This window comes from Eumetopias jubatus, unplaced genomic scaffold (genome assembly GCF_037043125.1).
Source record: "Eumetopias jubatus isolate StellerSeaLion01/CBP00866 unplaced genomic scaffold, mEumJub1_p1.0 scaffold_5, whole genome shotgun sequence".
In the NCBI taxonomy this organism is placed as follows: domain Eukaryota; kingdom Metazoa; phylum Chordata; class Mammalia; order Carnivora; family Otariidae; genus Eumetopias; species Eumetopias jubatus.
Genome location: NW_028274811.1, coordinates 61,468,611 through 62,045,326, shown reverse-complemented (window position 1 = coordinate 62,045,326; position 576,716 = coordinate 61,468,611). Strand labels below are relative to the sequence as shown.

The 576,716-nt window shown below is 37.6% G+C and overlaps 4 protein-coding genes, 3 long non-coding RNA genes and 2 pseudogenes across 18 annotated transcripts; 7 read left to right on the top strand and 2 right to left on the bottom strand.

The window, feature by feature from the left end:
- Positions 1–50,078: 50,078 nt before the first annotated feature.
- On the top strand, positions 50,079–55,593 carry LOC114217558 (uncharacterized). The gene is made up of 3 exons (XR_003610996.1): positions 50,079–50,213; positions 50,310–50,422; positions 55,439–55,593. It is a non-coding gene; the product is annotated as an uncharacterized LOC114217558 (long non-coding RNA).
- Positions 55,594–139,058: 83,465 nt separating this feature from the next.
- SSBP2 (single stranded DNA binding protein 2) lies at positions 139,059–423,449 on the top strand. Of its 9 annotated transcripts, none has more exons than XM_088023368.1 (18): positions 139,059–139,190; positions 214,560–214,632; positions 225,211–225,272; positions 238,558–238,642; positions 339,167–339,256; positions 361,201–361,260; positions 373,408–373,474; positions 374,358–374,428; positions 380,318–380,385; positions 386,627–386,675; positions 397,170–397,205; positions 399,042–399,096; positions 402,571–402,641; positions 405,545–405,623; positions 408,400–408,428; positions 415,116–415,214; positions 417,268–417,549; positions 422,849–423,449. In XM_088023368.1, the coding sequence occupies exons 1-18, from the start codon at positions 139,129–139,131 to the stop codon at positions 422,876–422,878; spliced, it is 1,368 nt and encodes a 455-aa protein (XP_087879494.1). In that variant the 5' UTR covers positions 139,059–139,128; the 3' UTR covers positions 422,879–423,449. The 9 variants fall into 9 exon arrangements, with proteins under 9 accessions (XP_087879494.1, XP_087879493.1, XP_087879496.1 ...); XM_088023367.1 differs by having other exon boundaries at positions 380,294–380,385; XM_088023370.1 differs by lacking the exon at positions 339,167–339,256.
- Positions 423,450–425,348: 1,899 nt separating this feature from the next.
- Positions 425,349–434,355, top strand: LOC148164366 (uncharacterized). The gene is made up of 2 exons (XR_015768184.1): positions 425,349–427,086; positions 432,119–434,355. It is a non-coding gene; the product is annotated as an uncharacterized LOC148164366 (long non-coding RNA).
- A 12,814-nt stretch (positions 434,356–447,169) lies between these two features.
- On the top strand, positions 447,170–447,293 carry LOC148164365 (small nucleolar RNA U3; annotated as a pseudogene).
- A 3,520-nt stretch (positions 447,294–450,813) lies between these two features.
- ACOT12 (acyl-CoA thioesterase 12) lies at positions 450,814–501,421 on the top strand. The gene is made up of 15 exons (XM_028114537.2): positions 450,814–450,940; positions 457,960–458,029; positions 463,199–463,259; positions 465,376–465,477; positions 470,625–470,760; positions 485,067–485,223; positions 487,183–487,302; positions 488,424–488,574; positions 489,237–489,292; positions 489,606–489,669; positions 490,567–490,650; positions 495,671–495,804; positions 499,338–499,466; positions 500,674–500,800; positions 501,272–501,421. The coding sequence occupies exons 1-15, from the start codon at positions 450,814–450,816 to the stop codon at positions 501,419–501,421; spliced, it is 1,668 nt and encodes a 555-aa protein (XP_027970338.1).
- A 2,547-nt stretch (positions 501,422–503,968) lies between these two features.
- ZCCHC9 (zinc finger CCHC-type containing 9) lies at positions 503,969–513,078 on the bottom strand. 3 transcript variants are annotated; one of them, XM_028114517.1, is made up of 6 exons: positions 512,993–513,078; positions 511,448–511,857; positions 508,056–508,206; positions 507,760–507,852; positions 505,764–505,832; positions 503,969–504,502 (listed from the first exon to the last, which is right to left on the bottom strand). In XM_028114517.1, the coding sequence occupies exons 2-6, from the start codon at positions 511,829–511,831 to the stop codon at positions 504,384–504,386; spliced, it is 816 nt and encodes a 271-aa protein (XP_027970318.1). In that variant the 5' UTR covers positions 511,832–511,857; positions 512,993–513,078; the 3' UTR covers positions 503,969–504,383. The 3 variants fall into 3 exon arrangements, with proteins under 3 accessions (XP_027970318.1, XP_027970320.1, XP_027970319.1); XM_028114519.2 differs by having other exon boundaries at positions 512,927–513,057; XM_028114518.2 differs by lacking the exon at positions 512,993–513,078 and adding an exon at positions 512,884–512,972.
- Positions 512,556–548,554, top strand: LOC114217611 (uncharacterized). 2 transcript variants are annotated; one of them, XR_015768183.1, is made up of 5 exons: positions 512,556–512,636; positions 513,951–514,093; positions 515,292–515,354; positions 516,856–516,965; positions 546,034–548,554. It is a non-coding gene; the product is annotated as an uncharacterized LOC114217611 (long non-coding RNA). The 2 variants fall into 2 exon arrangements; XR_003611002.2 differs by lacking the exon at positions 513,951–514,093.
- Positions 533,557–534,198, top strand: LOC114217610 (large ribosomal subunit protein uL30 pseudogene; annotated as a pseudogene).
- On the bottom strand, positions 539,470–553,721 carry CKMT2 (creatine kinase, mitochondrial 2). The gene is made up of 9 exons (XM_028114516.2): positions 553,564–553,721; positions 551,790–551,988; positions 550,397–550,492; positions 549,683–549,904; positions 547,988–548,073; positions 546,928–547,051; positions 546,148–546,282; positions 544,840–544,965; positions 539,470–539,628 (listed from the first exon to the last, which is right to left on the bottom strand). The coding sequence occupies exons 1-9, from the start codon at positions 553,713–553,715 to the stop codon at positions 539,509–539,511; spliced, it is 1,260 nt and encodes a 419-aa protein (XP_027970317.1). The 5' UTR covers positions 553,716–553,721; the 3' UTR covers positions 539,470–539,508.
- Positions 553,722–576,716: the final 22,995 nt, after the last annotated feature.

Genomic DNA, 576,716 nt, shown 5'->3' with positions numbered 1-576,716 from the left:
AAATCATTCTTTTTTTTTTAAGATTTTAATTTTAATTTTTTTTTTTAAGATTTTATTTATTTATTTGAGAGAGAGAGAATGAGAGATAGAGAGCACGAGAGGGAAGAGGGTCAGAGGGAGAAGCAGACTCCCTGCTGAGCAGGGAGCCTGATGTGGGACTTGATCCCGGGACTCCAGGATCATGACCTGAACCGAAGGCAGTCGCTTAACCAGCTGAGCCACCCAGGCGCCCCAGCAAAATCATTCTTTATGGTGAAAGACTGAATGCTCTTCCCTATGGTGAGGAATAAGACAAAGACGCCTACATTCACTTCTGTTCAGCACAGTACTAGAGATTCTAGCCAGTTAAGTCACGCAAACAAAATAAATCAAAGGCATCCAGATAGAAAAACAAGTAAAATTACCTTTATTGTAGCTGAAACATTCTTGTATACAGAAAATCCTAAGGATTACACTAAAAGACCAATAAACAAAAAAAGTTCAGCAAAGTTGCAGGACACAAGATCAATATACAAAAATCAATTTATGTCTATACACTAGCAATGAACCATCCCAAAATAAAATTGCCCTAGGCAACCACTAATCTACTTTCTGTCTCTGTGGATTTGCCTATTCTGGACATTTTATATAAGTGGAACTATACTATGTGTGGTCTTTTGTGACTGACTTTTTTGACATGGCATTTTTTCAAGGTTCTTCCATCTTGTAGCACTAATCAGTTCTTCATTCGTTTTTATTGCTCAGTAATATTCCATTGTATGGATACAGCACATTTTGTTTAACAGTTCATGAGCTGATAGTCATTTGGGTTTTTCCCCCCCACATTTTGGCTATAATGAATAATGCTGTTATGAACATTCATGCACAAGTTCTTGTGTGAACCTACATTTTCAACTCTTTTGTGTTGAATGTCCTAAGCAGACTTTCTGAGTGATGTGGTAACTTGATATTTAACTTTTTCAAGAACTACCAAACTGTTTTCCAAAGTAGCTGCACCATTTTACATTTTTACTAGCAGTGTGTGAGGTTTCTGATTTCTCTACACCCTCACCAAAACCTGTTGTCTTTTTTATTATAGCTATCTTAGTGGGTGTGACATGGCATCTCATTGTGGTTTTAATAACATTTCCTAATGGCTAATGGTGTTGAGCACCTTTTCATGTGCTTATTGGTCATTTGAGTATCTTCTTTGAAGAAATGTCTCTTCAGATCCTTTGTCCACTTTTAGGTTGTCTTTTTTTTTTTAAGATCTATTTATTTGTTGGAGAGAGAGACACAGAGAGAGAGAGCACAAGCAGAGGGACCAGCAGGCAGAGGGAGAAGCAGACTCCCCACCGAGTGAGGAGCCCAGTACGGGACTTGATCCCAGGACCCCAGGATCATGACCTGAGCCAGAGCCTGACGCTTAACCGACTGAGCCACCCAGGTGCCCCTAGGTTCTCTTTTCTGCTGTTGTGAGTTCTTTATATATTTTATCAGATATGTAATCTGCTAACATTTTTCTCCCTTTCTGTGAATTGTCTTTTCACTTTCTTTTTTTTTCCTCCTGATAAAGAGCTTCATTTATCTGATGGGATAGTTAATTTTCTTTTTACGATTTTTAAAAAAAATTCAAGTATAATATTAACATACAGTGTTATGTTAGTTTTGGGTGTAACTTTTCACTTTCTTGATGGCGTCCTCTGAAGCAAAAAAATTTTTAATTTTGATTAAATCCAATTGATCGATTTTTCTTTGGCAGCTTGTGCTTTGGTGTTGTATCTGAGAAACCCTCACTTAATCCAAGGCCACAGAGATTTGTTCCTATGTTTTCTTCTAAGAGTTTTTGCTCTTATATTTGGATCTATAACCCATTTCGAGTTAATTTTTGTACATGATGTGATGTAGAGGGTCTTTTTTTTCTTTTTTCTTTTTGCATGTGGATACCTGGCTGTCCAAGTACCTTTTGTTGAAAAGACCGTTCTTTTCCCACAGAAGTGCCTTGGCACTCTTGTTGAAAAAAAACCTCTACTTTAAAAAATATGATATTTTGTTTTAATAAAAAGTGGTAAGATAACAAATGGGTGTTCTTTGGCCTCTTGGTGACTTCTGACATTCAGTTGAATAGTTGTCACAAGTGTCATCAATATCTGCAGTGGTTTTCATTTAGAGAAACCACCAATCCTACAATTCATCTAACTAAAAATGGGATTTTAAATGGGACTCTGTCTCAGCTTCAACCAGGGCTCCAAGGCAGTAGGTGCCTTTGTGCAAATTAGCACAAAAGCAACCCCACTGGGTAGGTGAATTACGAGAAAGTGCCCCCTTCTGGCACCCTGTGTTGCTAAAGGAGCAAGGGCCGGAATTCAGCATTCACTCATCCCCTTAGCTTGTATCTTTATGTAGGATACAAACTGCATAATCATTTGCAGTCGTCTTGGATTTCATCTACAGCAACTTTCCAAAGTGAGTTTCAAGGCCATCTAAGCAGGACTTACAAAAGAGTTGGCAGAAACTACTAACTCTACCCTAAAAAAGAGGTTGGAGAGACCAAGAGAAAAGATATCTTTGGAGAGAGTTGTGTTGAGACTCTATCTCCCTTAAAGATCAGGTGGGGCAGGAGATACTTCTCCTTCGCCTCAAATGTGAGAAGGTCCTTTTGGGACCACCTAGAAAGTATCCCATTCCCCATGAGATGGGAACTGCTTGACTGACACAGCCTGAAAAAAATATGTACTGGCATAAGCCTCCTTCAGCCACAGAGTAGAGAGGAGTCACTACAGTATAAGTGACATCAGATCAGTGTTGTATGGAGCAGATGAAGCCATGAATGAGCGAGTCAGGCCAGGGCTGTTCAAGGATCTGCCCAGAAGGAGCACCTAGAAAGGTGAGGAGACAAGCATAAAGAGGTACAAGTTTTTTGCTAGATACTCAAGAGCTAATGGAAGTATTAGAAAGGATCAGTTGGAAGAGATAGGTCTCTATTTTTCAAAGGCCCTTCCAAGTAAGAGATCTCCAAAGATTTGGGAGTGAAAGAAAATCCATAGATGTGTCCATGAGAGAAAAAGTCAGGCTTAACCATTCACCAGTTCTGAAGAGGACCAACACCAGCTCAGGAGGGGGTACCCATCAAGGAAACCTTTGCCTATTTCTCTACCCCTTGTTTTCTCCCTCACTCACATCCCAACCCTGGAGGGGTCAGAAGTCACAGTGAGTGGCAGAAAAGAAAAGGCAGAATAAAGAGAAAAGTCGTCAACTTCTCCCCTTTTCCTACTGGTGGCTCCAAGTAGGAAAAGACACTTAACTTCAAATCAATGTTTTAAGTCAACTATTACACGGGACTAGGTGTTAATTACTAACATAAGTCTCACTTTTGGTTAAAAGTGTCCAAAAGACATCTTGTTAGCTAAGAATGTACATATAAATACATACTTGTAATTGTCCCTTACGGTCGACCCTCCCCAAAGGCAAGGGGAAGACGAATTTCAGAGAATGGGTTTGAATAGGCAGTATGGGAGGAGGGAGAAGTAAAATGGTATTTGTGCGCACTCTCTCAGTGACACTTACTCAATGTATTCACTCCCACACTATCAAAATCAATAAACTACCACATGAAAAGTAGCCATGTCTCTTTAAATCAGATAATGTCGTTTCAAGAATCTCTGTAAAAAAATAACTTTGATTCAATTTGAACAATACTTTAAGTAGTTCCCTAAAGAAATAACTGTACTGTGATTTGGGCATTGATAGCTGTAACACGATTTAAACACGGCTTCACTTTTTTGTCTTAATACGATTCCACCCACTGCATCCTTCTGTGTGTTGTTTTGATGATCCTGTCACTTAGGGTTCTTTGAGCTCAGTTTTAAGGAGTCAACAATGAATGAATTGGGATCCATTTTCAAGAATTCTTCACATAGTTTGAAACCACCCTATATAATTCCATCATACCGGATTATAACATGAATAGGAACAAAAAAGCTAATCATGACATAGAAGCAACTTCATGTCAAATAATATCCATGAATGAGCCAATTTAGTAAACTCTGAATTTACTTAGCCTGTTTGAACATCCATAAAAAGGACTTAGCAACAACAGTCTTTCCATATGCCAGGTGAAAGCCTCAGAGGGAATAGGCCTCAGTTTAATAATGAAAGAGAAGGGAAAGGGCTGATAATTATTCTGTCTAAACAGTGTTTTGCGGCCTAACATTGATTGTGTCTTGAAATCTCCTTTGGGAATGGAGCAGGCAGCTTTTCCTTTGCTTTCACAAACCTCATGCAAATTATTTAAACATTTTTGCAATTATTTTCCTGAAACTGAGTTCTGGCACACAGCCTAGAAACACTGAAAAGTGACATCACACTGCACCCAGAGATTTGGGTTCCAAACAATTCTCTAGGGATCCTTACAATGAACTGTTTTGGAGGCCAATTTCCATATCACCATGTAAACATGGGAGTCTATTGGTACTTCTGCCTATAAAGAGTCTCCAGATAAGGACACCACAAGTAAGCAAATGTTCGGGCAATTTAATTCTAGTTATCCTGCGATAACTTGACGGTATGTGGTTTCTTTTAATGTCCTTTCTAACTATCTGTGTGAAAAAATATTTCTGTTGGCACTTTCTTAAATCCTTGATGTGTCTATGACTCCCCTTTTAAATGTTAACCACAGAAAGAAGCCCGCTCGCCCTTTTCTCTGTCCCAGACCTTATATCTGGTTATTCATAAGGATAATTTTATAATTAATGCAGATGACTGGCCTAAAAATGATGACCCTCTTTTGTACTATTACTTCATGCTGAGGACAAAGAGGATACAGGAAAATTACTCCTTGGCCCAGGAAGTTTATTAAAATGCTAAATGAAGGTCTGGCGGCAGCTCAAAGAACTTTAAATAACCTTGTGGTGGAAAACCTCCAAAACCTCTTTTTACCGTCAGCTTAAACTAGGCTGGCTGTGACAAAGAGTAAGAAAATAAGTAGTTTCAAGAGTGCAAAAACACATCTATTTTTAAGAGGTAGGTTCGTCCAATGATTGTGGGCAAATGTGATACAGCCTTCTGAGGAATGATGACGATAATTTATCGTACTGTGGTTTTGCAGGGTTCACAACCAGTCCTGGGCAGATTCCACATGTCAATCGTGAACGAAGGAATGCAGAAGGAAGTGTAATTACGTCATGGTCAATGCAGTGTTCTCTCTTGGTAGTCAGTGCAACATATGCCACAAACACACTCTGTGAATAATGTTCTTGTGGCTGAAATTCCATGGAATGAAAACACGATGTTACATGAAGTAGAATGACAAATGCTACTCCAACTAATTCCGCTCTAGTACCTGGGGCTCTAACTCCACATGTACTTTTGGTTCTGTGTTGCTGTGCTGGATCCTTCAAACATGCAACAAGTTGCGGACCAACTAAAGATAAGAGACTGCAGGGCAAACTCATTGAGCCATGGTATCTGCAAATCATTACTGGGGCATCTGAAAACTGTATTAGAATTCTCAAAAAACCCATAGGGATCAAAACACCACATACAAATTGAACAGGAAGGGAAGCTGACTTTTTAATGTGGTCCCAGTGAGAACAAAAGAGGAAAGTCTCCACAGCCTCCAAAGAAAGGACAATGATGGGGAGAAGGCAGGTTTTCCTCAGAGCCTTCACATGGAGTACTGTGCCCTTTCTTTCTAGTCTGACTTCAACCTCAACTAATGGAGCTTGTCTCCCACGGCCTTGTTCTGAGCGCATGAAGCTGTGCTTAATGGGAATCCCTGGGCTCCATCTGAAGTTGTTCCGTCAACCTCTTCCCTACAACCAAGCTCCCAGACCCAACATTAGTCAGGAACAACTTAAGGGAAGTGAGCCTGGAATTCAGTATCATGCTGCTGGCCAGCTAACACAGGATATTGGCTCCAGTTCTGATACCCAGGCTTGTAAGACCTGGTCCTACCCTATTCACTGGTCTTGTAACTGGGCCCTGCTATGTTTCTTGTTCCCGTCTTAGTCACTTATCCATCATGAATTTTTCTGGAACTAAAACCCACCTTGTTTCTATTTTTCAGGCCAGGGCTGCTCCTGAATCACAGGCCAAGGACTAGAATTCTCAATCCATGACTATCACCAGCTTTGGGATTCTTCCTTCACATCATGCCCCAAAGCTGGCAGCCTCCTGACTGGCCCACAACCAGGCCAGATATAGAGTTCCTTTGCTCTTGGACTGAACTCCCTTCTAGCTCCTGCTGCAGGGCCTGTGCCCCCACTGCCTGCCCCAGCCTAGCAGGCAGAGGCAGCTTCCAAACCTGTCTTCTCTAGTCAGTCGTGCCTCATTCAGGTTAACTAGGCCATTTCAGGCGATACCCCAAGATATGAAGTCAGCTCAAGAGGCTGACTTCTCCCAGCTGAGTGCTAACTGAAGCTAGAAAAACAATTCAGATAGCTCTGTGCTAAGATTGATGCTTTTACCTTTGTAACTGCCGGGCTTTTTAAGCCGTTTTTGGACAGTTAATATCACATATGCTACTTATCGATCAAATCAAGACTGTTATTATAGAGTCACCAAAAACCCTAATTTTGGAAAATACTTCATGTTTTAGGAAAATAGTCATGATTTAATGCTTGAGAGAAAAGCAGGATACAGAGCTATATAAAGCTGTCTGAGCTCATTGTGGCAGACATCATGTGGGATTTTGGCGGCTCAGCATCTAAACTCCCATCCCAAGTTTGGGGAATTTCCCACCATGTGATTCTTGTGCCATGAAGGCCTCCTACCTTTACAGAGGTGAGGGATTAAGAACCTTTTACGTCATCATCCCCTGACAGCTGGAGTAGGCATATAACCTGGACTTGATCGAGGACCCAGACTGACCCAGACTTGGAATTGGGAGCCAATGAGCCACAGAAGCAAGGATGGCAAAAACTCATCCTATCAGTGAGAGGACACAGTTTCTGAGGACAGTGGGATCAGCAACCCCTCCATCAGTATCTGGGCTGGCTGTGGCAGAAGTATTGGCTTCAGCGAAAGGTCTTTATTGTGACAGTATGGGAGCTTCACCAGAATAATTCTGTGGTATTATCTGGTTTTCAACCTCCCTTGGTCACTTCTACTCTTACTCTTTTCCAGGACTGGTCCCCCAGGCGTTCTCATGAATTTCTGAGCTACCAAATATCTGTTCAGTAAATTCCTTTCTAATTCAAGGAGTGGCCACTCTTTCTGTGGCTTGCAGGCTAAGAATCCTGATGAGTATGCCAATGTTATTTAAAATACAAAAGACAAGACATACACCTAATCTTAATAATGGTTATCTTTAGGTGTATGTGATCACAGATAATTTTAATTTTCTTCTTTCATGTGCATTTTCTAAAAATTTTAGTAAAATGGTATTACCTTAATAGTCAGAAAATAAGTAAATTTTAAAATTTGAGCTTGCTTTGGATCTCTGATGTCCTTAGTTGTTGGAAAGAAATTAACCTGATTACTCAGATGGACTCCATTTTGCTTCTTTCAAAATAAGGTTCCTGGTGACTTCAACCTTGGCCTGGGGGAAATCATAGGTATTAGGTAAGAGAAATGCCAATATATTTTATTAAGAAAAATTTCTGAGACCAGTTCTCATTTTTCACTTGTTTGTTTTTGAATTCAACAGTCCTTTAAAGGGGGGGGGGGCTGAGAAAAATGGACTACGTTTAAGGAACTTTAATACAATCCAAAGCAAAAAGGAATTTCTTTTTAGCATTAACGTTTATGAAAGTGTGGAATAAGCACAGTATGGTCACTCCTATGATTCTTTGTTGGTTTCTCTTAAACAGACATCCCAACAGCTTTATGAATACTAAGAATAATAGTCTAGAATACTAGGGTACTGGACCTATCAGTAATGCGTGCAGTTGGCCTAAGTGGTTACTAGCAACGGTGTGGGTAGCACAGAGGTCCTTCCTTAGAACAAAATCCTAGCTACCAAGAGAAAACTCAGACCACCAATGTTAGGACGCAGTGATAGTCTTGTTTCTCTGTGAAAGGGCACAGAGAGATTTTCGGTATCCCAGACTTATACTAGGAGACTATCTGCTTTTAACCCTGGGTAAAAGATTAGAATTACATGGAGTAAGGGTCTCTTGCCTCTCCATCAACACTACTGAGAAACCAGTCAAGGGAAGTCTGTGCATCTGAATGAGCTGTGATCACTGGTTGCTGCAACCCTCAGAGTGTGGGAATCCCACTGATCATGCCAAGCCGAAGCAGCAAAGCATAGTAGAATGGAAGGGATGGAATTTAGTCCAGTAGACTTGGTGTTAGATCCCAGGCCAAACATCCATTAGTTGGTGCATGAGTTATTTGACCTCCGTGAGCCTCGGTTTCACCACAGAATGCAGATAAAAGAAAAAGCTCATGTTAAAGGAAATAATGTACATAAAACTCCCAGCACAGTTTCTGGCTTATAATGGATACTCAGTAAGTGTAAGTACTCTTCCATCCATGACCCTGCCCCCCTTATTTTTCTGGGAAAATCTCTATCTTTTACAAAGACTGCCCTCAGATGCAATTTTTGTAATAAGATAGTTATTTTCTTTAAATCTCTCAAATCTGGTAAAAGGCTATAGTTACCTTCTAATTATTCCCTGGAAGGAAATACCTTGCCAAACCCTGAAAAGTTACTGATAAAGGGAAACATTTTCAATGTTTAGCCAAGCAAATAATCTATGTCAATATTGCATGTGACAAAATGGTCATCATTTAACATGTAGTAATCCATATGAAAATTCAGGGGAAAGGTATCAGAGCCCACAAGGTTCAATAGTACAACAAAAGAAGGATTGACATTTGCTTGGCAAGCATGCCAAGCTTCAGAAGATAATCAACATGTTCTTCTGTTTATTGAATAAGATAAATTGGGCACAATGCCTTCATAAATTGTTTAGGTGTGGCTAATTAGGTTGGACATTAAGATACAGCTTCCCATACTCTTTTAAACACCATTTTTCTTGCCAACATATAAATGGGACTCCAGTCTCTGAGAAGGTGACACAAGAATAGAAGTGCACAAAAGAAGGAAAATCAAACTAGAAAAGGAGCTCTGTCAAAAAAAAAAAAAATCAATAATTTTGCTACTGAGAAATTGCTTCCATCCTTATCCAAGAAGGGGTGGAAAGGTCAGGCCAAGCTAACTTGGGTGATAAATGAGTTTATAAAGTAGCTTATATCAAGGGACTAATTTAATTGGCTGCTTTAAGTGTAATAATATACCACACTTCCTACAGATTTTTTCATTTATTAAAATCTTAAAATTAAGCTGAGTGTAAGTAAGGCACACCATATCCACCTGAATGGTATAAGCAGCACCAACTGCTGCTGGGGCATAAAAGCTTTCAATATTATTATTAACAATATCTATCATCTATCTATCTATCTTTTTAATGAGATTTTTTTCTTCTTGACATTTTAGACAATTCCAAGTCATACAAGAACAAAGAAAATATATTTTTGTTCTGCCCACATGGGATATTTGGAACCTCACTAAATGCCCACTGTGGTTGCTCCCAAATTACAGTTTAAATAGAGACTTACATTAAGGAGTTTTGACTGTATATACTTACAAACACCTAGATGTGCATTCTCAGGTTTAAAACTCAGTTTTCCTCATTTCTACCAGTTGTATGTTATCAATGTAATTCATATACCACAGGCTGTCACCTTCTATGTTAAGAGAAAGATAAGGTATTTGGGAGACAATGTCAATTTTAAACATCATTTGACACAAGTTCCCCACCTCTTTTATAAGAATAACAGGTAGATAGAACAGCTCTGGATTAGGAACACAGTTAAAAACACTATAGAACAATGTAATCTAGCAACATTTGCCTCCTAGAATGTTAAGAGAAGGGATAAAAGCCAGTGGAAGGTTAAGTCCTCATGAAGTCCTTATGAAGAACTGTGTTGGTGCACGCAGTAAATGATTCTGAGCTTAGAACCTGCAAATCTAACTTTTATAGGTAAGGGAAATAAAAATGAGAGGGAAAGAACCAATACAGTATTAGATCATGTTTTCTGCTGATAGTTGATAGAGATGGTAATAGATATTATACAAAACAACCATCAAAAAGTTTAAAAGGTTAGGGTGTGTGGGTGGTGCAGTCAGTTAAGTGTCTGACTCTTGGTTTTGGCTCAGGTCGTGATCTCAGGGTTGTGAGATTGAGCCCGGAATTGCGCTCTGCACTCAGCGTGGAGTCTGCTTCGGATTCTCTCTCCCTCTACCTCTGCCCCTCCTGCTTGTGCTCTCTCTCTCTCTAAAATAAATAAATCTTAAAAAAAAAAAGGAAAAAGTTCAAATAAAGTTAGGAAATTCTGTATTAAGCAGGGTGAAGCAGGTTTTTCTTTCCTATTGTTTTTTTTTTTTCTTCCTAATTTCAAGAATCCTCCAGGCGTCTAATAAGTAAAGGTGCACTGAAATCTTCAAAAGGGTAGCAATAATGGTCAATAAGGGTAAAGGTCTCCTTGTGCAAGAGAAAGCTAGGTTTGATATTAAATGTAAATCATATTACATAATAAAACACATAGCCTGCTGAACACTTCCCTGAATTTCCCAAGCTTTCTATGGTGAAATGCAAAAAACTCTTTCCTTTCCTCACCCTGATATTCAATCCAACACTAAGTCCTGTCAGCTCTACTTCCAAAGTATATCCTGAATCCAACTACTGCTTACTAGTTCCCAAGACCAGGACCCTAGTCAAAGCCCCATCTCCTTTCTCCCGGACTGATGCAGCACCTCCTGAAGGGATCACTGCCACCAGCCTTGCCAACCTTCAGTCCATCTGATTCCTCCACAGAGCAGCCAACTAGGGGAATCTTTCTGAAGCATAAATCAGATTACATTTTTCTCCTGCTTAAAACCTTCCAAAGACCTCTCCCTGAACCAGAATGAAATCCAAACTCCTGCCCTGGGGCAGCAAAGCCTTACTTGCTCTGGCACCTGTCCATCTGCTCTCACAGCCTGCCCTGCTCCCTTGCTGCTGTTCTATAGTCACACGGCCTCCTCCCCATCTCCACACAAACCAAGCCCTCTCCACTCATGAGGCCTTTGCTCTTGAGGTGCCTTCTGCTAAGGATACGTTTCTCTATATCCTCACCTGACTTCCTCATGGTCATCCTTCAGATCTCAACTTACGTGTCACCTCCTCAGAAAGCTTTTCCCTGACAGTTCCGCCCATTTAATCCTCTTCTTTTACATTTACTGCTGCCTGAAGTGATGCTATTTACCTTGGCAGGTTTATCATCTCTCTCTTTCCAAGAACATAATCTTGAGAACAAGCACCCTCACCCAATGATGCATCCCTAATGCTGAGAATGAAGCATAGCACACAGTAGATGCTCAATATGTCTTTGAGAGGGAAAATTCAGAGAAAAGTACAGGGCTAAATGCTGTGCATAGACTAGCCAGCTGTTCATCATTCTCATTTTATAGAAAGGGAAACGAAGAAGAAGAGAGGTTAAGCCACTTGTCTCATGGCTCACTGTGAGTTCCTGTGTATCATACCAGTAATGACTGGGGAGAAGATAACTGCTTCCAAAGTTTTATTTCCTGATCCCCTAAAACCTAGCAGTGCAAACTCTGCAACTTCTAACCACTACTACCACAACAAAGCCTGCAGTTTCACTCTTTCTTTTTATTGCAAAATATATTTATATTTTATTTATCAGGCTCTTGACTCTTCTAAACAAGTAAATTTTTCAGGTAAGTAAAGCTTACCTGTTAAATGTCAAAGTCTCAGGTATTTACATCATGTTTGGCAAGATGGTTCTAAAGGTACTGTATATTTCTCAGTCTTCTTAGAGTATATTTAGCAAGATTTAATGTTTCCTGAAGAACACATGGTAATTTTTAGAAACATCAGTTATTATTCTGAACAGCAAAAAAAATTCTAGTCATCATAACAAAATTGGCTACATAATGTGCAGAGCCCAGTGCAAAATAAAAATGCAGAACCTCTTGTTCAAGACTTAATAAGAATTTTAAGATGATGGCAGCAGAACATTAAACCAGGCACAGGACCCCATATGACTACACAGGCTGCACACCACCAAGTTGAGCCTGCATCATACTCCACACAGTATCATATACATAATAGAGATTCATAAGCATTTACTGAATAATGAATATCTTTAAGGCTTACCGAGTGATACAGGGCTCGTTGCTCTAAATGAATTCAAATGTGATAAAATAATAATAATATTAATTGAGTTATGTGTTAAGCATTGTTCCAAGTGTTTTACATGCATTTTTCTATCTGATCCTCCTCAGAAAACCTTGAGATTCATTGAGGATTTTATGGCTGCAGGTAACGAACACAACTGGAGTGGCTTAACCAAAACAAGGGTTCAATTTTCATATATTTAATAAGGATCTAGTATCCAGAATATATAAATAAACAAAGAACTTTAACAATTTATATCAGTCAGGGTTCTCCAGAGAAACAGAACCAATGGAACATATATGCATATATATCATGTGTGTGTGCACATGTGTATATAGCACATATGCATACTTGTATATAATATATATACAAAAGTATATACTTACATATATACATATATTATTTATATAATACATATGTATATACATACTTATATACAAACACACAAAAACATATAAAGAGATTTATTTTAAGGAACTGGCTCACATGATTATGGGGTCTGGCCTGCAGGCTGGAAACTCAAGCAGGATTTCTAGTCTTGAGGCAGAATTCTTTCTTTTTCAGGAATCCTCAGTTTTTGCTCTTAAGGCCTTCAACTGACGGGGTTGAAGTCCACCCCTCTTATCAAGGGTAGTTTCTTTTACTTAAAGTCAACTGTAAATGGTAATCACATCTACAAAATATCTTCACAGGAATATGTAAACAAGTGTTTGACTCAACAGTTGGGCACCATAACCTCACCAACTGATATATATAACTCACCATCACACAACTCAATAACAAAGACAACCCACTTTAAAAAACAGATGACTTGGGGGACGCCTGGGTGGCTCAGTCGGTTAAGCGTCTGCCTTCGGCTCAGGTCATGATCTCAGGGTCCTGGGGTCAAGCCCCACATTGGGCTCCAGCTCAGCGGGGAACCTGCTTCTCCCTCTGCCTGCTGCTTCCCCTGCTTGTGTTCTCTCTCTCTCTGACAAATAAATAAATAAATAAAATCTTAAAAACAAACAAACAAACCAAACAGTTGACTTCAGAATAGACATTTCTCCAAAGAAGGTATACAAATGACCAATAAGAACATAAAAAAGATGCTCGATATTGTTAGTCATCAGGGAATGCAAATCAAAACGACAATGAGGTACCAAGTCACACCCACTAGGACAGCCATTTTTTTAAAAGATTTTATTTATTTATTTATTTATTTATTTATTTATTTATTTATTTATTTGACAGAGAGAGCAAGAGAGCACAAGCAAAGGGCGAGGAAGAAGCAGGTTCCTCACCAAGCAGGGAGCCCGATGCGGGGCTTGATCCCAGGACCCTGAGATCACGACCCGAGCTGAAGGCAGATGCTTAACCATCTGAGCCACCCAGGTGCCCCAAGGACAGCCATAATTTTTTTTTAAAGGAAAATAGCAAGTACTGTAGAGGATGTGGATAAACTGGATCCCTCATACAGTGGTGATGGGAATGTAAAATCGTGCAGCCACAGTTTGGCAATTTCTCAACAAGCTTTACATAGGATTACCATATGACCTAGCCACTCCTCTTCTAGGCATATACCTACAAAAACTGAAAACAGATATGCAAATAAAAACTTGTACACAAATGTTCATAGTAGCTCTATTCACAATAGCCAATAGGCAGAAACGACCCAAATGTCCATCAACAGATGAGTGGACAAACAAAATGCGATATACCCTTACAATGGACTATTATTCAGCTATTAAGAAAATGATGTAGTGATGCATGTTATAACATGGGTAAACCTTGAAAACATTATGCTAAGTGAAACAAACCAGACACAAAAAGTCACATATTGCATGATTCCACTTACATGAAATATCCAGAATGGGCAAATTCACAGAGACAGAAAGTAGATTAGTAGCTGCCTAGAGCTGAAGGGCGGGGAGTAAGGGGAGCGACGGCTAATGAGTTTGGGATTTTTGCGGGGGTGGGTGAAAATGCTCTGGAATTACATGGTGGTGATGGTTGCACAACAATGTATGGAATACTAAAATCCACTGCATTGTATACTTAAAAGATTGAATTTTATGATATGTGAATTAGATTTCAGCAAAGCTACTATAAAGAAAAGTCAAGGACCTGAACATCATGCATGCATGACATTTTGATAAGTTTGGAAGTTTAGAAGCCTTTCTTTGCTCAACGTCTGAGTACAGCAAATAAGCCAATTGATTGATGTAACTGCATAAGGGGCCTCCAGATAAACAAACTATTTCAGAATAAAAGCAGGAAATTCAGACAGAAGGGGTGAGGGAAGAGGAGAATAGTTCCTCTGATTTCTCTAATGACCTTTCCAGGTCCTAGAATTCAATTTGAGAAACACTAGTTAAAGCTATTTGGTAGAGCCAAGATAATGTGTATCGGTGCCTCATATTTAATCTGAAGGACTGTAACGGGTCATCTGAAAGCATTAGAAAGGGTCTGGAGTGCTTTGACACTCTTGTTAGAAGCCTACTGATAGAGAAAGACATGTTGAAGAAATCTAGTTGCCTAGAGGTGTTAAATGCTTTTGTAGATAAATATCCTGGATCTATACGTTAAAAATAAAACAACCTGCAATCATTCACAAGCTTCATAGAGGAACTTGAATGAGCTGAAGCCCAGTAATACTGCTAGAGACTCATAGCATGTGAGGAAACAGAAAAGCTCTTTTTTTATTCCAGAAAAAAGGCTCAGAAAAGATCTCTACTTATAATGAACATAAACTTCTACACCAAAATCAGCTCAAGGGGAGAGACTTGTGTCATCCAGAAGAGAGATGTTGAAAGGTCTTCTTCTGGATGCTTACTTCTAGTGCCCCAGGAGGAGAAACTTGCTTCTGATACAGGGCAATCCTGTTTTTTGCAAATTAGAATTAAAGCAATTTGAAATTATGTGACATAAATAATAAAGTAAGCCTTCATGCCCAAAATGGAAAGAATGCAAATTCTGAAACTGCTTCTAAATTTATCATCTCAAGTTCAAAGCTAGTATGTAAGAGATTTATAAATTGGTTTTATGCTATCACTATAGTGCCACTTTTAGCTGATGAGTAGGAATACCTGTCCCTTTTTGGTCATAATTAGGCTAGAATTAAAGGAGCACTGAATTATACAAGATCTTTAGAAGTTCTGCCTTCCTGAAACGCTACTGCCCTATACCTCAAACAAGAGACCAATCATGGGAATCCTAATCCCTCGGATTTCAACATAATAATGATGAAAGAGGAAGTTCCACAGAGACCCTTTTATCAAATGCAGTTGGGACAGGGAATTCTTTGGCTAATGGAAGATACTGGTTAAAGAAATGAATCATAAAAAAAATTGTAGATACATACATCAAAATTTTTATTTTAAATTAAAGTAACCGCATTCTTTTGCCAAGCTTTTGATATAAAGCCCAGGCTTTTTCTTTGAATGTTGGTTGGTTAGCTGGAGTTTGACCTAATCTTTCTGTCATAAACCACAACCATTATACATCCTTTATTATTTCCAGTGATAATTTCTTTGAAAGGAAGCAAAAACTTAAAGACATCTGTTGGGCAACCTGAGTGCAGAGGCCTTCTAGGTTTTTATAATTGCTTTCCCACTTTAACCATTGCTCAGCAATTCATTTTCATTGAATCTTTTCAAAATATTCAACCAAGTTTGCAGAAAAAACCTTTCTTTTTGTACTCATATGTTGTATGTTTATGTAACATTTAATTTAGTTTATTAATAATAATGACAAGTTTAACTGGGATGAAACAGGCTGAGGAAGAAATAATCTGGGTCTGGGGAGGTATAAAACTCAACTGATGGTAGCAGAAGGAATTCTAGAGAGTGGCCTCTGGCTGTGGTGGCTACAAGTTGGTATGTTTCCCTGCAATATTGGGCACACTCTCAGCAATGTGTCCCGGGGCCAACTGGAGCTGCTCTACACCACCTCCCCTGCCCTGCCCCACGGCCTCCCTCTTCCTCACTGCTCTAAGTTCATCTGCAAGCTCAGGGCCCTCCTTCCTCAAACAGCTTAGCTACTAGTGATGGCCAGACCTGCCATGCTCAGTGCCTCGTCATTAAAAAGCCCCACTGAGTGTATGACGGCATGTGTCCAGACGCTGGTCATCATCATGATGTTGTGGTATGACTGTTCAGGTACATGCCTAGGTGTTATATATTATCTGTGGCTGGTTTGGCCACATAGTTCTGTAACATAGAAGAAACTGTTTCTGAAACTTGAATGCTATAGTTAGCCCAGAACAGTTTTTGCCACCGTATAAAGTAATTTGGTTGGGGTCTCGGGATGACATGGTAGGGGGTACAAAATGCAGTGAAAGCCCTCTTTTGATGCTCCCTCCTGCATAACCGACTTCACAACCTGTACAGCTGACCCTTGTCACCACCCTAATACATGTCCCTTGGTGGAACTGGAGAAAAGAGATGCACATCCATTGAATCATGACAAACGTGGTATCATCTCTTTGTTGACAACTGTATCATTTAAATTTGGAAGGGTAAAGTCAATTTGCATAGTGTTATGTGACAGAGTGTATGGCCTCAACCACCCTGAAACCCCAGGGTAACCAATTCCACAGAATACTAGTTTCCTTTCCCTTCCTTTTCCTAATCACTTTGCTGGTCAGCTACCCTAGATTTTTTTTTTTTTTGAGGGGTGGAGGTGGTAGGGTGGGAGGTGGGAATACAGTTTTTAAAAGGCTTAATGTGAAAACTAAGGGAAATGGGAAATCAAAGGCTATGTTGGGCCAGAAAAAATCCTTGAGAATCACCAATACTAAGGATGGAATCAAAATTCAAAATGATGTGTGTATAGTAGAAAAAAGGTTAGACATAGATAGCAGTTATATATTTCAGAATTTCAGAAAAGAAATAAGACTTTGAGAAAATAATAGACTTAGAAAATGTCTATGAAATAGTTAAACCAGAAAAGCAAGGGTTTGTAGCCCAGAGGTAACCAAGTCAATGGATCCTGAGGGCCCCAGGCCACATGGTGACAGCAAGAGAACAGCTTCCAGGTCACAGGTTAGGGTGGTGCTTTTTTCAGGGTTCCAGGTCCTTTTTCCATGTTTTCCCTTTGTCATCTTTAACAAACCCTTTTCAAATTACAGCATGATTTCCATTTTGTCCCCAGAGAGGTAACACTACATTGGCTTCATACTCATACCCATCTCTCATGTTATTGGAGAATGCTCCTTCCAGATGCTCAGATACTTGTCCATCTTAGTTTCTTCCTCTGGATCATTTTGATGCTAACAACATATGAACTCCCTAGCCCCATTGCTCTTGAAGGTTCTACATTTGCCTCCGAGTGAAATCCCTCCAAAAATGTTTCCTCACATAATATTTACCTTCTAGTCTACCTTGAGCTGAACTAGATACCTTGGGGCTCATCTGGTGTGTTTTGGGGACTCTCCTAAATGTGCATTGCCCACATACCTCTGTGACATGTTTGAACAAAGTAATTTCCATTCTCTATCCCAGTCTTACATACCTACAAATTCTCCACTAATTGCGTAACCCATATAGCACTGTCCCTTTGTGTGCATGGGTTAATTTGCACAGATTACACTGATGCAATTGTCAACCTCCCCCCTCCCCATCCCCTCAGTAGCTTCCATGACTCTGGAAGCCACCACAGAGTCCCCTCTTCAGACACAGCCCCTTTCACCTAGGCCTTTACTAGCTCTGTCTCCTGGTTATTTTCCCCAGCTTACAACCAGGCCCTGAGGCTTCCTTCCACTCTAGCTGGGTTTAACAAAACATCTTCTCAACAAAGGCTGGTCTCTTTCTACATGGAAACTCTCTTCTGGCAGCTACACGAGAAACAAAATTGAAAACTTCATACCTCTGATTCCCACTGGTGGGCCAACTTCTTGTTTTGCCCACAACTCTTAACGGCTCCCTGGAATGAGGTTCTGTTGCTCCCTCTGCTGCAGCAACCCACCTTCTTTTTGGACTTCTGGTTTTTGACAGCTCTCTGTTTCTATCTTTATAGGCCTACCTTAACCTCAACACAAACTGCCACATACTGCTACCTTAACACATTCTGTGATAAGATTTATCAGCAGTAAGAACTATCACTCAAACAAGACAGCAAAGCAACTCTCCAGGGGTGTCATTCTTGGTAACAAAAGAAACTAGGGATTTCATTTATTTTGCAATAATTAGCTTTTCCCCTCCACCATCATCCAGGTTATCTCTAATGCTCTCTTTAAGCTATTTCCTGGAGTGGTCTTGTACAGCTCCAGATTTCAACCTGGTTATCTGGCTAAATTCTTTAATTACCTCAGATTCAATACCAAATCCTTGACCATTATACAACCTTTTAAGAAACCACAGCGCAGTTATTCTGAAACATTATTCTGAAACATTATGCTGCACAAGAATCTCCTGGAGAGTGTGTTTAAAAGGCAGTGTCCAGGACCCTTCTCTGCAATTCTGCTTCAGTAGATCCTGGACCCTGCCTAAGTGATTCTGAAGCCAGTATAGGAGGAGCATATTCCTACTTATTTATTTATTTATTTATTTGAGAGAGAGGGAGAGCAGGCACAGTGGGGGGGGGGGTGGCAGAAGGGGAAGAAGAGGGACAAGCAGACTCCCCACTGAGTGCAGAGCCTGACAAAGGGCTTGATTCCAGACCCTGAGACCACAACAAGAGTCAGACGCGCAACCAACTGAGCCAGCCAGGTGTCCCTAGGAGGAGCATCTTCCTTCCCAAAGTGGGCCATTTATACCATGGTCGCCCAAGACATATTAATAGTTATGTGTTTAATTTACATTTTAAAAAATCCATAGAAGAGTAAAAAACATGATTTCATAGATACTACTTAGAAGGCTAAGTAAAACTAGTGAGTTAATTGAAAGGATTATTAAGCAAATAACAGAGTAGAATGCATATGGCAAAAACTGTGGAAGTGGCATGTAAGTGATGAATCTGGAGAAACAGCAAGTCAAGGATTAGGACTGCTTCTATGAACACTCGACACGGCTATTTTTTAAACTTCCAGGATATTTCTTTGATATATACCATGTATTTTTTTTTTACTTATAAAAGCTACAGAAAGTTGAAAACTTCGTGAAAATAGAAAGAAGAAATTAGCAGTCACGTCGGGCCTGCTTTTGCTTCCTCTCTCTCAATTTCGCTCAGTCTCTCTTTCTCAATCCTTTATTCTTCATGCTTTTAAAACATACTGCACATACAGATTGGCCACTATTTTTAATTTTTTTTTAACATTTTGCCATGCCAGTAAATAGTTTCCAAAAAGATGATTGTAATGGTTTAATGACATTCCAGCACAGAGCAGTGGTTAAGAGCACCTGGGCCAAACGGCCTGGTTTCAAACCCCAGTGCTGCCTTGGGTAGATTATTTAACTGTCCTATGCTTTCATTTCCCCATTTGTAATATGGGAATAGTAGCACTCCTAAGTCATAGAATTGAAGTAAATGAGATGGAATACTTAGAACACCTAATTAAGTACTTGAAAAGTTTAAACATTATCAGCCCAGGTATTACCATATTTAAATTATTCCTTTATTTTTTGATGTTTTATATTCTTTAGAATGTTTGTGATTCCTGTAGGACCTTGATTCTGGGGTCACAGAACCCACATATCAAAATGCAGGTGGAGCAACAGCTCCTGTGTTCACTACTTCCCATGGCCTGTCTACTTCAGCTCTTTGGTTTTTATACTTCTCCTAACACTGACTCTTTTTATGTGTATTCAAACTGTCTTCCCACTCCAAGCTTAAGCAAATATGACCATTCTTTCACACCAGAGGTAGGTGGCTCTGTCGCCATCATACACAGTTCTTATTGCTTTGGTCCTGTGACTCTAGGATAAACCAACATGGGGGGATTACTCTCTCAAATATAGTTTGTTGTCTGTATTTTCTCCTTTACTAAACCAAAGGAAGTTCTTAGTTTCAAGAAAAGACTTACTACACACGAACTTGGTCAACCTCTAAGACAGTCATTCTCAGTTATTCTGCTTAAAAGTTGGATGTGTCTCAATCAAACTTGCAGGCAGAAATTCAGCCTTAAACTCTCTATTACACCTTTTCTCCTCTGTGAATGTTCTGTTTATGGTTTGGACTGTACTTTAACAGCTGGTGGGAATTCTAGCAAGTACCTCGAAGGCCCTGTCAGAGTCCTGCTCTCTTCTATGCCTCTTGCCACTACCAAGTTTCATTCAAATCTAAATATAATCTACTTAAAGATACTGCAGGTGCTTCTACTTTATTCTGCAAGAGAAAATCCTTAGTTCTACATGTTTTTCTATAGGTAGCAGCTATGGAAGAGACTGAACCCCACAAAGCAAACCTATTTCTGGATGACCGACAGAGGACACTTGTGCAGTCTGCACTTGATGGTCCACTATTACACAGATCTCTGTGACAGCAAATTAGGAAGAGCAGTACCTAGAGCTTTAGATATACCTTTACATCCCTCAACTTTTATTTTGAAAAATTACAAACCTACAGAAAGTTCCTAAGAAGAGTATAATGAACACCCATATAACCTTTATCTAGGTTCCCTAATTATTAATATTTTATCACATTTGGTTTCTCTGTCAGTATATGTATTTGTTTATATGTGTAAATTAAATATATATATACTTTTATAAATACACACATAAACATACTTATTATTATTATTATTACTATTTTGCTGACACCTTACCCCTAAGAGTAAAGACATTCCCTTATATAACCATAAGAATGAAAATTTAAGGGGCACCTGGGTGGCTCAGTCTGTTAAGCATCAGCCTTCATTCAGGTCCTGATCTCAGGTACTGGGACCTAACCCCATGGTGGGCTCCCTGCTCAGCAGGGAGTCTGCTTCTCCTTCTGCCCCTCCACCCTGCTCATGAGTGTGCTCTCTTTCTCACAAAAATTAAAAAAAAAATCTTTAAAAAAAAGAATGAAAATTTAATATTGATATGATACCATTATGTATTACATAGGTCAAATTCCCCCAATTATTTCTATAATATGTTTTAACCTAAATTAGTTCTTTAACCTAAATTCTTTCTCTTTTGCAACATTGATAAGCATATTTTGTTGTTGATGATGTTGTTTTGTTTTAGAGAATGTTTCTCAATTTGGATCACTTTGATTACTTTCTCATAATTAGATTCAAGTTAAACTGGGAGTTGGAGAGGTGGGGCAGAAATACTACATAGATGACACTGTGTACATCAAATAAAGAGTCTCGTGATGTCAGTTTTGTAGCTCATTGGTGGTACTAAGTGTGGTCTCTTGGTGAAGGTGATATTCACCAGATTTCTACATTGTGAAAAGTGTATTTTCCCTTTGCGGTTAATACGATTCTATGGGATGAAATTGTTTGAATATCCTATTTCCTAATGTTCTTTCCACCCAATGGTGTTAGTATCCACTGATAATTTTGACTAAATAGTTGTAATAACTATGGTGGTTGTAAAATGATAATTTCCTGTTTCTGTTATAACTTCTACATTTATAATTGGCATTTTTTCCTAAGAAAGGCTTTCCCTTCTCCTTAAATTTATTTCCTAATCTTTATGAGTTCATAGATATTTTAAAAATTCAATGTGTTCAGTCAATTCCTGTCATTGTTCTCATTTTGATGCATGGATTATTCCAAATTCGGCCAGAGGGAACCCCTTCAAGTTGGTCAATAAGCTTTTGATGAAGACTCTGTACTCACAGTCTGAATTTTGGACAATTACATTTAAGAGCGAGAGGGATAGAGAGGGCTAAAGTTCCTCAGCTCTGTGATAAATATTCTACACACATTGTTGCACTAATTCTTACAAAAGCCTATAAAGTAAGCACTATGTTTCATTGAGATATTTTAAAGTTCTGTAATTAATATAAAAGTCCTGATACATAGATATTACCATACACATGGACATTCAGGATAGAACTCAAGAATATCAACAGGTAAATAAATGGAAGCTCACAATAGAGCCAGAACTAACATCTCCTTTATACACACCTGATAAAAATATGTTTGCTTTTAGGTATGTGTTTGTGTGCATTTACCCAGTTCTTCAGTGATGTTAATCCAGAATCACATAGCATATTCTGGGTAGTTAAACACACATAATCTAACTGCTTAGCTAGCTTTATGGAGTACAAGCTCTCAACTACTTCTCCTTAACTAACTTGCCGGATTCACAGATGATCTCCATTCTCTGCAAACTGAATTTTCTGTTATGCACAACATGCTGAGCACTTGAGGGCAGTAACTACTCTCCAATGTACCCAAGAACTTCTGCTCCCATTCTGCTGTAGTTTACTACCCAAGAGTCAGTAGTATTTGTTCCCAAACCTGTTTGGGTTAATTAGACTTGTGGTTGTAATATTTTAATTAATTAAATTAAGCATATTTTAATTAAATATGAAAGTTGACAAACAAGGAGAGCAGAGAAGAGAGTCGTTATTCTGAAAATGAAATTGAGTGCTTGGGACTCAACAGTCCCAAGTCACTTTAAAAAAAAAAATTACTACTACCATAGGTGTGAGCAAAAGACTGCAACAGGAATCAGGAAAATCCTATCAGGTTCTAGATTTAGGTTGCCTTAGAAATGCCTGCTTTATCTTAAATAAAGTGAAACTAGAAATAGATGCATTATGGATCTGATTTATGCAAGAAAGTCTCCAAAATACAGATCTACACAGTGGCGGAGGCGGGGGGTTGTGAAGATCTTGACTCTACATCAAAACATCAACAAATGAGGAATCATGCTTTATTATTGTATTTTTTAGGATTTCAGACTTTAATCAAATTTTTGGATTAATTGATCCATTACTGCTCTTGGTCTTATCAAATAAGTTTCTAATGTAAGTTCTCATTCTACAATGGTTTCAGTCAGTCTGATTTAAGGTTTCCGTGTCTTTAGAAAGTCTCAAGTTAAAGAACCACTTAGGTACTGTCAAAAATCTGTATTTGGTTGGGGCGCCTGTCTGGCTCAGGTGGAACAGTGTGCAACTCTTGATTTCAGGGTTGTGAGTTCAAGCCCCATGTTGGGTGTAGAGATTACTTAAATGAAAAAAAGAAAAAGAAAGAAATCTGTGTTTGGACTACAGGGACCCAAATGACCACTGCAGCTTACTCTCTGATGCCCAGTAATGGATCCCCCAGTAAGAAAGTGTCTAAACAACGTTCATGTCTATTGAACGTAACCAAGCAGAAAACATTCTGGGACTTTATAAACTATCTATATATCACATTATATGTTGTGTATTATTTATAGGTTAAAGTTTGTACTGAATGTGTCTTTCAGGAATGGCTCTCACTTCTTTTGAATTTCCCTGAACACTGTTCCTGCTTTTCCTAAATTAGCTCTTCAAAAAAATTAGCTGAGAAGATATTATATACTAGTACAGCATTCAAAGGCTGTATTGTATTGGAAATGGCCTATCTACTGGGTGCACCATCATTAGCCCTTTACTATTCTGACATGAGGTCAAGATTTTATTTGGCTTCTGGATTTGATTGCTACTTTACTATCAATCTAGAGCTGGGCAAAACTGCTGCTGTTCATGTAGGAGGCACTTAACATATACTTAGGGAAGATAATGTTTCTTTCTTTCACTTCTGAAAATATTCAAGAGTTCAAATGACACCTAAATAGCTGGGACACAGAGGCCACACTCAGCAGCTACACTTTCGGGGGGTGAGGGGAGGAACACACCCAGAACACACACCAGACCCTACTGTGCTCTGCCCTCCAAGTATATCTGTAGTACAGAACCCATCTCTCCCCCAGGGGCTGAATGAGCCTCACCTTTTCAGCAGGAGAAAGAGACTGAGTACAAAAGCCTGGGCATCAGAGCATAAACAGAGCAGTGTCATGTCACATCATGTCACAGTGATTTGGGTAGAGCCCCACTGCTGACTGAATCTAGTCCAGACTCCTTGGGTTGACATCCCACCTTCCCGGCTTTACTCCCTCTACTCCCACGTGTATATACATGCTCCAGCAAAACAGGAAACACTCTTCCCAAATGAGCCCTGTCTTTACCTGAATTGCTTTTCCCACCCTATTCAAACCAATCCATTTCTGCCTATTGAAATCTCACCCATCCATTAAGGTCCCTCTGGTCGAATGTCACTTTTCCTTGAAGCCTTCCTTGATTTCTCTAACTCATGGTTATCTGTCTCTCCTTTGAGCCTTTAGGTTACTAGGCGTATTTTGTATCATCATATTATCATTTTTTACTTCACCTCCTATGCTCCTTGTAAGCGACGCTAGGTTTTACTCAGTTTGCGTTTCTTGCAGGACCTTGCCCAGTTGGAGCTTGCACATAGAAGGTGTTTAACCTCTAAATAAATGTTTGATAGCTGTTCTGTGGGTTGAATTGTATAAGTTCTTGGCTCTATAACCAAGTAGTGCAATGTTGGAAAAGTTTAGGAAATATTTTTAGGAGGTAAAAGGTACATAGATTTGGAATGAAAATGTTCTACTCTAAACCATGAAATCCTCTGAGCTGAAAAATAATGCTTAGAATTCAGATAGAGTATTTGACTTCCAGAGATGTTCCTTTACGTATGCTATAAATAGATTGTGTTTATTCCAAGGCAATTTTATTTATTGAACGCGGGGAAAAATATTACTTCTCTTCTATTTTCCTGACATTTTAAAATTTTTGTCTTCACTATTTTTTACCAGTTTGATTATTAATTTAATTAATTATTAAAATATCAAGTCTTAAAAAATGATTTAAGACTGTCTACGTTCTTGACATTGAGTGGTCAAATATACAATCCTAAGGACCAATACTTCAAATAAATATAGAGAACTACTTCTTATATATGTCATCTCTATAATTTATTATTGATACATTCTATGATGATTTATCTATTTCCTCCTTGCTTTTTTTGCCACAGAGTTGGGTGGCAGGCAGCTGAACAAGCACTAAAGAACTTTCCCTATTAACTTTATTCTGGTGTTCAGGATGGATTGTGACATCGACAGGATTATGGATCACTCAGCATCCCCCCTCCCCTTTATTTTTTCTAGCACTTTGTTCTCTTGGGGATGAGGGGCATTTCAAGGTGGGTTCAGTGCATTAAATATGTGTGTGGTCTGCCTACAGTACCAGAATGGTATACACTAATGATCTCATTCCAGATTCTGGCTTCATTTTTATCTCTGTGTGTGTGCAATGCACTCAGCTAGATCACCATCAGCCAGACACATTCCCAATTCCATTCATTTTGCTTATTTGCTGAAGAGTTTCTACATGTGCCATCCACACCACCGTATTTCTTAGATTTGGGGGCAAGTTGCCTTAAATGTGTTCATATGAAATGCATCTGTACTTGCATATGAAATGCAAGTACAGAACATATCAAAATGAAACATATGGTTTTAAACTACAAAAGAGAAAAAGAACAATATCCTCCTGGCTTTGGCATGATGACTAGGTTTCAATGCTTAAATGCAAAATTGCCAGTCTTGAGTGATAGCAGAAAACAGCTTAATTACCTCTGTCCAAAATGATGGCCCCACAATGATCTATATAAGATCATGTTCTGGCCAAACTCAAATACTTATAGACAAATGACTAGAGGTTCTGAATGATATATAAGAGACGATCAGTATTTCTTTGACCAAGTGCCCCTTTCATATAAATATGGGAATTTAATTCTTAAAATCCCTCTATTTTGTCATCTTGGGGTTTCCATAGCTCTCATATGAGAGAGAGGGCTTTGAACTTGCTATTCCTTCTGCCCCAAAGCCTCTTCCTGCAGATATGCACGAGGTTTGTTCTCTCATCTCCTTCAGTGGGAGGTTATATTACATACGGTAAGGTGGTCACCCAATTGCAAAGATTGTATCTGTGTTCTTTCTCTATTGCATTTTCTCCATATAGCACTATCACTACCTGAATGATTATACATATTTTTGTTTATAGACTGTCTCCCTCCACCACTTGAAGGGCAAGAATTTTTGACTTTTGCAAAGTTGTATCCCCAGCCCCAAGAAGATGCCTGGCATATGCAATAAATATTTGCTAGGTGAAAATGAGTAAATGTAGTCTTTTCCCCCTTTCCTTATTTTCTTGTCACCATTCCAAAACATAAATCCAATCATGTAACTCCCATGCTTATAAATTTTCAAAAGCTCCTCATTACCTACAGAATACAATTCAAATGTTTTCCTTGGCACACAGAATTCCAACCAAACTCTCCAATCTTTCCTTTTAGCCCTTAACCATTCAATATTGCCCAAACCTGCCTTGTTCCTCACATCACCACACTTTTGTGCATATTGTTCTTTTCATCTACAATGGCTTTCCCACCTTCCTACCTGGATAACTCCTGATCATCCAGAAGGATCCAGTTGAAGTGGGGGCTCCTCTAGGAAATTTTCCTCATCTATTCCAGGCAGAATCAGCCTGTTCCTTATCTGGTTTCCTACATTTATTATAGCACCAATGACATGGGGTTACAGTTATTTATAACATCAGTGTTCTTCTACTGAACTGTGATATTAGCCTTTGTCTTCCTTAGTCTCAATCATTAATAAGACTATATATGTAAAGCTTCACAGACTAGTTAAAATGCAGTTGATGCATAATCTCCCTTCATTTCCTTCTTCTCAACCATGCATCAAAACTGAGTCTGCTTAACATAACATATAAAGTCCTCAAGAACTGGAAACATTGTCTAATATCTTCGAATCTTAGTGAGTTCTAAAAAGACTGACATTTTACAAGATTTTTGAATGGAATAATGGATAGATGCATGGATGGATGGATTAAGGGATAAACAAATGGATGGATAAATGGATAGATGGATAGACAAATGGGCCAAACTTCCAATCCTTTCTCAGGCCCCTTTATTTTATTTTATTTTATTTTATTTTATTTTATTTTATTTTATTTTATTTGCAATACTACCTTCCTTCATAACTGTTTCATTACCATTCTTTCTTATATGTACAATCATCCCTTCATGTGCCCAATATTTGGGGGATATAAATGATTAATTGCAGTCTCAAATGATTAACTTTGGAGACCTAAAGTTTATGTATAAAAAGGGGGAAAAATGTTTATCTGAGGCCAGGCTGAAAACCTGGACAAAAAAAAAATTACTTTGTACTGTGTATAAAGCAACAGCTCCCAATTTTTCAACTTCTGAATGTATTATTCAGTCTTTGGGGAATAAACAATGAGCAAAGAAAGTTAGAGTTGAATGCACTGGAAATTGTTTCATACCTGATTCTGAAAAAGGATTAAAAGGACTTGACATAGAATAGAGCGATTTTATCAAAGCAGAGGACACTGTGGAAGAAAGGTCATAGAATGTAGCTGAATACACAGGGACTGCCATAAATCACGTTAGCAATCAACACACCCAGGGTTCTATGCCCACCAGTAGTGGCCTGTATTTGAAAGAAAAGCAAATCTCTCACCCAGCACTAAGTTTTGTAATTCTAAGGTGTAAAAAACATTTCATTTTAAGCCCATCCAAGGATCAGAATATGACCCGATAAATAGCCCCATTTTACTTTAGTTATAAAATACATAGGCTAGGAAAAGCAACAGCATTCACAGTGCAGGATCAGGTGACAACAGCCTTCTGTACCAGTGGTTTCTACATGTGAGACTTGTAGCCCTGTGGTTCCTGCACCTCTTTTATTCTGGGAATCTCAACTATCATTACTTGACTCACCCAAGCCAGCCAGTTCCTGGCCAGTTCCTATTGCAATACCTTCAACATTGAAATCACTCTCTCTAACCACAGAGTTCTCTCTCTCTTCTCCCATCCCTTCCCTCCTGCTGAACCTATTCTTTTCAAGACCTCTTGAACTTTGCCTTGCAAATACATTAAGATGCCAGTTTTACTCCAATAATTCCTCCTTCTTTCTCAGGATAATTGAGGCCCCAAGTTTTATCAGGGCACACAGCTGCTCACGTTAAAGGTTACCTTTTCTTTATTTTATTTTTTTTAAAGATTTTATTTATTTATTTGACAGAGAGAGGGAGAGCACAAGCAGGGGGAGCAGCAGGGAGAGGGAGAAGCAGGCTCTCCTCTGAGCAGGGAGCCGGATCTTGGGCTCAATCCCAGGACCCTGGGATCATGACCTGAGCCAAAGGCAGACGCTTAACCCACTGAGCCACCCAGGCGCCCCTACCTTTTCTTAAAAAAAAAAAAAAAAAAAAAGGCTATCTTTTCTTGCTTTCCTTGCAATGAGTTGTGGCCTTGTGACTAAGTGCTGGCCAATAGGATGGGAGTAGAAGTGACATGTCTAATCTCTAGGTTGTTCCTTAAAAGGAAAGAGTGTGCCATCTTGCTAACTTGAATATGGACATAGTTGTGAGTTGTTCTGAACCATGTGAATGAGAGTGAAGCAAGGAGATAAAAGGACCTTGGACCTCTGACAACTTTTCAGAGCAAATATGCTCATGAGCTCAGTCTGTACTATAAAATAAAAATAACTTTTATTGTGTTTAACCCATAGTTATTTGGGGTCTCTGTCACAGCAGTCAAACTTAGAGCCTAAATTGTACAGTCCTTCACAAAGTGACCTGTCCACCAAACACATTTTCCATCTTTGTTTTATAACTTTTTCCATAACCATCATTGGTTCTCAACTTTGGTTGCATATTATAATCACCTGGTACATTTAAAAAAATCTTGATGCCCAGGGCTTACTTCAGATAAATGACATCATAATTTTTGGGAAAGACTCAAATGTCAGTATTTTTTGAGGTTACCAAAGTGATTTTAATGTACAATCAAGGTTTAGATAGTTTAGATGATCTGCTGGTATCTTGAGAAGCTGGAAGCTGGTATTTTTGAATTTGGAAGAAGGAAAGGAGGTAGCAGAAAGTAGATAGAGATGAATGATGACTCCTCATATCTTTTTCTTAAAAACTTGATAGAACTACCCATTATTTTGCTTGAAGTCTCGAAAACTCTCCATTTACCACAATAGCCATATCTGCATATAAGTAGGAAATGCATTCTAAAGCAGTGTTTTGATGAATCTCTTATTTACTAATCTTGATTTTTTTCCATGACTCTGACTTCTTTTTTTCCATGACTCTGACTTCTTTCATGAGTCATATAGAATTGAACCACAAATCAACATCTTGTAGGAAACTACATAGAAACTAAACAGGGGCCACTGGGGAGGACCAATCATGAAATACCCCACTGTCTAAACAAAGTAAAGTTTACCTCAAGGAATGACTTAGGTACTTGGAAGAATTTTTCATTCAATGTTTAAAATACAGACCACTCACTATATTATACACCTGAAACTATATAAATATAATACTGTATGTTAACTATACTGAAATTAAAATTAAAAACTTAATAAAAATAAAAAACAAATTTAAAAAATACACAGACCACCTCTTAATAAGACAATAGTCTCCAGGCCTGAGCGATCTATAATCAGAGAGAGGCCAGGGGAAAGAAAGACTGAAAGAGAAAAAAGAGAAGGGGGATGGTGAGAGGAGAGATATCGGAAAAGATGGGGTGGGAGGGAGAGAGAAAGAGAGATACAGTGGCAGAGAGATAGACGGTTATAGCTCTTGAGGGACCATTAAGGTTCAATTCCCTTGCCACACACCTCTCCCTCCATTCACTCAGCTCCTGTAAATGACTTTTCTGATTTACAGGGCAGGGGAGGGATTATTCATTTCCTGTGTATTATTCCATTACTTACTAATATCTGAAACCAGACTGAGAGATGGTGTAAGCTGAAGGGGAAGAGAGGATGGGGAATAAATTGTAATTGTATGAATTATTCTTTTTTTGTGTGCCAATGGGGCTCATTTCATCTGATATCTGGTATGACAAAAATACTATTGTAATTTACTTAAACTGTGAAGGAGGAAAAACTGAGATTTCTCATTTTAAGTGCCAAAGAAATAAGCCCTAGGACTTGATCACTTTTTTAAAATTTAGTAGGGATCCAAAGTCTGAACTAATACACATTGTCATCACCTTTCTAGGCTGTCCTTGGCTAATGTTCCTTTTGAAACTAATGTTCCTTCTAAAAGGATATTCAGTGGGATCATGAAATAGTGTGTTTCTGGCTAGATCTAGTGGGGGTTGAAAAGATGACACTTATAAAAAAAAAAGCAATTTGTCACAACTTAGACCTAGCTTTAATGAAACAGAGAATGATGTAAAGTCAGCTATCAGTAAGATATAACATGGAAAGAGGGCAAATTGCAACAGCCTTCATTTGAGTTAGCAAGCAGGAGTCGGTTCATAACGGTTTCTGTTTATATCATCAAAGCCCAGCCTCGGTTAAAAACTAGTTTTTAAGTGGCTTAAGAGAAAAGGCTGATAACTTGACAAGAGCTGTATACCTTGTAATTAATCACAGAATTCATACTTGGATGGATAAGAGAACTTGTTGGCTAAAACATTAAAATAATCATTTCAGAGGATCAGTACTTCTCAAGAGAGAAAGCAACCACTGATTCATAGATTGGATGTGCTTCAGAGGGGACAGAGGCAATTGGCTTTTAATTTGACATTTTTGCTATAATATATAATATTGTATTTGCTGACCCTCTGGCCTTTCTTTACTGGAACCTTACAATTCAGGCTACGGTTTTTAGAATCTCTCTTCTAAAAGACAAGGATAATATTTCCTTTGTACATGGTCTAGCTCATTAACCAGTTGTATACATACATTCAGATATCTCAGAGGGACACCATCAGGGAGTTTTCCAACAGTCTTTTCCCATTCTCTTTTATCCTAATTTTTAAAATGCTGATTTTGTTTGGCCACAGTGCAAATGAACCATGATAAGTCTAAGACTCTTATGGTACAGCGAGGACCACTTTTCCTGGTAATTTATGGTCTCAGCAGCAGGTGGTAGTCATGTGACCCAGTTCTGGCCAATCAGATGTAAAAGGGGAATGTCCAGAGGCTTTCTGGGTAATATTGTGGTTTCTCACAAAAGGGATAGATATTTAAGGAGATTTTCTTGGAATGTTCCTATTCTTCCTGTCTAAAATAGGGATGTAAGGGCCTGTGTTTAGAGGTGAAATATACATTTTATGACTGACTACCCATGAGGCAGCAGCATGACAGTAGATGAAGATAATGTCAAAGATGCTGAACCAAGCCCTAACATTGTTTTGCTGTTGTTATTGCTGCTGTTGTTTTTCGAACTCTAATATTGTTGAGCCACTGAATAAATGCTGGGATTGCCGACAACCAGACTCTTTTGAAATAGAAATAATAAATATCCTCTTGACTTAAATCCATGTTTATTGGGTCTTCTGATATTTGTAACCAAAAACATCCCAACCAATACAATTCCTTTCCTTTTAGGTGATAAGTTTCTATTACTTTGTCATATGATTATGGAGATGATTCTCATTTAGTTTGCCCTTTTGGTTTATCAATCCAATTTTATATAAATTCTATATAATTGGTAGCCTCCTCAAGAAAGGAAACAATCTTTCTTACCATGAAATCCAATAGTTATTACTTAAAAATATTAACTAGCTATATGGTAATATTAACCATTAACACTCACAGAATTGCAATCATTTTCCCTTAGGAATTTTGACAAACTAGATAAGCACTCCTCTGAAAGGTTAGTACTATGGCTACAACAGTACTGTTTCCATGTTGATGAATGGACATGGTTGTGTGTATGCTATAAAAAAGTAACTTTTTATTGGACTTTAAATTTTACAGAGTGCTTTCATATATTAGTTCAATTTATTCTCATAGCAACCTTGCAAGGCAGATATTAATTTTAGTTTAATTTTATATATAAAGACACCAAGACTGAGAAAAACTAAGTGAACTGTTCCTGCTAATTCAATTAATAACTGGAAGAATTCGGATTTAGAGCAAAGCCTATGTTCTTTCCACAATACCATGCCATGGAGAAGAGTCACTTGGACAACTCTGAGGCTCTCTGCCATCAACCCAAATATTACCAGATCTCATGCTGTCCTATTAGTATGTTATATTGAACTTCATAGAACTTAAGAATAGATATATGTCTGCCATACCCATATAAATTGCTCACCTAATGTAAGTTTTGGTAGAATTGGCTTAAAACAAATATTGCAAAGCCCCAAAATGGTACCAGGGTAATACAGATCTTCCTCAGCTGACAATGGGATTGCATCCCAATAAACCCATTATAAATTGAAAACATTGTAAGTCAAGATGCACTTAATACACCTACTGGACATCATAGCTTAGATTAGCCTACCTGAAACATGCTCACAACACTTACATTAGCCTAGAATTGGGCAAAGTCATCTAACACAAAGCCCATTTTATTGTACATTGTTGACTAGCTCACATAATTTATTGAATACTATACTGAAAGTGAAAACCAGAATGATTGTATGGACACAGATGGTTGTAAGTATATTGGTTGTTTACTCTCCTGATTGTGTGGCTGACTGGGAGCTATGACTCTCTGCCACTGCCCAGCATCATGAGAGAGAAAGTATTGTTTCACATATTGCTAGCCCAGGAAAAAAGATTAAAATTCAAAATTCAAAGTATGGTTTCTACTGAATGAGTATCACCATCTTAGAGTTGAAAAATCATAAGTTGTACCGTTGTAAGTTGGGGACCATCTGTATTTAGAGGCATTCCTTCTCCTGGGACTTACATGGTAATTTTTCTTGCTATTATTATTTACATCATATTAGAATATGTAAGCCCATCCAGGGCAAAGACTCTCTATTAGTTGTTTTTATCTAGCATGGTGCATGTCCCATAATAAGAATTCCATAATACTTATTAAATCAACAATAAGTTACTGAGCTAATCGTTCGTAGAGAAACACTTTCACCTGTTCTTTTGTAAGCACGTTAATCTATTATCTTAAAAATTTGCTCTGGAGGGGCTCCTGGGTGGCTCGGTCGGTTGTGTCCAACTCTCGATTTCAGCTCAGGTCATGATCTCATGGTTATGAGATCAAGCCTTGCATTGGACTCCACTCTGGACATGGAGCCTGCTTAAAATTCACTCTCTCCCTCTCCCTCTGCCCCTCCCCACCCCCACCCCACCCCTTGCTAGCGTGTGCACTCTCTCTCTAAAAATAAATAAATAAATACATACATACATAAATACATAAATAACAAACCTCAAAAAATTATTTGCTTTGGAAATTGAAAGCTCTCAGCAGTTTTAGGAAAGAAGCCACTATAAATAGCAGCAAGGTGAAGTTTCTTCACACTTTGTCCTTCTTGACTCGTGCAAATATCCAAAAAGGAGAGGAAAGCAATTAGTTTTTTTTTTTAGTAGTGATCGTAGTTTCTAGAAATAGCTTATCCATCTTCCATTGGGAACTGTCTTCTTTCTAATCACTTTTCTTCTCATGCTGGATTAGTTTAGAAACATCATTGCCAGAGTCTAGTCCATGCCTTTGGTTTTTAATATTGTAACCTCATCACCACAGAAGTGAAGAAAAACAGCTGGATTGAGGAGAGTTATACAACTCTTAAGGTGTCAAAGGAGTGAAATTATAGCTCAGATAATCTCAATTTTCTGTGAAAGTTAAAAAATGTCAAGGGAAATTCATTCTCCTGGTATTTTTGAAATGGGCTTTTGTTTTCAGAGAACTTAACTGCTCTAATAAAGGAAAGAAGCTCATAACTGGAATCCAAAATGTTTGTGAATTATCACTGTGCAAACTGAGTTTGTCCCAATAGGGAAAACAACCACTTTAAGAAATATTCTTCTTGGATTTTGTTTTCTTAATAGTCTACTCAAATTTATTTTGACAATTAAATCCTTTTTAGGATTAAGGAAAGATGAAATGATCCATGAAAATTTTCAGGCACCAACAATCTAAATCAACTTTGAAAATATCAGTTAATGGACTCTGAGAAACAAACTGAGGGTTCTAGAGGGGAGGGGGGTGGGGGGATGGGTTAGCCTGGTGATGGGTATTAAAGAGGGCACGTACTGCATGGAGCACTGGGTGGGATTATACCCAAACAATGAATCATGGAACACTACATCAAAACCTAATGGTGTAATGTGTGGTGATTAACATAACATAATAAAATTTAAAAAAAGAAAGAAAGAAAATATCAGTTAATTAAAAAGGCAGAAAGCTTACAGGGGCTAAAATATATACCACTCCAGGTGTACATGACTCCAGGAAGACATGGATAGCTATTGTCACCATAATGTTAGAAAGGTATCTGTTACTATTAATAGCAATATGCAAGAAAACTGAGGAAAATGTGTGTGGTTATTAATTAGATATCAACCAAAATCTGTATTCCTAGGGAAGAAATTCTTGAGGAGGAATAGAGCTGTGAAAATAAATATTCCTGCTACATAATAGTATGAATATCACAGGCTTCTAGCCACTTATATACAATACATCAGGCTCCCACGAGGTGAGTGCAGGGTGAGTTTTAGAAACCAAAACTTGCTTATTTTTTATTTCATCTCATGGCACCTACCATATTTTGCTTCTCTTTATTTTGAAATAGCTAGGTAGCATGCTGGCAAAGTCAAGAAGAAGCCTGCTGATTGTGAAGATAGCAAAAGAAAGGATTTTATTCAGTTTATTTACATCTCCATTTTTATCTGCAGCAACATTTATGATGCATTTCCTTAAAGAATCAATTTAAATAAAAATATATGAAATTCATATAATTTATTACTTCATACTAGTATTGAGTAGTTGCTAGAGAGAAAAAAAATCAACCACCATTTGGATGGATAAGGCATGGTTATCAATTTTTTTAAGTATGTGTGTTTTAACACTAGAATTCTTTAGTTTAAATTTTTAAGAAGAACTGAAAAATATAAAACATTCAAAAGTAGTGTAGTTCTAATTGAAGAAGATGAGGAATGATCAAATCTCTCCCCCAAGGTAGTTTTAACACACCTCCAGGGACTCCAAAGCTCCCAGATAAACAGCTGGAAAATCACCGGGAAAATAGCTAGACTTGGAAGCCAGGCTCTATATCTGGCTCAATTACCAGAGCTACAAGAATTGAAAAAGTGTTTTTGCCTCTTTGGGCCTCAGTTCTCTCACAGAATGCATGATCTCTAAGAGTCCTTCCAGTGCCAATATTTTACTCTGATTTCTGAATATAACTATTTATATTAAGACCTTGCAAAGAAATCTATTGGGAGCAAAATATGAAGAAAGGCACCCATGATTTACATTAGCATTAAAAGCATGTTGTTCTGAAATATGATGTACTTATTTACTCTGAAAAATACAATAAAAAACCACTCAAACCCTTAGGGTCACATTTCTTGATCTACAATCATTATATTCCATCTCCAACTTAAACCATAGCACATCACTACACCTCAGAAGAAATATTTGACCTCATATGTCTGCAGCTCTCAATGTCTTAAGGTCTTTAAGATTACATGTGCAATATTTTCAATCTCACACTGGCAAGTGTCTCATTTTCACCTGGAAATGTTGCCATTATTACCCTACATGAATTGTATACAGTTTGGCCAGTGGTATTTGCTTGGTTAGGTCACCAATAGAGTTAAATACATATTTTTATTCTAAAAAGTGTACACTCACCTTACAGCATTCTTCACAAGTTGATTTTTTGTTTCTCTGCACAGCTGTTCTATATTATGCAACTATGTTGTGCAGTATTTCGCATATAAATAAATGTTCAAGTATACCTGGTAAAATTAGACATGCTGTGGGTGTCAAGGAAGTTGTAAGGGCAATGCTAAAGTGATTGCCCAGACTGGGTAGAAGATAAAAATAGTCGTAAGGAATTGGTAGGCTAGATAGGGAGGAAGGAAAGTGTCCAGGGATTTCATCCCTGTATTACTCAAGAGCAATGAAGAGGGTGAAAGCGATGGTCAAAGGAGAGACCAGATGTCTGGATCTCAGTGGCAGAGAAGAGCTGAGCTATGAATTCCAGGTAGAGACTCACAGGTGCATTGTTGGAGAGTGAAGGAAAGGACGTCTGAGGTCAAGAGAAGGTGAGTGCTATAGGCTGAATATTTGTATCCTTCCTCTCCCCCCGCAATTCATATGTTAAAATCCCAATGCCTAATGTGGTGGTATTGGGGGGGGGGGGGTTGGGAGGTGATTAGGTCACGAGGGTGCCGCTGTCTGTATTGAATGTGATTAACGCCCTTATAAAAGAGACCTGAGAAAGATCTCTTTCCTTCCCCCCATGGGAGAAGATAATGTAGGCTCCAGCTCTGAATGAGGAGCGATCTCATCAGGCCGCAACCACCCTGGTTCCTGATCTTGGACTTCCCAGCCTCCAGAACTGTGAGTAATAAATTTCTATTGTTTATAAGCCACCCAGTCTATGGCATTTTGATGTAGCAGCCTGAACAGACTAAGATAGTGAGTCTGGGGATGTCATGGATCATCAGGAAGGATCTAAAATGGCTGAGGCATAACTTCAGAACCCACACACAGACACGTTATCTCACATGGTTACTACCACGTCACCTAAAGAATTCAAGCACAATCCAGATGGTCACCAATAGGATGTGTTTCCCACATCCTGTGGGAAGTTGAAAAGATAATTCCCATAGTTCCTTCTGATTCCTAAAATTCTATTATTTCCACCAGCAAAAAATAAAAATAAAAATTAACTTGATCTTGCACAAGGCATAAGCATTTATAATTATGAGTCAAATCATTCAGAGTATGGCAGTTAACTACAGATATAAATAAACCTTTACAATGATAGAAGTTTAGGGGCGCCTGGGTGGTTCAGTCAGTTGAGCATCTGCCTTAGGCTCAGGTCATGATCCTGAAGTCCCAGGTTAAACCCTGCATGGGGCTCCCTGCTCAGCAGGGAGCCTGCTTCTCCTTCTCCTTCTCTGCTCCTCCCCCGACTCGTGCTCTTTGTCTCTCTCTCTCTCAAATAAATAAATAAAATCTTTTTAAAAAATGATAGAAGCTTAGAGATACTAAAGTCCTGATTCTCCATTACACAGAAGAGAAAACTGAGGCCCGGGAAGAGCACATGATTTGCTTAAGGTTGCTAGACAAGCTTGAAGACTCTAGACTCTGGATTAATCTCTTTTTTTCCCCACAATATCATGTTGCTTTTAAGCCATTTAAATTTTGTGCTGATTTGCAAATTGGAGATAATAGATGCCATTAGCTGGCTAGATCTGTGTGAACAAAGAGAATTGCAGATTTGAGACAACTGTGCAGATAATTCTGTTTCCTAAGATGTTATAAATGTTTTAATGAAAATATCCAGATAATTGAAACCTGACCATTTTATTTTAAAAAATAAATATTCTCCATTGCACTTTACTAAATGCTCAATAAATGGAGATATTGGTCTCATCTCTATGAGGTTTCCATAATAAATGATTCACTTGAGAAGTATACTAAAAGAGAGAGAGAGAATTGATCATTTTTAACAACACCAATAATGGAACAACTTTTTCATTCTTTGTACTAAGAAGAAAATATCTCATGTGGTATTCTTGCCAAAAATGTTTAACCTGAATCCAACTATAAGGCAACAATCAGATATACACTGTGAGACATTTTACAAAATGATGGGTCTGGATTCTTCAGAAATAACAATATCACGATGGGGCGCCTGGGTGGCCCAGTTGGTTGAGCCACTGCCTTCGGCTCAGGTCATGATCCTGGAGTCCCGGGATCGAGTCCCGCATCGGGCTCCCTGCTCAGCCGGGAGCCTGCTTCTCCCTCTGACCCTCTTCCCTCTCGTGCTCTCTATCTCTCATTCTCTCTCTCAAATAAATAAATAAAATCTTTAAAAAAAAAAAAGAAATAACAATATCACGAAAGTTTTTAAAAAGCAGAGAGAATGTTTTAGAGAAAAGAAGACTAGAGAAACATAACTAAGTAGACTGCATGATTCTTTCTTTTTTTTAAGATTTTATTTATTTATTTGACAGAGAGAGACACAGCGAGAGCAGGAACACAAGCAGGGGGAGTGGGAGAGGGAGAAGCAGGCTTCCCGCTGAGCAGGGAGCCCGATGCAGGGCTCGATCCCAGGACCCTGGGATCATGACCTGAGCCCAAGGCAGACACTTAACGACTGAGCCATGCAGGTGGCCCAGAAAGCATGATTCTTAATAAGATCCCACTGAGAAAAGAGTTAAATCAGAATTGGGACAATTAGGGAAATTTGAATATAGACTATATATTAGATACGTTTATTGTACCAAGGCTAAATTCCGTATGACGATGGTATTGTGGCTATGTAGGAAAATGTCTTTATTCTTAGGAGATAACATGTGGAAGGATGAAAGGATGATATCTACAACTTATTTTCAGACTGTTCAGCTATAAAAAATTGTGTGTGTGTGTGTGTGTGTGTGTGTGTGTGTGTGTGTGTGTGTGTTCATGTTGGGGAGAGGTAGAGGGGAAGAAAAGAGAGAGCATATATGGCAAAATGTTAATGATTGGTGATTCTAGGTGAAGGGTATAATGAGTTTTTGCTGTACTTGAAATTCTTCAAAATAAAAAGTTAGGGGGAATTGAAAGCTCTGTAAGTTGTTTTTTTCCATACAAAATATATAGTAGGAAATGAATAAAATGAGAACCTTTATACTTTCTCCAGTAAATTATTACTTGCCCTGGGCAAGCATCTATTAACAAGGCTATGATGAAGCACTTTATAACACTTGAATAACATGCTAAATAAATGACAGATCTAGCTGTGTGTTTCCTTAAGAGAGTCTCTCTCCAGTTATAAGAGTTCAATTTTAGTAACCATGCATTTCAGAAATGATGTATATGAGAAAATCCAACCTCTAGAATTGCAGATCACCAAGGTTCCTTAATCACAACTACTCAGAGGTCTTTTAAAAAACTCCACCATACCCAAATAGGTCCACATTTGGCATGTAACACATATTCCTCTCCCCCCCAAACTGTATGACTAGAGAAAGCATGATCTAGCAGCTAGCACATAATGCTCTGTGTGTGTGTGTGTGTGTGTGTGTGTGTGCTTCCTAAAGAAAGGGCTTCTAATACAAATACACGTGGTATATAACAGGGGTTGGGAGTTAACTAGGAAGTTATCCTAGAAAACATAATACCTGTGGAGATAGTGGAAGGTGGAGAGGGTAAAAAGGATTTTGCAAAATGCACTGGTAGAATGAACAAAAGCAATTGCAGGCTAATCAGTTTATCCAAAATATAAAACAAGATTTAATGCTACCAGAATGTCTGTGAGTTTTTTCCTTCCCTCATCCCATAATTCCTGATGTTTCACCTTTGTTCCTTGACAACAACCTAGTGACTGTTTCCCTCATATATGAGTCAAGTATTTCTGTGTAGATAACTACCTAAATATTTTTGAGTTATTCTTTGACAAGAATTATCATGATTGGCATAGAACAGACAAATCAAGACCCGTCCTTTGGAACTGGGACTAAGACTGATGCCGGCTTTCCCTCACGCACGTCTCTTTACACAATCATGTAGATACCTGTGAAACTGGAATTCTGTTACTAAAAAAGAAGGCGGGGAGAACGTTTGTTGGACAAGTGACCATCAGTGGCCTACTACAAGGAGCAAATAGACTCAATACATATTTTGGAAGACCAACAAGGTTTTGGGAGGTAAAGGCCAGAAGACAAAAATGGTACTTAAAACTTTCGGCTTACATCTGGAAATCATGGCACTATAAAATGAGATAGAGAATAAAGCAGTGAAAGAAAATTTGGGAATAAGATTAGTTCTGCTTTTATTAGGTTGAATTTGAGATGCCCTTGGAATATATAGCAAATATTTGAAATTCATTTCAGTGTCATCAGCATATGATAAAAATGAAAATCAAGAAGCGTATGTAGCATGAGAAAAGCAGTGGATAGAAGAGGAACCTATAAGAGAAAAGAGAAGGAGTGGCTAGGAAGGTTTTAGGGGGAACTAAGAGAAAGCAGAGTCTCATCTTGGAAGCTAGGTAGAGAGACAGCTTTGGGAGGTAAAGTTAGAGACATTGTCAAATATAAAAGAGAGGTCCAAAGATGTCATTGGACTGTCACTGATGAAATCACTGGTGACCCAAAGTGACTGGAATGTGAAAGCAGAGAAGGAAATGGAAGGTATGGATGTAGAGAGAGTGATATAAACTAACCCTTTGAGTAGTTTGGGTAAAAAGGGAAAGATTAAGATGGAATATGTTCGAGAAGGGCTGGAAATTAGTGCATTTTAGTTTAAGAGTAAAAAACAGAAGGAGGAGAGCAGTTGAAGATAGAGAAGAGAGAGGGGAGAAAATGGGTAGTGGGTGAGCCTTGAACTGGGGGGTGCATTCATTCTCTGGGCCAAGAAGAAATGATATGATATAGAGAAATGTACCAATGAAGCAAACATCAAGGAAAGAATTTTATTAGCCTTCATTTTATCAGTGATTAGGAAGTACGGTAGGCAGGACTTTTTTTTTTTCCTTCTTTTTTTTAAAGATTTTATTTATTTATTTGAAATAGAACGAGAGTGAGAGAGAGCACAAGCAGGGGGAGCGGCAGGCAGAGGGAGAAGCAGGCTCCCCGCTGAGCAGGGAGCCCGACGCGGGGCCCGATCCCAGGCCTTGGGGATCATGACCAAATCCGAAGGCATACATTCAACCGACTGAGCCACCCAGGCACCCCAGGACTTTTTCAACTGCAAGTGTGCAAGTGATAGAAACCAATCTCAAAAAGTTTAAAAAAGGAAGGTCATACATTACTTCACATAATTTAAAAGGAGTATACTGTCATCAGGTGTAGCTAGAACTAGATACTCAAGGGATGGAATCAAGATCTGTCTCTTTTTTGGCTCTGTTGTCTTCTGTTGATTTTGTTTCCAGGAAGGCTCTGTCTATGTGCCCACATCTCCATCCGTTTATACTACTTAGCAATAATAATCTCAATAGGAGAAAGTGTCTCTTTTACATTCATGCTTCTGAGGTCTTCGGAAAGTTTTTGATTAGCTCACCTTGGGTCAAATGCCTATCCCTGAAGCAATTACTATGGCCAAGAGGATATGGTCATCCACACAAACCTTAGACATGAGAATGGTGAATGTGGGGGAAGCAGGGTGGTAATTACCATAATAAAAGGGGAATGGATGGTGAGCAGACAACAAGAGATGTCTGCTATCAAGGTCATTTGCTATGAGCAACCATATTGGGAATTGAGTAGAAGACCTCTGAAGAATAGAGATTTGGAATGGTTCTAAAAAAAAGATGGGGCCTTCAAAAGCCACATGAAAAAGTGCTCAACATCACTCGGCATCAGGGAAATACAAATCAAAACTACAATGAGATACCACCTCACACCAGTCAGAATGGCTAAAATTAACAAGTCAGGAAATGACAGATGCTGGCAAGGATGCAGAGAAAGGGGAACCCTCCTGCACTGTTGGTGGGAATGCAAGCTGGTGCAGCCACTCTGGAAAACAGTATGGAGGTTCCTCAAAAAGTTGAAAATAGAGCTACCCTACAACTCAGCAATTGCACTACTGGGTATTTACCCCAAAGATGCAAATGTAGTGATCCGAAGGGGCAGTGCACCCCAATGTTTATAGCAGCAATGTCCACAATAGCCAAACTATGGAAAGAGCCTAGATGTCCATCAACAGATGAATGGATAAAGAAGATGTGGTATATATACACAATGGAATATTATGCAGCCACCAAAAAATGAAATCTTGCCATTTGCAATGACGTGGATGGAACTAGAGGGTATTATGCTAAGCGAAATAAGTCAATCAGAGAAAGCAAGTATCATATGATCTCACTGATATGAGGAATTTGAGAAACAAGACAGAGGATCATAGGGGAAGGGAGGGAAAAATGAAACAAGATGAAACCAGAGAGGGAGACAAACCATAAGAGATTCTCTCTTAATCTCAGGAAACAAACTGAGGGTTGCTGGAGTGGAGGGGGTTGGGAGGGATGGGGTGGCTGGGTGATGGACATTGGGGAGGGTCAGACGACTTTGTACAATCAAATTCTCTTCAACAAAAATTAAAAAAAAAAATAACCCTGACCCACTTACAACTTTCAATTCACTAAATAAGCATTTCTAAAGCACTTAAAATGTGCCATCAACTGGGCCATTTTCTGCCATACACGAAGATGCATAAATCACTTAGCTTGAAAGTGTTTATAAGACAAATCATTTCAATGCAATATTTTGTGATGGTGCTCTAACTGAGGTTTAACTGTATTTTGTGTAAGCAACGAGTAGAGTGATTCTCTCTGGGGAAGTGGGACGGAGGGATTTCACACAGACGATAACATTTGAGATGTGGCCTTGAAAAATGAATTTGAGCATGCCAGGAAGAGAGAGAAGGTATATTCCAGCACAGAGAACATGTGGGAAGGCATATTGGAAAGTGTTGGAAAGTCTGTCTAGGGAGATGACCAGGGGAGGTAGACAGACTTTATGGCCTTAATAAAGCAATGATGTAACCAAATCAATTTCTTAAAATGGACTTCAAAGCTCTGGAAATGCCATGTGGCATCATAGCTGCTTTAAGAAATTTTCCTTAGATGTTGTATACATTAGGCAAGAAAAATTCATCCAGTTATCTTGGGTGTTTGGAAATGATTTTTAGATTCCATCCAGATTGGCATTGGAAAAACCGGCAATAGATTCTAGCCTTTTTGTGGTTTGTTCACCTCCCATTTATTGTAGTCCCAAATCAGCACTGGATAGAGATCAGGGAGTGACTTTCTTATACAAAATAAGGATGAAGTAGGTGTGCAGGTGAAATAAAATGTAACCATGAAGCTTATTCAGAAAGTCCAGTCAATTACTGGTTATCTCTGTGTGGACTACCCACTATTTGATTTACTCCATTACTTGGTAAGAGTAATCATTTATTGAAAGACTATTACGTGTCAGGAGCTTTACTTAAACTAGTATCTACCCCTCACACCTTCTTGAGGTAGGTTTTGTCCCCATGGTAGCCACAAGAAAACTAAATTTTATAGAGATGCTATAGCTTGCCCAGAACAGAGTGACTAGGAGCAGGGACTATAATGCCACAAGCTTGTGTTTGAAACCTGGTTCGGCCACACATCTCGACCTTAGGAAAGTTGCCAGACCTCTCTATGGCCAAGTTTCCTCATCTGTAAAATGGGGTTACTTAGCCAAGCACTTAAAAAAACAAGTAAAAGTCTTCATTTACCTTCATGATTGAGGATAATGGAAGGATGACATTATTCTTGAGCTATATGGTTGTAGCCCTCAAAATTCAGCATGTATAAAACTCACTTGTGAAACTTGCTGAAGCTTCAGATTCCCAAACACACTCTCCCATCCCCACCTAAAGACGCTGGTTCAGGAGGTCTGAGGTGACTAGTGAGTTTTGCTGTCGTGTCTTACTTAAGGAGAGAAGGAAAAAAAATGTTTTTGTGTTTTTGTTTTTTCTTTCTGTTAACTATAGGAGCCACTAGCTGAAATCCCCTGCTATTAACTTGAAGTCCATTTGGATTTCTGCAAATCCGAAGTTTCATTCCCTTTCTTCTTCTTTTGGCTTCAACACAATGCCCGGATTCCTCAGCGTCCAGAATTCTTTAATAAAGCTCAGAACTATTTTGCCTTCTTCTAAGAGTAGGGACTCAGTGGCACTGATTCACCAACTTTTCGCCCTTAAGAAATAGCTGTCCCGGTTTAACACGTCAAAAATATGAGTATACTATCGCAACAGGAGGGGAATTGATCAGTCTTCAGCGTTTCTTTGTCTTAGAAACATGGTAAGCACTAAATAGAAGAAATGAAATAAGAGGCTAAGCAAATGGTGCTCTTCACCTTACCCTCTCAATGAAACTTCTTGAAATAAATCCGGGGCAAGGAAGTTCTAATAGTTTAAAGAAATTATAAAGCATCAGGACTTACTCTCAGAGCCAAGCCAAAGCTGGCCTGGGAATTCTAAGTCGATGAAGGGTTTCTCTCCAGCAGGGACATGCCAAACCTCTCCTCTGTGCCTTCCTGTGCTGGGTCCTTGTGCACTGCATACTCCCTGGACTCAGTCCCACCACCACCAGCCCCCCAGGCAGGAGGAAAGCCAGAATCTTCTCTATCCTGGGTTGCCACTGACAACTAGAAACTGGAGGCCTGGGAGACAGCCTCCTGGGCAGCCTGTTTTTGCTCTTTCCCAATCTGTTCAATTCAGTTTCCTGCCGGCAGGAGTGTTCTTTTTGTACCAGCTTTAAACCACTGAGTGCCCTGGGCATGGGCCCGGCCTCTGGAGCCTCGCCCAGTGCTTGGCCCAGTGCTTGGCCCTCTGCCCGGGAGTTGTCAAGTGTCTGCACCGGCTATCTGTCCCTTCAGCCGCCTGTCCTCCAAACTTCTCCTTGGAACAGTGGCATGAGAAACATCCATCCCTGTCATTTTTCCAAGCCTACCCAAAAGCTTCTTCATGTCCTTGTTAAGGGAATGGGCTCAGTGTGGTTGTAAGCATTGGCAAAATGAGAAGGGAGGGTGCTGGGATTTTTAAAGGCATTTAGGGATTCCTTCACAGCCCCCCAGCAATCACAAAACATTTCAAAGGGTCTTTAGGCCCTAGACTGTGGATTCCTCAGGAACCAGAACCTGAACGCCACCTCAGCTTCCAGGCCTCTTGTAGAACTTCTTCCCATCTTTAAATTTAGCTAAATATAGCCTTTTGGAAGAAGGGGGGGGCGGGGGTGGAACCTGGCTAATTTTAGCCTTAAAGAGCTTGTAGGTGAGGCTGAACCTGCCAAACTATACCCCTAGGATGTGATACAGCCATCCAACAGCTGCCTTCTGGGTGCCCCAGAGAGGCCCAATAGGGGCACACTATGCGTGATGTGGGGGAGGCTACAGGGAGAGAAGAGTCAAGTGTGTGGGATGGAGAACAAGCCACTGACTTGGAACAAAGACTGACAGGAAGTAGAGTCAAGGCTGGAGGCTCCTGCTACTTCGGAGTTCCCACACCAGGTTCCTGAGCACAGAGATTTATGCCATATTTAAATCTCCAAAGTCAAGTGGGCTCAGGAAATTGTAGGAAAGTAAACATATTATTTAACCACTAGGTGGGTGGTCATCACATATGTTACATATCTGAAAATTTAAGTCGGAACAGCTTGAAACTTTCCTTATCTAATTCCCAATAGTAGTTCGAGCTGAGTTAGTATTGTTTATTAACAAAACCAAGGCTTCTTCTTGCCTCCTAAAAAAGGCAGTTAGCCCTTTGATATAAATCTATATATATAAAAAAATGCTTTGTTTCCAAAATCATAAGGAAGAGAGCCCCCCTTTTTTTTCCTAATTCAGGATTCTTTGTTTCCATATGTAAACAGAAAAAGATGTCCTGTCTGATTTTTAGAAAGCAGGTTTGTGGAAAAGGCAGTTAGAAAAATCTCATTTGTGCCTTTATATACAGAAATTTGGAACAAAAACACTGGTGGACCAAAGAATATATTGAATGCTAAAGGTAATTGTCATGATGACTCTGACTATAGCCACAATCAAAAGATACTAAACTCTAAACTCACAGTTGAGTTGATAACTTCTTTTTCACGTCTACCCATTATATAACAAGTCATAGAGTAAATGGTCATTTCGAGCATGATTTATCAAATTCCCACATTCACAATGAGCTGGACCTACTTTCTACATTCCACTTTTAAAAAGTCACTAAAAATTCTTTGGCTCACAGAAGTAAAATTAAACATCCTGCCATGGATAATGGTAAGTGAAATTACAATCCACAATCTTGGGTATAAAGATTAGCCTCACTCCAAGGCATTTCCAAATAAAATAACTTCAAATGATAAACTTTTTCTTTAATATTCCTTATGGACAAAGAAATTCCATAACAACTTTAGGAAAAAAACAACTATACTTCCATGCAGTACTAAAATAATAAAAATATTTTTTTATGCATAAAACTACAATTATTATCAAGGGTTTACTAAAGCATTAGGATTTCAGAATCTATACTGTCTAATTTAGCATACTGTACTTTTTTGGCTAAACACATAAACTCATTATAATATCAAGACAATTTTTACTGCAGCAGCAGCACTCCTAAACATGTAAAAACATGTTACAGGTTATAAAACAGCAAAAGATTTTCAAGTGCAAAGTAATCTTAGATCAAAACCGGCATTAAGTTCTAATAAGCACATTCACTTACCATATGACACTAGAGATTGGACCGGTTGTTAAAAACAAAGAAGGAAGACAAAAGTAGGACACTAGAGTATAATACAGTATGTGTGTGTATATTTACACATGTATATGTGTGTATATATACATATTTTTAATATATGTAATATATTACATTGTATATATTTTAATATATAATAAAATATATATATATATATTTTTTGCATAGAAAATTCCAACCAAGCCTATGGGAAGCAGGAACATCTCTCTCTTTCTCTCTCAGAACTGCTTTCGTTTTGACCCAAATTTGCTGGCTTTACTTGAAATGATTTTACCTTTTTCATCACAAATTCATTTGAAGTAAAATTGTAGAATCTTAGAAATTTAGAGTATCAAAAATTATTTATCTTAAAGGGAATGGATCCCATCATTATTTAAATTTATATCCTATTTCTTTTTTTTTTTTTTTTTTTGTCATTCATTTGTTAAATTTCCCAAATTTAGTCTAATGCCAACCAGAGATCTGCCTGGGAAACTTGCCTTAGCAGGCACATGTCCAGATCAAAAAATAGCCTATAACCTATCTTATGAAAGAAATATACACAAACATTTACACATCATACAAAATAAGGTTGAAATGGGTAGGGCCACTTGACTGACATCCATTTGTCACTTTCATTGCAAAACGTCCTGAGCAGCTTCCAATATGCTTAGACAAATTTAGATGAGTGGAAATGCTGACTAATGATGCCATTATCTATATACCAAATATATATGAAGGCCTGAAAATCCTGAGTCATTCATGTGAGCTACTAAAATGACAGGGGAGGAGAACCTAGAAAAATGATAATGAAATGTCATGAGAGGGCAAATTAATAAAAATAGCATCCAGATATGTAAAAAGACAATATACGCTTAGTTTTTGGGAAGAGATATAAGTCTAGTAAACAAGGCCAAGTCTTACTAATTGCAAAAAATGCACTATTACAGGCTTTTAGCAACAAAACTATTTTAACCATCAGTAACTAAGGGTTGTTATTTTAGGAGAATGAAGTCAATACATTTGTTTTCCTAAGGCAGGCAGGGGCAGTATTGTGCTATTCATGAACTTCATTAATATTCATTAATTTTTAAAGCAGTTTGGTTAGCTTTGGCCATTATCTATGCAGATATTTTGCCTTTAAATAAAAATAATTTCAAGAACATCATTATTTAAAAACATAATTAGCATGAAATTCTAAATCTACATTTTCATTAGCAGATATTATTCACTGAAGGGTATATAGGTTTCAGATAGGTCTGTTTTAATTGAATTCCTGGGGTAAAATTCTAAAAATCATAGTGACCAAAATAACCTAAATGTAACCAAAAGAAAACTGAAAATACTTTTGAAAAATGTTCAAATTAATTTCCACTTTAAAGAATACCATAGTTGACCCAATTAGCTCTGCAAACCAATTCAAATTCAGTTGTTTGACATTCTTTAGCATTTCACAGTACACTATTTTCACCGGTCCAGCACCTTAGATCCCCAAAGATCCCAGGGCACATTTAGTGATATTTACCTTATGAAGTAACTAAATCCAGATGAGCATAGCGCTCACATCACTGTAAAAAAGAAATTGTTTCCTCATGCTTACAGCTCCCATTGGGGAACTAGAAACTGAAAACTCTGAAAATTATCTTTGTGCAACCAGGAAATTGTGGACAGAAATGGGAAATAGTTTTATTTGTAAATAAGCCCAACCATGGAAACCATATACTACCTTGTTCTGCAAAAGTCCTCTAGCCTTTTATAAATCAGGTTTTTCACACTGACAGATTAACAACCAGGGCAAGTAATTCATGCATGTGGCGTTGGAAATGGAATCCTCCACATGTCCTTGTGGATTCCTGTCCACACAGAGGTACAACTATGTTGAGTAGTACTTTGTGGATTATAAGCAAATAAATAAATAAAAATTAAAATGCCACCCAAAGAAGTCTAAATAATGCAGGGAAATTTTTGAGGCACAGCCAACTGGAAAATTCACTGTAGTGAATAGCTAAACTTCCAAGAAAATACATTTGTGTTGTTTTGTTTTGTGTGTGTGTGTGTGTGTGTGTGTGTGTAAAGAACTCCCTGCTCCATAACTGTATTTGAATCAGTTTGATTTGTGTTTGTCAAAAGTATCTTCTAGTCCCTGAGAAACACCTGAATTGCATTTTCTTTAGATTTTGCTTTTGGCTTTTTGTTTTTGTTTTGTGTTTAAGGTAAGCTGGCCCCTTGGGACTAGTACAGTTTTTTGTTTTTTTTTTTTCCTGTTAAGGACATTTTGAAAAATAGGAAAAAGTGTCTTCCTTCTTGTTATCAGAGATACATGACTGTATACACAATTTTTTCTAAAAACGTGGTTAATAACAGCCAACAAACAAGAAGAGTAAATGGAGCACCTGGCTTCCTAAACGGATTAAACCTGCCCCACAATATCCTCGTGAGATAATGGGTAATATTCTCTTTGGAGACATTATGCACTTTGACTTATTTTTGAAGAATAGAATTTTCCTGTCCCCCAAAGTGGATAGATTTCCAATTCAAGGCAGCAAGCCTTGGGTCGCCTACTTTAGGTATACCCAACCCTCTCAGCCACCTACACCCGACTTTACATTAGATGGGGGATACCAGCCATCCTCGAATGCCCTTACGCGGCCTTTCAAACTAGATACAAAGTTAATATCAGTGTCTGAGCTTCCAGCTCCTCCAGGAAAAACTGTGGCCCCCAAGTGGCACTGCTCCATAAAAGCCTAGTCAGGCCTTGTCCTCTCCAGCAGTCCCGAGCAGGATTGATCACGTCCGGATAAAAGTACGGAAAGGAAAGGGTTAATCAGCATCCTCCTCTCTCCCTCCTCCCCAAAGCTGGGCGGGGGGGGGGGGGGGGGTTGTGCCGCGCCGGGAGCATCTCAGCGGGGGAGCAACTGGAAACCACAAACACCCAAACTGGGTAGCAGCAACTTGAACTAAACCCGAGACCTGGCTTAGGGAAAGGAGTCAGTTAAGTTTAGACCCAATGGTTTAATCAAGGTATCAGAACAGACCCATTAAAGACAGAAAAGGTAGCACATCCCTGCCCTCAACTCGCAAGGATTTCTTTTATGTTGCAGTTGAAGCCTCAAAACACATTTTATGATCCTAATGCCCTTTATTCAGAAAGATCTCAAGAGGTGTCTACAGAAAGGTCCGGCAGGAGTGCAGAAAGAGCAGGTGGGAGTGTAGAAAGCCCCCCTTCCCGGGCGTCTTTACTTGGCCCGCGCTTCCAGGTAACCTTTGTTGCGTGGTTGGGGGACGCAAAGCAACTATCTTGGCCCCTGACAGTGCAGTATCCAAACCCACGACAGGCGAGAGGCTGCAGGACCAACTCGCCAGCCCCAGCCACCTACCCACCTACACCGCGCCCAGCTCCAACCGCCCACACGCCCCTCCGCAGCCTCTTCCCCACTGCCCACCCCGGGGGCTGCTCCTGATCTCCCCCAGAAACCCACAGGCGCTCTAACCACCAGCAAATTTCTAACAGCCCCAGCCTTCCAGGAAAGAAAGAAAGGAAAAAAAAAAAAAAGACCATGACATCACGGGCAGGTTTATTTGGGTTTGTTTGTTTGCTTGTTGGCTCGATTAAATACTCGTGGAAGGTGAACGTACCCCACACAGGAGAAGTTTGATGTTGACAAACTTCTGGTGGCAGCGAGACTGTGTCAGCACAACTTCCGGGATAATGAGAGCTGCTTTGCAGGGAGCGCGGCAGCGGCGGCGGGAGGCGGCCGCAGGACGGAACAGCAAATGCTATTCAGCCCGAGCAGTTTCAAGCCGCCCGAGCTGGGGAATTACTGTAGTCGAGCTACGGCTCTTACCACCGGCGCTGGATCTGGGCGCACGTTAGGGGGGGAAGCTGCAGGCACAGGGCGCCGAGAGGGGAGCTTTCAAGTTACTTTGCTCCATCCCTGCACCCGGCAGAGGCTTTCAGGCTGCGTGGTAACTGCAAACATCTTGTTCCCTGCTTCTTTGGGCGGCCTCCCTGGAACCAACCAACTTTTCTCTCCTCAAAAACTCCCTCTTTGTTTCAAATAGGACTCTCCAAAATTTATTCTTGGGAAGACTGACAGCCGGGGTCAAGAAACAGCTGTTGAAGTTAATGTTTCTTCCTCCCACTTCGTCTGATGGTTGTGCCCTGCCAAGACAAAGTGAGAGGCACTGCCTGGTGGCTCTTTAAACAGACATGCATTTAGCCAAAAAAAAGGGGGGGGGGGAAGTGTGTGTGTGTTGAGGGGGTATATTTTCCTGCTTAACATACAATCTGATCAGAAATGCGACAGCATGTGCTTTTCAACTTGTGCTGATTACTTGCTGAAAAGATGTTGCAGAAAAGAAGTGTTCAAAACACTTTGAGCAGTGGGGGCAGGGATGGCGGGAGATGTGGTTGACACTTTCCATGCTTTGGTAAAGGGGCAACATTTTAATTTTAATTCCTCTCACCCACCTCTTACCCTCTAAGAATGGTAGAATGGCCTGGGGGAGGGAGAAAGAGTGGCATTCCTTTGCAAGGTTTAATTCACATTTCAGAATTTTCAAGTCATTATGCAGAACAAGGGCTTGCCTGGAGCTAGGCAGATTGTTTTTATTTGGAGACCTAGGCCAAACCTGGCCCGGTGCTACCAGCTCTTGGTGGCGCTTGGTGGCTTTCTCCAGATTAGGCCTGTCTCCTCTTCCCTTTCCCAGCACTACTCCTTTTGCCTTTGCTCAGGGGATATACTCTGAGGGAAGCTACCCTCTTCTTTCTGCTGCTCTCTCTGTGAAGATTGGTTAGCACAGCCCTTTCCCTGCTTGCTCTGCTTTGTGTAGAATGCCCCATGGACTGCTGAGGGACTTCTTGGGGTTGTCCTCCGGAGTCTCAATCCCCTAACTGAGCCCTCCCCAGGTGTCCAGCCTTTGCAGTGGGAGTGGGTGGATGGGAACTCTTCCTTCCACATCAGAAAGCTTAAGCACTCGGGGCACCTGGGTGGCTCAGTTGGTTAAGCGACTGCCTTCGGCTCAGGTCATGATCCCAAGGGTCCTGGGATCGAGCCCCGCATCGGGCTCCCTGCTTGGCGGGAAGCCTGCTTCTCCCTCTCCCACTCCCCCCACTTGTGTTCCCTCTCTCTGTCAATTAAATAAATAAAATCTTTAAAAAAAAAAAGAAAGAAAGAAAGCTTAAGCACTCTTCCAGCATACCCATTCTCCTTTGGGAATGCTCCAATCACTTGGCCTCTCTCAGACACAATCATATGAAAACATAAAAGGCCCTCCTTCCTCACCACCAGGTTATCCTGTCACCACATCGCAATGCAGTGCTATCACAAAGTGATATTGCATCAGGCCCAGGGATATTTTAGGAAGCTCTCGAGCTAAGTCCAACAAGCCTTTCGTGCAGGCATCAGGGCCACCCTGCCAAAATCAGAGCTGCAGAGCTGCAGGACAGGTGGTAGTGATGCCTTCTCTATTCTCAGCTCCATTACCCACTTACCCCCCCCATTCTCCGAACCAATCAGATCCTCACCCCTCTCTTTGCCTTGCTCCCAGATGCCACCACCTTTGTGTTCCCTCATAGCTCTCCGCAAAGTGTTCAGGTCCACCTTGTGATGTATTTCCGTTTTTTCTGCCTGTCGTGGTCATTCTCTGAGATCTTAATTAGCATTTGTTCTTATTAACTATAAATGGACTGAATTACACACGGAGTTGCAGGGGCTGCTCCACAGATAGCCTCTGGCTTGGGTGTCTGCTGGCCTCCTTGGCTTGTTTGACCTGGGTCAACTTTTCTCATTCTCTCAGACTCCAGGTTGCCCAGCTGGGCTGGCACAATGGTAGCCTCCCAGAGTCAGTGCAGCACCCTCCCCAAGTGCTCCCTTCTCGGAGTCCTGCTCATGCAATCCAGCAGCCAACTGACTGAAATTCCTTCTGCTTTATTGTTCTCTGTCCTTAGGCCAACTTTCAGCATAGAGTGTGGCTGGGAGGCTAGACCTCCGCAGATCCTGAAGTGGTAATTCCCCACTGCTGGCTCCTGCAGTTTTATAACTCCTTTTTTTCTGAGACTGACAGACATAAACCTCCAGTGTAGAGGCCTGCAACAGCACCCTAAAAGACTTCTTTGTGTGGAAATGTAACCTTAGGGCAAAGTCAGCCTCACTCCAGGAAAGGCACATTCTCCTGCTACAAGGAAGCACTGGGCTGGGAAAAGGCCAGGATTTCTCCCGAGATGGCTACCGAGAGCCTCTCAGAGACATTTTTATTTACTATTGTTTAGTTTGGGGGTGGGTGGGTTGGGGCATTGGAAATACTGCAAGTGGAGACCTGTAGTGGCTGTCCAGGGAACTCTATATGCAATCAGAGGAATCAGATGTCTTTCCTTTACGGGTGGGTCTCTAAATGCAATCACTCCGGAAGCACCCACACACTCTCCGGGTCAGGATGTCCCCTGGTGGGATGGCAGTTAGCATCGTTCGCTACTCTTGGAGCTAATGCTACCTTGCCTAAATGGAATGCCTTTGGATCACTTAGAGAATCTGATCTATTTATGTAGGTGTTGGGTTAGACAAATTACTCCAAAAAGCAAGGGTGAAAAGATACAGAATCTTAATTTATCATGCAGGATTAAAGTCAGATTTAAATCAGGTAGAATTATTAAGGGATTTAGGGCCCAAGTCATTTTCCAAAGAGGACAAAGGACTAAAGCATCCTCTTTGTTGAAATAACGTCAAGAAAGTAGCATCTTATGTTTGGAGGTTTGGTTGTTGTTTTTTAATCCACCTTTTAAATGTTTACTTATATTTTCAATCAGTCAAACAGAACAGTACTAGGAAATTCAGTTATCAAATGTATATGATTAGGCATTAACTATTCCATATAGACAAAAAATTCCACAAAAAAGGTGAGATGAAAGTGTGCTCTTGTCATCACAGAGAGCTCCCTGTAGGAACTGAGCCAGTGCCTCGATTAAGGGATAGGTAAGATATAGCTAGTTAGAGAAGATGAATCTGGAATCAGGGAGAGGTTAGAAAGAAAACCAGTATAGTTCCTATGGAATTTAGTTGAGATGTTCAGTTCTGTAGCCCCAGGAACTGGAGTTACTAGGATAGAGAGTTTAACACAATGCTTTTAGTCAATGTTTTTGAAAAATGTATTCTCATAAAGTCAAGAACATGGACAGTGACGGAAATGTTCACAAGGAGATGTTCTTAGTGTCTGAGATTACAGAATGTGGACAGAAATAAAAATACACAATGCAATTATTTTCCCTTTTCCCTTTTCCTCCTAAATCTAGACAGAAGTTTAATTCAGGATTAAAAGGCTCATGGATCTCCTCTAGCTTCTCCTTCAGTTATCCCATCCATACTCCAGTTCTGGTTTTAGACAGAGCTACAATAGTCCTTTGTAGGGAATTGCATGAACTCCTGTGCTGGTTTTCTAATGTGGGAAAATGTCTACTAGGGAGGCTAAGACCACCAAACTAGCTTCATTATGACCCAAGGTACACTTAAACCCAGCCCTTCAGTGGTGGGCAACTGGCCCAGCACAGTCTTCCTCTATAGTGCTCATTAAGATGTTATTTACATTTTACAGTATGGTCCCAAGCCATAAGTTGGGATTTTATCTTCGCAAATAGAAAAAGAATACTCTTGTGATATCTGGTCTTGCAAAGTTTTAACTTCTACTATGGACCTGCTGGTGATTTGCAAAACAAAGTCATAGCATATTAAAAAGAATCTTCCATTTCAGTTCAAAATTGTTGGCTGGGAAGTGAAGAATAAAAGAAAAACCCATGATCACAAAATTAAACTTATTAGCCAAATAGATTTTAACATTTGCCTCCTCTTAAACGTGAATTTAATGTTTGCCAAAAGCACACAATCAACAACTCTGAAGAAAATAAACTTTATATTTTAGTCTTGAACCTACTGCACAGGTGGTGAGCTCATCTTCATAACTAACCTCCATCTTTTTGCCTTGGAACTCTCATTCATGTGACCAGAATTATTCCAGATCAAAAACAACATCATTGGGGCACCTGGGTGACTCAGTGGATTTAGTGTCTGCCCTTGGCTCAGGTCATGATCCTGGGGTCCTGGGATCAAGCTCTGCATGTCTGCATTGGGCTCCTGCTCTGTGGGGAGTCTGCTTCTCGCACTCCCTCTGCCTGCCTCTCCCCCTGCTTGTACTCTCTCTGTCTCAAATAAATAAACAAAATCTTTAAAAAAAATCATTAATCCCACTTTTAGATGAACCAAACTCTCTGGATTCTTACCTCAACAGGCCAAATTAGATTAACATTTTAATGATGTCTTTCTGGCATTGTTCATGCTTCATAAAGAGTAACTCACTTCATTTGACTCAAGGTAACAAGGCTAAACAAGTGATTCAAAAAAATGAATCTTTTCCAGGTTTGGAAATTAAGTTTCCTTGAGTCTGAGACAACAAAGAATCTTCAGAATCTATAAGTCCAACTATATAATGCTACCACCTTTCCAAGACAACCATTAAGAATTACACCTAGATAAATAAAAATTTAAAAAAAAAGAAAAGAATTACATCTAGAACCAGTTATGAGAATAATGTTTTGCAACATTCTCATGAAGGCCAAATGAAAATCAGAGGCCATCTCTAAAATGGCATTAGGCCAAACATAAGACCTCTGAAGATGCTTGACATCTTGCCATGTGTCATCACAATCAAATCCTGGATAGGGTATTCTCATCTGAGTTTCACTGACTACCAGTAAGGGGCATGTGCAGAATAATAAGTGATTCAACTTTAGTCTCCAGTTAGAACCTAACATGCCTTATAACATTCCAGGGAAATGGGTGTTGGGAATGTATATCAAAGATGGCATAAGCTCTTCACTCTCAACAGCTTGGTGATAACCAGTTGGGGAGCCACCTTAATTCTGTGGTTTATAAAATTCTAGGATTATTGTGATTACTATATGGAATTCTCAGCTGAAAACAATGAGCCCTTTCTCAGTTGCATGGTGAACAATGAGGTCAACTACAGAGGATTTTTTAAAAGCAAAATTTAGAGGAAAGAAACCACTTCACTGACCCAAGAGAGCTTTTGTTGACTAACAGCAATCTCAGACCTTGACAGTTACACAGTACCTTTTAGGTTCCAAAGGTACCTACCCCCAAAAAGATCATAATGTAACATTTTCTTTTTTTCCTATTCAACAGGTGAAACCAGAAGGTGTCTTCCCATCTCTGTTTAAAGAAGTCATGTGCCAGTCTGCAGAGAAATGCCTGTATACACGGAGAGTCTTCAAATTTATATCAAGAGGCTTCCAATGTCATGCATCTAATTACAATCCAAATACCTAAATATAAATATAATCATGCAATTATCTAAATATGATAATGCAAATTAATAAATGCCATCACTTTTCAGCACTGCACTGGCAGTTGACTCTTTTTTCAGGGCCATTTCTACAAAGAAGCAAAGTTATTATCTTTTCTTAGGATTTATTGCAGATGTGACGATTATAGAGAACCATAAGATTTTGCTTAAGATGAATACCAGGTGGATGGCTGAGCCCACTCACTAATCAAGTGATTTGTTCTCAGACAATAATGTTTGGGATTCTGATGCTTGCCTCAGCAAAACTGCAGATTTTTTTTTTCCATAGACCTTTGAGGTTGTCCATAAGTCATTGCTATGTTCAATGCCAACTCCTCACATTCTCAGAGATAAAGAGGGCAAAGAAGGAGAGAAAGAATGTGTAGCTCATTATTCACAAGTTATTTTCCTATAATTTAGGATGTTGAGAGTACTTTTTAGAAAATTTTCAAGGCAGTGACTTCCAGACATTTTCTATTAAAAAGAGCTACTTTTGTGTTTCAAAAGTGGAAGATATAAGAAGCAGTTTGTTTTCACTCTGCAACAAGGGAAGGGACCTAAATAAGTTGTCTTGTATTTCATGATGACCACAGTAGTGAACTAAAACCAGTTTTTTTCTATATTCAATTCTTCTATGATACTATTTTGCGAGATCATACATATAATAAACTTTGCCTAAAAGATCAAATGATTTTTTTTAAATGTACACTTTTTTAAAGTTTTTAACTTTCCTGGAAAGACTCATAGATCCAAGCTAAACTCTAATGATAAGGTCACACTTTCCCTGTATTTTAAGGAGTTCTAAAGAACAAGTTGGTACAATTCAGTGGTAAATATTATGGCATACTACATTATCACTAGAGGTTATGTTATATAGCACGTATAAAGCACTTTTATTCTAGATATTGAATATGCCATACAAAGTGAGTCTGTAATTGAAGTATATCAACAGTGAATTTTTATTTTTTTTAATTTTTAAATTTTTTTTAAAGATTTATTTATTTGAGGTACAGCGACCGAGACAGAGGGCACGAGAAAGGTGAGAGGAGAAGATGCAGGCTCTTTACTGAGCAGGGAGCCTGCCATGGGGCCTGATCCCAGGACCCTGAGATCATGACCTGAGCCAAAGGCAGATGCTTAACCCACTGAGCCACCCAGGTGCCTCAACAGCAAATTTTTAGAATTTTGTTGTAGCTAACTTCAGAATCCAAAGCACCTCTGATTATTCACTGCTTAGGCAGAAGAGAGACAGAAGAGAAAGTGCTACTCTGTTTATGGGTTTCAACTCTGCCCTAAATGGATTATTTCCAGGAGTGAAAAGGAAGACCAAGCCTACAGAAATCTTGGCAACTGTTTTTCCAGGAAGACTACAGAGATTTCATGGGTCTTACTGTTGTTTACAAGGAGGTATTACCTTTCTCCAAATTCCATTCACACAGCTGGTTTTCTCTTTTCTCCTGGAGGTAAACTTCCCAGTTAATATACACATTGATCAGTGCCATGCTGAACATCTCTTCCTTCCACGTGTAGCAGGTGACAATTAGCCCATAATCTGCAATGAGATAGGAGGGGATCATAAAAATTAAGAGCAGGCTCTAGAGTCACAAATGCTGAATTCAAATTCTGATTCTGTCCTTAGCAGCAGTGTAGCCTTGAGTCAGTGTCAGGTTCCTCATTCACTAAAACGGGGCAGAAGAGAAAAAAATACAAACCCCACTGTTCACCATCTCATTTCATCAGTATCCCCATCAAAAGCCCCCTGAAGCCCTCACAAGATCTGAATGGAACTCTAACTGGTCTTTGGACAAATTTATGACTTTATATTCCTATGTAGAGTGAAGAGCTGTTTTCTTTCTCAAGATTAATATCTATGCTCAATTATGACCTTCATCTAATGTTTGGACCCACTGAATTCTAAGCAGGAGCAAAGACTCTGAAAATTTAGCTAGTCAATTTCTCCACCTTGGCACAATTGTACTATCTTGCTTAGACCTTAGTCACTGATGACCAGGTGCTGTTGCCTACTTCATTCAGTGAGGAGCTTCTTACCTTCTCAACTAAACTGTTAACTTCTTGAGGAAAGGCTCCCGTAGTCTTATAGATCCTTATATTCCTCTGAGCACTAAGTATAGCACAGTATCATGAAAATAACAGATTCTCAGTAAATGTCTGTGACTTGATTATTTTAAGAATGAGCTCTGGGGTGTTTATAACAAAACAGGTTCATATTAAAGAATCCCAGTATGTCCCTTCAAAATCGGCCTGTGAAAGCTCTTTCTGAGAGTACCCTGTTTGGACACACTAATGTAGCGACAGTCCATTTTCCTTTTTCTTTTTCCTTTTTAAACCTCTGGCCATTTCACAGCTATATTAGTTAAAAGATATTTTTAATTGGCTTTCATCATCTTTGAAAGTGTAATAAATACTCATTAAAAACAAGGCTACCAAGATGAGCTTTCCCCCTCCCCCACACACCTATTAGAAATGACTGCGAATAGTTAGAGTATACTTTTCCAAGTTGTTTTATTAATTTATATTTTTGATGCATACACTAACATTTATTATTATTTCCTGGACACATTGCTATGCTATTGATATCTTTTAGAACTTGTTTTTCTTCATTTAACAATGCATTGTGAAATGTTTATCCATGTCAACATACACCTCATTCCTTTTTAGTGCTGCATTATATAGAAATTTCTTGTTTTCCAGCTATTCATTATCATTATCTGAATTACAGTAGTTCCTAAATTGTGTAGAAAAGCAAAAATTGGTCATAACAAAAAAAACCACTAATAAACTGGCCACTTACTAAATTAGTCCCCACTTAAATAGCCCTCCCGACTTATTACGAGCATCTCTCCCCACTTAGTCAGTCAATTTTGCTGATGGTAGATGTTATAAACATCTGACAATACAATGTAAATAAAATGCATTTCAGTGGCCATGTAAGATTGCTAATCTTGCAAAAGATGCAGAATTTTATGAAGTCATTGAAAGTGATTCTGGAGAACTGTTCCATAGGCAAATGAGTATCTGGCAGTGTTAGACCAGTTAACAATTAAAGATGAGAAAAACAACAAGGATGATAAGAGGATAAATTCTTCAAAAGGAGAATTATTTGAATATCAAAGGATTAAGAGAAGCTCTCAGGAAAAGTGATGAAGCCTTCACATCTTTTTTCAAAATGACCTTTGTATGATTCTGCTATAAAAGTCAGCTTGAAGTGAAGGGTGTCAAAATTTGCTGTCATATAATTTTGCTGGGAAAATTATCCCCCTCACCAAATCAACACTTGATTCAATCTTTGTTTATTCTAAAAATTAGAGCATTGTTGCAATTAGAGTTGTTACATGTGTGTCTTCAAAGATAAATCACATTTAAAGATAAGATAATCTTTTATTTTTTCAAAACAAAGTCTCAATCAAACCTTTTTTTAAAATTCTTTATTATACAACGGTAGACCCTATTTATTACTTTTGCAGCTTTCAACAGTCATATTATGGCAAACAGAAGCAACAGACGCTGAAAATAAGGCTTCTAATAAACTAATCAGATTCCCTAGTTCTCTCTCCATGAGGCGTTTAGAAGCAGGACTGGCCACTTTGCAAGGAGTAAAGCCCCAGGGTGGCTGGGTAATTCAGGGGAGGGAAGAGGCCTTAAGAAAGGAGACAGGCAGTGGACTTCCTCTGGCACTAATCGGGCACATAGATGTTTGGGCCTAATGAAATTTGAAAAAAATAAAAACGATGTAACCTTATTTGTGTCCAAGCTGGTAAAGCAAGTTATACCAGTTAAATGTGGGTATATCAGGATTTATTTTTAGCAGTTACCTACTGACTGATATTTGGGTTGTTTCCAATTTTTTTGCTACTATAAGCCATGCAGCAATGAACAACAGTGTACAGTTATATCTTGGTACACTTGTACAAGCATCTTTGTAAAAAAAAAAAATTCCTAACTCCTGGGGTTGGAAAAAGGTATATTAAAAATGTTAACAAGCACTAAGTAACAAATCCTCCATTTAATGCCACCTACAATATCTGAGAATGCCAGTTTTTCCACACCCTTCACGAGACTATTATCAGTTTTTGCCAATCTGATTGCTATATATATTGTTGTTTTCATTGTCAATAATATAAATTCTTAATGTGCAAGAAATATATTGTTCACTGACTGCTTAGAATCTTTAGGAAGAGCCTCATTATAGACTCTGGAAAATCTGCATGATAGATGCAGGGGGAGATCGTCTTATCCCTGGTAATGGGTAGGAGCTAAAAAATTGAGCTCAACATGCATTTTTCTGTTTAAAAATCCTTCTCTGAAACAATTGTAGTCATTGCTTACGCAAGCTAAAGTGTTTATAGTCAGTAGTGGAAGACGTAGATAATGGTTTTTGCAAATTCCTGATTTCAGGACTGTGACTTTTTTTTTTAAGATTTTATTTATTTATTTTGAGAGAGAGAGATACAGTGAGTATGAGTGGGGGGAGGGGCAGAGGCAGAGAGGAGAGAATCTCAAGCAGACTCCATGCTGAGCATGGATCCAGACACAGGGCTTGATCATGAGACAACCTGAGCCGAAATCAAGAGTTGGACACTCAACTGACTGAGCCACCCAAGTGCCCCAGGACTGAGATTTTTTTTACAGATTTCAAAATATGAGACTTGATAAGGTCAGTAGATCCTGAAAATGGATGCTTGGTGTCATCCAAGCCCACACTCTTTCCATCAGGATTTTGGTCACAGAAAATGTCAGCATTCTAAATGAAAAATTCTTACATATATTCAGGACCTAAAAAAGAAACAACAAATATCCACTAGAGTATGCATTTGTCACAACCCATCAAATTGTAGATTAAGATGTGTGCATTTCACTGTGTGTAAATTTTACATAAAAAACCCATAAAGTCCTCAAAAAATTAAATATAGAATTACCATATGATCTAGCAATTCCACTTCTGGGAATATACCCAAAAGAATGAAAGCAGGGACTTGAACAGACATTTGTACACCCACGTTCATAATAACAGCATTATTTCACAATAGGCAAAAGATGGAAGCAACTCAGGTGTCCATCAATGGATAATGAATAAATAACATTTACTATGTACATACAATGGAATATTATTTAGCCTGAAAAAGGAAGGCAATTTTGACATATGCTGCAATGTGGATGAACCTTGAAGACATTATGCTAAATGAAACAAAAACATAAAAGAACAAGTATTGTATGATTTATATGGGTACCTTGAGTATTCAAATTCAGAATGGTGGTTGCCAGGGGCAGGGGGGAGAGGAAGGGCATGAGGGGGTTACTGTTTAATGGGTACAGAGTTTCAGTTAGGGAAAATGGCAAGTTCTGGAGATGGACAGTGGTGATGTTTGTACAAGTATGTGAATGTACTTAATGCCACAGAATGGTATACTTACAAATGATTCAAATGGTAAATTTTATGTTGTACATATTGTACCACACTAAAACAATTTTTTTAAATCCATAAGCAAATATTGAATTCTAAAGATTTTATATGTTTACTTGACACAGAGAGAGAGACAGCTAGAGAGGGAACACAAGAAGGGGGATTGGGAGAGGGAGAAGCAGGCTCCTGGCTAAGCAGGGAGCCCAATGCCGGGCTCGATCCCAGGACCCTGGGATCACGACCCGAGCCAAAGGTAAGCACTTAATGACTAAGCCACCCAGGTGTCCCAGCAAATACTGAATTCTAATGCTGAAGTGTTTGGGAGGTGAAATGCACTAATGTCTGCAACTTTTTTTGAAATGTATCAAAAAATGAATGTGAAGGGATAGGTTGATAGAGGAATGAATGTATATGTGTTAAAGTAAATATAGCAAAAAGGGGCACCTGGGTGGCTCAGTCGTTAAGCGTCTGCCTTCGAGCTCAGGTCATGATCCCAGAGTCCTGGAATCAAGCCCCTCATCGAGCCCCGCATCGGGCTCCCTGCTCTGCAGGAAGATTGCTTCTCCCTCTCCCACTCCCCCTGCTTGTGTTCCCTCTCTCTCTGTCAAATAAATAAATAAAAATCTTTAAAAAAATTTAAAAAGGTAAATATAGCAAATGTAAATTGCATAATCTGGATGATAAAGGTGTAGGTATTCTCTGTGTCATTCTTTCAACTTTTCCATGTGTTTGAAAGTTTTCTGGGGTATCTGGCTGGCTCAGTCAGTAGAGCATGTGACTCTTACTCTCAGGGGTTGTAGGTGTGAGCCCCACACTGGGTGTAGAGATTACTTAAAAGTAAAATCTTAAAAAAAAAGAAAATTTTCTTAATAAAATGTTAGGGGAAAATGACCTAGATTAAGACAAATTATTAGCAAATGAAAGAATCTTTTTTTTTTTTTAACCACAAATTCATTAGCTTTTGCTAATTATGGGGAATAATTTTGCCATGGAGAGATTTTTCAAGCAGAGTGAGGGATATGGGACTGATTTTTTTGTTTGTTTTTAATAACAACCAGGCAGGAACATTTCTTTCACAAGTATTGGACAGGTATTGATTTACAAGTGACTCCATCATATTAAAAATGAACTCAATATCACCAAAGTTGATAAGTATCTCTCTGTATATATCATAGGCAAGGGTCATGGTTCAGATTTGTTCTTCCATTGGTAGGATTTGAGCATGTGTTGAGGAAAAGAATCCCAGCCTACTCAGTCAAATGGAAAAATGACACAAATAGATTGACTATGATGACATGCAACTTTAGAGCATTTAAGAGACTGGAGGTCCTCCTAATAAATATTAGTTCATTGTAGAGTATAGTAGATTATAAATAGCAGCTCTTCATTTCCTTGTAGAAACATTTCAGAGAGCTCTACATTTTTTCCCCTTCATTTCATTAAAAGGTAACAGAGAGAGATGGCCTTCATTTCTGGGACCTCTACATTGCAGGCATGCTTAGGCAGTTTTTAAAACTGTAGAAGCACATGAGCATCCTGTCCCAATCACACTCTCATTGCATTGGAATAAACATCCAGAGTTTCAGAGGTGCAAACTCAATGCATATAGGGGCAAGGAAGTAACCTTAATAAGTAACACAGGCCAGTCCAAGTAGGAATTGTGGCCTCTTGGAAAACCCTTAACCTGACTAAAAGAGGAATCCATGACTCAGTCCAAACCAACTGGCCCAAGATAGCCATATACATCAATTTTCTAAAAGCAGTCTGAAAGCTGTATGTTTATATAAAATCTTCCAAGTTTAAATGTGGGCAACAAATTCAAATGTTTCTCAAAAACACTGTATGGGTTAAACGAAATACCTCTGTTAATATTCTGGGGTCTGTAGGCTCCCCATGTGTAACCTCTAATGTATGTGTACAGGATGGGATGGTCCAAATTTCTTTGGTGCTAATGTCCAGTAGAATTCAGATTTAGCACTGTTTCAACCTTTTGGGATTATATGTTCATCTCCACTGTCCCCAGTTTCTCCATTGTAAATGTGAAATATGTTCAGGTCTTTATCACTTTAAATAAAAAACAAATATTTGACCACTGCAGTGTTTGTAATATTCATGCAGTAAATGTGTTTTAAAAGTCTGTTTTGTATCATGAACTTCTGCAAAGAAAAGGTAAATCAACAAAAATGTGTAATTCATGGAGCCCTCAATTTATTTACCTGTAATGATCCCAAAATATAGATGTTTGGAACTAGGAACATAGTTTTCCATAAGATGACATTTAATGAGTACTGCCTCTGATCACTCACTGTGTGAAGTCCTATTTAACTCTCCTATCATTATCTTGACTTTACAGATGAGGAAAACAGGCTCAGAACAGTTGCATGACTTGCCACGCTGGTAAGTGTTGGAGTTGGGAATCAAACACATGTGAGGGTCAGGATCCAAGCCCTGTTCTCTTTCTTCATCACTACAGTGCCTGCAATACAGTGTTCTGCCTGGTGTTAAGGCTGTCAGGACAGACTATGAAATACTGTTGTATCCATAATGTACTTGTAGAACTATATTCCTAATAATACTCTACTTCAACAGAACCCAGACTCGGGTACAATTACGCTGCTTTTTTTACTCCCCTTGCTTTTATGTGGGAAAAATATGTTTAATTACCCAGGTGATACATAGATACACTCTCGTTGTGAAATATCCAAACAACACAGTAGTCTACAGGGCAGGAGAGAAAATTCCCCTGGGCTTCCTCCCCCACTCCTGATCCCACTCCCTCTCCTATTTCTGGCTCTACCACTATCAACAGTATGGCTTGTTCCTTCCAGACTTTTCCTATGCATTTACATACATATATGTACATACATAAATATGCATTGAGCTATGTTTCTATGGCAAATACATTCAGAATTCCACCTTGGGATGTCAGAACAATTTTCTGTTGCAGTCCTGGCAACTTCCCCAGCTCCAAGTCAATGTGGGAGTGTGGGGATGAAGGCGGCTTTATTAGTTATCTGTTGCTACATGACAAACTACCCCACAATTTATCAGCATACAACAACAAACATTTATTAGCTCACATGGTTTCTGAGGGTCAGGAATCTGGGAGCAGCTTGGCAGGATGGCTCCAGGTCAGGATCTCTTATGAGGTGGCATTCAAGATGTCAGCTGGGGCTGTAGTCATTTTGAGGATTCATTGGTGCTGGAAGATTCACTCCCAATTTGGCTCACTCAGTGGTTATTTGCTGGAAGGCCTCAGTTCTTCAGTGGCTGTTGGCAGGAATCCACATTTCCTTGCCATGAGATAGATTCTCTCCATAGGGCTCTTTGAGTGTTCTTATGGTATAGTAGCTAGTTTCCCCCAGAGTGAGCAGTCCACATTCACAAGGGAGGACAAGGAGGAAGCTGCAATGGCTTTTATGACCTAGTCTTGGAAGTCACAGACCATCACTTCCACCATATTCCATTCATTAGAAGCAAGTCACCTCGTCCGGCCCACATTCAAGGGGAGGGGAGTTAAGCTTCACCTTTTGAAGAGAGGAGTGTCAAAGAACTGGTGGACATATTTTAACCCCACTGCAAGAGCCATGTTGTGAGGGAGGAAAAATGGAGCAGGGCAGAGTCTATGATCAGGGCAGAATAGTCTGAGTAACAAGGAGGAGGGGAGAGGTGCAGAGATAATGCGGTAACAGGATAGTGAGAGGTAGAATGGCTGGGCTGGCAATCCTGGCTGCACATTAGAATCACCTGGGGAAATTTAAAAAATACTCCTGCCCCAGGCCCCACTACAGATCAATTAAATCAGTATTTCTGGGATGGAGGCCCAGGTATCAATATTGTTTAACAGCTCTCCAAGTGATTCTAATGTGCAGCCCGAGTTGTGAACCATGTAAGAGCAGAGGTGCTGGAGTCCAGCGGTGCCTGGGCTCAAGTCCCAACTATGTCAATTAAGTAGCTGTGTGATCTTAGACAAGTTAACTAGCTTTTCTGTGCCTCATCTGTAAAATGGGGATATTAATAGTCCTTCCTTGTAGGGTGGTTGGGAGAATCACCTGAGTTAACAACCCATGGCAATAGCTCTGAACAGTTCTCTGCACAGTAAGTGCTGTATAAATGTTACTTTTGTGATGATTAGTAGCGTGTGCTGGATTTTTCCTCCCTCCTGCTCTCCCTCCCCAAGTGCCTAAGCTGGGAGAGGAGTGTGGCTTCCTGTGCCCCACCCCCCTCTTTTTCCCTGGAGAAGGGTACAGAACTCTTCAGCACCTTTCTCGGGTTCAGCGAGCCCTGCCAGCCTTAAGGCAGGTAAACTGAGAAGCTAAGCTGTTGCCACTGCAATGGTTAGCATAGCATCCTGCATCTTTAGAGAGGGGGAGACAGAGTAGCTCCTTGGGGTAGTGAGAGGAAGGGAGATCCCCTTTGGCCTCACAGAGAATTGGATACAACCTATTCTATATCACAGCAGGAGGATCTGCACACATGCCTTGCAATTCCTTCAAGAAGCCTTTCCTGATCTCAAATTTCTCTGAGCTCCTATACTATCAACATGGTCCCTAAATTACCTGCTGCCTTTTATATTTATTTATTTGCCTTCTGTGTTTTCTCTCCTTCAGACAGTAGGTTCTTTTTGAGGCAAGGACTACGTCTTCTTGGAGAAGTATCAAAAAGCAGGAAGGAGAAAATGAGGGAAAATGGGATATCTTCTTTGGATTATAGATACCTCCTTAATGCTTAAAAGTTTATATATGTGTAGTGGGAAATGACTCTGCTTCTTTAACCCCCTGCTCATCTCCCCCCATACTACTATATCCCTAAAACACCCCTAACCCTAAGTACCATTTTCATGGGGAAAAATAGCATGAGTGTTCTTTCTCCTGCTTTTACAGCAGGTTAATAAATTGCCACTATTACAGGGTATTCCAGCTTATATTGATGAGGCAGGTACAGAAATAAGCTAATGGGTAGTTCCTATAAAGATGTGTTTCCCATGCATAGAAGTGCTACTCTGTAGGAGAGGAGATTTAGCTTTTTCAAGCCTACTAGGATAGATGCGGGGGGGGGGGGGGATAAGGAATAACACAATAAAGTAATTAAACTATAAAACAATTGCTGACAAAATTTCTACAAAATTTTCTCCCTGTTCTCCAACATTAAAATAATCATGATTTGAATAGACTGCATCTGTGTTCTCTTTTTTTTACCTCTCTTTTCTGTAAATTTATGATTTGGATCCCAAAAGTTAAAGATCTTTTTAATAAAAGCCCCTTCTGTTTCTTAAGTTAGAAGACGTGGTATTAAGAGTTAAAACTATGACAATAAACGGCCTAATTTCAATAGCACTTGGGCTTAGTTTTTAGAAATGAACATGGTGGCTAAAAATTCTGGGTAGGTGGGGCCTGATCTCATGTATATATCAGTGGTGTCAAAATATGAAGCTATCTTGTTAGCAAGTATCTAGATGCCAGAAAGGGGTCATTCTAGATTATGATTTCTCCTGGCTGAGTTCATTCATTTCTGCCAAAGAAGGGAATCCTGAATTTTAAGCCTTATAAGCTAGAAATAAAATTAGCTTTAAACCTAAAAATTATTCTAGAGAAATACTGCCTTGTTGGTTGAGGCTATTATAACTGTTACATACATAAATAGCTTACTTTATTGGTCTGATTAAATGATCCCCATGCGTCCTTCTGAAACTTTCTGCAATCATTCCTCATTGACTGCCATCTCAGCCAGAAGAAAAGAAAAAGTGATGAACTCTAGGCTTCTTCATCAATGAGCTCAGCCAATAAGCCAATAGAGGGTTCAGTAGGAACCACTGACCTTCCCAGGAAAGCTACTAGCATGAAAACTGAAGAAACATGGCACAGAAACACAGCAGTAAAATTCAAGAGACTAAAATAAACTCGGCGAGCCTGCCTGGTCGCTAAACACTGAATACATTTAAGTGCTATTTTGACAAGAGAGCATGGCGGCTTTTTAAGAATTTCATTTTTAAAACTCTAATACGATTTTGTTCTTCTAACAGCATCATCCTGGGTCTGTGTTTGCTCCCCATGAGGTCATTATTAAGTGAATTGAATTATTGTTCTGTTCAAATGACCTGTGTGTTCAACGTGTGCCGAGCTCTAGCAAGAAATGTTTTATGTATTATTGGGAGATGGCCATCTGGGGCACAAGCCGGGCCTCCTAACATGCAGAAATGTGGGGAGACAGTTTATGTTCAGTCTTATCTATGATCAGAATTCCATTTATAAGCTTTTTTTCATCTACTTGTCAACACTGTTCACTATAGCAACACTGAAAATGGCCAGAAATGAACAGATTTATCAGAACAATGTGAGGTCAGACTATATGTTTCAATTACTGTATATTGGATTTTTATCATACATTTTACATTTTCTCCATAAAAATAGTAACAATGTAATAAAAATGGAAGTAGTTTTCTTTGATCAACTTCCAGTTAGTGTAAGTTACAAAGTGAATAAGATAGATTCATGACTTTTAATAGATAAAGGGTCTCACATTATATATGTATGTTTTAAATATAACATGGTTGTCCATGCCAAGAAACATGGATTAATTTTTTTAAGTCTGAAGAATACTACTCTTCCCTTTCCTGCATATTTAATGAGACAGCATGGCAGTATGTAAAATTAAATTTTAAACTTGAAGGTTACATTTTACCACACACTCCCAACCTTTTCATATATTTTTCAAGTAAACTTTTGATAACGCTGGAGGCATGTTGGACCAAAGGAATGATTTTACAGTGTCTTATAGAAGGTCTGTGTACGATATGATTTTACACTATCTTTCATAAGGCATATATCTTACATAAGTATACCCAGAGAGTCCGTATTACAAAATGAAAAGATTTTCAGGTATCTTTTTCTGGTTGTTTTTCGATGTTGTTGCACTGATACCTCAATTGGCAATAGGAATTAATCTCATAATGAAGTATACAATCTTACAAGGGGAAGAAGACTCTTAAAAGTAAGTCCTTCTGACTTCCCTTCCTCCCTCCTTCCATCCCTCCACTCTTTCCTCCCTTTCCTCCTTCCTCCTTCTTTTTTAAAATAAAAATCTTCTTAAAAAATCTTCTAAGTTGGATAAAGTAGTATTCACTTCGGACATACAACTGTATGGTTTAAATATATCTGGATTTTAATTTTCCTTGTAAGTGGGAGATGTTTGTTAGAGAAATGACTAGTATCAGCAAACAGGTAGAGAGATAAGCTTTGTTCACAAATGTATCCCTGGAGTCATATTACACTCACTCACCTTGAAAGTATCAGAACGAAAATGAAGATAATGATGATGATGATGATATAGCCATGATAACTAGCATTCAATGGACACTATGTGCCTGCGACCAGGCTAAGTGTTTGACAGGCATTGTCTTATTTGCTCTTCACAACAACCCTCTGAAAGCAGATAATGTCATCTTTAGATGAAACTAGGTTTCTGAAGCTAAGAAACTTACCCAAGGTCAATTATGAGGGTCCCATTCTAGGTCTGTGTGACCCGCCCCCAGGGTTCTAGAGAGACGGAAAAGTTAGAATATGTGATGACTATCCCCAGTTTCTACCAATCAAAGAGTAGAAGTCAAGCCAAGTAGAGGCCAGAGGTTTTGCTGTGACTGTGAGCAGCCTCAACCTTCTCAGTTTAAAAGTGTCCATCCTGGTCTTGCTTTTTGTAGGACCCGAAGCCCTTGGCTCAGACCCAGATCACTTCAGCAATTCCTTGCTCTATATCTTCTCCATATCCACCTCTCTGGTGTACTTTAATATTTCTGTTGCAAATGTGTTTATTTAATATTTGCTTGATATATCATATCATGACTCTTCATTCCTACTGTTCTGGAACACACATCTCTTACAATGGACAAAATGGAACATCTGCCTCCTTCTAAATTCCCCCGCTTTTGTTATTATGGCTCAAGGCAGGGCTCTGCTGGGACTAGAGATTGTTCCTCGTCCAAAGAGTTTAGGTGGCCACCCACAAGTGGCCAGAAACAAGGCACTCGGCACAATGAGAACAGCAGTGTCATTAGCTGACCTCCTGGGATCTGAACTGGAAAACTGGGGTAGTACTGATCCATAGGAGTAAAGGCAGAATGGAACAGACACTCTAAAGAGCAGAGATGCCATGCAGCAGAGGCCAGAAGAGAGAGACCTAAAGAGTGGCTGGCCCTAAACCTGTCCCAGTTTTATGGTGGCTTTCCACTTAGTCTCTGCATGTGTCCTTGGACTTTTTCTTAGGGAGAACTTAGTGAGGCTCTGTTCCTTGTACCTGCAAGAACCTGGCAGTCCATATAAGCATCTTATCACCAACATCCTTTGGTGACTTCTTTTTTCCACCTCTGTCCTTGATGGTTTGATTAGGAGGGATAATAGTCAGGATCCTCTCCTTTGCAAGTGACAGAAACCCAACTAAAACCACCCTAAGAGAGAAACAAACTACAAACCAAGGTGAGGGCGAGAAGATGAAAGATGTGCCACAGGAATATTTGCCAAGGGAAGAAGGTCATGCACCCACAGTTGGGGCCCAAGAACATAATGCCTGATTCTAAGCCTACCAGGAATAAATGATTGGAGTCGGGGAAGAGTAGTTCGGCCAGGGAACAGGAACACTCTTCTGTGCAGACAAAACAAACTGCATCTATGAAAAGAGGTGTAGTTATACAACTTTACTATACAATTTACAAAGAAGGAGAAGAGCAAATTGCTCTTTGTCTCATTTCCCAAGGTCTTCATGCAGACCTACTCCACATTTCCTGCCCCATCTCAGATCGCTGGCTCATCTTCATTACCTGAAGACATTCACTCACCTTCACCTTATAGTCATCCTCACCACCAGGCCCAGCAACTTGAATGAATCAAGGACCTCGGAAGAGAACAGTGGAAGAAGTTCTCTTTTCTTTCAGGATCTCAATGTGTGATCCATGGACCAGCAGCAGCACCTGGGAATTAGTTAGAAATGCAAATTTTTAGGTTTCATTCCAGACATGCCAAATCAGAAACTCTAGGGGTGGGGTCCACGAGTCTGTGTTTTAACAAGCACTTATGTGATTCTGAAGCTGGCTAAAGTTTGAGGATTTCTGCTTTATGCCACCCTTTCAACAGTCCCTTGTTTAGGTGGTTTATCCAAAGCATTCCCAAGTGAAGCCTGTTGGGTCCCAAAATGTTGTCCTATCATCATCACGTATATTTCAGCAGGGCCTCTGTATGTCCACTCTGTGGTGCCACTATGCACTATGCTACTACTATGCATCTATTCATTGCCATCTGGGGCATCCAAAGAGATCCCAAGGAGAATCTGAAGGATAAAGGTAGGGCAGATAGAAACATTCTATAGGGTTCTCTCATATGGCTCATTCATCCTGCAATGAGAATGTGCACTTTCCTGTGCAGGCACAAACATGTACATCTAAAGTATACTCGGGGGCACTTCTTTGTGTCAGCTACACAGGCTTGTTGCATACCCAGAGACGTTAGGGGTGGTTTCTTTTCTTTCTTTCTTTTTTTTTTTAAATATTTTGTTTATTTATAGACAGAGAGATAGAGCCAGAGAGCATGAGAAGGGGGAATGGTAGAGGGAGGGGGAGAAGCAAAGCAGGCTCCACGCTGAGCAGGGAGCACGTACCCAGGGTCAATCCCAGGACCTTAGGATCATGACCTGAGCTAAAGGCAGATGCTTAACCCACTGAGCCACCCAGGCGCCCCTTAGGGGTGGTTTCTTGGAGAAACCTCATCTTCTTTATGCATCTAACAGGACTTGCTTAAGAAACCTCATGGGCTTAAAGAAGAAAACTTGAGTCCCAAGTGTCTTCTTGCCCAGTTTTCCTTTTTGTATTGTTAGAAATCTGAGCTCATGTTTTTTTCTGCACCATGAACATCTTTAAGGTATCTTATAAATGCTGTGCATCCAGTAAGTGTGGAGGAGACAAACACTGGTGGCCCCCACTGCTCTTGCTTCAAACCATCAGGACTGATTTCTGGCCTCTTCATTTAGAAATAGATATTTGTTTGTATATCTTAAAGCTCCTAATATTAAAATGTCCCCACTTACTACTTAACCAAAAAAGTATTCTAAAACAGTTTGATATTTAGAACATGAACTTATCGATATGTACAATACAGACCCATGTTTTGGGCAAGTGTAATTATTTGAACACCAAAGATCGTAAGTATTAATAGCAAATGAATTTTAATTTTTGTCCTTAGGATCCTCTGGGTGCAAGAACTCTTGTACAATCATCTAATCTACAATTTCACCTTTAAGCCGAAACTTCTTCTGCCAGGAAGGAGTTCTCATCCCAGAGTAAAAGGATTTGCAAGCAAGGATTCATAACAGAAGTGCCATCTCAGCCTTATTGGTGGGATTGTAAAGTGATAATTTAATTTAATTACATGATAATTTAATATCCCCTGTGTTTTCCTGCGAGTACTTCGAGGACAGTGAAGTGGCAGCTAGGTCTTTGACAGGGTAGTTATTCTAGTGGAAGGTGGGATTGTACCCACAATTACTAGCTAGATTTTTTTTTCAAATCTCAATCTGAAAACATCTAGCTCATGTTAACACAATTTTTTTTAAATAACAATGTTCTTTTTCAGGGTCATTCATTTGCATTCTTGTAAACAGAGTTGCACTTCCAGAAAATAGTTGACTATTTATTTGTCTGACCACTGACTTAAGCTTTCTTCTCCAAAAGAGGAAAAAGAGACAGCACCTCCCCATTCCTTAGTTATATCACCAGTTTCCAAACTGCCTAGAAATCTGTTGTCTTGGCTTCTTCAGTTAATTCAGGGAGTAAAAGACAGATAGGACTTATGCCAGATTTCATTTTGTAGTGAATTATTTAAAATTGTTTAAAAGGATAAATATGCTGGAAATTAAATGTGACAGACTGTTAAAAATCGCCCAAGGCAATTTTTAGAAATCTTCAGATTTCTACTCTACTACCTTGGGTAAGGAAAAATGGTGATGCTGATTACAAAGAGAGGAAAGTCAGAAGGAAAATTTAACTTGTTAAGAAGAGGCTGAGTTTAGCTCCCATGTGGCGAATTTGTGGTATAATCCAGTGTAACGGCTCTATGGTGTGCCACCCAAATACCACCTTCAGGACCCAGGCACTCATTCTCCCAGCTATTAGGGTCATTACCTGTCCACGACTCAGAGCTGAGTCCCTCTCTAGAAATGGCCCTTAGCAAAAACTGTCTTGCCCGATGTTGTTTCTTTCTGCAGGGGTAGCCCAAATCCCATGACTGGATGATGAGGGGTACCAGGTCCTAGCTCCCTTGCCTCAATTTGGGGACCTCTCTGAGGGGCAATCCACATTCAGACTTCGGTGGGATTGGCTGCAGCCTTGTTGCAACAGCATCACAACTGAACTTCACCTTCTGTCCAATCTTGCTTTCCTCACCCACTTACAGGTGTTGTTTTCCAAAGCACATCCTGATAAAATTCTTGAACACTTATTTTCATCTCTGTCTCCTGAGGAATCAAACCTAAGATACCCAGGAACCAAACAAAGATGCTAATGTGGGGGGAGGGGACGGGTAAAAGGAGTTACTTCCTTCAATTTTAATAAAGGAAATTTCTTTTAAGTTATAAGCTCTCAATTTATAGCATCCCCTAGGGCTGATTTGATGTATTAATGTGAATAACACCAGTATAAATCAATTAGCAAAGTATTTACTAACCACCCATTAGATAAGTAGCTTCTGAATGGCATCCCCATTAACAGTGTAATTCGTTTATAATATAACCTGTTGGTACTATTCAGATGACTTTTTTCAGTTTTGGTAACAAGCTCATTTTTAAAAACTGCATAGATAATAAGACCATGTGATTCAAAGGGCATAAAAGTGAGTTCCTGACCCAGTATGGACCTCGTCTGATAGTTTTCTATAAGCCATCGGAGCCATACACAATTAGCTCCTCATGAAATCTATTAAAAATGTACTTTTTTGTTTTTTAATCACCAAATGGGACAAAGTCCCAGGTCAAAGTCCTCTGTGTAATGATTATATCCAGTGTGATCAAGACTTGTAGCGCGGATTTATAGATAATATTGTGAGAACCAAGCGGGATTCACTGAGAGGCAAGAGCCTGAATGCAGTATCTCTCATCTCCATGTTTCTTCCTCATTAACACTTGTCCCAGGGCAACAAGAGCTGCCCCACTGTTCTACTGTTACCTCTGCTGGTAAGAACCCAATGCAGGTGGCCCAGCAGGACGCGGGAAGACCACAACGTTGATGCCCAAAGCACACAATCTACAGAATGACTTCCGTGATTCATTTCATTTTTGCAGGCCCAGCTGTTCAGGATTTGCTCACTTGTCAGTGATGTCCTGCAGGCTTGGGTTTGGGAACCCAGAAAAATAGCTAATTATCCCAATTTTTTAAAGTGATGAAAAAATACACATTTCCTGTAACTCCTCATTATTTCAACTCTGGGAACTCCAAAATCTGTGGTGTTTCCTGTATAATGCAGCACCTCTCAACCATGACAGACCACATGTACTAAAATGCTGAGAGAAATACACTGCACAGAAGACAAATTTCAGCAGTTTCTTTCTATCTCTTTCTGGAATTTGATATTAAAATAGTGATTTAACATTTCAATGTGACATAGTTGACAATGCAGGTTTGTGCAATGAAAAGATAATTACTATAACGTTTTAAAATATTTTATTACTGCATTTTTAATAATAAAAACAGTAAAATGCTTTTGCATTTTAGTCTCAGCCTGAACTTTAATAATCATTCTTATTCAAATGACAGGATGTGGAACTGTCGAATGTTGTATATATACCCATGAATGATTTAGGGGAACTATGAAATTATATTAAATTTAAAGAATACAGTTTTGTGTAGAGGGGATAGAAACCCTAATGACTTCACAGGAGAAATATTTATTGGGATATCACGTTACCTTTGTTTGTAGCATAATGGCCTCAGAGGGACGAAGTGAGATTATTTTGATGGTAAATTTATTACATGGTTTTTAGGGGCCTGGGCCTGAGGGATCTTGTTGAAAAGGGTTTTGTGATCTGAGAAGCTATAAGGAACTTTGGCCTCTCGCAGAGTCTCCACAGAGTGAATTGCTGTCCTTGGAGAAATAAAACAGATGCTGCCCAGGGAGGGGAGCAAATGTCTCAGGTTGGTGTCAGCTCACCAAGGAAGGGAGCAAAGAGCACACATTTCACTTCTGTCAAAAATGCTGTATTTCCTTTCAGATAGCAACTCCAAAGCATTCTTCATCTCTCTTCTCATTAAAAGCTCTGGCTCGAACAGTGAACCACTTGATCTGGAATTCTGGCTCTACCATTTGCTGGCTATTTGACTCCAGCAAGTTACTTGAGCCTCTGGGGCCTGTTTCCTCATCTGCAAAATGGGGACAATAATGAGACACACCTCACAGAGTTGTTATGAGGATTAAATGAAGTACTCACTCAATATGTGGCACTCAGGTAGATACACGGTGCCTTGGCACATGATTAAACTCTCCAACGATGGCAGCCATTATTATTTTTGTAAATAAACCCTTTTTTAAAGTCCTGTTTTGTCTGCATGTGTGCAAGAGGGAACCAAGAGGGCATAACTTGTGAAATAGGGTCTGTACATTTTATTGCTTTAAGTTCCAGAAGAGAGCCAGCATAAGGCCAGAGGTGCATGCCCTCTCTGTGGCCACTGTACACCCTGGAGGTTTAGAGGAACCAGCCTAGAGCAGAGTCCCCAGGAGAGAAGAGAACCTTCCAGACTCCTCTCTCACTATTCACATCTCTAGCATGGGCCCCCGGGAGCCCAGAGATTCTGGACTGGTTATAGGCCACAATGACCATGTGTCAGAGTTTGCCCCCCCATCCCCATTCCATCCTCCAAAAAAAGTCATTCTCCCAACTGTACATGGAAGAAATTGCCTGGCTCCTTTTCTCTGCTGCTCTTTTCCACCCCATGAGCCCTGTCTGGAAGCTCACCCTCACCCCGATCTGTGACCAATCATTCCTACTCAGAGGGAGCTGAAGAATAAGAATAACTTGGGTGATTTCACACCAAGACCACCCTGTTGATTCTTCTGCTTTGATTATTTGTGCCAGTTCTAGTAACAGTAACAACAATTAACTTTTTTAACACCTAGTCTGTGCTAGCCCTGTTCTAAGCACTTTACATATAGTAACTCATTCGCTTCTCACAAAAGCCCTATGAGGTAGGCATTGTCATTATTCTCACTTTGCAGATGAGGACACTGTGGCACAGAGACACTGAGTTAACTTGACCAAAGTCATACAGGTAGTGAGTGACAGAAGGGAAATTTGAAACCAGGCAGGCTGGCGTACAAGCCATGCACTTAATCACTTCCTCCCTAACAATCTTCTTTTATTCCTCTGTCCCAGCCCCTAGCTTGCTCTCCCAATAAAAAGATCAAGACTCCAGTACATTCTGTCTGTCTCAGTGCTGTGGTGATGAGCTGCCTGGGGTCTTAGGTCCTCACCACAAACCCCTGTGGTCTAGATCCCGTAACCCTGCTCCTTCCACCCAATTTTAGGCCTCTCTTCTCTGGATCCCTGCTTGAGATGCTACCTAAAGCCTGTCTCCGAACATTCCAGATGCCACCTTTCTGTCAGGGTTCCCTCCATCATCCACAGGGACTTTGGTCTCCAAGCCTCTGCTCATCTACATTGGATCTCTCACATCTGGGCTCAAGCTCCTACAGGCATAGATCCAACTTTAAGGGCTCCATTCCTTTTTCTTTTCAAAAAATATTTTATTTATTTATTTGAGACAGAGAGACAGAGAGAGAGTGGGCACAAGCAGGAGGGAGGGGCAGAGGGAGAGGGAGAAGCAGATACCCCGCTGAGCAGGGAGCCCCAGGTGGGGCTCAATCCCAGGACCCTGAGATCATGACCTGAGCTGAAGGCAGACACTTTACCGACAGAGCCATCCAGGCGCCCTTCAAGTTCCGTTCCTGATGTGCCATGCTGGGGCAGTTTCTGCAAGGAGTGCCCTGGCTGTGAGAGAGAGTGGCCACATCATTTTCAAACCTGCTAATTCTTCTCGCTCCTTCCACAGCTGAGTCTGGAGAGAGTCATTATAGGGAGGCAGCACTTGAGCTTTCTTAAGATATACCGAGTGAGCAGAGAATCTTCCAAAAGCTTCTCTGTACTAGCATATGTTAAGGTTACTGGTGTGGACAGGTTTCTAGCCATGTAGACAAGAAGAGCAAAGATGACTAAGCCCCTCAAAGATGAATAATGAAAATATTCAAGATGTCCTGAAGACTGTACCATATTCCCTCTGAGTAGGAAAGGGGAACTTAGGATTGCTGCATGAAAATGATCCACTAGATGCTTTTCAATTTAATACCTAAGATATCAAAATGTCAAGTATCCCATGACGCTTTGCTAGGCCAATTGAAACTAACTGAGCAATAAAATATATCTAAAGCAGTAGGAGACTAGGAGAGTTAGGGGACTCCTGAGTCATGAAAGCACATATCTGATGAACAGGTCAAAAAAATTCTCCTGTCTAAAAGGCAGAATGTTAAACATTTTGAGAGGTAATAGATTCCCAACCTAGAGGGTGAAAGTGCCACCACCTAAGATAATTAGCCTCCAGAGCAGGACCACACATGTCTCAGGGTCAAGCACATCACTGACATGAGAGGAAGACCTGGGACATCAGAGCTGCCTAAAAACTCAAAGGATAGTCTGCAAAGCCCTTGGTAAAAGCACAGAAAGTCCTTAAAAAGGAAAAAATGCAGACCTAGTTCATTCAGCAGGGAGGTTGCAGGAAGGTAGAGAGGGTAAAGGTCATGGCAGAGTTGTTTAAGATTGGAAATCATAAAAGAAGATATTTTTAGATTATATTCACCAAAAAATTAAATTCTCTGTAAAGCTAAGAGCACTATAAAAAAAAAAATAAAAGTTAAACAACAAGCAAGTTATAAGGGTCTCTCTCTCCCCCTCTGCCCAGCCTCTGACTTCCCCTTCCTATGTTAGCAGAATTCTCCACTCTATGACTCTAGATTAAACTAGGGTCTACTTTCCACTTCAGGAGATGAAAAGTCCCCATATTCACCTTTTCAGCTCCCAGGCAACTAGGATGCAGACTGTGACAAAGGATCAGCAAGCAGACACCCTGGCCCAGGACTCTGAATCAGGGATACAGGACAGCCCATTTTGGTGGCAGTAGCAGCAAGCGTCTAGGGCCAGTGAGGGCGGAGGAGCTCAGGGTGGCTTTCAGCATCTCATGTCAGTATCAGCAGGGTCCTCACCAGGCAGTTCCCAAGTGTGGTTTGGGCTGCTGTTTATCCCACCTCCCTTGGTGCGGCTCTATTTCCAGAGTCCAATTTCTTAGCTTTTCCCATGATTCTGTGATCTACCAAATGCCCTTTCAAAACCTTGGGATTTTTTGCTGGAATAAACCAGTTACTTTCTGTGGCACACACTCAAGAACCCCTAACAATACAGTGGGAAACCTACTTGTTTTAGGGGCAAAAGCAAAATACTCTGAAAATACCATGGTCCTACCAGTTTCATAAGGAAAGATGAGTATTCCAAAAGAAAACAAGGCAAAGGGTATGGACAGACAATTCACCAAGAAGGAAATACAAGTGGCCAACAAACATAGGAAATGACATTTACCTTCCTATTTCCAAGATGCATATTTTACAAATATTGTTGAGAAATCATTCTTCCCATATCATATTGATAAACATTAAGAGTGCCAATACTCAGCATGATGAACTTGTGGATAACAGGTTGTTTGGGGTATAAAATAACAAAACTGTTCTGGGCAGTGGGGGAGGGAGGGTGAGGGGACATCTGATATTGTGTATCAAAATTTAAAGTGTTCCTGTTGGCCCAGCAATTTGGCTTGTAGGAATCTACCCTGAAAAAAAGGCCCATGAATCTCAGGTCCCAAATGGTGTATTAGAATATATAGCTCATAAATTCAAAGTAAATTCACAGTTCAAAGTAATTTCAAAATAACTCATGCCCTTTACTTATTTACTTATTAGTGTCAAACACCATGGAAGGGATGGACCCACAGAATTATATATTAGATCTCTTTTAATCCTCTTTCCCAATTCACTACCCCTGTGCTTTGAAGTTGCCCTCCTCAAATACTCTGCCCTAAAGTACTCCTTCTGCCTCTGCCCCTGGTGACTCTCTTCTCTCCCTTTGGACCAGGGAGACCAAGAATGTGTCTTCCCTGCAAGTGAAGGACCAGGAGATAGGGAAGGGAGGAGGAAAAGAATGGGAACATTCACAAGTCGGTAATCCTTACTTTAATCCTACTTAGCAAGAAGTAGATAAGAGTTCCAAGAAATAGATCTCAACCTTTACCAACCTCCCCCCTCACTCCACTCTAGCTACGCAGACTCCTCACTGTCCTTCAGACCTTTGTGCTTGCTGTTGCTCTGGCCACACTGCAATTCAAGATAAATAAATAGGACTTGATGTCCCATCCCATTCAGATCTTCGCTCAGACGTCACCAATCTTGCTTGGACATCCCGTTTAAAACTGCAACCCACAGCTCCTCAATACTTCCCATCCTCCTTCCTGGCTTTATTTTTCTCCGTGGCACTTATAAATTAACATTCTATACATTTTACTTATCCATTCATTGCTCGGTTCCCTCCTTACCCACTAGAATATAATCTCCCTGAGGGAGATGTCTTTGCCTGTTTTGTTCAATGCTCTATCTCCAGTGCCTAGAAGAGAAGCTGACACATAGCAGATGCTCAAAAAATATCTGTTGATGTTTATAGTAAAGAAAAACAGAACACACTGAGTGTTCTGTAAATTACAGATTTATTAAATATATTACACTATTTTTACACAATGGATTGCTTAGCACATTGTGGTAGGCAGAATAATATTTTATTCTGATAATAAGATACCTGGCCCTAATTCCCAGACCTATAAATGTAACCTTTTTTGGAAGAAGGATCTTGCAAGTGTGATTACTTTAAGGAATTTGAGAAAGGAGAGATTATTCGGGATTACTGGGTGGGCCCTAAATGCTATCACACAAAGTGTCTTTTTTTTTTTTTTTAAGATTTTATTTATTCATTTGAGAGACAGAGAGCACAAGCAGGGGTCAGAGGCAGAGGGAGAAGCAGACTCCCTGATGAGCAGGGAGCCCGACGTAGGGCTCGATCCCAGGACCCAGAGATCCCAACCTGAGCTGAAGGCAGACACTTAACCATCTGAGCCATGCAGGTGCCCCGCAAAGTGTCTTTATAAGACAGAGGCTGAGAGGGAATAAACACGCACACAGAGAAGAAGGTAACATGAAGGCAACACAGAAAGAGATCCAAAGATTGGAGTAGTACGGCCACAAGCCAAGGAATGCCAGCAGCCACTAGAAACTGCTGATACCCTGCTTTCCACCCAGTGATACTAATTTCAGACTTCTGGCCTCCAGAATTGTGAGGGAATACATTTCTGCTGCTTTGGGTTAGCATTTATGGTAACTTGTTAGAGTGGTCACAGAAAACCAATACACACTCCTAACTCCTAAAGTGCTATTTTGGATTCTCCTAGGAATGAAATTCTTTCTCCCAATATAGGCACCCCAAGTGTAAAAAATCCCTCAACTCCTTAATTTTTTTTAAAGATTTTATTTATTTATTTGAGAGACAGAGCACAGAGAGTGAGAGGGAGAAGCAGACTCCCGGCTAAGTACAGAGTCCAATGCAGGACTCAACCCCAAGACCCTGGGATCATGACCTGAGCTGAAGGCAGATGCTTAACCGACTGAGCCCCCCAGGTGCCCCTCAACTCCTTTAATTTTTTAAACTTTTTATTTTTAGATAACTGTAGCTTCATATGCAGCAGTAGGAAATAACAGAGAGATCTTGTGTACCTCTTACTTAGGATATAGGGGAACATCTTAGTCCATTATCACAGTAAAGTCCAGTGCTAATGATTGTCCTGACTCCCTACTTTGCCTTCTCCAACACTTTGACTTTTGTTGGTATGGGTGTAGGTAAGCTACAGTTTTTCTTCAGTGTTTGGCTAGAGTAGAACAGTTATTGTCTAAAAGTTTTGTCTTTCCTGGCTGCCCCTCTCCTTGTCCTTTGGCTAGAGAGAGCAAGTTTTTGGTTGAAGCTCTTTTCATCTGTGTTAATTGGTGTTTGGGGGTTGCTGGGTTCCTCAGTTCTGAGCCTAGGATAAATGTGCAAAAAGAAACCGAGGGCACTGACCACATTGTTCCTCAGATCTTGAGGGTCGCTATCAAGTTTACCTTCTCTCTGTCTTTTGGTCTTTTCATGCTTGTTTTATATAGAATATCCAGTGTTTTCAACTGTATTTAGTTGGAGGAAAAATCGGATCTACTCCAGCTTCCTAGGAATGGGAAATTCTCAGTATCTTTAAGTGTGAACAAATTCTATTTTATTTGGGGTTTTCCATGTATAGAAAGAATGAAGGAATAGAACATTTGGAGAGTTCCAAAAAGCAGAGAAACCTATTTCTTTTTAATCTCTCCATCCCCACAGTCATACTGGCCCTCTCTTAATACTTGATATCTGGAATAGGCAATCTTACAAAGTTAGCTCTTTACCACACAGTGAGGCATACGTATAGGCTACACCATATGTTAGTCCCATAGAGTACTTCAACAGGCTGTCTGAAGTGGACAGAGATGGTCATTGATCTTTGGAGGCACCATTACTCTTGGAATAACACAGCAGTGATTATGGTCTTTAAAGTTTCTTTCTGAATACCAATACCCTATGGACAATAACAACTTTCTCTGAGTCTTCAAGGCTGGCATGTCTCACCCACCAGGGGCTTTAACATAAATGGACAGAGAAACAAAATTATCTTTGCCTCTAGAATACAGATAATGCCAGGACTGAGGCCATCTTGTTCTAATTTTGAATCCTTCTTGACTTTTTTATAAATTGTTTAACCTCTTTGTACCTTCTCATTGGGATGTCATAAAGACTACCTCTCTACTTGAATGTTGTAAAGGAGGCATATATATCAGCAGAGATTTTTTGATGTGAGGTACACTCATGAGAAAAAGTACTGTCCTTGGGTTTCTAAACTATAAAGTTTAATTTTCAGTCCCCAGTGTCTGAACTCTTGGTTGATTAATTCATATAAAATCTTCACACTTTCAACGGTTTTCTCCTATTCATTCCCAATCCAAATCTCAAGGACAATGTACAGAAATTAATTTTTGAGTTAGAATGGGAGAAGTTGTGTTAAATTCCTTCAGAGAATTAATGTGGAGTTAAATGTAATATTTGCCGACTCACAATACTTTTGCTAGCAGTTGTCCTTGCCATTTTTATTTTAATCCTTTATGTCTGCTTTTACAGCAACTATTTTAATTTAGATTATCAAGTATTTTACAGGAATGTTACATAGAGAGGGGGAAATGGTCAGTATACAGAGACAGTCCAGTTACCTAGATTGGTTGAATATTGTTGAGTGGGTTGGATTTTCACAACTGCTACCTGGAATGTGAAGATTCTAGTTGACTAATATTAAGGGACAATTTCTGTGATGGAGAATTCATAGTCTTAGAAAAATAATATAGTTAACTGTACTTTTTAATAGCAAAATTTTTGTTCCTCAGACACTGAAATACATTTAAAGTTGTGATGAATCTATAAGAGTTCAGAAACTTGGTATTCAGCATCCCCTCCCTTTCCCCCAGTTCTAATATTGACAGCTTTTTGAATGAATTCAGTTGTTGAATTCTGACAATTTGTTTACCATTTCAATGTATCCGTGGGGAATTATGGGTCGTGCGGGGTGGGGGGAATGAAAGGATGAATGTGGAATAATTTATAAGCTATAAGGGTATTTTAATGCTATATTCTTTATAATCTTGGAAATCATTGTCCTCACCATCATCATACAACATTTACCAGTGTCCGGCTGTTCCTCAACAATTGCAAACTCATTGTCCTTCCTCTCTCTGCTTCAGTCACTTCAAAATCTTCTGTGAGTAATCTTTCTCTCCCATCACTCCAGTCTTATTCTCGTTCAGACCCCTCCTCTGTCTTCTGGATTAAGCAACCTCACATCTTTCCAAAAGATTCATTTTCCCAAAAGATTCATTTTCCCCTCTAAGGCTTTTTCCTTGACCATCACAACAATCTCAAAAATGCCCAGTGTCAGTGATGACTGATGGCAGAAACTAATCTCTCTCCCTTTCTGTTGGCTTTGCCTTGCACACATCCCATTCTTCTCGGTGTAAATGCCCTCTATTTGAATTGAGAGTTCCTGAGGAGAACTGACCTCCCTCATCTAGTTCATTATCAGCAGCATCCTTGCCACTTATGCATGAGGCACAGTACACATTAACATGTCATGTTCTTGCTCTAGAAAGATGGCGTTAGGACCAGCTTCCCTGGGCTGCCCAACTGGGGTTATTTTCTGAGTTAAAGAGGAATGGTGACAATTTATCACCCTTGCTCTATCTCCTCTTGCCCATAAGCATACATTTGAGAAACAGGCTTGTAGATTCTCTCTGTCACCATGGAATAGAGTTTTCCTTTGTCTTCTTTTCACACCCCTTTCTGTACCTCTCAGTTTCTGGTATGCCTATGCTAAGTACCCCATTTTCAGAAAGTGGCTGACTCCAACTTTTGACATCTGATAACCTAAACTGCAGGTGCTTAAATTAAAAGTTATTTACAGGGGCAACTGGGTGGTGTAGTTGGTTAAGCATTGGACTCTTGGTTTCAGCTCCGGTTATGGGATCAAGTCCCACGTCAGGGTCTGTTTAGGACTCTCTCTCCTTCTGCTCCCCCACCTCCACCATGTGCTCTCTCTCTCTCTCAAATAAATAAATAAATCTTCAAAAAAAATAAAAGTTATTTATGAAGCTGAAGCTTATTTAAATGTCTTTCAATTCAGAGAATTTCCCTCAAGTCTTTTTGTCCAAATTATAACTACCATTTATTGACTAGTCACTATGTATGAGGCTCTATGCCAGATGTTTTATATATATGTCTTTACAATAATCTTGTCATTTATACAATACCTTTTGTATGATACAGGAAATTTGGTATCTGAGAAGGTAAGAAATTTGTCTAGGTAGGGAAAAATAAAAAAGGGAAAGACTAGATTCACATCCACGCTGCCTTTTCTACCAAACCACTCAAGAGACCCCTTCCCCCCACCCATATTTGGTTCCCCATACTATAAAAACCTTTTTCCTCCTCCCTAATTATTCTATTCTTTAAGTTTTTCTTGTAAGGAAAAAAGTAAAACAATTGCCCATCTAAATTAATTTATGCCAAGGTATTGATGATTCTTAGCCTTAGAAGAAGAATTTGTCAGGTAAGTTAATCATTAATTTGTGGAACATGTGAGAAAACTATCTTGGTGAAGTACCTTTCTGGTCTTCCTTACTTAGCCCAAGTCATCAAAAGCACCCCCACTCCAACACAAGCATATGCTGATGCATACCCACACACACACAAACACACACCTTGAGAATAAGAGGTTAACAATTTGAAGCTTGTTTTGTGCTGACCCCAGATTTAGCCAACTGAGCTAAGAAGTTCAGTATGTATTGACAAACTAAAGACCTGAGTCCTGGCTTACATATGGGACTAAAGGCTCATTTTCATATTAGTCTACTCAAAAAGCTATTGGGCTTCCCAATTAACCAGAGAATATAATACATTTTATGTTCAATACTACAATTTTAGTCACTGGAGAGAAATTATTAGGGAAGAGAATTGCTAAGGGACCTGGCAGAAGATGTACAACATCAATATATGGTCTTTTTTCCTATCTCTCTCTTTCTCTTTCTCTGACATTTACCAGACCCCTCTGAAGCCCTTTGAAATTTTTGAAATCATATATGTTAAGGCTATCTAATTAAAATCTAATCCGTCATACATCTCTTGGAAAAATGTTTTCTTTTAAATTATACAAGGAATGCATAATTACAGGCCCTGCAAAAAACCCAAAACAATGCAGAAATATAGAGAATAAAAAATAAAAATTATTTGTCCTCTTCATTCTTATTTCATTGCTTTCCCCCAAATAAATCAGTATGCATAGTTCAGTGCATAGCTGTCTGAACTTTTTTTTTTTATCATTTATGTACAGTTAATTTATACACAGATGTATTTCTGTTTCTGTGACTGAATTTATACTAAATATAATCTGAATTCACTTTGTTTAGTGTGTTGGGGATGTATCTGTGCTTGCATGTTCTCAGTCAAGTCCCTTAATCTCTTAGGCCTCAGTTTCTTCCTTCTGTCTGCTGCAAAAAGGAGAGGCTCATGTTGGCACCAGCTCTTGAAAGCTGATTGTCTACATCTATTCCCAACTCCTCGTCCAAATGTCAAATTGGAAGCTTGAAGCTGGCCATGGTGGAAGTATTTATACTATGGAAAGTGGCAAATACTGCAAATTAGGGCTCCCCTAGCATGCTAACCTTAACCTGCTGACCTTCACGGGAGTGACTAACCCTTCCTCCTCCCTCCATTTCTGATGAACCTACTTCACCATTCAAATTCAAATTTTGCTCTTCCCCTTCCACTGCATCTCTTCCCCTCCCTCACCTGTCCTTAACTCCTCAGATACCTGCTTTTTCCCTCACCTATCCCATATGTCTTGGAGTAGAGGAATAGGAGAGATGGAAACAGAAACTAGTAATTTAATGCCAACCACACTTTATCAAATATATTTTACAGCATACATTAAGCAAAAACTTCTATTAATTCAGTAGAAGGGTTTATGGGAAAAGCAGGTGCCTGGATCACCAAATCATGATTCTTCATAGGAAAGAAGTAATCAAGGTGTGCACTGGTTCACATAGGCAGTAGATTATAGTGGTGTAGTTATTCTAGGGCTTGATGTCCCGTTCTACAATATAAGTCATACCCATGTGAATATCTTGGACTAATTCCTCTCTGGTTGTTAAGCATTTACCATCATGTAACTGCTCATGTTGTAGGTAGTTATAAAGATTCCATTAAATGCTCTATACACTGTGCCTGACACATAGGAGGTGTTCAACAATATGTTCACTCCTTGACTTGTTTAGATGAGGCACAGCTGATTACTGAGAAAACAGATGAGGACTTGGGGTCTCTGATTCACAAGTAGAGGTAGTTCTGTAAAACCAGTGGATCTCAAAGTGTAGTCCAAAGAGTCCTGGGCTAGTCTTCCCTTTTCCAGCGACATATGTGTGTGAGGTTGGTTTTCTTATATACTTTAATCAAAACATAGTAGAACAGTTTAAATGCAGAAGCAGATATAATAATCCTACCATCTTCTATTAAGCCAGGCATTAAAGAGATTTGCAAAGCTGTAAGAGGTGACACACTTCTTTTGTTTTGGAAAAGTTATTCATCATAAAAATATATTATCTATGTTAACATATTTGTTAGCATTATTATTATGAAAGAAATACAAAAATATACTTCTAAATGTCTGATTTTTCATTTCTAATATGATACATACATTTCTCTAAAGCATAGTACCTAGAGATATGACCCAGACAAACAAAAGATCTTTTCAATTCTTAATTTTTAAGTGTGTAAGAGGGTCCTGAATGCAAAAATTCTGAGAACAACTGTATGAAACTATCTTCCTCCCCCACTGCTTCTGTGGGTCAGATAAGGAGAAGGAATTACAACCATGATCAATCTTTAAACACTTGAATAACTTAAAATGTGTTAGAATATAACATTTTGAAGCTGGGAATTTAGAAAGAATGCCAGAGTTGGAAAACAGTTGGGTTAAGGTTGGTATGTTGGGGAAGGCCAGCTCTGGCTGTATAGTGGTTGTGATGAATTAACCATGGCTAGACCATACGGTACACAGATATTTAGTCAAACATTATTCAGGATGTTTCTGTGAGGTTGTTGGTTGTTTTTTTATTATTATTATTTTATTTAATGTATTTATTTGAGAGAGCGAGAGAGAGCACAAATAGGGGGAGTAGCAGAGGGAGAGGAAGAAGCAGATGCCCCACTGAGCAGGGAGCCCGATATGGGGCTTGACCCCAGGGCCCTGGGATCATGACCTGAGCTAAAGGCAGATGCTTAACCTACTGAGCCACTCAGATGCCTCTGTGAGGGTGTTTTTGGATGAGAGTTACATTTAAACTGCTGGACTTTGAGTACAGCAGATTGCCCTCCATAATGTGGATGGGCCTCATCCACATCCCACAACCCAATAATCAACTGAAAACCTGAATAGAACAAAAGACTGATCTCCCCAGAGCAAGAAGGAATTCTGCCACCAGACAGCCTTCAACCATAACACTAGCTGTTCCCTGGGTCTCTAGTCCACTGGTCTACAGTATAGATTTTGGACTTGCCAGCTTCCATAATCATATGAGCAAATTCCTTCAAATAAATCTCGGTTTCAATCTCAATCTCTCTCTCTCTCTGTGTGTGTATATCCTATCAGTTCTAGTTCTCTGGAGAACCTGTTAAAAAGAAAACCACAGGCAGAAAATGGCTTCACTTGGGCCAAGTCACCAAACTGGGGCTTAATACCTAACCTAACTACAGTTTCAAACTCCCCCAGAAATGTAGCCTTAACCGGTCAGTCAAGAATTTTCAGATCAGAAGCCCGCCTCAACCCCCAAAGGAAGATGAGGAAATCTGCATGATAAGGGCCCTCCCCGCCGCCCCCCCCACCAAGCCCATTTTCCCCCTAAGGGAATGGGACCTTGCCAGGAACAATCCTTTCCTTTCTTTTGCTTATAAGCTTCCTGCCCCACCCTCTTTCTATATAAACTTTCCATTTTGTACACATGCTCAGAGCTCCCACTTACTAGATGGGGTCCTGCCCGATTCACAAATCATTTAATAAAGCCAATGAGATCTTAAAATTTACTCGGTTGGGTTTTTCTTTTTTAACAACTCTGACCAATATAGCAGTAAAGTGGGAGACAGATTAGGGTATAATCACCTGGTGGGTTGAGGCCTTTCAGTTCCTGTTAGGCAGGCAAGCTTCAGTGCTAAGAGGGTAGAGGCATTTCTCTAAGTCGCTTCAGGGAAAGGTCAGAGGGTCTTCAGATGGGGAGGGGTGCCCTATCAGCAGGCTAGACTGTGGGTCCTTTTCCCCCTCACTAGCCACCCCCTCAACTGCTATACCCATTAGGGGGTTGAATTAAGTTCCTTTAAGTCCCTTGATCCTGTTGGAAATTTCTCGAAGGAAAAAAAATTACATCTATATGTATATTTATCTCCCACAGGAACACGTCCATAAGAATGGGTTTTATTTGTGGTGTTACTTATTTTACATGCTATCAGAATCTTCTCGGGTGGGTTGAGAAAGGGACATGAGGACACCCACATGCTCAGCGAGAGGACTGTTACCAGGCTCTGACAAGGGAGCAGGACAGGGGCCAGAGGATTAGGAACAGCCATTTTACCCCTCAATCCTGCTTGTGGTTGGTTAGCCCTACCTGTGCCCATGCCGTTTAAGTATAAACGGTATACTTGTGTTTTGTTTTGTTTTTAATCTGAATACGCTGGAGGTAGTTTCCTGGAGGATTCCTCAGTTGAGATGCCCTGGACCCCTGGCCATGGGCTATAAAACACACTTGACCTGAGTATGATATAAATACCTTCCACTCCATTGATGTATCGATTTGTCTTCATTTTGCTGTTTCTATGTACCATACATATCCATATCCCAGCCTAAGTTCTCCGAGACCAAGGGCTAACTTAGAGAAATTCTTGGAGGAATAAAAGAGCCATATATTTATACAGTGCATAAAATGTGGCAGACATTTAAATATTAAGCCTATCTGATCTTCAGCGTGTTTAAGCAAGTTTAACAGATAGGGAAACTGAGGCTCATATGCAGATGATATGCGTAGTTTGGAATGTTACTTTAAAAAGCGTTTCGGGGGCAGCCTGGGTGGCTCAGTCCTTAAGCATCTGCCTTCGGCTCAGTTCGCGATCCCGGAGTCCTGGGATCGAGCCCCACATCGGGCTCCCTGCTCCACGGGAAGCCTGCTTCTCCCTCTCCCACTCCCCCTGCTTGTGTTCCTTCTCTCACTGTGTCTCTCTCTCTGTCAAATAAATAAATAAAACCTTTAAAATAAATAAATAAAAAGTGTTTCCCGCTGTCTCTCTTTCTTGGTAAGTTAGGGATTTATTGTTGCTTGGTTTGTCTCCTTGAAGCTCTAATGCCATTAAGACCAAGCACTGTGACTGAGGCTGTCCAGTCTAAAGGAGGAAGAACACAAGGAAGGAGAAGCAAGTAAAAGGGGAGGGGAGAGTGGACATAAACCCCCCAAAATAGACAATTTGAAACTGAAAAATGCTGAGTAGGGCTTAACGCACAATTTTAACACTTTCCCTACTTGGGAAATGGGAGCTAGAAACTAAGTTATCAGTATTTTTCAAACTTCTTTAATTACTACACTACCCACAATAAGCAATGTATTTGACATCGTGACAGTAAACACATCTGAAAAAAGTCTTGGAACAATACTTAACCCTTACCATAAGCAAAAACAAAACCAAAAAACCTCTATTATTTTCTATTCTTTTTCTTTAAAAAAATGATTGCCAAGTCTATAAACTGATTTCATGACCCATTAATGATCACTAATCTTAGAAAAACACAGAGTTATAGAAAAGTTATTTTTTTAACCCATTTAAGTAACTTGTTCAAGGTCACATAGTGTAAATGGTAGATCTGGGATTTTCCCCATATTTATTATGTTGAGTGTGAATGAGCCTCAGGGAGAAGTCCCACCTGGCATTCAGAGATACCCAAGACACAACGCACAGACTTTCGCAGTTCATAGGGGTTACACACTTCCTCCTCCCACTATTGGGATCCCATCTGCTTTTAGCTACAGAATGTCTCTTCCTAGACAAGTTAATGGAACTACGGAGCTGTAAGCAAAATCTGAAGACATACAATCAGGAATTATCAAAGAGAATAAAAGAAAAGGACATTCTCCCCACTGTAAAGAGAACTTCCCATGTAGGTGTACCTTTGTTCAGGTGAAAAATAAAACATACACCAAGTTGAAGGAGGATAGGAGGTTAAAAAAAAACCTCTTCCCTCTGAGCCACCTAATCCCACACCCAGCCAGTCTCCATTAGGGAAAGGATGATGGGAAACATTGAAAAAAAAAAAGGGCAAAAAATGTAATTCTCCTTTCCAAGCTCTACACCTTCTTGGCAGCTTTTCCCCCCTGTCTATTTCTTTCACATTTTTCACTTTGTCAATTTTACTTTGGGGTGGTCTATAATGTTGAAGGAAAAAGTGAAAACCAAAAAAACCTCTCTTTCCATGAGGCAGGTGAGTGATACTTTTTCCTGGGGACAAAGGCTGGTTACCCAGGAATATGATTTCCCAAGCATCTCCTTGGACCATGTTGAAGTCTTTATTCTCAGTGTACCCACTCCATTCCCTTTAGAGTATTTCGAGGCTATGGTGATCCCTTTGGGGAAGATCTAGAATAAACTTACTTAGGGTTCTTTTGTGTTCTGCTGCCTCTTTTAGATTCCTTTCATTCCTTGTGCTGGAATGGAAATGGGTCGGCTCAACGAAGCTGCCAGCTCCTGATATGCCAGCCCTGAGTGATCTGCCCCTGCCCCTGCCTATTACTTTCTTTCTCAGGCTTTGAGCTCTAGTCATTCTGGTCTTCTTGCAGTGTTTGAAACAAAATGAGTTCTTTCTTGCCTCAGAGTCTTTGCATAAGCTCTTCCTCTTTCCGGAAAGCCCTTACATTGGTTCTTCACACAGTTAATTCCTTTTCCACCTTTGGGGCTCAGTTGAAATAATCACATTATCAGGGAGGTTTTCCTCCATCATCTCCTCCAAAATAGGTCTCCTTTGTTATTCCCTATCCTGGCCCTTGGTTTCATGATGCCAATCATAATTTGTTAGTAGTTTACTTAATTGTCTTTGTGTCTATCCCTCCACACTATAATGAAAGTGCCTAGAAGACATAATCAATTCAATGAAGTAGACAATGTTAACACACACCCCAAACACACACACTAGGAAATCTCATTTGTCTTGCAATTAAGACACTATTGGCAACCTTCAACAAAGTGAGCTCTTTGCCAGGCTCTTCTTTCTTCCCAACTAAAATTATCCATTCACTCATTCATTCACTCATCCAGTCAACAGATATTTATTGAGCACCTACTTAGGTTATTTTACTCCAGACACTGTGCTACAGTGATGGACAAGGCAGTTCTTGCTCACTTCACTCCATGCTGCACTAGCCAGAATGCTCATTCTCAAGGGCATTTCTCTGCTAAAAACCTTTATGTGTTTCCAAATGCTTTCTGGATGAAATCTGAGCTCTTCAATATGGAGAGCAGTGCAGGCCTTCTTTGACCTGGTCCCTCACTCTTCCCCAAACACATCTTTTGGTGTTCCTCTCCTGCCCTAGGCTCTGCTGGTAAACTAACTACAGGACCACAGTAGCTCCTCTGGAAGGAGGGCAGGTAGCAACAACAAAGGTTCCTTGGGCTTGTTTTTTCTCTCTCTTGCTTTCTCTAGTGCTCCCCCTGACCCCACTCAAGGCCTGGGACAATCACTTACAGCAGTGGCTTCTGGGCAGCTCCTAAGAGAATCTCAGCAGGCATATTTCTCTGTTGGTTAGGTCAGACAGCCTTTTGCTCCTCTCTGCCAGGCTGTGAGTTTTTCTAATTGAGATCTCAGTCCCAGCACAGCTGGTCAGGAGTTGAGCTTGCCCTATACTCTAGGGCAGGTCTCCATAAAGGAACTCCACTTGGCCAGGTGATTCCATGACTGGTGGTGTCAACAAAGGCATGAACTTCACTTGCTCCAAGGATACTAAATTTCTACCAAGTCCAAAATAGAGGATGTCAGGAGTTACAAACCTAAGAGCTTCATTACAAAGAAGCTTTTCCTCTAGAAAAAGCAATAGCTTGAATTCATGACTTATTACAATGGCCAAAGAGAGGGGAATTAAAGTTTTTGCAACTTATACATACTTATTTCATACTTTTAATTCCAAATCTCTTCTGGATTGCTGCTATAGACCCTTATAAAACTTTCCTCTTTGGAGGCACCTGGGTGGCTTAGTCAGTTGGGTGTCCAACTCTTGGTTTCAGCTCAGGTCATGATCTCAGAGTCATTGGATCGAGCCCCATGTTGGGCTTGGCACTCAGCATGGAGTCAGCTTGTGATTCTCTCTCTCCTTCTACCTCTGCTCTTCCCCCCACTCACAGGTGCACACTCTCTTTCTCACTCTTTATCTTAAATAAATAAATAAATGTTTAAAAAAATTATAACTTTCCCCCTTTTCATTTTGTGCTACCCTGGGACTTGCTTTTATTTATTTTTCTTGTGGGAATATCATGAACAAAGGACTAAGAGGGAAGGAAATTCTTCACCATTTCTGGAAACTTGTTGTGGCTTGTCTTTTAAATGCTTTATGCTTCAGTTTCTTCATCTATAAAATGGAGAATTAGAAAAATTAACGAACCTTTGTCTTTCATAAAATGTCTTATAGGATAGGTGCTGTGCAAGTAATATGTTATGGAATGATAGCATTTTGTTAGTGTTTATAAGCATAATTTGAATTTTCAACTAATTGGAATTAATCCTGTTTATAAGGAAAGACCTTTCCAATTAAATCACTGGTGTGAGACTTCGGGAGGCTGAAGCCTTCATTTTGCTTTACTTCTAATAAAATGGGTTCCTACTCTATTTTAGGTAAATTCTTAATTTGCATCTTCCCTTGGTCAGTTTCAATGAAGAAGTCTCACCTTTTATTTAGTCTCTCTAAACATTCTTTTTTTTTAGATTTTACTTACGTGTTTGTCAGAGAGAGAGAAAACGTACAAGCAGGGGGAGCGGCAGGCAGAGGGAGAAGCAGACTCCCCGCTGAGCAGAGAGCCCAATGTAGGACTCGATCCCAGGACCTTGGAATCATGACCTGAGCTGAAGGCAGATGCTCAACTGACTGAGCCACCCAGGCATCCCTCTCTAAACATTCTTATTTGTGTTAAAAAAACTTTCTTTGATATTATGTCTCATCCCATTATTGAAAATCATTTTACAGCTGAAGGTTAATACCAAGTTCATTTAAGGTAATGTTACTATGAGATTTCAGATTTTAAAATAAAAACAAATAACTTTTCCTTATATCACTATTTTAGTAAATCATATTTTATTTTTATCTTGGACTTATGATGTTCCTTATTCTTAAGAATTAAAATTATTTTGAATACTACTAGCCCAAAATGGTAATGAACTACAAAGCTATTTATACTTTTAAATTTCTCATAAGTAAATGCTCCCCTGGTTCTAACACTGACTTGTTTTAATGCTAGTCTCCCACTTACAAGCCTCTTAACCCTGTATAGGCTTTTTTTCTCTTGAAAAGTAAAAAATTTTTCAACCTTCCTAGGTATGCCTTGCACCTAAATCTGTTACTTTCTGAAGAGTGTTAGTTGCTGAAGTCATACACATAGTATGTAATCTGGAGTATCAATTTGTACACTTCCAAGTGCCAGTGGAATTAGCCACCACAGAGGGTCAGAGTATGTCCTGACCTCCTGTTACTTACTTGATGGCTTTGGGATGCTTTGAGTTTAAACCCATTTGGCTTTGGATCCACACAATTTGTTGCAGTCAGGAGCCACCAAGCTGATTTCTTCTGACTCAAAAAGATGACTGGGGGAAAAAAGGCTCTAGATTATCCCTCCCCCATCCTAAAATGAGGAATTCCAAAGAACTCAGGGAGAGGTGCTAGCTCTCCTCTGTGAAACTCTTCCTGTTCTCCAGGTACCATGTTAAATTGACTAAAATCCTGGGGGTAGATTTTAAGATGATATTTAAGGTATTTAGTCTACAACTGTCAATTAGGAAGTTCTTAATAATAGCTCCCCTCCCTTAAATCTCTGCCATTGGTACAAACTTGAACTAGGTTCTCCAGGGTATCTCTAAACCAAGATAGTAGTTTAAACTCAGTATAAACAAAATCCACCTTCATGCCTCAAATAATCTACTTACAGATCTTTATAGCTGGGATGCTACTGATTCAGGCAATGGTCTGAATGGCCCATAACCAGGTAAGGTTCTTTAGCCCATTATCTCTTTGGTAGATACCTATGGAAATATGTAGGCCTGAGGTTAACTCATATTAAGTGTTTAGCATGACAGATGGCTTGTAAATGCTTAGCACATACTAGTGTTTTCTCTTTTTTTCCTTCTTTTGAAAGGTTTTGGAGTATGAGAAAGCTAGGGAAAATATAGCAGGAGTATGGCCAGTAGACCCCAGGTCAGCCAAAAGGCATTTAGCTTTATTTTCCCTTAGAGAGCAGAAGAGTCCCAACACACATAATCTCTTGTGCCTAAAGGGACTCCAAAATCAAAGCTCTGCTAGCTGCCACCCACCTGTGCTGTACTAGATGTGGGAGGAAGAACAATACTGATTATGAAACTGCCCCAGTGCAAAGTCAGGGGTGCTGGTGATCCAAAGGAAAAAAAAAAAGTCAGAAGTGGTAATTTTATGCAGTCTGAGAAGAAAAGGAATTGAGGAATAAATATTGCTATAAATGGCCTCACATAAAGCTTTCTGTATAGTCCCTACAGTCACCCTCAAATCATTTATAAACACTGATGATATAAGATATAATCTACCCAGGGCGCCTGGGTGGCTCCGTTGGTTAAGCGACTGCCTTCGGCTCAGGTCATGATCCTGGAGTCCCGGGATTGAGTCCCGCATCGGGCTCCCTGCTCAGCAGGGAGTCTGCTTCTCCCTCTGACCCTCTTCCCTCTCGTGCTCTCTCTCTATCTCATTCTCTCTCTCAAATAAATAAATAAAATCTATAAAAAAAAAAGATATAATCTACCCAAAACAAATATATTAATCAGTCATGTAGAATTTACTAGTTTTGGGAAGCAAGATCAAGGAAGGTTTTACACTCTACCTTGCATACAATACACTCTCATAAACCCTTTATTCAACAGGGCCATTTCACCAAATGTCTCCACTTTCTCCAAACTTGCCTAGTCACATGCAGATGCTTAGCACAAAATAACTCTTCAAAGAAACTCTGAGTTATGTATGGTTGCATTATAGGCTGGGATGTGTATATCTCTTCAAGATGTAATCAGGTGAGCCAGCTGATCCCTGCTGAATCCTGTTTCCTCAGGAAGGAGGACAGATCTACACGACCTAAAGACGACTTTGGGTTACCCTCACATTACAGGCTCTTAGGAGCCTAACTTGCTTGGAAGTCAATAGAAAGACTCAGGAAGATGTATACTTTTAAAAATCTATACTTTTAACCATATGTTGATTCCCCCTTGTCTTCTTTAAGCTTCCTAAATCACAAAACTTTATACACAAAAGTATTATCAAAGTAGACCTACCAAAGAATAATAGGATGGATGGAGGAAAGTGTTTTTATCACATACCACATAGGAAACAACATCATAAAGCCCCCGTTATGCATTTCCTCCCAAAGTTCCTTCATAAGTGGACCATCAACTGAAATCTTTTCTTTGACCCCTTCTTCCGGAAGCCCTTGGCCTCACACCTGCCCAATGACTCTCCCTCAAGCAGATTCTTCTTCATTTGCACAAAGCCAGGGCACCTGCAGAAACCTTGCTCCTACCCCAAAGCAGGCTTGTAAGAGTGTTAATTGCAAAGCAAGCCTCTTCCTACAAAGGAATTCTCACCAGCTGGCAAGAAGATAGTGTTTTCTCCATGTTACATATGCTTTATTATTTGAAAGGTTAATATCGTGTTTGTTGAATTTAAGCATGTAGATTCAGATTCATCTTTTCAACAGATAATTTCTAAGGGTCTTTTATCCGCCAGGCAATGGACTAGGAGCTGGGGCCATAGCAGTGAGCAAAACCCAGTACCTGCCCTCAATGAACTTACCGTCTATTAGGGAAGAAAGAAAAGAAAACATACATTTTAACTGCTAAGTGTGACATTGGGAGATATATTGGTAGTTATGAGAACACTTTCAAGAGTCACCCCACCCTGTCTTGAGGGAGAAGGTCTAGGAAGGCTTTCCAGAAAAAGTGACATTAGCAGCCACCAGCCAGATGAACAGTGTTTAGGGAAGGAGGATGGTGGAGGCAGCCCTCGGGTAACAAAACAAAAGGTCCAAGACCTGCAGGGAGGAGGGAACACAGGCTGCCCCAGGCTGGGACAGTTCCCTATGGTTGCAGCTACAAAGGCTGAGGAGGGGAAGAGCAGAAAAAAGAAGGAAGCAGAAAAGCAAGCACGGCTGCTCATAAATGGCCTGTGATGATAACATCGAAGAATTGAGGCTTTTCTTTTTTTTTTTTTCTTTTTCATTTTCTTTGCCTGAAGTTAGCGGGAGAGATTTTGAGCAGATAAGGAAACTTATTTAGATTTCAGTTCTTTAGAAAAAAAAATTCATTGGATGAAACACAAGCCAAACCAAGCCAAGGTATACATGTGGTAACTGCTATATTTGGATTGGGTATGAAGTGCCATTGAAAGACCTGGGAGGAGCTGGGTACCTCCTGGGGCTGAGGGGCTCAGGAAGGCCTTCTGGAGCAGGTGGTCTGGGTAGTTAGGGGGGCATGTCAGCAGTGCAAATGCCCCGCCTCCAAAATGTACTGGTTTTATTCCAAAGTACATCCTTTAATTCTTGAGAAGTTTGAAGACAGTATTACTCAAGTGTCTTCTAAAGCCACAGTCCCATTTATTTTTTTTTAACTTTATTTATTTATTTGTCAGAGAGAGAGCACAAGCAGGGGGAGGAGCAGAGGGAGAAGCAGACTCCCCGCTGAGCAGGGAGACGGATGTGGGACTCGATCCCAGGACCCTGGGATCATGACCTGGGCTGAAGGCAGACGCTTAACAGACTGAGCCACCCAGGCGCTCCAGTCCCATTTATTATTCATCTGAAGTTCCTGATGGCTTTCTTTCTTGTCAGGGATATGAATCTGAAGGAATTTTAGAGCCCAGATGATAGCTTCCTTGAGTAAATTGTTATAAAAATTTCAATTTTGAGGAAAATTATCAACTATAAAAATAATGTTAGAAGCCTTAATCTAATTTTGGTGTTATTTCCTGAATGATCTATAAAATCCCAAAATTCTACAAAAATACTGAAGAATGAAGCTTGCATGATCATTAATTTATCTCTGTTTTAAGAGAAAGTAGCGTCTATCCTCTAAGGAGAGCAATATAATAACAAAAAATTGAATCTAGTAAGAGAGATTTGGGCATGTAGAAAAAAATAATTTTGAAGAAATGATGTCAAATTTTAATCTGTCAACAAAGAACTGTTAAAAATAATAATAATAATGTTGAACACTACTTTGTGCCAAGTATGGTTTTTGTATTTTGTCACTTAATACTCGAAAAAGTCTTATGACCTACATACTAGCAGTACCAGCAACCCTGTTTTACTAACAAGGAAAGAGGTACAGAAAGGCTATATAACTTGCCTAAAGTCATATAGTTACTAAGAAGAAGAGCTGGGATTTGAACGAAGTCTGTCTCCACGGGTTATGTTTTATTGTTTGTTGCGGTGATTCTCGTGGTGACGGCTGAGGGATAGGGTTCACTGGCTCCAACTGCCATCTATAAAATGTGTCTTCAGAATCAAATGTCCACTTGGCTTTGTTTAATGTTCAGAACTAGGTGATTTTTTAGGAATATGTTATTTGCTAGAATCCTGGAATCCCTGGTTCACTCTTCTGTTCACAGGTCTGACTGTTGGTTTGAACCTGCGCCACAGACTCAAAGGTTATATTTGCCTTTATAGTTCAGGAAATGGGTTGGTTTTTAGGCACAGGGCAAAGGGTTGAGTATAACACACACCTGGACTCAGACAAATGACAAGTTTATCCCCTGGTTTGCTGGTTTATCGACTGAAGGATTCTTAGAATACACAGCTTCTCTCAGGACCAGTCAGGCCTCCTTCCTCGCAATCTGTGGAACTGGCAACTATTCCTGCGCATGCACAGTGTGGGACCTAGATGGAAAAGACGTGGTGACTCCCTTTTCCTTGTAGACATAATTCACATGCCATAACATTAATAATTTAAAAACATGGGGAGCCTTAGGTGGCTCAGTGGGTTAAGCATCTGCCTTTGGCTCAAGTCATGATCCCAGGGTCCTGGGATCGAGCCCCATGTCAGGCTCCTGCTCAGCAGAGAGGCTGCTTCTCCCTCTCCCTCTGTTCCTCCCCAGCTAGTCCTCTCTCTTTCTCTCTCAAATAAATAAATAAAATCTTTTTAAAAAATAAATAAAAACATATAACTCAGTGGTTATTAGTATATCCTCAAGGTTGTGCAAATGTTACACTAGACCTGATGGAAAACAAAATTTGCTTATTATCTATTTACCTTTACATAGGTCGCTAGTGCAAAAAAAAAAATCCCTATTTCTAATTGCAGTGATTAGCTCTCAAGGCCACTTTAATTTGCATATTAGAGTGAGTTCATTAATACAAATGATAAGCATATTCCTTTTTATTTAGATGTCTTCTCCACTTCCAACCATGAAAGAAATCACTGTGAAATACACAGAGCCTACATGCTTCTTTTCTTCTCATACATTGAATTACTTTTCTTCCTGAGTATGTACAGTGTATATCCGGAGAAGCATCTTTCCATAGGAAACCCCCAAGTCTCCCATTTCCTTTACCTTCTAATACTGTCTTTTCTCATCAAGTAGAGGTAGAAGTGTTAACATTCATATTGCTTCCTTGTTTCAATGATCCCACTCATATTTGGTAAAAAAATGAATTTGTTTTTACTTTTCTTATTTATCTTTTCAAATTTAAATGTTTATTTTTAGTGTAGGCACTATGGCACTATCTTTTTGAAATGTGGATTTTTTAAAGATTTTTTTTTTATTTTTTAAGTAATCTGTATACCCAACATGGGGCTCAAATTTACAAAGCCTAGATCAAGAGTTGCGTGCTGTACTGACTGAGCCAATGAGGCACCCCTAACACGTGGAGTTTTGAAAGAGTAGACAAATAAGTGCCATGGTTTACATATAAAAAATAATACTATGGAGCAATGGTATCCATGTAGAATTGTTTTCCACTAGTAATGAAGGATTTATATCAGTGGTACTGTTGGTACTGTTACAGGTATAGGGAAACAGAAATATCCTAGGCCAGACGAGTACCGACCAGTTAATGCCACTGCAGGAGGCATCATGTTGCCACAAACAGCCCTTCTGTTACTGGGTGATATTAAGCTGGTTACTTTTTGAAGAAGCCATCAGGGAACAAAAGAGGCTAGAAGATTTCACATGACAGGCTACAGTTCCACACTTAATTCCTTCAAACAGTGATAAAAATAGTGATGAAGAATAAAGGCCATGCTACTTACATTTCAACAATTCTAGTGGTGCCATTGCTATATCCTGGGAAATTAGATTCTATTTCACATACAGTTTTATTATAAATCATTCACTTGTTTTATTGTATATCAAGCATCTACTATGTATAAAACTTTGTGTTATGGACTATTTTGTTAAGGATCTCACATCCAGTGGAAGAGCTTATATACCATCACACAACAGTTATAGTTACAAGGTCAAATTCCATTACTGCAGAATTCAAGGGACGTCCAAATTATTTTATTTCACTAGAATTTTATTGTATTGAATATGCTTGAAATAAGTAAGTTACTGGCTATGGCTGGGAAAACTTTTTATAATAGTGAGGTTTTCATTGTGACAGTATTTATTGTAAGGGGATCTGAACTGTAATATAATACAATTACAATCATAAATATAATTATGAGTGTGTGAGTGCTGAGGGAATACAGTAGAGGAGATTAATTAGAGACAGGTGGTTCTAGAACTCCTCCAAGGGCTTCTGATTGATTCAGGGGGAGATCCTGGTTCTCTCTAGACTTCTCTTTGCTCCCAAGGGACTCTCATATACCGAATGCATATGATGAAGAAGCACCCAAATCAGAAGGATCTTTTGGCTTGAGCTTTTAAGAGTCTCACCTTATTTCTTTAAAATAATATTATTAGGAAATATTCTATTATCCATTTACAAACTTATCTTTGAGACCTCTGATGATCAAAGTTTTTTCCAATATTGAATAATAGCCTTTTAAAATAAAGCAACATGCAAAGGACTGGGTTCAAACCCCCCAAACTCTATTGAGGAGAGGCATGCTTAATGATGGATCCCCTAAGTTATTAAGCATTAATAGATCCTGACACAGTCCCCACTCGGGCACCATGGTCACTTTCACATGGCTGGTCACGCATGATGAGGTCCTACTTACATCAGAGCAAGGATATAACCACTCCACATCTTTTCGTCTTCCCATATGCATAACACATTTCACAACCTGGCATATCTGATAAGAGACTCTCCTAACATTGATCTATGGGTGAACTGCTGAGTGTAAGATGTTTTTTGCAGTAAGTTATTCAGATGGATATAAACATTTTGACCATCACTGACATAAATGATAATTTAACATTTAACTCAGAGAAATAAAGATAACACTAGGTTTTGCTGGGTACTCTTAGCATTCAAAACTTCAGGATGCTTACTCACTACAAGCAGCAATTAGAAGTTTCTGTACGACCTTACTTAAACTGTCCTTGGTTTGGGGATTATTTTAATGTATCAATATATGTTTAATCACCATCAATAAGTTGAAACAGAATTAGTCAAAGCTCAAGTTAAACCAGAAAGGAGAATTTTGTGCAGTTCTAACTCCAAAGATAATATAATCAAATGTATTGTGCTGACCATCAACTGTCAGGAACATTGAGTACCAGCTTCAGCTCGGTGATGACTCACTCTGCAGTCCCAGGGGAATCACTTAAACCCCCTGTTCCTCAGTTTCCCCACTCGTTTCCCTTTAACATGTATGCAAAGACAGTGCAGAAGATTTTTTTAAAATGACCTGTTTTCAAGCATTTGAGTGGGAAATCATTTTACAGGAACAAAGAAAAGAAACTTAAAAAAAAAAAAAAGCAAACTTCTGGCCCCAGTTGATTTTACACTAGTTCCAAATTATAGTCAGTTGCCAGATAGGGTTAGAAATCAGCGGTCAGGCAAAAGTGAAGTTCCAAGAATCTGCATCGTTAAAGCACCAGCAAGCAAAAGGTAGCCTGTCGCGTTTCTAAACCACTGGCAAGATGGGAGCAGGCTGAAGCAAGCAGCTAGGAAAACTAGGCAGGATGTAACAGAGCCCCAGGGTTAAAAAGAGGAGGTAAAGATGAAATGGGATCTATGGTTTAACAAAGTGGTTAATTGTCATCATATGATTCAAATATGTTTATTTCTTAAACTTTCACCCCAGTCTGAGGTGGATAAGGGGCCTCTTCTTAGCTACAGATGACTATTAACAACAAACAAGGGCAAAGAAAGAAAAAGAAAAGAAATAAATGCAAAGAAGAAAAGGATTATGATTATTTGCATTATCAAAAGTGATCAACAATTGATTCTTTAAAGGCTGCCAGAATAACATTTTACCATTATTTCCCAGCTCCAGCAACCAGCATAAACTCCCTCTAGGAGGAGGCTCATAGCAGCTACACAGACAAGAGAGAAGGAAGCTGCTCTTTGCAGCCAGCACCTTCAGGACAACAGACAGCCCACAGGGCATTTCACCCCAAAGGTGTATCTGTGATTACACAAAACCTTCACTTGGTCATTTTTAAGGTGTTTTAATAATACTGATGCAAAATAAGAGTAAAATTACAGGTGCCAGTTCCCAGTGTAGAATGCTGATAAACAACTTAACCATTTTGCAGTGGCTGGTCACATCTGGAGTCTTTTGGGATGCAAAAGTACTGGAAGGATTATTGCAAAACTTAAAGACACTTTTGCTGCCATTACTTTGTTTTTAACCTAAATTAGTGAGGGTTTTTTGGGGGATAGAGAGGGAGCACTTTTTTACACAGTCATAATGCTTATATCATGAACTTATCTAGTTAAATGCTAATCAAATAGCAAAATGGAAAAGGGAGTTAGGTTTAGAGTAGTTGCTTGAAAACTTTTCTACATTGACCTTAAATACACAGAGGCTGGTATAAAACTATGGACCAGTGGATTATGGTTTATTAATTTTGGTATGCTATCAAATTTCCCAACTTAAATAGCCTACTTAAACTTGATTTGTCATTGTCGATACCTTTCCTTACAATGTTGGATTAGAATGTAAGGAGCACAGTGTAAGAAAAATAATATAAATAAAAGGGCATTGTTCTTATTCTTTGACTCATTTTTAATGGAGCTCTTCTTTTAGAATATAAGTATGTCTCTATATTTTATATACACTTTAAGATTATTTGGGCCTGGCATCAGGACTAGACATAGATGAATGGAGAGAGTCTGAAGAGAGTGCCCTTTGGAAAAGTATTTCATGATTCTTGCATGTTTTCCATCAGGTTGCCCAAAGAATAATTATTCATGTATGTAGCTAGTATGATCCTCTTGCTCTCTTTTCTTTTTGTGTCCTTCCATTGAAAACATGCAATCTGAATCTTAGGCAGCAAACAGGTCATAGCTTCTGAAGTCTAGCTATCACATAGGAAATCAGGCATTTTAATGAACGCACATGTTTTTCTATAGTGTGTCATGTACTGACAGGGCTGGAGATGTCTGAAATGATTTGATTAAACTCATCGCCATCCTCCAGAAATCACTTCCTGTGATATCATGTAGTACATTTCTCAAAAGGCTTTCCTGTCAAGAACATTCCTCTTTTAAGCTAAATAATAACGTATGGAGCTTAGCAGATTTTATTACTAAACAATGAAGTAGTGTGCCCAGTATGTGAAGCATTCTAGCTTTCTTCATGCAAATGAACAGATATGCTTAACAAGTCAGTCTTGAATTTATATGACGAAAAAAGTCACTCTATCAGCTGTGCCCTCTTAGCACATGTACACACAAGCACACACCAGCTTGGACATGTATTAGCTTCAGATGTATTGCACTGAGAAAGTAACTTGACCAAAATATGCATATCTGAATTCAAGCGGGTCTCTCTTCAATTCCAGTCCCTTTTGCCTAAAATCTGATTTTAAGACCTATGTATTTCCTTTTTTTTTTTTTTTTACACAAATATAAGAAAGTTGCTGGCCGACTAGGTCAAGAAGTCAAAAAGAGGTATTTTTTTTTCCTTCTAGTTTCCATACTCTGCTTATTAATTTGGAGTAGTATTATGTGGTTTGCTGTAAAACAAAAAACAAAAACACACAAGACTCACATGGTGAGTGAAGGGAAGGAGATGAACATTAGTTGAGGATCTGAAATGTGTCAAGCTCTTTCTATAACTTATTTCATTTATTCCTTACAACAAACTGAAAGAGAAATATTATTATTTTCAATGTATAGATGAAGAAACTGAGGCTAAGAGACGTTAAATAACTTGACCAAACTCATGCAGCGCTAAAGGAGCCAGAACTTCCATCTGGGTCTAACTCTAAAATTTTTGTTATTTCCACTATACTGTGCTGTCTTCTTTGGATTCTGAAACTTCATATAAGAAGGACCAGTAGAAGAGACTTCATTTGGAGCGTAATATCTCATATTTGAAATGTATTTTCAAACCTAGTTGGTAAATCCATGCTGCAAATTGGGACTGTTCTTGAATCTTCTGTGGTCCAGTCTGCATTTTACAATTAGAAAAGCATAATCTGGGAAGAGTTTCATGTTGGTAGCTACAAAGGACAGCTGGAAAATTTTGGTTTTCATACAATAAAATCCACAGTGCTCTTGGTAATGACCTTTTCAATTGTGGTATTAATGTTTTAGCCAAAGCTCTATCGGTTGCCAGGAAGAGAAAGCCACTCAAGGGAAGTTTATTGTGAAGTTAAAATGGACCATCATCTGGCCATCGTAGAAAAAAAAATTAATGTACTGTCCCTGGATGGATTAAGAAATAGACCTAGAACCAAGGTACTTCCCTCTGTCTCCCCTGTCACCTCATAATTTACTATTTTTGCTTCTCTCTGTACATCTACTCCATTCTCTAGCCCTTTGCCTATTCATCAACATGCTCACGGTTGAAAATGGCCACTATAGGGGCGCCTGGGTGGCTCAGTCATTAAGCGTCTGCCTTCGGCTCAGGTCATAATCCCAGGGTCCTGGGATTGAGCCCTGCATCTGGCTCCCTGCTCAACAGGGAGTCTGCTTCTCCCTCTCCCACTCCTCCTGCTTGTGTTCCCTCTCTCGCTGTGTCTCTCTCTGTCAAATAAATAAATAAAATCTTAAAAAAGAAAAAGAAAAGAAAATGACCACTATAGATCCCAAGTTCTCACGATTACCAGACTGCCATCTGAGGACACTTTTAAGTCTCTTTAATTTTGAAAGAAGATCTGGTTCGTCACTGCCATTGGGTGTCCCTATGTCAGGTGCCCACCAGTGTCACCTGGGAGGTGCAAACATGATTGCTATGTTTACCTATTTAGTAAGATTTGCAAGTTTGGGCATTTCCTAATGGAGGCATATCTTTAAAAAGCGTGGAGAAATGAATCCTTAAGTCACATCTACCATCCAGGCACACTTGTGCTAGTTTTTTTCAATGACTCCTGAACCTCAAACCAGAAATCCAGAAAAAAAAATTTGAAAGAAAATGCTTGGAGTTATCCTCTTGGCCCCAAAATATTGCAATTTCCCTATGCTAAATTTAATTAATTTTTCCAAAATTTAAAGAAGTGATAACATTTTAAAGATGAGAAGAATTTATTCCTGTTCTCAAAAAAACCCCCAAAAAGTCTATTATAACAGACAAATTGAAATGCATCAAAATATAAAACATTTCTTTATTTCATTCCTAATGGACATGATGAACCACGATGGCAAGAAATGGATGGCAATTTTTCATGCAAGAGCATTACAAATAAATTCCTGTAGTGCTTTTTAAACATCTGGGAAAGTCTCTAGAAATGGACCTTAAATGGTTACACAGTTAACATTCAGATACCAAAGAATTTAGCAAAATAGAAACTGTTTAAATATTAAACATCAAATTTTCCTTCTTTCAAAGGACTAATAACTTAGCAATAAAAATTTGTCTTTGAATCTTGACATCACAAGGTCTCAGTCAGGCAGTGGATTTTTAAATAAAAATTTGCAAGCAGTTCCTATTTAAGCAAAATTAACAGCTGAGCAAAGAGGAATGAATTAGTAGCCTGCCCCAAACTCACCTTGACCAGACAACGGTCCACCTCCTTTGCAGCACAAGCTCCTCCTCTGTGGAGCTGCCTGCAAAGCGAAACCGCCCAGGATCAATGCTGTCAGGGAAATGTGTCTGCACAGAGGCAAGGCACTGATCAAGTTCTCCTGCAGCTGCTGACCTAGCCCTCAACACTAAATGAAGAAACATGCAGCCATAAAGGAGAAGCAGCTGGTGAACAAGGAATCAGAGGAAATGGAAACAATAAAGGAGGAATCACTGGACTTGAAAATAATGGGGAACCCCAACAACAAAAATCCCTTTGTCCATAGCGATGAGGAAATATTTCATGAAGATGGTCTCACACAGGTGAAGCGAGAGGCAAAGGGCAGGTGACTCGCTAAGGGTGTTCCTGGATATCAGGTCCCAAATGGCAGCCCTGTTACTGGACTGAAGAGGGAAGGTAGGGCCCAGTCAAACATAGTGGAAGGAGTCATAAACTAGGAGGTATGGAAAGTTAGAGAACATCAACACAGATTTTCTGTACTTGTGTTCCTCTGAAAAATGCTGATTCTACTTGGTTCTCGAGAACACTCATAAGGAATCACAATGTCATAGAATCTTGAACCTGACAGTAAGCTAAGGCTTTCTAGTTCAACTACCTTACAGACGAAGAAAGGGAGATCCAGGAAGATCCAAAACCTTCCCCAAGGTCACAAACAAATTAGGGGCAGAGAGCTAGAAAGAACCAAAGTCAACTTCTAGATCTTAAGACAGTGCTTTTGGAGTTCCAGTAAATTTCCCACACTTCTGAAGCCCTTTTAGCTACAGGCTCATGTTGGAACACTTCATTTCAATAAGTAGGTTGAAATGAAACAGTCTGGCATAGTTAACAATAAAACTTTTTTTTTTTAAATAATGACTTCTATAGGAAATATGATCCCTATCAATTAAGATACGAAGTGCATTTTGGTTTTGCAAATGACGAGGCAGTTGTGTCCCTGTTGGGTATCAGGGATCCTTTTCTACTTCTTGTCAGGAATGGGGTTAGGTACTTTAGCACAGATTGACATTTGAACTAGTAACTTTCTACAGTGAAAACAAAGAATCCAGAGAATCCAAGTAGCATTGTAGACACTACTGTTGTTCCAAAACCCTTACTTTATTCCCCTAATTTATTTCATTAATGGAGTTGTAAGGAATCAGAAGAGTGGTTTGGCTGAAGTAGCCTGCATACTAAAAACCTCTGCTCTGGAGTTCTTTAGGCAAGTATCATGCTTTAATCCCTAAAAGAATGAGTGGAGTAGAAGCAACCACTTTTTTTTTTTTAAACACATGTCAAAGATTTCATTTAATTTGTTAATTAATAAGGGAACTGCTAAGATGTTTCAATGTATTCAAAGGAAAATTCACAATAACACTTATATGTGGGCAAATAAGTATGTTGAAACGAATTTTAAAATAGATGAAAAATGGGGTGCTTGGGTGGCTCAGTGGGTTAAACGTCTAACTCTAGATTTCCGCTCAGTTCATGATCTCAGGGTTGTGAGACTGAGCCCTGCACTGGGCTCTATGCTCAGCGGGGTGTCTGCTTGAAATTCTCTTTCCCTCTCCTTCTCCCTCCCCCTCTGCTCCTCCGTCCCCCAAGAGAGCACACACTCTCTTTCTCTCACTAAAATAAATGTCTTTTTTTTTCTAAAGATGCAAAAAGAGGAAAAGTGTGCTAGTATTCACAGGCAGATAACTGATTTCATTCTACCAGACACAAGTTGGACTTTTATTCTCAAGAATTACATTTTTATCAGGGCACCTGGGTGGCTCAGCCAGTTAAACATCTGACTCTTAATTTCAGCTCAGGTCATGATCTCACGGTCATGAGATCAAGCCCCATTTGGGCTCTGCACTGAGCAAGGAGCCTGCTTCAGATTCTCTCTCCTCCTTCCTCTGCCCCCCCAAAACAAACAAAAAAGAAAAGAATTACATTTTTAGTCAATTTTCTATAAGGTACAGAATTATAAAGTAGCTCAAAGACAATGAAAAGGAAGAGATGATAGAATTAAAGAATTTAGAAGGATATGCTAGACATACATGCCTTGTTTTCAACTGAAAATATCCAGTAATCTTTGGGTCTACTAGAATTCTTTCACAATTTTCCCTTCAATTCACATTTTACAGATTAAGAAACTGAACATAGAAAGGTAATAGCCTAACCTGGATCCCTGAGTGATAGAGTGTGAATGGGAACAAAGATCAGATTCCAGGGACACTTCTCTTAATGAATAGGGCAGTAGTTCTTACCTAGTGGTGAGTATGTGTCTCTGTATATTTGGCAATGCCTGAAGACATTTTTGGTGGTCACAATTTGAGAGTATTTCTGACTTCTAAAGGGTAGAAGTTGGGGATGCTGCTGAACGTCGTACAATGCAAAGGACAGCCCCCCACAACAAAGAAACCACCTCTTTTTGAAAAGTTTCTACTCTTAAAAGATGATATTTCCTTTGGACAATTACAGGATATAAACAGTCGAGAACCCACATGCCCAGGCCACTATAAAAAGCAAAAAGCACACTTTTCAGAGACACAGCTACTTAAAAATCTTCCACTAGCCTGTAAATCATTAAAGAACTGAAAGGGCTAAGAGCAACTGGTAAATACAGTGAAAATTTGTGATAATTGGCACAGTCCATTGATTAATATCACAGTGGTATTTATTCAACTTTCCCACAGGCACTGCTTAAGGGATAGGGGGTCATGCCAAGAAAAGTATTCAATTGGCAACAGTATTATGAAACTTATCTGCATTTGGAAATAAAAGTAGATTAGTAGTATATATTTCAGCATCAGACACAAAATAAGTTAGATTCTGACATGTATTTAACCAATTTTCTTTTAATATCTACTGTGTGCTAGATGTAATGCTAGGTGCTTGGGACGTATGAAGATAGAAGCTTATGAGCTAGTGGAGAAGATGAACATGCACATAACAGATGCAGCATGATCATTCCACGATCCTAAGGGAAAGCAAGCTTAAGACTGCAAAGAGGAGGCAGGGAAGACAACTCAGAAAACTCAAGCTGACTCTGGGGGGATGGACTAGGAGAACAAGAAAGAGGGAGGGGAAATTCTGGGCAGATGGAATTGCACTGTTCAGAGGCATAAACATGAAAGAGACTCGTGTGTTCTGAGAGTATAAATGGAAGGGTGGTAAGGGCAAGGTGATTCATGTAAGATGACAAGACAACAGACAGGTAGTGAGGGGCCTGACCAGGCAGTCTCCCCTCTGAGTTGTTTCCATTGTTTCGGCTTTAATGAATAAAGCTGCTATGAATATAACACAAGTCTTTTGTGAATATATTTTTAAAAAATTTTCTTGGATAAACACTCAGGAGTAGAACTGGTGTGTCATAGAATATCTATTTTTTATAAGAAATACCATATTATTTTTCAGAGTAGTTGTACCACTCTCTACTCTCACCCAGAGTGTTGAGAATTCCTGCTACTCCACATCCTTGCCAGTACTGGATGCTGTCACTCTTTTAAATTTAAACTCATTTTAGTGACTACATTGTGGTATATCAGTGATTTTACTTGGCATTTGATGATTAATATGTTGAGCATATTTTAATGTACTTATTGACTACTTATAAGTCTTCCTTTGTGACGTGTCCAAGTCTTTTGCCCATTCTTTAAGTGTGTTGTCTTTTTATTATTAAGTTATAGATATGCTTGATGTGTTCTGTATGTAAGTCTTTAGCCAAATACATGTGTTGTGAAATTTTTCCCCCACTCTGTAAACTGTTTATTTTCTTAACAGTGTTTTTTGATGAGTAGAGGTTTTTTTTTTACTTTGAAAAGTCCAACTTATTGATATTTCCCTTTTATGATGAGTGTTTCTCTGGCCAGTCTAAGGAATCTTTGCCTACCCATCACTGCAAAGATTTTCCCTTATATATTTAAGCCTATGATGCATCTTGAATTAATTTTTTGTGTACGATGTGAGATAGGGGTCCAGTTTCATCTTTTGGCATATATAGTTACCCAGTTTTCATAGAACAGAACCATCCCTCTAACACCATTGAATTTCTTTGGCTCCTTTGTTGAAAATCATTTGACCCTATAATTGTGGGTCTACTTCGGAACTTCTCTCTTGTGTTCTGCTGATTTATCTGTCTAATCTTTTGTCAATATTAGTCCATTTTGATTATTAGAGCTTTAAAATAAGTCTTGAAATAAAAACCCAGTAGTTAAGTCTTCCGACTTTGTTCTTTCTCTCCCCACCCCCACCCCCAAATTTGCTTCAGCTATTTTAGGTCCTTTTGTTTTCCATGTATTTTTTTTATTTAATTAATTAATTAATTAATTAATTTGAGAAGGAGAGAGAGCGCACATGAGTGGGGAGGGGGAGGAGCAGAGGGGGAGAGAGAGAATCTTAAGCAGGCTCCATGCCCAGCATGGAGCCCAATGTGGGGCTCGATCTCATGACCCTGATATTGTGACCTGAGCCAAAATCAAGAGTCAGACGCTCAACTGACTGAGCCACGCAGGCACCCCTATATATATTTTAAAGATTTTATTTATTTATTTGAGAGAGAGAAAGAGAGAAAGAGAGTGTGTAGGGAGGGGCAGAGGAAGAGGAAGAGAGAGAATCTCAAGCAGACTCCACATGGAGTGTGGAGCCTGATGCAGGCCTCAATCCCACAACCCTGTGATCATGACCTGAGTTGAAACCAAGAGTCCAACGCTTAACTGACTTAGCTACCCAGGCACATCACCCATATATATTTTAGAATTAGCATGCCAATTTCTACAAAAAAGCCCTTTGGGATTTTGAATTGAACTGAATCTATAGATCACTGTGGGAAGATGTAACATCTTGACAATATTGAGTGTACCAATCCCTAAACATGTTTACTTCTATTTACTTAGGTCTTTTCCCCCCATTTTTTCATGAGTATTGTATATTTTTCAGCACAAAAATCTTATACTTCTTTTATTAAATTATCTCTAAATGTTTATAATATTTTTGGATGCTGTTACAAATTATTTTTAAGATTTTATTTATTTATTTAATTGACAGAGAGAGAGAGAGACAGCGTGAGAGGGAACACAAGCAGGGGGAGTGGGAGAGGGAGAAGCAGGCTTCTGGCTGAGCAGGGCCTGATGCGGGGCTCGATCCCAGGACCTTGGGATCATGACCTGAGCTGAAGGCAGTTGCTCAACCAACTGAGCCACCCAGGCGCCCCTGGATGCTGTTACAAATTTTATTTTCCAATCCTATTTGATTAAAAAATGAAAAAATCTTTATTGTTTTCTCATTGTGGAAAAAATAAAGATATAGAGAAGAAAGTATCAGTTATAATATGACCACCCAAAGAAAATTATTATTAGCATCTTGGTGCATATTCAATAATCTTATTTGAGTAACTAGCATCTTGGCGCACACTTCAATAATCTTATAATTCCTACCTATGTATATTTTAAAAATTAAATAGTGAGTGTGTTTTTTAGAAATAAAAATCAAGTCAGACCAACACCAGTATAACCCAAGAGGAATTCTGAAAGGCGGCCCTAGACCGACATTGGGTTGTCTTTTAAAAATCTTTATATACATTCATTGTTTGGAAATCAGAACACATTTTTCCCAAAGAAACAATGTGTAAATGATAGATAATCAATTCAGACCAAAAAGAAAAAAAAAAAAAAAAGGCAAACAAACCCCTACTTGACTCATAATGGCTTTTAGCACTCTGGTCTGAGACTATTTCTAAACTCTTTTAAGGTAGCACTATCCCCACACCTTCATTCCCTATAAGCTATGAATCTCCTATAACCCTGTAAGGAGAGAGACACAGGATGGAGCTGGTGGACAAGTTCGAGGAAGCTTTAGCAAGAGCAGGAGATCAGAGTTGTGCAAGGAGTCCTGTTCCAACAATGACTCTGAGGTTCCTGGATATAAGCTGCAGAAGTCAGGTGGGCTCTGGCAGCAGGAGAACTGAGTAGTAGCAGAAGTTTATCTGTACTAATCATCCCCAAAGTAATTCTACTGAGGCTGAAATTCAGGAGGTCCAATCTCAGGTTGTCATGTTGTCCAAGAAACATGTCCCGGTGACAAAGAAAATCCCCAAATAATTTAAATATTGCCTCTCTTAAACACCGTGCTGTCAATACATGGTCTAGAGAACTATTTTGTTTAAAATTTTTGCTTTCCTGTTGGCTTCATCCTATAGCTTTTCTAGAATTCTCTTCTCCAAGTAATGTAAAACTATTTTCCAAGCCATATCTCATATAAGACTTTTTCTTCTTCTCCAACCCCCTTTCTCCCAGGTCTGCATTCCCTGAACCAAAAAGCATCCTGGCAATGGCAGAATACTCTCTGAATAGACGGGCAAAGACAATGCTGGAAAGGCCTCCACAGATAACCTCCACTGCATCTCCCTGAACAGAAATTTCCTACATTAGGAAGAACCTGTGTCACTAGAAAGATTTCTGGCAAGTCCTGGAGTCTGGGAAAAAATAAGACACATTCGTAACGATGGGTTTTTATTCTTACATATAAAGATAATAGATACATAAGAAGGTACTCTAGAAGCACGTTGTTTTCAGGAACTTTTCATCCTGCTCCCTTTGAGCCTCCACCCCACCCCCCCGCGACCCCGCCCCTCCTGCACATCGGCTCAGCCTTGTTCTCAAGGAGGGCCTCGGTCTGGAATTCCTGGGGACTCATGCAGACACAGGTCAGGAGGGAGCTGCTTTGGCAGTGCAAAACAGGGAAGCTGGCACAGTGGCCGGCCACGCTGTGTTGATCTTTGGTCTAATACTTGTTTTTAGTTTCACTTTCTTTTAATTATGGTCTCTCTATATCTGACCTGAACAGCACTTTTCTTCTGGTTTGTTAGTTAATTTTAATGATAACAGCATATTACCATTAGAGTGGCTTCTCAGGTCACAGTGCATTGCAGAGAGCAGATTGTTAATTAAATGGTAATGTTTCTGAATTTTGAAGTAATTCCTAAAGTTAATAGTTATTAGTTACCTTGAAAATGTAAAAAAAAATCAGTATATAAAATCAGTATGTAATTAGCAAGCTGCCCTCCGAGAGGCAGATCACATCACACTCTGTCCAAAAGGAACAGCTTTGCTGACGAGGCACTGACATAGTTAAGAGAAACCATGAATCACGAGGGGCCAGGAAAATGGTGCTGCCCAGCTCACATTCAGAGGCAGCATAATTTATGAAGCACTGAGGACAGTGGGAGGTAGGCTGTCAGAAATGCTAAGTTCTCTGCGGAATTATTACATTCCCTTTGAAAGATTTGATGTCATTGAAACGAGGTAATCTGGGGAAGCTTGGAGGTTCTATGCAATTGGGAAAAGTGCAAAGATACTTGGAAATGAAGCCAAATTTCTTCAGCCTTTTTCCCACTGGAAATCAGACCCAAGGTCTTATGAAAACAGACTTTCTTTTCAAGCATCAGGAGGAAATACTGCAAAAAAGACGCCCATGGCACTTGGAAACTTCTGGATTCACCAATACCAGAAGAGTCAGAAATTGCATCTGCTCTGCCTTGAGATCTGTGTTTTCTTATCCCTCAGCACACTCTTTTTAATTATTTAAGATCAGATACTGTCTACAAGTTCAAGGGAAAGAGAGACTGTAAAACTTAACAATATACAACAATGTTGATGACTTGAACACACTAATTACAAGTTACTACATTTATCATTTCTTTTGATAAGTAACAATTTCTAGTATCACAGCATAAAGTGCTTTTCATGGGTTATTTTATTTAATCCTGCCATAAAAATAAGCACCACCTTCAGTTTAGAAATGAAGAAACTGAGGCTGAGAGAAGCCAAGCAACTTGTCCAAGATAACACAATTTATCAGGGGTGGAGCCTATATTCCAGTCCTTTCCTTCAGCTTTTATAAAGGTATCAAGTTTTAATCTAATAAAAAGATTAAAATGACTAAATCTACTTGACATTTTGGAATGGAATATGATTCACCTTGAAGAAGAGCACTCTGGATTTTGGCATAGCAAAGTGGCTATTTCTTTTTGTCAAATCATTTTTATACAACTCCTGTCTGGTCCATAATGGCTCTGTGGCTTGTACTCTCTGAATATAGATGAAATCTCTCCCGTGTTAACACCTCAATGGAATGTTCCCTCAATAAGACAAAGTTTGTTCAACTCTGGAAAGTGATATTTGCAAACTATTCCAAAAGCACCTCACAGCACTTCAGACCCTTTTTCCTCCCTACCTGGTCATATACTTAGCTTATCCATTAGGAAGGACTTGGATCATAAAGTGACTTCTTTTAATGGGTTGTATTATTTTTCTAGCAACAGCCATTTGTTTCCTTGGAGGTCCATTGTACCTACTATCCATTTCCATGGGAGTAGGTAGTCCTGTTTCTGAGGTATTTATACGAAATTCTGTAACAGTTTCTATGGTGACAGAGGATGAGAACATTATCTCAAGCCATTTAAAATGATAATTCAACAAAATAAGTGCATACAATTTAGTTTACTACCTGGCCATTGAAAGGTCTAGGGTAACTGGGCTGGCAGTTTGAAGAAACCTTTTATTCCTCACTTCTTTGCATCAGGTAAGCTACCTGGTCAGAAAATTGATTTCCAGAAACTTGAATGGCCACAGAGTAATTTTAGCAACAGTTTTAGCTGAACCTTTTTGGTAAACAATGCCATTTCCTAGGTGCAGAGCAACTGGACTTCAAAATGAACCATCTAGCCCACAGGCAAGCTTAGTACAGCAAGCAGGCCTGCTTTCCAGGCTAGGAGTTAAGCTTTTCTCTCCTGAATCAAACATCAGAAATAAGTCCTTCCCATGGGGCACCTGAGTGGCTCAGTAGGTTAGGCGGCTACCTTATGGTGAGGTTACAATCCCAGAGTCCTGGGATTGAGCCCCAGGTCAGTCTCTCTGCTCAGCCAGGAGCCTGCCTCTCCCTCTCCCTCTGTTTGCCACTTCCCCCGTTTGTGCCTGTTCTCTCTCTCTGTCAAATAAATAAATAAAACCTTTTTAAAAAAATAAGCCTTTCCCATTTATCTGTGATATCAGAATAAACAGAGGTCCTTCACAAGGGAAGCCTTTTGATTCAGTTCAGCTCAACAGATGGTTATGGGGATGTAGTGTGGCATTGTGGAAAGACAGCAGGCTGGGGGCCCACCAAAACTGGATTCAAATCCCAGTTTTAGTTGTGGAGCCCTGAGAGAATTACTTATTTACTTCAAGGCTCTTTCTTCACCTGGAAATTAAAGACAATAATGCCTCCATTGGCAGGGTGTTTTAAGGATTAGAAATAATACCTAATCTGGGACCCTATGTTCCTATCTTGGGGAAGAAAAAGACACTAGAAGCAGTTAGAAATAAATCATATTCTTTACTTGGGTTTTTCAGAGCACAACAAAGGAGGTGCTATTTGTAATCTACCACAGTATTCCTTAAATTAACCTCTCCCCTAGTCTTCTCCCCAAAGTCCTCCCTTCATAGGGCTATCCTTTCTTTCTCTCCCCCTCCCTCCTGCCTCATTAGTTCTGTTTCTCTGGCTCCAGTCTCTCAGTTCTATATCACAAATGTCCAAGAATCTGGCAACAAACTCTGATTCCCCTTAGAGGGCAGATAATAAAAGCTCTAGAACAAAAGCCAAAATTCTTTTTAGATGGCAGGAAGGGTGTAGCAAGGGCTATGAACACATACTATAAGGAGATTTGCTCTGTCATATATATGTGAATATATGTGATATATTTGCTCTATCACATACATATGACAGAACAAATATGATACGTGTGTGTGTGTGTGTGTATAATATTCACTCAGTGCCTGGAACCTAGTAGTTGCTCGATAAAAAATTCTAGATTAGTGAGCATCTACAGTGTGCCAGATACTTATCTCATGACCTTGGGGGTTAGAGCCCAATTATAAGTAAGATCAGATCGCTGCTTCAAGGAGTTCACAGTGAAGAAGTTATTCTTGAGTTTAGGTATCTGTTTTAAGCATCTACATTATCACTAAAACAATGAATATGTGTGTACTCAGTTATTTCCATCAAATATCTTAGGCATAATAAAACACTGACATAGTATAAATGACAAATTAACATATTAGTTGTATTCCAGGGAACTAATTTCGAAATGACTAGGTAACATTTCTTAAAAAACAAATAGACAAACAAAACCCCCCCAAAACAACCCACTGAAAGTAAGTTATTTAATATATGCATTTACTGGTTTTATATTTAGCAACAAATGTTATTTGTGGGTTGTATGATAATTGAAGTCCTATCAATGTACATTATTTGTGTCATTGCTTTTTATCAATTATTTCATCTCCTCTTGGGTTAGAATGAAAAACACTGATATTTCATTCATTAATTCCTTGCTTCTTTCCTCTTTTATAACTGCTACCCTATTCTAGCCCTAAATGGATTGTGGGGTCTGAAATCAGCTACTTATTAACTGTATTTTGTAGCAAATTATTTAACCTAAGTCAACATCTGTTAAATGGGGTTAAATTTAATAGTATCTCATGACATTGTTGTAAAGATTAAATGAAATAATGTATTTTTGGCACCTAACATAAGTCTGGCACACTATGCCAACACTTAACAAATGGTTGTTATTATTATTGTCATTATTATCATTATTATTTATTATTGCCTTCATACTAATTTATTATAAGAGCTGGCCTCTCTGAGGTGCAAACAGGAAAAGCATTATTTTAAAATTTCATTGCCTTCAAACATGTTTGTCTTATCTCCCTTTCCTGGCCCTGGATGATACCTCAGGCCGATTCTGTGTACTTTCTCATTACTTTAGGATATTAGACAATAGTCTCATTTTTCAGAATATAAAAAGTTTAGTCCAATCTAAATCTAAACTTCCATTTCCCATCCAGTTTAAAGCTTCTCCCCTCTCTCCAGCTCAGGCCTAGCCAGGGAGTCCTCAGATCAGTGGTGGGAGCACAACAGAGTCTGTTCCTTAGCCCTCTTGCTCTACTTTCTATGTCACCTGCTTCTGGCTCCTTCAGGACAGGTATGGAGATAGGGTAAGGGGGTGGAGCGGACTAGAGGAGATGGCAGCTTCTGCTCCTTGTACTTCTTTCTTGGTTCTCTCTTAATGTACTCTCTCAAATGGCTTCAGTCCTAGCAACTATCCAATGTTGGCCCTTTCTTTCACGGATTATTTTTGTGGGTCCTTCTGCAAGTGTCACCCCTCTAGCTCCCTGCTGTCAAGAATGTCAAACACTGTTTTTTTTCTCCCAAAAAAGTGATACTCTGGCCCAGTATGCAACGTGGAACTCAGTTACCTCCCATGTTATATATTTGGCTTGTGGGAAATTCACTCTGCTTTTCTGGTCAAATTCCAGAAGGCCAGGCTCTCCCATTGCTATTCTCTCTGTCCCTGTCCACCTCCAGGTGAGAGCCAGAGAGTCTCTGTTCCCCAAACTCCAGAGAACATGTGATTTGAGAAGAGAGAAAAACCACTGCACTTTCAACTTTTGCAAATTTTTACTTCCCAGACTCTTTAATGATTCACTAACTTCTCTTATATAGGACGGGGTCATGATAGACTGGGCAGTCAAAGAACCAGTTAGCGAACCATGCGTGGATGTGTTTAGCAAATTTCTTTAGAATGTGTGGACTCCTATTGCTTATTGTCCTCAGCTATGGTGCTTTGGTGGAAACCGAGACAACAGGAAAAGTCCCATCTAGCATCCTGTTACATTTTTATTATGCCTGAACTTTTACAACAGTCTCTTAATTGGTTTTCCTGCTGCCTATTGCCTGCTTTTTCATTCTATCCCATACTTAACTGATAGATTAATCTTTCTAAAAAAACACCAATTCCTGTCATATTTTTCTTTTCCGTCCATCATTGTAGCTGATATGGGTTGGCTATCATCCCATTAGCCCTTTCAAAAATAAAAGAAAAAGCTCAGGGTCTCCAACTTGAACGTAGTCCCAGATGATCAATCGAGATACAACCATAGTAAAATTTCTGGGAGTCCCAAAAGCTCCTGGGACACTGGTTTGCTTTTAACTACTTATTATGTCAAATAAGCTCCCGGGCTACAAACATAAATTCCACTAATTCAGTGAGGTATTTACAGAAGTTTGGAATTCAGAGAACATCCAACTCAACTTTCCTGACAAAATGGTGACTCATAGAGGTTCTGACTTGCTCAAAGTCATCAGGTCATTTGAGGGACTAGAATCAGTACCCAGGTCTCCTGTTCCCTAGAGTCGGGCTGATTTTGCCATCCCAGGTGACACCGTGCCACTTTGTTTCATTTCTTTGTAAAGCACTGCCCAATTACTCCTTGTATTGCAGAAGGTAGCCCACCAATACTGGAAAGGGAATGTTTTTTCTAAAATTGGTATTAAAGCTTTCTCTAATAGCGTGAAGGGAGAAGACAATAATTACTATTAAAAATAACTAAAATGGAGGTATCTGGGCGGTTCAGTCAGTTGAGTGTCTGACTTTTGATTTCAGCTTGGGTCATGAACTCAGGATTGTGGGATCAAGCCCCGCATCAGACTCTCCATTGGGTGTGAAGCCTGCTTAAGACCCCCTCTCTCCCTCTCCCCTTCCCTCTCTTTGTCTCTCTCTCTAATAAAACAAAAACAAAAACAAAAAACTAAAATGGACTGCAGACAGAGAATCTGTCACAAAAGATGCTGATGGATCTTTTTGGTAATGAAAGGGAAGGCTGAGGACATATCCTGGATGGGAAAGGCTGAGCCAAACAAGCCAAACTGCTTTAAATAATAAAGTAACAAGAATTTTCCATTTCCAGTGAGGATTGGGAGGGAGGTATTTTAGCAGGCCCAGGACTTGAAGAAGAGAGAAGAAGGGGGGAAAAACGTCCCTGGAGATGGAGAGAATGGGCAGACCAGAAGAGAAAATGGCTAAAAAGAAACTCCCTTTGGTCAAAAATTTGAGAAGCAAAGAAGTTTTATATTCAGATTTAAGTGCTTTTCTACACCGTTGTGTGATCACCCATTGCAATCCACAAATCTTCAGTAAAAGTCTGTTATACACACAGTGAGTATTAAAGCTGCCTTGAGAAACGAAGGATGAGGCCATTTGCCTATGCCTGGGCAGAGGTGAGTGGGGAGAATCAAAAAAATCATGGGAGGTCCTAACTGCTACATTGCTGGGCTATAACCAGAATAATAACTCCCCAAAGATGTCTGTGTCCTACTCCTGTGAATATGTGAATATGTTACTCAAAGGAGAATTAAAGTGGTTGCTAATTAACATATAGGGAGATCCTCCTGGATTAGTCAGATGGGCCAAATATAATTATAAGGGTCCCTAAAAGTTGGAGAACGAGGCAGAGTAGGTCAAGTGATGCAGTGTGAGAAGGACTCCATCTACCACTGCTACTTTTGAAGACAGAGGAAGGGGTTATAAGCCAAGGAATGTGAGTAGCCTCTGGGAGCTGGAGAAGACAAGGAAATGGACCCTCCCCTCAAGCCTCTAGAGAAGAATGTAGCCCTGCTGACATTTTGATGTTAGCCCATTGAGACTTATGTTAGACTTTTAACCTACAGAACTGTCAGATAATAAATTTCTATTTTTTTAGGCCACTAAATTTGTGGTAATGTTTTACAGCAGCAATAGAAAACTAATTATGGTTGCCTAATTTGGATTTGATAAGAATCTTAATAGTTATATTTAACCCAAATGTTTCTAAGTCCTTCAGCTTTCTGGGTTCAACCTTGTGAAAATGCAGAACTGGCCCCAATATTTTCAAAGATTTCCAAAGTGGTAAGTGGTTGTGGTTCTACTTGTGGTTGTCCCAGGTGCTCCTATACGATCAAAGCTCTTGATTATTTCCTGAATTATTTCCACTTCATTTACATTGGTATTCAAGTCCCTTTATAGGCTTGCCCCAATCTGCTTTTCCCACTTCATCTGCCACTATTTCTCTTCACAAATCCTCTACTCCTGCCAAATGTAACCATGCTCCTCATGCTACCACAAACATGCTCTTCTTTAGTTTTGCTGGTGCTGTCTTGTCACCCAGAAAGCTCTAACTCCTCTTGCCTGCACCCCAGTCCTGATAATAATCTTCTTGTCCTTCCAAACATCGCCAAATTTCCAAAGCCTCCCAGGTCAGCGCTCCTCAGAACTTCCCCAGCATTATGTTCTTTGCTCTCTCATGACCATCTGTAATAATTTACTTGCATATTGGTCATTGGAATCTCTTAATTATCGTGTTGACTGGAGGCTCCTTGAGAGCACTGATGTGTATTGCTTATCTACATCCTCCACAGTGCTGAGCACAGTGCTTTCCACATCACAGATGCTCAATACCTGTTTGCTGAATGGGGTCGTGAGGGTATTTTGGTCTAAACAACTTATTTAAAGTGGAACCCAATATAGTTCACACTATCAACACATACATACATATCTTTTATATCTTTCTTTTCTTTTTTTCTGAATGCCATGGTATATAGTTCAAAAAGGAACAAGCATATAAGGTGAATACATATCTTGGTGTGCCTGGGATAGCTCCAGTTTATGTCTGTTGTCCTCACATGGTTATTAACAGTGCCCCTTTCACTCCAAAAGTGTTCCTGTATGGATGATAGATTGGATACTCATCTGACTGTCGGAGAACATAGGCTATAAGCCTCTGGCTTTCATCCTTTCCTGAACATGATAACAGGAAAGTAGTTGCTTCTACTAGGTGTCCTCTTTGCTCAGCATACCTCTCTTTTCTGTTTTTTCCTTCCATGACAGCCATTGATGCTTCCCTCAGCCTCATCCCTGCTTCCTACCCTTGGTTAGGTCTAGGGAAGTGTCTACAGCAGCAGGACTTGAAGAAGAAGAAAGAGAAAGGCAAGATAAATTCCCAAGTTAACTGCTCCCTCGTTACTCTCATCATTCATGTGTCCCCAGCACCATCATCTTGATCTCATCTCAGTTATCAGGGATCATTCCTATCCTTTGCTTTTCTGTTCCTTATCCTTCAATGTCTGACCCTGCTTTATGTCCCAACATTCATGGCTGATTTTGGCTCCAGACTGATATCACAGGAATGATCACCAGTATCTATCTTATATAGATAGATATATCTATATCTATCAGGGTAACCCCCAATCTTAGAGCAGCTGAAATGCTCCTAATATCTCAAATTGTAAGTCAACATATTTTCCTATAGCAGTAATGTCTAAAATGTGTTTTGGGGAACTCTAGTTTTGGGTGTTGATATCTGTTACTCAGTGAAAGGGTTTCAAAGTCAGAGAAGGTTGATGAATTCTCAATGGAACAATTTTAAGCAGTTTTCCTGCAGAACTTCTTAAAGCCTTTAATATGCAAATGTACATTATGAATCTCTGAGTGGGATATATGATATGCTGTGTTTCCCAAACTTCTTTGGCCTTAGAACATTTTTCCTTGAAACTTTCTTAAGGGAATATTGTTCTGTGAAACATATTTTGTCTTAAAGGAACATACTTAAGTCTTCTGGGTTAGGCATAGGTTCTTGTGAAGTGACGCAGGGGTCTGTGGAACATAGGCATTGTTGTTCTAGTGGGACAATGCATTCTAAGTTCTACAATTGCATTCTTGGAAGACTGCATGTAGTGAAGTGCACAAAGGCATGTAAGAGCCTTCCAGCTATGAACTGTGTGAGGCAGTTGACCAAGTAGAAGGATCTGGGATCATAGGCCAGAAGAGCTGGTATCCAGTTTCAACTTTATCACTATTGGCTGGGTCTTCCTGAGCAACATTTAACATCGTGCCCTCAGTCTCTTCTCCTATAAAATGGAGTGATTAATAGTGTTAAAATAAATATAAATAACATCTGTTAACATATCTCACAGGAATTTTAGGAGGATCTAATATATAATGGCACAAAAGCATTTTGAAAACAGTAGGCTTTTCTTAGTAAATATATACTAAAATACCATACTAGTGCTTAAGTAACTTGGTTTTACAATAAGGGCAAGTATACAAACTCAGAGATAACCTTCAAACCTTTTTTTTCCTCCCCAAAATACTTCAAACCAAATTATTCTCCCCAACACTGGCAATAATAAATAATTCATAGATTTTAATTTCACTTTTTTTCTCTTTCTAGATCTCTCTGGTGAAAGGAAGTGCAGTGGCCAAGACAAAACCGGAATCAAGGAAGAGAAGTAGAAGTCCTCCACTTAATAAACTGCATAGTCAAAATAAGATAGGTCATCATCACATTTGAGTTTCAAGTGAGGTCTGATTGATTTGGAAACAACGCAATTGGGTTTGGCAAAGTCCATCCTCAGGTTTTTCAGCAACTTTGGATCCAAAGTTATTAGTTATCAACTTAACATTCCCATTGGTAAAAACTAAGAGCATACATCTGTTGACAAAGCCTAAAATGTCATTTGTGACACCATGAACATATCATTTCACAAAAAAGCAGGAAATATTTGTTACCACACTTCTCCCTTGTTTCCCTCAAGTGGTATGGCAGAACTTTGTCACTGGGTCATGGGCAACAGGCAACACAGGTCTGTTTCTTGGGCCTCTCAGCTTCAGGACTTAGAGTCTTCTATTAAATTATCTCACAGCATTCTGGGTATTCTTGAACATATTCAAACTTTCTGGTTCAGAAACTGACTTAGAGGAGGGGAATTCTGAGTAACCTTTTCAAATATAATTTGTCTGGAAGATTCTGGTATGGTAAGCCTGGGTTAGCAATTAAGTTTAATTCCTTGCTCTATTTGTTTGAAATGGAACCTTTAGCAAAAGTGAACGGGCTATGCTGCCAGGTGCATTTTTAAAGTAATCTCCATTGTTTATTATTTTAGATAGAAATCACGGATGAATGTGGGAAGGTGAATTATAAAGGGCACTTCCTTATCATAGTCACATATGCATTTACGTTTAGTGGCTACTTGGGGAAGGGGAATCTTTCCGCAGATAACACAAATTAGCATCTAATTTAGAGACATTTTCTTTAAATTATCTGGTTGCTTCCTTTCATCAGAAACTGTACTCTGAGTATTCCTTTTTTTTTTTTTACTTTTATCATTTGAGGTGAAGAAAGTAACATTTTATGAGCAAGCATGGCTTATATGGAACTCTTTCCTAATTGTTTTATTATATATTACTATCTTTATTTGTTGGTTCTTCTTAAACAAAGGATCTCAAAGAATATTATACAAATTCATCATTAATCTGACTACATGGTGAGCCACTTGTATACCATTTCATAGGTATAATTACCCTTCATTTTATCCGCCATGTTAAAGAATGCTCACTAGAACCCAAGTACCCTTTACTTCTCTGCTCTAGGATCTACCTTGACCACTTGGCACATGACACCAGTATTAGGCATTAGATTGAATTTGTCAAAAGTGAATTAATAAGTACACATTTCATGTTGTGGTTAAGGAGGGAGAGCAAATGAAAGAAACAGGATTGAGAAGAATTGAGGGAAACAGATTATTTCATCTTACAAGGATAAAGTTTTGCGGAAGGAAGCTTCTTGGTGCTCATTAGGAATACAAGGCTCTATACATGCATGGAAGAATGGGGAGCAAAAGGAATTTCAATTACTTTTTCATGAAATCCGACCCAGAGTTGAACAAAGGATTCTAAAGCTTTTGCATATGCCATTTTTGGGGGGTGGAGGAACGAACATCAATATTTTCCCCTTTCTCTGGTATTGTTTCAACAAAAAGAATTAGTGAAATTGAACCTGTTCAGGTTTTTTATAAATCAGAATGTCAACAAATACAAGCACCAGTCTAGTTACAACAAGAGACCATAGTTTACAGAATAAAACTAACCCTGTTTCTTTTTTTTTATTTTAAGCTCTACAAAGAACACATTGTTTATTCTTGTGTAAAAACGTCATATAAAGAAGCTTTCTGTCAGGTAGTCTATTTTTATTTAGTAGTTTCATAACTCAATTATCATGTTCCCCTCTGCCTAATAATTAGCATATGCATAGTAACAGGGCTTGAAAACCTGTTCTTTTTCCCACTGAGTGTCAGTTAAATTTCCAAGGTGTTTGGAGAATGGGTTGTGCCTGTGTAGGTGAGTTGTCTTTCCCTGCTGCTCTGGCAGCTTGCCCCTGTGTGGTGTTGAGGGTCAGCTTTTGGAGAAAGTCCCAGCCAGAGGCCTGAGCAGGGACTTCCTGCCATCTGGAACAGTCTGGAGCACAATGAAAGATGTCAGCAAGAAGTACTCAAACGACTCCCCTCCAGTTCCCCGGGGATGAGCAGTATTTCCCCCAGTTCCATGACTGGGGAAATTTAACCATCACTACCGGTAATTTGATGCACAAATTTTGAGCTCTGTATTTGGTTGCCTTCCATGCTCTGGTTTTTGTGGCTGCTTATCACCTTTTGAGCATTTTTTCTATGTTTGAGGAATTCCCCATAGCATGCATCCTGACTCCCCATCACATAAACCCTAATGTGTTTTCCCAGCTTTTATAACAAGGACGCACAATTGTGCCCTAGGCGAAGGCAATCCACCTTGCTGGTAAGAGAAATTGTTTTGGAAGAGAACAATGAGAGGAAGGAGGTGCCTTACAGAATACATTTTCTGGCAGAAGTGGCAGTGGACACTCCTGGCTTTGGAGGGAGGACAGTGATGGAGGTTCTGGTACCCAGTGTCCAGTAGTAACAGTGAACACTGAGATGGTGGGGTTAGGGCCACAGAGGTCTTACATGGCAATTGTGATGGATGCAGTGCCTAAGACCAAGATCTCCTTTGCAACAAATAAAAAAAAATTTAAACGCATCTAATGTAATTGTTCGTTAGACATATGCATTCTGAAAATCGAAGCATTTAACAAATTTATTTGTTGGATTTTTTTAGTTATGACGACTTTTAGGAATGACAAATTTTAAGTGCATTATTTTCCATAGGTAACTAATATAGCTTGTGAGAAATACACTCAAAGACCAAGGTGTTTGTGGGAAACTGGTGAGGCACAGTTACTCTTCACATGTTTTGGGGGGCACATTCAGGTTTATATTTAGTTTAGATATTGTCATTTACCCATTTCAGAGCTTCTTTCCCCCCCTTTCTCTACCCTTTTCTCACATCTATATTATTGCACTAGTCTGGTTTTACCTAGGGTTGGATGGACAGAGGTTCTTCGGTATACAGCATGGCAAACTAGGCAGGAATGCAGAACCCCATTAGTTGGGGTAGGTAGAGGAGTTACAATGGGACTACAATAAAGCTCCTAGTGTGAAAGAAGAGCAGAAAAACCCATCCAAATCAGTGAAAAATATATTTATTGAAGTAAAGGCTATTTATTATTTATTTTCTAAATAATTTGCATAATACAAGAAAATAAAGATATTTGTTAATATGTCAATTAGTTAAAAAATGTAAGTCATTATTCCCCTGTGATAATGGATCTTAACCACAGTTGACATTATGGAAATAATAGGTGGACCCAAAGTTTGAAGATATGCTTGGAGAATATTAGTAGGCTCCTTTTTTTCAGGGAAAAAAATCATTATAAAATATTTTCTCAGCCAGAATGACACACTACAACTGTATTACTGCAACATGACAAATTTATGGAATCTAAATCAGTAAGTTTTAACCACAGAGATAAATTCTCAGGGATGAGGAATTTATGAACTTAGTACATAGTACTAAGTTACAGGAATCACAATGAAAGATCTTCACTATTTTCTGCCCCTTGCTCTGCCATAATGTTGAAAAAGACTGATACTCTATGGGCACCTGGGTGGCTCAGTCAGTTAAGCATCTGACTTCAGCTCACATCATGATCTCAGGGTCTTGGAATCCAGCCCTACATTGAGCTCTGCGTGGGGGCTCTGCACTTAGCACGGAGTCTGCTTGTCCCTCTCCCTCTGCACCTCCCTCTGCTTGTGCTCTTTCTCTCTCTCTCAAATAAATAAATAAAATCTTTAAAAAGAAAAAAAGAAAAAGACTGATATTCTAAACTCTTATGAGCCATTTTTTCTTTAGTCATTGGTTTTAAAAATTATCTCCCCTTCCATCTTGTACCTTGTGCCATAATTTCTACATGACAGTGTTCCTGTTATGAGTACTGTTCAATTATTAGTGACTCAAGCAAAGAGAATTTAAATGTTCTGGAAAAGGTCCCTCAAGTAAGTCTGTAACTGACTGGATGGAGAAAGAAAACCACAGTTGACTTTCATGGTTCAGGAGCGCTCTACATCAGTTTCTAATGTTCTAGATTCCATGAAGCTATGTGATTGCTTCATACGTTTTATTAATTCTGTGATTTCCACTACACACGCAGAAAGGTAGGAGAACAATGTCCTCACATCAATATCATTTTTTCTGCTTTTTCTCTTTTAATTCCCACTTGTATTTTATTATTGGTAAATAATTTTAAACTCAGTTTTGAATTCTTTTCTCAACATCATTTCAGGATTTCTGCAATTCTGAAAATAGCACTTGTAAGGGTAGGAGATATAAAGATGTGACTGGAGTGAAATAGATTTAGTTCTACAAAGGCCAGGAAGATGGCCTGGTCTGTCTTTGAGCTCCATCCAAATGCTCAGGTGCAGGTGTGGAATGCACAGAGCTCTCCTTTCAAAGAAGGACATGCTACCCAGCCATCGGAAGTGTCAGCATCTTCAGGGATGCCTCAGCTGCTAAGAGCCCCCACTCCAGAGATCATGTCCTCCTCGAGGCAGCTCTCCTCAGATGAGTGAGGCTGGGGGGGTATAAGAGCCAGGCCATTTTGGCAAGACACAAGGCACCCTGATGGATAATATTTGCTCTAGAGATCTCTACCAGATTGGCTGAGGCTTTGTCAGGCCTGCCCTGGGGCTGACTTCTTTCTTTGTACAATCCTACTTTTTTCCTTTCACAGAGCTGATGATGCCTAGTAAACATACTGTATTTCACACTCAGCTCAGACTCTGCTTTCAGAGAACCTAGCCTTCAACAGCAGGCAAGTTCTATAGGATCTGGAGGCTTTTCCAGTCAAGGTCTAAATGATCTAAGACAGAATTTTGAAACGTTCCTTCTTCTGAATCTATCTATGTATCTTTTTTAAAAATAATTTTAATTTTGTTTGGTTGTGATTTTAATTTTTGGTTCACTTTTGTTTGTTTGGGGAGTTTTGATTGTTTATTGGGAAGAATTCTAGGAAGCTCTTTATACATTAAAAACCTGAACAGTAAAATGCTGATTTCCCCAACAACTTCCATTATTATAGAAAAGATGTATTCCCACAGAAAAATAAAATTGGTTCTATCACATGAAGTAATTTATAGTTAAAGGACTTGCACATGTAATATAAGCAGTAAACTCTCTTTTTCTGTGTGAACTCTATGGATATTTACTTTAAATCTTCTAAGAAGTTGGTCAAACAGATACTCTTTGCCCAATCTTATGAAAAGGACACATAGTTCCAGTTTCCATTTTTTTCCATCTCCAGATCATATATGATTCTCTCTTCTCCATTCCTTACTATATCCAGCTTGGGTCAGTCTTTCATCAGTTCCCACTTGGATCCTTGTAATAACCCCTCCACTTCCCTGCCTCCATCTACTCCTCCATCTCTCCTTCACAAAGCTGAGTGATTTTTCTAAATTGCAAATCTGATCAGGTAATTCCTCTGCTTAAAATCCTCCAGTGGCTTCCCAAGGCTATTCAAGGATTTAAAACCCAGTTTTTTCCATAGTACTCATACAAAACTCTTCATGAATCAGTCTTTGCTTACTCTCCAGCTTTATCTCCACAACTATCTCATCTTTCCACTTCAGGCAAATTCCTTGTAGCTTCTGAAATGTGCACGATCGCTCTTCCCTTTCTGCCTTTGTACCTGTAGCTCCCTTTGATGAAATGCCCTTCCCCACTTTTTTAAAATTATTTTTTTTAATTTAGCGAAACTTTGTTCTTTTTTTTTTTTAAGATTTTTATTTATTTGAGAGAGCGTGCACGCACAAACAGTGGGGAGGGGCAGAGGGAGAGGGACAAGCAGACTAAACACTGAGTACGGAGCCCCACACACCTGAATCTCACAATCTCCTGATCATGACCTGAGCTGAAATCAAGAGTCTGGAGCTCAACCGACTGCGCCACACAGGTGCTCCAAGCTAAACCTTATTCCACAGTCCAGGCTCCATGCAAACATCAAGCAAGCTCTAGGGAGTAGTCCTCCATGCCCCCAGAGTACCCATTGCCACTAACATCTTTCATACCACTTATAAGACCATACTGAAATATAAGACTGTTATACTCCTCCTTAGATTATGAGCTCCTCAAAGAAAGAAACTTTATCTGTAAATCCTCAGCACTTAGCACAGTGTCCAGCTCATGATATGTCCTTAGTAATGTTTTGTACCTTTCTTTTATGGTAGCTACTGCTTCGAACAGATTTTTGCATCCCCTCCATTGCTTAGCAAAATACTGTGTTGCTCAATACTACATACTGTAGGTGCTCAATGAATGTTTGTTGAGTGGATAACTATATTGCTGTTGTTTTAAGTATTACCATTCTACCTTCAATAAATGCTTAAAAGATTTCAATTACCAGGAGTAGCTTAGAAAAACATTTTGAGTGTTGATTGACCAGTAGAAGTCTCTGAAGATTTTATTTCATTCTAGAGCAGTTGCCTAAACCATGAACTACAAGCTAACAGAATTCACAGGAGAGAGACTTTGTCTATTTGCCTAGACCGTCTGTGATATTAGCTATGCAAATAAATATTTTGATTGTTCATTTGGGAGAAGAGGATTACTTGATGACTGTCTTGAAGTATATGCAGCCTTATTATGAGGAGGAGGATGACTTAATTTTTTTCCCATTGCATTGCCGATTCAATGAGGAAAAGTACTTAACATTGTATTAACAGTTAAAAATAAGAATTTCTTTGCTGGAATTAAGGAACATTGTGGAAACTCCCTCTTTGCAGATGTGACTAAATGACATCAAAATTCTTGTTTTCACCTTTGAATCCATGAAATCTGAAATGATGTCATCACAGTGACCAACTGCCACCAATATAGAGAGGCTGTTGAATTAGGCATTACATTCTCTAGTTACTAAATTCAGATAAGAAATAGCAGATACATGCTATTAATATAGGACCATCTTGGGCTTTGCTAAAGAATCACAGCGTTATCCTTGCAGTTATATCTCACTGGGGAGACAAGACCCAGGAAAAGTTAAGTTCTAGTAAAAGGCAGTTTATTCTATGTGATATAAATTATAAGAGCAAATAATTCAAAGGAGTTAGGAGTTGGAGAGGAGTAGGGAAAGTCATGCAGGCAAGGGGAACTGCATGTACAAAGTCATATAGTGTTGACAGATGTGCCAGGTATATTTGAGAGGTAACAGACCACATAGGGCATACACCAACTCTGAGGAAGAAAACATTCATAAACATTTGCTAAGCACTTATGATAAGCCAAGCTCTTTGCTAGACCCGGTACATGCATTTCCTCATTCAATCCTCATAATAACCCTAACATATAGGAGAAACAGCTCAGTGAACAGTTGATAAAACTGAGGCACAAAGAAGTTAAGTGTCTTGGCCAAGATCCCACAGCTAACGATGGAGCAGGGAAACCAGGTTGTCAGACTTCAACTACTGGAGCAAAAATTTAATTCTGGAAACATTAGTAATCACTTCCCAAAGGCAAGGTACACAGCGAGGTAGGAATTGTAAGGCTTGAAAGCAGGGAAATGTCTTCTTCAACAATATATTCATATAAGGCTCATATAAGGCTCAACATGTAGGTACTGTGTAAGCATCTGTGAACGGACAGGCTATTTTCAAGGAGTATATACTCTGGTAGGGAAAACAGATAAGCCTAAATAACTACAACATACTGAAGGCTGCAGGTACTGATGAATCAGATTGTATAAAAATCTGATGGGAGAGAAAGTTATCCTATAAGCAGTGAGGGGGCACTGAGGTTTTCGAGCAGGAGAATGACATGATGAAAGCTTATTACTGAAAACTAATCTGCTGACTGTGTGCCACTTATTTCCTCATTGTCAGCAACACTAAGCCACTTGGAACTCCAAGTAAGTTAGATCTGTGGTGATATAAAAGAGGAGAAAATATGTCTCTCTTTCATGTCCTGCTCACCAAAATTCTGCTAAATTGGTTTAGATGCTGGAATAATAAATTGGAGTAAGAGCAGAAGCCTAAAATCTGAAGGTGTGCTGATGCTCTCTGTCCAGTCACTATTGTTTCTAAGAATATAAGGAGCCTCTGGGTTGTAGGGGTAGGGTAAAGGGCTGGAAAGACTGTATCTTGCAAATATCTAAGAGAGCTAGGACCTGAGGTCACTCACATATGACTGTTTTATTAGAATTATTCATTCATTCATTCATTCATTCATCCAGTCAGCCAATGAATATTTGTTTATTGAGGGCACTAGGGATTCGGTACTGTTCTAGAGCTGAGGACATAGAGATCTAGTATGAAAAGAAGTACAAGACCAACGCCCCCATGGACTATGCAAGCCAATAGAGTAATTCAAATCATAAACATTTTCAGATAGTGACATGTGATGATAAAGAAAATAAAACAGGGCCCCTGAGTGGCTCTGTTGGTTAAGCGACTGCCTTCGGCTCAGGTCATGATCCTGGAGTCCCAGGATCGAATCCCGCATCAGGCTCCCTGCTCACTGGGGGGTCTGCTTCTCCCTCTGACCCTCTTCCCTCTCATACTCTCTGTCTCTCATTCTCTCTCTCAAATAAAATAAATAAAATCTTAAAAAAAAAAAAGAAAAGAAAACAGAACAACAGGATGAAGAGTGAATGGGAATGGGGGAACACTTAGAAAGGACTCTTAGAGAGAACCTCTCTGTGGAAATGACATTCCAGCAGACTTGGGTATGAGAAAAAAGACAAACAGCCATGCAAAGAGCAGAAGGAAGAACATCCCAGGCAGAGGAAACAGCCAGGGCAAAGGCCCTGAGGTTGAAAGTTAGAGGAAGACACAGCAGGAACAGTAGGTTTTTGCCATTAGTCACATTCAGAACTCTGAAAAGCATATCTGAAATACTTCCTTTTCAAATATTACATCACTAAAATATTTTAATAATTAACAATTTGATGATTCTCATTATTAACTATCTTCTCAATATCCAATTAAAATTTTCCATCTGAAAAAAATGGGTACTAAAAACTTTAGAGTATAAAATGACAACAAAAGGAAATAAAAGGTCAAAGATAATAAGGAGTCAAAAATGTGGATGAAGGGTTTTAGATGATCACCTTGCAGAAGGGAGGTGGTGGTGATGGTTGGAAATGAAAGGCTGAAAACCATGTACTATTTATTAATTTAATAAATCTGTCTTGATGTCAATGTAATCGAATGTTGCCACAAAGTGGTCTCCTGCTGCTACATAAATGTTGAGGCCAAGCTCTGATGTTTATTTTCAAGACAGGAGACATTGATCCTTCACTAACAGAATATTACAAGTTTATTTCTATTATGCTAAGTAACCAAAGTTGATTTCATTGTTTGATTTGATGGATGTTGGTGCTGTTGAAGTTCAAAATGGTCTGGGATTAGAAGACCATAACGATGAGTTTTTTTTTCCCTAATTAGGCAACCTTGGATTCCATTCCAACATAAAATCAATAAAGGAAAATTTTAGGGATACTTAGTCTCTGGGATCCTTCTTCTGATGCCCCAGGGATTCCAACTATTTGGCACAAGATTGTTTTCCCCTGGGATTAAAGATACTCTAGAGCCAGACAGTGAGTGAATTGGATGGGGCTCCACCCAATTGGAAAGGCAACAGGAAAAGTGATGAGAGGAAAAAGACAGCTACCACAATAGAAGGAGGAAGTGAAGCCAAAAAAAACAAGAGAAGTAGGAAAGGTAACAATGAATTACAATAATCCACCAGGAAAGGAAAATCTCATAGGAAAAAAAAAAACCCAAAAAACAAAACCCCAAACAACAACAACAACAAAACAACCCCCAAAGGAATTGCAATCTGCTTATTTAGATGAAGGGAACCAGTTTTTTTTTTACCATTTCCGGAACTAGGACACATATTTACAGTGATCATGTGACTACAGGGTGATGTAATCCAGAGATCCAAGTCTCCCTTTTCCTAAGCAGAACGTTAATTAAAACAAAGATCTTGGTTTTCAGGTTTTATCTATCACAGATTTCAGAGCCACATAGATGTGGGAAATGTGATTAACTGAAAGGAATGAACAAGGTGAAGACTGGAAAGAAGATATGACCTGAGCAATCTAGTAGGAATACAGAGAACATGGATCTCTTTTAAATATCAAGAGAAATAGATTCATACCAAATCACTTCTTTTAATATCCTATAGTGAGCCAAGGTATTCACTTTACAATAGTAAAAATGGGAGGAAATGATGTATTTGATAAAGGCCAAAGCTGAAATAAAGCAGGGTGTGGCTTGGTGTTTCTGATTTTGCCTCATCAGGAGGTTTAGGTGTAAGAACAGAATTCATTGCCCTTGACCATGGTGAAGCAAGATCCCATAAACCCTGCTTGAGTGGTCCTACCTGTATTTTTTTTTTTAATTAATTAATTTATTTTAGGTTTTTTTATTTATTCATTCGAGACACAGAGATACAGAAAGAGAGAGAGAGGGAGAGAGAATATGAGCAGGAGGAGAAGCAGAGGGATGGGGAGAAGCAGACTCCCCGCTGAGCAGGGAGCCCAATGCGGGGCTCTATCCTAGGACCCTGGGATCATGACCTGAGCCAAAGGCAGACGCTCAACCATCTGAGCCACCCAGGCGCCCCGGTCCTACCTGTATGTAATCTAACCTGAATTCACAAAGAAGTCTGTACATCTAGAATCATAGTACATGAAAAAGTAAACATTAAGGAGCACATTAGTGCCTAGCACATTGTAAAGCTTGATAAATATTAGTGTTGTTAATACCTAAGAAGTCTGTGGTGTGGTTTGCAAAAATGAAATCTTGCATAGTTGAACATTGCTGAACAATCAAATATTTTTTTAAAAGATTTTGCTTATTTGAGAGAGAGAGAACACTCAAGCAGGGGGAGGGGCAGAGGGAGAGGGAGAAGCACACTCCCCACTGAGCAGGGAGCCTCATATGGGTCTTGATCCCAGGACCCTGAGATCATGACCTGAGCTGAAGGCAGCTGCTTAACTGACTGAGACACCCAGGTGCCCCTAGACATTTCTGACTTACAAACATAGCGGTTTCATATATTTCAATTTAGTATGTTTCCATGAAACTTCTCTATTTTTCTCACCTTTGTCTTTTGTCAGGGACTGGGGAGGTGGGAAGAACAGGAAGGGGGAAGAGAGAGGAAGAACACATAAAAGAAGGAATGGAAAGGTGGGAGGTTATGTAGTAAAGCCCCTTGGAGCGTCCGGCATAGGCTAGGAGCCAAGGAGATACAGACCTGTCCCCCTCCTCTCACAGCCCTTTAGTGAGCTCTCTAGGTCTCTAGGAAGTTCTTGAGACATGGATGTGACATATGTCTCCTTCTGCCACAAATGACAAATGCTCTTTAAAAAAAAAAAAAGATTTTATTTATTTATTTGAGAAAGAGAGAGCATGAGCAGGGGGAGGGGCAGAGGCAGAGGGAGAAGCAGACTCCCATTGAGCAGGGAGCCTGATGTGGGACTCGATCCCAGGACCCTGGGATCATGACCTGAGCCGGAGGCAGATGCTGAACTGACTGAGCCACCCGGGCACCCACAAATGCTCTTTTAAAATAAAGAAAACCAAACTATAGAACAGAGCTGATACCTCCTAAAAGGACACAAGAGCCAAGGCAAGAACAAAGGAAGCGGTGCAGGAAAGTTGGGATATAGGGATAACTCCTCCAGAGGCAGAGGAGAAAGTACCCAGACCTGGATTCTTCCTTGACCACCTTTCTCGGCAGACTACTTACTTTCACTACCAGAGTAAGCTCTTTTTCTACCTCCCTCCTAGAAATGAACCAGACAGAAAAGCCAGAGTAAATGGATACAGTATTCGCTGAAGCCTCTAATTTCTGAGCACCTCAGCCTCAAACACTGTACCAAAGAAGAATATTCTATGGATCAGGGTCCTTGCCCAAAACTCTCCTTAACCCAGAGCAACAACTTTAGCAAAGCAACAATGTTAGCCCTAAGTAGTGTCCACAGGATCAGACAGTGATTAAGGTTTTCCTCAAGAACAAAAAATCCCATGAGAGTTAGAGGGAGGATAGGGTAGGAGGTAAGCATAGAGCATTACTAGCAGACCATAACACAAAAATGTATTATTTCTTAACTTTCTTAACACTGGCCCCCAATACCATAGAGAACTCGGGTCTTAGAAGCTGGGTGAGGCTCATGGAGATTTGACATGAAGTAGTCAATAGTTCAGCACCATGTGGCAGGGAATCCTTTTAAAATCTTCTGCCTCAAGAATTTATGTCCAAGGAAAAAGACCTGAAAAGTTTGGAAAGCTGATGATAGTGAGATTATAGAATTATTTGTCTGATGAGTCTGGTTTGTACATGTATAATTTAATGATGATAATGCTAGCAGGTAGCAATTACCACCACAGAATACTTTTTTTTTTTAAGATTTTTTATTTATTTGTCAGAGAGAGCACAAGCATGGAGAGCGGCAGGCAGAGCAGGCAGAGGGAGAAACAGGCTCCCCACTGATCAAGGAGCCTGATGTGGGACTCGATCCCAGGACCCTAGGATCATGACCCGAGCCGAAGGCAGATGCTTAACCGACTGAGCCACCCAGGTGTCCCACCACCACAGAATACTTATAGATCTTCAGGTACTACCATATATAGGATGGAGCCCCAGCTGGTTTCAAAGACTGTTTGAGTACCTCTAAATACAATGTTTGATGTACCCTCTATATCTTTGGCAAGTATACATGACCTTGGTAAGATTGTTTCTATCATATAGCTTACTGTTGGCAATGACTATATTCAGCACCTTAAATAAATAATTTTTTAAAGATTTTATTTATTTATTTGAGAGAGAGAATGAGAGAGAGAGAGAGCACATGAAAGGGGGGAGGGTCAAAAGGAGAAGCAGACTCCCCGCCGAGAAGGGAGCCCGATGCGGGACTCGATCCCGGGACTCCAGGATCATGACCTGAGCCGAAGGCAGTTGCTTACCAACTGAGCCACCCAGGCGCCCCTTAAATATATTTTTAAGTATATTCTTATATTTGTCTTATAAGATATATAAATACCTTAAATACATTTTTAATACAGCTAAAAATGTATCCTGACCCCTTATACTTAAACTATATGAAGATAAATAAAACACAATAGTGGCATAATTTGTCAACTTCCTTTTTTGCCATACTTCATTGAGAGGACCCAATTATGTTAGAAAATTATGAAAAACAAATGTAGTAGTATTCCCCCCCCCCATGTTTCCATTCTCAACAGAAGGAAATGACACTGCATGGAATGTTGCACAGCCTCCTTGAGACGGGCTTTTTTCAAATCCAAGAGTGCAAAGACATCATATTGGCATAACCTTAGGAGGTGAAAAACCATTGTGAAGATTTAGGAATGCACTAAAAAAATATAGTAATACTTCTGAATAAAGAACACTCTTTGGCACACTTCCTATTACATAACTTTCAACATTTAATGACAAAAATCCAGCCAGTGAATACTGCAACACTTGGAATTTGTTTTGCAAAATGTGCTAAAGTGTGTGAAATTGCAATACATGGTAGCCCTACTTTTTTCACTTTTCATCATCTTCAGCTTATGTATGATTTTTTTATAACAGGATTATTTTATTTTTTTCCAAGTTACTAAATTTCAATTCTTGATGGTGCTAAAAAGGACTAGGCACTCTAGAGAGATGGAACTGTTTACAACCAGTAGTTCTGTACACTGTCTCTCCTAATCCATTGGTAAATGTTTATGAATAGCTAAGTTGCGACTTTAAAAATCTAGGGCAATAGGTTAACAAAACACTCATTGCCTCAGATTAACTGATGTTAAACCAATAACAGTGTCAAATAATGTTAATTTGAGGCCCCATTTCATTTATTATTCTGGTATAAGAGACCACATTGCATAGTATTACTGTTGTAATGACTGTGTTCATTGAATTACTTTGGTACATGGCATGTATGCAGTTTGTGAATCTAAGCATACTAGTCTCTTCTGCCCGGGAGTGAAGTTTCATATGGTAGTTTGAGTGACAAACATCTCAGAGCTTGCTCACATTCCTCTGTGGAATAGTCACTTTTGAGAGAAAGAGGTGTGGCTTCGTGGTCTGAGAACAGGACTGTCAGCCAGGAACACAGAGTTCTCATCCTGGAACTATTTCTGTTTTCTTTATGGATCAGATCATGCTAATAAATCTTTCTAGGACTCAGTTTACCCAGTTAAAAAAGCTGGTTAGGAAAATAATTAATAGGGATATACTGAGTATTAATAAATGGGTATCTGTTAAATGATTTGAAAAGTGGTATGAATGTAAGTAGGGACTTTTTTTTATGAACTAATTTATGAAACAAGTAAATAATAGAAAAATTTTGTCCTTTGTAAAAATTACCCCAAAACAAGAAAATTACTTTTATTGAATTTTAATGTTTAAATAGTTCATTTTAATTTTTCTAAATAAGTATTTTCTACTCTAAATGTTTTTCTTTCTTTTTTTTTTTAAAGATTTTATTTTCAAGGAATCCCTACACCCAGTGTGGGGCTAGAACTTACAACCCTGAGATCAAGAGTCTCCTGCTCCACTGAAAGAGCCAGCCAGGTGCCCCTAAATGTTTTTCTTTTTAAAGTTAACATGCTAAGTATTGTATGTGATGTAAATAATTAAATTCACCATTAGTTTCTATTTAAATGTAAAGAAGTAGTTCCTTTGTTCTATATAGCAAAGGGAAATCTTTTCTGAAGTTCCATGCACTATAAGAATATGGATGTTATTAAAGTTTTACAGAAAAAATTAAGATCAAAGAAATGTATAGTCAATCTAGAGCTTTAGCAGGGTGGTATAACAAACTGCCTGTTTTAAATTGATAAAGACTTCTTCTAAGAATAAGATGCAGGTTCCAAAAAGACAAAATTGTGCATATGTGTACAAACAAAACCAAGGCAGGGGGAGAAAGACCTAATGAATGAGTAATTGTGGCGTTCTATATCTGAAAGAATAAGATAAAAAGGAAAAGAAATCAACTTCAAATGCAAATGTTTCATTCTGGTGGCTAGTCAGCATTCCCCTACCCTAAATCCAGCCTCCCAAAATTAATCAGCCTTATGCGTGAGGTTAAAAAACAAAACAAAACAGTACCTTCTAAAAAAATATATTGTGGTTCTTTACAGGAAGATTTAAATCTCCTATCTTCCCCTTTCTTAAAAATGAAAACAAACAAAACAATGGATCTTCAGTTCTGTGTCTGGGATCTCAAATTTGGCTGTGAATATGTGTTTCAAATCTCATTAATTACAACATTGGCCCCATGAGATACAGTTGCTGATGCAAAGAACACTCTTTGTACTCAAAATAATTTGAACAAGGGCAAAGAAGCATTTTACTTACATGTGTAAACATTAAGAGGAAAATAAAACAGAGATGGTTCAGATAGTTGCTGAGATGTTTTAATGATAATTGATTTGACTACCACTGAAGCTTTAAGGTTACCATGTATAGGAATAGTCATGTTTTCACTTAGTATATTTGTTGGATAATAATGCTCTTGTGAAGTTAACTCTGACATTAACTTGGCAAGTTCTGAACTAAGACCTTTTAGCATTTTATTCCTAGATACTAAGACCAAATTGTTCTGAATTCCATACCCTACTGTGCAGATCTATTATTTATTTTTTTAAATATCAGAAACGATGTCATAACTCAAAGGACCCTTCCATGTAATAAATCTGAGTAAAAACTAATCAAATGAATAAATGGCAGCAGTAGACAGGAAATAGCTTCTCTTGTTTTCTCTGTTTTCCTTTCTCTTTAGGAAATAGTAAACTAAACCATAGCTACTTGTGGTCTTGTACTATAAGAACACATGTGGTCATACATTTTCATCCTATTAACAAATTTGTTGGCTCAGTGGGTAGAAAGTAAAGTCCTCTGTAAAGATCTCTTAATGCCTTGCATGGGGAGGGTCATTTGCTATATATAATCACAACCTAAAAATCTTGCTCTGAGATCTGATGGTGTCCATTGGCTGTCTTTAAATGGATACTGAAGGGGCGCCTGGGTGGCTCAGTCAGTTAAGCGTCTGCTTTTGGCTCAGGTCATGATCTTGGGGTCTTGGGATCGAGCCCCACATCTGGCTCCTTGCTCAGAGGAGTCTGTTTTTCCCTTTCCCTCTGTTCCTCCCCCCTGCTTGTGCTCTCTCTCTCTTTCCGCACCCCCACAAATAAATAAATGAAAAATCTTAAAAAAAATGGATACTGAAGAGCAGACTTAAGTAGCCCTAGTAACACATAAGATCACTTGGAGCTTACAAAAAATACAGATGCCTGCGTCCATCCACAAAATTTCTGAGTTAATTAGTTTGGGGTGGGGTCCCAGATCTTGTATTTAAAACAAAAGTCAACAAAAAATAAATCCTCCTAGGGTAATTCTAATGGGCCATGACTAAGAACCATAGAGAATCCCAACACCAGTGCAAGGATAATAACGAATTTGTTTTTAGATAACAGTACACAGCCCACTCTCGGTCTTTAATGGAAAATTTACTTTAGTCCAAGTGTGGACAGGAGCATGGATTAGCAGCTGCCATAGCCCTCTCCTTGACTGCATTGTCTAAGCAGTCACTTATAGGGAGTGTTCTATGGGTCATGGAGTCTTGAGATGCTGATAATTTTCTGGGTTAAAGCCAATGGAAGTTGATAATTGAACAACAAATTACATATGCTAACTCTGAAGGTAGAGTCTGTAAACAGTGGCAGCCTTATACATATCTGAGCATTTTGAGCTAAAGTTCATCAAAAGAGAGACTTACTTGCTCAGCATCACTCCTTCTGCTTCTTCTAAGTCCATGAACGCCATGTCTCCACCACCAAATCACTATAGTTCATTGTAAACAGAAAGAGGCATTTTGAATTAGAAATGGCAAATTACTTCTCTTGGAAATTAATCAGCTTAAGCCTATATGATTTTTTTTTTTCATTTTCTTCATCCTCACTTTTACGGGGTGAATTTTTGTCCTTTTAATAAAAGCACTTTTATTTTTCTTAAATCTTTCTATCATAATGTCAGTCCTCTATTGTTTTGCCATTTTCTTTTGCTATCATATTCTGTTTTCTTCATTTAATCCTATTTCTTTTTACCCTTTACAATTAAAAAAATTATCTAACACTAGAATAGCATGTCCTTCTTCATTTTTTTCCCAGTTTTTGATTTGTTTGGTTGCCAACCCCTTTTCTCAGTCTCTCTCTTTCTTACTAACTGCCCTTCCTTAACCTTCTGTTGATGTTTCATTCCTATCACTTGCTGTCAATGGCCATATAAACCCATTTCTTTCCATTCCATTTATCTCTGTAGCTCCATGTGCATTTTTAGGGTCCTACTACTAAAAGCTTAAAGCTCTATGTGAAAAATAGAAAGGTGGCTTTCCCAATTTAAATCCTATTTTCTCTCCCCTCCTATAGCTGTTCCATATCTATTCATCCTTTCCTGATGTTTCCCCCAGTCTGACCCCCACCTGCACCCTCTTCCTCTGTCACTCCTTATTTGATGCCCATGTCTTCTTTCTAACCCCATTTGCACTCTGATTTTGCATCCAAGGATCTCCACAAGATAAAGGATGGAGTTCTATCGGGAACCAGATTGTGTCTCAGAAACTTTCTGCACATTTACTGAAATGGGATTAGGGGCTTTGATCCAGAAATATTCTTAGGCAGGCTTTCAGCTCTGGCACAACTTTGCACACCTTGGAGGAGGGTTGGGGCCTACTCTGATGGACAAGGACAGGGATGTCTTTAAGGCCTTACGTGGCCCTTTCCACTTCAAAGGTCAGGAAAAGTAGGCATCACCGACCAAGGCTGGAAAACCAGGCCAGGGAGATGCCTGGAGCCCTTTTCTGCAGCATTTCTGGCAAGGGAGCTGTTGCGCGGTGGGCCACGGGGCTCCAGGCGTACAGGGGCCAGGGTGGGGGGCCAGTGAGGCCCCAGGATTCATGGGCCGTCTTTGGGAGGAGGCTCACCTCTAAAGAGGGGAGGCAGGCCCGAGGCGGGGTGTTCCCCGGGGAAGCGGGGCGCGGCCCTAGGGGCGAGGCGACGCCACGCCACCCGGGCGGCGCCGAGGGCCCGGAGGCACAGTCCCTTCCCAGGAGGAAAGGCGAGTCGCTCTGGGTTGCTCAGACAGAAGGTCGAGGGAACAGCGCGTTTGTCCCTCGCCAGCCATTCCTCTGGGAGCAGGGCGGGGGGCCGGGGGCGACACCCCAGGGAGTAGGTCTGAGGTCTGCAGAGATCAATTCAGGGTACTGGCGCGGGGTCACAGACAGGCAAGGAGCCGGAGAGGGGGCTGGTGGGGGCTCCCACGAAGGCTGGGGCTGTAGGTCTGTCTGTGTACTCGGCGGGGCGCCCCGAAGTCTGGGGCCTCCACAGCTCCAGCTCCGCCAGCTCCTACCAGCGACTCCAGGCCGCACTTTCCCCTCCTCCCGGCGCCTTCTCTCCAGTGAGGAGCCGAGCGCGGGCGGCGCGGGGGGAGGGGCGGCGGCGGAGAGAACAGCCAGTTGTTTAAAATCCTTCTAGAGCAGTTTCTAATTCCCCCCTTGCGCCCGGGTTCGGAGGGGGGAGGGGGGAAAGAGAGCGGGAGGAGGGAGGAGAACGGAGAGGGAAGGAGGGAGGGAACCCGGGAGGGAGGGAAGGAGGGAGGAGACTGCCGCTTAGACTGTAGCCGCCACCGCGCGCTTCGGAAGGCCGGAGGGAGGGGGAGGCCTGTCAGTCTCGCGCGTTGCCTGGGCGAAGGGGGCGGAGCTTTGGCGTGGGGCGGCCAATAGTGGGGGTGGCTGCGTGGGTCGCCATGGGGACGGGGCTGTTCCCGGGGAGGCTGTGATGGGTTGACAGGTGCGTGACAGTGGGAGCTGCTCTCGGCACAAGCATGTACGGCAAAGGCAAGAGTAACAGCAGCGCCGTCCCGTCCGACAGCCAGGCCCGGGAGAAGTAAGTGTCTCCGCTTCTCACCCACCTCCGCCTTCACACGCGCGCACACACACGCACGCACTCGCACACTCTCTCGGAGACACACAGACCCAGACACTCTCCGCCGGGGGAAAGCCGGGGGTGGGCTGGCAGGGGGAGGGGTACACAAGGTGGGGGCGTGCGGTGCGGGGAGCGGCTGTTTCCCAGGAGGTGCTCGCGCGGGGCGGGCGGCCTTGGGGGGCTGCTGGCGCGAGGGAGCGAGTGTGCTGGGGGGCGGTGGCGGTGCTGGTGCCAAGGATGGAAACTTGTTTGGGTGATTGGGGGAAATAACCCGCGGGTTCACCTCCTCACAAAGTAACTTTAGAGCTGGGGTCCGGGGCTGCGGGGACCCGGAGCGCTGCCGAGGGTTGCGGGTGGGGCGGAAGGGGGCAGCTGCGTGGAGGAGGGCTCGCGGTGGGACTATGGGTGTTTGGAGGGGCGGGCTGGGGTCGGGGCAGGCAGTGCGAGGGGCGCCGCGGCCGGGGCTCCAGCGCCTGGGGTTGGGGCCGGGATCGCCCGGCTAGGCAGGGCGGCGGTGCCGGGCGCGCGGCGGGCGGAAGCCGGGCGCGGAGCGGCCGAGCGGGGCCCCGCGGGGCGCGGAGACGCGCGCGGGGCGCGGAGGGCGTGTGCGGGCGTGTGCCGGGTGGGCGTCGGGGCTTTCTCCGGCCAGCGAAGCGACGCGGCGTTCGTGGTGCCCAGTGCCTCGCAGATCACGGGTGGTCGGGGCCAGTGGCGCCGCTGAAGTTTGGGAGTCTAAGAAAGACCGAGTTCCCGGGGAGGAAAAGTGTGCTGGCGAGAAGCGGGATTTGCCGGAGCAGGCTGGTGTTTCTGCCTCTCCGGCCGACCCAACTCCGCGGCGGCGGCTGGAGAACTTTTTTTGGAGACTAACTGCCTCCCAAACGTCTGGGGGCCGCGGCGGCCTCGGTGGCGGGCCGGGCGGCCCCCGCGGGGCGGTGGTCGTGGGGCGCGCGGAGTGGGAGTTGTGTGAGCTGCAGCGGCCGGCAGGAGGAAGGTTGTTGTCTGGGGTGCGCTGGGAGCAGTGGTCCGAAAAGGGATTTGCCGGAAGGGGAGAAACGTTGAGGTGGGGAGATACAGGTGTTAACTCCGGTGGGAGCCCAGAGGAGGCAAGGGAGAAAAGAGCCCCTCCCGGCCCGGGATGCTACCGTCACGGCACACTGCGAAGCAGGGCTGTTTACCGCTATTCTTACGTACTTGTAACGGTGATTTGGTTGTTACTAAAAATGAGAGCGAATAGTGACTGTGACCACTGAGGAAGAACCCCTCTTTTCTGTGCAGCAGATCGGTGATTGCCAGTAACCACCTCCACTCTGAGGGTGAGGGTTATCCTTGTCATTGAACGCTCTCTGCCTTTCCGAGGGTGTTCAGACTGGGGTAAAGTCTGAGAGCATCTCTGAAGAGCTACTTTGGTTACCTTGCGCTTGGAAATAGCTTCGTAAATAAAAACCAAATACTCAGACGACCGAGTTTCCCTCCTTCCTTTAGGCAGTTAGTAGTCTTCTGAAAGTTTCTTGTGCCCTAGGGATGGGAACATTTCCTAATCTTCGTGTTGGCAGCAACACACAATTCCCATAAGATTTAGGGGTGGCAGGCCTTGATGTAGCAAAACAAACAACAAAATTAACGGAGAGATGCTGGTTTTGTTTTGTTTTTTTCCAGAGGTATTTTCTGAGGAGCTACATTTAGGAACTAGTTGATGTGCTGTGAAATATACAAAAGACAATAATAGAGCCTGGTTAAGAAACAAGTTACTAGAACTGAAGTTTTGAAATAACAGTCCAATTTTTGTGCATTAATCATTTGGTTGTAATATATCTGATAAGATTAAAAACAGGATATTTTAATGATTACAGAGTATTGGGATTTCATATTACTGAGAGTGAAGGAATTGAAATGTATTGAGGCATTTGGGGGTGGTTGAATTTGAGAATCAAAGTAATTTTGGATTTTAGTTAGACTCCCAGGAATGGTTGAATCTAATCTGTATCCTGATAACTTTGTAAAAAAAAATTTTTTTTAATTATCTGAGATAATAATGAGAATGTGATGTGTCTGTGGTGCTTTTTAGCCTAATCCTGTGATTCTGTCATGAAAACAAATAATTGCCACTTTTGCTGTCCAGTCTACCAAACTGAACACCAAGTAATATCTACTCTTGAAAGCAAAGTGGTGAGGGTTCTGCTAGATGGTGCTATTCGATTTAAATATATTTCTTCCATTCATTATAATTGGCAGCAGGAATCCTGGACTAGTTTGCCTTATGAACCTAAATACAGGTGAAGAGGCCACTTTTGGGGAATTGACAGTCATTGTTCTGGGTTAATTGTTGCGTTAATTTCTGGGTGAATGTTGTTTGAATCTAACACAAACGTTGAGGTAGATTCTATTTTATAGAATAAACTTAGTTTCATTTTGATGGGAGAGTTGATTTGATCTCTCAGTTTTCCCCTTTACTATTCACTTGGGAGTTTAATGGCACTAATCTACAACAGTGTGCTAACTTCTGAGGATAGGAATCTTGAAGTTGTCTTTAAAGTGGATGTTACCAGATTTAAAAAAAAAAAAAATTAAGGTGGCATATTTTATAAGGTACCTGAGCAAAAAAGAATTCTCCCTTAGTAAGAAAGTTAGAATTGTTCTGATTTTAAAAATCACAGAAATAACTTTTTTCAGTAATAAATATGTGTACGTATTTATTGTTTTAATAAAAACTTTCTGAAAAAAATGAGTTCTGAATAATAGCATGCTTATGAAAATACTGGTTTTATAATCTGTCAGGAAATGTGTTTTCTAATGAGTTCATGGCGGAGAGCTGACAAGTGCTTACCTGTATTATTATCTTTGCTTTCTCTTTCATTAATAACTTACTGTATGGAATACTTGAAATTAATTTGTAAGTTTTATATATTGGTTATAGTTTCAGTGTACAGTTCTGAGCATAAAAACGGCCAGAGTCAGGTTATTTGCTTATTTTGTTGTTTTAATTTTTCTTTTTTACGAGAGAGATGGGGGGAGGAGGGGCATAGGGAGAGGGAGAGAGAGAACCTTAAGTAGGCTTCACATCCAGCACAGAGCCCAATGCTGGACTCCATCTGCAGACCCTGAGGTCATGACCTAAGCTGAAATGAGGAGTTGGATGCTTAACTGAGCCACCCAGGCGCCCCTATTTTGTTGTTTTAAAGTCCAGACGGATCAAGTCTATACAAAGAGTTGGATTAGTTTTAAATATAGAGGGAGTGATTGAAAACCCTTGGTGGGAGGTGGGATGTTTGCATAGAAATTTAAATTCTGATCCTGTTAGGTCATTTCCCCCTTTAGCAGGTTTTCTTTGTAACACTGATCACAATTATAATTAAGTAACTGTGTAATTGCTTGTTTAATGTCTAGCTTCCTCTAAAATATAAGTTTTTTGAGGGCAAGGGATGATACTACTAATTTCCTCTCGGAGGTATCCCTGACATTAAGGACAGGGCCTTTAAATGTTGAAAGCACCAAATAAATACTGTTGAATAAATGAAGATGTTAGACTCAAAGGAATATTTTTTTCAGGGTGTGGAAAAAATTTTTTTTCTATGACCTCCAAAATAAGGACTTTGGAAGTTTGAGTTCCACATTCTCTAGCATAGTTGTATTTCAGCAATAGCCAATGACAACAAAACAGTAATTATTATTTGTCATTCTATATGCCAGCTACTGTGTTTGGCATTTTATGTATATTTTCTTTAATTTTCCCTACAATTCTGTAACATAGTAATTTTTTTTCTCCATTAGAGAGATATGGAAACTAAAACTCAGACTAGTTAAGTAACTCAGCCAGAGACACATTGCTAGCTGGGTTTCCAACAAAGATTTCTCTACCTTTAGAACCTGTGGTTAAAACTGAAAGATGTATTTTTTTGGTATACCAGATTGCCTTCCTGATCTAGGGTAGGATACTACAGGTTTAGGGAATGGTATTACATAATCAGATATAACAGACTTTAAAGATTTGATGAATTCTTAACCCTTAGTGCACCTTGATACTTACACCTTCCAGTATATATATTTTTTAAGATTTTATTTATTTATTTGACAGAGAGAGACACAGTGAAAGAGGGAACACAAGCATGGGGAGTGGGAGAGGGAGAAGCAGGCCTCCCACCAAGTAGGGAGCCCGATGTGGGGCTCCATCCCAGGACCCCAGGACCACGACCCGAACCAAAGGCAGACGCTTAATGACTGAGCCACCCAGGCGCCCCTGTACCTTCCATTTTGACAGACTGCAGATTTGTGTGTGGTGTGGGTAAGGCATAGAAATTTTAGGAGTGAAAGTTCGAAGCCTAAAATAATGAAAAATACTTGTTTCTTCAGATTTTTTCTTGCAGGAATTTTGTTTGACCTCTTATGGTTTGAAATTAGATAGACATTGTAGCTCTGAACAGTTACTGTGTGAAACGTTGCTTAACTTTAAGCCATACTGTATCCCACATTGCCACAGAAAGAATAACTGGCACCTATAAATACATGAGTGGTGATAATACTTTTATTAAACTAACTGCATATTTTAAAATTATATAATAGCACAGAAAGATGAATCTTCTATAAAGTTAAACATAAGATACACATACCAAACAGTGACATCATATTAAGTAAACTTGTGAGAAACTATGGAAATCAAACTGTGCATCTAACCTGGGGCTCTGAAAAGTAACTTTGGTTTTTCAGTCATGAATCTTTTAGTTGAATATACCGAGAAACAAATACCATATGCTCATTTTTAAGTGGTTAAGTCTAATGAACATTTAAATACTACTCCATATAATAGAGCAATTGTAGGGATTAGTATCTTCCAGCATCACCTTATTCCCCCCTTTTTTATTATTGTCACTCCCCTAAAAAAATTGTAAATTTTTTCTTCCTTCCTTTCTGAAGGAAATAAAGTTAAGACAAGTGAGGTAATGCAAATCTCTTCAGAAACTTGTTTGATGGGCATTTAGCAGTTAAATCACGATTTCTGAAACTAGTTAACGAATACCTTTTTGGGAATGAAATTTTCTGTATTACATTGACTCTACCCTTCCCAATCCCCAGAATGTTTACTCCAAAATACTAAACAACTTGTATCTAACATGTCATCTTAGCTGTGAGAGTTTTTCTATTGATTGATCTCTTTTCCATTATTGTAGAAGAACCTAAGAACCAACTTTTTTGAAGGAACAAACCTAGAGAAAAAAATATGTAAGATGTTGAGAGTTAAATTTTAGTATTGTTTATCCACAGATTTTTTTGGCTCTAGAAATAGTTTTAATATTGTAATGTATTTTTTCAGTGCTGTGAAAGAAAAAAATGAAAAGTTTATTCCCACGCTTTAGAGGCAGTTTGCCATATAAAACCAAATTAGGATGAAAATATCATTAAATTTTATTCTCTCTGTAGTAGTGGACCAAATGTATCTCACATCTTTAATTATTACTAGAAAATAGAATTATTTTGTTTTACAGTTAAAACATACACTGTGGGCAGGGGTTGAAATAATACCTAGATTGCAGTTTATTAACATTTCAACCCTGTAGTTTAGAGTTAAAAGTGAAATTTGGGAAAAAATAATTTTGAATTTAGAATCTTTTTCTATAGAAATCACAACTGTTACATTAATGTTGGGGTATAGGATTGAGGATTAATGTACTGGATTTAGAAAACATGATAGTACTTCTTGGACTATATAACTTAATACGTATTGAAGATAATTATAATTTTATTTTGGAATATGTGGAGATATTCTCTACTGTTGTGTGTACATTATTGCTTTGACATTGGTATGGGAATGATGAAACATTTGCATGCTTGTGACGTATTGTTGATTTGTAATATGTGAGCCTCTGTAAATGTGCTAAAATATTAGTTTTATTAATAACATCGTTTCCTTAGGGAAGGACTTAAAATAGCATTGGAGCAATAGAATAAGATATATTTGTTAATATCTGAAGAGAGTTTGGAATAAAAAATAAGGGCTTATATTTCGATTTTAAACTTTGCTTATCTGATTTTGTATATATTTTACATATTTAACATCGATTCATGTAAGGTTTTGTAACATATGTATATAACTTAATATGAGTAAGACTGTGAAAGTTATTCAACTAGTATACCAAAACCATGTATTCCACCAAAAATGATCTGAAGAGTGGTCCACCAAAATGTCCTACTTGTTTTCAGTAATATTAGAGAAATGTTAGAGGCTATTCTTACCTTCCCCAAACTATATATCTTATTCACTGTGTGAGGACATTGAAAAACAGGTGGAAAAATGGTCCACCCAGGGAATAAGAGAGTTTTTCCAGGTGACTTTTAATAGCCCTACAGGCTGCCCGAATTTATGTTTGGTCATAATGGGTAACTGGTAGCTTTTGTCAAAGTAGGTTAATAGTTTAAAGATTTTTGAAAAGTGGAGCTAATAAAGTTACTGTAATATTTTTTTAAAGATTTTATTTATTTATTTGAGAGAGAGAGACACAGCGAGAGAGGAAACTCAAGCAGGGGGAGTGGGAGAGGGAGAAGCAGACTTCCCATTGAGCAGGGAGCCCTGCTGAGCAGGGAGCTTGATGTGGGGCTCCATCCCAGGACCCTGGGATCATGACCTGAGCTGAAGGCAGATGCTTATTGACTGAGCCACCCAGGCGCCCCAAGTTATTGTAATATTGTCAAAACTAAAAATTTATCTGGATTCAGAGGAGCCTGGACAGTTCAGTGCAATGAAAGAATTAATACTCATTTCTTTTTCATCTTTAAAAGAGACACTTAAGTTGGTGTCACACTTTTTAGGAATGATGAAACTACCCTGACATTTTATTTTAGGAATTTTGATGATTCTTTTTCATACATGAAAAAATATCATGTAAATATCTTTCCAACAGTAATGAGCCATCGTAACATTTCAAATCATAATTCAGCTAGAGTAAGCTTGAACCAATGACTCGGCTATATCCTATTTTTGATCTTCTGTATTAATTTTGCTTTGTGGCATATCATACAAATAGTTCACAGAAAAAATTGTTGAGACTGAAGTATAACACTTTTTTTTCCTATTTTGAAAGATTTTTTTTGTAATTGTAGGTATAGTATAGTTTTAATAACTGATATAGTTTAATTAGTATAATCTAAGCCATATTAAAATACATATTAAATACATATTAAAATACTGATGAAATACTTGTGAAGGTAAGAATAGTAGATGAAAATTTATATGTGGTTCTGTGCATGTAAGCTGAGGGAGGAGTTGATGCCAAGAACAGGCTCTTACCTGAAATTGATATGGTTATTTTTCTTTAGTGATCTGATATTTGGCTTGATTTTCCTTTTATTTACCTACTTGAAACTTGAGAAAGAACCAAAGCTACTTCAGTGATAGAAGAAAGCTGGGTAAATGAATTATTCTATTAAAAATGCTTACATTTAATAGGATTAAAATAAATGTTTTCTGAAAAATCAGAAAATCCTAAATACTTCATGAAGAGTTTGTGGAGTTTTGTCATAGAAAGTTATTCTTTAGTATTAACAAAAACAGCAACGCTATCATTTGAATATTTTGTTTGTTTGACCCATTACTTGCATTGTCCCATTTAATCCCTTCAAGAATTCACCAGTTAGGTGCTATTTTCTGTTAATGTTACAGAAGAAACAGAAGCTTAAGAGTTTATCATGCTTTTGGCGGCAGGTATTAAGACAGGAGATAGAAAATGGTTTAATTGATCAGGGTTTAAAAATAAATCTCACGTAACAGGATGTCTGGAAGAAGTAGTTTCAGAGTTGATTCAGTGACTCAAGAATATCAGGGTTCAGGCTCAGTTTCTTTGCCATTCCTCATGGTTTCCCTCTCATCAACATACCACTTTCCCAGTATCACTTCCTCATACAGCCAAGTCAAAGGCAGGAGGAAAGGCAAGGCTTTTCCTTCTTGTGTCTTATTAATCTGGGAGGAAAACCTTTTCTTAAAGTTGCTTAGCAGTATCTTCTTATGCCTTACTGAAGAGAATTGTAAAATTCCCTACCCTAAACCAATTACTGGCAAATGTAATGGGATTACCATAATTGGCCTAAGTCAGGCATCGGGTAGTCCTCTGGATTGGAAACCTTTCTCCCCTGTACCTGAGCTGCCTGAGCAAAACTGGAGATCTTTGGTAAGGAAGATGTATCTTGAGGATACAAAGAGAATACAGTGAGACCCCTCCTTTCATGGGACTTACTTTCAAGTTTGAAGGAAAAACATAATAAACAAGTAAATAAATACAGTAGGCAATTTCAGATAGTCATAAATGCTAAAAAAAAAAAGTAAAGTAGGGTAGTATAGAGAATGACTGGGAGGCTACAGTAGACTGGGTGGTCAGGGGAAGGTTCTTGGAGAAGGAGATATTTAAGCAGAATCCTGAGTAATATTTAAAGTATCAGTCATGAGAAGATTTGGGGTTAGAGAATTTCAGACAGGTCTCAACTATAATTGAGGAAATCTGTCAGCATCACCATAATTACTCAAGGATATATAAAATATGAGTCAAATTTGGGATAAGAACCTGTGTTCCCTGGAGCCTGGTTTTGTTTTTTTACTGAGGAGTTGAGTGGTGGGTCTAGTTTATCTGGGGTTTCCTAGGTAATAAGATTGACTGTCTTATTTCTTGAACCCCAGGGATGTACTTGTTCTAATAAGGACAGTGGAGCTTATGACTTTTATAATAACATTGATAGAAATAGCTAAGATTTATTGAACACTTAAAACCTATTGTATTGACAAAGGATGGTACAACTGATATAATTATTTCTTGTAAATTTTCCAGGTTGGATTAGACTCCCTTACTCTATGCTCTCATTGCAGCCTCTCCTTTCCCTTTTCACATCCATCATAAATTAACGAATTATTTGCATAATGTTTTGTTTAATATCTTGCAGTTAGATTGGAATCTCTCTCAGGACAAGAACTGTGGTATCATCTTCTCCAGTGTATTCCCACTGCTTAGCGCAGTGCTTGGAATTCTGATTAGATAGTTGTGGAATAAATGAGTTAAGGATGTAATTTATAAGGAGCTTATAAATATATTGCAACACAATATCACTACATCTAGTTTATTTTCTCCTCAATATTCTAATATTTGGTACCAGGATTATTACATAATTTCTAAAGAAGAGTTTTCTATAATATGGGCATTTAGTGGTCATTTTGTGAATTTTAGGACTACAGGAGATTAACTAGTTGTATTACTCAGAAATGCATGTGTATTTTTAAATATATATGTTTTTATTTCTATTTTTTATTTTTTTAAAGATTTTTATTTATTTGACAGAGAGAGAGAGTGTACACGAGCACAAGCAGGGAGAGTGGCAGACAGTGGGAGAATCTGGCAGAGGGAGAAGCAGGCTCCCCACTGAGCAGGGAGCCCAGTGCAGGAGATGCAGGGCTCCATCCCAGGATCCTGGGATCATGACCTGAGCTGAAGACAGATGCTTAACTAACTGAGCCACTCAGGCACCCCTAAATATATATGTTTTTAAATTTAGAGAGAGAGAATGTGTGCATGCGTGCATGAGTGTGGGGAGAAGAGGGGTAGAGGAAGAGAGAGAATCTCAAGCAGAGTCCGCATTGAGCATGAGCCTGATGCAGGGCTGGATCCCATGACCTGACCCGAAATCAAGGTCCATCGCTTAACCGACTGAGCCACCCAGGCTCCCTGCATGTATATTTTTAATATGAATTTTGGATAGAATAATCTCCTTTTCTTTGTGTTTCAAAAAATTTAATAATATAAACAGAATTATACTTCATAGTTTCAAGGTATTTTAATGTACTTTGTATTATTTAAATCTCACAATAATTTTGTGAAGTAGGTGATAGTTGTCATTGGCTATTGAGATATATAGGTGGAAATTGACTTACCTAGCTTAGGTAATAGAGTTAAAATGTGGCAGAATTGAGCTGTATTTAGATTTTTTTGGTGCTAACGTCAGTGTTTCTTTCCTTATACTATAGCTGCTTCTTTTAAAATGAGAGATTGAGGTGTGGAGCCTGCTTAAGATTCTTACTCTCCCTCGTCCCCTTTCTCCCTCTCTAAAAAATAAAAAATAAAATAAATAAAAATAAATTGAGAGATTCGTATATATTTCAAGAAGGCTTATGTATGGATTTGATTCAGCAGAGAATCATGGATTAGATAGTTTAAAGTTTATGTCAATACTTTGGTTAAGTGAAAAATATTGTTATAGTGTGAGTTAAACCCAATCTTTTTTTTTCCTTTAAAGATTTACTTATTTTAGAGAGAGCACATGAGCAGGGGGAGGGACAGAGGGGAGGGAGAGAGAGAATCCTCCATCAGACTGCCCACTGAGTGTAGAGCCAGATGTGGGGATCTGTCTCAGGACCCCGAGATCATGACCCAGCCGAAATCAAGAGTTGGCTGATAACCACCTGAGCCACCCAAGAGCCCCAGTTAAACACAGTCTTATTCAGTCTTATACAAATACTCCAAAAATGCTACATTATAAATAAAACCTGATATTTGAAATTTATGCTTTTGTTACATAATTTGTATAGGATTTAGGGTAGTTTGAATTTCTAATTTGTGAAGGTTTAGGCTCTTTGATCAACACACTCTTCTCTGTGCCTTTGCCAGTTAGCTTCAATTTGCAGAGCTGGAATAGCAATAGGGAAAGGGAAGGGTTTTTTTTTTACCCCTTCTGTATACCTCACTCTAATAAGGAAGGGAAAGTTCTTTGATACGGATTAATGATAGACTATTCTTATCTTGTTTTTGTTTTTATCATGATAACATATGTAACATAAAATTTACCATTTTAAGCATTTTTAGGTGTACATTTCAATGGCATTAAATGTATTCACGTTGTTAGGCAACCATCACCACCATCCATCTCTAGAACATTTTCATCACCCCAAACTGAAACTTTATACCCAATAAATAACTCCCTGTTTTCTCTTCCCTCCAGCCACTGGCAACCACCATTCTGTTTTTTTGTCACAAGAATTTGACTATTTTAAGTACCATGAATGAGTGGAACCATGTAATATTTGTCTTTTTATGTCTGGCTTTTCTTCTTGCTCAATCCCTTCAGCAACTTTATAAAGTAGATATAATCCTCATTTTACATAGGAGGAAACTGAGTTTCACTGAAGTTATATACTTTGTCCAAGGCCATAGTAAGTTGCATAGTCTGGATTCAAACTCAGGTTTCTTACTTCATTGCCCATTTTAACCATTTTGCCTTAGTGTTTCATTGCTTAATATGGGGAAAAAATAACGGGAGTTGTGAGGGTGGGCAGTGGGAGGGGAATGCCTGGATAGTTCTCTTCACAAGTATCCACCATTTTTAGTTGGGGTGGGAGGCAATAGAGAAGAGAGGTGCTAAGGAAAAAGGTTAAGGAAAGCATTTTACAGCTGCTAAAAAAGGTGGGCAGAATTATATAGCTACCAAAAGTGTTCCACAAGTAACTCCAAATTCTTTAGCTGATATCTGAGATTTAACAGCTTGAATGTAATGCTTGTTGGAGAGGAAGATGCCAATTAGGAGCTCAGGTTATAATTTCAGGTAAAGCTGTTTCTCCATTCTTTTTGTGTGTAGAGGTGAAATACCCTGGCATAAGTTGCTTTCCTTAGTAAATTTTAGAGTCAGAAATAAACAGATGAGAAATATGTAACATCTCAAAAAAACTTTCTCCTCTAATTATGGGTCTCTTCCAACCAGCATATGGCCTGTTGGTTTTTTGTTTGTTTTTGGACTAGGGCATCTGGAAAGTTCCGTGTGTTCCAGGAGCAATAGTACAACCATACTGAGTCTAGTACTACGGTACATTTCTATAGTACTGACTATTAGAAAAAAATAGAAAGAGTTCCTTTGTTTCATTTTTTCACAGCATCATGAGCTATTTCTCATTTATAATTGGATTAAAATTATGTGATGATTACATTTTATTCAGTGCATTTAAGCAACAGCAATTATTAGAGAGCATTAAAGGTGTTTCAATAAGCATTTTTTTAACTCTGAATTAAACTGAGAGACTGATATAGTTATTTTTTCCATTTAGAAGTACTGTAATGGAGAAGCCTGAGTGAAGTTTCTTACCATCGAATACATAACATGCACACAAACACAAATATGTATGTGTATATACACTGGGAATAGTTTTCGGGTAGGAGTTCATCTTAGGAAATCACTTCTGAATTTATGTGAATTCTAATTGGTACTGGGTCAATTATGTAAGTGAGTTGGATTTATAAATTCAGGCCCAAAAAGGTTTGGGTGTAGGCAAGTTTTTACTAAACATTAAAGGGTGCTGACGCTTTTCTGTAAGATGGGTATACCATTAGCAAGAGAACTCATAGCAAGCACTGGCAAAAATGCTGCTAGTTGCCAAACATTTCTGTGTTTGTATTAGTCAGATCCCCAACAGGAGAGCTCCTTCAAAAGGAAAGCTGGAGGGAGTTTAATGAATTAGTTTTAAGATTAAAACCAACCAGGGATGGAAGGACACCAAGGAATTAGCAACAAGGGAAGCTTTACCCACCTGAGTTCTGAAGGGGAACAGGGACATAGCAGTTACCAGAATCTGGTGAGTGCTATGGTCATTGCAGAAAGGCTACTCGCCTACACCTGCGATTTTTCCAAGATGGCCCAGCCACTGTCAAACCCACTGTAAACAGAGGCTGGAGGCCTGGCAAAGAGGAGATCTTCCCTCTTTTCCTGCCCTCTGATCAACTGATGCCTCCTTTCTGTAGAACCTAAGTGGGAGCCAGAGGGAAAGGGAGATGAGATAATGTACTCCTCAGAGGTCAGCCTCCCAGATCACAGCGGGGCAGAAAGGGTAGAGAGTAGATCTGGCAGGACCAATGAAGGATATCCAGGACTAGTGTTCAAGTTTTAATTTTTTATACATTTGAAGCAGTTATTCCAGGTTTTTGTTTTTATAGAATAACCTGAGAAAATGGAACTTTTTTAAAAAGTTGGGTTTTGTCAAAATAGCATTTAAAATTAATTTTTAAAACCCACTTAGCTATTTTATGATAGTATAAATTTGTATACATTTTATGAGGTGGGGGATAATGTTCCTTCAGCTTTCTGCTGTCTCCCCCTTCCTTTGTTCATTTAAAAAGTGTTAACCATCTCTTTCTCTCTCTGTTAGACTGCAAAACAAATTTTTTTACGTATACATGCAGCTGAAGCAAGCACATGAGGGAACTTACTGTCAGTGATTACCTCACTGGGTAACAAGCACTATGACGGGTGTAGAAGGTGCATGGGAGTTCTGCAAAAGGGCATGAATCCGGCGGAGGGCTATGATATTTCCAAGAGATATATTTTTTTAATTTTAATTTTTTTTATTTTTTAAAGATTTTATTTATTTATTTGACAGAGAGAGTGCACAAGCAGGGGGGAGGGGCAGAAGGAGAGGGAGAAGCAGACTCCCCACTGAGCAGGGAGCCCTATGTGGGACTCAATCCCAGAACCCTGCAACTATGACCTGAGCCCAAGGCAGATGCCCTCCAGGAGATATTTCTATGAGGATGTTTATTAAACAAGAAATAGGGGCGCCTGGGTGGCTCAGTCGTTGGGCATCTGCCTTCGGCTCAGGTCATGATCCTGGGGTGCTGGGATCGAGCCCCGGGCTCCTGCCCAGCGGGAGGCCTGCTTCTCCTTCCCCCCCTCCCCCGCTTGTGTTCCTTCTCTTGCTTTGTCTCTCTCCATCAAATAAATAAATAAAATCTTAAAAAAAAAAAAACAAGAAATAAACATTAGCCAAATTTAGGTTGGAGGGGGGTAGAGAGTAAAGAGTATTCTAGGGAGAGAGAGAAACATGTAAAGAAACAGGAAAGTATTAAGGAGTGTGCTGTGTTAGGTGAACTACGAGAAAGTTGGTATGACTGGATGTGCTGTAGGTTAGGTAGAGGATGTGCTGCCAGATACATCTGGCAAGTTAAACAGGAACTATTTCAAGAATGACCTTGAATGACAGCTTGACCTGAGAGAGAAACAATTTTAAACAGAAAAGTGACATCATCTGAGGTACATTTTAGAAGAATCATTCTGGAAGTAACACAGAGGGTGAGGTAAAGGGGGAGACAGAACTGTTAGGAAGCTGTTGGAATAAGTAAGCTGTGGTAATAATACATCATTTCAACCTTACTGGCAGTCCAATAGATGTCTTAGAATTTAGAATACATAGGACTTGGTGGCTTAAAAGTGAAAACATTAGGATTTTTAAGATGGCTGTAATTATAGATAGAAGTTTCAGTCCTAGCCTTGGAGGGACTACAGGAGGAAGAACAGATAGGAGATGTCAGGAGGAAGATGATGAGTTCAGTTTGAAGGGCGATTCAGACCTAAAGATGGAGCACTTGAAGCCATGAGATGGGAATGAAGTCATTCTTCACGGGAATGTCCAGGAGAAAGTGTGAAGAGACCAAATATTCCCCAAGAGGGAATATTTAACGGCCAAAGGGAAGAAGAATTTGAGATTGAGACCGAAAAGGAATACTAGAGAGAGATGAAGGAAACTCCTAAGGATTGGCATCTGTCACAGAAGGCAAGGAAGGGTACTTTTGCAAATGGAGGCCTATGTTACTATGTTACTATGCCAGATATAGTAGAAGGAAGGAAGAGGTTAAACAGGGTTTGAATTTTTAGAATAAGATATCATCTGTGAATTTAGGGAGAACAGTTTCAGTGGAGCGGACTTAGCTAACATGCAGTATTTTGAGGGGTTGAATATAAGGCAAGAAGGTGGAGACATCAAATGTGGACAGCCTCACTCGAGAAAGGAAGCAGAGAGAAGACTAGGAGAGGGTATAGATATTTGGTTTGGTACTTTTGTGTACATAAGGGTGTTAGTTGGGGAACACTATTTGGTTCTGTCATCCAGTAAAGAGGTTTTCTAGAAACAAAGTTTCAGTAATGCTTTAGGGTGTGTGTGTGTGTGTGTGTGTGTGTGTGAAGGGTAATTTTGGAGGATGGTAGAAGCCACAGATAAGCCAAGGCTAGTTTCTGAAAGCCAGGTGTGTGTGTGTGTGTGTGTGTGGAACACTCTTTGGTTCTGTCATCCAGTAAAGAGGTTTTCTAGAAACAAAGTTTCAGTAATGCCTTAGGGTGTGTGTGTGTGTGTGTGTGTGTGTGAAGGGTAATTTTGGAGGATGGTAGAAGCGACAGATAAGCCAAGGCTAGTTTCTGAAAGCCAGGTGTGTGTGTGTGTGTGTGTGTGTGTGTGTGTGTGTGTGTGTTTGGGGAAGGGTAATTTTGGAGGATGGTAGAAGCCACAGATAAGCCAAGGCTAGTTTCTGAAAGCCAGGTGTGTGTGTGTGTGTGTGTGTGTGTGTGTGTGTGTGTGTGTGTGTGAAGGGTAATTTTGGAGGATGGTAGAAGCGACAGATAAGCCAAGGCTAGTTTCTGAAAGCCAGGTGTGTGTGTGTGTGTGTGTGTGTGTGTGTGTGTGTGTGTGTGTGTGTGTGTTTGGGGAAGGGTAATTTTGGAGGATGGTAGAAGCGACAGATAAGCCAAGGCTAGTTTCTGAAAGCCAGGTGTGTGTGTGTGTGTGTGTGTGTGTGTGTGTGTGTGTGTGTGTGTGTGTGTGTGTTTGGGGAAGGGTAATTTTGGAGGATGGTAGAAGCCACAGATAAGCCAAGGCTAGTTTCTGAAAGCCAGGTGTGTGTGTGTGTGTGTGTGTGTGTGTGTGTGTGTGTGTGTGTGTGTGTGTGTGTGTGTGTTTGGGGAAGGGTAATTTTGGAGGATGGTAGAAGCCACAGATAAGCCAAGGCTAGTTTCTGAAAGCCAGGCTAACAATTCTGAAGTCATCCTGTGGCTGTTTGGGGCTCACTGTAAGGTTTGTTTGTTTTTTAAAGATTTATTTATTTTAGAGAGAATAAGAGCAGGGGGAGGGACAGACAGGAAAAGCGAGTCCTAAGCAGGCTCCCCACTGGGCTTGGAGCCTGATGCCCGGGATCTCACAACCCTGAGATCATGACCTGAGCTGAAACCAAGAGTCAGATGGTCAACTAACTGAACCACCCTGGCATCCCCACTGTAAGATTTTTTATTATTATTATTTATATTTTATTGTTATGTTAATCACGATACATTACATCATTACTTTTTGATGTAGTGTTCCATGATTCATTGTGCATAACACCCAGTGCTCCACGCAGAACGTGCCCTGTTTAATACCCATCACCAGGCGAGCCCTTCCCCGCAACCCCCTCCCCTCTAGAACCCTCATTTTGTTTTTCAGAGTCCATCGTCTCTCATGGTTTGTCTCCCCCTCCGATTTACTCACCTTCATTCTTCTCCTCCTGCTATCTTCTTCTTTTTTTTTTTTTCTTAACATATATTGCATTATTTGTTTCAGAGGTAAGATTTTTAAGCAGGGAGGTGACATGAACAGAGTTTACTCTCTACCATGGTGAAAACAGGAAATAAGTCATCTGAGATGTTAAAAAATGTCAATTCCATTTTACCCAGGTGTAATAAAGCACAGATGGATTTATAAATATATTTTGTTATTTGTAACAGGACAAGCTTAAGCTCAAAGGAAAGAAAATGGACACATAGAAATGATATAAAGTATGGTTTATTATTGATGTTCCGTTTTTGTGGAACAGTTCATAATAAAATTTGTAACACTTTTGCACTGTCAACAGGGACCTTTACAAAATATGTTGTGGATTATTTGTAAAATACTAATTCCATATTAATTATTAATTATTTAAAAGTATATTTGAATTAAAAAATTTTTAAGTATAAGTTGGAATAAGTCCTATGTAATATACATTTATAGCATAATTGCCTTTTACATAAATCTCATTTACTGTTTTGTTAATACTTTGAAATGTAACTGACAGGGTTAAGGTGGGGTTTTTTATTGTATGGTTAAAAGATACAATAAATGTCATCAATATATATTTAATAAAATCTGAAACGTCCAGCATGAGATGTTAACTAAAGTTTACAACCATTGCTGTTCTAAGCAAAATGCTTAAGTACTTTAATTTGATCATTATTTTAGAGCGCTTACATTCATCTAAAATCAACAATGAAGAACATATGCAGGTCAATTTGATTTTTCTTGTGGGAACTTGAATAAAGTGTCATTTATTTGAAAAAAACTGCCAGTAAGGGCAATGGTCTTGATATGAATTATAAAATAACCAGTTATTGATTGGAGAGGCAGTGATGGTCCTGGCATAAGAGCATAGCATCCCATCTTTAAATGTCTTCTTCATAAATGCTTATTAAATATAGAAAAATTACTTAAATTCATGAAGTTTTGTAATAAGTCCATTTACCTTTGCTGGTTGGTTGTCTATATGGTGTGTAATAAGAATTTATGTTTGGATATACTTGTTTTGCTTGTCCCCTTGGCAAGGCTAGGAACTTTGTAATATGTAAGAGTTACTTATGTTGTATAGTAGCCAGCTGTCATTTAGATTACAGTTGAGGGAGGGAGATATTTGCATTAAACTAAACAAAAACCAAGATAAGTCTCTTATTTTAGGTTAATCAGGTCCTTAATGCAGAAGATTGCTTTGAGATACTTTGCTATGTTGTTTATCACATTTTTTCTTACTTTTAATATGGAAATAATATACAAATTAAACTGATCTTTTTATCTATGTGTTGAAGAAATTATAAAGGTAAAGAAACAGTTACAGATGAATGTTGCTTTTCCATATTATCTACCAACTCAGTTGAGTAGCTTTAGCCCAAATAAAGTGTTAATTATCAATTCTAATCAGAAAATATCATCCTTTTGTCCATTTACTTCTAAATGAATAGGTGTATATAATGCAATGTGCACATTTCTGATGATCTGTAGTTAAAAGAGAATAATTTCATATCTTTTTAAATCTGTGGAAACTTAATTAGTTGAAGTAAGTATTATTTAGTATTCAAGGCCCTATTCTGACAAAAATAGCCACTGTCACAGGCTTTGGGAGATCTTTCAGTTTCCTAAGTTATATACCTACTGGCAAATGCTGTCTGATTGTGACATTTGGTCAGATGGGTTATGTAGAAAGAGGAAAAGAATCAATAAAATCTAGGGTTAATAATTTCTTAGATTTCCTAACAGATAAGATCCATCAGCAAAGTTGGAGGACTATAAAGGACAATTCTTGAACTTGTTTGATTTTAAATAAAATAGTCCACTTTAGGTACATTATAATAAATTAGGTACATTATAATTCATATTATGTGAAATATATAGCTTTTCAGTGAGAATACTTCAGTTTTAGGTTTAATGAATTACCACCTATGTGGCTGAATTAGGGGTTTCTGACCTCTTCCAGCTGTTGAAGTATTGATGAGAATCCCTAGGATCATAATTTACTATGACTAAGAGAGACTCGTTTTTCTGATGTCTGAAAGTCATAGGAACCCTCTCTATGCCCTCTATGTTTACTACCGTATGATTAGTTCTCTTCTCGGCTGACTTCCAAGTTATTCTCAGTCAGTGGAATCCTGAGGTTGTTGCGGTGCTCATATATATTTTCTTCTGTTGATGACTGATAGTATTTTATCTTGCTGATTGATATTAAAATGAGCTTAATAAGACCTTTACCTATTATTGGGAGATTCTGGACATACATATTTTACTTGACAAAGAAAGCTATAATATTAGCAAGTTCATTAGGATATTTTTGAAACTTAAATCTTTTGAAATTATCCAAATTGGAGGTTCTTAAAATTTGGAATTACTTTCTAAGACCTCTTTCCTTCCAGTGATGAATTACTCATTTAACTTTTTTAAAGGCAGAAGTTGAGTGTTTCTGGAATATGCTGTTTCCTAATTGTCTAAAATGATAAGAGGTAACTTACTAGCAATGTACCAGGCTACTAAAATAGCTGACTAGGGGGAAAGAAGAGTGCCTTTTTTCTTTCTTTTCTTTTCTTTTTTTTTTTTTTTTTATGTTTACTAAAAAGGGCATAAGATACTCTATTGTAGCGATAGGTGCATCTGCATAAAACTCAATTTTACCTATAGTCAGGGTTTCTTCTGTGTGAATCAGAGTAACCAGGCTGCAAAGCTTTATGCCACATAAAAGAACAGCATTCGTTTGCTTGTTTTGCTTTTATTTATTTGCATATGTAATTTATTGTACCTGTAAAAAGGGAAGTTCTTATAAAAAGCAACAAAACAGGAAAAACAAGCCAGTTGTCTTTTCTTCTGGTAGATTTTGATGTAGAGATTAGTTAAAAAATTAAGTTTGAGAGATTCCATTTAATCTTGATAGAGTTTTGATAGGAAGTTGAGCATGTAAAAGCAAAAGAATTTTATTTAGGAACATTAAAAACATTATTTACAACTAGGAGTAAATTTACAGAGTGCTTTGGTATCAGTATTTATTATTGCATGTATTGAATTGCAGACTGTAAATTATTATAACTTTCTTCCACAAAGATCAGTAATTTTTAATGCATGTTTATGTTTATGGGTCATGGATTACCACTTTATTTTGAAAAAAGGGAATTGTAGTTTTCATATTTAGAAACTGAGAAAAAAGAATTAAGAAAAAAATTGAAGAGCCAGATGGTTTAACATCATGTGTCATTGATTTTTGCATGTTTTAGTTTCTTAAATAAATTTATATTATGGTTCTGATTCTGTTTTTCTACTTTTGATGTAGCTTTTTAAGGATTACCCTTAAGAATTTCTAATTCACAAAAGTGGATGATATCCGAGATAACCTTGATTTGACATAAGATCAAATAAAAGACCATCTTTTGAAGCCAGTTTTAAAGCCTTGAAATCCAATGCTCCAGTGGATTGCAGTGTTAAAACAGCAAAGTTTCCTTGTGACATAATAATTGAAATGACTATAGAAATTTTCATTTTTCCATTTAAGTTAATGTTATAATACAAGAAAATTCCATTTTGGGTTTTATCTTATCACCTTCCCAAGTTACACAGAACCAGTGAGGGGAGGAGAGAAGCAAAGTTTTGGGTATGATCCCTCCCAAGGAATCTTCAAATAAGGAGTTCATTGTTTTTAAGGGAAGAGAAAAGGATATATTCTAACTTGGATGGTGGTCTCTTCTATAGATGTATTGAAATCTGGAAATTGAAAAAAATCACATTAATTGAACTCTGTTTGGATAAGGTAATTGACTTTGTATTTTTTAAAGTTCTTTACTGGAATGGTTACTGGAACACTTGAAATGGATAAGCATTTTTGCCTGAAGCTTATTAAGGCAGCCAGGAAACCTTTCTCCCTTACTTGGAATAAGTAAAGATACTTTTCCATAGGCTATTGCCAAAGATTCATTTGGCTTCGCAATCCCATGGACTGTTGTGATAACTTGACAATAATTCTACTCCATGAAAATATCAATCATTACTTTTTAAATCTACGATCATCTAAAAAAGATAAAGGGTTAATGTATAATTTCTTAATAAACTATTAACATATTTGAATGACCTAAGGAACATAGGATATTAAACTGAAGACTTCATCATCTTAAAGTCCTAGTGAAATGGATGTTACACTCTGTTTTATCGACAAAGAATCTGAGGCATAAGCAGTTAGAAGCTTAAGGTCATACATTTCAGTATTTATAGAATCTGTATTTGAACACTGTTCTTTCCATCAAACATTTGTTTTTTAATGGGTATAGAATTTCAATTTTACTAGATGAAAAAGTTCTGGAGATGTTTCACAACAATGTGAATATACTTATGAATTGTACACTTAAAAATGGTTAAGATGGTAAATTTTATGTTACATATTTTTTTAACCACTTAAAAAATTCTATTTAGAAGTGATTTCCTTTTTGTTTGTTTATTAAGTAAATTTTCAGTGGAGAATAACATGTTGTAAAGTGTTCATTATTTTAGTTTATTTGTCATCCAAAATGAAACTACTGAAATTTTACTGCTTAAGAGGAAACTGAGTTTCTATTTAGTTTTGGACTGAGCTATATAAAGTCTAGTTTTTTTTCTTTACTGTCAGAAGATTGTATTTCTTTAAAAAATCTAGTTGATGATATAAAGTTTAAAGTTAAAAGATAAGATATAAATCAGAATTATGGTACCAGGGAGTAAGTGTATTTCAGTTTGTCACTCTGAATGAAAAGTGCACTTTTCAATAGAGATAAAACTCAAGGAAGCTTGCAGACTTTTAGTTACATATTTTTTTTAATGTTATGTTAATCACCATACATTACATCGTTAGTTTTTGAGGTAGTGTTCCATGATTCATTGTTTGTGTATAACACCCAGTGCTCCATTCAGTACGTGCCCTCTTTAATGCCCATTACCAGGCTAACCCATCCCCCCAACCCCCTCCCCTCTAGAACCTTCAGTTTGTTTCTCAGAGTCCATAGTCTCTCATGGTTCATCTCCCCCTCTGATTTCCTCCCTTCATTTTTCCCTTCCTACTATCTTCTTTTTTTTTTAACGTATTTTAAAGATTTTTAAAATTTATTAATTCATTTGATGGAGAGAGAGAGGACAGAAGCGGGGGAGCAGCAGAGGGAAAGAGAGAAGCAGACTCCCTGCTGAGCAGGGAGCCCAATGCGGGACTCGATCCCGGACCCAGGATCATGACCTGAGCCGAAGGCAGACGCTTAACTGACTAAGCCATCCAGGCGCCCCTAGTTTATTATTATTTTCAGACGTACAGGTCTGTGATTCAACAGTCTGACACAATTCACAGCGCTCACCATAGCACATACCCTCCCCAATGTCTATCACCTAGCCACCCCATCCCTCCCACCCCCCACCACTCCAGCAACCCTCAGTTTCCTGAGATTAAGAATTCCTCATATCAGTGAGATCATATGATACATGTCTTCCTCTGATTGACTTATTTCGCTCAGCATAATACTCTCCAGTTCTATCCACATCATTGCAAATGGCAAGATTTCATTCCTTTTGATGGCTGCATAATATTCCATTGTATATATATACCACATCTTCTTTATCCATTCATCTGTCGATGGACATCTTGGCTCTTTCCATAGTTTGGCTATTGTAGACATTGCTGCTTTAAACATTGGGGTGCATGTACCCCTTCGGGTCCCTACATTTGTATCTTTGGGGTAACTACCCAGTAGTGCCATTGCTGGGTCATATGGTAGCTCTGTCTTCAAGAGTTACATATGTTTTTGACTATGTAAAATTTCTTTAAAAATACAATAATTCTGTAGCTGTTTTTCAGTAGTAAGGGTAAAGCATTTCTTTTAAAATACAGTGAAAAGTGTGTATTTGACAAGAATTGCCTATTTTGGTGATTCCAAGTTAATTTGTGATTTTTTTTTTCATGTAACAGGATAGAAATACAGCATCTCACTCAATTAAAAAAAAAAAAAAACACTGGAAAAAAGCCAGTCTTTTTTGCTGTCTTTCCTATGTCTGTCAACATTTATTTTATGCATCTATATTTTCTAAAATTATTACCTTTTATTTTATCTTTTAAAATGAAAAAAGAGATTGATAATATTGGGCCAATCATTTAGAATTAGATATTTTAAAGATTTTTTAAAATTTATTTATTAATTCATTTGACAGAGAGAGAGAAAGGACATAAGCAGGGGGAGCAGCAGAGGGAGAGGGAGAAGCAGACTCCCTGCTCAGCAGGGAGCCTGATGCGGGACTCGATCCCAGGACCCGGGATCATGACCTGAGCCAAAGGCAGATGCTTAACTGCCTGAGCCATCCAGGCGCCCCTAGAATTAGATATTTTAAAAATTTGAGATTTGGTATGTTTATGTATCTTTATAACTGTCTATTTATTTTGACCATGTAAGTATAGAGGGTCAAGTTAATGATACTACTCAATTCATGGCACAGTATTGTCTTTGGTCCATGTCAGGCCTTTCTGCTGTTTAATTCGCATTCACTCATTCATTTGTTCAGTCGTTCATTATTCTTATCTTCATTCCCTGTTTCTATAAGCTCTAGCCCTATAGGAAGCTATCTAGGTCTATCCAACTTTCGGTATACATATACACACATCTCTGTCTCTAACTACTGCATTGGAGATTTATTATTTTACATTGTCTAACTGCTTGAGAATTCTTATCTTCAAGTTATTTATTTTTGTTTGTTTATATTTTAAAAGAGAGAATCCAGGGGCACCTGAGTGGCTCAGTCAGTTAAGTGTGCGACTCTTGATTTTGGCTCAGGTCATGATCTCAGGGTCGAGATGGAGCCCCTGGACGGCCTCAGTGTGGGATCTGCTTGTCCTTCTCCCTCTGCTCTTCTCCCCTGCTCACATGTTCTCTTTGTGTCTTTCTCACATAAATGAATAAAATCTTAAAAAAAAAAAAGAATCCAGGGTATTTGAAGCTAGGCTAGTTCAGATGAACTATTTAAGGACAAATATAATCTAATTCAGTGATTTATAAGAAGTAAATAAGTTTAATGTGTTGAAAGCATTGAGGAATCTAGGAGAGTATATCATTTGCTCTTTTAACTCACTGACTTTTTTTTAACTAAGTAATTAAAAGATAAACATCATTTCCCATTAAGTACCAAATTTAGTTATTCTTTGTAATTGGTTATAACATTGCATAGGTCCTCAAATGTATGAAACCATTCATTAAATGTATGGTTTCCAAATAATGCCACACCAACCAATTTCTCCCCCCTCCCTTTTTAAAGATTTTATTAAATAATCTCTACACCCAGCATGGGGCTTGAACTCACAACCCTGAGATCAAGATTTGCATGCTTCACCGACTGAGCCAGCCAGGTACCCCCATACCTACCAATTTCTAAATTGGCTTGGCCCTTTGCAAAAGTTAATTCATGCTTGGGGACCTTGGTATTTCAATATGATTTGGACATCAAGCTTTTGAATTTATTTCAAAAGCAATAAAATATGTAGTTTCTAGTTTACAATCTAGTTAGTGACAGCCCTCCCCATCAACATTATCATTTTTGATCCATACTACTATTGTGTGTGGTAACCATGTCAGATTTATCTACATTTTAATAAAGGAGAAGTTGAGACTGAAGACTTCGAGTGGCTTGCACAACTTACTTTGCTGTGAAGTCATAGGCAGGACTAGAACTGGAATCTTCTGATCTTTTTAGGCCAGTGTTCTTAATTCTATAGTCATGTTTTCATACTCTTTCCCCAAAAGAACTGAAGGAGGTGACATAGTATGAAATCAGGCCATCTTAAAGTGGCTCCATTATTAATGTTTCTATATAATGAAGTATTAGAAATGTTTTATTAAAAAAGAAAAGTGCTACTCCATTTAACAAAACTTTGAAAATCATTGCTGTGTATCATTGTTGCTGCTGCTTTTGTTTGGGGATGGAAGCTCTCCGTCAAATTAATCAATGTTAACTCCACAAAATAATAAAAAAGTCTACAATTCCTGATATACTTGGTGCATTTATTTTTTTTTAAATTTTATTTTAGAGAGAGAGAGAGTGCAGGGGGTGGGGGGGTGGAGGCAAAGGGAGAGGGAGTCTCAAGCAGACTGGGAGTGGAGCCTGATGCAGGGCTCTATCTTAGGACCCTGGGATCATGACCTGAACAGAAGCCAAGAGTTTGATGCTTAACCAAATGCGCCACTTAGGCACCTCTATACTTGGTGCGTTTAAATCATCTATCTTAGGGTGCCTGGAAGGCTCAGTTGGTTAAGCATCCGACTCTTGGTTTCAGCTCAGGTTACCATCTCAGGGTTGTCAGAGTGAGCCCCACCTTGGGCTCCTGGTTGGGCATGGAGCTTTCTCCTTCTCCCTCTGCCCCTCTCCACTGCACACATACCTGTGCTTTCTTTTTCTCTTACAAAAAATCATCTCTCTGGTCATGTCACTCCTCATTACATTTAGAATAACACTCAAAGTTTTTGTTGTAATATGTAGAACCCTGAGTGATCTGATCCTTGCCTAATTCTCTATCCTATAAGACAAAGTGAAATTAATTAATGATTAGTAGACTCTAACCTCCATGAGTGCAGAGGCCATGTCTGTCTCATTTACTATTGAGTCCTTAGTCACTTTGCACATAGTTGGCCCTTGATAAATATTTATTTATATTTATTTTTATATATATTGTTACCCCAGCCAATACAATTTTCCCCCTCAGCTTTATTTTGTGTAACTGACATATACTATTAATGTAAGTTTAAGGTGTACAACGTTGATTTTATATACTTACACATTGCAAAATGATTACCACCATAGTGTTAGCTAATACCTGTATCACTTCACATAATTACCATTTTGTGAGAATGTTTAAGATCTTCACCTTTAGTAACTTTCAAGTAGGTAATACAGTATTATTAATGGTAATCACTGTGTTGTACATCAGATCCCTATAATTTATTCATCTTATAACTGGAAGTTTGTATCTTTCAACCATCCTCACCCATTTAGCCCACCCCCAACCCTCTGCTTCTGATAACTACCAATCTGTCCTTCTGTATCTGTGAGTTTATTTTGTTTTTATTTATTTATTTTTTGATTCTACATGTGATATACAGTATTTGTTTTTCTCTTTCTGACTTCACTTAGCATAATGTCTCCAAAGTCTATTCATGCTGTTGCAAACTGTGGAATTTCCTTCTTTCTCATGTCTGAATAAATACTCCATTGTATATATCATATCTTCTTTATCCATTCATCCATTGACAGACACTTAGGTTGTTTCAGTATCTTGGTTATTATGGTTAATGCTGCATGAATATGGGAGCGCAGATGATCTTTTAAAGATCTGTTTTTGGGGCACCTGGCTGGCTCAGTTGGTACAGCATGTGACTCGATCTCGGGATTGTAAATTTGAGCTTCATGTGAGGTGTAGAGATTACTTGAAAATAAATTCTTTAAAAATAAAAATCCTGGGGCTCCTGAGTGGCTCAGCTGGTTAAGCAGCTTAAGATCTTCTGCACCTTATGCTCAGGTCGTGATCCCAGGGTCCTGGGATCAAGCCCCATGTCAGGCTCTCTGCTCTGTGGGAGTCTGTTTCTCCCTCTGCCCCTCCCCTACTCATGCTCGCTCACTCTCTCTCCAATAAATAAAAAATCTTAAAAAAATTAAAAATCCTGTTTTTATTTCCTTTGGTTATATGCTCAGAAGTGGGATTGCTGGATCATAGGGTAGTTCTATTTTTAATTTTTTTTAGGGTGCACAGTTATTAAAAGGGTCAAAATTTAATCTAATTTTTAAGTTTTTGAGAAACCTCCATACTGTTTTTTTATAGTGACTGCACCAGTTTACATTTCCACCAACAGTACACAGGAGTTCCCTTTTCTCTGCATCCTCACCAACACTTTTTATTTCTTATCTTTTTAATAATATTCTAACAGGTATGTATGTGGTGATATCTCATTGTAATTTTGATTTGCATTTCCCTGAGGATTAGGAGTCCTTTTCATATATCTCTTGACCATTTGTATGTCTTCTTGGTAGAAATGTCTAAGTCCTTTGTCTATTTTTTTTTTTTTTAATAGAGAGTGCGTCAGTTGAGTGGGAGGGGTAAAGGGAGGAAGAGAGAGAATATCTTAAGCGGGCTTCATGCTTAGCATGGAGCTCCATGTGGAGCTCAATCTCAAGACCCTGAGATCCTGACCTGAGCTGAAATCAAGAGTTTGACACCCAAATGACTGAGCCACCCAGGCACCCCATCGTTGCCTATTTTTAAATTGGTTTACTTGGGGGTTTTTGCTATTGAGTTGTAGGAGTTTCTTACATATTTTAGAAGTTAATTCCCTATCAAAGATATGACTTACAGATATTTTCTACCATTTTGTATGTTGCCTTTTCACTCTCTTGGTTGTCTCCTTTGCTGTGCAGAAGCTTTTTAGTTTGATGTAGTTCTACTTGTTAGTTTTTACTCTTGTTGCCTTTGCTTTTGGTGTCAAATCCAAAAAAATTATTGCTAAGACCAGTGTCAAGGAGCTTACCCCCTATGTTTCTCTTTAGGAGTTTTATAATTTCAGGTCTTACATTCAAGTCTTTAATCCATTTTGACTTGATTTTTGTGTATGGTGTAAGATAGAGGTCCAGTTTCATTCTTCTGCATGTAGCTATCTAGATTTCCCAGCACCATTTACTGAAGAGACTATCCTTTTCCCATTCTATATGTTGGCTTCTTTGTTGTAAATTAATTGAACATATGTGTATGCCTGTATTTCTGGGGTCTCTATTCTCTTCCATTGATCTATGTGTCTGTTTTTATGCCAATACCATACTGTTGTGATTACTATAGTTTTGTAATATAGTTTGAAATCAACAAGCATGATGCCTCCTTTCTTAAGATTGCTTGGCTATTTGGGATCTTTTGTAGTTCCATACAAATTTTAGGATTTTTTTTTTCTATTTCTGTGAATAATGTCATTGAAATTTTGATAGGGATTACATAAAATCTGTAGATCACTTTGGGTAGTTTGGACAGTTTAACAGTATTAATTCATCAAATCCATAAGTAAAGAATATCTTTCCATTTATTTGTGACTTCCAAGTTTTTGAACAATGTCTGATAGTTTTCAGTGTGCTGATCTTTTATCTCCTTGGTTAAATTTATTCGTAAGTATTTTATTCTTTTTGATGGTATTATAAGTGGGACTAGTTTTATTTATTTTTTTAAAGATTTTATTTTTAAGTAATCTACACCCAACATGGGGCTCAAATTTATAACCCTGAGATCAAGAGTCGCATGCTCTACCGACTGAGCCAGCCAGGCACCCCTAGGTGAGACTACTTTTAAAAATTTCTCTTGGGGCGCCTGGGTGGCTCGGTTGGTTAAGCGACTGCCTTCGGCTCAGGTCATGATGCTGGAGTCCCGGGATCAAGTCCCACATCAGGCTCCCTGCTCAGCGGGGAGTCTGCTTCTCCCTCTGACCCTCCCCCTTCTCATGTGCTCTCTCTCTCTCATTCTCTGTCTTTCAAATAAATAAATAAAATCTTTAAAAAAAATTTCTCTAACAGTTCATCATTAGTATATAGAAATGATATTTATACATTGATTTTGTGTCCTGTATCTCTACTGAATTGATAAATATTTATTGAATGAGTGAATGTTGAATGAATGAGTTTCCAAATGGTGATTTATTTACATTCACTGTCCTCTAAGAAAAATCTCAGTGTGTGTGTGTGTGTGTGTGTGTGTGTGTGTGTGTATACACAATATATATGTGTGTGTGTGTATATATGATGAAATTATTTTGTTTTAGTGCACAATAGCAGTTGGAATTACTTTGTAGCCATATTAAAGAATGTTGTACCAGACTTCTTCATGTGATTTCTTTAATAACCCACGACAACTTTGTGAAGTTAGTATATCCCCTCTTTACAGATGATGAAACTGTTGACACTTGCTCAAAGCCACTTAGCTAGTAAGTGGCAGAACTGAGATTTGAACCTATGTCTTTCTATAACTAAAGTCAACATTATTCAACTTTGCTGCTTCCTAAATTAATGATTAAGTTGTCTGGAAAATTTGCTTCTGAGGAACACTTCCTTTCCCAATGATGCTGGATAATTGAGGTTTTACTGTAATAGGTGTTAACTGAATGGCACGGAGAGTAAGTGCAAAGGAAATTAAAGAAGGAAAAGGTGTGTGCTGACATCATCAGGGAAGCTTTTTGGAGTAGTTGTGGGACTTCAGTTGCTCAATTAACGCTATGAAAGTGTTCTGAATACCAGAACTTGTAGGATATATGGGATATAAATAAATATAGAGGAGAGTAGAGGTATTCGTTTGGAGAAAGTTTTTTAGAGTCTTCGAGGTGTTGTGGGTCTTTTGAAAGAAGTAAGGAGGACTAGTGTGGCTACAAGAGAGATTTCTGTTGGAAAAAATAGGATATTGAAAAAGTGGTTGGAGGATGATTGGGGGCGGTATATAATCTATACAGAATTTAATTTTTTTCTGTGGATGCCAAGAACAGTGGCATTGTGGGATAAAGTAATATTTTAGGAAGTTCAATCTGTTAGCAGTGTGCAGGTTTTAAATTAGAATAGTGCAGCACTGGAAGCACAGGGACTTAAGAGTGGCAATTCTGTTTCTAAGCTTGAATTCCACCCCTCCTACTTGCTTGTTTATGAACTTACAGTGTTACTTCACTTACTGTCCTTCTGTTTCTCCTCTGTGAAATGGAAATTGAACCTTTTGCCCAGTCTCAGAGATTCTGATTTAGTAGTTCTAAGTTATGGGGCAGAAATACCCCCTCCTCTCAAGTCAGATTTAGTTACCCCTTGTCTGTGATCCTAGAGCACTTTGTATTTATTTAATGTTTTCTTTTTAAACCTCAGGTGAAAAAATTTGAATTAAATTCCTCAGATAATGGCACACTGTTAGCTTTGTCAAGGACAAGGCTCTTTCTTGTTTTATTTTATTTAAAATAGTTCTCATTTGGGGCTCCTGGGTGGTTTGGTTGGTGGAATGTGCAACTCTTGATCTCAGGGTTGTGAGTTCAAGCCCCGTGTTGGGTGTAGAGAGTACTTAAAAATAAAACATCTAAAAAATAATAATAATAAAATAAAATGTAATACCTTTCCTGCCACTTGCTCTTTGAAACAACAACAGCAAAGTTCTCCTTTATCCACAATTTCTGTTCTCATTCTTTGCCTCTAGACATCTCTACTTATGTCTTTGGATATGTCTATATCTATAAAAAAATATGGTGGTGTTCTGTGCACATAGTTTTTAATTTATATTATATATCATATATATTATATATATATTTTTAATTTATATTAATGATATTCTGGTACAGAATCAATTCTGGTTTCTTTTTTCACTCAACACTCTAAAAATACCTTTTATGATGGATAACTTCAAACATACAAATGTGGAGAAAATAGTAAAATAACCCCCCATGTGTCCATCATCAGCAATTATTAACCCATGGCTAACCTTACTTAATAAATATTTCAAATAACTCCTCCCTTTGCCTCCCCAACCCTCACAACTTCAGCTCTATGTACTATATTATTTCAAAGAAAATCCAGATTTTTTTTCTGTGTTTCCCTCAATTTTCAAAGAGTCAAACTTTTACTCTGTCTATATCTTGTGTATATACAATTGGGTTTACTCACAGTCTGAAGATGGAATAAAATCACTATATTTTTATGGGGACTACAAGTTGAAGAAAAATGGAGTTGAGGGAAGTGAACCTCCATATTCTTCTATAATAACCAAACACATTGGTGGTAATCCTTATGTTTACTGGTCATTATGAATCTTTCCTCTTCCAGAAAACTGAGAACCTTCTTAAGGGGCAAATTTATGTACACACACACACACACACACACACACATATAACTCTTACAAAGTGTGACAGTTTGTGAGGGATTAATGTAATCTCAAACAAGGTGCTGACTCTTCATTTATAACTCACATAGAACCTTTTCATTATTCAGGATAGTCCTTTTTTTCTAAATGGATCAGTGTTAAAAGAGTTTGTTTTAATTTATTTTTAAAAACTTCTTAAATTAGCAAAAGTAATAAAGTTTCTGACTTTAAGTTAATTTTTCATATAGAAGAGATAAAATAGGTATATAAATAATCACAATACTTTTAGAGAGATACTACTAGCAAAGTGTTAGGAGGTTTCAAAGGTGGATACATTGGGGAAGGATTCATTTGAGCTGAGCATGTAAAAATAAATAGAATTGTGATACTATAATTGCATATGCCCACAAAAAGATGAGTGAGTGGTAGTTTTTGTCCATTCTGCAGTGTTGGCCTTTTATGCATACTTAAAGGGAAGAGACCTACTGTGTAATTCTGCCATGTAGCACACATTGTCCCCAGGCCCTTCATTTACACTGGCATACTTTCACACTCACAACAACCAGATGAGGTACATCTTATTCACATATGATGAGTAAACAGAAGTTTAGAGAAACAAAGTACAGTTCAAGATCATGTAACTAGTGCCTAGAGTTGTTTCTGTACAATTCTTTACAATAATCTTAGGATATCCATTTGCTAGCTGTTATCTGAATGTTTCTGGAATAGTTAAAATGATTACTACTTGAAGACTAATACACAGACTTTGCCTTATTACTGCAATTACTGTTAAGCCTGTTTCAACTTTTAATATTTAAAAGTACTTGACATTTAGTGTTTGTGCAGTAAATGTTTGTTGGATGAATGCTTGAATGTGTCAGCTCTACTGAGAACTGAGGAAAGGAAGGCTTTTGTTTGTTTTTTTGTTTTTTTCTGTTTTCAGACCATTAATTTAAATGAGGATCTAGGTGCCCTCATGGGCCAATGTAGGAGTGGAGCAGCAGGGAATGTATAAAAACCCAAAAACAGGAAGTGGTATCTGTGGGCGCAGAGTCCAGTTTTGTTGGAACAATTGTCTAGTTTTCATCAGTGAACCTTGGCAATTTTTAAATTTTTACTAAGGTATTTGATTCCTTATGATAATATTGATGAAATTGTCCAGGAAACCAAAATATCCTTATCTGTGATCTCACAGTCCATTAGAGAGTTACATTGTTTGCTTCTTGTCTGAGTTGGGTGAGTTCTTCAGAAGTTAGGAAAGATATTTGGGAATATCTTTAGGTACTGTGATTTTCAAAGCCGATAGAGGATTAAATAGCTGACTTAACTATTTAAGCATAGGGATTGAACCGTCATGTTCTGTTGCTGTGACTATCTTGTCAAGTATTTTTTTGTGGTACCCATCCAAACTTAATTAGTTGCTTTTTTACCCGCTTAGTTTTGTTTTTAAAACTAGTTCTCTAATATTTTTTATTGTGATGATCATATTACCTAGCAAGCGTGTCTATGATTGTGAAAACAATATAGCAAAAAGAAAATCCTTGGTGATTGATATTATTTGTGTGTGTGTTAAGCAGATCTCGTTTTATATTTTATGTTGAATAATCAGGCAGCGTGTTCCACAGTGAAATCACAGTTCAATAGTGAAATGCAGTCTTACCAGTTAAAAAAAATCAATGTAGAGATTTAAGTTTTTCTATGGCTAAACATCTACTGCACTGAACAATGGTTAAAGCCAAATTATGAATTCTTAGAGTGCATGACTGATGGCATTTTAAAGTAGAACAAAAATCTTGTTCAGAAGCTTAGAAGCAGAGAAGAGAGGGAGATGTCTTGATATTTATCTGGTCAGCTTTCTTGCCTTTTTTCTAGAAGATGATAAACATTAGTGATGGCTTTGAAATCCTGAGGCATTAGTTTGTGTTCCTTTTGTTGAAATTTTATGCAAACATCTAAACATTAGCTGACAGTCTCGTTTGAAAAGCTTTGTACATATACCTTTTTAGCACCGGAAACTTTAGTTTTCTAAATGATTCTGATGGCAATAGTGTGACTTTGTCAGACGTTGTGGCAAAGTCCATGCCATCATTTTAATGGATTGTGATACAGATTTCAAATTGTGATGTAAACAATCAATTTGAAACCAAGGGAAGACTATTTGGAGTAACTACTTAGGTATATTTTCCATCAACGCATGGTCATGGTGATACGAGGTAGAGACGGGGTTGGTAGTGCTTCAAGGAAGGAGTGCTTTTAGTTCAAGGAGGTTCTGGAGCTCAGAACAGGCATTTTATGAAAAAAGTGCAATCTAGATGAGCTCTGAGCTTAGAAGTACATCCCAGGCTGAATTTGCCATATTTTTTATTTTCCATATTTTATGTTTCTTTGACATCTTAGGGCCTTGCTAGCTGGGGACAGATTGCCCCTCTCGAGGTTTGCTAACTCCTAAAGATAGCTGGGATTCCTATGGATAGCACTTCCCTGGTGTATGCCTTTCATATGCACACCAGCCAATCCAGAGCCCTTACACACCAGCTTTATTGAGTTCTCACAGGTTGAGCCACCTGCCCTAATAGTACCTCGGGGCAGCTAGCAGGCAACTAGGGGCAGTCCCTATACCCCAGAGCCTGCTGAAATTCTTCAAATTAGACAATCCAGAACTACTTACCCTACCCTCCCTAGCCTTTCCTGAGAAAATTACGGTAAACGCTGTGCCCATGTTTTCCCCTTGTTCCGTCTGTCTCCAGACCAACTTGGTGCTTTCCCATGTGGCCTTGTATGGAGTGGCTTGCCCTCTCCTCCTGGGAACTATGAATAATAATAAACTCTTCTTATGAAGACAGCTATCTCCATGTCTCTCACAATGAAAACAAATCCTGGATACATTTTCTTTTCTTCTCTTTTTTTAAAAGATTTATTTATTCTAGAGAGAGACATTAGAGACAGAGAGAAAGAGCACAAGCCCAGAGAGGGGCAGAGGGGGAAAGAGAAAATCCTCAAGCAGACTCCCCACTGAGCATGGAGCCCAATGTGGGGGCTCAATCCCAGGACCCCCAGATCACAACCTGAGCTGAAATCAAGAGTTGGATGCTCAACTGTCTGAGCCACCCAGGCGCCCCTCTGGGGTACATTTTAAAACACAGGCCCAGCTCTCTTCTGGAGTCCCCTTAGCTACCTCTGGCCAACTCTCAGTTCCAGCTCATAATCAAGATGGGCTCCTATGGTGTTTCTACTATTGTGAGAAGCCATATTCTACACCTTTTTCCTGTACCTCCCCTTGTTGTGGATATTGAGAAGTCTATGGAAGGTATTTCTTTTGAGAAGAAGTAACAGACTTTGCTGGATGAAGATAGTAATGTCCTCCTTCTCCTTGGGGATTGGTTTTAGCTCTTCTTAGAGGATGGGGTAGGGGGATACTGTGGGGGAAAGGAGGAGCAGTGGTGGCTATAAGTCCTGGGAGAAGGGGAGCTGAGTAACCCCAGAGGGAAGTCCACCTGCAACTACTCACTGCTGAAGAAGACACAGAGCAGACTTCCCATGTTGCTGATGCTTATGACCTGGAAACAGCCTATGGATTTCTATGGCAGGAAGTTATCATCATACTTGGTTTTGAAACCTTTGATGTCCTCATCTGGATCCTAATGTGTAACGAGGATGCTTCAGTAGAAAAAATGCTATAGATATAATAAACATTCACTGAAGAAAGGATGATATTATATGATTCTGGCAAAGATATATTCCTGTTTTTATAAAAAGTAGAGGGAAAGTGGAGAAAAATCATAAATTTAATGTTCATTAAAGATCAGTTGTATTTTAAGTGAGAGATTTGTGTAAGGAGTTTATAGCAGTGTCTAGATTAGAATTGGCCTTAGATGTTTACGAGAGTTTCGGTGGCCTAAAGTGCTTTGATGTGTTAAAGAAGCTACAGCCCCATTTGCTGTGGTATTACTTGTGGCTGCATATTAGGGAAGACCCTAGTCAGTACATTTTTTTATATAGATTCCCCTGAAGATTTAGATTCGTTGAATATTGGCAAGTTGACATATCCTCTTTTCATGTGTGGCACTCCTGGGAATATCTCAAATGTAAAATTTATATTGTTATCGTAGTTGAGTTAGCAAATTTAACTAATATAAATATCAGCTCAGAGCTTGCTGGGTGAAGCTGGTGAAACCCTCAGTCTCCACCAGCTTCCTGATCTCAAGTCTCAGTTGCTTCCTTTGCATGTGGGGAATTTTTGCGCTTAGGTTTCCCATCAGTCTGAGCTCTGCTCCAGTAGGTGGCTGATTGGTAGTTGCTGGATGACCTCTGGTGTGAGCTAGCCTACTTTGCCTGCTTTCAAAGCTAATTCCTGTCTCTGGGTTTTTTGTTTTTGTTTTTTTTCTTATCACTGTTATCTTTTATTTTTCTCAGCTTTTGTATGGGTTTTTATTTGCTGGTCAACCACTTTGGATCTACACGTTCCAGTTAGTCCTCTGAATTCTATCTCTGTCTGTGGTACATTATTTATATTATAGCCACAATGAAAAACCTTGATAGTTTCTTCCTCCATCCACCGTTTCTTATGTAAACTCCTAAAAAAACATTTCCCTGTTGATAATGTGCCACTGTGAGCTTCCCTTGTCGCCTTTCCCTGCCTTTTTCAGAAATATAATTTCATAGTTATTTGTTCAATGTCTGGGAGGGTGGGAAGGTCTATTATCGAAAAGGAAAACTTATAAATAAATGATGAAAAAGAGCTACTCACCAACCAGAGGGTGATGCAAACAGTTCTCAGGGGCTGGATTGGAACTCACATCAGAAGAGGTACTAACATGCTTCAGCTCTCTGCTGACAGCTTTTTTATGTGGAGAGACCACAACCATGTGTGTTCCACTGATTGGCACTGGTAACTTGTTGGTAGGCTTTGTGATTTGTTTGGGTGTGGGTTTTATATCTTATGATTAGAGAGACATATAGAATAAAAGAGGAAAATGAAAACACAAGTAGAACTATAAAGTTTATTTGGTTGGAGAAAAAATAATGAAAACAGTAAAAAAGGTAAAAATAAGCAGGTAGAAAATCTTGAAATGTAAGTAAGTTGAAATTTGTGGGGAACATGGATTTTCATGTTTGTTTAAAATGGATAGTAAAGGAAGAAATGATGGTATTATTCAGGTTTAGATGTTGTATATTTGATTGTAGAGGTTGGTAAATTGCCAAGAGGCAAATTGGTGGGTTTGGGATTTGATTTCACTCTACTTGTAAGTAGCCTTTTACTATTTCACAGGTGCTGGTAGAAGACAGGAGACTCCTAGGTCAGAGACAGATGACTTTATTTACTCCTGGCACAGCAAGTAGCATGTGCATTAGCATATTTGCTTTAGTTTTCTTTGCCCCCAAGTCCCATGGAGGTGATGCAGTATGGTACAGATAAATGTTGTACATATAGTCGGTTGCCTCTGAGGAGCAAGACTGTTCTTTGTCCTGGAGGGTGACTTTACCTCATCCCTCAAGGTTGCTCACTGCACACACAACCCAGAGAATGACCTGAAGAGAGCATGGTCAAGATCTTGCATTCCTGGTGTTCCCAAGAAGACATATAGGAGTGCAAGAGACCCAAAGAGGAGTGCCTACCCACAGGTGCTATAAAGAATCAGGAAATACTCTTCTATTTTTCTAAAGTTTTGGAACTGTGAATATAGTATTTAAAGAACAATTAACTAAAGGAAATTTTAAAAGGGAAAATTCTACTGGTGAGGTTCAAACCACATATTTGTGTAACATATAATTGTGTAAAAATTATAAAATTTGTACCAAACATCTTGTTACCAATAATGTCATTATATTGATAGTCATGCTGCAGATAGTTTTGGGGACTTACAATTTAATAGATTCTGGGAATACAAAGATTAAACAACATGTAGCACTTTTGTGCACTCAAGATCAGATAGAAGGGCAGTCAGGTAAATTATGTCATTGTGTAAAAAATGCTATGATACCCAGCATGTTGTGGAAACACAGAGTAAGGGCACCCAACTCAGCCTGGGGTAGTGTGGTCAGGAAAATTCTTGGGGGAACATACCTTTAAGTTGCGTCTTAAAAGATAAAAAGCAGAATGGGTAAGAGAGGATGGGCATACAGACAGAGGCACTAGAGAGGACAAATAAACAAGAAATAAGAGATTTTGTTGTATTCAGCAACCTGCCCATAGTATAGTAGTATTACAAGAGTAGTAGTTCACATATAGGGAAAAGATCATTGAAGAATTCTAAGCGTGGGAATGACAGGACCAAATTTGTTTTAGTTTTTAAAAAAATGATTATGTTGGCACTGGGGTTAGGAGAGAGGCGAATTTGATGCTGGTTGTGTGGAGATTCCTTATTAAGCTATTGTAATTCAGATAAAATTTGGTAAGGGACTGAACTAAAAGCTGTGACAAAGTAGGTGGAAAAGAGGATCAATCAAAGTAGATTTGAGGAGCAGAATTGACAGGGTGCCACTAAGGGGCAGCATGGGGAAAAATACAGAGAGGAAGTAATATCTGACAAATTAGTTAAGGCCCGAATATGTTGAGTTTGAGATACCTATAGGAGTTCTAGGTGGAGAGGGTACTTGATTATATGGATTTAGAATTTAGGGGAGTTTTGAACACCAACATACAGGTTTGGGAGTCATTTATTCATTAAAAAATGATATCTACTGTGTTGGAGGCACTTTGCTAGGTGCAGAGGAACCAGCATTGAACAAGATTTGTTCTTGTGCAGTTTATATTCCCATGGGACACAGACATTAAACAGAAAAATTGAAAATTATTTTATTAAAGTGCTCCCTGTCTTAGATTTCAGAGCTCTAGTATTGCCCAACTCCAAGGGCAGTGTTTACATAGAATACAAATGAGCAATTTGAGGGTCTTGTCCAAGTTGATTAGGAGTTTGCCAAGGAGAAAGTTAGGGTGTAGGGGAGGGAATTGTTTCAGGCAGAGTAAACAGCATGTGCCAAGGCCTGTAGACAAGAGAGGTTTTGGTAGATTTAAAGAACAGAAAAGGTGGTGTGGCTGGAGCATAGAGAACCAGAGGGAGAGTGGTGTAGAATGAAGCTGGAGAAGTTGGCTTGGGCAAGATTATAGGACCTTATAGGCAAGAAAGCATTTTGGAATTTGTTCTAAAACAACAGTAAACTATTGAAGGGTTTTAAGCAGAGTGCTATGAGATTAGGTTTGTGTTTTTATGACTGCTAATGTGGAGAATGCTTTAAAAGGGGGCAGAAGTGGAGTCTGGGAGATCAGTTAGGAAGCTAGGCTGGTGATAATAATGGTTTGAACTAGATGGTGGAAGTGACGGGCAGAAGCTGGTAGGTTCAAGTTACTTAAAGGGTAGAATTAACAGAACTTGGAGATTGTCATTTATCAGGATATAATGTTGTTACTGGGGTTATCCAGGATGAGGAGAGAAAATGGAGGATCAAATTCTGTGGGACACCAACATTTAAGGGGTAGGCTGAGGAGAAGGATTCCAGAAAGGAGAAAGAAGTGGCTAGAGAGAAAAAGATAATCAGGGAAGACACCACAAATCAAGGGATGGGAGTTTGAGAAAGGAAAATGTTGTTAACTATAAGCTGAAGAGTTAGTGGGAAAATGATTACATACGTGATGCTTGAGGATGGGGAGGAATATTATGGTGTTTTTAGAGAATATTTAAGGACCTTAGAAATGTTAATTATGTAATGTTAATTGAAAAGGATCATGTACATTTGCATATTCAGCATGAATCTGAATCTTTGTTTAAAAGCAAAAACTACATATATGAGTATGTGTTTATGTAGCAAAAATATTCCAAGGCAATACAACAATATATTAACAGTTTTACCTAGATGGCAAAATTCTTTTGTTATTAGTTCCTGTGCAGTTTTCAAATTATGTGAGCATGTATTAAGACTATAATTAGGAAATTATTTTTTTATTTTGATGTAACTTTATCATTACATGTATTTTATTAATATTTTACAAACACATTGTTGAAAGAGTGCCAAATAGTTCTGTAAGGCTTGTAATGAGAAACTGCATTGCTTGCTGTCACCCTTATCCCATTTCCTATTTCTTAGGGACAACTATCTTTAATTCTTTTACTTGATTCTTTTGTTACTTATTTTCGTATCTCTATATAACAAATTTATATTGCTGCTACTTGATTTTTTTATTAGATACTGTCTCTTGAGTTCCCACAGTGGAAGATGAAAATTTTGTTCTCCCATTTGTCCTTTTCCCAAAGCCACATACACATTTCTGGCCTTCCCATCCTCCCACTATAGTTATTCTAATCTTGGTTAGAGTAGTAGTTAATGTTTACATTATTATAACTATATAAATGCTCTTCATAGTTCTGCCATGTAGCAGTATTCTATGATTTCCTTTTCTCTCTTTTTTATTACTTATTTTAGAGAGAGGAGGGGGAGGGGCAAAGGGAGAGGGAGAGAGAGAAAATCTCAAGCTTACTGTACACTGAGCTCTGAGTCCTGATGTGGTACTCCATCTCACAACCCTGAGATCAGACCTGAGCCGAACCCAAAGTTGGCCGCTCACCTGACTGCACCACCCAGGTACCCCCCTTTTTCTTTTTGTACACAGTTTTGTTTCTCCTTGAATATATTTATTTGTTAGGAGGTAGCTTAATTTTCTATGTACGTATCATGAATTTAACCTGAAACTCTCTCGTATTGTCTAAATATCCTCATAATCTATTAATTTCGTTTTCTTGAAGATGTAGCTCTCAGACTCTTCTGTACTATACCAGATATTCTAGTCTCTACTGTTCTAATCGAATCTCTACTGGATATTCTCCTGGTCTTTGGCATAGTTGTGATAGACTCTCCCTTCCCACCATACCTGTCATCCTAGGGATTCCTTTTGCTTCTGTTTTGTGTTGGATCCCCTGTTACCCGATTTCCTCTTTGTTGGGTCCTTATTTTAGTGGAACAGATTCTATAGTAGTTTCTTGAGTATTTGGTGGCCTTTTTTGACCTAGGAAACCATGCCCTATTATGGGATTTTTTTTTTCTTTTTGGAGTTAGTTCTTTGATTTCCTTCCCTCATTTCTCTGTCTCTTGTCTGTCTTATTCACTTACTCACTCACTCATTGTTTTTAGAATTCCTATTTTCTTTGGATGTTGCAGGAACTTAGTAGGCTGGTCTTCTAATTATTTTATCTTTTTTCTTCAATTATTTTCCACACTTTATTTTGTTATACTTTATTAGGAGATTTCCTCATTTTTATTTTTCAACCCTCATAGAGTAAAAAAATTCTCCTGGGGGCGCCTGGGTGATTCAGTTGTTTAAATGTCCAACTCTTGATTTCTTTCGACTCAGGTCATGATCTCAGGATCCTAGGATCGATCCCTGTGTCAGGCTCTGTGCTTAACACAGAATCAACTTGAGATTCTCTCTCTCTCTCTCTCTTCCCTCCCCCCTGCTCTCTCTCTCAAATAAATAAATAAAAATCTTGAAAAAAAATTCTCCTGTTACTGGATCTCTACTTTTGTTTAATGCTATTCTGTTTTTGTTTCATGTATCCTTACATTCTTTTATCTCTTTGAAGGTTATTAATGATAGTTTTTGGACATTTTCTTCTTTTTACATATCTGTTTCTTCCAAGTTACTCTTTTTTGTTTGCTTGCTTTGGTCTTTGTCTTTCCTATTTCAGGCTTTCCTTAAGTGTGTGATAGTCCTTGGCTAATCTGTTCACTTAAGCATTCTCAAAAGAGTTTTACAAAGTTGCCCATTAGTTCTATATCTGTGGATGAGGATTTATGAGAGGAGTGTCAGTTCTTGTAATCTGACTTTCAGAATAATCTGGCTGGACTGTCCTAATTTCTGATATCCATATTTTTAGATGTGTTATTTTAGGCTGCTTAGATTCCCCAGAGAAGAATCTTTGTTACCTGCCTGGAGGGTATGAGACTCTCTTCAGTGTTTTGGAAACCAAATTGGGGAAGAAGCACAGAGACTTTCTCTTTATTCCTCTCTTTTTTTAGTGAGTTGTCTGTTCTAAACTTGCCTTGTGTCATCTAGTAATGATAGACCATTTAAAAATAGACCATTAAGAAAAAAATAAACCATTTAAAAAATGAGAATAAATGGTGTGCCTGGGTGGCTCATTTGGTCCCATTCGTGATCCCAGGGTTCTGAGATCAAGCCCCGTTGGGCTCCCTGCTCAGCGAGGGTGTGCTTGTCCCTCCCCCTCTGTCTGCCGCTCCCCTGGCTTGTGCTCTCTCTCTTTTCTTTCTGTCAAATAAGTAAATACAAAAATCTTTAAAAAGGGGGGATGCCTGGGTGGCTCAGTTTGTTAAGCACGTGCCTTTGGCTCAGTTAATGATCCCAGTGTCCTGGGATGGAGTCCCACATCAGGCTCCCAAGGAGCCCACTTCTCTCTCTGCCTGCCACACCCCCTGCTTGTGCTCTTGCTCACGTGCTCTCTCTGACAATAAATAAAATCTTAAAAATAAAGTTAAAAAAATCTTTAAAAAAATGAGAATAAACCTCTGGTGTTCTGCAGGGCTGGGGAGGAGCACTCGTCTTAACTGGAGTGAGGGAGAGGTAGAGTTGGGAATTGGACTCTAATAGCTTTTCAAACAGATTTTTTTTTTAAGATTTTTATCTGTTTGAGGGAGAGCGAGAGAGAGAGAGAGAGAGCGAGAGAGAGAGAGAGAGAGATCCTCCTGTGCACATGAGTTGGGGGAGGGGCAGAGGGAGAGGGAGAAGCAGGCTCCCTGCTGAGCAGGAAGCCAATGTGAGACTGGATCCCAGGACTCTGGAATCATGACCTGAGCCGAAGGCAAACACTTAACTCACCAAGCCACCCAGGCGTCCCTCAAACAGATTTTTAACAGTCCTCCTGTTCGTAATACTTTCCCTCTTCCAGAAGTACTTGGTACTGCCAATTTATTCTTTTGGAGATTTTGTCTTATAAATTGAGTTGTTTTTACTTAACCTTTGGCTGATTAGTATTCAGATTTCTGAGATGGGAGAAGTCATTTACCATAATTTTGTTTATTGTTGTCTCATCTTCTGGATTCTTTGTCCTTATGAATTTATACCTTAAAAGTCCATTTTACTGTCATATCGTGGGAGAATGTACCTATAAATGTAAGCTCAGACCAATATATCAATATTTTGATATTTTGCATGAAGAGCTAGTGGTTAATAATAGCTACAATAGGTAATCTCCAAAGAAATGTCTGAAGCTTCAGAATAGCTATTTAGTCTATAATAATAGCAAGTGATAATGAAAATATTTTAAATACCTTACAGTTGCATTTCAAATGCCAGGCACTAAATCCTCCACTTTTGTATTAACACATGTAAACCTCATTCCAGCTTTGCAGTTGGTACTATTATTACCACCTGCTCTATAGATAAGGAAATTGAGTCATAGAAAGATTATGGCACTTTTATATAGCCAACACAGCTAAATTAAGAGGTGGAGGAATAAAAATATGAATCTAGGTAGTCATGCTCCAGAACCCACACTCTTAACCAGTGTGCTTTACTACTTCCATCTGCTGCTGGGGTTATCTAATTTTTGGTTGGGATAAGGATTTTAATTTTCTCCTATCAGGCAGGATGATCCATTTTATTTGTCTGCTACAATTTTTATATCTCTTTATATATCACAAATAGTCTACAGATGTAAAACCATTTTCCTTTTGGTGATTTATCTGAAGATGAATTACTTGTTATCTTGGATTTTTCTGGCAGGTCTTAAAAGGCTTAACTTTTCCCCCCTTATGCTATGGATATATTTTTGATAATCCACTTTCATTGAGTGTTCATTGATAATAACTTTTCAAAGACTACCTTCTATTTCATTATACTGCTATCCAAGCATATTGTAAATTTCTGGCAAAGTGATGAGCTATAGGAAAATGTTTCCTTTCCAGATTTTAAATAAATATTAATTATCTTGAAAGGAGAATTATTAATATTTTGGTATATTTAGAACATGTATTTTCTTGAGAACTTATAGAGCAGAATAAGTTAGTTAGCTGAGTGTAGTCCTTTATAAAGATAAACAGGCTTTTTTTTTCCTTTATTTTAGTAGGAGTTGGAAGAAAGATGCCGTTAAGGACAAGCACCTAATTGTTTAATTCTCTTCCTGCATAAAGATGTGAACAAACAACTAACTTTATAGAATTAAACTTGCTCTACTTTAGGTTTTTTCACTCTCAACTATTTCAATTTATGCCTGAAAGAGAAGAATCAAGTTAGTAATTTTTATAGTTATTAAATGAATTTTAACAGCAATAGGTGTAGTTATATTCAAATGTATGTATAAAAATATATTTTCTTGCCTTGTTTTTTAGGATGTATTGTGGTATGTTAAAGACATTAAAATTAATTATCTATTTACATAAAACAAATCCTAGAATCATATTTAATTTTTTTACTTGATTTACAAATTTTTATTCTTGTTTTCATGACTGTAATGTTCTTTCCTCCACATTTTGCCTGTTTCCTTTATTAAAATATAGCTCTCTCATTTCTTCTTAGAATTTATCTCTCATTCCTACTCACTCTTGTAAGAGTGATGCTTGGGATCTCCCTAGTGTTTGCATATTCATACTATATTTGAGGCAATGTTTGGTTTGTAGGGAAATGTGCTTTTTACTTTCCTGTTGGTAGGTTTGTATTCTTTAAGAATGAGAGGCTGTTTCCTAATTCAGGTCCTCTAGTTCTTTTTCCATTTATCAGTCCCTCATATTATACTTTGGCTTCTAGAAGATGATCAATAAATGTTGACATAGCAATTCCATAGAAAAATTTGACTAAAGTTCATAATTATCTAGGTCTTTATCATTTCTCATCATCATTTGCCCAGTTCTAATCGAGCAACACTAGCCAGTGCTAGTCTTGATTACACAGTTCCTTGTTTGAGATTCATTTACAGCAAAACTGATGAAAGATGGAAAGGCATATCACATTAGAGTAGAACATAAGAAAGCATTGCCTTTGTGAAGAAGCCACGTTCTTCCCTCAAGTTATCTTGTAGACAGTCCTCATTCACCCACCTCCATTCCTTAATTTATCTTTTACATCCCAATATAGTTTGGCCATAGTTACATTGTATTTTATAATCTTCCCAATTCACGGCAGTTAGGATCAAGGGAGTTTGGTTTGGTTTTTAAATTAACAGGGTATTCTCCATTGGAATTCTTTCAATAGATTCTAAAAATTCTCTTGAATTTTTTCCTTTTCTAATTTAATAGAGTAGGTTTGCTGAATTTGAGGGCACTGTGTAAGAACTGGCTATTTAGTTGACTATTTGAATTGATAGTGTAAAATTAAAAGCACAAACAAAAAGTATTGGTAAGAATTTATCTCTGCTTGTTTTCCTTCTGATGAATTTTTAATTTTTTACATTAAAATACTGAATTGAGGGAAATCTCTGCATCCCATACTGACTCCTAACATGTACAAAAGAATAATTCTTTCAGTGTTACACATCTGGCTATGATGGCTTTCATACATTTCTTTTCATTTGATTATTTTTTTATAATTTTTTTTTTTTTTTTTACTTTTGGAAAGGTTTATAAAGAAACTAATACAGAAAAGTGGACATGTTTTTACATTTTCAGAAAGAAAAAAATCTGTTAAATTCTTGGAGACCACAGATAATTTTGTCTGTTTTTTCTTTCTATATTTATCATTGAATTGCTTAATTTTTTGGAGCTCAAGTTAAACATAAATATGGTAGGTTTCTTGGGTTTCTCTTTTCCTTCTTTTTCTTTTTTAAAGATTTTATTTTTTATTTTTTTTATTTATTTGACAGAGGGGGAGAGAGAGAGCACAAGCAGGCAGAGCAGCAGGCAGAGGGCGAGGGAGAAACAGGCTCTCCGCTGAGCAGGGAGCCCGATGTGGGGCTCGATCCCAAGACCCTGGGATTTTGACCTGAGCCAAAGGCAGACACTTAACAAACTGAGCCACCCACGCACCCCTCTCTTTTCCTTCTTTATTATACTTTCATATGTCTGTATTTTCTGTGCGATATTATGAGCTAGGTTAAGATTTATTGATATGTTATGAGTTGATTAAGGTATTATTAAAGAATTGATAGTAACTGTGCACACAGTGGTGGAGAAAATGGAAAGAAACTATATGTTTGAGAAGTATTTGCTTAACTACATTATAAAAGAAAAGGCAGGAAAGGGAAGGGGTAAAGTGTGTAATAGAAAGTAAAAGAGGGCGCCTGGGTGGCTCAGTTGGTTAAGCGACTGCCTTCGGCTCAGGTCATGATCCTGCAGTCCTGGGATCGAGTCCCGCATCGGGCTCCCTGCTCAGCAGGGAGTCTGCTTCTCCCTCTGACCCTCTTCCCTCTCGTGCTTTCTATCTCTCATTCTCTCTCTCAAATAAATAAATAAAATCTTAAAAAAAAAAACCTCTTAGTATTTAAAAAAAAAAAAGAAAGGTAAAAGATCAGGAGGAAAAAATGGGAAGAGAATTATCTGCATCGAGATACTTGATTATGTATTTGCTTCTGTTTGAATTTATTTATTTTACTTGTTTTTTCTCATTGAATTTAATTTTATTTTAATTTTTTTATTTAAAGAATTTATTTATTGACAGAGAGAGATAAAGCGAGAGAGGGAACACAAGCAGGGGAGTGGGAGAGGGAGAAGCAGGCTTTCCGTGAGCAGGGAGCCCGATGCGGGGCTCGATCCCAGGACCCTGGGACCATGACCTGAGCTGAAGGCAGATGGTTAACGACTGAGCCACCCAGGCGTCCCTTCTCATTGAATTTTAAACTTCCAGAAAATGGGGGCTGTTACTTCTGCTGCCTTTTCAGCTCCTGGATCCTAATAGTGTCAACCCAATTATCCATTGAGAGATTATCTGCTTTGTGTTTTAGCCTTTGTAAATATAGCTTTCAAGTTCTTATTGACATAAGTAAACAAAAGAGAGTGATAAAGACTTTTTGAGTCATTTCACTATTTCATGCATACGTTTGTTTACACTCGTGTAGCTTGGCTCTTAGATCAAACTATTCCTTGTCAATCTTTAACTTAGAGTCAAAATGGATCAGTTGTCTCACATATTTTTCCAAATAAATAAATAAATAAATAGGTATTTACAATAGAAGGTTTTTTTCCTAGTGGATTTGTTTGTCCTTAAATTGACTTTTAGCCCTAATCTCTCCCACCTATCTTCCACCTAGGGCTAAAAATCGACCCAATATACTGTTTCTTCTGTATTTAGAGCTGCAGAACCATGCCTGGATCACTGATATTCAGCTGACTCCTCGAGACTTGGAAAATCTTTAGACATCAAAGACAGCTTTTTTTTTTTTAAGATTTTATTTATTTATTTGAGAGAGAGGGAATGAAAGCATGAGCCAGGGGGCGGGGAGGGGCAGAGGGAGAGGGAGAAGCAAACTCTTGGCTGAGCAGGGAGCCACAGGAGGGGCTCCATACCAGGACCCTGGAATCATGAGCTGAGCTGAAGGCAGATGCTTAATGAACTGAGCCACCCAGGCGCCCCTCAAAAACAGTTTTAATTGAGATACACTATCCATACATACAAACTAGGTAAGTATTTTAGAAGAATTTTCAGTAAAAGTTGAAATATTAATTTTCTGATTTAGCAAGCTCTAACTATAATCCAGTTAGGAAGCTCTAACTATAATCCTCTTCCCAACGCAAAAGAATAACAAATGTAGCAAATTTAAAGAAAAACAGTTTTTGTTTAAACCTGGTTTAAAAAAAATCTGAGATGAACATAGAACATGAAGCAATGGTTAACAAAGAGCTAAGAAGGAAAATTGAGCAACTTCAATCCATTTGAAGTGTTGCTATATATGTTGTCTAAAGCATTGTCAATTCCAGAAAATAAAATATTATCCTATTCAAATGTAGGTACTGAAATATGTTTCTGTTCTGTTGTTCTATGTATATAAGGCTCATGGCTCATTTGAATCTTTATTTAATCACTTCCTATTTCCTTTACTGTTGAGGGAGCTCCTTGAAATCAGAGCCCATTTCTTTGAGCTCTGTATCTTAAAGATTTAATCTGGCTTCAGGAATAGAGTAGCTACTAAACAAGTGTTAGATGAATGAATCAGTTTGTGAACTGTGAATGTTTCTGGGTGTTGTTTATTTCTTTGTTTTTTAGGGGGGAATTGCAGGTTTAAAAATTAACAAATAAGGAAATGTTGATGAGGATGTGCTTTAACTTGTACTGTGTATTTGATTTAGTTTTTGATTAAACATCTTCAGTCATTACTTTCTCATTTCTGAGGAAAAAATGTGGGCATTACAAACTTTTTTCATAACTTTGCTGTTTTTCTCACCTAAAAGCCAAATGTGTTAAGTAAATGTCAGATGATAACATTCTCTACTTATTTAATACTTTGTACTTTTTCTTTCTTTTTTTTTTTTTTTTTTTAGATTTTATGTATTTGACAGAGAGAGTGAGAGAGCACAAGAAGTGGGGAGCAGCAGAGGGAGAGGGAGAAGCAGGGAGCCTGGTGCAGGGCTTGATCCCAGGACCCTTTTTAAAGGACATTCACACACATTATTAAGTCCTATCCTGACAACAACCTGAAAGAGGTATAGATGAGAAAACTGAGGCAGAAATTTATGCCAGAGCTTGTGTATTTAAAACCTAGGATCTGGGCCTTTTGAATTTCTAGTTCAGTGCTATTTTGTATTTACCTTATAGACACTTCTAAAATTATTTCTTGTTGCTTATTGTATTAGTTTGCTAGGGCTGCTGTAACAGAGTACCACAAGTAACAGAAATTAATATTGTCTTCATAATTCTGGAGGCTAGAGTCTGAATTTGTAGTGTTGGTAGGGTAGGTTCCTTCTGAGGGCTGTGAGGGAAGGATCTGTCCCGGCTTCTCTCTCTCCATCTTCTCCCTGTGTTTCTTCACATAATCTTCCTTCTACTTGTGCCTCTCTGTCCAGATTTCCTTTTCTTATAAGGATGCCAGTCATATTGAATTGGGGGCCTTCATTTTAACAGATTATATCTGCAACAACCTTGTTTCCAAGTAGGGTAATATTCTGAAGTACTGGGGCTAAGATTCCAACATAACTTTTAGGGAGGGGGTTACTATTTAATCCATAACACTTACATTTTAGTAAAAGAAGTCTGACTGGAGATGTAGATGTTTTTTATAATAACTTAATAGAAATTTTTCATTTGATCATCACTGTGCTGTTACTCTCAGATGAAATTAGTTTAATACCAGGGGAAGGCATTTTTGACAGAATCATCCCTGTTGTGGTTCATAGAGCCATAGAATTATCCAGTGATTAGTTTGTGAAATTTCCATATTTATAATTTTATTTCCCTGGAATTTTCTTACGTTAGGATACACAAAGTTAACTGAGAACTAAGCACTTCTCCTCTTGGGGCTAATCTCTAAAAGTAGATCTGTCACTTCATGCTCCAGCTGTTCTCTTGTGCATCTAAATGGCTCCACTTCCCTTGAGGACTTAGGCAGATGATAGAAGAGTCTCTGAAGGAAAGTTTAGGTTAATCAGACTATCAAGTAGCTGTTTTTTTTTTTTTAATTATTCCATAAACAAATTGTAGAAGACTTCTTGAACAGTAAGATTCAGAGGGAGTCAATGAACTCTTTATTGTTATTTAGATAAAATCCTGGTTAACTAGAACTTGGGTAAAACTGGACTATTTAGTTTGAGTCCCCAACCCACCCTCCCCACCAACATGATGCTTTAACAAGGAAGAAGTAAGTTACACAAAATAAAGGCTGTTCTGGGTCACTGGACATTTAACCAAATCACTTACATATTATATGTATTTTAATATGTATAATCATCATCACCATCATTGTCAGGATGGGCCAAGGATTAATATTGAAGTAAATGGTGATTTTGAGGCAATGAAAGATTCTTGGTTATACACACAGGTTAGCATTTTGTATTTATTGAAACTGGAAAGTGAACAAGTGTATTTTAGCACAATTTCTTTCTTTTAACATGGGCTAAAACAAAGAACACTAAATTAGATTCATGCACTTGGGTTCTTGCCCTGATTCAGTTACCAGATGAATAACCTTGGACAAGTAATTTCACCTTTCTAGGCTTCCTCTTTTATCTGCAGTGAAAGATTTGTAGGTTCAGCTATGAAACTTTATTATTCTGTGAAATAATTTGAGTGCTTACTCTATTGAAGATTAGTGCAGGTTTCGAAGAAGGAAAAGCAATGTTCCTTGCCTTCAGAAGGGCCATAGTGTAGATAGATGGAAAGCTGTGACGTGTGAGAAGATGAAGAGTAGTATAAAGTAATAATATGAGGTATAATATTAACATATAAGGTAAGTGATGTGGACTGTAAGCCATGTATTCTGGGATGGGTGAGTACGTATCTGTAGAGTAGAATCATCTGAAAATAACTGCACAGAACTGGGGATTGAAATAATTTCAGGAGGCTGTGTTGACCATGTATAGAAGAAGGGAAAAGGATAGGGGAATATCTCAAGCAAAGATGTAGAGGCTGGAGCTGTAAGTAATACTGATTTGAAACAAGTCAGTTTGTCTTTAAATTACAGCACAGACTCATCATGGGTATGTTTGGTTCCCAGCACGTCCAATTTAGAATGTTTTAGTACTTTTAAGTTTTACTTGTAAGAGCATTTATGGTCAAATAATTTAAAGATTTTCCCTATAGTTGGGCAGTATAAAAGTCAGGAATAAGATGAAGGAACTGAAAGAAGGACTGACTTAGAAAAATTCTGAAGTAAAAGGCAGTGGTTTTAAATAATTGGTTTTCAGAGTTGTTGATTAGTTGAATCTAATTAGGATACATTTAATTGTCTTAACGTGTTTATGGTTTTTAAATACTAAATTGTGTGTGTGCATATAAAACCTGAAAAACTGTTTTTTTATGTAATGTAAGTAGTAAAGCTGAACAGTGGTGGTATGGCAGGGAACTGGAAGCTGGTGATGGTATTTCATAAGACCTGTAGGTTACTGGGAAAGCATATGTAAGATCACAGTTTTCACAGGAGTTAGTGAACTGGAGATCATAAAAGCCTAACATACCCTTCACACATTGTAATCATGCCATCATTAATTATATATCACAGTGGAAGGATTCAGAAAGGAGAACTAAGAGCACCAGATGACTAAGGAGAATCCCCAACCCTCCACCCCATTACTTAGGTAACACAAATACCAGTGCTGCTTTGTGACAACAGTGGTCATGTGACCGTTCCTCGTGGCTCAGATTGCCTGGCATTTTGTCTGGCTTGGATAGTCACGCCCTGCCTCAGCTCTCAGTTTTCTGTTCACGTGTCCAAGAAACTAACGCAGCAGGAAAGCTCCATAGCCAGTACTCTTGGCATTTATTCATTTTAGGAAGCACATATTTTCAGTTCTACCACAGTGTATTTACTATACAAGAAAATATAATAAAATTTAATAAACAAAATGTAGAATTTGTCAATGGGTACTAGGAAAAACTTGACACCAAATTCTGGATCTGTGGATTAAAAACAACACCACAAAACTTACTTATTTAAAATAAACTGAAAGGGGCCCGGATGGCTCAGTCGATTAGCCTCTGCCTTCTGCTCAGGTGATGATCCCGGGGTCCTGGGATTGAGCCCCGTTTTAGGCTCCCTGCTGAGTGGGGAGTCTGCTTCTCCTTCTCCCTCTCCCTGTGCCCCTCACCCCGCTCATGCTCTGTCTCTCAAATAAATAAATAAAGTCTTTAAAAACTAATAGAATAAACTGAAAGATAATCTGAAATGAGATGACTTTATTAGGCTCCTTTGGGGATTTTTTCTCTTAAGAGAAATTCAATGTTTTCTATCACTAGGAAAATAAACACAAGGCTCAGACTCAATATTTAACAATTAAGTGAAAGAGGAATTGAATTTAAACAATTTAATTTAAAAATACTCATTTTGAGCTCTTTTCCTGGAAATATGTATTGTGTTTCCTTCTGGGCCTCCTTAGATAACCTGACGTGCTTCTCCTGTTCCAAGAGTCACTATATCAGTGCCAAGTTCTGTGTGCTCAACTGATGGACATTGCAGATTATGGTTCAGGATGCCTGAGCTTTGGGGATCTCCTTTGGTTGCTGGCACTATGTGTATGTTCTGTCATTACTGATGCTTACGTTTTGTTATGGCTTACTATCATCAAAATAACTTGTATGTTCTCACAGCTCACTTTTAAATATAGTTTTTAAACTTCTATTAAGTTATTTAATTAATTTTAAAAAGCTGTGTAAACACTAAAGGTTTTTATAGTTTAATGGGCAAACTGCTTTACTGTTTAATCCTTAATTAAATATTGAACCACTTTAATAAAGTAGTCACATGCAAAGAATACTGAATAAGAAATTTGGGAGAAGAAAGGGGGAGAGAAAAATCTAAAAATCTCTCATTAAAATGACACAGCTTGTCTGTAGTAGTAAATAGTAGGGACTGTGTATAAATATCTGATCTTATTCTTGATTATTAGAGCCTGGGTACATTAAGGTTTAGTCATAGCATGAAAAATCAAAGTTCTTTAGTCTAGTAGTTCAATATGAGATGTTAATGGCAGCTGGAGTAGGTCACAGATCTCTTAGTTGGCTAACGGCTATGAAGATACGTTGTGGCTGTTTAAGGGGATGTAATGGAAAGAGACAAAATAAATGATCTATCCTCCTATAATAAAATGACAGAAAATGTAGTGACCCAGTTTGAATTGGCATTTGGGTCATGTGACATAAGGGGTTCTTACTACTGGGATTGAGCACCAGAGAGCTCAGGCTCAAAAGGTTGGATAAAAGAATAAAATGATAACCTCAGTTAAAAAAAAATAGCATTCCTGCATTTGTTCAGAACTTATTGGCATTATGTTTCATATACTTTGTATTTTCAGATTCCTATTTTAGAACTTTCATTGCTTTGCTTCTATTGCTTTTCATGAAAACGCTGTATATAAGTAGGAGTGAGTAGTAGGAAGAATCTTTCTATAGCTTTTGTCCTCCTCTAAATACTTAAAATCTTTCATTATTATTAAAAAAATAATTACATTGATTTCTTTCAATGTTTGCCATATTAGTCTCATATATCTTTATTTCTAATCATCCCTATTAATGATACAATTAAGTTTTAATCCTCTGTGAAACCATTAATTATTATGTAAATTGGAGTTCTAGGAGAAAAGGGTTCAGGGGTCAGATGGGTTTATGAAATGGTAATACTATATCTCTTTTTAGAGATTTATAATGCACATTATAATGTCAAAGACCCTGAGAGTTGCTGCAGTAGTTAATTAGGTTAAGTCCAGAGTTTCATTGGAGGCCAATGGTAGAATGAAGTGACAAGGATATCTAATGCCTTAGTACTTTTGTATTTTGGAGGGCTTGTCCTGATACAACTAAAATAAAAAGCCTCATTAGCCTAGTCAAAAAGTTGTTTTTCATTTGAGACATCTTTAGTGGAATCATTTATTTATTTTTATTTTCTTTTTTAAAAAGATTTTATTTATTTTCAGAGAGAAAGAGTGAGAGAGAGCACACAAAAGCAGAAGGAAGAGCAGAAGCAGGCTCCCTGCTGAGCAAGGAGCCCAATGTGGGACTCAATCCCAGGACCCCATCTGAGCCTAAAGCAGACGCTTAACCGACTGAGCCACCCAGGTGTCCCTAGTGGAATCATTTAGCACAGTGTTTGGCACTTAGTAGATGCTTAATAAAGAAAATAATTTTGTTCACACTGATACGGGCGAGACCGTGAAATGCAAAGACTTTAGAATTAGATTGGGCTCTTTTAGGTTTAGTATGAATCCTGTAGAATCCTCTTTCCCTGATTGCTCCAGGAAATACTTTTCATAAACTATTCCTCTGGCTTTGTCTGGCTGCACATATAGGGGTGGAAGGTTGGAGGTCGGGAGACTCAGGAGCAGGGAGACCCAGGACGCTATGAATTCTGAAATCGCGAGCCCAGCTATGCCAGGGACTATAGTAAAGCTTCATCTATGGCAGATTTTTCCTTTCATCCTATGCATGAGGTATTTTATTTGTACCCATATAGGTCTCAGCTGAAGGTGATGCTAGATTGGATATAATCAGGCCAATTGAATTTATCACCATATTATTTTGTTTTACTTTAGAAATCTTGAAGGCTTTTACATCTTGGAGGGTTGTATTTCTGCCTTAAGTCTTGCTTGAAGGAGAATGAACTAAATTTTCATAATATAGTAAAGTTTATCTGTTTATCAGTATATCCAAAGTACTTACCACAGTAACAGTGGTTACTGTTTTAACCACAATGTGTCAGGCATCGTGCTAGGCACTTTACGTAGATGATCTGTAATTGTCACAGCAACCCCAGGTGATGTGGGGTTACTAGATGGTTCAATGTTGTAGGCAAGATATGATCTCTGAGAAATTTTTGTTTTTGTTGCAGTTCTTCCCATGAAATTGTAATTCTTTTTTCTAAACTTGTTTCTATTTTTTACTTTTTATTTTTATTTAAAGATTTTATTTATTTATTTGACAGAGAGAGACACAGCGAGAGTGGGAACACAAGCAGGGGGAGTGGGAGAGGGAGAAGCAGGCTTCCCGCGGAGCAGGGAGCCCGATGTGGGGCTCGATCCCAGGACTCTGGGATCATGACCCGAGCCGAAGGCAGACACTTAACGACTGAGCCACTCAGGCGCCCCTCTAAATTTGTTTTTAAAGCCTATAGTGAAACTTCAATAGATTGGAGAGTAACAGTTGGGGGAAAAAAAATCTTCTTATTACTCTTCTTTTTACTTATTTAAATATTCTTATTTTTTACTGACGCATTGGATTAATCATTTTTTGGCTTCCTGTTTTGTATGTATCTTGCTTAGAAGTAGACCAGGGGAGGGTTCCCCTTTGTCCGTATCCTCACCAACATCTGTCATTTCCTGACTTGTTAATTTTAGCCATTCTGACTGGTGTGAGGTGGTATCTCATTGAGGTTTTGATTTGGATTTCCCTGATGCCGATAGATGTTGAGCACTTTTTCATGTGTCTGTTGGCCATTTGGATGTCTTTGGAAAAATGTCTGTTCATGTCTTCTGCCCATTTCTTGATTGGATTATTTGTTCTTTGGGTGTTGTGTGGGTGATAGACATTGGTGAGGGTATGGGCTATGGTGAGCTCTGTGAATTGTGTAAGACTGTTGAATCACAGACCTGTACTTCTGAAACAAATAACACATTATATGTTAAAAAAAAAAAAAAAGATAGTAGGAAGGGAAAAATGAAGGGGGGGAATCGGAGGGGGAGACAAACCATGAGAGACTATGGACTCTGAAAAACAAAATGAGGGTTCTAGAGGGGAGGGGGTTGGAGGGATGGGTTAGCCTGGTGATGGGTATTAAAGAGGGCACATACTGCATGGAGCACTGGGTGTTATACACAAACAATGAATCATGGAACACTACATCCAAAACTAATGATGTAATGTATGGTGATTAACATAACATAATAAAATAAAATTAAAAAAAAAAAGTAGCCCAGGAGAACAGAAAGATGCTTGCTGAGGTCAAGGAATGTATCTTTTTTTTCCCCCACCACTTTAATTGAGAGTGAGTTGGACATGGACAGGGCTGTGAGACCAAGATTATAGGGTGAGTGTGAATCTGTGATGGTAGGATTATCATTTTAACTCCCTGTCCTGCTGCCATCTTAGGCAAAACTAATGGCACCAGGGAGCTGCCTGAGAGTTCTTAGTGATTTTTTCAGTGGATTTTTTTTTTTTTATTTTCTTCTTTTTTTTTAAACCATGTGGGAATTCCAGAATGGCTATCCAAAGTAGTTGCATTGAACATTCAGTAAGAAAGATGGGCACTATGTCTTACATGGTTATACTTAGCAATTATTGGACTGTTGGAATATTTTTTCTGTTTTGATCTTGAATCTTTTTCAGTCTCAAACAATGCGTCATGAACAAGGACTTTGTAACTAACAAAGTGTTATGTTAGTTTAGTTGGCTAAACTAAGGGATGCCAGTGCCAATCTAAGTACCTATTAAAGCAGAATTCTTTTGCCAAATCCTAGAAGCTTAAATTATGTGTCAGTGCTCCCTTTGCTTTATTATTCCTTGAGCTTATTCCTGGAAGTCTAAAGTTGTAAAGATTTTTAGATCCTACTCTCAACCATTGGCTATTTCATTTTTTTTATAAGTTGCACTATGGAGTTTGTCATTTATTATTTTATTGGAACTTGGAAAAAGGCTGAACAGTTTAAATGAATGACTTTTTTCCTCCTACTCCCTTTGCTATCCATCAACCCTTCCTTATTGCTGGAAATGAGCTACTTGTTAAAAATAGAATAACTTTTTGTGTTCACTGACTTACCTTTTTGTTTTGAGCAAATTGTTCCATTAAAAAAAATGGTATAAATTAAGAAATGTGGAGTAGGTAGAACATCCAGATAAAAAATATTTATTAAATACCTGTAGATACACAACATTGCATACTGTATTAGGCCACCTATTTTATTGTTTGCATATAACACAGAAGAATTAAGGTTAGTATGCTAAAAAAATCTTAAAATTTATTTTGACTATAATCTGATTTTTATGGTTGGGATTTTATATTAAAAATCTTTTACTTTATGTGTATTATCTTTGTAGTTCATAATCCTATGCTAGCCATAGTTTAATTATTTTAAATGGTCATGTAAATTTCCTGGTATCATCTTAAACTTTTGAGGAGATACAGTGTTTGGAAAAAGAAATTGAAAATAAAAATCGATTGGAACATAAAACAGAGTATAAAGAACTTATTTTTCTGACAAATATATAGATGATATTTTAAATAAGTTATTTTACTTGAGGGGCAAGTAATTATGGTTGTATTTTTGTAATGTCAATATTTGTTCTTTTGATACATTTTCTCTATCATCTTAATGTATCATTTGGATATTTGAGTAATTAGTACTGGATTTAAGGGATTTATACTTAAAACAATATAATATTATAACTCAGTGTTTTATCATGCCTATTTTGAGAACTGTATTTCTTCTTTAAGAATGTTTAGTGGTCTCCAGAACAATAGAAGCAGCACTGGGACCTTATGTCTTGTTTCACTTTATTATTCAAAATCTCTTTCTAAGTACTTCAAGAGACAATAAGATTAAAAACATTTGGGTCAGTAATCATGGTTGTTAATATCATATTTACTTTTTTGTTCTTTATTTCTTGAAACTGGTTTTATTTCAAATGATGTTAATCTAATTAAAATAGAAGATCAGGCAAATGATATTAATGAAGCATTCCATGTAAATAAATACTAGGTTGTAAATTCCAATAAAGCTGTCATAGTCTATTGTAATAAAAACATACTTAAGAATATAACTATTTGTGGGGGCATCTGGGTGGCTCAGTTGGTTAAGCGTCTTCCTTGGGCTCAGGTCATGATCTCAGGGTCCTGGGATCGAGCTCCGCATCAGACTCCCTGCTCAGCTGGGAGTCGGCTTCTCCCTCTCCATCTGCCCCTCTCCCTGCTCCTGTTCTCTCTCTCTCTCAAATAAATAAATAAATAAAGTCTTTAAAAAAAAGGATATAGGGGCACCTCAGTGGCTCAGTCGTTAAGCGTCTGCCTTCGGCTCAGGTCATGATCCCAGGGTCCTGGGATTGAGCCCTGCATTGGGCTCCCTGCTCACCGGGAAGCCTGCTTCTCCCTCTCCCACTCCCCCTGCTTGTGTTCCCTCTCTCGCTGTCTCTCTATCAAATAAATAAATAAAATCTTTAAAAAATAAAAAATAATTTAAAAAAGATACAACTATTTGAGTGAATGTGAGAAGTGGAACCAAAAACAATCACTGAATGATTTAATATGAAAGGTTTTGTACTATAGCTAGTCTTCTTTCTCCCTTGCTCCTCAGTTTTATATAGAAAAATGTTATCAGCCCTTGACTTTATTTTTCTGACTGGTAAAATTGAAAGCATTTATCACATTATCTTGTGGTGTTACCAGTGAAAGATGATTTAAGATCTCAAGTTTCAACTGGACAGATGTAATTTTTGACAGCCTGTCCTGGGTAGATGGGATTTTAGCCAAGGATAAGTTAGGATTATTTAAAAAGGAATCCCCACTTATGTCCTATAATGTGAAGGATAAAGAAGGCTCCTTTCTTCTAGATCTCTGAAGTGTCCTGCATTCTCCCTTAACTAATCTTAGGCAGAAGTTCATCATGGATGAGGACTCTTGGGGATGTTGAACTTTTCCTCATTCCCAATCTCCCCCCATCTTTCTTTGTTTTTTTAAGATTATTTATTTATTCATTTGAGAGAGAGAGAGAGCATGCATGAATGGGGAGGAGGGGCAGAGGGCGAGGAAGCAGCAGGCTCTCTGCTGACAAGGGAGTGTGACTTGATCCTAAGACTCTGAGATCATGATCTGAGCTGAAGGCAGATGCTTGACTGACTGAGCCGTCCAGGTGCCCCTCCCCCCATCTTTCTTAAAGTGTCTCAAATGCTAGGTACAGGATAAAATGCTGATCAAGACATATGAGGCACCTACTTTTCAGCAGCTTACAGTTTTATCTCTCCATATTTTTTATTTATATTAGTATAGGAAAATATACTAGAATGAATAACTCACCATATTGCCCCCATTGTTTAGGTTGTCTTTCAAAATGTGGTTTGTAAATTGGCTTGTTTGATATGGAGAAATATCTCTAAAGAGAAAATATTATAAATTTTTTTTTAAGATTTTATTTATTTGAGAGAGAGGGAGAGAGTGTGCGCTAGCGCACGAGAGGGGGCGGTAGGGGCAGAGGCAGAGGGACAAGCAGACTCCCCACTGAGCAGGGAGCCCCAAGCTGGTCTCCATCCCAGGACCCTGGGATCATGACCTGAGCCCAAGCCAGACCCTTAACCAACTGAGCCACCCAGGCGCCTTGAAAATATTATAAATTGTAATTACATTCCCAGATGGTACCCATAATATAGTTGAAATACAGAACTAACAATATTATGGTTTCTCATTGTTTTTGAAGATGTGAGTTCCAACTGTAAATCTAAAATTTAGAGAATCTGTTTAGCTTTACAAGCAATTCCCATGACCAGGAGAGTGTTCCCCCTCTTTTTTTTTTCTTTCTGACTTCTGTGCCCCTAAACAACCGGGAGTGTTTCCATTTCTTCTCCCAGCTCATTGACAGTGAGAAGATACTTCTTTACCTCCTGTGGTAGTGGTGCTGTCAATAGGAGAAAGAGTGATTTCTGCAGCTATGACAGGAAGGAGTTATGGGCTTATGGAAGTCAGGGAAATGGGTGAAGTAACTGCACCTGGAGACAGATATATGAAAGATCATTCTAGAGATGGAGAATCTTGGGCACCTAGAAGAGGAAGGATGGGAGTTCAAGGGAGCTGAAATAGTATTGGGATGGGGTCAAATTGGCCTGAAAAGAGTGAGGTAGAGTAGAGTAAGTTGAAGAGTAGATGGTAGAACAGGGAACTGGAGGGGAATGTTTAACAAGAACTGCACAAAAGGGAGCTGGAATCTTGGCAGTTAGCCTAGCTAGGGGCTTGAATTTCTCAGATGTGGCAGAGTTGCACGATTGACATTTGCAAGTCAGATTCTGCCTGTACACCGTTTCCTTTCATTGACACTTTTTTTTTGTAACATCATTAGGAAATATTTGTCCATACAGCACATGGATTGGTTTTAAAAATGTTACTTTTATGCACTTGATATTCTTTTATTAAATTTTCCTTTAAATTACATAATCTTTGGAATCTTTTCAAAGATAAATATATCACTTAGCATAAACTAAAAACAGTGTAAAATAAATTCCGTTAAAAGAAAAAAACTATTAAATAAGAAAATATGCCAAATAAGCCCCTTTTAATCAAGGTAAAGAGAGGTTTCTAGCAATAATATGGTTAGTTTACATTAACCATTCATTTTTGCATGCTATCTACTATTTCCATTAAAGCCCTCAGCATAGTAATCACATTTTTTTTATTAACATATAATCATTTTTTAAAAAAATTTCTGGCCTGCTAATTCCAACATTCTTACAGTATCAGACTTTGGTTCTTCTGTTGCTTGTTTGGTTTCTTCAAACTGTGTTTTTTGCCTTTGCTATGCCTTGTAACTTTCTGTTTAAAGGTGGACATGGTGTGTTGGGTGTAAAGAACTGTATAGTAAATGGGTGTTTAGTAATATAGTGGAAAGATGTGTGAAGGCAGATGGGAGGGTGGAGACATGTTGTAGGTCTTAGTCTTTTGGTGAGCCTGTACCTCTGGACTATGAATGTCCCCAGTGCTTCTCAGGATGATTGCCCCCTTAGCTGGTTCAGGATGCCTAGAGGAGGCTGGAGTTTGTATTTCCCTTCCCCCACATGAAAGGAGGGCTAGAGCTGGCTGGAGTTGTGTATGTCATTTACTCTAGGCACGTTAGGCTCTGATGAAACGCCAGCAGTTTAGGCTCTAGCAAAAAGGTTTCTCCTGAGAACAGGCCTTTTAAAGGAAAATAGGGGTACCTGGCTGGTTCAGTCAGTAGAGCATACAACTCTTGATCTCGGGATTATAAATTTGAGCCCCACATTGGGTGTAGAGATTACTTAAAAGTAAAATCTTAAAAAAAAGAAAAGAAAAATTGAATCCTCTAGTGTATTTAAAAACGGTGTTTTTCCCCTTCCCTCCCATGCCAGAAGCATGAGGGGATTTTTTCTGATATTCACTGTGAGAAACAGGTTGGGCTCACAGAAATAAAACTTACCATAGTGTGGGAGCCCCCTATGACCGACTTCTCTGGAGTTTTTATCTCACAGATTCGTCCACTCTGAGCCTCTAGTAATTTGTCAGTTACAGTTCAGGTTTTCCTATGCAGACTTGGTTCCTGAGTAGGTTCCTCCTCAGGGGCTTCTGCTCTGATCAGTAGTATTTTTCTATATCTGCCTGTCTGTCTCTACAGTTTGGTGGGCAATAGTTTGCTCTGTGACCTCTCCTCTCTTACAGATCTAAGCAGAGTTGCTGATTTTTCACTTTGTTCAACTTGTTAAGATGGAGTGAAGACTTCTAAGTTTCTTACCTGCCAGAACAGAGACGCAAAGTTTGATAGGCAGCTTTTTATGCTTTGAGGGCACATTAGTTTTAAAAACAAATTACCTGCCTCTGTTACCAAAAGTGGAAAGTATTGGAATATTGGGGGAAAGGAGAGTAGACTTGAAAGGAAGAGTACTATTCTGAGACTGAAATAAACCTGAGAAACAGAGGGAAAGTCATACTTTTTTATCCTGTATTTCAATGACTGAGTGACCTTGAATAAATTTTGAAATCTTCCTGGGTATAATTTTTGTCTTTGACTTATTGTGAGGATTAATCAGATGGACTTTTCTCCTTTCCTTTTCTTTCTTTCCCTTCTCTTTTTCCTTTTCCTTTCACCTCCCTCCCTCCCTTCCTGCCTTCTTTCCTTCCCTTCTTCCTTCTACTAACACCTACCAGATGCCAGAGACATGCTAGGGATGCAAAGATGACTAATAATTTTTTTCCAGTCTCAAATTCTAAAAGAAAACCTAGATACAGTATTCTGTGGTAATTATTTATTTGCATAATTTCTTTTTCCTTTCCTTTTTTATCTTTTTTTTCTTTTTTTTAGAGAGAGAGAGTGAAGAGAGGGAGCAGGGAAGAGCAGAGGGAGTTGGAGAGAGAATCTTAAGCAAGCTCCATGCCCAGTGTGGAGCCTGATGTGGGGCTCGAACTCACAACCCTGAGATCATAACCTGAGCCAAAATCAAAAGTGGGACACTTAACTGACTGAGCCATGGGCCCCTATTTGCATAATTTCTATAACAAAGGTACAATGGTGTCAACAGAAAGAGGGGAAGGAAAATTTAGAGAGAAGATGGTGGTCAGGAAAGGTTTCACAGTTAAGGCACATTGGATTAGACTTTTCAAGAAGGAGGAACCATTTTTCTGGTTTAACGGGAGGGGAGAAGTCCATGCAGTGGCATTGTGCAAAGCCAGGTAGCTGTGAAGCAATGCTATCCATTCAGAGAAGTCTTCCATTTGGTTTCCACATGAGTGTGCTACATCCCTTTCCCTCTCCCTGCCACTCTCCCAAATCTGGGCAGGCCATGTTTGCCATGTTTAGGTATCTGGCCTTTATCCTCAAGGTATGAGAATCCACTGATGATCAGGGAAGCAACTTTAAGAGAATGAAGCCTTATAATGATCTTTTGCTATCACTGTGGGGAGGAGTGAGGATGGGGGAAAAGAAGACCAGTTCAAATACTATTACAGTAATCTGGGAAACTGGCAGGGAGGGCATTGCCAGAGAAGATAGTTACGAGTCATAGACTTCAAGATCTAGAATATTTAGTGACTGATTGCATATCAGACAAAAGTAAGGAATTGAGGAATGACCATCAAATATTTGGTTTGGAGAGGTGAATGGATATATGTCATTAAAGAGGAAGAAGAGGGGTGCCTGGGTGGCTCAGTCAGTTAAGTGACTCTTGGCTCAGGTCATGTTCTCAGGGTCCTGGGATCGAGCCCTGAATCGGGCTCCCTGCTCAGCGGGGAGTCTACTTCTCCCTTTCCCTCTCCCTGCCACTCCCCCTGCTTGTGCTCTCTCTCTCTCAAATAAATAAGTAAAATCTTAAAAAAAAAAAATAAAGAGGAAGAAGAGAGAGGAATATGGCCTTTAAATTGCCTGGGGGGAAATCAGGTGGCTATGCCCAGTAAACAGCTGAATAAATCCATCTGGAGCTTTCAGCAAATTCTGAGTTGCACATGGAGGTTTAGTAGTGCAAAGCATTGACTGTTTTCTATTGACTGGCCTACTCATTCTGAGGAAAACATGTAGAACGGGAAGAGGACCATCAAGTAAGCTTAGGAAATGTCAACAGTTTAAGAGTAGGTGGAAGGAAAAAAGCTTGTAGGAAAAACAAAGCAAGGATTTAAGATATGGAGAGGAATGAGTAGAAAGTGATTTGATGTTTTAGGTCCAAAGGAGGAGTTATCACCAGAATCACATACACTAAAGAAGTACATCAAGACAAAGATTGTACAATGACTACTTCCGACCCTTTAGTCTGACCCCAGAGCAGTTTGGGTCAAGTTGTGAGGGAGTCAGTATCATGCGAAGGCTGGACAGGAGGCCTGACTTGTCAGCATATGTACTGTTTAGAAATTGAGTAGGTTACACAAGACTGAAAACCCTAAATAATAAGATAAAATTTATTTCCTCTGAAATAAGTCTGAAGATTGAAACTCCAGGGCTGCAATGGCAGTTCCATGAAGTTGTCAGGGATCTATACCCCTCTACCTCTTGATTCTGGTGTTTTGGTTGGCTTGGGCTGCTGTGACAAAGTACCATGGACTGAGTAGCTTATGAAAAACAAGTTTATTTCACACAGTTTTGGAGGCTGGAAGTCCAAGATCAGAGTGCCAGCCTGGTCTGGTTCTGATGAGGACCCTCTTTCACCTGGTAGACTGCCAACTTCTCTTTGTATCCTCACACAATGGAAAGAAAGCTAGCTAGCTATCTGGCCTCTTCTTATCAGGGCACTAATCCCATTTATGAAGACTCCACCCTCCTGATGTACTTACCTCTCAAAGGCCCCACCTCTAGATACCATCACACTAGAAGCAGGGTTTCAACACATAAATTTGGGGGGGGGCACAAACATTCAGTGCATTGCATCTGGCATTCCTAAAGGGGTCTCATTCTCGTGACTCAAGATGGAGGCTGAGAGCCCTCATATTCTCCTTACAGATTGAGAGCAGGGTAAGTGAACGTAGAAGAGTGTACCCCCTTGTATAAGTCTTCCAACTTCAATCTATATCTCTTTGCCCAAATTTGAGGCAAGTGAACATACCCAGCATCTAGGGAAATAGGGGAACATTATCTTTTAGCTGGGAAACCATAATATCCAACTAAAAATGTGGCTTCTTTCTACTCTGGTGCGAGACCTTGGAGGCAACTAACAGTCTCTGCTATAATGTTAAAATTCTTTGTGTGTGTATGTGTTTGGGGGAGGAGAAAGAAACTTCTTAGAGCTCTGTAAATTTGGCTAATCTGCTGTTTTGGCACTTTCATGGTATTTCTCTTGTACATTACTGTGGATAATCAGAAGGGAACTGTTTAAAGACAGGAAGAGATTATGCACTTGACAGTGTTTGGATCTGCAGACCATTCTGCTTTCAAACACATTTAGTTTTGCAGATATTTAGGAAAGCCAATTATGGAAGGCAGACCTTTGCTTAAATATTTTACTTACATTTTATAAATTATATTTTGATATGCCAAGAAAACATTGAAATGGCATAGTAATCTGATTTATCACCATGAACCTATTATAACACATTTTCTGTTTAGCTCGCTTTGTAATTGTCAATATTAGTGTAATTTATCCCCTTCAACTGTTTTGGAATAAAAATTATGGTTTCTAATTATAGGGTGGATTAGGTTAAAAGGATTAAACTAATATAGGATGTAGCAATTCTCTGCTCTTTGAAAAGCTAACATCTGGGGGAATTTGGAAGGAGTAAATGTGTTTAGAAATTTCCTATTCTCTTAGAGTCTTATGGTGATAGACCTCTTTCTTTTTATTGATTGGAACTCTGCTTGCTCTGATTTTACCCATCAAACCAACATTCATGGAGTTGAATAATTTTTGACTGGTAGGGTTAGATTTTTCCCATTGGTATACTTTACATTTTTGATTTGGTAACTTTAGTGTGTTGGTCCATATGGATCTATAGGAACTACACAGGCTTATATTGTGGAGAAACAAGAGTTTATCTTCTTAATGATTATGTGTAGCAGCAGAGTGGTGGGAGTGGTGGTTGTGCTAGCAGTTACCTTAGGTTCAACTTGACAGGTGAACTTCCACTTCTTTGTCCTTTACTTAGTCACAGAGTGGTATTTCCTGGATATATAATTTCTTTGAGGAAGATATTGAATCATATTTTGCTGTATTTTTCTAGATATAGTGGTCTAAGCTTTAAGAGTCACACATCCTAATCTCATCTCTTCTGCCAAATAGTTCAGTTGCTCTGGGCCATATTTTAGTTGAAATTGGATTATATAATCTTGTACTTGGGAACTACTTTAAAGGTCATCTGGTCCAAACTTCTGTTCAGTGAATAAAGCCTCATCAGTATCCCCATATTCAACCTGTACTTTTACTGTTTGGACAGTCACATTTCCCAGTCCCAAAATGGTTCTTTCCCAACCTATAACATTTTTGGATAGAGCTAATGGTTACTTGGTGATACAGAGTTACAATTTGCCTTCCTCTCACTTTAACCATTGGTTTTAGCTCCACCTTTTGTGGCCATATGAAATTAGACCAATCCCTCTAATAATTGACACCCTATTAAATATTTAGGACTTTTCTTTTTGCAGGCTACGCATCCTGACACTTTCAGCCATTGTTCATGAGTTGTCTTTTTTTTTTTCTTATCTTTCTAGGAATATTACCTCTCCTTTCTAGTTCTATACTTCATTAACACATTTAAAGATAAAATCAGCTCTTTTGGCAGGGCAGTCAGACATGATATTAATTCATAAACTTACAGTCAACTAAAACCTCTTTACATGGGCTGTTATTAAGTTATATTTGTCTATCCTGTACAAGTTTTTTGATTCAGGCATAGGATTTTATATTTATTTTTGTTAAACTAACCTTAATCAGATTTAGTGCGGTGTTTCAGAGTATCTATTCTTTTGGGACATAAATTCAGGAATCTAAATATATTAGTTATCTCCTAAATTTTATTTTCAGATATGCTGTTTATGCTGTGATTGCTTATCTAAAATCAAGGAGTTAGTTTGATTTATTTCTATCTGGACTTAAGGAAGTCAGATTTCTTAGCTCACTTTCTTTTCATTGATTTAGGCACCCATGAATGCTAAATGCTTCTTAGTGCAATGGATTAGAAATTGAATATCTGGAGATTAATTTTGTAGAGGTTCATGTTGTGTTTAATCTTGTTTGTTTGTTTTTTTCTCCCCTTGGCTGTTTTTCTCTTTTATCTATTGATTATTTTGACTTCTTATGTAGAGATACATTTTAAATATTTATTTTAGATACAAATACAACTGAAGAATCTGACTAAGTTTATCTAAATTTGAAAAATATCGATTCCGCTTTCCACTTTCTGATATTTAAAAAAGGAGTGGGTTTTTGCTTATGTTTTGAACATAAAATAAATTTCTGTATTCTCAAGCTTTTCATGGTAACTTAAATTTTAATTAGGAGATGCGGTAGGGAATGGCTTCTAGATAAACATTTTTTTCAATTACAGATGTACGTAATAAGGCTCATTTTAATATAAGCTTAAAAATAATTAAAAGAGAACTCTGTAAAAAATTCTTAATAAAATAAAATTACTGTAAGTTGCTACTAAATAATAAATTACTTTCATATGTGAAAGCATTTTCTAAGCTATATAACACTATAAATATAAGTTGCTATTATTACTATATTATATTCCATAATACTAGAGTAGAATCTTTCTATTGTGTATTGGTATGTAGAAATCTTTCTCAATAATAGAATATCTTATGAAACCATTTTATTACTTTCAGGTACATAGAAAATTTTACTTTGACCACCAGTGTCGAATATAATATAGATAATTCTTTCATGCTATTACCCTTTTCTTTAAAATCCCCTTTTCTTCCTGCTATCCCATTTCCCTTAATACCTAGATTAAGCGCCATTTCCTCTGTCAGTTGAAGCTCTTTTGTCAAGAGTCTCTTATAATGGCCTCTTCCTATTCTGGTTTCTTGATGTTTTGTTTTCTGGACAGCATCATATGCTACTTTATATTACTGATCTTATTTTTAATTATATGTTTCATCCCATTAACAAGTCTGAAAATTACCTTAGAGCAAAATTTGTATCTCCTAACACCCAGAATAATAGTATAAGCTTACTATCGATGGTGATCAGCATTTGTTTATTTGTGAAGTTTCTCAGAATGTTTGAAAATAGTTTATGTTTCTAACATTAGACATTTATATTTATTTTTATGTTACTAATTTGTTAAACTCTTTCTTGGTATAAAGATACATTCTCTGACCATTCATCATTAGTGGGTGTTAAATTAATATTTCATTAGTTCTCAGTACTTTACACAAAATAGATGCTTAAGAGTTGCCTAAGAAAGAGGCGAATAAATGGTCTGAAAGACTGAATGCTGTAAATGTCTTAAAGCTTTCAAACTAATGCTAGAAAATAGATTAAGATCTGGAAAAAAAACCAAATATGTAGTTCTGATTATTTTATATGGAACTTTAAAAAACAAAAGCTCCAAAGAATTAAAAAAAATAATTACCATGCATTTATATGCACTGAAAATCAGAGGGAAAGAATTATCCTTTGTCTTTCCTGAGTTGCAGTTTTCTTTTGAGCACCTGCCCACTTCCTCCTGTAGTATTAAGAGTTCTGGGTCCTTGTGTCTGTAGCTCTAATCTTCTGAAGCATTTCTTTTCTGTTCTGCCTATACCTTAAGGAGTACAGATTAGAGACATTGCTGGAATTTGTCATGAGAAAAACTCTTCCAAAATTCCTCTAGGGAAAATGGAAAATGGATCATAAGCGCTACCCTCGTTTAATGGTTCATATTAATGTGGATGCTTTAAATATGACAATAATGAGGTAGGTCCAACTAAAGACATTACTAAATGCCAAATGTATTATAGGTAGATGATCATAGGGATCTGGCTGGGGTTAAGGAAGTTGGAATAAGGGAAAACATTTTTAAAAAGGTACAAAAAGTAGTAGGGAATGTAGGGGCGCCTGGGTGGCTCAGTCAGTTAAGTGTCTGCCTTTGGCCTTGGGTCATGATCCCGGAGTCTCAGGATTGAGTCCCACATCGGGCTCCCCGCTCAGCAGGGGGTCTGCTTCTCCCTCTGCCCCTCACCCCACTCGTGCTCTCTCTCAGGTAAATAAATAAAATATTTTTTTTAAAAAGTAGTAGGGAATGTAAAGTGAATGGGAAAAGAAAACAGATCTAAAGCACAATAGATCTAAATGCCAAAATGGCATATGCAAAGATTAGAAAAAAGAATTAATAGGAAGAATTAAGAAAAATAAGAGTGATAAAGCCAGGAAGAAATTCTGAATAAGTTATTTTTGGTGTTTAGTAGCCAGCAGGAAAACATTAGTTGTCTTTTAAATATTTTCTACTCATCTTAATTTCTTTGGATATATAATTTACATTATTTAGAAGGAAGATTTTCTTGGTTATACTACATTGAAATAACATTATTAAACTATTACAGTTCATCTGTACTTGAGGAAAATATTCCATATAGATAATAATTTACAATAAGCTTGGGGAAGGAGCTATGAGCTCATGACAAAGTTTTAAAATAATTTTTTCTTGATTATACGAAATTTGCAAAATACAGAACAGTACAGAGAAGGAAGTAAGAAATTCCATTATCCATCACAATCACCTTAAAAAAATACTTTTTTTTAAAAGACCAATTTTAGGTTCACAGCAAAATTGAGTAAAAGTACAAAGATTTCTCATATACACCTTGTACCCACTGGCCAAGTCATTTACCAACTTGAATGTTATCTTAATATCTCTGAGTTGATACCCAGTATCACTTTTTTTTTTTTGTACTTATCTTTACTTAAAGCTACTTTCTAGCCAAATCAATCTGGCTACACAATAATACTGTTACAAGCTTGGTTTGGGTTGTTAAAATTAGGGTTAAGTCTACTTTTACTCTAAGACTAGTTTATTCTACTTCTGATGTGTGACTCGTGGTTCTCTACTGAATGCTCTTGGTATTCATTGAGGTCTTTCTACTGTGAGTAGTTAGTGGTTTCTCAGCCCTATGTGAGCAATGTTCTTTGTCCAGCCTCATACCTATGCAAAAGGACTCCTATGCAGATTGTTGGAGCTTTTTTCCTGTATAGCTTCCTCCTGTCTGATACTCTGCCCACAAATTCCAGCGGCCTTAATCCCACTCAAATTTGATCATATAAGATACCCAGTTTTCTAGAAAGTTGCTTAAAGAAAAAAGGCAAGTTCAGTCCCACTTACTCCTCTATGGCATAAGTAGAAGTCTGGTGTCTGGTGTTAATTTTCATGTTAAAACACTGAAATAGAGGGGCACCTGGGTGACTCAGTAGTTGAGCATCTGCCTTCGGCTCAGGTCATGATCCCAGGGTCCTGGGATTGAGCCCCGCATCAGGCTCCCTGCTCCACGGGAAGCCTGCTTCTCCCTCTCCCACTCCCCCTGCTTGTGTTCCCTCTCTCTGTGTGTCTCTATTTGACAGAAAGAGACACAGCGAGAGAGGGAACACAAAGGGGGAGCGGCTTGCAGAGGGAGAAGCAGTCTCCCCGCCGAGCAGGGAGCTTGATGCAGGGCTCGATCCCAGGACCCTGGGATCATGACCTGAGCCAAAGGCAGAGGCTTAACGACTGAGCCACCCTGGCACCCCCCAAAATAAATAAAATCTTAAAAAACAAAAACAACAGAGTATGGGAAGACTTCCAAGTTAGCAAGGATTAAGAAGGATTAGTGTTCTGGGTGAATGTAAGGAAAATCTGCTCCCTGTAAGGATAACACAGACAGAAAGTAAAGATGTAAACTATGTATATCAAGATTCCATAAGCAAGTGGGAGCCTAGGTATAAAGTATAAAATCTTCCAGCTGGATTGAAATGGAGTAAGTACTATTATCAAGTAGAATCAGTACTGTATTCCCAATGTAAATAGCTTAGATAGAAGATTGGATGGAAAATTTTACTGTGAATTTTCTACGAGTAATTGTGTTTCTACAAACTGTTGATTAATTTTTTATGAATTCTCATTTTTATGTCTTAGCCTTTTTTAGTTCCCCCAAATTGATAGTAGTCATTTTGATTCTCAACTTGCCTGTCTATATAAGGCAAGTGTTTCTGTTTCTAAGTACACCAAATCATTTAATTTCAAATCATATTCCCAAACATTACTTGTCCATCATAAATGACATCAATGAGACATTAGCAGAGTAACATATTTTTTATGCCCAGGTATCCATGTAATTGTTAGATCTTTCATTCCTGTCCCTACCTTAACTGATGCAGTTATCCCTGCCCTAGAACACTTAGTATCTTCAGTATCTGTATATATATCAGGTATCTATTTCTTTAAAACTGATACTGAGAATATAAAAAAATAGACATTTTGGTGTGTTTAAAACAAAAGCTGGGTTTTATTATTGTGTGGTTGCATAGACAGCTTTTGACACTCTAAATCAGTTTTTTGGGTTCACTGTTAATGATGAAGAACTTTAAAAAAACGATGTTGGAAACAGATTTCTAATTTTTTTACCTCCTTAGCACCAGGTTGTAAGCTCTGTTGAAACTTTGATCGGGCTGATCTAGTGTCACTGCTAAACCCTTACAGTCTCATGAGTAGCCTCTCAGTAGCTGTCAAATGTTCTCTGCTACTTGTTAGCTAGCTGTGATCCAGCTAACTACTGGCATTTTATCACCTAGGAATCACATTTGGACATTGATATGTGTCATTGGTCAACACTAGAATTATACAGTGGCTCAGGAATAAGAGAGATCTCTTTTCTAGATCTGATGTGACTAGAAAAGACCAGTAGGAGAAATTAATCTGCTTTAAGTTCTCTGTATCTAAGTCTTCTTACTGACATTGGGATTTAAGCACAAAAGATGGGGACTAAATTTTGGATGTAGCATTTTAGATACATAGAGCTCACCAGTGCTAAATGGCAACAGCTAGACCATTCTTTACAAAATACCCCCTCTTGTAGCCCTCTATCATCTTTCTGTTGTTTATTCCCTAACCTTGATTTATTTTCTTTTAAAAGGAAGTGGAGAGGAGAGAAGAAAGTCATTGTCTTTTAAGGATTAATTTTATTAAAAATAACAAATAAAACAAAAATCTACTACCCGTGATTAAATAGACTAACCTATTTCTTTAAAACAATCATTTTTTTTTTAGATAGGGATTGAATCAGTGTGACAGAATTGTTTTGCCAACGTTCATGTTGTCAAACTATAATATTTTATTGAGAGGGTGAATCTTAAGGATACTAAGAGGATGATAATGCTAAAATAGGTATCCAAGGGGGTATCTGACACTTCTCATTTGAATGCCTTGAATGGAAGAAACTAAAGGATTCTATAAGGGCCTTATGCATGGGGTAAGAGATTCATTCATTAAAAAATATGTATTGGAGGGGCGCCTGACAGGCTCAGTTGGTGGAGCATGGGACTCTTGATCTTGGGGTTGTAAGTTCAAGCTCCTGGGAGTGGAGATTACTTAAACATAAAATCTTAAAAAAAAAAAAAAAGTATTGGATACTTACCCTTTTAGGTGCTACAAATAGAGATAAAACAGGTAAAGTACATTATAGTAATGTAATTTCAAGACAAATTAGGAATAACTTTTTTATTATCTAACCCTGTCATCCTTCTGCCTTTGTACATATAGTGAATTAACCAAAAGAATTTCTTCTTTTTTTCTTTTTTTTTTCAGGGCCTAACCGAAAGAATTTTAAAATTACAAATGGAGATCTATTAATTTGAAAGCTTTATGTTTACTTGAATCTTTTTTTTTTCTTTTTCCTTGCTAAATGTAAGAAGATGGCAAAATGCTAATAATTAGTTTTAATCACTGAAGTTGGAATGGATGGATGTTTTCTCATATTAAATGGCAGCTTTCTCTTGCTTTTCATTTTCAACACTACCTCTTATTGAAATATTCAAAGGACAGTGTGCAAAAGACAGGTTCTTTAATAGGGAATAGACTTAAGTTTGAAAAGCAGATATAGGACATTATGGTCAGGCTGACAGACATGGTCAGTTATTGGTAGTTGGATTTTTCATTGCATAGACACCTAATAATATTTCTACATAGTTCATAACTCTGTGTCCCATATAGGAATATTGTGAGGTGTAATAAAATGTTATCCACACATTATAAAAAAAATGGCACACATTATAGTATATATTCCTGGAAAGTTTTATAAATATTAAGTTGTATGTTATTATAACTAGCACATGTAATATAAAAGTAACTTGATAAATCCTGTTCACAAGATAAAAACATCTTTTCTATAGTATAAACAGTCATATCCACTTTAACTGTTCTCTAAATTCAGATTTTAAAAAATTAGACCTTTTCTATTAGCCGACTTTTGTGAAATGATTTTTTTAAATAATGATACATTATACACATATACAAAGATAATTTACATATGTACATATACATATATGTAGAAAGAGTTAGAAATTAGCTCTGAACTATAGAAAGTATTCACCTTTTATTTATGTGTAGCTTGGAAAACTTGTTTGCAAATTAACAATCTTGTTTTAGAAACCTCTTTAATATCTTGCCCATAGTTCCTTTTTTTTCCTACCATTTCCTTTGGAGGAAGAGATTTAATCTCAAATAAGATAGCTAGATTATAGAAAGAATTGAGTGGAGTAAGGTCTTTACCCTTTCTCAGACTGTAAAGTCCTTCATTTACAAGGATGGTTGAGAATTTGCTCTAATTAGACTTTTGAGTGACAGTACCTGTTGTATATGCCTTATTAGTTATATGCTTAGTTGTCCTAGTACTGTTAGTGATAGGCATGTAATAGAGTTTGTTCATGTGAATGGTAAAAATCTGTTTCTTTGTTAGATTTTATAATTTTCACAAGTTAATTTGAAGTAATTTTATCTGGTCATGTGGTAATGACATTTTCACAGATTTTAAAGTTCAGTAGTTAAGCAGAGAGGAGTCATTTAAGTGCTTATTGAATAGATTTATAACTAAATTCTGAATTATATTTTCAAACATGAAATTAACTAATGCAAAAATATTTCACTGTAACTCCAGCCAGTTTAATTTATTTATTTATTCTTTGATTGTTCTACATAATCTTTGGTTAAAAATTTTTGTGCATTAAGCTTTTTTGGATTTAGGATAATTTCTTTAGACTTCTAGTAATGGAACTATTGGGTCAAAGTGTGTAAACTTTTTTTTTCTTTTTACAAATTCTTGATGTATACTTAATGCCAAATTGGTTTTGAAACAGTGATACCAGTTTACTGTCATCAGCAGGAGTATCCATTCCCTCACATATTATGTGTTTAAGTAAGAATTTAAATCCCATTGTTGCTTTAATATATATTTCTTTGATTCACAGTGATGTTTAACATTCTCTAGATTTTAAAATTAGTAGTGATTGGGGTGCCTTGGGTGGCTCAGTCAGTTGAGCATCTGCCTTTGGCTCAGTCATGATCTCGGGGTCCTGGGATTCAGCCCTGAGTCTGCAGCAGGGAGCCTGTGCTTCTTCCTCTCCCTCTGCCCCGCCCCCCTGCTGTATGCGCGCGCACGCACTCCCTGTCAAATAAATACATACAATCTTTAAAAAAATTTTAATTAAAAGTATCTAAATCCACCCCCTCCAAAAAACCCCTGACCAAAATTAAGTCAAACAACAAACTGGGAAAAAAAATGTTTCAGAAAATATTATCAGAGGTTTCATATTTTTATCTAGCCAAATATCTTAGAGTATTGTATGGTATGAGTGGCACAAAGTTTAAAACTTTTGTTGCAGACAAAAGCTACCATTATATGATTGTTAATCAGAGGACAATGCTATAAGGAAAGTTGCCCTCAGGTCTTCTGAAGGAGATGGGGATGTTTGCTTCCAGTCTTAAGTAGGCCCTAAGATTTTAAGGCTTTGTTTGGGTTTTCTTTTCCTGTCTGTCTGTTACCAGCTGGTCTTCATCTGTTACTTCTTCTTATTGTTATTAATGTTTCTACCATTAGCTATAACTCATGTTTCCTTCTACTCTGTTTCTATGGACAGTATGTATACATATACATATGTATATGTATATAAATTCTTACTGCATGATTCTTAATTTTTTTATGTATTTGGATCACATTATTATCCATTAGGTTAAATAGCCACTCTAATTTATCAAAAGTAGTTAAGTTTTTTAAAGATTCTGAAGAGGAAAAAAGAAAATGTTAATTTGAGAGTATACACAGTTTAAATATTTGTATATTCAGTATTTATTTTTTTAAATTTCTGTTCAGTAGAAATTGAATCCAAATAAAATGTTGTCTTATATTTTTGATCTCATGCCACGGGGCAAGGGACCATGCCATGATTTACCTACATGGGTGGATAAGTATCACTCCCCACTCCCCTGGAATCATCGGTGTTCAAATGGTATCTTTTACTGCAGGGCTTTTTCCCCAGAACCTTCTGGAGATTCTTATTTCTGGTGGCCCTGATGCCTCTACTATGGGGAGCTGATGGGAAATATATAGTACCTGTATCTGAAGCTAGAGCGAATGTTCCTGCTATGGCTGTGGTTCTGAACGGTCTGCCAAGAGCAGGAGGGGGGTAGAAAGAACTGGCAAATGTGGGAGAGAATGTGAGTCCAGCACATGACTGGTAATATCGGATGTGAGAGAGTTAGTTGAAATTATAACAATCATTGTACTCTAATTCTTTCAACAATATTACAAGAAAAATATTCTTTCCATTTTGCAAATGAGGAAACGACTCAAATTCTGTTTCATTCAAGGTGAGCCCAGGTACTATATATAAACAGATGGAGAAGATGAGTTTAACTTTGGATGTGATCAATTTAAAAGAGAATTATCTTGTTAGGAACCTCCAACAGTAATTTAGAGAAGCAGGTTTGGAGCTTGGTAGAGACAATAGGGCTACAGAAATAGGTTTGGAAAATCTGCACTGAGATGGTAGTTAAAATATTGGAGATTTGCTGGTGATGTATTAGGGAGTCATCATGGCAGTAGAGTTAATTGTTCACCCATGCAGTAGTCCCTGCCACTCTGTCTACAGCATAGATCTTGGCTGCTTGGAAGCATTAATTTTGTTCAAGGGACAGAGCTTGGACATAAGAGGTGGCATTATGGATAGGTTTTTTTCAGCCCTGTCCCACGGTATCACCCTGTTGGTAACGATGTGCTGCTTCAGCACAGATTCTAAAGGTGGGCGGACAGGCACACCACTTGGAGGATGCTTCAGAATTTTTTGTTATGTCATTTGAAACTCCTTTCCCCCATTGATTCTATGCCCCTTCCAATACATTTTTTATAATCACTGTCTTATACCCATAGAGAAAGAGTAGAGATTGTTGCTTTTAATTCCATTTGTAAAGAGATATCCTTTTTGTTACCTGATTAACTGGAGGAAAACATAGTAGAAGTATATTAGCCCCTTTAATATTACAAAGAAGAGATTATGGGGAAGTGATTTGCTTAACTTTAAGGAATGGTGTTTATTGCAAGGACACAGCAACAGTTGTGCTCTGGCCTTGACTGTTCTGGGGTCTGTTCTCTTACCCCCAAGGACCACCACGGTGTCTCTGCTTTACATTCTGCCTCTTGCTTCCTATATTTCCAAGTTTGGTGGAACATCCTATTGTTCACCCTTTGACTTAGGCCTGGGTTCCTTGTCTAGCCTCTAACACTGGTTTGGTGTCAGGCCTAAGATTTGACAAACTGTAAGAAGTTACTTGGGGCCAGGTTTCTTCCCAGGCAGTAGGGGGACACCATCCCTGGCAGGCAAATTTGAGGCTTCACAGTGTCTCCGGAAAAAATTCACAAATAATTCTCTTTTTTGAGGCGAGATTTGCCAACATGGTCAGTGAAATCATGTGACTGGGTTGGGAGTAGTTAGTGGAGGGACAGGTTGTGTGGGATATGTGTGTTGTGGTAAGAATCACCAGTAGGGCTTGTTTGTGTGAAACTATAGGAATATTCCAATTCTCTCATCCGTTATGTACTTTGGGGATGAACCACACTTCCACAGGAGATACTGCTATCGAAAGAAGCATGTCATATCCCTCATGTGTATTAGGGTAGAAAAAGGGTTGAGAAGCATGATCTAAGAAGTGTCATTCAACTTGAAGAGGTTAGATGTTTCTAATAACATACTTTTTATCTATGATTAATTTTAACAGATGTCTGTCTACTCTCTTGTGGTACTTAGTAACCACAGAGTAATTCTCATTTTAAACGTTTGGCAGTTTTGGAATGGGGAAAGAACTAAATGGACAGAGCAATTGAATTTGTACAGGCTTTCTCTTTTCATTACATGCATGATGTTTTTTCATGAAAACGAAGAAAATATTCATTTTTGCAAATGCTATCAATCTTTAACAATCAAAAATTCACTTGGCAAGAGAAATAGTGTAGCTCTACAGAATTGTGGTTATTATTACATTGTTCTGTTTACTGTAAACCTGGCTTAATATTGGTAAATACAGTGTAGCAGAAACTGAACTGTTGTGAGCTATCTGGGCATCAGTCCAAGATATCATTAAAAATACTGCCTCAGACTAATTTGGGTTTATGAATAATATTTTGTTAACAGCTCAACTGAAATTGAGCCACATGGTGTAGCTTAAAATTCTGAATCCACAAGATAATGAGAGTAGTACAAGTGTATAGTGCATACTTAATATTCTGTATTTGAACGATAAATTTATATGTAATTTTGTGTTAACCTTTAAACTATAAGTACCCAAATGCTTAATATGATTTGATGCTTTTAAACTTTACTTAATGCTGTGGTTTGCTGAAAATTTGCATCCTTATAAGCTAATATATTATATTACTGGTTTAACAATCAGACCTAAAGAGTAAGGAGAGGTTGCCTGAACAGATACTAAAATGAGCTTTTAGCACCCATTTTGGCATACAGGTGTGCAAACAGCTGGAGTTTATGTTAATGTTCACCAAAAAGATTGAAGGACATATAAAGTTGTTAGAAAGGTCCAATTACTTAATTCATTTATTTTAATAATGAAAGATAATAACTATACTTTAAAATATGTTATGGAGATTATTAATATTGGGTTATAAATTATCAATTATGTTAGGTATAACAAAGGGAATGAGGTTATGATAAGTGACATGACCCAAGAAAAAATCCCTACTTAGATGTTTCTTTTCAAGAAAAGATACATTTCCCTTTTTTCTTTGTGTGTTATTTAGTTTAAGTTCTTTCTGAACAGACATGTATGAACTCTCATAGAAAAGATATGGGAAGAGTTGATTTTCTGTCACTGTTAGTGTGTAAGATATTTTTGTAATGAAAAGGTATGTGCATTATTTAAAGAATGAATGTTAAGTACACCTCTTCTCAATAAATATTTTATTCATTTTCCAGGTTAGCACTCTACGTATATGAATATCTGCTCCATGTAGGAGCTCAGAAATCGGCCCAAACATTTTTATCAGAGGTATGTTTTATATATTTTCCGTATTTTATTTTGATTTCTTATATAAGTGAATGAAAATATTCTGTAACAATTATTTGAAAAACTATCATTACATATTATATAGTGAATGCTTGGTTATCAATATGCATAATATAGTCTTTGTAGGTTATTTGTAAGCAGTTTTAGTGTCCTATTTTCATGCCGATAACCTTCTACTCAACTTTCTAGCCATTTTTCCCCCTGTAGAAATAGAAACTAATATTAGCCTTGGCAACCATAATCAAGAAGGCAAATTTGCTTAAAAGAAAAAAAAGACAAATGCTACCATATCTCTAGTTTAGCTGTACCTTATTTTGGCATTACTCATAATTTTGTAAAATATAGGTTTTGTTTATTTTTATTTTGTATGGGTAATAGTGGATTGATGACTAAATTTCAGTTAGAAAACATTTTGATGATCTTATTTCAAGTTCTTGTATCTTTTCCTGCTTTTCTCCACATTTTTTAAAGTTTGAATTTAAGCCTTTTTACAGTGGTACTTCCTCCTCTTTTCTTCTTCAATTTATATAATGATGAGGATGAGGAGGATTTTATTGAGTTCTGTTATATGCCCGGCAATAATGTGCCAAGGTACTTTATATTATCTCTAATTCTTACAAGAAATTTGTAAGGCAGATGGTATTATTCCTGTTTTACTGATAAGAACAATAGGGCTCAGAGAATTTATATAACTGGCTCATGGTCATATAGCTTAGTGAGTTATGGAACTGGAATTCAAGCCTGTGTATTCAAAAGCTTCTGGTTTTCTCCCATATCTGTGCTGTCCAGTATGGTAACCACTAGCTTTATATGGCTTTTTCAATGCTTGAAATATGACTAATCCAATTGAAAAGTGCCAAAAGTATGAAGTACACACTGATTTTGAAGATTTAGTGTGAACAGAGGAACATAAAATATCAGTCATTTTAAAATTTTGATCACACATTGAAATGATAATATTTTGGATATATTGGGTAAAATAAAATTTATTACTAAAGTTAATTTTACCATTTTTTTTCTTTTCTAATGTGGTTACTAGAAAATTTAAAGCTACATATGCAGCTCTCATTTGTGGGTGGTGTTTATAGTTTTATGAGACAAGTCCTGCTTGAAATAATATCTCCAGTCATCTCACTAGTTTATATCCTATTTGTACAGTTATTTAAAAATAAAAATAATAGAAGAGAAAATACAAAATTATCGCAATTTTAAAATGGAAGCCTATAAGTAGATTTGTGACAGGCCATTGCTGAGTACACCCTAGAGTTCTAAATAATTTCAGTTGGTTAAATTTCAGTACGTTTCTATAATCTTCCTCTCACTAAGTGTCCACAAGAACTGGCTGCTTGTATTCGCCTACATATAGGCTATATATATGTAATATACGTGTATTATATATATATAAATAATACCATAGGCTTCTGTCCCCTGGGCTTTACTCTGCCTTAAATCCCTACCCACCTGAGTAGTTGGAGTTCGCTTTCTCAGGGCTCCACCTCTCTACGCTGATAGTGCACTCTTACTGAAGACCTTTGCATACTGTGCCAGGAAGCCTGGACTTCATCTTCTTGCAAAAGAGAGCTTTGGATGCTTTTTTTTTTAAGATTTTATTTATTTATTTGAGAGATGCCGCCTGGATGCTCTTTAAGTAAAAAAGAAACATTGTTGGTTTGTACTCTGGTGTCTGTGTGAATGCCAGTACTGCTTCCCCCTGCCCCCCCCAGCTACAGTTAGTAAAGGAAGGAGAATGTAATCTTTTAGATCTTTGTACCCTATTTAGCATTGCTTTCTCTCTTACTTTCACTTGGATCATATGGAAAATTTAAGGCTGCTTGTAGAATTACTTCTTAAGTAGTTTAAGAAGTAAAGGACCATCTTATCTAAGTTCTTATGAGTCTATCCCCAGATTTTTTACCTAATTCAGGACAGTTACACAAGGAACTTAAAGAAAAACTAGGAAGACCTGTTTATTTGGATTGGGTATTGTGATAAAAAGGAATTGATTAAAGTGTCACCAGTCACTCAGATGTTCAATGTTCTTACCCTGGTTTAGAGTCAAGTAGAATACTTCCCATTTTGTCATTCTCCCTCAGGATGAATGAGGATATGGATGACTATGATGTTAATGAGCCCTTTTGAATCAGGATTTGCTATGCTGGGCCACCTTTCCTTAGTGTGGGTTTCCTTTATGGGTGAAGTTGTGAAGAGGTCAAATTGGAACTAGAAATCATCCGAAAAAGTAAGATGTATATCTCAGCAACCTAGTCTCTCACTGAGTTTGGCCTTTTTTCTTTTTCTTTTTTTAAAAGTAGGCTCCACTCAGTGTGGAGCCCAACATGGGTCTTAAATTCAGCACCCTGCGGTTAAGACCTGGGCTGAGATCAAGAGTCAGACACTTAACCTACTGAGCCACCCAGACGCCCCATGGGTTTGGCCTTTCTGATAATGCCCTTGACCTGGGCTATCAGCAACTGAACTGCTCTTGATAGATTTTGTTATCAGCCAGAACAGAGCCCAGAACTATTAGCCTAGCTGGTTTTTTTTTTTCTTATTTAAAAGAGATAGCATTGAACTAATGATAGAAATCACATCTCTACACAGGTTATGTTAACTAAAGCTCATTGTTAAATCCATTCATGATAGATTCTAAACCAGTACCTGAATCCCAAATATAGTTTTGACAACTGTAAATTTTCTTACCCCCAAAAGGACAAAATTGAACATTCTTTTTTTTTAATTTAAATTCAGTTAATTAACACAGTGTATTATTCATTTCAGAGACAGAGCTCAGTGATTCATCAGTCTTACAGAATACCCAGTGCTCATTACATCATGTGCCTCCCGTAATGTCCCCCACCCAGTTACCCCATCCCCCAAAATTGAACATCCTTTAGAAATAAGTTTCAACGTAGAACTCTTCTTCAGCTTTCTTTTATTATTTTTATTTATCTATTATTATCTTTCAGTATTCAGTATTACAAACAGAATACTCAGAAATCTTTACAATTCTATATCAATTTTTATTACTTTGAATTCATTAGAAACTATCCTTTTTCTGGTTATCTCATTGCATTATGCAAAGATAATTCCAACTCATTCCTGAAATTTTGCATGGTATCTGTCATACCTCAGAATGAGGCTTGGTGACCTTAACAAATAAGATTAAGAATTAGATTGTTGCAGATACAGAGATTTTTTTTCCTTTCTAAGGATTTTACGTTGTTTATATTAATAGCCCTTATTTGCCATAAATTAGCCTGTAAGTTAGCCAGAAATAGAAGCTTAAAAACATCTAACAGATTGTTTCTTCAGATTTTATTAGGAATGCTAAATTATTGAGCATCAGAGACTCCAAAATTCTGTTCTGTTTATATTTCATTGAAAAGAGAAAATAACAATTTACTAACCAGTTTCTTAAACTTTAGTTTGGGAGGCAACATAGTATGGTAGGTAAGAGTAATTGCTTTGGGGCCAGACTGCTGGGTTTGAATTATGTTCTATATCTTACTTACTTGGTTTTCTTAATTATAAAAAGAAGATAATTGTAATAATACTTTAAAGTTGTACTGAGATTTAATGAGTTAGTACCTATAAAGTACTTAGAAGGGCCTAGCATGTAGTACATACTCAAAAGTGTTAATTTTAATTTTTTAATTTTTATTTTTTTAGAAGATTTTATTTATTTGACAGAGAGAGATACAACAAGAGAGGGAACACAAGCAGGGGGAGTGGGAGAGGGAGAAGCAGGCCTCCCGCCGAGCAGGGAGCCCGATGTGGGACCCGATCCCAGGACCCTGGGATCATGACCTGAGCCGAAGGCAGATGCTTAACGACTGAACCACCCAGGCGCCCCCAAAAGTGTTAATTTTAAACTTCTTGACCAATTCTTTTTTACCTTGTGTAGTTTCTATACTGGAGTACAAATATAAACATATGTCCTATGTGTACATGTATGCTCCAAGTATCTGTCACTTGGATGGCCTGCAATTCTCCTACCTCCAGGGGTTACTTTTCCTATCAAAATAGCTCCAACTCTGATCCCTAATATTACAGGTTCCCACAAGTCCTCTCTAACATCTCTGGGGCTTACTAGGGGGAGAAGGGACTGGAGGTTCTCTTGCTGTAATTTCTTGCTCCCACCAAGTATACAGCCTTCCTTACTGCTTCTCCTTATGTCTGCTTCCTTTTCTTTGTCTGAAGTTTCATGTTTCTCTCATAGCCTCCAAGCTCCACTGAGTCATGACTCTTGTGTATAAAAGATTCTTACTGAAGATTAGGGGAAAACTGAACAGCATTCTGCCTTGTACAGTACAGGTAACAACATCAACTTGAATATGAAACACAACCTTTAAGTTTTTTGGTCTCCTTTTGGCCATGGGAATTGCTTAGCAACTGTTTACCTGAGGGTTCCCACCTGCCTTCTGTCTTATTGACTCCTCACTACCTCTCCCATTGTCCCCTCTTCTGAATCCTCCTAGACATCTCAGACATCTTCTTCCTGCAAGATTATCAGCAGCCTCCTGAATTCTTGTTATTTTATTATGTGGCATATTAAATATTCATTCTCTACTTTCCAACCATTCCTGGGAGCCTCTACTTTTCTAGCCCAAAAAATAAAAACAAAAATAGGAGGGATCCATCAGGGAGTTTTCTCAATAAAAGACTTCAGCTGCACAAGTAGCATGTGCATCTCTGCAGCCCCGTCTCTCACCTGGATGTAGCCTTTACGAGGTCTTCTACCATCTAGAATAGAGCAGCGCTATTCAGTAAAACTTCCTGTGATTAGGAGATGATTTCTGATCTGTGCTTCTAATAAGTTCTCCACTAGTCTCATGTGACTATTAAGCACTTGAAAAGTGGCTAGAGCAAATAAGGAACGTTCAGTTAACTTAATTTTAAATTTAAAGGACCACATGTGGCTAGGGGATACCATACTGAATAGCACAATTTTGGATTATCTGCTTTAAAGTCTGATCAGATTTTTCTTCCCATTATACATCTATTTTGTTAATTTTTTAAATTAAAATGTAATTGTTCTTCCTTTTTCTTTCTCTTTCTTTCTTTCTTTTTTTTTTACATTTAGTTTAGTATATAGATGCATCTCTCCATGGAAGATTTTAGAAAATTAGTGGGAACTGTAGGTTATATCTAAATTAGAAGACTCTGGAATTTTGTCTAGGAACAAATGTATACATAGGTATACAGGTTCTTAACACAGGAACTAGCTTTATCTGTTTATGTTATTAACATTTTTTGAATATTGGTTCTCAAGAAGTATGAGAGGATTTAGGAATACTCTGAAAGGTTCAGAGCCCATGAACTTCAAGCCTACTGCTGTGCTGTTGGAGATGCTATGGAAGTGGGTCTGGATCATTCAGACAGGTCCCACATTGACAAGGCTAGAACCTCTGAAAAGAAACTGTTGACATCCAGAATTGTCCCATGCTGTAGCTGGTGTATCTGCTGTAGCTACTGCTGCTACAGCCAGCAGCTATTTCACTTTTGGAGCCACGGGCAGGAAGCTTCACTTCTTCCTCCTGCCATTTGATCTCCAGCTAGCGTCCTTCTGATGGCAGAGCTGAACAGGAAACCAGGCAATATAATTTTTAGAATCCCAGCACTTAGTGTAGAATGGACAAAGAAGGGTGAATGTGGGGCTGAGAGAAAATAGGTAAATTTCCAGTATACCTTGCTGGAAGCAAATAATGATGAAAAGTTAAGCAAGTGTGTACATGTATATATATATGTGTGTGTGTGTGTGTATCATTTTTTTATACAAAGAAATTATATATAAATATATATAAATTGTATAAAAATATAATTATATATAAATTATAATAAATACTAATTTATTACACACACTATTACATGCTTTAATTTTTGTTTCATTTGTTTGACTTCAGTTGTTTTATACTGGTTCATGAAACTTCCTAATTCTTTTTATGGTGGTGGGGTATTTCATTCTATGAAATGTACCATGATATATTTCACCAGTCCCCTACTTATGGACATTTAGGTTGTTTCCAGTCTTTTGCAATTACACATAATGCTTTACTGAAAATTGTTATATATATATAATTTTACACACATGACCATATTTATAGGAAAAATTCCTAGAAGAAGAATTGCTATATCAGATAGTATGGGCATTTGTAAATTATAATTATCATTTATAAGCCAAATGGCATGTCTTACCCCTGCCAATATACTTTTTGTTCATTCAATGTTTGGTTCTCCACCTATATAGAAATGCTGAAAATGCCAGGTCATATAGTAGAGACACAGTATAATCACAGACAAGGCCCTCAAATGTAGACTATGACAGTGGGAATGGGCATTGAGATTTATCTGTAAGTTATAGGAGAATACAGCTTTTAGCTGGGTAAATGATGGAAGGCAGGGAGGTGGATGATTCAACAACTTTAAAAAGCCTTAGGATGAAGAATACATATTGGAGCTGGAGTAATGAAAGAAGGAAAAATAGAGTAAAGAGAGAGAGAGAAATTGTTTGCATAGATGTCATTCAAATACCCAAAAAAGCCTGAAGCCTATGAAACTCAATATGACAGAAAATGCCTTTTCATAAATAGCAGTATTGTTTCTAAAATGGCTGTTGACATTTAGGGGTATTTTCAGGCCATTCCTCAACCATGTCCATCATTAATACGTGTCTGCTAAAAAAATTAAACTACATAGATGAATATGATTTTAAAATGAAAGTCTTCCTTTACCCGTTTGGTATGATATCTTTAATATGTATACACCCAAATGCATACATACATATATAAATAATTTCTTTTAAATAGAGAAGGTTTATGGGGCCTGACTGGGTCAGTTGGTTAAGTGTCCAACTTGATTTATGATCTGAGGGTTGTGAGATTGAGCCCCGCATCACTCTCTGCGCTGGGTATGGAGCCTGCTTAAGATTCTCTCTCTCTCCCTCTGCCCCTTCCCCCAGTAAAAAACTCATTTAAAAAAAAGTTTATACTATACATATTGTTCTCTAATCTTCCAAATCTCCAACTTGAAAAGCCAATATAACCTGGCTCTCTTTCCATGTAGATGTGTTATATTCTTTTTAATGATTGTATATTCTTCTGTAGTATGTATCAAAATTTATTTTACAATTGGTGAGTGTTTTCGGGTTGTTTCTGATTTTCATTATTTCTAACAGTGTGGCAATGAATGTACCTTAGTTTTCTATAGACCAGGGTTCTGTTTTCCTTAGCATCATCTCATGCTTCCTATAAACAAGTAATACCTATAGTAGTAATTAGTTTGGAGGCAAAAAATACCATTCACTATGGAAACATCCTTAATGTAGAATCATTTCTTCTTTGAAAATACCTAAAGTGTTAATTGTTGTTTATTCAATAACTATAAAAGGATGGCTTTTGTGTTATTTTCAATATGATGGACCAAAGTTTTAGCTGCTTCTGCCACTTACTTGGGATTTAAAGTGAGAAACGTGAACTTTATGTAGTAAAGACTATTATAAGGATGAAAAAAGATCATGTATGGGAGGCATTTTGAGCTGCTCTGAGGAACAATAACATACTATTGAAAATACAAATGCAAAAAAATAAAAATATAAAAATGCAAAAAAAATAAAAATATAATAAAAATTTTCCTCGATTACTTTATCTCCTGAAATTGCTGGTGGTTGCTTGTTGAAGTCGTGGAAGTGCAGGAGGGAAACTGCTGAGCACTGGCTATAGCACAGTAGGACTCATGTTAGACTAAGTCTAATCCCTCCTCTAGCACCATCCAGCACTGAGATCTAGTCCTGCCACTTTAACTGTAATGTAAGTCATCGCACATTCTCCTTTTAATTGAGCATAGTGCTTTTGGCTTTATTTCATAGTCATAATCTGTCAAGTTAGGATGAACTGAGATATGTAGGGACACTACTGTGAAAAACTTGCTGTTTATATAATTAGGATGATTCCAGGGATTAGGAATACTTATGTGTCTGGGACATATCTGTAAGATTCATTATTATGCCCTTTCAAGAAGACATCAATTAGTGAACAAATGGTAAGAGAAAAGATTGAGAGAAAGGTGAGACACAGGTTTTTGATGAAATTATAAATTTAGCAGGACATCAGAGTTTCGTTTCTCCTCAGACTCATGAAGTACTACCATTCCTTATTTTTTTTGTGAACCAAGAAGATAACAATAATGATTAATGGAAATTCAGATAAAAGGTAGCATAGATATAAAAATTATTTGTGTTACTCTTTTTTTTAAAGATTTTATTTATTTATTTGAGAGAGAGAATGAGATAGAGAGAGAGCATGAGAGGGGGGAGGGTCCGAGGGAGAAGCAGACTCACTGCTTAGCAGGGAGCCCGATGCGGGACTCGATTCCGGGACTCCAGGATCATGACCTGAGCCGAAGGCAGTCGCTTAACCAACTGAGCCACCCAGGCACCCCTTTTGTGTTACTCTTAAGGGAATTCAAATTAGGATCTGGCTTTTTGTAACATGTTTTGGTTCATTGTTCATATTTAGTCTTTATGAATTCAAGTTCATTAATCCCTAGGATCTTTCCTTTAGCTCTTTTAAAAAATGGCTATCACATACATAATTTCCTCATTTTTAGAAAATTTCTCTTTGTTTTTTGAGAGCAAATTACTTCAAAGCTCCCATTGGTTTACATTTTGTGTATTTAAGAACTAAAAAAATGATTTTTAGTGATTTTAATTATGATTTTTCATCTTTACCATAGTCACTTTTTTTTTTACAATTTGGGCCACTTTCTGAATTCTTATCTTAAAACTTTTATTTATTTATTTTAATCCTTTTGGGACAAGAATTTCTAAGTTCTTCCATAGTAGGTGATAGAAAGGATTCCTTGATTTTTTTTTCTTTGAAATCTATAATTATGTAGTTGTTTACTTCCTAGTTATGTTAAGGGCCTATGGGCATAGTTTGCTGATTGGGATATTGTTAAATAATTTTTAAGTAATTATTTTTAGAGAGGGAGAGAGTGCACGTGCACATGTGCAGGCGGGGGAGGGGCAGAAGGAGAAGGAGAGAGAGTATCTTAAGCAGGCTCCATGCCCTGTGCAGAGCCCTATGCAGGGCTTGATCTCATGAACCTGAGTTCATGACCTGAGCTGAAATCAGGAGTTGGATATTTAACCAAGTGAGCCACTCAGGCACCCCTAATTACTTAAACTAAAAAACTATATCATGCTTATACATAAAGATTGTTGTTTTTTCCCCAAGTTCTTATTATTTATTTATTTAATCTCTATACCCCATGGGGTTCGAACTCAGGACCCTGAGATCAAGAGTGGCATGCTCTTCAGTGAGCGGCATGCTCTTCTAACTGAGCCAGCCAAGTCCCTCTGCATAAAGATTGTTTTTGAGGGCTTTCTGGATCACCTTAGTTAAAATTATAGCTCACTTCTTATTGTTTTCCATTTCCTTTATCCTCTTTCCCTGCTTTGTTTTCCTCCCTAGCATTTGTCACCTTCTACTTCTAATATAAATATAGTCTCTCTCTCTCTCTCTCTCTTTTTTTTGCTTTTCTTTGTTTATGGTCTGTCTGCTCTACTAAAGTATAATCTTTCTGAATGCAAAGATCTTTATCTTTTGTTTACTGCTATCAGTGCTTAGAAAAGGCACTGTATATATACCTACCCAGTTTTCCAATTTCTGAATTTAATTTGTAAAGAGTATTTAGTCAGAAATTTTAATTTTTCAGAGATACTTATCTTCTTTTAAATTTTTTATAGTGAACTCCAACTCATCTGAAATATAAATATATATAATTATATGAACATATATGTAAATATATATATAAACATTTAGAAAGTTAATATTTCCATCTTTTTAAAATCTTCTTTAAAAATTTTTTTAAAGATTTATTTATTTATTTTAGAAAGAGAGAGAAAGAGAGAGCATGGGAGGAGGGGGTGGGGAAGGGCAGAGGGAAAGGGAGAGAGAGTCCTAAGCAGACTCTGTGCTGAGCTTGGAGCTCGCTGTAGAGCTCAATCTCATAACCCTGAGATCATGACCTGACCTGAGTAGAAACCAAGAGTCGGACACACAGCTGACTTGTGCCACCCAGGTGTCCCTCTTTTTTTAAACTCTTCTTACTCTTATTCCCTCAAATCAAGAATTTATTCAAAAACTCAATCCTTAAGGCGTAATTTCCGAGTTGCACATATGAAGTCCAGTTGTTTGCAAATTTCTGGGTTGGTAGTGATAATTGATTTTCATAGTGATGTTAATAATGGTGATTTTGATGTGCCTTAAGATCCTGAAATATTAAGTTCCAGAAGTCTCTCCTGAAAATCCTGGCACAGTGGGAAGCAAATTCAGGAAAGTAATGGTGGTATCTTCTCTCATAAACTATCCAGTCAACAAATGACTATGTAAAATGAGTACTTACATTGAATGTAAGTTGAACTTGAATAAAGAATAATATGAAAATGATTAAAATCTTATGTATTACCTTAGTATTTTAAATGGGAAAATATAGTTTTGTAATATGTGTGGAAAAAGGTATTATTAGGAAAGTATTTAATATCTCTTTTATTCATTTTAGATAAGATGGGAAAAAAACATCACATTGGGGGAACCACCAGGATTCTTACATTCTTGGTGGTGGTAAGTATCTTTTATTCCATATTTATTAGATTGATGATGTATTCCAGTAGGCCTGCACTATACCTGTTTATGTTTTCATGCTTCTTATTTATTTATTTATTTTTGTTTTCTATAATTATTTTATGAAAGGTAGCACTTAAAAAAATCAAACTCAAAACCAGCTTTAGTGTTCTTTAACTTAAAGATACTACTGGTGAGTCAAGCTAGAATTGGGTTTGGTATATGTAATCTCCTACTGTATGATTCTGTATTAGTCCGCTTAGGCTGCCATAATAAAGTACCATAGACTACATGGCTTTTAAACAACATAAATTTCTTTTGTCACATTTCCGGAAGCTGGACATCCAAGATCAAGCTGCTAGCATGGTTTGTTTCTGGTGAGGTCTTTCTTCCTGGCTTTTAGACCCTCATGATCTCATCTAAACCTGAGGATACTGAAGGTAGAGGCAGTGGTGAATTTTTAGGACAGTGAAGAATAGTTCAGAAGAAAAACTGAAATAGTTCAATATAGATTCAGGGATAGAACCGTGTAGGAACACAAAAAAGACCATCAGACTATATTGAAGACCCAGTTGATAGCAGAGCTTATAAATTTCACTGTAGTACCAATATGTCCAGATCTGTGACTTCTCTGCACCAGCAGTGGCGGTTCAGGTGTCTGCATGGATAAGGTAGGCTGTTTGTTTGCATTTCTTCAGTTTAGAAGCATTTTCTGTTCAGTGCCTTATATATTCATCTCTCAGCATCTTAATTAAAAGAGAAAATCAAAAGCTGTCTTCTTGTGCCATGTGCATGGTTTCCTTGGCACGTTATTTAATGCCATCATCTTTTTAACCTCTCTCCTGAAAACATGCCTTAACCGGAGGTTCTGTGGTGAATGGAACCGCACTTGATCAGTTGTGGTTGTGGGTTTCCCTTGTTTGTCTCACATATGTATGGCAGGAACAGGTGCAGTCCTTTGGCTCAGAGCTGTTCCTGTATTTGGAACAACGGTTTATTGCAGTTAAGCACTAACACTGCTGTTTTCCTGGGGTTTAAGACTGAGCTGTTGTAATATATATTATAAAAGTCAATTTTTTATTTTACATAGTATGTATTTATGATATCTAGATCTATATTGTAAAAATTTAGCTGTTTGCTGAATCTAATTGAGTCTCCACACCTGTTAACACCTTATATTTTGTATGTTTCCAGTTAGGTCTGCAAAGTAGCCTAAGAAACCATTTTAGGAGTCTGTCCCTATTGGATTAGTGGGCTAACAAAGTGAAGATTTTGAAAATTTCCATTAAAGAATTAATTTTATTTCTTGCACTGATTTCTCTTTTGCTCCATTTTTTATGAATTTAACCTATTTTCATACTGTTGGTAGTTGATAATACCTACTGAATACTTGAGCTTTTTCGGTCTTAACTATCAGAAGATATAGCTCTTAAATCTGCCATTGCTCTTCCTTTTTCTATGGCTCTAAGATCCAGGAGAGCCCTTCCTCTGTGGCTTTGGTATTTTAACTAATTTTAATTTGTGCATAGTTGGAGATATCAAAGAAATGGTAAATAATGGGCACATACGTATTTTATAGTCTTTTCAATTTAAATGTAGCACGTGCAAAATATATGGGTGCAGTATTTTCAGTTTTTTAAATTTTCTCCCCTGAAACTACTAACAAACCCTTTGAGGTGCCTACTTCATCTATGTCAATAAGTAGTTCTTAATGATTTTGAGATTATAGGATCCTCTGAGAACTGATGAAAAGCTATGGATCCTCTCCTTCAGAAAACTGCCCAGATCTTAAGCTTTCCTGGTCATTATGAATAGCCAGCCATGACTGTGGGCCTTAAATCCAGCAGATGCTTGACATTTTTTTGTTGTTGTTAACTGTTTCAGAGGTCCCTTTGATTTTCTTTCCCCTTTTTTTAATTAGAATATTTTTTTAGAGCAGTTTTTAGTAGATTCACAACACAGTTAAGGGGAAGGTACAGAAATCTACCTTCTGCCCCCAAATAAGCATAACCTCCATATTAACATCCACCATCAGAGTGCTACATTTGTTATAGTTGATGAACCTGCATTGACACATTCATAATTACCCAAAGTCCATAGTTTACATTACAGTTCATTCTTGGTGTTTTACATTCTGTGGGTTTGAACAAATGTATAATGACATGGTCCATCAATATAGCATCATACAGAGTATTTTCACTGCCCTAAAAATCCTCTGTGCTCTGCCTTTTCATCTACCCCACTCTTATGCTCCACCCTTGGCAACCACTGATCCTTCTACTGTCTCCATAGTTTGCCTTTTCCAGAATCATTTAGGTGGAATCATACGGTATGTAGCCTTTTCATATTGGCTTCTTTCACTTAGCAATATGCATTTAAAGTTTCTCCATGTCTTTTCATGGCTCGACAGCTCATTTCTTTTTAGTGCTGAATTATATTCCATTGTTTGGATGTACCATGGTTTATTTATACATTCACCTCTGAAGGATATTTTGGTTGCTTCCAAGTTTTGGCAGTTATGAAAAAAGCTGTTATGAATATCAATTTTTGTTGTGAATGTAAGGTTTTTGTCTAGATTCATGTTTTTGCATGTGGATATCTGGTTGTTCTGGTACCATTTATGGAAAAGACTATCTTTGCTCTGTTGCATTGCCTTAGCTCCTTTGTCAAAGATCAATTGATTATATATGTGGCTTTTTTCTGGCTCTCTATTCTGTTCCCCTGTTGCATTATCTATTTTTTCACCAATACCACACTGTCTTGATTACTATAGTTTTATATTAAATCTTAAAGTTGGATGGTATCAGCCCTCCAACTTTGTTTTTCTTTAATATTGTGTTGATTATTCTGGGTCTTTTCCTTCTCCATATAAACTTTAGAATCAGTTGTTGATATCCACAAAATAACTTGTTGGGATTTTGATTGGGATTGCATTGAATCTATAGATCAAGTTGGGAAGAATGGACATCTTGACAATATGAGATACCTGACCTTTTAAATCTTTAACTCTTTAGAGCTTCGCTTTATCATATGTGCTCTAGGTTAGGGATTCAGGATTACAATAATGGTTACCTTTTTTTTTTAAACCTGGGAAGCTGTTAATGCTGTTAAGGTCCAGATGAATAGGATAACGTGTATTCTAGAACTTACTGCTTGCTCATTTGGTCAAATGCAAGGTTCCTTTTGGATGGACCAGTTGTAAGTTTGTGACTTCTTTTCACTTCTGTTTTTTTATAGAATATTTGAAAATGGAGTTGTCCTGTTGTTTAAGCTTCTTCATCAAATATTTACAAAATGCAAAACTATGCTCCCCTCAAGGAAATAAGTATGGGAAAGATAAACAATTAATAGTATTATAACTGAGGTGTATACTAGCTATAATAGCAATTCAGGAGGAATGTTGCTTTCAGCTTGTGATATTTAAGAAAAGCTTTATAGAAAAAGTGAGTCTGAGCTGAGCTGGAAGTTGAGTGAAAGAAGGATATTTTGGGCAAGGAATAGTTAGTATGACATCTCAAAAGGAATGATCACGAATCCAAGAAATGACTGGTAGCTTGGATCAGGTTAACTGTAGGAGCAGTACTATGAAGTGATAGAATATAAAGATAAAAACAAAGGCAGGGGCCAAATTATGAAGTCCTGAAGTACAAGGGTTTTGGATTAAAGCGTGAAGATTTTGAACACCGTACATGATGTGATTAGATTTGTGCTTTTAGGCATTCACTTGGCATCAACATAGAGATAGATTGAAGAGGGTTGAGAACAGAGATGGAGTTCAGTTACAAGGCAAGTGTAATTGTTCAGTTGAAAGGTGATAGTAAACAGTAAGTAGAATAGTTGGGATGTGGAGGAGGAGTTTCCTAGGCTTTAGATTTGGGGTGAACAGTGATGTCATTGACTGAAAGAGGAAATATAGAAAGAGTAACAAGCTTTGGAGAAAAGGCCATAATTTATCTTGGACAGGTTAAATTTTGAGATGCCTAAGTGACATTCAGATAGAGATGCCCTAATACAAGGTCGGTGATCTGGGCCTATACCTCTGAGACAGATCTACAGTGGTTTGGAAATTATTAGCACAGACCATACTATTGGTGAAGAGTGTTTATAAATTCAACTGCCCAGTGTAACAAGTAAGAGCAGGGACTGGGGTTGGAATCCTGAGTAAAGTCAACATTTAAGCCTGGGTGGATGAAGAGCAGACTCAAAGGAAAATAACTGGAGAGGAAGAAGAGTAATTAGGAGAGAATAATGTATGGGAAACAAGTAGGACATTTAATGTAGAGATTAAATTCTGCAGCAAGTGTAGTAAAAGGACCTAGAGATTTTCCTGAATTGGGAAGGAAGGTGAACTTTGGTGGTCCTGAGGATAAGAGTTTTGGTGGAGGGGTGAAAGTGAGATTCAGAAGGCTGCTCTAATTCATTTTTCCACCTCAAGGGTTACTGAGAATAGCTGAAGTGTCTGGTGCCACATGGAGTAGTTTCAGGATTAACAAAATTTTCCTTTCTTTTTTTTTAAGATTTTATTTATTTATTTGAGAGAGAGAGTAAGCAAGCGAGTGAGAGAGAGAGCACGAGTGGGTGGTGGAGGAACAGAAGGAGAAGCAGACTCCCCGCTGAGAGAGCCCAATGTGGGGCTCCATCCCAGGACCCTGGGATCATGATCTGAGCTGAAGGCAGACGCTAACTGACTGAGCCAACCAGGCGCCTCACATTTTTCTTTTTAAAATAGAATAAATTTGAGCATATATATATTGAGATGAAAAGAATGGGGAGGTTGAAGATGTATGAAAGAGAAATAAACATGCACAAAAGTGCAGAAAAAAATGCAGGGAAATTGAGAGGCAGAGGCCTTGGAGAAGAACAGGGGAATTTCTACTTTTAGTATAGACAGAGGAAAATGTGTGATTTTATTTTCTGGAAGTTTTTCCTTGTTTGTGATGTGATTTCCTTTATCACTTCTTTTTTTTCTTTCCTAGTTTGCACCCTGCCCAGTGCTATAGTATTTCCCATGCCTCCCATGTTTGTTACCTTTACCCAGATCAAAACCCCTTTGAAAATGTATTTCCTTTTTGTTTTCTTTAATGAAAGTCCCCAATGCTTCCGTGAATTTTAGAAATAGAAATGCCAAGAATCTTCTTTCTCCTGAAATTAATATCCTTTTCAGTTTGGGTAATTTAAAAATAGAAACTTTTTAAATCTTCCTATTTAGGGGCGCCTGGGTGGCTCAGTTGGTTAAGCGACTGCCTTCGGCTCAGGTCATGATCCTGGAGTCCCGGGATTGAGTCCCGCATCGGGCTCCCTGCTCAGCAGGGAGTCTGCTTCTCCCTCTGACCCTCTTCCCTCTCATGCTCTCTATCTCTCATTCTCTCTCTCTCAAATAAATAAATAAAATCTTTAAAAAAAAATAAATAAATCTTCCTATTTAATGTTTTAATGGCAAAAATTATGCTTTATTTTTACTTAATTTTATATGTAAAACACCTTTTGAAATAACTTTGGGCCCGTGTATTTATATCCTGAAATTAAATATATATGATGCTGCAGAGAAAATAAATTAATAACTAAGATTATAATGAGAATTTAGTTTCTTTCACTGGGAATGGGAAGTCAAATCTTACAGTATGCTAGCACTCTTAATGATTTTAGAGTCTAATGGATGACATCAGGTATAGCTAAGAATAACCAAATACCCGTGTGAAAATAATAGCGCTGAATTAGTCAACTGGTTTAGTAGAATGGTATAATAATTATCATTGGCAGACTGGTTCTTACTCATCTTGTATGTCTTGCCTATAATAGGCATTGCATAACTAATTATTTATTTGAATTAAGTTAAAATAGAGTGAGGGGATGGGTTAAATAGGTGATGGGGATTAAGGAGTGCACTTGTGATGAGCACTGGGTGATGTATGGAAGTATTGAATCACTATATTGTACACCTGAAACTAATTTTACACTGTATGTTAATGAACTGGAATTTAAATAAAAACTCTAAAAAAAGTTAAAATAGCAATATAAGACAATGCAGGTGACAACTAAAACGGGAGTATAATCATGGTGAGAAGGCAATAAAAAGTGTTAGTGAGAGAGAAAGCGAGGAACAGAGGTGGTTAAGTTATAAAAAAAATCAAAATGTGTCTGGGAGAGTAGAAAAAGAATGAAAAAATAGAAAAATTTGGTGGTGAGCAGACATTGTAAATAACATGGAATTTTCCACTAAATATGAAGGATTAGAAAGGAAACTGAGGCAAATTTTACTCTATTAAAAGGAAGGCTTCTTTTTTTCTTGCCATACTAGTTATGAGAATTTTTAGAATATCTTTATTCTTCTTTTAAAAATACTTTTGCATATACCATCTCTTTTATCTGTACAAAAGCTTGTAAAATATATAACATTCTCTCTTTTTACACAAAGAAACTACTGGAAAAAAACCTATTTTCTCAAGGTCAGATTTAGAATTAGAATTGAAATTTACTGAATTGTAACCAGTGCTCATCTCAGTAACAGATGATATTTCTTCAATACAGAGCAGAATTTAGTGGCCCACTATTAATAAGACATTAATTACAGTTCCCTTTTGAACACCCTGAGTGGCTAATTCTAGACTGTAGATATAAATGGGACTCAGAAAAGTTGTGTCTTCTGAGTCTGGTCTATATTGAGGCATCCATGCATCACTGGCAGCTGCATGTGGGGTGAGGGGGTGGTTGCCATAGGATACTCAGGAAATGAGTTGGAGTATGAGGGTCAAAGGTAGGATAACAAAGTGTTTGCTGTGTTATCTAGGACAGGTATCTACTACACTTATAACAGCTGATGCTGCTTGGACAGCCAGAGCTGCATAAACTTGCCCCAAATCAGCATGAGCCATCTTGAAATGAGAACTCTTAATACCATACACACAATAGAGGTAAAATAACGTAAGAATAAAAAGTTCAAGCCCAGCTCTGCCACTAACCAATTGTGTCCCCTAGGCAAATTATTTAACCTCTTTAACTTCAGCTCCCTCCTCGATCAAACAGGCATAGTAATGGGAGGATTAAATGCTGAATGCATGATGCTTAGTATATGATGCTTGAATTTAGCACATAAGCTATTTTAATGATACTTTAAAATATGAATTTATCATGAATCCAAGAGTATTATGGGAATTTTATGATAATGGGACAAAATATAATTCTTACATTTTATAAATTATAAATAATGTTAAGGAATAAGACAAGTGCACGCATCTGAAATTTTTAAGATGATGAGCAGGTACATGTACATTTTACGTAAAACCCTCCTTAGTGTTATGAATAGTTTTCTTCAGTATAGATTATGAGTATCTAAGATTCATTGAAAATATTTTTTTGGGCCAAAGAGAAATAACTTCCTTAGCTCTTAATGATACGAAATTATAGTAACGTGGCTTGTCTCCTGTGTTTTTTTCTTCTTTTCTTCTTTTTTTAATTTTTTTTTTCAGGTAGTCCCAAATGTGGCCAGTGGATTAAGGTTATATAATTATATTAGCATCGCATCTTCTAGACACCTCTGGAATGCTTAGTCACCCTTGTAGACTTTTCTGACAACTATTTTGCTTTCCTTATTCCCTAAAGATATTGATAGCCAGTGAAGTCATTTTCACTCACATCATCAGAATAGAAGAAAAACAGTGTTTGGATGAGAAACCTCAACTTGGAAATCTTGTGTTTTCCTTTGATTTATGTGGGGAAAATTTTAATAATAATAACAAATGGTACAAGAACAAAGATGTTAATACTTTGCAGGGTGTGATTCCTGTGTTTATTGATTTATTGGTTTATTTATTGATTTTTTAAAAGATTTTATGTATTTGAGAGAGAGAGAGAGCATGAGAGGGGAGAGAGTCAGAGGGAGAAGCAGACTCCCTGCTGAGCAGGGAACCCCATGCAGGACTCGATCCTGGGACTACAGGATCATGACCTGAGCCGAAGGCAGTCACTTAACCATCTGAACCACCCAGGTGCCCCTTGATTCCTGTGTTTAGTCTCTAACTACTTCATTTGTTTTTATTTTATTTATTTATTTATTTGAGAGAGCAAAAGGGCAAGCAGGGGGAGGAGCAGAGGGAGAGGGACAAGCAAACTCTGAACTGAGCGTGGAGCCCCTAGTCGAACTCAATCTCAAGACCCTGAGATCGGGACCTGAGCCAAAATCAAGAGGCGGTAGCTTAACTGACTGAGTCATTCAGGTGCTCCTCTAACTATTTCACTTGTAAAATACATATTTTTCACTTGTTTCTGCTTAGGAACAAAGAGACTGTAAATTTAAACCATTACTCATGATGATGAATCCACCACATTTCAAGGATAATATTTTGATATCAGGCTTAATAGATGTAGACGTGAGAGCAAATGAGAAGCTCCTTAGCCACTAGCATTTCTGGTTGTAGAGAGAAGAAATTTGTTATCTGTGGAATTCCAGAATTTTCTGCCCTTCGCCCTCAGGAGAATCAAGGAACGAGTTCAGTGGGTCATCAAAAAAGCTTACTAAAGAAATCAAATGAAATTCCTCCAGCTAAGAGCAAATCAAGTATTGCTATGACTCTTACCTACTTAATTAAAAAGCCAAATTTCTCCTCAAAGACATAGGTCCACATTTTCATATGATAAATGTCATGTCATCATAATATCAGCCAAAAGAATTTGTCCAGAATATTTGTAAAGTCTTAATAATATATGAGATGTAACTTCTACATAAAGTTGTATTTAGGTGCTTTAGGAAATAGAGTTGAAATTTTGAATTCAACTCATCGTTAGTTTTGGATTCACAGTCACATACATGCCATAGATTATATATATTTTTTTCTCTTAGGCAGGATATGATGTAGCTATTGCATAGATTATGCATTAATATATACTTGAAATATTAGTAGAAGAAAATCATAGTTTAAAATTTTAATTTACCAAGGGTTTATACAGGTCTTTAACCTTGTTATTTTCTAAATTAGCTAAGTGATTTGTCTACTGCCCCGCAAAGCCAAGCATGGATTAATTGCAGAATGTGAACTCATGATTTGGCCACAGTGCAGCTTTGTTGTTGTTGTTGTTGTTATGATATAACTAATTTTTTTCAAATATTAGGATGGTATTGTAGCAGTGCCAATATATTGTATGAGTCAAATAACTAGTGCAAAACATGGGTTGGATTTTCTAGAAGAGATAAACATTTGAAATATCTTTCCCATCTATGATCACATCTTAGATAAAAACATACAAATACTTATAAAATAGATGAAATGTTTTTAACATGAATATCAGAGCACTAAAAATAAATTTTTATTTAATTTTTTAAATTTTTATAGTTTGAATTTCATAATATATTTCAGATTATTTTTGACTTAATTATGAAACTCTCCTAATGAGTAGGGTTTTATAAATTGAAATTTTGCCTTATTTTTGTGATGAGTATTCTTTATTATTAGTATCTCATGGCTTTCTGGTGGCCACCTTAGCTCTATGGTCTTTGAAGTGATGGAATAGAGATTATGAATAAACAGAAAAGAATTAACATTTGTTTTAGTCACTGTAAAATGGTATCTAGAACAGGGCTCGCCAGGGGCAAGTTTTTTTGTGTGTTTTTTTTCCTCAGTTTTTTCAAATTGTGACAAAATGCACAAAACAAAATTCATCTTAACTACTTTTACGTGTATATTTCAGTGTTATTAAATACATTCATAATGTTGTGCAACCGTTACCACCACCCATCTCCATAACTCTTTTTATCTTGTAAAACTAAAACTCTATATCCATTAAACACTAACTCCCTATTCCGTGCCCTTCCAGCCCCTGTCAACTGCCATTCTGTTTTCTTTCTTTATGATTTTTGGCAACTGTAAGTACCTTGTAGAAGTAGAATCATATAGTGTTTGTCTTTTAGGGACTAGCTTATTTCACTTAGCATATGTCCTCATAGTTCATCCATGTTGTAGCATATGTTAGAATTTCCTTCCTTTTAAAGGCTGAATAATATTCCATTGCATTTATATACGACATTGTCTTATCCATCAGTGGACACTGGGATTACTTCCATGTTTTAACTATAGTGAATAATGCTGCTATGAACCTGGGTATATGAATATCTCTGAGATTTTTAATTCTTATGGGTATAAACCCAGAAATCAATCATATGGTTAAATCTATTCCTAAGTATTTTATTCTTTTTGATGCAATTGTAAATAGAATCATTTTCTTAATTTCTCTTTTTGATAATTCATTGTTAGTTTATAGAAACACAACTGATTTTTGTATATTGATTTTATGTCCAGCAACTTTACTGAATCCATTTATTTAGTTCTAACATTTTTTTGGTGAAGTCTTTAGTAATTTGAGTCTTCTCTCTCTCTCTCTCTCTTTTTAGTTCAGCTAGCTCTAGAGGCTTGTCAAGTTTATTGATCTTTCTGAAGAACCAGCTTTTGGTTTTATTAATTTTATCTTTTGTTTTCCTGTTATCTATTTCATTGATCTCTGTTCTAATCCTTATTATCTCCTTCTACTAGCTTTGGGTTTAATTTGTTCTTTTCTAGTTCCTTAAGTTTTAAAGTTAGGTTGTTGATGTAAGATCTATCTTGTTTTTTAAATATATTTATAGCTTTAAATTTCCTCCTACTATTGCTTTTGCTTTGTCCCATAGGTTTTCGTATGTTGTTTTCATGTCATCTCTAAGTATTTTTAAATTTCCCTTGTGATTCTTTTTTGATCCATTGGGAGTTTGTGTTAATTTCACAAATTTTAGTTTTCCTTCTGTTATTCATCTCTAACTTCATCCCATTGTGGTCAGAGAAGATATTTTGTGTGATACCTATCTTTTCAAATCTACTGAGACTTAACGTATGCTCTAACTTATGGCCTTTCCTGGAAAATGCCTCAATTACAGTTTAGAAAAAGGTGTATAATTGTTGCTGGGTGGAGTGTTCTGCATATATCTCTTAAATCTAGTTCGTTTATTGTGTTGTTTAATCCCCGTTTCCTTGTTTATCTTCTGTCTGAGTATTGAGAGTGGAGTATTAATGTCTGTAACTATTATTGTAAAACTGTGTATTTCTTCCTTTGGGAAATGTCTTCAAAGGGTGTATTTCTTTATCTTTATTCAAGGAGATCATACGTAGGTAATGTAAAATTGTCAGAAATATACCATATATAAAGTTATCCCATTTTAGTAGATTGTTTTATTATCCCTCATCTTGATCTTGTAAACTTTGACCTCCAATTAAATCCATAAAGGGAAACCAAAAAATAGAAATAGAACAATGTTACTATTCCAGGATAAATACTTAACTTAATTATATATGTATAAATAATCATTTATTTATAGTTATTTAATAACTTTTAGGATACATTCTAATCATAAGTTAATAGTTTTCTCTTTGTAAGACAACATTTTAAAAGTAATAATGTAATAATTTTCAAGAAAGATCTTATAACATTTGTTAGGAAATTAGTGGATAAGAAGAGATATTAAGGTGTTTGTTATAATACTGCACATAATATTCTATGATTAAACTCAATACAGTAAAGACTACCATTATAAAACTTTGGTTTTAAGAACTTTGAAGTTCCTCAAGAACATGAAAATAGAATAATTACAATATACTCTAACTCATAACACACTTGATGCATGTGGAAAACTTTTGCTGTATCTTTGTATATCTATAATTCTTAAGTCCAAAAAGGGATATAGGAAAGCCAAGTACAGCTTTTAATTGATTTCCTTCTCCTAAAAGAATTGAAGTTTATTCACATTATTTTTCTTTATTGTTTTCCTTATTTTCCTTGCTCATTACAGAAACTTAAAAGGAAATTAAATGCCAATATTCAGTCATTCATATTTTTCACCTTTGAAGGTAATCTTATTTTACTGAACTAGTTGTGTTATAAGGCCTACAGAATGTTTTCTCCTAGCTGGGGTGAGAGAGATTCAGACTGAGTCTTTAAGGGTCAAACCAAAGAGGCCAGGTTTAATTTACCAAATTTTTATTGTACCATTGTTACCTGTGCCCTTGGTACAATGACCTGCCCTAACAATATGTATGCATATTAAGCTTTTATGCAAGCTAATCATAGTGTTGATTATATTATTGATAGTATGCTTACTCTATGTCAGATGTTCTGTTTATGTTGTATAATTTAATTTTCTCAACAACCCCATTTTATAGAGAGGAGGATTGTGTTTCTAATCTCTTTAAGCAACTTGAGCTAGTAATTAATGGCAGGGCTGGCTTTGTCTGAGATATATCCTATTCCAGAACCTGTGCTCTTAACTACTTGATTTAGTCTACTTTCCAATTTTTGTAGAATGAAAAATATGTAATAAAAAAAGATTTCTGTTCATCAGTGTAATTGCTTTTGTTTGTTGCCAATATTTCTAGACATTTGCATTCCTGATTTTTGAATCATTTGCTTATGCTTATTGTTAATTTTAGAGATGGAAGGATGATCAGAGACGTAAGTTTTGTAAGCAGTGTAATTATTTTTTCCCAACCAGTTCTACCTTGCTTATCCCCATTGTTCTTGAACAGAAGGGAAAAATGAAAAAGCATGGACGTTTTGAATTTTCAGAATTACTAACCTATTTTGGTAATTTGCAAGGGCAAACAAAAGGATATTTTAAGAACATATACTTTTTTTTTTTAAAGATTTTATTTATTTGACAGAGAGAGAGAGAGCACAAGTAGGCAGAGCGGCAGGCAGAGGCAGAGGGAGAGGCAGACTCCCCACTGAGTGGGGACCCGATGCTGGACTCCATCCCAGGACCCTGGGATCATGACCTGAGCCGAAGGCAGATGCTTAACGACTGAGCCACCCAGGCGCCCAAGAACATATACTTGTTTTAACAATGTGATTTAATGGTCAGGATTTTGGCCTGGTAGTTGGACAACAAAATTATCTTGAAAAAAATAATGAACCACTTTATTCTTTAATGATTAAATTAGGATATTATTTACTGTTTTTATCTTCATGGGAGAGTTGTGAAAAGCATAATTATTTCAGTCATGTGTTTAAATGATATAAATAGACAATTAAGAATGACAGGTTAAATTTTTTAAAATTTTTTATCCTTTTATAAAAAATCTGAAAGAGCTAGATTATATGCTATTATTCCAGGAGGAACCTTGCCTGAATTTAAATCTTCCAAAGAAATATTTGTCCTGAAGAAGAAAACACATTTTGTATAAAAAATAATACATGTCTTCTATTTTTGGAATTGTGATCTCTCATTTGGTGTTATATGATTTTCTTAATGTTACCATAATTACTTTTTTAGTGTATTTTGGGATCTCTACTGTGCAGCTCCAGAAAGACGGGAAACATGTGAACATTCAAGTGAAGCAAAAGCCTTCCATGATTATGTGAGTTAATGTATAATTTTACTCAGTTATATTATCAGTTTTCTTTTTAACTACTGCTCTTGAAAAATGCATTGGACCATCTATTCTTTTCCTTTGGTTTTAAGAAGTTGGTTCTTTTTTTCTTGAGAAATAGGGTTATAACTTTAAAAGTGAAATACAAATGAGTGTTTAAGTCTTGTTGAAAGCTTAGGATAAGAGGCTAGTCCTAATGCCAAGTTATTAAAGGTATTTTTTTTTTTTTACCTATAGGCATGCCTGATTTGTGAAATTTCAGATTTATAAAAATTAAATAATAATTCCTCATTCCACAAAAGGAGTCATAAGAATTCTATAAATGATAAGTTCTTTTCCACATAAGATTGAAAAAATATATCATGATATATTTTTCTTTTTTGTACCTTTTGGTTATATATCATAAAGCTAAATATCTGTTACACTGATTCATTTGTACAAATAAAATTTATTGTGAATTAAAGGAAACACAAGAGAGTAAAAGATTCTGGGCAAAAATGAAAATTGCATTAAAAACTTTTTAAAAATGTTTTTAATTCTTAAGGAAGGACAGTGGACTATCCCTGGCTAGGAGATGTATACTGAACATTTTGTTAGAAGAACTGCAAATGTCATTTTAGAGAGTTGATGGTATGGGGAAGTAGAATTGTAGAAAAAAAGAGGGAAAGAAACCAAGATTTTTTTTAAGGGAAAAATTGCATTTAAGAATAAGATGGTATTGTGAAGGAGCTGGGAAATGCAGAATTGACCATAAAGGAAGGACAGCTTGAGTTTGGGAAGAAGGAAATCCAGTGTCTTTAGTTTGGAGGAAGTAGAAATGGGGCTGGAACCTGAGGTTATTTGATAGTAACTACCTAAAACTTAACCAGAGAGTTACTTGTTTAGTTGGTAGACAGGGGGCCATCATTCTGTGTGAATAGTCTTAAAAATCAGAACCAGGGCTCAAAAGGGAAAAAAGACCTTGTTCTTCCAAAGGACATACTTCAGCCTTAGACTAAAGAGTAGAAATAACCAGGACAATTACAGCCCCAAAAGTAGCACAAGGAAAATTGTGCAGACAGAAGAGAAGTAAAAGTCTTGAGCATCTGGAGGGACTGTGTAGTAATTTAACCTTGGACTAAGCTGATTAAAGTGACTGCTCGTGCTTGTCTCATCTGATGATTGATTTCATTCATAAAGCTTGCTATGTAGTAAACAATAATAGCTCTTAGGGATAATGTGAGTGAAAGGGATGCTTCCACATGTAAAGAAAAAGTAGAGAAAAGGCAGATAACACAGGGCCCAGGATATAGTATTTATCTGGACAATCTTGTTTTCCATTTTTACCCTTGCGTGATGGCAGAAAAGTAGAGCAGAGACCCAACCGTGAAGATTATAAGGAATCTGGCTAGAATGGGATATTCCATCTCATCTACCTCCTACACCAAAAAGATTTGCCTATATTTGGCCTGCTTGTCTTGAGAAACGTTTTTTAAGTACTCACTAATTTTGACAACTAGATGGCATTACATAATGCCAGTGTTCTACTCCAAAGGACCATAATATTTGTGAATCTACATTTTAAGAAATTAATTATATAAATACTTCTTCATAATTCCATTGTACAGAAAGATGCACACTACTGTTCACCATGGAGATCTTATAGGGAATACTGAACTAATTTAGATCTTTCAGAACCATTAGATAAATCATTGTCATTGTCAGAGCCTCATCAGCTTCGTTGTCATGTACATGTTGCATTCATAAGACATTTTAAATATTTCAGAGAATAGTCACACTTATTAGCTTTAGAAGCCCACTTAAATATTTCAGGTTTTTTTTTTAAATGAGCATTGGCTAGAGGTATGAGTGAAATTAGATTTTCAAGGAAGAATAACCCTTAGCATGTAATTTGGTCCTAAGAAAATGTAGTTTAGAAAAAATTAAGTATTTGGGTTTTATAATCCATTATGAATATTAGCACATGCTTTATGAGATGTTTTATAACTTTATCTTAAGTATTAGTTTTAAGAAATTTATTTTTAGGTGGCATTTTTATTATACCTTTAAGCCAGTTTATTTTCAGTTGTAATACTTCTCCAAAATTTTCTTTTAAATGGAGGTTTGTGAAAGGATTTTACTTACATAATTTCATGTTGTAATTGGATTTTTAGAAATACATTTTTTTGGTAGCACACTTTAATGATAATTTTCATGAGTAGGATTTCCTGACTTCTTAGTAGTGACAGTTTCTGAAGATGATCGACATAATTCATGTTTGATGTGTAGATATAGAAGTTTGAAAGACTCAGGGAAGAAAATGGGAAACAGGAATAAACAATAAGATTGTGGTAAAATTCTAGAATGTTATATTTCTTTATTAGAGTTCATTATGGGACCATTTATATAATAGTAATATTTATACCTACTGAATTTTAAGGTAACTCTGAAGGGAGCATTCTGAAAAATATTTTCTTCAATAGCTTCATCCTTAGAATAAAAAAATACTTATTTGCATGTAAAATTCTCACATGTTTAAAAAAGTAGTCTTGTTATTTTATAGTCTTTATTTATAAGATTGAATGGATAATGAAATGTAGACTACTTTTTTTTGAAGAAATGATAGAGGCATAATGAGGTAAATAACGAATAATCTTTTTAATTAAAAAATAGGCTAAAATGTTAAAGTGATTACCTTTTAATGTTGGAATTATGCATGACTATTATTTTTATCTCTATATATTTCTGTATTTTCCAAATATCTTCAGTTAATATTAATTTTATATTCAGGAAATTTACTTTAAAAGTGATTAAAACTTACCTTTCAGTGAATTGCAATGTCTCTTCTGAAAAATAGAAAATAAAAAACTTAGTAAAATAAAATTTATATTTGAGGTGGTCCTGTGTTTTTATACGCTATAGGCATTTAGCATCTCTTATGAAAGACATTTGTTTTTTGTATGTGTACCTATTAAGGGGAGATCTAGAAACTGAATAGATGTAACTTTTAGCCATTGTATACTTTTTTTTATTTATTTTTTAAAAGATTTTATTTATTTATTTGAGAGAGAGAGTGTGCGGGTGTGAGCATAAGCTGTGGGAAGGAGCGGAGGGAGAGGGAGAAGCAGACTCCTGGCTGAGCAGGGAGCTCCAATGCAGGACTCAATCCCAGGACCCCGAGATCATGACCTGAGCCCAAGGCAAATGCTTAACTGACTGAGCCACCCAGGCACCCCCATTTTATCCTTTCTAATAAAATCTTTTTTTTTTTTTGTAATTATTATCCCAGAAACATTTTTAGCTCTTGGGGTAAAAAGAAAAAAAAAATTTTTTTTTTTGGTTTGTTTTCTGACATTGCTTCTTTAGATTATGGAATTTTGTCACCTTATTATTTTATTTGCTAAATAGTTATAGATATCCTTTCCTTCAAAAGTTAATATCCCTTCCTTCAGACAATCACCCTGTTCATACTTATTGTGAGAAAAAGCAAAAAAAAAAAAAAAAAAAAGAGAGAGAGAAAACATTTAAGATGAGTAAAACCTTGATCTCCTTGCATTTCTATTTTAAAACATATTAACTTAAATATTTAGCATCTATACACAATGCTCTATGTAAACTCATGATACATTTGGAAATCAACAGTTAATAGTGTATGCAGATGCACTTTTGGATGACAAAGGTATAAAAAACAATGATTATTATTTAAGTTAGGATAATGATTACTTATGAGAAGTGGGAAGAGGTTATGATTGGGATAGGGCTCATGGAAAGGGCTTTTGAGATAGTTGGCAAAATTCTTTTTACCTGACCATGGTGATGGTTACTTTATAATAACCATGTGTTTGCTTTATAATATTTCATAAGATTCCATAATTTATATTTTTTCTATATTTGTATTTTTTTAAATTTTAAAAAAGCAAGATTTTAAAATATAGTTAAGATAATTAACTTGAGAAAAGAAATATACAGTAGTTTCTAATGTGTTTATGGGTATTGCTATGGTTCATCTTTGAGACCTGGTGGCAGCAAATAAAGGGATAATCTCCAAACAAATCTGTTTGATTCTTTTCTGCTATGACAGATACTGTGAAATATGTCTACCTGTTGATTTTCTAGAGGGGAGTGGAGAATAAGATCAGAAATGTTGGAGGAAATTTTAATAATTAGGAATTTATCTTATATAGAGATTTTACTATAGAATAATTATTTTGCCTCATGGCTGGGAGATATCTAACTTGGACCAGTTATTTTTATCCTGAGTGAGAAATAGGCTCATCTGAGCTGTAAAATTATTATTAGAGAGTACAATGTTATCATTAAAAAGTAAAACATCATCTTATGTGATTAAAAATAGTATCTACTAACTTGGAAAGTTTATTGAACCAGCTTTTATTTTCTCCCTATTGGTATGTTTTTATTTTACCCTGAAATCACAGGCAATGCTTTTATGTGGAGTTAATTAACATTTACTAGATTTTTTTTCTGCTTCAGATTAGCATAGAGTTGTTTTATTTAACAATTTATTTCTAATTTCATTCATTTCCTAAGAAAACTATCAATATATATACTACTAAACTTAATGAGAAATGTATACAGTGATTATAATCTTAGTTCTCTGGTATGAATGAAGATTGCTTAATTGTCCTAAAGCAATGATAGAGCCAAAATATATTATTGCTTTAGTGTGGTAGTAATGAAATCACATTATTACAATGAGCTCTTTGAGAGCAGAGAATTAGATTTATTCTTCCCTGGGGTCTGTCAAATAATAGATGTTCGATAAATGTTAACAATGCAGTGGTTTGTAAGTTTGGGAGACTGGAGATGTTTTAAATTTTTCAAATGTTCAGATGAAGTGATAGGCTTTAGTCATAATTATTGATAACATGTGGCTGATTTTGTATTCTTGCCTAAGAGAATGTTTATAACATCTAGAAAGGATTATGTGACAGGTTTATAGTGATGCACTACCTTTTAAAAATGCTATACAACATGTGATATTATATAAATAAAATAATAGGAGAATAATGTTTTTATTCATACTTTATGAAAATTGTTTCTGCAGATAATCCATATTATTTAGGAAAATACTTCTGTAGAAAGTATAGTATAGTGAATATAGTCAATAATATTGTAATAAGTTTATCTGGTGACAGATGGTAACTACACCTATTCTGGTAAGCATTTTCTAATGTATGTAAATATCAAATCATTATTTTGCACACCTGTAACTAGTATAATATTATATGTCAACTGTACTTCAATTAAAAAATTTTTGTATAAAAAGTAAAAAAAGAAACTATTGCAGACAGTTAAGTAACCCTTTGCTGTGTTAACATCCTCTGTGTACCTTCCTAATATTCCTGTACATTAGTTTTTTATAATGGGATGTTTTCTGTAATGATTTCTGAGCTTTCTCAGGGAATAGGCTTTGTCTTATTTGTCTTTTTCATCCCCTGTGCCCGGCATGGTACTGGACATGAGATGTTCAAATTATGTTTGGTGTTTATATAAATGAATGGTTAAATAAAATATTATCTAATAAGTATTTGTTACTTCTTATTTTAATATATCTGGATGTGTAGTTCCAGGAAGGTCATTTAATACTACCTTTATTCATTTTGTATTTCAAAACAAATTTAGATAAGACAGTAATCTGTAAAGACATAACAAATGAATCAAAGCAAGTAGCAAAGGCTTTATATCTCAGGAGGCATGGTACCAGGGAATCTAGCCGTGAACAAAATAGATATTATCCCCATTCTCGTGGGCTACCATCTAGCAAAAGAGACTTTTTCCCAAGAAGTTTGAAATATCAAGTAGTGAAATAAATTGACAGACATATTATAGTCTTATATTGCTAAATCAATCAGAATTTATTTATATATGTATACATACATATATGTAAGAATATGGAGAGAGATGGCAAGTACACATAACTTCTGATGTGTGTTTAGATTTTGTCATATAGTAGCCATAATTAGTAAATGCTCAAATGAATGTATTACATTAGGACATAGTCCTCCTTAACAGTTCATGTAAACTAGAGTCTTAATAGGCTAGGTACAAATAGAATTACATTTAAAATCCATTAAAGATGGTAAAAACTGTTGTAGGTGTGTATTAATATTTATCAGTAATTTATAGTCTTTTCTTCACCCCAGTAGGTAGGGACGTAGTAAGATTCACTTTCCACCTTATCTGCTGTAGAGTTTCTACCACTGTTTTCATTTCTTATAGGATCCAGTTTAATTTCTTTTGCCCCATATAAACCTTACAAACTAACTTATATTCTTTCTAGCATAAGGTAAGTTGTTTGTTTCTTTTTTGTTTTTGTGTAATTGTTAATTTGAAGAAGAACATCCACCACTTTACCTGTGGTGTCCCGCTTGTCACTGCACCTAGGATTGCTTCTGGGTGGCTTCTAAGTCCTGCTGATAACAGTATTAGCTATGTTTCCTATTTCTTTTGATTCTGGGATTTCCTATAGGGCAATAAAGTTATGTCAGTCGTTTGACAGAAAACATGAATGAAGGGAGACAATCAAAGAAACTATAAAGCATTGTGGAAGGATTCCACTTAAAAATCTTTTACAGCATAATTTATAGAGTTATGTAGATATTACAAAATCTTTAAATAAATGAAGAACCTAATGTGGAAAAGAGATAAGCAGAACAATGATGATTTGTTTCATTATGGAAAATATATTTTTTCAAAGTATATGGTTTAAAGGAACTTCGTCTTAAGTCCCGTTTTTCACACTGGCGTATTCATTTTTATTAAAATCTAATTTCTGGTGAACATGAGAAGATGGATATGGGAAGATCTTTATTCTTTACTATTTTTGATGCTGATGTTACACTGCCTGTGATTATGTTGCCAGTAGAGTCCTAACATAAAAACAAAACCCGACAGAAATATGATACTCTTTCAAAAATAATATGTATTTCTAATGTACTGTTAAGAGGAAATTCATAAATTTAAAAGTCATATGAAATAAGTTATTTTGGAGGTTTATAAAAGGAAAAGTGAAATATATCTAAATACCTTAGATTTGTGGTGTTATATTTCGATAGCCACTTTGTTTACTTTTCATATATTATAAAACTTGATTTAAAATTACTCTGTTTGGGGGCTCCTGGCTGGCTCAGAGAGTAGAGGTGTGACTGTTGATCTCAGGGTTGTAAGTTTGAGCCCCACGTTTGGTATAGAGATTACTTAAAATCTTTAAACAACAACAACAACAAAAGGCCCCCCCAAAAATAATAGCTCTATTTTGGACAACTTAGACAACTTCATGAGAGTCTTGTTTTTATTTCTTTCCCCTTTGATATGAGGGAAAGAAATTAAAAATACTGGCAAAACTCATGTTTCATTTACCCCAATCTAGTTTTCAGTTATTCTTAAATGTCTTGGATTTTGTGGGCATTGGTAGTGAGATTAGGGGTCCATAGTCCATATCTCTTTAAAATAAATAAGTGCCTCACACATTTAGGTATTGTATCTTTGAATATATATTAGAGATTTAAATAATAGTTACTTAGCCAAGAAATAATGGACATGCTATAAATGATGTGACACACTGTTTTGTACAAATAAGAATGCATTATCTGTTTTCAGACCTCACGAAATTTTTATAAATTTGATTGCATTTATTTTGAATATTAAGGGCCCCCCCGCACACACATATATTTGACTTGATACTTTCCCCTGTTTCTTGGGTTTAAAACCACAAACAACTACTATTATAATGCAAGGAATTAATTTGTAGCCAGCCACGGTAGATAGATATCATCAGTTCTCAAAGCTCAGGTGCTAACTTTTGAATCTTTGAACTCTCTAGAAGGAAATTCTTGGAATCTCTTCAAAGAAAAGGCATAGATTTTTTAAATGTGGTTTTATGATTTTTCTTATCAAAGTCAAACTTAACTTTAAAATATGTGTGATACATTATGTTAAAATATCTAGATTTTTAAAGAAGAAAGGGGTACAACTTACTAATAAATGTGATTCTATGCAGAATTATCACTGAGAGAAGTGATTTTGGTAGACGTAACTTAAAATCATTCTATCATTTATTAACTCTTTCCTGAGAACCCATTTATATATGCAAGTTACTTTGAGGTTATGTGAGAGGCAGAGACATAAATATTTCTCTCACTAGGGGTTCATAAAGTGGAGAGGTATATGAGCTGTATATTATGAGCTAGTTGCTAGGAGTATAACGTAGATGGTAACCGTTATACTGTATGACTCTAAACACTCTGAATGTGCACTGACTTTGAATGATAACTAGGATTTGGATGAGAAGAGGTATGTGTGGAAAGGTATATCAGAGAAACGGGCTGACAATGGAAAAATATTAAGGTGTATTTAGGGAATAGTGAGCAAAGCTGTTTTACTATAGAGTAGAAAAATCAAACACAGGATTAATGCTTAGCCAATAGTTAGTAGAAACTGTAAGAACACTATGAAATTATCCTTTTCATTGGTTTCATGTTGAATTTCCTGGACTCTTGGTCTAGGAGTGAGAACACCCTACCAGAGGGACTCTTGGTTTCTTCTGTTTTAACTGAAGTAGCTTGGTTCTCCTTTCCCATTTCTTTCTGTTTTCTCTTTCTAATTAAATGGAACAAATCTCCATTTAAGTCATTACCCATGCTATAAATGAATCTTCTCTTTATCCCCATGATTGTTCCCCTTTCTCTCTGACTAGTCATCTAAACTCGTCAGTTCCATTGCCTAAACATTTCTTATGCAGGTCTTATCCTCTCTAATCCCATTGCAGATGCTTCAGTTCAAGTCTTTATCATGTTGCAACAGCCTTACCACGACTGTTTCTGTATCTGTCTTCCTTTACCCCCTCAGGGTTCAAGAACTCTTTCTTAAGGGTTCTTGGTTAGACTCTTTTTTTTTTTTTAAAGATTTTATTTATTTGACAGAGAGACAGCGAGAGAGGGAACACAAGCAGAGGGGAGTGGGAGAGGGAGAAGCAGGCCTCCTGCTGAGCAGGGAGCCTGATGCAGGGCTCATCCCAGGAACCTGGGATCATGACCTGAGCCAAAGGCAGACACTTAACGACTGAGCCACCCAGGCGCCCTTCTTGGTTAGACTCTTGAATAAACATCTCTGTCTGTCTCGCTCTCTCTCCTTCTATCTCTTTTGTATATTGCCAATGTCAGAATCCAAAACAATCCAAAAACTTAAAATAGAAAAGTTGAAAAATGCTTATTTGGTCCAACCTATTTATTTAACTAGATAGGGAACTTGGTACCCAGAGAGGTAAAGGATATGCCATTGTTTAAAAGTTGTATGAGGTTTGGGGTGCCTGGGTGGCTCAGTCGGGTAAGCGTCTGCCTTTGGCTCAGGTCATGATCCCAGGGTCCTGGGATCAAGCCCCACATCACGCTCCCGGCTCAGTGGGAAACCTGCTTCTCCCTCTCCCACTCCCCCTGCTTGTGTTCCCTCTCTTGCTGTCTCTCTCTGTCAAATAAATAAATAAAATATTTTAAAAAAAGTTGTATGAGGTTTTGCCAGGAAAATTCAGGTTTTCCAAATATTCCCTGAGTACTTTTCAACTATCCTGGGTGAAACTTTTGTTCTCTCTGCAATAGAGAATCATTTTTTGAGCTTATTCAAAATACAGTAAATTATATTTTAGGATGATTAATATAAGGGCATTATATGAGAGGAACCGAAGAAAGGAAAGGACTAAAGGTAAAGACCGGGAGGAGGCTAACCTAATAGTCTTGGTATAAGCTGAAAAGCCCTCGAATTAGGGTGGTGGCAATTGAAGATGAAAATGAAGGATAAAAAAGATGAGTTGTGAGAATCAAGGAAGAGAGAAAAGTTTTGAAATTTTTAGTTAACATGACTGATGAACCGAGCTTTATGATACCATTAGCAGAAATCTGAAATTTGGAAGGAAGAATGTAGAGAAAGTAGGTTCAGCTGTAAGAGTGGCTTAAATAATGAGAGAATAAGGGTAAATTAAGAACTGAGGCCTGCGGATAGAAATTTGGGGGGAAAATGCTCACATTTAGGGGGTGATAGGAAGGAAGGTGCTAGCATTAAGACCAATGAGAGGTAAATACTTATCATCACACTGGAGAGACTCAGTTAGATAGCTTGACTGGTGTGTTCTACATAGCCCAGGAAGTTTCCTGAATCGATTCACTATTTCATTGTGCTTCCAATGTGAACTCTAGGGCAACTAGTAAAATTTGTTTGGTGTTAATGTACTATGTTGAGTTCCTAAGATATTCAAACCTGTTTATGGTTTTTGAAGCAAAACTTGAGACTCAAACTATGTCAGTGCCTGAATGATCTTTATAGGCCACAATTCATTTGAGAAAGCAGTCATGTATTGTATAGGAGAGAGAGTAGACTCAAACTTAGGAGGAAAACTAAATGGACTTAAATGATCCATGACTTCTGCTAGAAGTTTTGGAAACTTAGATTAATAGGTAGGGAAATATCTCTATATAAGCCCTCTTTCTTCATTACAACTTTAACAATCATGTATTGAATTGCCTGTTAAGAGCAATATAAAAGTTTTCATACCTTGGGAGGTAAGCATATATAAAAGCTTGTAAAAATATATCATGTTCAATTTTGTAGTCTAGTGGCTTATGCTTAATTGGTACTCAATTAATATTTGATGAGTATACATTCTTCAGGCATGCTATTTCTAAACTAAGTTTCCTACCTCCGTGGGCACATTATACTGCTCATATGTGATCCATTCAATATTCCCTCTTCTTGCTTTCCCTTGATTATTACCTTATCTTATGTATCACCTTATCTTATCCCTCCTATCATCATTATCCTTTGTCAGCTCTGAGATAAATACAAAAAGAGAGAATAAAGGAAAATATTTCAGAGCTGAAGTCATATTATAATTTTTATTATGGTCAAAAGCCCCAATACATAAAGGAAGTGGAAAATCTTTAGATATTGAAAAATTACTTCTGTATTGCTTACAATAGGACACTTTAATATTATGTATCTTAGAAATTATGGGAATGTTTTCCTTATGCAAATTTCATCAACACATAGCCACATAAAACAAACTAACTTCCTTCCTTTTTTCTCTAACCTGGAATATTCTTGCACAAGGACATTGGGAACTTGCTGTAAATTAAATCTGTAAACCTATCCTATCACAGATCACCTATCTATATACCCTTCTTATCTTTTCCAGACCATAAATGTAACCTTTGATAGTTTTTCACCATTTTCCTTTGTCACAGTTTTTCCTCCCATAGGGCCTGCTCTTTTCTTTATGTCTAGGATTTTAATTTCATTCACTACAGAGATGTACAGGAAGTAACAGTATGGGCACTGGGAGGTTTGCAGAGAATTAGGATTCTCAACAGTATTTTATGTTTGAAATGGAAATTACCTGGTTTTATCTCCATGTCCACATTCCCAATTATTTATTTACATTTATTTACTTGAGGCATTGTGGAGACCATGGAGTGGTTGGGGCATTTTAAGCCTCCTATTTGGGAATCATTCTTACCTAACTACTATCTTGACTAGATGAGAGCTCAAGTTCAGAAGATAGAGTTGAGCTGGCCTTCCTGCTGGGTTGTTTAGAACCCATGGTGTGCTTGGAAACCTCTCACTTTCTAAGTGGGCTTTCTTGGCGGGCACAGTGAATAAGGAGGGCACTTTGGTAGCTTGACCCTCAAAGATTCTCTTCCTGGCTCTTCAACTGCCTTTTATTGCTTAGTTTTCTATTAGCTTGTTCACTTGATGGGACTTGCAGGCTAATTCTACCTTTGAGAGAAACTAGGCTTTTGTGTTTTCAATGAATGTTTGGTGTTAGTTTCTTCAGTGCCAATAAAGTTTAATGGCAGGTGTTAGTGAGGGAAGCTTTCTGCCTTTTATTACTATCTCTCTTCAGTTGCTCTTAGCCAGCTCCTGTATTTTACTGTGTTAAAGTTGTGCATCCAGTTGGATCTACTGATTCCTCTTTCTTATCTGAGAAGATGCTGGTTTCCAGAACAAAATGATTGCCCTTGCTCAGGGACCTTCCTGCTCCGATTGTTTCCCAGACATTCCCTGAATCAACTCGGGATTCTTTTCCAAATTTAAATTCTATTGAACACTGATAAACTTTAGCAGTTTCCAGCAGTGGGAAAAGATAGGCTTTCCTCTTACGTCCTTTGCAGAACAAATTTTTCAAATTTTTCAAAGTCCTCTTTAGTGAGGACTTTCCTAACTTTTCCAACCTTAGTAAATTGTCCACCGTATGGATTTAAGATATGAGATAAGCTGTCTGTGCTCTACGTGAGTTCCTTTGATTCAGATTATTAGCTTAAAATATTTTCCTTTTCTTGTTTTTAAAAACTTTTAAAGTTTTTATTCAGCAAGGCTGAATTAAAACAAACAAAAAAATTGTCAGTAATTTTCTTTGAAGTAAAAAAGAGCCAGTATGATTTTTTTTCTTATTTTAGGAAATTTCAGAAGTGATAATTATATATAGTTTTCTGTAATTTAAAGTGTATATCGTTCTCATGGGCTTTTAATATCTATCTAGAACAAAAGCAGCTGTTGCTTACCTTACTCATATCAAAAGACCAGAATAGCAATAATGGGAGGTATTTAGGGAACTCAAGTTGATTTATTTAATTTAGATTAAAAAAAATTAGGACTTTTTTAAAGATTGAACTGCAATTTCTCTAAAGCCCTTTTAATTAGTTAGTTAATTAATTAATTAATTTTTAACCAATAATAGAAGTTAATTAGAAATCTAAAGAAGGAATAATAGATCTTCTTAAATATTTGTAGAGAAAAAATCATGCATGTTTTTCCCTTGAGTAAAGTATAAGTAGATAGATCCTTATTTTACTCTAGTGGTGCTGTCAAGAATAAAAATATAAGAGCTGTCTTTCTGTTGGGACGAATCAATGAATTGAGTCAGTTAATTTATAAGGTTAAATAGCAATTCAATTTAAGGTTTTTAATTTTTGTAGTTTTTTCATTTAAAAAGAGGAAGGTTTTTTTTTTAAAGAGAATCGTCTGAGGATCAGTATAAATTCTACTTAAAAAATAAGTTTCAAAAGATTTAATTCTATATAATGAAAATTAGAGAAAGAAAGAGAATAGGAATCAGAAGATAAGACCTTGATATTTAGGAAGGTTCTGAAAGTCAGAGGTTAATTTATATATTAAACTAATGTTCTAATGAGAAAAAAAATGTAGCCCTTAATTCAAATATATAGGTTAACATTGATCAGATTTATTTAAAATACTTTGAATTCTTATGACATGAGATCTTTTTATCTCTTTAAGTGGAGAAAAAAATGCTCTTTAATTAAACTAGTCCATAATATCAAAAAACAAGTAAAAAGTACATGCTTATCAGATTAAAAGATTGGAGGAGTTGCTATTAGATTATTCAGATAATATTTTCATTTTCAGTGAAAAAGACTATATTTTATACTACATTGTATGTTCAGTGATGTCATTAAAAAGATCTGATCATCAGTGCCTATCTGTATGAAATATTTAAATTTTAAAGCAGTTGACATTTATTTTGTTTTGTATTATGAATTGAAACATTTAATTTTTAAAGCCTTTGCTGCCACTTTACCTAGAATTGAAATTATGGTAGCCTTATGGCCAAATTGAATTTAGTCAGCTTATTAAAAACATAAGCAAGACTATGCAACCTCATGTACCATGTTTATATTTGACAGACATTTAGCTAATAGAGACTAATTTACCATACCTATCCCCTATGCCCAGAAAAAAAAAAAATAGAAAAGAGTTTTATCTTTGGGGCAACTAATAATTTTCAGAATAAAAAAGGATAATCTGTAACTTCCTGTCTGCTAGTCATTTCCAATAATTTTAAAGACCTCTCCTCTTTAATATTAAAGTTGTTTTTCTGATGGATTTTCCTAATATTACTTTAATAAGATCAGTACAGAGTATACCACATTTTGTCAAAATTATTTGATGATGTGATAAGAATATATCTAAACATTTAAGAATTTCTTCTCAGGTTATAAGGCAAGTGATTTACCAACCCCCCCCCAACAACAACAACAACAAAAACTTATTTTCTGCTGTATCAATACACTGCAAAAACAAATGGAGATATCATAACATTTTTACTCTTGACCAGTTCAACTATGAAGATTTTATATAGTAGCATCCTTCCTGTTAAGTCAATGAGCACCGTATTTCATAAGTTCTAGAAAGTCTTTTAATAAAATGCATGTGTTTTTAAACATCTGAAATTGATATGCATCATATAAACAACTAATAAAGTTTCATGCCATGGTCTAATTATTTGGCAGCATTTTTCCCTCTTTTTAATGATACATAAGATAATTGTGAGTTTTAAGATAATGACATCTTATTGATGAATTATGATTATGGTAGATATGTAGTCTTCTCTGGACTTAGAAAATAGTAGTAAATTGTATTTTTGAAATAGTATACTCATCTGGTACACTTCTTGCTGTGTCAGTAGTATAGAGTTTAATACAACATGTTTTGGGGCGCCTGGCTAGCTCAGTTGGTAGAGCATGTGACTCAATCTCAGGGTCATGAGTTCCAGCCCCACATTGGGTGTAGAGCTTACTTAAAAACAAAAACAACATGTTTTTTCCTAATGTGCAATGTGGTAAATTATTTTGAATGATGGAATACACATATTTTCATTATCAATTTCTAATTTTGTGTAAATTGTAAATTGTTTGATAACATTAAGCTTTTCAGAAGGACATTCAGAGTCTTATTTGTATATGCTCATTATATATTTTTTCAAAACAGTATAGTATAATAGAGGTCACAGAACTATTTTTATAAAATTTAATAAAAACACAGTTTTTCTCATCATAAAAGGAGAACCCAATAACAAATAATTATCATAACTTCTAGTCTTAAGTTTTTTGAGAAATGATTATAGTTTTTATTGCATATGTTATTATCACTTAAGTAGAGTTGTCACTGGTTGAAGCTTCAACTATGTTCCTCTTGAGCCTGATCAATCTTTTCATGTCCATTTTAACTTTTTACATTTTTCAAAGATGGCAAAAACATCTCCCCTCTGCCATATTTTTTTTTTCTTATGACCTTGCCACTCTTCCTTCAAGAAGTGGAGTCCAATTTCCTTTCCCTTAAACCTGAGCTTACCTTAGTAACTTGCTTGTAATCAGTAGAATATAGTAGAAGTGATGCTATGTGACTTCTGAGGCTGGGTCAGAAGAAGTCTTGCATCTTCTGTTGTTGGTCTCTTGGAATGCTTACTCTTCAGCTATTCCTTCTCAAGATGTTCCGTCTTTAAACCTCATCACCATTCTATGAGAAATACAGGCCCAGCAGTCTCTCAATCTGCCAATCATCTGAGCCCAGGCATCAGTCATTAGCGGAGAAGTCCTTGCTGTGAGTCTTCCCAACTGAAGTACAGATACCTGCAGGGACAGCGGTTTCCACTGCTCACTCTCCAAAGTTCTAACATAACCCATGAGCATAATAAAAGAGTTCTTATTTTATCTGCTACTGAGTTGGGGGTGGTTTGTTATGCAGCAGTTGATAATCAGAACAGAACTTAATATACGGAAGTGGGGTGTTACTTTAACAGAAGCTACAAGTACATGGGATCAGCTGGTGAGTGGACAAGAGTTCATGAAACCTGAAATAGATTCATGGAGACTATTGGTACTCAGTTGGTTAGGTGGCTGACTTGATTTTTGGCTCAGGTCATGATCTCAGGGTTCTGGGATTGAGTCCTGTGTTGGGCTCCTTGCTCAGCAGGGAGTGTGAGGATTCTCCTTCTCCCTTTGCCCTTCCACCTGCTTGTGTGCACATGCGCTCTCGCTCTCTCTCTCTCTCTCAAATAAATCATAATATATATATATCTTTATGATCTAATAGCAGAAAGTTTAGCAAACTGTCCACCTAGGGTAACATGGAAAATAGAAAATGTACTTAATGAACCAATAGATCTGGCAAAGGAGAGTTACAGGCCGAATGTCTAAAGCGTTGTCAACTATGTCTTTTGGCTATAGCTCATGAGATATGGATGGAGAGAGATGAGTTAAAAAAAAAGAAATTCTTGTTTTTGAGCAGAATTTGGAGGAAATATGAAGGGCTCAGGACAGTTTTTCCAGCCTGCAAAGTAGAGGCGAAAGGACCTCGGAATAAAGATCGAATCCAGAGCAAAGTTAGGAAAATGTGGACTCAAGGTAAAAGTGAAAGTAAGGTGTTACTATAAAACCTTCTTTGAGACCTCAGAAAAATTTAAGGTGGCCCTTGTAGACTATCTCACGCACACACGAAAACTCCCAGGAATCTTAACAGCGCAACTCCGAGTTTTCCTCTGTTAAACAAAAGGGCCTCTAAGAATCTTCAGGGCCTTGTCCCACAGCAGCCTCTCAGAAGGCCCAGGATAGAGAAGGACTTATTTCAAAGAGATCTGTGGGCATGGCTTTTGCCTGAATGGGTGGGTTTATAAAACATGTTTCCAAAACATAAGAAACCTATAAAGCTTTATAAAATAATTCTATCAGCCTGAAACAACATAAAATGAAGAGACTTTTGAATCCTTGAACTTATGTAGCCACAAAAAAACCTCAGAAACATTCTCAGTTGCAAACATGGGATTCTTTTTTCTGGAAAAGGAAGCACAATTTAGATGGTGGACCCAAGAGGCTGGAGAACAGAAGCCAGAACACGGAGAGGTACTCCCACTGAGTAGGACTGAGCCCTGATCAAGGTACTAGGTTATGTGTGCCCCCTGGGCATCAGAATTAGTATGGACTAGTGACATTTACATGCCTCCTATCACCGACTACACACCGCCCCCTACATTTTTGAATGGGAATATCTGTTATAATTATCCTGTCTCCAAAAATGAGGTATTTTGCATGGGTGGGAAGTACGTAATTTGTCTCTTCAGTTCATGAGTCTTCAGATTGAGAGGAATTATACCTGAGTTGCCATATCCAAGAATTATATTTGCATTTTGACCTGATTTAGATGATTAGATCCCGAACTTTGAATAGTGCTGTGATTAGGAAGAGACTTTTGGGATTGTGGGGAAGAGAGTGTTTTTTTTGGATGTGAATTGTAGTGACCAGAGAGTAGGTTGTGCCAGATTGAGTTTTTTGTTTTTTTATTAAACTTTTTATTTTGAGATACTTATAGATTCACACGCAGTGATAAGAAATAATACAGAGAGATCCAGGTACCATTTATCTAGTTTCCTCTGATGGTAACATCTTGCGAAACTCTAGTACAATAACCTGATCTGATATCCCGAGGGTGCAGGTAACCTGTACCTTGATCAGGGTCCAGTCCTAACTAGTGGGAGTACTTTTTTATATTTTGCATGCCGTCTTCTAGCTCCTTGATTCCAAAATCTTGATATAATCCACTGATCTAATTCAGATTTCCCCAGTTTTACTTCTACTTGTTAATGTGGGTATATCTAGTTTTGTGTGTGATTTTTGTATGTGTAGGTTCGTGTATCTACCACCATACTCAAGGTAGAGAACCACAAGGATTCCTCCTGTTGCTCATTTATAGCCACACCTGCCTCCCCACCCTATTCCTAATTTCTGCCAGATTGATGTCTCTTGTATCATTAGCTCACATTATAAATTAGATATGCTTTGAAAAAAATGAATGTATATTATATATAGAATTGTTTTATTAAATTGAGTCTATGAAAATTACCAACAAAGGCCCCGGTTTAGATATATTTAATGCTTGGCTTTTCCAAATTCAGAATTTATCTATTAATAAAATAAATAATTATTGTATTGATAAAGGCTATTTTAATTTAGCCTACTATTTTTCACTGCTGTCCAGAGATGGTTTAAAACCCTGATATAAATACTTCATTTGTGTGTGGTCAGTTGAATACATAGGTTGGATAATAGTGTAATGCCTTTTGCTTTTGTACTTTAAATATGTATACTCTAAATGGTGCTATCTTTATTCTCTATTGTTTAGCATATTTAGTCAGAGGTAACCAAGTATGAAAAGTTACAAGGAAAGCATTTCTAAAGGAAAGAATTGCCTTTCTCTACCACTTTAATATCTATTCTATACTATTTTGTTGCAATGGGAAGAAAAATAGGCAAAATAATTTGTAAGGAATTTAGTGTTTTTCCTTTTTAAATTTGTGATTACCAGATTATTTCTGGTTTCTCCCTCCTTTTTTCCCATTTCTCTCATATACTCACCTGTCCTTTATAATCTTCTCCTATGATTCTGAATTATTTGTAACAGTGCCTGAATCATTATGGAACATTGGCGTGGATTTTATTTTCTAAGATACATCTAAGATCTTTAACTTTGTAGTACCATAGTGTATGATATGCTTTATTTGTGATCCACAGATAGAAATATCTGAAAATTATTATTACATGTGATTTATCTTATTTCTAGCATCTGATCTATATATTTTATTTTTAAAGAGGCAGTGAGACCATCTCAACACCTTTTTTATTTTGCTCCTTCTTTAATTAAAAGTATACTTATTGACATTGCCAGACACAAGCCTGGGTGATAAAGAGATAGAAATAAAACAGAGCCCCAGTGCTTAAGGAGCTTCTTTCCAACAGGGGACATAAGTCAGTAGATAATTACAATAAAATGTGCTGTGACAGGAAAATAAACAGCACATTAGGAAACATTTGTTAGGTGGGCTTTCAACTTCACCTGCACAGATGAAAGGAGGCTTTCAGGAGGAGCTTAAGAAAAGATTAGAATTTGTTAAGTTTCATGGGTACAGAAAAATTGAGACCATATTCTTTTCTATATCCCCATTACCTGCCATAGTTCCTAGAAAATAGTGGGCCCCTAATGCATATTTGATGATGGCTGAAAAGCAGAGATGTCTACCTGAATTTTGACAGAGAGTTTTGGAGTGAGTTGAGTGAATAATTGAAGGAAGCAGCATGTACAGAAGGTTTTGTCCTTGATAAAATCCTCTCCTGAGCCAGAAGGCAATCAGTCCATCTGTCTGTCTTTCTCTCTATCTCCCTCCCCACCCGCCATAATATCTATAGACTGTGACCGCTGTCTGTTGTTTCTAAGCAAATTGCTATGGGTCTTTGTGATTTGTCCCAGAAGTTAGACAATAAAACATAATATTTTCAAAATCCCTGTGAAAAGGCCCTTCTGGTCTAAAAATTATGCTTGTTTGTTTTTGTTAAAGATGTTTTTATTGTAGGAGTCCCTCGGTGGCTCAGTCTGTTAAGTGACTGCCTTAGGTTCAAGTTTGTGATCCCAGGGTCCTGGAATGGAGCCCCGGGTCAGGCTCCCTGCTTAGCGGAGCGGGGAGGCTGCTTCTCCCTCTGCCCTTCCCCACCCCCCATGCATGCACTTGCGTGCACGCTCTCTCTCTTTCTCAAGTAAATAAATAAAATCTTTTTTTAAGGATGTTTTTATTGAAGAATAGGGGAAAAAGAGAAACTTGCTCCTTTCAGTCTTGAAGAAAGTAAAAATGATGTAATTGGACTCCTCATAAAACATTTAACTAATGATATAAGGGACTTCTGACTGGCTAACATCTTTAGCCTAGAATTTTTTGCCTGGGGAAAAAAAAGGTTGGGTATCCTTCAGTTTTCCCTTTCTCCTTACAGTGGTCCCACTGGCAAAGCTTTGCCTTCAGGTGTCAGGTATCAGGCACTCTCTTTGCTAGACATTGCCAATTGGCAGCTCCACTGTGGAGTCCTGGATTTTTCAGATGATTTAAGACTTACTCTCCTCAGAAGAGTAAGAGCAGGGATGGTTAATACCAGGTTGTTGCTTGGTACCATACACGTTTGGAGAATAAAGACAGATTTCTTTGCATTTCTCATGGGGGAGGGGTTATAGTTTTTATGATTAAGAGTCAAAGTAGGGTTTGACCTAGAAGGAAGCATTTCTAATATTGGTAAATCATAAATCAGTACAGAAGTAAGACTAACCATGTCTATTTCAGAGATTTCTTGTAGCTTGATATGGCTAGAACAAAAGATATGAGGAGGAACCTGAGGGATGAGACTAGATCACTAGGCAGGGACCAGATCAGAGAGGATTTTGAAGACTATTAAGTTTTGGTTTTTACTGAGGGCAAATTGGAGCTGGTAGGGATTTTGACTTTACAGAGATAATAACATGATCAGATTTGTGTTTTAAAAAGTCCACTCAGGTATTAGTGTGAAGGGTGTGCTGGAGAAAACAAAACTAGAGGTAGGGATGTATAGACTGTTGCTTCACTTCCTGTGTCTGTGTCTCAAAATTACCCCAAAAATATAATGGTGAAAGCAATCACTTATTTTACTGATAGATTTCTTGGTGAGGAATTTGGATAGGCTATAGTGGGGAAGGCTGGTCTGTATGTATTCCGTGATATTTGATACCTCTGTAAAAGGCATCACTCCATTATCTTCTGTATGGCGAATTATGATCAGAAGTTTGTTGTAATCCTACCCCCCCCTTTTTCCTCTGGTTGCTGTCAGATTTTTTTTTTAATCATGGTATTTGAATATGATGCATCTAGGTATGATATTTATCCTGCTTGATGTTTTTTGAGCAGGTTGAATCTGTGTTTTGTTTTATTTTACTAATTATGAAAAATCACCAGCTATTATATCTTCACATATTTTTTCTGTACTTTTTTTTTCTCTTTTCCTCATAGGTGTGTTGGACTGTTTATAGCTCTTGAGAGATCTGTTCTCTTTTTTATTCTTGTGTTTTTTAAATTTTTAAAAAGTTTTTGTTTTTTAGTTTACTCTTTGTATTTCACTGTGAGTGCTTTCTCTTGACTCATTTTCAGGTTGACTGATGCTTTCCTCACTGTGTTGAGTTTACTGATGAGTTTGTCAAAGGCAGTCTTTATCTCTGTTACCATGTTTTTATTTCTAGCATTTGATTTTATTTTCCTTTATGGTTTCCATCTCTCTATTGAAATTTCCCATTTGTTCTGGCTTTTGGTCCACCTTTTCCCACTAAAACATATTAACTTATTAATCATATTTTAAATTTCCTGCCTAATAATGCCAATAACTTCTTCATATCAATGTTCATTTTTATTTTTTTTATTGGTTGACAGTGTGGCCTTTTTTTTTGGTCTTTTTTTTTTCTTGTATGTCTTGTACTTTTTGGTTGAAAGCTAAACATTTTGTGTAGGACAATAGAAACTGAGGTAAATTTTATTTAGCTTAGAAATTGACATGCCTCTTTTTTGTTTTTTCCTAGTCCTTTCATGTATGGGGAGAGCAGTTAAGTTAATCTAGTCAGGGGTTTTGCTGGGCTTGGGTATCAATGCACCATGGGCTTCATATTTCTCTAGCATTACTTTGTGTTCAGGATGGAAGCTGGTTGGCTAGGGTTTTATTCAGTATCTGGTCTGCCTTCAGCTCCAAGTCTTTCATTTGTTTGTGAGTCTTAGACAGGGTCTCTTCTTACTATCTGGCACTTCCCCTAGACGTGGACTCTTTATTTGTTACTTGATAATTACCAGCCTGGCAGTATAGGACGGGGGTGACATTCTCTGTTGTTCTGATTCAGCCTCAGTGTTACACCAGGGTTGTTTACCTGGGTCTCTAGAGTATCACATTCTGAGTAATCTTGTCTTATCCCAATGGTAGGGAACCACTAATAGTGAATTCAGGATGTTTTTCTCTTCCTTCTCCTCCAGGGATAGAGGGATTTTTTTTCTGTTCTTTTCCCTCAGCTAGGAGTCTTCACCTGTGCCCTCAGGGCTACCAGGTTTTTTGTTCTTTCATCAGTGGTTTAAGGTTTTTTGTTTCTTAGAAGAGAGGGAGTGGGTGGGGCTTTGTGCTTTTTTCACAGTAGCTGCTTTTCCTCTCCTACAAGAAGGAGGCTCTCTCCATTCTCTTGTTTTCCCCCAACTTTTCTTGTGAGCACCCTATGGGGCATGTGAGGAGTCTGTGAGTAGATGAGCATTCCATTCCCCCAATGTTTCTGGCTCCCAGGGATTCTATATTTTCACGCTGGTTCACACTCTGCCTGTAGCAATTTGTTAGACATTTTAGCTAAGTTCTTAGCAGCTTGTATTCCATCTGTCATCTGCTTCAGGTAACCAAGTGCTCATGTCCTGTTTCTCCTTGGCAGTGTCTGTCTTTACTTAGATGAGCTTTCTTACAGGTTCAAGAAAATTTGTGTTTTTGTAGATTAACTGCCGTTTTCTGTTGTAAGGTTGGAAACAATACTATTTCTAGCTTTTACATCTTATGTGTCTGTCCCTCAATATATAATCACACTATTAAGATGTATCACTTACAATACTTACTAGATTCTTCATATGACCTGAAAAAGCCACAATTCCCACTTTGATTTTCCTTCTGATACATTCCTTTTAAATCTCTGGCTAGAGCCTGATAATTCTTCCTTGCAACACTTCTTTCCCCACCCCAAACATATTTCTAAGGCTCTTATGAGAGGCACAGTTTAAAATACATTGCTGGGGAAAGGAAATCCCATTTTGAAGAAGTAGTGAAATCTGGGCCCTGATGTCTGCTCTTCTTTTATTAGTTGATTCATCTAAAATCAGTCACTTCTTTTATTAGTTGAATCATCTAAAATCAATCATATATTTATCAATCTAAATATTCACTTTTAAAAGGGGATGTTAAAATGTTCATTTTTCTTACAGGGTTGTTTCAAGACTCAAATGAGTTATGGTGTGTAAATAATCTCTGAAAAATGTAAAACTGTATACAAATTGTGATTTTATTTTGATCTTTTCCTATATACTTTCCACTCATGAGTGCATTTATTTTTACCAAGTGGACGAACTATAATCTATCTGACTTCCTGTTTTTGACTTATTTGAAGAACTTTTTATTATTGGTTTAAAGATGTGGCAAAGGCCTGAATTGGTTTTTGTTTTAGCAAACTTCTAATTTGAACTTCTCATTCTCTACTTCAGAGACTTCCCTGTTTTTCTTTTGTGGTCAGAATTTTCTTATCCCAAATTATGTCTTTTTACCTTTATTTCTTTTTTGTTTCTAATAAGTTTGTTGTAATTTTTCCAGGCATCTTGTCATTAGGTGTTTTTAAGAACTTCTTTGAAAAAACTATCTCATTTATTCATAAATTTTTTGGAAAATTTGGTGACTCCATGGCTGTTTTAGGAGAAAGTTGAGCTTGGTTAACAAGTATTTACCAAGTACTCACCTACCTTGTACTTCAGATGTCAGTAATCGTTTTTCAAAGGGAATTAGCAATTGAGATGTTCTGCACCAGTATGGTGGCAAACACAGAGAATGACTAGACTCAATATCTCCATGTACCACTACTTCCTTCTTCATAGAAATGTTGTTCCAGGTTTCCTTCTTCTCCTTGCTTTGCCCTGAACCCACATCTCAGTTTGTTCTATTTCAAGCAGTATTTTTTCCCTCATATGTACATATTTACATCTTATTTAACTTTTCTTCTTTTCTAAATATGGTTTAGTTATTATGCTAAAATCTTTCTCTTTTGCTCATCCTCTTATATATAAAGAACCTCAAACAACCCTAATCAGAAATTAGAAGCTCTGAATACCATTACTAGTTTACTTGTGTTAAGAATGAAATATTCATACATTTAATGGAAATGAGACAAAATAGAGTATTAGCCTGTGGCAGGGAGTGCTAGGAACACCCCAAAATTCAATGATTTGCTAGAAAGACTCACAGAACTCAGCATATAGTTATACGTAGTGATATGATTACTACAGCAAAAGCTATTACAAAGAAAAAAAAAGGCAGGGGAAAGATGGAGGAAAAGGGAAAAGGCTCACAGGAGGAAGTCTGGAGGAATCCAAATTTAAGCTTCCAAGAGCCCTTTCTTAGTAGAGTCACACAAGTTACACTGAATTACTCCAGCAGCTACTTGTGATAACAAATGTGAAATGTCCACCAGGGAAGCTCATCTGAGCTCAGTGTCAAAGGTTTTTACGAGAGACTAGTCACGTAGGCACCCTCTGCCTAGTATATTCCAAAATTCAGACTCCTAGAAAGAAAGCAAATGTTTAGTAAAAACCATATTGTTTGTACAGGGGCACCTGGGTGGCTCAGTTGGTTAAGCATCTGCCTTCGGCTCAGGTCATGATCTCAAGGTCCTGGGATCCAGCCCCTCATTGGGCTCCCTGCTCAGCAAGGAGCCTGCTTCTCCTGCTCCCTCTGCTGTTTCCCCTGCTCGTGCTCTCTGGCTCTCTCTGTCTCTCTTTGTCTCTCTGTCTCTCTGTCTCTCTCTCGGTCTCTGTCAAATAAGTAAATAAAATCTTAAAAAAAAAAACAAAAACCATATTGTTTGTACAAACAGTTTAGGCATAGTGAGCCATCATTTTGTGAATGTTGAGAACCTTCCTGAAATAAAAATTCCCAGAAACCAGCCAAAGGCCAACCTTACACAGGATGTCAACCTCAAGTCTGTGATGTTAACTTTTTTTTTTTTGCACACTGCAGTTAGACTTTGAGGGTCCTAGAAAGCATCCAGAAAGTTCTATTCAGAATCAATACTCTATTCAGAGTCAGAACTCTGGTATGTTTCCTCGTGTTCTGCTAACTGAATAGACACTAGCATTTGTTACAAGCTATTATAATATTAGGAAATATTTTTATTACTTTTCACCTCAAATAGTATTTCTATTATTATGAGTTTAGAAGGCTTTTATACAAAACCTGGAAATTTCATAACAGGTTTTTTTTTAATATAAAACTTCCAATTCTCAAACAACTTTGCAAATGAAATTTTAGAATAAAACCTAGTTTTAGGATTTTCTTAACTGTAGTATGCAGAAAAGGAAAAAAATTACAGTAGCTTGGATTCATTGAGGGGAAGGCTCTAAGAAGGAAATTGAAATTGAACTGAAGGGTGTGAGGGTAGGAGTGGGAGGACCTAGGATATGCCAGGGAACCCGAATAGCATGACTAAGAGAAGACTGAGGATGCGGTGGGTCGGAGAGGTACTTGTGTACTGTTACTCTGAAGTAAATATAAACTCACAATTACTTTTTGCATCAGTCCTCTTGAGACACAGATGCCTGATCCATGTATTTTCTGTTTTCGTAGATTCTAAACTATTTCTAGGATGACCTACTTTTCTTATTTAATAGTTTGTATGAAGTATAAGTATATATACTTATATATACATATAAGTATATATAGTATATAAGTAATATATTTTATATTTTATATATTTCATATTTATAAATTTTTATAATTTTTTATATTTTTATATTTTGTATTTCTTATATATAGTATATATACTTATATAGTATATAAGTATAAGTAATATATTTTATATTTTTATATTTTATATTTCTCTTTTGTTATATTTCATAATCTTAAACTACTTAACTCAGGGTTGTTTTGAAGATTTAGTAAGATATGTGAAAAGGATATGTGAAAGTATTTATAGCCATCATTTAAAAAATTATAACTGTCTCATCCTAATGAGTTAGGTTAGACATACACTTAACATATAATTTTTATTATGGATAGAATTTCTGGGCAGAGTAATATTATATATCTTCCTCAGTTTGCTTTTACTTGTTCTCCTACTACCTGACTGAAGACTCATACCAGAAGGTCTTCTTGCTGCCAAATATTATAGTTATTTTATTTTATAGTGTAGGTATCTAGCATTTATGTATGTGTTAGTTTTAGTTTTCCTGTTTCTTCATATCATGTAGTTTCTTTATTTGGCCTTTGTTTCTGATGTTTTCCTCTGGCGTACCACTCAACTATTTGGAGAGCAACTTTTATAAAAATAAATCTTCTGTACTTCTGTTTCCTTGCAATATATATATTTTTAAGGTTTAACTAGAATTTAAAAGGGTTGTCAGTTACAGGACAGCAAAGCTATATAACAAAAGTTCTTTCTTTGTGCTCATAAGAGGTAGAAAATATTTCATGAGTGCCTAGTGCCTAGCCTAAAGCTGCCTAACACATTGTAATTATGTATTAATATTTGACTTACTATGAAAATTGAATATATTATCTAATGCTTTCAAATGTAAGATATATTGTAAGAACTCTTAGAAATTCAGCCAAATATCATTGTCTAATAATACAGTAAATCTCTTGGTAAACATCTAGATGAGGCATTAAAAATTTTAGACCAAATATTTGAATATATCACTGATCACTACAAAAAAACCACCTAGCTATTAATGAATTGTTCAATGTTTGGCTGATTTATTCCCTTTTCTCCAGATTTCTGATGTGTGTAGAAATATCTTTAAAGTTCATTAAGTAATACATATTAATGTTACACTGACTAACCTGATTCAAATTACTTTTTAACCATAGAGACTGCTATGATGCAGTTATTATACTTAAAAATTCAGTATTCAAATATTATATTTAGTATCTGGTGTATTATCACTAGTTAGTAGAAAATTGCATTTGGTGAAGCTGGATGTGAAATAAGAAATTCTTAGCTAGAAAATTACTATGAGTGGAAACTTCTGGAATGACAAGGGCATTTGGTAGATAATTATGAGCAGAAATGCCATTTGTTCTGTTTAAAAGCCAAGAAACTATAGCTAAGTTTTTATAACTATTCCCAGTAATCTTATATATTCTAAAACTCAATGGGTAGTGATAGGAAGCCATGTTTCAGATGGAAAGTGTGTCGAAGTGTCTACTTTTTAGGATGAAGGAGAAACATACATGTGGATAGCACCTATTTATGTGTTTGATTAGCTAGTTTTCAGAATAGTTCCTTCATTTGTTATTTTAAAATATTTTCTATGTGTTAAAATAGGATGGTAATATATCTGATCATATGTGTTCACTATCAAATGTCAAAAATCAATACAAAATTTTCCTTACACTTATTTGTGTCACTTATATATATTCTATAAATGAGAGATGTGTGTTAGAGAATTATACTGTTTAATAGAAGTCTAATACAAAAGTTGAGTACATATACATTAGGTTTAATATAAACTATTCTCAGAAGAATGCTTGCTTTTTTGAATTTAGAAGAATATATATTGAACCAAATATTTTTAAATGATTAAAATGGAAGAAGTATCCTCTTTGGTACCATAAATTGTTTAAAGTATAATTTCATCAAAAAAGAGAACTTAATTTTGTTAACTATTTGATTTTATTTTTAATATATTTTTTAAAGTTTGTAAAGAGAAAAAAGTGGCAACTCATAGACCTGAACCCTAAACAAAGAGGAATACTTTTGTCTTGTGATGTTGGCTTTTCTTAGACAAAACAACCAGAGCTTTAACTTAATACTTAAACAAACTGCTCTTATATTTCAGGGGAAAAGCTATTTACTTTGAGATTCAGTTTGTTAAGAAGCCCTTTGAAAAAGTGGGGAAGAGCAAAGCCTTTGCTGAGATAGAACTTGATTACTACTCATAAGGACAATTCTATATTTTTGATCTAGCAAGCTTTATATCTAAGTTTCTGAACTGAAAAAATTTTGAGTTAGAATTTATAGCTAGAATAAGGTTTAAATTAATCCAGGTATTTGTTTTTGAAACAATTATATGACCTTCTTATGTTTTAGATTGCTTTTCTTTATACATCCTTGCTTGAAAGGAGCCAATCAAATGGGAAATATTGAGACAGGGCACCGAGAAAGACTGCATTATGAGAATAAGACTACTCTTTTTAGATTTTTCTATAAAACATAAAACATACTTTATCTCCTTATACTCATATACGTAAAAAGAAATCATTGTACTATGCTCAATTTTAGGCAACAAGTAGCTGTAAGTAATAGATTTTCCCAAACAGAAACATTTTCTTCTGTCTTCCATGGGCAAAAGTCATCATTTTTTCTCTCTACTGTTTTTTTTTTTTTAAGATTTTATTTATTTATTTGACAGAGAGAGACACAGCAAGAGAGGGAACACAAGCAGGGGTAGTGGGAGAGGGAGAAGCAGGCTTCCCGTGGAGCAGGGAGCCTGTCGTGGGGCTCGATCCCAGGACCCTGGCATCATGACCTGAGCCGAAGGCAGACGCTTAACTACTGAGCCACCCAGGCACCCCTCGCTCTACTGTTTTTAAAAGGTTGAAATTGAATTTTTCAACTTAGTAGTTACTCTTACTCTCACTGGATCTTTCCTCTTGGCTCTGAAGGCTCCTATTAACATGGTACAGCCTCCACAAAATTGTAAGGTATAAAGTAACAGATTTTTAGGGCTAAAAATGACTTTTTGGGTCATCTAGTCAAACACCTTCATTTTATATTTAACCCAGATGTCAGTTCAAGCCTTCTGCCATTCTGTGGTGCCTTTGTTACACATATCCTCAAGGATTATACGCTTATGGTTACTTCCAGTTTCAAATTTTGGGCCTCAGGGACTCTTAATCTTACTTGCACTTTATTCACTAATCCTTTTCTCTTTATTATAGACCTTGGCAATAAATGCTGTGATTGAATTGTAATCAGTTGGTGCCCATCAGGTGGTAGGCCATTAATGTACCTATGAGAACCAGAGTAGTAGACTATATATTTGACCTATAAAATCTGTGTTGTTGTTTTTTAAGATTTTATTTATTTATTTATTTGAGAGGGAAAGAGGAGAGCCCATGCAGGCATGAGTGGAGGAGGGGTAGAGGGAGAGGGAGAGAGAATCTCAAGCAGACTCTGCTGCTGAGCATGGAGCCTGGGGGGGGGGCTTGACCCCACGACCGTGAGATCATCACCTGAGCTGAAACCAAGAGTGGGATGCTTAACCAACTAAGCCACCCAGGCGCCCCTAAAATCTATGTTTTTGCTTAATTTTCTCCTGGATTACTTGGTATTCTAGGAAGAAAAGCAGAATATTTTGTATTTGGTTTATATTTTTTCCTTCATTTTTAGATTTAAGATATTAAGTGATATAAAGACCCCCATTATGAACATAATTATATTGAAGATTATCTTTAATCATTTATGCCTTAAAAAAAATAAGATACTGGAATAATGGTGGAACTAGAAGCTGAGCTCTATAAAATCACCGTTGGGTGTTAACATATGGTGTCATTGGGGTTTTTTTGGTTTTGTTTTTGTTTTTGTTAAGTAAAAGGCGAAAGATTTATTCAATCTGAAGAGAAACCAGAGTATAACATATGGTGTCATTGTATGTCCTTGCCTTCTAGTCACAAAACACTTTCTCTCCTCCCTTACACATGGGAATTTTATTTTAGGAGAATCCCAGTTAAAATATTTTGCCTTATAAATACCTTAACATTGAACAGACACATATTTGATGTAATATTCTAGGCCTGAGACTGTACTTAAGATATATATGTTGTCGTCATTGTCATTATCATCATCATCATCATCATGTCTAATAAGATAGCAGTCTCTCTCATCCACAACCAATTTACCAGGGTTACATAATAATTGTAATACAAAACAGAAAAACAGTAAAATGTGGGGATATGAAAATACAAGATTGGGAGACTAGACACAGTGATGCCCTTTTTCCAGCTAAAATTTAAGATTTGCAGTGTGAAATCAGAACATAGAAAACCATTATGTGGGTGCCTGGGTGGCTCAGTCAGTTAAGCATCTGCCTTCGGTTCAGGTAATGATCCCAGGGTCAAGCCCCGCATTGGCTCCCTGCTCTGCAGGGAGCCTGCTTTTCCCTGTCCCACTCCCCCTGCTTGTGCTCTCTCTCTCTCTCTCTGTCAAATAAATAAATAAATCTTTAAAAAAATGCACTATGTATTTTGATTTTGCATTGGGTATCTTTTGGTTGAGGTGTCACCTTCTTTATCCTTCTTCCCTCCAGGTCTGTCTCAGTAGGTACTCAGTAAATGTTCATGAGCTTGAGTTGAATTTGGAGTTAACATGGCTGATGATGTTTGACTGTCCACCTGAACAAAGCCAAGAGTATGACCTAATATACGTTCTCCACTGTTTCAGATATATCACTCTGATTCTGTTTCTTCTCCTACCAGCACAGCCTCTTTCTTTTTTTTTCCTTGTAATTGCTATACAATTAGATAGATTTCTCTTAAAAAAGAAATAAGCAGTAGTAAACCATTTCTGTAGTTCTGCTTTAATATCTTGATTTATAGAGACTATAATTTAATAGAAATATAGGCATTTTTGTTCTATGTAAAGCCTCTTAGTCCAACCACATACCACCTCTTCTCCAAAATTCAAATTTTCAAAATGAAAACCAAGAAGTAGTAATTTTTCTTTTACAGAAAATTTCTTCAAGACGTATTGAAATAGTAAGCTTTCTTAATACATTGTTATTTCTAGAACATTGGCTCAACTAGAGGGCAAATAAACTGAATACCAAGTTGTTGATTTATTGCCAAATTAAGGTCAGAAATTAAGATAAAACATCTCTTAAATTAAAAAATTATACTTACAGTAAGTTCTTATGACTACATCTGCAGTACAGAAGAGGCCTATTTGTAATGTATTCTTGTTGTGAACTTAATGACTGTATGTTATAATTAATTTAAAAAATTGTTGCTGGCAGTTGGTCAGGGCAGACACTGGTAAAACTTCACCAGGTAGTATCTTGGTGCTGTTTGACAGCTTCCCTTCCTTATTGTGAAATCCTTTCTCTGAGGCTCAAGGTGCTCTTTTTACTCTTAGCTACTTGAAACTGTAGGGTAGAACCCATATCTTTTATAACCAGAATGTGTCCACTTCTGTGGACATAACAGAAACAGAAAGAGCTAAGATTAAAATTTTAAAAACATAATCAAGTTACTCATCTTTAAATCATCCTTAATGCGGTCTGTACATTTTAATGTAATGTGACTTCTCCTTTTTCCTTTGTCAGTCCTCCTCTTAGACCTTAACGCTCAGAACTGCCATGCTAATTTTTCTCTTTTGCTCTCATAACTGATTTTATTGTCCTCATTAGGATGACTCTCCAGTCCCTCTCAAGCTTTAACCTTATTTCTCCAGTTGGTCTATTGGACCTTTATACTTGTATATCATTCTGCCACTTTAAACTCAATAATTTAAAAATAATTAACATCTCCCTATACCTAGCCAAACCTAAACAAACAAAACTTTATGAAAAACAGTAAGAAACTTGTTTGTCCCTTCTAGCATTCATAATTCTATTTCTGATGTCATCTTTCTTCTGTTCTTCCAGGATTTAAGCTAACATTTGACTCTTCCCTCTCTCTGCCAACATCCTCTAAATGATCTTTTGCCTCTTGTCACCTTCCCTGCTACCAGATTCATAGTTCCCAAATTACTACTTTAATCAAGTAATTCCTCTACTCAAAAATGTTTAATGATATCTTAGTACTTTCAGGAAGACATCCAGATTTCTTTACCTGACTTTAAGTTTTCTGATTATTTGCTTCTATTCTCTGCTCATTAAGTTTCTACTCCCATGTACTTCAGCCAAGTTTGCTTGCAGATTTTCCTGTGTATATGCATTAAAGCTATCCTCAAACCCATTACTTAAAAAAAAAAAAAATGAGCCCTTTCTCAGTCACAAGGCTTTGGAAATGTTTCCCTGGTGTTTTCCCTGATATTCTCTCAACCTGTTAAATGTAATCCATCCTTTGAGCTCCTATCCTAGATACCATTTTCTTCATAAGGCCTTTCTTGATTACTTCAAAGGATATACTTTTATATAGGACTTATCTTTTACTTATGCATATATAGCAATGGCTATGAACAAAAATAAATTTTAATTATTGGCATAATTTGTCACCACTATATAGTTGTAAACTTCTAGTACCTAGCACAATGCCTAGTACATTTCATATAAGCATTTAATATATAGGGCATGATTGGTTATTTTGGTGTACTTAATTTGAGTGGAAGACAGTATAGTATAATTACCAAAAGCAGCCAGTATCTTTGGAGTCAGACAGATGGATAGATAATAGGTTTATATCTAGGTTCTACCATTTCTATGCCATGTGACTATGTAACATAAGCAGTATGTCAGTGAGCCTCTCTGAGGCTCATTTCCTGATCTTTAAAATAAAAAGTAAATTTTTATTAAAGTGCATACACACACACAAGTTATAAGCATGTATAAATATTTTTAATTCCTTCAACTTCATATTTACTTTGTGCTGATAGATTTTTTTCCCAAAGATTATTTATATATTTTATCATGGAGAGCAGATTTATTTCACCAAAGTTGATTGATTGGCCCATTTTTTCATTGAGGAACATGCATAGGAGAGTATGATAGCAGACAGAAGCAGTATCAGAGAAGACAGTCTTACCTTTGGGTCTTTCCCTTGCCAAGAAGTGATGGCAAGAAGTTCATCCCAAGTCAGTGTTACTTCTTTTTTTTTTTTTTTTTTTAGAAACAAAAATACCACTTTTATTACTGATGTTGGAGAATGTGGTTGGTAGCTCAGGCAAGTGTGATTCTTTTTTTTTAAATTTTTTTATTGTTATGTTAATCACCATATATTACATCATTAGTTTTTGGTGCAGTGTTCCATGATTCATTGTTTGTTCATAACACCCAGTAGTGTTACTTCTTGACTGCCTCTTTGTATCTTCTTCCTCCTGGCCATACTGAGTGAGTGGGTCATGCATGGGAAAAATATAAGTTGTTGTTTTTTTTTTTTTGTAAGGTATTATGATAAACAATTAGAAATTAATTTTTGCCTGATATATTCTAGAGTCTATTCCTAGAGTGTTCTCAGGTAACAGTGTCTTTAGTGACCAGAGTTCTTTAAAGTTTTAATTTTTTAATTTTAATTTTAATTTTTTTTAGAGCGTGTATGCACACAGGCAGGAGCAGGGTGGGAAGGGACAGAGGGAGAGGGAGAGAGAGAATCTTAAGCAGGCTCCACGCCCAGTGTGGAGCACAAAGTGGGGGTCGATCTCACGACCCTGAGATCATGACCTGAGCTGAAAGCAAGGCAGATGCTAACCAGCTGAGCCACCCAGGTGCCCTTTGTTTTGTTTTTTAACATAGCAATCTATTGACAGTTCACATAGCTGATTATTTAAATAGATTCCATTTTCATTATGTAGTACCCCTTTGATATATTAAAATTTCCCCTCAATTTTTAAAAACTGAAGTGATGTCTAGAACCAAATTGCAATGATAGGAAGGTCATTACTATTTTGATTTTGTGCTACAACAATTCTGGATAACTTAGGAAGGTATTCAAGCATTCTAGGTAACTAGTTTGACATAATGGATGGCTGTTCTTGAGCATGTGTAAAATGAGGGTTTTTTTTTTTTTTCAAAGAGCATTTTATGTCTGTTTCCAGTTAGGTTCCTTGGACATATTTTCAACCATTCAAAAGTTAATTTATAAATATATTTATCCAGTTGTGAATCAGTGGGTGTGTCAATAGTCTTATAAAGGCAGATTTTACTAATAATCAAATTTTCATCTGCATTAGAAGGAATCCCAATGATGTTTTTGAGGAAGCTGTAGTATCATCACACATTCTTTTAAATCTGTGAAGTAAGGTATCCTTCTGGTTGAATTTGGGTTTGTTTTAAATACTTGTGGTTAAAGCATTGTTCTTAAGTTTGTTCATAAGTAATAAATTCCAGATTTTAGAATGAATGGAGGTATCTATGTAAAGGAGTGTCAGCCTGCGAAAAGGACCAGACAGAAAAGCATCATTTTTTTTAATTGAGGTATAATTGACATATAACATTATATTAGTTTTAGGTATACAATGATATTTGTATATATTGAAAATAATCACCACTATAAGGAGTTAACATCTGTCATCACACATAGTTACAGTATATTTTCTTCTCATGAGAACTTTTAGGATCTACTCTCTTAGCTACTTTAAATTAAGAAAACATCATTCTTTTTTATTGTGATTTCATTATAACAAAAATATTATTGGTAGGTTGGAAAGAGTTTCTAACTTTGTCAGTTGTAAGTAATACATTTAATTTTGAAAGGAAGTATGCTTTCTAGTGTTAAATTGCAGAGGAGCTATATAAAATGATTAATAGTATATTAAGAAAATACATTTAAGATAAAATAAAGATAAAGCAAAATACTTTTTAATATTTCATGTAACCATCTTGAATTTTAGTTTATGTACTTCAAAAAGAAAAAAAAATGTTAACAGAGAAAGATCATACGAGTAAGGATCATATGAGTAAAGGAGTAGGGTACAAAATAGTAAGCACTGTCTGAATAGCTACCAAAGAAGAGAAGTCTAAAAAAAAAATAATGAGATCTATAGTAAGTAGATGCTTACAAGGAAAGAATGGTCATAGACACAGATTTTTCTCCTTTTTCTTTTCTCATTTTTGCTATCAGTATGTTTTATGATTTACTTTCAGTTGTATAAATTACTTTTGTAAATGTGCAATTTACTTTTGTAACTTACATTTTATAATCTTTCTCATTCTTAAATATTCTGCTTTTCTCTTTTATCTAGTTTCTTCTCTTTTCCTTTTTTTACATTTCCCCCTTCACATTCTTTCTTTTAAATTGCTTTCCACACCTTTTTTTAAGTTTATTTATTTATTGATTTTTAGTGATCTTTACGCTCAATATAGGGCTCGAACTCACAACCTTGATATCAAGAGCCCCACATTCTTCCAACTAAGCCAGCCAGGCATCCCACTTTCCACACCTTTAGCACTTTTTATCTTTGGCCCTTTCCTTTGTTCTTATTAAATTTGCACACATTTAAAAACATCTAGTGGACGCCAGGCTTGTTCAATTGGAATAACATGGGACTCTTGATTTCGAGGTTGTGAGTTCAAGCCCCACGGTGGGTATAGAGATTACTTAAAAAAATCTAGAGGGGCACCTGGGTGGCTCAGTCGTTGGGTGTCTGCCTTTGGCTCAGGTCCTGATCCTAGGGTCCTGGGATTGAGCCCCACATCGGGCTCCCTGCTCCGCAGGAAGCCTTCTTCTCCCTCTCCCACTCCCCCTGCTTGTGCTCCCTCTCTCTCACTGTGTCTCTCTCTGTGAAGTAAATAAATAAAATATTAAAAAAAGTCTAGAAACAATTTAAATTCAATCATATAGCATCTCTTTATAAGTAAAATTTATTTTCTAATTAACATAATAGGCGAGTGTGGTTTTTGTGTTGCCACTCTGCTCCTTTCCAGCACTGAAATTCTTTGGGATGTTGGAGTGGCAAGCAAGAACAATGACAAGAGTACTTCACAGAATGGTGTCAGGGTGGGTGGGACTCTTGTGGCTCTGTAATTCAAGCAGCCTCGGATTCTTATTTGGAAGTAATCAGTAATGTGGTATCTTTGACCTGTTATTTAGTCTATATAAATGTAATTGCTGAATATGGGAGAATTTAATTTAAATGAGTAATTATAAAATTATGATATGCTCTTATTTTTGAAAAGTTTTAAGTGTAGTCTTGGTCTGTCTACCTGGATTTATATCCCATTTGAATCATTTACAAACTGTCTCATTTGGGGCATATTTCTTAATCCCTCTAAATCTTTTTTTCTCTTAAATGGGGCTAATAATAATATGTATGTAATAGAGGTATTAGGATTAAATATGATAATTTATATGATGACCGTGCTTACTGTGATTAGCACAGAGTAATGTATAGAGTTGTTGAATCACTATGTTGAACACCTGAAACTAAAGTAACACTGTAGTTTATACTTAAAAAAAATATTTAAAAAATATGATTAATTCATATAATGTTTTTAGCACAATTTGGTATATAATAAGCATTTAATAATGTTAGCTGCTACCTCTGCTATTGCTATTATAACTAATACCCTACTATTTTTTTAAGTTATTATATTACATTTGAAACTTAATCTCAACACGAGGCAAAAGATGTGGAAAGGATATAATAATTTATGTGAGGCTACTATTAAACTTTTTTGGCTCAACAAGTTATGTGGAAATTGTAATTTTTATAGGGGAATATATCAAATTTATTGGTTTTTCAGGATAAATTACTTTTCCCTCCTTATTTTATTCTTATACTTTTTTTTTCTCTTTGCAAGCCACTACATTGGATATTTTAAGTTATTCTTCTCAATTCTTATTTTATCTGTAAACTAGTCACCAATAGCCACTGGTTTGGTGTGATTTCAGAGCCACTTAAAAATAAAGAGCATCGTGTTTTCACTATACAATATGATTTTGAAGAAATCATATTGTATTTTCTCTCTAAATAATCTACAACTTTTAAGTAATCTTTAAATGTTGAAAAATTTTTCACTTAAAGGCATATAAACATATCATCTGATTTGATAAATATTTACCAATATAAAAGTGTTACGGTAAGAAGAGAAAGGAGTCTCTTTAGAGCCAGTGAGTCAATGAAAATACACAAGGTTAAGCAGTACAGGAAGGGAGCTCAGATTAGTTTAGCATGGTAGTTTAACATTGGGAAACTGAACACCCTACTGATTAATGTAGCTCCAATTGAAGAGTGATGTTTTTCCTTGCTCAGCAGAGACAGGCATTTCTCCTGCACAAGTGCCAAGAGTCAGAGATAGGTGAGAGATAAGAAAACTTCCAGACTTACAACAAAAGCAGGAAAAAATTAATACAAATTAAAAGTAGACTCATATAAATGGAAAAGTTTGAGGGGAGAAGTTCTAAAGTCAGTGTGCATCCAGACATCTAGACTAGGGTGGAACCCACAGTTCAAAAGGGAATCAGATAAGGCCAGGTCTAGGACTTTGCCTCTTTGCCTCAAATATTTTCTTTTTTCAGTCTAGTGTGTAGAGTTTTGTGATTGGTGGCTAGATCACAGCTTGGAGATTTGACAAGTAATTCTAAAGGGTTGTTTTGTTTCCTCTCAGTTAATTTTGAGAAGAATTTTTTTGAAACGTCCATCAGGTGTTCATTAGAAACACATGAATCTAGGTGGACTCAACTACTTAGATTTAATGTAGTTTCATTTAGAACTCTGGTTAGTATCCTGAATTAATTACCCATAGCACATCAAGTTGTCATCAAATGCCAAACTAAAGGGTAGTAAAGAAGTTCAGGGTGCTTTTCCAAAGTGCAGCTGTCTAGTCAATGAAATGATTGCATTCAGGAAAGTATTTGAGAGAAGTTTATAGTTTAATCTTTCCTGGATTGATCTTTAAGAAAATAAGTTTAATCTCACATTACAAAAACAGAGAAACAAGAAAAACCCACTTTAATTAAGTTCCAAGAGGATAAGCAAACTTATTAATTAAATGTTTAGGGGCACGGGTAGCTCAGTCGGTTAAGCATCTGCCTTCAGCTCAGGTCATGATCTCAGGGTCTTGGGATCAAGCCCCGAGTCAGGCTCTGTGTGCAACTTGGAGTCTCCTTGAGGATTTTCTCCCTCTCCCTTGGCCCCTCCCCCTGCTTATGTTCTCTTTCTCACTCTCTCTCTCAAATAAATAAATAAAATCTTAAAAAAAATAAATGTTTAGTCACATTATAGCTGACATGTTAATCTTAGGTCACATTTATGATATGGCATATATAATAGTGATAACGTATTTTTATGTTTACATAAAAGCCTTGTATAATCAGTGTCAGAACATATATGTATTTTTATATTAAATGTATCATGACTTTATATTGTAAGGCAGTTTAAAGGTATTTTTTAAATTTTGTCGCTTTTTTATTTGTATTGCATTATATTTATTATATTTATTTTGAAATTAAGACAAGGAATGGGGGCACCTGAGTGGCTCAGTCGGTTAAGCGCCTGCCTTCAGCTCAGGTCATGATCCCAGGGTCCTGGGATTGAGCCCCAAGTCGGGCTCCCTGCTCAGTGGGGAGCCTGCTTCTCATTCTCCCTCTGCCTGCCGCTTTCTCTCTCCGTCAAATAAATAAATAAAATTTTAAAAAAAGACAAGTGATAGGAACATATTCCCTAATTAAAGCTTTTTGTGTGAAAACATAATCCAGTTTATGATAGTGTACTTTCTAGTTCTGAACTAGGTAGAATTTGTGGTCAGTGGCTGAATTTGAGATACTCTCCCACCTGACCCCCCCTGATCTCATAAGATAGAAGTTAATTTTTCACTCATATAAATGTCTAGGCTGATTTGAGGGCCCCACAGTATCAGAAAATCAGGCTTTTCCTTTCTTGTTGCTGTGCCAGCTTCAACACAGTCTTTATCTAATGGTCCAGTTTTACTTGTGTTCCAGTCAGCTAGAAAGAGGAAAGAAGGGATAGGAGAGGGCATACACTTTTCATTGAAAGGAATGACCTAGAAGTTGTACATATCAAATGTTCAGATCTCATTGGCCAGAACTTAGTCATATGCCGTCTCTAGCTATAGGAGAGGCTGGGAAATTTAGTCTTCTTCTTCTTCCTTTTTTTTAAGATTTTATTTATTTGAGAGAGAGAGAGACAGTGAGAACATCAGAGAGGGAGAAGCAGACTCCCGCTGAGCAGGGAGCCCGACTTGGGGTTTGATCCCAGGATGCTGGGATCATGACCTGAGCTGAAGGCAGATGCTTAACTGACTGAGCCACCCAGATGCCCCTGGGAAATGTAATCTTTAGCTACTATGAACACATGTTCAATTGAAAATTACTGTAATTTTGTAAGAGAAGAAGGGATTTGTTGGGGCCGGGAGGACTAGAAATGACTGTTAGAAATATATTGAAGCCAAAAACAAGAACTGCTTTTAACTGTCTGGAGAGGCCTGGTGTTCATTTAATTTATCTGAGGTTGAAGGTATTAATTATATAATAAAGCTTTGCTATTAAAAATCAGGTTTTTAAAAATTTTAAAAACTTTAGGTAATATTTGGTAAAGTTCCTCATTTCTGTGTATTGGGAAGGAGATGTAGAAATATGAAGTGTCTTGCCAAGGTCAGACATGTGTTTTTTGGTAAAGCCTCACTAAATCCCAGTCAAGAATTTCTTTTAGTTAGTTAAAAGCATAGACTCTGAAGCCTGGGTTCAAATCCTAGCCTTACTTTATCTGTGTGGTCTTGTTACTTAATTTCTGTATGCTTTATTATATACATTGATAAAATAGGAATAATAATGATACTTATCAAAAATACTGATTATGGGGATTTAATGAGTTAATATATATGATATATAGAATAGTGCCTAACATATACTAAGTGCTATCTGTGAGTTATATACTGTACTTGTTGGTATTTTTAGGGGATTAAATAATTAAATATTTCATTTGAGTATAAAAGTAGTCTCGAAAAAATAATGCATGAGAATTTTTAAGTTTTGAGAGTAGCAGAGACTGATAATTATTCTTTAATAACAAATGACCCAAAAAAGAAAGAAAAAGAAAGGAGAAAGGAAAGGAAAGGAAGAAGGAAGAAAAGAGAGAGAGGGAGAGGGAGGGAGGGAGGAAGGAAAGAAGGCAGGCAGGCAGGCAGGCAGGCAGGCCGACTTAAAAGAAGCCTAACAGGAAGAAAAAGGAAACAGACCATGCAGCTTGGCACTGGGGAGTCTGAATGCTAGTATGAATGAAACTCTCCACTAATTAGTGATGTAATGTGAATCTGGGCATACTATAATTTCTCTGGAGAGATTATAGTTTCTCCCTTTTTTAATGAAGAAAAATCTGTTTCCCCTTTTTCATTTGCATATGCCGATTGAGCTAAAAGCATCTCTAGCATCTCAGGTCTGATGTTAAAGGTATGTGGTATGTGCATTGAAATGCCTAGAATGCAAAGAAGTAGAATTCTTGCACAAATTCCCCTTTTACCAATGCCTTATCTCCTATCACTTTTTTTCCCCCAAAGATTTATTTATTTATCTTAGAGAGCATGAGTGGGAGGGTCAGAGGGAGAGGAAAGGGAGAGAGAATCAACAGCAGACTTTACACTGAGCTTGGAGCCCATCCTGGGGCTGGATTTCACAACTCTGAACTGAGATCACAAACTGAGCCGAAAACTAGAGTCAGGCTCATAGCCACCCAGGCAGCCCTCTCCTTCCACTTTTATAGAACAGTGTCCCAAATCAAGCTATTATATTTTGCCTCAGACTCTACTTTGGTATTATACCAGCTTTCTTTTGGTTGACATCTATGTATCTTTTTTTCTTTTTACTTAAATTTTCCATATCCTTATATTTAAGGGTTGTTTCTTGCTATTGGCATATATAGTTGACCCCTGAATAACCACCCCCCGCATGCAGTTGAAAATCTTCATGTAACTTTTGATCCCTAACGCTTGACTACCTATAGTTAAGACTAATAGTCAGCTGTTTACCAGAGCTTTACCAATAACATAAATAGTAAATTAACACAAATTTTATATTTGTATTATATGTTGTATTCTTACAATAAAGCTAGAGAAAAGAAAATATTATTAAAAATTCATAAGGAAAAGGAAATACATTTACAGTACTGTACTGTAAAAAATCTGTGTGTAAGTGGATCCATGCAGTTCAAACCTGTGTTGTTCAAGGGTCAACTGTAGTTGCATCATTAAAAAATATACTTTGGTAATTTTTGTTTTTGATCAGAGTATTTATTCTGTTCATATGTAATGTAATTACTGTTATATTTGAGTTTAAATCTACCATTTTATTATTTTCTGTTCATTTTGCCCATTTTGTTACTTGTTCTTTTTTGCTTGTTTTTATTTCAGTTTGATTATTTTTTCTTATGTCACCTCTTCTCCTCCTTCCCATCATAAGCTTGTTTAAATCCTTACCTTTTTTTTTTTCATAATTACCCAAAAGTCTACACTATCTATCTTGGATTTATTAGTGTATGATATAAAATAGTATTTTTTTAAAGATTTTATTGATTTATTTGAGAGAGAAGGAGAGAGCACAAGATGGGGGAGCAGCAGAGGGAGAAGGAGAAGCAGACTCCCCGCTGAGCAGGGAGCCCATAGCAGGGCTGAATTCCAGGACCCGGGATCTGACCTGAGCTGAAGGCAGACAATTAACCAACTGAGCCACCCAGGTGCCTTCATAAAGTCGTGTTATTACAACTTCCTGGGCTGTGAAAGAATCTTCCACCTTAATATATTTAGCAACCCCTTGCCCCAACTCAAATGCTGTTGTTGTGTATTTTAATTTAATTATATATAAGCATCATTATTACAACTGTTTAAACAGAAGACATTCCTTACTGCATCTCTGAGTTTTCTTCCTGAAGCATTTTTTTATGCTAAAGAATACACTGTAGTTAATATATCATACTTTCTGTGGATCTACTGGTGATATATTCTTTCAGTTTTTGTTTATTTGAAAATGTCTATTTCACCTTTTCTTTTGAAGAGTATTTTTGCTGGGTGTAGATTTCTAGGTTGACAGTTTGCTTTCAGTGTGTTAAAGATACCATTGTAGTGTATTCTGGCTTTCATTGTTTCTCTTGAGATTTCTGCAGTTAGTCAGTATACTTGTACCTTGTTTTGTTTAATTTCTAGCTGCTTTTAAGAATTTTTTGCTTTTGTTTTCATCAGTTTTTACTATTACATGTTTAGGTATGGTTTTCTTTGTACTTATCCTGTTTGGAGTTTGTAGTGTTTTTTAAATCTAGGGTTTAATGTCTTGACTCAGTTTTGGAATTTTTTCAGCCACTGTATCTCCCTGTATTGCTTCTGCCTCTATTTTTTTAATTCTATCATTCTAGGGCTCCAGATTCCTGTATGCTGGATACTTTACCATATCCTATATATCACTTTTGCTCTTTTCTTTCTTCCATATATTAGTTTGGATATTTTCTTCGCACCTAGCTTATTGTTCACTTTTTTTTCTCAGCTCTACATAGTTTGCTGTGAAGTCCATCCACTAAATTCTTATTTTCAGTGATTATGTTTTTCAGTTCTGGAATTTCCATTTAGATGTTTTCATTCCTCTTTTTTTGCTGACATTCTCAATATTGTTTAATTTATTGCTTAATTTATTGGTAGTACTAAACAAAATAGTTTTTAAGCTCACCTTTGAAATCCCCGTTCTCTGATTCTCTGAGTTGATTTGGTTTCTATTTGTTTTTCTTGGCTTCCAGATACTTGGTGGTATTGTCTTCTCATATACCTGGATATTTTTTATTGTGTCCCATATGCTGTATATGAGGAAATAGTAGAGATAACTTGAGAATCTCAATGATATTCCAAAGAAGATTTATTTTTGCTTGTTGCAGGCAGCAATCTAGGGGCACTAGCAATCCAGATCATTGTAAACCAACCAATGGAGTGAAATGATTTCAAATGTCGGAGTGATGATCTATATATAGATTTATACTGCTCTAAGGGTATAACCTGAGGTCCCAACCCATACCAACCTTTGAATTCTCCTTGGTAGGCTCTGAACGTTAATTTTCATGCCCCTATACATTTATTAAAACCTCTGCTCCCCTTTTTGGCCTCTCAGCCATGCTTTTGACATTGACAAAAGCCTTGAGCACAAAATTGCCCTCAAGTGCCTCTCTGAGTTGACTTCCTTTCCTAATCATGACTTGTTTACTATCTCAGTAGCCTCTGGGGCCTTAAAAATATATATTTTTAAACACTCTGACTTTTTAAAGCATAGTTTTGGTGGGATTGGTCTAGAGTACCTAGTTTGTTAATCTGAAAGTGCAACTCTCCGAAGAGTGTATTTTAATAATGATGATGAATGTGATAATGATAGCTAGTACCTTACTGAGCACTTATGAGCTAGGTATAGTTTTCATGCATTATTTTATTTAACCTTTATAGTACTTACTATGAAACAAGTAGGATTATTATTCCCATTATTATATATGAAGAAACAGATTTAAAGAGCAAAGGTGCACAGTTAATATATGGCAAAATAGTTTTGAACCTAAGGCTGTCTAACTCTCAAACCTGAGAGTCTGAACCAGTGCTTTATATTACAGATTACAAATGCCAACTAACTAAATCCACAATAATAGTGAGTCTGTGATTTATAATTTCAGGCATATATGTGTTTATGACTAGGAATTCTAGGCTTTTTATTTTATTATTGAGTTTTTATGTAACCTTTTAGCCATTCAGTGTATATAAACGTCACTTTACATTAACACAGTGGTTCCCAAACTGTCTCAGTTCACAGATCACTTAGTATCTTGGTTATTTCTTCATGGAGCCCCTTCACAAAAACAAACAAAACCATAACAGTTCTATTTACTTAGTTAAGATACAAACAACTAAATAAGTGTCTCTAATCTAATAATTTAATAGCCATTAAAGACATAGACATAAATTGAAAGAAAACAATTTTAATTTCTTTTTAAAATAATCATAATTACTTATAGAATCTGAGCACTGTTAGGCACTGTACAACTTTTCAGATCTTGGAATCAGATTGGACACCATCACCTCATTTCCTTTTTCACATTGATTCATACAGTGTAACATCAGAACTGGGAACTAGCTTAAGCTACTAGTTCACACAATATACAACATATATTGAGTACTCCTATGTTTTCCTAAAAAATTGAAGATATTCCTTGGTGCAAGTTTGTGGGACATGGCATTGGAACGTTTATGTTTAGATGCTGTACGTCTGAAAAAGATCCTAAGCCCCAGATTTTGTAGTCTCTCGGGGAGTATGCATTTATCTTCTAGATAAGAATCCAAGCATTACAGGTATTGATAAAATGTTCCATCTAAATAGGTTTTTGGTAAAGGTAATTAAATATTAAAACATTTCAAAGAATACTTTTGAAAAGAATCTTTTGATAACCTTAATGATGGCCTCCAGTACTCTTGTTTACATCTGTCTGGGGATAATGAGAAAAGGTGTTTCTTTGGCTACTCCGAGCAGCCATCAGTATGTATGCCAGGTGGATGGCCACAAAGTACAAGATTGTACTTAAAAGTTTTTTTTTTTAATAATTAAATGATTTTATGGCACCATGATTTGTTGGGAAGTGAGAGGAAGAGGCTGTCATTATGGCTGTTTTTCTCATTCCCTATTCCTGGGGACATAGATTCAGGCTACCAAGTCATAGAGGGGACAGGGATGATAGTGGTGTATATGTTACATTCATAAACTGAAAAGCAAATATGAGGATGGCATTGTTTTGTTAGTATGGTGTTTTATATATACTAGAGATGAGGCAAATTAAGAGGAAAAATGCGTAAGTCCAATTTCCATTTATGGTTGTGGTCTCAGACAAGTCACTTTACCTCTATAAAATGAAGATGTTTCTGTATACCTTTGATAGGAGCTCAAGTTCCTTTCCAGCTTCAAAATACATTGACCCTATGGTTCATCCAAAGCTTTTGCTGTATTCTTTACTATGATAGGCTATTCCTTTACTGCTAGAACTTACTTGTAAATCTGTAAATCTGATGTAAATAAGCTACCTTCTAAATGACCATTTAAATCTTCCCCCTAGATTTATCCATGGAGCCATAATGTTTACTGACATGCCTTCCTGTGATGTGGTTTTTAATTGGAAAGCACATCTTATAAGAGAATTATAGTCTCCAAATGGGATAATTTCCTGTGGTTTAAAAGTTGCCACAAAGGAATTCACTGGCATTAAAAACCAGAACAGATTTACTCCTCAGTTCTTGTCCCCGAGGCTCTAAAATGTTACTATAAACTCTAAACGTGTCTATAGTTACCCAGATTTATTTTCAGGTGAATTGGTTATTCAGTATTTTCCTGAAAACTCATTAATTAATATCCTTTATCCTTCACTTATCCTTATCCTTTACTTTAAAGTACATGTGTTTGGGGCCATCAGAATGATGTGAGAAATAGAATACCCTTTTTCTTAAAATGTCTCATGTTATACTATGTGCTGAGATTTGTAGTTGATTTTCCCAAATTGATAATTTGCTATTTCTTGGAAGTGTTTTAAAACTGAAAACATTTAATAACTTTTTTTATTATGCAACTAGTCAATTTTTTTGAGGTAGGAGAGTTAGAAAGCACAGAAAAATATAAAAGTTTACTTTTAAATAAAATGGATTGCCATGACTTTTTAAAAACTAAGCTCACTATTTTTTTTCCGAAAGCATTTTTCATTTGTAGTATCATTAAAATTTAAGTCCCTTTCAGTTTGTTAGAACTCTAGCAGGAAAAGACAGTCAGAAAAAGTAGGAAATACTGTACCTATAGGACTTCCTGACAGATAATATTATTGAATATTTTAGTTTATTTTATTTACCTTTATAATCTTTATTCTAATAACTAAAAAAGAAACTGACTCTTTCATACCTAATTGCACTTACGTATTTGACTTTTAAAAAAATATATAATCCAACATTAGCTAGTTATATAAATAAAACCAAGTTTGTATTTAAGTTAAAAAATGAAGGGGTGCCTGGGTGGCTCAGTCAGTTAAGCGTCTGACTTCAGCTCAGGTCATGATCCCAGGGTCCTGGGGTTGAGCCCCATATCTGGCTCCCTGCTCAGCGGGGAGCCTGCTTCTCCCTCTCCCTCTGCCACTCCCTCTGCTCGTGCTCTCTCCTGCTCTCTATCTCAAATAAATAAATTCTTTTTAAAAAAAGTTTAAAAATGAAATGTATACATCTAGAGACGTGAGTAGACAGCAGCTGGAATGGAAAAACATAACAGTTTTCAATCATTAGAAGTTAAATACGATGTAATGGGTCAGTACTGTAAGAAGGGTTAGTTCCACACTAACTTGCTTTTGTTTATTTTGATTTCCTCCTGGACATGACCTTTTAAGGAGACTAGCGCAATAGCTCTATTAGAGGGTTACAAAATGGGTTTTTGCTCTCTGCACTTCCACCCCAAAGCCTCGTTAAAGCCATCCCTCACAAAAAAGGAAATAAAGAAAAAAAATAAAATCAAGTTTGTTTAAAACTCACAAGCCAATGCCTCAAAGCTTGATTTATGGCAGAAACCAAGTAAATGCTATCATCTATCTTTGGCATAATTGGACAACTATTAGGCAGACAAATATAGTGTCACATAAAGGCTAAGTAGAAACTGGTATATTTACTCTGCAAAAGAAACTTAAAGATAAGTCCCCTAGCCTGTCCTATATAGGAACTCTGAAGTAGCCACTGTCCAGAAATATGTCATATAATAATGAATTAAAGGAACTGAACTTATTTGCAATGAAGAAGAAGAGAAAAACAGATATGAGAGTTGCCTCCAAAAATCCTCTAGGGCTATCATTATAAGAGCAATAATTGCAAAGGACAGAAGTTTCAGGGTGATACAATTTGGCTTATAACATAGAACTACTTGATGGTCATGTCTGTCCATGGACATGGATAAGTCCAAATATGATGGATTTCATTAGGAGGAATTGGAAAGGCAATGACCTAAGATTAATTCTGACTTTAAGATTCTATCTGAGACTTTCCTCCAATAATACTACATTGAGATGCCTTAATGATGAGCTATGTAATACTTTTGAAAGATTTTCTGTATTTTACTTTATGTTTTCTGTGTGTTACCCTGCAGCAACATGGCATAAGTAGTGAAATGGGTAAAATTCCAGGCTCTTCTGCTTCCTCAGCCAGATGCCCTTATGCAGGGAACAGTGTACATATCTTGTACAGTGGTACACAGCATCTCTGTTTGGTGATCAACATGGAAATGTGGATCGTTTCTCTGTAAGCTGATTGCTGGTGGCATGTGATCTTGTTAATGTCGCCAATTGCTCCTCTTATTGTTGGAGTAATTTAAAAAAAAATGACTATCATTACTCAAAGACTTGTTTCCTTTGAATGAAGTTTGTTTTTCTTTTCTTTTTTTTTTTTAAGATTTTATTTATTTATTTGCCAGAGAGAGAGAGAGAGAGAGAGAGCACAAGCAGGGGCAGCGGCAGACAGAGGGAGAAACAGGCTCCCCACTGAACAAGGAGCCCGATGCGGTACTCGATCCCAAGACCCTGGGATCATGACCTGAGCCGAACGCTTAAGCAGCTGAGCCACCCAGGCGCCCCTGAAGTGAAGTTTCTTTTAATGAAAGTTCTAAAATTTGCTTGATTTCAGATAACTAGAAGATTTAATTTTAAAGAAACCTGGTATTAATTCAGTTTACTAATCAACCAAAAAATATTAATTGCACTATGTTTTTTTTAAAATTGAACTCATTTATTTACTTATTTATTTATTTTTTAAGTGGGGGGAGGGGTCTGGGAGAGGGAGAGAGAGAATCTTAAGCAGGCTCCATGCCAAGCATGGAGCCACATGCAGGGCTTGATCTCACAACCCTGAGGTCATGACCTGAGTCTAAATCAAGAGAGTCCAATGCTTAACTGACTGAGCTACCCAGGGGCCCCAGGCTACTATGTTTGATTATAATATTTCTTATACCAATTATAGTATTAATATTAGTGGTAGCTGCAGGGATTTCCCTCTCCTTCATATATGTGTGTGGGGTATGTGTGTATTAATATATATGTGTATATTTATATTTATAAATATATTTAAATCTGCAGGTTCTTTGAAGTAAAATTGATATACAAAAAAACTGCACATATTTAATATATACAGTTTGATGGGTTTGGACATACGCATACACCTTTGATTACCCACAGTTAAGGTAATAAACATATACATCACCTTCAAAAGTTTCCTTGTGTCCCTTTGTTGGTAAGAAAACCTAACATGGTAAGAAAACTTACATGCACAACACTGTATCAGTAACTATAGGCATTATATTATACAACAGATCTCTAGAATTTATACATCTTATATGGTGATAACTTTAGAGAACAACTCCAATTTCCTCCCCCCATCATCTGGCAACCACCATTCTGTTTTCTACTTCTATATGTTTGGCTGTTTTAGATACCTCGTATAAGTGGAATTGTGCATTATCTTTCCTTCTGTGACTGACTTCATTCATTTAGCATAATTTCCCCCAGCTCTATCAATTTTCCATTGTACTTATATACCACATTGTCTTTATCTCTCATCTGTCATTAGACATGTGAGTTGTTTCCATGTCATGGCTGTTTTGAATAATGCTGCAGTGAACATGGAAATACAGATATTTCTTTCATATCCTGATTTCAGTTCTTTTGGATATATACCCAGAAGTGGTGTTGCTGTGTCACATATTAGTTCTAGTTTTAATGTTTTTAGAAACCACCATACTGTTTTCCATAGCAGTTCCTCCATTTTATATTCCCACTAATGGTATAAAAGGGTTCCCATTTCTCCACAACATTGCCAACACTTATCTTGTGATATTTTTTTTTTATGATAGCCATACTGACAGGTGTGAGGTGATATTTCATTATAGTTTTGATTTTCATTTCCCTGATTATGAACACCTTTTCATATGCCCGTTAACCATGTCTTTGGAGAAATGTTTATTCAAGTCCTTTATATATTTTTTAATTGGCTTATTTGGGATTTTTCACTATTGAGTTGTAGAAATTACGTATTTTGGAAGTTAACCCCTTATGGGATATATGGCTTGCAAATACTTTCTTCTATTCCATAGGTTGTCTTGTCACTCTAATGATTATTTCCTTTGCTGAGCTGAAGCTTTTTAGTTTGATGTGGTCCCATTTGTCTATTTTTGCTTTTGTTGCCTGAACTTTTGATGTCCTATCCATGAAATCATTGTCAAGAACAATGTCATGAAGCTTTTCCCCTATGTTTTCTTCTAGGAGTTTTACAGTTTCAGTACTTATTTAAGTCTTTAATCCATTTTGAGTTGATTTTTGTGTATGGTGTAAGATGAAGGTCTAATTTCATTCTTTTGCTTGTAGATATCCAGTTTTCCCAGCATCAGTTGTTGAGGAGATAATTCTTTCCCCATGGTGTAATCTTGGCACCCTTGTTGAAGATCAATTGACTGTTTATAGATGAGTTTATTTCTGGTCTCTCTGTTCTATTCCATTGGTCTGTATGTCTGTCTTTATGTTAGTACTATACTGTTTTAATTACTCTAGTTTTGTAAAATATTTAAATCAGGATGTGTGATGCCTCCGGCTTTGCTCTTTTTTCCTCAAGATTGCTTTGTCTATTTGGGGTTTTTTTTGTGTGTGTGTGGTTTCATATGTATTTTAGGATTATCTTTTCTATTTCTGTAAGAAATGCCATTGGAATTTTGATGGGAATAGCATTGAATCTGTAGATCACTGGGTTTTTATGGACATTTTAACAATATTAAGTCTTTGGGATGTTTTCCAATTTATTTGTGTCTTCTTTAATTTCTTTTATCATTATATTGTAGTGTAAATGTACAAGTCCCTACAAGCTACTTGGTTAAGTTTATTTCTAAATACTTTATTCTTTATGAAGCTATCATAAAGAGGAATTATCTTAATTTCCTTTCTGGATAATTCCTTGTTAGTATACAGAAATACAATTTATTTTTGTATGTTGATCTTGTATCCTGCAACTTTACTGAATTGTTTTATAGTTCTAGCAGTTTTTTTGGTAGAGTCTTTAAGGTTTGCTACTCATAATCATGTCATTTACAAACAGATAATTTTGCTTAATCCTTTCCAATTTGTATGACTTTTATTTCTTTTTCTTTTCTTTTTAAAGATTTATTTATTTATTCATGAGAGACAGGGAGAGAGAGAGAGACGCAGAGGCAGAGAGAAGCAGGCTCCCCGCCGAGCAGGGAGCCCGATGTGGGACTCGATCCCAGGACCCCGGGATAATAACCTGAGCCGAAAGCAGATGCTTAACCATCTGAGCCACCCAGGCGCCCGTTTCTTTCTCTTGTCTGATTGCTCTAGCTAGGACTTTCAGTACTATGTTGAATAAAAGTGGTGAGAGTGGGTATCTTTGTCCTTATTCTAACCTTGAAGGAAAAGCTTTAAGTTTTTCACCATTAAGTATGATGTGAGCTGTTGGCTTGTCAAATATTGCATTTATTATGTTGAGGTACATTCCTTCTTTACATAGTTTGTTAAGCTTGGTTTTATCATGAAAGAGTATTGAGTTTTGTTAATTGCTCTTCTGCATCTGCTGAGATGATCATGTGATTTTCTTTCCTTCATTCTGTTAATGTAGTATATCACACATTGATTTGCATATGTGGAACCATCCTTATATCCCATGGAATAATCCCATTTGATAATAGTGTAGGATTCTTTTAGTGTGTTGTTAAATTTGATTTGCTTGTATTTTGTTGAGGATTTTTGCACCTAAGTTTATCAGGAATATTGCCCTGTGGTTTTCCTTTCTTGTGGTGTGGCATTGGTATCAGGGTATTGCTGGACTTATAAAAAGTTTGGAAGGGTTCCCTTCAATTAATTTTTTTGGAAAACATGAGAAAGATTAGTATTAATTCTTCTTTAAATATTTAGTAGACTACACCAGTGAAGCCATCTGATTCTGGGGTTTTCTTTGTTGAGAGAGTTTTAATTACTGTGATTCAAACTCCTTACCAGACCTATTGGTATGTTCAGATTTTCTATTTCTTCATGATTCAGTCTTGGGAGATTGTATGTTTCAAGGAATTTCTTCTTGATTATCCAATTTATTTGCATATAATTGTTCATAGTAGCCTCTTATGATTCTTTTATTTCTGTGGCATCTGTTGTAATGTGTCCTCTTTCATTTCTAATTTTATTTGAGTCTTCTCTCTTTTTTTCTTAGTTTGGGTAAAGCTTTGTCAATTTTGTTTATCTTTTCAAAAAACCAACTCATAATTTTGCTGATTTTTAAAATTGTCTTTGTAATCTCTATTTTATTTATTTATGCTCTAATCCTTATTATTTCATTTCTCCTGCTAAATTTGGGCTTGGTTTGTCCTTTTTCCACTTCCTTAAAGTGTAATATTAAGTTGTTTGAGATAATTTTTTCTTAATGTAGGCATTTATTGCTATGGAATTCTCTCTTAGAACTGCTTTTGCTGCATCCCATAAATTTTGATATATTTTATTTTCATTTTATTTGTCTCAAGATATTTCTTGATTTCCCTTCGAATTCTTCTTTGGTTGTTCAAGAGTGAATTGTTTAATTTTTACATATTTGTGATTTTTCCAATTTTCCTCTTGTTGATTCTAGTTTCATATCATTGTGAATGGAAATGATACTTGATATGATTTCAGTCTTAAAATTTGTTAATACTTGTTTTCTAGCCCAGTATCCTGGAGAATGTTCCATGTGCACTTGAGAGGAATGTATATTCTGATGCTGTTGGATAGATTGTTCTTTATATGTTTATTAGGTCTATTTGATTTACAGTGTTATTCATGTCTGCTGTTTCCTTATTGATTCTCTGTCTGGATGATCTATCCATTGATGAAAGTGGGATATTGAAGTTCCTTTCTATTATTGTATTGCTGTCTATTTCTTTTTTCACTTTTATTAATATTTGCTTTATATATTTTTGCTCCAGTGTTCAGTGCATATATATTTACAATGTTATATCCTATTGATGAATTGACCTATTTTTCATTACACAGTGACCTTCTTTGTTTTTTTTTTTAATTGAAGTATAATTGACATATAGTGTCCTGTTAGTTTCAGGTGTACATCATAGTGATTCAATATTTTATATATCACAAATGATCCCCACAATAAGTCTAGTTGCCAAACAAAGTTATTACAATATTATTCTATTCCCTATGCTGTAGCTTACATCCTCATGACATGTATTTTATAATTGGAAGTTTGTATGTTTTTAATCTTTTTCACCTATTTTGTCTGTCCCCCCAGTCACTCCCTTTTTTGGTAACCAGTGGTTAGTTGCCTGTACCCAGGATTTGTTTCTGTTTTGTTTGGTTTGTTCATTTGTTTTTGTTTTGTTTTTGTTTTTTAGATTTCATATATAAGTGAAATCATACAGTATGTGCCTTTTTCTTTCTAACTTATTTCACTTAACATAATACCCTCTAGGTCCACCCAGACTGTCACAAATGGTAAGATTTCATTATTTTTATGGCTGAGTAATATACCAGTGTGAGTGTGTGTATGTGTGTGTCTGTGTGTGTGTGTGCATGTGTGTAGCATATCTTCTTTATTTATTCATCTATCAATGGATATAGGTTGCTTCCATACGTTGGCCATTGTAAATCATGCTGCAATGAACATAGAGATTTATATATCTCTTTGCATTGGTGTTTTCATTCTTTTTCAGGTAAGTACCCAGAGTGGAACTGTTGGATTATATGGTAGTTCTTTCTTTTAAACTTTTTTGAGGAACCTTCATACTGTTTTCCATGGTGGCTGTACCAATTTACATTCCTACCAACAGTTTATGAGGATTCCCTTTTCTCTACAATCTTATCAACATTTGTTATTTCTGGTCTTTTTAATTCTAGCCAATCTGACCAGTGTGAGGTAATATCTTGTTGTCATTTTGATTTGTATTTCTCTGATGCTTGGTGATGTTGAGCATTTTTTCCTGTGCCTGTTGGCCATCTGAATGTCTTTTTTGTAAAAAATGCCTATTCATCTCTTCTCCCCATTTTTTGATTGGCTTTTTTTTTATATTAAGTTGTGTAAGTTCTTTGTATATTTTGAATGTTAACCCCTTGTTGGATGTATGATGAGCAAATATCTTCTCTCATTCAATAGGTTGCCTTTTCATTTTACTGATGGTTTCCTTCTCTGTGCAGAAGATTTTTAGTTTGATGTAATCCCGTTTGCTTATTTTAGGTCTGTCTTTATTTCTTGTGACTGATTTTGACTGAAAGTTTATTTTGTCTGATATTAGTATTGCCAAACCTGCTCTATTTTGGCTACAGTTAGCAAAATATCTTTTACCATCCCTTTGCTTTCAGAGTTTGTGTGTGTGTGTGTGTGTGTGTGTGTGTGTGTGTGTGTGTAAGTCTATGTGTATTTTTAAAGTCAACGTGAATCTCTTGTAGGTAGCAAATTGTTTGATCCTACTTTTTTTTTTATCTATTATTCCACACCCTGTCTTTTTGTTTTTTAAGATTTTATTTTATTTGACAGAGAGAGGCACCGCAAGAGGGGGAACACAAGCAGGGGGAGTGGGAGAGGGAAAAGCAAGCTTCCTGTGGAGCAGGGAGCCCGATGCAGGCTTCGATCCCAGGACACTTAATGACTGAGCCGAAGGCAGACACTTAATGACTGAGCCACCCAGGCGCCCCTCACACCCTGTCTTTTGATTGGAAAATTTAATCCCTTTTCATTTAAAGTAATTACTGATAAAAACTTACTATTGCCATTCTGTTAATTGTTCTCTGGTTGTTCTGCCATTCTTTTGTTCCTGTCTTCCTCTCTTGCTGTCTTCCTTTGTAATTTGTTAAATTTTTATATTGGCATGCTTTGATTCCTTTCTCTATCTTTTGTGTGTCTATAAGAGATTTCTTTGTAGATTTTTCAGTTCAGTTATTCTCTACTTCAGCATCAGTATTTGTTTGGTTCTCTTTTATAGTTTCTGTTTTTGCTCATATTCTCATTTTTTTTCATGTATCATTTTCACAGTTTTGTTATCTGTGTTTTCTTGTATCTCACTGTGCTTTTTTTAAATTATTATTTTATTTATTTGTTTATTTTATTATGTTATCTAAGTCACCATATAGTATATCATTAGTTTTTTGATGTAGTGTTCCATGATTCATTGTTTGCATGTAACACCCAGTGCTCCATTCAGTACATGCTCTCCTTAATACCCATCACCTGGCTAACCCATGCCCCCCCCAAAACCCTCACTTTGTTTCTCAGAGTCCATAGTCTCTCATGGTTCGTCCCCCCCTCCGATTCCACCTCTCTTCATTTTTCTCTTCCTTCTCCTAATGTCCTCCATGCTATTCCTTATGTTCCACAAATAAGTGAAACCATATGATAATTGACTTTATCTGCTTTACTTATGTCACTTAGCATCATCTCCTCCAGTCCCATCCATGTTGATGTAAAAGTTGGGTATTCATCATTTCTGATGGCTGAGTAATATTCCATTGTATCTATGGACCACATCTTCTTTATCCATTCATCTCTTGAAGAGCATCTCAGCTCTTTCCACAGTTTGGCTATTGTGGACATTGCTGATATGAACATTGGGGTGTATATGGCCCTTCTTTTCACTACATCTGTATCTTTGGGGTATATACCCAGTAGTGCAATTGCTGGGTCATAGGGGAGCTCTATTTTTAATTTTTTGAGGAACCTCCACACTGTTTTCCAAAGTGGCTGTACCAACTTGCATTCCCACCAGCAGTGTAAGAGGTTTCCCCTTTCTCCACAACCTCTCCAACATTTGTTGTTTCTTGCTCACTGAGCTTTAAAATAATTATCTCTTGGTCAGGCAATCCACAGATTTGCATTTCTTTAGGGTTTGTTATTGGAGATTTATTTTGTTCCTTTGCTAGTACTGCATTTCTCTTATTATTGTGTCCTTTATAAGCTTTACACTGGCATCTCCACATTTGAAGAAACAGCCACTTCTTTCAGTCTTCATAGAATGGTTTGGCTGGGAAAGATCTTCACCATCCATGTAGCTAGAAATTCTGGGAGTCTCTCCAACCTTTTTTTTTTTTTTTTAAGATTTATTTATTTATTTTAGAGAGAGAGGGTGAGAATGTGAGCAGGGGCAGAGGGAGAGAAGCAGACTCCCTGCTGAGCACAGAGCCTGGCATGTGGCTCAGTCCCATGACCCTGAGATCATGACCTGAGCCAACATCAAGAGTCAGATGCTCAGCAAACTGAGCCACCCAGGCGCCCCTCTCCAACCTTTTTTTATGAATATGTACGTTCCATTCTTCTTCCTCTCTCCTGGAAGATATTTCCCAGTATTTCACACTTTCTTTCAATCCTACAGAGTCGTTATTTGTACAGAGAGCCACCTGCCCCTTTCTCCTGGGACGGTGCGTGGAGATACTGGGATGTTAGATGCAAGTTCCACCTTTCTCTCTTCTCCCTTTTCCCTGAGGAAGTCTTAGGATTATGTACCTTCTCTGAATCTCGCAGAGTCAAGTGAGCTGCTGAGATCTACTCTGGATTTCTACTATCCACTGAGACTCCCCCGCCACTGGCTGCTGAGATCTTTGCCTGCTGTTGTGGTCCACACTGGTTGCTGAGGTCTGTGTTATGTGCTGCCATCCATGCCAGCCACTGGAGGCCTCGGAGTCTATTGAGAGCCACTTATCCCTCTGTCTTGTTCTTAGCTGCCCTGAGGCATTGTAACTATGCTGGATCTTTCAGTACTCTCTGAATGAGGCAAGATAGGAACAGTTCTCTTGGGCATTGCCTGAAGGGCTGGAAATGTTGGATTCACCCCTGGCTTTTTCTTTCCCAGTGAGAGAAACAGCATGTTGAAGGTATTTTTGCGGCACTGATCTCTGCTGTCATGGAGGAGGGGAGACACGGGTCAAGTGAAACTGCTTTATTTACCCATTTCAATGCAGTTGCTCTTGGTTTTGTGCTCTTCTAGGATGCTGCATCTTCTTAACTGGATTCTGGGGTTCTCATAAAAATATACCGGTCTGTATATGGTTAGTAAATCAGTGTTTCTGTGTCGGGAAGAGGACTGGGATTTCCTATTCCTCCATCTTGCTGATGTCACTCTGTATATTAACTGAGGGAAATTTAAGAAAACTATAAACTTAGGTACCTAGCCTCTGAAAAGACATTTACCCCTTTCATTCCTCTGTTGTAAGACAAATAGTGTATCATTTAAATGGAAGGATATCTTGTTAATTTTTTACCTGTTTATGGAATGTCTTTCTTTTTGAAAAATCAAAGTTTTAAACATTTTTAAGTCATGATGGTTTTATCTTAAAGTAAGATTTGAGTCTAGCTAGAATCAATAGTGGCATAATTGAAATTATATCTGAAGACTCAGACTTTAGGTTTTCCTAAACCACTTTACACTGCCATGATTATTACCATAACAGGCTTTAATTTGGTGTCACTTTGAATTTAGGCCATGATGTCAAACTGTGCTAAAAGAAATTCTCCAGTGACTAGAACTATTCAGTAACAGCTGTTGCTCTGTGAGAAGATTTTTTAAAACTTGCCAGCAAAAAAGCAGTTTGATATGCCTTTTAAATTATTACTGTATATTGGGGTGCCTGGGTGGCTCAGTCCATTAAGCATCTGCCTTTGGCTCAGATCATTGATCCTGGGTCCTGGGATTGAGCCCCACATCGGGCTCCCTGATCAGCGGGGAGTCTGCTTCTCCCTCTCCTTCTGCCCTTCTCCATCCCTGCCCCCACTCATGCTCTCTCCCTCTTTCAAATAAGTAAAATCTTTTCAAAAAAATTATTACTGTATCAGTTGTTGTTTATGTATGTAGAGGTTGACTTTAGTTGTGGATTTTTTTTTTTTTTTGGATATCAGTTATTTAATTCTTTTGAACAAAGTAGATTTGGTATGACTGTACCCACAGTGGAGGATCTCAGTATTGGGAGAGCAGTCAGATTTTAGAGAAAATCATCAGTCTGATTTTGTATTTTATTTTGCTTTGTAACATCATGGAGGCATGAAGGATTTCTTCTGGGATATAAATGTATCTCTTGTATAAATGATTTTTAAGAGTTTAACTAAAAGTAGTTATCTCCCCACTCCCTAGGCTACCTTTGTTAAACTTTTAAGATAGTTGTTATAGGATGATAATCGATATTAACTTCTGATTAAGAGGCCAGTTTCAGATATTGTGCTCCATAATTAGACTGCTTGAAGAAAAAAAATTTCCAACTTTTTTTGTTTGCAAATATATTCCTGGAAGAAACTGAATAATTTAATAAAATTTTCATATTATATAGTAAAGAATCATTAAGCATCATATATGGAAAGGGATATTGAGAGAAGTAGATACACAGAAAACTGTACATAATACTTTATCATCTTGCAAAGCTCACTTTGATTGGGGTAGGCATGGGAATCATAGGAATTGGTCCTTTTCAGCTACCATGGTATTGCTTTTGAAATTTTAAGTAAACAAGGAACACAAAAGTGGAAGTATGTAGAGTTTTGCTTCTTTGACAGCAGCTAGCCAGATGTTTCTAGAACTAATTTGCTTGAAATGAAAGAATCTGGTGAGGTGATGTTTGGCATTAGAAGGAGCAGGAGGGGCACCTGGGTGGCTCAGTCAGATAAACATCTGCCTTCAGCTCAGGTCATGATCCCAGCGTCCTGGGATCGAGCCCCGCATCCGGCTCCTTGCTCAGCGGGAAGCCTGCTTCTCCCTCTCCCACTCCCCCTGCTTGTGTTCCCTTCCTCGCTGTCTCTCTCTCTGTCAAATAAATAAAATCTTTATAAATAAATAAATAACTTATTATTAAAAAAAAAAAGGAAGGAGCAGGAAACCAGGACAGCACTTTTGAATACCAAAGTTTATAAATGATTGGCCCATTCTTGGGTCCAGCTTTCTCTTGATTTCTAACTGATAACCCTATTTTGCATGAGTCTTTGCCTTTCTAAGATGCTTACTACAACCCTAACTCTTCATGACTTTCTTGCTAGAGAATCAACTGTTGTCTGTATGAGTACAGACAACTTGGCTCATAATCTTGAGAGAATCTGATGGGTAGTCTGCTTTCAATCAAATATTTCCTTTGAGACAATCCGTTACATATAGTAATTAGGGATGAAAATCTCAGCAGAATGTTTTTCTTAAAGTGGTTAAGGTTAGAACAAGCAATGAAACATGTTTAATACACAATTTTAAGAAAAGAATTGCATTAAAGGACTCACAAACTGAATAAAGAACTGAAACTAAGAAACTGTTAGGTACCAGGGCAGCTCTAAGCTCTAGCCTCTTTCTCTCTCATCGCTCAGCCATTTCAGTGTAGGTGCTCTCATGGCTGTTTGTTCTCTCCACACACATACTCACCCCTTTCTCCTGCATGCCCGTCATCATTCACACTCCTCTTGTCTCTTCCTTTTGCTGCGGATTAGCCAGTTTTCTTTTGTTTATGTCTGAGAATATTCATTCTACTGGCTAAACAAGCCTGCCCACTTCACAGATCACCAATTAGCCTAAAGATTAGCTACCCTTGAGACAGTAACTACTCTGATAATAATGGATCGGTGGTGCATTGCCAATTGAGGGTTGTGGCAAGACAAGTGAGATGGGGAAGCTGGTGAAACTAATTCATGTGGATTTTCTAAATGAGAACACTATTCTTTTGAGAAGCAGTTACTTTACATTTTTGGGTCTGATACATTTAGAAAAACTTTGGCTTTCAGGAAGGAGAAGGAAGAAAGGAGGGAATATTCATAGAATATTTAGAAGCCAGATGATGATCTAGGTGCTTTTTTATTACTTCTTGCATAATCAGCCAAGGTAATTTAAGTGACATTCCTAATTTTAAGTGAGTAGCATAAATAAGATTTGCAGTTAGACCTGTTTATTTGCCTGTCCCCAGAGTCCATGATTTTCCCCCAAGCGCACCATAGTGTCTTATTACTTCAGTTATACATTTGGTGACATATCTTGCTTTGTGTTGTTGCTTCAAGTAGAGAGGAATTTAATATATGAGATGAGATGGTCTTGCTAATAGAGAGCATGCATGTTCTATTCACTCTTGCATAAAACCTGTATGTACAATAGTTTCTCAGTTTTTAAATTTTATTTTAAATGTTGTTTCACCTACTAAATGATAGAATATTGCCTTATGATAATAAAATCTTATACAGTATCCAGGACTAGTTGAAATTTGAGATCAGGTATTTAAACCTACATTCATAATACTAGAAATTTGAGATCAGGTATTTAAACCTACATTCATAATTATTAATCATAATTCATAACCTACATTCAGTTGAATATTTTTCATTGCCTTATTGTGGTGGGGTTTTTTTCTACCTTTTATATTAATGCATGATAGTAAAATTCACCCTTTTTGGTGTGCTACTCTGAGTTTTGACAAACACATAAAGTAACACAATCACTACTCTTAATGATGATACAGAACAATTTCACCACCTAAGAAAATTTCCCCCAGCCCTTTGTAGTTAAATCCTACCCCCCACCTCCAGCCACTGGTAACCACTGATTTATTTTCTGTCCCTATAGTTTTACCGTTCTAAAACGTCATATAAATTGGACCATACATTATGTAGCCTTTTGAGGCTGGCTTCAATCACTTAGCATAATGTATTTGAGATTAATCCATGGTGTAGCATGTGTTAGTAATTTGTTCTTTTTACTGCTAGGCAGTATTCCACTGTATGAATATACCACAATTTGTTTATCCATTCCTCACTTGAGAAACATTTGGAGTGTTCCAGTTTGGAACAATTACGAATATAAACATCCTCAAACAAGATTTCATGTAAACATAGGATTGTTGCGGTGGGGTTTTGTTTTGTTGGTTTTCATTTGGAAAAATACATAGGGTTAGGATTGTTGTGTCATAGGGTGCTGTGTTTGACTTTACAGGAAACTACAAGGGGCACTCTGGCGCGGCTCAGTTGGTTAAGCATCCGACTCTAGGTTTCGGCTCAGGTCATGATATCAGGGTCATGGGATCGAACCCAGCGTTTGCTCCCTGCTCAGCGGGGAGTCTGCCTGAGATTCTCTCTCTCTCCCTCTCCCCCTCCCACTGTGTATGTGCTCTTTCTCAAATAAATAAAAATCTTAAAAAAAAAGGAAATTATCAAACTGTTTTCCATTTTCCATTTCTAAATGGATATAGGAGAGTTGCTCTGAATCCTCACCAGTACTTGGTATTACCAGATTTTTTGTTTGTTTGTGTTAGCCATTCTAATAGGTATGTAGTGAATTCTCATTGTGGTTTTGTTTGCATTTCCCTATTGACTAATAATGGTGAGCATATTTTTATATGCTTATTTGTCATCCCTATATCTTCGGTAAGGTGTCTATTAAGATCTTTTACGCATTTTTAAAATTGGGTTGTTTGTTTTCTTAAGTTTGAGGATTCTTTATGTAGTCAGGATATAAGAATTTTATCAGAAGTATGATTTTCATATATTTTCTCCCTGCTGTGGCTTGTCTTTTCATTTTCTTAATAGTTTACTTCAAAGAGCAGAACTTACTTTTTTTAAGGTGTTTTTGTTTTTTATATTAATTAATTAATTTTTTCAGAGGATTTTACTTTTGATGATGTCCAATTTATCAGTTTTTCTTTTGGTGATGTATCTAAGGAATTTTTTTTCCTATGTTTCTCCTGGAAGTTTTATAGTTTCAGGTTTTACATTTCATTCTGTGATCCATTTTGAGTTGATTTTTATATGTGCTCCAAGGTTTGGATTAAGGTTCTTATTTTTTATCTTTATTTTTATTTTATTTATTTGTTCTTTTTTTTAAGATTTATTTACTTATTTGAGAGAGAGAGAGAGAGTGCATGAGTGAGACGGGCAGAGGGAGAGAGACTCTCAAGCAGACTCTGTGCTGAGGGCGGAGCCCGTCACTGGGCTCTGTCTCAGGACCCTGAGATCACGAACTGAGCCAAAACCAAGAGTCAGAGGCTTAACCAACTGTGCCACCAAGGTGCCCCTATTTTTATTTTTTGGTCTATTGATATCCATTTATTCCAGCACCCTTTGTTAAAAAGACTCTCCTTTCTCCGTTGAATTGCATTTACATCTTGGTCAAAGTCATCATGTGTGTGTGGATCCTCTGTCCTTTTTCCATTACCATGTTGTCATTGCTATGCTTTGTAGTCAGTCTTGAAATCAGGTAGCATAAGACCTCTAACTTTGCTTTCTATTATCAAAGTTGATTTGCCTATTTGAATTCTTTTCCTTTCTATATAAATTTTACAGTCAGCTTTTGATTTCTATAAAACAGACCTGTTGGGATATTGGTTGGAATTGTGTTGAGTTTATAGACAGACTGAAGAGAATTGAAATAGTAACAATATTGTCTTCCCATTCTTGAGCACTATATATCGTTCCATTTGTTTAAGTAATTTTTCATTTCTCTTGTTAGTGATTTGTAGTTTTCAGTGCACATATTTCTGTTAAATTTACAGAAAAATACTTTTATGATTTTTTTGGTATAGTAAATAGTACTTTTGAAATTTCAGTATCTAATTGTTATTAGCCCATATATAGAATATTGATTTTCTACCTTGCTAAGCAACTGAATTTTAGTTTTAGTAGCTTTTTTTGTAGTTTGCTTTAACGTTTGTATGTAAGCAATGATATCTGTTTAGGAATCCAAAAAAAGAGTACTTTTTTTTGTTTTGTTTTATTCACGATATCCTTAGGAAATGGGATGCTTGTTCTGATATGGTTAGGTGATTCTTATGGGTTTTTTTTTTCTGCTTCGTTGTTTTTAGTGTCAATAATTTGGTTATCAGAAACCAATTTAACCAGTTATCTCATATAAAATGCATATTCTTATATAGTTATGGTATGTGTTTGAATATAAAGTAACATAGGGCCGTGCATGTTTCTTACAGTCTTCTCTGTTAATGGGGTTTGAAAGAATATGTATCTTACTTGCTGTAGGCAACTTAGATAAAATAACAAAAATGGAAAATACCTTCTTGCTACGGTGGTACTTCTTTTTGCACTGCTTAGTCATCATTGTTATATAAATATAAAAAGGTCTAAGCATTTTAATCATGTTCAAGACCGCCTTCATATTTTACATGATTTTTAAAAAAGAGTTGTGACATTGCTTTAGTGAGTTCTCAAGACCTTAAAAATGAACCTTTAATTTGAGCAGATAATGATTAATGAGAGGCATTTACAGTGTACAGTGGCTATCTAGATGCAATTCTACTCTGTAGTGTTTTATTGATTTCTTCCCTTCTGCATTGCCACAACTCAGGATTTCTTCTCAGTATTGTAGGGTCACTGAAAACAAAATGCAATTCATTCTGCTAGTTTTGTCCCTCCTCAATCCAAAGATTTTCTTATGTTTAGTATTTAGTAGAAGAGTTTTATCTAATAATTTTGCTTGCTCATTTATTTATCCATTCATTCATTACCTGTTTTTTTATTTAATAGACATATTTGTTTGTGGGCATATATCCTAAGCCAACTGGTTTGGACTAGAAATTATTAAATAGAATTATTCTTTTAGGATTGATAAAAGGAAGAGAATGGACCATCTTTTTCAGAAAACTACATTGCCATCTCTTATTTCCCCAAATAAGAGATAAGACTTTTAAAGATACTTTCAGTCGTGATTTAGAAAAAATAGTCATTGTTGTTTTCTAGGCTTTAAGAGACTATTAACAAAATTTCTGCTTTTTTTTTTCTATTCTCAATCTGTTATTTCCCTTGTCCAGTATCATAGGATGGTCTTATACTAAAGCAGAAAAGAAACATTCTTGGGGAAGGATTTTTCACAGGATTATATTATTTGGTGTGATATTTTATTCTAGCACTTTTAGATGTTTATCTGTAACAGTTGAAGTCGTGCTTAAAACCCTAAAATTTCTTAAACACATTCTTCTCTAAATATTGTTACTCCTTGGAATACCTAATGAAAATACAACTTATTTATGAAACATAATTTCATAGCCAAGTCTGCTAAAACGTATCTTTACCAAATCTAAGAATTCTTAGGCTTTCCAATGCTACTTTTCTTTGGATGAAGTGTGATGAGAGTAAGGGGTAGGGGTAGAAAAATATGCACTGTGGTAGCTTTTTAGTCATATCTAGCTAGAGTAATACGTATGCTACCTGCATAGCCAAAACACTTTCTCTGTCTACAAGTTGATTTTGAAGTTCTTTCAAAGAGCTATTTTCCTTTGTTTTGGCAGGAAAATCTTAAGCTCTGGCTGCATCTCCCTTACCCCCACCCCTCAAACCCTTTGGCGGTTAAGAGTTTATGGTCGCGTCTTTTTTCCTATCTAAACAGGGAGCAGGGCAGTGAAATATAAAGGTTTTCTCACTATTAATCTTGGGGATTGATGTTTTAAAACCCAATAAAATTATCGATACTCTTGAAATTTAACACAACCTTGAAAAAAAGGGAAATAATATAAGAATCTAGTAGCAACATGACTCTTGTTTCTAACTAAATAGTGTTATGCATTTAACCATGGCACACAGTAAAAGGCTCACTTGATGTTCCATTGTATTCTGTTATTTACTATAGTTTATTAAACTTTTATTTTTCAGGGAAAATAATCTTTTTTTTTTCAGGTCCTGATTATGGAATTTATATTGTATGTGTTGAAATCACAAAATAATTGGAAGAACTTGAATGTTAGTGTAATCAAGATAATTTTGCTTTCTTTTAAAAAGCAGATTAAAAGGTTATTTAAGAATTTTAGGTTAGCTATGGGCAAATAAAACTGGACTTTGGATACCTTATATAATACTCTGTCAGAATAGATTGTTTTTTTGTGAGGAAACTGTAGGATTTTGATAGTTGCTTTATGTAAAAATAATTTTTATGTATGTACAGACTTGACTATACTAAAGGTTTCATTACTGCTATAGTGATATGTATTAAAATGAAGGATCCATTTTAGAAATGTGGATAAGTGAAATTTTGATAAGAAGGCAAATTGATTATTTAAGGCAGAAATCATTAGTAGTTTGCAGTTCATTTCCATTGTTTCTTAGAACATTATAAATACATTTTTAAAAACATCTTCCTAAGCATGCTGAATTTCCTGCTTGTTGTTCTGATAATTCTAGGCATCATTACACTGTTTTAGAGACCAGATGTCCAGGCCTGACAAGCCACAGTAAATATAGTTAGTACTACCACTGTGTAGAATAAATCTTTTGCTTTGACCATTATTTTGGTTTGAAGCTTTGGTCAAAGAGATAAGACAGGAAATAAAAGGTATCTTGAAAGAGAGGGAAAGTAAAATACAAGTTGAGACAAGCTTTTTAAATTTAAATATGCAGGTGGTTATGATTTCCTAAGGAATAAAAGTATACTACTATGTTTAGAAAGTCATGTCAATTAGAGAAAGGATAGTTCAGTATTAAACCATGGATTCCTGATACAAATTTAGTTTAAACATGTAAAATTTTGTATTTTGTCAATATACTTGCATGAATGTTCTTATGTGTTCAACTAACATCTGCTGTGCCAGGTGTTAGGAACACAAAATATGCATTGCTTAAATATGAACTTAAAAAATTACAGTGTAGAGAAAAAGCTACATAATGAAAAGACAACCAGATAAGCAATTTCAATGAAGTGTGGAGGTCGTTTATTTAAGAAAAAGTACAAGGTGCTATAGAAACGCATGGCAGAAAGAATGCAAAACCTCAAAATTCACAGGCCATTCATTGTGTAAACCTACAGAAAAGGGCCTTGCTACACTAGTGAGGAATAATTATTCCTAGACTGTTTGCTGCTTTAGTCCCACATTAGCTTAAAAGCGAGAATCTAGCACGCTGTACTCTGTGACAGTATCTTTCAAAAACAAAGGCAAAGTAGCGACTTTTTGAGATATATGAAAACTGAAAGAATTAATCACTATCAGACTTGTCTAAGAGAAATATTAAAGGAAGTGCTTCAGGCAGAAAGAAAATGACACCAAAAGGAAGTATGGATCTACGCAAAGGAATCAGAAATTATAACAATGTGAATAAACATACATATTTTTATTATTATTCAAATCTCATTAAAAGATAAATGACTTTAAACAAAATGATAACAGTGTTGCTGTAGTTTTTAACATATGTCAGATATACAATATATGACAAGGTGTATAACACAAAGGCTGGCGGGAGAGAAATGGAAATATACTGTTTTAATGTTCTTTATGCCATGCATGAAATGGTAAAGTATTCTTAAAGATAGACTATGAAAAGTTAAATATGTATGCTATGTAAGTATGTATACTATCAACCCTCGAGCAACCACTAAAATAAGAAAACAGTTATTTAATAACCGATCAAAACAAATAAAAAAGAAATCATTTAAAAACTTTCAATTAATCCAGAAGAGAACATCAAAGAGGAAAAAGGGTACAAGGAATAGATGTGACAGATAGCAATGTGACAGAGTTAAACCTAACCATTTTAAGTGTCACATTAAATATAAAAGATTTTAAAAGCAGAGATTGTCAGATTGGATGAAAAAGCAACATCCAACTATATGCCACCTATAAAATCCCATAGTAAACATAGAGAAACAAATAAATTAAAAGTAAAATGAATGGAGAACACTATTCAAAACAAAGTTGGAGTGGCTATAATAATGTCAGAAAAAGATTTCAGAGCAAAGAAATATAACCTGGGATATAGAAGTTTATTTCATAATAAGTGTTTATTTCATTAAAAATGCCCTCTTTATCCTGCTACCAAAATGAGATGACATTCCAATAAAGAAAACTAAGGATCAGTATTCCAAACGAATGTAGATGCAAAAATTCTTAACAAAAATCAAGCAAACAGAATCCAACAGTAAAAAAAAAAAGGACATATACTGTGAGCAAGTGGGGTTTATCCCAAGAATTTTAAGATTGGTTTAACATTTGAAAGTTAGTCAATGCAGTTGGTCATCTCAGTACACACAGCAAAAGCATTTGACAAAATCCAACATTCTTTCCTTACCACTCATAGAAAACTGAGAATAAAAGGAACTACCTCAATTTGATAAAATCCTGCCACTGACATATTATTTCATGGTAAAATACTGAATGTTTCCCCTCTATGGTCAACAATAAAGCAAAGGTGTCAACTTTTAGTACTTCTGTTTGTCATACTGGAGGTTCTAGCCAGTGCAGTCTGACAAGAAAAAGGGGAAAGCAAACAGAAATGAAGTGATAAAGTTGTAGATGACATCATTAAGTAGAAAACCTAAAGTGGGTTGAGGGTGGAGATGTGACGTGAGACTCGAAAGGTAACTAAGGGGCAGACCATGAAGGCTTTTTAAATCCACATTAAGGAGTGCCAGAATTTGATAAGGACAGTATATAACCAATAAACTTTTTTTCTACATTAATCAGCTTGCAATTAGTATATTTTGATTGTGTTGTAGAGCATGACTCTGGGCAGAGACTTCAGTTAGAAACTTATAGAAATAATGTAGATTAAAAAAAGAAGAAATAATGTAGATGAAAGATAATAGTTGCCTAGACTAAGGTAGTAACAGTAGGGATGGAGAGATGTGAACAGATTTGATTAACTATTTAAAAATGGAATTGACGGGACCTTTACTACATGTGGAAGATGGTGCATGATGAAGAATCCAGGACAGCTCACATATTTTAGACTTGGCAAACTGGCTGGATAGCAGTACTCTTCACTGAGCTATGTGCCATGGGAGAAGAAATAAGATTGGGGTAGGAGGTGAGAAGATGCGGTAGGTTTTAGATATGTGTAACTTGAATACTTTTTGATAGCTAAGTAATGATGTGCTAGAACCAGTTTATACAGATGTCTGGAAAAGGAAGAGAGTTTTGATGGGAAATAATAGATTAGAAGACACCACATGGTCACTCAAGCCACGGGAATGGAAGAGATTGCCTGGGGAGAGGATAGAATATGAGCAGGAAAGTGGGCTTGAGTGAGAATTGGCTTATAAAGGAAGAAGGACATAAAAGTGAGATTAGGAAGAATGAATCAAAGGGTCAAGGAGAAAACCTAGGTAATGTTTTATGGATAGAGATGCTTTCAGAAAGCAGAGATTGGGTAATTGTGTCAAATACTGCTAACTAGCATCTATATAGAGGTTACTAGGGACCAAGCACTGTTACAGACAGTTTTGCATACATTAATTTTTTACATTTTCACAATGATCTTTTGAGCTAGATATTATTATATCCCAGTTTTGCAGAGGTGAAAAATGAGGGTACAGAGAAGTTAAGTGACTTGCCCCAGAAAATGCATAGCTGGTAAGTGATAGAATCAAGATTTGAACTTGAGCAATTTGTGTAATTTGTACTCTTGACCAGCAAGATAAAAGATGAAGTTACAGATGAATTTAACAATAAAGATTTTACTGATAACTTTAGCCAGTTTTAGTGGATCAATGGGGCAAAACCTGATTGAAGTGAAATGAGAAATAAGAAAAGGGGAGTGTAGACAATGCTTTCATGAAACTTGGGTATGAAAAGGAAGAGCAGAACAGTAGGAGAGTACTATTTCAGATTTAGGAAGGGGCTTTCTTGAGATAGGCAAATCCTAAATAAGTTTAAATGCTGATGAGAACAAGCAAGTAGAGGGAGAGGGGTGGAAGACTCATGAGAGGGGGAGAGAAGGAATAAAACGAGAGAGGTTCTGAACCATGGTAAAAAGGCAGTAGGGAATAGAATCCATAGCAAATAAAAATATAGGGGCCCTAGGAGGAGAAAGACCCCTTTTGTTGTCACAGTGGGCAAGGAGGAGAGCATGGATATGGATGCATATAAACGTACAGGTTTCCTGCTGTTCCAACTCCTTCAATATCAATTTCTCTCTCTTTCATAGATTTGAAACAGGGATGAAAATTCTCTGTGTCAGCAAGTTACTACCCATTTAACTTGGACTTCTGTTGGCTAAAGGGGAGAGGGAAGAGCATCCTTCTACTTTGCTATTGAAATACAGGTTTCTAAGACACAGACTGAGCTGGGGAAGTCTTTCGGGTACCGTTCCAGCATGGAGGATTTTCTGCCACTTTTGAAGAATCACATTTGCAAATTACCACAGGAAATGAACATACTCCTTGGGATTGTGTGCCAGGGTAAATCTGTATTGATAGAAAAAGTCGAGTATAAAGATAATCTGTAAAATACTCAGAAGTGATAGTAATCATGATATGCAGTATTTTTTTATAAACAATTGTCTAGAATATTGGGTCAGCAAACTACAGCCCACTGCCTGTCTTTATAATTAAAATTTTATTTGAAAAAAATTTGATTTGTAAATTTGTTGGGACATAGCCACATCCATTCTTGATATCTGTTTGTGGCTGCTTTTGCACTCCAATATTGGAATTAAATGGTTGCAACAGAGATTACATGGCCTGCAAAGCCTGAAATACTTACTGTTTTGCCCTTTTCAGAAAAAGTTTGCTGATCTCTTATTTAGAATAATAAAGCAGTTAAAGACTTGGAAAAAAAATTTTGAGAAAGAGAAATTAAGATACTAAAAATGTGAAGGGAATTAGAAAAGCATAAGGTATTTAGGATATATTGCTAAATGAAAATATCACTTTACAAACCTATATAGATTATACCTTACTCTCACCTTTATTTCAAAAATTTTTGTTAAAATGTTAACAGTAGTTGTTTCTGAATAGTGAGATTTTACTTGATTTTCATTTTCTTGTTGGTTCTTACATGTTTTCTGATTATTTTTTTACAATGCACCTGTGTTCCTTTGTTAATAATAAAACCAACTATTAGTAGACTGGGATGAGAACATAGAATTCAAAGCAAATTAGAACATGAAGAATGGGAAATTTGGCAAGGTCAGGCAAAGATGAGAAAATCTTTCCTGTTGGTTACCAAGAAAGTTGGAAAATTTTTTTGATAAATTCCTTATATTAACCAGTATCTGATATGAGCACTGTCCAAAAACATAGTATCCCACCAAAAAAAAAAAAAAAGAGTTATATAAGTTATAACTTATATTTAGGCTTTGTTCCTCATTTCCAAAGATACAAATTTTTAAAGTTTATGGAGATTTTAAAAATTTTTGTGACTTGTAGATAATGCTTTGTATTAGTGACTTACTTTTAATTAAAAAAATTAAATTCAGTTATTTAGCTGTAAATAAAACCAGTACTTTAATATATGATAGAAGTTGTAGCTTTGTTAAGAAGCCTCAAGTATGCCTTAAAAAAAAAAAGGTGAACAGCTTTTATTTGGGCAGAAATAAGTCAGAAATTGCAGAAAGTAATCTTTTCAATGAAGTACTGTTATTAACCAGATGAGTCTTAAAGTAGTTTTACTGTGGTATTCTATTCCAACATCTGTACTGTGGCAGTACCCAGATGCTCACTATAAAGTTCAATGGATCCTGACAAGCATTAAGTTGATTTCAGTGTCTGTACTACGTTAGGAGTCATTGAAACAGAAGAGAAACCAGTTTTTACCAAGTCTTATCTCTTAAGTCAACATATTTTTTTTTATTTAAATTGTCACTATGAATGGTATTTATTATCTCTATAATGACCAAATCAGTTGTTTAGAGGAATCCCAAGATTGAAGCTTAGGATACAAATTACTTACTTGCCAATAAATTGCCATGTAAAAAAACCCAGAAAACCAAACCAAAAATCAAACCAAAAAAAAACCCCTTGTTCTATTTGTCCTTTAAATATGAATTAAATAGATGATTCATTAGCTATAAAATGTAACTTATAAGAGGAATTTTTATGTAACCTTGTTTAAAAGAAAAAACATTAAATCAGTAGAGAATGAAATCTCAGAATATGTGAATATACATAGCATTTTTATGTAAAATGTAAAATTTGAGCCCATGTGTCAAATATGTAAAAAAAGAAGAAAAAACAAAAAAGGAAGGACGCCTCGGTAGCTCAGTCAGTTAACCATCTGCCTTTGGCTCAGGTCATGATCCCAGGGTCCTGGGATCAAGCCCCCCACATAGGGATCCCTGCTAAGTGGGGAGTTTGCTTCTCCCTCTGCCCCTCCCCCAACTTGTGCACGTGCTCTCCCTCTCCCTCTCTCTCGCTCTCTCAAATAAATAAAATCTCTTAAAAAAAAGACAAGAAAGTTAGCTATGTAAACATTTAGTTCACTTGTATAAAAATAAATAAGAAATCGTAGAATGTTTTGCTAAAACAGCAGGATCCTGTCATTGTCTCATTTCTACTCCCTGCTGCTCTGATGATACAATTTTATTTGTATATAAATAAATGAAGCAACAAGTGTATTTTTGGTGATGATGTTGCTGTTACTGAATTTCTAAGTAATTGAAACATAAAGGAAAGTTGTTCTGGTTATACTTTTTTTCTGAATTTTCATATGACTAGTGGAAAATAGCTAGGAATTGTGCAGAGCTTTCTAAGTTTACTTCAATAATGATATTTATTAATGTTCTGAGTAAAGAAAATATCGTGCCCAAATCTGGGATTTGGAGGTTGGTTCATAGGAGTGAGTGGAAAGGTGCAGGGGGGTAATGTATCAAAATCTGGTTGGGGAAAGAGTGGAGGCAGTTGAAAATACATATTTGATATAACTGTTTTTATATTAAAAGCTATAGAAGTAAAATTTAACAAATACTCATAGCTGGTAGGGATATACAAAAGATAGAGTGAAAAGGTCCTGTAGGAGATAGATTTTGAAAGGCTGACAAGCACTACCCTGAGGAAATAAAGAGACACTTTCTACGTCATTCTTAGAGTTTTCAAAGGTAACTATTTGAGTAGTCCTTCCAAATTATTATAATGCTACAAGTTTTAGGTTGCATTACACTCTTGTTCATGAGAGAGCAAGTGTCTGGTCCATTCCCGCTGCTTTTCTTTCAAGCTTTATTCCACCTGAAGTGAGGAAAAAGTAAAACCAGTATTTTTGAGGGTTTTTCTCCTCCTTTTCCTTCTAAAATAAATCTTTTTCCTGAAAGACTCTTATTATTTTAGAACTAATCTCTCAGCCTCTGTAATTTATGTAAATCTACAAGTTGTCTTAGAGGAAATAAAACCTAAAAAGTCGCTACAAAGACTAGGGTCATGAGTAAAGGCATAGGGATTACATTCACATTTCATCGTGTTCTGTGACTTTATGGTACATTTCGCAAAGAAAGTAAACTCAGCGTTGCTGTTAATCAAATCACTGAGAGTTTAAGTGACTCACCCAAGGCCACACAGAAAATGGGTGATTGCACTGGAGTGAGAATTGAAGCCTTCTTGTCTGATGCTCCGCAGTAATGCAGTCTCATTATCATTGTCATTTCTCAAATGCCTGCTGGGCTTGTAGTTCTGGCAGTTTGTATCCTCCATCAGAAGCTGTGACCTATTTTTAAAGTTGCCTTTTCAAGTGAAGAGACAATATTGCATGCTGTGTTTTATACATGGCTGTGAAAAATGGATGAAGTCAATTTTACAAATTCCGAATCTACTTGGCGTTTTTACGTGCTTTATAATGACTGAAGTCTATCATCATTTGAGTCATAAGTTAACTAAAAATATTAAACTATCCCAAACTGTATTTTGTTCTACTCCCTCCTCTAAACATGCACACCTTTACATTATTTTCTGTAAATCTTGTTTTACTTTATTTTGACTATAGTATAAGTCTCTGTTTTTTTTATACAGTTTCTATTATTAAATATGTGGTTTATCCTGCTTCTTAAATATGGATATTTATTCTAAAAATGTACTGTGTGAAACCAACTGAATCATAAGGAGGTGACAACTAGTGCTAAACATACTCTGTAGACTCATAATTGCTTATGTATCTCTCAATACAGAATTAACACAAATATTCACACCTTGAAGGACTTACCCGGCTAATGTTATTAGCTTCATGCTACGAAACAAAATAAATCTGTATCCAAATTTTTCCTACTCCCAAATGAGTATAATGGGAAAAGGAATGTGAGAGAGATCACAAATATTTCTAATAGGTGCTTAGTAAAATGTGAGTTGACAACTTACATCTTTTAATAATTAATTAATTATTTTCTTAAAGTAACCTGTTCCAAGTTCTTAGAAGTTCCCTGAAATGTATAACTTCACGAAAAGTACAATTACTTTAGAAATAATTTATAGGTATCAACATTTTAAAAGAATAGTTTGTAAGTATTTTAAAAAGTACATATGACATCAAAAAGGACAATGACATAAAAATAAGCATAAATTCTATCAGTTTCTATATTTGATAAAACACATTTAATTCTAGAAAATTTAATTTTATACTATTTTCAGTACTGAAATATAATTATTAAATTATTTCCTTGATGGTCAATCATCACAAAATTTAAGATTCAAGTTGAAAGCTTCCCTGGAGGAAATTTATCACATTCCTTAATGTAAAAAAAAATACTTTCAATAAACAGTAGAGAAAAGTAGAAAATTTCCATTAGAGAGTCATTTGTTGTTCAAGCTTTCCCACTGAGAAAGACTGATTCTACACTTCCAGAATTTTATAGGTTAACTCTGTATAAAGCCAGCATTTGCATTTCTAAAAGTTTTAAAATTATGAGTGTAATAAAACTCCAGAAATGGATACCTAAGACATTCTTTCACTTTACTTGAAATACTGTTAATTAGGAAACCTATGTTTATGCATGTGTTAAATATCTTCTGAATACAGAATTATCAAATTTATTGTTACAAAGCAGATATATATACTTAAGAAAAATAAGGTCTTATTTTTCTAATTCCTAAAACCAAATGTATTTTATAATGTAATGAAATAATATAGAAAAGAAGAATCTCGAGGTTAGTTAATTAACTGTTTTAACAATAAAATGAAATAGATTCTTCATTAATCACAATAACAATGTGAGTTTTCTTTTTTCTATCATTATTATACTTATCTCTTTTTTTTAAAGATTTTATTTATTTATTTATTTATTTGAAAGAGAAACATAGTGAGAGAGGGAACATGAGCAGGGGGCGCCGGAGAGGGAGAAGCAGGCCTCCTGCCGAGCAGGGAGCCCACTGCGGGACTCGATCCCAGGACCTTGGGATCATTCCCTGAGCCGAAGGCAGACGCTCAATGACTGAGTCACCCAGGCGCCCCTCTTATACTTCTCTTATAGTAAAATATGATGCCTGTGCTTTGGGAGCTCAGAACTAGCTTAGTAAGTTCTTATCCATGATTCCATATAAATAAGAAGCCAATCCTGGAATTATATCTATGTGGTTAAGTCAAGTAGAGATTTGTTGATCATGTTAGATTTATGTAGAGAATCAAATTGCCCTATGCAGCTCAGTTAAAACTAATTAAAGGTTATTTTGAAGTTTTAGACCATTTGTGAAAATTCAAAGTGAGGATTAATAAATCAATGTGATTTTTTTTCATCCCCCTCTTTTTAAAATCTTTTAGCTGTTGCTTTTCATTTTCTCATTAATAAAATTATTTTGATAAAATTTTGGGGTAATTTCATATGTTTTTGTAATACTATTTATTGAACACCTAACTTTTTAAATGTAAGGTGCTGAATGATGTTTCATTAGATAATAAGAGACTACAAGGCACTATTGTGGTTTTCAAGGAATTTTAAATTTAGATGGAAAGTCAAGACCCAAACACATGAAAGGTTAAATAAACAAATAAATGAATGTTAGACAATGTCAGAGAGAAAAGTAGTATCAGAACATTGTTATGCTTTTGAAATATCACAAAGTAGATTTGGAGTATAAAATATAGGTAAGCACTAATTAATGTTCAAATACAGCACCATAGGCTAACATTCAGGTACATTGAAGTTTAATCAGTTCATTAGCAAGCAGGAATATATAGAGAGAGATACTCTTATTTCTTTGATCTGTGAATCTGGACATCTGTCTTTGAGATTAGGGATGGGAGGGAGAATATGGGGAAGTATAATATAAAAAAAAAAAAGAAGTGGATATGATATCCTCTGGAGAGAAGACTGGTACTTAGGAAAAGAGGGCACAGAAAGAAAGGATGGATAAAACCAAAACCCCTTGAGAATTCTTATGGTACTTTAAAATATCATAATGCCATGTTAACAATTGACCAGTATTCAGTAAAATTACTGTCATAATTAAAACTCTTTAATTGAGATAATTTTTGTAGGAACAATTCAGTCTTTCAAATGGGTATGATCATACCCCATTGTATATGGAGAATACTCTGGTAGGCACTGTTCTTCCTTCCAAGGTGCTTACGTTGTTAGCTTGGTGAAACAGATGCATTTAAGTACACAGAACTAACATAGTATAGGATACATGTAGGAAGGTAGTGGAAATAAAACCTGGAAACCCAGTTCATCCTCAGACCATGGAGGGTTTTACTATAAAGTTAAGAAATGTAGAATTAGTTTAGGTAAATGGAACTCATGGAAGATATTTGAATATATCAATGACATGATTGGGGCAGAAAGATTTGACAGTGTGGTCTGACATTGTCAGAACAAAATGAGGGGCTGATTGATGAAGAGAAAGATAAAGACAGAAAGATCAAATGCTATTTTATTTCAGTGGTATAGTTAAAGTATGATAATGACTGAATGAGGGCTTTAATTTTATAGATTAAAAGGGGAAAGATGATCTTGAAAAATTTGAAAATTCAGATTTGTTTAAGCCTTAAAGCCAGGTAGTAGCTCATCAGTTAGAAACTTACTTGGATAATTTTTAAAAATTTTAAATGCTTATTAAAAATTTAGGTTGCTCTTTCTTAGATAAAAATAAATTCATGTAATGCTAATTAAATATGTACAGAATTTCAGTTTATAAAAGATTAAACTACCTTCCTAATAGTATATATATATATTTTTTTATTTAAAAAAGTTTTTAAAGATTTTATTTTTGTGAGAGAGAGAGAGTGAACATGAGTGGGGTGGAGGGGCAGAGGGAGAAGCAAACTCCCCACTGAGCTGGGAGCCTGATGCGGGACTCAATCCCAGGACCCCGGATCATGACCCAAGCTGAAGGCAGACTCCCAACTGACTGAACCACCCAGGCACCCTAGTATATATTTTAAAACATTTCATGGACCCCCCCCCCCGTAGTAAATCCAATGGAGGAAGAAACTGTAAGGACTATTTTTTACTCATTTCCTTTTAGTTCATGCAAAGATCATGAAGTACCAATTTGGACAAAAGTATTATACATTAGATCCATAGTTAAAACATTTCCTTAAGAGCTCTAAGCCTGATACAGTGCTGTGTGAACATGTATTTTTTAATAGACCCCATTTACTTTTTTTGGTCAAGATTTGCCCTTTACTCTAAAAGCCCAAACTGTGAGTCTAGCTGAAATCTCCTACTGGAGATTGGAATCATTATTGGAATCATTATTGTGATAAATTCCAAGGGAATTCTTTGTGAGTGATTTTTGACAAAAGATACATATTCAGACTCCTGAATTTATTGTGACATTTCAGATTTTATGTTCATAAAATCAGCATTGTGTTAGCAGGTAAATTTCTTTTGAAAAGTCATTTTTATAGAAATAGTTAATCGGTAAGTCTGCTGATTTTCTGTTTCCCAGTAGCCTACCCAACAGTTAGTTACAGTGGATTCATAATATTTACTAAAATTAATGGAAAGGAGAAAATTAAATGACAGTTGTTCTAAGAAAATCAAGGCCTTTTAAACAAAAAGATTACTGGTTTTATCTTTGGACATATGTGAAGAATTCTGTTAATAAAGAATTTTATCCTTTATGGGGCGCCTGGGTGGCTCAGTTGGTTAAGCGACTGCCTTCGGCTCAGGTCATGATCCTGGAGTCCCGGGATCGAGTCCCACATCGGGCTCCCTGCTCAGCAGGGAGTCTGCTTCTCCCTCTGACCCTCTTCCCTCTCATGCTCTCTCTCTCTCATTCTCTCTCTCTCAAATAAATAAATAAATAAATCTTTAAAAAAAAAGAATTTTATCCTTTAGACCTCAAAGACCTATTATTATAATTTAAGCATAAAAGGACTAAAGCTCTTGAAAGTTAAGTTTCATGACAGTGAGAAAGTATTGATATATCTTGTGGTAGCAGCATTCTTTCTCCACTTAGGAATGGAAAAAGACATTTTCAGATTTTACCTAAATATTGACTTCTATATCAGTGTACTAACTCAAACTGTACAACATGAATTAAAGCCTTGGTTGGGTTGAGGTATAGACTAATCAGTCTGAAAATGATCATTATGCAGCGTAGCTTAGAGATGAAGAACACAAGCTTTGAAATCAGAAATGAATTTAGACTTCTGACAAGTGACCTAGACAAGGTAGGTAGTGAATTTGTGCCATAGCAAGTAGAAAAGATAAATAATGCTATTTATGGTTACTGTAATGATTAAATGAGATCACATAAAGAACTACAGTATCTATCACCCAGTAGTAGGTGCTCAATAAGTGGTAGACATTGTTCTTGTTTTTAATAAGGTCAACTTGGCCTATACTTTTTTTTTAAGATTTTATTTATTTGAGGGAGAGAGACAGATATAGTGAAAGAGAGCACAAGCAGGGAGGAGAGAAGAAGCAGGCTCCCTGCTGTGCAAGGGAGCCCATCGTGAGGCTCGGTCCCAGGACCCTGGGATCGTGACCTGAGCCAAAGGCAAACTCTTAATCAACTGAGCCACCCTGGTGACCCAAACTAGGCTTATACTTAAACATTCCCTTTAAAACTCTTAAAGGAAGGGGCATCTAGGTGGCTCAGTCGGTTAAGCATCAGACTCTTGGTTTTGGCTCAGGTCATGATCTCAGGGTCTTGAAATCAGGCCCTGCTTCAGGTTCTGCATGCAGCACAAGGTCTGCCTAAGACTCCCTCTCCTTTTGCCCCGTCCCTGCTTGTGCACTCTCTCTTTCTCCCTCTCTTTAAAATAAATAAAAACCATTAAGGGCAAAAGGAAGGGAATTTCATTTGCTAATTTGCCAAAAATGGAATGGGCATTAGATTCTGGGAACATAAATTTATGAGAAGTTAAAAAGAAAATACTCTCTGCCTTTGTACAAGTCAGTTTTTCTCTCTTGACACTTTGGTAATACCTTTTATGGTATCCAAATTAAAGATTTTGTATTAACAGTGTTTTCCCTCCTAATTTGTCATGTACTGCTGTTTGCATTATACAAGGGTTATTTTAACACTTGTATAAGCTTCCCTGTTGTGTCCCTGAAAGTGCAAAATGTGTCTTACTATTATATATCCCAGAGTACATCACACGTAATACATACTCAACAAGTATCGTAAATAAATTTCTTGAATCTCCATTATTTCATATACTGTGTCTGAGAGTTAGAGATACTTGGTTCTTTATCAGCTTAACCGCAGTAACTATGTGGAGATATTTTCAAACCTCATTCACAAATCTAATTAATTCCATGACTATTATTAGTGTTATTGCTACTAATTATTTCTACTACAATTCCTTAAAATATTTTTATTTTTTATACTAGTCAAGGTAGGCAAATAGTTGTAAAAATAATCCAAAATCTCAGTGCCTTAATACAATAAACATTTCTTACCTATGTCCATCTAGTGTGGCTAGGATTGCCAGATAAAATACAGAATGCGGGGTGCCTGGGTGGCTCAGTCATTAATCGTCTGCCTTCGGCTTAGGTCATGATCCCAGGGTCTTGGGATCGAGCCCTGCATCGGGCTCCCTGCTCGGCCGGGAGCCTGCTTCTCCCTCTCCCACTCCCCCTGCTTGTGTTCCCTCTCTCTCTTGCATCTCTGTCAAATAAATAAATAAAATCTTAAAAAAATATATATATATATATAGGATGCCCATGGAGAGTGATATTAACATCATGGCAGTATAAGACAAAAACAAGCTTATACATCTTGTTTTTGTTCCCTCCACCCCTTCAGCAATGAAAATTTGGCATCCATCCACAAATAAAAATTTCTTTGTGGGTGTTTGGAACTTAGTAGCATATGCCAAGGGATCTGAGAGGAGCCTCAACCACTAGTTCATTAGGTAATAGGCAAATGGACATAGGTACTGGCTACAGAACCTACTGGGAACTGATTCTGGCCCCTCTCATCTGTGTTCTGGAGCACCTGCAGAACAGTAACTTGAGTAGTCACCTTTGGATGAGAGAGCCTGTGTAGAAGTGCAGTTTTCCAGAGAAGAAGTTCTAGTACTCCACTGGAGAAGAGGGGGGGGGAACCAAGTTTGGACCCAGTAAAGTGGGTAAGAGGAACAGCTTGCTTTTGCTGGCATCATCCCTCCTCCAAGATGGCACAGTTTAGGGCTAAATTAGAGAATCTGATTTCTTCTTTGGGGGAAAGGAAGAGTCAGTGAGTGAACCCCTGGTTTCCCCAGCCATGTGTCCAAAGAGACTCATTACTCTCTCACAACATCTAGACCATTGAAGAGGGAGCTCCATGACTAGGGGAAGGGAGCAGAAATTTTATTAAAATTTTATTTTGCAATATTTGTTCACAGCATACTGAATTTAATCAGTTTTTGTATATTGTCCTTGTATCCTTTGATCATGCTAATTCATTTATTACTTCTAGGTACTTTTTTGAAGATTCCTATGCATGTAATCATGTTTTTTGTGAAGAGAGTTTTACTTTTTCCTTTACAATCTCTATGCCTTTAATTTCTTTATCTTGCCTTATTGCACTGGCTAGGACTGCCTGTAAAATGTCAAATGAAAATGGTAATGATGGACATCTTTGCTTTGTTCTTTACCTTAAAGGGAAAGCATTTAGTTTTCCATCATTAAATATGACTCTGGCTATAGGTTTTCATATTAGAACTTTATTGGATTTAGGACGTTCCTTTCTGTTTTTATTTTGCTGAGAGTTTCTTTTTTAATTTAAGTAGGTGTTGAATTTTGTCAAATGCAAATGCTTTTTTATAATTGATCATTTGGTTTTACACCTTTATTCTGTTAGTATTAATTTTTAAATATTAAACCAATCTTGCATTTATGGAAAAAATCTCAGTTATATTTATTATCTTTTTATATGTTGGTAAGATATTAATGTGTACACTTATGAGAGATATTGATTGGTCTGTGTTTTCTGGTATTTTCTTTGCCTGTTTTTGATGTCAGAATAATACAGGCCTCATAAAATGAGTTTTAAAGTTTTATTTGGGCCAGGAATTTTGTGGTGGGAAAGTTTTTATTAAGAATTCAATTTATTTATTAAACATGGAGATATTTAGATTTTCTATTTCTTTTAAGGCTAGCTATGGTCATTGTTTTTTCTCTCAGCGTATTCATTTCTTCTGTGTTATCAATGTTATTGGCATACAATTATTCATAATATTTTCTTTTCACATCAATAAGATAGCTATTACTATCACCTTGTGATTTATATCTTCTATCTTTTCTTGAGTCTGGTTTATCAGTTTTATTGAATTTTCAAAGAACCTGCTTTCGGGTTATATATTTCTTTTCAATTTTCTACTCTTTTAATTTCTGCTTTTATTTTTATTGTCTCCTTCCTTCTGCTTACTTAAGCATTAATTTTCTCTTCTTTTTTTAGCTTTTTAACATGGAAGTTTTGGTTATTGATTTTAAATCTTCTTTTCTTATGTAAAATTTAGTGCTGTACATTTTCCCTATAGCACCGCTTTAGCTGCTTCCCACAAATTTTGATATATTTTTATTTTCATTTAGTATAAAATATTTTTTTACTATAAAATCCTTTCTGATTTTGCATACAATCACTTCTTTTAGTCATGTTATTTAGGAGAATATTGTTTAATTTCCAAATGTATGGAGATATTTTTAATATCTTTTTAATTACTAATTTAATTTTATCGTGTTCAGGTAACATATGTTGTCTTTTGTCTTCTAAAATTTATTGAGACTTGTTTTATGGCCCAGCACGTGGTCTGTTTTGGTGAATGTTTCAAAAATACACATTAAAAGAATGTGTATTTTGCTATTGTTGTGTAGTGTTTTATAAGTTCAATTAGATCTAGTTAATTTATAGATTTAGTCTAGTCTTTTATATCCCTACTGATGTTCTATGTATTTATTCTATCAATTAATTAAGAGAGAAGTATTAAAATCTCTACCTATAATTGTGAACTTGTCTATTTCTCTTCAGTTCTGACAGTCTTTGTTTCATGTACTTTGAAGCTCATTAATTAGGTGCATATCATTTAGGATTGTTTTGTCTTTTTGATCCATTGACTCTTTTATTATTATAAAACTGTCCTTCTTTATCTCTGATATTCCTTGTCCTGAAGTCTAATTCATCTGATATTTATATAGGTACTCCAGCTTTCTTACGATAATATTTATAGGTATGTCCTTTTCAATGCCTTTGCATTTAACTTATATATATCTTTATATATAAAATATGTTTCTTGAGGCAGCATGTTCTGGATCTTGTTTTATTATCTGAAATCTATGTCTTTTTATTGCTGTGTTTTGATTGCTTATATATTTAGTGTAGTGATCTGTATTTTGGGGTTGTCTTACATATTGTTTCTGTTTGTCTCATTTAATCTTTGCCCTTTTTCTTTAATTTGACCTTTTTCCTGATCTTTTAATATTTGATTTTTGATATTCCACTTTATCTCTACTACTCCACTGTTAGGTATACTTCTTTCTTTTTTCCTTTCCTTTCCTTTCCTTTCCTTCCCTTTCCTTCCCTTCCCTTCCCTTCCCTTCCCTTCCCTTCCCTTCTCTTCCCTTCCCTTTTTTCTTTCCTTTTGATGCTATAAAGGTTACAATATCTACAATATACTTTCGTATATTCAAAGTTCAAAGTTAGAAAATTATTGCTGATGTCAACTGTGTGCATCATTGATTAATTAATTACCAAAATTTTAAACTAATGAGGTTGTAGTTTGAAGGTGGTAGTTTTAAAGCAAAAATTAATGAGCACTACTTTATAAAGTTCCCCATTAATCTTTCAGATTTGGCTTTGATTGTATTACCGCTTGTTTCCTTGTATTAAGGAACATTTGTTTTATCAAATAGACTTTGTCCTAAAGGTGTGCTTTCTCAAGAGAAACTTGGCCCTGTATACACTTGGCAATACTACCCTTCACTCATTAGTTGATAGTTTACTTTTCATAGGAACTGTTTCAAATACCTCCTTTCTAAATGCTCTCAATTTCAGTTCTTCTCAATAACAGCTGATAACTTCATATCCTTTTTGACAGAGAAGAGTGAGACCATCTGGAATGAGCTGCATGACAGACTGCTTTCACCTCAACTAATTTCTATTTTCTTTAACAGAAAGTGATGATAATCCCATCTTTCCTTGCAGTCTCAGAAGAGATGCCTTTCTTCCCTTCTTAGACTGTGCCCTGAATGTAATTTCTTTGTCTCTTAGAGACCCTACTCTCATATATTATCATCATCTTGAACTCCTTCCCCATCTGAACAAAACCTCCACTTGGCTGCCTTGTTCTTTTTAACTACTTTTTAATTTCTATTCTTTCTTAACCAATGCTTTTAAATGAATAGTCTGTAGCTACTACTTCTATTTCTTAACAACTCCCATCCTTCTTCATATCTTGTAATCTAGCTTCCACACTATAACCTCACTGTAATTATATTTCTTGGCCTAGTGAATGCTTACGTACTTCAATACTAAGTTCCAGAGTAATCATTTCCAAGAAGCCTTTTCCAGATAACCAGGCTGGACTCCTTGTGAATATCTTTTTTTATTACTTTGTGTATCTAGTTCCCACTTTATACTATATTTACTCCTTTAGATCCATGATCATGTCTTATGTCTCAAATAATCATAATAAGTTATACATTACACTATGATGAATAACCTGGGCTTTCTCCTATAGGAAGTGAGATGTCTTCATTTGTTTTAGTTTTCATGTAAAGAAGTGATATGAGCACATTTGTGCTTATAAAAAGTTAGTGACAGCCTAAAATACGGACCTGAGGGGAAAGAGATGTGAGAGAAACAGGGGGCTGTTGTAACAGTCTTTTGTAAAAGATGATGAAAGACTGGATTATGACAATGGCAATGGGATGGAGATGGGGAAAATACCAAAAATATTTATTCTTGTATTGTCTTTTAATCCATGTTTTATTTGTGTGCTTTCCCACTGGACTCTCAGACGTCTCTACTTGTATATCAACTCAAACTAGAAGTAAATAATGATAGTAATAATAGCTAATATTTATTGACTCCTAACTTTGTGCCAGACATCATTCTAATTGCTTTATCTAAGTTAACTCAGTATTCCTCCAACAACTCTAAAAGGTAAGTACTATTATTACACACATTTTTTAAAGAAGGAACCATTGCAGAGAGTTTCAGCAACTGACTAATGTCACATAGGATCCATATTCTTCCGGTTTTTGGTGGTTTTTTTTTTTCAACCCATATTGCTGTATTGTCTGAAACCTGAATGGATTGTTTCTTAAGTTCTCTTCTAAATGCTTTAATTTCTCTGTATCACTATTGCTGCCATCCACTTTTCCAGCCTGAAAGCCTGAATTATTTTAAATGCTTGTATCTCTGCTTTCAATTTTTCCTTGTTCCTCCTTCTTCTTTCTACTGTGGGAGAAATATCAATATCATCCTATTATTAAGTTGCTTCATATCTTGGAGACATAAAATAACTTCCTATCACTCATTGAATAAAATCTATATTGGTGTTCAAGAATTCCCAGCACCTGTTCTTATCTTATATATACAATTCCTCAGTCCCCTGATGACCAAGGAGGAAATTGTTTCCTATATTCTATAGTTTCTTTGTAATTCATTGTTTCCTTTGTGCATTTTCCCATGTTCTTATTCTAATCCGAGTTATTTTTATTACTATTATTTCTTTCCATCATATTAGCTTTTCTCTAAAATTCGGCTCAATCAAGACTGTCTTTTGTGAAGATAACCCCAATGTTAGGTTGTTTTCCTCTTAGTGTGAGTTCCTATAGAACTTACAGTATGCTATGTTCTGAATAACCTTTGTCTTTGGTGAGGTGCTGGTCTGCTGGGTATTGCAGAGAGGGATAAGGATACTCTGGGGATCAACTTAACATGAACTGTATCAGGAGTTAGTGTGTGGAGGATAGGTGACAATGCCTCTGCTTAGCATAAACAGCCAAATTTTTCACAAACATATGAAGAACAGGTAATATTTTTACCAAGGCAATGCAATGCACTACAATTTATGATAACTTTTCTCCCAACATAAATGGCATTTGTTTCCTTCCAAGATATTTCTCTTTACTTTTCACTTTAATGCAATTTCAGAGGTTAGAAACCACACAGTATGGTTGGTTTTACCCCATAGCTATGTTTTTACCATTCTGTATTATACTTGAATAGTATGTATTACCTTACAGTATGAAATAGTCATTTCTCTCTTTTTCTGTTTTACAATAAACTTAAGAATAGAATCTTAGAATATTCCACTTCACTCAACTGTATCTGGCAAGTGCCAAGTCCAAGTTAGAAATATAGTAAATATGTATGTAAATTTTATTTTTTTAAAAGATGTATTTATTGGAGAGAAAGAGTGGGGAGAGTAGTAGAAGGGCAGAGGAGAGGGAGAGAGAGAATCCTCAGGCAGATTCCCTGCTGAGTGTGGAGCCCAGTGCAGGGCTCAATCCCAGGACCCTGAGACCATGACGTGAGCAGAATCCAAGAGTTGGCCCCTTAACTGACTGAGCCACCCAGTTACCCCTGTTTGTAAATTTCAAATGGAGCACAAACAGTAAGCTCTTTACATTTATTACTGTTCAGGGATAAATCCAGAGGATCTAATTTTTCTAGCCTTTCCAACACCTAAATACACATTTAAGCTATGCACTTTCTTTACTGCGTTAGCTATACCTTACAAATTTTGATACAGAAGGTTTTTGTAGTTCAAATCTAAATAATTTTCTGTTGTGATTTTACATATTTAGAAAAATATATTTTTAGTTTCTGAAAGTATACAGTTTTGAAATAAAAGTTTTATTAATTTCTGATTTTATTGCTTCATATTCAAAGAATATAACCATAAATATCTATTCTTGACTATTTTTGATGCCTTTTTTATGGCCTACTTTGATCTATTTTTTATGAATATTCTAAGAGGGTTTGAAAAAATATATATATTCTATTTGTGGGTACTGGGTCTTTTAAGTGTCCTTTAAATCAAACTTATTAATTGTGGCCGAATCTAATTTTTTTAGTCTGTTCAATATATGAGTTTTTGAGAAGTCTCTTAATTTCTTGCTGTGATTATGGGTTTGTCCATTTCTCTTTGAAATTTTGTCAGTTTTGCTATATGTATTTTAAAGTTATACTGTTGGGTGCATTAAGGATGCGTTATAACTTGCTTGTTGTAAATTGTTTTTTTTATTATTAAGTGAAGCCCTTTGTATCTGCCGGGGCTTTTTACCTTAAATTTTACTTTGTTAGACAAAACATCTAGTCTTATCTAGTTGAATAATCACTGATAGTGATTTCACAGTGAAAGAAATGATTATTGTATGACTCCATTTTCAGAATGGTGTTTAAAATGAAGTTAACTTAATGACTATATGTGATTGGCAACCGTATATTAGAATTTGATCTTGAAAATGAATTATGTGGTCATCTTATAGTAGTCAAATTACTATTCAGATGAAATGATACTAAAAATAAATTGACATTTCTTTTTTAATAGCACCATTGATTCACCTACAGTGAATGCTCACATGCAGATTATGTAATTTATTCTACTTTAGTGTCCTTTAAAACTATCCAAGCCTATTTAGGAAATAGTAAAGCAAGAATCAGCTACATTGACTTCTGTCAATTTGTCTTCTAGGAACTTGATATGCTTACTTGACATAAAACAGGCTACTTTAGATTTAAGTACTTACTAATTTTATAAATGACATAACATGTATTTTAGCCAGAAACAAAACACATCCTCATAATAGCATTGATTCAATCCAGCCAGTTTTTACTGACCACATTCCAGGCACTACTAAATGCTGCATATACAAAGGAGGAAAAGAGGCCTGGCCCTTTAAGGCTAAGTATTTTCAGTCTGAACAGAGAAAATCTCATCATAAAATGGTTGGTCCTACAATAGAATTTATACAAGAGTTACAGAAACCATAAATTCCTATTCATCTTTTGCTGATGAAGGTATATATTGCTAAAATTACATACCTAAAGTGTGGTCAGTTGTTTTCTCTGTAATGTAGGAAAACTAGAAAAGAAGGACTTAAATGAAAAAAATGGTTTTAAAATATAAGGTCAGTAAGATGGTTAGATAAGTTAGGAGGTGTGGAATTTCCTTTCTGGAAATACTAGGAAATGAATTGTTACTAAACGTTTTTAATGTTTCATGCATTCTAAAGTGAATTTATGCTTTTCCCTTTTTCCACTCCTTCTTCTACACTTGATGTGCATTCAGTGTTAGTGGTCTCACTGCATTGGAGCAATGCTTATGCTGGAAATCTGGAAGTCATCCATGACATCCTGCCCTTCTTCCCTACTCACTTGGGATTTGCCTTCATTAATCCTGGCAGTTTTAAACTTTGAAACTTTTTTTTTTAAGATTTTATTTTTAAGTAATCTCTACACCCAATGTGGGACTCAAACTCACAACCCCAAGATCAAGAGTCCCATGCTTGACCGACTGAGCCAGCTGGGCGCCCCTGAAACATATTTTTTATCCATCCACATTTCTTTTCCACTGCTGCCCAAGCAGCTCAGTCTATCACTCTGCAACTTCAGAAGGCATCTTCCCTTGCCCCCTTTATTTCCTTTTCTCAGAGAGCTACCACACTTATCTGTTCAAAACAATAGATCTGATGATCATGTGCTTTTTTCCTCAAAACCTTTTAATCAGGGACTCCTGGGTGGCTCTGTAGGTTAAGCATCTGCCTTCGGCTCAGGTCATGATCCTGGGGTCCTGGGATTGAGCCCCACATCAGGCGCTTTCCTGCACCGGAAGCCTGCTTCTCCCTCTCCCTCTGCCTGCCACTTTCCCCTGCTTGTGCTCTCTCTCTCTGACGAATAAATAAATAAAATCTTAAAAAAAAAAAAACAACCAACCAATTCTTTAATCTTCATATTGATCCTCTGAGAAAGTTAAAACCATCTCATGCCACACTTTAGAATCACTGTGATTCAGCCATACTGACCTTTCTTATTTTTTCGTATACTCTTGTCACTCTCTTGGTCACTGTAGGGTCTTTACTTTTTAATTCTTCTGGTTTATAATATTTTAGTTTTGTTGCCTCACTTTTTTTTTTTTTGCCCTTTTATCACTAACTCTTTCTTTAGCTTCTCAGCCTAAGTTTTACTTCTAGGAAACGCTCTGTAGCCCTCCAAATTACGTTTTCTCTCTTTTTATATTTTATTCTAGCATTTATCACATTGGTAAATAAATATATGTGTAATTATGTTTCCTCCTCTAAGATTATAAACTCTTGGCAACAAAAATAAGGTTTACTTGGTGTGATATCAGATGTATAGTAGGCGCAAGTATTTGTTGGATTAAAAGAGTATACTCGTGAATGAAAATGAAGTAAAAAATTGATTTAAAAATATATAAAAACTTGGGGTGCCTGGCTGGCTTGGTTGGTGGAACATTCGACTCTTGATCTAAGGGGGTGTGAGTTTGAGCCCCATGTTGGGTGTAGAGATTACTTAAAATCTTTTAAAAATATAAAAAATTTAAAAATAAAAAAATAAAAACCTAAAACATTTCAATCATGTTGTCACTTTAAAGACATCAAATTTTTGAAATTGAATTTCTTTTTTTTCTTTTTTGTTTTTACAGAGAGAGTACGTGAGTGAGCAAGATGGGGAGAGGGGCAAAGAGAGAAGGAGGGAATCTTTTTTTTAATTTTTTAAAATTTAAATTCAATTAATTAGCATATAATGTATTATTAGTTATGTCAGTGATTCATCAATCTTATATGATACCCAGTGCTTATTACATCACACGCCAAGAGGGAGAAAATCTTAAGCAGGCCTCATGCCCAAAGTGAAGCCAGACATGGAGCTCTATCTCACGACCCCAGGATTGTGACCTGAGCCAAAATCAAGTCAGATGCCTAACCAACTGAGCCACCCAGGTGCCCCTGTAGTTGAATTTCAAGCCACTTTATATGAAAAGGCTCTCCTGTTAAAATTGTTTTTAATTTGAAATCTTTTTATCTTTCTTTAAAATCCACTGTTACAATATACTATACCAAATGAATTTTGCCTGCTTCCAAAAAGCAAATTGACTGTTTAAAGATAAAGATTTCCTATCTTAAGAATCCCAAAAAGAATGTGGTACAGTGTCTGAAGGCAGATAGCTGCAAAAGAGGAATTCCAGGTGTTTTGAGGCGTGTTGCCATACTCTAGAGCCCAGTACCCCTTAAGACTTGGTATATTTGTTTAAAAAAAAATAGTCACATTAACTCTTTATGTTGAAACTGTAGTTAACCATCTTTCTCTAATGACTAAATATGTTACAGATTTCAGATCAGTGGATATCAGTGATTACTGTAGGGCAGATAGTTGGAGAGAAGAAATGGTGGATGAAGTTTGGCCAAGTGTGTCTCAACCAATGTCTCATGAGGTTTATTACTATTTTTTTATTTTTAAAGCATTTTTCTAGCATGATTGTCTTTACTTTTGCCTCTCTGTTCTAATGGAGAGTACCAGTTATTTGCTTAATTTCTCATTTTTTAATCTAATTAACTGTATTTTTATAGGTACTATCTTTGGGATCTTTGTTAAGGCATTTTTTAGATTACCTCTCCACCAAAACATTACACAGATGTAAAAGCATCCTTTGCAGGTATCCCTTAATCTGTATGTTTATATGTGCTAATATATAGTAATGTTTTGGTTTGCTTTGCCTTGTGGCGGCAATTAAATAATTAAATTAAATAATTTCAAACCCAGAATTAAGCAGAGGCATATTCTATATTAATAAAAAAAGATTTAAAAAGCTAGCCCCTGTTTCCAATTTGGAGCCTATGTAAACAAGTATTTCCATTTAATATTTTACTTTTATTTTCATTTTGTACTTTTTAATAATTCATCTGTTATGCCACTTTTAAGAAAACAGTAACTCATATCTTTTAAAACCAAACAGTAGTATTTCTGCTCAAATCACTACCAAGTTTTCTTTTTATTCATAATAGCTTTGGGGGGATATGAGATATTTTAAATAACTGAAGACAATTAAAGTTTGAAGTTTTAAAAATTAATCTTAGTATGGATATCATCCAAAAATATTGTGATGTCATAAAAGAACTTGAAACTTATTTTTTTAAACCTATTAAAATTCTGCTTAAGTATATTTAGCTATTTGTTCTAGATAAAATTTAAGAACTTTTGGAAATTTGTTATACTCGATGCATGTTGTTTCAGGTCCATGCCAATAATGCTATTAAAAGAAAAAACTGAGAATTATTGACTTCAAATTTCTTCCTACCAAAGCTGTAAATTTCAAAAGCAGTAATATATTTCAGAGGAGATATGCCTTTTTGCAAAACTTTTTAAGTGACTTACAAGTGATAGGACTTTTTAAAAGATGAGTATATAATGATTATGTTCTTCCTGGAAAAATCAAACACACAACCAAAAATTAAAATGACTCATATTATTAATACAGAGCTGTGCCTCCATGACTATAATCTGTACTGGGACAAAGATTTTTTAAAGGACTTAAAAATAGAGGTTCTGTTGTCATGTAATCAAAACACATGTGCCTTGGAATCTAAAACAAGGCCGTTTAGGATGACAGAGGAAGCAACTGAGAGAGGTCCTACAGCAGACCATTGAGAGGAAGTCAAGAAAGGTTAGTAGATCTGCCTGGGAGATCTTGGAGGCTAGTAGCAGGCAACACATAGTGGTATGTGCAAGTGGTCATCACTAAGTTGGTACGGAATGAGTAATGGAAATGCTCTTCAGGTAGCAAACTCTGTGCACCAGGGGTGCATGGCAAGAAATAATGGGTGGAGATCTAAGCAGGTGAACTATCTGTATCTAGGGAATGCAACCGCAAATAGTGAGGACTCAGCTGTGGAAGTGAAGTTCAGTGGCAGAACATACTCTTTTTGAATTAATATGAGGAAAGAACTCAGCAGAATGTTTTGCTCTAGTCTCTGAGACATTGAGCTGCTAGTTAAATGGAAACTGAGCTGGAAACCCCGCAAATGGAAGTAAGAAGTGGACCTTTTGTCACCAGGATGGAGGCTGGATCCAAGTTACTTTGCATCAGGGTCAGAACAGGCATCATGGTGAACCCTAAACTCTGGTTTCAGTTGTCTTTATGTTTTCTCTACCTAAGAGCTAGTGTGGCGAGAATCTAGATGGAATTGGGGGAACCTGCAGTTAACAGTTAAGGAGCCATTTCTTTGTAGAGAAGAGGAAGGCGGAGTTGGAGCCTGGCAGGCAATTATAACTGCGAAAGAGATACTGCTTTTGATGTTCTTCTCCTTGCTCTGCTTCCCTACTGGCGAGGGGAAAAAAACAATTTACATGGACATGCTTCAAAGCCACTAAAAGAACTGTGAGACCAGGAAAACCACAGAACCTAACCTAGGGAGTGTGTGTGTGTGTGTGTGTGTGTGTGTGTGTGTGTGTGTTGTATAAATATATATATATGTGAAATTTATTATCAAAGTATAGTTGACATACAATGTTTGATATTTGTTTCAGGTGCACAGCATAGTGATTCAGCAATTCTATACATTACTAGGTGCTTACCATGATAAATGTAGTTGCCATCTGTCATCATACAAAGTTATTACAATATTATTGACTATATTATCTATGCTGTATTTTTCAACCCTGTGACTGACTGACTTTCTAATGAATTTTGTACCTCTTAATCCCCTTTACCTATTTTGCCCATCCCCCTAGCCACCTCCCCTCTGGCAACCACCTGTTTCATTCTATTGTTTATTTTTAATCAGGAAGGTTGATTTAATCAAAATGTAGCATTAGCACATACATAGTGTGCAACAGGTCAAGTATAGTAACCTCTAAGGATCTTTTAGAGTTCCCCAATTTATAGATGCCCCATGAAAAATGTCCTTCAAAATGAAATAGTCATTTTGGGGGATAGGTGTATTATTTTTCTATTGCTGATGTAACAAATTGCCACAAATTTAGCATCTTAAAACAACATAAGTTTATTATCTCATAGTTCTGTAGGTCAGAAGTCTGGGTTGAGTAGGCTAGTTTCTCTACACCAGGTCTCACAAGGCTGAAATCAAGGTGTGGGCCTGCTGAGCTCTACCCAGGAGCCTCTGGGAAGTATCCACTCTCAAGCTTATGTACACTGTTTATAGAATTCAGTTTCTTGTGGTTGATGGAGTCAGCCAAGAGCTGCTCTTAGCTTGTAGAAGCTGCTGCATTCACAGGCCCTGGGCATTAGAGCATGGGTATCTTTGGGGGGCCACTCTGTCTACCGCAGAGGGAATTATTTTTTCAAGGGGTAACTCTGATAATTCAATTTCCCTTACAAGGTGCTAGTAGAAATAGTTAAAATACCTAGATTCTCACACAAGTAGAAGCCCAGGGATTTTCATAATCAATAGTAAAAAAGGGAGATAAAGGCTTTCATCTTTAAGGTCAAAAGGAAAATTAGGGTAATCTACTAGAATCTATAATGGTTAAAACCTTGTGAAAGAGGGTACAACATTAATATTTCTAACATCTTTTCCTTGTGTTTGTCTTTAAACTATGGTATTTTGAAATACTGTTGAAGGTTACATTTTTTTTTAAGATTTTATTTATTCATTTGACAGAGAGAGAGAGAGACACAGCGAGAGAGGGAACACAAGCAGGGGGAGTGGGAGAGGGAGAAGCAGGCTTCCCGCTGAGCAGAGAGCCTGATGTGGGACTCGATCCCAGGACCCTGAGATCATGACCTGAGTCAAAGGCAGATGCTCAGTCACTGAGCCACCCAGGTGCCCTGAAGTTTACATTATTAAGTGACTAAAATGTTTGTGGGTGGGGAGGGGGTTGTTTAATGGGAAAGTTGACAGGCCTACAGTCTGACCATGTGGTCATAATGGAGGCTTATTGCTTTAATAATAACTTACCCAACCTCTGACATTCATTTGAAGACAATTAATACTTCTCAAGGGCTGATCCTATATGAATGCTAAACATGTTCATCATAAATATCTTCATTTTGTTTTAAACAAAAATTTTATATGCTATTTATATGTTTTCTTAACTCATAATTATCATTTTGAGGGGTAATCACACCAAGTTCAAAATTTTGTATGACCGAAAGGAATCTGTGAATCTTCGAATAGCCCCAGGCACCTAATGAGCACCTAGTATTTGGGATGCATATTACAGATGTAAAGGTAACGCCTAGAACTTTATCTCAAAACAAATCTCTTATGTCAGCTCTTTTTTCTTATAATCTACCTTTGCTAATAAAGCTGAATACAGAATTCCAGGAACCGGATTTCTGAGACATGGCTGCTATTCTGAAAATTAGCCACTAAATTAAAGGCTGCCTCCTGAAAGTATCCTTTAGAAATGATACAATTTTTGTGTTTATCAGCGTCCTTCTGCACTTTTCTTGCACTTAAAACATTTTTTAGCACCAGTAGCTCCTTCCCTTCTGTCGCCTATTTTCTTTCCCATGCTTCTTGGCTTTCATATGAAAAAGTTAGCGTTTTGTAGAAATTACCAACCAATTAAAAGCATTCTTTTTCTTCTGTATGGCAAATACCAGCTATATTTATTTTGCCACTCTTCATCACTTTCTATGTTTCTAGATGTCAGAGTCCAGGGTCCACTTCGGCACTGATGTTTGATTTTTGTTCCTTGATTTTGTTTTTAATGCTGTTTCTGAGTCCCTCTTTTGGAAGCCAAAGGGGTTGGGATAATATTCTTTGGATAATTAAGGTTTTTTGAAAGCAACATATAAAATATTTTTATGATTTAAAAACAGGCCTAAAAAGTAGCACAACAGTCAATGATCCTGGTTCTCCAGACTCTAAAAGGGTGACTGAGGGGGGTTGACTGGGGTTGAGTATATACTGCTAAAAATGGACTTGTGTAATCAATGCAAACAAATGCCCAGATATAATGTTAAGTGATTTTTAGATTATTGATAGGCTCTAACTTTCCAAAACAGAAAAACGTATACTTCATAGTATTAAAATTAAAATGTTTTATATTTTATTTTATTTAAGTAAGAGTTCTTGTTTAAGTTAGAAATGTCCTCATATTTTTTAACCCTAAGTTTTAGGGATTAGGTTTGTTTTAAATAAAGTTAGCATTTGGTCCCATTATATAGCTATTGACAAAACTGGCAGTGTCTATGTTTAAACTGTAATAATTTTCCTCTATGTTATAAATAGAAATAAAATGACATTTCAGAAAGTTTGTGGAAAACAATGAATCATGGAACACTACATCAAAAACTAATGATGTAATGTATGGTGATTAACATAATAAAAAAGGAAAAAAAAAGAAATATATCTCATTATAGATAATAAACATTATACAAAGCTTTTCTCGAAAAAAATCATTTATATAATTTTAACAGTTAACTTTATGTATCCACCCACTGTCTTTCATAGATTATTTTTTATCATTTGCATAAATATAGTATATATATTCTACACTCAATTCTGTATTTGTCATGTTTCACAAAGCATTATATCATAAACAAATTCCTATGTTTCCCAAATAATTCCATTTGTAACCATTATTTTTAATAGTTGAATCATGTTTTGTCACTTGATGTACTACAATTTATTTAAGCATTACATTATTGCTGAAGGTTTAGGTTACTCTGAGTATTTTTTACTATAAATATATGACAGTGAACATATTTTATGTGTACTATTTTTTCTCATAGTTCAGAATTTATATTTGAATAGTATCTGAAAAGAAGGATCACTTAGTCAAAATTTATTCATTTTTTATAGCACATGATATATACATGTAAAGTGCTTGCTACAAGTGTACCAATTTCCCATGCCACCAATAACTTAGAAAAATCCTTTCCTGGCAAGATTCCTAAGCATATTTCCCTAGTTATCAATAATATCTTAACTGTTTACTTAGTTACTAATAACATTTGCAAAGAATGACCCTTTGAGGTTTGTCAGATCTTTCCTTTATACCTGCTAACTGAAAAGATTTTCTCCCCACCAGCTTTCTAGCGTTTCAAAAAATAACTCAGGAATGATCACTGAAGAGGTTCACATCATTTTAGGCAAGTAATTTAGAAATCAGTACCTAGGTACAGAATTGAGGCATTTGGGAATTATAAATATCAAGAAAACATCGTCCAAATATCTAGAAGAGAAAAACAGATTACATCCCTAGGAACAAAACTCAGGACAGGATCAGATTTCTGCAACACTAAATATCAGCCAGCAGTGGTATCTCTAGTTTTGATGAGAGTCGGCAAAGACATTTGCATATATAAGGGTTTGGAAAATGATATTTCTGTATCCTCTGGTCACCCTAGAAATGTATACAAATTGAAAGTCCTGGGTAGCAAATGTTATGTTATTTTTAAGAAACTGATAGCGGGGCAGGGAGCCTGGGTGGCTCAGTCGGTTAAGCATCTGCCTTCAGCTCAGGTCATGATCCCATGGTCCTGGGATTGAGCCCCATATCGGGCTCCCTGCTCAGGGGGGAGTCTGCTTCTCCCTCTCCCCCCTGCTCGTGCTTTCTCTCTCACTATCTTGCTCTCTCTCTCACATAAGTAAATAAAATCTTTGAAAAAAAAGAAAAGAAACTGTTAGGGAAAACAATAGGTAAAATTGGAGTTCTTTATTTTTGAAGCTGAAAGTATGGTTACAAAACTGAATGGAGAGGCCAAAAGTTATTACTGAAGGAAGAGATGATGGAAATAAAATGTGTATGCCTAAAACTCCAGATGTTTATACTAAGAATTAGGAAATGGAAGAGGGAGATATAGAATAGGAAGTGTAAGCTAGCTTCCTTTTTCATCAGGAAAGGGTAAATGATATTTTTTGTCTTAATTTTAATACCTTTAAAACTTAAGATAAAGACAATTTGTTCCTTTTTTTCCGATTTTAAAGGACATCTCGTTAGATGCATATTAGAGGACTTTTCTTGCTCACAAGTGAAACAAATATAGCATAAAGTTTCAAAATAAATGGATGGGAGACGTAAAATAAACACACAAGGAAAGAAGAGCTTGCAATATTAATTTCAGACAAAGTAGATTTGAGGCAGTGATTATTAAACATGGAAAATAAGGGAGAAATGGACAAACAAGAATTGTAGGGTATTATATATATTTGAAAGAGCAAGGGGACAAAAAATAGAGACAATATGAAGATATTATACAAATGGATAAAATGTAGACAATAGATATTTTACTAAATATCCATAGGAAGTTATGATAATTGATCATTGGTTAGACCACAAAAAAATTCTTCAACAAATTCCTAAATATAGAAATTGTATACTACATCTTATCTAGACACAGTTGGGAAAGCTAGAAATTAAAAAAAAAAAAGCCTCCAACCATTTGTAAATTAAAATATATCTTTGCTTATATTGACAAGGTTTGATGTTGCTGTTCTCATATTTTTTTTTGCTAAATCATCTAATCAGTATAATTTTGGTTTCCAGTTATATCCAGTAATCAAAATTATACTGATTAGATGATTTAGGGAAAAAATCATGAACATCAACATCAAACCTTGCAGATTCAATCAAAGGTAAATTCAGAGCCAAACCTTATAGTTTTATATTCTTTGTATTTAAAAAAAATAAATTATTTACTAATTTAATTGAGAAGTTTGAAAATAAATAATAAAGCCTTTTTTAAAAAAAGCATGAGAATAGAGATAATAAAAACAGCAAAAGAAGTAAACAGTTTCTGGCAAAGATAATGATGACAATGCTAATTCAGTTTAGGAGAGAGAAAATGAATCTTCATCATCTGTTTCAGGGCCAGCAGTTTGGTAAGGTGGTCCAGGGCAGGTGAGCGGCTCTGCTCCGTGAAGTCATCCAGAGACTGAGACTGAGGCTAGCAGCGTGACAGCAATTAGGTCTCTAATTAAAAATAAGTAGGATGGGGCGCCTGGCTGGCCTAGTCAGTAGAGCATGCAACTCTTGATCTGGAGGTTGTAGTTTCAGACCCCACATTGGGTGTAGAGATTACTCAAAAATAAAATCTTAAAAAAAAAAAAAATTAGGTAAGCTACATTCCAAACTCTTAAGACCAAAGCCTGGATATGGTGTATACCTCTTCTGCTCACATTCCATTAGTAAGAACCTTGATTCTTGGTGAGAAAAAGGGAGACAGAATTATGGTGTAGTTGGGCTGCTGTGTGCTTGGCTACAGTTCTCCTACCATGGAAGAAGGGAAAAACAGATGTTTATGGTCGACTAGTAGTCTCACAGCTGCTGCAGAGGACTTTTTTTTAAGTATGTAAAAGTAGTGTGAATATGGATAAAACTAAAAATCTCAATGAAATGAAATGTTCTGGGAAAAATGTAAATGAACAGAATTGAAGCAAATAGAAGTTTAGAAAATATAAAAAGAATAATGACCATAATTATTTCCAAAATTGCCTTTGTATTCAGGCAGTTTTACTGCTGCATATTTTTTAACTTTCAAAAAGCAGATAAACACTGTATTATAAAACTTTTCAGAGCATTATAAAAGATAGTTTGCCATCCAATTCATTTTGAGAAGGTAAAATTATCTGAATGTTCAAGTTTGAAAGATATAATACAGCAAGGAACATTCTAAACTGGTCTCATTTAGAATATAGATGTAAAGATCCTGAATAAAATATTAACACATATAATTCATTAGCCTGTTAAAAGGATCACCCATGATGATCAAGCATGGCTTATCTCAGAAATACAATGATGCTTTAAGTTTAAAAAAAACTATCAATATATGATTACTTATATCATGCTTCCCAAAAGAAAAACCAAAGTATCAATCAAATATAAAAAGGCAAAGCATCTTTTTTAATTTCTGATTTCTTTGAAAATTGTTTTTAGAATAGTAGGCATAGAAAGATTTCTTAGTATGATAAAGAATATGTCTTCAACCAACAGACAAATATTTAATTGTGCTTTGCCTTAAAATTGTAAAGACAAGATATTATCACCATTTTAAATGTTTCTCAAAAAACTTCCTTGCATATGGCTTAAAAATAGCACAGATAGTTTAATACTAAAAATCAACTCCCTGCCCAATTTCTTCCTACTCACTCTTCCATTTAATCAATCCTTCCTATTTCTAATAATCATGTCACTATTTTAGTTCTTCTGTTATTACCTTAACAATTCTATATATACTTAAAATATTTTTTCTATTGCACCAAGTACAGACTTTATATCTTGATTCCCTGATGTATAATTAGGCAACTGGTTCTCTAACATCCTTAGTAAATAAAACTGTTAGTTATTTAATGTGTAGAATCTTGATAAATGCTAATTTAGTAATCAATTGTATCCTAATTTTATTTTTAAGCAAAATTTTATTATATACGTGTTGTTTTGAAACCTCCATGCAGAAGTATATACAATTTTTTTCTATCAGAGGCCACTAGTGATAATAACTAAGATTAAAATAAGAATTCTTTTCATTTCTATTACAGATTTTTATTTAAGAAGATAAAATATAAAGTAACAGTGTATCTCTCTTCTTTAAATTCAGAAATAGGGAATTAGAGGGAGAATAAAAATATTTTTTAAATGCAGTTATATAATAGCACTTAAGAGAAAGGAGAAAATGGAAAATGGTGCTAGACATCTATATATACAAAGGAAAAACAAACAACACAAAAAGAAAGAAAGGGCACAGATTGACTCATGCCTTCTTAAAGGGTAGAATTATTTAAGTATAGGAAGTCCAAGAGAGGAAAATGGCCACACAGACTTAAGCAAAGATAAATATATAACAACATGTAAAGATTTCGTGGTGACTCTTTAAAGTTCATTTTACTGTGTCCTTGGGAAAGCAAATAATTCACCAAATTTAATATATTGCATATATAAAAAGTAGATAAAATTATATTAGCGACTTGGGGAAATAAAGAAAAAGTAAAGTTGTCACTCTCAAAAACCCTTGAAATTTACTTTTTTTAAAGGGTTTTATTTATTTATTTGACAGAGTGAGAGAGCACAAGCGGGGGGAGCAGTAAGAGGAGAGGGAGAAGCAGGCTCCCTACTGAGCAGGGAGCCCAAAGTGAGGTTCAATCCCAGGACCCTGGGATCATGACCTGAGCTGAATAACCGTCTGAGCCACCCAGGCGCCCCAAAAACCCTTGAAATTTAAGACTATGACAAAGTAAATGATTTAAGAGCAGATAGAAAATACCTATCTAAACATATATATTGAAATCATACAAATTAATCCAGTAGAGAGACAAAACACTTTTAATGATAATTAATATTCTCACATTTGCCCTGAGGTCTTATGTATTCAATTTGGTTAGAAGAAATATTAAAGCCATAATATTTACAGGATTTTCTTTTTATGAGAGAGAGAAAATAAAAAGTCAACCCTAATCATGCACATATTACATAATAAAGGATTTTTCATGGTATTCTAATGGGAATTCACACAAATCCAGTGAAACTAATGCTTTCTAGTAGTTCTTAATGTAATTAAACTACTTGCTCCTCTTTTGTGATTTAGTCACAACCGTCCAGAATAATACAGACTTTATAAATTAGAGCCAACAATTTTCTGTCAATCCTCAAGTCAAGAGATAAATTTCTCGTAAGTTGGAAGTAAACTTGAAACAAGTCCTAGAAATTATAGCAATGACAGTTTGTGATCTCAGGGTGATGAGATCAAGCCCCACAGTTGGCTTCCTAGTGGGTGTGGCTTGATATTCTCTCTCTCTCTCCCCCTCTCCCTCGGCTCCCCCACACGTTAGCCCATTCTCTCTAAGAAAAAATAAAAATAAATAAATCGTAGCAATGAAATCCAAGAAATTTTGTACTTCTTTCTTCTACATAAATCCCTAATCCCAAAAACTTGATTCTCATTTTGCTTACAGTTTCAAAGCATATATTATTTATATTGCTACTGTATATAAATGAGCAAGTTAAATGATTTGAGAAATACACTCTTTCACAATGCTTGCCGTGCAATTTGGTGTACCTCTGGAGTATTTATTATCAGACTAGTATTTGTTAATGATTAACACAGTGTACCAAATGGTACCCTAAGCTTGAGTCCACACAGTACAATAAAGGGTGAGTTATCCCTTGTCAATAAATCCTAGAGGAATGGATGAATGATTTAGCTCAAAAATGTGGTCCACAGAGTGAAGTTTGGGCTGAAATGCTCTGATGTAGTGCTTTGTACTGGGTAAACAAACTGGTAATTACTAAGGTTCTGTTCATTTCACTTTGTGTCCTTGTGCCAAGGCTAGAAATTACTATCACACCAGAAAAGTACATCATGTTCTAATACATAAATCATCTAGCTATAAAACTCTTTTCTATTTTCAAGAAACAGTTTGCTGTTTCTATTCTGTTTTTTTTTTTCACTTCTATTCTTTTCAAGAATACTATTTGCCCAAAGTACGATTATCAAGAAAGAAAAATTTCCACAAAATTCTTGTGCCACTGTGAGGGAATAGGTGCAAACTGTAGGAATTTGGTACCTCTTGAAATGTAGGGAGGCAGTCTCAACAACAGAGTAAAAGGCATATTTAAATCAGTTAGTCACCATAACGTGATCATTAGTTTGTATGATTTATTCATTCATTCCTGACTATTCTATTTAAAATTATAATCCCTACCCCCTTCATTGGGAACTCTCTGTTCCCTGTTCTTTTTTTCTCCATAGAACTTATCATTATCTTTCTTCTCGCACTAGCATGTTAATTTCCAAATGGCAAGGATTTTAAGGATTTTTTTTCCTATTGTGTTAACTGCTCTGTTGCAGAGTGTTAAAGAGTTCTCGACAATATATATTTTGATTGAATTTGTTCAATAATTTTGAAGTCATGAAATGAACATTCAAAAGCCATTTTTAAAGATTTAATTGTTTAAATCTTCATCTGAATCATACATTTTGTTTCACTTTTAAATAATAGATGAAAAATACCATAGGAAGCATATATAATGAAGAACTTTGAAGAATAAGCTAGCATATTATATACCTTTAAGCTCTGTGGTCCCCAAAAAAGAAAAAAGTAAAGGAGCCAATGATGATCCAGCATTTTTGTTGAATTTTAATTTAGATGCAAACAAACTTTTTCTTCTCCTTTGGGGAGGCAGAAGGTTTTTGTTTGTTTATTTTTGTTTTTTGCTTTGAAATGTTTTTAATTTTATTATTTTTTTAATTTAAATTCAATTAGCCAACATTCGTGTCAGATGTAGAGTTCAATAATTCATCAGTTTGTATAACACCCAGTGCTTATCACATCACATGCTAGGCAACTACAATTGAGGGAGAAATAACATCTTGGAATTATACTAAGAAACTGCAATAATTCACTGAATTCTATTTTGTTTTTATAAACCTGCTCAAAGGTGTAGTACACATATCTGTAAAAGTATAGGTGAGGATGGTTTACAAACTTATCTCAAAATGTTTCTATTGGGGCACCTGGGTGGCTCAGTCAGATAAGCATATGCCTTCGGCTTAGGTCATGATCTCAGGGTCCTGGGATTGAGCCCCGCTTTGGGCTCCCTGCTCAGCAGGGAACCTGCTTTTCTCCCTCTCCTCCCCGTTTATGCTCTCTCTCTCTTGCTCTCTTTCTCTCTTGCTCTCTAACTCTCTCTGTCTCTCTCTCTCAAATAAATAAATACATCTTTAAAAAAAAGTTTCTGTCCTGCAATTAATTAGAACAATAGTGACATCCTATGTTTAGCTCTTAGTACTGAGAGCAGCTTCCCCATGACAGTAATTGACTGTCAAAGGACCTTGATCAAGTCTTTTTTCCTAGATCTACCTGTAATCATATTTAAACTAAAAGAGGATAAATGTTTGGTGGTAAATTTTCCTCTTACTGTAACACTGTATGTTAAAACTTTACACCAGGTTAGTTAAAATGAAAAAAAAAAATGTGCCTTTCATTTTCTAAAAACATGAATGTTGATACATAAAGCAAAATAGGACAATATCTGGCAAATGGTAGGTATTCAATTAATGTACACTAATTAAATTGCATGTTTTTGCTTCAAATCGAATAACATGGGTGCCTGGGTGGCTCAGTTGGTTAAACGTCTCACTCTTGATCTCTGCTCAAGTCTTCATCTCAGGGTTGTGAGTCCAAGCCCTGCATTGAGCTCCATGCTGGGCGTGGAGCCTACTTAAAAAAGTAATAATAATAAAATAAAATAGAATAACAGATTAATGTTTCATCTTAATATCTAAGAAATATTATTTGTCCTTTTATTTGCTTTATCAGAAGTTTAGAATTTTGGCATTCATTGGTAAGCAACATTTTAGATAACCACATTTAAATCTAGATTTCCTCAGGAAATACTAAAATCATTGGTCTTCATTATTAAAAACTGCTAGTATTATAGAATAAACATGTTTTAGTATTTTTATCAATTTATATACCAGGAAATGTAGGCTACAAATATATTGATTTTTCATTCTCTAATGGAATATTAATGTATGAATGAATACACTGATATATGAACAAGGACAGTGCAACAGATATACTAGATCCAGTATTTGTTTTGAGTTCTTTTCATAGCAGAACTGTTGTATTCATACTGATCTTTCTTCAGCACATTTCTGGTCCCTTTATGACTGTTCTTAGTATTTATAATATGTAACTAGGTAGAAGGATGAAATGAAACCCATGTTGTGGAGTAGTGAGTGATATGTATTACTGTTGTATGTAATAATTAAATCCAAAACCTCGATTTGATTACAAAGAGTCTAACTCAAAATTTTTAGTACTCCTATTTCATGAAGCTCTAGGGTTCCATAAAATAATTTGTAAGTGAAATAGACTGAGTTTTTCAATCTGTTTCTTTCATAATCTGTTTATATGAAACTAATCTCTCTAAATCTAATTCTTTTATCCAGTCTCCTAATTACTTTTTCATCCTCACCACCCTGTTTTTGCTATCAATTATATTTTGGCTTCCGGTTGTAATATATCAGAAATTGAATAATGTGTTACCACCTATAGGCAGAAAATTAATTGTTCTTGTTTACGACACAGAAAAGCATAATCTAAAAAAAGAGTTCTTTTTTCCAACTTTTGTACCCACCGTTTTCAAACTTATTACCTACATATATACATATTTGTTATTGATGTTACCATTTCAGATGCCTGTGCCTTCAATAAAGCATTTACTTAAACTTTTATCTTTTTGTCGTGTTATTATTTGCCTTTTATATATCATTCAAATATACCATCTTATTAAAATCCTATGATTCAAACAGTTTTAAAAGACTTGTTTAAACCAAATAACTTAGTCATATACAAAACTAACTGCTGTACCTTAGTTTACCTCTAGAGTGGGGGAAATTACCAATAGTTATTCCTGGGAATGAAAAGCTCCCCTTCCTACAGTCTGTGATCGTTAGTCTTTGGTTTTGTGCCTTCGCTGTAATGATGTAGGTTTGTTTCTCCTTTATTCTTTGCAGAGCGCTGCAGCAGCTCCCAGCCCAGTGCTAGGAAACGTTCCCCCAGGAGATGGCATGCCAGTAGGTCCTGTACCACCAGGGTTCTTTCAGGTACTCAGAGAAACGCTGACTAGGGATGTTAAGGCATAGGAGCTCCTGTTTGGTTTTATTTAAAGACATGAAGGAGAATGAGGCTGTTTTAATTCTTAAGGTAAACAATGTGTGCAGCCAACTCTTGATACTCAGAGACGGGTTATCTAGTGTATAGATTAGCCCTTCCTTCCTATGTCTTATTTGTTGTCAAATTTTTATTCATGTATTTATTTTGCCATTTCCTTGTTCAAGTAAGAAAAAAAGGGAGTGGAAATGCAAACTGGCCCACTAAGTTAACTGTGGTAAAGATGTGGTGGGAGGAGAGGCTAAAGATGAAGTTCTGAAATGATAGATGGATTTTAACTACCCCAGCTGTCCAGATCTCCACGGACCAAAGATAATCAAGATTTGGCTGTACTTTTAAAATATGGCTAAATCATAACCTTTTCATTTATCAGAATGATAGGCTTTATCAAAAATATTTTGATAATCATCTCTTTGGCTTTTAAGCTGGAATTGTTACTAATATTATTACATGACATTTTAAAATCGGATTTTAAAATACATATGCTGATATTTTTAAATCTCAACAAGACCATTTATTTTAGCAACGATGATAATGATTTTAGAATTACATCACTTTTTAAAAATTTTTTTATTAACGTATAATGTATTATTTGTTTCAGGGGTATAGGTTTGTGATCAATCTTACACAATTCACAGCACTCAACATAGTACATATCCTACCCAATGTCCATCACCCAGCCACCCTCTCCCTCCCACCCCCCTCTACTCCAGCAACCCTTAGTTTGTTTCCTGAGATTAAGAGTCTTTTATGGTTTGTCTCCCTCTCTGGTTTCGTCTTGTTTCATTTTTCCCTCCCTTCCCCTGTGATCCTCTGTCTTGTTTCTCAAATTCTTCATATCAGTGAGATTATATGATAATTGTCTTTCTCTGACTTATTTCGCTTAGCATAATACCCTCTAGTTCTATCCACGTCGTTGCAAATGGCAAGATTTCATTTTCTGATGGCTGCATAATATTCCATTGTGTGTGTGTGTATATATACCACATCTTCTTTATCCATTCATCTGTTGATGGACATCTAGGCTCTTTCTGTAGTTTGGGTATTGTGGACATTGCTACTGTAAACATTGCGGTGCATGTGCCCCTTCAGATCACTACATTTGTATCTTTGGGGTAAATACCCAGTATTACAATTGCTGGGTCGTAGGGTAGCTCTATTTTCAATTTTTTGAGGAACCTCCATACTGTTTCCCAGAGTGGCTGCACCAGCTTGCATTCCCACCAACAGTGTAGAAGTGTTCCCCTTTCTCTGCATCCTTGCCTATAATACATCACTTTTAAATTTTATTGGATCTACATTTAATTCTGACAGTTTTCTAACCCAAACTAATACAGATTCTGAAGTTTATTTTTTTTTTTTACTACATAGTATATTTTATAACATCCTTTGAGAAAATTAACAAGAACTTAGGAGTTAAGAACTAGAATTAGAAGGCATTGTGGGAATTAATGTAGTATCCTATATTGTTAGTGAATTACATTAGGTACTTACACTGATTTGTCATTTTAGTGTTTTTGTATTTTCAAAGTCCTTGACAGTCACTTGTTAGTTAATCCATACCATCATTACAGGGTAGATCAGGGTACTTATAAATGTGAAAATAGAGAAATAAAATCTTCCAGAGTTACAGCAATTAAACACAAAGGTCTTAATTAGAACCTAGTACCAACTCTGAAATGTAAAGTCCTTTAGGACATGCTTATTCGTATCACTACTCTATATTAATACCCAACTGGTCTAGAGTATTCAGAAGTCTTTTAGAACTCATATTCTATCTTGAGGGTCCTTTCCTATAATCTAGCAACATACTGTAACTCTTATTAATTAAACAATCTCGATTTAAGATAATAATAACAGCTAACACTTATTAACTGCTACTCTATGTCATGCTTTGTTCTAAATGTTTTACGTATATAAAGTCTTAATTCCAACAATAACCCTAGGTACGACGCATGTATTACTACAGTTCTTACTGCACAGATGGAAAAACGAAGACTTGAGAGATAAGTGGTTTGCACAAAGTCAGGAAGTGACAGGGTTGGGATTCAAATCAAGGCTTTCTGGACTTCTGCCATAGAATTGACCTTTTAAAATTCATAATTGATCATTATTCATAAAATATTTTTAGCTCATTTAATTTTTTTTTCTCTCATGCTCTTTCTCTTGCCAATGATGAATTAGAGTTAGGGAGTAAATCAAAAGGGTTTATTTACATATAAGAGTTAGTAGAAACTCTCTAAATGGCACTTTTAAAAAGAGGGGTGGGTCAGGAAAGAAGCTGAATACTTCTAGGGTTAAGCAAAGTTGTATAAACCCATACATTTTCATCTTCACGTTTTGTAAAATGACCCATTTTCGTCTTACCTGTCTTTTGCCTAATTCTTGGTAGGAGTAGTTGAAACAGAGTTAACTTTGTTTTAATTATTCTGGTAGGTACATAATGAAGAACTACTACATACCAGGCACTGTGGTAGGCATCTAAAAATGAGTATGTTAATATGTACCTTCCTGACACTCACTGTTTAGCTAAAGGGCATTATTAAAAATAAGTAACTGTAATGTAGCAAGCTATATGTTGTAACAGAATCAAGTGTAATGTTCTGTGATGACCTAGAAGAAGAGCTGGTAAGTCTACCTGAATTGAAGCTGGGAGTAGTTCAGAAAAAGTTTTCCAGGAAAAAAGCAGGGGAATGATATTCCAGAAACTGGGAACAGTGGAAGCATAAGTATAGAGGCCCTCAAAAAACATACATTGTGGTTAAGGAGAGAGAGGCAATTAGAGTAGAGAAAGAAAATGGCTGTATTAAGTGAGTAGAGTGTGCTCTTAGGGCAAATCAGAAGGCCACCAAACCAAATCTTGGGAGGTCATTGTCAGGGAAGTATTGTCGAAATAGTAAATGAAATCCAAACTGGCATCCAAAGATGAGTTAAGCAAAGAAGCAGGGAGCAAGGGAAAGAATATTCCAGGAAGAGGGAAAAGAATTTCCAAAGGCCCAGAGGGGAGAGGATATTTAAATATCTAAATATTTAAAAAAAACAATGGAGAGTGGCTGGTGATGAGGCTCCAGAGGAACCTTGAGGAGCTGGTAGGTCAGGTAAGAGTTTGAATGAACTTGATCTTAAGGGTAGTAACAAGCTATTGAAGGATTTCAAGCAGGAGAGAGGCATATTAATATTTGTACTTTTAGAAAAATCACTCTAATGTAGCCAGGATTGCAGAGGGACAGGTCTGAAGGTAGAGAGACTATTTAGAAGGCTGCTACAATGATCCAAATGAGATTTGATGATGGCCTGAACTAGTGGCAGTGAGTGTAGAGAGAGATGAACAGATTTAAGAGACAAATAAATGCACAGGGTGTGAGTAAAAGAATTCAACAATAGTATTCTGGTTTCTGTCTCAACCTGGGCAGATGGGGGTTTTATTTTCCAAGATAGAGACCACAAAATGAGGTGGGACAGATGAAGTTCCTGTGGGACCTCCAGTTAGAGATATCCTTTAGACCAGTGAACAGGGGCTTGAAGCCTAAGGCAGTGATTGATCAGGCTAGAGATAAAAGTTGCAGGATTATCATTATATTAAGAGCCCTTGAGTCCACAGGGGTAGATTAATTATCTAGCAAGAAAGTACAGAAGGAGAAAGTAAGAGGTTATGCAACTGAACTCCAAAAACACAACACTTGAAAGATAAAGAACTCGTTAAAGAGAATGGATGCGAGGGAATCAGTCAGTTGACTAGTGTAAGTAGCCCAAGGAAGAGACTTTATGGACCTATTGAAGAGTACTGGCATTAAGATTGGAAAGGAAGAAGCAATTCATAGTTGTTTGATAGGCTTTAGTTGATTAACCAAATTAGGGTTAGAAAAGAAAGAGTTGGAAGAATCAAGGATCATTCTGGGAGGTTCTTACTTTGGACCTCTGGAAAGTTTTAATGTCTTTATCTGAGTTAGGAAAGATAGAAAGTAGAAAAAGATATGTTTGAGTTTGATACATGTCATTCCTCTTTATCCAGGGAGACCATTCTAGCTAATCCCAAATACTCTTTTTCCCTATTCAACAAGCTTACTATCCAGTCTCCCTAGAAATACCTCTTTGAAATATTGAACAACTCATACTATCAAACTTTTAAAAAAAGAAATAGGATCTTATTATCTTTTGGTACATATAATGATGGGATTAGTCTGCTCAAGAATTTCCTAAATATCAGCATTGGTTCCCTACAGGGATTGGTTTTTACTTCAGCATAATTCTGGCCATAATGCCTGTTGTTAATGAAGAGTAGCAGCTAGCTGACTTATATGAGTAGAAATAGCAGCAGACAATCATAATTCAAGTCTGAGCACCAGTTTCTAACTCAATTCCAAAAGGGATATTAACCTCCAAGAATTATCCAAAGTATGAGAATAGTTTTGAATTCCTGTTCTTACTGAGGAAATGTAAAGCTTATTTGGGGTCGGCTGCAATGGAATGAGGCCAGGAAAGGATTGAGCCTATCAGAATGTAATAATAAAAAAAAAAAAAAAAAATGAAACTAAAGAAAGAAGAGTTTGTAATTAGCACATAAAGCACCGGCTTCAGTAATTCTGAGTTTTACTCACTATGTGATCATATTGTAAAATTTAGATTAGTGTCTATTTGTGATAGATACTAACATTGTTCATACTTCAACTTTGACATTTTTATTGAAATGGAAGAGCTTCTGTTGTTGAATAGTAGACCAATTAAGTAAAATCAGTGGGAATAGTGGGTCATGCAAAAGGAGGTATCAATTTAGTAAAATAAAGCCATTTAAAGTAAGACACATGTTTATTTACTTGGAGTCTTTTATCAAAAGAGTAATTTGTATACAAAACCCTATAAATTCTCAAAGTGACCTACCTACCATGGAACTGGTAAATGACGTTAGAGCAGCTTTCTTTAATTGGAAAGTTTTGCTACTGGGTCAGGGGGAAGCAAAGTGGCCACTGATCTAACTAGTTTGGCAGTTTTAGAGGAAGAAAATGCATTATTGTGGTTGGTGTGAATACACATAGTAGGCAATCAAAACTGAGTCTATACTCTGAGTCTCCTGTCCCTGTGCTAGAATCGTATGCAAAATTTCATTGTATGCTAAGAAATATGAATTATATATTAAAAGCATCAATGTGCTATTTATTCATTTTCATAGCATTCTTATCAAAAGACAGGCAAAGTTGGATTTTTGCAATTTATTGAATAGGTAACAGTGTTCCTTGAACCAATTAGATTTTCTTCTCACTTATGTATAACAATCAAAATGGTTTAGTAAAATGCATAAAATAAAACAAAGTTCTTCCTTTGTGTTTAAAAAAAATTAGACTATTTGTCACCTTATGAAGTTCTGTAATTTTATAGACTTGAGTAACAAGAAAGCTTCTCTTGTGAATGTCCTATACTGCATTGAAGAAACAGGCATTTTTTATTTCAACCAAGAAAACTTGACAGGAGAGAAAATACTATATTTTTCCCTCCTTTCTGGTCTTTCCCACAAGAAAACTTTTTTTTTCCCCACTAGAAAAGTTTTAAGTAGAAAACTCTGTCTTGTTTTTTGTCACTGTAATTAAACATATCCATATCTTTTATTAAAAAAATAATCTTTTTAACAAGTGGTAAGTAGATGCCTTTGAATATATAACTAAGGTGGGCTATGCTTATAAATATCTAATTTTGAACCCTTTGGTTCATTCTTACTGTGGTTATATTTTGTTTGGATAAATTTGCTGTCCTCTACTCACTCGATCTTTAGTTTTCTTAACTGAAATTGTTGAAAACTAATAATACATTGATGTTGGGTTATAAATTTAAGACTTTGACATCAATAAGATTATAAATATTTGTGGAATATAGAGCATACCAAGCAATTTAGTTTCAGACTGAGGTGATCATCCATATTTTAAAGTCTGAATGGATAGAAACTCTGATACTGTAGAAAACACGTTGCAGCAGGTTTGTGTAAGTCACGGTTGCTTGCAGGCCTAATGTTAGCAATAGGAAAGCTGCTTTGCCATCTAGTGGTGGTTTGTAGATGTCTCTACTTATTCAGGGTGTATTTTCCATAGGTTCTATTTTTAGCAAGACTGTACTGTAGCGAGCTGACCTAATGCTTTGACATAATAATCATGCAATAAGAAGAACAAAAAAATAGAAAGAAATCTTCCCTTTTCTTCATGGTGTTGTTACTGACCTGAAAAAGCTCTGTATAAATGACATTCATTAAGCAATGAAGACAAAAACAAAGCTCAGGGTAATATAATATTCTCGATAGTTTAAAAGAAAAAGAATCAAAATGAATCAAAAAATAAGAAAAAATAATTATTTAATTTAACAATCAAATGATCTTGAAACTGAAAAAACAAAAACAAAAAAAAAGGAAGAACATTTACAAGCTGTGGTTAAATGTTTCTTGAGGTGGTATTTAATTTATTTCTGGAAATAATTCCTACATTTTGAAGATACCTTCAGAACTCAGTATTCTCATCTGCTCTGCTACTCCTTTTTTTTAAAGATTTATATATTTATTAGAGCATGTGTGTGGGAAGGGTAGAGGGGGAGAGGGAGAGAGAAAGAGAGAGACTCCAGCAGACTCCTGCTGAGCATGGAGCCTGTTGCAGGGCTCCATCTCATGACCCTAAGATTATGATGGGAGCCGAAATCAAGAGTGGGATGCTTAACAAGTGAGCCACCCAGGCACCCCTGCTCTGCTATTCCTATTTAAACTTTTATGCAACTATTCTGTAATCAGTTACAGCCTTTTTACCCTGTTATTTATACATATAGTTAAATAGTCTACATGCTTTCTCAGTTCCCTTTTATTATTAATCTTCATATTGCCTCTACTCCCATTGGTTTTCCTTTCCTTTTACCTTTCTTGACATGGCTGTTGCAGAGTTAGTTTTAGGAAATACTCTAAACCAGAAGAAACTTCCTTTCTCTCTCCCTGGAAGTTGTAGATAGCATCTCTAAACATAGATAATGAGCCAAAAAATTAGTTAGTATGTCTTTCCTTAGTTTGAATGAGTAGGGTACTGAAAATCTCAAGTAGACTTGACGTACCGAACTATAACATTGTCAGTTTAAAAATCCAGACATTAAAAATAAGTGTTTTTCAGAATTAAATACACCAGGATTTAGAGAGTAGAGGTGGGAAGGTTGCTTATTTATCAAAGTTCAAGACATAAAAATTAAGTTTAATTTTCTTCAAAATGTAATTTTGAATCTTTAAGGAACAGAGATTCTAAATATCAAAAATAGAACAAGTTTTTCTCTACTACAAAGATAAAAGCAGTCTAAAAAAAATAAATAAATAAAGGTGCCTGACAGCTGCTGGCTTTGATAATGCTTTCCTGCAGTTGGGGTAATAGTTTTTCTGGCCTCAACTATTAGAACAAATTAAAACTGCTCAGCTTGAGTAACTAAGTAAGCTTTTTTAAAAATTGCAGTTTCAAACAACTGAAGATCCTACAGCAGTAATAGATGGACAGAGAGCAAAGAAGAGAGTATCAGGGACTCAGAGCCTTTACATGGGTTTCCCAGTAGCATGGAATGAAATAATTTTCTGTTAGAAAACCCTACTTTATTTGTTTATTTATCAAAATGAATATTTCAGAAAAAGTTAACTTGGCCACCCTAGACCAATATTGGTTTTCCTTTTACTTTAATGCTACTTCTGCTAGCTAAAGGTATTAGGATATTTAGTATGAAGCAATAAAATATCATATTTTAAAATTAAACCTGTGATAAGGGTTTATCTATTTTTCAGCTATTTGAAATTACAGTTTCTTTTGAAAAGATCTTATTTTGAAAATTTTTCCCAAGTGCTTAATAATAAAATTCTTATTTTATTATAGCTACTTGGTGGGGAGGGGAATGTATAGAAAATTGCAAATATACAAAGGCAATTTATAACAATTTTAGTTTTATAATGTTGGTTACAGAAACAAAATGGTCACCATTCTTTGGGGAATTAAAGATGAGAATGAGTGGGGCATGAGCTGGTGGAACATGCTACTCTTGATCTCGGGGTCATGAGTTCAAACCCCAGGTTGGGTGTAGAGATTACTTAAATAAATAAAAAACTTAAAAAAAAGAATAAAGATAAGGATGGGTTATTACATATATTACAAATGCCCTATATGGGTGGGATAGATTTGTCAAGTATACATTAGGATATCTTCAGCTTTTTTTTTTTAATTTTTTTTTTAATTTATTTGACAGAGGGAGAGCACAAGCAGGGGGAGCTGCAGAGAGAGAGAGAGGGAGAAGCAGACTCCCTGCTAAGCAGGGAGCCTGATGCGGAACTCGATCCCAGGACTCTGGGATCATGACCTTAGCTGAAGGCAGAATTTTAACCCCCTGAGCCACCCAGGCACCCCGTCTTCAGCTTTTTTAAAAAGATAGCTTATCACTAGGTGGTGTTCAGAAATAATGTATCTTGTATCTATATGAGGAGTTGACAAACTTTTTCTGTAAAAAGCCAGATAGTAAATATTTTAGGCTTTGGAAGCTTTGAAGTTACAACTACTCGACTCTGTTGTTGTGGTGTCCTTGTAGTGTAAAAGCAGCCTCAGACACTATGCAGCAAAACTCTTCCAGGGAAACTTTATCTACAAAAGCAAATGGTAGGCCACACTTAGTGGGTGAGCCATAATTTGCCCACCACTAGATAGCTTCTAAGAAATCTAAATGGTAAAGACTAAGAACAATGTTCCTCCAAGTTTGTTTTGTGCAGTACTGACATGAGAGTCCTGGGCGTCAACCAACTTCCAGTATGTCACAATTCTTGGGATAGGGAGTGAGGCAGAAATCTTTTGTGTTTTTGTTGTTGTCATTTTGTTTTGTTTTTAACAGATGAGTCTTACAAACTAAAATTTGAGAACCATTGGCAAATATTGCTGATGACATACAACAACAAACATTTACTGCAACGGAAGGAGGTGGGTGGGGTAGGGGGTGAAGGTTGAAGAAGTAAGCCTGTAGGCATGTAGCTTGGTGAAAGTCAGGTTCCTGGAGATATGACTGGGGCCTATGAGGTGGGGTGCCATCTTAGGGCGGGTTGCCTAGCCCTGACCTTGGGCTACCTGTGCTCCCTATGAATTAAAAAAAAAAAAAAGATAAATAGAAATCCCTGCCCACATGGAACTTATAAGGGAGATAGTAACAAAATAAATATGATATATTAGATTGTGATAAGGACTAGGGAGGAAAATGAAACCTAAAAGGAAAATAGGCATCATTGCCAAAGTTTTAGATAGGGTGGCCAGAGAAGGACTCATCAAGAAGATGTCATGTTTGTAAAGACCTGAAGAAAGTGAGGGAACAAGCACATGCTATCTGGGGAAAGTGTTAGAGGCTGAGGGACAAGCAAGTGTAAAGCCCCTGAGTTCAAAGCATGACTGGCATTTCCAAGGACAACAGAAGGTCCAGGTAGCTAAAGTGTAGTGTCTGCTGGGGAGAATAGTTCAATATGAAGTCCTAGATAATAGAAAGTCAGGTGAAGTAGAACTTTGTAGGTCACTGTAGGAATTTTGGGTTTTACCCTTGAGTGGAGTGTTTTAACAGTCTTATTCTGGCTGCTTGTTGAGATTAGTCTATAGGAGGGAAGGATGGAAATAGGGAGACCAGTTTGGATGTTGTTGCAAAATTTTGACAAGAGATTGTTACAGCCTGGACTAAGGTAGTAAGAGTAGTGAGAAGTGGTTGGATTCTAGATATATTGTGAAGTTCAAGCCAACAGATACTGGTGATGGTCTGGATATGTGTTGTGAGAGAAAAAGACGACAAATCAAGGGTGACTGCAAGGCTTTTGACTTACTCAGCTGGAAGAAAGGAGTTGACATTTACTGATGTAGGTCAAACTTCCAAGAGGAGGTATGAGGGGGAGCTTCTAGTGAAGCTTAATTTTGAACTTGGTAAGATTAAGACAGCTATTAGATATTCAGGAGATGTTGAGTAGGGAACAAACTATCTGTCTGCAGTTCTGTGGTTCAGACTTGGGCCAGAGTCATTTGGGAATTATTAGCATGTGGATAATATTTAAAGCTATATGACTGGATGAGAACATCAAGCTAGTGAGTACTGATAGAGACAGAAAGCTCTGCAATGGACCTAGTACACTCTAATGTCAAGAAATCAAGGAAATGAAGAGGCACCACTGAAGAAGAATGAGAGAGAGCAGTCCAAGTGATAAGAAGAAAGCCAGGCACTGTGGTATCCTGGAAGCCACATGGAGAAAATGTTTCAAGGAGAGGAATAATCAGCTGTGTCCAATGCTACTGATAGTTCACATTAGTTGAGGACTGACAGTTGACCGTTGGATTTAACAAGGATGTAATTTGTGGCCTTGATCGGGCCAGTTTCTGTGGAGTGATGGGCATGGAAGCCAAATAAAAGTAGGGAAGAGAGAAATTGGAGACAATAAGTGTGCCCAACTCGGAGTTTTGCTCTAAAGGGAAAGTAAGAGATGAGGCAGTGGCTGGAGGGGGCCAAGATATGTTGCTGGGAGTGAAGTGTTGGTTACTATCAACAGTTCATTCTTGCCGAGGAACAGAGAAAACAGCTGGGCTGGTTCCTTTAAGAAGAGCATATAGGCTATTGCCAGGGATGGTCCATTATACCCTGCAAGCAGGTACAATCTTGAGTAGAAGATATAATGCCAGGGCATAGAGTAATCGGAACAGTAGGATGCTTTTCAAGAAAAAGTAAAATAGAATTAATTACTTCAAGTGCTTGCAAATGTGAATACTACCCGTTTTCTGTCATTTTTGTATTCTACACATTAACCTTGACATCCATAAATATATTTTCCATTTGAATTTGTCTTATCAATTTTGTGTACGTATATCTATTTAAGACTTGTATATCAAAATATTTTAAATTGGAGATGGAGAAATAACTCCACTTTGTGCAATTTGAGTTTTCTCATTTTGCTTTTTTTTTTATATACATTCTAGCATTAGTCAAATTAGTAAGCTCTAGTTTCAAAACAGACTTTTTGGTGCATTACCAATTGCTATAAAAACCTGTTCTGTAGAAAGATTATTCTATAAAGTTTAGACAAGAGTTGTGTAACTTTATAGATTTTATGTATTTAGGTAAGTAACCAAGTGAATATGAGAGTATCGTTTCATTTTTAAAGAAAGTAAATATATATATAATCTGCCACTTGTATTAGAAGACCAAGACCATAGGCCAGTTTGTTTAACATTCTTACTGCTATTTGAGAATTTGAAATGACTATTCCTTAATCAGTAGAATCTTCCCTACCATATTATCAGAAGGATAAGAAAAAAGTAGCATGCTTGCCTGCCTGCCTGCCTTCCTTCCTTCCTCTCTCTCTCTCTTTCTTTCTTCTTTCTTTCTTTTTTTCCAGTGGTACATTTAGGTAAATTAAAGTACATCTCTCCTATACTCTCATCTGGGGCACATTTATATGGAAGTATGAATATAAAAAAGGGAAAAGGAAGAATGGAATACTTTTGCATTCTTGAATGAAAAAATAAGAGCGCTTTTGAAAAATGATTGTTATAGCTTCTTTTATAAATCCCAAATATGTATTTTCATACCCATAATGTAATTTTTTTAATGCATTAAGATGGGTTGATCTGGCTGTGACTTCAGTCAGTAGTGGGAGGCAGCGCAGAGCCAGATTCAGCTCATGTAGGACTCCAGCTACTTACCTCACAGACAACAACAACAAAATGTGTCTATATGTATTTGTGAATATAAATTGATCTAAAACAAATTATTAAAGCTTTTTATAGAATGTTATTAAACTTTTATACCTTATTAGACCAGCAGACAGCATGGTCCCAATTCACAATCTAGAAGTCCATTGCCACACACCCCTAATATATGTAATGAAGGCTTGAGAAATTGTGTCATCTTCTTGAAAAGGCCCATAATGTGAGTGAGCAATTTTGATGCTTAGACTAAATCCATATCGAAAGAATCAACCTGCTTATAAGACTGTGCTGAATTGGATTAGCCTTACAAAAATAACATCTAGGAAACTGGATCTGGTAATACTTTACAGTTATTTTATATGAGTTATTTTAATTAAGCGTTGATGATGATGGAATATCTAAGATGTATGGGAGATAAGCTACATATTTATGCTTATCAGCAGAATGCTTTAGCACAAGTATGTCATTTCGTAAGCTAAATTAGTTTAATACTAGTTGGAATTAAAATGTGTTAATCAAGAGTGTCTTATCCACTGGGGTGTCAGTAATGTCTGATGGAGGTTTTTATGGAAAGCAGAAAAGAAACTAAACAAATTAAGATATATGAATTGTAAAGTGACTTTGACGAAATTCATTTGATGTATAATTTATGCTTCATTACTTTTCTATGGAAAACTCATGAAGTATTTCATGGAATTATAAAAATTAAACTGTGTGAACATTTTTACTATATGAAAGATGGCTGTGTAGTGAAACGCAGAAGTCACAACACTAAAGATTTTTCGAAATAATACTCTCAATATTATTTATTATTGATAGCACATGAGTTTAAGAAAGTTAGCACAATTAAGAAGATTTACTTCTAAGTGAAATAGGGAGTTGAAAAATAGAGAACAGAAATCTAACTAGGAAAATCTGGGGTGCCTGGGTGGCTCAGTTGGTTAAGCATCCAGCTCTTAATTTTGGCTCAGGTCATGATCTCAGGGTTGTGAGATCAAGCCCCTATTCAGCTCTGTACTGGGCGTGGAACCTGCTTAAGAGTCTCTCTCTTCTGCCTCTCCTTCTGCCCCTTCCCACCTCCCTCTCTTAAAAAAAAAAAAATTGATATCTATGTAGGAAAATCTTGTACAGTAAAGAGAATTGAATTAACTGAAAAATGACACAGTGAGTAAAAGGTAATATTTAGTGTTTAAAGGAATGTTTATGCTTTCGGAAAAATCTTAGAGTGAACATATTTTTATTACCTTTCCAGGACTATAAAAAATAATTAGAACCTGCATATTTAACATTTCCAAAAATTTGTTGGGGAGAAGTTTTTCCCTTGAAAGATTCTGGAGTGATTTTCATGTCATAGAATTGTGTATTATTCCCTTTGTCTGCTTAAAAAGTACATCAAAAATATCAGAAGAAAGATTAAATCTGTCTAAAGTCATGTCTGCACAAGACCAAGTGCACTAGATATTTGGTCTCTATGTAATTAATGTAATATTTTTTCTACCTATATGTCACTTTGCATCTTACATTTTTGCCTAAGCGGTAATGGAAGCAAATTACTTTTTGGCAAATAATGATTTTCTTACAGATTTTGGACCAGAGATGGTTATGGGCTAAAGACAATATGATAAGAAGACAGAATGTTTTATGTTCTTACTCAAATGCTGAGCCTTTTCTTAATGGAAAGGAATATGTAAGCTTCAACATGCTTGAGGATTCTCTCTCTCTGAATAGATTGCAGTCTAAAAAGAGGAGGTAGGGTCCTTTGTGTAAGTGCGGCACTATAGGAGACAACTCAGAGCTGAACTGCAGTAAGGAATTGGTAGCACTTCTCAAAGCTGGTCTTTGCTTCAGGAAAAATTCGATTAAGATACTACACTTTTGTTTTGTTTTGTTTTGCCAAATCATATGTAAGTTAACCTGACATCCTTTTATACCAAAAACTGGCTACTAAATACTGCCAGTTTGTAAAACTAAGAAACATACTTGTCAACTCTGACACCCCAGAAATAGCAAAAGAAACCGAAAAGGGGCAGGAGAGGGTAAAAGGCCTTATTAGTGATCTACATGAGACATTCTCTTGGATGTTGTTGATAGGGATATTGTAATTATAATTATCTTCCTGGGGCCGACACTTTCTTCCTTACTGTTTTTATTAGGTCCTCTGGAAGATATAAGTTACCCTATTGAAGCAAGCAGCATTTTCCCTTCTATACATAATTGATAAGCACGTACTCACTAGACAAACCAGATAGACTGCTAATCCTGAGGCTTCCTGTTTACAGCCCCAAGAGATACCACCTATTTTTAACAAGACACGTTGGTCAGGTGAGATTTTATGAAGAGAACCAAACTTTATTCAATCTTCTGCTCTTTTCTTCCATCATTATTGTTCATTCACTTACTCAATGAGCCAGCTATGGAACCAACCAAATATTCATTGACTGCAACTCTGTACCTTCTCTCTTTGAATATGCTAACTGCTTCCTTTCCTTCCTCATGAACCTCATTATAAGTTATCAGATTATAATGAACAGTTTGATTATAATGACGATACTCTTCTAATAGTACCACATCCATTTATCACCATTCTCTACTCATCTTCTATTGCCTTTTGGCGTGTGACTTAAAGACACTAATAAGTGGACTCAAGACAACATATATTATCAAAACTCTACCAAAAATATGTAAGAAAAGAGAGCTAAAGCTTACTAAATTGATTTTATTTCAGTTGTCATTTTTCTTTTAGTTCAGTGAATCAAGAGCACACGCTAATTAGTGCTTTATATGCAAATTAACTTGCTTACCTGAAATACCACTGCCTTTTCAGCTTTTCCTGGTTGAGTAGTACCAAGGGTAAAGAATTCTGCATTAAGTGAATGGTTGCACAGTTGCTGGGGGGCTGAGGAGGAAGTGCCAAGTCAGGCAATTTATTTATGGTCAGTTGGTCATAAGAATGAAGTATGTGTACCTGCCTTCATTCCATAAAGTTATTACTGTAGCAGGATGTTATCTCTATAAGAAAACTAAAATGGCAATTTGGTCCTTGGTTTCCTCTTACATAGTAAGGAGATTGACCTAGTAAACTCTAAAAAGTATATTTCTGCTATAAAGTATGTCCAAAAGTCACATTCAAATAAAATTTTTAAGTCAGATTTTATTATAATTGTACAATATAAAACCTATAAAACTTCAGTTAAGTAATTCTGTGAGGAAGTCACTTTTTAAGTGAGGATTTTTTAAATTGTTTTGTCAGTTCATATTTTCTTAAACTTAGTAATTGTGTTCTTTCAGTCATTTTAAAAAGTTACTATATTTTTCAAAATTAGAAACAAGCTTCACATGAACAATTTTGTCCTCAGAAAAGTTCAGTTACTTTACATTAGATAAGTCCCATAAAATTGTGTTTTATTTAGAACATACCTCAGACTTCTTTCATAAGAGTAAACTTCTAAATGTTACATTTGTCCATTCTAAAGAAATCAGTATTACTCTTCTCTTCTTCACTGATTTGTTCTAAATTGTGCTTATACAATAAAATATAGTACATAGAAAATAGTATGTGTTACATATAGTATATAAATAGTATGTAGAAAATGCTTAAGTGGCATTTTAAAGAAACTTATTTTTTAATGATTTTAAATTTTTTTTATTATCAATTTATTCTCAGAGACTAATATTTAAAGAGTTTCTAGGGGCGCCTGGCTGGCTTAGTTGGTGGAGCATACAACTCTTGATCTTGGGGGTTGAGTTTGAGCCCTGTGTTGGGTGTGGAGATTACTTAAAAATAGTCTTTAAAAATAAATAAATAGAGAGTTTCTAAAGCCATGTCGAAATATTTAAAATAAAATATAAGGTGATTTGGGCACCTGGGTGGCTCAGTCAGTTGAGTGTCCAACTTTTGATTTCGGTTCAGGTCATGATCTCAGGGTTGTGAGATCCATCCCCACGTGGGGCTCTGCGCTGGGTGTAGAGCCTGCTTAAGATTCTCTCTCTCCCTCTGCCCCCACCCTGACTTTCTCCCTCTAAAAAAAAAAAAAAAGGAGTTGATTTATATATTGCTGCATCAATTTTAAGGATTCTTGGAAATACCAGTTTTATTTTATAGATTAATTAGCTTGACATTAAGATAATTTCTTGCTCTGATACGGTTTTGTGTTCTTTCCTCTGAAGTGGGTTTCCTTCATAGCAGGGCACACATTATACTGCAGTGTACTGAATCCTCTATGATAATGGTATGAACAAAGTGCTAAGAAGTTGAAGAAATGGAGCGTATAGAGATTCTTCAAAGAGGAAGTGACATTTAAACTGTCCCTAGGAAGATTAGTAGAAATTTCTTGGCAGAGAAAGGGGAATACAAGTAGTCTCAAGAAACAGAATATTCTGGTGTTGATAAATCATAGTTATATGTTTTCTAAAAACAATTAAAATGTTTGAAAATATTATGGTGACTGATGGTAGCTGCACTTGTGAGCATAGCATAATGTGTAAACTTGTCAAATCACTGTTGTACACCTGAGACTAATGTAACACGGTATGTCAGCTACACTCAAATATAGCTAAAGCTATAATAAAAAAAATAAATAAATATTTTTTAAAAATAAAATATTAAAGTTAACATTTGAGCAGTGTGTCATTAAAATGTATAGTTTGTGGTGATGGGTATTGAGGAGGGCACATTCTGCATGGAGCACTGGGTGTTATGAACAAACAATGAATCATGGAACAGTACACCAAAACAAATTATGTAATATATGGTGATTAACATAACAATAAAAAATTAAAAAATGTATAGTTTGATCATATATATTAAAAGAAGTTAGGGCTTAAAATGGTTCTTAGCACCTGTAGTTTCAGGATGAGTAAATTATTTTATTTTATTTTTTTTTACAAATCAAATATATTTTATTTTATTTTATTTATTTATTTGACAGAGAGAGACACAGGGAGAGAGGGTATACAAGCAGGGGGAGTGGGAGAGGGAGAAGCAGGCTTCCCACGGAGCAGGGAGCCTGACGGCAGGGCTCGATCCCAGGACCCTGGGATCATGACCTGAGCCGAAAGCAGATGCTTAATGACTGAGCCACCCAGGTGCCCCACAAATCAAATATTTATATATATATGTCCCCCCAAAACTCGTCTTGGATCAACAATAACACAAAGGTTCACAATTGGAAGAAAATCTGTTCCCATGTCCCAGTGCCTTTAAAGCCATAACTGAAATACTCGAGCTCTGTGCTTGTCTTATTCTCCTTTTACATAGTGATACCACAGATTTCTTTATTCACTTAAAAAATGTGCTGAATGCCTACAATGCGCTAAATACCACATTAGATGCTATGGTACCAGCCTGCGAGAAGCTCTCAGTCTAGCATGGAAGTCAGATTACAGGTAGTCATTTAAACCTTGGATCTTCCCCACTTCTGTAAAAGCATAACCTCAAGCCAAAAATTGGGGACTTGTCTTTGATTCCTTTCTCTCATTCCATATACCCAGTGCATTGTCAAATTTTGTCACTAATGTCCTTAGTTTTCCTCTTCTATCCTGTATTTCTACAGCCTTCACTTCTATTTTCTTATTTCTCAGGATGGGTAAATTATTTATAAAATAATTCCATTGGGAACATTTGGGATCTTTGGAGAAGGAAAGAATCATGTGAGCAATCTAACTTCAACTAGCATGAGGAAAGAGAAAGGGCTGATTCCTTCTAATTCTTAGGGAATTGAGATAAAGCACTAAGGGTTTATGAAAGATCAAATAAGAAGAGACAGACTACCTTCCACTAGCAGAAAGGGCAAAGAATAAAAGAAAATCTCTCTTTGAGGGAAGCAGAAGTTTAAAATTCCATGAATAATTCTTGATATAATGGAAAATAATAATCCTTTAAGATTGAGTGACATTCATTCTGAAATAAGTTATGATTCTAAATGGTATGATCTTTTCTCTAAAAGACTACTTAGAGGAAATGAGATGGACATTTAGTTTGTATTTCTATTAGAATTTTTTTCCTCATTCATTTAGTCACCAAATTTTATTGAATTCTCAGGCTTTGTGTATGTTTTTATTCCTTTCACTTTGGGTTATCCCATTTTTGGGGGGCAGATAGCTGAAACATGTAGAAAGGAGAATTTATGCCTATAAATGTAGTTTCCATATGTCAGAATACTAACAGTGCTACTCATTTTATCTTGTGTTATAAAGAACCTGAGTTTTGCCTAATTTGGAAAACTTTTTTCCAAAATCAAAGCATAGCCTTGATTTTCATTCCTTCATAGCAGCACATGTTCTATCAAGTCAGGGTGATGTAATTATGCCTTCTGAGGGAAGGCACCAGATTGAAATATTATTTTCTGTGGGTTTTCATTGATACTTACCATTTGGTGAAGATAACATTCTATTTCTTCAAATTAGTGGACTGATAGAAAAAATGGTTTTTCCAGAAAATTGTTTCTCCTATTATAAGACTGGAACCTTAAAAAATCCTAATCAGAGGGCAGTGATTTTTATCTGCATTGTTCACTGAAATGTCCAACGACTTACCCAAAGTGTCTTTGTAGGTATTGAACACATGTTTGTTGAATTAAAGAATCACTAGTATACCTTTTAATTGATAAGTTCAGTTTTTTTATTATTCTGATTGACCTTTGATCTGAACAAAGTGCATCATTTTTTTTCTTTAACTAGGTATTCCTTTTCCCTGGAAAGCATGGGAATACGTTTCTCCAGCTCCTTGATAAAAGTGGTTTGTGAGTTAGGAGCATATGCCTATATTCCCACCCCTACACACTTCAAATATTTATAGCTATTTACAGTGTACAAATCCATATAATTAAAGAGCAGTGCTGGAGATAATTAACACATACACAGAATCATGGAGTTTTGTTTTGTTTTTGTTTTTGTTTTCATTTTTCTAAGGGACTTTAGAGATTATCCAACCCAACTCCCTCATTTTATTGAGAAAATTAAAGTCCTGAAAGGTTTTTTTAAGCCCTGGGCCCCTCTGCTAATTAGTCTTATTGCAAAACTAGAACCCAGGCCCTGACTCCCAGTCAAATGTTTTTTTCACACACATTATAAATAGCTTTGTCAAGATGAAGGCTTTTTCCAGTTAAAATATTGATTCACTATCAGGACACCTTCAGGCAAATATTTTAATGCCCAAACTATTAAAAAAAAAAACTTTTCCCCCCAAATATAAAGAGTATTTCATAGCCAAAAATTCTTTTGAAGAACCTGTTCTTCCCAAGCTATTAATGCAGAGTATTGACATGTCTGTCAGTAGATAACACTTTATATTATCAGTCGGTAACCTCTTAGATTAGTATTTTACCACTAAAGAATTTAAACTAGTTTTAATATCTTGAATTGTATGAAAGGAAATTGGCTTCTGAACGGTGAAGTACAAATATGAGTTGAATATTCTCAGTTGCTAATATGCACACTCTGTGGGTTCGGTTGCTGTGTCTATACCTCAACAAGGAGGCAAGTGAGGACCTATGTGGTTAACTAGGTCACTTAAGGTAAGGATCAATCTGAATAGCAACAGCCTATGTTATAACAGCACTAATTCTGTATCAAAAGTGCTTTACCCATAGCAATCTTTGTATTTTAGGTAAAAGTAGTAGATTTGTATCCCAATTAACTAGATTTTTTGTCGTTTTTCCTTTAGTTGGATTGATACAGATGGGAATTTAAAAGTGGTTTTCTTTCCTTTTTTTTTTTTTTTTTTTGCCAAAAACACATACATTTGAACTTGGAGGAGGGCATACAAGAGGAAATAAATTAACTAAAGAGAGAATCTTTTTCTCTCCCAACCTTCCTCGATAGAAGTCTATAGCTTCCCAGCTACCACATGCTCTGCCTCTCCCTCTCAGTAGTCCCTTGATGGTTCCCCACAGTCAGATAGAGTATGAGAATCCCATTAAAATACCTTTATTCACAGTACCATCGATTAGAGAAATTTCTCTTTTCAGATAGTCCATTATATTAACACTGAAAACATCATTTTACATTCAGAGGAATATGCAAATCTCAAATATTCTATTTCAAATAAGGTCCTTCTCAATGTTTATCTCAGCATTTGGTATTTAGTATTATTTTTAACATAATTTCTACCTTGGATTCCCTTTCAAAGTGAATTTTATAAATAGGAATTATTAGTTTTATATAGGTTTATTTTTATTTCTCCATGTTTCAAAAACTAAATTGATATACTTTGGATAAATAAACGATATTCATAAAATATCACTTTGTGAAAGGTAGAAAAACATCCCAAGACCAATGATACAATATTTAATTACTAATTTTTTTAAATGAGTCCAGAATTTAAAAGCAGTTCCATAAATGAAATTAGGTCATTAGAAATAAAGCAGAGGGAGTGTTAATATTGGGATAAGCTTCTAGTTGGCAGTATAGTTAACTAACTAATTCTATGTAGAGTCTAGAAAGGATAAAGAGAAACAATTTTGATCAAATACATGAAAACTAAACATTCTTTAAATGTTAAAATTGGAAAATTCACTTAAGTTTTATCAGTTGGAGGTGACAGTATTACCTGAATAATCTAGTGTTTCTGTCCATTTAAAATGATCTCCTGGTTAACATAAAGATTAACATGTAAAAACATATAATAATGGTCTGACTAACGAACCATGAGAGACGATGGACTCTGAAAAACAAACTGAGGGTTCTAGAGGGGAGGGAGGTGGGGGGATGGGTTGGCCTGGTGATGGGTATTAAAGAGGGCACGTTCTGCATGGAGCACTGGGTATTATGCACAAACAATGAATCATGGAACACTACATCAAAAACTAATGATGTAATGTATGGTGATTAACATAACAATAAAAATTTAAAGAAAAAAAATAATGGTCTGACTAACATGTAAGAACACAGTGAGCAAAAAACTGAATTGCTTGTTTAACTCCAAAGTTCCTCTTGTTGGTTTGTCAAATCTTCCAAAAGATATTATAGAAACAGTCCATACAGCATAAATTTGTTAGGATTGTATTTTTCAGATGCTGCTTTTTAAAATAACCCTGATTTTAAAATGTAGCCAAGAACTACATGCTCAGTTTCTAAAATGTTTATAGAAAATATGTTATAAATGTGGAATTTAATTATGTAAAGTACTATGGATTTGGCTTGCCAAGCTTTTGTGAAATTGATCCTTAATTTATATTACTTCACTTTTAATATTTTACTTCATGATATTCCACCATTTAGAGTTGATAATTTACTTATGTTACATATAATAAATTTTATAGTGTGACATAATCAAAATTATATAATATTTCTGTAAAAGTGGAATTTTGAATAATGTTAGGAATATACTTTGAAAAATTTGATGCTTGAATCTGAGTGATCAAAAATATTCTTCCACTCAACATTGGACAATAATTAAAATGTTATTTTTAGGATATTTTTCAGATTTTTTTGGACTGACAGAGTCAGCACATTTTAGCAGAATCTGATTTATCTAACAAGATAAATTGACTTGAATTTTAATGTAAGACCAATTTTTTTTCTTTTGTTAAAAGTACACAGCTCATAACCTGCTAGGCTCAAAATATGCAAAGAAATTTCAACTTTAAAATTTATAATCAATTTTGAATTATAACAAATGCTTGAAAAAGGAAAGCCAAAGCTCTTTTCACCATAAAGAACCTATGGAAAAGAAATTTCTTTGCCATTGTAAACAGGTACTAAAGAAAAAGTGAAGAAATTCAGCAACTTTAAAATTATTAAAGGAAATTGATAACAAACTGAATGAGTCCAAAGTATATGTTCAGAACCCAATTTATGTAATGATATGGCCATAAGCATCTTCCTGAAGTCTTTGCTGAGATTCAGTTGCCTAAATTCCTTAATCAATTTTTTGCCATTTAAATGTCATTATCTTAATAATAATTAACATTTAAAAAAATTTTGCTTTAGTTACTTTAGTCATCTTTGATTTTTTATATTCTTTTTGGAAAATGTTCCAGATATTCTACAAAATAAAAAATTGGATGGTGATTTTTCTTAAAAGCGTTTATTCTCCTGAAAGCAACCACATGGGAAATAAGTTTATTTATGCTTTGTATAATTTGAAAATTTTTAAAACAGTTTATTTTCAGATCCGTATTTTACATTGTGCTGTTTTTTTGTTTTGTTTTGTTTCTTTATTTGTTTTATTTCAATAGCCTTTTATGTCACCTCGGTACCCTGGAGGTCCAAGGCCCCCACTGAGGATACCTAACCAGGTAAGATTCATGTGCTACTTAAGTCAGTGGTTTTTGTTGTTGTTTTTAAGAATCAATAAATATCTTTAAAACGTCATGAATATTTTTTTCCTATAAAAATATTAAATTAGCCTTTCTCTATCCCATTTAGTGCTACTTCTGGTAATACATAAACTACTTCAAGGATTGGCAAACTACTGTCCATATGTTGGCTGACTGTTTTTGTAAATAAAATTTGATTGGAAAACAGCAACTCATTCATTTACATATTGTCTGTGACTTCTTTTACACTGCAGTAGATTTGAATTGTCATGGTGGAGACCATATGTAGCCTGTAACCCTCAAATACTTACTATCTGGATCTTTACAGGAAAAAAGTTTGCTGAGCCTTGAAGTCTACCATATACTTTGAACCTAATTGTTTATGTGTATATATATAATTTTGGTAAATGCTAAACATGGTTATTTAAAAGAGGACAAAATTTTCTATGAACATACTTTGCTTTATTTTTATATAATATGGTTTCAATATCATGGTTATAATACTATCAGTTTTGCCCAGTTATAATGATATATCGAGAATATAATTAGCTGCTTCTAGAAAGGTTAGATCTATTAATAAGTAAATCGTTAGTAATAGATCTTCTAATTTTTTTTACCTACTAGAGCTCTCTGAGATTTCATAAGCTTTTATTCTTACATGTTTTTTTTAACCAATGTCAGAAATATTTATTAGCTGAAGACAATAAATCACAATTTTTACTTGCAAGGAGTTTATAATTTAGTTTTAAATACAGAAAATGTACATTTATATAACACAAGAAGAAATTAAATGCTTAATTTTATGGAACATTTATGTCGAGTAATTGTTTTGTTACTTCATTTAATTCTGTTATTGTATGTCTCAGCATTTTCCAAGATCTAAAGTAAGCCCTGTTATTCCAGTAAATTCTTTCTCATTCTTACTCTCTTTCTATCTAAACGTCCTTCCTGACCAAAAATGTAACAAGAAAGTTGCACTTCCTAGCATATTTGATAGCAACAGAGTTCTGCTTCTCCTCTCCTAACTCTTGCTGAAATTATGCAGTGTCCTTGAGTATCCCAGTTTGCTGGTGTTCTCTGCTTCTCATGCACAGCAAGGATGCCGGCACCCACATCCACCCCAAGGGAGAACGTTAAACAGGCAGCAGTGCTGGATCTTCTCATGGTTATAGTGCTGGGAGTCCTCACATTAGCAGCTGGAGGAGCTTTTCCCTTCACACCCAATCTGCATTCAGTACGTAGGGCCAGGGAAACATGGCATGAAATAGGAAAAGGAAGTGCACAGATGCCAAGTGTTGCCAACATATGGGAATTTTATTTTCTCTGTGGGTGAACCTGTGTATATTAACAGTCAGATCTACTTATATAGGTGCCCGAGTTTTTAGAATTTCCTTCTAAACAATGGAAAGTTGTATCTTCCATTGGGGTCTTCATGATGTTTCAGATACCCCATCCATAGCTTTGTATGTTATTTAGATCTAAGAGTTTCCTGAACATCTGAATTAGGGAAATGTGAATTTCTTGTACCAAGAGTGTTACTAAAATTTTTTTGGCTCCATGTATTCGATATCAATGATGAAAATCTGTTGGGATTGTTGGAATTGGATCCATTTGGCGTTGTTGAAATGCCTGCCGTATGTAAATACAATGCTGGGTTCCATATCTACCGAGACTCATAAAATGGAAAACACGCTTTGTGGAAGAAGAATGGGTTGTGGTAAATCTAGATTGTTTGAAACTTTTTTAAGAGCAAGTACATGATGCCTTTGGATTTTTAAAAGAGGCAATTAAAATTTTAAACTTAATAAAGAATATGATTCAGGTTCTTTTTCCTCAAGAATTTTAAATAGTCTTTACCTAAGTATATTTTAAAATAATTATACTCCTGTTTGAGTGGCTCTTTTTGTCCACTCATCCCCCCCCACACTTTATATAGTTAAACTTCATTAATTCAAGCATCTGTCTTTCAAATGTATAATAATTTACATTTATACTATTTTTAAAAAGAATTTTCTGAGCAAATTAATTGTGTTAATAGTGGAAACATATTGTTTTAGGAAACGTTTAACCTGTTTAGGATCATGACCTTTCCAAGCAACAGAATGTTTCTTCAATTTTATTATGTAGTCATTAAAGTAGAATTGGAAAAACTATTTTTGATGATTAATTGGAATCTTGCATATAAAAACAACACAAATATAGAAAAACAAAGCTGGCGGCATCACAATTCCGGACTTCCAGCTCTATTACAAAGCTGTCATCATCAAGACAGTATGGTACTGGCACAAAAACAGACACATAGATCAATGGAACAGAATAGAGAGCCCAGAAATGGACCCTCAAACTCTATGGTCAATTCATCTTCAACAAAGCAGGAAAGAATGTCCAGTGGAAAAAAGACAGTCTCTTCAATAAATGGTGTTGGGAAAATTGGACAGCCACATGCAGAAGAATGAAACTGGACCATTTCCTTACACCACACACAAAAATAGACTCCAAATGGTTGAAAAACCTAAACGTGAGACAGGAGTCCCTCAAAATCCTAAAGGAGAACACAGGCAGCAACCTCCTCGACCTCAGCCGCAGCAACTTCTTCCTAGAAACATCGCCAAAGGCAAGGGAAGCAAGAGGAAAAATGAACTATTGGGATTTCATCAAGATAAAAAGCTTTTGCACAGCAAAGGAAACAGTCAACAAAACCAAAAGACAACCGACACAATGGGAGAAAATATTTGCAAATGACATATCAGATAAAGGGCTAGTATCCAAAATCTATAAAGAACTTATCCAACTCAACACCCAAAGAACAAATAATCCAATCAAGAAATGGGCAGAAGACATGAACAGACATTTTTCCAAAGAAGACATCGAAATGGCCAACGGACACATGAAAAAGTGCTCAACATTGCTTGGCATCAGGGAAATCCAAATCAAAACCTCCATGAGATACCACCTCACACCAGTCAGAATGGCTAAAATTAACAAGTCAGGAAAGGACAGAAGTTGGCGGGGATGTGGAGAAAGGGGAACCCTCCTACACTGTTGGTGGGAATGCAAGCTGGTGCAACCACTCTGGAAAACAGTATGGAGGTTCCTCAAACAGTTGAAAATAGAGCTACCATACGATCCAGCAATTGCACTACTGGGTATTTACCACAAAGATACAAATGTAGGGATCCAAAGGGGTACGTGCACCCCAATGTTTATAGCAGCAATGTCCACAATAGCCAAACTGTGGAAAGAGCCAAGATGTCCATCGACAGATGAATGGATAAAGAAGAGGTGGTATATATACACAATGGAATACTATGCAGCCATCAAAAGGAATGAGATCTTGCCATTTGCAACGACGTGGATGGAACTGGAGGGTGTTATGCTGAGTGAAATAAGTCAATCAGAGAAAGACATGTATCATATGACCTCACTGATAGGAGGAATTCTTAATCTCAGGAAACAAACTGAGTGTTGCTGGAGTGGTGGGGGGTGGGCGGGTTGGGGTGGCTGGTGATAGACATTGGGGAGGGTATGTGCTATGGTGAGCGCTGTGAATTGTGCAAGACTGTTGAATCACAGATCTGTACCTCTGAAACAAATAATGCAAGGTATGTTAAGAAAAAAGAAAAAGAAGAAGATAGCAGGAGGGGAAGAATGAAGGGGAGTAAGTCGGAGGGGGAGACGAACCATGAGAGACCATGGACTCTGAAAAACAAACTGAGGGTTCTAGAGGGGAGGAGGGTGGGGGGATGGGTTAGTCTGGTGATGGGTATTAAAGAGGGCACATTCTGCGTGGAGCACTGGGTGTTATGCACAAACAATGAATCATGGAACACTACATCAAGAACTAATGATGTAATGTATGGTGATTAACATAACAAAAAATTTAAAAAACACAAATATGTTAAGTATTTTTTTATTTCATCTTCATTTAGAATGATCATAAACTAATTAAAATTTGTTTTTCTGATAGATTGTATCTAAGAAAATATAAAGTGAAATACTCTCCAGGGGTATTAAATAATCATTTTGAATATGTAAAAGATATTCCTTTAATAAACAGATTTTTCAGAATTTATAATTTCTAATGATTAGACTGTAGATTTGAAGTTCTCCTGAGATGGTTTTTATGGTTCTAGACTAAATTCACAATGGTTTATACTAGTTGTACATTTTTAGGACTGGGTATTTGGAAGATGGTATAGTATCACTCTACCAAAAAAAATATAGGAAAGGGTAATGGTCTCTAAAAAATGGAAGAAAAGTAGAATTACAAAAATATACAAAGAACATATTGCAAATCATATTTGCAGTATATAGTGCAAAATATACTGCAAAGAATAAATATATATAAAAACATATGAAACATAGAAATTAAGTCCAAAAAATATATTTGACTATACAATTTTACACTGAAATTGGCTCAGCTGTCAGAATAGGTCGTTGGTGTTGCAGCATCCAGAACCTGGAGTAGAACAAGTCTTTATCCTCTCTTAGATAAAAGTTTAATCAGAAAGATTCACAATGTTTATTCAACACTATGCTGAGGAAATCGAGGCAGCCAGAAATACAGAGACTGTTAATGAGTGACACCAAGAATAAACTACTGATTTATTGATTCTGTAGAATTTTTAGTTAATCCTTTATTTCTGACCATTCCTGAAACTCTGTAAACAGGTATGTGACGTGGTTAATGCTCTTGATCATTTTATATTCTAAAGCTGATATTGGTATTCTAAAAACACACTGCATCTGACCATTCTACTGAAAGTCTCAAAGGTAATTTCTCCAATAGTAGTTGAGTAGTTAAATACATGATGACGGAATCAAATGGTGAAATAGTATGCAGCTACTAAAAGGCATGTTATAGAATTAAATTTTTGATGGGATAAAATGTTTATGATCTATTACCAGCTATAAGGAAGTCACAAAGCACATGTACTATATCACCTTTTATATATCACTGTACAAAATCAGTTTCCCCAACTCGCCACACACACATACGCACATTTGTCAAAGACCATAAAGGCTATGTCCTTTATTTCTGGATAATAGAATTATGAATGATTTCTTTTTTTATTTCTGCATTTTAAAATTTGCATCGAACCAGTATTTCATTTGTGATTAGAAGAAGATATTATTGGTTAATTATAGAATAGATAAGTAAAAGTACAGATATTTTATTCTTCTGGTTATTCAATATATAAGATTATCCTTCATTAATATTGAATATATAGTTCTTACTTGATAAAAGGAAAAACATAATGGATGCTAAGGATAGGCAAATCTTAAAAAGGATTTTTCTTCATTACTTCTCACATAGGGAAAATACCAATAGGCATTTGAGCAGAAAAAAAGTTGTTGGGATGTTTACTCATACACTGAAAATAAGTTTACATATTCCTATAACAAGGTACCTATATTTTAAAGTACACTTTATGTTCTCCTTTCAGGATACATGCCATTTGGCATGTCCTTTCCCAATAATTTTGTCTTGGTAAAATTTTCCACATGTAGGATTTTACTTTTATTTAATGATATCAATATAAGAACATAAGACCTCAGCTGCATTAAGAGAAGTATGTTCTACATTGAATAAATAATAGGAGTCTTATAGCTGAAATTTTAAGGATGACTATAGTAAATCTCTAGCTTTAAAAATTAAATGTTGCACAAGTCTAATATAAATTAGTGATTAATAATGAAAACATAAAGTAATTTTTTTGGCCAGTTCAGAATATCCCTTTCTTCATTGAGATCTTCTTATTTCTTTATTATTATAATAATTACACTACTAATATATTTAAATTATTATTTGAAACAAAAAACATATTGTTTTCTTAGGACTTTGAATTATGAGTGTATCCTAGGATATAGGCCCTTTCCAATTTCTACCTTTGTAGAACATAGGAAATTAACAAATTCAAAATGTCTGGCGCAAAAGAAATTCATTCTCCTTCCCAAACCAAGAAAACTGAACATAGTAAATGCTGTGCAATCTTACTCAAGTTATGTATGTAGAACTTTTTGGTACAATGTTTACTTCTTTTGCCAAAACACATCTTATTATCTTACAACATTTTTATCACAGATATTCCCTATTTGGATATAAGTAAAAAAAAAGTCCATTGCCATATGTTTGATTGGAAACTTCATTGGGCTATACAAAATCTCTCTCAAAAATATTCAATCATTCGGCAAATATTTGTTGAGTTTTACTATGTGTCAGGCACCATTCTACTTGTAGGCATACATCAACAAACTAGTAAGAATCCCTCTTCCTGTGGAGCTGGCATTCTAATTCAGCACTACCCAATTGAACTTTATTTTTAAACTTTATTAATTTTAAATGGCGGCATGTGGCAAAGGGCTAGTATATTGGATAGTGTACTTGCAGTAGTTGAGATACAGACAAAAGAGAAATAAATAAGTAAATATATGTCAAATGGTGAATTGTGCTTTGAAGACAAATGTTTTCCTATACTGACTGTAACATTTCTGCATTTTAATATCTTTTCTATGAATAGTGCCTTTTTGCAGAAAAAAAAAAAACGACTGATATTGTTGAAAGGACCTGTTTGTGTCAAGCATCTTACGTCCAAATGCCAGCAATGCCCAGCAATGCATGACTTTGAACAAGTCACTTAACCTTTCTGGGCCTTGATTTTCTTACCAGTAAAATGAGAATGGACTCAATTATTTCTAAAATCCTTTCTACTTTTAAGCTTTCTTAATTAGGTGATTCTACTTCATTTTATATAAAAAATTCATTTTATATATAAAATTATATTTTATATAATTTATATAATGTTTATATATATAAACATCCAAAATGTTGGTAGGTCGAAATTATTAACTGAATTATATCATAAAGCAATGATAAATTCACTATTTTTTTTTTTCATCATCAGTGAGCCTTTACTCTCTCTGAGGAGGCAATATAGGTATCGGTATTCAAGGAAATATGTACCAGAATCTTAAGTTCCTAGAGGGGCTTACCACTGGAATCATATGATGAATCCTTCGTGAACTAAATTTTTTAAGAAACAAGACATTTCCCCACTTGTTTCTGTTTAAATAAAATTTCATATTATTTCATTTATTTTAAATCCTAGGAGTTAAGGCTTATATTTAGAACTTTTGGAATATGTTGACCAGATTTGAAGCCTTGGCTCTGCTACTTACCAATAGTATAATCATCAACAAATTAACTATTTATAAGCAGTAGTCCCCCCTTATCTATGGAGGATATATTCCAAGACCTCCAGTGGATGCCTGAAAACCACAGATAGTACCTAATTCTATATATGCCATGTTTTTTTCCTATGCATATATTTCTATGATAAAGTATAATTTATAAATTAGGCACAGTAAGAGATTAACAATAATAATTAGTAATAAGATAGAACAATTACAACAATAAACTGTAAAAGTTATGTGAATGCAGCTCTCTATTTCTCTCTCAAAATACCTTACTGTACTGCACTAACTTTTCTTCTTATGATGATGTGAGACGGTAAGATGTCTACGTGATGAGATGACATGGCGTGAATGACGTAGGCATCGTGACAAAGCCTTAGGCCACTGTTGACCTGACAATACGTCAGAAGAGGGATCACCTGTTTCAGGACTGAGGTATAGCATGGGTAACTGAAACTACAGAAAGTGAAACTGTGGATAAGGGCGAACTACTGTATTAAACCTGTTTCTCATCATCAGGAAGGATTAATAATAATAACCTCGTGGGATTGTTGTAAGCACTGAGTGAAATAATAAATATAATGAGCCACAGGTGTATATTATTGTTGATATTATGTTTGTTATTATTAAGGGACCTCACCATTAGTGTTATTTTCTCTGTCAGAGTGAAGATCTTTTATAGAACAAAGAATGTATGTCAAAATTTGTGACTAGTTATACAAGTCTGAATGGAATGTGATTAGCATATTAAAAATATGAAGATAATATCAACCCACAAGATATATAAATTTATTTTTCCTGATGTTAAACTTTTAAGGAATGTAGCGATTATGGGCTTGTTAGTGGGCAAAACAATCATCTGGTAATCCCAAGACTGATAAAAATCTTTTAAAAGTTAGAGTTCTGACCTACCAAAAGGCAAACACTGATGACCAAAGAGTTCGATTTAGAAAAAGGACACTGTTTTTGAATGACAACTTGATATTAATCATCATTTCTATGAGATTATGCTGTATTTTTAAGTGATGAATAGAAACTAAAAGACTTTGTCAACTGTTTTGATATTCCAAGATAAACAGGAAAAAGTAAAATTTTGAAGAAAATGATTTCCAGGTATAAAACAATGCCCTTAATAAGAGTTAGAAATTCAGATTCTAAGTCCAGAGTATAAAACTTTAACCACTTGCAGAGCTAAAAAAGCAAGAATTCCAGACTCACAATTGAAGATAATGCTAATTAGTCATATAATTTCAGTTTACCTAATTCATTTTTTAAATAACTTTTGACGGTGTTGACTACTTCTTGCTTCTTAAAACTCCCCATTCTAAAATGTTGGTTTGGTCCACTTTCTAATTTCATTCCTATTCAGTTTCACTTTCCTTTCCTACCTCTCCTTGTATTTTTAAAGATTTATATTTTTGCAGGGTGCCTGGGTGGCTTGGTCCATTAAGCATCTGACTCAGTTTCTGCTCAGGTCATGATCTCCGAGTTGTGAGATTGAGCCCCACATGAGGCTCCGCACTCAGTGTGGAGTCTGCTTGAGATTTTTTTCCCCCTCCCTCTCCCTCCCCCTCTTCTCCTATGCCTGCTCATGTTCTCTTTCTCTCTCAAATAAGTAAATAAATAAAATCTTTTTAAAAAGAATTATATATTTTCTCTTTTTTTCTTTGAAATCAATTTCATTCTTAGGATTTATCACTGATGATTACTAAAATTCCCAGTCTAAATTTTAGTTCTTTTATTCCTTCAATAAATATTTATCTGAGCCAACTGGCACAGATAGGTTCCATACACCTTCAGAGTTTACAGTCTACTGGAGATGCAGAGAGGAAAATAAGCTATGATTGTATTTAAGTTCTATGAAAATGAGGTATAAAATCCTATAAAAGCACATAAACAGCCCTTACCTCCCCGGCATGTTAAGATGTTCAGGAAGGAAGGAGCCATCCAGAGGTGACAGAAAAAAGAAATGGTTGTTGTGATTGGGAGATCTGTTATATTGAGCAAATAAATACACTGAGCAAAAAAGTGAAAGATATTGAAGACCATGAAAGCCAGGTTTTTCACTGTAGGAGAAGTATTTACAAACATAAAAAAGAAGAAGGTTAAAAATAATCCTGAGGTTTTGCATTGGAATTGGACCTGTTGACTTTGTTCTGGGAAATATGAATTTATGGCATGTGTATATGCCCTCCTCACACACACAGATATAGAGTTAGTCATAGATGTATATGTGTGTGCATATACGCATGTGTGTACATACACAGATTTTTTTAGTGCAACATCTACTGAGAGGGCCAAAAAGGAGTGTACCCAAGTTACAATGAGCACTCTGAGATCTCAGATCTTGATGTCTAAATGTTATTCTCCACTAGAGGGAATCAGGGCTCTGGGCCCTTTCAGAGCTAGGCTACAAAAAATATGAGATGACCTTGGAACATCTCATCCAAGGAAGAAAATGCTCAAAATATGATGAAGACATGTCAGAAGACCACAAGGACCAGCTTGAAGAGCCTCCTGCTAGCCAAATCTTGAATATTTGAATATTAAAATAAATGATAATAATAGATTACAACCTGTTGATTAAAATAGGAAGGAAGGAAGGGTGGAAGAAAAGTTGTTCCTTACAGTGGAATGCTGACTAAACCACGTAGAATGATAGACATGGGATATCTCCATTTGGCAACTATCCTAGTGCTTAGGAGTTGTCAGTGGATGCTGGTGGGTTGATAAATGATTGATGACGAATGGGATACTGACAATCTTGGAATAGCTCTAATACTAAAAGTAATCAATTACAAAGGGGAAAAGTAATGATTCCATGGTGTACAGACCTGGTGTACACCAACACAATCCAATGAGAAATGTTAACATCCCCAGTAATGGGATGAGTGAGCATCATGTGCCTCTGAGGTGATTCACTGAGAAGAGCACAGCATCATTTCTTCAGGAACCCTTCTAAGAAAATAGGACCTGAGTGTGGGTCATGAAAAGGCATCAGAAGATCATCCTATAGAATCGAAGACCCAGACTCTAAAACTGTTGAGGACATGACAGGGAAAGACTAAGGAATAATTCCTGCTTGGAGGAGGGTGAAGAAATACAACCACTAAATGCAACATGTGTTCCATGAGATCCTGGTCACAGAAAGTAAAAAGAAACATTGTTGAGACAAATGGCAAATTTGATTGAGGTCTGTGGCTTGGATGGTAGTGTTGTATCAATGTGGATTTCCTGTCTGGAAACATTGTGTTATGGTTATTTATGGGAATATCCTTGTTTAGAGAACTATATTCTGCAGTACTTAGAGGTGATGAGGCATAATGTCTACAGGTTGCTCTCAGGTGGTTCTGAAAAAGATTGATGATAACAAGTGCATGTAGAGAGAAGGAGAAAGGGTGATTCAGGGGCAGATGTGGTGAAATGTTAACAGTTGGGCAATTGGTGTCAGAGTCTATGGGAATTCTTTGTACTGCTTGGTATAATTTTTCTGTAAGTTTTAAAATTAAAAATATATATATATATAGTTTAAAACAAGTGGGAAAACTTATCCCAGCCTGGGGTTATATGGAAGAATTTTGCTAGGAACTGATCCCTAAACTGAGATCTAAAATATGTCAACAAGAGGCACATATAGGTCTGTGAGTTCCTTCAGATGAGAGATTGTTTAGTTTTAGTTTACTTTTGTTTTGTTTTTAATGGTAGGCATTGAGATATTGTTGATTAAATTCATAAATTGAAAAAACCTGAAGGAAGTTTGGTATGGCTGGAAGTTAGAACATTAGGCGCAGCAGCAAGAAATTATGCTGGAAAGATAAGCAGGGAACAGATCGTATAGTAGCGTGTGTGTTTGGTGTGCTTGTAAGAAGAAAAAAGTTGAAGAATTACAAAAATGGCTTGAGAAATGGTAGCTCTTTACTATATCCAAGTGATAAAGATTAAGAAAATAGTTCTGATCTGGGGGAGCGGAGCAAGATGGCAGAGGTATAGGAGACCTGGATTTCATCTGGTCCCAGAAATTCAGCTGGATAGGGATCAAACCATTCTGAACACCTACGAACTCAACAGGAGATCGAAGAAAAGAATAGAAAATAGTTCTGATCTGGACATATAAATTTTTTATTAAATTTCTTTTGAAATGTTTGTAATTTTTCACTAAGTAGACAAGATTTATTCTGCTTTAAGTTAAATTAGTGAATCTTACAGAAATTCTTGCCAGTTGTCAGGATTATGTGTTCATGTGAATGAGTACATATATATAGGATCAGGTTTAAATCATTTCTAGTTTGGTCCATCTCTGAGTTCTGTTCAGACAACTGTTAGACACTTGTGATTCGGGATATATCCGATATCACACCCTTCATAAAATAAACCCTGTCTGTTAATCACTCCACCTTTTTTCACTTCTAGTTCTCTTTTTTCCATTCAGCCAAACTGTTTGAACTTAATTGGAGTATTATTTTTCTAAATGGTTTCTTAGGGAAAATGCAACGGCAAAAAAAAATTTATTGGCCCTTTGGCATTTTAGTCCTGCTGCCATTGTAATGCCAAATGAGTAAAATAATCTGTAGAAAATAGAGTGATTACATTCAAGAAGCAAAATTAGATATTTTAGTACCCATAGTAAATTAATTTTAGGGAAAGGCATTATACTTCTCAGGATGAAATAGGACAATTTTGCCTAGATTCTTGTTTCCAAGAAGTACTTATTTTATTTACCACAAAATTGAGCAAGGTAGAATCTTTTTAGAACTAAGAACTTATACTAGGTATATAGAGCTATAAAATTTATAAATTAATGTCAAATATAAGAAATCTGGTGAAATGCTAAATGAATTCTGTAATTATAGGAATTTAAAAGAGAATTGTTAAAGCACTTATTTTGCAAATATTCAGAATATTTTTTTTGTTTTGTTTTACTAAATAACCTAGGCACTTGGAGGTGTCCCAGGAAGTCAGCCATTACTTCCAAGTGGAATGGACCCAACTCGACAACAAGGTGACAACTCTAAAGTAAAAGTGAAATTGATACACAGAATCTCAAATAAATCCTTTACTTTTTAAGGACAATTGTATTTGTATAAATCTTCCATAATTATACCAGTTGCATTTTTGCAGGTAACATGGCCAGATGAGTTATATTTGCAACTGACTCTTTTTTTTTTTAAGATTTTATTTATTTATTTGAGAGAAAGAGAGCATGAACGGAAGGCAGGGAGAGGGAAACGCAGACTCCCCGCTGAGCAGGGAACCTGACGCTGGGCTCGATCTCAGGACCCTGAGATCACGACCTGAGCCGAAGGCAGACACTTAAGCAACTGAGCCAACCAGGCACTCCTCAGCTAACTCTTAATTATGCATGATACGAGGGTGATGATAACATAAGAAACCAAAGTATTAAAGATCTAAAAATCCATATTTTAATAACTTCTAAAACCTTTTATATAATGAATTATATCCCTTTGGATTTATTCTGCCTTTTTCAGATAGGCTAGTCCATCTGAAAGATGAGCAGGAGGAAAAAAGGATGCTAAGCAACCAATGGCTTGATTAATTTAACAAATCAATAATCAGGTCCTTCCAACAGAGATATTTAGGTACCACAGATATGTATGGCTCTATTACACTGTTCCAAGGTAAAAGGAGCAAATGGTATGAGAGATGTATTTCAGCACAGAGTAGGAAGAAAAATCAATCTCAATGAATGGAGAGTGTGGGCAAGTAGTCGTAAGAGGCAGAAAAGTAGCCATGGAAGCGAAGATGAGCTGAAGTCTATGACCCAGTCCCTTAGTAAGTAAGATTTAACACCAAGCAGAGAGGAGGCTACTATCTCCTGGTTTAGCACTCATTGCTAATATCATCATACCTTTTTTTTTTTTAAGGACATCCAAATATGGGTGGGCCAATGCAGAGAATGACTCCTCCAAGAGGAATGGTGCCCTTAGGACCACAGGTAAATAATCAACACAGAAAGCTAGATGCTGAGTTTTTTTGCCTTCATCTTATACATAAACAAACGATCTCATTTGCTGGCTTTTATTATATTCATTAAAGGCTTGATACAACATAGTTGTTAGACTCTTGAGGACATAATATCTGTGACATGTCCAAACTGATATAACCACAAACTATTTTTTAACAGGTTCTATCACATACACCTTTAGTACATTTGAAAAAATATATTGTATAGAAATACATTAAAGGAATTATTATAAAAAGACAACTATTAATTCCATTTTGTTAACTGTGCTGAGGAAGTCTAAAAAATTTATAATAATTATTATAAAAGATAAGTATGTAAGTTAAATAAGTTAAATAAAACACAGTTGATCTAAGATATGAAACAGAATAAACAACAAAATATATTTCTATAAGTCTTTTAAAGAATGCCATTGACAGTTTCTTACATACAACCTTATTTCTTCATAGAATATGAAAACAATGGCTATTTATAAATAAATATTAAATGGGTCTTAGTGAACAAGCATAAACCTATTAGTCTATAGCAGATGTTAGCCTACTTCTCTATCAAAATTTTCCAAAAGCACACACTGAGGTTGAATCTATCCTACCTGTTCATGACATTTTTTAAGTACGCTATTCCAGGATATCATTTATTTTTGGTAAAACATCCTTTTGTCTCTCTTGGGAAAACTAAATGAGGTATAAATTAATATTATAATGTTATATTTTAAGGAAACTAATCCCAAATCCAGAATTTTAAATTTCTATCTTCTGGGTCAGAGGTTAATGTGTCATAATGCTGGTTAAAGGAGTGAATTAATTTATTTTCTTTATCCCTTTCCAAGAATAGCTATATAAGTCCAGTTTTAGGAACTTGTTTTATGTATCTACTTTTAAAAAATTAAATTAATCCTTTGTTATGTGCCCAAAAGAGTCAGAGAATTAAGAATCTAACACTGAGATAATGTGAGTTAGACTTAGGAGTTTCTAACCAACATAAAATTTTATATATATATAACTATATTAAAACATGAAAGACATTATAACCAAAATTTTCAGAGATACCATATTACATGAAAAAAAATAAAACTCCATATGTTAATAGACATGACATCCTCAGAGTCAGAAAAAAAATAATTTCTTTTATTTAGGCCCATTTATTTCCTATGTGTTTTCTTAAGATTTTGTAAAACTCTGATTTAGATATTTAAATTATTCTTCCCTATGTCTACTCATGTTAGGGTTAATGATTTATGTGACCAACCATCAGAAGTTATTGATAGCAATTAGAATTTATAAGATCTATAGGATATTTCATTGACTGAATATGTCTTTTAGTCATTAATGAAGAAAGCCAGTTTGGCTCTACAGAACTTGAAAGATTTTTTTCCCGAAAGATTTTCATAATAGATACATTTTAAATATACATAAAAACGTGGTGCCTATAATTTAGTTATCATTCTTCATTAAGTTTATTGATTTTTAAGCTAGCTGCTCTTTAAGCTTTTGCCATCCCAAACCTGTATTTTCAATACTATTAAAAACTAGAGTCTGAGTTAAGAGTCAGTTTTGCAGTGTTTGAAAGATACACCAATGGTTATTTAAGCTATATGAACACTTAGATCTCATTTGAAAATGCAGAAGTGGAAAGCATACTGGTCTTTATGTTTTACAAATATTTAGCTGTATGTTTATGTGTTTTGTGTTGTAAGTAAATTACAATAGAAAGTAAGAAAACATGTTGCTGGTGTGCAATCTCTTATTGATGAGTTTTAATACCCAAGTTTATCATGTAAGTGTGAATTCTTGTATTTTCAAACTCAAAAAAAGTAGTTTATTTCTGCCATTTGGGTTAGTATCCTTGCTATCTATTTCTTCATAATTTGAGGGCAATAAGGTGTTTTGGTTTGAATTTACCTCAGAAACCAGAACTACCTACAATAACTTCTTTAAATCACAGTATACAGAGTGTAAAGGTTAAAGGAAACTCTACATACCATGTACTTAAATGAAAAAGGAATCATATTAATATGAATATTTTTCATATTAATATGATTAATATTAATCATATTATTTACCTCACATTTTGGTAAATGTGAGGTAAAATAATTTGGAATGAGGACTTCTTATGAGATATTTACCTATAACATCTGGTATATGAAACATATGCATTATAAACTGTGAAATTTGTATAAAGGTTATCTGTGTTTCTTGAAAGATAATAAAAAAACAATCCTCATAGTAGATATTATAACCATACAGATGCTACCCAAGGACAGAATGCATCTGCTTCTTTCTAGTTGAATTATAGAAATAATCTCTAGAATATTATTTCTAGCTTTATACACAAACATAAAACACATCTCTTTTTTATCGTAGATATTATTTCCATAAGTTTTTGACCTTAAAACCAGTATAATGGAGAAAGAAAGTAATTATCTATTGGAACAGTTGAATTCCTAGAACAGAGAAATATATATATATATATATATAATCTAACAATTCTTAGATAATGTTGATTAAGGCAAATGCACACCTAGAACATAGTAAACATGTGCTTAATACTTACTGCATGAATGAAGAAATAAAAGTTTGCTCCAATCTTGGCATATTTTTCCTCACCTTTTTACCTGTTTTAAATTTAATTTCAGTGGTAATATATAATTACCTATTTAATCAAGAAAAATATCTTACTTAATACCATATGGAAGACATTTTTCTACTTGCTTTTGTAATAAGATATACTTAGCTTGCCTGTGTTCTTATGCTTACCAGGTTCCATATGGTTAACAGAAAAATTCACCAAGACTTTCCAGTTAGTTTTACTTCCTCCAGAAATCTGAAGGATAAATGAGTTATATACAAGTAGGAACATACCATGATTTCCAAATCAAATACCTGGGGTAGAGAAATGGTGAGATGAAAATACATGATAAGCTCTCATGTAAAGAGAGAATTAACAATTCTGTATTTTCAAATTTCAGATAGGTCGAATTCAGCTCAGTAAAGGGAAGAGTAAAAGTAAACTGCCCAGTCATTGAAAAACTCTTTATAAACTTTCCAAGCAGAATCTGAACAGCCATTTTGTCAGGAACATTGCATTGGGAAAGAGATTAAACCAGATGGAATTGTATAACTGCCATCCGCTTTAAAATTCAGTGATTCTAAATTAGCTCTTCCCATTCTGCCTTTGTTGATACCACTTGGAAAGCCAGTTGTTATTCTTTCTTATCTTCCTGTTTTCTTTTGCTTCAGATTATTCACAAAATGAAAATATTTTGTAAATCTATTAAATTATGTATTGGATAATTTCTTACTCATTTCCTGTGATACTAGAGCACTGGATATACCAAGATGAGTAAAACAGATTCTACCTTCAAGGTACTTACTGTTTAGCAGGAGACACAAATACATAAAGAAAAACTGTTAGGCAGTAAAAAAAAAAAATCTAGAAAAGAAATATGCATGCTCTGTCAAGGAAGCACTACATAAACAAGCATGTAATTCTGTGAGGGTTGAAGGCTCAAGGGAATCTGATAAGAAGAGGACTTATTTAAGTTGTTCCCTTACTCATGGTGACAAGAAAGAGTTAGCGGCTACAAGTTTTGACCACTAGGTATCATGCTCTTAATGCACCAAGCACTATGATAGGTGTTTTATATGATTTCATTTTATCTTCCAACAAGCTTGTAAAGGACATGATATCAATTTACAGATAAGGAAATGAAAGTTGAGTTGATCACTGGGAGAAGGACTGGCCCATGATCACACGTATAGAAAGAGGGGCAGAGGAAATGGGGCAGTGGCAACAGAAGTTCAAACCAATGTCTTTCTATGTCCAGAGCTATAAGGAAAACTAATGTTTTCCTTGATAAAATGAAACAGATTTTCTAAGACCAAAAATGAAAGGAGACTGTTTTTTTGAAGCATTTCTATTATACTTTACCATCCAGATTTTGTTTCCAATGGTTAATTTTCTTCTCAGAGACTTCTTGCTAATATTGGTGGTGACATTACCATGCTTGATCCAGAGGTTAAGGGAACTAACTATCCTTTTAACTAATGACTCAACTGTGGCTAGAAACCGTTCTATCCCATAGCACATAAAATTGGGATGTTTAAATAAGATTTCATGAAAGTAAAAGTAAATAAGCAATGAGAAGAGCATGTAACTAGGTAATTTATTTATAAACTGTGGCTTACACTCTGGAGTTAACAGACTCATTGACTATTTCCTTGTCATCTTAGCACCTACTACACAGAAGATCATGCCATGAGTTACCATGAGTGAGAAAGTATATTGCGTGTTTCTGAACCACAAGAAATCCAGTAGGCTGGAGGGTATAGCTGGGAGTAGGGAAAGAAGGTAAAGATTGTAGGAAATGTATACAGGAAATATAGGCTTGGGCTGATCTCTGAGCCATGCTGAGGACTAGGTATTTGTTAGGCATTGTGGGTCATCATGCCTTTTAGGTGACATATATAGGACTGAGTTTTAGAAGCATAGTTCTGGAGGCATTATGAAGAACAGATGGGGAGGAGGAAAGGCTAAGTCAGACAGACCAATGAAGATGGTACATTAGTCTCACTAAATGACAAAGATTAGTGTGATATGAAGGAAAGCACTATTCCAAAAGCTATTTCACAGGTAGAATCAAGAGACTTTGATAACTGCCTGGATGTGGGAATTGAAATAAAAGGAGGAGACATCATTGAGCTCCCAGAGGTTCTTAGCCTGGACTGTTGAATGGCAGGTGACACCATGGAATTGACTGAGGAAAGCAATATGAAGAACGCAGCTGTGAGAAGAGAACACTAAGTTTACTTTTAGATGTGTTGAGCATGAAGTGGTGTCCAGAAGGAAACAATCCAAATGACGTTCAACATAGGAATTATGCAGGAGCTTAGTAGAGACGTCATGACCAAATATAAAACTTTTGGGATTCCTAAAGAGTTGCTGAACTCATGGTAGCAGATAAGATTACCCATAAATATGTACTTATTTAAAAGAATGCTGTGGCTAGAACTTGGAGAAAAACAACATTTAAAGAGTTAGCAAAAGAAAAGGAGCCGGCAAAGGAAATGGAAAAAGAGGATGTGAGAAAAGTTGGAAGAACAGCGCTGTCAGAAAGCCAAGCATGAAAGCAGTTGATAGTGTCAAAATATATTAACATGAGAATGTTAAAATCAGTCTTTTGGCCGTAATGGAAACTAAAGTAAGCTAATATGATATGCATGTTAAAACATTAAAGCGTTTTTCTCCTTTGAATGTATATAAGAGATGTTGACAGAAGCCTATTGCATGATAAAATTCATGTATACATTTTAAGTGTACTTTAGTTTTCATATGTTGTTGTATATTTGTATATTCATACATCTCTCTATGGGATATATTATTTTATGAACAGAAGTTTGCATTCAACTTTCTTATGCTGGGTTCACCTGTTGAGTTTTTTTTCCTTTAGCCTTTATATAATTGTTCTGGGTCTGGCAATTTCAAACATGCTGACTAAGTCTGTTCTTTAAAAACAGAGTTTTGGATTTACAAAATGTTTTATTTGAAAAAGTTCACTGTTGTACAGATATTAGGAGATTCATAAGGATGTGTTGAATATTATAATTGCAACTCTACCTTAATCATTTAACATGCTCCAATGATCTTACATAGTCATGTAGTTTTTAAAAGACACAGACCAAAGTAATTGTTAAGATAGAAGCAATAGTACAAGAGTGGACCCTTCAGAGAATGAATTGCACAGGCCTTATCCAATCAGGAGTTATGTAGGGAAATCATTAACCTGCTCTCCTTTCTTTCCCCCCTCCTCTTTGGTTTTGTTTTTTTGTTTTGTGGTAGTCTGACCCTTGGTTATCATTACAGAACTATGGAGGTGCAATGAGACCCCCCCTGAATGCTTTAGGTGGCCCCGGAATGCCTGGAATGAACATGTAAGCAAAATGCTATGTTATCCTGTTTAGTAAAGTATTCTGTTTTCTGTCTTCTGAAGTCACGCTAATTTGTAATACAATTTGAGCTCCTCAATTTCTGTGTAGTATAAAATGAAACTAGTGTAAATAAACTAAACATGAACGGTAGTGTTTGCTTCATTTTCACAACATATTCTGTTTTTCTGCCTTCCCTGCAACTTTTAATTTTTTCCATTTTCAAATGCCAAATGCCAACTTTTAGCCAGATTTCCATGTTTCATTTGTTTAAATAAAAATAAGTCTTTTATAACTAAGCATATAGGCTCAATATAGTCTGTATAAAACTATAAAGAGATGCTGGCACCAAGACCCTGACTTAACTCCATAGAAGCAGACAATTGATACTAACTTCATTTTAACAGATATATAGTAATTCCTAAAAGTTTTTAATTCCTATATGTGAGTCTTTACTTTTGCTTTGTTGGCACCACTTGTAACCCAGCAAGAGTTCTCTTTGGTAGTGTCTTCTATATTAAAGAAGTTCCATATGATAAGGTGAATTTTTGTTTGAAAATTAAGATATGCTTGGATAAGGACTAACAGTTTTCTGGCTGTTTTTTTTTTTTTTTTTTTTTCTTAACTGAAAAGACCTTTCAAGCCCAAAGCCAATAATTGTTCCTAAATTCCCAAAATAATATTGTCTGTTAAGGGACTTTTATTTATTTTTCATTATGTAACTTGCCCTCAAATTTCCACATATACCAGGTGCTTGTTCATGACTTTCGTTAATTCACTAAAGGATCAATTCCATGATGTGGCCTAAAGAAAGCTTATCAGAAATAATAAAACTGTTCTGTGTAGGGTTGTGGGCAGTTTCCTTGAATATATCTTCCCATTAGTCCATGTTTTAGTTACTTACATATCAAATTAGATAACTCTGCCATCACTTAATGGCATTGAAGATATAATGAGATAAGCTCTTTTGATATAGATGGGATTTTTGTGAGTTTCTGAAGCCATTTTCATGGAAAGCAATTTTACCTAAAATAGAAAATAGGTTAATAAGTGGGTACCAGCCAGACTCAAACAGAACAAGGGGAAAGAAGTAGGTCAAATTTTCCTATCACGTCTTTTCACTTTTAAAGTAAAAATGGGTAGACATGAAGTCTGACTCTTCTTAAATCCTTCAAAGGCTTAGCCTTTATTAATGGTTGTTTCAAAAAGGAGTGATATTTTATGCTTATATCAAAAGCTGCAACTCTTACCAATAGGATTTATAGATATATATAAAATTTACCTACTTGAGATTCCTGACATTAAAATGCAATAGCTTTTAGGGAATATAATTTTGAATACTGTATATAGATGTAAGCAGTATACATCTTGAATATTATGATCTTAAATCTAGAATTATCATTAAATATTAAGATCGTATCTAATGTCATTTTGTATATTACACTTCACTATAATTAGTCATATAGTCAACTGTAGATCAATCTGTTTTTATTAGTATAGAGAAAAAAGTTATTTTTATGTGACCACTAAGAGACTCAGCTGCTTAAAATTGTCGAGTTCCTTTCTCACATACACTTAAACAGATACACAGATAAACATTAACATTTAATGCATACATTAAATTCCCTAGACAATGGAGACTAAAAGTATGGCTCAAATTTTTAGTATGATTATTTTTATTGATACTTGGATTTGGGTTTCTCATTTAAATATACCCAGATGCTTTAAAATATTTTTTATTACATGATATTGTACTGTTCATATAATTTCTGGTTTTTAAAGAAACTTGAAGCCTTCCAGATTCAGATTTCCATTATTTGTTACCATTGACTTTTATTTGGGGTCTTATATATAGTTTTCAGTTTTCTATAAATTAGGATATTCTTAAAGAACAATGAAAATGTAAATATTTCCTTCTAACAAGGAAGTTCTGAAGTATGGAAGATCCAACCAAAGAGAAGGATTCTTGTGTTGAAACTAGCCCCAACAAAGCAAAAGTGAATTTAAAGAGACATAAAAAAATAAAACGTATTATGTCCATTGTACTCAATAGAGTAAACTTTATTGAAATTCACTTCATATTTGCTATACTGTGCAATAGCAAATAAGTATTCCTTTTTTTTTTTCAAATAAGTATTTCTAACTAGCATTTGTGGCTTTCTTCATGTCACTTTTTTACATGTTGGGTAAATTAAAAATTAAAGGAAAAGGCATTGGAATAGTGTTACTTTAAGCTATGTTTTTAACAGTCTAAGATATTTGTGTGCTAGGGTCAGATGGGACCTGCCAGAGAATCATTTCTGGATGAGTTTTCTTTAGCTTGTCACGTTTTCCTGTTTACCATGAAAGTATAATGACAATGAAAAATAATATCCAACCGTGCTCACTAAAGTAATTAAATACTGTGTTCTAACTGGGAAACTATTTGGAACAAAATTTTGATAATGTTATTAAAAAATATTGGTTGCCTCCAAAGAAAATGATTATTCTGATATAATTTTTATATTTCCATGGTCTAAAAGGATAAATTATACATAGTGTCATCTAAAATTAAGAGTATACTTTTAATATCTCTCTAACTACTATTTTTACAAATAAAAGCTTAATATCAATTTCAGTAATTTAAAGTAGAATTTACATACTATAGCCAGAATGTAAATGTTTTCAAATGCATTACAGATAATTTTTTAAAAGAAACTCTGTTTCTAAATTAACTACATTTTTAGTGGTGCCTGGGTGGCTTAGTCAGTTAGGCATCCCACTCTTGATTTTAGCTCAGGTCATGATCTCTCAGAGTCATGAGTTTGAGCTCCGTGTCAGGCTCGATACTCAGTGGGGAGTCTACTTGATTCTCTCTCTCCCTCTCTGCCCCTCCCCCTGCTATCTCTCTCTCTTAAAAAAAATAAGGGGGCACCAGGGTGGCTCAGTCATTAAGCGTCTGCCTTCGTCTCGGGTCATGATCCCAGGGTCCTGGGATTGAGCCCCGCCGCAGGGAGCCTGCTTCTCCCTCTCCCACTCCCTCAGCTTGTGTTCCCTCTCTCACTGTGTCTCTCTCTGTCAAATAAATAAATGAAATCTTTTTAAAAAGTAAAAATATAAATAAAAACAATAAATTAACTATATTTTTACAAATTTCCAAAGAATTTAGGATTCAGCATTACAGCATGTCTAATTCAACTTTGTATACGTTGGTATTTTATAGAAATGAAGAGGACAAAGGATTTCAAAGGATCTAGACCTTCTTGTTATCCTATAGAATGATAAAATTTGGGTAGTCATTATTTTGAAATAAAACAACTGTATTATAGAAGAAAAAGAGGAGGGGCGCCTGGGTAGCTTAGTCGTTAAGTGTCTGCCTTCGGCTCAGGTCATGATCCCAGCGTCCTGGGATCGAGCCCCGCATCGGGCTCCCTGCTCCGCAGGAAGCCTACCTCTCCCTCTCCAACTACCCCCCTGCTTGTGTTCCCTCTCTCGCTGTGTCTCTCTCTGTCAAATAAATAAGTAAAATCTTAAAAAAAAAAAAAAAGAAGAAAAAGAGGATTTTTTTCTCTACAGTAATCATAGTTGCTTTGACTTCATCATACTGTATACCCTCACCAAAAAATACCTACTTCATTTAAATTCCATTTTTTGCTTTATTTTTAAATGAGACTAATCTGATTCTACTTCAAACTATACCATATAAAAATTTACATTCAAAATAATGCTTTTATTATAGTTTGTAAGTTACTTTCTTGATAATAACGATGGTCCTCAAAAGGAGTGGGAATTACTGAACTTAAGTAGTTGTTCTTTTTTTTTTTAAGATTTGTTTATTTATTTGAGAGAGAGAAAGAGAGAGAGCAGGGGAAGGGGGAGAGGGAGAGAATCTCAAGCAGACTCCCCACCGAGCCCGGAGCCTGATGGGGGCTCTATCCCATGACCCTGAGATCATGACCTTAGCTGAAATCAAGAGTCAGATGCCTGACCAACTGAGCCACCCAGGTGCCCCTGAACTTAAGTAGTTGTTCTAAAAGAACTACTCACTAATAGAACCCCCATTTTATTTAGCACTATTTGTGAAACTTAAAATGTTTTCCAACACAATGGTATTATTGGGGAAAATTTAGTTTATCCATGTGAATTATCATATTAAATCCTATTAAATCACTATCATATTAAGTACAATCTAACATGAAATACATAGTATGCTGAGACTAGATTATTATTTATCAAATAATTGAAATGCATAAAAGGTATTGTTACTGATAATAAATGTAACATTTAACATTTAATGCTATTACTTATTTAAGGAAAATGTTTAACATTTAATTTAGCATGTTAACCTAACATTAAATAATTTTTTAAATGATAAGTAAAATATTTTTATTATATTTAATCTTACATAGTCCTGTATTAAGCATAATATATCAAAATTATGAGATAATTATTGACATAACATCATTGTATACAAATTTTTGCCATGATTTGGATATAGTATATTTTTATGCTGTTTTAAGATAAATATTTCCCAACCTTTATTTTATTTACCATCAAACAAATCATGTGGATTAACATCAAACAAATCAAATGTTTTACTTGATCAGTACATAGCCTATGTTTTACCTCATTTTCTGTTCATTAGGACATTGAATCCTATATGTAAGATTATCTTTCTAAAGTGTCCCAGTAGTTGATTGTAAAATCATCATCACCACCATTTTAAGAGGCACCAGTTTCCAGAGACAGTACAAATGCCCCTAACCTTCTCCCTGTGCACAACATTTTGACCAGCTCCTCTCTGGCATCTTATTTTCTCCTTTTTCCTCAAGCAGAATTGGGAAAAATTGTATTTGGGTACCCCGATAGAACCCATGGACAGAATTTTCATGCACTTCCCTGTTGTTTATATCCCTGGGGAATTCCAAAACAAAATGAAAAACAGTTCTGAATAGTCCAAGTAACATAGCTAAGTTGGATGGCTTCTATCTAACACGTTGAATTTTAGGTTTCAGGTCCCTAAAATAAGAATCAGGGGACATGTTTTTTTTTTTAATTTATTTAAAAATTTCCTCTATCTTTCTACTGCAATAGAGGGAAAAGGGAATTTTGAGTGACCCTAATTACAGAGGACCTGCTGACATCAGCCTACTTTTTATCAAGAAGTATTTACTCAGGTATACTTAATACTAAAGCATGAGAACAAGAGACCTTTTTCACTTAATTAGGCATTAATTTTGTTTTAAAAGATTCATGTCCTTTTAAGCTATACAATACAAAACATTATCCACCACCCTAAAATGAAATAAGATACTGACATACATTGGCATAGATTACTTCCTATTTTTCCCGAGATTTACCATGGCCACTGTCTTGAACTGTAATTATGAAAACAAGAAGTGTGATTCCCTTTTTAAAAAGTAACTAAATTGTCAGTAGCACTGAAAGATAGATTGATATAAAATAATATGCAAAGTAATGTATAAAGTAATCTGTGATAGTCTGTGTGGTTTTTTTTGAAGAGTCCAATTTAATCACCTTTTCTGTATATTTATTTATTTGTAGTTTAATAAGAGCAATCATTTTATACATATTGGTATTTTTTAAATAATTTCATTTTAATTTTGAATGAGATACAAGTAGCACATATTTATGTCATCGGATTATATTACATTACATTTATTTCATAATTAGTGCTTTTTGTTGCAAAAGTATGTTTTCATAATGATTTAGATAGATACACATATATTTACTTTTACAGGTGATTATCACTTTTAGTGTTTATTACAATAATTGAACTTAAAATAAAACTAGACCTACCCAAAGTAGTTTGATTTGGGAAGAAAACTATTTTGTGGAATGATAAAATTTTTTGATTTAAGAAATAAAAAAGCTGGGGCATCTGGGTGGCTCAATCAGTTAAGCATACAACTATGGGTTTCAGCTCAGGTCATGATCTCAGGGTCCTGACATTGAGCCCCACGTCTGGCTCTGCGCTGAGCATGGAGTCTGCTTGAGAGTCTCTCTCTCCCACTCCTTTTTTCCCTCCCCCACTCTCATGTACTCTCTCGCTCTCTCTCTCTAAAATAGATAAATCTTTAGGAAAAAAAGAACTAAAAAAGCTATGAAAATACAGAGAGTAATTTCAGTGTTAAACTAGAACTGCATGGTAACTGAATTGTAAATGTTATACTTTATGATTTCTTATTGCTTATTGTGAAACATTCAAAGCTTAAGTTAAAATTTCATTTATCATATTATCTTGTAGGGGTCCAGGTGGTGGTAGACCTTGGCCAAACCCAACAAATGCCAATTCAGTGAGTATATGTATTTTTAAATTTTCTTTGCACTTTGTAGCATTTAACAACAAAAATCTTTTGCTTTTGAAAGTCCTGCAATTGGTTATGTTAACTTTTTAAAAAGAGTAATCATTCAAAAAATATATTTTGCATATATATTTTTAAAATATGTATATTTTTTTAAATTATGTAATTTTTTTCACTTCACAGTCTAATGTTAACATGCATTCTATGTAGATTAATAGACTTCCAAAAATAAAACAGAAAATGTGATTAAGTATACTACAGTAGCCAATATTTATTGTAATATATATTTATCATAAAATGATTTGATCTTCTAAAATAACTATAATAATTGCTAAGTTGCCAGATAACTTGAATCTCTATCAGAGTTATTATGATTATATTTATTGTACTGTTACACCTAGGTTTGCCCTCTTACTATCCCAGGAAGCAAGTACACATTTGTTCTGTGCCTGTTGGCCAAATTGGCGTTCTTACACATCTATCTATGTATCTGATATGCTGTGAATTTTCCTTACATGTTTTGTGATAGCAGTTTGACTCACAAATATTTTTCTCTCTTAATAATGTCACATAAATATAGGCACAAGTTGAAAACAAAGCTTTTGGTCTTAAAATTAATATGATTTTAATTAAATGATCCTGGTGATGTTTTCCCTTCTTGACTTTGAAACCTTGAGTTTCTTTAGCATGTGAGAGAGGTCTGCTGTATAACTGTGTAGCGTGTGCACTGCACAAAGGTTTCTCACTCAAAGGAGTCAGTACAGTACTAAAATACAGCTGGTACTCCATTGTAAAGTCTATGAGTATCTGCCCAGCAGGGATGCCTTTTACTAGTATGCACAGAGGTAACTTCATTGACTGGCAGTGGCCTTAAAGCTAAATAAATGTGAAACTGATTCAATGTTCAAGGTTAATTTAAACTTCAAGACAATTTAAGGTGAAGTATGTGTGGTATAGGAAGAATCATCCTAAATTCATTGCTATTCTAAGGCAGAATCACTTTCTTCTCAATTAAGTAAGCAACTGTCATATTTTTAGAGAAAAAAATCATTTTATCTTCCTGTCTCTTTGGTTTCAATAGCTAATTGAAATAGCACTTGGGGTGGACAGAAGTGATGATCTTGCTTTCATTTGGGTCTTCAGTATACTATTTAATCTCAATAAACCTTCCTAAAATACTGTTATGCCAGATTATGTTATAATATATCTTTATCTTCTAAAATTCTTTTAGTTTGCTTATATGCTTTTGAAGAGTTCACATTTCTATTTGCTTCTTGCTATATGCCTTTCAAATTCATTCAAGATTTCACTTTAAAATGGCATCTGGCTAGCAGCTCAAGACACAGTTCTTTCAATTTTCTGTTAAAATACCCATAAAGGGGCACCTGGGTGGCTCAGTCGGTTAAGCGTCTGCCTTTGGCTCAGGTCGTGATCCCAGGGTCCTGGGATGAGTCCACATCAGGCTCCTTGCTCAGCAGGGAGCCTTCTCCCCCTGCCTCTTTCTCTCTCTCTCTGTCTCTCATGAATAAATAAATAAAAATTTTAAATAAAATAAAATACCCATAAAGATACAGAAAAAAACAATTTTTTATAACACTGAAAACTGTGACAATTTTCCTATTGCCAGAATCTGGAAAGACTTTCTATGATCTGCACGTCTGTTGAAACTGGATTAAAAAGCACAATCGAGAGTGTGCCTTAACTATGTAAGCCTTCCCACCTAGAAGCAAAAAGACTCTTCTTCCTCACTGTCAGCTCTCCCAGCTCTCCCTCCGCCGCCCATTGCAGGCGGCCATGTGCAACTCACACCCGCCCCTGCCTGCCTCCAGCAGTACCTCCTTGTACACACTCAGCTGGAGACACTCTCCCCCAAAAGCTACTTAGGAAGGTGAGCAGGATTTGATATTGAGAATGGTGCATTGTACCAAGCAGATATATTATCCAAGTAAGAGTATTGGAGAGAGGCAGAAATAAGGAGCAAGTTCTGCATTCTGATGATTTTTAGTTTTTATGTCCTCTACCTCTTCAGAATTTCATGGAGCCAAGCACTGGGGATAGGAGAATGTACTATAACAAATCAGCAGCTCTGCATTATTTTAGACCCTGAGAAACACTAGGAATTAAGGTAGGAGGTGTACATATGAAAGTGCCGTCCAGTGGTCATTGTGGATGGGCATTTGACCAGCACACATGCAGTCAAGTAAGAGAATTGAAAACAATCCTATGTGTTAATAGCTATCCCACGTGGATACATCTCCCCCTCACTCAAAGAAATGTGAATAAGGAAAAAAAGTGGGGAAGGCCTACAGCTTTCTCTTCAGAAAGAGAAAGGGGGTCATCATCCTGAGTTCAGAAAGGCAAAGCATTCCTCCAAAAAATGACTGATTTTGAGAACAAGAAAAAAATCATAAAAAACTGATGACTTTCTGGCAAAAATATAGGGCTTACACATGAAACAAAGCAAAGAAGTAGTAAAGAGGGTTTTTTTCCCCCCTAAATACCATTGATTATATTCCAGTGACAACTCATCTGTACTGTTGATTTCCAAGTTCCTAAGACTTCTTGTCCATGTTTTTAATTACAGACACTTTTTATTTTTTATCAGTGTAGTAAGTCTCTGGCTCTTCAGGCCTACATATTAAAGTGGTTGTTTGTTTTGTTTTCTGTTTCCAAATATGTTTTGTATACTTTTTTTTCTTTTAAATGTTTATATCAAAATAACTCCAGCTTTATAGAAGAGTTGCAAGAATAGTACAAAGAACTCCGTGTACCCTTCACCCAGAGTCCCAAGTGTTAAAGTTACATACTATATTTGCTTTATGATTTCTACTTTCTGCATATACATATTTTCTTCCTGGGCCATTTGAGCTGTATTTAAGTTGCTGACATCATGACCCTTTATCATACCCCAAATATGTCAGTATGTGTTTCCTAAAAGTAAATACATTATCTTTCATAACTACGGTAAAGATCAAAATTAGAAAATAAACATTGATGTAATGCTATTTTCTAATCTGCAGACCCCACTCAGATTTCACCAATTGTCCCAGCAATGTCTCTGGTAACAAAAGAAAATCCCAGTTCACTTGTTACATTTATGCTTCATATCTTTTGGTCTTTAATCTTTTCTGTGTCTTTCTTAACCTTGCAGTTTTGATGAATGCAAATCAGTTATTTTGTAGAATGTGCCATAATTTGTCTGATGTTTCCTCATGATTAGATTCAGGTAATACATATTTGGTAAGAATGCCACAGAAGTGATGTTGTGATTTTCTCAGTGCACCATTTCAGGAAGCATGTGATGGTGATTTGTCCCATTGCTTGTATTGTTAACTTTGATCCTTTAGTTAAGGGTGGTGTTTGTCAGGCTTCTGTACTGTAAAATTGCTGTTTTTCCTTTTTAATTATTAACTTGTGGAGACATACTTTGAAACTACAGTAGATATCCTCTTCTTCCTCATACATTCATCTGCTACGTTTGGTATCTATTGATGACTCTTGCCCAAACTGGTTTTTTTGCTATGTTGATTGCCAAATGGCTGATTTCTAATTCTGTCTTTCCTTCTCCATTTATTAGTTGACTCTCTACTATAACAAAGAGTTTTTCTTTCTTGTCCATTCATTCATGTATATCAGATGTACTTGTGGACTTTTATTTTATTCAATGGATTTTTGATGCTAAGATCATTCCAGATTTAGCCAATAGGAACCCTTTCAAGCTGAATCACTTGTCTGTTTTTTGTTTTGTTTTGTTTTTGTTTGTTTGTTTTTAAGATTTTATTTATTTATTTGGGAGAGAGATCACAAGTGGGGGTGGTGAGCGGAGGGAAAGGAGACTCTCCGCTCAGCAGGGAGCCCAATGCGGGACTCCGTCCCAGGAACCCTGGGATCATGACCTGAGTTGAAAGCAGACACTTAACCAACGGAGCACCCAGGTGTCCTCATTTGTCCTTTTGACATGTCTCCATTATTCTTTGAGCACTTGAAGCTCATCCTAAATATTCCCAGTGTTAGCCCTGAAACAGCCATTTCTTTAAGGAGCCATGGTTCCTTTTAGTGGAGAGTGGTATTTAGAACCTATCAGAGTGATATAGCTTCTAGAGCCTCTCAACCAACATAACTAGGATTTAGATGTATGTTCATGCACATATCCATACACATCTATATCTTTCTGTATCTATCATTATGTATTAAAACCATGAGTACCCACCAGTGCTTCAGTTTCAGTCCAACACAGGGTTTATTCTAGACTTTCTGCTTTTCACTTCTTTGAAAATAAAAAATCTGCCTACCATTATGTACAATATATTTATTTATTTATTTGCTGCATCTTTATCAATCCACAGTTTTGTAATGTAAAAGTATTTTAATCAAAAATTTTTGGCACCCTTTTACATGGGACATAGAAGAAACATTTTTAAGGACAAATTAGTAATTTTAATTCAGAATAAAAGTATGATTTTTAGTTTTAACTTCATTCGACCTGAACATTACAATATTGGCCTCAGATTCTTCTTTGGAAATTTATTTACAAATCCAACAATGATTTTTTTCTTGTTTATATCTTTCAAAAGAACTAGGCACTTGGGTTTACCTGTATAGCACATTCTCATCATTAAGTAGCAAGCACTATTACTGAAAATATCTTAATTATCTTTGTCTGGGGACACTTTTGATTACAAGGTACAGAAAAACAACCAGACTAGGCTCATATTGAGGGAATATTCCTGGATTATGTATCTGAAAAGTCCAGATATAAATTTGCTTTGGGACGCATTTGATTCCAAGGATCCAGATAATGTCATCAGGACCCAGTCTCTATCGCTTACCTTTTTTCCTTGCCATGACAGGAAGACTGTGTGGAATTCCAGATATGTATCCTCAGAGCTCTCAATTCAGTACAAAAAAGCACAACTCTTTATCACTTAAGCATAGGAATTGGGCATAACTAACTGAACTAGTTTTGTTTAACTTGGTCATATGCTCATTCATGAATTATGACCTGAGGTTAACAATACTCTTTCAGCCTGGCCAGGGTCACACAGGCCCACGCCCGAGCCCCACCCAAACCACATGGAAAAATAAGAGGTATGGTTCACCAAAGAAAATTCAAGGAGTTGTTAGCAGAAGAGGGGATAAGCAAAAGCTACAGATGTCCAATAGAGCATTGTATTCATCAACTCACTAACGTGACAGGAAAAAGAAACTCCTTTAAAGAAAAAAATGACAGTCTATTGTAATGATTAAGCCCAAAGGAAATACAAATATCTTACTCCAGATAGGCTTTGCTCTGTACAAATATATGCTCATTAAAAAAAAGCACTAAAAAATAATAGAATATTTTCAACTACACTGGCACAGAGGGTGTCTTGATATTGCCTTCCCTGGTTTCTAGTAAACCAGTAGCTTCTAAGGTAGTTTTAAACTTCACAGTTGAAGAATGTTACTAACCATTTTTAAGAAAAGAAACCAAAATTTCTAGCTACTCTGCTCTTCCCCTTGCTACAGCACCATTGTCATGGATGTCAGGAGTCAGAATATTTCAGAATATTTGAATTATTGGTCATAGCTCTTGAATTATCTGTCTAGCTTAAGCCAGACAGTATATATGGCCCTTAATTTTCTCAGCTGACAAATAAAAAATTCTTTTAATTCTATGATTCTGATCTTTTAGCTCTCTGATCTTGCTTATCTTCTACATCTGTGTTTTCATCTTTCAGTTCATGTTAATAGATATTTTCTATGGAGTCTGGAGAGGGGCAGGAGGAGATTAATTACATTGGGAGAACATGGACACTAGAGGTGGAGAAAAGCTTGGACAAAAATAAAAGGGGAAATGCAGGAAATGTTTGAGGAAAAATAATTAGACTGCTAGTGGCTAGGGAGACAGATTGCCTGGGAAGGCATAGAAAGTGACAAAGCAGAAAAGAGGAAAAGAGGACCATGATGTGTATAGGGCTCTTGAATGGAGAAATCTGAACTGTGTCATCTGTGTGGAAGAGAGCTATATTTTATTTTTTTAAGATTTTATTTATTTATTTATTTATTTATTTATTTATTTATTTGACAGAGAGAGACATAGCGAGAGAGGGAACACAAGCAAGGGGAGGGGGAGAGGGAGAAGCAGGCTCCCCGTGGAGCAGGGGGCCCGATGCAGGGCTCGATCCCAGGACCCTGAGATCACGACCTGAGCCGAAGGCAGACGCTTAATGACTGAGCCACCCAGGCGCCCTGAGAGAGCTATATTTTAGGAAGATAGTCTATAAAATGGATGCAATGGGGAAATGATATTAGGAGATTATAGTAATGGATTTTATAAAATGTTATCAGAACCTGAAGTATAGTGGTGATCAAAGGAATGACGGGGATGCATTTCACACATAAAATCAAAAACACTTGGTGACCTTTGATTTGGTGATAAAGAGAAAGAAAAAGTGGAAGGTGATTTCAAGTCTTTGAATTAACTAGTATTAGGGAGAATGGGAATAACACAAACTCCGCTAGAAATATAAGAGAAGGAGGAGGTTTAGAGGGTAGACAGGGAGCTTTGTTTGGAATGTTAAATCTTCTGCTCAATCTAATAGAATACTAGATCAAGTGTTGTGCCCAGCACAAAATGGAAATGTATTCATTTGAAGTTTTATCTCTAGTCCTAATCTCTACTAAATTCTTGATGTATATTTCTAAATATCTGTTGATCAGATAAACCTCACTGTCTACTAGTGCCTTCAAATTCAACATGTTGGATATTTCCCCAAACTTGCCCCCCTTCCTGAATTCCTTACATATAAATTAGTAGCACCATCATTCACCCACTCACCAAGTTGGAAAGCTAGGAATTGCCTTAACTTCTGCCTTCCCTCTCCACCACACCCAGTTTGTCACCATGCCCTGCCGAGTACATTTGTGAAAAGTCTTTGAAATTTTCTTACTCCTACTTACCTTAATCAGCACTGCCTACACCACTGTAATCTCTTGCCTAGACCTTTTGCAATAGACTCCTAACTTGTATTCATATTTCATGATGAACTAGGGTTATCTTACTAATACATAAATTTGAACATGTCTCTCTAAAACCGGTGACTCCCTATTTCCTGCAGCATAAATTCATTCACAGTCTGACCATATATGCTTATCATTTATTTCAATTTCCTATAAGTACAACACTGTACCAGCTGTGTAAGATTATATACCATTTCCCTAATAAACCATATACTTTAATATTTTCTTTCTTTCTCCCTCTCTTTCTCCCTCCCTTTCTTTCTTCCTTTCTTCTTTCTTTCTCTCTCTCTCTCTCTCTTTCTTTCTTTCTTTCTTTCTTTCTTTCATGCTGATCCTTCACTTTGTCTTTCTGGTGATCATTTACTCTCTGTAAGTCAGCTACCCAGCTCAAATATCTTCTGTACCCACATAGTTCTTCTACCTATATTGTTATATTTTATGTCTCTCACACTAGGCTGTCAGATGCTACTGGTGACTTTCAAGAGTAAAGGTTCATTGAAGTGCTACTAGGGGTAGGAACCCAAATGTTCTTTCTCTTTTAATGAGGGCATCAAAGAATATGAAGTAGAAGCAGTGAGTGTAAGCCAAGAGCTTGACAGGACACATGGAAAGAAATTGAACTAGATGAAGTAACAAATTTAAGTATTTTTAAATGTTTATGATATTTAACTGTGTTTAAAGGAATCATGAAGAGGGAGAAATCAGAAACTAAAAAAAGAGCAAGGACTCAGGAGAATGAGGTGGTTGGGAGGGGCTAGCTTTGGAAACAAACAGAACGATTATCTTTTTTCTACCTGGATGAATGGATGAAAATGCTAATCTATTAATAGGAGTGTTGAATTGAAGATGAAAATATAGCAAGAATTTGATAGCTTTAACCTATGAAAAAGGACCAACTACCAACTCTGGATTTTATAATCGTCAGGAAAGCCAGCTCAGGAAAGTCAGTTGTGAATTATTCAAGAATTTTTTGAGCTAATTGTTAAATCATTGGTAGCTTGAAATCTTCCATGTGGGAATATTCACACCACATAAATTGGCAAATGCTACAAATTGGGACCTTTTCCTTCCCTGAGTTCATTGGGTTTACTGGCACACCACTAGAATGCTTCAGGCTTCCATGAAGGCCAAGCCAAAATGCTTCCAGATATTAGTGAAGAGTAGGTTGACATTGGAGAACATGATTATATTTTGGACCTTGTCCCTTGTTTTGTGTTTCTCTCCAGGAAATCTCTACTGTGAAACAGAAAAGGTGGCTAGGGGTTGATCAAAGAGATGGAAATTAACAAAGTAGGCTTGGAGCACCTGGGTGGCTCAGTCGGTTAAGTGGCTGCCTTCAGCTCAGGTCATGATCCCAGGGTCCTGGGATTGAGGAGCCCCATGTCCTCCGGCTCCCTGCTCAGCCAGGAGTCTGCTTCTCCCTCTGCCCCCTCTTCACCCCACCTCATGCTCACTCCCGTTCTCTCTCTTTCTCTCAAATAAATAAGTAAAATCTTTAAAAACAACAACAACAACAAAGTAGGCTTTAGGATAATGAATTTAAAATACTGGAGAGAGAAACAAAAAGCCAACAGTGGTGTAGGGGAGGGGCAGAGGCAATTTAGTAGGGAAATAATGGACTTAATAAACATGGAGGAATTGTGATGGAAGAAGATTCTGGTTGGAATATAGAATATTTGTGAGTGTCATGAGGAATAAAAAAGTGTCAGGCAAGGGAGTTGTTTAGATCTCTGTAAAGAGTTCTAGGATGTGGTCATACTCACAAATGGAGGAGAAGGAAGTATATTATAAAGTGAAGGAAGGCAGTGAAGTATATATTCCAAAAATTTATTGGAACTCAGGACTTGAACTCACGCAGGGCTTGAACTCATGACCCTGAGATCAAGACTTGAGCTGAGATCAAGATTGGATGTTTAACCAACTAAGCCACACAGGTGCCCCTAAAAGATTTAAGGGGTGGTTAGATCATATTTTGAAGTTGGTGAAGAATGATGGTAGGCACTAGAGAGAGGTAGAAGAACATGGCCAGATGCTAAAGTTATAAGGAGATGAAAATTGGAGCCAACAGATAAGGTGGTGATTTGGAGGGAGCAAATGCACATGTTTAAAAGAAGGAGGAGAAGATGGATGGTAGATCATGAACTGAAAGGGGCCCAGGAGAGCAAAGTTGTATTCAATTACCGAGTTTAGTAAGTGTATACCGGCCATCAGGATCTCAGTGCTCCTAGTGGATGTAATCCTCATCATTAGTGATGCTGGGCAGGCTGGTAATGACCATCTGCAGGGCTGAATTTCCCGTAGGCAGACCAAGCAGGGGCCTCAGGGGCACGTGGTCTGTGCTTACGGCAAAGCATGGACACCAAACAACAAGGAGAGAATTTTCAAATAACTTAATATTAAATATTTTCCCCTCAAATTAAAGAATTATTCATTAAAGGAAAATTATAACTTCATTATACTTCCTTCTTCTTACTTTAAAGTTTCACATTATTTTTATGTTTAATTATATGGAAGGTGTTGAGGTAGAGAGGGGGTTTAGGGTAAAGACACTATCATCTTTTCACTATTCGAATGGTCCAATTCTGGCTGTCTGCCTCAAAGAAGGTAGTAGTTTGTTGGCTTTTTCCAGAATAAGGCAAAAATATCTGCTCTGGATATGCAGAATCTTCATACAAGTGAGCTAGTGAGCTTCTGTGAAAAAAAGAAAATATTTGGATTTAGCTCTCTTTATTAATAATCCACACTCAAGGGCCTAGTTTTAAATATCTGTTTCCTAGTTTTCATTTCTTAAATTATGATAGCGATGTTGTATTAATACTCTGCAATCTCTAAAAAAGAGTTGGGTTAAGAGCTTGATTTGAAGGGAAAGAATTTGTTAGCCATATCTGATTCCCACAAATTAGTAGTTTTTGGAGTCTTATATTAACAAAATCTTATACATTTATTATATTATTTTCTAGTAGCTAATTAGAAAAGAAAGGGGGAAAATATGAGGCCTGCAGATCAAGTATTGACCCATATCACATGAATGTACTAGCCTGAAACCTATCTTAAAAATAATAATAACACATCCCAGAATGCACATAAATTAGGAGTTGCATCTGTAATAGCTATTAATTTGAAAACTCTCATTTCTGGTTTTTAGCTGCACAAATATATATCTTTCTAATTACAGAATAAGTGTCGTTAGCATCAAGCAGTGAGTACAACTGCCCTAAAACAAGTATAACTTGAGGCTGTAATTCTGTCTAAATTCCTCTTGACCTAAATCCACTCTTTTTATAAATTCAAGATAATGTTGCATTTATTCATTTTTCTAGCACTCAGACAGACATAAATGCCTCTATTCTTTTTTTTTCTTTACCATCCTTTGTGATACATTGTAAAACTTGATAAAAGTCAGAAAATAGATTCATTTTAGGTAAGTCTCCATACTATCACATGAATCAAAATATATATTTCTTTGTCCTATTCATGTTCCAGATACCATACTCTTCAGCATCTCCTGGGAATTATGTAGTAAGTACATTTGGGATTGTTTGCTCATAAGATTTGATGTTATGTTTTATTTGGGCAATGAAATACTTGTCCAGATGTTAAGAAGAGCCCCTGTGTATTGGCCAAGAAGTGAACATCTGATACGTATTGAGTTTTTCGTCTGCCAACCTCACTACATATGTTGATGTTCATTAGTGAAACAGTTATCAGTCTGGCCAAAATTGCCCAGAGTACTGTGTTTTACTTTAGCATATGTTTCTGTAAACCAATACAATACACTCTGTCCAATCATGAAGAAAGCCATCCCCAGTTACACAATGATAAGCTTGAATTTGCAGTTCTCCAGGAGAATAGTCTACACCCCCTCCCTCACCCCACTCACCACACACAAAGTTGAGGAAGACATTAAACTTTTTCCTGATCACAAAGGGAATCAGAATAATGACTAGTAATTTGGGGGGAGGGGCTTTTGAGGGTTTTTTTATGCTTAGAAATTAGAAACACTTATTTTTCTTCTTATTATTATTTAGTATTATTTAGTACATGTTAAAATTTTCCACTAAGGCACACACACCTAAAGTCAAATTAGCAGATTTTACCTGACCTCTTGAACTTACAAATGACCTTTTAACCATCATTACATTATAATCCTTGCTACATCTCAAGGCCACCCTGGAAGATACATTGTTAGAATATTTAGGAGTAAATGCCTATCAGAAGAGCAAAGATAAAATGGTAAAAAGGAAAATCTTCCCTAAAGAAATTTCAGAGGTGGTGGCTAACTGGGGTAGGAAAAGAGGAGGGCTTAAGAAGATGAATGAGCATTTTACTCTCCGTAGAAATAATGTTTTATGAACATAGTAAAAAAAAAGCACACACTGTTTTGAACCTGTGAACTTAGTGCTCAGTGTCCTCTTAAGCTGTACAAACTAAGAAAGTCTAACTTTTTTCGCATTCCCTATGAAGCAAAAATGAAAGTAAGAACATGTGGGTAAAACCTATTTTTTTCTTAAATCCTTGAGAATAAGCCTAATATATGGTTTCATGAAATTATAGACTTTTATCTGAAACAAAATTTAAGTTGCTTATTAAATAGCAAATATATATATATAAAATTTGAAATAATTAGTGGGCTCTGTCTGCACATTCAGAATGAAGTACAAATTTATCCACTTAGTAATTTACCCAGATTAATTATGGTACATCTGAAAAATTCTAAAACCCTTTCCCTGAATTATCCATTTTGGTTATCTGAAATAACTGAATTAACCTTAGAATCACCTAATTTCCATTTCAGATTGATTAGTAACCCACAGCATTAGTCAGCATTGCCTCTCATTTCTAACTGACGTGATAGCAGAAGGTTCAATACTCTAGAAGTGTTATAGTTGATACCAATGGAGAAATACATCAGTGTATTTTTTTAAACATATGAGTATCTTTGAGTTTTTAGCTTCCTATAAAAAATCATGATACGAAACAGAAGAGAATTACAATAAACTAAATCACAAATATACATGAATGATGCTGTTTTATGGATTTGTAAAGGCCCCAATAAATGACTTCTCCTTAACCTCATTATACCTGATGTGATTAAGTCATGAATAATAAATCAGTGTTACCGGCTCATTGTTTTTGGAAACTTGTCAAAACAGTCTTAACACATTTAAGCTAAATTATATTTTGCATAATATTGAAATGACTGTGCATTCAAAGAAAATAAATTATGGAGAAAATATATTTCCTTTGTGATTTTCAAATTGGATTATTATAGATAAGTCTAACTCTTCTTCTGTTTTTCCTTATACTGTTTAATGAAGTGCCTTATTTTTACTGAAATTTTGTATAATTATTTAGGGTCCTCCAGGAGGTGGAGGGCCACCAGGAACACCCATCATGCCTAGTCCAGCAGGTATTGTAATCACACTAGTCACATGGGCATTTGATTATTAGAATAAATTACAAAATATAAAAATTGTTATGACGGAATGTTAGTAGTATTCATTATCTCATTGATGGTAACAGAAGTAGACTAGAGGTAGCAAGTAGGAAGAAACAGGGTTCTTAAATAACTATTGTCCAATTACTTTAAGCATGTAGAAAATTCCTGTTGTGTGGGTAACAGATATAATCAGGATAAAAATGGTGTTAATCTATATAAATTGCCCAATAATTTATCTGACAAAAAGATTGTTTGAGACTGTGAAAAAAAATCCAAATCTCAAAACTTAGAAAAATTCTGCATAAGTAAGTAACATTTGAAATACATGGATCCATTAGGTTTAATCAGACCCACCATTATTTACTAAGATGGGTATAGATATATTTACACGTCCATATGGATTTATTAGCTAATAGATTCACTATGTAGTGAAGGAAGTTTTTTTTTTCTTTTAATCTTGGTAAACTAAAATACCTCAATATTTCTATCATCATTTCATATGATGATTTTAAATAGCTTTATCCTTTCTTTTCGAGACTTTAATATAGACTATTAAATGTGTTGTTTCTTGAGGACTCTAATGGTGGGAGTTGACATTGGTTCAGCCCTCCTAGAAACAGCTCTGGCAACATGTATCAAGAGCCATGAAAAAGTTCATACCACTTACTCTATAATCCTTCTCTGAGAAATGATTAGTGATACAACCCAAGATTTATGTGGGGGGGTACTCATTTGTTATAATTAATAGTGAAATAGTAGATACAACCTTCAAACCTAATCCAATTTTAGTGACGTTAATAAATTAATTTTTTATGGAATATAATGTAGCCATTAAAATTATAACCAAAGAATTTAATGGAGAATAAATGTTCATGATTTAATACAATATGATCCCAATTATTATTTTAAAATATATATAACACAGAAATGTAGAAAGTAGAAAACAAAGAAATAGCTAGGACTTTATCAATGTTAACATCTGGGTAACGAAATAGATGGGAAACTTTTATGATTAGGAAAAATTTTTAATTATGTTGCACTGTTCAATTCATATGTTCTTAGCTGGTTTGTTGAAATCTAAGATGTTTGGAAGTTTGAAATTAAATATCATTAATCATACCAATAAATAGTAATTTTTAAGTTTTGAATCTTTTTCATTCTGAAAAAGTGTCAATTTGATAATTAACACAAAATTTTGCGTTGCTTCACTAACTCTTTGGAATATATCATAAATATTTCATGGGTTTCTCTCCTCAGAGCATCTTCACTGAAGTGAAACAGAATTCATTCAAGATAGAATTATGTGAATTGAACATATTGCCCACATTTGCATTCTTGTGTGGGGGAAGTTAAATGTTTAATTTATGAAGGTAGCATGTGATTAATAAACACCACTGTAATCTAGGGAAATTTTTTGGAGAAACTGCTAAACTTTGCAGGTGATAAGTAATCTCATTACATTCTATCTGTTCAAGCCAGAAATTGCCACCAGTATGTCTTCCTAGCCTTGTGCAATGAAGCCATTACCCTCCCCCCAAAAAATAGGTGGCCAGAAGATATACTTTATTATAAAGTTTCTCTGTATATAAAAAGAAGTCAGATATTTTCTAGAAAATGCCAACCTTATTCCTCTGAGTTTTTTAGATGAAATTATGTTTTTGATTGGTATTAAGAATAATAAACTTATTTTTCTTTCTACATATTTAAAGTATATAGCACATTTTTTTCCAAATTAATTACTAAAATTAGGTTAAAAAATTAGTAAGGCTAATAAAGATGAAAAACCATTTGAAGATTTCCTGTTTAAAGCAATCCAAGATTTTCTAAAAGATACAGTTTTATGGGATAAAGTGTTTTCCATTAGTTAAATCTCAGTTAGCAGATATTTGTTGTCTGTGGCACACAATATAAGACATGATATCTTTCCTTCTCTCAATGAACTTACTATAACCTTGTTGGAAGCAGGAGGGAAGAATAAGACAAAATATTAACTAGAATGCAAAGTGGAATTCAATGATGGGGGTGCATTCATGAATTTGGAAGTATCAGAAAACAAAATTTCATGTAAGAGGTAGGCCTGGAGTAATGAGTGGAATTTTAGTAGATGGAGACTGGACAGAAGATCCTTGGAGGAAGTAGAACAAAAATACGGAGATTTAAAAGGTTGATCATATGCGGGAAAGAACCAGCAGCCTGGGTTGACAGGAGTATAATGTACATAAGGATGTAAAAACAGTGAAGGCCACAAAAGTAGATTGGGACCTTACTTACTTACTTACTTACTTAGTATAAACAAATAGAGATCTGAGGTGGGCATTTCAGCTTTTTCAGCACTATGATATATTAATCTAGATGTGAAAAATAATATTTAGATTTGTGGATCACTTTACAAACAACTGATAAATGACATTAAACCTACTCTCTAAGTGGTACACACTAAAATAATAAACTTTTTAATGTCTACTAAGCAATTACAAAATAAAAGGAAAAGTAGTTGCCCAATTCTTATTCTATGTTTATTGCCATGAGAAAGCAAATTATTTTTATCTTCTGCCTTGAATCAGTACAAAATATTTGAAACACATTTTTTTTCAGAATAGAGAGGCCCAATACATTATATTTAAGAAAACTGTATAATTGTGGGAAAATAGAAAAACATTTCCTAAATGTAAAATATATGGCCTTTCACTCCAGGTAATATGTTATAAAAACACATGTACTCAGAGACTTAATTAGAATTAGCTAATAGATATGAAATGTAAATTTTTAAAAATATTATAAAATGTTACATATTTTTATATGGATATACACTATAGTTATTTTTACTATAATGAATCAAGAATAAAATGAATGAAAAAAAAACTTCATCAAAAGTTGTACTGGAAGAAGCTGGCTTTTACTTCAAGCAAGAGAAATTTTCATTCCAATTTTATAGTCTTGTCCTATATTCTTTCTTTTAGAATTAAGCAAAGATATTCCACCAGCTATTAATAATTATTAGATAAATAAACTTTTTAAATTGGTATATAAGAAGCCTAAGGAAATAATGAAAACTGAAAAGCTACTGAATCTGAATTTTAAGAGATTTTTTGTTATATTTATACATATAAATTCCACAGTGAAGTCTCAAAGTATCCATGTTTTTTTAAAAAAAGAAAAACTTTAATTTTTTAGATTTTTAAAGTAATGTTCCTTTTGACCTGAATTATTCAAGTGATTACTCCTAATATATTATGTAAATATTCCCATTTACAACCATAGAATGATAATTTCTTAGGTGGAAAACGACTTACAAGTATTTGTTTCTGAACATTAGTAATAACTATTTCAATTGCTGCAGCTATTAATATGTATATGTGTGCAGATCATCTTTGATTATTACTTTGTGTTGACTTGGGTGTAAATTATAAAGAAAGATATTAATTAAGTAATATTTTGTTTCAGATTCAACCAACTCTGGAGACAACATGTATACTTTAATGAATGCAGTACCTCCTGGACCTAACAGGCCTAATGTAAATATGAATTTTTAATAAATTTTGGAATGTATCTGAAGGCTCAAACTCTAAGTGCATTCCATTTCCTAGATACTATATAAGCTTTCTGTTTTATTATCTAGGAACTTATTAGATACCCCCAAAAAATCAAATCCTTTCTATATTCTGGGTTGAAAAAAACATAATACATAAAATGTATAACAAAAGATTTCATATCAATATAACTTAAATGTAAAACTGAACCTAATCAATTATAAAATGTTGGTGCATAGTTTTATCTCAAATCTTACATACTGAATAATACTATTTGAAAATGACAGGTAATATATAATCATTTATATTAACCTAATTTTTAGCATCACTAATTTTTTCATTGTGGTTGTTTATTTCTTTTATCCTGATAAACTTGAAATAAATTAGGAAGTTGGATATCCTTGTTTTTCTTTAGATTTTTGAAATCTGGAGTTTAAATATGGAAATGAGGCAGGTCTACATAAAGAATTTGGGTGTTCTTAATAAAGCATATGGTTGTGATTTTTCCATAAAAGCTTACAGAAAAATATTTATCTATAAAACCTACATATTAACAAAAAATACTTATAACGGTATATGTGTATATAACGGTATATACACATATATATCAATATAGGGTCGCGAAAATGAAATAAAAATCAGAAAACATAAAAGGAATTTTCCATAAGTATACCAAAAAACAGGATTGAAATAATTACTATAATTGAGTTTCCTAGCAGTGAAGACAACAAATCCATCCACTATTATGATACTTGAAATATGGACAGTCCCAATTAAAGTGTGTTGTAAATATAAAATACACGCTAGACTTTGAGGAGTTAGTATGAAAAAATAATGTAAAATATTTCATTAAAATTTTTATATGGACTACATGTTGAAATGATCATTTTGATAAGTAGGATAAATAAAATATATATTAAAATTAACTTAGCCTGTTTCTTTTTACTTTTTAAACATGGCTGCTAGTAAATCTGAATTTACTTATGTAAGTTTGCATTTGCGACTTGCATATTATTTCTGTTAAGCAGTACTGCTTCAGTTTGCACTCTTCTCTTTATATAATCAAATAAATTGGTTTTCAGGAAAAAAGAAACAATTTCCTATGAGTAATGTCTAAAAGGTGTTTCCACAGTGATCATAATGAACATTGAATATGATAATGAACAATGTTCATTTTAGAAATTCAGCAAAAATACAGAAAAGCTCTTCATAGTGCAATTTCATATCTTAGAACTTGATATTTGAAATGGAGGGAGTGAGAGAGGAAACCCAGAGCATATGGTACTGAAGACATTTCTGTGGGCAGCTAAGCTGATATCATCCAAGTATGTTCCATTCTGGTCCTCTAACTCGATACAAAGATAAGAGATCCAAGAAAAGTAGAAGCTGAACGTGTCATTTTTTCAAATGTCATTCATCTCTGCCAGAGGTAGTAAAAGCAAATGCCTGCTGAGGGCTAGGCCTGCAGTTTTATGCTTCAAGCATACAGACCAATAGTCTTCATGTCTTTGAAAACACTGTAGGGGCTAGATAAAAGGACCGAACCAAGTAAGTTCAGAGGGTCTTGGCCTTACCAGCACAGGTTTCTCAGCCCAGATCTAAACAGTGCTTTTGGGAAAAGCTGAATAAAACAGTTAAATTCAAAGTTAATTTCTTTAAGCTATCGCTTAAGGTATATACGTACATACAAATACACACACACACACACACATATTCTAGGTTGTTTATTGAAAATCAATCTGTATGCTTTAAGGCAACAAAATTTTAGGCATTATCCTGGGAAAATGTACAGGCATGTGGTTTGTATGATCCCAGTGATGGAAAGCCATCTTATTTCCAAACAAATAGAAATAGATAGATAGATAGATAGATGATAGATAGATAGATAGATGATATAGATTATAGATTATATACAATTACATGTTGTCTGCTGAGGGCAATTGTTTTTCTCCCAAAAGCCTGTATGACTAATAAACAGCACCGCCTCATCTACACACATAAATATGCACATACATACACACCACATTCAGTATTCTGTACCATATGACATGAAAGAAATGATTTTGGCATGGGAAATTTTAAGAGCAAGTGTTTTTTAATAGGCTATTTTAACTGTAAACACAAGATAATTATAGATAACTTGTCTTCAAAGGGGTTTAGATTTCCTCAGGAGTATTCCAGGGAGATAAGGAAAAGACTGAGTGGACAGGCCGTGGCCTCTCCACCTGCTCTACCACAGTATATCAGCTCACATCTCTTTTGTACTGGGCTTCCAACTGAAAATAAAATAATCCCACTACTTTAAAAAAATGTTAACTATAACTGCTATAGAAGGTCCAATTGTTCATTGAACTGACATGGTTGAGACTGCCAAGAATTAACTATATTGAGCTGTCCCCAAGGAGCCAAATGTACTTAACCTGCAAGATGAAATTATTTATTATGTCCATTTGAACAAGGATAGATTGTCTGCTAAGAAAAATGTTAATGTTGGCATAAGAATGTTGAATTACTCTTATTAACAAGCCAATACTTTTAGCAGCTTCTTAAGAATCATCTCTAGTTTATAATAGCAAAATCTGCCAAGAGCATAGGAAAGAATGCTTATCTTCTCATTTGCACTGGAATGTATATACTTTCTAGATATCTGAAGAAAAATTTGGATATGAATGAGGATTAGCCTCAAGTTCCCAGAATCTATAGAAGATGGTATGAAGGAAGTAGGGCGGTCTAGTTTGAGAATCCACACGGCTGAAAAAAACCTCCTTTACTTGAAAATGAAAATAGATTGTGGAAGTATATTCTTATGTTAAAGACAGATATTGTAACATTGAGATAAATAGTTGTTTTCAATGTGATCATAGTAATTTTCTTCATTTTTTAAATAGTTTCCAATGGGCCCCGGGTCAGATGGTCCCATGGGTGGATTAGGAGGAATGGAGTCACATCACATGAATGGCTCTTTAGGTAAGGACATTAAGTTTGATGTTTAGAAATCAAAACAAAACCTTAATTCTACATAGTGGATATTACAGTTTGCATAGTGCTTTTCGTATACAAGAATTTATTTTAAAATGCTTCAACTTTCACCTCAGACTGATACTTGACAGTATATCGGTTATGATGACTGGAGATCATTTGAAAATCAAAAGTGTAGAATTGTTCTCACCTAGCTCTTATTCACAAGTGCTTACTTTAACCCATCAAAATCTGGGTGTTTTATGATAAAAGGAGATACTGCTGCTCTGGGCACACAATCATGCATCCCTCACCTGGAGGACTACAGTATTTTCCCAACTGGTTTGTCTCTGAAGGTGTACAGACAGTCTCAGAGGAACTTATGTTCTCTGCAAGAATTTCTTAACTTTGTATTTTAATATTTGTCTCTTTTAAAAATAAAATCAGTGGGGCGCCTGGGTGGCTCAGTCGTTAAGCATCAGCCTTCGGCTCAGGTCATGATCCCGGGTTGTGGGATCAAGCCCCGCATCGGGCTCCCTGCTCACCGGGAAACCTGCTTCTCCCTCTCCCACTCCCCCTGCTTGTGTTCCTGCTCTCGCTGTCTCTCTCTCTGTCAAATAAATAAATAAAATCTTTATAAAAAAATAAAAAATAAATAAAAATAAAATTAGTTATCATATTCTGAATAATCTGAAGGATTCTCTTAAGAGAGAACAGTGGCACATACTCTGCATTCGTGATAAAGCTGATTTCTAGTACTGTGACTAATGGTTGGACACATACTTCATAAATTATGCCTTCTTGCCAAATGAAGCCAAATATCTTCAATGCGAACAAAACATTTCACAACAGTGAGAAATAGAGGGGCGCCTGGGTGGCTCAGTCGTTAAAGCAGCTGCCTTCGGCTCAGGTCATGATCCCAGGGTCCTGGGATTGAGCCCCGCATTGGGCTCCCTGCTCAGGGGGAAGCCTGCTTCCCCTCTCCCACTCCCCCTGCTTGTGTTCCCTCTCTTGCTGTGTCTCTCTCTGTCAAATAAATAAATAAAATCTTTAAAAAAAAAATAGAGATGAGTGGCACACAACTGACTAGGTCACACAGTACACTGTGTATATGGGCAGGCCGAATGCAAAACCAAACCAAAACCAAAAAACAACCACATTTATTTTATGTTTACATATATTTAAGTAATATTATCATAAGCTAAAAATTGACAATGGGGATAGAGGCTTATGATAATTTTTTTCTTTTGAAAAAGGACCACCTTTTACTTAGGTTGGAGTAACTATGCCTGTGAGTAACTTAGGTTATATACAGATTTCACGACTCCACCCAGATGCCATCCTCTGATACTGTGAAAAGCTATGTAACTTCAATAATCAAGAAATTATTTGCAACACATTGATAGACTTTTGAGCATTTAAGGTCCACATTTATTTTACATACATATATATTTTGCCTAGATTTCAAAGTCTTAATTTGCACTCTCCAATTATGGTAGCCACATGGCATGTGTGACTAATTTTAAGTTAAAATTAAATAAAATGTAAAGTTTACTTTCTCAGTTGCGCTGCCACATATCAAACATAAATGGCCACACGTAGCTACTGGCTACCCTAATGGACAGCACAGAGAAACATCAACATCACACAAAGCTCTTCTGGGCAGCACTATTCTAGAACTTTATTTTTTCATTTATTGCAATATAACTCACTTTCTAATCTTTCAGTTTGTAAAATTTTCAAAAAAGATGACATTTGGTCATAGTTAGAAGATTTCAAGTTATATTATTCCCTAGAATAGAATTTACAGAAGAGTTTCACATAGGCTTGGCAGTGGCTTATTACTTTTATAATAAATATTATTGTACATATTATACATATGTAATTACATATATACATTCAATATTTAATAATTATGTCTTGTCTGTAAGCACTAACTTTATTTGTGATTGTAACTGAGTATTTTTCTATTAAAATAGTATGTAATATTTTTATACCAAGAAAATTAATTGTTAAAATAGTTAAAAATAAAGCTAATATTGTGGCAAAGGTCTGATCATTGTTCCTTGTTATCTAATGTCTGATTCCATTTCTTAAGTAAGAAATCAGTATTGATTGTTCACTTCTCCCAAGAATCAGCATAAAATTATAGTATTATTTTGAATAATTTTGAATAATACTGTAATTTGTGAATCAACAAAATTTCAGTATGTTTTGAAGACTTTCTTACTTTTGATGGATTGCCATGAATATTGATTGCTGTCAAATTTTTAATATTATTATAAATCCTTTGCTTTGGTTATTATAGTAAAATTTTGCTCAAAATACTTTAAGATATTGTTGCAGATGTCCATTTTATACTTTATCAGATTTAGACATATCATTTCAGAAAATATATTTCTCTCTCTCTCTTGCTCTCTATATACATACACATGTGGACATACATTTTAAAAATCTGAATTGAATAGGATTTATGAGTGATCTCTCTAATATTTCATTTTCAGGAATTTAGGATAACAATAGTTTTCTTCATTCTGCCATTACAAAAATAAACAAAAAATGATGATTGGGAGCTAGAGGTACAACTCATCCTTGCATTTGCCATCAGATGATACTTATTTACCATACAGTATAAGAGAAAAGGAATTTTTTAAGATTAAAAAATTCAGGAGCTATATACTAGAAAATACAAAGAGTGTACTGTATTTATTTATATTAGAGGAATACTTCATTTATATATGAAATCATTATCTAATAAAGATTTTCTTTTCCTGTTTTGTTTCAGGCTCAGGAGATATGGACAGTATTTCCAAGGTGAGTATTATATATTCTCTGTGTTGTTTTTTATTCATGGGGCTCTTATTAAAATTATTAGAATAACCTTGTGAATTTTGTTCTTGAACAAGCTTTGAAAGTAGAGGTCCAGACATAATTAAGTGGAAGTTAAAAATATCAATGCATATAATAGGAAAGGGTAAAATGAGTTTTTTAACATGGTAAGATTCATTTACAGGACATACTATATACATGATCAATTGATACCTACATAATAATTTAATTACTTTATGATGTCACTTATTTATAAAGCAGATTGACATAGTGTAGATAATCTTTTGAAAATGTAAAGAAGTCTAGAGCAAAATGAGAAGAGGTATATTTGAAAAAGTTGTTATATGTTATAAGGGCTTGCATTTATACATTTCATTTGTCTTTCAAACCTTTATTAGGAAATGCTGATGTCCTCAATCATTATTCTAGTTCCCCAAAATAGGAAAGGAAAGTAATTAGAAGAAAATTATATTAATACAAGTAGGAAAGAGAGCCTTCCAATAGCATGTGTCTGTGTTTTTCCTCCTTCAATAGTTTGAGTATTTTTAAAATTAATACTTTGCTAAGATGCTTTATATTTTTTTCAGAATACCTAACTACTGTTTAGGTCATGATGAATTTAAAATAGTTCTCTGTGAGTCAAAAATATATTTAGAATGGCTGATAAGAACTAATTATTAACTACCATTAGAATGACTCTCTTAGAAGTCTGCTTTATATCAATAAATACTGAAATTCATTAAAGGGTAACTTCATTTTTAATCCTACTTCTAATTATATTCATGTATAATAATGTAAAATTCCTGGTGCCAAGGAAAATAGAGTAAGATTGATTGAGCTACAAAACCTTTTAAATTAAGACTTCAAGCTGAGAGAGAGGGAGTTGAACTGGCATTCTGACATATCTACAGTGCCTGGCTGCTTGGCCTCACAAGTGCTACAGTGGACAAATCAGGAAGGTCTTTTTCTTTTCTTAAAATAGATAAATATTTATAATGAGCACTAGCTGTGAAAATAGGTAAAACCTGCAAAAGGCCTGTTTTGATAAAAAGATTCATTGTATAATTCCATTAGAGCCATCTCTCTGGGAAGCACCTTTACAAGTCAGATGACCATGATTTTATATGTTATCTTAGGTATCTAAGAATTGATATTAGGTGAATTGTGCTTTGTGGTCACCAATAAAATTTCTAATTTTGTATTTAAGGAGCATATTCTAGTCTCTAAGGATGATTATTACATGAAGATGGGATCATTCAGATTGCTTAACATCATCTTTCTAAAATTTCCACTAATGACCCATAACTTTGTACATCAGACAGATGTAAACAAAATTATATATGGGAAAATACTTTGGGTTTTTTTTTCAAGTTTTTATTTAAATTCCAGCTAGTTAATATATAGTGTAATATTAGTTTCAGGAATAGAATTTAGTGATTCATTACTTACATATAACACCCATGGCTCATCGCAAGTGCCCTCCTTAATACCCATCACTCATTTAGCCCATCCCCTCCCACCTATGGGAAGGTTCTTTGTAATTTATTCATAAAGCACTTTAAAATTTTTAAATAGATTCATAATGACAAATTAAATACGATCTTCTTATCTGTCCTCATATCAGATCTATTGTTATTCCTTCTGTGCTCATTTTCCCATTCCTATTTCCAGAGACAAGTTTTTCCATTACACTGTGCCCACTGCTGATAACATTCTCTTGCCTGGTGATGTATTGCTTATTCTTTAAGCATTAATTGACTACCTAATGTGTACTTTTGTGCCCTGGGTGTTAACTTGTGCACCATGGGGAGATATAAAAGACTTCTTTAAATACAAACATAATTTCTGTCCTAAGTGGTTAGGCAGGAGTTCCTTCACTCAGTAAACATTAATGCACCAAGGCATTATGCCAGGCTCTGAAAAGCCAAGGATAAACATGGTATGATCTCTGCCCTCAAGAAGCCCAGTATAACTGAGGAGACCAAAGACAAGAAGGAAATCTTTTACAAAGCCAAGTCCAAATATGTTTCAATTAGCATAAGAATTTTCCCCTGAAACATGTCATTTAACAATGTACTAGAAATGACTAGTTGTATCTGCCTTCAGATGAGGTCCTACGCAGCTCATTTCTGCACTGCCCCCTCTCCAGGTTCCTTGGTCCTGGGCTCCAACCAAGCTGCCTGGCTGAGGGTACCACTGGTGTGTCTTGCTTCTCCACTACACTGTGGTCATTTTGTCTCCAGTCAGCAGCAGCATGTATACCCTCTCCCCGTCTGCAGTTACTTCTCTCCCTCCCTCATTCCACTCATAGCCTAATTATTTCAGATTTTTACTCCATACTGTCCACATTATCACTAATTCCATTTTCCCCACCTTCTTCCTTTTCCAACACAAGACCAGCTATCCTAAGAAACTCTCCTCCCTTTTCTCTTGTTTCCTGGCTTCATTCCTTTTCATCCTGTTCTTTTTCTAGTCATTCTTATTTGTGAATCATAAGATAGTTGTGGCCATTTACTGCTTAACGGTTTTGTTCAAAATCCCTCTTAGGTCTCCAGCTAGTTCTCCAATTAAACCTGTATTTTATTAAGTGCCAGTATTGCATATTTTTTTAAAATGTCTTACTCCGTTTTTTTAATTTTTTAAAATTTTTTTCTTCTTTTTCTTGCTCCATTTTTAATGTTGTTTACTAGTACTCCTTCTATTCTTTTTCTACTCTTTTTATTGTAAGTATACTCTATTTTATTCTTTTTATATGTAAGGTAATAAACAGTACTGAAATGAGAATCAGAGAGCCTGGTTCTACTACCTACAAATTGGAGCAATATATTACTTAATTTCTCTTAGGCTTAGTTTCCTTAGCTGTAAAAGAGAGCTTGTAGTTCATTCCCTGCCTTCTTCACAAAACCTTGAGAGTGAAGCATGAGCATATGCTAGGAGCTCAGAAACACTATACAGATGCTAAATATCTTCCTCCTCATTAGTTAGACTGTCTTTTGTGGGCAAGGCTAGGAACTCACACTGTCACCTGCATTTTGATAGAACTTGTTTCAGTAGCAAAATGAGCTTGAAACTCCAAATGAAGAGTTTTAAAGTTATTTCTTGCTCAGTTGAGGATTATCTAGTAAAACTCATATGTATCTTTCTCAAAATGCAGAATTCATCTGTAATTTAGAAGTCCAAATGTGAAATTCTTTTCCTTCCTTTTGCAACTGAGAAGCCACCCATTTAATCAATGGAACAAAAATATTTTCCCTTGGAGTTGTTTTAGGAGTTGGGGGTGGAGAAGAGCATATGGTTTATTTTCTTAAAGGAAATCATCTAAATAAATTCTGCAGTTCACATTAACATACTTAACATTTATATTTTTGAGTTTGAAAAAAACCGTATCAAAGAAGGCCAGATCTGATCATTCATGCTTAATAAATTATCGAAGTCTTTTCAACCTGAAGCTTTCTGACTCAAGTACCTTAGTTCCAATTAAAGATCCCACACCCATCACAGTGCAGCTAATCGACCGTTCTCAGTGTGGCCTGGGTTCTAGCTTACTTGTATCCTCTGGGAGAAACATGACTGGCATTTTGTTTTTTTGGGCACTGGCAGAGTCAAAATAACACTCTGTAAAACTTGTTATTGGTAGCCTCTGAGAAATCAATTCAAAATCCACCTCAAGAGGGCTTCAAATAATGTCAATATTGTTTTATTCCAATTATGGGCAGAGTAAAAATTTCTGCAAATGTGTACTTTTTTAATAGCAGTTTGAAAAAGTTTGGAATAATTTCTGAGGGTGGGTGGAAGAAGGAACAATAATTTAACTAATTAAAAGATGATATGGAAAAATACTTGCAAGATAAAATCAGAGAGCAGAGGGTCTAAGAGAATTAAATGTGTTAGCCAGAGGAAACTCTGTGTGTGTGTGTGTATGAGTGTGAGTGTGTGTGCACGCACATGTGTATGCACACACAGATATGCTTATATGTAACATTCATGTATGCGGCCATAGCTTAAGGGAAAAGCATTCCAGTTTGAAGGAAGGGTAATTAACATAAGAAAATCCCTTGAAGATGGGACTGGTATAACACTAACTATACTTTCATAAGCTAAATTCTTAAGAGTATAAGTAGGAAATACAGTACACATTAACTGAAGTAAGAAATGTAACCAAAATGCCTAATGTAGCTAAAAGTGATCTTTACTTGGATTCTTTTGTACTCCCTATTCCCTAATTGTGTGCTCAAGCTATTGGAGCACCTTTTTGACTGATCTAAGCCCTTTTAGTGTAGCCTTGATCTAAGCCCTTTATTCTTGCCTTGATGATGAAATCTGCTAGAAACTCCACACACAAACATAGCTACAGCCAAATGTAACATACACACGGTTCATTGCCACCCACGCTCATAACCTGTTCTGGGCTGGTGTTTGGAACCACTGTCTTAGCTGTTCCTTAGACACCAGTACTAAGTATGTCTTTAGCCTGTATCTTCATCAGGTCACTCATCGATCATGGACAGCACAATTTCCAAAAGACTCCCCATTGAGAAACTTCTGCTTTCACATTTTGCAGAGTCCTGCCATTTGAAGATTTTCAAATATGCTCACTGAGCTGGATAAGAATAAAATTCAGAGACCTGATACTACCTGTTTTATATGTTGAATGTGTCCTTTTATCTTCCTATCCATGTTCTTATATATCTTCCTCTCACCCCCAAAGAAGTCTGTACTGCTGAGCCACCACGCCGTGAACAGATTGCATGGAAAACAGAAATAATAAAAGAGCTGTTTTAGAAGTATTTAAATAATAATGCAGTTTTACTTTCAAATTTTGAGTATTTTGAAATCCACATTTTGAGTCAGAAATTAGATTTGAAGTTAGCTACACTTTCAAAATTGTAAATTAAGAAATGATTCATGGAACAGTGCAAGCAGAGACCACAAGCACCCCAAATCCATCACAGATGTGCTGCCCATCTCAGGGCACGTTTGTTATACAGAAATGAGGAAGCTTCCAAGTGTATCCTTAAATACCCTCATATATATATTAGATATTATAGATAATAATATGTTAGATTATTCCAGTTTCTTCATTATGTGTAAAATGACAAACACTTCACCAAAAAGATTTTGGCTAAATATTACCACATTTTTATGAATTTAGTTTTCCTTTTGAACTAAATCAGCATTAGCATTCCTGTTTCCAAAGCACAGTTGATTATTTAATTAATAACTTTAATAATTAAGGAGCTATAAAATAATATACTTAGTTAAATTTTACTTAAAATTTTTTTTAAGGAAATGAAGTTATCCATGTTCATTTGAAAGTACAGTTCCTTTTCTGTGTACTTGGGAAACTAACATTTTCAGAGAAAAATTTATCCAAAAAAAGAATCCTCCTTATGTTATTAACTGTGGTTCTCCAGCCCAAGTGGTTCATTGGCAAATCGAGCTCCTGTGGACTTCAGAGGATCCTTGTTCTCAGATCTTCCCTATGGGGTGCACAGCAGGACAAGATATAAGCTGTATTTCCACCTGTCTCTGCTTTACAGTTTCACCATATTCTAAAACAGCACATATTCTTCTGGGAATAACTCATTCATGAAACTTTAATTTTTATGACATAACTTTGTTTTAGTTAAGTCAAAATCTTCAGAGCATTTTTCTTTTAAAAATCTAGAACTTATTCAAAAAGAGAATATAAAATAGAAATGGCTCAGAAAAAAACCTAAAATCTTTCTTCCACTTGAAATAACAAATAAAAATTTTTAACCTTGAGGTTTATTTTTACAAGTCAATAAATTAGACCTGGAAAAAGTCCCTCAGTCACAATATCGTGTGAACATGCTTTGTATGGCAATGCCATTCTGTATTTCCTGTTGATGGGGAGTAGCAGATGACCTCCCACAGCTAAAATTTTACCGTAATAACAAGACTAGCAAATTTAAGTAGAATGTGAAGCCCAATATGCAGTAACTTAGTGTTTGATTACGTTGCTAATATCAGCCATTTTATCTTAAAGTTGCCAAGTAAATCAACCCTTAAACTAATGATAGGAAAAGATTCTAAAGCAATTTGCTTTGAGCCTTCTCTTCTTCTACAAGTGCATATTGAATTCTCAAGTCCGAAGGTAGTTCTCCTGTTCTTAACTATAGTTGTTAACCATCTTCCTTTTTTCCTATGGTTCATATTAAAAAAATAGTTGAAATAGTGTTACTATGTAAACAACATGTCGCATTAAGGGGAAATGTTTTGAAACAGTGACCTTTTGAAGTTTGATTAGTAAAACTACCAAGGCAGGTCATTGTCTCATCATGCCTGATCAGTAGGTAGGCTCTCTTCATCATGCCCCTGCTGGGAATGTTTTTTAAACTCTGTGCAGTTCTAGGAACTCTGTAAGCTGAGGGTGGGAAATTGAATAAATATTGATTCTGAGACTAAGAAAACAGTTGTGCTTGGTTATTTGGGGTTTTTTGTTTGTTTTTTAATTTCCATTTGGGAAAGCATTAGTACTTGTCAAGGTGTAAAGAATGAACTAGAATACACAGTAGAAGTCTAAGATTAGAATTATAAGTCTGCTTTGTCCTTAGAGATGCTGCTATAGATTCCATTTTTGAAACAGTACAATGCAAGAGGGAAATTAAAATCTTCAACAATGCCTTGTTTTTTAAATCTTGTTTACAGAATTCTCCCAATAATATGAGCCTGAGTAATCAACCGGGCACTCCAAGGGATGATGGCGAAATGGGGGGAAATTTCTTAAATCCTTTTCAGAGTGAGAGTGTAAGTATTCCCTTGCCTACATTGTTATATCCAAAATTTATTTCTTTTCTATTAGAATATATTCATAAAGCAGTTATTACGACTGTTTATCTAGAGCTCAATACGTTGATCTTCTAAAAGTTAGAAAATTAAGTGGAATTTCTTTGGAAATTTTTTTAAAAATTAACTTTTTCTTTTTTGCTCCTATTCTATGTACATAGTTACAAAAACAAAAATTGTAATACTAATTTTCTCATAGAGAAGATCCACTATAAAGGAACATACTGAAAACAGGTTGCATATTTGATAGTTTTTACAAGTTTTCACATTACTACAATGTGTTGACTCATGGCAAAACCAGGTCTGTTCTCAGCACTATCCTTAAGACTCAGAATCTTCTCCATAAAATGTCTGTACTTCATGCACTAGACCTTACTGGACTGAAGGCTGGTCTATTAACCTGTTATTTACTTTTAACCTGGGGTGGATAGCAGAATCAGTTTTTGAGTATGATTATGGTGTTAAGCAAAGGCATTATCTCTCCATATTTCCACAAAAGTAGACAGAAGTAAAAAGAGAAGCAATAAAATTCATTCGCTTATTTAACAATTACTGAGCACTTAACCACAGGCCAAAGCAATAGGTGACACACTGGAGAGACCAAAAAGACAATATGGTATCTTTTCTCAAGGAGTTATTACATAATACAGTGATTTTTTTAACCTAATATTTTACATTAGAAACACCTATAGACTTTTTTTTAAATACAATTGCCCAGAACTCTCCCTAGACCTAATGAATCAGAATTTCTAGCAGTGGGACTGATCATACCTGAAAATGAAAAAACTTTGTTAGTGATGTTCATGAACATGCTCTGCTAAGAATTACTGAATTCAGACATAACATAAAGGATTTCAAAATCCAAACTTATTTCATCTTCATTGGATCAGTGCTCCCACATACGGATTGCTATCATTAAAATCAGAGGTGGGGCGCCTGGGTGGCTCAGTCTTTAAGTGTCTGCCTTCAGCTCAGGTCATGATCCCAGGGTCCTGGGATCGAGCCCCACGTTGGGCTCCCTGCATCGGGCTCCCTGCTCAGCCAGAAGCCTGCTTCTCCCTCTTCCTCTCCCACTCCCCCTGCTTGTGTTCCCTCTCTCGCTGTGTCTCTCTCTGTCCAATAAATAAATAAAATCTTAAAAAAATAATAAAATCAGAGGAGAAAACTTCCCTCATTTTGCCTAACTCAACCTTTACCAGAGATGATACCATAAGAATTTGAAGCATGGCTAGTAACATATCTGCTTTTGCATGGAATGGCTGCTTCAAACCTAAGATTGCGTGTTCTGTGGATTCTTTCACTTCTAACAAGCATCAGCCTCACGCCTCTGCATGGGATAAGACTTCCCCTGTTTTTAGACATTACCTCTGTTAAAACTAGAAATAAAGTTATATTGATCTTTGTTTTATTTGTAGTATATATATGATTCGTGAGGAAAAAGAAGGTATACATAAAAATTCATATGAAAAAAATCAAAAGATGAGCCCATCAGTCATGATGAAATAGGAAAAACATGAGAAACCACGTAGTTTGTCATAATGCTTAGGATTATAGGAATTCTTTTTTAGATAATTTAGTTTGCTTCAAGACTATGGACAAATTAGTTCATTTTAATTAGTTAATGTTCACTCTAATTAGAAATATTTATTTCCTTTTCTGCTAATTCAGCAATAAAATGGTATCATTCAGTGTGGTGTATAATAATTCAGTTCAATTCAACATTTCTTGAGCCTCTTATATGCAACGTGCTTGGTTAAGGGCAAAGTATTCTGAGATAAATATAACACATCCCTGACCTCAACGAATGCAATCTGATGGGAAGAACGTGGTTACAAAACCAATTAAACCATATGTCAGATTAGTAGGTGCTATAATAGATATAAACCGGGCTTTTTAAAAAGTATAGAGGAAATTATTAATCTAGGATTGGAGAAGAAAACTTTTTTAAAAAGGTCCCACGTGACTTTAGTTTTAGGGACAGGGACAAGAGGACCTCTCCCCTCTCCTTTCCCAGATTTGTCACTGGGGACTGCTGCCTTGTTTATCCGTCAGCGGAGGGCTGCGTCTTTCGAATCGGCATCAGAAAGCTTTTTTGTGGGGGATCAAAGAATCAGATGCAACAGGACCTGAAACACTCCTTTGCCCAGGAGAAACACAAGCCTCACCCTTTAAGCCTAACTGGACTGTGCACATGCAGAACTGCGGATCCTTTTGTGAACGCCCGAGGAGCTGGAGCAGGGCTCCTCCCATCCCTGACTCCTGGCCCAGCCGCGATCTCCCGGAAGCCAGGAAGAAGGTAAAGGGCCAGACTCCTGTACAGAGTTAGCGGAAAACAAAAGCTCCCTCCCTATCTCTTCCCTCCCTCTGTCCTGTCCCCACCCGAAAAGTCCCCAAAGGAAAAATAACTGGATGGTGATTGAGGAACTCTACCACCACCTAGAGACGGTGCAGCCTTGGAAGCAGGTCCACACTGGCTGCTTCACTCTTTTGTCTGCCCGATGAGGGCTCTGCTCAGCTATGAATGATGTAATTGTTATCCATGGCTTCCTGCATCACATCAGCCCGCATTTTGTTGAGACCTTTTTAAAAGATGGAGAAATGAAGAACAGAGAGAAAGGAAGACTAAAGACATTCCCTGCTGACGAATGTAAGGCTTTAAAGGAGTAAATAGGCTAGGTATCCGTAAGTGAGCTTTCCTATAATCAAGGAAAAATAGAACTGTTTAACGAATTTAAAAAGAAAACATCTTTGAATGAATGAACATGTACATTCTAGTGTTTTTTTCTAAATGTATGTAACTCTGAAAAGCACATACTTTTGAGTAGTCTGCCCTTTGAGGGTTTGTTGGTCATATCTTGAAGTTTAACCACAGAAGGAGGCCTGAGGAGGGAGCGAACATCTCCTGAGTGCTTTTTATGTGCCGGCCACTATCTAGTCCCTTCACACATGCTACTTCATTTAACTAATATTTATAGAAACAAAATATCCAACCCAAAGTCAGAAACCTTGCAGCGCCAACATGCTGCACACAGAAAAATGTGAATCAGATGTTTCACTACTCAGCCTTTTTTGGGGAATCATAAACAAGACCTTTATTTCAAGAAACAAACATGCCCCCTAGTGTTCAAATTCAGTAAAATGTTTGTTTTTGAAAATCAAGAATACAAAAAGGCTTCTTTCAGAAAGTAGTTTTTCATGTGTCTGCAGTAAAGAAAGCAGTTAGTCCTGTTTCTGGAATTAATCTAACAGAATATTTTCTCCATGGCATTGAACTATACTCAACTGAGTAGAAGTGGTATTAAAAATCATGGTATCTAATAGGAATTCTAAACAAGGTGATAGGTCACCTTCTATTACCCTCACTCCCTTTTGTCATTTTCTATTATACACAAATTTTCTTTTACCCAGTCACATAAACACTAAATTTATTTTGCTTTACTTTAGTTCAGAGTAGCTGCACTATTCTTTATTTATCTCTCATTAAGAAAAAATATAGAGAGATGCTTAGCAATAGAAATGCAGTGAGATCTGAAGTGTTCTTGAAGTGTAGAAACAAGAGCTTATGCACATTGTGCAAAGGCTTAATGGATCTCTGCGGTGGGTTCCATGGTACATGAACTGTGTACAATAAGGGAAAAATCACAAATTCTCTAGTTTATACCGTTTCACAATATATTTTACATAAAAAGGCAAAATAAGTTAGTACATGTTTGAAATTATACCTTTAGGGTTTTGTTTTTGCTAAACCAAACAGTTAATGACTTTGTAAGAGCTGTTATATCATCTCATTAAGGAGAACCAGACTCACAGAATAGTTGGGAAACGGGGCAGCCTGGTATTGCAGCATTGGGCACAAACATCACAATACGTCATCCCGTCTGGATGCAGCAGCACAATGGCAACATTGCCGTGTGGTCTCAGGCCACTGCCCCGGAAATAGTTTATGTCTCTGAATAGGAGATGCCGTTTAACACCTACTCTTCCTTTACTTTAGGAAAAATGTTGAAGAATAGTAATCAATAATGGAATTCCTTTTTGCTTGTACATTCTGTGAGTTTCCTAGAAATTTTGTGCTTTTCCCCTTATTTTACGTAGATGAAGACATTTCAGTAAAGGGAGCAGCCCCTGAGGAGTTTACAACCTCAGCGGTGCAAGTAGCACATTGCCCATATAGATGCTCACACATTATACACACACATTACACACATATAGATGCTCACACATTACACACACATTACACACACATAGATGCTCACACATTACACACACATTGCACACACATAGATGCTCACACATTACACAACATAGATGCTCACACATCACACACACATAGATGCTCACATGTCACACACATTACACACACATAGATGCTCACACATTGCACACACATTGCACACACAGATGCTCACAAATTACACACACATTGCACACACGTAGATGCTCACACATTGCACACACAGATGCTCACACATTACACACATTGCACACACATAGATGCTCACACATTACACACACATTACACACATAGATGCTCACACATTACACACACATATAGATGCTCACATCACACACACACATTGCACACATATAGATGCTCACACATTACACACACACATTACACACATAGATGCTCACACATTACACACACACATTACACACATACAGAGGTTCATACATTACACGTATACTGTACCTAATACACTTAGAGCATCGCCTTACAGTTACTTATACTTCCAAAAATTCAATTATATTAGATGCTTGCTAATTTTTCTGAGCTGTATTGCTTGGAGCAGATGCTTCTATCCTTTCTGACTGAATCTGGCCCTTACTTTTTAAAATCTCAGTTATTCAGGGTGTGTATTAAGTGAGATGGTCACTAGAGTTAATTCTGACTTATCCTGAAATTTTTTTTTCCAGAAACTTCCTTTGAAGTCCTTTCTGAAATGCATCAGTATCTTTTACTCTTTTTAGATAATTGGCCCCATATATCCATAAAATCTTTTTCTTAAAACAATGATTGATGATCTAGCTCTGCTATTTAAATTTAAACTAATTAAAATTAAATACAGCTAAATTTTCAGTTCCTAACTTACACTAGCTACATTTTAAGAGTCCAGTAGCCATGTGTGGCTAATGACTGTTCTGTTGAACAGCACAGAATAGAACATATCCATCATCACACAAAGTTCTATTGAACAACTGATTGGATCACCATTCTTATTTAAGTAACAGTAGCTATAGAAATCCTAAATTAAACTTTTCTTTGCCCACTTTGCCATATTCTTTAATTTTTTTTCTACTTTTAATAAAACCTTTGTATCCATGTATTTTCTTTTTGTTTATTCTTACCCCTAAAGGTCAAATATCAAAATATAATTCTGTTTAGTCAAAGGCTGTAGCTTGCTGTTACTATCTATAATGGGAGATTTGCATGGTATCATCTGATGAAATGAGGGGCTATCCTCCTGGCACGGGGGGTGGGGTGGGGGCTCATTTCATCAGTTTTTGTCTGATTGCTTTGGGTTTTAGGTTTTGCTTTGCTCTGCTCTGCTTTCTTGCTGCCACTCTGAAGGGTAAAGGCGGAAAGGTTTTTCCATCAAACCGAACCTCCTTCTCCCCTCTGGAAGTCTCCCCTTTTTATCACCCTACTCACTGTAATCCAACATTAGAGTCAGTAACATATATAATGTAGCTTCCCTATACTGAAAGGAAATTTGAGGCTATTAAGTGATTAACAAGTAGATTTTCTGTGATTTGACCTGCATTTAAAGGATTAATAATCATCCCCCAAGGGTCCACTGACCCATTTTTCAGGCCTCCCCATCCACTTTTACTTAGGATCAATGTGGGGTTTGGGTTTGAGCCCTAGATTTACCCCTAGCAACTTTCTGTCCAGACTTCTGTCAGCTGAGCGGTTGTGACCCTATGCTCTTCCTCAGGGCATCTTGCTATCCCTGTAAAATGCTCAGTATACACCTTATACCTCCTTTCTGGTTCCTGTAGTAGTAACTCAGCTCATCTAGAACTCACTTCATTCTGTTCTGCCTGCTCTCTTTTTAAAGTTCACGCTCCACTTCCCAGGATCATCACTTTTCCTGTTGAAGGCCCTGCTGTCTGAGACCAGGCCTCTTGAATTCACCTGCCTCTTTCCATGAGGCATGATCGTTATTAACATTTTTTTAAAGATTTATTTATTTTAGAGAAAGAGAGAGTCGGGGAGAGGGGCAGAGGGAGAGAGACAAGCAGACTGCCCACTGAGCGAGGAGCCCAGCGACTAGGGCTGGACCCCACAATCCAAGAGATTACAACTTGAGCTGAAATCACTAGTCCAACAGTCAACAAACTGAGCCACCCAGGTGCCCCTATTATTAACATGTTTAAAGGAATCCCCTTTTGCCCTGGTCCTCACCAGGTCCTCACCAAATATTTTTAACAAAATATTTAAAATATTTAAAGGTTTACATTTACATTTTCACCTAGAAACCCTCTTCATCGGGAGACCGTTACCATTTGGGAGTGGATACCCCTCCACACCTCAGACAGTCTAGAACTGTGCTGTCCAAAATGGTGCCCACCAGCTATATGGGGATATTTAAATTTAAATAAATAACATTAAAATTACAGTTCCTCAGTCACACTAGCCCATTTCGTGTGTTCAGTGGCCACATGTGGCTAGTGGCTTCCATGTTGAACAGCACAGATTATAGAACCTGTCCATGATTGAAAAAGTTCGTTCAGACAGTGTTGCTCTAGAACTTTTCTGTCACAATCTATTCTTCGGGAATAATTATCACAAAAATTGCTTTTTGTTCCTCTTAATAATTTTTGAGACCCCTTTTCCAAATTTCTGAAAGCCTCACCTTTTACCAGTTGTTAGCCTCATCAAACTGACAAGTAATGTGTAACAACAGCACCCCCTGTTCCCACCCTAAAAATATTGTGTATTGAAATTGGAGCCAGAAGACAAGTGTATCCTAAAGTATAATCAGATTCTTAAGCATTCTAAATGCTTTATGTTTTTTATTTTGTTTTATTTCCCTCACACTATTAATTAAACACTTGCTGAACACTTTCTGTATATTCAAGAAATACATGGTTTTAAGGATTTTATATTTAATCTTCCCCAAGTCCCTTTAAGATAAAGGCTATTATTAAACCCATTTTACAGGTGAGTAAACTGAAACGCAGAGAGGTTAGGTAACCTTCCAAGTTTACATAGCCGGTAGGTAATGAGACTGTCCCTCATGCTTGTTTCATTGTAGATTGGATTTACCCAAAATGTTACAAATGCCCATAAAACATGAATCTGGCTAGAGGGAAAAGACTGAGGGACTGGGTAATTATCAACTACCTAAGTGCAGGGAGATGGGACTGGTCGCTTTCCAGAGGAAATATTAAAAATTTCAGGACTTAGTCAATTCTATATAAATTTACTCTTTTTATAGCTTCTTATTTTTATGTTACATGAGGGTAAAAATCTTGAACATAAAAGATTTTAAGACATTAAAATTCATAGTTACTACTGTTTACCGAGAAGAACATTAGTGGCCTGTAAAAGAATTGTTGTTAAAATATGGATTCTTTTTTCTTTCTAGTACTCCCCTAGCATGACAATGAGTGTGTGATCCATTACCAAGTCTCCTCATGAAAACCACAGTGAGTCAGCCCTTCACAGAACTACTACGGAAGAAAATTATTCATCACAGTGTACAGTTAAACAAAGGAATCTCAGTCACACCAAACCAACCTTTTTATTTCCTGCTCTCTCCCCTATTTTTTGAAGAAAGCGGGTCCAAACGTGATTCAAACAACTGTACAGAGTGGCATATTAGAATTGCCCTAAACTGAACTGCAAATAATTATCTGTGTATGTATATGTGTGGGAAAGAGAATGTATTGTATATGTGTATGTTATATGGACATATGCACATACATACATTTACCCACAGGACATTGTAAAATATTATTACATGACATCTTAAGTAGAAATAAGTAGGGACTTTTATTCCATCCTTTTTTTCACGTTTACATTTTAATTATTAAAAGTTGCTCCTGCCCCTCCCTGAACTATTTTGTGCTGTGTATATCACTGCTTTATATAAGTTATTTTTTAAGGTGAACTCAGATGTTATGGTTTTGTAAATGTCTGCAATCATGGATAGGAATAAAATTGCTTATTTGAGAGCTTTCATTAAATTGCGTCTGATGCAAGTTCTCCTGTGAATCATAAAGTGTACTGTCTCAAAAAAAAAAGTGTGCCCTCATCCTATGTCAAATCAAACAACTTCTCAGTTACCTTTAGTGAGAAGTATTTTTGTACTTTTTATTTAGGAAAAATACTTCAACGAGGGCCTAACACAGTATATTTCTGCAATAACTGCTTTAGATGGAATTCTTGACTTGTCTTTGATGATACAGAAAATCATTAATTAGCCCCAACTGCTTTAGACCATAGCAATAAAATGACAGGGGTCGTCATATTTTTAGAAACATATTTTCTCTTTAACATGATAAAGCCCAGAAGTGCTTGAATTTGTCACTTCTCACCAGGAATAGTAGAGCTAAATTTTTAATAACATGCTAATGGAAAATGGTATCTGATTTTTACTCAGACTTCTTGTGAACGTTTCCACATAGACATTGCAAAGAAGATACATTCCACTGACTGAGACTTTGAGCAGAAGGGGAAAAGAAGTTTTTCCTGGACCGGAGGGGCTTTGAAGGGCTGCTTTTCTGTCCACGTAGCTTGCTTACTAGCCGCAGAACTGACTGGTAACAGCCCCATCTGTGCATACCTCTCATTGGCAGCACAGCGCCTGCTCTGTTCCCAGGATCTAGGACTTTTATTTAGAGGGAAATCATTTATAGTAACTATATTCATCTGGCCATTGACTTCAGCAGGCTAAATCTACGTTGTGTAATTGTTCAGAAAAGAATGTGTCTATGTTAAAAATTAAAGAAAAAAAGAACACTTTCCTTACTAAAACAAGTTGTTCGATGGCACTTTCCAGATCTTTTGGGGGTTTTGTGTTTAATCTTACGTACAAACACCGAAATCATCATAGAAAAGTGTGAAGACTTTAATTTTGCACTCCAAAAGACAAGTTGGTGGTCCTTTGTTAAAATTGTGATACAAATAGCCACTGGTAAACATCAACTATATCTCAAACTCCATAGAATCTGAAAAAGCATTGTTTAATCTCAGGTAAGAGGAATCCTTCTTCCTTTAGGCTGATGGCTTCTAAAGTGAAAATTTAGCCGTATATTTGCTAGTTCCTGGTCCCAGATGACTTATTTCTCTCAAATTTGTAATGATCTACCCCTTCTGAAAGTAAAGATTTGGCCTATGCATGACAGGGATGCTGGGCAGAACTGTTGAAGGGGGGAAAAGAAGCTGAATTAAATGTATGCTCCAGATTTAAACTCTAACCAAATGAGTGACCATTCATCCTACAGTGTGCGCGGACCTAGGACTGCACACTGGAGAACAGATTCAAGCTTTCAAGCTGCAGAGAACTTTCATGAAAAAGTCAAATTAAAAGGTCTTTAACTCAAGCCAAGGTAATCTGAAGATGACACTTTGGATAGACATGTGAATTTACCAAAAATAATTTTAATTTTCACTTTTTTCTGATCATTGTGTGAACACTTTCAACCCTGTGATTATTAAGTTTAATCTTATGATGCTAGAAATTTCAAATGTTTTTTGTCTATTCACTCCATTGCTATTGATCTTAAATTTCTTTTATTTGCCTTCTAAGAAGGTATTGTTTCTTATTATCATGAACAATCATGACCCCACTTTTACTTGCCATTATTTTAGGGGTAATATTAGAGTATAAATGGCAATATGGGTCCCATTATTCCTAGTCTACTTGGTAAAAAAAAAAAGTAAAATTCGATTTTTTCAATGTATAGCAATCAACTCATCATAAGTATTTATTTCTTCTCTCTTGCAATCCAGATTATAAATGGCTATTTCAAATTTTTTTAAATTCCCGAAATAGTTGAAAATTTATTTTGAAGAGAAAGTTCTATTTAAGAAAACCATAAAATAAGAATATTGAATTTTAATGTCAAATAACTTTCTCGTGCACCACGTGGAGGATAGTATATCTGCATAGTAATTTTTTTATAGGTTTTGAATCATTTAAACTTTATCCTTTTCTCTTGCGTTTTCCATCTCTATCTATGCATTTATATTGGTCTTGATATATACTACCTGTTCCTGCGTTATTTTTACATATTCCAACTCACAGGAATAGTATCAGCAATTCTTGCCCACACTGAATACATAAAATACACATATGAAATGTGAAAATGTGTAACAAGTGAAAACATTAATTTTCATTACTCTGCTTTGCATTCTGCTGGACTCACTACAGTTGAAAATATATGCCAAATTGTTTCTAAAGTCTAGCTGTCTTATAACAAAGTTTCCCATGGGAACAAAGGCTATAAAGTGCCATTGACCTGGTAATACCCACACATTTGACGGATGAATCCTAGTGCTCTGTTACAACTGCTCCAGGTTGGACTCAGTTGCTGATGTATAGGAACTGTGCAGCTAGGAAGCTGAAGATAAGATTTCTCTGTTACCCAAAAGATTAACAAATCAATTCTGCTCCCTGAGCCATGCAAAGTGCCCAAAACACCCTTTTCCTTCCAGAAATAGAATAAAGAAATCTTCCATTTCTACTTTTTATGATGCTCTAAGATAGCTGAATTCTGTTGCATTTCATAGGATCATTCAGTTAGCATTCCTCCTGTAGCTTAAAAAACAGCAAACAAAATAAATTTCAGCTTGGGACATGAGGAAGCCCTACCTCTACCCACACCTTTTCTTCATATTATTCTGGGCATGTGCAGCAAAGCATTCAAAACTGCTCCCTCGGCAGAGAATTTTACACAGTCCTTAATACTGTGAAGTCTTGATTGGCTTCTTCCATGTCTTCCTCTGTACCTCCCTCCCAATCCCTGCATCATCCAGGAGAAGTAAGATACAGACATTTTTACCTTCTCAGCCCCTAAACTTTTCTTTCTCATACAGTATATAGTTTTCCCAGGAGAAGTAATTGCACTTTCCATTTCTTGATTATCACTGTGAATTAGAAGCAATGCCACAAATCATAGCTACTTGACTTTGGAAAGCATTGTAGTATTTTAACACTGGTTTTGCCTTCATTTTTATGTTTTATATACCACAATGCTCTATTCTTGAAAATACTAATTGATAGAAGTAGTGCATGAGTGTATAGTATGGGAGGGAGAAGGTCAATATGGGGGTGGGGGAGAGTTGCCACATATTCTCCAAAAGGTAAATTGGTCTTTTAAAAAAAAAAAAAAAAAACCCTTTCCTGGTGGTGTAAATTTCTTGTTTGCAATGAGGAGCAGGAGTCTGTGTTTGCTTAAAACAGTCGTACCCAGTTGTAAGCAGTGTAAGAGGCTCCCTGCGTCTTCAAAGCGTAATTTGAGAAATACCAGACAAGTCTAAGAAACAGTGGTGACCCACTATTAATATACTTCTGTTTTGCATACTCAACTTGTATGAGCACGTGCACATGCGTATATTGGGGGTGGTGATAGGAGGTTTGCTCACAAAACACTCCCACTATGACTTACATTATTTTATACCACAACCGGTAATGATTAAACGTAATTCTTTCCTTTGACTGTTTTTTATTTCATTGGTAAAGTAGCTGATAATATTGATTTGGGATGAAAAGAGAGTAATACAAGACATAAGCAGATGGAATCTCCTGTGCCCAGCTTTAACAATACCCATGTTAGCTTGTCCACCTCAGACCTTCTTAGGAAGGCACTGCATCTGAAGGTAAGAGCATAAATGATCTTTTATTCCTTGGTTACTTCACTGCCGTATGATTATAGTTTTTTTAATGTAGATACTTGTTTACAAGAAATTGAATTGACATTCTTCATTTATTTCACCAAAAGCATCAGCTTTACCTATGGAACTTGTAAATCAGACTTTTGAAAGAAATGACCTACAGATGAAAAACACCTTAGACCATTTTAATTACTTTTCTAAACTATATTCTAAAGAGAAATTCTCAGTTGAATAGTCTCCTAAGGAAAATTTCCTCTGTTGAGTTTCCTTAACTTAATGTAACTTAATGTTACATTAATGTTAATTTAATATAATCGGTCTTCCTGAATAGAAGAAAAATAATTTCTGTAAGTAGTTTAATGTAAATATTTTTGCTGACTACATCCTTAAAAATGAAATACAGTATTATCTGTAGATACTAGAAATTTTAAAGTAGGACTAAATGTTTTCATGTATAGAATTACAGTTTGTCTCTTCTCCCTTTGTGGCTGTGGCTTTACTATCCTCAGGATAAACTGGACTTGTTTTGATTATCCCAGGCATTGAAATATTGTGGTCTGTTCCTAGAACTATTTAGCATTTCATTTTTTAAATGAAATGTGAAATTAGCATGAAAAAAGTATTAATATGCCTTTAAAAATGCTATCAAGGATTTATTTCTAATTAACATTAAAACTTTACCCCACTTTCTCTTTTGCATCATATGACCTCACTATATTGCCAAGGAAGTGAAATTTGGATTCCTCACAGTGTTCTCAGAACACAATACAAAAACGTTGTCAGCTAAATTTCCATCATGTCCTGGTAAAATTGCTCAGTAAAATGTAATTAACCATCTAGTTATTAGGAAGCAGTTCAAATAATCTGTCCAGTTTACATAATTTAAAAACAAATCTTTACATTTAGCAATACCTTAGAAATATTAATATAAACTACTCATTAAAATGTGTATATTACTTTCTACCAAAAACGATACGTTAGAGTGAATAAAAGACATGCTGTTGTTTCCAGTATGGAAAATGGAAAAGTCTTTATTCATAGAATTCTTTATTCATGAAAGCTGTGAGCTGATCGGATTGTTTAATTTACCTAATTGTGATTGTAAGAGCTTAATATGTTTTTTTCCCACGTGTTAAATTGTTACCTATAATGTCATCCTGGAAAAATAGAATTATTTGTAAGGTTTTTACAAATGAACAAATTATGTATAAATATAATTGGAATCTGGGATGATTCTTAGTGATCTACTATCCTTAATTCAACCATGGCCATCAGCTACCTGACACATTCTGTAAATTTAGCATGCACGTGTGTGCATGTGCATTGCGTGCATACATGGCCATTATTGCATTTATCTTCAAATGGATTTATCACTTAATGTCTTTGTACAAATACCTGGACTATTCATGTAATGGAAATGGAAGGTTGTCATAAAAAGGTACATAAATGTCCCTTAATTTAGCACCTATTTTCACACTTAATTTTAAAAATACAACTTTTCATTTACAGTTTCTACCCTTTTCATTTCTAGCCTCTGCTTTATTACTTATAGAAAAAGTAAGGAAATTATTCATCGGAAGCAAGCATAAGTGTTTCTGAATGACAAAATATAACTAATGTGGATTTGTGTATATGACTGAGGTAGATAGACATTATGCCTAACACAAAAAACAGGAGTCTATAGTATCAAAGAATTGATATGCATTAAGAAAAGGCTATATGTGGCTGGTTCTAGATAACTAAACCAAATACCAAAAATCGTTAATATGGTTATCAAATATCTGTTAATGGATAATAGTTTTATATTTTATTCCAAACAACATTATACATAATGTGGAAATCTGAAGCAATTATGCAGGTAATTTATGCAAAACTATGCTTCTCCTCAAGTGCATTTATCTTTTTGATGAATTGTACAGATGGTTGTCTCAGTTCACCATTGTCCAAAAAAAGATTCTGAAGTAGGTCCTGCATACTAGATAAATAAAAATTTAGGAGGAGGAAGATCTATAACTGAGATTAAAAATTCATCCTAGATATAAATTAAATATATAAATCTTTTTCTAATAAATTCTTTAATACTGGTTCCACAGTATTTAAGAGTATTTAAGTATTAAGTGTTTCTAGTATTCTGGTTTTGATCCAAACAAGGCTTTCTAGTTCAGCAATGCAGCACATTTGTACCTAGTGCTTAGAAAGGAAAATGCCATAAATTCCAATAGCCAGACACCTTCCTGAGCCAAAGTTTGCCTCAAGTAATTTGTCAGGCAATTGTAGCAAGCTGTCTGGATTTCTGGGAGATGGAGGGGTGGGTAGCAAGGCAACTGAATGGTCCCTTAATTTAAAACAAGTAGGAGTCCTATAACTAAGATAAGATTTAGCATAGATAAATAAAAGCCAGCAGAATCAGTTTAATTCCCCCTCAGCTCCTCTTGGTGAATGAGATAATAGTCTAAGAGTCCAGAATGAAGGAAAAAGGGTTAGAGTGTCTGCATACCTAGCCCCAAATAATATGTATCAAGTATCAAGTAAAAGTCATCAAGTATTTGTTCTCACAGCTCAATGTGTTCTTTTTTTATGTTCCAATAAAACTTTATTTACACAAGTAGGCATGTGATTCACCAGCTATAGGTTGCTGACTTATGCTATATAACAACAGTGTTATCACAACTAAAGTTAACAAAAATTCCCTAACATTACCTAACAACCAATCTATATTTAATTTTTGCAGTAGCCCCCAAATGCCCGTGTTGTATTTATCGGATTTGTTCCCACTTGTATTGAGAAATAATTAAAATACATCACTGTATAAGTATAAGGCATACAGCATGATGGTTTGACTTACGTATATTATGAAATGGTTACCAGAATAAGGTTCAGCTAACATACACATACAATAAAAAGAAAAGAAAGGGAAAAAAATTTTGTCCTTGTGATGAGAACACTTAATAACTTTCTTAATAACTTTCTTATTAACTCTTAATAACTTTCCTGCATAGTAGTATATAGCTGTGTTAGCCATAGTCCCCATGTTGTACATTACATCTCCAGTACTTATTTATCTTATAACTGGAAGTTTTTACCTTTTGACCACTTTCCTCCAATTTCCCCTTACCCCCACTCTCAACGTATTCTTAAAAGTAAAGAAACACTTTACACCAAAAGAGGCATAAAGATTTATAAAGAAATTCCAGAAGTTTTACTACCTACACAAATTGTCTGATGAGAAATAGGGCATCCCTTTATGGAAAGATCTAGAACCAACAGACATTGTACATATAAATGTTTAGCTGTCCTGGGGCGCCTGGGTGGCTCAGTCAGTTAGGCATCTGCCTTCGTTCGGCTCAGGTCATGATCCCAGGGTCCTGGGATCAAGCCCCGCATCAGGCTCCCTGCTCCATGAGAAGCCTGCTTCTCCCTCTCTCTCTGCCTGCCGCTCTGCCTACTTGTGTTCTCTCTCTCTGTCAAATAAATAAATAAAATCTTTGGGAAAAAAAATGTTTAGCTGTCCCATTCAGTTTGCAAAGCTTCCCTGCAAGTATGTGTTGGGCTCTGCTTGGCTATAGCTGCTCTTCTCAATGTACAGTGGTCTCAGATTTTCCTCAGAAGATTGTGTCTTTCCATCTTACAGCACATAACTCTTGATGGTAATAGGGAGGAACCTCTTGATGTCTAGTCATGTCACATGAAAAAAATTGCATTTAAATGTGCTTGCAATTTAATCTCAATTATTGCATATAATATATAAATTAGTATATGTTGTATAAAAGAACTCAGCATTGCTTATTTATGTAAATATTGTTTCAGAGAAAGAAATGGCTTAAGAATTGTAAAGTCAAATGTCTTATTCTCTATATAGTCTTTTGTGGTGCTCACTGTTTTGTCATCAAGTTAGTTATTCACTTGTGACTGAAGAGCTATTACACATACTAAATGGTCTCAAAATTGTTAGAACATATTGTTAATCATTGAAAGTGATATTAATTTTAATTTTGAGAACTCAGCATGCTATTACAACAAGCAGTTACTAGTCAAATTTTTATATATTTACTTCGTTAGTTGAGAAGTATTTACCTCAACATACTTTGTGATTCGATGAAAAAACCCAGAGAGCTAAACTTGTATCTATTAAAAAAGGAGAATCCAATTAACACATTAAAAAATATAGGGCATATATGAAAGTGTTAAATGAAAATAGAAGCATTAGCAATTGCAGGAGATCCATCTCACCATAAAAGTTCCCAGATTCAAAATCGAAGTGCTCACTGTAACAGTTACTAATAAGAAATTTATTGGACCAAATAAATAACCAAAGCAAAACCAACATTGGAGCCAAATCTAATTTACACCAAAGATAGATTTGTAAATCCATTGCCAGTGTGTCTAGGGATAATTACTCTACAAAATCAGACCATAACCAAATTCTCAATATTGACTCATCAGAGTTTAAAATTCAATCCATTTAGCAAAAATACCATGTGAAATCGAGGCAGTGCAATAATCTCAGGCTCTTTTCAAAAATAGTAATCTTGCTGAAAGATTTCTGGGTGCAAAATTACATGGTCCAGTAAAGCTCACTTTAGAATGTAAAGCATGCAAAGCCCAAATCTCTGTAGAACTTGTATACCATGAGTATCTCTAAAATGAGCTTCTTAAATCATCTCAGAGGGGAAATGGTCCAGGGTGAACAGAGGTCTGGCAAGCTGTCTCTGATTACCTCACTTCCCAGATGATTTAAAACCTTGCTGTTTGAGAAGGTATTTGCTACCATATTTTCAAATGCTAGAAAGATTTGCATGCTTCTGTGTAGAAGAGAGTTACTGAACTGTGTATTTGCAAAAATGAATAACAGCAACAGTTTTTCCTTCAAGTAACCAGAAATATTGTGTTGTTTTGCTCTGGCAGTAGGCACTTCAGAAAACATGAAATACAGATTGGAAAATTTTATGTTCCAGAAAACATAGATGTTCATTTGAAATCTGTTTAAAATAAAATATCTTTCTGGTTTACTTGGCAGTACTGCTTCTCATCAAGTTTATACTGGGCCTCGAAAAGGAGGTTCTGTTCATCCCACTTGTGCATTAAAGTGGCACTGGAAATGTATGAGTTTATCCAACTGAAGAGGAGTTTTGGAGCAGATAAATTATTAAATCAGATATCTTCTTCATTGTCGTTGCACAAATAGATGTTCTTATCCTGTGAAAAGTAATGAAAGGAAGGCGAAGTGGGGGCGCCAACAGGGGGAGCTCTCATGTTCTACTGCTAATTGTCAATTGGAGACCCTCCACAGGAAGAGACCTACCTTGCGTTTCTGACAGGAAGAACCCACCACTTTACTACCCCAGCGGAAGGAAGAAAGGTTTTCTTCTTGCCTGGCAACAGCCTAGCCAATGAAAGACTGTCAAAACACAACCAATGAAGAGCCACTACACTTTGAACTCCCAGTTGACTCCAGGAGACTTTTTTTGTTTATAATGGCCCCTCCCACTACCCCTTTTCCTCTAAAAAAGAACGTTCTTCTCCTCTGTTCTCAGGTCTTGCCTGTGATTTTGCCATGGCTTGCACGTCCTGAATTGCAGTTCTCTGCTAATCCCAAATAAACCCATTTTTACTGGTAAAATAACTGATAGGTTTATTTTTATGGGTAACACTCCTAATGAGTAGAAAATTGGCATTTACCAAGATGAGTAATTCATCATAAACTGCTACATAAACTTCAGTTCAGAAGTTAAAGGCATACAGCTAATTCCTAACTTATTGTGCAGATTCCTTCTTGCCGTAGATGAAAATGCATACCATAGGCTTTATGGTTATAGATCCCTTTGTGGTGATCTTGATTCCACTTGCCAAAAATAAGTTACATGATTCCAACTGTTTTTTGATACAAATGCCAATAATTAAGACACTTCATATCTATTTCTGGCATAAGAACCTATACACAAAAGAGACATAGAATTCAGAAACTAGGGACTTCACCAAAAGAGATTTTTAAAATATCTGAGTAATTTTGGCTTTGGAGAGAGAGAGTATATATGTGCAGTGATTTATTAACATATTTCAGCTTTCAAACTCTTTAGAGTAAATGCTTCTTTACTTCATAAGTTGAATTTATATTTTACCATTTGTTTAAAAGATGAAAATGAACTTAAATATTCAAAATGTGCTTAGAGTTCAAGACATTCCTTACATAGCTACTTGGCTACTAATTTTTATTTTCAGTGATTATGTTAAAAGAGTATATAGAAAAATTTTTCAGACTCGAATACAAGATGGATCCGAGATGTAAAAGAACTGGTTTCTGAGGATGTTTGTATGTTGAACTGTTTGAAGTGGAAAGTATAGTGTGTACAATTCTGGAATGCAAACAAAGAATTATAAGATTAGTTCCCCATTAGGAATTCTTTATTCTCCTAAGATATTTAGCCAGTGCACTGAGATGTGAAGGTGGCTGTGTGGAGTTTCCTTTGACCTTTACATCCAGAAGAGATGAGGCCAGAGGAGGAGTCTTACCGCAAAGGGCCAAGACATTTATTTGTAGGGTTGGCTCCTCCATCTTCCTTTGAAAGAATTCCGTTTGCTCACCGGGCCTGAGCACAACACTCCCTTTCCTTCAGCTAAAAGTTTGACAGCCTCTGCCTACGTCACAAGGACTCATTTCTCAAGCCAAGTTTAAGGCAAAGGGTATAATTAAGATGGGGGTGGGGACGGAAACTTCAAAAAAAGGACTAAGAAAGACACCTATTTTCCTTTCACAGTAGAAGAGTGTATAGAGAATACTCTTGCAAGTCAATGAAGAAATTAGTTATCCAATCATGCATTATCTTGATCAACTGAAATCTAACTTGCTCAGCAAGTAATTCACGTAAGTTTTGTGAGCAGAATTGCATTAAATCCTCTCTATGTATCTACTTCTCTCTCTCTTATCTCATTTGGGAATTCTATTATCTCTAGTACCTACAGTTAGTCCTTGTAGTTAAGGTACTACTTAGAATTATTGAAGAGTTAATGCACCTTCATGAGTGGATATTAGTTTAAAAGGATTAATGTGGGGGCGCCTGGGTGGCTCAGTTGTTAAGCATCTGCCTTCGGCTCAGATCATGATACCAGGGTCCTGGGATCGAGTCCCACATCGGGCTCCCTGCTCAGCGGGAAGCCTGCTTCTCCCTCTCCCACTTCCCCTGCTTGTGTTCCTGCTCTCGCTCTGTCAAATAAATAAACAAAATCTTAAAAAAAATAAAAAATAAAAAAATAAAAGGATTAATGTGGCTCTTGAAACACCTACTTTATTCCTCAAGGAGTAATTTAGGCACAGGCAAGAAAAAAAAAGTCAATCTTTTTTGGAATATTATTAAGACAAAAAAAGACTCCAGGAAAACACAGTTAACTAAAAGCCAAGTCAATACAGATCTTAAACTACTATGGCAAGTGGTAATGACATCTCACAATTGCTGTAATTTTTTCTATGATGAATGATTACATTTTGATAAAAGAATTCATTTCACCATTAAGCAGTTTTTCAAGATGTTTTGTTTTGGGGCTAGCCATATTCCTCATCTCTATCACAAGACCCACTGTGTACATGCAAGCCAGTTGTCAGTAATCTTTCGCAATCTGTTCCTACTTATTTCACTCCCTATTGGTCCCTGGGGACCTATTATAGAAACAATGTTAGTAAACACTAATCAGGTTGTTCCTTGAGTCAATACAGGGCAAGTTAGCTGCTACTTAGAGTGAACCACAACTGCCTCTCTGGCACCAACCCCCTCTGTTAGTTCCCACAGAAACCTACAAAACCTATTGTAAATCTTACTTTTAACTTCTAATTCCTTATTGGCATTTTTAGGAATTTATAGTTCATATTGTGTAAGCTTGGTTTTGGTTTTGGGGGGTTTTGTTTTATTTTTACTTTTACTTGCCTGTCTGGGTTTTAGCAGCTTTTAAGGAAAGGAACAAGGAAAGCGTTCTATGATTGGTAGAAAATGAGAGTGAAACAACCAGCTGATTACATTTTGTTTTTCTTAAATGTGATCTGTTTTCTCCTGATAAATGTTAGGCATGCAATATTAGGTAGGCATATGATCCTTGAAGTTCACTCTGCTTTTTAATAGCGTATTACAACACTGAAATGTCTATTAATATTTTATATATTAGCTCTAATGGAACATTCTGAAAGTGTAGTATAACACTTTTAGTCAAATACTTCTCAATGTTTTGAAACAATAGGGGAGATCAGAGGAGGGAAAGAGTATGCCCACTCATCTTTAATTATTGGTCCTTTACATGAATGAAGTATGACCTGATTGTCTTATAACAAGCCACATTCATTTCTTCAATCAACAGTTCCTAAATACCGTATATAGATTTACAGTAAATGTATTCAGGTTTCTAAGACTCACAAAAATCTGTAAATATAATATAAATCTATAAATAATTTAAATTTTAGATGCATGCTCATTTCATCTATGAACTTTTTTTCTGTGAATCTAATTCATCAAAACATGCCAATACAATATTTTTCATCCAAACACATTCATTCAGTTACTTCAACCCCTGATATGGGGGGAAGGGGTACTGTTGGTGGTGAGGCAATTATACCTAGTTACAACTGATTAATTAATTGTATGGCTTTCAAAAATTAAAATAGTATGTTCTTAAGGAAAATAAATCACAATCATATTTCTGAAACTTGAGTATTTAATGATTGTTTACAGTAATTAACTGCTTATGTCCATGAGGTTAGACTTCCTCCTTCACAGGTAGGAAAGTAAAATTAACCAGGGAGTATGCTGATTAAAATGGGGTGATCTTACTGTGTCCCAAACGACTCACATGTCCACCCAAAGGCTAAAACTAAAGGGTGGGTGTAGGCCAGGTAGAGAGTTCATGAAGAGAGTGCCTCCAGCCAGGATGGCAGACGTGTCTGCTGGGCACAGAATGAGTATCACACGCTCCTTGCCAAAGTCACCTCCCTCTCCCTGAACATCAAAGGTGTGTGCGAGCATAGAGGTCTCTAGAAATAGCAGCATTAGTATATTTCCAGTGGATGATTGACATCAAAGAGCAGTAAAGTTCTTGAAATTTTTAAAGCTTTTATGTTTTGTTTGCTTGTTTTCAACCATTTTATTGAGGTAAGCTTGACAGGTAAAAAGCTGTATATTTAATATACACAACTCAGTGAGTTTGAAGATAAGTACACGCCCTTCCTGCCCCTTTATTATTATTATTTGTGTGTATGTATGTGGTAAAAACACTTAACAGAAGATACACCCTCTTAGAAAATTTTAAGTCTCTAATACAATATTTTTAGCTATAGGCACCATACTGTATACCAGATCTCCAGACTTATCCTGCACAACCAAAACTTTCTACCCTTTGTACATCACCTCCCCATTTCCCCCTCACCCCAAACCCTGATAATCACCATTGTACCCTCTGTTTCTCTCAGTTTCACTATTTTAGATTCCACAGATAAGTATAATCAAGCAGTATTTGTTTTTCTGTGTCTGGTTTACTTCACTTAGCATAATATCCTCCAGATCCATCTATGTTGTTGCAAATAGCAATATTTCCTTTTTTTTAAGGCTAATTTCCCACTGTAATACAAATAACATTTTTAAATCTATTCATCATGGGTGGACATTGAGGTTGTTTCCATATCTTGGCTCTTGTGAATAATGCTGCAATGAACAGAGGAACGCAGGTATCTCTCTGGGATCCTGATGTCAATTCCTTGGGATAAATACCCAGAATTGGGATAACTTGACCATATGTAGTTTTATTTTTAATTTTCTGAGAAACCTAAATATGATTTTCCATAATGGTTTACCAATTTACATTCTCACCAGTAGTGTACAAAGTTTCCCTTTTCTCCACATCCTTGTCAACAATTTTTTATCTTTTCTTGTTGTTGTTTTAATAAGTAACATCCTAACAGGTGTGAGGTGATAGCTTATTGAGTTTCGATTTGCATTTCCCTGATGATGAGTGATGTTGGGTACCTGTTGACCATGTGTATGTCTTCTTCATGTACTTTGCTCATATTTTAACCAGGTTATCAGATTTTTTTTTTTTTTTTGCTATTGAATTGTAGAAATTCCTTTTCTGTTTTGGATATTAACCCCTTATCAGATATATGGTTTGAAAATATTTTCTCCCATTCTGTAGGTTACTTTTTCATGTTGTTGATTGTTTCCTTTACTGTGCAGAAGCTTTTTAATTTGATACAATCCCACTTAATTATTTTGCTTTTGTTGCCTGTGCTTTTGGTGTCATAACCAAGAAATCATTGCCAAGACAAAGAGCTTTTACTCTGGGCGCCTGGGTGACTCAGTTGGTTAAGCGACTGCCTTCGGCTCAGGTCATGATCCTGGAGTCCCGGGATCGAGTCCCACATCGGGCTCCCTGCTCAGCAGGGAGTCTGCTTCTCCCTCTGACCCTCTTCCCTCTCGTGCCCTCTACCTCTCATTCTCTCTCTCTCAAATAAATAAAATTTTTAAAAAAGAGCTTTTACTCTATATTTTCTTCTAGGAAAATGTTTAAGTGAATGAATGAATATGTTTAAGTGAAACAAAACATAAAAATTTGACTCCCCCCAAATGGGAAAATGAATATGTATAACCTAATAAGGAATATGTATAACCTCTAGGAAAAAAACCAAAAAGCAAAAAAACAACACCCCTCAGATGAAGCACCTAAGAGGTAATGAGAGCCAGAAGTGACGTGATTAAATATGTTCCCGACTTGTTGCATTAAGCCTATTCATATATTTAACAAGAATTTTTAAAATGCCTATATCTGTATAAGACTTTTATCCCCTTGACATTCTGAACTTTTATTCTGTCTAAGCTCTAAAACCCTGACCTGGTGAAGTTGCTAATAATATTTCAAGAACTGAAGTATTAAAGCATAAAAATATATTTTATGACATCATCATGTTCTTGTGGAGATTGTCTATTCTTTTTCATTCATTTGAAGATAACTTTAAATGTCCACGTCAGGGAAGAAAGCTACCTTAAGAATACACTGATGTAGTAATGAGATTTTAATACCTGAAATGTTTAAAAAATGAAGAAGACATACTGATGAGAAAAAGATGTCACAGGAAAGTAGTTTTAATGAAAAGGTCTTAAAATGCCCATTGTCTAATAAGCCACGCAGTGGGAAACATCAGACTTGACAGACTCTTGTTTTTTTTTAAGATTTTATTTATTTATTTGAGAGCGAGAGAGAGAGCATGAGCAGGGGGAGGGGCAAAAGGAGAAGCAGACTCCCCGCTGAGCAGGGAGCCTGATGTAGGGCTCCATCCCAGGACCCTGGGATCATGACCTGAGCTAAAGGCAGACACTTAACCGACTGAGCCACCCAGGCGCCCTCAGAACCTCATTTTTTTTGGAGATAGGGAAAGAGGCAGAGGAGGCAGTTGCCCAATCATATAGGAGATTTTAGAAATAAATCCTTTGACAGTAATTTTTTAAAAATCTTCATTCATTTGTCTATGATTTATTATGGACATTTTTCTTTACTTGGTTGTGCAGTTTGTTCTGAACTAGACTACAATTAATTTGATGTACTCTATATCTGCACAGAATCATCAACTGTAGATATATATGTTGTTTTTGTACTTGAATTTACAGCTTTTATATAGTTTTGTATTTTACTTTGACAACGTTTTTGGAATTACACCAGAGTTAATGTATATAATTTAAACTGTTTTAAAATAAGAAAATTTTTAAGTTGGGCTTTATTGATGAAGACTTCTTTAAAAGACTAAAATTACATTATTTATGTTTAACCATTCTCTATACATATACATTTACCTGTGTCAGTGATACTTTTGTCTGCAATTTTGGATATGTTTTAGAATAAAGTTTCACTTTACAAAAAAATTTTTGATAAAATATGCTGAATTTCTGGAGTTATAATTATTTTTTAAAAAACAAACTCTTAAGGATAAAATAAGTCTCAAGTTAATTATAATTATGAAAGTAAGAATATAATCATGGCAATATTGTAAAGAATAATAAACAAAATAGTACAAAATATCTGGAAAATTATTGTCATAATCTCAAGCATTAAATTGACTCTGAAGTCAGGTTCAGTTCCTGGCTTCACCATCTCCCAGCATGTAGCAAGATGTTTATTTTCTCAAATATAAAATAGGAATTATTAATAGTACCTACAACAATCCATGCAGGGTCTCATGACAATTATATGAAATCATGCATATAAATCACCTTGTATATTGTTTGGCACACACAACTATAAATATTACTAAGATTACTAATAATAAAGTGTGATGATTCTTTATAATTAGAAAATACTGAAAAAAGATTCTTAGATTGATTCAATTATATGAATGAATATTTACCGCTTGCCAAAAAAAAAAAAATCCCAAATTATACATGCATATTTTCTCTTAAAACCAACTGGTAAATTTCCTTTTTTTAATTTGAAAAAAAATGAATATTTTGCTCTATTTCAGCCTATGAAATATACTGGCTGACTAAGAATTTACAACTTCAAGTATCTTTAATTAAAAATTTCATGACTTGTATAGGCCCAAAGAATCACATTCTAAGTAGATTTAGCTCTTTAAAAACTTATCTAGCTGAATTGTCTTTCATATTAAAATCAGTTATAGACAATTAATCAGAAGTCTCAGAGACCTAATTTGCTATTACTTTGCTATTTGAGAAAGAAGCAGAAAAGTAAGCTATACAAAAAATCTAGTAGAGCTATATATTTTGTTGGGTATGTTCTGGATTCCAGGTTAGATTTGGTCTAATCACAACATATTCTACGTCTATATTCTGTGCATTAACCATCGAGGTGGCAAAAGTTCCATAAGTATGAAAGATTTTACATTTGTTATTCTATAGACTATACCAAGAAAGTGGGCCAAGAAAGTACTTAAGTTCAGCAGGTACTGAGGTTTAAAAAGGGGACTTTCTTAGCCCGCTAATATCAAGAAATCCAGTTAGCTAATCTGCCCAGTGTTTGCATTACTGCCTCCCACTCTTATTCTGGGTCTCAGCGCAATGGCCCCCTACCCCAGAGCACTCTTTCCTGACCCCACACCCAGAGCTGCCTGCCCTCACCCCATTTTGTGTTTTATTTTCTTCATAGAATTTATTTTGATGTCAAATTATCTTACTTCTTAGTTTATCTGTGTGTTTATCCTTGGTCTTCTCTCACTAGAATGCGAGCTCTCTGACTGCCTTGCTCATTACTTTGCCTAGACTAAGAGCATCTGCCACATAGTAAGGAATGAAAACAGTGGCTGAACATGAATCACTAAGCAGTAGGTGTGCAGTCTCATCATGGTTCTCTATTGCTGGGGTTTGGGAGCCGGAGGTGGATAAAATCCCACGTAATTAGATTCCCACCGTTGTTTCCCAGACACCTGTCCCTATGTCATGGAACAATGAAGTAGCAGTGCCCTTATAGATAAAGGGGCCTCTGCCCTGATCCCATACTCTAAGGGCTCCATGTATCACAAGTGCACTCACCCAAATGTGCATGAAAACATGTAAGAGATATTCTGCCTCTTTGGATCAGGCCCACAGCACTGACATGGCATGATCCTTAAGCCTAAATATCCATCTAATGGGCAATACTGTCCAGGCCCTAGGAAAATGCCTCTCCACCTTGTTTGCCTTATGTTCTCAATCAAAAGGGGGCTGTGTTTGAATTTAATAAAGCTTTCTTTGTTTTCAGTATCAGCAATAAACACTGCTTTAGAGAGTCTGAGATTCTGAGTGGGAAAATTTCTCAAGTAAGTGAAATGAGAAATTAACTCACTTGACCAAACTTTCCTGTGGGATGGTTATATATGCTATGGATTCTATGGCATGCCATGATATTTCCCAGGAATGCTATCTTTATTTCCCCCTCTTGTTCTAAGTCCTGGCTCTGGAGACCTTGGGAATTGAGGCAGTACTTATAACAGTGGTGCATAGTGGCCATGTAATATGGAACAGTTACTCACCCAAACATCACCAGCCCATACACAGAACAGACATGTATGACAATAATTAAATTCAGTTACATTTTACATTTTGCCAACTTTCTATTTTGTCATCATGAATGTATATTTTTAAGTTGAGATGATAGCACATATTTAATGATTTGCTCACTTGATTTATAGCCTTAAATATTTAGACATATGGTTTGTGGGCCCCCATTTGGACTCTTGCTCTAAGACCCACAACTTTTAGAGACAGGACTACAAATGAAGAGAATGTGCCCACTCTGGATCCCTGTTCTGGTTACTATTACTGCATAACAAATTACCCCCAAACTCAGCAGCTTACAGCAACCATTTTATTATGGAAACAATTGTGTATCAGGAATATGGAAACTCTTTGGCTGGCCAGTTCTTGCTTGGGGTCTCTCATGCCCTTGCAAGAAGATGTCAACTGAGCTCTGTCTTTCTCAAGGCTCGATCAGATTGGTTATCCAAGAGGGCTCATGCAGATGACTGACGGGTAAAGCCATTGGCTGGGAGCTGAGCCGGGACTGTTGACCAGAGGCCTACCACATACCTCTTCAGCACAGCAGTCTCAAGGCCCTTGGATTTTACAGGGCAGCTGGCTGCCTCCAGAAAGAGTCCCAAGAGAACCAGGCAGAAACTCATGGCATTTTATGACCAAGCCTTGGAAGTCACACAATATCACAGAGTCACAAAGTGTGTGCCTTATTGTACGAAGCTGTCACAAGCCTCCCCAGATTTAAGGGGAACGGACACAGATCCATTGTTCAATGGAGGCATTTCAAGTACTCATTCTTCTTAGGTTATTATCTTAGTCTTCTATAGGGACAGGAACTGACCTCGATCTGTTTGACACTGCTTTGTGTACCCAACAGCACCCATGTAGGGCATGTGAGGTGAGGCCCAGTGCCTGATTTGAGGACACACTAATGACTGTGTAGGTTTCTGTATCTCTAGCACAATCAGCTACATGGCTGAAAAATTGATTTCAAAACTGATGTAAGAAAAAACTATTTCCAACATAATATTTCCTTTGTTTTATTAGGATGCTACAAAGGGTACAATCCAACATCATTATACAAGTATATCACCTATCTGAGAAGAATGACTTAAAGGAAAAGTATGATACTATGAGCTGGTACCTGATATGAGCTAAAAATGAGCAGCTTTTATGTCACTCAGAGATTGAAAAAGTAAAGAAATTAATATTTTCATAGGAAGTAAAAGAAAAAGAACTGCCAGCAATAGTGTAAGAGCATTGTGTAGTGTATCAGAAATCTTTTGGTTACACATGACAGATAACCAAACTCAAATGGTCTTAAAGCAAAAAGAGGGGGAGGGAGAATAGGAGGGGACACAGGAAAGACTTATTTGTTCATGTAACTGGAAAGCTACAAAGTGTTGCTTTCAGGTGAAGCTTGATCCAGAAGTTCAACAACATTACCAAGAACTTGCCTTTCCCTATAGTCTTCCACATGCCTGAATGCTCTTGTATGGCTCTTTGGTAATTTTTAAAGTTTGTCTAGCTCCCACTATCCATTCCTCATCAGAGCTTGCTGTCCTTTTGGAGAATAACTGTTTGTGGCTTTCTTTTTTTAAGATTTATTCATTTATTTATGAGAGAGAGAGAAAGAGAGTGCATGTGCACACACAAGTGGGGGAAAGGGGCAGAGAGAGAATCTCAAGTAGACTCTACACTGAGCACAGAGCCCAACGTGGGGCTCAATCTTACAGCCCCGAGTCGAAATCAAGAGCCGGACACTTAACTGACTGAGCCACCCAGGTGCCCCTGGAGAATAACTGTTTAATCTTAGTGAGAAGGTAATTCCGGGACGCCTGGATGGCTCAGCCAGTTAAGCATCTGCCTTCAGCTCAGGTCATGATCCCAGGGTCCTGGGATGGAGTCCTGCATCGGGCTCCTTGCTCAGCGGGGAGCCTGCTTCTCCCTCTGCCTGCCGCTCCCCTTGCTTGTGCTCTGTCTCTGTCTGTCTCTCTCTCTCTCTGACAGATAAATGGTGGAATCTTCAAAAGAAAAAACAAAGAAGCTAATTCCAGGCACCTGTCTCCCCCCTACTGAAACTGAGAGAAACAGACTTCACCCCTCCCTGTACTCTTCCTGAGCCCTAGGGTCATGAACAGACATACGACTTAAGCTTAATCAGGTAAATGTTCTATCTTGGGACTTTAGATCTTGACCATGGTCCACAAGGAAGGAGCAGAGGCAAGCCATACCAGAAACTTCTTTTTTTTTTTTAAGATTTTATTTCTTTATTTGACAGAGAGAGACACAGTGAGAGAGGGAACACAAGCAGGAGGAGTGGGAGAGGGAGAAGCAGGCTTCCTGCTGAGCAGGGAGCCAGATGCGGGGCTCGATCCCAGGACCCTGGGATCATGACCCGAGCTGAAGGCCGACGCTTAACAACTGAGCCACCCAGGCGTCTCCAGAATCTTCTTAATTAGCAACTTCACTGTGCTTCCCAGCTCCGAAGCATAGCCTGGTTCTCCATATCTAGTCAATTGTTAGAGTCGCAGAAGCATTCTCCCTCGCTTAGGATGCTTAGGTCCTGCTGCTTGATTGCCAAAGTGGTGAAGACTTTTGGGGCATGGCCATGCAGAGGAGAGCTGCCCTTTTCTGTGTTCCCATGGTACTGTGTATCGTATCTTTTTTTTTTTTTTAAGATTTTATTTATTTATTTGACAGAACGAGAGAGCAGGAGAGCACTAGCAGTGGAATCAGCAGAGAGAGACGGAGAAGCAGGCCCCCACCAAGCAGGGAGCCTGACGCGGGGCTCGATCCCAGTACTCTGGGATCATGACCTGAGCCGAAGGCAGTCGCTTAACTGACTGGGCCACCCAGGCGCCCCTGTGTATAATATCTTTTGATATGCCCTTATCACATTACACTCTGATTTATCTGTCTGTGTTCCCTACCAGACTGAGAGCTCCCTAAGAATAGGGGTCTTAGCTTATGCTTAGCCCAGTGTCTGGTCAATACTAGGCGTATAAAATAATGTGTTAAATTAATTAAATAATCTACTTGGAGAGAAAAGACATGCTTATATTAAATGATTCTAAAATCTAAGGCAGTATATTATTAAGCAGAAAGCAGAAGAGCTCTTTACAAAGTGTGGAACTGCCAGGAAGAACATTTTTAGGCTGTTTTATGAGACGTTATTGCACGTTCTTTGTTTCCCACTGAAAGGAACAAGGCTTCCTTCAAGAAATGCCTAGTTCTAGGGCTGAGGAAAGAAAAAAAATACAAGATGAGCCTGGAACATCTGTTTGTACTGGAGAATAAAGAATTATAAAAGAATAAAACAGATATCTCAACAACAACAACAACAACACAGAAGCCAGCTTGAGGGGATTTCTTCTGGCCCAACTGAGGACAATTTGAGCATCAAAATAAATAATGATAATAAGAGAGTATAGCCCATTGAATAAAATAGGAAACCATGAGTCCACAGAGGTATAAATAAGTTAATGTATAAATCAAAAGCTTAATAAAGAATAAGATATTTAGATAGTGTCAATGTACCTCCACACAAAATGCTCATAAATTACAAAGGGGAAATTTTCTGGAGAAAAGCCTGCAAGCAGCACTTTAATCAAATGACTAAACTGAACATCATCAAAAATGGGACAGATTAAAAGTGGGCATTACCTGATAATGCACAAAGAATGCAGCATCATTTTGTGACATTCCTGCTAAAGGTGCATAAACTCTACTAGTTATGAGGAGATGTCAGACAACACCCAAATCAAGGGTCTTTCTACAAAATAACTGCCCTGTAGCTTTCAAAAGTGGTAAGGTCATGAAAAAAAAAAAAAAAAAAAGACCGAAGACTCCTTTCAGACAGCAGGAGACGAAAGAGATAATCACTGTATCTAATACAAAGCATCGTTAGGACAACTGGTGAAACATAAATGAGTCTGAGGATTAGTGATAATCAAGTGTTTAGGTTAACTTCCTCACCTTGACAGTGTATTCTGGTTCAACAGGAAAATGTCTTATTTATAGGAAATTCACACTAAAGTATTTGGGAGTAAAAGACCCATCAGGTTGGCAACCTACTCTCAAATATTTCAGGGAAAAATAAGTTCTTTGTATGGGTACTTCCAACTTTTCTGCAAGTTTGTGATTGTTTAAAAAACATGTACACAAATCAAGATTGACCTTCAGTCTACTAAATGGTTAACTGTAGGATATAATCTAAAGAGCTGCCCACAGCCAGCAGCATGTTTCCATCCGTATTTATCAGTCTGTTTCATCCTTATTAGAACAATGTGTTTCTGTCACACTTTCCTATGTTATCTGCTAAACTACGAATTCTATAAAGTCACAGACTCCTTCTGTTTCACTCAACATTTCATGTATCCAATGCCTAGAACAGTCCCTGGGACACAGTAGGCATTCATGAATAGGCACTGAATGAGTGAACGAATGAATGAATGAACGAACAAACGAACGAAGTGGCTTAGACTAGAAGAAGGATGGCCTTTAGAGTTAGAAAGATCTGGGTAAACTCCCATCTCTCCCATTTCCTAATTGTGCGATCCTGACCCCATTGGTCAACTTCTCAGCCTAGCTGAGACAACAGCCAGACTACTGGATTTGAATCCTGGCTTTATGACTTCCTTGTATGGTCTTGGGTAAGTTGCTTCAGTTTCCTCATCTATGAAATAGCCATTATAATAGTTCCCCACTTCACAGGCCTGTGGAGCATGTTAGGAGTATTTATGACATTATCTGGGCTTGAGTTCTCAACTCTAAAAAGGGATTATTACTTTCAGGGTTGTTGTGAGGATTAAAGGACCCTCACTAAATAGTGTTTATCATGATTACATTTGTTATCAAATTACAATCTTATGAAGTAGGGAGAGCACCCCCCTTTTATAAAAAGAAGAAAACCTAATGACACAAATCAGCTGAGTGACATATTCAAGATCAACACCAGCAAGAGGAGAGTCCAGCTCAGACACAAACACATCTCTCTGGACCCAAGGCTGTGGCTCTTTCTCCTGCATCACTAATTGCTTTAGTGATGACAAAGGGCCCCTGTTAAACTGAAGATATGCTTGCGAAAGACTGCGATGACAGCTCCATCCCAGGGATTCTTAAACATTAGTGTGCAACAGAATCACATGCAATTTTTGTTCAAACAGAGATTATTGCCCCACCCCACAGTTCCTGATCTAGCACACGTGGGTAGGGCCAGAGAATTTTGAGAACCACTGTTAGAGAAGGAATTCCTTGAGAGCCAGCTTAGAAAGCAAGGGAATGCTGAGGGCGGGAGACTGAAGACACCTGACGGGAAACTAGAGGCAAAGGAAGGTCAACTTTAGGGGCTAAGAAGCAATGCGGGAGCTCTGCCAAATAGCATCAAAGCACCTGATCAGACGCTAGCTCAATCTCTACCTTTGGTAAACCACCTTCTCTGAGACAAACAGGACCAATTCCTCAAACACCAGAAACTACCACAACTCACCCCGTACGAAATATCTAAGTTGAGCAGCTCTAAAACTATTTTTATAATTGAATATGTAATTTGGAAACCTATCAAAAAAGTCTCCAGCACTCAGATGGTTTCACTGAAGAATTCTAGAAAAACACTTAAATCTATACAACCTCTTCCAGAATGTAGAGGGAATACTTCCTGATTCACTTTATGAACCTGACATCAAAACCAGACAAAGAAAGAAAGTAAAAAGAAAGAAAGAGAACTACTGACCAATATCTCTCAAAAATATAGATGTAAAAATCCTTAACAAAATATTAGCAAATAGAATTCAGCAATATATAAAAAGAATTACACACCATGACCAAGTGGGATTTATTCTAGGAGGCAAGCCTGGTTCCATATTTGAAAACAATCACTATAGTCCAGGATATTGACAAGTAGTGGTGTTGGCATCCAGGGGTCTCCACTGAGCGGTGCCTGGGATGAAGGTGGGACCCAGCAAATCTGGGGAAGTGAAAAACATGGACTCTATACACATGGCTTTTGTTCAAACAAATAAAGTGCTGCACTCCACACACATTAGGTGACTCCTAGGTTGTACAGCTAATGCTTGTCTAAGACTATACTTTCAGGGATCATTTCTATAGTTCGTTACAGCTAACGCTTGTCTGTCTGCGACCTGGGGCCACTGGAAGCACAGGGACAAACAGGGGAAAGGTTGGCTTGAGGTTCCAGGTGCTAAATGGGACAGTCCAATTCCCCAAGGTGAGACTGATCCCAAGAGTAGGGACCAAGAGCAAAGAAGAGGAAGAGAACCTGGAAAAAGTTGGCAACTCCTAAAATGCAAAGACTCTATTCATGGCTTTCTGTGCCTTGCCTGAATGCGCTCAGCACTCTCCATTCCAGTACACAGCGCAAGCTGACAGGGTCTCACTGTCTCCTGAGGGAGAGCTCTTGCCCTGTAGTCAGCATAAGTGCTAGGGAGTTAGTGCTCCCCAGAGCAGCCCTTAGTCAATGAAGGATGGGGGCGGGGGTGGGGGTGGGGCGAAGCTGGAAGGTAAAGACTCCAGCTCCTGTGTCTCTAGGAGGGTAACTTAGGCTGTTCTTCACAAACTTTCATGTGCTTATGACTTACCTGGGAAGCTTAATAAAATGCAGATTCTGATTCAGCAGGTCTGGGGTGGGGCCTGACATTCTGCATTTCTAACAAGCTCCCAGTCAATGCCTATGCTGCTGGTCTGGGGACCACACTTTGATTCCCCTACCAGGGCTCTCTGCACTTTCCTCCTAAATAAACTGCTCTCAAATTCTTGTTGGAGGGTATGCGTTGGGGAAAATACTTTTTTCCATCTCTCTTCTTACGTTTTATGCTCCTTGTTCTCAGTTTTCTATAAGCTTGACCACTACCTTGCAATGTGACCCAGGGCAAACATTTCATTTCCTCATCTCCAGAATGAGGGGGTTAGACTGTCTAGTTTCCTTCCCACTCCAACACCCTAAAGCAGTTCTCATTATTCTAGTGATTATCATACTTTCCACACTCCTCCCGATCTGCTTTCCTGCTCTTGTGCATGACCTTTAAAAAAAACCAAGCTGGCTTCACATTCTGCTCATCTTCAAAAGATGTCTCTAAACAGAAATGGAAAATGGAAGCCTTTTCTTTAAACATAATAGCAAAAATCCTTGACAGATAAAGGATACAGCAAATGTTCACACATGCAGATGACATTTTCATTGTGTGGGAGAAAAAGAGACCATTCACAAAAACATAAGAACAGTGGTTTCAGGCAGAGGCCGAAAATGAAAATCAGTGAGAAACCAACAAAAGATATGAAACCATAATCAAAGGACATCTAAATAGGAGATAATACACATAAGAAAACACAATAGTGAGTTTGTGAACTTGTCTGCTTTTGGATCAAACATCCCTAAACATACATATGCAAATATAAGCTGTCCCGGACAGTCACTCTGAAAAGCTACCTTCTCACACCTATGCTTAAAATATTTTGAAATTCCTCTAATTTACAAGAAACCAAGTTAATGAGTATATACATAATATTACCATTTTAGTCGCCATTTTTTTAATCCAAAATGAGAAAACCAACATAATGCAAACCTTATTTCTGGTAACTTAATAAATTTTCTAAAATATTAATAAATGAAATTTATTATGTAACCATCAGTTATTGCTGTGTAACATATAATCTCCAAATCACGGGACATACAACAAGTAGTTATGTCCCATATATGAGCCCGCATGCCTGCTCTAACCCCCTCATTCTGGAGATGAGGAAATGAAATGTTTGCCCTGGGTCACATTGCAAGGTAGTGGTCAAGCTTATAGAAAACTGAGAATAAGGAGCACAAAACATAAGAAGAGAGATGGAAAAAAGTATTTTCCCTAAAGCATACCCTCCAACAAGAATTTGAGAGCCAACTGTTTATTTAGTCTGCAGGTTGGCTGGGTGGCTCTGCAATAGGTGAATTCAGCATAGCACCCAGTTGCTGCTGGAGAAAGCTCCTCAGGCCTATCATCTTCCCGTGGCAGAGGTCACATAGTCCCAAGAATTGGAACACATGCTGCTTCGAAGGGCTAGGCTTGGGATTGATACACCCTTACCTCCCCATGTTCCATTCCAAAGCAAGTCATGTGGCCTAGCCCGACATTAATACATGCCTCCCATGAAGTTATCAGTGGATGGAATGAATATGTGCTGAACAATAATCGAATCTGCTAAAATGGTATTAAGAACTCTAGAGGTGTTTTCTAAAGAGGGGTGATATGAGTAATAACACTGTTATTGAAATAAGGATATACTTGCATATGAGGACCATCTGGGAGGCATGAGTTTTACTTTGTTTTAAAAAGTCATTTTTTATGCTTTTTATAAAAACCAAACTTAATGCTTGCCTAAGCATTTTATTTATGCTTGTATAGGACCAAAACCCACCCACAGAGGATCCTAAAAGTTGTTAAGTCCATGTTGCATTCGTTCTTCTCTTTCATAAGATCTTTAAAAGGAGAAGCAAAATGACCAGACTCTCCAATCTGGTATCTCTAGGCTAGGGTTTGGCAGGCTGCAGAAGGATGAGAAAGCATCACCAGTTTGCTGGAGTCGGTTAGGTTTTGTGGTAAGCTACTCTGGACAGTCAGGAGCCCTGAGTTCAAACCAGATGCTCTTACTTCCTTAGCCGCTCCTATGACGTCAGCTGCATGCCTGACGCGTTGCGTCATCTCCGCCGGCTTCCATGTCTTCACCTGTAAATGTTCTCCCAGGTGCAGCCGGCCCTAACAATACAGGAACTAGGAATGTATCACATGCTGGAGGTTTTTCTGCTGTCACCATTTCCTTAATGAGAACTGCATTGTAAAGTCACTGATTTCAGCTCTAGTAAGTGTAACAGCTTTTATGTGTTACCAGCTGAGAATGAAAATTCTCATTTAATACTTTAGATTTTGTCTTCTGTAAAGATGAGAGTGTCTTGGGATTTGCTGGGATCATTAATAGTGAGGTGACAGTTTCTAGTCTAGATTAATGCTCTAGATTAAATGCTCTAGACCATTAGATTAAATGCTCTAGATTAAAACCAAGATTGCCTTTCTCCGTTGAGTGACTCTGATGTGCCTGCAAACATAACACTGTGTGTGTGTGTGTGTGTGTGTGTGTGTTTGGCAGTGGGGGTAATTTCATAACAAAATGATCAATAACAAAGGGTTTTGGGGAGCTATGATAACATCCTAAGAATGAGAAGGTGCGCACTCTACCTGGCCGTCAACAGCCAGCAGGGGAAAGGTAGTCAAATACTCAGAAGCCAGCTTCTAAAAGTCCACACTGTCTGGACAGCATTTAACTAATCAGTCCTGTCGGGTTCTTCGGACGGATGTTAACCTCACTACTTACTTACTTAGCAAACACCTGTATCTGCCTAGCCAGGCACATGCTAGGAGTTGCGTGCATTACCTCATTTAATTCTGTTCACAGTCCTCTGACATAAGTACTGCTATCCTCCCCTCACAGGTAAGAAACTCGGACCGTTCCCAGCTTTGCCAACTTCGGCGGCCCCGGATTGGCTGATATTCCTGGCACCCCAAATCCCACCTCCCTGTGCACTGGCGGGGCCTGGCGGCCAGCCGGGAGCCGGCTTCACGGCCTGGGGGGCGGGCGGCGTCGGTGCCCTGCGGAGCGGAGGCGGGCTCAGCGCGGCCCGACCCAGCCCGACGCCCTCGGCCCCGGGGGCTTCGCTGCGGGCCGGGCCATGGAGCGCCCGGCGCCGGGAGAGGTGCGCATGAGCCAGGCCATCCAGCCTGCGCACGCCAACCCGCGCGGCGAGCTGAGCGCGGGGCAGCTGCTCAAGTGGATCGACGCCACCGCCTGCCTGGCGGGTAGGGGGCTGACGGGGCAGAGTGCTGTGGGGGCTGGCGGGGGAGGGCGGGAGGCCGGAAGGCCCGGGTGGCGGGGGTGTCCGGCGCGCGTGTGGTGGTAGGGGGTGTCTGGGAAGTGGTGCGCGGGCTTGGGTGTGAGGATGTGGGGTGGCGGGACAAGGGGGGATCCCGAGGACCCGGGTGCGGGCCGACCCACTGACGCTCGGAGCCTCAGCCCGCACGGTTGCTAGACCCCGGATCAGTGAGGAGAGGGAAGACAGGAAAGGGTATTTACAGTTGTGAGCCCTGTGCAGCTGGGGACCGTAAGGACTGAGATAGTTCATCCAACACTGGGAATGACCTAGACCAGTGATTCTCACACGTTTTAGTCTTAGGACTACTTTACTGCATTAAATAAGTGAGGACCCCGAGAGCTTTTGTTTATGTGGGTTATTTTTGTTGATATTTACTATAATAGAAATCTTTAAAAATTAATTCATTGAAAAAGAACAAGAATAAACCCATGACATAGTTTTATTGAAAAAACAACTATATTTTTAACAATAAGAAAAACGTACTTAGAGGCATGGTATTGGTTTACATTTTTGCACATCTCTTTAATGTCTGGCTTGATAGATTACTCACCTCTCATACCTGCTCCTGCATTCAGTCTGTGGCTCCCACACCCTTATTTAAGTCTCTTCTCAGGACCTTTGCACCTGCTTCTCATTTTACCATTATGCTCTTCTCTTGGCCCTTTCCGTCATTTTATCTCAGCTTAAATATCCTTTCCTCAGAGAAGTCTTTCTTGGCCACCTGTTTACGTTTGTACCCTTTCAGCAGTTTGATCACAATGCCCTTTTTATTTACTTCATACCACGTAGCACAATCTGTAATTATTTTGTGTATTGATCTGTTCACCTCTTTATTTCTTGCCTGGCTAATTAAGATGTGAACTATAGCTAGTCCTCCAGTGCTTAGTAAGCTCTAAATAAAGACCTCCTGCTTTTATGGATGGGTAGGTTGGTGACGGATGGGTCCAGAACTTGGAATCTCATTTCTAAAATGAAGTCAGGCTTTGCATACGGCACTTAACAGACTCAGCAAATGTACATTTTGAAGGAAAATATGTTAGGATAAAACAATAAAGCTGGAAGGAGCTTAAGATCATGTATCTTAGGACTCCTTATTTTATAGAGGACAAAAGTAAAACTCAGATGATTTACAGAACCTTGCTTTTCTCACTGAATATCAGTAGAGTTCCTAATCCCCGTGTTAACTGCCCACAAAATTTAGTCATGTATTTATGCCAATCTGCTTGTTTGTTTTCTCTTTGTTGATGGGTCTGTTTGGTTTCTGTCTTAACAGTTTTTTATCAGTATTTGAGGTTGATTTTAATAACAAATAATGGAAGCATGAATATAAAATTAATTCACATCTAAGAGAAACTAGTGTAGAAATCATTGAGGTTGCTAATAATAACGATGCCTTATTGCCAAGGCAACTGAATATATTGTGTGAATATTGCAGTGACTTTTAGTTACCTCCCTTTGTGCCTCTGTCCTGTAAAAGATAAACAGTTGGCCTCCTGCAACTGTCACAAAAATTTCTTGGGAAACTCAGACCATAGACTGATTCAATTGATAACCAATTACTCTGGATGAAGAGTTAGATTACTAACAATACAACATTAAAGAAACCTTTAAGATACAGTTTTTTTGGACACATGGAGATACCTGTGTTAAACACTCCATGGTGAGAAGTACCATATAAGCAAGGGATTTTATTTAGCGAAGGTCTAACAGAATCTATGGCAGAGAAATGTTGCACCATAGTGCTTTACTTTATATAATAAGGATAATACAAAAACTGCTTTTCCTGGCATTTTCCCAGCCAGAGTTCCTTACTGACCAGCACTTCTTTACAGCCACTTACTATGATAAATAATGATCATATAGTCATAGCCCCCAAGGCACAGCCGTGACTCCCGGGCACTGCTAGATTCCAAAATATCTTCTTAATATTTAAAAAAAGATTTAATATATTCACTATCATTTTGGCATTAAACCTCATTTCTGTTAGTAGCCCCATTTTTCTAGTTCCTTAAGCCTAGAGGATTGAAGCCATATCTGAGGCATCCTCCACCCTCCATATCCGTTTCTTATTTTGAAATATCACAAACTCGCATATCCCTCTGTTTCACTTCTGAATCTTTTCCAGGGTTCATTCTCTCAGGAATGGCATGCAAGCCACCCAGTTGGGCAAGTCAGAAATCTAGGGGTTATCCATTCTTGATACCTCTCTCTACCTTGCTTCACCCTCTACATATTCAACCCATGAACCAAGTCCTGTCAATGTTACCTTAAAGGAATCACCCAAACCCACACACTTTGCTATGCTTCCATTGCCACCACCTAGGCCAAGCCACCGTCATTCTTCATGTAAACTTCTGCAGTGGTTTCTAAACTGATCTTCTCCATTCATTCTGGTCTCTTCTCCACCCTGCATCTGAAGTATTTTTTGAAGGTGCTAATCTGATCATATCATAGGTTGTTTATCTTCCCCCATTCATTGTCTTCCTTATCAAGGGCTTTAAGTATCTAGCATGGTAAGTATCTCCTATCAAAAAAAAAAAAATGTTGGGCGCCTGGTTGGCTCAGTTGGTTAAACAACTGCCTCAGCTCAGGTCATGATCCTGGAGTCCCGGGATCGAGTCCCACATCTGGCTTCCTGCTCAGCAGGGAGTCTGCTTCTCCCTCTGACCCTCTTCCCTCTCGTGCTTTCTATCTCTCATTCTCTCTCTTTCTCAAATAAATACATAAAATTTAAAAAAAATGTTGCAGAGATAACAACTATAAACTCTGGAGAAAAACATTAAATAAAAGCTACTTAATGGCAACTGACAAGTGAACAAAAGCAGATTTAGAACATTTGGAAGTCAACACTTAGAAGAGAGTGGTACTAGCTAACTTTCTCTGTTTCATTTTGTTTATTTTTTAATGACGTTAAGCCTGAAAAAAGACTCCATTCTGTTGCCAACTAAATTTCTGATGGAAAGCCCACAGACTTGCCTTATTTGAAGTGCCAGAGGATTTGGGGAAAACACAGCTACTGAAATGTGAGGAGAATTCAAGAAAGGAGTGAACCAGAGAGGCAGTGCCCTAAAATCTATGTTTTTTTGCTCAAATATCTGGTGAACCTTGGATCATGTATGCATAGGAGAAACTCCAACCTTCCTAGATAATGCCAAAAGAACTGAAAAGTGCTATCCCAACCTCTAGGGAGACAAGAGTTTTATAGTTTGAGTTTAGTTAACTGCTTACTTGAAAAAAACAAAACAAAACAAAATAGTACTCTTCAGAGGAACATGTTAAGAATACATAAGTTCTACGATTTATCGCTCATAATGGCTACAATACAGTCTGAAATTACTTGATATACAAAGAAACAGGGAAATATGATGCATTCTTAAACGAAAAGATAATGGAGATCAATCCCTAGATGACCCACATTCTAGAATTAAGCTTCTGGGATTCTGTAGCAGCTATTATAACTACGCTTGAGGATATAATAAAAACTATGATCATAAAGAATGAAAAGATAGTTTCAGCAGAGAAATGGAAACACAAAAAAAGAACCAAGTGGAAATTCCCGAACTGAAAATTACTGTATCTGAAATAAAAAAATTCACTGGATAGGCTTAACAGCAGACTGGAGGGGACAAAGAGTGAGTAGACATAAAAATGGACAATAGAAATTATATAGTCTTTAGAAAAGGGAAAAGATGAATTTCAAAAATGAACAAACAGATTTATGAAAAAATACTTCCAAAGGTGTAACATACTTGTCATTGGAGCCCCAAAAGAGATGAGAAAAAGTATGAAGCATAAAACAAATATTTAAAGAAATAGTAGCTGAAATTTTCCCACATGTGATGAAAGACATACATTTACAGATTGAAGAAGATCATAGCAAGACAGTGGAACAATATCTTTAATAATAATTATAAAACTGTTAACCAAGAACTTCAAGGCCCTGTGCATAGCGCATTCTCAGCCAACCCTTCAGCCTTACCAGCTCTCCTCCTTGCGTTCTGCATTTTTTCCCAAAGATTTTATTATTTATTAGAGAGAGTGTGTGTGCACACTCGAGTGGGGAGATGGACAGAGGGAGAGGGAAAGAGAGAATCTCAGGCAGACTCTGTGATGAGTGTGGAGCCCAAGATCATGACCTGAGTTGAAATCAAGAGTCAGACGCTTAACCAGCTGAGCCACCCAGGCACCCCTCTTGCTTTCTGCATTTTATCCTCAAAGACTTTGATCAGGATCTTTGTAATTGTTTCCCTCTGTTCATTTTGCTCACCTTTTCTCTGTTCTTCCTCCCCAACACATGTATTTTAGTCTTAATCATCCTTCAGATCTCTGCTGAAGCATCCCCCTCCACATGGAAATCTTCCCTGACATCCCACCTAGGTCTGGTTTCTCAGTTACGATTCCCATACAATTCATGTTTTCTTCAGAGCATTTAATTCATTTTGTTATTACTTATTCATTTTATTAATCCCTGGCTTCTCCACTAGATTCTGTGAGAACAGAGATCATGGCTGTTTTATATTATCAGCCCCTTACATAGAGGCTAGCATATCACAGGTAATTCATTCAACATTATTTAAAGGAATGAATGAATGGAGATACCACCATTTTAAACAATCATCATCTCATATCTGGATTACAACCAGTTAGCTACTCTGCTACTATTCCCAGCCTCTCTCTCAATTTCTCAAGGAAATCAGTAATAGCTTTAGAGTTCTTCCACTTTTATTGGTGTACTGTATGAAGGACAATCAAAATCAAGAATCAGAGCAAGCTGGTCTTTTAAATTCATACATGACACAATTGTAAACAAAATAAAACAATCACATAGAATCACATGTACAAATTGTGGTCCTATGTTGGGTCCCCATATTTTTGTTTTTTCTTTTTAATTTAATGACCCTTAAAAGTCTATAGTCTAAACCATGGCTATTGAGCCTCTGAAGCCCACATTTAGCTAAGCACTGCTCTAAAGAGTGTTCCTTGACTGCTCTTTTCTGAGAGTTTCTATTGCTTCTGTAGTCAAAATCACTATTTAGAACAATGGAATCAATCTTTCTAAACCTAAATTTCCTCATTTGTAAAATTAAAGTAATAATTGTACCAACCTCATGTAATTGACATGCATAAATACTTAGCTCAGCGCCTGGTCAATAATAAGTGTTTAATAAATGGTAACTATTATGATAATGTTTGTTCATGATCCCAATCTAGTATAGTGCTATATATTATATATATGACATATAAATTATATATATGACATAAATTATATATAGTGCTATATATATGGGACATAAATTATATATATTTACATATATATAAAATAGATGCTTGATATATAAAATAAAAATTTAGCCTTGGGGCTAAATGAGTGTGGAGGGCTCCACACTCATCAGAGTCTGCTTTAGCACTTTAGTTATCATTTAAATCATTCAAAATTGGTCACTTATGTTGACACACATGGTAACACTTTATTAACAAGAATAGTTTAATAAACTCCACATCCTGTTCCTTCATGTCAGGTAAGTAGAATGACTGTGTATTAGGTACTCCTTAGTCAATGTTTCATAGCGTATTATTTGCAAGGATCCGGTAGTTCTCTGGAAATCTTAAGCTCTAAAAGGGCACCGACTATGTATGGCTAGCTCTCTAATTGCCACCGAGTACACTTGGTAAGAGGTAGGACTGACTCAGCTCAGTGTCTGGAAATCAGTAGGAATTTAATAGGTGTTTGATACACTGAATTCATTTGAGCCCAACTTGAGTATTTCTAGAGTCTGGTCCTTTTACATTCCCTTCCTGTCACTGAACTTAATAACTGGGAAGCCAGTTGTCCCCTCTCCGTTACTCACACACACAGTGCCCCTATGGTTACTTTTCCGCTAACTCAGTTTATATTATGTGCATGTTTGGAAGAACAGTTAATTATTTCCAACTGGTAAAACCAAAATGTCCAATTTTCTACAAATGAGATTATAGGAAAGAGTGTCGTAAATACCTGCTCTTTGGAGTATTTTCTCACCTCTCTTTATCTTGCACTGTCAGTTATTATTGCAGTTAAGGTTTCCACACAAAGAAGACAATGTCAGTGTAATTCAGTCTCTTCCATAATGTGGCAGCAGGAGTGATGTCTCCAAAATTAAAATGGGGTTAAAATTTCCTAAAAAGCCAGTGCAATCTATTTCAGTTTTAACTGACTGTTCATCAAAATCAGATTCTGGCAGAAGCACATGTCCACATTTTTCCTAAAGAGAATAAGTTCTGATATTTTTATATAAAACAAAATCAATAATAAAAAAACCCTCAACCAATTAAACGTAATATGGAAATAGCTAGGGTTCTTCCTTAATCTCTTTCCACACTATTTAATACTCTCCTCTCCAACATAATTAATGCATACTGAATTTGGTAATAATGAACAATAAGTATTGACTAAATACCTAGTATGTGCTGAGTATTTCTGTGATACCCAGAGAAGTTGCTCTCTGATTTGGGGTATGATCTCAGGGTCTCCATACTGTTCAATGCTTATACATGTTAACTGGTCTAAGTATATGTAGCTTCTGATTATGTGGGATAATGCATACAGCTTTAATGCCTTGTTTTTAAAACAAAAGGAGGGTAGTATCTGACAAAATATTTAAAGTTGGCACCAACTTACTAAAATTGCTATTTCAATAGCTAGATATACTAGGTATTGAATTTCAAATCAAAGACAGTGTAAGTTAAAACTTAGAAGAAAGTACAGTAATTTCCATGCAGTAGAAATACAACTTACAGAATGAAAGAACTGTTACTGATCCAGATCATCCACAAGTGTGGGCATAGTGGTACTTTACTGAACCAGAGGATGAGTTACTAGAATAAGTCCATTTAATTTTTTATTTCTTTTCCCTTATGATTTAGACATAACTATTAATGCAGCACATTTTTACCTGTTTTTTGAAGCTGAAAAACATGCTGGGGTTTCCTGTGTTACAGCCTCAGTGGATGACATACAATTTGCGGAGACAGCTAGGTAAGTGGCATCACTCTACCACACCTTTCTCCTGGGCTTATTGCCTCATTTACAACATAGATTTGTGGCACCTTTGCCTGTTTATTTGGACTCAGTGATCCAATTTGTTAATCAAATAAATAACACTTGACCTCATGTAAATCAGTAAAATAGTAATTGCAGGACCTACTTTTAGTAAAGACTTTTAAGTGTAAATTCATAGTCCTGATTTTGTGAGACACAGCTCTCAGAATAGATGCCTTTTGGTAGAGACAGAGCAGGATTTCTAAAAGCTGCTTCTTAGTGGCTTCTTCCTCTACTAGAAGAATAATTAATGATAATAAGTAGGTCTGTGATGGTGAATTTCATCTTTAGGTTATTGGGTAAACATTAATTCATCTGACTACAGATGTTAAATTATGAAAAACATATTATGTGTGGGAGTGTGTATGTGCTTTACCATCTCTTATTGCAGAAAATTTCAAGATCAACGAAGATTTCAAACATACACAAAAGTAGAGAGATTAGTATAGTATATCCCCAAGGATTGTCACCTAACTACCACAGTGATCAACTGATGGACACTCTTGTTTTATCAGCACATCTCCATACTCCCCCACACACCTGGATTATTTCAAAGGAAATCTCAGGCATCATCTGTGATTGTTTCATTATATATTTCTATATGATAAGGGCTCTTTTAGAAAACATAATAACATAATCACAACACCATTAACAGAAATCATTATTCCCAATGGTCTCAAAAAATGTGTTTTTTTTAATTAAACAATTGGTTTCTTGAATCAGGATTCAATATGGTTGATAAGTCTTTTAACATATAATTTTCTCTCCTTTCTTTTCTCTTAGTTTATTTATTAAAGAAACCTGGTCATTTGTCCTATAGAGTTGATGACATTTTGTATTTGCTCATTGTATCCCTGTTTAAGAAGTTCACCTATTCTTTACATTTCTTGTAGAATGATAGCAACATCTAAAAATTGATTTGATGAAGTTTTCATATTTTGGTAAAGCTAGTTCTTGTCAAGAGCACATAATGTCTGGTGATCATTACCTAGAGCATTATTTCATTAGATATTGGTAAAATGGTGATATGCCAATCCTATCATTTCTTCTTCATTTATTTTCTCGAATTATTTGTATAGAGAGACTCTTTATCTCATTAATTACTTGGTTACCCTTAGGTAAAGTTTGTCCAGGAAAGACAGGCTTAATTCTTTTCCTTTATTTAGTATCATTATAAGCCTGTGGACTTTAGCCTATTTGATACATTTCAATTTGGATGTGGTTATTCTTATGGGTGCTCAAACTGCCTCATCTTTGAGCAGTGGGAGCTTCTTCAATTTGGTTCCTAAGTTCTTTGGACATAACTGCAAAGCTAGAAGCCGTTAATAACTCCTTTGCTTTCTGGTATGACAGAGTGGGCTCATCTTTTTTATTTCCTTACAAAAACTTAGAGTCACAAATTTCTTCAAAAGAAATAGTAAGTAGAGATCACAATTTGGGCAGAAAATGTACTCATTCATAAAGAGTTGGTCATTATTTCTAGGTTTTTTCCAGGGGACAGAATTAAGAATTATTTGTTTTTTAAAGGGTTTATTCTAATACCTGTAATAAATTGGATTATATGGTTTTACTTAATTTCTTTGATTTTATATTTGTATCTCTGTTTTTTGTTTTTGTTTTTCCCTGAATATCTTGATCCTTGAAGACATGAACATAACTTACAAGGAAAAGGAAGAGAGAAGGTCATCTGTTTCTGGTCTTGGATGGTTCTCAAAGACCATGGAGGTAGTTGCCACGGTTTTCAAGCCCTAAGTAGTATGTCCAGTGAGATGCTCAGTCTGTGTCTCCAGCCTTACTATTCACATTTATCTATTTGACATTTATTTATTTAGATACAAAATTAAGTTAAATAAAACCACATGCGTGAAGAAATTACTTCTTCAAAACTGACACAGAAGAAATTTTTGGCAGGAATTAGAATCACAGACATGGTAAGACCTTTATAGCTCAACCCAGCCTTCTCTTTGTACCCATGAGAAACTGAGGCCTAATGCCCTGAGCAAACTGGGGGACAGAGGGTGCTTTGAGCCTGGATCTTCTTACCCTTAATCCAGTGCTTTCCTGGACCCACTGCTTCTGTGTTTGTGACCAACAACTTTTACTGAACACTTCCCAATGGTGGTTCTCCTAGGCAGCTGGAGTGTCACAGAAAGAGCTCTGGACATTCTAGAGTCTTGTGGATGCAGATAAAGGTCCAAGGACTAAGCTCGCATACTAGCTATGTGATTTTCCCTTAAGTAGAAAAAAACTGAGATGTGTTTGTATCTCAGCAAAATTACAAATTACTACAAATCCAAACTTATTTAGGACTACATAGAAGCACCATTATTAAATTTAGGAGTGGCAACAGTGTATTGTAATAAAATATCTATTATATAGTTTTCAAACTTAAATTCTGTAAATTAGACTTAACTAGTAACCTCATCAGTGAAATGTGGGTTGCCATTTTGCTCCATTTTGCACCATTTTGTGTTATCAGAAAGGATTTGCGGCCATTAACATCATGGAAAGGGACCTGCTTGTATTCTTTACATGGGACCTGAACCATAAAAAGAGAAAATTGAAAGCTACATAGAGAAAGCCATGTAATTTGGTTATAAACCACATTGGATATTTTTTAAACTCTCCAATATTTATTGCCTATACAAAAAGTACTGCTCTGGACTCAGTAGGATATATGAATGACTATGGCACAATTTTGGAGTGTAGCGGTCACTGAGTCTGGTGAGAATCAGACAAATACATAATCATCAGAATAGAAAGCATGATAGGATGCAAGCCTGGGGTGAAAGATAAACTCCATTCTATGAGGTAGTTTAAAAGGTGCACATTTTGACTGGAGAATCAATGAGAGTGATAGCACTTAATGTGTGCCTCAAATAAGGTATAGATTTTCATCTGGTGAATAGGAAAAGGACTTCACGTAATGAGGCATGTGTACAAATCTAAGCACGAGCGTAAGAAGGAGGAGAAAGTACTCAGGAAGAGCCTGGTGTGCAGAGAGGTGATGCCTACAGCCCCAGCTGTAGACTGGGGCTGCGTAACAGAAGACCTTGAATGCCATGCTATGAAGCAGGTTTTATTTAGCTGAAATTCTGGGCGTTCCACTCATTTGACATTCAGTGTTGAGAGTCTGGTTTGGTGGACAACCAGGTTCTTTGGAATTCCCCTGCTCTTATTTATTTTTATTTTTTAAAAAAGATTTATTTATTTAGTAGAGAGAGGGTGTACATGAGCTTTGAAGAGGTACTCTAATTCTGCCTGGCAGGATTACTGTGAATCTCTCCTAGAAACTTTACCAAACAGAGCTAGGAAGTTTACAAGGAAGAAAGAAAATTGATTTGGGTTTACATGTGCTGGATGTGGAGATTAAGATAAATTAAGATAAATTGGGTGATGTGTGCCCTGAGCCTCCTATGAGAGCCTCCATGACTATTAGTTGAATCTGTTGAGAGAAATTTGGAAATAGGGCTCTGAGTTTCAAGAATGAGGTCCAGGCTGAAATGTAGGTTTGATAATCATTTCTATAAAGATGACAGGATCATGGACAAGAACAAGGTCTTCTAGGAAGAGGGTGAAGTGAGAAGAGAATAGGACAAAGGACAGCAATTAAGGCGATGTCTACAGTGAAGGGATGGATTAAGGAACAAAAATCAGTGAAAGAAACTGAGATAGAAGAGAGGACGCTGTTTTGGAATCCAAGGGAAGTGAAAGCCTCCTGAAGAAATTAAATGAGGTGAGATGTTGGATTTAGCTGTTAGGAAGTGACTGTGGAGGGATCAGAAGTGAGATGTGGAGGCAATCGCCATGTTTGAGCGGCTGAGATGTGAATGGGAAATGAAGCCCTCAGACTTCGGCCCCTGGCAAAATCCTCATCTTTGAAGAGCCATCTCAAATGTCACCTCTTCTGTGACTCCTTTCCCACCTTTCTGAATTAGCCTCTTCTTATTGGTGCTTTTGTAATATTCAATCCTTTCTTTCTTGAAAAATTTCATAGCATGGCACTTCATCTGTCTACATACTGGTGTCCCAAGTGAAGACTGGTTTCCTTGCAGTTAGCAACCTTATCTTGTTCATCACTGTATTCCTGAGGTCTTAGCTTAATGCCAGGACTAGTTGTAACTCAGTAAATATTTCCTAAATGCATGAGTTAGAAAAAAAAAAAAAAGAATATTTTAGGGAGTTTGAATATGGAGGCGAAGAGAAAAAATTTTGAGATAGAATAGGCTTGAGAGAAAGATCTTTAGAAAGAAGAGGCCTTGAGCATTTTCATAGACTGATAAGAAAAATTGATGGGCGCCTGGGTGGCTCAGTTGGTTAAGCAACTGCCTTCGGCTCAGGTCATGATCCTGGAGTCCCAGGATCGAGTCCCACATCGGGCTCCCTGCTCAGCAGGGAGTCTGCTTCTCCCTCTGATCTTCCTCTCTCTCATGCTCTCTACCATTCTCTCTCTCTCTCTCAATAAATAAATAAAAATCTTTAAAAAAAAAAAAAAAAAAGAAAAATTGAGGAGGCTTACATTGGGTAGACCCTTAAGGCAAAGTAAAGGGACAGGAGGTAACTGGGGGCCCTGAACACAAAAGGTCTGGAACAATTTCGGATTGTATGACCGGGATTCCTGTAATCATGGAGAGTGAATGGGTCCTCCAGCCATCCTGAGGGTCCACCTAAACCTGGTGAAGTTGATCAGTTTGCTCACTTGCTGGTTTGTATCCATTTATTTGTGAACAGACATTTAAAAATAAATGTCAGTTCTATGGGTTGGCTTGTGTTTTGTTTTTGGTTTTTTTAATCTTCTCTTAAGGAAACAGCTGTGATATAATCAAAGTATCTGTTGCAGATTTTGGAAGTCATTTTGCACACCATCTTTGCAAAGGCCCTTTTCTGTTTGAATAGAAGTCAGCTAACCTACATGTGGCTTACAGTGCTTGGCATCTGTTTTTACAGCTGTCCTTTTCTGTTATCATTAACCCAAGGTTTCATGTATGAACATTATCAGCATGATAACATGGGGACTGCTCCATGGCACATGCATTTAAGTGAATCTTTAAGTCTGAAATGAGATGTGCTAGGATTACTAAAGTCCCTCCCTCTCTTTTTAACTAGAGTTGGACAAGTTATAACCATCAAAGCAAAAGTTACCAGAGCATTCAGCACAAGCATGGAGGTAAGTGACGCCTTTTCTTCTGACTATTGGTGCCCATCTCTTCAGAGGACAGAAGAGGAGTTCTGGAATAATTTGGAGTTCATGAGATTCTGAATTTCACAAGGCCCTGGAATCTGTGGTCAGGCTCACAGGTAAATAATAAGGGCCTTGTGTTTCCCAGTCAACTCTGCTACTAAAATGAAATGTGATGCAATGCACTATTTTCACAGAGAAGGATACACAGAAAGTAAACATACAAGGGAAAAGGGCACTCTCTTGGTTCTTTGCAAAGTATGGGTTTTATTTCCTAATTATTCTGACTCTACTTGTTCTCCATCTCTTCACCTTCTACTGGAAACTAGCCCCATCATTAGCTAGTTTTTGCAAGGCAGAGTAACTGAAGGGAGAAGACCTCCTCCTTTCTTCTACATCCACTTGGTTTTATTTTCTTTACCATAGTTGTGAAAGCAACATTTTCAGAGGCTTTTGGAAATCGCTGTCCAGGTGAAACTAGCAGGAAAGGAGTTACTGGATCCTATATTGCAACTTCTAGGTCGGTTAGTACCAGTCCCTTTGATCTCTGGACACAAAAGACAGGATGGGACTTACATTTGTTTGTTAGGGCTACCGTAACTGAGTCCTGCAGACCAGGTGGCTTAACCAACAGAAATATATTGCGTCACAGCAAACCAAGGTGTCAGTAAGGTTGACTCTTTCTGAGGACTATGCAAGAGAATGTGCCCCAATGCTCTCTTCTGGCTTCTGGCGATTTGCTGGCCGTCTTTGATGTCCTTGGCTTCTCCTGCATCACCCCCGTCTCTGCCTTCATCTTCACGTGGTGTTCTTATGGTGTGTGTGTCTGTGTCCGAATTCCCCCTTTTTAGAAAGACATCAGGCACATTGGATTAGGAGCCCACCCTACTCGGATGTGACCTCATCTTAACCAATTACATCTGAACCACCCTATTTCCAAAGTCAGGTCACATTGTAACATACTGGATTTGGTGGGAGACACAATTCAACCCGTATTCCGATTCAATAAAACCGTTTGGCAATAACCACACGTACGGTGATGGCTTTACCCCAGTAGCCATATGAACAGAATACAAAACACTTGAAATCACAAGAGAAATGTTTGTGTTAAAAACCGGCTCCGTCAGCAGCAGTTGTAATGATGCTCTCTCAGCTTTGCCACGCGGTAGCCGCTGGGCTTGGCCTCTCTCCCGAGGGCTAGTGCTCGTCTTTATATTCAGCCCAAACATGGATAACACCTCCTTTTCCTTTCTCCTTTCCCTTCTATTCCCTGAGATAAGCTAAAATTCCCAAAGGAAAAAGCTGTAGATAACATGATGCCATCTTGTCCACATTAAAGAGTTGTGGTACATCTCTCTAATGATCAACAAGGCATCCGTGAACATCTTGCTTTCAAAAGCACATTTAGTAACAATGGGATTAGAAAATGCTTGTCAAATAATGCCAGTTTTTAAAATTATAATATAAAACTATAAATACAGTATGATAACTTTATGTGTGTCTTTCATAACACACACGTAAAACTGGAAGAAAATTCACCTAAACCTTAGTAATCATTAGTCTCGGTGGCGGAATTACTAATAATATTTGCTCTGGATAATCAGATTCCATTTTTATCTATTTTTACGTTTACCAAACTTTCCATGTTAAATATGTATTTTTCTATAACCAGAAAAAAGTTATTTTTTAATTTTATGGAACATCACTGAACAAACAATGTTGCTTAAAAAGAAATTAAAATGCTGATTTTAGGGGCGCCTGGGTGGCTCAGTCGTTAAGCATCTGCCTTCGGCTCAAGTCATGATCCCAGGGTCCTGGGATCGAGCCCCGCATCGGGCTCCCTGCTCGGTGGGAGGCCTGCTTCTCCCTCTCCCACTCCCCCTGCTTGTGTTCCCTCTCTCGCTGTCTCTCTCTCTGTCAAATAAATAAATAAAATCTTAAAAATAAATAAAAATAATAAATAATAAAATAATAATAAATAATAAAATGTTTTTATTCAAAAACAAAAGAAGGACGAAGTACATCACTGAATCTTGATTGCTATAATCTCATGTGTTATCTGGATGGCTGGAAGTTTACTGATTTATTTTTCTTTTCGTTTTAGATCAGCATCAAGGTCATAGTACAGGACGTGTTCCCTGGTATTGAGAAACTTGTTAGTGTGGCTTTCTCTACATTTGTAGCCAAACCAGTTGGAGAAGAAAAGGTAAATTTTCTGTGTGAAGGAGTACCTAGCATGTTATTCAGGGACATTTTAACGATTGCATCAGAATTATTATGGAAAAAAAGACCTTTCTTCTTACTGCGACATATGCTTTCCCAGGATTTGTTATCCACCCCTATTTCTGTAAAAGTTGTCATTGTGTGGCAATACGGGTGTTATGTACCTTGGAGAAAGGGAGATGTTGCCAGTTGGTGAAAATGGAAAAAAAAAATACTGTTTTAAATGATCTGAAGGGTCTTTCGGTTTCTCAAAAATAGTGTTTACTGGTTTTGTTCTTTTCTTTTGTGGTTATATAACTCAAAATTGAGTTAAATATTTTTTTTTCTTTAAAGCAAGAGCAACTTAGTAAGCAGTTGCATGTTATGGTCCAATCATTTGTTTATACCTGAAGGAAGAATGTCAAAGAGGCTTATTTCTAAAGAAGTTTAGAAATAAGCTTCAAGGCATATGGAGTAAAAACAGCCTTAAAATAAATATGTTGTTCTGATGTGTGTGCCCTGGGGGCTTGCATGACCCTTGGCCAAGAGCAGCTTGTCTCTAGTCTGCCAGGGGTTCACTCATTATCGTTCCTTGGCTTTCCTTTTTCAGGGTCAGGGTACCTAGGAGAGGGTTCACATTTAGTCTAAGCGTTTTTAAATGTCATAATCTAATTTAGAATATAAATCTTTCACTGCAAGGATCACTCCAGAGATGGGCACAGTGGTTTCTCCTAGTTCCACTTTGAAGCTACAAGGAGTACTTCTCACTCTACAAAAGCGTTCTTCCTCAGACTGCCTTCAACTTTAGAGCTGGGACAAAGCTGTGTTTTCTGTGTACCCAACAGAGGGGACAGCAGAACAGCACTCACAAGCTACTCCTCACTTGGGCCAGGAGGCAAAGAGATGGATGGGTCTGAATTAGTCTGCCCTGATGGCTGGGTGGTAGGTGTCCCTGCAGACTTTCGTGCACCAGGACACTTCTCCCAGTCCCTGTCCAATATTAGACACACCACAGGACATATTCACATTGCCCGTGGGCATGCTTTTTCAAACTGGAGTTCATATCAGCTATTATTTAAAATGCAGCTTTCTGGGCTGCGTCCCAGACCTCCTGAATGAGAGTCACTAGTATAGGAATTTGGAATCTGTACTTTGACAAAGCATCCCAGGTATCCTATGTTCATTAAAATCTAAGACATCGAGATAGGTCTTGCAAACCATTCTGTTTTTCCGGGAGTGCCCCCAAATCTCCAAACACTTGAGAATGAGAGAATATGGGGGTGAGTGGAAGTGACCGAAAAGAGTCTGCATCACTGTCCTGTTCCACGTTCTCATTCTGACCTCAGGGACTCATGGGTTAAGAATATAATAGTCACACTTCAGTTCAGCCTCTGCTGAGCCTGAAGAACTGTTTTCTGAAAGTGGTTCTGGAAGGTTGGTGCCTTGCGGTGCTGCCATAATAGGTTGGCTCAGGTAACCTTTATGTAAAGCACTTTTCCCAGACTTTCCAGCTAGGACCATTCTTGTTCAGTGGCGCATCACTAAGAAAGCCATGAAGAATCAGAGGTTTGGTCTAAAACTGCAGGCATGTGCATCTCTGCCCAAAGTGAGTTTATTCCAGGATGAGATGGGCAGTGACTAGGCTTTAGTTCATCAGTTGCACAGACTGGATCATTGAAGGACTCACAAGACTCCGTAGGGGATGCTCATGCAGGGCTTCACGAAAACTAAAAGAAATGGTATAGCAGGAGAAAGAAAGCACAGGCAAACATCAAAGAAGTTCAAGGCTTCCAGGCATAGTTCTCAGGGTCCTTTTCCCTTTTTTTTTTTTTATTATTATTTTATTTGATTTTTTCGTCATGGTAAGTGCTCTCTTTAATCCCTATCCCCATTTCACCCCCCCACCTCCCCTCTGGTAACCATCAGTTTGTTATTCATATTTAAGAGTGTTTCTTGGTTTGTCTCTCTTTTTTTTTCTTTCTCATTTGTTTTTGTTTCTTAAATTCCACATATGAGTGAGATCATATGGTATTTGTCTTTCTCTGACTTGTTTCGCTTAGCATTATACTCTCTGCTTCATCCTTGTAATAGCAAATGGCAAGATTTCATTCTTCAATGGCAATATTCCATTATATATGTATATACCACATCTACATCTTCTTTATCCGTTCATCTATCCCTGGACACCTGGGCTGCTTCCATAGTTTGGATATTGTGAATAACACTATTATAAACATAGGGGTACATGTATCCCTCTGAATTAGTCTTTTTGTATTTTGGGGGTAAATACCCCATAGTGCTAGTACTGGATCATAGGGTAGTTCTGTCTTTAACTTTCTGAGGAACCTCCATAGTGTTCTCCAGAGGGGTTGCATCAGTTTTCATTCGCACCAACAGTGCAGGAAGGTTCCCCTTTCTCCACATCCTCGCCAACAGCTGTTGTTTCTTGTGGTGTTGAATTTTAGCCATTCTGACAGGTGTGAGGTGATATCTCATTGTAGTTTTGATTTGTATTTCTCTGATAGCTAGTGATGTTGAGCATCTTTTCATGTGTCTGTTGTCCATCTGGATGTCTTCTTTGGAGAAATGTCTGTTCATGTCTTCTGTCCATTTTTAAATTGGATTATTTAGTTTTTGGGTGTTGAGTTGTATCAGTTCTTCCTATATTTTGGATACTAACCCTGTATCAGATATGTCATTTGCAAATATCTTCTCCCATTCAGTAGGTTGCCTTTTAGTTTTGTCAATTATTGTCTTTGCTCTGCAGAAACTTTTTATTTTGTTGTACTCCCAATAGTTTATTTTTGTTTTTATTTCCTTGCCTCAGGAGACATATCTAGAAAAATGTTGCTATGGCCAATGTCAGAGGAATTGCTGCCTGTGCTTTCTTCAAGGATTTTTATGGTTTCAGGTCTCATATTTAGGTCTTTAACCCATTTTGAGTTTATTTTTTTGTATGGTGAAAGAAAGGGGTCCAATTTCATTTTTTTGCATGTGATTGTCCAATTTTCCCACCACTGTTTGTTGAAGAGACTTTTTCTTATTACATATTCATTCCTCCTTTGTCAAAAATTAATTGACCATGTAATTGTGAGTTTATATCTGGGTTTTCTGTTCTATTCCATTGATCTATGTGTCTATTTTTGCCAGTACCATACTGTTTTAATTACTAGCACTTTGTAATATAACTTGCCACCTAGAATTGTGGCACCTCCAGTTTTGTTTTTGTTTTTGTTTTCTTTGAATTTTATTTATTTGACAGAGAGAGAGAGCTAGAGAGGGAACACAAGCAGGGGCAGAAGGAGAGGGAGAAGCAGGCTCCCCACTGAGCAGGGAGCCGACATGGGGCTCGATCCCAGGACCCTGGGATCATTACCTGAGCTGAAGGCAGATGCTTAATGACTGAGCCACCCAGGTGCCCCTTGTTTTTCTTTTTCAAGATTGTTTTGGCTACTCGAGGTCTTTTGTGGTTCCATATAAATTTAAGGATTGTTTGTTCTAGTTCTGTGAAAAATGCTGTTGGTATTTTGATAGGGATTGCATTAAATATGTAGATTGCTTTGGGTAGTATTGACATTTTAACAATATTTGTTCTTCCAATCCATGAGCATGGAATGTCTTTCCATTTCTTTGTATTGTCTTGAACTTCTTTTATCAGTGTTTTATAGTTTTCAGAGTACAGGTCTTTCATGTCTTTGGTCAGGTTTATTCATAGATATTTTGTTGTTTTTGGTGCATTTGTAAATAGGATTCTTTTCTTAATTTCTTTCTCTGCTGCTTCATTATTAGTGCATAGGAATGGAACAGATTTCTGGACATTGATTTTGTATCCTGTGACTGTATTAAATTTATCACTTCTTTTTTGCTGGAGTTAGGGTTTTCTATATCATGTCATCTTCAAATAGTGAAAATTTTACTTCTTCCTTACCAATTCAGATTCCCCTTTTTTCCTTTTGTTGTCTAATTGCTGTGGCTAGGACTTGCAGTACTATGTTGAATAAAAGTGGTGAAGGGGAACAGCCGTGTCTTGTTCCTGATCTTAGGGGAAAAGCTCTCAGTTTTTCACTCTCAGGGTCCTTTTCAGATATACAAAATATGCTTCATCTGTAGATTGGAGAGCCAAGACACAAGCTTTTTTTTTTTTTTTTTAAGATTTTATTTATTTGTCAGAGAGAGAGGGAGAGAGAGTGTGCATGTGAGGGAGCCCAATGCGGGACTTGATCCCAGGACCCTGGAATCATAACCTGAGCCTAAGGCAGATGCTTAACCGACTGAGCCACCCGGGCATGCCAAGACACAAGTTTACCAGGTGGACTTTTATACCCCACTGGTCACACAACTAAAACAAGGCTGTGGAGTTAAACCAGTATAAGTTATCAACTCTATATATTCCTAAACAAATTAGACAAGGCAGTGTACAGGAGTTTTAGACTTGAAAGCAGCATAGTATGAATCACTAGTTGCTTTGTCTTCTTGGCTAAGGGTCAGTGCCAGCCCTCAGGTGTCCTGGAAATGAGCATGGAATTTATTCCCATCTCAAGGTGACTTCCTTATGCACACAGGTCAAGAGACAGGCATTTATGGCAGAGCTTGAGCCTTTGGTTCTGTTGCATCGTATTTTTAGGTTTCTGGAGGTCAAAGCTCTGTTCTGACCTTTTGATTCTTTTAGTTTGCTTATCAGATAATGTTTTCACCATGTGATGAAATTTCCAAATTAGAAATAACTCTCAGTACTTGACAGCTTTCTCTAGAACATGTTTATTCCCTCCCTTTGAGATCTTATTTTTGCAAGAAGTATAAAACATTTCTTGGTAAGAGTTCAACGGACTCAAAGTCCCCCTCCTCCATTCATTAATTTGAAGAATTTTTTTAGTTTGCAGCTCTGTTGAAAATTTTAAAAAGCTGGGAAAATTAATATTTAGAAAACTCTTTAAAGCACATATCTTAGTGTATGAAGAAATAATTAAGCCTATATTGATTTTTTTAGTTTAAAAATATTGTAAGAAAGAAATTTAGTCAAATAATATGTGTAAAAAGACCCAGAAATGCTCTATTTATTTTGAGTTAGAAAACAATGTAACATATCATTAGTTTTACAAAATTCGTGTTGTGCTCTTGTAATTTAACAAGGCAATGTTTTTCTTTCTCTAGATTCATTTAAAACCAGTCACACTTCTAACTGAGCAAGATCATGTGGAACATAATCTGGCTTCTGAGAGAAGGAAAGTTCGATTACATCATGAGGATACCTTTAAAAACTTGATGAAGGAAAATAGGAGGTTTGACGGTCAGTAAATCTACTTATAGGAACTTTAATTATATGACTGTGACAAGTGAAAGGGTCTTTTCTTAGAGCACACTTCTTTTCACCTTATTATTACAATTTTGCCCCGGTGATGGTAGGTATCTTTCCCAACAAACCCAGTGGCTGGAGAAGGAAGGGCCTGGCCACTTCAAAATATAACTGCTGACACCGAAGACCTCTTTAAATTGATGGTTCTCCATGGGAAGAGACAGGAAAGAAGGGTGACAGGGACCAGGCAGTCCTTATCGGTAAGAATGCGCTCAGTAATGATCAATGAATAAAGGAATGACAACGCGATATATCCATCTGGTGCTTCACAGTTTACTAAGCAGTCTCTCATTCATTACTTCATATGAGCTGATTATAATATCAACAAAGGAGGAAACTGAACCCAAGCAGGGAAGACTCTCGCTAAAGATCACAGGACGCACTTTGATTCTATTCTTGCTATGAACCGAAGCACTAAGATTCTATTCCTATTTCCTGGTTCTTCCCCAGTAACACTGGGTTTGATGAGCCAGAATGTCTTAGTTCTCTGGCTGTGATCTCCCAGGCTCTTTGAGGCCTCATGGGGCCAGAATGGCAGGGAAAAGAAAGCTGCCTTGCCCCTCTCCTGCCCTTCCTTTTCTTCTGACCCCATCTCCTGCAGCCCCAGGGGAGATGACCTCCCGGGGAGAGCAAGTGGTGAAGTTGGAAGTGAAGTGGTCCAGCTCAAGTCCCTCTGCTCACCACTGCCAGAGGGGCCAGGAAGTTCATAGAAGGTCCATCTCCCTCTAGGAAAGATGGTGGAGGAGTAGGGGACCCTATTTCAACTGGTCCCCGGAATTGAGCTGGATATCTATCAGACCACTCTGAGCACCCACGAAACCAGCCTGAAATGTAAGAAGATCTGGATCTCTACAAATAGAATATCGCAGGCAGTTGGTTTCAAGGTACGAAGCGGGGAGCTGTGATTCCACGGGCAGATATCGGAGGATAAACGGCAGCGGGAGTGTGCCTGGCTGTGGGGATCCTACACCGCCGGTGAGCGACAGCCTCGCGCTGGGGACAGGGCACAGACTGGCAGACCTGTAGCAGCGGGGAAAGAACTTTAGGGCAGCCCCTGGGATGGAAACCTGGAGCAGCGGGGTCGCGCATGCGATCTGGGGGCGGCTGGTGGTTTTAGAAGCACAGAGGGCAGAGACGTGCTCCGACCTGGAGGCAGGACTGGGGGCGCTGCGGAGGGGCGCACAACCCAGGACGCTATAGTTTATAGCAGCACGGACAGAAATGGAGACAGTGTGGCCTGGTGAGCTCACTGAAGAGCAGACTGCGGTCTCTCTGCTCTGAGGCAGAGGGTTGGAAACGGTCTCTTCTGCTCTGACTCACGGAAAAGACGCGGAAAGCCACCAGGGAAAGCCGCCAGAGAATAAAAGCCCCCAAAACTGATTCCCGCTGAGCCCATCCCCCGCCACGCGGGGGGGGGGGGGCAGGGCAACTCCGCCCAAACAGGGTTGCCTGAGTAACGGCGCGGCAGGCCCCTCCCCCAGAAGACAGGCTGGGAAAACAAGAGGCCATCAACCCTAAGGTCCCAAGAAAACAGGAGCATCTTGCTTGGGTTCTGGTCAATAATTTGGACTCTATACATTCCCTCAAACACCCATCAACAGAATGACTAGGAGGAGGAGCCCCCAAAATAGAAAAGACTCAGAGATTGTGCTGCAGATTTACAAATGGATGCAGATATAACCAAGATGTCGGAGGTGGAATTCAGGCTAGCAATTGTGAAGACAATGGCTAGAATGGAGAAATCAATTAATGGCAACATAGAGTCTCTAAGGGCAGAAATGAAAGCTGAATTGGCAGAACTTAAAAATGCTATCAAGGAGATCCAATCCAATCTAGATAATCTAACAGCTAGGGTAAGTGAGGCAGAAGAACGAATAAGCGACCTAGAACACAATATAATAGATAAAAAGGAAAAAGAGGAGGCCAGGGAAACACAACTCAGAGTCCGTGAAAATAGAATCAGAGAAATAAGTGACACCATGAAGCGTTCCAATGTCAGAATAATTGGAATTCCGGAGGGAGTGGAGAGAGAGAGGGGACTAGAAGATGTATTTGAGCAAATCGTAGCTGAGAACTTCCCTAATCTGGGAAATGAAGCAAACATTCGCGTCCTAGAGGCAGAGAGGACCCCCCCCCCAAGATCAAGGAAAACAGGCCAACACCCCGGCATGTAATAGTAAAACTTGCAAATCTTAGAACCAAGGAAACCATCTTAAGGGCAGTTAGGGGGAAGAGATTCCTTACGTACAGAGGAAGGAACATCGGAATAATGTCAGACCTATCCACAGAGACCTGGCAAGCCAAAAAGGCCTGGCAAGACATATTCACATACTAAATGAGAAGAACACACAGCCAAGAATACTTTATCTGGCAAGGCTTTCATTTAGAATGGATGGAGAGATCCAGAGCTTCCACGACTGGCAGAAACTGAAAGGATATGTGACCACTAAGCTGGCCCTGCAAGAAAGATTAAGGGGGGTTCTATAAAAGGAGAAAGACCCCAAGAGTGATATGCAACAGAAATTTACAGGGACAACCTATAAAAACAATGTCTTCACAGGCAACATGATGACAATTAATTCATATCTCTCAATAATCACTCTCAATGTGAATGGCCTAAATGCTCCCATAAAACGGCACAGGGTTGCAGATTGGATAAAAAGACAGGACCCATCCATATGCTGCCTACAAGAGACTCATTTGGAACCTAAAGATACATCCAGACTGAAAGTGAAGGGATGGAGATCCATCTTCCATGCCAGCGGACCTCAAAAGAAAGCTGGGGTAGCAATCCTTCTATCAGACAAATTAGATTTTAAACTAAAGTCTGTAATTAGAGACACAGAAGGACACTATATCATTCTTAAAGGGTCTATCCAACAAGAACTAACAATTGTAAATATCTATGCCCCCAACATGGGAGCAGCCATCTACATAAGCCAACTGTTAACCAAAATAAAGAGTCATATTGATAACAATATGTTAATTGTAGGAGACCTCAATACTCCACTCTCAGCAATGGACAGATCATCTAAGCAGAAAATCAACAAGGAAACAAGAGCTTTGAATGATACACTGGATCAGATGGACCTCATAGATATTTATAGAACATTCCACCCTAAAACAACAGAATACTCACTCTTCTCGAGCGCACATGGAACTTTCTCCAGAGTAGAGCACATACTGAGTCACAAATCAGGTCTCAACCGATACCAAAAGATTGAGATTATTCCCTGCATATTCTTAGACCACAATGCTTTAAAACTGGAACTCAATCACAAGAAAAAATTTGGCAGAAATTCAAACACTTGGAAGCTAAAGACCACTCTGCTCAAGAATGTTTGGGTCAACCAGGAAATCAAAGAAGAACTTAAACAATTCATGGAAATCAATGAGAACAAAAACACATCGGTCCAAAACCTATGGGATACTGCAAAGGTGGTCCTAAGGGGGAAATACATAGCCATCCAAGCCTCACTCAAAAAAAATAGAAAAATCCCGAATTCACCAACTAACTCTACACCTTAAAGAACTAGGGAAAAAGCAACAAATGATGCCTAAGCCACACATTAGAAGAGAAATAATTAAAATTAAAGCAGCGATCAATGAATTAGAAACCAGAAACAGAGTAGATCAGATCAACGAAACTAGAAGTTGGTTCTTTGAAAGAATTAATAAGATCAATAAACCACTGGCCAGACTTATCCAAAAGAAAAGAGAAAGGACCCAAATTAATAAAATTATGAATGAAAGGGGAGAGATCACGACTAACACCAAGGAAATAGAAACAATTATTAGAAATTATTATCAACAACTATATGCCAATAAACTGAGCAATCTGGATGAAATGGAGGCCTTCCTAGAAATCTATAAGCTGCCAAGACTGAAACAGGAAGAAATTGACAACCTGAATAGGCCAATAACCAGTGACAAGATTGAAGCAGTGATCCAAAACCTCCCAAAAAACAAGAGTCTGGGGCCTGATGGATTCCCTGGGGAATAATACCAAACATTCAAAGAAGAAATAATACCTATTCTACTGAAGCTGTTTCAAAAAATAGAAACAGAAGGAAAACTTCCAAACTCATTCTATGAAGCCAACATTACCTTAATCCCCAAACCAGGCAAAGACCCCATCAAAAAGGAGAATTTCAGACCAATATCCCTGATGAATATGGATTCCAAAATCCTCAACAAAATCCTAGCTAATAGGATCCAACAGTACATTAAAAGGATCATCCACCATGACCAAGTGGGATTTATCCCCAGGATGCAAGGGTGGTTCAACATTCACAAATCAATCAATGTGATAGAACACATTAATAAGAGGAGGGAGAAGAACCATATGGTCCTCTCAATTGATGCAGAAAAAGCATTTGACAAAATACAACATCCTTTCCTGATTAAAACTCTCCAGAGTATAGGGATAGAGGGAACATTCCTCAAGTTCATAAAATCCATCTATGAAAAACCCACAGCGAATATCATCCTCAATGGGGAAAAGCTGAGAGCCTTTCCCTTAAGATCAGGAACACGTCAAGGATGCCCACTCTCACCACTACTGTTCAACATAGTACTAGAAGTCCTAGCAACAGCAATCAGACAACAAAAAGAAATAAAAGGTATTCAAATTGGCAAAGAAGAAGTCAAACTCTCTCTTTTCGCAGACGACATGATATTTTATGTGGAAAACCCAAAAGACTCCACCCCCAAATTACTAGAACTCATACAGCAATTCAGTAATGTGGCAGGATACAAAATCAATGCTCAGAAATCAGTTGCTTTCGTATACACTAACAACGCAACAGTAGAAAGAGAAATTAGAGAAACGATTCCATTTACAATAGCACCAAAACCATAAGATACCTCAGAATAAACCTAACCAAAGAGGTAAAGGATCTATACTCTAGGAACTGCAGAACACTCATGAAAGAAATTGAAGAAGACACAAAAAGATGGAAAAATATTCCACGCTCATGGATCGGAAGAATAAACATTGTTAAAATGTCTGTGCTACCCAGAGCGATCTATACCTTCAGTGCCATCCCGATCAAAATTCCAATGACATTTTTCAAAGTACTGGAACAATCCTAAAATTTGTATGGAATCAGAAAAGACCCCGAATCGCCAAAGAAATGTTGAAAAAGAAAAAGCTGGGGGCATCACGTTGCCCAATTTCAAGCTATATTACAAAGCTGTGATCACCAAGACAGCATGGTACTGGCACAAAAACAGACATATAGACCAATGGAACAGAATAGAGAACCCAGATATGGACCCTCAACTCTATGGTCAAATAATCTTTGACAAAGCAGGAAAAAACATGCAATGGAAAAAAGACAGTCTCTTCAATAAATGGTGCTGGGAAAATTGGACAGCCACATGCAGAAGAATGAAACTCGACCATTCTCTAACGCCATTCACAAAGATAAACTCAAAGTGGATGAAAGACCTCAGTGTGAGACAGGAATCCATCCAAATCCTAGAGGAGAACATAGTCAGTAAACTCTTTGACATCGCCCACAGCAACTTCTTTCAAGATACATCTCCAAAAGCTAGTGAAACAAAGGCAAAAATGAACTTTTGGGACTTCATCAAGATAAAAACCTTCTGCACAGCAAAGGAAATAGTCAACAAAACAAAAAGGCAACCCACAGGATGGGAGAAGATATTTGCAAATGATGCTACAGATAAAGGGCTGGTATCCAAGATCTATAAAGAACTTCTCAAGCTCAACACCCAAAAAACAAATGATCAAGTCAAAAAGTGGGCAGAAGATATGAAAAGATAATTCTCTGAAAAAGACATACAAATGGCTAACAGACACATGAAAACATGTTCATCATCATTAGCCATCAGGGAAATTCAAATCAAAACCACATTGAGATACCACCTTACACCAGTTAGAATGGCAAAAATGGACAGGGAAAGAAACAACAAATGTTGGAGAGGTTGTGGAGAAAGGGGAGCCCTCTTACACTGTTGGTGGGAATGCAAGTTGGTACAGCCACTTTGGAAAACAGTGTGGAGGTTCCTCAAAAATTTAAAAATAGAGCTACCCTACAACCCAGCCATTGTACTCCTGGGTATTTACCCCAAAGACACAGATGCAGTGAAAAGAAGGGCCATATGCACCCCAATGTTCATAGCAGCAATGTCCTCAATAGCCAAACTGTGGAAAGAGCCGAGATGCCCTTCAACAGATGAATGGATAAAGAAGATGTGGTCCATATATACAATGGAATATTACTCAGCCATCAGAAAGGATGAATACCCAACTTTCACATCAACATGGATGGGACTGGAGGAGATGATGCTAAGTGAAATAAGTCAAGCAGAGAAAGTCAATTATCATATGGTTTCATTTATCTGTGGAACATACGGAATAGCATGGAGGACATTAGGAGAAGGAAGGGAAAAATGAGGGGGGGAGAATTGGAGGGAGAGATGAACCATGAGAGACTATGGACTCTGAGAAACAAACAGGGTTCTAGAGGGGAGGGGGGAGGGGGGATGGGTTAGCCCGGTGATGGGTATTAAGGAGGGCACGTACTGCATGGAGCACTGGGTGTTATACGAAAACAATGGATCGTGGATCCCTACATCAAAAACTAATGATGTATTGTATGGTGACTAATATAACATAATAAAATTTAAAAAAAAAGAAGGTCCAACTCCCTCCTGAGCTCCAAAAGCAGACACATGTAGAAGAGGAAGGAAAGGATGAATACCTCCCATTTACATCAACATGGATAGAACTGGAGGGGATTATGCTAAGTGAAATACGTCAAGCAGAGAAAGACGATTATATGGTTTCATTCACATGTGGAACATACGGAATAGCACAGGACCACAGGGAAGGGAGGGAAAACTGAATGGGAAGAAATCAGAGAGGGAGACAAACCATGAGAGACTCTTGGCTCTGGGAAACAAACTGAGGGTTGTGGAAAGGGATGTGGGTAGGGGGGTAACGGGGTGGATGGGCATTAAAGAGGGCACATGATGTGATGAGCACTGGGTGTTATACACAGATAATGAATCACTGAATATTACATCAAAAACCAATGATGTCTTATATGTTGGATAATTGAATTTAAATAAAATAGGAATGGGATAAATCTGTAAAAAAAGAAGAAGAAGAAGAAGAAGGAAAGGAGATGAGAAAGGATCAGAATGAGCATATTAAAAGAGAGGAAGGAAGAAGAGGACACACAGATGCAGAGGAGAGAGGAAAGACAGAGACAGGGGTGACGTGTGGGGGGCGGGGGCTTTCTTCTGCTCTGCATGACGTCATCATAGTCCTGGGACCACCTCACAGATGATCTTTGCGTTGGAAAAAAAGGTTTTTCAAAGGCTTCTATTCTTGCAGAACTTCAAAAGACAATGCCCATTAATTACCAAGCTACTTTTAAAGAAATGAAGACACCATCATTAAATTACTGTGCTGAGAAGAATCCATCCTTCTGTAAAGATGGTCTTGGTACCAAACTATATTTAAAATGCGTTTTGCTAAAGTAATGAAATGGCTAAACCATGAGAGCAAGGGCATGCTAGAGAGAAAATTCAAGGTGGAAGGAGGCAGGACATGACAAGATAGGACTGTGTCATGAAGGCTCTCTTAGGCCAGGCAAAGAGGCTTGACCTTTCTTCTCTCCTTGAGGGAAGCCGGTGAAGATTTGGGCTGGCTTTGCATGATTAGGCTGGCACTTAATATAGTCATTCTGCATAGGAGAAGAGGGACTAGAGGGATGGAGGCCAGGCAAGGGGAGAGGAGCAGCTACTCCAGGCAATGATTGTCGAGAGGGGAGGGGAAAAGGCCAAAAATATGCAAGGGATAACATCAGCAGAATAGGGTCACTCATGTGGGGAGATGGGTGAGGAAAGTAACTCTCAGGTTTCCGGTCTGAGCAACTGGTTAGCTAATGGTGGTATCATGAATGGAGCTAATGCATAGGAGAGGGAGGAGAGGAGCAGTGTTGATGAAGGTGGATGATGAGTTTAGTGTAGTCTGTGGTGCCTGTGGAACAACCAAAAGGACAAAACCAGGGCTGGGGAGAGTTAGTTTGCGACACAACAGCTTACACAGATAGTAATTCAAATGAAACAGTACCTACAGTCACCTAGGGAGGGCTCACGGTGGCACAAGAGTGGTGGGCCAAGAGTGAAATTTGGAGAACATGGCCATTTAAGAGGTGATTAGAGGAGGAGGTGGATCTACAAAGGAGACCTAGAGGGACTAGTGGGAGGGGTGCAGGGAGAACCAGAGAGACTAGCGTCGTAAGCCGAGGGAGTAGAGGTACATGAAGAAATGAGAGGTCAACTGTGTTCCAGAAAGTTAGGAATAAAAACTGTCCACTGAACTTGGAATACAGAAGTCATTCCCACGTGCTGCAGCCATTCAAATATAAAGGTTAAACGATTGTAATTGACTTGAGTTCCAGTTTGTTAGGAAGTTGGCAGATCACCTCTAGTGGTCTGGTTCAGTTTAGAATTATAGATTTTTAGGAGTCTGTTTTTATCATGTGTCCTCTAATCTGCCTGAGAATAGATTATTCTACATTCCTTTGCACAAAACAACTTTTAACCTAACTTTGTTGATTTGATCTTTTTAGAAATTTTACTAGCTTTCATGCCATCAAGATACTGTAGAACCTAAAAGCGATTTCTCTTAGTGTCAGAGCCAGACTCTAGAACTCTAAGTTGCCATGAGTGCATGGTTTGTCCACCTGCTACCTGGTGTATCTGGATGGAGTTTGTTTTGAATTGGACAACACCTTCTAAAGTAAGATAGCTGGATCATCTTTGTTATTGAACCATGTTTTTAGAAAACCCAGGGTTCTACATTGATAGCAATATCACAACCAATTGGAATCTCTTGCAAGATTTTATGTGGTTGAAATGCATATTGTTAGAACAGTAAGAAATTTGAGTCAAAATCATATGCTTTCAGAAGAAAAGGGAAACAAATGACATTAGATTATGTAAAAGCAGGACTTCTTTGGAATGTGTTCTTGTACCACTGGGTCATTGTTTGGAAGCTTGGCTTGTAGGAAAAGACTTCATATTTAGAGCATTTTTTTTTTAAGATTTTATTTATTTGACAGAGAAAGACACAGCGAGAGAGGGAACACGAGCAGGGGGAGTGGGAAAGGGAGAAGCAGGCTTCCCGCCAAGCAGGGAGCCCGATGCGGGGCTTGATCCCAGGACTCTGGGATCATGACCTGAGCCAAAGGCAGACGCTTAACAACTGAACCACCCAGGTGCCCCAAGAAATCAAATCTTTATGAGCATTATCCTGTGTTGATCCTTTCTGGTTATGAGAAGGAAAACTGGAATATCCTCAATTCAGGTCAAAGTTCCTGACCCAAAATTGTAGAATGAAGGCAAAAATTGTCCAAGCAGAATGATGACGCAGTACTTAATGAACATCCAAAGTCCAAGTATTGAAATTGACCTCTGGACAAGTATGCTCTTACTTGGAAGCCTGCAGAAAGGGTGAGGTTTGTTTACCATGCTTAATTTGAGTACACAGCCAGAGCTGTGAGCCTGACTTGGTCTCTGAGCCTGGGAGAGCCATATTTCTCCATTGATTGACAATTACCTGCAAATAGGTATGCTTCAGCACCAAGGTCACCTATACTCTGTATATTTCTGCATATGTGTCATAGCTGGTGCTCATGCACACATGACCTGCCCTAGTACCCATCTCTATGTATCCCAGCATATCCCATGGATGTCTTCATAAGAATTGAGTAGTTTTTTCTTTAAAGTTATCCCTCAGAAAAGAAGGAATTGCCTTATATTTGAGCCTTTACAGTGTCTCTCATTATATAAGGCCTACTCAGTTTTTAATTTTATAATTATTTTAAATTATTTAAAAATAGGTAGTACACATGGACAGGGTGAAAATTTCAAAAGGTATGAGAGGGTATTCAGTTAAAAGGTAAAACTTCCTACCATTACTATCTCCCAGTTAACCATTTCCTATCCTTAAAGACAACCAATATTACACACACACACACACACACACACACACACACACACACTAGCATATACTTGGAGCACAGTATTCAAACAGCTATGTACCTTTCTTTTTTTCATTTAACATTGTATTTTACAGATTGTTTATATTTATCTTGAACAAAAAAGAGATATTAACTTAAAAAACCTCAATCTACTAGTTTGAGATATTAATAGGACATCATCTGACAAAGTCAGTAATAGCAAAAAAAGAGAAAGAAAGAAGTTGAAAGGGACTGAAGATTTCATGGGCCTTTTAAAGACCACTTCAGGAAGCAGTCCAATTCTGATGACAGCAATATGGTAGACTTGGTGTCTAGAACAAGCTAAAATTTCTGGATAAAATATTTACAAGCATCTTTGCAAACATATCTCAGCAGACAGAAAAATAAGAGAAAACCTTGAAGTCCAGAAATGATTAGAAAACACAAATGCAGCAGTGTAAGGAAATAAGAAGAGCTGGCATTTGCTCTAGAAGACCTAGAACTTGTGTTTTAATGGGCCTGAAAAGAATCAGGACACAAAGCCAGTGGCCCATGTTACATGGAAGGTTGGATCAGGGAATCTTATATATAGCTGCAAACCTAAAAAAATGATACTCTTGGTGAGTCAAGTAGAAAAATCCCAATCCACAGACAGCTCTCGTAGGGATGCTTTCCTATCTCAGCCTTAAACCTAGGTAGAATGGGAAAAATAAACAAACAAACAAGCAAACAAACAAACAAAAAGAACCCCGCAACTGTTACCTTTGAGAAGTCAATCACAAGTGCATTCTCATGTAGATTTGGTTTCAGAATTCACATAGCTTGTTTGGACTGAAACAGACCATGTGAAATTTAGTGGGAAGTGGCACTGTGTTATAGTTCCCCCAGCTGATCTATAGCCATAAATGCAAACCCCTGGAGAAATGACTTTAAGCCCAGCTCTCAGGAATTCCCCACACACATAGATCCAAGGAATATAAACTCCTAGTCAAAAATCATAAAAGATAAAAGTAAATGAGTCACCAAAATCCAGAGGAAGCACCAGACAATAGAAGGAGGCCCAGAAAGACTGCAATTACTGCATTTATCATATAAGGAATATTAAATAAGAATGTTAATGTATTTTAAGAAAGAAAAGAGAATCAAAAGTATTATTTAAGAATAAAAAATTACCTTGAAGTTTTGACAAAAAAACAGAGAATTTCTATACAAAAATATATCTAATAATTTAAATTTAAAACTCAGTGGATGGAGGGGCGCCTGGGTGGCTCAGTCGATTGGGCATCTGCCTTCAGCTCAGGTCATGATCCCGGGGTTCTGGGATCGAGCCCCGTGTCGGGCTCCTTGCTCGGTGGGGAGTCTGCTTCTCCCTCTCCCTCTGCTGCTCCCCCTACTTGCGCTCTCTCTCTGTCTGTCAAATAAATAGATAAAATCTTTAAAAAATAAATAAATAAAACTCAGTGAATGGGTAAACCACAGATAAGACAGTAACTGGAAGAGAGATCTGAGGGAGTTACCTGGAATGCAGATGGATTGGCAAAGAAATGGGAAATATATGGAAGATTTGGAGACATAGAGAAAGGAGTAAGAAGTCTAACATGCATCTAATCAAAGTTCCAGAAAGAATAAAAAGAATGGGAAAGAGGTACCATTTGAAGCAAATGATATAGACATTTCATTCAGAGGTAACAAGACGGTTTAATATACATGTGAAAAGATGTTGGACCTCATTAATCAGGGAAATGCAAATTATAACGAACATGAGATATTTCACACCCACAAAATTAGAAAAATTTGAGGAGTCTACAATATTGTCTAAGTGAAAATGCGGAGCAGTGGGAACTCTAATAAACAACATAGAGAAGTGTAAATCAGTACAGTCATTTTGTTACCTAAAAAATTCTGTTGAAAGCGATGACTATGAATGTGGAATAAATCAGCACAATTAAGTTTATTAGTTCATTCATTCAATAAATATTTACTGAGCACCCATATTCAGGAATCATATTAGAATTTAAGAAGAAAATCAGTTCCTGACCAAAGGAGCTTAGGATCTAGTGGGTCAGACAATCGAAGATCACACAAATAAACATAAAACTATAACTGTGAAAGAAAGATGCATGTGAGAGCTCCTAACAGTGGGAATTAGCTGTTAGGTCTGGGAAGGCTTTCTTGAAGAAAAGATGCCTGGAATGGGCCAACAGAGTATTGAGGAGGAAAAAATTTCCTCTACCTTATAAACAACTTCTATCTGGTATAAGAATTAAATTGACATGAGACAGATTAACAGGAGAAAATCAAACAAAAATTCAATTACATGTACACTGCCTATAGACATGGGAGAGACCCAGAAAAACACTAACTCACTGAGATGGCGGAAGCCGTTACCTTAAATACCTTCTTCAGTCAAAGACAAAAGATGGTATTGGGGGTGGTGAGTCAGTTATGGGAGGTTACCAAGAAAAGCACAGGAAACGAGAATAAGGTTATTATGTGGATATAAGTCATTTTCTTCTCCACTGATAACTTTCTAGATTTAGAGTCATCCCCCTCTTTCTGGTAGAGCAAGGGGAACAATCCTTATAAGTGGAGATTTTTTTTTAGACACATAAATATCTCTTACCAATGGGTAACTTCTACTGGGTTTTCAGAACTTCTCTTGTATCTACAGTTTCTTAAAAATAATGAGCCTGAAAGAAGCAACATGCCAAAGAGGCATATCTTGGGGTGGCAAAATTTGCTCCCCTATAAGAGAATAGGAGGTAAGGGGAAGGAGGTGGTAGTGGCCAGGGGAATTGCAGCTGACAGAGGGAACAGCATGAGCAAATGCCCTGGTGTTGAAGACAGTACTTCGTTATAGGACTGAAAAAAGGTCTTGTAGTTGAAGCAAAGAGAGAGATTGAGAGAGAATATGATGGGGGGAGGGTGGTAGGAGTGGAAGTCCAACTCGCTGGAGCTGGAGAGGTAGGCATAGGCCAGACAAGGAAGGAAGGGCTTAGGGCCAAGGGAAGGATTTGGGCTTTTATTCTAGGGTGTTAAGGGATATTTCTGACACGTTTTTAAGCAGATGACTGAAATGATCAGTGGAATGAAGGGGGAAAAAATGAAAAGACGATCAATTAATTATAAATCTAAAAATTTCATGAGACAATGCAGTTCCAGGTCTTTGTAGCCACACTTCTCACTTACATGTGACTATGCCGAGAATGGCCCCATTCCCAGTTCCCAACAGCTGGCCAGTCTGTGCTCTTGGGCTGCAAGCTCAGCTCTGCTTCTGACAGCACAACCAGGATGACACCCCTGATTTGTAAATCCTCCCCTTACCTCCTCAACAATAGCACACGAGATTTAGGCTGAGCTGATGATTCACTAGATGATGCAGGGAGCATAAATGAATACATGTTACTGCTTTGCAGCCAGATTAAATGATTTCTCCATTGTTGAGAGTAAAAACCATTTTGTCAGTAAATGAAGCAGATATGATTCAAAGGAAGCAGAAGGACACGAGAAGTACTCATTGTGTCTTTTCTGTTTGTGACTGCATTCACTGCAAAACAGTAACCATGGGAGGCCACGTTCCCATTCTGAAGTTTATACTAGAGCAAACTATTCCGGATTCTCAGTGTCGGTGGCCCTTTATAGCTCTGATTCCTTTCATTTTAAAAACCTTATTGAGGTATAATCGATGTACCATGAATAAAAATTATTATAAATAATTATACATAATAATTATAAATATACTTATAAATAATTGATATACCATAAATTCATGTGCTCATATTTGAAGTGTACAGCTTGATAAGTTTTGAGACATGTGTAACCCCATAAAACCATCACCACAATCAAGATAATAACATTATCCATTAAGCCCCAAATTTCTTTTTGCCTCTCCCCACCCTGATCTGCCCCCCTCCACTCCAAACAACTTGAGAGTTTAAATGTGATTATTCTCTTAATCAAAATTCCTGTGAATTTGAAAGATACGTTGGAATACAATCTCTAAAAGGGCCTTTCTGACCCATTATCTTATCCAGTTCACTGTAAATACCCCCCATTCAGGTGAAAATCACTCTGTAGAACGAAATTCATTTATTTCTTCAGGAGATTTAAGTCTTTGGGAATAATTTAATTTTTCTAACAATCCCCTGAATTTAGTGTGCTGCTGGGAAGGAACAGCCATAGTCCCGGGTTGTACGGTTCACTCCACCAGTATTGATGTTTGCATCTACCTTCCAGACCCCATCTGTGACGAAGAGGAAGGAATGGTTCCCACAAGTGGCACATCTGTTCAGAGCATTGAACTTGTCCTCCCGCCCCATGCAAACCATCATGGAAATACATTTGGTGGCCAAATTATGGCTTGGATGGAGACCGTGGCTACTATTTCTGCAAGGTTCTTGGTTTTGACCTTTGGCGTGTGATGTTGGGTTCCAGTGAGGAGAGATAAGAAAGGGTCTGAGTCCTGGTTATGGAGCTAGCCAAGGAGACCAGGGGAGAAGAGTGTGGCCTTTTATCAAAGTGAAAAAATAAGTCATTTACCTGTTTACCTTAGGATTAATCTGTCCTTTTGTTTGAAGGTGAATGTTTGTTCTTGGTTCAAAAATAAAAATGAAATGACTGTTCTGATACTTTATTTTGAATTCTAAATGTTGGTCATGTAATCTTGAAACTTCCTGTAATGATAGTTACGGCACAGTGGATGCAGAATAGAAATAGAGGACAGCTTTTACACTTAAAAATAGTCAAGTTGCAAACTTTTTTAAAGGCAGTTTACAGGGGGTGCCTGGGTGGCTCAGTCATTAAGCATCTGCCTTCGGCTCGGGTCATGATCGTGGGGTCCTGGGATCGAGCCCCGCATCGGGCTCTCTGCTCAGCGGGAAGCCTGCTTCTCCCTCTCCCACTCCCCCTGCTTGTGTTCCCTCTCTTGCTGTGTCTCTCTCTGTCAAATAAATAAATAAAATCTTTAGGAAAAAAAAAGGCAGTTTACAATTAGGTTTGACCTTTGAAGTTTCTGGTTACAATCATTATGGCCAGAGGAGTAACTGAAAAATAAGACGAGAAAGAGAGAGGAACTTGGAAGAAAACTTTTAAGTACTCCTCAGTTTCAAAAAAAGGCATTTTATTCTTTTTTTTTTTAAGATTTTATTTATTTGACAGAGCGAGGGAGAGAGCAAGCACAAGCAGGAGGAGGGGCAGAGGGAGAGGGAGAAGCAGACTCCCTGCTGAGTAGGGAGCCTGATGCGGGGCTTGATCCCAGGACCCTGGGATAATGACCTGAGCTGAAGGCAGCCACTTAACCGACTGAGCCACCCAGGGGCCCCAAAAGGCATTTTATTCTTAATGGACCATGTAGGCAATTGAGCAGCTTTAAGGAACGTTGTGTATTCTGAAAATGCATTTGAACAGGAACTGTCCTACCAACAATTTTTGTAACTGTTGAAAATTGTGAAGATTTTATTTTCCCAAAATTAAAAGAATTTTATTGTGAATATGCCTATAACTGTGACTATAGTTAGAAACCTGTAGAAATCCTTCTTATAAATTATGCACAAATAAGAGAGCTTGTTTTAAAATGAGATTGTCATTCTCGATGACAATAAAGTATCTGAACCTGTTCTATTGTAAAGGCTTACAACATAATTAACTATGACAGAGTGTGTTCTCTTGGTGTTGGCACAATTCCTTTGAGTAAGTGAATGACTACAGTGGGAATCTTTAAAATTTAGAAAATTACAAAAGTAACTCTGAGATCAAATATACTTTATAAATATTTCAAAATTTCACACACACACACAAATTGTAAAATGTGTCCCTTGTAGCCCTTCAGGCTTTGTGTAGCAATCCAGGTAATTTTCCTGTAGGGAAAAAAATAAGTCTTTTGATAGATGAGTCAATTCAGTTAACTATGAAGCGAAGGAAGTAGTATGAACCATACGAGCTGGTGCTTCCTTCACTGTATCCCCCTCCAACCTGAGAGTCACAACTTCCTGTGATGTGATCATGAGCTATTAGGATGAACAGAACCCTCAAAGGAGAACAAAAGACACTGGTTTGTTTTTCGGGGGAACTTTATAGGGAACAGAACAAGAGCAGGCCTGTCACCACAAGAGCAGAAGCACCAAGCATCTTGGTGAAGATCCCACAGCTCGGGGACATGGTGTTTCCCAAAATATTTGCTGGGGAATGTACAGACTCTCCACATACATCACCTAGTTATTTATTTCACTCTTAAAAGAATTTATTTAGAAAGCACATTAAATATTTATTTGTCTATTGCATGTGTTAAGCAAATCAATGGTTCATGAAAATACTTAAAGAGTGAGCGCTGTCTCCTCTTTCTCTGTTTCCTCAGCCGCCTCTGTCGGGCACACCCCCTTCTGAAGTCCGTGGACATGTTTAAGTTCCGGGGACCATCTACTGTTGGAGACCGGCTTGTTTTCAATGCCATCGTCAACAATACATTTCAGACCTGGTAAAGCCTGTCTAATGCTCTTAGGCGGCTGTGAACGAATTCAAACTTGCACATGAATAATTTTTTATTTTCCTTTTAATCTGGAGGTGAGCGTAGGGACTACTGCAAAGTAACCACGTTCCTTCTAATTGTTTTTGAAACTTCACCCAGTCATCCACATCTGTAGACACTCATTTTCACCCTCTTTGTTGCTTGGAGCCTCTTTGTACTTCATAAATTGTGATGGGTTGGTTTTTGTCTTTTTTTGTTTTAAAGATTTTATTTATTTATTTGACAGAGACACAGCGAGAGAGGGAACACAAGCAGGGGGAGTGGGAGAGGGAGAAGCAGGCTCCCCGCTAAGCAGGGAGCCCGATGCGGGGCTCGATCCCAGGACCCTGGGATCATGACCTGAGCCAAAGGCAGATGCTTAACGACTGAGCCACCCAGGCGCCCCTGGTTTTTGTCTCTTAATAAGGGTGACTGCCAGTTGGCCCAGTATGGTCTTGGTGTGTCCCTGTCATGGTTATTAACTCTTCCTTTCACTCTCGAAAGAATCCCAGTGACTTCATGGTCAAATGACTCATAGTGGACCTGTTATTTATCACCAAGAAGTCCAAACGACTTCCCAGTTATTTTTATTATTCTTTGATACACAATGAAAAGATTTAATTTCATATTATTTCTTTTAAAATGTGAAAAAGAGTATCTAGGTCTCCTATCCAATCTTAGTGTCTGATGCTTTTTAATATAGAACAGTTGTTTTTAGGGGAGAAAACTTGACTGCGGTACAATTAACTCCCCCCACCCCACCGACACCCCATTACCAAAATATGCTCATGAATGTATATAAAGTCCTAACTGGCCTTTTTCCCACTTGATGGTGGGAAAGTAAAGCAGAAATGCTTCCAGGAGCTAGTACATCAGATCCATTGACCTGATGAAGTGGATTTTAACAGTTGCGTAGATTTGCAACAACAGAGAGACAGCCCAGGACCCTCGTTCTTTTTCTCGCTTGGAGAATAGTGATGGCAGTGGCGGTGGTGGCGGTGGCCCCAGCGGTGGCCGCCGTGGCCTTGGTGTGCGGAGAAGGCCCACCTCTCGGGTTCTCCGCCCACTGCCCTGTGTGTTGCCCTCTGCAGTGTGGAAGTGGGAGTGCGCGTGGAAGCCTTTGACTGTCAGGAGTGGTCTAAGGGCCAAGGCCGTCACATCAACAGTGCTTTTCTCATTTATAATGCTGTCGATGATAAGGAAGAACTGGTCACATTTCCCAGAATCAAACCCATGTCAAAGGTCAGTTATTAGCACGTGAGTTTCAGCAATCAGATCACTTCTTGGGGGGAAGTGGTGGGTACAGAGCTCCACCCAGAATCTCCTCATACCAGTAACAACTTCTAAAGCTATTCCTCTTTGGATTTTTTTTTTTCTTTTCTACATCACAAAGTAAAATGGAGTTTTTCTTTTCTTTCTTCCTTTTTTTTTTTCCCCCAAGTCACTCCTATCATTTGTTGGAATGACAGAGGTCCTGGAGACCTCACCTCTGCTCGGCTACGTGCTGCTGTGGGAAGCATATCATCTTCTGGGGCGTATTTCTGACTCTCTTCTCCTGCTTCTTTACGTCCAACCCTCTCTGCTGCTTCGCATGAACTATATCTTCCGTTCATCTGAGAGGTGCCTTAGTGCCAACTCTCACCTTTTCTACAAACTCTACAGTGAGATACATGTATAATTCTGGGAACAGAAATGATAGCAATCGCTGCTTTAAAAAAGGAAAGAACAGGGCTGTAAAGGTTGTTTTTTTATCCATGCACCTGCCCTTTGTGGGTGATGAGGACAGTTCACGCAGAGAAACTGTGTGTGTCCCAGCTAGCCCTTTCAACTGAGTTAGGGGAGAGAGACTTAAGGATTGTAGCACCAAAATATTAGAAATTTATTGATTTTACTTTTTATTAAAGGACGATCTTAGACGGTATCATGGAGCTATTGTACGCAAGAGAATTCGCCTAGGCAGGTAAGGATGTGGGTGTAAGGATTTTAAGCTATCTTCTCTTATCTAACAAATTATATAACAAAGGGATCCTCTCTGGGTCTATGTTCCCACATAATGCAAAATGAGAAGGTCTGATGTTTCCTGGCTGGAGGCTAACTGTGACGGAAATTGTTCTTCCTGATTGTTCCATTACTAAAAAAAGCAGCTTTTAAAACTGCTGATTTCAGTTCAAGAACGGGTCATGGTTACTGTTGTGTGCTAAATGCTGGAAAGAAAACTTATTATTAAACATTATTATTATAACATGTTGCTTAACATTTTAATTTTTTTCCAGAAAATATGTTATTTCCCACAAAGAAGAGGTTCCGCTCTGTGTACACTGGGACATAAGCAACCAGGTAATGGTTTTATCATTTGGAGCTCTTCACGTAAAAATCACATCATTGTAAAAATGGAAAATGACATCATTATAAAAGTAACAGTTCCCATGTTTAACTGATTCAGGTTGTCCTGCACAGGTGAGATGAAAAGGTGAATTATACCAACCAGACATCTCAGAATGAAGCAAAACCAGTCAGTAAGCAGTTAGCAACTAGTTGCTTCCCTGCCTTGTTTGAATGGCATGCACGGTTTCCAAAACTGACTTGGAAGGATCTGCCATCCGATACATTCAGGCAGCAGGACACTGGGATCTGGTGTCTCAGTGATTTGTGCTGAATGACATGCCTTCCAGCTTGCATTTTTATGACACAACAATAAACTATTAGGTGCTTTAAAGTTTTTGACCATAAGATAGAAAGGGAAATCCAAGTTTACTGATTACATGTTGATTCCAAGTCATATTGAAAGGTAACGTTGTCTTTGCTCAGGACACCATTAATATGACACTAATTTGCAAAGCATGCAGACCTTCATGTTATTTTGTCTGAATTCTGAATTAAGAGTTAGAGACAGAAATTATGTTACCTATAGCTTAGTTCTAAGCTCGGCATTACCACTTCGGCTCTAACGTTTCCCATTTTTGAAGCAGAAACCATTTGAATCACAGGGCGCCTGGGTGGCTCAGTCGGTTAAGCATCTGCCTTCGGCTCAGGTCATGATCCCAGGGTCCTGGGATTGAGCCGCACATTGGGCTCCCTGCTCAGCGGGGAGCCTGCTTCTCCCTCTCCCCCTGCTGCTCCCTCTCTCTCTCTGACAGATAAGTAAAATCTTAAAAAAAAAAGAAAAAGAAAAGAAACTATTTGATCCCATATCTGTGGGTTGAACTCTCGGCTTTTACAATATTTGTATTTTAGGTAGCCCTGAGTAACGCCAGTGTGGAAGCTCTCAACAATCTGGCGGCCAGAAGTGGTTGGGAGGTTACCAGTGCGGTGGAAAAGGTAGGCATCCAGGTACATGCACACCCTGCTGTCCATCACAACTGAAAGTGGTGGTGGTGGTGGTGGTGGTGGTTCTACTGCTTCCGCTGCTGCTTTTAAGAAGGTAAAAAACCTTTCTAGGAAACTATTTCTAAGAGCCAGATATCTTTCCAGCACTGTCTCTAGTCCTCCATGCTGGTGGATCTGGGGTCCTTCAGTGCACCCCACACATTCCTACCTCTGAACTTAGTTCTCATATTCCACTCGTCTCTCCTTCTCGTCCATCTACCCCAATCCTAACTGGTTTTCAAGGCCCGGGACAAAATGCTTCTGCGTGAAGCCGCTCCTATCACCCCTGACTGAAGAACTTCCCCTGTAGGAACCCCCTTAGCAATTACTTTTTCAGAATTAATTTGTCAATTAATTCCGCACCGTCTTGTGACATTGCTCCCACAGCAACACTAAATTGATGTCAATGTCTTACGTAGCAGTTTAACTTTTTACACATGGTCTTTTTCCCTGCCCTCGATGACAAGCTCCTTAAGAAAGAAGCCTTGTCTCCACTTCTTTGCATCTCTCTTAGCACCTTTTACGCTGTTTTGCGGGTCACCAAACTTAAGTACACGTGTATCATTTGGATTCTCATTTTATCCAGTTTCAGAAGTATGTTAAGAGAGCCGTGGAAGCTGATACCCACCCTAACTTGACTATGAGGTCACCACCAGAGATAGTCCCAGATCACAGCGGGCCAGGCACCCAGGAGGTGCTCAGGCATGCCAGCTCTGTGCTCACATTCAGTGTGTACTGGTTTTCATCAGTGAAGCCTCTGCAATAGGGTGATCCTATGTCCTGCTTCTCCTGGGACACTCCTGGTTGTCCCATTTTAATTAGTGATTGGCCCATCATAATCTGTTGTCTTCTCATAATTACTAATAATGCCTCCATGCCCCAGTCTGGACAATAAATGACATGTTCACTTACCTTAAAATTGAAGCAAACTCTGATGCTACTTTACTGATGCTTTTCAACTTTGACCTCTTGCCAGTGTTTTGTTCTGGGTTGTTGGCGCGTATCGTGTTCTTGTCTTCACTTCTGAATCCTTTCAAGATCTCCCTTTGCCCTCTTTGGATCCACTTACCTTTCCAAGTATGCCTAATGCAGTGATGCAGAAACATAGGTTTCACGTTATAAAAATGATCTTTTTCTCTTTACCCCACATCAAAGATGCTTCAAGACTTTGTTTTCTTTTTACTAGCATGAAATCTGCTTCTTGCTTCGTTGCTGGCATCTAAGCAGCATTGGAAAGGGCAAACGTGCGTCTGGACTGAAGGAAGACAGCATGTTTTGTGAAGCCGTATAATATATAAGAACTTCAGTTCTTTGGGAGTTTGGGGCCAAAATAAACCTAAACAAAGAAATGCTGCATTTGTTGGTGTCTAAGGCGAGCCATCAATATTTAATTCTTAATTTTTGTACGGATACTTATTAGAAGATATCTTATAATTATAGCAACCTTCTTATGCCATTTCTGTTGAATTTGAAGCCCTCCAGTTCTTTAGATTATATTTACGATAAAACTTGAATTTTTTTCCTTTCCAGGCCATCCTCTTCTCTCCTACTTTTTAAAGCTTTTATATTGTTTTAATTTTAAAATACAGCTTACTTTTTTCTGTCACCTTTTCATTGAATAATTTTTAAACTATCTGTTACGAATCATACTCATTTCAGGTTTTAAAATCCATACTTATTATTGGGCCACCCTCTCAGGTCCCCTCCCTCCTGGGGAGCTTTGTACTATCACTTGGCTATTGCTCAATAAACCTTGCTTTGCTGCCCACCCTCCCACCAAAAATCTGTACTTACTGTTGATACAAATTAGTTAAATGGCAAAAGTCTAGGGCTTCTGGTATTTGTAATTAAATTGGGCAATACTTACTCTTTTAGCTCATATTTCATTTCTGTGTACAGTGATGGAATTAATAATAGTAGTAATGCAAGGAGCAAAAGTAATACAAGGAGCACCCTCACCCTAAAGGAGCTAGTACACTATTTTGGCAACATCACACATATACATGAAACAGTGGAAGAATGATTTTCAGGTAGTTTACGAACAAGTGAGCAATTGTATTTAAATCATAAAGGTCAGTTCTTAGACAGTTCAAAGTAAAGCAAGACAGTTATTTAGAGAGAACTTTGGAGAGGGGATGATTCTTTCCTCTTTGCAGATAGCTTATGTAGATGCTGCAGGGTTAAAGGGGCTGTCCAGACAGTGAGCAGCTGCAGCCAAATCCTCAGGGTAGGAATCGGCACGGGTAGGAGACTGACCTGACAGAGTGACGATGATTAAAGCCAGAATGGCAAGGACCACTTGCAAACCTTTCCATGGAAAAAAAACCCCAGCACAGGAAACAGACCAGAGGGCGCTCTTCTCACTGAAGCTGGGGAGGGGCTGGTCCCAGAGCTCCACCCGTGCAGCTCTCTTCCCCTGACCCCTGGGGTCATTCCCCAGGCACCTCCGAGGAAGGTTAGCCTCCCCTCCCTACCCAGGCCTCTGTATAAAATGGTTTTGTCCTCCTTCCCATACTGTTGTCTCAAAAACAACAGATAGTATAAAGTTCTAAAATGAGACTCTTTTTCTCTTCGGCCGTTTGTATAAGATATCCAAATCCATTAAACAGAATCTTACTAGAATGAAAAAACAATATCAATATGAACTGTTAGCAATTTCAAGCTTACTCACTTTAAGCTTCATTTCATAGAATAAAATTTGCCAGGCATCAAACGATAAAAAACGTTTGAGGTGGTTACAGATGGAATTCAACCTGTATTCTTCTGAGCGTGAAAGAGAACATGTTCTGCTGAAGAGTTGGTCTTGGAGAATTTTTTTCACTAAGCAGAAGCTGGCTTTTCTAAAATACTAGGGTTTAAAGAGATCAGCACCAACTGCCGCCCTTCCTCGTGGCCTTTGTCTGCACCAGTGCCACTGATTCTCACAGCACAGCAATGAGAAGGACTTCCTGCTACCTTCAGCTTCTGGGAGAAGGATCAAGATACCACTCCCTCGACCGATGACGTACTCGGCACTGGATAAGTTTAGTGAGCTCTGTGAGGGCAGAGGTTAATGGCGGCTACTCAGCTTGGTGTTTGCTGTGGCTTCAGGAAGCAGGAAGCCTGTGTCTACAACCTGGGGAGCAGCTTCCTGGGAAAGTGCTGTGATAGTTTCCTAGAGTTGTAACAGTACCACAAACCAGGTGGCTTAAACCACAGAAAGGTATTGTCTGCACTTACAGAAGCGGGGAATCTGAGATCAAGGTGTTGGCGGGGCTGATTCCTTTTGAAGAAGTGAGAAAGAATCCGTTCCAGGCCTCTCCTCTCGCCGCTGCTGCTTTGCTTTGCTGGACACCTTTGGCGGACCTGGGCTTGTAAATGTGCCACCTGATTTCTGCCTTCAACTTCATCTGGTGCGCGCGCCTGCCTCCAAATTTTCCCTTTTCATAAGAACATCAGTCAATATTGGATGAGGGGCCCGTCCTCCTACACTTTAACCTCATCTTAACTAATTACATCTGCAATGACCCTCTTTCCAAATAAGGTCCCATTCTGAGGTACTCAGAGAACTTTAACATACGAATTTGAGGAGACACACTTCAACCCTAGCAAGCGCTCAGCCCAATATCACGTCCCTCCCTGCCCTGAGTCCATCAGTGTAGAAGGTGGCTGCCCCGAGGCCTAAATCTGACAGAAGGTAAGGAATTCACCCTGGCCACCTGCCCTTGCCTCCTCTGAGGCTGCAGCGCCCCAGAAACCTGACTTAGGGCCACACAGCCGCCAAGTTTTGATAAGATGACGTCCTTCAGGATTTATACCAGGGACCATCCTTTTACCCCCGCTGTACAGGGGCGAAGTCAGGCATGGCTGTGCTGGGACGAGTCTCAGCCATCAACTGGAGCCCCATTCATGGCTTTCTGTTTGATACATGTCCACAGCCCAGGATATGTCCTCCTTTGCGGGCTTAGTTTAAAGGTGGCTTAAATTGGCACAAAGGTCAGCTGGGGAGGTAAAGTGGTCTAAACAATAGCCACTCCTTTTCTTACTAAGCTGCCTTTAGTCGATTTCTTATTTCTTCATTCTCTTCTTGATGTTTATGTTTAAATAAAGGTTTTCTCCCTCACAAGCCTGACTTGTCCATCTGCTTGATTCCTGCAGTGAAGTCTTAACCCTCTGTTTGTCTGTCTTCTCACAGCTTGTTGCCATGGGGATGATTATAAGATGGCACATTTCAACACTAACTTCAAAGCACCCTGAAAGAGATGGAGAAAATGGGCAGGATAGAAATGTGCTCTTAGCTGAGCACATATCTCTGATTATTAGCAAAAGTGCAATAGCAGGAGAGTTTGGAGTAACAGGGGATACGTTATTGTTTAAGTATATGTCAAATGGCTCCCCAAGACAGGCGTCCTCTTATGTAAGGAATAACAACATTAGAAACCCAGGAATTGGCCTCTTGGGAGGATGGGCCCTTGTGATTCACAAATCAAAGAATGCTTCATGCTGAAGAAACACGGCGCTTCAGCAGCCCTTCTGAAAGGTTGAGTCGGTCCTAGAGTTGGTGGCTTGCTTCCTGGGTCCCCTTGGCATGCCTGACATCCTAAGAAAGTGTCCAAGTTCTGTGGAGGGAGATGAGGCGCTGACTTGCCTATCAGCCTAATGCTATTTTCTATTGTTGCTGGGTAGAGGCAGGGAAACATCATAAAGACATAAAAAGAGAAAGGCTTACTTTTTTTTTTTTCAAGAAAAAAACTGTTGCACAATAATTAAATAACTCAAGTCCCATATTATTTAGAGGACACAGAGGATAACATCCTGGTCTAAGCTCTAGACATCCAAGTGTTTGAAGTGAAATTGTCATTGTCTGGCTTTATTGTTATCCAGGTGCCAAGATGCCTTAGCCAGTACAATCAACCTATGACTCTGTGTGTAGTTTTTAAAGACAAAATACCCATTTTTCTCTTGTAATTTGTTTTTTTTTATTATCTTTTAGATAAAAATATATACCCTGGAAGAGCATGACATTTTATCTGTTTGGGTTGAAAAGCATGTGGAAAGACCAGCACACGTGACTTATCATCTCTTGTCTGACTTTACCAAGAGACCTTTGTGGGACCCCCATTATGTGTAAGAATACATTTAAAATATTTTCTTAAATAATGTCATGTAAATGACATCATGTAAAGGGTGGCTTCCATATTGCAATTCATCTCCATTACCCAACATGTGACCCATTGTTTATTAAATAAAGAGTATGTTTTAAAATTTGCTCTGCACTGAAAACTGCATCAAGTGTTACTGAGAGACACAAAACAAAAATTATTTGAATCATTTATTTATCATTTCTATCGAGTTGACATGCTTTACCCATATCTGTTGTAATCCTACCAACAACTCCACCTTGGTATCATTCCCACTTTAACAATAGAGAAATTCTGAGGCTTGCCAAGACTGCTTTCCTAAGCAACCGAACGTGAATTGGAACCCAGATCCATCAGGCTCTGAACTCCACACCCTTGTACTTTAATACACAGTTTCGTTGCTCTTGAGGAAGTGTTTATCTAATTAATTGTCCTTCCCACCTCCCACTCTTGGTATTTAATGTGCTATTCCTCCTTTTCCTGTGAAGTAGCATTCCCTGGTGAGAAGCTGAAGGGCAGCTGTGTGAGTACTGAAGTACAAGGCATTCCTTCCTGCCCTGTCTGATCAGGGCCCACTCCTCTCAGCCTATGTCTCTTCCTGCTGTTACTTCCTGTCTCCTGCATCTCAATCCAATCTCTGCCACTCTCACTCCTTTCCTGGAGTACAAGGCTGTGCGCCTTGTCACCGGCACCGACTGGGTCTGATTGCACGCGGGCCACGCCCCCTCCTCCTCTGAGGAGTCGCAGCCCCGGGGCCATAGCACCTGGGCCCTCACTGGGCGTCTTGCTGAAAGAAAGGGATTGGTGAGATGGGCTTCCTATTATATTAAGCATTACCATTTACTTCCTAATCTTGATGAGGTAGAGGCTCATCTTTAAGATGGCTAAACTTGATTATGATTAATACCCTGTAATAGACAATTTAATACCGCTAAAGTGAAACACCGCTGGGGTCATGTGTTACATGCTTAGGATGCCAAAATAATACATTATAGTTAATTCTATCATAATAAAACACTCTGAAAGAAGAGGAAATACTTCACAGTTTACTTGTATCAATATTTGTAGATACTCTGTAAGTACAAAGTTTTAGCAGGAACAGTGCCTAAACTTTGGTGTTAATTAATTTCAAATGTTTCTCGCACTGTTTTCTGTCACCTGACTTTCCAGCCAAACTGAACTTGAATGAATGGAGGAATGAATGAATGAATTCTAATTCAACTTACTTGTGTACCTACTTTGATTCAGGTACTGTGCCAGGTGTTTTCATTTAATCCTCACAATAACCCCATAGGTATTATCATCTACATTTTACAAATGAAAAAAAAAATAAAGTGACTTGCCTAACATAACGTAGATATGAAGTGTACATTTAGGATTCAAAGACAAGTTGCTTGACTCTGAACTTGGTGCTCTTTCCAGTATACCATATTCTGTTATCTAAGAGTCCTTCTTTGATGACTGTCCATGTAATTCACTACTCTTCAGATATTATTACCTGATTCTAGAGAGAAATAATTTTGTGGAAAACAACTATAAATGCCTTTCTCCAAAGTGTTGAGGGCAGTGACCTTAGAATCATATGGCCACGCCTTTCTGCCCGTGGACGCCGCAGAGTAAGCATCGTTAAAGTCTCCCCTCCCACCGCCGTCATGTCTAAGTCAGAGTCTCCCAAAGAGCCTGAACAGCTGCGGAAGCTCTTCATCGGAGGTTTGAGCTTTGAAACAACCGATGAGAGTCTGAGGAGCCATTTTGAGCAATGGGGAACGCTTACGGACTGTGTGGTAGAGAGATCCAAACACCAAGCGCTCCAGAGGCTTTGGGTTTGTCACGTATGCCACTGTGGAGGAGGTGGATGCAGCCATGAACACAAGACCACACAAGGTGGATGGAAGAGTTGTGGAACCAAAGAGGGCCGTCTCAAGAGAAGATTCTCAAAGACCTGGTGCCCACTTAACTGTGAAAAAGATTTTTGTTGGTGGCATTAAAGAAGACACTGAAGAACATCACCTGAGAGATTATTTTGAACAGTATGGGAAAATTGAAGTGATCGAGACCATGACTGACCGAGGCAGTGGCAAAAAGAGAGGTTTTGCTTTTGTAACATTTGATGACCATGACTCTGTAGACAAGACGGTCATTCAAAAATACCATACTGTGAATGGCCACGACTGTGAAGTAAGGGAAGCCCTATCTAAGCAAGAGATGGCTAGTGCTTCATCCAGCCAAAGAGGTCGAAGTGGTTCTGGAAACTTTGGTGGTGGTTGTGGAGGTGGTTTGGGTGGGAATGACAACTTTGGTCGTGGAGGGAACTTCAGTGGTCGAGGTGGCTTTGGTGGCGGTCGAGGTGGTGGTGGATACGGTGGCCGTGGGGATGGCTATGACGGACTTGGTCATGATGGAAGCAGCTCTGGAGGTGGCGGAAGCTCTAATGATTTTGGCAATTACAACAATCAATCCTCAAATTTTGGACCCCTGAAAGGAGGAAATTTTGGAGGCAGAAGCTCTGGCCCCTAGGGTGGTGGAGGCCAATACTTTGCCAAACCACGAAACCAAGGTGGCTATGGTGGTTCCAGCAGCAGCAGGAGCTATGGCAGTGGCAGAAGGTTTTAATTACTGCCAGGAAACAAAGCTTAGCAGGAGCGGAGAGCCAGAGAAGTGACAGGGAAGCTACAGGTTACAAGAGATTTGTGAACTCAGCCAAGCACAGTGGTGGCAGGGCCTAGCTGCTACAAAGAAGACATGTTTTAGACAATACTCATGTGTATGGGCAAAAAAACTCGAGGACTGTATTTGTGACTAATTGTACACAGGTTATTTTAGTTTCTGTTCTGTGGAAAGTGTAAAGCATTCCAACAAAGGATTTTAATGTAGATTTTTTTTTTTGCACCCATGCTGTTGATTGCTAAATGTAATAGTCTGATCATGACGCTGAATAAATGTGTCTTTTTTTAAATGTGCTGTGTAAAGTTAGTCTACTCTGAAGCCATCTTGGAATACTACCCCAACAGTGGTGAAGTTAGAATTCCTTCAGGGTGATGCCAGGTTCCATTCGAAATTGATTTGCAACCTGCTTGGGCACAGAAGCCATTGTCTCCACAAACCTTGGTGTAGTTGAACTGACAGTTAATGTGTTGTAACCTGGAGTTCACCATTAAAAGGGTCACCCAAGCAAAGTCCTGGAGTTTATTTGGTTAATAATATGATTGTTGGCACATCCTATGCAATATATCTAAACTGAATTATGGTATCAGATAAAATTATAGATGGGATTAAAGCTTGTGTATCATCCAAAAAAAAAAAAAAAGAATCATATGGCCACCATTCTCTCCATCACATGCATAATTATTCCTGCTGACCAAACAGCTTTCTAGAGACAGACTTTAAGAAATAATGCTGGCTTTGGCAGGATGGTTATGTGAGCAGAAGAGTGATTGTAGACATCAAACAGAAGAAGTGAATGCCTTATTCAGGCAGGTAGAAAAGTGTCGCCTTTCTTTTGCTGTTGTATTTACACAGGTCCTGCGAAGTCATAGACTGGGTGAGTGAAGCTGATCAGATATATTATATCACTTGTCCTGTAGTGAATGGTGACAAACCTAAAGACTTGGTAGTACTTGTATCACGAAGAAGGCCTCTCAAAGATGGGTGAGTATAAGCAATTCAAGTGTTATAATAATGTTTTGTAGGAATGAAAAAGTTGATATGAAAATAAGGAAGGCAATATTGGCATTTCTGGTCTTGAATGATGTTCATGTGAATTTTTGCTAGATGAACCTTTAGTTATTTTAAGAAGTCATCTATTAAATGCCACCTGTGTACAAAGCACCGTGCATGATTCCTGAAGCAGTTCCTTTTCCTTTTGCTTTATGCACATGTAACACTGATAGTTAGCAAACCTTTAGAATATTCCATCATCAGTAAAAATGCAGTGTCTGCCAAATAAAACATCAGGAATAAGTTTAGAATTTACAAAGGCGCAATTATGCTAGACATCCAAAATGTCTGGCTGCCAGCTAGGGTTGTTGACTAGAGCGCTTATCCTTGACTTCTCTGTGGGCATTGGCCTTCTCGGGGCACGGTGTCTATGTTCTAAGGGGAAGTGTCCTATGCATTCAAAGAAAGAAGGAGTAGAAGCTTCTGGGACATTTAAGGGCTACACCTGGAACTGGCCAGCATCATTTCCAATGTCAAAGCTGGCCTGCGGAAATAAATCAAACACATGTGTGAATATGAATGCACATGGACGTTCAGTGTAGTATCACTGTATTTATTTATTTATTTATTTGGCAAAAGGTAGAGGAATAAACTGAAGGTCCATCTTACAAATTATGGTAGAGCCATACTGCAGAGTACTGTGCCATCATTAAAAAGGATGAAGTAGCTATAGAGGCACTGATAGAGAAATACCTCCAAAGATTTACTGGTAGGCAAAAAATCAAATTATAGGCCAATATTTATAAAATGATTGTATTTATGCAACAATCTGTACATGCATTTGCTTACATCAGTGTTATTTATTTATAAAAAGGTCTGGAGGGACCTTTTAACAGTGGTCCTTACAAGCCATTAGGGCATAACAAAACATGCTTAGAACTTGACTCCAGCTTTGTGGAGTTATGCAAAGTGTAAGTAATTCTTAGGCAAGAAACACCTGTGGCCCTTACTACCCTTCTCTACACTTGAATGTGGCCACAGAGACCATATTCAAATGTGGAACACTCATCTAGAAGAGGGGTCTCCATAGTTTCACTTCTACTTGTATAAATAAGTTGAATTAACTGCAGGAATTTATTTTCTAACAACTATTCTTCATTTCTCACAATAACTTAGAGAATGTCCTTTCATTTTTCAGTGACACGTACACGGTGGCAATGAAATCGGTTATTCTGCCATCAGTCCCACCTTCTCCACAGTACATCAGAAGTGAAATCATCTGTGCTGGATTTCTCATCCATGCTACTGACAGCAGTTCCTGTACCGTAAGTTTGATGAAACATCTGCACATTAATTTGCTCTGACAGATACAGAGAAATCTTTTACCCACATTTCCTAATTAACTGTAATTCTGTAATGCGTCCACATCAGGGGAATCCTAAGGTCATCCTTTTAGTTCCATTCCAGAACATCCCCAGAAGATCAGGGTCATAGCCTCCCCTATGCCAACAAGATTCAGATCCCTGCTTGAAAAAGCTCTTGAGGCACCTGGGTGGCTCAGTTGGTTAAGCGTCTGCCTTCGGCTCAGGTCATGATCCCAGGGTCCTGCGATAGAGCCCCGCATCGGGCTCCTTGTTCAACAGAGAGCCTGCTTCTCCTTCTGCGTCTGCCTGCCACTCCCCCTGCTTGTGCGCGCTCTCTCTCTGTCAAATAAATAAATAAAATCTTTTAAAAAAATTTTAAAAAAGCTCTACGTCAATAAACAATCGAAGTAATGTATTTTCTTTTTGAAACAGGTATCCTACTTCAACCAGATTTCTGCTAGCATCTCTCCTTACTTTGCTGGAAATCTTGGTGGCTGGTCAAAATCCATTGAAGAGACAGCAGCCTCTTGTATACAATTCATAGAGAATGCTACTGATGATGGGTTGATAAACAGATTTTAAATGGTAAACTTCCAATTACCTGTAATTTTATTTCCCACCTTTAATTCCAAGTACCCTTAGCCCTGACACTTGGCAAGATTTTGGGCCACAAAATAATTTAATATTGGCCTAAGCAAAACACAGTTAGGAAGGGGTTAAAAAATAAAATTCATCTCAGGTCAAATACCAGTGATTTGGATCGTATTATTAAAAGAGCTTTAACACTGTTTTAGATCATCTGTGGCTCTCCTCCCTTCCAGGGGCACAGGCAGTGGAAATGGCCCATATGCAATTTTGTATGGACTATAAAATGGTACAAATATGGTTTTAAATGATCATCAGCATTTTTAGGCTAGAGACGTGAAACACGTATTCTGTTTAAAATTTTATAAAATCAAAAATGGTAAGTTGGCCAGTTGATTAATAGTGTGGGATTGTTCCATATATGGCAGATATCTGTATGTCAGGAGCATCTGACAAGATGTATTACATGTTTTAGAGCTTTAAATTAGGAAGACATTAAAACATAATGGAATCCAATCAATTTTAGTAATAGGAACTACTTTACTAGTGTCATTTCATATATATTCAAGGTGGCTGACCAATTTAGTATCTATTGCTATATATACACACAAAAAGTACCTGCAAAATGTGATATCACAGAGAGAGTATTAACTGAGCTCTTCTTTCATAACCATTACATTAGCACTTTATTCCCCAGACTTCAACATTCATTATTCTACTCTGTGATTTGTCTTAACTCATAAGACAAACCAGCACATGTCAAGTTGGCCTCCTCTATGGGACAATATTTAAAAGTTGAAGGACTTCTCCATTAGAGTTTAGAGCACTTAAGAGGTTAGGTACATCCTGCCATCTGTATGTCAAATCTCTACCCATGCTTCCCCTGCCTACCCCCCACCCCTCAGCCCATCCATTCACCCAGCTTAGGTCTGGTTGTTAATTATTTTTATTCCATGTCAGCAGGCTCTCATTTACATGAACTTCGGACTGTGCTCCAATTTTATGAATTAACACTGATGTACAATAAGAATGGATATGCAGGTTTAAATGACTATACATTTCAGAAGTAGATTTTTGAGGATATTTTTAGATTTTAAAAAGTGAAAAAATTAGCAATAAAGGGGTTACATTACACTAAAATTTGTATGGTAAAATTTCAAACCTCTCCTGTAATTGAGACATTTCTAACTTCTGCCTATCGTAGGTCTTTGAATTTATATATTTTTGAAAATTACTGCAGTAATGAGGTATTGGTGAAACACCATCCAAGGAGGAACTGAAACCAGGGATATTAGGGCAGATGGATTTAGGACTCAGCCACGGAAAAGTGAAAGATAAGCTTGTAAGAAGTGGTATTTCCAGAGGACTGAAGGAAGAATGCTAATGACTTAAGTCCTAGGGGATTCAACAGAATACTTCTAAAATGTAATCAAATCTCTGATATTTTTCTGATATACTGGTATCTCTGATATGTATTTTCCCCCCAAGTCTCCTCTCCATCCTAAAGCCCCATTAGAATGCACGTGGCCTTGTTTGTCTTTATCATGGCCACAATCCCAAGGGCCTAAAAGAGTACCAGGAACATAGCAGGGACTGGAGAAATATATAGTGCATAAATAAATTTAATGTTTGCCTTCCTCACCTAAGGAAGCTTGACTCTCCAGGGTCTTTGGCACCCGATAGGACAGATGAAATAAATCTGGGCATGTTTGGACTAAATGTCTAAGGCGGCACTGCTGTCCTTTTCCAGCTGCACGACTTGTGTGACTTCTTTTAAATGGCACTCATTTCCTTAAGTTCTGGGATGCTGAGCTGTATTCTGGTGTGTTTTCCTCTCTTACCAAAAATAAAAGAACAGCTCCTATTAAGACTAGAACTGTTGAGCTACGCAGACATTAAAACAGAGAAAAGTGTTTCTTTTATTTGGTAAATATTTTGCTTTTGAAGCATCAGTGACTAATCACAGCTGTTTCCTTTAGTTACAAATGTATCCAATCAGGTAAAATTCCAAATGAAACACACAATCCACTAGTCTTTCCATTAAACAGTACAATGGGAGCCCTAAGCCTTGTGAAATATATGTATTAAGTATGCATGTATTCATCAAATCAAAGAAGCTAATGGGTCTCTGATTAGTGTTCTATTATGGTGATACTTGCATCTCACCTGGACGCATCTAAGACATGTGAACAAAATGCTATTAAGTAAGTGTAATATACACTTTGTTAAGTGACATCATTCTTGTTGAATACCCCAAACTAAATTTTGGCTAGAATTTCTCTCTTGAAAATGAAGAGCAAAGAGCTGGTGTTAAGGTATTCTTCTATTTTATGTCAATAATTTGTACTTCTTTATGTCAAAACTAAAACAAATATTAACCAAAATTAATCTCATCTAGAATTCACAAAAGATGGTGTTTCCAAAGGGTTTGTACACAGATATAAACAGACAATGGCTAGTACAATCCAGAACAAGGTATTCAGAAAAATAAATAGCAAATGAATTTTTATTAAATATTTTAAAAATACAGATTTTTGTGGCAATTTATAAATTCCTAATAATAAATTGTTATTTTGAACCAAGGAAACAATATAACCAAAAATTCAATTCCAAATGCAAAGCAGTTATACTTTGTTTAGGGGTGGTGCACATTAATGAATGGTTTTTAAAAGAAAGATGATTGTTACAATCAAGCATATAACCACTTAGTTATACCTAAGTTCTGTCTGTTAAAAATGTTGAGAGAATCCAATTTTAACATCTACTTTTCTTCAGTGACTTTCTCCAGTGATAGAAGCACTCTTTAATGGACAGCACTCAGGAAACGATGTGACCATTCTCCGATCATACTGGTATCTATAAAACAGGTCTCCAAGGGAGCCCAGCTCCAATTTGTGAAGTACGCCCGGTTCAGAATGTTTAACAATGAGGTGGTAACTAATGATAGTACCAATCATTATCAAAAATTAACAACTTTAGGTATCTTTGTCTTGGGTTCCTGTGGCTTAGGCACATCCAAAATTTCTTCATAGTCTGCACTCATTCCCTTTGCCCAGCGACCAACTGTGACCATTCGATCTGTCAAGGAATGGAAGTTAGAATGTAAGAAAAATGGTAATCAAATACATCCCCATAGTTTGGTACTGGCTTAGCAAAGGAACTAGTTTTGACATGAATAATCACAAGGAGGGAAGACTCCATCACTAAAGGAGAGTGAGCATTCTGTAATTGATTATAACCCTTGATTTCAGAGTACCACAGGCAATTTCTCTCCCAATTAGGGAAATGCAGCAACTGCTTTGCAATGCACAAACTGATGAGAAAGCTCTTTCATTCCTTCCCAGAGTTCATCATTATAGAGTCAATGAATTCCAAGAATCTATAAACAGTAGGACTTATGAGGCATCGGTTTTAAATGCACAAGATTCCACCTGTGAAATTATACAACATCTGCTTTTCAGTCTTGTCATTCGGGAAGTGGCAATCCTCCCAGGAGGGAGAATTCAAATTCCACTTCCATCATTTCAGTCTCACTGCCTACAATGTAGTAAAGACTGTCTTCTTCTAGACAAGAGCATAAACAAGAACTCTGGGTTTTCAAAGGGAAACGTTCGGGTAGGAAGTAAGAATGGGCAGACTTCTTTGTGTCGTACTGTGACTATTTGAGAGAAAAAGAAATGTGCTTTTTCCCTAAGAAGCACTGCTTCTACCCTCCTGTCTTTCTTTCACTCAAGATTATCATCATTCCAATCCAGGTAAACTAATATAATAATGGTCTCCACTTCCCTCACATACGTATAGTGAACATTTTTGAAGTTTTTGATGACCAACGGTAGTATTTCATTAGGAAGAAAATACAACTGGCCAGATGATGTGTAGCTAACACAATTTTAGTATTTTTGGAAGTTCTTATAACCAACTCTGAATCCTTTAGGTATAGATAAAGCAAACCATATGTGAGAATGCTCAATCATAAAAATGTTGAGTTATTTTCATACTATTTTCTCTTAATGAATCAAAATTTTTCTGTTAGTAACATAATTGGCTCTATTATTAAATTCATTAGTTGGCAAATAAGAATGTGTAAGAATAAGATGCTTTATAAAATCAGGGCCCTCTAGGGCTTAGTGGTCACCTTTTCCCCACCTGATAGTACCAGGACTAATGCTCAGTTACTACTGCATCTACTCCTGACAGAGGAATGATTAGGTTGTCATTGCAGTAGGAAACCAGGCTGCCTTAAAATCAGTGGTACCTCAGTGAATTAGTAGTAACAAAATTCAGCAGAAACATAGAATAATAACCTCAGGCCTTCTAAATGGAGGCCTAGAGATCTCACCTGAATTCTTACTCTCAGGGCAATCTTTCTTAAAATGTTCCACGGAACCACAGAGTCTGCAGCAACCACCTATTAAAAGAGCAGAGTCACTGAAAACCTCTCATGCTTACAAGGCATTGTAATGTCTCAAGGCACTTTTCTTATCTTCCTTGGTCCTCACAGCCTTGTCAGGTGCACAGGGAGGTGGAAACAGGAACATAGGTAGGTGCCACCATTCCTATTAATAAGTCCATTCCCCAGGCTTTGGGATCCCACAGAGCACTAAACTGTCCCTACACAGCATGTCTCGTACCTGGCCTTCAGGGGGGAAGAGGGAAAGAGAGGAGAGCTGTAACAGAGGAAGGTACTTGTGCTCTGGAGTGTCCAAGAGCCACTGCACAGAAGACCTTAACCGTGGTTAGATAGGCAAAGATTTGTGAACTGCTGAACTTGTGAGCAAAAGTGGTGTTCAGATGCATTTTTGGAGGAGGACGTCCACTGTTCTTATCAAATGATCAACAACCCCAAAAAAGATTAGGAGCCATTGCCCCACTGCTCATCTGTACAGGTCAGATGGGGGTGAGCAGTGACAAAAGGAATGAAATTCACTCTTGTTGTAGTGACTTCTATCTGCCAGGCACCCTAACCCTAATAAAAATGCCTGTCTGGCTACTTTAAGCAACATCCCAGGACTGTGAATTACAACACACAGGGTTTCTAAAATTAGTCTATCCCTTAATGGTCAAACACTGTTACTTAATGGTCAAGCATCATGACATGCTCATAATGTGAAGTGACTTACCCAGAAATATGACCCTACAGGATGTAAACCTGGCTGAATTCTCACTTCCACGTGATTTCTTTCCTTTGCTGCACTTTTCAAAAATATTTAGTCATTTTGCATAACCATGCAAAGCCATCTTTGTCCATCAGTCATGTCATCTGACCTGTGTCATAAGTTCAAAACTGAAAGGCACCTTTGGGCATTTTCCAGGGCCAGCTTCTTTATTGATGGAGATGCCAGAGTGAAATAGGACAGGTGCTCTGAACAATCTATTTTAATTCTCAAAGCTCTTCAAGGTGGATACCATAATTCATCAAATCTAAGACACCACTGGTTATAAGATGTATCATTATTTTACATACCTCTCAGAAAAAAAAACAAACCTGCCAATTACGTGGCACTCACCACTGGTAAGATATGTTTTGAGTTCAGAGACATTAAAATGTGAAAAAATGTACATCTTAGAATCAAGAAAATACAGTTTTCCATCTCCATTTAACAGGCGAGGAAACTGAGCTGAGAGAAATTAACTCAGCCAAAATCCCACTAGTGAGTGGTGGTACTGGAGCTATAACCAGTCAGCTTGATTCCAAAAGCTACGCCTTTTCACTGGACTTCTCCCATCGAACCCACGACATGACACCAAGAGGTATCTGGAACCTGATGGAACCAGCCATCACATAAGCACCTTACTCAGAGTAACAGAAAATTTCCTCCTTAAAGCTTTAGACATCACAGACTTTATTTAAGGAGCTTAAGATGTTAGTTGAGCTAAAGACAAGAAAGTTCCATGATCCCATGCTAGACAATTAACCAAGGAATTCAGAAACAAAGATTACTACACATATTGAAGAGTGTATGTACCAGCCCGTCTATCCAAAATGGTATGCTAGCCTGTGATTAAATTCACAACACTACTTTTTAAATCTTAGCTTGAGATATAACCCCTTTGCTTCTGTTGTTTTTAAAAGTAGATATTTATAACATACTCTCACAAATGATGCTGAAACAAGCACAAAGCTTGAAATATACACTTCAGTTTTTTCTGACTTAATATATTGTCATATTACACATAAAGTCTAGTACATAGAATAGAGTCTGATAAAAATTGAAATTCTTAAGGTGTTTTTATTTGTTCAAGAATGTATTCAAGAGCTGATTAAGAGTCTAAGTTAAATCACAACTCTGCATGATAACTCACCTTTTTTGAGATGTAAGGGAAACAGTACTCACCATCAGCATAGAGTCCTTTGGGATTATCAGGACAAGATCTGGACAGATGCCCCATTTCCCCGCAAACAAAACATTTTGCAAAAGGAAATTCGCCTGTAAGGATCAACAGTTCCTGGTAAGCTGGCTAAGTATAGAACAAGTTACATAATTCATAATTCATATTATTTTAAACACTGGGGAAAAAAAACCTTATTTTTTCAAAATATTAAGTGGCATGCTCATGACAAACTCTGCTGTCCAAAAAAACCCCACTTCCGACATTAACCAAATCAAAAACCAATAGAAAGAAAACATACCAAAAGCTGGGTCTACTTTGGCTTTGCACTTGGTTATTTCATGCTCTGTGGACCCACACCGATAACATATTCCAGTGCCCATATCTTGATTCTCAAGGGCAGCTGGGCAATCTGCAATCCCATGGCCAGGTTTTCTACAATGGAAACATACCTGGGGAAACAAAATGTGAGTTTCCAAATTACAAAACTACATTGGCTTTATTAATTCTTGTTATCAAAAATATCTTTAAAACATCTCTCATTTGTTATCTAGCTCTTTTTAAAAAAAATCTCAATATTTTATGTATGGAAAAAAGTTGTTTCATACATTCCTAAACAATAAAAAATGTCATTTCCATCAGACAGTCTCAGTGCTTTTGAAAACCCTCAATCCATAAATCCATCAATCTCAGACACAAAGTTAAAAATGGTTTCGTAGAAACTGCTTAAATGAATTAAGCAAATATGGACTATTTATTTCATTAATGGGAATGTCTCCACTAGAAAAACTGAGTTTTCTGGGGCGCCTGGGTGGCTCAGTTGTTGGGCGTCTGCCTTCGGCTCAGGTCATGATCCCAGGGTCCTGGGATTGAGCCCCGCATCGGGCTCCCTGCTCGGCGGGAAGCCTGCTTCTCCCTCTCCCTCTCCCCCTGCTTGTGTTCCCTCTCTCGCTGTGTCTCTCTCTGTCAAATAATAAAATCTTTAAAAAGAAAAACTGAGTTTTCTGTGGAAAATAGAAAATGACCAAAAATTATCGGTCATAATTAATACTAGTACTTACAAAGTTCATATAATTGAATAAATTTGAGTCAAATGATCCATTTAAATTATGATTCAAATATTTCATACCAGTAATATATCTTACAGTTTTTATATCTTTAATACATATTCCTTAATATTCAGAATTAGGTGTTTCATTTTTAGAATATGTACACAACACATTTTAAAGGAATAATTCTAAGATGAATTATTTGGCTCCAACGTCACACTAAACAATGATTTGGTTTCTTTACATACTACCCGGCAATTTGGAGAATAGTTATTGCTGCAATGAATGAGAACAGTAGTCATAATCAAACATGGTAGATACTCAAAGATATTTAAGCTATTTTATTTAAACTGAAAAAAAGGTATATATATTTCTTGGATAACAAATAGTTTATTTTTTTCAAAAATTTTTTTGAAAATAATTTTTTTTCAAAATAAGCACGGGATTTTTAAAAAGCAAATTAAACAGACAAAACATACAATATTTTGCAACTGTGTCCTTTCTTTTTCTCCTGTTTCATAACATACTGGAAAAGAATGAGTCCCTTTAATCTTCACTAACTTGTACATTTAGAATGAACTGGTCCAAACAAAGAAAATGCAGTTGTTATACAAGTTCAAGAAAAGCCACGGCTAAAAACTGGATCACCATATTAAGACTTGAAGTCTTGAAGTCAGCATGGTCTCTAGTAACCCGACAGTTCACTGATTAGGTTTCTACGTTTTTTGTTTTTTTTTTAAGATTTTATTTATTTATTTGATAGAGGGTGTGCACAAGGTGGGGGGCAGAGGAGAGGAAGAGGGACAAGCAGACTCCCTGCTGAGCGCCAAGCCCTACACTGGGCTGGGGTGGGGGTGGTCCATGGGAGGGGGCTGGAGGCGGGGCTAGAGGTGGGCTGCATCCCAGGACCCTGGGGGGATCATCACCAGAGCTGGTCAGACACTTTTAACTGACTGAGCCACCCAGGCACCCCAGGTTTTTACCTTTAAAACCTGATCTTCATGTAGATGGGACTTAATAAATTATCTTCATTTGTTAGCAATTAAGAACTGAAACTTAGGGGTGCCTGGGTGGCTCAGTCGTTAAGCATCTGCCTTCGGCTCAGGTCAGGATCCCAGGGTCCTAGGATCGAGCCCCGCATGGGGCTCCCTGCTCTGTCGGGAGCCTGCTTCTCCCTCTCCCACTCCCCCTGCTTGTGTTCCCTCTTTTGCTGTGTTTCTGTCAAATAAATAAATAAAATCTTAAAAAAAAAAACCTGATACTTAGAATGAGGTATTAAAAATAAGAAAACAAGCTATATACTATTTAAAGTATATGCTTTAATATAAAGCATTTTTTTCTTGAAAACCAATGTCTTTCTCCTTTAATTACAAATATAAAACTTCTCTTGAAAGGTCACAATATTAAATTTTTTCAAATAATATGCAATTCATCATATTGCCTATGTCAATGAAATTATCTTTAAGTTACATTACCTTTAAGTTAAATTAACATGATAAAAAAGTTTTTTTTAAGATTTTATTTATTTGAGAGAAAGAGAGAGTGTGAGCACACATGAGTGGGAGGAGAAGCAGAGGGAGAGGGACAAGCAGACTCCTCAGTAAGCATAGAGCCTGATGCAGGGCTCAATCTCACAACCCTGAGATCATGACCTGAACCTAACAAGAGTCGGATGCTTAACTGACTGAGCAACCCAGGCGCCCAGATAAAAAAAATACTTTTAAATAATTGTACAATTTAAACAAAACTATCCTGATCCAAATAAAAATGATTACCTTTTCTGTCCAAATTTATCCATAAGGAATGTTTGATCAGCATTATCTCTAAATAATTATCTGGAAATATGTATAAAACTAATCCTGCAAATAAAAATGAAGGTGTAAAATAATACTGATTTTTATGTATCTTACTAGAAGACTTGGAAAATTCACTTAGAGAAGGGAAAGAATTATACGAAGTATTACATTTCCCATGTCTGACAGTTTAAAAATCTAGTGCTAGGCACTATAGAAATCAACTTGTAGCCCTAACATTCCTCTGAGAGTAGCATGGAGGAGGGAAGGAACAATGACTAGGGACAAACTCAAGGGGTTTTAACTCTTACTACTCTGCTCCGTTACTAACTAGTGTGATTCTTACTAGATCTCATTCCTGTGCCTCAGTTTTTCATGAATAAAAACAAAATATCCTCTCCAAGTAAAGGGAACCACACATATTTAACCTGTTGCACTTAACCCTCCTCCTTACTTTTTTTTTTTTTTATGGCTTTATGAAAAGCTATTGGAAGGCAGGACTAAGAACATAGGTTTTGAAGTCAGACAAACTCTGGGTTTGAATTTCCTCTCTGCTACTATACTCACTAAGTGGCTGTCAGCAAGATACCCTGTCTACACATCAGTCTTTTCTCCCCATATGAGAATAATGCTACCATCTTTATAGTGTTATTGTGATAATGAGTACATCAAGTGCCTAGCATGTAGGAAGTGCTAAAAAAGTCCTAATGTTATTACTAGCCCTCAAAAAGATGCTTTATAAATCTAGTATGCAAGAGCATTCAGACTCTGCTAGAATATACATGTGTGAGTATATGAATAATAGTTATGACCTATATAAAGTAACGTTTCGGTAGAAGTAACGATCTTACCATTGCATTTTTCTTTGCTGCTTGTCTTTTTAGTCTTCTCCCTTCCCGTCGACTATCTTTCTTTAAAGCAACTGCAATTTCTTCCCTTGCCTCCTCATTGTCTGTTGCTATCATCTCTCCATTATGAACCATCTGTGAGTTTTGTCTTAGGTATTCCATGAATCCATTTACATCTTCATTTAAGTACTCCTTTTTCTTTTTGTTCTTTTTGTGTTTTGCTTGAGGAGCATCATTCTTAACAGAGAGCCTTTTGGCTTCAAGTTGTTTACTCTTTGGTAGATTTTGGCCCTCTCCCTCAAAGGACCCCTTCTTCATGTCCTCCCATGATGTTGCAGCCAAAGGTCTCTTGTTATGTGCGGTAGTAACTCGTGCCCACCTGGTCATGATTTCATCAGCGGTACCTTATAAAGCTTTAAGACAAGCATGGTTGGTTAGTGACCATTAAAAAAAACAAACACTAAAGATACACACGGTATCACATTATGCCCATATATTAAAGTCTTAATTATTAAAACACTTTTTACTTCATTTAGGTATTTGTATATTTAATTCTATAATATGCTGCATAGATATGCCTATAAATCTAGCCCTTACCAGAAAAGCTACCACACCAGTTAAACAAACAAAAACAACACGTATATAAATGCTTAAAAGTGTAAAACAATTCATGAAGTAACGAAATTACTTTGTAAAATTTGAATCACAAAGTAATACAGTGAATGAAGTTACTCTTCCCGTATTCTGCAGTTTTCCTGGCTGTTTCCTATCTGTAAATCCCAAGGCTACTTTCTTCCCATCTTCTTGCTTAGTTCAGTGAAAACAATTTGCATAGCAAATTAACTATTCAGAAATCCTGTCCTTTGACGCAAAGTTTGTCACTACAACTCTTCCCGGCAGATTAAGTAAAATATACACAAGTGTTTACGGTCACGTGATAATGCTGGGTCTTCTATTAATCAGGGTATAAACTACTACCAGCCCAGTGGTTTCAAATCATTTTCAATTATGAAGCCGCGCCCCCTTTAGGGCGGCATCCCGTGTACCAACCAGGGTTAAAACCTCAGCTCTCATCGTTAGAAACATCCTGCAACACACGCTGAAGGGCGGAGCCAATGAATAGGTGAGACGCGACTCAGCACTTCTACACCACGCGCGCACACGCATCACCGCAGATCCTGCGGCTGTCACGGTAAGGCCTGGAGCTGTTCAAGAGGTGGACTGTCCTTCCGCTGAGTACCAGGGAAGGGGGGAAGCTCTGAGTATCAAGATCTAGTCGACGGAGCCCGCTTCCACGGCGGGTCCCAGTGGGGCTGGATGCGCCAGCCCAGGCGGCGAGCACCGGACAGCTGAGACCGGTCCCCGCGACGGCGCCCTCGGCGGGCCTCGCATCCCGGCACTCCAGCCTCATCTGGCGCTGAGAGCTGTTGGGGGCCTACCAGTCAGTCGCTGTGCCTTCCCGCCAGGTCCCTGGGAACGAACCGGAGGACTTTACGGCATCTGGGTGTCCCAGGGTCCTATTTCGCTTAGCCGTGCGTAACTGCTTACCGCGCACGAATCCTCCAGGGCAGTTGAGGTAGCGAGCCAGAGAAGCCCGTCCCCCGGCGACCGAGTCGACACTCGGGACCGGAAACACGTTGTCCCCGAGTGCGCGTCACTTCCGGCAGGCAAAGCTGGTGTTGGAGGCGTACGCTAGAGTATTTCCCTGCGCGGGTAAATGCGGCTGAGAATTTGTGGAGCGCCTAGCGTTTGAAGGGTGCAGCGCTGCACACACGGGGACGCAGAGATGAAGAGTGCTTAATCCGTGCTGTGTGGAACCCACGGTGTAGTGGAAGAGTTGCACGGCAGGATGGGGGTGTGGGAAACACTGGAAAGATTTGAGGTGACCTTTGAACTGTACTTCTAAAAATAAAAACCTATCAAATTTGGGGCGGGAATGAGTTAAGGGCTTTCCAGGTAGATGTAAGGTAAAAAGTCTTAGCGCAGTAGTAGTGGGTCATTCTCCTAGAAATCTAAAAAAAGACATTTAGGGCCCTATTGGGTGGAGAGTTGGTGCCTCATGATCCTCCTGCCCAATGCTAGTTAAGCCTTCAATTGAAATAATTATACTTTGGGGCCAAATGATGGTGTCTTTTTAAGACGAAAACGCTAGTTTCTTAATTCATTATCTCAGCCTTCTTCAAACAGCTACCCCCACCAGTTGTACTTAGTGGGGACAAATGGCATTATCACGTCACACTGTTCACCAAGGTCGCTACTTCCATGTCCATCATTATGTTCAATCCATCTTGCCCCTTAACTATCTTTCCACTTTATCTCCACTGCTACCTCTGTCTCAGGTTTCATCCCATCTCGCCTGGATTACTGGCAGCTGGTCTGGGCATCTACTTTTTACGCCACTCCCTCATCCATTTCCATGCCTTAGCGAAGTGAACTTTTGAAAGTGTAAATCAGGGGCGCCTCGGTGTTGCCGTTGTTAAGCGCGGACTCTTTGATTTCTGCTCAGGTCAAGATCTCAGGGTCCTGGGATCCAGTCCTGAGCCCTATCTGGCTCCACGGCACAGCAAGGAGTCAGCTTGAGATTTTCTCTCTGCCTCTGCCCCTCCCACTCCTGAGCGCGTGCGCCCTCTCTCTCTCGCCCTCAAATCAGTAAGTAAATCTTAAAAAAAAATCATTGTTACCCTTTTGCTTTAATCCCTTCCATAGTTTCCCATCGCTCTTTTCCTTTTTTTTTTTAAAGATCTTTTTTTTATTTTAGAGGGAGCACACATGTGCGGGGTGGGGGGGGGGGGAAGAGGGATAGGGAGAGAGGATCTTAAGCAGGCTCCATGCCCAACGTGGAGTCCCACGCAGGGCTCAGTCTTATGACCCTGAGATCATGGCCGCAGTCGAAATCAAAAGTCAGACGATTAACACACTGAGCCACCCAGGGGCCCCTCCCATTGTTCTTAAGATGAACTTCAAACTCCTCAACTTGGTATTAAATACCTCCCTACTTCCCTAGTCTCATCCTGCACAATCTCCCCTTTTTTGACCAGGAGACTTTCCTCAGTTTCTCAAATGCTGCATGTACCTCGCTATCTTCAGGCCTTTATAGCTGTTGTCTTTGCACTGCACCCTTTCTTCTTTCAGCTAAGGTATTTATCCTTAAAGGCTTTTCACATTTTATTCGTAAGCTTTCCTATTCCCCTCTCCTGCCACCCAAATAATGAATTGTGTAATAAGTTTATTGTATTCCTGTTGCCTCTTATATGTAGTTGGTACTCAGTATGTTTTTGTTAACTTAAATGGGTAAGTACGTTGCAATGCTTGTTAAAGCAAACTAGGAAGTGACCTGATTTTCTTTAGGAGGAAAGATTAAAGTCAATGCTGTAGGAATAATGGGATTTGGTATGGTGAATATCACAAATATCTTCGGTCTTATGGTGGGGGAAATTGTAAAAGATAAATTCCTCCAGCTCTTGAAGAGAGGGAGCTTCCTAAACGTTGTATGACTATCCACTTCATACTGTGTTCTCAACCAGCTGGCTTCAGGTTCTAAGCACTAACCTAGGGACATTTCATAAAGAGGTTTTCTTTTGTAGAAGCCAGGTACTTGCACATAATGTATACCACTAGAGGGTGCATTCAACTAAAACTTATCTTTTTAGTCTTATGTTGAATTTTAAAGTGTAGAAAGTTGTTCATTTCCTGGCAGTGAAGGAACATGAACTCAAATTGTTTTTGTGGAAGTACATCAAGTGAGGATTAGTAATTGAATAAATAAGTCATGGAAATCCTGTGGGATTCAGAAGAAAATCTCACTATTACTACTAATAACAGCTAACTTTCATTGAACATTTTATAGGTACCTAGCACTGTGTGCTGAATGCTCTTCATTCATTGCTTACTTCACCCAGTATCCTGAGAGGTAGGTACTATATTTTGTCCATTTTACAGTAAGGAAGCACGCTTGGAAAGCTGAGGTAACTTACCCAAGGTCACGCATTAGTAAGAGGTAGAGTTATGATTTGAATGAAGATCTCCGTTCAAAGGTGTGGGCTCTGCTACTATGAAATAGTGCAGGGGATTGTTTGCCTGCTTGAACCGGCTTTGAAACTAAATTATCCTTGCCCATGTGAGACTTTATGTTCTTAGAATGTACTCACTTTTACAGTTGATGGGATTATCTTTTTATTAAATTTTAGCCATTCAGATATTATTGAAATACAAATATGCTATTTTCATAGCAGTATTATCTACAGGGTAAAAAAAATTTTTTGAGAGAGATCTAGAGCAGGCACATGTAAGAGGGCCAGGGCCCGGGGGCCAGATCTCAGGCCAACTCCACACTCAGCCCAGAGCCCAGTGCGGTTCTCAATCTCCTGACCCTGAGATCATGACCTGAGCTGATATTGAGTGTCAGACACTTAACCAAATGACCCACTCAAGCACCCCTCCACGGGTGAATGTTAAGTGAGGATCTTAAGTTTTGGTTATGAAGGACCAAAGGACCTCATTTTTAGAAAATTGTCAAGTGTATTATGCAGACAAAAAAGGATATAAAACATACAAAGTAATTATAAAACACATTCATGTCAAAACTACCCAGTTTAAGAAGCTGACTATTGCCAGATATTGATTTAAATTATATTGTAATTTTTTACACGGGCAATACATTTTTTTGTTTCAAACAAAATAGGCAATACATTTTTATGTTTCAAACAAAATAGTTATGATAGATATATGATAGATTTCTATCCTGATAGAGATTTTGAGCAAAATATAAACAACTGTGTGAGGATTCTGAAGAGTAAGTAAATGCAGACCCTTGTGGAGGGAAGTCAAAATCCAAAGAAGCAATTAGCACATGGGTGAGTGTCTGCGTGTGAGTGTGTGTGTGTCTTGACCCAGAGAGTGGGTCACAGTCACAAAGTGCATGAGCAGCTAAAACTGTAACAGAAATCCTGCCATCATTTTTCTGGCTGGAAGAAACAGGAAAAAGCATGTAGCAGCCATACCTGGAAAGTGAGGGGGAATCCTGGAAGGGAGAGAGCCATAAAAAGGATGTTTCTCCTTCTGAATGGAAAGCCTTGAGCTAGCTCCTGACCCCACATGCACAAGACAAACTCAGAGGCTTAAAGAAATGAACTGAGATTTGATGGCCACCCACAAAAAAATGAGACAAAGCCTGTAACACAAGTCTAAAAAAGTTAATTGCCTACTAAAATGTTTTTTTTTTTTTTTGTAAGGATTAAAACAGGATTCAGAGTATATACAAAATACCATCCACAATGTCCAGGATAAAAATCCAGAATGTAAACTTACACTGGTTCAGTGGTACTTTGAATTCTGGTCTTTTTCCATAATTTGCCTGCTACTATTTCTTTTTCAAGTCCTCAAATAGCTGATCTATGTGTTATGTTTTATAGATGCATTCAGCGGGAGACGCAGGGTGGAGTGTGCTCATTCTATCTTACCTGGAATTGGAACCACTCCCATTAGAATTTTGAATCCTCACTCTTGTCTAGATTGTGTCAAGGTAAGAGGTGCTTGGCCAGCCTAGCTAAAATGACCAGTAGGTGCTGCAGGACTAGGAGTGTCCAAGGCCCAGCCTCAGGGAGCTGGCCCTCTAGCTGAGTCTTAAACTAGTGTGAGCAGATTCAAAACAAGCTCTTTATGTATTTGGAATGGAGGATAGTGAATCTAGAAAGGATGGCTGGGACCAGATATTGCCAATTGAGTGTTTTTTAATGCCAGATCAAAGGGTTTGCATTTTATTCTTTAGAGCTTAAGCAATGAAGAACTATACATAATTTTTTAGATTATACAGTAGATCCCTTAAGATGGATCTAGAGAAGAGTGTATGTACATAAACCTGTACCTGATGGTGTGCTCAGAACCCTGACGCTTACTGAACTTCTTTGGAATATACAGAAAATGAGAGAGAGTGGAAAATAATTAATGACCCTACTATTGGAAATCAAAATGAGATCCAGACCAGTGACATTCTAATAGCTTCTTTCTTAAAAATCTATCAATTTTTTAAGCTGCTTTAGAACCCCTATAATAAAACCAATGGGTAAAGCAGTTATGAGTTCCTTTTTTCTTCTTTCAGCATCATTTTACACTCTTTAATGAATATGCATTATTTAGAATTTTTAAAGTTTTTTAATTTAAATTCAATTTAATTAACATATGGTGTATGGAGGTAGAATTTAGTAATTCATCAGTTGTATATAACACCCAGTGCTCATTTCATCAAGTGCCCTCCTTAATACCCATCACCCAATTATCCCATCCCCTACCCAACACCCCTCCAGTAACCCTCAGTTCCCTAGAATTAAGAGTCTCTTATTCTCTTATGGTTTGTTTGTCTCCCTCTCTGATTTTTGTCTTATTTTTCTAAAGAGTTTCTTAATCCATAAGAGTTTTGAAACTGCACATGAGAATTTCCAGTTATATATAGATTTATAGAAATACATACCTCAGAAATCTTACATTCTTGTTTTACGGGTCAGTAAACAAATGTCAGGGAAGTTAAGTGACTGCCATACTAGTGACGGCTTTATTAGCTGGCATGCACATGGAGGTGGCCCTGTGTTTTTTATTCTTCATTTTCTCAGTAACAAAGTTACAAGCAGTATTGCTTTATTTCAGAGGTGGAAAAAAAAAGGTATCTGAAGTGTTGAACAGGAGAAACCCATTAGTGGAAGTTGCTTGAGGTCACTAAACAATAGGGAACGGGAATACTATGACACTTGTATTCTCCCATGGAAAAACTTAAATCTTTTTCATATTCTTTGTTTAAACATGAGTAAGAATAGCATTGTGAATATTAATCACAAAAGTGATGTGGCCCTCTGACTCTAATCTAACCCTCTTCTGGTGTATCTCTCAAGTTCGAGTTCCTAATCATGCTTTTAAATAGTGGTTACAGCGTCTAGTGCTTCAAATGAATACTTAAACCTAAATTACATATAAGTGGTAAGATTTCCAAGCTCTCTTCTCTGAAAGGAGTACTTCTGCTTCTCCCCTTATGTCTGAGGAAATGCTACCTGATTTGGGCCCTGGATGATCCCTTCAGAAGGAGCAGTAGGAGGTCTGTAGTTATAGATGGAATTCAGTAAAATGAGGTAGGTGAGGAAAAAGCATTTTTTGACATATACTGTATGCCAGTACCTTCTTAAATACTAGATACATAATGACAGAGTCCTTGCCTCTCAACAAACAACAACCTGTGAGGGTAAGATACGCAGACTGGTAAACCACTGGGAAGGCAGTAAGGGAAGGAATTACACTGGTAGTAAAGATTATGGGGATAAATTCATTCTTCCTGGGAGATTTTAGAAAACTTCACAGTAGAGTGTGTTACAACTGGGAATGGAGATTAGGGAGGTGATGGGGAGGAGTCAGTAAAGAAATAATCAATTTAATCATTATCTCCAGTAAGCTGATATGCTTTGTGTAAATGAGATGTGTGCACAGAGGGAGGGAGGGAGAAGAATTTAAGGTGATACTTTATAAAGGATGAAAGTGAACATAACCAAGTGACCAAAATGTGTAGTACAGATTTAGTAACTACCATAAGAAATCTACCTATAATAATAAACGACTTAGGATGAACTAATTTAAGACAATCACATAATAGGAAAAAACTAGCCCTCCAAAAGGTTTGGTATAGAAAATAAATGTGACGAGCATTGGATGTTATACTACACAACTGATAAATTAGTGAACACTATATCTGAAACTAAATATATACTATATGTTGGCTAATTGAATTTAAATAATAAAATAAATGGTCATGGGAAGAAAGGTCCCACAAATATTTTAGGGAATATTTATGGACCAGGAAAATGTATAAAATGATATTGTCTATATTCTGGAAGATGTGAACCTATGATGGTGAGCTCCAAGAAGACGAATTGGGCTCAGTCCACACCCCCCAAAAAACACTTATGCCCATAATACCCCAAGGGATAAATGGAGGGCAAATGTGGAATTGTGTCCAGCTGTGGCCAAAGCAGCTCAATATGGAAATCACTAGCAAGCTTTCAAATAGAACATTAGTTATATTGGGTATATGTTGCTTTTAGCTGCCTACAGGATGTGTATTGAGGCAGGAGAGCAAACCAGATTGTACACTCTTCAGTCTGCAGGTGTTGCTGATTTTCCTGTTTTAAAGGAAACAGGACTTTGTTTTAAAAATGTACTGAGGATGGTGGTGATTGTTGTAAGTGTGCTTAGTACCACTTTACACTTAAAACAGTTAAAATGGTAAATTTTATGTATGTTTTACTATTTAAAAATAGAAAAACTGAAATTTAACCTTTAACAGTACTTCCATCTTGCTTCTCTTGAAGTTCATTTTTACATCTTTTACTATTTAAGGAGCTGTTCTTAAATTTAAGAATCAAGTTGTTACTTGTGTATAATTTTCCTTTCTTATAAAAAATTCAGTTACCAATTTGAATTTAGAAAGTGTTCTTTATGAAGAACAAAGCATTAAAAAAAACCCACTATTTATTAAGCATTTTATGCTCTAAAGCTTCCCAAATAGTTAAGAATGGTAGTACTCATTACGTACTAGTACTCATGAGCAGTAATAGTCACTTACACTTGGGGAAAACTAAGATCTGGAGAGAGCATAACTAACATTAAATCTGTCAAAACTGGATCCGGGATTTAAAATGTCTGGTCCCTTTCCTGTGCTCAGAGATATGGCCATGTCACATCCTGTGGTTGCCTAATAATTCATTCTATTATTTTCAGGTTCATACTAAAATACACGTTGATACCTCGAAAATCCTCATCTGTCCTTCCCAGTTTAATATTCTTCTGAATCTCATAGTGCAGTCCTATTTGGAGGTGGTTGTACTCCCTTCCCCAACCCTCACCACCAACACCCCCCCCACATACTCATGATGAATATATTTCTAGAAGAGATGAAAAACAGGGGCCTTATTGGCTTGAAAGATGCTAGCAGCTTAAAAGAGGGAAAAAAAAATCTCATCAGTATAATGAGAAAATGTGGGAACTGAGAGAAAAATTGTTTAGTGTCTATTAACCACCCTGCACACACAGGATGGCAAAAGACAAATTGACCTGTCTTAATTAAGCTAAAGCATTAGACCATTAAGTGAATGTTGAAGAACTGTGCCAGAGAGTGTGTTGAATATAATGTGTTACTTAAAACCTTTAGTAAAACTTTTTACCTGTTTACAAGAGAGGGGTGATAGCACTGTCAACCAAATTGTTGTCAAATGAATAAAATGCATAAAAGACTTTAAAACCAACCCTCTTTTACTCGTTAAAGTCTTCTAGTGCTTCATTAATTTTAATGGTATAATCTGGTTCTGATTGAAGTGCACCGGAATGTAGTTAGTGCCTCATCAGCACTGATGAGTTCCCAGTAATTCGGGCTATGATGGCAAAATCACATGTCTGTTTACATCTACTCCATGCGTGTTTGTCCATGTCTTCACAGCTTTTACATCCCAGGAACCCACTGTCTTCTCTCTGACCTCACGTATATTATGCAAAAGAGATTGCTATTTTCAGAGCTGCTTTTGTACAAGTGAGTTCTGTGCAAACAGATTTTTGTGGAGATGCCAGAATAGAACATGTCTTTCCCTTATCTTCAGATTCAGTCTACCGGTCGCCTACGTGAGTCAAACGCATTTTTGAAAAGTAAGGAATCTGATGTATATGTTAAAAAGTAAATGATGGGCTCAGTTCATTGTATTTCCACTGTAGCTCTAAGATTCATAAAACTAATTAAAAATTTTAATTCAAATGTAATTAGCATACTGTGTTATATTAGTTTCAGGTGTCTAATATAATGATGGAGTAATTCTAGCCATTAATCAGTGCTCATCATAAGTGTGCTCTTAATCCCCTTTACCTATTTCACCCGTTTCCCTTCCCACCCCACCTACCTCCCCTCTGGCTACCACTGGTTCTCTATATTAAGAATCTGGTTTTTTGTTTCTTTTTTTTTCTTTCTTGAATTACACTTACGAGTGAAAGCATATGGTATTATCTTCCTTTGACCTATTTCACTTAGCATTATACCCTCTAGATCCATCCATGTTGCAAATGACAAGATTTCATTTTTTTTTATGGCTGAGTGATATCTACCAAATCCTCTTAAATTCTGCTTTTACAGTTCCATAATTACATCTCTTGAACTGATTTACTCATTGTCAAATATAATTTATTCTTACAGAAAGAAAGATAATTATGATGCACCTCCTTAATCTTTGAGGTATTTTTTATCTGGTGTGGGTATTTTCATAGCATGAGGATAAGTGACTCAGTGAACATATGGGCCCAAAAGCAAGAGATCAAACAGTCTAACCCCATCCCTACTATAGAACAAAACAATAGCACTTAGACATTAGTAGCAACTGGGTAGGGCTTTCTTCCATGATGTGAAGGTGTGTCCACCAGATGTGACCTCCCCCTTTTCTAGGTTCCATGATAACCGTTTGCCTTCTCTTCACATAGGTTTTTTACAGAAAAGATAAAATATAGTTAATTTGGCTTTCTTTTTTGAATCATTTGGTTGTAGACTTGCAGTTCTTTGGTCTTACAGACGACTAATCTCCATTATGTGCAGATTTTTCTAGTTTAATTCTCAGATGGCAGTTTTACCTTTTCTTGAGGGTTTTGAGGATCCCTATTAAATGCTTTGTGTCTCAAAAGAAGTATAAGTATAGGTCTCTACATATATAAGAAAAATAAATTTGGTTGGCCCTCGAACAGCATGGGTTTGCACTGCATGGATCCACGTATATGTGGATTTTTTTCAATACAATACTGTAAATGTATTTTCCTTAATGATTTTCTTGACTTTTTTTCTAGCTTTATTGTAAGAACACAGTATGTATAATACATATAACATACAAATATGTGTTAACTGACTATGGTATCAGTAAAGCTTCTGATTAACAGTAGGCTATCAGTTAAGTTTTGGGGGTTCAAAAGTTATATGTGGATTTTTGTGCAGGGGATCAGCACCCCTAACCCACAGTGTGTAAGGGTCAACTGTATTGGGGGGATTTAGTTCATACCACTAACCCCACCCCCACCCCTGCCTTTTCTAAGACTTTCCTTAGGAAGTGAGATCCATGGAAGCCACTTGGAAGCTTCTCCTAGAAGTCTGTATGATGCAAAGAGTAGTTGGTAGTGGCCATGCAAATTTATCACTGAGATCTCCTCTTGCAGGGGGCATAGTTCACCACTCCAGCCAGATATGACCCCTCTGGATCAACCATCATGTTCATACTGAGTCCAGGCTTCCCGTACTCTGCTTTCAGTTCATAAATGAGCAAGGCCCGTTCCTGCCTTAGGACATGCAAGACTTTTCTAACAGGCGTGAAGACCCCTATGGGCCTGTATGAAACTTTCCTGGACCTGTGTTGTAGTCTGGGACTTCCTTTCTTCCCTCTCATTCTAGTATGGTGTTCTGAACACATCTCCCTTCTCATGCTCCCTCCTACAAATAGCACTTTCATGTTGAATCCTGCCATGGCATCTGCTTCCTGGCCAACCCAGATGCAGTTGATAATTTTGTTTCAGGCCTTTGGGTTCTTCCTGATACTTTTGTTAACTTGTCCTATGGAATACTGAGAAAGGAATGTTGTGTATTTGTTTATTTCCTCTTTAATTTCTGTCAGTTTGGGCTTCATGTATTTTGAAACTTAGTAGATGAATAGATATGTAGAATTTTTGTTTTCTTAGTGGATTTACATGTACATAATTATAAAATGTCTTCCCTTTATCTTTTTGTTTTGTTTTAAAAAAACCATTTTATTATCTTTTATGATAATTTGGGCTATCTGAGGTCAGCTGAATGTCTTTTTTATGTTTTGGAGATTTATCAGTTTTATCGCATGCATCTGTCATTTTTTTGGTTATTTTCACTGAGTAGTATTCAGACTGTTACTAAAATCAACAGTTTTACATCTTGCCGTGTCTTCAGAGTATCATTCTCTTGATTATGTTTTTTTTTTTAATTTTAATTCCAGCAGAGTTAACATACAGTGTTATATTCATTTCAGGTATTAAAATATAGTGATTGAACAATTCGGTACACTACTCAGTGCCCATCAAGATAAGTGTACTCTTAAGCCGCTTCATCTAATTCATCCATCCCCCCTCACCACCCCTCTGGTAACCATCAGTTTGTTTTCTATAGTTAAGAGTCTGTTTCTTGGTTTGTTTCTTTTTTTCTTTTGTTTCTTAAATTCCACATGAGTGAAATCATAAAGTATTTATCTTTCTCTGACTGATTTCACTTAGCATTATACTCTCTAGATCCATCTATATTGCAAACGGCAAGATTTCATTCTTTTTTATGGCTAATACTCCATTGTGTGTGTGTGTGTGTGTGTGTGTGTGTGTGTGTGTGTGTATACACACATACACCACATCTTGATCCATTGCTCTATCAGTGGACACTTGGGCTGCTTCCATAATTTGGCTATTGCAAATAAAGCTGCAGTAAGCACAGGGGTGCATATATCTTTTCAAAATAGTGTTTCTGTGTCCTTTGGGTAAATACCCAGTAGCGGAATTACTGGATCATATGGTAATTCTATTCTTAATTTTTTGAGGAGCCTCCATACTATTTTCCACAGCAGCTGCACCAGTTTGCATTCCAACCAACAGTGCAAGAGGGTTCCTTTTTCTCCACATTCTTAACACATTTGTTGTTTCTTGTGTTTTTGTTTTTAGCCATTCTCACAGGTTGAGGTGCTACCTCACTGTGGTTTTGACTTGCATTTTCATGATGATTAGTAATGTTGAGCATCTCTTCACGTGTATGTCGTCTCTAGAAATGTCCATGTCTTTTGCCTGTTTTTCAGTTGGATTATTTGTGTTTTTTGGTGTTGAGTTGTGTAAGTTCTTTTTTTAAAAAGATTTTTATTTTGAGAGAGAGAGATAGCGAGAGAGCGAGCAGGAGTGGGGGTTGGAGAGAGGGAGAAGCAGGTTTCCCGCTGTGCAGGGAGCCCAGTGTGGGCCTCGATCTCAGAAACCTGGGATCATGACCAGAGCTGAAGCAGACACTTAACCAACTGAGCCACCCAGGCACCCTGAGTTGTCTAAGTTCTTCATATATTTTTGGAATTCAAACTTTCATCAGATATGTTACTAGCAAGGATCTTCTCCATTCTGTAGGTTGTCTTTTACTTTTGTTGACTTGTTTCCTTTGATCTGTAGAAGCTTTTTATTTTGATGTAGTCCCAATAGTTTATTTTTGCTTTTGTTTCCCTTGCCTAAAGAGTCAGGCCTAGAAAAATGTTGCTGCAGCCAATGTCAGAGAAACTGTGCTCTCTTTAAGGATTTTTATGGTTTCAGGTCTCACATTTAAATTCTTAATTCATTTTGAGTTTATTTCTGTGTATGGGGTAAGAACGTGGTCCACTTTGTTTTGCATGCAATTGTCCAGTTTTCCCAACCGTTTGTTGAAGAGACTTTTTCCCATTGCATGTTCTTGCCTCCTTTGTCAAAGAATAATTGACCATATAATTAGGTTTGTTTCTGGGCTCTCCGTTCTGTTCCATGGATCTCTGTGTCTGTTTTTGTGCCAGTACCATACTGTCTGGATTACTACAGCTTTATAGTTTATCTTGAAATCTGAAAATTGTAATGCCTGCAGTTTTGTTCTTCTTTTTCAAGATTGCTCTGGCTGTTCAGGTTTTTTTATGGTTCTATACATATTTTAGGATTTAGGATTCTAGTTCTGTGAAAAATGCTGTTGATATTTTGATAAGGATTGAATTGAATCTGTAGATTGGGTAGTATAGACATTTTAACGATATTTGTTCTTCCAGTCCATGAACACGGAATGTTTTTCCATTTCTTTGTGTCATCTTCAGTTTCTTTAATCTGTGTTTTATAGTTTTCAGAGTATAGGTCTTTGACCTCCTTGGTTAAGTTTATTCCTAGGTATTTTATTATTTGGGGGGCAATTGTAAATGGGATTGTTTTTTTAATTTCTTTCTGCTGTTTCATTATTAGTGTATGTATAGAAATGCAATGGATTTCTGTATATTGATTTTGTATACTGCAACCTTAGTGAAATCATTTATCAATTCTAGTAGTTTTTTGTGCAGTATTTAGGATTTTCTATGTATAGTATCATGTCATCGGCAAGCTGTGACTGTTTCAGTTCTTTGCTTCCAATTTGGATGGTTTTATTTCTTATCTGATTGCTATGGCTAGGACTTCCAGTGCTATGTTGAATAAAAGTGGTGAGAGTGCCCATCCTTGTTTTGCTCCTGATCTTAAGGGGAAAAACTCTCAGTTTTTCATCATTGTGTATGATGTTAGCTGTGGGTTTTCACATACGGCCTTTATTATGGTGAGGTATGTTCCCTCTAAACCTACTTCGTTGAGGATTTTTATCATGAATGGATGTTGTAGTTTGTCAAATGCTTTTTCTGCATCTATTGAAATGATCTTATGGTTTTTATCCTTTCTCTTCTTGATGGGATATGATGACTGATTTGCAAATATTGAACCACTCTTGCATCTCAGGAATAAATCCCATTTGATTGTGGTGAATGCTTTTTTTTTTTTTTTTTAACAAATTGTTGGATTCAGTTTGCTAATATTTTGTTTATTTTTGCATCTATGTTCATCAGAGATATGGGTCTGTAGTTCTCTTTTTTCATAGTGTCTTTATCTGGTTTTGGTATCAGGGTAATGTGGCCTCATAGAAGGAATTTGGAAGCTTTCCTTTCTCTTCTATTTTTTGAAATACTTTAAGAAACTCTTTAAATGTTTGGTAGAATCACCTGTGAAGCCATCTGGTCCTGGACTTCTGTTTGTTGGGAGTTTTTTGATCACTGATTCAATTTCATTCCTGGTTATTCTGTTTAAATTTTCTATTTCTTCCTGATTTAGTTTTGGGAGATTATAGGGTTTTAGGAATTTATCCATTTCTTCTAGGTTGTCCAATTTGTTGGCGTATAATTTTTCATAATATTGTCTTACAATCCTTTGTATCTCTTCGGTGTTATTTCTCCTCTTTCATTTATTTTGTTTAAATCTTTTTTTTTAAGAATCTGGATAGAGGTGTAACATTTCTGTTGATCTTTTCAAAGAACCAGCTCCTGGTTTCATTGTTCTATTTCTTTTTCTTTTTTTTTCTTTTTTTTTTAGATTTCATTTATTTTTGCTTCAATTTTTATTTCCTTTTGTTGCTTTTGGGTTTTCTTTGTTCTTCCTTTTCAAGCTCCTTTATATTTAAGTTTAGGTTATTTGAGATTTGTCTTGTTTCTTGAGCTAGGCCTGCATTGCTATATTCTTCCTTCTTAGAACAGCTTTTACTGCATGCCCAAAATTTTGGACTGTTGTGTTTTCATTTTCATTTGCCTCAATGTACTTTTTGATTTCTTCTTTGATGTCTTGGCTAACCCATTCATTGTTAGGTAATATGTTATTCAGTCTACATGTATTTCTGTTCTTTTTTTTTTTAAGATTTATTTATTTATTTGAGAGAGTGAGAATGAGAGAGAGAGAGAGAGTACATGAGAGGGGGGAGGGTTAGAGGGAGAAGCAGGCTCCTCGCTGAGCAGGGAGCCCGATGCGGGACTCGATCCTGGGACTCCAGGATCATGACCTGAGCCGAAGGCAGTCGCTTAACCAACTGAGCCACCCAGGTGCCCCCATGTATTTCTGTTCTTTCCAGATTTTTTTCTTGTGGTTCATTGCTAGTTTCATAGCTTTGTGGTCAGAAAAGATGCATGATATGACTTCAATCTTTGTGAATTTGTTTAGACTTGTTTTGTGACCTAATACGTGATCTCTTGTGGAGATTGTTCTTTGTGCACTTGAAAAGAATGTGTATTCTGCTTTTTTAGGATGGAATGTTCTGAATATATCTGTTAGATCCATCTGGTCCAATGTGCATTCAAAGCCACTGTTTCCTTGTTGATTTTCTGTTTGGATGATCTATCCATTGATGTAAGTGGGGTTTTAAAGTACTATTATTGTATTACTATTGATTACTTCCTTTATGCTTGTTATTAGCTGCTTTATGTATTCACATGCTCCCACATTGGGTGCACAAATATTTACAATTGTTATGTCTTCTTATTGGATTGTTTCCTTTATTATTACATAGTGTCGTCCTTTGTCTCTTGTTATAGTCTTTTTTTTTAATTCTATTTTGTCCGATATAAGTATTGCTACTCTGGCTTTCTTTTCACTTCCATTTGAATGATAAATGCTTTTCCCTCCCTTTTCATTCGTATGTGTCTTTAGGTCTGAAATAAGTCTCTTGTAGGCAGCATATAGAGGAGTATTTCCTTTTTATCCATTCTGTCACCCTGTGTCTTTTGATTGGAGTGTTTAGTCCATTTACATTCCAAGTAATTATTGATAGGTATATAATTATTGCCCATTTTGTTACTCAGTTTATAGTTGTTTTTGTAGTTCTGTTTCTTTTCTTGCTCTCTCACTGCTTGCTGGCTTTCTTTAGTGATATACTTGGATTCCTTTCTCTTTTTTTGTATATATATTATTGATTTTTTATTTGGGGTTACCATTAGACTTGTGCATAACATCTTATGTGTATAGCAGTCTATATTAAGTTGAGGGCTGCTTAAGTATGAACCCATTCTTTACTCCTCTGCACCCCGCATTTTTGGTTTATAGTGTCATACTTTACATCCTTTTATTTTGTGAATCCCCTGACTGATTTTTATAGATATGTTTGATTTCACTGCTTTTGTGTTTCCTATTTTTCCTATTCTTACTATATGGTATTTCCTTTCCACTTAAAGAGTCCCCTTTTACATTTCTTATAGGGTTGGTTTAGTGCTTATGAATTCCTTTAACATTTGTTTTTCTGGGAAGCTGTTTCTCTCTCCTTCTATTATGAGTGATAGCCTTGCTGGATAGAGTATTCTTAGCTGCAGGTTTTTTTGTTGTTGTTGTTGTTTTTCCTTTCAGCATTTTGAATACATCATGCTTTCTTCAGGCCTGCAAAGTTTCTGCTGAAAAATCAGCTAATAGCCTTTCCCTTGTATGTAACTGTTTCCTTTCTTGTGCTGCTTTGAAAATTCTCTATCACTACTGTTGGCCATTTTAATCACTGTTTCTTGGCGTGACCCTCCTTGGGTGGATTCTGTTGGGAGCTCTGTGTGTCTCCTGGATCTGGATCTCTGTTTCCTTCCCAGATAAGGAAGTTTTCATCTATTATTTCTTCTAATAAATTTGCTGCCCCCCTTTCTTTCTCTTCTCCTTCTGGAATCCCTATAATGTGAATGTTATTATGCACGATGGTGTTGCTGAGTTCCTAAAGTGTGTTTTCATTTTTTATTTTTTTCTCTCTGCTGTTCACCTTCATTGCTTTCTATCACTCTGTCCTCCAGGTTGCTCATCCATTCTTCTGTTTCCTCTAGTCTGTTTCATCTACTGTATTTATTTCAGTTCCTGAATTCATCTGATTGGTTCTTTATGTTCTGTGTCATTGGTTTCACTAAGGTTCTCCACTATTTTCTCAAGTCCAGTGAGTAACTTTATGATGGTTAGCCTTTATATTCTGTGTAACAGGTATATTACTTATTTCCATTTTGTTTACTTCTCTTGCTGTGATTTTGTCCTGTTCTTTCATTTGGGATATGTTCCTCTGTCTCATTTTGTCTAACCCTTTGTGTCTGTTTTTGTCTCTCTTGGTCTTCAAAGCAGTGGTTTTAAGAAGAGGTCCTGTAGTGTCCTGCAGTGCAATGTCCCCTGTTCACCAGAACCTGCACTTGAGGGGTGTCTCCTGTGTGTGTTGCATGCTCCCTACTGTTATGACTGAATCATGTTTGCTTTCATTCCAGCTATCTGCAATGCCTCTCTTTGCCTGTTGTGGGCAGGCTTTGGTCCCTGTGTTGTTATTGGGCCAGTCTGGAGCCACTTGAGCTTGAGTTGAGTTAGAGCAGATGTTCACCAGAGCTGCAGGAGCACTGAACTGCACTTTGCTTTACCTGTGTTGTCCCCTGAGAAACTTTGGTTGGTGGACAGGGTTTGCATTCAGACCAGATGTCTATTCCCAGCCCACTGCTGGGAACAGAGCTGCTCCAATATGGGTAGTTATCTTCCCCTCTGTACCAGGGAAGGAGTCTCTTTGGAGTGGTGCTTGCCCCTGCCAGGGGTACTTGCACACTGCCAGGCTTATGGCAACACTTTGGATGGGCTCTGGTCAAGGGTATATTGGAGGGAGCCAGGTCTTCAGGAGAATGTGGGGCAGGGCACAGAGTGTTAGCAAGGTTTGCATAGATCTGCTGCAGGAAGGAACCTGGAACTGTTTTTAGAAAAATGCCTGCTGCAGGGCTGGAGGGGGCAATTCTGCAGGGGAGCACAGTGGTGGGGCACTTGTGTCAGCAAGGTCCACAAATGCCTGTATGGGAGGGGACCTTCAGCTGCCCAAAACTCCTGCTGAGGCTCCTATGTTGAAGGGGGCAGATTGGCATAAGTATGCATGGGCAGGGTGCGTTCTTAGCAAGCTAGGTGGAGAATGATGGTTCCTGCAGGTGTCTGTGCAAGCTGGGGAGCAGGAGAGGGAAATGGTGCCCGCCAGATATTTTGTTCTTGGAGAAGTTTCCCAATGACCCTGCCCCTCCAGCACAGGCTATGAGATAAGTAAACAAATCTCCCTCCCATATACCCCAGGTGTTTTTCAAAAACAAAGAGGATACTATAAAATAGAAAAACATCAGCATGCATCTCAACTAATAAAGATAATTATTATGTGAAACTTATTTGGGTTTTACATTTATACACTGCACACTCATAATGTATACTGGATTCTAATACAAAATATTTTCATATGGGTTACAGCAAAAAAAGTCACTGCCTTATTTAATCATCATAAAAACTTTGTGAGGCAGGGATTACCTCCATTTTACAAATGAAATCAAGACTCTATTAAGTTTAAAAAAAAAAAACCAAAGAGGTAAAAGATCTGTACTCTGAAAACTATAAAATACTAATGGAAAAAACTGAAGATGACACAAAGAAATGGAAAACATTCCATGTTCATGGATTGGAAAAGCAAATATTGTTAAAATGTCTGTACTACACAAAGCAATCTACACATTTAATGCAACCCCTGTCAAAACACCAACGGCATTTTTCACAGAACTAGAACAAACAATCCTAAAATTTGTATGGAACCATGAAAGACTGAATAGCCAAGGCAACCTTGAAAAAGAAAAGCAAAGCTGAGGCATCACAATTCTGGACTTCAAGTTGTATTACAAAGCTGTAGTGATCAAATCAGTATGGTACTGGCATAAAAACTGACCCATAGACCCATAGAACAGAATGGAAAACCCAGAAATGGACCCACAACTATATGGTCAACTAATCTTTGACAAAGCAGGAAAGAATATCCAGTGGAAAAAAGAGTCTCTTCCACAAATGGCATTGGGAGAATTGGACAGCCACATGCGGAAGAATGAAAGCAGACCACTTATACTATGCACAAAAATAAATTCAAAATGGATAAAAGACTTAAATATGAGACAAACCATCAAAATCCTAGAGGAAAACACAGGCAGTAACTTCTTTGACTTTGGTTGTAGCAGCTTCTTACTCGATATATTTTCTGAGGCAAGGGAAACCAAAAGCAACAATAAACTATTGGGACTTCATTAAGATAAAACGTTTCTGCACAGCAAGGAAGCAATCAAGAAAACTAAAAGGCAACCTTTGGTATGGGAGAAGATATTTGCAAATGACATATCTGATAAAGGGTTAGTGTCCAAAATATATAAGACTTATAGAACTCAGTAACCCAAAACCAAATAATCCAGTTTAAAAAAAAGGACAGAAGACATGAATAGGCATTTCTCCAAAGAAGACATACAGATGGCTAACAGACACATGAAAAGATGCTCAACATCACTCATCATCAGGGAAATCCAAATCAAAACTACAATTAGATACCATCTTATATCTGCCAGAATGGCTGAAATTAACACAGGAAATAACATGTTGGTAAGGATGTAGAGGAAGGGAAACCCTCTTACACTCTTGGTGGGAATGCAAACTGGTGCAGTCACTGTGGACAACAGTGTGGAGGTTCCTCAAAAAGTTACAAATAGAACTATCCTACAACCTAGCAATTGTACTAGGAGGTATTTACCCAAAAGATACAAAAATATTGATTTGAAGGGATACATGCATTCTGATGTTTATATGTTTATATATATATCACAATTTTATGCATTTATATATAATACTCATCCCTCAAAAGAATGAAATTTCATTTGCAGTGATGTGGTTGAAGGTAGAGTATATTATGCTAAGTGAAATAAGTCAGTCAGAGAAAGACCAATATTGTATGATTTCAGTCATTTGTGGAACTTAAGAAACAAAACAGATGAACATGGAGGAAAAAAAAGGCAAACCATACAGCAGACTGAGGGTTGCTGGAGGGAAGGTGGGCAGAGAGATGGGTTAAATGGGTGATGGGCATGAAGGAGGGCACTTGTGATGAGTACTGGGTGTTATATGTAAGTGATGAATCACTAAATTCTATACCTAAAACTAATATATATAAGTTTAAGCAAACTAGTATACCTAATACTACACTGTTGTTAACTAACTGGAATTTAAATAAAAATTTGATAAAGTATGAAAAAAAAATGTGCCCTTAATCATATAGTTGATCAGTGTTAGAGCCTGAATTTAAGGTAAATCTTTTGATCTCAAAACAACTTCTTGTGTCTGCTTCCAAAACATATTCTTATATGACTTTTGGCCTGAGGGAGAATAACCAATTCCCCATAAGCAGACATACTTATGATGATGATGTAGCAGCGCACAAGTCAAGGAGAAGGACACCGGTTTCTCTTCCTCCATGGAAGAGAACTAGAATGATTTCCCAGCCATCAAAGCCTATTTTATCTGCATTCTGCTTCAGATGCAGGGAATATAGCAAATTAAAAAGGTCTCGTGACTAAGAACGATGTTTTTTTTTTTTTTTTAAAGTTTTATTTTCTCCAGCTAACTTTTTTTTTTAAAGATTTTATTTATTTATTCATGAGAGACAGAGGGAGAGAGAGAGAGAAGCAGAGGGAGAAGCAGGCTCCCAAGGAGCAGGGAGCCCGATGTGGGACTCGATCCCAGGACCCTGGGATCATGACCCGAGCCGAAGGCAGACGCTTAACCATCTGAGCCACCCAGGCGCCCCTAAGAACGATGTTCTTTTCAGCTTTATGAATATTGATTGAACTGGACCTTTGGAAATACGAACTACTTGCATGCTATGACTACTTAGACTGGAAGATATGGCATTCAACTAGAATTTTAGTAATTATAAGTCTCTGTCTCTTTCAGTAGACTCACTTTCACATAAAACATCTTTTATTTTCGCCATAACATTGCCAGTGTGCTTGTTTTTGTGGCAGAAGTATAACTTGCCACAACTTCTGCACACAGGATTATATCTATCAAATGTTTGGCAATGCTTGAGGAGAAAGGATATTCTTGTATCTAATTTAGATGCTGTTACATGATCTGAAAATTTTCTGAGGAACAGTCAGGAAAGGATATTTAATGAATATGGAGATTTCAACAAAAATTGAGATGCCAGATTGAGTGTTTAGAAATTCGTTGTAGACATGGTTATTAAATGCTTGTCTTTAGTTATGAATATCTTGTTCTTAAAAAAGAAAGTTACAGATGAGTAATTCCTGATAATACAATAAAGGTCAAACAGCCTTATAAATCAATAGTTTCAAATGTAGATGAGATAATTAAAGTCTGTGGGCAAACTAATATTCAATGCAAATGTAGTTTGGTTATTGATGAGTAGAATGAACGGCGAAGGTGACAAATGAATTAGGTAAAAATGCAACAAAAAGGAGATATTAGCTATATTTCCCGTACTGTAGATATTCTATTAATTCTTCCTGTTAATAATAATAGAGATGCTGCTCTTTTCCGGCTGGAACCATGGAGGGTGCAGAAGAGAAGAAAAAGAAGATTCCTGCTGTGCCAGAAACCCTTAAGAAGAAGTGAAGGAATTTCGCAGAGTTGAAGATCAAGCTTCTGAGGAAGAAGTTTGCTCAGAAGATGCTTTGAAAGGCAGGAAGGAAGCTTGTCTATGAAAAAGCTAAGCATTACCACAAGGAATATAGGCAGATGTACAGAATTGAGATTCAAATGGCAAGGATGGCAAGAAAAGCTGGCAACTTCTACGTACCTGCAGAACCCAAATTGGCATTTGTCCTCAGGATCAGAGGTATCAGTGGTGTGAGCCCAAAGGTTCGAAAGGTGTTGCAGCTTCTTCGCCTTCACCAGATCTTCAATGGCACCTTTGTTAAGCTCAACAAGGCTTCAGTTAACATGCTAAGGATTGTGGAACCTTATATAGCATGGGGGTACCCAAATCTGAAGTCAGTGAATGAATTGATCTACAAGCGTGGTTATGGCAAAATCAACAAGAAGCGAATTGCCCTGACAAATAACACATTGATTGCCCAATCTCTTGGTAAATATGGCATCATCTGCATGGAGGATCGGATTCACGAGATCTATACTGTTGGAAAACGTTTCAAAGAAGCAAACAACTTTTTATGGCCCTTCAAATTATCTTCTCCACAAGGGGGAATGAAGAAAAAGACCACCCATTTTGTAGAAGGTGGAGATGCTGGTAACAGGGAAGACCAGATCAATAGGCTTATTAGAAGGATGAACTAAGGTATCTGCCATGATTATTTTTGTAATCTGGCCAGTTAATAAATGACTACTCTCATGGAAATGTTTTGTTGTCTTGGTGACTTTTTGCTAGCCTGACTGCTGTCCCTTAACTATTAAAGCAAATCCTGGTGTGTGATAAAAGTCATCAGCCTTTGCATGCAAAACTAGGGTCTAGTTTGTATCTTGGTGGAAAACATTCCTTGGGTTTATTAAAGACTCTTCTGTACAAAGAATATATCTTAATTTTTCACTTTTGAATTGTGCCACTGAGTTAGCCAAGATGGGTCTGTTCTAAGAAAACCTATTTCATAGGCTTTTGCATGATTTACAAATAAAAATGCTGTTGCTGAAATTCTAAAAAAAAAAAAAAAATAATAGAGATGCTGTGATACAGATTTCAAAACTTTTTTTCTTGTGACTATTTTTCCATTCCTGTACTTTATATCTTTATGACTTTTTTATTTTATAACTGGAAGTTTGTAAGTCTTAATCCCTATCACTTATTTCACTGATTCCACACTCACACTCACACTCACCTCCCCTCTGGCAAACAACAGTTCTCATTTATGGGTCTGTTTTGTTTTTATTCATTTTTGTTTGTCATTCCACATGTAAGTGAAATCATATGGTTCTTGCTTGCTCTCTAACTTCTTTCAGTTAGCAAAATACCCTCTAGATCCAACCATGCTGTTGCGAAGGGCAAGATCTCATTCTTTTTTTTATAGCTGAGTAGTATTCCATATGACGTCTTCTTAATTGTTCAACCTATCAGTGGACACTTAGATTGTTGCCACATCATGTCTGTTGTAAATAGTGCTGTAGTATTATCCACATGGGGTGGATATACCTTTTCAAATTTGTGTCTTTGTTTTCTTAGGTAAACAGCCAATCATGGAATTACTGGATTGTATGGTGTTTCTAATTTTTAATATTTTGAGGAAACTCCATAGTTCTCCCCAGTGGCTGTACCAATTTACATTCCCACCTACAGTGCATGAGGGCTTCTTTTTCTCCACATCCCCACTGATACTTGTCATTTCTCATCTTTGTGATTCTGGCCATTCTGATAGTTGTGAGGTGCTATCTCATTGTGGTTTTGGTTTGCATTTCCTTGATGATAGTGATGTGGAGCATCTTTTTCATCTTATTTCAGCTTATTTTTATATCTTTTGGGGGGAAATGTTTTTTCAGATGCTCTGCCCATCTTTCAATCTGATGATTAGTTATTTCCATCTTGACTTGTGTGAGTGCTTTACATATTTTGGAAATGAGCCCCTTATTGGAAATACCACTTGTAAATATTTTCTTCCATTCAGTAGGTTGCCTTTTCATTGTGTTGATGGTTTCCTTTGCGGTGGTCCCAATGGTGTGTTACTGCCTTTGTTTTACTTGCCTGAGGAGAGCTATCCATAAGTATGTTGCTGAGGCCAATGTCCAAGGGTTTACTGCCTAGGTTTTCTCTTAGGAGTTTTTGGTTCTATACCTCACGTTTAGCTCTTTAATCCATCTTAAGTTTATTTTGGTATGTAGTATAAGAAAGTGGTCCAAGGGGGCACCTGGGTGGCTCAGTTGGTTAAGCGACTGCCTTCGGCTCAGGTCATGATCCTGGAGTCCCGGGATCGAGTCCCACATTGGGCTCCCTGCTCAGCGGGGAGTCTGCTTCTCCCTCTGACCTTCTTCCCTCTCGTGCTCTCTATCTCTCATTCTCTCTCAAATAAATAAATAAAATCTTTAAAAAAAAAAAAAAAAAAGAAAGGAAAGTGGTCCAGGGGTGCCTGGGTGGCTCAGTCAGTTAAGCATCTGCCTTCAGCTTAGGTCATGATCTCGGGGTCCTGGGATTGGACCATGCGTTGGGCACCCTGCTCCGTGGGAAGTCTGCTTGTCCGTCTTCCTCTGCTCCTCCTTCCCGCTCATGTGTGCGTGCTCGCTCACTCTCTCTCAAATAAATGAGTGAATGAATCTTTAAAAAAAAAAAAATTGACCAGTCTCATTCTTTTTTTCATATAGCTATCCAGTTTCCCCAGCACCATTTACTGAAAAGACGCTCTTTCCCCCATTGTATACCCTTGCCCCCTTTGCTGTCGATTAACTGACCAGAGGATCATGGGTTCATTTCTGAGCTCTCTGTCCTGTTCCATGGATCTCTGGGTCTCTCTTTGTGCTGGTACCATACTGTTTTGATTACTATAGCCTTGCAGTACATCTTGAAATCTGGGCTTGTGATACCTCCAGCTTTGTTCTTCTCTCTCAAGGTTGCCTTGGCTGTTCGAGGTCTTTTTTGGTTTCATGGAAATTCCAAAATTCTAGGTTGGTGGAAAATGCTAGTGCTGTTTTGATAGGGATTGCACTGAATCTGTAGATTGCTTTGAGCAGTATGGACATTCCAACGATCTTCATTCTTCCAGTCCATGGGCGTGGTATATTTTTCCATTTGTTTGTGTTATCTTCAAATTTCTTTCATCAGTGACTTCTAGTTCTCAGAGGATAGGTCTTTCACCTCCTTGGTTAAATTTATTCCTAGGTGTTGTTTTCTTTTTGGTGCACTTGTAAGTGGAATAGGTTTAATCTCTCTCTCTGCTTCCTCGTTACTATATAAAAATGCAACAGATTTCTGTATGTTGATATTGTATCCTGCAACTTCACTGAGTTCATGTATTCTGATACTTTCTTCCTGTTTTTTGTGGGGTTTTTTTGATGGGAACTTTTGGGTTTTGTATGTATAGTATCATGTCATCTGCAATAGTGACAGTTTTACTTCCTCCTTACCACTTTGGATGCCTTTTCTTTCTTTCTCTTGTCTGATTGCTGTGGCTATGATGTCCAATACTATGGTGAATAAAAGTGGTGAGAGTGGACATGCTTGTCATCTTCCTGATCTTAGAGGAAAAGCTTTCAGTTTTTCACTTATTGAGTATGTGGTTTACTGTGAGTTATTCATATAGGGCCTTTATTATGTTCATTTCTGTTTCCCCTGAACCCACTTTGGTGAGCCTTTGTATCATGAACGGATGTAGTAGTTTGTCAGATGCTTTCTCTGCATCTGTTAACATGATCATATGGTTTTTATCCTTCCTCTTATTAATGTGATGTATCACGTTGATTTGTGGATATTGAACCACCCTTGTATCCCAGGGATAAATCCCACGTGACCATGATGAACGATCCTGTTCATGTACTGAATTTGTTTTGCTCATAGTTGGGGAATTTTACATGTGTTCATCAAAGACACTGGCCTATGGTTTTTCTTTCTTTCTTTGTGTCTTTGATCTTGGTATCAGGCTAATGCTGGTGTGGTAGGATGAATTTTGAACTTCTCCTTCCTCTTCCGTTTCTGGGAATAGCTTGAGAAGAATAGGTATTAACTCTTCTGTAAATGTTTTGGTGTAGGTTTAGATCCCAAGGCTTGCTTGCTTTTTATATCAGTATCCATATATTTTTATGCCACTGCTTATTTTTCAGCTTTTCTTCAAAAAAAAAAAAAAGAAAGAAAAATAATGTTGGTATATGCCTCTGTTGGTCTCTTCCTCCTGTATGCTTAGGTTTCTTTAGCTGTAGGCATTTGCCTTCATTTACCTTTTACTTTGTAAGACCTTTCAGAGGAGGGACTGTCCAGATCTGTTGGTTAGCCCTAAAGCATAGTTTTAAGGGTTATTCAGAGATATCAGTTATCATAACATTACTGTAGTGGTTCCTATCCTTTTATGACTTCTTTCACAAACCCCTTACATAGTACATACAATGTGGTGAGCACTTCTAAATGCACTTTCCAGTTATCAATATGTTCTGCTCCCAACGGCCCTGAGATAGTCATTATCATTGTGATCCTTATATACAAAGAAAACTGAGGAACATAGAGGCTGAATAAATCACTTAATGGAATTTGGTGGGACAGTTGGGACTTGTGCCAGGCAATGTGCCTATAGAGTCTACATGTTTGGCCACAACACCAGTGTTATCTACCCCTTATCCATTTGTCCCTAGAATGCCAGTCACTGGATGAGGTTCTGATCTCTCATCTGTCCACAGGCCTTGATTGGCAAACAGTCGTCCACCACCCCATCCCATTCAGGGTATTTAACATGATATCCTCAATTATACTGACTGCAGTTTCCTTGTCTGAATTTTTATCACACATCAGTTTGCCCTTCAGAAATTAATGTGGTGCCTATCAGCACTAGCCTGAGTACATTCTCTTTTATTTTTTCTCAGTGTAGCAGGATGGAAGGCAAATGTGTACCTTAAAGCAGTAGTTCATTTTTACCCTAGCACTGACAGTGCTCACCTACAGAATGCATAACTTGATCTCATTCCTGTCATTGAAGCTAACAATTTTTTTATGTTGTATAATTTCGTAACTTGCTACAGAGTTCTCCCTAACTCTTCTGTCATGCCCCTTCATGTTATATCACATGATGGCTGTAAAAGCATAATAAAATTTTATACAATGATATGCATGCTGAGGGAATAATTCAGCTTTCAAACTATACTAAACACATATTCAGTATTAGACCTCAAATTGTGGATTTCTGAGAGAGTAAATATACATACAATTTCAGACCATATCTAACTAATAATCTTGACCCTATTTAACTCATTATCTTCGCAGCAACCAGTTTAGGAAGCCAAGCCACAATCTAACTTAGCAGCCGAGAGATCTGACGTTGTCAATGACAGCCATCTTCCTTAATTTTTTTTACCCTTCTTCCAACTCAGGACCAACCAAAGAAAACCATAATACTTCTCTCAAACCATTTCCATTGGACATCCCGTTTTGAGTTATTCGGCCTTCAGTTTCTCCATGCCTACAACCCCAATCAGGTTATACCTGAAACTCCCATTTGTCACCAGAGTGCTATTGTGTGCTTGTATTTGAATTTCTGACAAATTTAAGTGATGGTGGCTGACACCCTTTCTGTATCTATCCCTGAGTAGCCTCTGTTTGTCATTTGTATAGTTGTATTTATTTCCACACCCTCAAGAGAAATCAATCTCCTCTTGTTCTAGTTGCTAGAAACATGATTGGAAAATGAGGGACTAATACACCAGTGTTGTCCATAAAGTTTTGTTACAGTGTTGATATTATAGCATCTAGATGATTGGAGGGTTTTTAGATTTGTGTGTAAGTGGTCTTAGAAATATGTTTTATCATTGCCTTACTGTATTTTTGCCTGCTGCTACTTGTAATTTGATGTATTTGCCTTCGGAGTAGGATTTTTAAAAAATCAGGGAAACTAAGGATATTAAGGAGAGTTTTATTTTAAAGATAGGACAATTTTACATTTTTCCAAGTCTATAAAAACTCTCAGAGTAAAAATTTCATGTCTGTCATACCAGCAGACAGATTATTTATAGTTTGGAAAAGAAAAAGTTTACTTCCTGCTAAACTGAGGCAGAGGTGGTGGGACCTTAATATCTTGGCCTTTCTCCAGCTTCTTTTCACAATCCACGAGGTAGTTGACTCCATCGATGACTATCTGAACAAGCTCAACCTTTGATATTAAAAAAAAAGAAAAATAATTTGCATAGAAGACACATGCAAGGCATTAATAAGAATACTGGGAGAAGTAAGAAATTGCCATGTTAGGTGGACTTTATAACAATTTCTTCTTTCTTAGTATTTCCCTAAAGTATTGTGGAGGGGAGGGTTGCTCTCAGTCCTTATTTTTAGATTGAGTTACTTTTTTGAGAACTTTTTAAATATATGAAAACCATTAGTGTACATGTCAAACACTCCCCGCACCCCAACCAGTCTCTGCTACAAGTTTATCTAAAAGTAAAATTACAGGGGTGCCTGGGTGGCTCAGTTGGTTGAGCGTCTGCCTTTGGCTCAGGTCATGATCTCAGGGTCCTGGAATCTAGTTCTGCATTGGGCTCCCTGCTCGGCGGAGAGTCTGCTTGTCTCGCTCCCTCTGCCCCTCCCTCTGTTTGCACGCTCTAATAAATCTTAAAAAAAAAAAGCTACCAGTGACACCTTTGTTTTGTTCTTTGACCTGGATCTCTCTTAAGACCTGCCACTAAGCTATCTGAGCACTATAGCTTAGATAGTATCTGAACTATCATTTACACAGTGGCTAGCTTTCTGAAAAATTATTTAAAAGCAAATGTTTGGGGGCAATTAAATCAGGTTTTCACTGTACCAGGCAAGTTTGCTACTTAAAGGAAACTGAATTATATTAGGATTAACCTTTAAAAATTCCTGCTTTTTAAAAAAAAAATTAGAACTTTGATTTACAAATACGGTTTTTTATTAAATTAGAGCACATCTACCTATGAATTTTTTTCTTGGGTTCCTCTTCCTAATCAATTGCACTGCTCCTAAAGAGATGCAAACTAAGATAGTAAGCAATTTCTTAATTCCAGATAGCATTAAAATGCTTGATAACTCAAGGATGGAGGGGATTACGTGTTACAGCTGAACATACCTTAGGCATGATTGAGTCTAGTCCCCTCCCCACTTTTCATGCATAAGGAAACAGACCCCAAGAGAGGGTTAGGTCAGAAAGCTAGTCATCACTAATCAGACACCTAGTTTTTACTTATCCAATTTGAACCTACCCTTGTGTTTATAATGGTGTGGTGACATGGTTCTCTCATTCACTGCCAAAGGGACTCTATCTTGATATAAATCTTCTGGTAAGTAACTTGGTCATAAGTGAGGTCCCCTCATCTTTAACCTAGGAATTCTCTTCCTAAAAATATATCCTAACTAAATAATCAGAGTTGTGATCAGAGTTATGTGTAGAGATGGTTACAGAATTATGTATGGGTATGGTCAAGTAAAACATCAACAATTCAGATATTAAAATAGATAATGGAGTATCTTTACTATGCTGTCATTAAAAATTATGTTTTTGAAGAATACTTAGTATTGTAAGAATAAGCTCATCATAGAATATGTTGGAAAAATATATGATTATATTTTGTTTTTAAAAAAGAGGTATTTGGGTGCCTGGGTGGCTCAGTCGTTAAGCGTCTGCCTTTGGCTCAGGTCATGATCCCAGGACCCTGGGATCCTCCACATCAGATGATGTGGGGAGCCCCACATCAGGCTCCCTGCTCATCAGGAAGCCTCCTTCTCCCTCTCCGGCTCCCCCTGCTTGTGTTCCCTCTCTCGCTGTCTCTCTCTCTGTCAAATAATTTTTTTAAAAAAGATATTTGAATAATTGTAAAAATGGAAGGCATGCCTTCTGCTTGGAGAGCCCCAGGGCAGTCCCAGCACCAAGGGCCCAGGGACTGTCCCCGCCATCAGCCATAGGTGCAGCCATCCCGTCACCAGGTACACAAAGTCTACACATGGGACAACCATACCTAAGACCATTCTTTCAAGTTTAGGAGAAGTAGCTGTTCTGCCCAATTCATAGAAAAAGACAAAGTCAACAAAATTAGGAGACAGAGGAATATGCTCCAAACAAAAGAGTAGGATAAAACCTCAGAAAAAGAACTGAACTAAACACACTTATTCAACATAGTACCGGACGTCCTAGCCATAGCAATCAGACAAGGAAAGAAAAATCCAAATTGGTTAGGAAGAAGTAAAACTGTCACTATTGCAGATGACATGATACTATACATACAAAACCCAAAAGTTCCCATCAAAAAAACCCCACAAAAACAGGAAGAAAGTATCAGAATACATGAACTCAGTGAAGTTGCAGGATACAATATCAACATACAGAAATCTGTTGCATTTTTATATAGTAAGGAGGAAGCAGAGAGAGAGAGAGAGATTAAACCTATTCCACTTACAAGTACACCAAGAAGAAAACAACACCTAGGAATAAATTTAACCAAGGAGGTGAAAGACCTATCCTCTGAGAACTAGAAGTCACTGATGAAAAATTTGAAGATAACACAAACAAATGGAAAAATATACCACGCCCATGGACTGGAAGAATGAAGATCGTTGGAATGTCCATACTGCTCAAAGCAATCTACAGATTCAGTGCAATCCCTATCAAAACAGCACTAGCATTTTCCACCAACCTAGAATTTTGGAATTTCCATGAAACCAAAAAAGACCTCGAACAGCCAAGGCAACCTTGAGAGAGAAGAACAAAGCTGGAGGTATCACAAGCCCAGATTTCAAGATGTACTGCAAGGCTATAGTAATCAAAACAGTATGGTACCAGCACAAAGAGAGACCCAGAGATCCATGGAACAGGACAGAGAGCTCAGAAATGAACCCTTGATCCTCTGGTCAATCTATAGCAAAGGAGGCAAGGGTATACAATGGGGGAAAGAGCGTCTTTTCAATAAATGGTGCTGGGGAAACTGGACCACTTTCTTATACCACACACAAAAATGAACTCAAGATGGATTAAAGAGCTACACGTGAGGCATGGAACCAAAAAAACTCCTCAGAGAAAACCTAGGCAATAAACCCTTGGACACTGGCCTCAGCAACATACTTATGGATAGCTTTCCTCTGTAAAACAAAAGCAGTAACACACCATTGGGACTATTCCAAAATAACGAAACAACACATCATCTGATTATAACATGGGCAAAGCTCCTGAATAGACATTTTCTTCAATAAGACATACAGATGGCCACCAGACATATAAGAAGATGCTCCACATCACTATCAGCAGGGAAATACAAACCAAAACCACAAGATAGCACCGTGCACCTGTCAGAATGGCCAGTATCACAAGGACAAGATGTGACAGATGTTGGTGAGGATTCAGTGGAAGAGGAGCCCTCATGTGATGCTGGTGGCAATGTAAACTGGTGCGGCCACTGTGGAAAATAGTATGGAAGTTCCTCATAAAATTAAAAACAGACCTATCATACGATCCAGTAATTTCATTACTGGTATTTACCCAAAGAAAACAAAAAACACTAATTTGAAGAGTTATATCCACCCCTACGTTTTTTGCAGCATTATTTAAAATAGCCAAGATGAAGTGTCCATCAATAGATGAACAGATGAAGATGTGACATATGTATATATACATACACACATATATACAGTAGAATATCACTCAGCCATAAAAAGGATTGAAATGTTGCCATTTATGACAATATAGATAGGCCTAGAAGGCATTATAAGTGAAATAAGTCTGAAAGACAAATATCATATGATTTCATTTATATGTGTAGTCTAAAAACCAAAAAACAGAAACCAGACCATAAATACAGAGAACAAACTAGTGGATGCCAGATGCAAAAATGGGTGAAGGGGAATGGGAGGTATAGGCTTCCAGTTATGGAATGAGTAAGTGACAAGGATGAAAGGGAATATGGTCAGTGTTATCGTAATAGCACTTTATGGTGACAGATGGTATCTACATTTGTGGTGAGGATAGCACAGCACATGGAGTTGTCAATTCAGCCTCACCCAGAGCAAAGCATATGATTGACCTAATACATTAAAGAGAATCACTGTTTTCCTGAATAAGAGCTGTGAACTCATGAATAAATTTATTCATGTGAATAAAACTATACAAAATGTAAGTTTTATATAAATAAAACAATCATTTAAAAAATGGAAGGCAATACAATGGTTTTCTTAGGGTTAAGTTAAATAAGTAGTGTTATTTTTTAATACCTTTTGGCATTTTTCTAGCTTTTATAACGGTCACCTATTAACTTACAGTTAGGCTTTAAAAAAAATTTTTTTTAACTGCCTTGCTTTCCAGTAATAAAAATCTAGTTAACATTAGAAGCAGACAGACTTATGCTCCAGATCTTGTTTATGCACTACACCACATATTACTCAGTATATTTCAGAAATTGTATTTAGGGCTACTTCTTCCTCGAGTACTTTACCAGAGGTGGAAGCACACAAGCTGATTTGAGTGTTTCCTCCTTCCCTTTTCTCAGTTTACTGGTAGGGATACACCAATAGGCAGTGAAATATTTGAGAGCTAGCAAGGAAGAAGAAAGAGCATCAATAATGCAAAGATTTAATAACCAGCCACTGAGTTACTAAGATTTGCATGTTATAAGAGAAAAAGGCTTTTCAATTAATAATGGGCATAATACATTCAACGGGACCATATCCAGATAAATTGGTATGACTTACTGGGATCAGTACTGGCTTAGGATTCAGCTGCATGTTCTTTAAGTGGGCTCTTTATGCTCCGTCTCATGCATCACTCCAGGCCTACCTATAGTTTATGAATGCTGTTCCTCCTATGTGTTCACAGAATCCTAAAGATTATTTCGTGAGCACAATCTTTTAGATACCTAGCGCATACATTATATGCCATCTTTAGCTTGAAAACATAAAACTTTATAAACTATCAAGTATCTAAAAATGCTAAAAGTGAAGCATGGCTTTCACCAAAGGAAATTCAGAATAAAGAGCAAATTCTACTCTTTTACCACCCTCAGAGAGCACACACGTTCTCTGACATCATGGTGATAAAATTCTGCTGTCCTTTGGCATAAGAGAGCTCCTGTTGCTCAAAGATTGCTGGAATACCTCTCGGGCGAGGTGCTGACAACAGTCCCACCATGAACTCCTTTACTTGCCTATATGTTCTCAGCTTACCTTGTGCTTCCTTTCATGTGGTTATTTCCCATGGAGGGTTAGTACTACAGAATGAAACACTAACCGGACTCAGGACTCAGTGGGGAAAGAGGAAGTCTCGACTTTTGTGAATAAGGCAAGGCTGTTGAAGCTGCTTCTCCATTCCCTTTTTCTCTTAGGCTACTAGGGTTAGCTCATGTTTGGAAAGTGAGAGAGATGTTACCTCTGATCGCCCAATTCGGTCTGTGTTGGAAATATCGTACACATCAGCCACTGCTGCCGTGTCCACACCACCCGTGCCACGCTTCTGGAGTCTCAGGTTTTCCAGGATCTTAGAGAAGCGTGGATCCTGGGACAAGGGACAGTACTTAGTGTCATAAGAAGCAAAACTGATTCTCCATAATTATTGGCACATGGACTTAATAAGATGTATAATGAGAGATAGTAACCGTTAATATTTATTAAGCATATACTTACTGTGTACCAGGGCACTATGCTAGAACTTTTAAACCTTACAGCAACCTCATGAAGTAGGTACTGCTTTCATTCTCATTTCACAGATGAGGAAACTGAGGCTCAGAGGAATATAACTGGTGAGGGTCACACAGCTAAAAGGTAGCAGAGCTGTTACTAACTTCTATATCGTTTTAGGCATTTGGATGCCAGCTTTGGTGAGTTGATTATTCATCTGTATAATAGTTCCACTGATAGAATTAAAATCATGAAGTTAAATCACATCAAATTTTAACATTGGAATGATTTTCATTCTGTTTTTGGTAGGAAGCACATTTTCTAAAATGGTTTTCAAGTATTTGATTTGCTTGTGCTGTGGCAGAAAGTACTGGAAGCCTACCAGAATTCTTTTTACTCCTCATCCACAGATAGAGCCGAGAATGTGACCACTGGCTAAGTTCTTGCAAATGGAATGAACATAAGTGATGTGTACACTTCCAGGCCTAGACTTTAAATCTTCACATGGTCACACCTGCATCCTCTCTCCCCTTCCCACAAGCTGCAACATGGGGCCTGAGCATGACCATGGAGAGGGGACAATGTCCTAAGACAGTGGTCCTCCCCATGCAGTTCCCTGACCAGCAGCCCCAAGTCACCTGGAAATTTGTTAAAAATGCAAATTCTACAGGTGGGCCAAGCAGTCTCTTTTGACAAGCCGCCAGGTAATTTTGATGCAGGCTCAAGTGGGAGAACCCTCTACATTGAGAGAGAAAGAGATGGAAGGAACTCCATGGAGGAGGGCAGAGCAGCCCACCTGACCCTCCTGACTTGTAGGGAGAAGGAGAATTTAAACTTCTTGTTCTTGAAGCCAGACCTCTTTCTTACAGCCCTTAACCTTTTATCCTAACTAATACAAGTGTCTTTTGAGGCAAACTTAACCCTTTTTTGTTATTTCCTATTACAGGTGCAGAAAGTAAGGAAGGGTTATGGAATGGTGGCAATTTCTCCCTCCACAAAGAAGTCACAGCTGAACTTTTCCTGGTGGAACCCAACAGGGCTGTTGGCTTCGTAACATTACCTTGCTGAGCTTTGGGATCCTAACGTGGACACCAGCCCGTAAGCCTGTGCCAAGGTTCGAAGGGCAGGTCAGAATGTATCCTAGTCGCTCATTCCACATGAACTCCCAGCCTCGCGCTTGGATTAAGCGTTCCACCTACAACAGTGAACAAATGGAGTTCTTAGATATCCATTCACTCGGTACATCCGCAACATCAGGGAGAAACATGTGTACTGTATGTTTGCCATGAATTAAATTCAGGTAAATTTGTATTGCTTCCTTAATGGAAAATGATACTATCCAAATATTAAAATGATCCAATTAAATTAGATGAAGCATGTAAAGCACTGAATGCAGTACCTAGCAGATACTAAACATTGAGTGAATGTCAGTTGCTGTTAATTATTTTTCGTGGGAGAATAATAGGAGAATAATAGGAGTTCTCAGCAGATAAGGCTGTGGTCAGGTTACTTTATGAACAGTCACATCCTATACTGTCTCTATGCTTATAATCGCCAAGAGCACTGTTAAAGAAATTGGAATGTAATTAATGATCCACAGACTTCCCTAAAGCATTCTGGACTGGGAAGGGAAGCATAGGAACTTATAAGTAATTCAAAAAAAAAAAAAAAAAAGTCACCTATTTTTTGAAGCACTGCCCTGGTAGTCCCACCCTCAAAGAGTGCCATGATCCCTAGAAAAAATTAGCCTCATCTTGGAAGTCACCATAGTGTCTTCTGTTAAGAATGAAGAAGTGTTTTTATTTTAATGAATATTCAGAAATCTCTGGTAACATCTTACTTCTTTTAGTCCACGACAGAATCGCTCAAATACTCTTTTCATATTGCCTCCTTTTTCCATAGAGATTACCCTGGTGTGGTCTTCCTCATTAATCCAGATGAGAAATGTCTTGTCATGATTATGCCTAATGAAAGGAGAAATATGGTGTTTCGTGTTAAATACAGTTGTTTCAACACATGAAAATTCCCTTTACCGCTGTAGCTTGTTTCATTTCACCTTCCTCATTTCTTAGAAGGCCCTAAGTTTTTCATTGTGACTGAACAAGTACTACAAAATAATGTTAGCCTGACAGAATGAAGAATAAGACCAACTCCAGCCCTTAAAGATGTCATGTTTTGCCCAACAAGAATATCATCTTCCCCAGTCCTTGGACAAGGAGGGCAATAATTCAACTATGGGTAACATTTGGCTTCTACACTAACAAGAGTGTTCTACAATAAGCTCAACCAAAATCTTGTGGCACTTCAAGGAAGTTTTTTTACCTGCAGCCCCAGATATCTGGGGTGCAGAAGATTTCACACATGTTTGCTGCATAGATCCTGCCTGTCCACACACACAGAGCAACTGCTCATGAACACACTTAGCACAGCTCCTTTGGGGAGTGTCAAAATAACCTACCAAAGTACAGGAATCAAAGTGGACTGAGGACTTTGGCCAAGATAAAATACGTGTATACTCGATATCCGTTCTTCCTTGTAGGGTTTTGTTTAAATCCTCAATATTTTTCATTTTCTGCTCTTTTGTTTTAATGTCATGAAACAGATTCTCCATGAGGTCAAATAATATGAAGCTAATTTTTCTTAAAAAGTCTTTTTTTCTCATGCATAATTCATGCAAACTAGCGAACATTCTTACACATCTTAAGAAACATCACAATACTTTGTAATGACACACACACACACACACACACACACAATTTCTACAATCTCTCTCCCCTCCATTTAACTCAAGCCGGGCATGCTGTCAACTGCAGGTCACAGCAACTTCAGGTTAGGACAAGCAAGTGATCTGAAGGAGATCCTCTGCACACACTGCAAATGTGAAAACGCTATGTCCATACCAGATTCCCCTGGCATCTGGCCAGTCACGGGCCATCCCAGCACATGTTAGTAAAGGGGATACTGGCTTATCAAATAGAAAGTGATCCTGCAGGCCAAAAGGGACAAAGCAGAAAGGAGAAAATGATGAGATCAGACATGCCTACACATGCCAGGTCTGTCAGGCAGTGGTTCTCAGCCTTGGCTGCCCACTGGAACAACATGGGGGCTTTTTAAAAAATACAAATGCCCAGTTCCTGCCCCCGCTGAGATTCTGTCCTAATTGTTATGGGGTGTGGCCTGGACAGTGGGATTTTTTTAAAGCTCTTCAGGTGATTCTAGTGTACAGCTAAGGCTGAAAACCACTGGCCTAGCCCAGATGGAGATACTTAATCACTATGGATTATGTCTACCCACCCGCACCAGTGACAGAGCGGGCAGCGAGTGAGGGACACGCTCTGGGAAAGTCATATACACAGCCACTATTCTCTATGTGGCCGGCATTATCGGGTCTTTTATTGTTATTCCTTTCAATAAAAAGTATTGGAGATGTAAAATAATTGTTTACAAATAAAAATATCTACCATTAATTCAGTGCTCGCTATGTGCCAGGCTCTATGCTATGTGCTTTTATTTTCCTGAATCCTCACAATACTATGAGGCAAATATAATCATTTTGTTTTATGAGTTAGGAAAACAGATTCAGAGTGAGAAAACAACCTACCCAGTATCACACAGCTCGGAAGTGACAGAGCCTAGATTCAAACCCAAACCTGTACGACTCCCAAGCTTGTACCTCAAACTACAGTATACTACTCTTCATATCAAAATCACTGTCAAGAGACTGGTGTTTTTCTTACTGTGTGTATACAGTAAGAACATGAATCTGGCTACCATATATTCAAATTTGATTACGTTGAGGTAAGAAAAGATATGGAGAGGGAAGGCCTTCTATGGTCTGAGTGGAAGGGGTGGGAGACATTAGCCAGAGCGGACTTTGTAGCCTTATGCTGGAAACCACCAGTGGCTGCTGGAGGCTGAGGAGGGCTTATTCTCTAACAGAGCAGGCAGAGGGTTGGCCTGCCGGCTGCAGAGACCAGGAGACTGAGGCCCATAGAGACTACAAAGCTAGCTCGTCTAGTTTGGCAGTGGGGCATATTTTGTGGCATTGCATCTTCTGAAACGACAGATACTTTGCTTCTGCTTTTCTTCAGAGTTAAAGTAAAAGTTACTTTTGAAACTGCTCTCCCTTTTTAGCTATGCTACAGGGAAAATAAGTAGAAGGACTTGACTTTTGTCTCCCCTGGTGTTAGAGGGAAGCTGTCGAGGACTCCTGGAGGCAGCAGAAATCCCAGAGCAGCCCCAATGGGACTCAGGGCAGACCTTCCACCTCGGTAACTTCCTTTCCAAATTTTCCTAGCTTCCAGGACTTTCTTTGGAAATGGCAATGGAGACCATTCTCAGCAAGCAAAGGGATCTTCCATTTAACCTCCATCCATGGATCCCCAACCCCCCAGCTCCATAGTGGAGTTTCCTCTACAGATTTTAACCACAGACCATTTCTGTGGCTTGACCTAAAGTGTTAAGGGCTCATTTTCCTTCCTTATACTGAACAGGATGAAGTCCCAGCAAGCTCCCCATGAGGCCTCATAGTGCCCATCAGGGCTCTAGGCACAGCCCCACCCCAGGCAGGGCCAGATGGTTCAAGAGCCACTCACGTCTATGAGCTGTTGCTGCTCCTGCTCGGTCATCTCGGACAGCTTGTAGTAGCGGCCTGCCAGGTCCCCTTTGAGGCCCTGCAGGGCCATGATGGCCACGTTCTCCACCTCCCGTCGCTCAGCCCGGGTGCAGGCAGGCGGCAGGCTCAGCCCGCGGATGCTGCGGCCTGTGCGTACCCGAGAGGACAGCACGTAGCGCTCGTCAAACTGCCCCTGGGTGATCTGCCGGAGCAGAGGGCACCTGGGGTGAGCACAGCCAGCTGCAGACTACAGTCCCACCACAACCACCGTGGGTTCCAGCCCACTGAGCTGCAGCACCCCCGGCGGGGGGGACCCTCAGACCCTGTGCACAACATGCTGGACACATGTTGGAATTAGAGGTTAGGGGTCTCATAGATACGGGGCTGAGCTACTTTATGCAGTGCCATCCGGAATCCTTTACCCCACTAGGTGTGGGATAAAAAAAAGGAACTGCTTTAGGAAAGGCCTACAGCTCTCACTGGCCAACACCACCCTACTGGTCCTGATAAAAGAAAGACTTGGGGACCTTTCTGACCTTCTCCTTGCCCCTGCAAGGGGGTGTGCTCTGCCAGGGCCATCCCAGAGCTTGCAGAGGGCATCTGAGCCCGGCTGAGTCAGCCTCCTCTCAGGTGCCCCTCACTTCAGGCTCTGGAGTGCCAGCGTCATGGGAAAGCACAGGGGGCTGCAGCCTACCTTGGATGCGTCCAGATCCGTGGAGTGCTTCATCACCTTGGGGTCATAGCCATTGTGCCTTAGCTTGATGACAGGATCAAAAAGGTCGGCAAACACCTGCAGAAGGGAAGACACACTTGTTTCCTCTTTAATTGGGTCATCTATTAAGAGCTCATTCCTTTCATTTGCCCCTTCCTCCCGTAAGCACCAAAGCTGCCACCCTCCTGTCATTCTCAGTGCCACCACACAGGAAATGGGGGTGGTGGATTGACGGTTACCAGATAATAACAGCAATGACAGGCCACCTCCCTAGTGAGTGATTCTGCCAAGCTTACTGCCATGACACTGAGCAAGAAAGCCTTGTGTTTAAGGATTTGAGGCTTTTCCCCAGCAGTCCTTTCCTTTGTAAGAAGAAAGCAGCTGCCAGAGCAGAAGGGCCACAGGCGGTTTTGTGGTCAAAAAGATGATCAGGTTCTGGAGTGTGAATATAGTAAATTCACAGAAAACCAGCTGCGCTACAAGAAAAGTGCACAGCAGCGCTCAGGGCAAAGCCTGCGGTCCTTCCCCAGCCCAAACTATCTTGTGCAAAATCTATTTTTTTAAAAAGCAAAAACTTCAGGTATATCCTTTAGGTAAGATAATGTTAAGAAGTCACAACGGAGTGCCTGCTGCCTCTGGGAGCTGTGGGAAGTGGGTGGCCAGGGGTGGGGCAGCACATTGGGTCCCGGGAGCCAGTTCTGGTCTGAGACTCTGGGGGCCCAGGGCAGCGCACTGCTCTGTGTGAATGAACTACCAGTCTTGTTAACCAGCAGGACCCCCTCCCTCCTCTTGATGCCTGTTCTCCCAGGGAACTGCCTTCAGCTCCCTGCCATTTGCCGTGGTGTAGAGGTAGCTCTGTGACGAGGCCTGCGTGGTGACTGAGCTGCCCTAGCAGCAGACCGTCCTATGCTTCTGCCCCAAGGATGAGGACATGGAGATCCTGGGATTCCTCTGAGAGACTTGATGAACTCAGTCATCTAAGCTACAGTGGTTGTGTGATCAGCAATTCCCAAGCTAAAGACACACACCATCCTCCTTCCTCAATAAAGTCTAGCCACAAACACACCATGTCCTAATGTCTTTTTGGTGAATATGTATCACCAATAAATTACAAGATTTTTTCTGTACCAATTCATCCCCTTGACAGTCTCAGAGAGCCCTGTTGTGTAACTCATTCCTCCGTGAGGTGGGATACTAGAGCCGCAACAAAGGAAGCCTTATCCCTGGGAAGTTGTAGACCTCCTTGTTCCAGAAAGCATTCCAGATGTTCTGCTGCCGGCTTCCCTTTATAAATGCTGGCCCCACAGAGAAGAGAAGGACTCTGGGACCCAGAGCACCAGCCCCCCCAACTCTGGAATTAGCAGCCAAGTTTTACCTCATAGGACTCCTCATCACCAGCCACCATGCCCACAGTCTTTATGAAGGGGTGGCCAGGGTTGTCCACTCCAGTCTGGATACACTGGTCCAGGGTATAGCCATTGGGTGTCACCTTGTTGCGGAGCTTGGCGTAGATGGCCGGGGTGAGGCACTCCGCCATGCAGTTGTTGTGCTTTCGCAGATCAGGGTAGTCTGCACTGCACGCGGAGGGGAGAGGCTTTCAGTGAGCAGTGCCTGAGGGAAGCGGCCTGCGAAAGGGCTTTGTTTCTGGCCATCCTTCCACCAGGCTCTCTTTGGCCAGTGGGCATGGGGACACGTGTCTAGGAGTAACGACTTTAAGCCAGATTAAGGGATACCTGGGTGGCTCAGTCATTAAGCGTCTGCCTTGGGCTCAGGTCATGATCCCAGGGTCCTGGGATGGAGCCCCACATCGGGCTCCCTGCTCGCGGGAAGTCTGCTTCTCCCTCTCCCACTCCCCCTGCTTGTGTTCCCTCTCTCGCTGTGTGTCTCTCTGTCAAATAAATAAAAATCTTTAAAAAAAAAAAAAAAGGTAAGCCAGATTAGAATAAAGAAAAAACAGTCCCCTGAACAGCCCGAGAAGAAGACCTGACCCTGCTTAAGGATTCCATGATGCTGGCTGCAGGAGCCCACAGACCATGGCTTATTGGAAAGAGAAGACAGAGTGAAAATTAAATAATAAATGGAAATTCCATGCAGACTTTTTTTTTTTTTTTAACCCAGATGTTCTGGGAAAATGCAGTAACCACATTTTGGTCCCTTAGGTCTGTGATGGAGAGAATAGAAACCTGCAGGTGGAGCTACATAGGAATTCAGTTATTTATCTGTCCTCTATCTGTGGTGCAAGTTCCATGAGAGCAGACTGGGTCTGCTTTGCTGAGAGCAGCAGCTGGCTACAGAAACGGGCATTCAGTACATATCTGTTGGAACAGTACACAGAAGGAAATAAAGTGAGGCGCTCTCCTACGCCGAGATGTGTACTGGCTGAAGAACAGGGGATTCAGGACTCCCATGGGCTCAAACACAGGTAATCTCACTTCAGGAGTTCCTGAGGTACATGGTAGATGTCGGTAATTCCCTCAGAGATCTGGATTCCCACAAGAGCCAATGAATATCTCTGAGAAGAACATCAAGTCTTCCTGGTCTGTCTCCTCCACACCTGCATCTGCGGAATCTTGTGAAGTCAGCACTGCATGCCAACTCTATGCAGTGTGCGTGGTCTCATCCGTGGCGAGGAGCCAAGGGCTGAGAAATCATGTCCATCTTCATGCCACTTCCCCACTTGCCATCTGCAATGGCCTTTAAAGCTGATACTTAACATCAGTACTACAACATCATTCTCCAGAAAGTGGGATGGCAGTGAGTGAAGCATGAGTCTGGAATCAGGGTCCTTGGATTTGCATTTGGCTGCACTAGGTGTGTGAACTTGGGCACTGCTTCATTTTTCTAAGTCTCTGTTTTATCACAAAGGGATGCTAAGATGAATAAAATAGATACTCCATATATAGCGCTTAAGACACATCAAAGCGCTCAACCAATGTTCATTATGAGTATGATTACTATTCAGTTAGACCCCAAGCTCTGGGCAGGAATGATGACACTGCACTTTCTTGGATTCACCACAGGTCACTGTGCTTTGTGTCAACAGTGATGGTCAGTGTGACTTAGTCATTCTCTAAAGCAACAAGAAGGACCCTTGCTGACAGTTTCCGGCAGGGGAAAGCATATTTCTGGCTGACACCAGGAGTTCTTACCTGGGCGGGAACTGCCGATGGTGCTCCCGGGCCTCGGCACACACGTTCTGCTGGTTCAGCAGGTACCCAGTGGTTAGGGCGCTGGTGCCCACGGTAGCAAGTAACAGAGAAGCATTGCGGCCAGTGAGCAACTTAGAGAAGGCACTGGCCATCCTTCCTCTTGGATGAGTGTCTGAAAGCAGAGAAACTGGATTAGACAAGCTCCCGGGGTAGCCCTGAGCCCCAGCACAGCGATCGCCAGGCAAGAGAAAGAACTGCAAGGAGCCACTGTCTCTCTTTTGGTTTAGTTTTTCCTCTTTCTTCCTTTCTCACCCATAACCCTTCACACTACTTGGGGAAGTGTGGGTAGTTGTAGACACTGTGAATGTCTAACTGCCTGAAGTCCATTGCCATTTTCTCCAGTTGAGAATACAGGAAAAATAAATGCAGAGGATTTCCACTGCTGGCTATGTGACAGACCAGGTGCTCCTTTGGAACCCGCCACTGTACAGTGAGGAGAGCCTGAATAGGACGGGTTCCTGGGCTTGGAAGAAGTAGAGGAAGTCTCTGAGTCCTACCCTCCCACTCCACTCACCGCAAATGAACTGGTGGCAGAGCTCGGGGTAACAAGCGAGGAGGTTTGGGTTATCTTGAGGACGGATGCCCATCTGAGCACTAAGGTCAGGATGCCAGCAGTGAGGTGGAGGGCTCCGTCTGTGACTCCGCTAGTGAGCTAGGACCCTTGAGAGGGGTTAAAGTGGCCCAAGGTCAGCAGACCCCAAATCCCTGGCTCCCAGCAGAAGCAGAAACAAATCCTCTCTAAGGAAAGTACACTCAGTTTAGGCTCCGGTTTCCTACAGATGAAGATCAAGCAATAAGCTCTCAAAGATCAGCAAGCACACAAGGAGGAACGGGGAGTCAACAGATTCAAACTACCTTTTAAAAAATGAGAATGAAAATAAAGAGATCATTAACAAAGGAACCACTAAAATATATACTTTAGGAAGAAATACATTAGAAGGACAGCCTGAGATGCAGATAAAATGTAGAAGACATATGTAAGTATTTGTTTAGATGTATACAATATCAACAAAGAATGAAAATCAGGATAAGACCTGCCCAGACAGATACCCTGCTGTGTCTGCTATTGCCCAGAGATCGGAAGGACCAGTTAATCCACAGCATCACCCAGCAGGGAGCTATTTAATGTGGGTTGTTGAGTGCAGAACAATAGAACAGATCACTGTAAGTACTCTCTCATTATGTTCATCTCTGTGATGCCCAAATACAGGAATATGGAATTTTTTCCCTAATATTTAGAAGGTTCCAAGGACTGCTACAAGATCCTTCAAGCTTAGCCCCTGCAAAGAGCCCACTGATATGTATGGCTGTGGCTGAAAACCTGGGCCACCCAGTGGAAGATAAACTTTTAATAAGGTGAGTTTGGCATAGCCTTACACACAATTCTAAGAGCAGCCTTTTGAGGTTCACTTTCTTCCTTGATTGTATTTTGGGAACTGGGATCAGTCTATGAACTGTATGCTTCCAGAATCTCCACCTAAAAGTCTCTATTTAACATCTGTTTCGGCAATACTAGGGAGAAATTTGAATATCTCAACCAAAAGCACCAGAGTCCTTGAAAAAATTTAAGATGTTATTTTTCTACGCTAGCCCAGGAAATCAGATTATCATAGAGCCTTTCTTCTAGGCTAATGTCTAAAAACAATCCCCTGAGTCCTAAAGACAACAGAAATTAGTAATCCTCAGACAAGATAATTGGCCCTTTCCTAAAGTTGTCCTAGGGACTTGGACTGGCCCAGCAGTAATCTCATCACACGACTTCGGGCTGTTGGTCTCCTTCCAAGAGTAGGTGAGGGCTCCTCAGAGAACTGTCCCGATGCTTGCTGGCCCTTTCGTGTGGCAGGCAGTACTAATGTACATCTTTCGGTTCTGTTTTAGCTTCGTCCACACCCTCCAGCCTCCTTCCTGAGCGGAAAGGTAATGCTGTCATCTGAGGTTTATCACAGAACTCATCAAAGTAGAAGGAAGCTTTGTCTAAATTCTTTCCAGGAAATATAAGGGCCAAAAAATAAGCTAGGACAGTCCAGACTAAGAAGTCCATTTGTTTCTGAGCTTGACTCAAATGTCTTGATCTTTATTTTTCTTTCCTTACTTTGCTTGGACACTGGTATGTGTTCACATCAGAGTCTGTTTGAGAAGACTAGTCTTAGGCAGAGTCAGGAGGAAGAGGAGGGAATGGTTTCATGGGCACACCACTGACAACTGGTGGTCTTCAAAGGTCTTCTTCCATATGAGAGTGATGTGTAGGTGGGTGTCTAACTCAAAATAATCATGTTTGAAATGTCATATCTATATCTTGTTTCTGGAAATAATATTATATCCACGAGTTCCAACATTGTCCTCTTGTCCGAGCCATGACGTAGGATTCCTGCCAATAATCCTGTGGAGGCTTTGGTGGAAGCAACCTAAGCCATCCCGGAGCTGAAAATCTTTAGTGCTCTTGCTTGCATTCCTTGTAGAGAATTGACACAGACTCAGAGTTTTGGTGAAGTGAAGATTTCCTGCTTCCTTGACTCTATGTTGCTCTCTTTTCAGGACACATAGCAACACTGAATTTCTGTTGAGATGCCAACCGATAAACTTGAGAGTGAGACTGAGCTAAGGGTCTCATCAAATAGCCTAGGGACCCTGGGAGCAGCTGCTCCCGAAAGACCCAGAGCCACGTTTGCAATAAAACCATTTTTCCTCGTGACTAAATGAAATCTCTGTTGTGTGTTAAAAGTTAGTCTTTGGAAAGCTTCACAGTCTTTGTCTTACAGACTCTGTTACCTGGGAGGCCCCAAATATTACATAAGCCCCCCTATCTGCAGCTGAAGCCCCTGCTTCCAAGAGGCTGGATTTGTTATTTGCACAGATGGTAAGATGGTAGGTAACCTGTGACATAAATAAGTCAAGCTGGGAAAAGGTATATAAGAGATAACCCATGTCCACCAAAGTGGTCAGAATTGGGCTTTGCCTAGTTTCCAAACATGGTGGTTCTGTAAGTCAGTCTATCTTCTGAAACCACCAGGACCAAAGTTTGAAGCATAAAGCAATCTGAAGCTTCCTTGCAAAGCTTTTTAATTTTTTGATTCTCTCCATGCCCCAAGCATTGGCATAACCTATTGAACTGTTCTGTGAGGAGATAGGTGGAAAGAGGAGATGAGGGGCCGGAGCAGCTGTGGTGCTTCTCCAGGGACAAAGGCCTCCGCATCCAGACACCTTTAGGAGGGGGAGAGGGCTCCACTTTAAGGCTTTGGCTTTTGCTGTTCTTTTTGCCTGACAGCCTGCTTGAAATTAGGCATCATTCCCAGTTTCTCTGAAAAATACCGTTTTGTTTCCTTCTTGGCACTCATCTCCACCTCTCGTTATTTTATCTGCTTTGTTTACTGACCATCTCCCCCAAATAAATGATAAGCCCCCAAAGGAAGGAAGTTGGTTTCTTTTGCTCACTGTTTTATCACCATTGCCTAGCACAGCACCAGGCACTCGGCAGGCTCTCAGTAGCATTATTTAACAGATACATTCTGTCCTTCTTGCTGGGGTAGGAAGCCGCTCTGAGGCTTGCCAGGATCCACACGAGAATGCTCGTGTCAACTGAGTGGGCACAGTGGGGGATGTGAGTCCGGAGAACTGGGCCATTCGGAGGATGAGTGGATGGGCCCAAGAGCACAGGCAACGGAGAAGTTTGGAAGCCAGCTTCCCTCAGCCTTAGGACACCCAGTGGCCAGTGTCCTGGGAGCAGGATCCAGACTTCTTTGGGGGGAAAGAGGCAAATGGCAGCTAAATAAATTCATTGGGAACTTTATAAAAGCTCACACAGCACATGTACACACACATTCAGGGACTGTCATGGGGCCCAGAACACCGTGGACACAGTGCACCAGCCTGACTTTCAGGATGAGAGCTCTTGAGCTCCGTACTGAGCTCTCTGATATATCTGTTATTATATATACCATATATCTAACATATTCTAATACAGATATATAAAATATATACTCTATAAAATAGATGTATTTTAAAATACCAGAGAGGGAGGTAAACCATAAGAGACTATTAATCACAGAAAACAAACTGAGGGTTGCTGGAGGGGGAAAAGGGTGGGGGCATGGGGTAACTGGGTGATGGACATTAAGGAGGGCATGTGATATAACGAGCACTTGGTGTTATATGACTGATGAATCACTAAATTCTACCCCTGAGGGCACCTGGGTGGCTCAGTTGGTTAAGTGACTGCCTTCGGCTCAGGTCATGATCCTGGAGTCCCGGGATAGAGTCCTGCATCGGGCTCCCTGCTCAGCAGGGAGTCTGCTTCTCCCTCTGACCCAACCCCCTCTCATGCTCTCTCTCTCTCTCTCTCTCTCTCTCATTCTAATAAATAAATAAAATCTTTAAAAAAATAAAATAAATTCTACCCCTGAAACGAATACACTATTCTTAACTAAATTGAATTTAAATTAAAAAAATTTAAATAAATAAAAATCAGTTTACTTCGTGTGCTTTTGTGCTATTTACTATAAACCATACTCATTTGTTTTGGTGAAATTATTACTGTTTGCTTAAGTATTGCTTCTTACCACCCCTCCAGTTTGGACTTTACTGTCCATCTTTCTTGTGACTGAACCAGAGCCTGATGCCTCAGTCTGCCTGAAACTTCTCTGTGCCCCACCTAGCCCAAGGTGACTGTTTGCTCTCTACCTTTCCACAGCACTCCTGGGCTGCTCATTCATTTCCACGTATGCTGCACAGGTGTTTGACACCTGCTGGTGAATTCAACTGTCCTGTAGCTCTTGTCATGTTAAGGAACTGCCCACTATGCGCTTTCTTCCCAGCCGGTGGCTAAAATCTTCAAGTACAGGAACCTACCTGTCACAGATCCTTGCACATAGTAGTCCATCAATAAACATTTCTTCTCTGACCTATTTTTGAGCCGTGCTTTGCCTGATTTCCAGAAGAAGGAAATCTTACCAGCCTTCTGCCTATCTCCTTTCAGACACAATCCACATAGGTCTAAGGGAGTGGGCCCTTTTCCTTGGGCTATCTCCCAAGGCACTTTTACCCTTCTTGCCTGGCTCCTTTGCCCCCAAGTACTTCTCACTTTTAATTTGCTATAAAGCCTCAGGCCCGGTATCTAAGCCAGCTTAGACTCACGTTTTGACCCAGGAAGCTAGCTTACAAAAATAAGGGGGAAAAAAAATCTACTTACATTAAACACATCCCCTTCACCTACTGATTTTGAAATCCTATCATAAAAGCAACCAAGCGAGGCTGGTAGGCTGGATTTCAGCATTTCCCTGCTCTGGTTCCTGGTCTCTACAAGCCGCCCAAGAGCAGAGCAGCCCAATGCAGGCCCCTCATCTTTCAACCATATCAGACCGGCCCTGTGGGAGCCCACTCAGCCTGAGCCCAGCTGTTTCCCAGGGAGGTCCGGGAGAGGGTGTCCCACAGGAAACAGGCAAAGCCTCCCGGCAAAGCATGACGCCTCGTGTGCATGAAGACTCCTCTGACTGAGTAGGCAGCGGGGAAGGAAGGGGCAGCTGAGGAGCCAGTGCTGGGTATTGGGGAAATTTAACTAAAATCTGTCATCCAGAAATGCCTATCCACAAAACACAGGAAAGAATTTTATTACTAAGCATTAAGCCAGGCTGTGATGCACCTCACAGGCAGTCCACTAAAGAAATTGCCAAAACAGAACAAAATCTCATCCTTTTAGAGAACCATGCTGATAGAACCCCATTACCCACATGTTCTCGAGGTAACTCAAGAAGCCATGACAGCACTATTTGTCACGCAGAGCTTACCCTAAGTTCACCTGAAATTGGGGTGGCCATTTGTGTTAGCTAATTGCCTTTAGCCAAAGGAAAAATAAGCTTTTCCTGTCTCTTTGAGAGCAGGCAGTTTTACTTACAACTTGGAGGCTGGCACCGAAGTTGAACCACTAGCATCCCCCTGAGACTGGGAGGTAGGGGCCTATCTTCCTTGATGTATACATTTCAAAGAGATGGCTCCCAGGCCCTTGAGAAAAACACTTCTAGTTTGTAAAACTGCCTGGAGGCTTACTTCCTCTTAAAGAGATTTATATACATCTCAAAGGGACAGAGAAAAAATTTACAAGTTTTCTAAAGGAAATGCTCTAAGAAAAGGGGAGTGGCTCTTTCCCTTTTTTCACCAAGGAGCGATAACTTGGTTTCATCCCCTTCCTACACATAGGGGAGTACTGTGTCAGGACCTCAGCAGGGCTCCGGCAAGGGTGGACATCCCTCAGCACTGATCCCACACTTCGAAGAGACAAGACCCAACGACCATAGGATGAGGTCACAATTTTTCTTGGTTCTCAAGCTCACTGGCCTGCACATGAAGGTTTGTAATAAATGCTGGGTAAGAGAATGAACATAGAGACCCCGAATTAGAAGGGACAGGAGCAGTCATTGAGCTCAGCCTGAATGCAGGCACCCCTTTTCCCTTCAGCCCTCCTTAAACCCCAGCAGAGCTGGACATCTTACCACTTCCTAAAGCAACCCATTTCACTGTTGCATAACTGTAGTTATTAAAATTTTTTCCCACATCTTAATAAGGGAGGAAAATCAAAATTAGAGAGAATTTTCAAAGCCAGGTACTTTCCCCACAATAACCCCAAGGAGCAGCTCTCTTGCACCCGTCACAGCGGAGGCTGTGTAACCTAACAGAGAGGTTAACTAAAAGCCCAAGGTAACACACATAAAGGAAAAGCACGTATGAGTTTCAGTAGGCACTCATTTAAATGAAGATCCTGTTTTTACTTACAAGATTAATAATAAAGAGTATTACAGTATGTTGGGATGGAGCCAACCCCCTTGTCTCCCAAGGAATACAGCAGCCAGCCGGTTCTAGCTGCCTTGGTCCCTCACGGTTTCTCAGGGATACTGAATGGTTTCTCTCCATCAGGGTCTCCACAGGGTGCTCTGGGCCAAATTGCCAACCAGCACACAGGCATTGTTCTGGCTCCCCCTGAGGGGAAGCAACACCCAGAGGGTGAACCCTCAGGGCTTCCTCCACCCTCTAGGAATACCACTGACCAAGGACCTCCTGAAGTAGTCAGACGGTGTGGGTCAAAGTCATTGTGAATGACACTGACATGCTTCAGGTGGAGAGAAGTCACAGTGGGCAGTGATGGAGAGGGAAGAAGACAGGACAATGAGGTGGTGAAGATAGGTATATTTTTATTGATTTGTTTGATAAATATTTAAGTGCTTATTATGGGGCAGCTTTTACAGTGTTCACAGTCTGAGGGGGGAAACTCCTGTGCAGCACTGGTGATGTGCTGGGCTTTGTGGTTATTACCCCCACTTAATCCTCACAACAGACCCATGAGATTGATGCTCTTATTATCCCCATTTCAGAGATATGCAAATGGAGGTAAAGAAAGGTAACTTGTAACTTGGCCCAAACCACAAAGTTCGTGAGTGGCAATGCTGGAATTCAAGGCCAGCAGTCTGTTCTCCCAGGCCACGGTCGGAACCAGCGCAGGTCACGGGATGGGCGTTCTGCCATGGAAGCCAGAACCCCGTGGGAGCCCCTGGGAGAGCATGGTCTGGTTTGAGACCACACCACGCAGTTACACTGGGCTTGTCTGGTTTTGATCAGACATATTGCTTGCCCCTACCTGCCCTGTGACTAGTACCGGGTCACAAACGACCAAGGATTGGAGCAGAAACAATGACTAAACACCACATACCCACGCCCATAAACAGATGGCTGTGGGTGCCTGCATGCATGCGTCCTTCTGGCGAACTGCTTTGCAGCCATCTTCCAGGTGGGAGAATAGCCACTGCCCTCAGCCTACACCAGATTTAATCTACCTGTGAATGCTGCAGAAAGGAAGGGAGGAATGAAGGCTAATTATACCCCTGTTCCCTGCCTAGGGCCAAAATCTTCAGGATGAGGACATGGCATCCTGGGCCACAGTCACTGATCTAAATTTGGCTTTGGAGGGACTCTATGGAAAGCAATTGTCCTGAAATTTAGAGTTGAATTAAACTGGGACTGAATCTGCCTAGGATTTGTGGTGGCTGACTATCCCCAAAGGCCCAAGGAAAACCCATGATTTGGGCACAACCCTGACTGATTCTAGATTCCAGAACACTTGCAGCTTCCAGGGACAGATCTGAATGAGGCCAAGGACAACCACTCAGTGAGTGGTCGGTGCAAAGTGTGAACGAAGCCTCCCCAGTGGAGATCACATTGCAGCCTGAGAGCTTGCCTTGAATCTCATTTATTCATCCATCCATTTGTCCATCTGCCTGGTTGTCTATCCATCCATTCAACAACATTAGAGAATCAATCCCTGTTTCAGATTCTGGGGCTGCCCTCCAGAAGCTTATGGTCTGGAATGAGAGAGAAATCATTGTAAAAACAGATCATTATCATCATCAAAAGTGACATGAGAAAAGAGAATTAACAAGGGAGAAGACCCAAGTCTACCTGATATATCACGGAGATTTTTCTAGAGAAGGTGAAAAATTGAGAGTAAGCATTTAGAATGCTTATGGCACTTTGATAGAGAAATTTTATTAATTAAGAAAATTTAAGCCGGTATTTTCTATGCCTGTATTTTATTTTTCTAGTAATTGTACCTTATGTTTTACAAAGGTATTGGTCTGCTGTGGGTTAGAAATTAATGACAGCTTTTGCTACAGACAATTTGAGAAGTGCTGCTCAGTTTCCTTACCTCTACAATGGGGCTAATCATGGGACCTACTCATAGAGGTTTTGTGAGGATTAAATGAGCCCTCAGCACAAATATTGACATATAGGGAACAGGCAGTAAGTGTCAGAAGTTCTTGTGGCTAAAGTTACTAAATTGGTAAATTGGTGAGAAAGGGAGAAGGGTCTAGAGGCAGGGAAATCAGGTGCTGGTGTCCTGGAATAAACTAGGCAGCAGATGTTCCGGGCTTCGGCCATGGTGGTGGGAAGGCTTCATGGAGACAGATGGAAGAAGTTCCAAGATAGTTGGTGGGTGGGCGCAGGGGCTTTTGTGACCAGTCAGATGCGGGCATGAGAGTCATGAAGCAGTCTTGGAAGACTCCCAGTTTTCTGACTGGAGGGTTTCACTTGACTAGGAATCCTGGCTGGGGAGCAGGTTTGGGGTATAGGCAAGGGCAGGATGATCAGGTTGAACTGGAGGTACCTGGGAGGTATTCCAGAGGGAATGACTTCTTTTCTTTTCTATTCTTTTCTCTCCTTCCTTCCTCTCTCTTTCTTTCTTTCTAGTAAGCTCTACACCAAACACTGGGCTTGAACTCACAACCGCGATATCAAAAGTCACATGCTCTACTGACTGAGCCAGCCAGGTGTCCCTGGACGTCCTGTCTTTTAACATGATTGAGGCCTCATGAGAGAGGTCTAGACTGGAAAGGATGGAAATTGTCCAACCATCCACCTGTGCCTAAATCCTCTCACTGGGCTTTCCTGGGGGCTTACCCAGGCCCTCCTTGGACACCAGCAGTGACAGGGAACTAGCGGCCATGAACAGACACAGGAGTAGCATCATGATCCGAGGCTCTGAAGCCAGAAAGTCTGCATTTGAATCCAGTTCTGCCACTTACAATTCTCTATTGTCCTGAGGAAGTTACTTGGCTTTCCAAGTCTTTGTTTTCTCAAATATAAAATGAAAAAATAAGGATGAAAAAGGAGTACAGAGACAATCCTTCTACCTGCTGTCACAGTGTTTGAGGACGTTCTCCCTTCACCTCAGCAAACAGCCCAGCTTTGTCCAAGGGAAGTGGTCTGCGGGCTTCCTCACTCCTCATGACTGACAGAGTTATCAATTGAACACACTGCAAACACCCACCAGTAATGTGGAAAGACCCGAGGGGTGATCATAGAGCCTGTCTGGAGCCCCACAAGGTTCTTCCCAGGGATGCTTTTGTCTGACACCCTCTGTCCTGCCCCTCAGTCCGGCCCTTTCCTGGGTCAGGCTGTCTTCTAGGGTCTTCCCAGGCTTGCTCAGCCAAGACAGACCCTTGTCCCTAGGCTCCCCTGTCTCGTGAGGATGCCTGGTCCTCCAGTGATGTGCATCCCTGGCAGGCCAGGCCTGTTCCTGCCCTCCAGACTGCAACGCTTCTGTGCCCATGGCTTCCTCCCAGGAACCCTCATTTCCATTGGCCCGCATATCTTCTCCTTCTAGGCCCCATCCGCAGGGACTTCTCAGGCCTGCTGCTTGCCCGAGGCACCCCCGAGCTGGAGAGCAAGAGCTTTCCTGCAGGACAATTACACTTAGCTGCTCCCAGAGATTCTGTTCCTGTGGAGATCATTAAATAAAGGTCCATGCTATACAGATGGTGCACAGACACATGAAAAGATGCTCACTAGTCACCATGGAAATGCTAACCAAAACCACAATGAGATGTCACCTTACACCTATCAGAATGGCTAGAATCAAAAGACAAGAAATAACAGGTATTGGCAAATATGGAGAAAAAGGAGTCCTTTGCACCCTTGTTGGTGGGAATGCAAATTGGTGCAGCCACTGTGGAAGACTGTACGGGGGTTCCTCAAAACTGAAAATAGAAATACCACAGGATCCAGTAATTTCACTACTGGGTATTTACCCAAAGAAAACGAACATTAATTCAAAAAGAGATATATGAACTTCTATGTTTATTGCAACATTATTTACCATAGCCCAGAATATGGAAGCAACCCAAGTGCCCATCAATAGATGAATGGATAAAGAAGAGTGGGTATGTGTACACACAGGCACACACAGGAATATTACTCAGCCATAAAAAAGGAGGAGATCTTGCCATTTGCAACAACATGGATGGACCTACAGGGTATAATGTTAAGTGAAATAAGTCAAACAGAGGAAGAAAACTACCACATAATTTCACTATTTAAGACATTAAACAACTGAACAAAGAAAAAAGAGAGAAGCAAAAACAAACGGACTCAAATACAGAGAACAAACTGGTAGTTGCCAGAGGGGAGATGGGTGGGGGATGAAGAGGTACATAATTTCAGTTTTGAAGTAAGTTACAGAGATGAAAAGTACAGCATAGGGAATATAGTCAGTAAGACTGAAAACACTGCTTGCTGACAGATGGTGCCTGCACTTACTGTGGTGAGCACTGAGTTATGTACAGAATTGTTCAATCATTATGTTGTATGCCTGAAACTAAGCTAACACTGTATGTTAGTTATACTTCAGTAAAAAAAATAATAAAATCAAGAAAAGTATTTGTAAGGATGTGGATAAAAAGGGAACCTTTGTGCACTGTGGGTGGGAATGTAAAACATTTAACTCAAAAATTAAAAAAGCAGAACTACTATATGATCCAGCATTGCCACCTCCGGTTACACGTTCAAAGGAAATGGAATCAGTACTTCAAAGAGAAATCTGCATTTCCATGTTCGTTACAGCATTTTTCATAATAGCCACAATATGAAACACCCCAGTGTCTGCTATTGGATGAATGGATAAAGATGTGTGTGTATATATATATATATATACACACACACACACACACACACACAATGAAACAGTATTTAGCCATGAGAAATAAGGACATCCTGCCTTTGCTACAACATGGGTGAGCCTTGAGGACATTATGTAGGTGAAATCAGTCAGACAAAGAAGACTACTGTTTGACATCACTTACATGGACTCTAAAAAACTGAACTCATAGAAACAGAGCAGAGTGGTGGCTACTAGTGGATGGGGAGTGGAAGAAATGGAGAGATGTTGGTTCATTTCCACTTATCTAATGTATAGCATAATGATTATAATTAATATACTGTATTATATCCTTGAAAGTTGCTGAGAGTAGATCTTAAATGTTCTCACCACAAAATAGAAAGGGTAATTATGTGATGCGATAGAGGTGTTAGCTAATGCTATGATGGCCATCATTTTACAATATATACTTGTATCCAATGTGTGCTTTCAGCTTATACACTGGTACCTGTCAATTACATCTCAATAAAGCTGGAGGGAGCAATAAATAAAGGCCCATGCAAAGGGCAAGGATAGGTCTTCTTTTGGTCTTAAAAGGCTCCTGCTGAGTAGTGCTGAGGAGGGTCAGGGAGGCAGGAGGTGAGACAGGGTGCAGCCCTGCATAGCCCTACCCTTGTCGGCTGTGATCCAATCACCTAGACTGCTCAGTGAGACACTACAACCATTTTGGAAAGTGAACCAAGAAACCTCTATTAACAGGTGCATAGCCACTGGCCCAAGGATCACACTTTGAAAATCCATTCTGCAGAAATAAAGCTGCAGTATATAAGAAGAGACTCACAGGAGGATTATGGAGCACTGTTTGTAAGGGCAAATAAAACCTGGAAGACACCTGTCCATCAGAGGGAGAAGGGTTGTGTTAAGTGTGGCACATTCAGACGGTGGAATATTCCACAGCTAGTAAAGAATTAATTAAAACTGCCTCCACTTAACCTGGATGAACAACTATACCATATTTTTTAGGTTAAAAGGAAAAACTACTTACATAGCAATGAGAACGAGTGGTTCTAGTTTCATAACAGTATAAATATATGTGCATTTGCATATATTTATGTGAACATAAAGTACTGAAGGTTATTCATACTAGTTATTCAAACTGCTAAAAGGGTTACTTCAGAACAAGAGACTTGGAAGAGGCAGATTATTAATTTTATCTTAATAGAACTCTGTATTGTGTCACTTGTAAAAATAAGCCTGTAGAATTTTGATTAAAAAAAGTAACAAGCTAAAAAGTAAATCAACTGTGAAGCGTGTCAGAAGTCCAGATTTCTAGAGTGTATCTTTTGAATTAGTTTCTGCAAGAATGGGGCCATCACATGTGCATTTGAAAAAAGCTTCACAGGTGATTTCCAAGCCCCTACTGGGTCTGGGAATCTAAGCCTTAGCAACTCCATCTATATAATGGGCTCAAGGAGACCTCTCCCAGGTGTTGTGAGAATTAAGTGACAGGCTGCAGTGAGCACCGACTATATGCAAGTCCTTTCTCCCTAATGACTCCAAGGCTATGGGGGAGTTACCACTCTCTCCCAAAAGCCACTTATGATTATCCCAACCAGCACTGGTCTGCCCCTTCTCTGAATGTTAATTTTAGCTTATGTTTTTAGCATTTCAAGTGTTTCATGTAATTGTTTTATTTGCAATCTGAGATAAGACTACATTCTAGAAGGAACCCACTGCATACTTTCAGATCCACTGATCACGCTCTAAAACCCAACATCTGAGTTGACTAAATGGATTTAACTACTTGGGCTCCTAAGTTCTTCTCCAGACCCCTGTTATCAGGGGATCTTGATCTTATCCCCAGTTGACAATCCTTCACCTACTGGCTTCACCCACCTCTGATCCTTCACTCTGCTCTTCCGCTTGTGATGTCCTTTCCATCCCCGCATGCCCAGTCAAACCTGTTGTCTTTTGTTTTTGTTAACTAACATTTATTGAGCTCCTACCATGAGCCATGCACCATGCAAGGGGCCTTACCAACAACGTCTTCAATCTTTGCAACAATCCTGCCAAGTAAGCATTATTTTGTAGATGGGGGAAAGAGAGGCTCAAGAGAGGTTAGGTGACCTTCTCCAGGTCTAGGGGCATGTTGAAAGAGCTGGGATTTGAACCAGGTGTGTCTTTGGCCCTGGATTTGGGCTCCTCGTAGACCACAGCACTTCCCAGGCAGCCCTGCACCGATCAGTAATCAGAGGAAAAGCACCTGTGATTTAGGACCTGGGAGTGCCACAGAACCCTCCACTCAGACTCCCCAAGACTGTAGAAATGCACTTATCACAACAGCTCCCAGACACAGGAATGTCCCCTCAAAGCATGTGACTCCCCAGACTCCCGGAATATTATAAGCCATTCTCTTTCCTTGTCCTCAGGCTCCTGAGGTAGCCCAGATGTTAGGGCTCCTCTGTCTCCTCCACTCAGACACCAGGCACCCAAAGTGCCAGCCTGCCTTTTTCTAAGGTGGTGGGGCATAGGCTTGTCTTCCCTCTCCTTCCCTTCTGTCTCCTCCCTTATGCGGGGGGAAGGGCTGCAGGGGTGAGGAGGGACGTTGTTTCTAGCCCCCACCCCACAGAAGGGCTCTGTTTCCCTAACTTGGAACATCTCTATGACTACTGATTTGAAAAGCACTGTTTACAGCATCAGGGCTAAAATCTGGCAGAATCCCAGGGCTCCAAGCGAGGGAGGTTTCTATCCAGGGTGCAAGATCACAGCAAAAGCCAATAATACTGTGTTTGTTGGGACTTGCCCTCTCTGTTAAAAAATAAGAACCACCATATTAAGTCCTTTGGTCACGATGCCCAAGAGCTGTTTATCTCTCTCTCCTAGTAGGCACACTGGGAGTCTGGGTCCTGGTCTAAGAGTTTTTTTTTTTTTTTTTTTAAGATTTTATTTATTTATTTATTTGAGAGAGAGAAGAATGAGAGAGAGAGAGCATGAGAGGGGGGAGGGTCAGAGGGAGAAGCAGACTCCTCCGCCGAGTCCCCGATGCGGGACTCGATCCCGGGACTCCAGGATCATGACCTGAGCCGAAGGCAGTCGCTCAACCGACTGAGCCACCCAGGCTCCCCTGGTCTAAGAGTTCTGTCAGGTTCTGTCACATCCTGGAATGTGGAGGCCTTGGGTTCTGTCACTGCCTCAATTTGGACATTCCTGGTCTTCCTGCATATCCTGGATAAAGACGCCACAGGTGCCTTTCTGCTGACTCAAGAGTTATTTCTGATCCAGCTGTACCTGGTGTCCACGTGTTTGAACTCCTCGGGGCTGGAGGGCAGTGGAGGGCAAGAGGACCACGTGTCAGTTTCCTTCCAGAAAGTCACCCCAAAACAGAGGACATCCTTAGGGTTGGACCAGCTCCAAAGAACACTCTGAACAAATTCCCGTGATGCCGGTCTACTAGGCCAACAGAAAATGGCTGTCCCCTCCCAGTTCTCCCAGAGAGCAAAGGGTTCAAGTTACTTCACCGCCACCAGATACACGGTCACCCGTGGGCACCGCTCGTCACCTCTGCTCTGTTCAGCAAGTAGAAAGTCATAAGCAGGAGATATTTATAGTCCTTCCCTGTAAACCAGAGGCCTCTCCTAGGGCTCCTGTTAATGTACACATATGACCATTACCAGACATCTCTCACAGGTAAACTGTTTTCAAGAAAAGAGTGAGTTAGGAACCATCTAGTCCTGTGAAATGCTGTAAAGGAGTGGGTGCCTTCTTTGCTGCCCAAGGAAAGGATTGTGTGTGGCTTCAAGGCAAGGGTGGGTGTGACCTCCAACAGTCACCTTCAGGACTGGCTCCCTGCAGGATTCCTGGCTCAGTGGGGCAGGAACTCCCAGCTGGCACAAAGATGACAAATGGCTCCTCTAGGCTCTGGCGGGGATGGAGACCCGGGGCCTCTAAGCCAGGGGCAAAGTCTGTCTCAGAACCAATCCTCCTCCTGCCTCTGAATACCCAGGACTCCGCATTCCTCATCCCACCTCCCACCCCATGACTTTCTGGACCTTTCTCAGTCACCCCTTTAGGAAAACTGACCTGGCCTCTGGCCCGTTCTCTAAGGATAGGATTTCATCATGATCTGGCAGAGTCCGTGGAGGCAGGTGGCCGTCCTGCCCTTTGCTGAAACGGAGTCTTAGCCCACAGAAGGGTTAACTCTAAAGGCTGGGTGTGGGGGGAAAGCACCTCTAAGTGCAGAGGTGGACGTGGAGCACCCGGCACAGCTAATAACACCCAAATATCCTCTGAGAGCCTGCTCAGTCAGGAAGCCCCCTTGCCAAGTTCTGGTGGTGGTTGTGTTCTTCTCCTCGAGCGGAGTTAGCCGACCAAGGACACGAGTTCCAAAACGGAAGAGAAGTGGCACTTCTGGAAACAGCACAGCAGCTGACCGAGCATTACCTTGTCACAAGGGCACGAACTGCCAAAGCCAGGGCAGCGCGGAGGGAGGGTCTAAAGGGCAGCACTGACGACAGCCAAGCGAGGGTGGCTTGTTCTGGTGGCCACTCTCCACACCCACCAGCGCACAGGAAGCCAGAGATGTCATCCACTCAAGGGCCAAAGCCAGGGTTGACCGTTAAGCCCCGTGAGTCAACCCAGCGAACAAGCAAACAAGAAACAGTTTGCCAGAGACGAAGCACGTTTAGGCCAACTGTGCGGCATTTTTACCGCCGATGGGGGCAAAACAGTTACCTGGCTCATTATTAATGGATTAAGGATTTCAAAAATGACTCTCTAGCAATAGTATTAGCCAATTTAAATTGGGTCCAGCTGTTGGGTTAATTAGTAATTAGCTCCTTCGGAGGGCCTCAAAAGGTTCATTTTCCCACTTATTTATCCCGAGTCACTTCTTTGCACCTGTTTTTGATGCTGCTGGGGTTGAAAATCAAAAATCATTCCCAGAAACGAATGGATTAGTTGAGGGTTAAGGCCCCAAACGCAGACATTTAGATTTTCCATCAAGAAAAATTCCTAAGGCGCCGTCAGAAACAAGCGGACAAGCAAGGTGCGGAGGGCCGCGCCTCACCGCAGAGCTGTCGCAGGAAATGGTCGCCGGCGCCTGTGTGCCGGGAAGAGCGGGGCGGGCAGCAAGGCCCACACTCCGACGGCTTCTTCAGGGAGTCGCCACGAATCCCTCGCCCGCGAGCAGTGCCCGTGAGAACTGTCACCGCGGCACTAGAGGTCCCGGCCCGCAGCCCTGGCCCACTGCTCACAAGACCCCTCACACTGGCTCTAGCAGCGCCCCCGCTTTGCAGGAAGAAAGTCGGGTTTCATGGGCTCACTGACCTTGGAGCCGGAGTCTCCCAAGTCCCGCAGCCCGCAACAGCTGAGAAGTGTAAACGGCCTGCGCGGGCCTCGGCCTTGAAAAGCCTCGGGGCTGGGCGGGGCCGGGGCCCATCTCGGCCAATCCCGACTCTCCCGTCGGACGTCAGGGCGCGCGGGCTCCCAGCGCTCTGCCCTTGAAGGCGGGTTTCGCACTCTCCCGCTGGGGCCTGGGCTCTCCAGCACCTGCCTTTTCCCCCAAACGTTGCCCTCCCCCATGTCCTGTCCTGGAGGCCGCCGCTCCCACGGCTCTGCCAGGTTCGGACCCGCAGCCTAGCTGACGGACCGCCCAGCCCCGCACAGCCCGACTTCGACTTCGGGGTGGAAGCGCCGGCAGGGGGGCTGCCGCACCTGTTAGGGGATTGGTTCCCACGTTCCCTCAGCGGCCCCAGCCCGCGAGAGGGGCGGGGGCAGGCGGCTGGCTCTGGAGAACGACCCCCTCCGCAGCCCCCAGGCGAGGGCTGCGAGGTAGAAGATGGGTAAAGCTCCCCCGCGCCAGCCGCTAACCAGGCTCTGAGCCAGGGGCCAGAAGAGGTCCTTCCAACTTGCTGTCTGGGGCCCGGGTTCAGGGACAACGACAATCACGTTTCTCTTTTAGATCAAGCCCTCTGAAGTAGACTGCTAGACAATTTCCCTTTCAATCCGCACCAGTTTAATGTATCGCCCAGAAGGCCCTGCAGGCCACATCCCTGCTTAAAAATAGCCCTGCTTGGGACATGCGCCCCAAACCAGAAAGGTTGGCTGTAAATAGCAGTGACCCACGAGGACTTGGGCTGCAGCCCTGACATTTCAGAGGGAGCTGCCTGGGTCTCTGGTGACGGTCACGTACCCAGCCTCTATGGCCAGGTTCCTTTCCCTTTTTCTCTCAGGGTCCAACCCGGAGCAGGGGGTAGAGCCCAGAAATAACCTCCCACCTAGAGTGGTTCTCTTTCAGAGTTCCTACTTTTAATTATGACCCAAAGCAAAAATAAATGTTACCTTTGCATGGGGTCACTGACTGGGAGAGTGCATGAGGGGACCTTCTGGGGTCTGGGAAGTTTCCTGATTTGGGGGTGATTGTCTGGGGGCATGCATGTGTGAAAATGCCTCAAGCCATGCACACAGGATGCAACTGCCTTACTTTGTAATGGTCATACCTCAGTTAATATATATGCTATCATTTTGACCTAGCTTACACTGAATCGAAATTTTTACAAAACCATACTTACCCTTTCTACATATGATATATTCAGATATTTTCTAGGCTCTTCTGTGTTATTTCATTAAAACATTTGCAGATTGAGACCAACCAAACTGACTGCATGATCTTCTAGAGAGAGTTCCCAGTTTGCACGTTCTATCAAAATGGACCACGGTCTCTCCAGCCCCTGGGGGCCTCCTCCAGCAGAACGGGCAGGAAGCTGGAGGTCTCTGGGGTGACGAGCTTCTCAGTAGGCTGGGCTCTGCGGGTTGGGGTTAGGAGTGAGGGGGTAGGGGTAGTTTAGGCTTATTTCCTCCAAAATAGCTCTTTTATGGGCACACTCTTCCCAGTCATTTCAGACACCAGCTGAAATAAATCTAGTGACCCTGAAGGAACCCAGATCCCAGACCCAGAAAATGATGACGCGTTGACGAGCATGGAGAGGTAGAGTTTAAAGAATGGCAGTACGGGGGCTCTCTCCACACCTAGTAGCCAGTGTGGCCACATGGCTCGCTCTTGCCACACAGAAAGGAACAGAAGTGAAGCGTGCAACTGCCCTATCACTTGCTTTAGAGGAAATCTGTCCTGGCCTTACTCTCTTTCCCACTCCTGAGTCCAGCTGGAGTCTGGATGTGGTGGCAGGCAAGGGCAATGCTGTGTGGGGTGGCCAACTCATTAAATGAGAAGAACCTGGGTTCCTGAATCCCCACCAGCCTCACTGCTCATTTCAGAATTGGAAAGGGAAGCCAAGGAAAAGGGAGACACCCAAATTCTTCCTTCCCTCAGTTCTCACTTGGGTGCAACAGCTGCATCATGCTCTCTTCAGCTCGGAATGTTAGCATGACCTCATCTACTTGACTAAAGTTAGAGTATTTTTATATACATTATTCCACGTAGCCATTGCAGTAATTCTAAGGACAGATTCGCGTCTTATTTCATAGGTGAGGACTTGGCCTCAGACGGCTCAGTAGCCCATCCGAGGTCGGAGTGATGGCCTGGCCAGGTCCCCTATGCACTCAGCCTGGTCATAAGTGTTGAGTTACCATTAGATGAACGGAGCTGTTTGGGCAGTAATGAGTTCTGTGTGCCTGGGGGTGTTCAGAGGTGGTCAGATGTGGGCTGGGGATGTCACAGGAAAGATTCAAGCACTGGAAAGACAGTGGGGCTTGATGGCCCTTGATATTTTTTCTGAGGTTCCCCCGAATTCTCTGACATTTTAGTGCCTGCAACATAGGCTTCTTCCAAACTTTATTTTCTCCTGAACTTTAGAAGTAAAATGAATATCTGAGGAAGCCCATTGTTACAAAGACGACGAGGTAGAAAAATGCAAAAAGAATCAATGAAGAGACTAATGAGATTTTCGAGAACCAAGAAAGGCAAAATTTAATTTGCATATGGGTATAAACCACACCCCACCTGGCAAGTGTTAGGCCATGGCACAAACCCACCCCTCTGTCAGAGTCACAAATGTCAGATTTGCAAAGTTACTGGACACAAACATTATACTTCTCAAAGTAACACACAGGTCTGTCTCACACACACACACACACACACACACACACACATAACAAAGAAATACATTTAAATAATTCTCTGCCAAAGAGAGATTAGGATGGTAATCACACTACCTCACATTGGGACAGCACTTTACAGTTTACAACCTAACCCATTTTGTCCTGAAGACAGCCCTGTGAGGTAGGCAGCACAGGAATCAAGATTAGTTCCATTTTGCAGATGAGAGAACCGGCTCAAGGAGGCTTTAGCACTGGCCTCAGGTTTCCCAGCTCGCAGATGGACAATCGGGCCTTGGGCTCAGGGCCAGGGCACCTCGGCCGGCTCTTCCACAACCACCTTTCTAGGGAAAAAACGAAATGGGCTGTGCAAAAGACAGTGGTTCAACATCCAGGAGAACTCTTCTCTTTCTTGGGCAGATGAGATCAAGTACAATCAACCCTAACATTAATGTCAGGCTGTGTGGTGGCCAAGATGAATAATTTTCTCAGTCATCCCTGTGTTTATACCTACAACCAAATGGTTGTTTTCTACTCCAGCTCTGCCCTGTCTTGATTTTAAGTCACTCACAGCCATGGAAAAAAAAATGATGCTGTGATTAGATTTCATTGACTCAAGTCAGTATCAGGATTCACATAGTGGCATCTGTAATCAAGTCATTATCTACATTTACAATCGGCTGTCTTACTGAAATGAAGAAGAACCACGTTCATGTATTATTTCTGGCTGTGGACATTAGCCTGGCTCTATTCTTTAGCCATAAATAATATATAATTTATTCCACCATGTAATATATATCCCATATATAGTATATCCTATTTCAATAGCAGTAAAAGTGATAAATTTCACAGGTTGGATTAAAAAAAAATCTTTAAAGCAAAGAGAAAGATTATTTTTTCAGGGGCAATAAAATCAAACTTTGCAAAGAAAAGCTAAATAAAATCCTTTATTTTAAAATAAAAGTTATTCTGGAGGGGGGAATAACCCCTCTATTGCATTACTTTTTTAGTTAAGAATTTAAAAAGTCGCCCAGTCATTGTTGACCCAAGGTTTTGTCTTGTATAGTGAGAGAAGAGGTGCTAACCCATCATCATATACTCCAAATGGGAATGTAACAGTTTTTTCTCTTCTAAGTTATTCAGTATCTATGAGTTTCATTTGTTTTTAAGCAGTACTTAAAGATGTATGAAATCTAACAAACATTAATGGGGGCTTTGTGGGAGAGCCACTTGAAATATTGCAACCGTAGTTTAAAATTCTCTCTTTAAATTCCTTCAGAGAAACACTAAGGAAAAGTGACAACACTCCACTTCATGCCTAAACCTGTCACATAATATGTTGGCTTAAGTAAGAGATTTGTCCCTGCAGCAAAACTGGATGTTAATAACCAAAGGCATCCCCTAAAAGTCCCAAGATAATTTCATGGACAGTACATAATATGGGCATTCATCTGAAAGCATGAAATTGGCTTTTACTTCTGATTTTCTAGGTTAATTTTGCAATAATAACAAGTGTTTGCTATTTGGTTGTTAGGCGCTGGCCTGCCTTCTGCTCTTAGAAGTGGGTCTCATATAATGGAATAAGGGCAGACACAGCTGGGAGTGCACACCCCAACAATAAATACAAACTTGAAAGGCAGAAGAGGATGGGTGCTTTAACAATCAGAAGCACTACAAATTGCTCTTGGCAATTTTTTAAATGTGACTAAATTGAGCTTTTTAAAAATGCACATTCTTATCCCAGACGGTCCAGAAGTGGTGCAAATCAAAAGGAGCTCCCTTGGAGGTCGAGTTCTCTCTTTTTGCAGTTAAAGCAAGGTTTCAGACTCTAGTAGCAGGAGGGGCATGTAACTCAAGAAAACGCTAAGGGTCACCATAGCAACTGACGGTGCCGTAGCCGACCACTGCGGGGGCGCTTCCAACATTCTGCAGGAAATAGGCGACACAGCTTTGTCACTAGTTGAGGAAACCCTGGCTCTCCAGAAGGGGAGGAGCATTTGGAAATTCCTCTCTCTCTCATTTTTCTTTAGTAAGAAGGGCTGCAGTGCCTCTGGGAATATTTGGGTTAGAGAAATAAGGGTCCACACACCGAATGACCTCTTCCCCTCTGGAAGACTTTGCAGACTTCAAAGCAGAGCGCATGGACCTGTCCACATGTTGTTTTGCCTGAAACTACTATGTGTGTGGTCCTGTCACTGATTTTTCCTGGTTTTAGTCCACCTTCCAAGACTATGTTTTTGAGCCAAGAAAGTTAAGCTTTATTTTCCTTTTCTTCGGCAGTACCTTGAGGTGCTTGGTGAAGTTGACATATATTAGTTCAAACCCTCAGTATGTGAACACTGAGAAATAAATTGTGAGTTATGCATCGTTAGGATCCAAACAACCCATGCTTCTTATCATGCATTAAAATGCATCAACCTCTTACTTGAAACTAAAGAGAACAAACAAGCAACTTCTTAAAAAAAGAAAAAGAAAGCATTCATAAGTAACCCTCCTTGGGTTTAGTGCTACACTGTTGGCTAATATGACCTATTGAAAATAGTTTTGGAATGGTCTTCAAATATTATAAATATTTTCTTTTACTTACTTGGTATTTCACTATATAGTTATGTACAGAGATGGCCCTTACCATGCAGGAAAAATGTACATTCTCCACCTCTATGGTATATTATCAACGCAAGTGCTTCCACTGGGCCTTATGAGCCAGCAAGCTGAATTTATTAGTCAGCCGTTAGTTCTAACAAGATAATTAAAGTGCAAAGAAGGAGGGAAAACAGCTAGACAGATCAATTTTTTCAATGTCAGCATCAATATACTTCATGCCTCTAGGAGAAATCATCAGGCGCAATAGGCTCAGGTAACAATGATTCTGTATTTTTCCTCTTTCTTCTTTTAAAACAGAGCTCTCCCTGAGAAGAGAAGAGGGAGGTAAACGTGAGTTAGCCCTATTTCTTCAACAACCATCGATCCTGGGAAAAATAAGGTCACTTCCCCAGCACAGGGTAGCAGGCCTAACCCTGCATTTAGTCTTCGGAGAGAGGAGCTGTTGAGTGGTTGGTCCCATCTCCCATACATGTAGAATATTTGCACTCATAAATATCCCAATATTTAAAAACAAAGATGACCGGGGAAGAACTGTCTACCAACAGCACACAGACGTGTGGGTTTTAAAAAGAAAATCCCATTAAACAACGTTTTAAAAAATACAACCAGTATTCATAGTGAGCGTAAAAATGGTTTGTGTAAATCAGAAAAAAAAAATCCCACACTCCTGTGGGGAGAATGGAGGGGAAGGAGCCCAGCAAGGTGCAGAGATGACTTTTAAGTATGTCTGGTCACTCAGCCTAAAAGCCCGTGGCCTTTTGTGGCCTTCCGTCCCATTCCACAGTTCTGTGGGTGAGGTGTGCAGGCACCTCTCCACAAACTCTGCACCTGCCTCTTTGAGGGCACTGGCTTCTCAGGCCCCACAGCCTCAGGGAGAAGCCCCTACCTCACCTGAAGACAGCCCCTGGCTGGAATCCCCTGGGGCAAAGCCTACTGAGTGTTCACTTTTAAAAAAGTTACGTTCACATGGGTGTCATCATGTCTTTCTTGCCCTGTTGCCCAAAGACCAAAAAAGCAGTTTCAG

Excerpts from the sequence above, each read along its gene's own strand:
- SSBP2 (XM_088023367.1), top strand. The coding sequence starts at position 139,129 with ATGTACGGCAAAGGCAAGAGTAACAGCAGCGCCGTCCCGTCCGACAGC. Across the intron at positions 386,676-397,169 it reads ACCCAACAAATGCCAATTCA|ATACCATACTCTTCAGCATC; the intron begins GTGAGTATATGT and ends TTCATGTTCCAG. Across the intron at positions 415,215-417,267 it reads ATCCTTTTCAGAGTGAGAGT|ATTTGTCACTGGGGACTGCT; the intron begins GTAAGTATTCCC and ends CTCCTTTCCCAG.
- ACOT12 (XM_028114537.2), top strand. The coding sequence starts at position 450,814 with ATGGAGCGCCCGGCGCCGGGAGAGGTGCGCATGAGCCAGGCCATCCAG. Across the intron at positions 485,224-487,182 it reads GTGGCTACTATTTCTGCAAG|CCGCCTCTGTCGGGCACACC; the intron begins GTTCTTGGTTTT and ends CTGTTTCCTCAG. Across the intron at positions 495,805-499,337 it reads TTGTGGGACCCCCATTATGT|GTCCTGCGAAGTCATAGACT; the intron begins GTAAGAATACAT and ends GTATTTACACAG.
- ZCCHC9 (XM_028114517.1), bottom strand. The coding sequence starts at position 511,831 with ATGACCAGGTGGGCACGAGTTACTACCGCACATAACAAGAGACCTTTG. Across the intron at positions 505,833-507,759 it reads CAAAGGACTCTATGCTGATG|GTGGTTGCTGCAGACTCTGT; the intron begins GTGAGTACTGTT and ends CTCTTTTAATAG. Across the intron at positions 504,503-505,763 it reads CCCTGAGAGTAAGAATTCAG|ATCGAATGGTCACAGTTGGT; the intron begins GTGAGATCTCTA and ends ATTCCTTGACAG.
- CKMT2 (XM_028114516.2), bottom strand. The coding sequence starts at position 553,715 with ATGGCCAGTGCCTTCTCTAAGTTGCTCACTGGCCGCAATGCTTCTCTG. Across the intron at positions 548,074-549,682 it reads AGCAGCAACAGCTCATAGAC|GATCACTTTCTATTTGATAA; the intron begins GTGAGTGGCTCT and ends TTTGGCCTGCAG. Across the intron at positions 546,283-546,927 it reads TCTGTCGTGGACTAAAAGAA|GTGGAACGCTTAATCCAAGC; the intron begins GTAAGATGTTAC and ends TCACTGTTGTAG.